This window comes from Malaclemys terrapin, chromosome 11 (genome assembly GCF_027887155.1).
Source record: "Malaclemys terrapin pileata isolate rMalTer1 chromosome 11, rMalTer1.hap1, whole genome shotgun sequence".
Classification (NCBI taxonomy): domain Eukaryota; kingdom Metazoa; phylum Chordata; order Testudines; family Emydidae; genus Malaclemys; species Malaclemys terrapin.
In genome coordinates, this window is record NC_071515.1 from 76,973,568 (window position 1) to 77,535,814 (window position 562,247).

The following is a 562,247-nucleotide window of genomic DNA, read 5'->3' on the forward strand; positions in this document are numbered from 1 at the left end:
CCCTTTAGACAAAGGGGGAATCATTACGCCCCCAGTAGTGATGGGGAACTGGGGCACTGAGCGACAAAAGGAATTACCCTAGATCACACAGGGAGTCAGTGGCAGCACCATGAATTTGGACCTTGCTCTGCTGAGTTCCAGTCCAGCACCTGATCCACAAGACCATCTTCCCTCTTATTTGCTTGATTTTGCTGTTTTTGGAGAGGATCAGATAACTTCACCGTTCAAAATCCGGCTTAGAGGGTGCACAGTGGGAAATCCATTTCTGTGCAGAGATGCCAGCATCCGGCTGTGTGCCGCTAAGGGGCCCATAGGTCGTTTGCTGGCCCTCTGTACAGGGGTGAATTTCACCCCACAGGTCTGAAATCTCTATGGGCTTCCATTAAGGCTTACACAGCATCCTTGCTTGGTTTTGTTTACCAAAAATCTGCTCGGGAAAGCATTGTTTCTTCATTAGCTCTTTGAAAGGCTGACCTTGAGAGGGGAAACAGCACACTCCTATGAATAGTAAGCAAGCAACATTTGGTCCTATCCGTGGCAATGTGGAGTTTCTGAAACCATCCTAACCTGCTCGTGAAAGAACACACTGACCATGAACTTACTTATTTCAAGCTAATTTGCAGAACTATGCTAACCCCTTCGCCCTGCTCCTTCCTTCTTGTTCAAGCAGTTGGCTGAAATCTGTTTCTGAGATTTATCTTTCCCCCCACCACCACCACCTATGAAATGGGAGATAAGGATATTTGGCTTACAGGGCTATTATGAAGAGGCTTGATTCACTGGTGTTTGTAAAGGACTGGGAGATAATGGGCCGGATTCTCAGCTGGTATACATCGGCTTAGATTCAAGGAAGTGAAGGGAATGACAGAAGTTTACACCAGCTGAGATGCTACAGAGAGCAATGCTAAGCTCTTACCATTCAAAGCCAGTTCTTCCATCCCTAAGTTTTATTCAGCTGAGCTGGACGGGAAAGGATGAAGAGAGCCACGAGTGACTTGCCCCAGGTCATGCAATAACTCAGCCCCGGATTTGAACCCGGGATGGTCTTTAGGCTCTTAGCCCTTTGTGTTAATCACCCTGGACCACACACTATTCTCCAGTGGCTAAAAGAGCCTTAACAGCAGAATTCCAGTTTATTTTTAGAGACTTTTATGACCGTATTTATCATCCTTAGACAATTTAATCTTGGGTATCATCAAGTTTATTCGCTTTGATCTGACAAATCCAGCCTTTTTTCGCTATCTCTGTGGTTAATATTTTCCCCGCTGCAATGCTGTTACGCTGCAAGGCGATGGAACGCTAGGGCAGGTCAAAGAACCCAGTTGCTGGCTCTGCAAATACCATGCAACTGTGGGCCAGATCTTATCTCATCACATGAGCTAACTAAGAGTTGGGCCAGAGTAATACTTGAACAAGAAACCTCCAGGCAGAACCCCAGGTGGCTATAGGAAACAGGGGCAGGGAACTGGTTTGTGACTCTTTTTCCAGCACCGAACTCCAGTATGGAGCAGTGCTGTTTGAGGCACCCTTCTTTAGTCCCTAATCACTTGTGATCAGTAAACTCCTGTAGAACTTTGCAAGAGAAGGCGTACAAGATTCTTGGTCCAATTCCATTTGAAGTCATGTGAACTCATGTGCCCCAACGAAAATGGTTAGGGGGCTGGGGCGCATGATTTATGAGGAGAGGCTGAGGGAACTGGGATTGTTTAGTCTGCAGAAGAGAACAGTGAGGGGAGATTTGATAGCAGCCTTCACCTACCTGAAAGGGGGTTCCAAAGAGGATGGAGCTCGGCTGTTCTCAGTGGTGGCAGATGACAGAACAAGAAGCAATGGTCTCAAGTTGCAATGCGGGAGGTCTCAGTTGGTGTAGTGATGTGACAACTCACCGGCGCGCCGCCTCCTGCTGGTCGTCCTGGGAATTAGCTCTCCAGCTCCGGAGCACCCTCTGCTGGCCGATGTCCCGCTTGCCTCAGGCTCCCGTGTCCCTCCCAGACCCCGGTGCCCCTTCCCTCGGGGTTCTGTCGTCTGTAATACCCCCGCAGTCTCTGGGTCTCCCCTCCCAGGGGAACCCCCAACCCCCTATCCCCACCTCGCCTCAGTGGCTACTGCCAGTCGTCATCCAGCCCCTGTCCACTGGGGCGGACTGCAGTCTGTGAACCACTCATCACTGGCAAGGCGGGTTTGGACCTGCTGCCTTTCCTAATCCTGGGCTGCCCCCTGCAACTCCAGTACCTACTTTGGGCCTTTAGCCAGGCCTGCAGCCTGGGGAGTTGCCAGGCTGGAGCTCCCCCGCTCCTTTGCCTTTCCCCAGCCCTGCTCTACCTCAGACACCCTGCTCAGCTCCCAGGCAGCCAGGCCCTTCTCTCTCCACAGCTAGAGTGAGACTGTCTGAGCTCCTGCCTCCCTGCCCTTTTCTAAGGCCAGCTGGGCCTGATTGGGAAACAGGGCCGGCTCCAGGCACCAGCTTCTCAAGCAGGTGCTTGGGGCGGCCGCTCCGGAGAGGGGCGGCACGTCCAACTATTCGGCGGCAATTCGGCGGACGGTCCCTCACTCCGCCTGGGAGTGAAGGACCTCCCGCCAAATTGCCGCCGCAGATCGCAATCGCGGCTTTTTTTTTTTTTGTTTGGTTGGTTTTTTTTGTTTTGGCTGCTTGGGGCGGCCAAAACCCTGGCGCCGGCCCTGTTGGGAAAGCAGCCCCTGGCTGTTTCCCCAATCAGCCTACCTTTAACCCCTTCAGGACCGGACCGGGGTAACCACCCTGCTACAGTTGGATATTAGGAAACACTATTTCACTAGGAGGGTGGTGAAGCACTGGAATGGGTTCCCTACAGAGGTGGTGGAATCTCCTTCCTTAGAGGTTTTTAAGGTCAGGCTTGACAAAGCCCTGGCTGGGATGATTTAGTTGAGGATTGGTCCTGCTTTGAGCAGGGGGTTGGACTAGATACCTCCTGAGGTCCCTTCCAACCCTGATATTCTATGATTCTATGATTCTAAGTAACTGCTAAACCATCTTCCCTCGTATGCTCCAATTCAGTAATGCCCTTGAGCATGCGCGTAACGTAAGTCCCACTGACTTCTGTGGAATTTCTCACACGCTTTAAGTTAAACACGTAATTAAATTCATCCTCCAGCTTCATTTCACTGCCTTCTTAAACTGCTGCATAATGTCGCTGTGAGCTGTTAAGCACCAGCTGCATTCCAGCCAAGAGGTGGCTGCATCGCACTGGCAGGTGAAATGATTTTCTGTGTCCAAATAACTTACAGTCATTGAGGTCCTTTCAGAAGCAAGGTGATTAACATTAAGGTAACATTATTATTATTGCACTCAGGGCTCTAAATGAGAGATTCTGAACCCCCAAGGCTGTGGCGTGCAGATTGCAGACAAGTTGTGAGCCTGACAGTCATACCATTGTATAGACTTCCTTGAAAAGCATCTGTTGTGAAGGTCCAAAGGAAATGCCGTAAGGAACTCTCAGTCATGTCTGAGGAGGCATGGGTGAATTTGTGATAACAGATAGGAGAAAAAAAACTATGGGCTTGTCTTCACATACAGTGCTACAGCAGTGCAGTGAAGACACTCCTACCTCTACGGGAGAAGGTCTCCCATTGGCGTAGTTAATCCACCTCCCCGAGAGGCAGTAGCTATGTCAGCAGGTGACACTCTCGTGTCAACATAGCACTGTCTACAAGGGAGGTTAGGTCAGTATAACGACACCTGGTCTGGATTTTTCACACTCCTGAGTGACGTAGTTATACCGCAATAGGTCTGTAGATAGACCTGGCCTCAATTGCCCTGCTCTGAATGAATTAAATTTACCGCTGTACGATATGCTAATGCTCCATTTTAACAGCTTAGACGACCATTTCCAGTTGAAAATTCAATTGCATAGATCACTTAAGCTTAATTAAGTGCTGTAATAAGGTTCCACCCCCCTGGTCATAGTCTTACCTCAATAGATCAGGAACACCTTTGGATCTGGACCTAGTCAACTGGATACTTTGTTCTTCTATGACGATTCTTTTCTGTTTGATGGGGGGCAGAGCACGTAGAAGGAGACAGAGTTCTTCTGAAAGTCAGACTGTCGCACTCTTTGAGTGGTTCTCTTTCATTGGTCCTCCCGTCACACCCAGTTCTCACCTGTGGCTCGAAGTCGTTGCTCGTATGCCTTGACTGGCGGGCTAAACCAACTGGAGGGTAGCCACGAGGGGAAATGTCTGCTTTGGCGGATAGGCAGAGAAGACCTCTCCTAATGACGGCTTCTTGGAGCAGTTAGCCCACTGCAGCAATGCGCGAGGGGTGACGTGATGGCTGGAGATGAACACTAGAAGGCGAAGTCGCTGACCTGGGACTCTGATCATTCAGTCTTGAATCCTGGGCAGCAAGGATGTTCAGCAACACCCCCCAAATGACTGAGCAGACTTTTTCAGGACAGCACAGTTCATGCTAGTAAGGGAAGAAGCTGGGAAAGGTGCCCTCAACACTGCCAGCCCCTCTTTAATCTGGCCAGTTCAGCGTGACTAGGGGATCATGCGCACAGCAGGCATTCTATAAGAAATACAAGCGCTCTCACTGTGGTGACATGGAACATACAGACCCTAACGGATAGGGAGACCACATCAGCAGCTGAAAGACAGACAACATTATTTGCAAGGGAATTTCCTAGATCCAGAACTGCCACAGCTGCCCTTAGCAAAACCAGTCTTGCAGACAAAGACTCCATAAAGGAACGAGGAGGTTCACTGTCACGGAATGTGGGGGGACAAAAGGCCCTGCACCCCCGGCTTCCTGTGATTCACCATGACTCTCAGCCAGCCAGTAAAGCAGAAGGTTTATTCAGACGACAGGAACACAGTCCAAGACAGGTCTTGCAGGCACAGACAACAGGACCCCCCCCCCAGTTAGATCCATCTTGGGGTCCCAGGGGCACCACAGCCCCATTGGGGGAGGCAGAGCCCCGTCTGGGCTCCCTCCATTACCAGCCAGCTCCTGAAACTCTCCCCCCAGCGTCTCCTCCCCCAGACTTTGTTCATTTTCCCGGGCAAAGGTGTCACCTGGCCTCTAACCCCTTCCTGGGTTCTCATGTTACATGCTCAGGTATTCTCCGTCGGTCAGTCTCCCATCCCCCAATGCAGACTATCCTAGCCACACTCCCCTGCCTTCCCAGCCAACACTCCCCACTCAGCATTCAAAGACCACATTAAGAACAGTCCCAGTTCATCACAACCACCTTCTCTTGGAAAGGGAAATCAATAGAGAAAGACAGAATGTGTGGCATTGGTTATGCCTTTAAAAACAGCCCCAACTCACTCTATAACTTCCAATTGGAAATTCACACTTTGACAATCTTAACAGTGCCTATGGGCCAAGCATGTACCATACCGAAGAAATAGCAGAGCAGGTCTACTCTGATTTGGATGACATGATGTAATAGAATTAGATCTACACCCAGGGAAGACAAACTGGGAGGCTTTAATGCCAGAGCTGGAAAAGACAGTCTGGCTTGGAGTGGAGTAATAAAGAACAATGGAGTCATAAAAACGAACAGCAGCGATCTCCTTCTACTCAGCAAGTGTGCTGAGTAAGAGCTCATTATTGCCAACACAATTGTCAGGCAAGACAACCAGTATAACACTTCATGGATGCATCCAAGATCAAACCACTGGCACCGGCTTGACTATGTCATTACATGGCAAAGAGACACCAGGGACATCAAGATCACCAGCAAAATTCCAGGAGAAAACTGTTGGATTGACAACAGGCCAATCTGAACCATTTTGAATTTTCACATTGCGGCTTCTCAGTGAAACAATGCTGAGCAGATTAACCTGAAATCAGACATTGCTAAATGGAGACATCCACTTCATCAAGAAAAATAAGGGGAAACTTAGAGGAACAAATTTATAGCATCCCATAATCACCCCATGACACATTCAAAACGTGGAATCTATTCAAATAGGCCATCCTTCAAGCCTCAGAAGAAACGCTAGGGAAAAACTAAAGACAACACAACACTGGCTTAGTGAAAATGGTGATGAAATCAAAAAGATCCTCAAGGAAAAGTACAATGTGTTTATGTCTTGGCAAAATGACAAAGAATCAACATCAAAGACAAACAAATTCAAGTACCTGCAAGCCAAAGTTCAAAGACAGCTGCTTGTTCTACAGGATAACTAGTAGGAAAAGAAAGCGTAAGAAATACAGCGTTGCACTGGTACTGACAACACAAAGTTGTGTTAGGACTCCCTAAAAACTATTTGTGACCTGTCAAAATTGGAACCAGCTCCCCTAAAGAGTTAAGATGGATCTACATTAATCAAGCACAAGAGGCATCTCCGAAAGATGGGTTCAGCACCTTACAGAGCTACTCCACCATCCTTCTACTGCCAACCCACCTGACTCAGATGAGGTAATCCAGCACCCCAGACATGAAGAAATTGCGCAGCCACCTATCCAACAAACGAAGTCGGGTAAGGCAAGGCAAGTTTATTTATAGCGACTTAGCCATAGGCTAATATGCTATCAGGTAAATCACCAAGCAAAGACAGCTGAAATCTTTAAACTTGCAGCCCAAAAACTGTCAACTATCTATATGAAATTATGAAGGCTATCTGGGAAACAGAGAACATTCACAGATGCAATCGTAGTTATGCTATACACAAATAAAGGCAACAAATCTCAGTGTAGCAACTAACAGGACCCTCCCTGATTTCTGTCAGTGGTACAATCCTCACTTGTATTTTGCTCGCTCAGCTTGTCAAAACAGTATCCAATGTAGACTCAGATCGGGTGGGAGCACCACAGACATAACTTTCATTGTGAGACAGTGTGACGTTCTGTACCTCGGGGGAACACCCTACACCCCCATGTTCATCCTTATAAAATGATTGTGTGGTATCCAATGCAAAGTTTGTGATGCTGGGTGTCTTCGGAAGGCTCATGATGCACTGAGCATTGTTGTTATGCTAATGTTATAGGTTGTAATTTCATGTATATAGTTATGAGGCTGAAAATGCGTCCTCATGGCTTAAAACTAGCCCAGGCAAAACTCTCCAGGAGCAGAGGGCAGTTCACACCTCATCAGGGCATGTATGGGACAAACCCAGCTCAGCCTCACAGGAACAAAGGACACCGGCCTAGGTAGCAACAAAGGATCTGTTGGACTCTCGAGTGAGTCACCCCCCTTCCCTTGGTCAGTTTGGGACTGCGATGAGGTAATGCTCACCTGACCCTGAAGGGAGGGGGGGTGCAAAGCCAAGAGAGACGAAAGAACATGATAAAGGTAGAAATGTTTGCCCTGCTCTTCCTCTCTCTTCCACCTCCATCTACAGACATCACCACCAAGCGACTAAAGCGCTGATCAAAGGGTAGAGCCTGGCTGAAGGGCAACCAAGCAGCCTGTGGTGAGAAGCATCTAAGTTTATAAGGGCACTAAAAGTGTTAAGATCAGCTTAGAATGTGTTTTGCTTTTATTTAATTTGACCAAATCCGACTTGTTATGCTTTGAGTTATAATCACTTAAAATCTATCTTTGTGGTTAATAAATTTGTTTGTTTATTCTACCTGAAGCAGTGCATTTGGTTTGAACCATGTCATAGACTTCCCTTGGGATAACAAGCCTGGTACATATCAATTTCATTGTTAAATTGATGAACTCATATAAGCTTGCAGCGTCCAGCGGGCATAACTGGGCACTGCAAGACGGAGGTTCCTAGGGTTGTGTCTGGGACCGGAGATATTGGCTAGTGTCATTCAGTTGCACAATCCAAGGAGCAGCTTACATGCCAGCGGCTGTGCGTGAACAGCCCAGGAGTGGGGGTTCTCACAGCAGAGCAGAGTAAAGTTGGCTGCTAGAGTCAAGGATTGGAGTGACCTAGTAGATCATCGGTCTGGATAATGCCAGGGGAACATCACAGACAGATTCAGAATAAATGTCTTAAACAAAACATGGAGCTGCATGCTGTCTTTATTGACCTAAAAAAAAGCATTCAGCGCTACGAGCAGCAATAGCGTCGGGAAAATACTAGAAAAGTTTGGCTGCCCCACATAATGCATCAATTCCACAAAAAACATGACACGTTGAGTACTCTTAGATGGTGGCCTCTCTGAACCATTGCCCATATCTGACGGGGTGAAACAAGGCTGAGTGCTGGCACCGTTTCTGTTTGTCTCAGCCATTCTGAATTACCCAACTGACAACTTCCAAAAGGGCATCTTCCGAGACTGAAGGTACAGAACTGATGGGAAACTCTTCAGTCTCTGAAGGCTTACTGCAAAGAGAAAAGTCCTTGAGATACTCTTACGTGAAGCCCTTTTTGCAGATGATTGTGCTCTACTTAGTCATAGTGAAAGTGACGTGCAGCTTATCCTTGACAGATTCTCAGAGGCAACTAAACGGTGTGGACTCACTATCAGCCTGGAAAAAATTGCAGTCCTCTTCCAGCCAGCCCCATCAACCACTATCACTGAGCCAAAGATCACCGCCGGTGGTACAAAATTAAAGTATGTCAGTCATTTTACCTACTTTGGCAGCACCATCTCAAAGGATGGTCCCCTGGATCAAGAAATATCAAACAGAACACAAAAGGCAAGTCAGCCTTTTGGAAGACTTCACCATAGGATACTCACCCAGCACTGTACCAAACAATAACAAAACTGGAGATATAAGAACATAAGAACGGCCATACGGGGTCAGACCAAAGGTCCATCCAGCCCAGTATCCTATCCACCGACAGTGGCCAATGCCAGGTGCCCCAGAGGGAGTGAGCCTAACAGGTAATGATCAAGTGATCTCTCTCCTGCCATCCATCTCCAGCCTCTGGCAAACAGAGGCTAGGGACACCATTCCTTACCCATCCTGGCTAATAGCCATTAATGGACTTAACCTCCATAAATTTATCTAGTTCTCTTTTAAACCCTGTTATAGTCCTAACCTTCACAACCTCCTCAGGCAAGGAGTGCCACAGGTTGACTGTGCGCTGTGTGAAGAAGAACTTCATTTTATTTGTTTGAAACCTGCTGCCCATTAATTTCATTTGGTGGCCCCTAGTTCTTATATTATGGGAACAAGTAAATAACTTTTTCCTTATTCACTTTCTCCACATCACTCATGATTGTATATACCTCTATCATATCCCCCCTTAGTCTCCTCTTTTCCAGGCTGAAAAGTCCTAGCCTCTTTAATCTCTCCTCATATGGGACCCCTTCCAAATCCCTAATCATTTTAGTTGCCCTTCTCTGAACCTTTTCTAATGCCAGTATATCTTTTTTGCCCTTCTCTGAACCTTTTCTAATGCCAGTATATCTTTTTTGCCCTTCTCTGAACCTTTTCTAATGCCAGTATATCTTTTTTGAGATGAGGAGACCACATCTGTATGCAATATTCAAGATGTGGGCGTATCATGGATTTATACAAGGGCAATAAGATATTCTCTGTCTTATTCTCTATCCCCTTTTTAATGATTCCTAACATCCTCTTTGCTTTTTTGACCGCTGCTGCACACTGCGTAGATGTCTTCAGAGAACTATCCACAATGACTCCAAGATCTCTTTCCTGATTAGTTGTAGCTAAATTAGCCCCCATCATATTGTATGTATAGTTGGGGTTATTTTTTCCAATGTGCATGACTTTACAATGAGCTTCCGGGGGATTCCCCCTGCCACCACCAGCTCGGGAGCTGCTGGGGATTACCCCGCAGCTCCCGGCCACCACAGGATGCGGGGGAACCCTGTAGCTCTCAGCGGCTGCAGGCTGAAGTCACGGAGATCTGTGGATGTCGCAGATTCCATGACTTCCACGACCTCCATGACCAAATTGTAGCCTTAGCCATCACTTTAAAATGCTGCTCTCTGGGGCAAAAGCAGGGAGTTAATGATTTTAAGGGGGCTCTCTTTGGATGGTCTCCATCCCATGTTCTTATAGGTGAATTTCAAATGACTGCACATGGGGATTTGTTACTTTTGGAAGCTTGCATACTGCAGTATGTCAGCTGACTATCCTGTCGCTGAACTGATATGTTCACTATTTGGAATTATTTGTGAATTTCTTTCACAAATAATTCTTGTTCTGAAAATTATGAACATTGCAAACTGTAGATTTTATAACTGAGCATAGAAGTAGAGGAAATCAGAGAACGTTTTTGACTAGTTTGCCACTGAGGAACCAAAGCCAACACATTTCAAAGAGCATACAGCTTATAGAACAATACAAAAAGAGAAAAGGATGGAATTTCCATAATCACTCAAAATTGGCCTAACTCTGTTCCCATTGTAATTAATCAGAGTTTTACCATTCAGTTCAACAAACATCAAATTAGGTCAACATTGAACGCATTTGAAAATCCAGTCCAAAAAGGAATAGCAGACAGAACATGTCCGTAGTAAGAAAATTGGAGATGCTTTTTAATGAGTTGGTCAGAAATTTTCCGTCAATGTTTTTTGGGAAAATTTCAATCTTGTCTAAATGTTTCAATTTTCCATTGGGAAAATCTGAATGAAATATTTCATTGCAGGTCAAGTTGTCCTGACTCAAAACATTTTAGGTTTGTCAAATATTTTGTATCAGTTCAACCTTAGTCTGTGTCGGCCAAAGCTGCCTGAAGTCCTGCTGGCAGTTGCAGTTTGGGTGACTGATGCATTTTCTTCTATGGGCCGAGCTCCCTGGCTGGACAAAGATCTTCCCTGATGCATTGCGGCAGCCTGGGCAGATGCAGTTCAAAGTTGAACCAAAGCGAACCACAACATTTCGACATTTCCAATTTTCACTCCATTTTCTTTTCTGTGAAAAATGTTGCTATTTCCACTTTTCATCCCAATTTCCCATGGGATGGACATTCTGATTTATGATCAGCTGTAATAAAGATAAATAAGCATCAGTGAGCTCCTGGCATGCACGTGTCACGGCTTCCATGGAAACAAACGGAACAGCATCTGGTGTTTCTTCACTCTACTCTCTGAATGTGGAAAGCTCCCCCATTAGTTTGGTGCATTCTCCTGTTCATCTCCCCTGAAGCACCTGGCATTGGCCACTGTTGGAAGACAGGATACTGGGCTAGGTGGACCTTTGGTCTGACCCAATATGGCCATTCTTATGTTCTTATGTTATTTCTGATCTTACACTCAGAAGGCCAGGAACCAATTCTGCATTTGTACGTCACTTAACACAACGGGGTCCTGGTCCAAGACTGAGACTCCTGGACTCTAATGCAATACAAATAGTGAGTAGTAATAAGCAAAGCTGCTGTGAGCTTCCAGATACAGTGATATTAACACGGTCTTTGTATTTACAACTACTTACACCAGCAGGGGGAGCTGTTACTCAAATGGATTTGCATATCTCCATGCCAGCTCCTCAGCTGGTGAAAACCATGGAAGTCGATTGGCCGGCGTTGATATACACCAGCCGAGGACCTGGCCCTCAGAGTGTAGGAGGAGTAGTCCTGTCCTCTAGATGTTGAGTGTGTTGCCTCTGGAGTTGAACGTGCTTCCTGTAGGGAATGATCAAACTACACACACTAGGGGGAGGCGTAGCTCAGTGGTTTGAGCATTGGCCTGCTAAACCCCGGGTTGTGATTTCAATCCTTGAGGGGGCCACATAGGGATCTGGGGTAAAATCAGTACTTGGTCCTGCTAGTGAAGGCAGGGGACTGGACTCAATGAGCTTTCAAGGTCCCTTCCAGTTCTAGGAGATGGGATATCTCCTTTAATAAATAAAAAAGTCAATGGGACTCCACTGAGAGCTGGATCAGAAACTTATAGAGCTCTGGGTGGCTGTTAAACAGGGAGTGTGACAAGGGTTGCACCAGTGGTTCAAGGAAGCTGAAGTATTTCAGTCCTCAGGCTTGAGATCTATGGGTGTAAAGTGCTAAGTCTCATTAATTCTTCTGCAGCTGGTGAACTGAGCTCCACTTTACTGGACTGGGGGGGGTCTATTGAATAAACCGAGGTCCTGGGAGGATTTAAAAGATCCTCCAGCTCTTTTCACAACAGCAGGGATTTGCCCCACATTTACCCCTTCCTCCATTTCAGCACCATTTAGTTCTCTACCCAAAGAACATAGAGTCATAGGACTGGAAGGGACTTTGAGAGGTCATCTAGTCCAGTCCCCTGCACTCATGGCAGGACTAAGTATTAGTTAGCCCATCCCTGACAGGTGTTTGTCTAACCTGCTCTTAAAAATCTCCAATGACGGAGACTCCACCACCTCCCTAGGCAATTTATTCCAGTGCTTCACCTCCCTGACAGTTAGGAAGTTTTTCCTAGGGTGACCAGACATCCCGTTTTTAAAGGGACAGTCCCGTATTTAAGCCCTTTGGCAGGTGTCCCAACTTTTTCTTAAAAACAGGCAAATTGTCCCGATTTTCTGGCTCCCCCCATCAGTACTGGCAGGTCCTGCTGCTGGTTGGATTTCTGCTCGTCAGCCGCCTGCCCACCAGCGGTGGGGGGGTGGGGTCCAGTGGCCAACGATGGGGATGGGTGTGCTAGGCTGATGGCAGAGCGAAGATGCAGCGTATGGGGCCCACCACTCCCCCTGCTGGTCCATCAGCACAGTCCCCGCTGCGTGCCGGCTCTCGGCCAGCAGGACCCTGCCCCCCGTTCCATTTCTGGCCGGCACTGGCTGCAGCCGGCACTGGCTGCGGGCAGGCGCCAGCCGGTTATGTGTCGCCTCTGCTGCCCACCCATCGTTTCTTTACATGCTCCCACTCTCGCAGTCCTCTCCCTGTTTTGTCCCTCCCCCACCTCTCCCAGCCCTGCTGCGCCTCCATATCCCCCCGGTGGGGCACGTCCTGCTCCCAGCGCTGTGCGGAGAACCAGCCCCTGGTCGGAGCGTTCAACTCACCAACAGCTTGGCAGGCTCTTTCCTTACCCCCACTGCCTCTGGCTGGGCCGGCGCCCCGGGAAAGCTCAAGACCCTCCGGCCTGGGGCACTGGCCAGGAGGAGCCGAGCCCTACATGCGCCAAAGCCCCGCACAGCGCTGGCCTGGGGACGCTTCTCCTCCCCTCAGCTAAGCTCTGGAGTGGGAAGGGGGAAGCGATTTCCAGCCTGTTCGTGCCCCAACCCTGCAGACTCCACAGCAGCTCCCCGGGCAGGGGCTTAGCACCCTCTTTCCGCCCCCCACCGCCCTGGGTCCTGCCCCCAGGGAGCATGGGGCTGCGCTGTCCTCTAGACACCCTCCCTTCCTGAGCCACCTCTCTGGCCAGGTTCCCTGAAGCCCCCGCAGTCAGGTTCCCTGGGCTCTGGTGCACAATGCAGCCTTAGGGCTTAACCCCTTCCTGCCCACGCTGTAGCCAGGAGACAGGAGGTGGCTGGGTTATGTCAGTGGCCAGCAGCAGCCTGGAGGTGTTAGCTGCCTTTCGACGCTGTGCAGGCAGGAAGGGACAAGCTGCTTCCAGCCACTGAGGAGCGGGGTGGGGAGAAAGATGAGCTCTGCAAAGACACGGGCCAGGTCATCCCTCCCCACCTCCTCCTCCTCTGCAGCTGGCCACATTCTGGTGTGAACCCTGGCAGAAATCTGGGAAGGGGGGGGAGCCTGTGACCCTGCGTGCCCCCCCCCCCCACAAGCGTTGCCTCCGGAAGACGCGGTGCCAAGTACCAGAGAGGCGGGTCCATCCCGGGGGCCCAGCCAGGCACGGAGGGCAGAGAGTGCCGGGCAAGGAGGGTCGGGTCAGGTCAGTCGGTCAGCCCCCTGTGTGAGAGAGGTGTATGGGAGTGTGTGTGTGTCACCGCTCCCCATGCAAACCTTAAAGCTAAGAAGGTAAATAAAAAGACTCCATCTGCACAGTCTTTCTTTTTAACAGGGGCTCAGTCAACTTGATGTTAATTTGAACGTTTGTACTGCCTAGTTCTGCTCGATTGCCGTTGAACTCGCTTGAATACGAATAATTTTACCAGATGTCCCGTATTCAGCATAGGGAAATATGGTCACCCTATTAATGTCCAACCTAAACTGCCCTTGCTGCAATTTAAGCCCATTGCTTCTTGTCCTGTCCTCAGAAGTTAAGAAGAACAATTTACCTCCGTTCTCCTTGTTACAACCTTTTATGTATTTGAAAACTGTTATCATGTCCCCACTCGGTCTTCTCTTCTCCAGACTAAACAAACCCCAGTTTTTTCAATCTTCCCTCATAGGTCATGTTTTCTAGACTCTTAATCAGTTTTGTTGCTCTTCCCTGGACTTTCTCCAATTTGTCCACATCTTTCCTGAAATGTGGTGCCCAGAATTGGACACAATACTCCAGTTGAGGCCTAATCAGCGTGGCGTAGAGCGGAAGAATGACTTCTCGTGTCTTGCTTACAACACTCCTGCTAATACAGCCCAGAAGGATGTTTGCTTTTTCTGCAACGCTGTTACACTGTTGACTCATGTTTAGCTTGTGATCCACTTTGACCCCCACAGGATGCATTCTGCAGAGTGAAAGGGAGAACCAGCCATCAAACGGTTAAATGAAATTCAGTGCTGCATCCCATAATGCAAAATATTGCTACATTTATTGCTCTGCCTGTTGCTATAAGTCAAGAGGCGAGTATAAAAGAACAGGAATTGCAGACTAACGATCTATCAAGTCGTGATCTCTCTCTGCTGTTACAGAACAAGGTGTAACGCCCCCAGCATGTACTTAAGATACTATGATCCTATTAGATCTTGGAAGCGAGAAGAGCAGAGGGCAGAATTATTGCTCAGTCTATGGGGCTCTTTCCCGTGGTTCAGTTCTGACCACTGCTGCAGCACAGTGCTAGGGGGCGCTGTGTGGCTCCCAGTGCCATCATCTGGATGAGATGAGTGGTCCTGATGATTTATGGCCATTCCTAATCCTTTCCATCAAGACAAGGTTATCTTCAGTCTTCCTGGCCGAAACAGACCTCCAGTCATTCCGTGCTGTCTCCCGGCATTCTCACTGCCGATGGTGCTCTTCCTCGCCCCTTGAGCTTAACTGGGTGGCATTGGAAGACAGCGATGGGTACTTTAATCTTGCAGGATTCCTCTTTATTTCAATCCAAAGCAGGGAGAAGTGGGGGCATGGATAACCCGCAATGCCTCATCTCAGTCCATCCTTGCTCCAAAACTGTTGTGAAGTGTTGCGAAGCCTGTCCCGAGGAATGCCGGGAATCCTTAACTCCCTCTGAAGACATGTCGGGCTGGGGGCACCCAGCACCTTGCAAAACTGGTCCCTTCAGCAGCTGCTGTGTTTCTCCCAAGAGGTAGCTGCTGTACAGTGGTGGAGGAAGTGAACCCTACTGTGTGTAATATCCTTATGGGCATGTTATATTGCTTAATTAGCTGGTGTTTGTAAATCACCTAACTATCTTCTGATCAAAATCATGTCGGGGGTGAACTATTGATCATTGTTATTGTGCTTTCCCATACGATTGAGTGGGAAAGCCTCTTCAGCCCCAGTCACCAATCAGCATAAGCCCTGCAATATGAGCTGTGATGGCACGTTTGTCTCTGCTATTGCAACTACAACTTCAATTCCTATAGGTGTAACATTTCCTGTGTGAATTTCACCAAGATATTTGCTTTGCTAATATCCTGCACCAGGGAGTTACACAGGTTAATAATACTATTGGATATAAACTATTTCTTTTCATCCCTTTTTTTAAATATATTGCCTTTTAATTTCACTGAATTTCCTCTGGTGCTTGTAACATAGATAGTATTAGAGAGGGAACATCAGAAAGTGCTGCAGTTAAGATGTGCAGGGCTCTATTGTCATGCATGCATGTTTTGAGTTTTAGAGATTCTCAGGCCAGAAGGGATCACTGTGATCATCTAGTCTGATCTCCTATGCAACACAGGCCAGAAAACTTCTCTGAATTAATTCCTATTTGATCTAGAGATCTTTAAGAAAAGCATCCAATCTTGATTTGAAAATTCCCAGTGGTGGAGAATCACCACCACCTTTGGTAAATTGTTCCCTGGTTAGCTGCCCTCCCTGTTAAAAACGGACCCCTCTTTGCTATGGCACGTCTTCTCAGAAGATCTCCAAGTGATGTAATGAGCATGAATCCCTGAGAGGTAGGTAATATTATGGTCTCCGCTGTACCGACGAGGGAACGGTGGCACAGAACTGTCATGCCCGCCCTCACGACAAGACTCTGAAGCAGAGCTAGGAATAGAAACCACATTCTGCATTGCTCCGTGCCTGCATTCAGCACAGGAACGGATTGGGGGAGCCGGGGCAAAGGTCGCTTTAAACCGCCTTCGCTCTCCCCATATTGTCCAAGCAGCTAGGCCAGTGGCCCAAGACAGAGCAGCCTCAAGGCTACTGTGACTTATATTCTGGCTGCAGTGGTCCCATGGGCCATCAGCCCAGAATAGCCAGAGCGCCGCACACTCAGGCAGGCCACACCCGCAAACTTTCTCTATGTGCTGGTCTGCGATCAGGGGGAGGGGGAGGCAACACGGAGCTAATGCGGCAGCTTTGCTGTGCTGGGGGGGCCCTTCCATAAGGCCTGCTCCCCGGGGCACCGGATTGGTAGAAAGATGTCAAGGGCCTATAACAAATCAACCCCCCAAGGTTTCTGGACATTAGCCACACGACCATCGCTGCTCCGCGTGGCTCGGCCCCCTGAGACACAGCGGATGTGCAGTGACTGTCTCCCTTTTAGCTGTTGCCGACCACATTTTTGCAGATAATAATAATTACAATAATCAGCCTCCTACCTCCCCCCTTCCCCCCCAAGAGACTCTGGGCAGAGCTCTGGGGAAACGCCAGCCGCTGCAGCTCAGTCGTAAATCCAGCCCCCCTCCAGCACTGCGTGGGGGTTTTCTCCCAAAGTCTCTTTCCCGTTCATGTCTCAGTTCCAACCCCAAGTTCACACAGAAACAGACTCACTTGTTTGCTTTTATTTAAAGCTGGCTGGGGGGGGGGTTGGGGGGGAAGAGATGAGACAGCAGATATTCAAACCCTTTTATTTTCAGGCAGAGCAACAGTGCCCCCCACAGTTTATTCCTCAGAGTGCACACAGGGAAAACGGGAAAGGAATGGGGGGGGATTCTATTTGCCACCCCTTTTGTGTTGAGTCGCAGGACTGCAGCCACCTGCTGTGAAGAGAACAGGAAAGAAGAGGGGATCCTGTAGGTGCCTGACTGTTTAGATGACCGGGAAGGAAAGTTTTTCCTGACTTCTCCCCAACCAGGCCTCCCCTCCTACCAGAGATGCATTGTGCCACTGGATATTACATGAGTCTACTTCAGAGCTGGTCTCAAGCTGTGACATTAAGAGCCAGCTCTGGGTTTTGAACAAAGCTGGCGGATGTTTGGATCTAGAGGTTTTAGTTCGGTCTTATTGTGGTGATAGAAGCGGCTGCAAAATTCCGGGCTGAAAAGGGGCTTGGATTCTAAACACGCAACCCAGGGAATGTCAAACCAAAGTTTTGGACCTGGGGTTTCGGTTTGGATCCCCATCTAAAGCGGCACTGCCAAACCCAAGTGTTCACAAGTCATGAGTCAACCGCTTCCAGAATCATGAGATTGGCTTAAAAATCACGAGGGGTGGTTCTTTTGTTTGTTGGGTTTTTTGTTTTTTGTTAAAAACATACACCTAGGTTTCTGTTTGCCTTCTGGTGCATTTAGGTTGCACTCAGGTCATGTTTTCAAGCTTTTCTCTGCAGCCACGAGGGTTGGAAACGTATATCCTGTTTTAAAAATGAAAGCTGAGATTCTCGTGAATTCACGTGACTCCAGGAGCTGGAGCTTGGTGAAAACAGCCAGATATTGCCCATTAACTCTCGAGAGCTGGTGACCCTGTTATAAAGGAGGTGGTGTTCATTTACAAAGCCCCTGTCCTGTCCACATTTAAGATCCTGCTTCTGTGTGCTGCTTACATTGAATCAAGCTGATTTTATAAATGAATCAACTGCCCTTCCCCTAATCTCTGTGACTTTGTCTGATTGTCCTTAGATTGCAAGCCAGGATCATCCCTTCTAGCTCATTTTGGGTGCTCCCATAAAATAATAAATAATTCTATGTAGCTCACATCCCATACGAGGCTGGCCTTTTAAAATATGTAGTACTCCGAGTTATGTCGAACCATGGAGGGAGGGAAGGGTAACAGCTCACAGATGTCTATGGTTTAAGCATTTCAGATCAGCACAGTAGCAGAGTGGCTGGGTTACATCAGCTTAGTGAGGGACAATTATGAAAAATCTCCACTCACTCTCGTGGAATATTCACCCGTAGCCAATGAAAAGGGTTACGTTGTTTGGTGCCCTAACTTGTGGATTTCATACATTCATAGATTCTAGGACTGGAAGGGACCTCGAGAGGTCATCGAGTCCAGTCCCCTGCCCGCATGGCAGGACCGAACATATTTCCATAACATGTTTTGAGTTCTTTTAACTTTAACCTTAACTCTGAAATTCCTGGTTTTCTTGTGTTTGTTTCTGGGATGGTACATTTCTTGACGCTTGTTTGTAGGACGAGGGCAACGTTTCTGTATCGTTTTTTACCCTTAAATTTCTGATTCAGGCTCTCAAACTTAACAGAGTATTTTGCTTGGGAACTAAGTATTACATTTGTACCTAGCACCATAACTCTGCTTACTGCTTTAAAGAGCTTTAACAAATAGACATAGTCATAGTCAATAGACATACTAGCTAATGGGGGAGGGGTGGGACGGCACAGCGTCATTAGAGCGGGTAAATCCGTTTCCAGCCGGCTCCAGTAATGGAATAACAAGCATCAGAAGAGAGGTTGGCATCCTTTCGTCTGCGAGAGACGGTGGGAATTGCAGCCTATGATGTAGATGGTTTGCAACGACTCACGTGACCGACTAGTCCAATCCGAGATGTGCATGAGCTTTGGCAGTTATTGCAAATGTCTGTATCTTGGTTGGGAGCTACTTGCTTCCTACAAGCTCTTTTCTCATCAAGCTGTAGGAGCCAACGCCTGTCATGAACTTTGCTACCCGGATGGAGTCGATGGCGCCACTTGTTACGATCACATGCCAAGATTTCCCATTGTTCAGGATCAATTCCAAATTCCTTCAGATCTCACTTGCATGTGTCTTTATAGCGAAGCTTGGGACATCCTGTTGTTCTTGTTCCCTCTGATAGCTCCCCGTATAGCATATCCTTGGGTGTGCGTCCGTCTTCCAACCTACTCAGATGGCCCAGCCAGCGCAGTCATCTTTGCTTGAGCAGAGCTGTCACACTTGGTAAATTTGCCCTTTGAAGAACTTCTGTGTTAGTGACTTTATCATAGAATCATAGAATATCAGGGTTGGAAGAGACCTCAGGAGGTATCTAGTCCCACCCCCTGCTCAAAGCAGGACCAACCCCAACTAAATCATCCCAGCCAGGGCTTTGTCTTGCCATCTGGTGTTGAGTATGCGGCGTAAACAACGTAGGTGGAAACTGTTCAACCTTTTCTCCTGATGAGCATAGGTTGTCCAGGTTTCCCCACCATACATGTGAGTGCTGAGGAGGCAAGCTTGTACACTAGCATTTTGGTCTTGATGGTCAGCTTTGAGTTGTTCCAGGCTCTTTTAGTTAGTCTGCTAAAGGTGGTGGCCGCCTTTCCAATGTAAACATTTAGTTCTTTATCCAGTGAGAGGTTGGTGGCCACTGTAGAACCTAAACAGCTGGACTTTTGGACGCCTTCTAGCTGGTTTGCACTTAAGGTAATTGAATGATCTTGTGGAACCCCCTGTCCTAATACAACTGTTTTCTTGATGATGCTGATGGTGAGAGCAAATGCCTGACAGTCACTTGAAAGGTGGTCCATGAATTCTTGTAGTAGATCTTCACCATGGGCTATGAGGGCAGCAGCATCAGTGAATAGAAGTTCCTTGATTAGCACCTTTCTGACTTTGGTCTTTGACTTAAGCCAGGACAGGTTGAAGAGTTTCCCATCTGATTTTGTGTGGAGGTACACTTCATCTTTCATGTCCTTAAACACGCTCTTCAAGCGCACCATGAAGAAGATTCCAAAGAGTGTAGGGACAAGAACACATCCTTGCTTCACGCTGCTTTTCATCTCAAGGCTGTCCGAAGTGGACCCGTCAAACTGGACAGTTGCTCTCATGTTGTTGTGGAATGAACATATAAGACTTAACAGGGTTGGTGGGCATACTATCTTTTCTAGTATTGCAAATAGACCTGCTCTGCTGACTGTGTTGAATGCTTTGGGTAGGTCCACAAAGGGGATGTGCAATGGTCCGTTTTGCTCTCTGCATTTTTCTTGGAGTTGATGCAGAGAAAATACCATGTCTAGAGTTGATCTTCCAGCCCTGAATCCACACTGTGACCCAGAGAAGGGGGAGAGCTGGAAAGGCTCAGGGGAAAGGTAGCAAGGGATAGGGATAGGGCAGACTTTGGCTGCTGCGAAGGGGACCTTAGCTGGAACCTGGAGTAGAGGGCAGGCCCAGGTCCCTCTACTGGCCACTGGGGAAGTGCCAGAGACCAGGCAGAGGAGAGTGGACCGCCTGGGATTGTTCAACTTGAAGAGCTTAGATACCCTGGAAGGAGGAAACCCGGATAGTGACCTGGCTGGAGGGCCAAGTCGCAAAGAAGGAGCACCTGGAGTTGCAGAGATGGGTGGAGAGACTGCCAGAGGAGGGTACAGAGCCTGGAAAGGGCTAATCCCCAGAGCCACCAGGAGGAGGCACCCTAGTGGTGACAGTGCCACACAAACTTTCCATTTTCTTTCAACTCAGCATGACACCATAAATGCTCCCCTCTGGCTCTCTCATTGCATACCATTTCCAGCCTATTCCTCTAGCAGTTTGCTATGAGAGGGTCAGGCTTCTTTTATTGCTGGCTTAAGCAAAGTTCCCTCCATTATCCTTGTGCCGGAAGAGGACAGTACCTTGCCGTAGAGTTACACATCTTAAAACAGACACCTCGTTGTTAGTCTTCATTGGGATACAACACATATGGCAAGTGCAGATCGCCTGTGCCCCCTTGGGGCTCAAACATCGGTGGACTTGCTGCTATCCAGCTAGTGGAGCTGGGACAGAATCGTCCATCAGACACAGGTATGCCACTTCCCTAGAAGTCAATGGGCTGCTTCTTCCTAAATTCTGCATCTAATTCACACTTCATTCCTAGTGAGGCACAAACAGTTCAAATACAATGAAAGCCTTCAAACCCATCCTCTGGCTTGCAGAGCCAGGCTTGATCTAATTCTGCTCTGAGGACTGCTGCTACAATAGACATCCGCTTTCCGCTGATGTTTCCAGACCTTTCTTAAGCTGGATTTTGGGCATCTGGCCCCATTTGGTACCTTAGAAAATCCCAGCTATATGTATTAACTAGGCATGACTCAGACCCCTAATCCCACATCCCCAAACTCCCAAATGCTGAGCCAAAGCTGAATGTTATGCTTGGCCCCATGTCTACAATGGGGTCGTCCAAGCCCCCAGATCTGTACACACACACCAAACTCTGGTGTAGTTTGGATCCTGGTCCAGTCTCCAGTATGAAAGGCAATTTCATTTTGCATATCAGCAAACCCAAGCTGCTGTGAGACCTACACCATGACTCACCTGCTGAGAGCCACAGCTTCTGTGCTCGGCCATGAGACGCATTTTCCACCTACCTTTCAAATGTACTGGTTACCGAGTGTGTAACGCTCTGCTGCCTATATTGTGATGACAGCAAGGAAGAGACAACATCTGACGGTTCAGGTTTGGTTTGGTTCAGGTGAGCACCCAAAAATGTGTCTGGCTCTCCAAATTCACTGACCCTCTTGAGTTTGCAAAATAGGCCCGGAAGTCTCACAAGTGCAGCCTCACGCATGCGGTTTGTCAGCACATTTGCTTCCAGGAAAAACGCAGGGATGCGGAACACGGCAGTGATCGTGATTAGAAATAATGAGGGACTCTGCGTCCAGCTTTTCGGAGGGACTTGGGACCAGATGTTCAAGTAATCAGCGCCCACAATCAGAGCCAAATTTTCAAAAGTGCCCCGACACCAAGCGGCTCCCATTGTGACACTGATTGCCAGAGCTCAGCACGCAATGTGCGAAGCCCTATGGAAAATCTGACCCTCTCCTTTTGGTGTTCAAATGGGAGCTGAGTATTTTTGGAAAATCTGCCTGACGTTTCACTGAATAGTTCAAAACGCCAGGATTTGGAGTTAGCGCTCCCAGGAGTAGAACCCAGATCCATGGATACCAGGTTGCTCCCCGTGCCCCGCCCCGCCTGTCATCAGTTTCCTATGCAACTTTTCTCTTTTGTTAACATCAGTATAGAGATTTTGAAGGGGGGAACCTTTCACCCAAGAGGAACCATGACAACACAGGAGCATTTATTTTCCCTTCTGAAACACACTGTGTGGGGGTTGCTTTCTGATGTCCCCAGGCTAGGACATCCTGTGGTCTCATTATCTGGTTGTATTAGTCATGTTGCATTACATTCTACATTATGCAGCAGGCGTGACCTGACCACATGACGCAGCCGCCCAGATAATCTGAGCAGAGAACAGCATCCCTGGGAACCACAGAGATCTTGTATGCAATGTGTGTGTGTATATATTCAGAGGGGGGGGGGGCTGATGTGTTTTGCATTTCAGAAACTTCCTGCCATCCACAGGTTCAAGGGCAAAGTCCCTCTTCTTGCACGTAGTTAGCTGGTGAAATGGCTTGAGAAATCCAAGCACAGCCTGGCTCCCTTTGGAGATAGGTCAGTATATGGTATTCCAGACCCAGCTCTTCTCAGCATCAAGCTCACCGCGGGAGCCTCCTGGACAACTTGCCATAAACACGCTTCTTCAGCCTTCTTGCTGGGTTGTTCATTGAACGCGTGGGCTGTGGCAAGATATCTGGTGGTGGAAGGACATGTCTCCTCCTAGTGTTAGATAGGAGGGTTTGCCTATAACAGGGACACACAAGTCTTACAGTCCCCACTCCAACACTGTTCAACACAAACGAGCAATCGTGAATCCTCATCCCATGAAATCACAGAATCATAGAAGATTAGGGTTGGAGGAGACCTCAGGAGGTCATCTAGTCCAACCCCCTGCTCAAAGCAGGACCAACACCAACTAAATCATCCCAGCCAGGACTTTGTCAAGCCAGGCCTTAAAAACCTCTAAGGATGGAGATTCCACCACCTCCCTAGATAACCCATTCCAGTGCTTCACCACCCTCCTAGTGAAATAGTGTTTCCTAATATCCAACCTAGACCTCCCCCACTGCAACTTGAGACCATTGCTCCTTGTTCTGTCAAATGGAGACAAGAACGTACAGCCCCCTGTACAGTCCTTTGTGACATCATAACCACATCTACAGCAACAACACACGGGGTCACAGATGGAGCATTATCACTTCAAGCATGATCCAAGCCTCATGAGTGAGCAAAGTGCGGGGTGTGATGTCATAAGCAGCTGCAGATGTTTCACAGCCATGCTTCTGGTCTCAGTTTTCCCGCGATTCGAGTAAAGGCACACACAACAAATCAAATCAAATAAATCCCACCCTAGCAGAAAATATAGGCTATCTCAGCATATCTACATCTCATTTTAGGCATCTAATATCATGTACAACTGAACACTTCACCGGCTTGTGCAGCTCCCACAAACGCATTTGTAAATTCACAAACGATCCGTAAAGCCATTGGTCCGCGACCTTCCCCATTTTACAGGATGATAACTGTGGGGATGTTAGTCGAGCAATTACACACACATTTTGTATGCACAATTGCACACCAGTAATGTCTGATAATCTGGTGCCAGACCATTGCCCAATGACAGTCAGTAAAACTGACCCTTCATTGTTTGAGTGGGATGTGCCATTTGCTGTGTGCTAATCATATGTCTCACTTGTACACGAACAGTTTTATTTAAGTGCACCCATGAGTTTGTTCGTGCTTATTAAATCTACCCTAGCAGAAAATGTAGTTTGCACTCTGATTGGCTCCCAGCATAGACTCACCCCAGGCTTCAACCAGTGAGGAACCAGTTGACATGGTGAAGCCCGTGGAATGTGTCAGAGCTGCTCCCTGGTTTCATGAATTAACTGGTTTCTGCCTGGTAAGGCTCTAGCTAGATTAAGGACAGTGTGGTCAGGGCCACATGTTCAGAACTTCACATCTTATTTTGCACGTACAAATAAAACCAGGGCCGGCTTTAGGCCGATTCCCCCAAATCGGGCCCCGCGCCTAAGAGGGCCCCACACCCGTGCCTAAGAGGGCCCCACGCCCTAAAGAAGAGTGCCTAAGTTAGGTGCCTTTTTAATTTTTCTACTCACCCAGCGGCGGTCCGGATCTTTGGCGGCACATCAGCAGCGGGTCCTTCATTCGCTCCAGGTCTTCGGTGGCATTTCGGCAGTGGTTTCCTTCAGTGCCGTGGCAGACCCAGAGCGAGTGAAGGACCCGCCACTGAAGTGCCACCGAAAACCCAGACCGCCACCGGGTATTCGAATCGGGCCCTGCCCTTCCTAAAGCCGGCCCTGAATAAAACAACCCTTTGTACGTGCAAAACCTCCACCGCTTTGCATGCCAGTCAAGTAGTTACTTGTATGCAGTGTTGTTGTAGCCGCGTCAGACCCAGGATATTAGAGGGACAAGATGGGTGAGGTAATATCTTTTATTGGACCAACTTCTGTTGGTGGGAAAGAGACAAACTTTTGAGCTCCACAGAGCTCTTCCTCAGGTCTGGGAAAGGGACTCAGACCTTGTCTACACTACAGGATGCTTCAGTATAACTGATGTTGCTCCGGGGCGTGAATAATCCACACCCCGTAGCGAGGTAAATTATACCAACCTAAGCACGGGTGTAGACAGTGCTCTGCTGGCAGGAGAGCGTCTCCCACCGACATAACTACCGCCTCTGGGGAAGGCAGGAGCTAAAGCACTCCGGGGCACAGCTGTACTGTGGTAAGGGCTGTAGTGTAGTCCACATGGAGCCTCAGTCTCACAGCTAAATACAAAGGGAAACAGATTGTTTAGCAGAAGTAGGTAACACATATTTCAAATGAAGTGGCCTATAAAACACCGCTCCAGTCATAGGGGGGAAAGGGAAAAAATAAAAGGCGGGGGGTGGGGGTTAAGTGGGTTACAGACTGTTGTAATAAATCAGAAATCCAGTGTAATGGCTTCTTACAACAATCTGTAACCCACTTCGCCCCCTCCCCAGCTTTTTTCCTCTTTCCCCCCCTCTGACTGGGGAGGTGTTAACAGGCCACTTCACCATGACTGGCCCCTGAAATATGTGTTAACTCCTCATGCTAAACAATCTGCTCCACTGTGTGTTTAGCGGTGAGGCTCTGAGAACCTTTCCCAGCCCCGGAGAAGAGCTCTGTGGAGCTTGAAAGCTTGTCTCGCTCACCAACCCGTTTTCTGACTGGCTAAAGCATTGGCTGTACCAGCACTTGATGTGTTCGATGTACCAGCAGCAGCAGAGGTGCTGACTCCGTGGGTGCCCCGGGACTCAAGCACCCACCAGCCCTAGCTTTTCAGCGGGGCCCCGGGGCTGGCCACTGATCAGCGAGCTGGCGGGAGGTGCTCGGGGGAAACAAGGGGGCAGAGAGGAGCGAGCAACCGGCGGGCGGGCAGGGGGAAGGATCTCAGGGGAGGAGGGGAAGAGGTGGAGCGAGGGTGGAGCCTCGGGGGAAGAGGCTGAGAGGGACAGAGCCTCGGAGGGGAGCAAGGGTGGAGCACCCACCAGGAAAAGCAAAAGCCAGCGCCTGTGAGCAGCAGTGCAATGTGTGCAGGTGAAGGATCACACACCCACCCCTCTAGGGTGACCAGATAGCAAGTGTGAAAAATCGGGACACTTTTTTTTTCAGGGGATGAGGGATAGTTGCCTATATAAGACAAAGCCCCGGATATTGGGACCCCTCCAACACAATGGCTGACATCCTGGTCCCTTTGCAGTCAATGGGAGTTTTGCCATGGGTTTCAGGAGGGGCAGGATTTCACTCAGGATTGTCAGAGTCTTCCCCGCTCCCGCCCGCACCTCACACGTTTCACTGGTGCATGTGCTTGGCCGCTCATTGAGGAGACAGCAGAGCCGGTCATGTGACAGGCGTAATTAACGCACCAAATGGTCCATCCCACTTGAGCGCAGGAGACCAGTCGTGGTCCATTCTGGCTGGAAAACGCTCGAGCAGAGGGACTGCGTTGTCCCCAGCTCAGCGGGGACGGTGGCTGAAAGGAATTTGAAAAACACCGACTTTGGCGTATGCTGCTTCTCCTTTTCCTGTCCCTGTTCCGGAACATGACGTTCAAATTAAAATCTCCAAGAGCAGGGGACTGATGGAGTCCAATGGAGGGTGGGAGGAAGCCAGATGGTAGCCGTCTCTAAGTCCTCCCCAGTCAAGGAGCAAACTTCACCGGGTTGCCACATACTGTCAGGGCTGTGGAAGCCATGTTTTCATTCCAGGTTTTAAAGCTTTCAGCCTAATCTGTTAAGGCCTTTGCCCATTGCATTGTCTTGGCTTCCCATCCAGGTACTACTTAGACACCTGGGCCTCTCTGCCCAGGGTGGCAAGAAAAGGAACAATTCCATTGCAGTGGGTTATTTTCTTCCCATTTGCTGTTGGTGACTGGCAGGTTTGCAAGCTGGAGTCTTCAGCTTTAGCCAACGGACCATACCCTGGGGCATTCTTGCATGTCGTCCACGTGCCTCCGCCTCACCCTGGGGGCAGGGAACATCTCTGGGCGAAGTGCTCATGGTCCGTACACATTCTGGACCAGCGCCTGAGCTGGCGGGAAGTCCAGCCTCCACTGAAGCCAGCAGCGCTGCAGTGATGTCCCCCAACTGAGGATCGGACTCTGATTGGCCACATTAGCAAAAGGGACAAAGATGTCACTGTGGCAATTGTGATGGTGGCTTTTGTTATGTGGACTAAGGCTGCCTACTTATGTCACCAAACACCCATTCTCTCTTATTGGCCTCTAGGTGCCTTGCAGCATTGCAGGGTTTCTAGTCGATAGGGTGCAGGCCCAACAGCCTCTAAGGGTGGTCCAGTGGTTAGCATACTGCCTGAGCCCCCCCAAGACTGGTGGTTCAAGTCCCTGTGCTACCTACTGTCCTTGCTTGAGTTTGGTTAAGTCACCTAGTTCTGGTGCCTCTAAGGTAAGCACCTAACCTTCCATTGAACTCAGCTGGCATTAGTCTCTGGGTAAAATTTTCAAACGCACCTAAATCCCAATTTCTAAAGTAACTTAGGAGCCAAAATCCCAGTGCCTCAGTCTCTTTTGAAAATGGGACTTAGGCACCTAAGCCACAAACATTTTTGCAAACATGACCTTCTGAGCCTCAGTCTCCCTGCCTGTACACTGGGAATAATAGCACTGCCCTGCCCAGCAAGGGTGCTGAGAGTTTGAATATGTTAAAGATGGTGAGGAGCTTAGCTGCTGTAGTGATGGGGGGCAGATAAGCACTAGATAATGCAGAGTAGACATTGGCTGGATTTCTGTTGGTCTTCTAGATGCAAAAGTTTCAAATCCCATTTGTTGTTCCCAGTTCCCTGTCTATTGTGGCCCTGAGACTGGGGAACTCTTCTAACTGAATGGTAACCTAGGGTCCACGCATGCCAAAGACAGGCCTTTCAGACTCGCGGCTTAAGAACTGACTAGCTGTCATCTAACAGGGTGGCAGGGCTCTTCTCCTGACCAGGTGTTCAAAGCCTGTCAGGAGATAACAACTTATTCCTGCTGACTCATGGAGGCAGGTGTGGCTTGTTAACTCCATGCTACATATAAGGGACGTGAGCGTGCTCCTTTGAGTAGAGGGAATTGGTGTTTAAGACAGGCTGTCCCTGTGGAGAAACACCAGGAACAGCTGGGGTTAGGGAGGAAACGTAGGGTGAGCTTTATGTTTTGGTTCTTGTTAACGGAGTTACAAATAGAGGAAGACCCCGGAGAGGAGATGGCTTTGGAGGCAGTACAGCGTGTGTGTCTGTGTGCAGAGCCGGGCAGGAGCTCCACCTACTTCAAGGTTGCAGTTTCCATCCAAGATTGAATAATGGGCAGGAACGGGGCTTCCTGAGATCAAATAGAGAGAGCCTGGGGGACTCGGCGGGGCTTGCAGGATACTCAGTTCATCCAAGCTGTGCTGCTGTAGGCCAGGGTTTTAAATACAGCACCTCAGTGCTCCCCTCACATCTCTGTGACTGCAGCCAAAGCCAACCCCTGGATATGCTAGACTCCTTCGTAGCTGGGTCCTGCTACCCACCTACCCCTTAGCTAGGGGGATCCTCTATCTAATGCCTCTGCCTTGTTCAGATGCTTCGCGAAACCATTATCCTGCTACATCAGGGAACTTCCCTCCCCAGAGAGTGGCTCTAGATCTACTCTGTATCTGCTGGGGAGTGGGGGGTTCTTTTGGCTTGTCACTTGATCTAAAGGAATAGTTTCTTATTGCAGTTGATGGCGTATATCTGAGCCCTGTTGTACAATCTTGGACACGTACGTAGCCTCTGCCTTTCCCTTTGCTATAATGGCAGCTTAGGGCAGAAGTGCATCTCGTTCCCACAGAACAAGCCCCCTTAGACATGCTCTCTTACGGGCAGTGTCTGATCTGCAAACTTACAGCAGGGTGAAGAGCGAGGAACCAGTGTAGGGAAAAAATAATCAGCCCGAAATTCTTCCGGACGATAAACTGTGCTTCAGATCCATGCAAGCCCCACACAAAGGGCTAATTCTTCATTTATCAGGGACTAGATAAAAGGGGAGGGATCGCTCAGTGGTTTGAGCATTGGCCTGCTAAACCCAGAGTTCTAAGTTCAACACTTGAGGGGGCCATTTAGGGATCTGGGGCAAAAATCTGTCTGGGGATTGGTCCTGCTTTGAGCAGGGGGTTGGACTAGATGACCTCCTGAGATCCCTTCCGACCCTGATAGTCTATGATAAGGACAGAACAGTGGGGTTTAGTTACACTGGCTATTAGTGCCCTATGGGGCATGCTTTAAATTAAAACTAGAGGAGGGAGAAAGTCTCTGCTGTGAGTATGTTATCTGAAGATTTGTTTTCGGTAGCGCCATTGGCCTTGCTAGTTCTAGTCACAAAGGAATCAAATGGCACTTCAACACATTGGGGCCAAATCAAATAGGCAATGCCTAGTTACACCACTGGGGATCTGTCCCATGTTTGAATTTTGTTCCTCTGTATTTCGTCAGCACCATCTGGTTGCATGTCACCCCCTCCCCCCAGTTTTGTGAGCAGAAGGGAGGTGGGTTGGAATTGTGAATTAAGCCAGAGATTGGGCTGGGGAATGAGATGTCCTCCTGGGACCAAACATCCTAGGATAGAACGTCTCCTGGAGAGACTGTGATGTGACAAGACCAGCAGTGAAAGGCAGGCCACAAGATATGGTGGACACAGTTGATTCCTTGTGAACAAGGACATGCATCCAGGTCAAGAACTGGTTGTGCCTTCTTATTTTATTTAGTAAATTTCATGCTATTGGAAGGTGACAGATGTATAGCACTGGAGATCATGGGATGTTCTATTGATCTACTCAATGGGTGCAGAATGGGCAACAATAGCAAATGTTTTCTCCTGGTTATCTTGACCACAGGCCTCAACCTTGCTCATAGACTTTAAGGCCTCTGGGGGAAACGCTACTCAGAACTGAAACCATGGTTAATTTCTGGTGACTTCGGCCTCCGAGGCCTATGATTTGAGTATGGTCAAGAAAACCAACATGAGTATATCAAGAAAGGGATAGAGACGAATACGGAGAGCATCTGATCGTGCCAGGCTTCCCATTAATGTTCACCCTCTCTGGGAACACTATCCTCATTCCTGCTGCCCCATCTCAACAGGGAGAATACGGAGCAGCTCGGCGCTTGCACCTCATCACGCATATAGACAGGCAGCCCATGAAGAATACAGATCTCCAGCATGTCATCTTGATCCGTCCACGCTGACTGCGTAGTGCTTTGCACGCTGGATGAGTCCTGTGGTCCGAGCACAGGAAGCGATGGGCTGCATTGCAGAATTCGATGGGCTGCATTGGCCACGCTCGAAGTAGCCAACGGACCTAGCCACTTCACTGCTGTTCTCCTTTGGCGGTGGTGGAATGCAGCAGCCTTTTGATATTTCATGGAGATAGTATAACAGCCAAAACTGGCAGCACTGGAAGTGCGTGTAGTTCTGTCCCATAGACTCAGGACGCGAGGCAGTTCTCAAGCAGTTAAATGCTTGGCTGTCCTTTTGCCTAGACACAGCAAAACACAAAAGCCTGCCTTGAAAAGCCTGTAGCCGGCAGGTATATTTCACGTCTCTTTAAGTCTCGCTGAAAAGTGCTGACAAGGCAGATTTTTGCCTGCCTGCCTAATTAGGGTAAGACAGAAAAAAAAAAAAAAAAAAAAAAAAGGCCATGGAATCCCCTTTCATTACGTTTTCCATGAGAGTGAACAAAACAAGATCACGCTCAGCAGAGCATTATTTTTAATCAAGCTTATTATGCACGGCTTTTACCCTAGGCTGGGCTTCCTCACCAGCCCATTTGCAAAACCCCAATCCCTGACCTCACATTTTAGAAGGGACAGTGGATTTTATACACAGACCTTAATTCTGCCCTAACCTCAGTTGGGATCCTTATAAATGCACACATCATACAGGGCAATTTGGGGCCCACAATTTACTGTATATGTTAGAAAAGAGGTTGAGCTAAACTTCCAAGCAATGAGGTCACTGATTCCCACCTCTGTGGTTTAGAAATGAGACTGAACATTCTCTTCATTACACCAGGACTCCTGGGCTCTATTACCCATCGATCTACTGACAGATCTGTCAATCTATCGTTTCTATAAAAAACATCTCCATAGCATCAGGGAAATCAGGGCTATATAGCAAGCTTCCTCATGGCGGTCATTGTTTGAGTCTTCTCTCTTCCCCGGTCAGGGAAAGCTCTGCTCCCGATGTGTTTGTTGTCATTCAGGTGATGGTGAGGAAGGTTTATCAAAGGGAACGACTTTCCAGTGTACCCTAATGTTAGTCAAATCCTGGATTAATCTAACCTTCTTGTGTCACTGCCAGGCCCCTCTTTAACCAGCTTGACTTTCTGTGGCCTTGGACAAGTGACTTAGCCTCTCGGTGCCTCAGTTTCCCCAGGTGTGGAATGGGATTGGTGATACTTCCCTTGCTGTGCCTCACAGAAGATTACTGGTCAAGTGCTTTGAGCTCCTGAGGTGAAAAAGACCTCTAGGTGACGCACAGGTTCGGGATGTTCCTTCTAGTCTGTTTTATTCACAGTGGGACAAACCCTCAACCCAGCAACCCACTGCCCAGGCTAGGTTCTGGGGGGGGTGGTGTTTAGGAGTGGGGAAGGAATCCCCTCCCAGCCCATGGAGCTGCTGTGCAGGCCAGTAGCTGTGCAACCCCCTCCCTGCCCCTGGCTGATGGAAGAATCCCTGGAGAAGTAGATCTCACCCCCGTCACAGTCACGTCCTGCTCAGGCAGTTTGCACAGAGCAGGGCATCACTCTCCCCGAAACCCTCTGCGTGAGTCCTGTGCATCCATCTAATGTCCTTTGTCAAAACCACACTGGCTCTGCGGCACAAGGCCCCTTGGCAGCCATGGGGAAGGGCTGGATTTGCTCCAGTATGTCCGCTGCGGGGACCGGTGCACCTCGGTCCCGCCCGTTCTCACACAAGAGCCATGTCTCCTGGGGACTGTAATAGTCGGGTCTCATTTTGGTTGTTGGGTTTCGTGTGCGCACATCGGTGGCCGAGGAGATGCAGGAGGGCAGGCTAGCCGATCTGGTGGTCCCTATAACAAGGCCTGAACGTGTTGAACAAAGATGGGGCCTACAGAGGGGCAAAGCCGCCCTTGATTAATTCCACCTGCAGAGCCCTGGCTAAGGTAATAGTGGGCCCGACACCATCCCTAGGTGGAAGGCGCTCTCTCTAAATCCTGTCCCTGTACCCTCCCCCCGAACCCCCACAACCCTCAGAGCCTCAGTCTCACCTCCCTCGGCACTGCCTCTTCCGCTTTCCGCACACCGAGTATGGTTTGATGGAGATGGAACCAACTGAGCTGGGATTCTTTCTCCCAGAGAAAATCAGAATGTCACAACCACCCAAATACCCCGAACGACCAGCCAGTAGCCTCCCCAGCCTGGACGGAGGCATGAGAGAGATTATCATGGGTACTTAAAAAGATGGGGAGAACTCAGTATAAGAATGAGGGGGGCCATAAAAGTACCTAGATAAATGATCTAGCTACATCCCTACCCATCGATCTATGGCGAGAGAGAGAGAGGAAAGGCTACATTGTATTGTTAACGTAATCAAATATCAACTTAATTACGTTACTGCCTTCCCCATAATTTCTGTATTCTCCTCACTGTCAATTCTTCCCACCCCTTGAGATGAGTGTCCCCAGCAGAGGAACATTCTAAGGGCAAAGATTGCACGTGCCAAGTTCCAGGCTGCGGTGACTTTTTAGGGACTAATCGTAAACCCCTGAAATGCGCTGTGAGGAGAGCATCTACTCTAAAAAGGGAGAAGCCCTGATGTTGCCTTCTTCGAAGTAGCACAGATGGGAACGTTAAGGTCAGAGGGTCAGAGTGGATAATCAGCAAATTAACTTGAAATTCAGGTCCCAGGGACTCCATATTGAAACGCTCATAGAAACAAGCCGTGTCCCGTCAAATCGAGATTATCATGGGGATCACCTCTTGCAGAAGGCAGGCCCTGGACAGGCAGGGGATTTAAGCAATTGATGACCTTGGCTAGCTCAGAGCATAAATCACAAGGGGATCCAGAATTGTTTTTCCTAGAAATACTAAAGCGAAACAAATGATAGATGGCAGGCAGATGGCCCTGGAAGGGAGACAATTTCTGCCATTTGTTCAGGGAGCTTTCTGCGAAGATTTTATTTTTGTGTGTGTTACCGAAATATCGGGTCCACCTAGCTGAGAGCCAATAACAGCCAGACAGGGATAAGGAAGAGTTGCTTTATTCTGCAGAAGAAAGGAGAGCTTTGCACCTTAGTACAAAAACTCTGTCTTACACACATTTTACAGATCCTTTATACACATTCAGACAAAGGTCCTTGCAGTGTTAACACTTGATTGGTGGTTGTCAGACCCGTGCTTTTGCTATCTTGTCAGTGAAAACCGGCTTGGGACCAGCTCCAACTACCTTAAGGCCTTGAAGGGAAGACAGTTGAAAAGTTCAGGCTACTGTGTACTTGAAGTGTCTGCTTCCCCTAATGGCCACTGGTTGACATAAAGGCTGCTCTGTTAAGGAGGGGTCACTAGTAACTTTCACATGTGTGTGTCGCCACGGTATTTGCTGGGTTTGGAGCCCCTGCTGTTTGCGCATCGTCGTTCCTGTATTTGGGATGCATTCGAAGAACTGGTTTGGTTGTAAACAAGGGTGGATTTCCAGGCCTAGCCCAGGCCTGGCTCTACCAATGTGCTTAGGCCCAGAGCCTCAGCCCGTGTCAACCAGCCAAGCTCCGTTAACTGTAGCATGTTGACGTCAGTGGCGCTAGACAGATTTATGCGGGCTGAAGTTCTGACCCACTGTGTTTTGCGGCTGTTAAAAGCCATGTGGAATCATTGCCAAGAAACTGTGTGCACCCACTGATGGTCTGGTCATCAAGCACATCGGGGTGATGAGAACCAGAGGTCCCTGCCAGGATTAGGATCTCATTGTTCTGGGTTCTGTACAAACATACGAGAAAAGGTAGTCCCTGCACCCCAAAGGGTTTAGGATCTAAAGTAACTGAATGTGAAGGCCAAGACTATAACAAGGTTAAAAAAAGAAGTAGATACATTCATGGAGGATAGGTCCATCAATGGCTATTAGCCAGGATGGGCAGGGATGGTGTCCCTAGCCTCTGTTTGCCAGAAGCTGGGAATGAGTGACAGGGGATGGATCACTTGATGATTCCCTGTTAGGTTCACTCCCTCTCGGGCACCTGGCACTGGCCACTGTCGGCAGACAGGATACTGGGCTGGATGGACCTTTGGTCTGACCCAGTCTGGCCGTTCTGATGTTCTTATGAGAAGACAAGGGTAAGAAAAATAGGAGGATGGGTGGTATATTTTCTTAGATAAGTGTACAGCTGGGACTCTTTGTGAGGAGGGTGGTAATAAAACCAAGAGGTGCTAAGGTATCGCTAACAGTGCCCCATGCCAAGCTATGGCCATTACGCAGTTTACCATGGGGCTCACGGTAGAGCTGGGTGTTCAGAAAGGCTTGCAAATTAAAGGGGAAGGGATGGGGCAACACGACTGGGACATTCCTTGCATAAGGGGCAGAAAAAGCCAGTGGGAGAAGATAGCAAAGTGAAAAGAGCAGCTCATAACCCCCATGCTTTCTTTTGTGTCCTTTCTACACAGTTCCATAGACGATCTAGTTAATAGGAAGATCTTGGATGTGATTTAAGCTACCCTGAGGCAGTGTTACCCATTGGCTGGAGCCCAGGAGCAGGGCTCGAGGTTCTATTCCTGGCTCAGCACTGACCTGCCATGTGACCCCAGGGCGGTCAGTTCACCTCTATTTCCCCTCCCAATCTTTCTTTGTCTCATCTAGGGTGACCAGATGTCCCGATTTTATAGGGACAGTCCCAATATTTGAGGTTTTTTCTTATATAGAAGCCTATTACCACCCCACCCACTATCCCAATTTTTCACACTTGCTGTCTGGTCACCCTATTCTCATCCATTCAGTCTGTCAACTCTTTGGGGCAGGAACTGTCTCTTTCTATGTGTACATACAGTGCCTAGCAGGATGGGGCCCTGATCTTGGCAAGGGGTTTCTATGTGTCAGACCAATAATAATAATTTTCACAGATGTTGAGTGCCTACAACTCCGGCGGGTGTCAACTGCTTAGCACCTTTAAAAATGAATTCAGTGGCGCTACAGCAACCCAGAAATCAGGACAAGGTGCCTGAAGTTGGGCCCTGCCTGAGTGAAGCGCTGAAGATCAGTGAGCACTTCTGAAAAGTTTGGCCATACAGAGTCCACTGGGACTGGGGTTTTTTTGTTATGATTATTTATAGGTTCATTGTACGTTCCCTTAAGTCTTTCAGTGCCCCTGTTTTGTACAGTCCCCTCCAGCTCAAACGTTATTCTGACGTGGAGCCAATCCAAAGTCTAGACCAATAATGATAGCCCACAACTCAGTGGAGCATTTTCTTAATTGCCCGCAATGCTTGTGGTGTAGTGTCAACATTCCGACAAACGGAGAAATTAGTAGCGGGAAAAGGCCCATTTGGTGCTCCGGCCGGTCCGCCTGCCAATGCAAGGAGCTCCTGCTTGTAGATTTCCTCGAGTTCCCCTCCGCCTAGTGTTAACACAATCCAAGCCCTGAAGCTTCCACCACTTCCAGTGCCCAGCATAATTGAACGAGCAGGTAGGGAGCTGTGCTGAGACTCGGCAGCCACTGCTCCGCTGCGTGACCTGACCATGTGGCTTCATCTTTATTCCATCCATTTCCCCTCCCTGCCCTTGTCCGCTTTGACCATCATCCCTTGTCCACACAGCAGCGGGGGGCACGCTTCCCAGCATGAGTAGACAGACACACGCTAGCTCTGCTCGTGCTAGTGAGCTAAAAATAGCCGTGTGGCCACGGTCGGCGGCTTCGGCTAGCCACCAGCGTACAAACTTGCATGGGTCTGTCGATCGGTGCTGGGAAGAACCCTCTCAGCTGCTATGTTGACATTCCCTTATGGGTGGGCACTGTGTGTGTCCAGCGCCTAGTGCAATGTGGCCATGATCAGGCGCTGCCATGATATATAAATAATAATCCCAATCAGATAGATGCTTGTAACAGTAAGACGTTTGATACTCCGCCTAAATATTCCTTCCTTAGTTTAATCTCATTACTCTGTGTTACGAAAGCCCTCTAGCCAACCCTAATTCTCTTCCTTCCTTTGTTTGCACCCTTCTGTCAGCACCTCTCTCTAACCATCTCTTACCCAAGCTGCTGCGTATATATTGGCTCTTTTCATCTTTCCTCGTAAGCCGCTCTGCTCTGAAAACTTTCCAGTTTGTCAATATCCTTCCGGTAATACGGGGCTCGGAACTGAGGTGCAGCTGCATCTGAGCTACGTAGAGAGGGGCTTTTACCTCCCTGCTCCTGGTCTGCCTCCAGATCCCTCCTTAAACGAGTGCAGCAAAAAACGCAGTTAGGGGCTTCACTTATTATTGTATTTTTGTGGTAGCGCCTAGGACTCCAGTCCTGGTCCAGGACCCGACTCTGCCAGGCACTGTACAAACATGGAACAAAAAGATGGTCCGTGCCCCAAAGGGCTGACAATCTAAATTGGGGGGGGGAGGGATAGCTCAGTGGTTTGAGCATTAGCCTGCTAAAGCCAGGGTTATGAGTTCAATCCTTGCAGGGGCCACTTAGGGATCTGGGGCAAAATCAGTACTTGGTCCTGCTAGTGAAGGCAGGGGGCGGGACTCAATGACCTTTCAAGGTCCCTTCCAGTTCTAGGAGATGGGATATCTCCATTAATTTATTTTATTTATAAATATAAGACAAGAGAAAACAGATGGAGACAGACAAACAGATGGGAGAGAACCAGGAGACAATCAGACGATATTGGTCAACAAGGACTTGATTAGGTGAGATATGTCCAGGTGCCCAGGTGCACTGTGGGAGGACTGTTTGCATCAGTGGCGCTATCACACCAGTCCTCTCTATCCGCCCTGGCACCCCAGTGGTGGAGCCCGTCGTGGCAGTAATCCCACCAGCAGTTGCAACAACTGTGCACTGTTGGGAGTGTGTGTATGTGTGGGCGTATGCGCCAGGAGTGCTACAGGCATGCGAGACAGACCCTGCAGCATGGATGGAGGGGGGGAAAGAGGATGGAGGCAGAATGACAGCTGTTCTTGGAGCAAGAGAGACCCCATACCTATGGGGTCCGGATAGACTAGTTTCCCAAGAGACAATTAAACTACCGCCTAGCTCTCTGTTTATCAAAGGGTCGTGTTACTCCTTCTAGCCACAGCTTCAAGCTAGGAGCTCAAGTTCCATTGGTCACCCACCATAACCCCTCTGCCTTTCACTGGGTTGCTGGTTTCCAGGATACAGTCTTCCATCCTGTCAATCCGGCTTACCTTCGTCGTTTGGTCTGACCTTGCATTTGGCTGCGTCGAGACCCACTTCCAGGGGCAAGCAGCCACCACTGCTCTGCCGTTTGCTAGCAGCCTCGACTGTGCAAAATGGACATTTCGTTGCATATGTGTGGCAATCACAGCATGTATAAGGCCCCACAAATGTTAGTAAGTCTAGGGTGTGGCATCTGCTGTGCCTCATCGTGGCCTGCATTTTCAGGTCTCCCATTCTGGGACCCTATGCCCTGGGGTCTATAGGAAAGGGTGCTAAAGAAACACACTAGACACGTGGCTAGATACACAACGAGGCAATCAAAACAGCTGAGAAATGCCTTACTTTAAGCCAGTGACGCTCAACCTTTCCAGATGACTGTACCCCATTCAGGAGGCTGATTTGTCTTGCGTATCCCCAAGTTACACCGCACTTAAAAACTCCTCGATTACAAAATCAGACATAAAAAGACAAGCGGGTCACAGCCCCACTATTACTGACGAATTGCTGACTTGCTCATTTTTTCCATATAATTATAAAATAAATCAATTGGAATATAAACATTGTACTTACATTTCAGTGTATGGTATACAGAGCAGCATAAACAAGTCATTGGCTGTATGAAGTTTTAGTTTGTACTGATTTCACCAGTGTTTTTTATGAAGCCCGTTGTAAAACTAGACAAATATCTAGATGAGTTGATGTACCTCCTGGAAGACCTCTGCGTATCCCCAAAGGTACATGTACCCCTGGTTGAGAACCACTGCTTTAAACAATCTAAACAGGGAGTGTTTTCACAAGATAAAGGTTTTCATGGCCTGGTAAAGATTGTCTCCCAGGAGCTTGCCCTCTCTCTTGGGTTGTATTAAGGAGACAAATGAAAGAGCTGCCCAGCTCCATAAAGCCTTCCCATTTATAAGGGCACAAGGAAGGTAACACGTTAACCAGACAGTGAACTTGTCCAGGCTTTGATTCCACTTAAAGTTCTCACGTTTGGCGCATGGAATCAATTTAGCCAGCTGATCACTTGAGTTCCTGGATTTCATGGGGAAGGAGTCTCTTGTCTCTCTCCACACCTCCTGGGTTGTTACCTGGGCGAGCGCCAAAACTGTTGTCATTCCACGGGGATTGAAAAGAAAACCAGAGCAAGGACACGGATGGCTGCGTTTTCATCCCCATAGATGGATGTGGCTGTAAATCTGTGGTGCTGAATAGGGATGTGTACCGTTACCCTCTCGTTTCACAGCAGTCCATTGAGGGAGCGAGAAGAAAACCGCTCCACGTCACACGTTATTGTCTGCCAGCTGGTGGCCAGACTGACCTGATTAGCAGAGCCCCTTGCTGTGTGAATGCCTCCTGCACGTTACCCCTGCTTACTCTCCAGCCAGAACCTGGATGGTCCTGGACTGAGACTCCGGAGAGAGCTGGCTTCAATTCCAAGCTGTGCCATAGAGTGCATGTGTGACCTTGGGTAAATCGCTTCAGTTCCCACCTGTACAGTGGAGCTGAGAATATGTCCCTTTTCCCCACTCCGAGTCTGTTTTATTTGCCTAGGTTTTAATCTCGTTAGCACTCAGACTTGTTGTTACTATGTGAATGTACAGCATCTAGCACAAACAACATCTGATTTCAGTTGAGCACCACTGTAGAACAAAGGAACTTCTCCCAATAGGACCAAACAACAGGGGGAGCAGAATACATGAAAGGAGAACCATTAAGGTTTCCATTTAGTCTTGGGCTTGGCCATTATTTCGGAGGTGGGGGGGGGGAAGAACTAAAAACAGAGGTGATGTCAGTGTGCAGCAGATGAGACGTCTTCTTTTGATGCCTTATCAACCCTGCGATGGGGCACTCACCTCCTGAGAGCCTCCTAGCAGCTGGGTGTGGTACTGCAGGCCTTTCCTGCCCCTGGCGCCCCCTGTAGGTGTCAATCTTGCTTGGTAGGTCTTCAGTGGCTCCAACCAAGTCACACAGTCAAAAAATAATTCCCCCCCCCCCCCCAAGGATAGCAAAAAGTCCAACACAACTATCAACCCTCACCAAGGTCTTCAGCCCCATCTCTGGGCCTTTTAAATCCTGCCCTTCGATCAGGCTTCTAAACAAGCCTTGTCCCCTTCTTAGGGTTTGGGCCACTTTCCCAGTGGCCAGCAGGGGAACCTGGGCCTGCCCATTACTCTGGGTCCCAACCCAGGGGCCCTACACACAGCAGCCATGTATTGCTGCCTCCAGTTTGCTGCTGCTCTCTCCTGGGCCTTTTCCCAAGTAGCCCCTTTCTCCTCGCCCTGGCCTCAGGGATGAAGATCTCGGATCCCCTTCCTCCTTGCTGAATGCCAACACCACCTCCTCTGGCCCCAGCCAGGAACTGTCCTGCTCAGGCCCTGCGGCGCCTTTTATCTGAGCCTGCTGGGCTCTGATTGGCTGCTTCTATGCAGCCTCTCTAGGCAGGCCTGGAGGGCCCACCTTTGCTGCTCCTCCATGGGGCCTCCAGTAAGGGACTTCGAAGGGCCAGGTACACCCCATCACAGACCCCTATGAAATAAAAAATGAGGATGGGGAGAAATGAAGATGTAGACATTGGTCAGAAGACATCGAGTGCTGACCTCCCAAGGTTGGGCCATGAGGATCTACACTGAAATATGGTAACAAAAAAGTTTCCTCTGGCGTGAGAAAGTCTTGACCCCTTTCTCAGGGCTAGGATAACAAGCCCAGGTTGCCTTTTCTAGGCTGTGTCCACACTCGTCTTACAGCAGTGCATCTCCATCAAAGGCAGCAAAGATGGAGGCTACTGCGTATTTAGGGGTTGATCAGGGTTAGGTCACAGAATGGCCAAAACATCCACCACTACTGCCGTTTGGTGAAGCTACAACAGTGGTGGCTTCTTCAAGTCTAGACAAGGCCCGATAGAGGATATTTGTTCTATGAGGGTAGATGCTAAATCCAATTTCCACTCTGAGGTTGCATGTGGATCTTTTAAATGTCTCGGTAAGAGTCTTGTATATCATTAGAGCTGGCAGGACATATGTTTTTAGGTAGGAGTCGTCCTCCCCCCAAGACAAGGAGGCAAAGTTTAAAAGAAGGGGTAAATTATTGTTTACATTTTGGAATTGAAGAATCAAAAATTTCCTCTTCAGCTGAGCCACAGTGAAGTAAATTTAACACTTAGCAATTACCATGGTGGAGAAACACCATCGACAGAGGCGTAACAAAGGGATCCCAAGACTTAACAGTGGGAAACTGATGTCAGCCAAGTTCAAAATGGACATAAGATGCACATTTTTAACTGTGAGGGCTGTGGTGGATTCTCCTCCACTTGGAGCTTTCAAATTCAGGTCGTCTGCCTTTCTTAAAGAGAGGCTCTGATTTCACCACAAGCTTCTGGTCTCCATGTGGGAATCACTGCGTGAAACTCTATGGCCTGTGGGTTTCAGGAAGTCATCACAGACCCTTCTGGCCTGAATACCCAGGAACCGGCACACAATGGGGCGACGGGGCAAGCTGAGGAAAGCCGGGAAGATTTTAAACTTGAAAAGCGATCATGAGATAGAGCTTTTTTGTGCCCTTGTCTCAGTTTCTACTATGCGGTTGGTTGAATTAAGAGCCCACAGCTTAGTCAAGGGAATGGTCAGCTCAACCGAATCACCTTCCTCTCCTCTCCTACCATCTACGTGAAGAAGGTGTCGCCTGTACCTTCCTCACCCCACCCCCCACCCCAAAAACAGGCCCTAAAACAGGGGTAGTGAACTATTTTTTGTCAAGGTCCAAATTGCTTGGTCAAGGTATAGTCAAGGTTCAGACTCCAGAGAGAATGATAAAAAAAATTAACAATAAAAAGTCAATAAAAAGATTTTGGGGGTCATTCAAAAGCGTCTGGAAGTGCAGATTTGGCCCATAGTCCGCCTACCCATGCCCTAAAGTCTCCTGTGGGGTGGGGTGCCCACTCATGGCATGGCTGCTATCTCCATGGTCTCTCTTCAAGGGGGAGTTATACCTGGTTGCCTGGCAGGCCCACTCCCACACATCATTCCTGTATGGGGTCAGGAGCAAGAGGCCTACTTCACACAGTCAGTAGAGGCCCAGGAGCCGGAGTTGCCAATTTTGGTTGGACGGATCCCTGGAGGTTTCATCACATGACATAATCTTTAATTAAAGATTAATCTTTAATTCCTGAAGACTCCAGGGCAACCCTGGAGGGCTGGCAACTCTAAACGGAGCCCGAAAGGGTAAGACAGCCCGAGCGCCTCTCTACCTCATACAGCTGCTGTGGGCACTGAGCGGTAGCCATGGCACCGCTGTGCTGTGGACGAAACACACGCCCTCGTTCCCTGGCTGGAAGGGGTTAAGCGGGGCTCAGCATGTCTTGTAAACAGACTGGAAGTGTAACCTCTGCTTCTAAACCATGTGTTTGACTCCAGAACACGCCTTTAATCCCGTAATTACATTCAGAGCTTGCTGCTTGCAGTTCAGGAAATATGAGCTGCCTTCCAAATGGCACCGCCGCTGACCCGAAATGATACGTTTGCTTGCCGAAATGGCCTCTACCGCGGAGCCCTCCGACTTCCAGAATCCACTCCCAGGGCCTCGGGGCGAGTGCCCATTAGGTTGTGTCACTGGTGGTTTTGCTGAAATGAGAGAGCAGGGGTAGCGCCTGCAGCCAGCATGTCCCACCGAGTGATTTATGGCCATTCTGTTGACTCTTTGCTCTGCGCTTGCCAAGACCGAGGGGGAATTCAGATCCCGAGAGGATGGTGAATTGGGCCAGCTTGGAAACATGCCTGGCCCCAAACTCCAACCCCAGTTTTCCCCATCAGGAACTCAGACCCACTATGGGGAGAGACCTTTTGATCTGAGCGCTGGTCAAACATGGGATCCTGTTTGACCGAGCAAAACTCTCCCTGGAGTTTGGAAGCCTTTTGAAAAGTAGATTTAGTCCTAGATTTAGTCCTGAGTGGAGCACAGGAGCTGGCCCAAGAGGTAACCATAACAGGACCATTTGGAAATAGTGACCATAATACAATAGCATTCAACATCCCTGTGGTGGGAAGAACATCTCAACAGCCCAACACTGTGGCATTTAATTTCAAAAAGGGGAACTATGCAAAAATGCGGGGGTTAATTAAACAGAAGGTACAGTGACTAAAGTGAAATCCCTGCAAGCTGCATGGGCACTTTTTAAAGACACCATAATAGAGGCCAAACTTCAATGTATACCCCAAATTAAGAAACACAGTAAAGGAACTAAAAAAGAGCCACTGTGGCTTAACAACCATGTAAAAGAAGCAGTGAGAGATAAAAAGACTTCCTTTAAAAAGTGGAAGTCAAATCCGAGTGAGGCAAATAGAAAGGAGCAAACTCCTCTTTGGCTTTTCTTATTACATTCTTGCACTTAATTTGGCAGTGTTTATGCTCCTTTGGTCTGACCCGGTACGGCCGTTCTTAGGTTCTTGTGTAAGTGATGCTGCCATTACAATTCTTTCCCTTGGTGCTCTTCTGCTCTGGTGGGAAGGAGCAGATCTTCCCCAGGATCTCTGGCTAACAGGAGGGAGGACTGGCTAGCGGTTAGAACAGGGGACCAGAAATCTGGACTGTAGGTTTACATTCCCAGCTCTGCTGCCGATTCAGCCTGTAACCCTGGGCAAGCAGTTTATCATCTCTGCTTCTCGGGCTATCGTGGATGCCAGGAGGCCCAGTTAATGTCTATAAAGTGCCCAGGGATGCTTGGGTGAAAGGTCTGAATTTAGGCATTCAATTCTAGCTCAGCATGGCTGAACCTGGGCATCAGCAATGACAGGACCCCGCCCGCATCCCAACTGGCGACATCAGAAACACATGCAAGAAGTTGTCCCAAGTCCTTATGTTTAGCAATCTGCTCCACCTCGTGTACAGCTGTGATGCTCGGAGGCCCTTTCCCAGCCCTGCAGAAGCTCTCTGCATGGCTCAATTGCTTGTCTCTCTCACCAACAGACATTGGTGTCTCACCAACGGACAATCAAAGATATGACCTCCCTCACCTTGTCTCTCTCATATCCTGGGACCGACAAGGCTCCAAGAACACTGCAGATATCTACGGCGGTTATGCAGCTCCCGTCACTGTACTATGTGAGCACTGTGAGGTAGGAAGTACTATTATCTTCACGTCACAGGTGGGGAACAGAGGCACAAAGAAACTAGCCCCAGAGCACACAGGGAATCTGTAGCAGAGCCGGGCATTGAACCTGGATCTTCCATGATCCAGATTAGTGCACTAACCATTGGAGGATCCTTCCTCTCCTAGTTGAGGGGTTAGACATGCATCCTAGGGCACTGATGTCTCACCAATATCCTGGGACAGCATCTTCTCCATCAGGCAGCGTCTTACAAATGGGCTACTGTTCCTCCCCATTCGTTCCTGGTGTAACTCGGTTGTCTTCCTCTGATTTACACCAGGGTGAATTTGACTCCCCCACACACACACAAAATGGTTATTTGACTCTTTTCCAAACCACTCTTCCCTGGAAACGGCGTAAAAGTAGTTTCTTGCACCGGATCAGCAGCGCTTCTCGGTTTCAGTCGGAAGCAACCCAAGACCAAGCCTTCTCGGGCAATTTCAGAGCTTCTGAAGATGGATCTGAGTGAAATCAGGAAGTGCAAGGGAGCGTGAAAAATCTACACCCCGGGGAATAAAACGATCCAACATTTGTCAGAATTTCAGTGAGGATTTGAGTGTTGAATGAGAATTGAGGGAAGTTTGTTCTCCACTCCAAACCACTTTTCCCTTCTGGCTATGACAGGAAAATGTACCAGGAGACGTGGCTGAAAGTTTCTGCCACACTCCGTGCAGAGCGTACGTATGTGAGCCTTCTTAGAAGGAGAATGGCTAGCAGGGTCCTTGAACAAGCCGGGGGACAATGGGCACTCCATGCATTTTGGGGTGCTTTCTAAGTAATAAATAGAGTTATTCTATCACAGTGGATTCACAAGCTCTCCCAGGGATCCATTTGCTTGTTCCCTTCATGGCTGTCATTAGCAATGGCTAAAATGACTATGTAATAGCAGGGTTCATCACGCGTTTCTGTGAGCTCAGTTCTATTGTCATCAGTGCACGAATACTTGTTGGCTAAACTCACTGCTGAATGCTGATGGCCTGACTGAATCCCCGCTCAGGGAAAACTCCCCTTCCATTGATTTCGTCTTTGCCAGGTGCGTCAACGTAGCACTGCCAAGAGCAGCGTACATACAACGAGACCAGGGACGCCATGTCAGAGACAAAAGCCCAAAAGACTTGAATCAGTGACACTTTGCAAATGTTTATTTCTCATTTCCCCCTTCAACAGAGACAATTGTGTATCATTCAAGCTGTTCTATGCAACTTAGTCATTCCCAAAGATATGTCCAAGTATGCAGAGATCCACTCCCCCTTCCCAAACACCAACCAACTGTCTTTGGAGCTGTCTTTCCCAGAACTCTCTTTCTCAGCCTCACTTCCACTGTAGCATTTTCAGACCTAATTCAAGGAACGAATCGGTATCTCCTCCAGTGCCGGGTGGCTTTTGGAGAGTTTTTCAGCTTGTCATTCACACGCTCTGGGATACAGCAATGATCTGCCTGTTCACTGAGCTGTGAAATCAAGGTCCTAACTGTTCGGTCATTAAACATGACACCGTATTTTTCTCAAGTCCAAAGGTGTTAACTTTGGCTTCCCACTTCCATTCCAGTCTAACCACTTGAATGTTTCCTCTGCACTTGCAGCTGGGCAAGGGTGAAGACATGCTCTCTCCCTGCCCAGTGGCTGGGTCTTGCTGTCTGTTGTCAGTGCTTGCCTCCTCCTGCCTTGGGATTTATCTTCACCACATCTATCGTAGATACATACTGCAGTATAGGATCACCTCATGGTCTGTAATGTACGTCCTCACAACACCCTGGGGAGGTAAGGCAAGGCCATTATCCCCTCTTTACAAATAGCCTTTCTGTGCCTCAGTTTCCCTAAGGGACAGTTTTTATTTAGGTGCCTAACAATGCAAGTAGCCACCGAGTGGGATTTCCAAAGGCGGCTTGGCAGGTTAGGCACGCCGCACCTGTGGAAATCAATGGGAGTTACGCAAAGCAGACAAAGACAAGAGCCTGAACACCTGGGTCTTCCTTCCACCCATCCCCTCCACCCCAGTTCTGTAATCAGCATGGAAAGCTGGTGAAATGTTTCATACGAACATAAGAATGGCCGTACTGGGTCAGACCAAAGGTCCATCCAGCCCAATATCCTGTCTACTGACAGTGGCTAATGCCAGGTGCCCCAGAGGGAGTGAACCTAACAGGTAATGATCAAGTGATCTCTCTCATAGCTTCATAGCTCCTAAGGCCAGATGGGACCATTGTGATCCTCTACTCTGACCTCCTGCGAAACCCAGAGACTTAGAACCCTGGTGCAAAAGGGGCATTAAAAATAAACACCAGTTACAGTGATATAGAGAGGCATTTCCTGAAGGGTAGGGGAGCTCTCTTGGAGTGAGGAAATGACAGACTCGCCTCTCAATTGTTCTCTTCACAGTAAAAAAAAATCATCTCTAACTGGTTTGTAAAGTTGCAAAGAAAACCTTGAAAAATGTGACCCGAACGTAGCTGATGCGTGTGACACCTGAGTTTGCAGAGAGCCTGGATCAAGAGCTCTGAGGTGTGAACTGCCCTTTCCATTTCAACAGCTGCTCACTCGGATGCCAGGGACAATATGTTAAATGTCAGCATTTTAAACAATTTCATTGCTCATCAACGCATGGAAGAAGGGAGAGGAAAGATCATATAACGCAGGTCTACAGGCCCCATCCAAAACCCATTGAAGACAAAGGAAAAGATTCCCTCAGGTCAGGCCCTGGGTTTTTAACTTTAGACAACCTTGCAATAGAGAGAGTTTGCTGTAACTTCACCCCACAGGAAGCTTTCCAGCTCCTGTTCATCAACAACCAAGCATGTCTCGGGACGCTACACCCAACACTTTTGACAATCGGCAGCTTGTCTGAACTTCTGGGCCCTGCAAAAAGCTAATTTTCAATGCCCCTCTTACCCTATTTCTGAGCTGCTCAGACACTAAGTAAAGAGGCCCTTATAAGAACCAAGATAGATGAGCTGATAGATCCATCTATGGTTCCAATTCCTGAGCAACAAAAAGGGCCCAGTGTCAAGTCAATTCCCGTAGTAACAGCAAGTGAGGTAACAGCAAGTGAGGTCACAGCAATACAGGGCGTTTCAGCAGGCTGGTTAATCAATAGACCATTTCATGGCATTTTCCCATGAGATGTTAGCTGCTCCTCAACTCTGGTTTACGGGGACGGAAGGTGACCAAGCAGGAAGTACCCCTAGCAAATCCAATGCACCAACTGTGGGGAAGAGAACAAGGAACAAACCAGTCTTGGTTGTGACGTCTCCTTCCATTGCTCACATGCAAGAGCTGAGAGGGAATAATTCACCACCAGTACTTTATAAATCAAGTTAGGGCTTGAGCCAAAGCCCGGTACATTCAGTTGACCTTTGACATCCAAAGGGCTTTGCATCAGGACTTTAACCTCTTTTCCATGCTCCCTGAATCCCTACACTGGCAAAGTGTCCCTGAGGATAAGACTACTACTGCTGTCAGCTAATGGAGTTTGTCCTTCAGCTCAGAAGGACCTAAGGAAGACCTCTATGCAGAAAGTCCTGGGTTCAAAGCTTGCAGATGACCCGTGCCTGAGTTTGTTGTGTACTCGTCCAAAGGACAGTAGAAACAACATGGTGTGATTTTTTTCAAGACTATTCGACACTCTTTTCTGCACATATTTGTCCCCATGCATTGATCCAGAGGAGTTTGTGGTGAATATTTTATGTTTACCATTGGGCTGGTTGGCGCTGTGTTGCTCAGATAAATCACATGGTTTTCTTTCAGACTCCTGATTGGCTGAGAGAGAAGCAGCCCTTTTGGTGCAAGCACAAGCATGTGCAAACCTAAATTTCCACGGTCTGTCACGTGAGTGGCATTGCAATTCACTTTCACCCAGCATTCATGCCAGAGAAAATCAATCAAGGCAAACTCCTGTCTGCGAGAGCAGGGTCAGAGACAGCGCATGAGAAAAGTCTGTTTAAGTATTAGCAAGCTTTTTCTTTGCAGAATTCAGCTTTCTCTAGCTTCACCGCTTCCATAATGAATAGGCAACTCTGCTTCCATCTAAAACCAGTATGATCTAGAGGCATACAGGAGAAAAGTCAGAGACTCAGAACTGGTAGCGCAATTGGGCTGAAACGACTCGGCAGGTCTCAGAAAGCACAGTGCTGTTAAAGATACCTTCAAGGAAAGGGAGTCCCAACCGTCTCCAAGTCTGCTGGGAGATAGCAGGGATCACGCTGTGGCTGGAGGAAAGAGGAACGACAAGGCTATCATGTTCTGGGGTTTTTGCAGCACATTTCGGGGAGTTCCACAGAAAGTGGTCAACTCGACCCCCATGCACAAACGCACCGAAATGAGTGGAAAGTTGGCCGCAGAGCAAGAAACATAGGATAATTCTAAATGGAATCCTTTTTAAGCTGGAAGGAAGTTGCTTGTGGAGTACCACAAGGATTAGTGTTGGGTCTGCACAGCTTTTAATTATTTATATTGTATAAATCAGAGCTTGGGAGAGGTTGGAAAAACCTCCTTAGCAAGCCAACACCCCGCCCCTCCGCCCCCTCCTCTCTCTCTCCATTATGCTCACTGTCTCCTTCGCTCCTTTCTGTGCTCTGCCTTCTCCTCCCTTCCTCGCATCTCTCTCTGGTTTGTTCTCTTTTGTTTTAATATATAAAATGTTACGAGTCTGGCATTTAAAGACCGAGCTGATTAATAAAGGTGGAACTGGTAGTTTGATTTTGCAGCCGTAAGGTTCTTTCCATGTAGGGTTTGTTGGGTTTTTGTTGCTAATTATTTATTATTTATATGGAAGTGACAGCTAGAGATCCAGGGCCATATTGTGCCAGGCGTTGCTTGTACACGTAGTGAGAGACAGCCCCTGTCCCAGAGAGCTGACAATCTAAATAGACATCCACCTAGGTGAGGTACGTGTCTAGCCCCTGTTATCATAGGAGCTGAACGTGTCACAATTTGTAACGTGTTTATCCTGTGAGGTCAGTAAGCGCTTGCAGTTGGGGAACTGAGGCACAAAGAGACTAAGTGACTTTCCCATGGCCACAACAGGAGTTAGTGGCAGAGTCAGGAATTGACCCTGACACCCTAATCAGTGGACCACCTCTGGTGCCAGCCACTGTCTGAGACAGATTACTGCGCTAGATGGGCTTTGAGTCTGATCTAGTCTTGCGACTCCCATATTCCTGTGTTAGTGATGGGCAAATTTCTGGGCTCTGCCATTTGTGCTGGATCTCACAAAAGGGCAGCGTCTATTCCGAAAGAACCCACGTTTTCCTTTTTTCATTTGTTTCAGAAACACCATAAGGAAAGTTCTTGTTACAGCATTTCCAGGGCTAGGACCAACCCCTAGCCCCATTGACTCCATCAGGGCCAGGGTATGGGCTGTGCTCTCTGACAAAACCAAGAAGTGCACAAATATGTCAGGAAAGGTTTGGGTTTTGTTAGAGTACAAAGGCTTGGACAAGGTCTAGCCTTGGTTGAAACCTGTCCAACCATCTCTAGCACCAAGTCGTTTTGAATCTGCCATGTACAGACATCTTGATAATACCAGACTTCAGAGATCCAAGCGGCAATGGAAGATTGGCTTCAGCTTCTCTGGCTTGTTCTCAGATCAGGATCTGAGGTGCTCTGAAGAGACACTTGTGTCTAGTTTCTAAACATTCTGAATTAGGATTATTCAATCAGCAAATTTACTTTACATTTTCAAGCCTGCAACAAAAGTGAATTGAGTTGGAAAAAACTAGCCCAAAAAATGAGTAGATTTGAAGGCCAGAAGAGATCATTTATGATCTAATCTGACCTGCCTAACACAGGCTGCAGAATTTCGCCCTATAAATCCTGCAACAAGTCTGATAACTTGTGGCTTTTGCAAAGAGACATCCAGTTTGATTTAGATTGCACGTAAACGGTCTCATTTACACAATAATAAACTTAGCTGGCCAAATCCATGTCTGGTGTAACTCCAGCGACTTCTGCAGAATTTGATCCAGTGAAATTGAGGGGACTATCGAAAGGCAAGAAAGGGTAAACAGCAGGGGAAAGTGAGAACAGCCGAATGGAAAAGCCAACTAGCTAAGGCCATAAGAACGGCCATATTGGTTCAGACCAATGGTCCATCTAGCCCAGTGTCCTGTCTTCTGACAGTGGCCAGTGCCAGATGCTTCAGAAGGAATAAACAGAACAGGCAGTTATCAAATGATCCATCCCCTGTCGCCCATTCTGGCAGTCAGAAGCTAGGGACACCCAGAGCATCGGTGACCATCTTGGCTAATAGCCATTGATGGACCTATCCCAGAGGAACTTCTCATTTTTTATTAACCCAGTTATACTTTTGGCCTTCACAACATCCCCTGGCAAGGAGTTCCACAGGTGCATTGTGTGAAGTACGTCCTTCTGTTTGTTTTAAATTTGCTGCCTATTAATCTCATTGAGCAGCCCCTGGTTCTTGTGTTATGTGAAGAAGCAAATAACACTTCCTTATTCCCTTTCTCCACACCAGTCATGAATTTACAGACTTCTATCACATCCCCTCTTTGTCATCTCTTTTTTCCAAGCCGAAAAGTCCCACTCTGGAAGCTGTTCCATCCCCTTAATCATTTGTGTTGCCCTTCTCTGCCCCCTTTCCAATTCTAATATATCTTTTTTGAGATGGGGTGACCCGAACTGCACGCAGCACACAGCTGTTTTTCTTATGCCCTGAACTTTTTATGTTCTTAACTGAAACCCAGAAAGATGACCTGGGAACATAAACACAGACATTCGTTGTTACAATAGAGACATCTCAAACCATCAGGATCTGTGTCGACTCAACGTAATCTTTCCTACACAGATCCCGCTGGGAGACAGAAGCAGTGCCATCTTGTGGTTCAGGAAAACAGGACTCAGAAGAAGGCAAATCTGGGTCTTTGTGATCACTCATCCTGCCATGTGCCTTAAGACCACCCTTAAGTTGACAAGCCAGGTAAAAGCCAGGGCTAAAAAAACAGGTGCGTCCGTTAAACTGACCTTTCCTCAGTACAGTTCATGTTTAATGAAACGTTGGATTCTTTAGCATATGGAATGTGAGATGTTCCAGATCAGAAATCCTTCCAGAGATTGGGGCCCAATAGCAAATGCCTCAGAGGAGGTCAATAAACCTCCATAATGCACCTGGCCAATTTTGAATTGCTGAAAGGAGCGGGGGAGGGGACTAATTACTTCCTGGCTCCTGTGGTGATCTTACTCCCTAAAGCCGGAGAACAGGTAACTTCTTTCTTGGCTGAGGTTGCGACAAATGTCCGCAGGCACTGGTCCAGCCACGGTACGTAACTTGCCCTCCCAAAGCAGTGAGTTCAACAGATTGCATATGCACTACGCGAATGATCATTTTCTTTCGTTTGTTCTAAACAGAGCCAGATTCTGACCTCAGCTGCACCAGTATGGCTCCAGAGTCATTTCAATGGAGCAACTCCAGAGTTATGCCTGCGTATGCCAAATCAGAATTAGGTCCAGTCTCTCCGGGGAATCTACAGAGACTCCGCTGAATTGAGCTACTAAAGTTAGCAATTCCTTAAGGAGCGCATCACAAGTCTCCATATTTATGTAGGGCCTAATTCTGTAGTCCCTTACTCGTGCGTGTAGTCCCACTGACGTCAAAAGCAAGTAAGTGTTCTCAGGATCAGGCCTATATGTAGCATGAAAGCGTGTCAGCTGGAGAAAGAGCTGGGCTGTGTTACCAATGGTCTATAAGTACTTTCTCAATAGCTGTCGGCAGTATTCTGGAAGATGCTTGAAACTTTACTAGGTTACCTGTGATTCCAAATACCCAAAACATCTAATTTGGGTACTTATATGGCTTTCATCACTGTAGAGTCTGATCACCTCAGCTTAATGAATTTTTCATCTCAGCACCCCAGACAAATGGGGAAACTGAGGCACCAACCTTTTTTTTTTAAAAAAAAGGTGTTAATTTAAAATAAACAATTTGCCTCCGATAACACAGAGCACCTGGAATTGAACCCAGCGTTCCTCAGTAATCCCGGGCCAGTTTCGTAACCTACAGACCCTGCTTCTTCCTGTTTATACAAGTGTTGTACAAAAAGCGTCCCAAGAACCTGCCAGCGCTGTCAGGACGAACTGTAACCATCGCTAAGCATTAACTATGTGCTGCTTGAAGTTTGTGAGCACACTCTGTCCTAGCTGTTCCATAGTGCAAGCTTTGGTAAAGTAATTGTAACAGGCCAACTTCGGGGAGAGTTTCTAAGCAAAAATGTGCTGAGTAAGTCTGTTCAGTAACGGCGCCTGGAATCCACATGTTGGTTACATACAGAACGTGCGTATACCCAGGATTCAGATCTTTACTGATTCTTTTCTTCCCTTCTGTTTAGTGCCATGCACAATGATAGCAAATTATAATCATATCCTCAGGGTATTGACCCTTGTGATTACAAACTCTTGGAATACAATCCCAGTTAGAATCATAGACTATCAGGGTTGGAAGAGACCTCAGGAGGTATCTAGTCCAACCCCCTGCTCAAAGCAAGACCAACCCCAACTAACTGACCCTGACTTCCTTCCCGGCCTTGGGAAGGTCACAGGTTTCCAATTTGGGTACCTGTATTTCAGCACCTAAACACGTGCTCTGATTTTCTGCGGTGACCAGCTACGATGGGGGTAGGGAGCTTTGTTGTGGCAGGTGATGCAATTACACATGATTTTCCAAGTTCTTCTCCATAGGGTGCGAGCGAGTGTTGACTCTTGAGAAGACATACCGGGTGTTGCTGTTAGTTCGGGGTTTTGTGTAGAGGCAGCTGTACAACACCAGACATTTGCTGCCTGCCTTGGGCTCTGATTGGAGTCAATTCTGAGCAGAACAGAGCGGTGGCGCCGGGCTGAGATTCCTGGGTTAAGGGATCGCACCGCGGGCTGTTTGTCCGTCTCGTTCCCGGCCTGGTGTACGTGTGTAATTAAAGCGAGTGACACGGGGTACATACCCAGGCTCCCCATTGCGGATTTCCCCTCCTGCAAGGCCCCAGACATCGACGAGCACTCTGCAGAGGGGTGCCATCAGGGTTAGAATAGGATGCTAACGTCAGAAGAAGGAGCTACACCTGCAACTCCAACCGAAGGCAATGGGAGCTGCGGCGGCTTAGAAAACCCGCAGAGCGCTGGCCTGAAGCTCTCTAGCGGAGTTTCGGCCTTTGCGCTAAGGAGCAGCGTCGCCATCAGTACAGGAGACGTCTCCATGGTTACTTTTACAATGACATGTCAAGGCAGCTGCGAGTAACATAACGGAGGCAGAATTATCCCCAGACACAAATGCAGCACTGGGGTCCAGTGCGAACGTCAACTCTGTCACGAACCGGGATGTGGGTGGCCAAGCTCAGTGCTCGGAGCAGGAGTCAGGAGTCAGAGCGAGGAAGCCAGTAACCGGAGTCAAAGTGTCACAGCTGGCATCAGGAACTGAAGAGAGGGGTGAGAGCTGGAGTCAGGAACGGAAGCGAGGGGTGAGAGCTGGAGTCAGGAACTGAAGCGAGGGGTGAGAGCTGGAGTCAGGAACTGAAGCGAGGGGTGAGAGCTGGAGTCAGGAAGCCAGCAGGGAAACAAGGCTTGAGCAGGAGCAGACTGCAGCTCCGGGCGTGTGCACCGAGCCGGCAGAGATCACTTGCTGCTGTTGGGTTTAAGAGCAGGCTGGCTGACTCCCTTCGCTACCCAGGCGGAGTGGTCCATCAGGCGGCCCGGCTCTGGCTCTGCTGTGCTCAGAGGCTGCACGGAGACTGGATATGAGTCAGCAGCGTGCCCTTGTTGCCAAGAAGGCCAATGGCATATTGGGCTGTATTAATAGGAGCACTGCCAGCAGATTGAGGGAAGTGATTTTCCCCCTCTCTTCAGCACTGGTGAGGCCACATCTGGAGTATTGTGTCCAGTTTTGGTCCCCCCACTACAGAAGGAATGTGGACAAATTGGAGAGAGCCCAGCGGAGGGCAACAAAAATGATTAGGGGGCTGGAGCACATGACTTATGAGGAGAGGCTGAGGGAACTGGGCTTGTTTAGTCTCCAGAAGAGAAGAGTGAGAAGGGATTTGATAGCAGCCTTCAACTACCTGAAGGGGGGTTCCAAAGAGGATGGATCTAGACTGTTCTCAGTGATGGCAGATGACAGAACAAGGAGCAATGGTCTCAAGTTGCAGTGGGGGAGGTCTAGGTTGGATATTAGGAAACACTATTTCACTAGGAGGGTGTGAAGCACTGGAATGGGTTCCCTAGGGAGGTGGTGGAATCTCTATCCATAGAGGTGTTTAAGGCCAGGCTTGACAAAGCCCTGGCTGGGATGATTTAGTTGGGGATTGGTCCTGCTTTGAGCAGGGGGTTGGACTAGATAACTCCTGAGGTCCCTTCCAGCCCTGCTAGTCTATGAGTCTGTGACTGGGCAGGTGTAGCAGTAAGTCCTCGTTCCTGGTGCTATTTGGGCGAGGACAAAACCTCAGAACCAGAGACTGTTCCCTGGTGGGGTTCTATGGGGCTCACGCATCCACCCCCAGCGATATTGCAGTGTGATGCTAAGACCCGAAGGCGTAAATATACAGAGAGATACTATCTTACCCAACTAAACGTCCACTCTGCTCCCGGCCCCGGGCTCTCCTCCTGCCCCTTGCGGTGGTTCCTGGGGGCCTGGGCACAGCGCAAACTCAGCCTTGCGGTTTCCAGTCCCTGCCACAGGGCCTGATTCATTCCCCATGGTCACCGCGCTGGTCAGGGCTCCCCTACTGGGTCTGGGCTGCTCTCCCAGCCTGGCTGCAGATGTGCCTGCTCCCTCCAGTGGCAACAGCAACCGGTGTTCTGGCCTCCACCCTGTGGCGCCTCTCCCAGCCCCACCCCTGTGCCAGCCACCTGGCCCACAGCCAACCTGGTGGCCTGAAACCTAACCCCTGTCCCCACTTGGGGCAGGCTGAGCTCAGTTCTGTACTGGCGTTCCTCTCCTCCAATGAGGAAGCCGGCTGGGTGCCACGCGTCAGCCAGGGGTGGGATATAGGGTTGACCTCGGCTAGCTATATCGAGCTAACTGTCCCAATTTTAAGAAGCATCTTCTGTTGCAGTAACAACACAGCCTGATCCAAAGCCCATCGAAGTCAATGGGCGTCTCTAAGTAGATCAAACAGAAGGTGAGAGAGAGAGGAAAGCTCTCTCCATTTTATTGGTGGCAACTGAAGCACTGAGGGATGAAATGACTTGCCCAAGGTCATACAGAAAAGTCAGTAGCAGAGCAAGGAAATGAACCCCAGTGTCCTATGTCCCAAGCCAGTGCCTGAGTCACAGACTCCTCCTTCCAGCCTAAATGCCTCTTCTCTTAGTTCATCTCATTACTCCTAATTCTGCACACCCTTTGTACCACACAAGAGAGCTCTCTTTGCCAGTACTGGGCCGAGTCTATAAAACTCTAAGATTCCCCAGCCATGGCTGCAGATAGAGATGTGCAAATACCCTTTTTTGCAGGGGGGAAAGGGTCGGCAGCTGAACCAAAACAATTGTTTGGCAAACTGAAAAAATCAAACACATTTCACTTTGGAACGAACCAGTTTCATTTCCAAGGGTTTTTGTTGTTGTTTTGTTTTGTCTTTTAAAAATTTTCTAACAAAACTGAAACCAAATACAAAATACAAAGTCACATAGAAAACTCCAAATGTTTCATTTTTGAAAATGGTGAAACATAACATTTAGACTTTTTTTGAATTTTTATGTGTGTTTGTTTTTCAACTGGAACAATTTAGCAAACTCAGCGCAAATTTGAAAAGCTTTCAGTTGCCCCAAATCTATATATTTTGGCCCCCAAAAAAGAGTTTCATTTGAAAAATGTTGCCCTGCTTTAGTTGTAACAAAGTTTTAAATTGCAGGGGATGGGACCATTGCCAAATAATACTGTCTTTTTGTTTATAAGCAAGAGGTCCATTAAGGGGTAGAGAAATCTTTGGATAGGAGGAGAAGGACCCCAGGCCTTTAGAAAAATTCCCCAAAAAGTAACACAATTCTTCATGCGATGGAGTTGAACCTGTCCCTAGCTTTGTGGCATTCAGTCCAAGCGATGAGTGAGATAGAGGGGCAGATTTGGAATAGGCTTTCCGGACGAGTCAAAATACACTGGAATAGGCTAGGGTTGCAAAACATCTTTCAGCTGGAAGCTAATTGCTCTCATGAAACAATCCCACTGCTGGATGCAAGGGGGAGAATCTTTCCCAATGAAACAATAACAGAAAGGGAACGTTTCTGCTATCTCGATATCAGCTGCTGGTCAAAAGGGGCTGTTGTTCCATTGTTTGCTAAGAGCTTTGTTTTGCAGTTTTGAAACTGAACCACACAGAATTTGGAAGGTCACTGTTGCTGCCTGACAGCCTCATCCTCCCAGCCCTGCCCGCTCTCCCGGGCCGCTCGGTTTATGACAGGCATGCTTTGTCTCGTCCTCGCCAATCCCTCACTCACGCGCTGTCTTTAACAGCTGTTGGAGCAGCTGGCAATATTAAACCTCTGAAAGATGGCGCAACAAAGGTAAACCAAGTCGCGGCAGACTGCTGGCATGGAGAGCGGGGCTTCTGAGCCCTGTTAGTACAAAGCCAGGATGTGGACCAGCTCCAGAATTTAAAGGAGGGTTACTCGGATGCTACAGTAGTGGAAACCACCTAAGTAAGTAGATAGGTAGGTGCAGACACCAATTCTCATCATTGGTATTATGGCAGAACCAAGAGATCCCCACGCAGGATCACAGTCCAGGTGCTGTAAAGACATCATGATTTTACAGTCACAGGAGACAGGCCACATATTAGACAACTCTTTGTTTCCCTAATGTTCCACAGCAGCCTGGTGGCCGTGCCCGGGAGGCAACCCAGGTGTCCTGAGCCCTAGCCACTAGACCAAACTGTTTCTCCAATCCAGCCGGCATAGCACCATCTCAAAGTGACCCAGCCACCTCTCACACCCCTGCTCGGGATCACTCGGGGAGCAAGTCCTCCAAGGCTGTAGCAGTGGGTCAAAGCCCTAGGTCATTGGGAGGGAATCTCCAGCGCTGGTTGGTATCCCAAGAGGTTGCCTCTTTACCAGCCAACTCACTGTTGCTCTAGTTGCTACTTTATGCCCCAGTTCCTTCTATTTCCCAGCTGCGTCCACCCTCGGGCCATGGAGTTCACCACAAATTACTGACTTCATGTGTGCAGGAAACATGCACCACAACTGGCAGGGGGCGAGGGTGAGAGCCGTGCCAAACACACACACACACACGCCAGTGAGATCAGATCCACTCAGCAGAAACAGGGACTCTGCTAGTTGACTGAGTTCACGTCAATGACTGTGGACACACGCAGGCCGGAAGACGTGGGAGTTTCTACACCAGAAAAGAGGGCCCCGTGTATTTACCAGCTGCTCTGTAGCAGTGAACGAGCCTTCTCCCTTCCCCACAAACCCATCTCTCTGCAATCAGCTGCACAGAACAATGGCACTGTCTGGCATTTGGCACCTGTCGCCGTGTCATAGCGCGACATGATTCACGAGTTAACATACGTCCGTGTTTGCTGACTCCGGTATCAGCTGTCTTTCCTCACCACCTCAGCTGCATGGCTTTCCCTTTCTTTTATTCCATCATCACTTTCCCTTCTCCCCTCCTGTTAAAGTTCTTCCACCAACCAGTGGCTCACCAGCCATTTCCTTTGACCACAGAGACATCTGCTGGGCTGCAGAGGACAGGCCAGCGCTTGTTGATTTAAGGGCTGGGAATTGTTTTCTTCTCTTGTTTCCTGGAACGGATGCCTTTGGAGTTTGTCAGGACAGTCAGGCGGCTGGCCATGGCTTTCGCAGAAGGGTAGCAACATTGAGCAGATTGCAGTGGCTGCTTTCATTAGACGCCTATATACCTGCCTTGGGGTGACCTGGAGAGACCCTGGCTGGACACTTAGGACTCACGAATATCTCCAATGAGTCATCAGGTTGTGGGATGTCTCATCCGACTCGGGGCACTCACCCTGGAGCACTGGCCTTGATTTGGACCAGGGGGAAGCCACACCCGTGATCCACCAGAGAAATACTTTGGTCTGGTCATCTAAGGCCGTGATGGCTACTAAAAAAGATTCATGACTCTTGTGTTGCTTAAATGATGGGTAAAAGGAAAATAATGGCACCTCCAGTAACCCTAGCTAGGATCCATGCTCCAGGGCGTACCCTGATCCCAGCCCAAGGAGTCAGGAAGAAATATCTCACCCAGCGACAGAGCATTGCCCAATGAGTGGATATGCAGGAACGTCACCTTGCTTTGAAGCATCCGGCATTAGCATTTTATTAGTGGATTTATGATGCAACCTCAGGTGTGATGCCACATGACCACATGTCTGGCATAAATGGAGGCCATAGGTGGGCATGGCACTTTATGGACACGAAAACAGCGAGGTCCCTGCCTCAGAGAGTTACAGTCTAGACTAGATACCAATTACATTAGCGAGACAAGGTGGGGGAGGTGATATCTTCTATTGGACCAATGTCTGTTGGTGAGAGAGACAAGCGTTTGCACTTACACAGAACTCTCCTTCAGGTCTGGGAAACTAACCAGCTCCGTGTGTGGCAGAAGTTGGTCCAATAAAAGACATTACCTCCCCCACCTGGTCTCTCTAATGTCCTGGGACCGAGACGGCTACAAGAACCCAGCAAACACCAATTACATTGTCAGCCAAGCACAGGGCCTCAGAGGCTAGGGCCTGGTGTCCCAGAAGGAATTAGGCCTATCGAAGGTATTTATATGGCTCCTTTTACTCCAGTGTTTGAGCATCTCGTCATCTCTAACACGCTCCTAACACCCCTGTGAGATACGGAATTATGCCCCTTTCACCAATGAGGAGAAATGATTTGTCCGAGCTCACGCAGAAACGCCGGCAAAGCAAGGAACTGAACCTAGGTTTCCCAAAATTGCTGGGTAGCCCCCAGTCCCTGGGCCATCCTTCCTCTCAGAGGGAGGCTTAGAGGAAAGCGTCACGCATTCCTGGGAGCTTCAAGGCCCAGGGAGGCCGAGAGGAGAACCGGGGCTGGCCAGCAATCCTCAGCGGCGGCATGAGCAACTCTTAGCGACCCTACCACGGGATCAAGTGACAGGAAGGGCCGCCCCCTGACACCATCGGCGGTCCTGCACCTGGATGCTAAGGTGTCCCGGTCCAGGGTTTGGGCGTGGCCTTGGCCTCTCATGCATGCGGGGCCTGCTCCGCACGTGCCAGGCTGCAGCTCCACCTCACTGTGGTGTCCCTGGCCACAGAGAAACGGCAGTGCCCTGGGAAGCAAACCCTTGGCCACGCAGATAGCAGCACTCCCCAGCGCACTGCCTGGGGACCATCCCTTGGTCTGCACAGCATCACTACCCAGATTCTGCTGAACTCCTGGCCTGGACCAATCACTCATGGAACGGGGTGAGGACGACACCAGCCGCCCATACGTCCACACCCCATACGTGCCACTTCCCACTCTTTGGCCAACAACTGCCATATGCCCTGGAAACTTCACCACACAAAACAGGTGGCAGCAGAAGGCCCAGACCTATGGGGAAGTGGCTGGCCAGGGACGGCCCCATGCTCTGAAAGGACAAGAGGAAGAGGAAGGAGCTAACAGGCCAGGAGAATTCTCTGGGGAACCCTGACTAGGGGCTCCTACAACAGAACCCTACTCCATAACTATTGCTGCTTCCTGCTCGCGACCTTCTTACGCTACCCGTTTGGCTCTGCAGCACCTTCTTTCCAGGGAAGATGGCCGTGTGGTTCAAACCCGGCACTGGCGCCGAGCAGATCCAGTTCAGTTCCCAGCTCTTCCGCGGACTCTCTAGGCGACCTCGAGCAAGTCACTTCGGGTATGTCTACACTGCACTGTGAAGCCAGGTCTGTGGGAGCTGGGTTTGTGGACTCGCTCTTTCCACACTGCACTGTAAACCTGGGTTTCCAGTTGCTGGGCCTGGGGCTCACAGCCGTGCTAACGCATCTGCACTGCGCTGGGCAGCCCTTCTGACTCAGGTCTGGGGCTTGAGCTGCATCCACGCTGCCAAACGGCAGGGCTTGGACCCCAGTCGCACCAGGACTCAGGCTCCCATCCACCCCCCCAGCAGGGTCCCACGTGCTGGCTGATCCGAATCAGACTGATTGGTGTGTGGACAGATGTGGGTCTTGAGCACAAAGCGCGGGGGAAAGGGGGGGTTCCCCTCTGTAAAATGGAGCGGATACCCCTTCCTTTGTCTATTAGACTGTCTCTTGCCATGTGTCTATACAGACCTAGCACACTGGGGTTCTTACCGCCACCGTAACACAAATAAATAATAACTGCTAAGGAAACCAGGCCGCTGCTGGTGGAATGGAAACTTCGCTGGCGCGTCGTGGTTCTGCCCAGAGCCCTGTGATATTTCGGATACAGGAAAGCCGGATAAATCTCCCAAACCCCAGTGTCATTCATAAGCTCTCTGTCCATGCATCTCCCCAGCCCAGTGACAAATGGAAAGTATTTTCACTCGCAGCTGTTAGAAAGTGAATGGATAAAAAAAAAAAAAAAAAGCTGATGACATTTAACCACCGCAGTCATGTCCTTTGTATAACATTCTCCAAAGTGCATCTGAAAATCTGGGATGCGAATCAAGACCAGATCTCGTCTGTAATTTACCAGAAACTCTGGCAGCTGAGGGAAAGGAAAAAAGCCTGCAGTGTACAGGAGGTGAAAGGCAGAGATCAGTCATTTAAACGTCTGCCGGAGTTTCAGAAATACTGTATGGCGTGAATTTAGCAAGGGTACTCAACAGATACTGTCAAGGGAGTTTCCATCATTCTCCCCTTCCCCCCGCCATTCCCTGTTCTTCAAAATATTCATCCAGCCAGGCTCCAGTTGGAAGCTGTGTCCTAGCTGCGACGTATTTTCCTCCGTTACATCTGGGTGCGTTGGCTTGTTATTGTAGGGTTGCGCGTGTGACTAGTAGAGCAAGCACCCAGCTGTGCCACGTGGCTGGCCGTGACCTACGTCTGTGTCGTTAACGGAAACACTTGGCTAGCTGCAGCGGGTGCTGATGTTTGATCGAAGGGCTGGTCTTGCGGGAAGCATTGGGCTCTAGCAGGAGGGTGCTGAGGTGGGTGTTAAAATAGGTGGGTTCTAGCCCCATCTCTGCCTTAGACCTGCTGTTTGACCTCGGCTAAGTTGCTTTCTCTCCTTCCCTTTGTGCGTAGACTGTGAGCTTTCTGTGGGTGTCTGTAGCATGCCTAGAACAATGGCGCTCAGATCTCAGTCAAGCCCTCTGGGTGTATTTCTACACTGCAAAGAAAAAAAACCCAAGGCATCAAGCCCTGGTTAATTCACTAAGGCCTGGTCTACACTACGGGTTTAGGTCGACTTTAGCAGCGTTAAACCGAATTAAGCCTGGACACGTCCACACAACGAGGCCCTTTCTTTCGAATTAAAGGGCCCTTTAAACCGGTTTCTTTACACCACCTCCGACGAGGGGATTAGCGATAAAACCGGCCTTTGCGGGTCGGAATTGGGGTAGTGTGGACGGAATTCGATGTTATTGGCCTCCGGGAGCTATCCCACAGTGCTTCATTGTGACCGCTCTGGACAGCGCTCTCAACTCAGATGCACTGACCAGGTAGACAGGAAAAGACCCGCGAAGGTTTGAATTTCATTTCCTGTTTGCCCAGCGTGGAGAGCACAGGTGACCACGCAGAGCTCATCAGCACAGGTAACCGTCATGGAGTCCTCCCAGGATCGCAAAAGAGCTCCAGCATGGACCGAACGGGAGGTACGAGATCTGCTCGCCATATGGGGAGATGAAGCAGTGATAGCTGAACTCCGTAGCAGTAAAAGAAATGGAAAAGTATTAGAAAAGATCTCCAAGGCCATGAAGGACCGAGGCCATAACAGGGACACACAGCAGTGCCGCGTGAAAATTAAGGAGCTAAGGCAAGCCTACCACAAAGCCAGAGAAGCAAACGGAAGGTCCGGGGCAGAGCCGCAAACTTGCCGCTACTACGCGGAGCTGCATGCGATCCTAGGGAGTGCAGCCACCACTACCCCAACCGTGTGCTATGACTCTCTCACTGGAGAAACACACAGGGAAGACGGTTCGGGGAACGAGGAAGATGACGATGGAGGTACTGTAGGTAGCTCACAGCAGCAAGGAAGCGGAGAAACCGGTTTCCCCAACAGCCAGGATATGTTTGTGACCCTGGACCTGGAACCAGTAACCCCCGAACTCACCCAAGACCCTCAGGGCACACAGGAGACCTCTGGTGAGTGTAACTTTGTAAATATTTGTAAACATTACAAAAAAAAAGCAAGCAAGTCTGTTAACGTGTATGGGGATGGGGCGGAAATCCTCCAGGGACATCTCCAGAAAGCTCTCCTGGTTGAAATGGGGTGATTTTATTAAGGGGGACATTCAGAGGCGCCCGTTCCTGCTCTTCTGACCAGAAATGTTCCCCGCTGTTAACCACGCGGTGGGGGGGAGGGGTGAAGTGATCATCCCAGAGAATCGTGTGTGTGTGTGGGGGGGGGGGTGGTTTACTTGTGTTTGTGCCGCATGTTAACCGGGAAACCGCAGCCCCCTCCTTTTACATTGAAACCCCATTTTAAATGGACAACCCAATTCATCCTTGATATGGGAAATGCGCTGCTGTTTGCAACCTTTCCCGCATGTTAAGAAGGTTAAAAAAGCCAAAACACTGTGGCCTACGATGGCTGCCTGCAAGCCGAAATATGCGACCTTGTAATGAAAGAGTGTACCCATTGTTCCCTAAAATGTGTCCTTTTTAACCACCTCTCCCTTCTCCTCCACCAGCTGCAAATGTTTCTCCTTCGCAGAGGCTCGTGAACATTAGAAAGAGAAAACGTAAGACGAGGGACGAGATGTTCACGGAGCTGCAGATGTCCGCCCAGGCTGATAGAGCACAGCAGAATGCGTGGAGGCAGTCAATGTCGGAGATGAGAAAAGCCCAACATGAACGAGAGGAGAGGTGGCGGGCTGAAGACGATAGGTGGCGTCAGCTTGCAGACAGACGGCAAGAGGCAATGCTCCGTCTGCTGGAGCATCAAAGTGATATGCTCGAGCGTATGGTTGAGTTGCAGGAAAGGCAGCAGGAGCAGAGACCGCCGCTACAGCCCCTGTGTAACCAACAGCCCTCCTCCCCAAGTTCCATAGCCTCTTCACCCAGACGCCCAAGAACACGGTGGGGGGGCCTCCGTCCACCCAGTCACTCCACCCCAGATGATCGCCCAAGCATCAGAAGGCTGGGCTTCAATAAGAGTTAAAGTTTTAAAATGCAGTGTGTCCTTTTCCATCCCTCCTCCCCCACCCATCCCAGGCTACCTTGGCAATTATCCCCCTACCTCTGTAAGGAACTAATAAAGAATGCATGAATGTGAAAAAACAATGACTTTATTGCCTCTGCAAGGGGGAGGGGAGGGTGGGGTGGGGTGGTTGGTTTACAGGGAAGTAGAGTGAACCGGGTCGGGGGGGGGGGTTGGAGGGTTCATCAAGGAGAAACAAACAGAAGTTTCACACAGTAGCCTGGCCAGTCACAAAACTCGTTTTCAAAGCTTCTCTGATGCGCACCGCGCCCTGCTGTGCTCCTCTAACCGCCCTGGTGTCTGGCTGCGCGTAATCAGCGGCCAGGCGAGTTGCCTCAACCTCCCACCCCGCCATAAAGGTCTCCCCCTTACTCTCACAGATATTGTGGAGCGCACAGCAAGCAGCAATAACAATAGGGATATTCTTTTCGCTGAGGTCTGAGCGAGTCAGTAAGCTGCGCCAGCGCGCTTTTAAACGTCCAAATGCACATTCCACCACCATTCGGCACTTGCTCAGCCTGTAGTTGAACAGGTCCTGACTCCTGTCCAGGCTGCCTGTGTACGGCTTCATGAGCCATGGCATTAAGGGGTAGGCTGGGTCCCCAAGGATCACGATAGGCATTTCAACATCCCCAATGGTCACTTTCTGGTCCGGGAAGAAAGTCCCTTCCTCCAGCTTTCGAAACAGAGCAGAGTTCCTGAAGACGCGAGCATCATGTACCTTTCCCGGCCATCCCACGTTGATGTTGGTGAAACGTCCCTTGTGATCCACCAGGGCTTGCAGCAGCATTGAAAAGTACCCCTTGCGGTTTACGTAGTCGGTGGCTTGGTGCTCCGGTGACAAGATAGGGATATGGGTTCCGTCTATGGCCCCGCCACAGTTTGGGAATCCCATTTCAGCAAAACCATCCACTATTGACTGCACGTTGCCCAGAGTCACTACCCTTGCTATCACCAGGTCTTTCATTGCCCTGGCAAATTGGATCACAGCAGCCCCCACCGTAGATTTGCCCACTCCAAATTGATTCCCGACTGACCGGTAGCTGTCTGGCGTTGCAAGCTTCCACAGGGCTATCGCCACTCGCTTCTCAACTGTGAGGGCTGCTCTCATCTTGGTATTCTGGCGCTTCAGGGCAGGGGAAAGCAAGTCACAAAGTTCCATGAAAGTGGCCTTACGCATGCGAAAGTTTCGCAGCCACTGGGAATCGTCCCATACCTGCAGCACGATGCGATCCCACCAGTCTGTGCTTGTTTCCCGGGCCCAGAATCGGCGTTCCACGGTATCAACCTGCCCCAGTGACACCATGATTTCCACATTGCTGGGGCCTGTGCCTTGTGAGAGGTCTATGGCCATGTCAATTTCCTCATCACTCTCGTCGCCGTGCTGCAATCGCCTCCTCGCCTGGTCCGGGTTTCGCCTTGGCATGTTCTGGCTCTGCATATACTCCAGGACAATGCGCGTGGTGTTCATAGTGCTCATAATTGCCGCGGTGATCTGAGCGGGCTCCATGATCCCAGTGCTAGCTATGGCGCCTGGTCAGAAAAAAGGCGCGAAAGTAGTATCTGATGGACCAGGAGAAGGAGGGCGGGAGGGAGGGAGGGAGGGAGGGAGGGCCAAGTGACGACATGGCGTACAGGTACAGGAACAGGGAGAAACACAAACAACTGTCACACAGAATGGTCCCCCCAAAGATTAAACTGGAAACCCTGGGCTTAGCAGGCCGTTGATTTCACGGAGGAAGGGGAAGCAAATGAACACAGAATAAATCTATTTTTTACATCTTAAGGTGGCAGCCGACGCTGCAGCATGAGTGACAGCCATACCAGTATGATGATGATGGGTACCAATCATAATATACCATCATCTGCCAAAAGGCAAGGGGCTGTTGCTGTGTAGCAATGCAGCCCCATGTCTGCCAGCCCCACGTCCGCCAGCACCCAGCATCGCCCTCGGCCTCTTCTGGGTGCTTAGCAGACAATATTGGGCAATTGGCAGAAAATAGTACATTATGACTGGTAACCGTCATCATCGAGACAGTAGCATGTCTGCCCAGGTGGCCATGATTGACAGCCACTCCAGTACAACGACGACGGGTACCAGTCATAATATACCATCGCCTGGAAGGGGCTGGTGCAATGCAGCCCTACGGCTGCCAGCCCCACGGCTATCACTCATGCTACACCGTCTACCGCCAAAAGGCAGTTAGCAGCTGCTGCTGTGTAGCAATGCAGTCCCACGTCTGCCGGCACCCAGAGGACATATGGTGACGGTGAGCTCAGCTGTGCTGAGCGGGCTCCATGTTGTCTGCACAGGTAACCCAGGTAACCCAGGTAAAAAGGCGCGAATCTATTGTCTGCCGTTGCTGTGACGGGGGAGGGAGGGGCCTGACGACATGTACCCAGAACCGCCCGCGACACTGTTTTGCATCATCCGGGCATTGGGATCTCAACCCAGAATTCAAAGAAAAGGCGTGAACCGCTTCTCGGCTCGAGCTGTGGCGCAAACGTAGTATCTGACGGCCTAGGGGAAGGAGGGAGGGGGGCCGAGTGACGACATGGCGTACAGGCACAGGGAATTAAAATAAAGAACGGTGGCTGTGCATCAGGGAGAGACACAAACAACTGTCACAGACTGGTCCCCCCCAAAGATTAAACTGAAAACCCTGGGTTTAGCAGGCCGTTGATTTGACGGAGGGAGGGGGAAGCAAATGAATACAGAGAAAATCTATTTTTTACATCTTAAGACGACGGTGCAGCGTGACTGATAGCCCTCGGCATCTTTCTGGGTGCTTGGCAGCAAATACGGGGCGGTGTATGACGATGGTCTTCAGGCCTATTGCACGAGCTGCTGCTCAGGGAAGACTCTGCTAATGTGCGATGACCCGACTTGTAATAGGCCGGCTAACAGTCGTAATACACCATTTACTGCCAAAAGGCAAGCCCCACGGCTGCCAGCACCCAGATCGCCGATGAAGGCTACCAGTCTACTGCACCGTCTACCGCCAAAAGGCAGTTAGCAGCTGCTGCTGTGTAGCAATGCAGTCCCACGTCTGCCGGCACCAAGAGGACATATGGTGACGGTGAGCTCAGCTGAGCTGAGCGGGCTCCATGTTGTCTGCACAGGTAACCCAGGTAACTAACCCAGATAAAAAGGCGCGAATCTATTGTCTGCCGTTGCTGTGACGGGGGAGGGAGGGGCCTGACGACATGTACCCAGAACCGCCCGCGACACTGTTTTGCATCATCCGGGCATTGGGATCTCAACCCAGAATTCCAAGGGGCGGCGGAGACTGCGGGAACTGTGGGATAGCTGTGGGATAGCTACCCATAGTGCAATGCTCCGGAAGTCGACGCTAGCCTCGTACTGTGGACGCGGTCTGCCGACTAGAGCACCTAGAGCATTTTATTGTGTGGACATACACAATCGGCTGTATACAACCGATTTCAATAAAACCGGCTTCTATAAATTCGAACTAATTTCGTAGTGTAGACATACCCTCAGGCTCAAGGGCTAAAAATAGCAGCATAGATGTTCCCTGCTGGGCTCTGAGCGCCTCACCAGATTTCAGAGCCCGAGTGGGAATGTGCGCGCTCCTGGTTTTACCCCCTTGGGAGCTCTGGTGCTGCTCCTAATCTCTGTGTGCTCAAGAGACAGCAGCGTCCAGTTGGGAGGACAATGGACAGAGAGGCAGGAGGCCTAAGTTCTGGTCTGACCACTGTCACTGACCTTTGATAGTCCCTGCCCTGCTTTGTGCCTCAGTTTTCCCAGCAGAGAAATGGGGATAATAAACTGATAGACTGAGTTAGGCTCTATGGAGGCAAAGTGCTAGGTAATTATATAACAATCCCCTTGGGATGATAATCAATGAGGTGTTTCTGATCGATATACAGGGTCCCAAATATCCCCTCCCAAACGGGTTGTGGATCAAGGAAAATGGACACGCGCACACACTCTTTCTCATACATGGCTGAAATTCTCAATGTCGCCAAGGGGAATTAGATGCACAATTCCTATTGACATGAATGGGGCAGGAGAGAAAATAAAGTTGTGTCTATTCAGGTTGGCAGTGCCCCTTTAACAACATATCTGCATCACTGAGCTTTTTATTTTACAATACAAAATAGTCTGCAGGGAAAGCCTACGGGGCGCTGTGATGGCAGCACACTGACTTCCTGGGTGTGTGTGTATCAGAGAAAGCGAGAGGTTTAAAAACCAAAAAAAATCATAATAATAAAGTATTTCTCATACAATGTACAGTAAACCTGTGGAACTCCTTGCCAGGGGATGTTGTGAAGGCCAAACTACAGTGGGGTTCAAAAAAGAATGAGATAAGTTCATGGAGGACAGGTCCATCAATGGCTATTCATAGAATATCAGAGTTGGAAGGGACCTCAAAAGGTCATCTAGTCCAACCCCCTGCTCAAAGCAGGACCAATTAGGCAAGATGGTCAGGGATGCCACCCCCTGCTCTGGGTGTCCCTAGCTGCTATTTGCCAGAAGCTGGGAATGGGCGACAGGGGATGGATCACTCGATGATTCCCTGTTCTGTTCATTCCCTCGGGGGCACCTGGCATTGGCCACTGTGGAAGACAGGACACTGGGCTGGATGGACCATTGCCCTGACCCAGAAATGGCCGTTCTTGCGTTCATTAAGCACCTTCTACCTGATGGACGAATGCCCGTCTTTAGCTTTTGCCTGAATGGATGTGCCCAGGGGATAGCTGAATCCAGCCCTTCTCCTCTGAAGGGAAACGTTCCTTTGACACAGCTCCCTCGAGGCCTGAGGTGAGTGGAGCTGGTGGAAAGGAACTAAGCAGCAGAGAAAATGTAAAGTGGTCTCGGAAAATCTAACGCGCACACACAGACTGAAATCTGCGCAGAGAGGGGGAAGCAAAGCCCAGTATCCTACCATTTCAAAACTGCAGCCGTGATCAGAACCTGCTGTCATGTAAGCTTGCACGGGCATCTCATTAAAAAACTATTACTTAAAAAACACAGCTTAGATCGGAATGTTGTTAAGGCAATTTAAAATAAAACTCCCCATCTGTTCCCCATTAGGCAATTGTCTGTAACTGCTGCGTTATTATAAAATCCTTTGTGTGTTCCACATGTGCTTATCTTCAGGCATGACCCAAAAGGGGTTGACCCCTGCTGGGAGTTAGAAAGTATACAGGCTTGTCTTTTCCACTGGCTTTGTCTATGGGCTGTGACGAAACTGAGGAAACATCTATTATGCTTTAATGAGCTCTCTGTTACTTACAAGATCGCTTTCACCTGAGACATCTAGATATGGCCATACATGCCCATCTATCTGCCCCACTCCTATATTTAGGTTTGGTATAACAATTTTAACAAAAATCTAATATCCCACAGGTTGAAAATGTTTTATATTAGTATTGGGTACAAAAAAAAAAACCAACCTCTCCCTCTCTCCCCCACCCCAAACACACACACGGACCCCAGATCTGCAGAAGTTTGGATCCAGATTTGAGTTTTGCGACTCATCGGTTTTGGAAAGCCAAACTCAAAGGGAATGAACTAGTCTATGGTGAGTGAAATTGATCAGTCATGCTCAGAAATACTTAGGTCTCTTCATCTTAAAACACATTGCAAAGGAAAATAGATATCTGTGGCAGCTCCAGGACTAAAAGCCAGCACTCCTGTTTTCTAGGCAGCTGCCTACCCACCAGACCACACCATCCCCCGAAAGCGGGGAGCAGTAAGTGAGTGTTTTTTTAAATCCCCTCTATTGTACTCATGTAAGTTAGTGTTGTCAAACAACACAGGGAAGGAACTTTAAAAAAAAAAAACAAGACCTATTAGTCTGACCCGGTCTGGCCGTTCTTATGTTCTCTTTGTTTCTCCCCTGGAAAAGACCCCTACATTCTGGCGGATCAAAGAGAGGGGCCTGTGAGTTAGTGGACATGATGTGTGTGCAGATTCCTGTCATGTACCCAGGAGAAATCCATTCCCAGCCACGGTACCTCATCTGAAACCCTACATGGGCACTGACGTTCATATTTGTGCACACCTGAATCATGACATCTCTTTGAAGATTCCAGTGAAAAAGGGGTTTGGCACTGAATTGGATTCAAGATGGCGCGATCTGAAACTTGCTATATTTAACCCAAAGGCAGCTAATTAACTCCATAGCATGAATGTCCCCGGTGCAGTGGAGAGACAAGGTGCACTGCCTTCCACACCTCCTTAGTGTTTTGCCAGGGAAATAGCAAATGGGATGTGATCAGGGCTCAAATTCAGCCAGTTCGCAGTGATACAGCCGATCAGCCTCTCCGTCAAGCGGCTGTCTTGATGTCCAGAGTCTCAGCTTTCATTCTGAGTGTGGAGAGACCCTCAGACATGGGATCAGTGCGGAGATGTGTGTGGAACGACACCTTGGAGAGGTGTGAACATTCGTCTCCGGGAGGGGTTCGCTCAAGGGAGGGTAGTTTAAAGGACGGTAGCGTAATGATTTCATCCCTCGTGTGAGAAAAGAATGGGGGAGGGACAGATTTGCCCACTTCCGTCTGAACCACGGCTCATTTTGGTGCCACGAGTGGGTGGCCCTTGGAAGATGGCCCCACTTAACTTTGTTCCCCTGGCCAAGAAAGAGCTAAGCCAAAGAAGCCCGGCTGAGGCCATGGGCATCTTCCAGCCCCTCCAAAAGGGCCCCTAGGGAAGCTCTGAGAGCACAATAGGGTGACCAGATGTCCCAATTTTATAGGGACAGTCCCGATTTTGGGGTCTTTTTCTTATATAGCCTCCTATTACCCCCCACCCTCTGTCCCGATTTTTCACTCTTGCTGTCTGGTCACCCTAGAGCACAATCTACCATGAACTGGCCATTTGCATGGGTGGGGCTTATTTTGTGGGCAGGGCTTGGGAAAGTACCGCCTTCTTGTCAGTTGCTCCAATTAGAAGGCAGGGTGTAAGGTGATTCCATTCCAACCCCCTAACGATGCTCGTTTATCTTCTTTGATAGGTGAGCCAAACCCATGTGCACTTCCGCTCCTATGGCACAGAGAGCTGGGATGGTGTGGGCAGAGTCCCCCAGAGCAGGAGGTCATGGAGCTAACACCCCTTGGAGATGCATGGAGCAATCTCCCCCCCCCCATCATAGCTTTTATTCAGGCTCTGTGCACACTCAGGCAGACGTTGCTGCATTGATTACCCTCGGGGCACGTTCTCCAGTTTTCTTTGCCACTACGCGGGCTGGAAATGTCCTTTTTGATTTCAATGGCAGCTGAGAGTCTGAGGTAATGCCGTGACTTCTGCAGCTGGAGGCATAGGCACCAGCTTTTAGGACCTTTGCCTGAATCTGGCCCTGCCTGGGAACAAATACAGGACGACTAGGAAATCTGGGCCAAATTCACCCCTACAAGAATGTCACTGACTCAAGTGGCTTTGCCCCTGCTTAAAAAGGGCTAAACTTGTCCCCCTTGGATAAAAATTAAGTGTAGGAGGGCAGATTGCTCATTGCATGCGACCGGGCTCTTCCTGCAGGATCTGAACAATGGAAAGGTTTTATGGACTCACCCGTCAGGTGTCCTCTTGCATTTGCAGCGCTGAGGTTGCCACACCCGGCGGGAGAATGATTTTCCCAACTGGGTGTTCAAAAAATGCCCCAAGTGCCAGTTGTGCACACGGCTCCACCAGGATTGCACACACGGCCACGGTAACTGTGTGCAGAGATGACCCCCTTGGCCATCTCATTTGCACAGCCCCAGTGTCACTCATGAGAGATGGACCTTCAGTGAAACCCCAGCCCAGCAGCCGTGTTCCAAGTACAATATGAAGTAGTGGTTTTGTCACACACAAAAATCAACACCCCCCACAATGCTCTGTTCAGTTCAGTTTCATGGGCTCTGGAGCTGTGCAGAAAGCTTCACTCATGTTTTCCTCTCCCCTCTCCCCCGGGGAATAAGCAGTGATTTGTAGCTAGCTCTGAGTATATAATTTGACATACGTGCCCTGTGTTTATTACAAAGGTCTCCTGCTTAGGAGACTTGCAAATGGGGGCGGGGTTGTTTGTTTGTTTATTTGTCTTTTGGGGGTGGAGGGGGGTTCTTTTTTCATCATATTTCCTTCCCTACGTCACTCATGGGGGAAAGAATCCACAGAGTGTGCTTGGAGCAGGACACGATTTGGCTTGAAACGAATGTGATTTATAGCCAAAGAAAGGAAAGGTGACTTAAAAAGAGGCAATGCCAGCGAGGCTAGGGGTTTGGCTTTGATATTTTATGACAAAGTTAGGAAGGGACAACAGTTGCTAGAGAAAATGAAAATCCTCCTCTTGCTTCTAAAGCGTTGCCCAGAATTAAGATACAACGTTGGCAAAAAAACGCCAGGAAACATTTCTGCTTTATTTTGGCAGACCGCTGATTCCCCTCTGGTGTATCTGTCCCAGGCCTTTTATACTACAAGGGCCTGATCCAACTTCTGTTGAAGTTGATGGAAAGGTTCCCCTATTAGATAGGGCAAAAATTGAGTCAAATTCCCTACAGTTTGGGTAGAGGCTGTGAGGGGTGTACTGAGCTGGAGAGATGGGATCAGCACAGGTGGATGTGTTAGGGTGTCGCAGAAAGGCACCTAGGTGATGTTGGGGTTCTCAGGACACATTTTTTGGTGGCCTCAGAGTGCGGCCACCAACTCTTGCTGGTGGCCGCTCTCACACTTTTTCCTTAAATACTTAATTAGCTTTAGGAAAAACAAATAAATAAGCACGGGTACACGTCCAAATCACTGTCGTTTATGTATTGCTGGCTAGTAAGTCTGTTGTGAAAAGTGATATTAACGAACATACAAGAACATACAAGAACATACAAGTATCACTTTTCACAGCAAACTTACTCAGCCCTGGCAAGCCTGGGGACAAATTAAGCCCTGGATGGCGAGGGGTCGGGGGCGATGGGGTGGGTGGGTGGACAGGGAAGGCAGCAGGGGGCTGGAGCCTGAAGCCCTGTGGCCAGATCCTGAAGCCCCACGGACAGGGGACGGGGCCTGGGGATGGAGCCCGAAGCTGTGGGGCTGGAGCCTGGGGCCTGCTGCCCCGCCTCCCCAGGGCTGGATCCCAAAGCCTGAGCCCCACAGCCCCTGGGAAGGTGGGGAACTCATGGGCTCCCTGCTCCTCAAGCATTGTGTCCCACGTGTCTCCGGAGCGGGGGCAGCGTCCAACTCCTGCTGGCAGCTGCAGCTAGGGTGACCAGATGTCCCGATTTTATAGGGACAATCCCGATTTTTGGGTCTTTTTATTATATAGCCTCCTATTACCCTCCACCCCCTGTCCCGATTTTTCACATTTGCTGTCTGGTCACCCTAGCCGCAGCAACCAACACCAGAGCGGGGCATCCCAGACCAACAGGGAGGGACCACTGCTTTGCCACTCTCCTCCCCCCCAATCACAGCGCAGGAGGCTGTGGCCGCAAGAAAATCCCCTGGTGGCCGCATGCCACCACAGTGGCCGCATTTGAGAAATGCTGAATTGTAGACACTGTTATCTGGAATAATGCCATGCTTCCTAAGCTGGTCAGATTCACCGTAGTAGTAGGTACCTACCAACCCTACCCAACTCCCATCCCTTCTCACCTGTATTTCTGGGACTCGCCACCGCCCCCAAGATGTCCGCTGCCCTCTAGACAGTGTCCGGTGGGGAAAACAGAAGACAGCTCCGTGGATCAGCTGCCCAGTCTAGGAGGAGACCTTCTCTGGTGCTCTTAAGAAGTTGTCACAAAGGCAGAGGTGCTGGGCAGCTCACAGATTCCTCACAGGGGAGAGGTGGCAGGCAGCGGACAGCTGAGTTGTCTAATCACTGGGTTTGAAATAGCTGGGCACCTGGGAGGAATGGCTGACTCGGCCTTTCATCATCCCCAAGCGGATCAAGACAGCGCTGCTCCGTTTACTACGAGGAAATCTTTTGAATGAGACCTGACACATCCGTATCTTCCAATCTCCTCTAGACGGGTCTTGTCTGAGGCACGTGAAAAAAGATGTGGCTAGACAGACTAATGATCCCATGGGTTTTCCTTGGGATCAGGGTTTGAATGAAGGCCAGATCTTGGTGAGATTGTGACATTTTGGGCAGAGTCAAACCACTTTTTGCTCAGGGTTTGGTACTGACAGGACATGTGGAATACCTCTCGCCCCTCCACAGCTGCCTGTAAGAGGGCCCAAGTTTCTGTCCCACATCGCAATACAGGTAGTGCGCGGGTTTGATAGATCCTGAACTTTGTGCAGATATTTTTGTGTCCATAAGCAAGACGTGGGCTTCATGCAGGAGGAGGCGAGACCTATTAGTCAGAGGACGTCTGCTTTGCTGCCACCGTTTGAACCCTGCTTTCTGCCTAAGTAGATTAACTCATTAACGCTCTCCACAGTCCTCCCCCGCACCTGCACCAGGGGTTCTGGTGGTCCAGCTCTGAGATTCTGAACCTGGGTCTTCTGCCACGAGATGTTCCGTCCCATAGCGGGGGCAGCATCTTGGAGAGCAGGGTTGAAATTCCCTGACTTCTCCACAAGCCAGGCAGTGTTGGCGGCATAGCCGTGGTCAGTAAGCTCTTCTTGACCAACCTGGACTCTGACATGTGCCGCGGCGAGGTCTAACGGTCAGTCGCTAGCTCGGCAGAATAATGCCAAGGCAAGAATGCATCCAATCTCACAGAGATCTGACCTTCCTTTGGTCGCGCATTGTATCCCAACGCAGCATGGCGTGCTCTTCAACCACGTGGTCAGGAGGGACAAAAACACCCCAGAACACTACGCGCTCAAATTCCCCATCGGTGCATGAAGGGAAGGTGTGCGGGCCCTGATCCTACCTGGCTCTGCTGGCAGGGCCGCTCCCACTGATCTGTGGATTCGCGGGATTGAGCCAGATATGGACCGCTGCTCCTGGTGCAACGCCATGGTCACTCTGATTGGCCCAACAGACTATGCATGTTTGATGATGTGAGCATTAGAATGGGTCCGTTTCCCCTTTCCCCAGTGCAATGCAGAATGGTTGTCTACTGTGTTGCTGTATGCACACAGCGGATGGAACCCGTTGAGACAAAAAGTGCTGCAAAAATGTACCAAGATTACTCAGAGGATGTGAAACCAGGGCCTTTTAAGGTCATGGGAAGGTAGAGCTCATGCTTGGAAAGAGGCGGAGGAAAAAATCCATATGATTCCCAAACCCCAAAAGCATGATGCCGATTTGGGCACATTGGTCTCATTTCTGAGTTTTGTATTTTGTTTGCTTTTCATCCCACAAACTGCAATGTAAAGGAATCCGTTTGCTTAGAAAAACATGTACTTATACATGCAGGGCAATTTCCCTTGGAACCAAAAACAGTGATTAAAAAAGAAACCTAAACAATGTCCAAAATGGATCTCCAAACGCAGGCGGCTGGCGGTGTTGACAATGGCGCTCTGTGTCCTCGTTACGAACAGACAAGCTCACGCCGAGGATTATTGGGAGAAGACACGGATTGCTTGCTTTCCGGTTGGGCCAAACCAAGACACAGAGCGAAGTAGCTCAACAAACCAGTGGAAGAAAAGGACCTGGGGGTCACAGTGGACGAGAAGCTGGATATGAGTCGACAATGTGCCCTTGTTGCCAAGAAGGCTAACGGCATTTTGGGCTGTATAAGTAGGGGCATTGCCAGTAGATCGAGGGACGTGATCATTCCTCGCTATTCGACATTGGTGAGGCCTCATCTGGAGTACTGTGTCCAGTTTTGGGCCCCACACTACAAGAAGGATGTGGAAAAATTGGAAAGAGGCCAGCAGAGGGCAACAAAAATGATTAGGGAGCTGGAGCACATGACTTACGAGGAGAGGCTGAGGGAACTGGGATTGTTTAGTCTGCAGAAGAGAAGAGTGAGGGGGGATTTGATAGCTGCTTTCAACTACCCGAAGGGGGGTTCCAAAGAGGATGGAGCTCAGCTGTTCTCAGTGGTGGCAGATGATAGAACAAGGAGCAATGGTCTCAAGTTGCAGTGGGGGAGGTCTAGGTTGGATATTAGGAAAAACTTTTTCACTAGGAGGGTGGTGAAACACTGGAATGGGTTACCTAGGGAGGTGGTGGAATCTCCATCCTTAGAGGTGGTTAAGGTCAGGCTTAACAAAGCCCTGGCTGGGATGATTTAGTTGGGGATTGATCCTGCTTTGAGCAGGGGGTTGGACTAGATACCTCCTGAGGTCCCTTCCAACCCTGATATTCTATGATTCTATCCTATGAAGAACTGGGGCATTCGGGATTTCCTAGATCCCAGGGCTGGGCTCAGTCCACTAGATTCCTTGTCCTCTCAAAAGTCCCAGGAAATGTGGCAATGAAATGAACGGAGACAAAGGAGGATTTTGAAGCCCACATTCAAGACCAGTGAGGGTGTAGCATTCTGATGGCTCATGGTCCCTAAAAGGAAAATGCCTTGGGTCAGACACAGTTTTGTTACTAGGATATTTGGGCACCATTCAGCACAATGGGGGATCCTGATTGGGGTTCTTCTGGCCACTACCCCAATAAAATAATATCTTAATAATGATTAACAACTCAGAACAAGACCCAGAGACGCTGCTCCATTCCACCTCCCAGTATCTGACAGGGGCTTTTGGAAAGCTCTGAGCTAATCCGTGGGATTAGAGCAGGACTGTTAACACAGGCCTAACGTCTGGACAAAGTACCCTGACTATAATTGTCTATACGGCATCCAGATTAAAGAATCTGCATCAACACTGTACAGAAAACCCCTGCGATCTAAAACCCGCTGAGGGGAAACCAGGCTGAGAGCTCACCAGTATAACCAGGCTGGATCAAACCAGTGGTCCATTTAGCCCCAGCATCCTGCCTCCAGCTATGGCGAGTACCCGCTGCAACGGAAGAATGGCCTTTGAGTTGTTCACGTATCTAGCTTGGTTAGGGACATGTGTTTCCTGCCTGGCGTTGCGGTTTCCAGCTGGAATTTAATAGGGGGAATCCTGGCAGTGCAGCGGCTGGCAAGTGGAGTAATAAGTGGTGTGTGTTTGTGTGTGTGTGTGTGTGTGTAATGAAATCCTCTGCAATAGCTCATCCCTTTCACAGCCCATTGCCTCTATTGTCGCTCCTTGAATGCTCCTCATTCAGCCTCGAAATTCCTTGGCACTCTCTGGCTTTGGTCCCTTTCGTGTCTCTCCCTTTCTGCATAGAGTTTGTGTGTGTGTGTGTGTGTGTGTGTTGTCCCTGCCCTAAAATAAGCAGAGTATCTTTGTCAGCCAGGCAGGTGGGGATAGCAGGGGAGAGCTCTGCTTAGCCCTGTGCTGAATGAAAACAATCAGCCGAACAGGGGCTGGCTGGAACCTTTCTAACAGGTGGCGCTGGCCGAAGAGCCATATTTATTTCATGCTTTCTAAAGGGAGAAGGATAATCTAAAGGGACCACAGCTGATCCTCTGGCCAACCCCCAGGGCTCCCCCTCGCTGGGTCACAGAAGCGGCTGAGCCTCTGGCTAGGAATTCAATTATGACCATTTATTACTAAGGACCTGCAGTATGTGCTGGGCTCAGAAGACAAGGTTCACAGAAAAACAGTACAGACTCAAAGGGCCATAGTCCACCCCAGTGTATCTCAACTGGGATCAATGGAGTTACCCCAGAGGTGAGCTTGGCCCCATCTGCCCTGAGAACATAAGAACATAAGAACGGCCAGACTGGGTCAGACCAAAGGTCCATCCAGCCCAGTGTCCTGTCTGCCGACAGTGGCCAATGCCAGGTGCCCCAGAGGGAATGAACAGACCAGGGAATCATCAAGTGATCCATCCCCTGTCGCCCATTCCCAGCTTCTGGCAAACAGAGGCTAGGGACACCATCCCTGCCCATCCTGGCTAATAGCCATTGATGGACCAATCCTCCAGGAACTTAACTAGTTATTTTTTGAACCCTGTTATAGTCTTGCCCTTCACAACATCCTCTGGCAAAGAGTTCCACAGGTTGACTGTAGGTTGTGGTAAGAAATACTTCCTTTTGTTTGTTTTAAACCTGATGCGTGTTCATTTCATTTGGTGACTCCTAGTTCTTGTGTTAGGAGAATTCCTTATTCACTTTCTCCACACCAGTCATGATTTTACAGACCTCTATCAGATCCCCCCTTAGTTGTCTCTTTCCCAATCTGAAAAGTCCCAGTCTTATTAATCTCTCCTCATATGGAAGTTGTTCCATTCCTCTAACCATTTGTGTTGCCCTTTTCTGTATCTTTTCCAATTCCAATATATCTTTTTTGAGATGGGGCAACCACATCTGCACACAGTATTCAAGACATGGGCGTACCATGGATTTATATAGAGGCAATATGATACTTTCTGTCTTATTATCTATCCCTTTCCTAATGACTTTTTTGAGTGCTGCTACACATTGAATGGATTTTGTCAGAGAACTATCCACAATGACTCCAAGATCTTTCTTGAGTGGTAACAGCTAATTTAGACCCCATCATTTTATGTGTATAGTTGTGATTGTGTTTTCCAATATGCATTACTTTGCATTTATCCACACTGAATTTCATTTGGCATTTTATTTCCCAATCACCCAGTTTTATGAGATCTCTTTGCAACTCTTTGCAGTCTGCTTTGGACTTATCTTGAATAGCTTTGTATCATCTGCAAATTTTGCAGGTTGGTCATTGTTGCATTGTGATATTTTTCCTAAATAGGGATAGAACAGTCACTCTGAGTTAGCAGGAGGAGACTTGGTGGGAAAAGATGATCTTGAATGAACGGGGGGTGGATGACTGCCGAAGACATGAGGGATGACAAGGAAGCCGTCAAGAAGAAGACTAGAGTGTGAGAAAAGGATGGAGAAGTGGGAGGGTTGAGACTACGGACAGCAAATGAAGGGGGAAATGGGGCAAGGTGCGATCTATTAGCTGGTCTGGAAAAGCAACGTAATAGACACGCCTTTTTTTCAGGGCTGTTGGATTGTAGACCAGCAAGCCAAGCATTGTGGGCTTTTCCTCGTTGACCTAAAGGCCTTGCAGTTGACTTTTCCACACCCTGGGGACTGCACCTGACAACCCCACAGGTTATCCTGATACAGATGCTTCATGGTGTGTATGTCAGAGTAGGGAGCAAAGGACACTGCACCCTTTTTAAAAAAAAAAATGTTTCTTTTCCCTATGTTTCATTCCAGGGACGGGTGAAGGCTCCAGAATGGCGGGTCGGGAAGCTGTCACCCAAACTTGGGAGGTGACATGACAGAGGAGAATTTGGGTGGCTCTTGGGTCCAATCCGTTTGACTCTACCAGAGACCACTCAACCTGGCAGAAAACTTGGGAGGGTGGTATACCCACCCCAGCCCCCGCAACTCCCTCCAGTAACCAAGCACAGTAACTGCATCCTCAAGACAAAGATATTTCAGACAGCTTTTATTGGGCTTTTGGGGGCATGCTGGAGGCAAGATGGACAATGCTCCTTTGTCCTCGCGTGGGTCTGCGGCCTATCCTCGGCCAAGCTCAGAGACAGTAGCCTACTCAGCCTCTCCTAATGGCGCACGTACTCCTAGATGTGCCTATGATGTCTTGGGGACACGGGACGTCCCCTCCACAACCATAAAAGATGCTGATACTATAGACAGCACCGGACGCCCCAATGCCTGCTGGAGCAGGCCTTGGGGGAGGCGGGGGGTCCCCAGTGCCCTGTGAATGGCTGTGCAGAAATGATCAGTAAAGCTCATGCTGTCAATTGTTATCAAGCTCTAGTGTCTCGATTGGTAAAAGTCCCATTGTCTTCTCAGCCCATTGTCTCCAATGACCTCTGCTTCCTGGAACCTGGAAATAACACCAGAGACACTCCTGCCGTTGAATTTCTTAGCTAACTGGGAGCAGGATGTACCTCTCGTCTGTGCAGGAAAGCTTGTCCTGGGACTGGCAAGGACTTCTTGGGTCCCTGAGGCCCCTGCCCTGCAGTTCTGAGTAGATGCAAATGCGAATCTAGCCGATTCTTTAGCTTAGGTCGCAGTAACCTCTTCAGCGGCCGCAGCAGAGCCTTCCGACGTCCATCCCGTCCCTCGCTAGGACGGAAGTTAGGAACATTCCCCTTTTGGGCCATGCCGAGGAGTGACCGGACTGAATCCCAAGTGGCAGATACCAGAGATCAAAGCGTTAAAATGGTGTTAATGACTTTATCATGTGCTAACATGGGACACTACAGGAAGAGAGTCCTGGTAGCATTTGGCAGTGAATGCCTGAGGAGGCTCCAAAACCTTGGTGCCAAACAAAACTCTCCGGGCTTTCTGTTCTGGCTTCTTCTCATTCAAAGGCCGTTCCTCCGCAGACTGGCTCGGAGGTGCTGAAGGAGGGCTCTGCTTCCCCCATTCTGCTTCCGATGCTGATGCAAAAGGAGACACGTTAACGTTAGCTTCTGGCTGAATCTTGCAGATGGCTTGAGCAACCTAACTTCCCTGTCCCACCTGCTGCTGCTTATCACAGCCCTCTGGGATCCTGCCCCTGTCCCTTTAACCCTGGCTTCCTTTCTCAGCTGTGTTCAATTCTGGAAAACCTTTTCCTTGCTAGAGATCATTCCAGGCCTTGGTACAATTATGCCGAGGATTTTTGGTTTTGGGGTTGTTGGGTTTGTTTTGTTTTTGCATTGGTTAAAGGCTTCCGTGGTTAAAGAAATCACAGATCTCCATCAATTTGTGCTGCCCTCAGTAAAGTGTGACGTGATCATGGCGATGCTACTGACCAGCTAGTACGTGTGCACCACCTATTATATTTATTACCCACCCTCCTAACCCAACCCAGCCCACTTATTGTCCAGTCCACCAGCTACGGCTTTGTCATTTAGATTATAAAATCCATAACACGGAGACTATCATTTATTATACTGTCATTGGGAACGCCTAGTGGACAGAACATTAGCCTGGGGCTCAGGGAAACCTGGGCTCTCTTCCCAGTTTTGGATGACCTTGAGTCACGTCAGCCTCATTCCGTGCCTCAGTTTCCCACGCTGTAAAATGGAGGTGATGCTACTGACCTCCTTTGTAAAGTGCTTTGAGATCTATCAATGAAAAGTGCTACATAAGAACTAGAGATTATGATTATATGTTGGTACATCTAGCATGAGGTACAACCTAGCAATGACCTCTAGGACGCTACCACAAAATAAATGTTTAGTATATTACATTACGTTTATTATTCATAATAATAATTTATTATTTTTTTCATCCAGTCAGACTCTGTCAAACTTGGCCCAAAAATACTATTATAGAAAAATTAAGTCCAGTGAAAATGTTTTCATTGCTTTTTTTTTTTTAAGTCCAATGAAAACAGTTTTGGAAAAGACCAAACAAATACTCCCCTTGTATCGTTTGCAACAAAAACCACGCCGCTGCTCCAGAGGTGCTCAACGGTGCATTTCAGGGAAGTCTCTTGGCCTGAGTTATGCAGGAGGTCAGGCTAGATGATCACAATGGTCCCCTTCTGGCCATGGAGTCTATAAATTTATGAAAACACTAAGGTGGTGGGAGCCACATAGATGGCACTGCCAACTTTAATGTGAGTCTTTTTCTTACAGCCTCAGTGTCTGGAGCCAAGTGACTGGGCTGAGAATTCAGTTTTCAGCCACAGCGAATACGTTTCTTGCCCTCAACATTGCAGAGAAAAACCTGGAAACAGGAGCCAAGTGCAACCTCAAAAAAAAAAAAAAAAAAAAAAAAAAACAACCAGAAAGCAAGAGAAAACCTGAAATGTTTATTATTGTTGAAAATCTCATGCTATTTAAGGCAATTTCATTCTTTTGGAGGGCCTGACTCATGATTTTTGAATGCTTGCAGTTGGCAATGTTGTGTGTATTGCGTGCCTGCCCAGATAGATTGACAGAATCATTGCACGTCTCTCTAAAACATATATTCTAGTATGACCACAGGTTGCTAAACTAGTTGCAGGAATCACTGAAATTCTCTGGCCCTGTGGTCTACATAAGGTCACATCATCTGGTCATCCTAGGAGGACTCCCCAATATGCCAACCTCTTCATGAACCAGCTTGTAGAAGAATTTCTAGACAAATGCAGCACAAAACCACTGATCTATCTGAGATACATCAATGATATTTGCGCCCTCTGGACAGACGACTTAAACGCCTGCATAGATTTCCACCACAACTTCCACAACCACCTCTCCATTAAACTCTCTCTGGTGCACTCCCACACCAGCGTCAGCTTCAGCAATGGAACTCTACAGACAACCATACTCAAGGAATCCCCGGACCCGCACTCTTACCTTCACAGATCCAGTAACCACCCTAAACACACCAAGAAATCTGTTACCTACTGCCAGACCTTCAGATACCACAGAATATTCTCTCAGAAGAAAGTCCCGATACACACCTTAACACACTTTAAATTGCCTTCACCAAACAAGGACACTCCAGAGAAGTAGATCGCATCATGGAACAGGCCACCCAAATATCCCAAGAAAATCTACCTCGATACAGAAATAACCCCCCTCTGGCCGCACACTCCTAGTTGTCACCTACCACCCCACACTGGAACCCACACTGGGTGTCATCAAACAACTACAACCCATACTCCATGGGGACCCCATCCCGAAAGAAATCTTTCCTCAACCCGCACTTCTGGCCTTCAAACAATCCCCCAGACTCTCCAACTAATCAGCAGAAGCAAGCTCCCCGCAGACTAAGACACACCAACTCAAAGCGGCACCAGACCCTTCCAGAACAACAAATACAAACCCAGCAGGCATATCTCCACTGCTACAATGATCAACACACCTTTCAAGATCCATGGGTCCTATGCATGCCTATCACAACATATGGTGTACCTCATCCAGTGCACTAAATACTCCAATAACAACAATGTAGGCGAAACCAGACAATCACTGCGCTCTCGAATGAACTCACACAGGAAAATGATAAAAGACCAACACATCCTATCACCTGTGGGTGAACACTTTTCACAAAGCGATCGCTCTAGATCTGACTTCTCCGTCCTCCTCCTCAGAGGAAGCCGGCACAACACTTTTAAAAGACAAGCCTGGGAGCTTAAATTCATTAATTTTGCTAGACACGTAAAATCGTGGCTCATTACAACAATCTGTTACCCACTTGTGAAGGAATCTCCGGGGTACAACCCGGAACTGGGGTACTGCTGTGCCCTCTTATCTCTCCAGCCTGGGTTGTCTCTCACAGTGCTTTGCTAGTGGCAAGAAGAAAACCCCTCCAAGCACTGTTATCACTCAGCACACCCAGCTAGATTCCATGAATGCTCCCAGAGTCACTCACGAATCACACAGAGAAAGGCACCAGCCAATTCCCTCTAGCTCCTCAGCCTTGCACCCCAGCGCTGTACTTTCTAGCCCTAATTTATAAGCCTGTCTGCCCCTCCCTCAATGTGGAGAAGACAATGCACCAGTCTTTGTAAACTGAGCTGAGATTTCCCAAGCACTTCAATCAAAACACACTGCTTTAGGTAAAATATAGAACAGATTTATTACCTACAGAAAGATAAATGTTAAGTGATTATAAGTGGCAGACATAAAAGGTCAGAGATAGTTACCAAAGAAAATAAAAGATAAGCGCACAGTCTAAATCTTAAACCTTATTACACTAGGCAGTATTTAGATCAAGCAATTTTCTCACCCCACTGGACATTACAGTTCTTAATACACAGGCTTCTCTGTCAAGCCTGGGACCAGTCTCCTCAGTTGAAGTCTTCATCTTCTCAGCGTTCTTGTTGCTTCCAGTGCAAGTGGGGGAGGAGAAAGGCCAAGGCATGATGCCACTGTCCCTTATTTTATACCCTCAGTCCATATGCCTGGAAGACACTAGCCCAGGCATACCTGGTGGGCTTTGCTGAGTCACAGATTTGAGCAATCCCCCTGGTGTGGTCTTGTGCAACTGAGTTATAGAGTTGGGCCGTCCCCTTTGTGTGGTGCTTGTGCAATTGTCATTGAATTGTAAACCCCTTGATTACACCTCCCCTGTTCATTAATGGTCGTTTAACACCCTCCTGGGAGTGATTTCATCACCTAGCAGTAGAGACTCTCAAACTTATTACATACAGCAAAATCCCATAATGTCATACACACTAATGATATACATATTTGGACAGAACAATGGGTTTCAGCAGATCCTGACCTTTCATCTGATATCTTACATGGCATGCTTTGTGTGAAATATATCCTAATTATATGACCGGGGTAGATATGGGGGTTCCAGGGTGCTGCTTTGAGGTACAGAGTGCCACACAACTAACACAAAAGGTGGCCTGTTAACACCTTTTGTCCCATGGCTGCAGAGGTGTTAACAGGCCACTCCATCTTGAATAGTCCCTTATGTGCTAACTCCTTATGCTAAACACCTTGCATTTCGCTGTGACACTGGGAGTACCTTTCCCAGACTAAATAAGATCTCTGTGTGACTGGAACGCTTGTCTCTCTCACCAACAGAAGTTGGTCCAATAAAAGATATCACCTCCTCCGCCTCATCTCTCTAATATCCGGGGACCAACAAGGTTACAACAACACTGCATACATATTTAGGTTTGGCAGATTTTTTTGTATTTGTATTAATAATGCCAATGGATAATACTGGTTTTTATTTTTAAGCATTTTTTCAATTTGTACCAATTTAAACTTTCAGTTGCATGAAATTACGGCGTTTAGGCATTTTTTCCCAATTTTTATCTATTTAAATGTTCATAGTTGCAGGAAATTTGGCTTGGTTCTCACCATATTTGACCTGAATCAGCCTGTTTTCGCTGTTGCTAATCAGCCTTCAGTTAAGTCTCCTCCTTAAAATTCAATGGTAAACTGCCTGAGCATGGTGTATTTTCTAGGCATATTTGCAGATGCTCTGCTCTGACACCAGACCCTCTTTGTTCACATTCCAAGCATCTCAAGTTCTAGACCCAGACCTGGGTGCAACACTGTTCCAGGACTGCTTGGGTCTGGAACCCTTTCTCTACTTGTATAGATTCTTATACTGTGCCGCTCACCGTAGCATCTGACCTGGACTCTGGTACTGCTGGGTTTTGGCAGTCACACGCTGGTTGAATTCCTGTTTCCTTAAACACAATAGAAATAAATAGCAGCAGGCAGTTCCCTTGCTCAGAAATCCCCCTGTCTGCCACTCAAGGGGGGCTCTGTGCCCAAGAAGGTCTATCTCTCTGCTTCCCCTCGGGATCAGGCTCACAACTCCTTCTCCTGGTTTTTTGCTTCCAACGCACACAGTATGCACCTGATATCCTAGCCCTGTGTTTGCAGCCAGGGAAACCCCCACCTAGGTTAGTTCTGGCCTGGCCACATGGCCTAATGCCTTGGGCGGTCGCCCCCATTGTCCACGGTATTTTTTACCACATAAAGAGGCTCAGTTGCTCTTTCTGTTGAGCCTGCGGGATGGTGCTTGGCACCCGTTGGCTTTAATGAGGGCTGAGATTGTTTTTGTGTCCAAGACTCACCTGATTAGCCCCTTCCAGCATAACCAGGAAGATGCTTAATATAAAGAGCAAAACCATCTGCTGGCACAAAAGATTATGCAACATTGCTCGCCACTCTGTACGCCTGAGAAAGTTGCTATTGTTCTGCACTTCCAATAGCCTCTGGATTACACAGCTCTTAAAACCAGCCACTACACTTGCAGGTAGCAACACCTCAGCCTCACAGAAGACGCTAAAAGTATCCGTCTTCTCAGCCTCTTGGAATGGGATGGCCAATCTCTCTGCCAGTGAGGACCCCGCGTGGACGACTGGCTATGAGTCTCTGGGCTGCCGCTGATATGCTTATAAATGTACTGTATCCCCAATGTTAATAATCCTTAACCTTTCCAAGGGCTCGGCTCCACGGTAAGGTTAGCTCGAGGGATAGCGTGAGCGTTGCCTGCAACCCAGCTCCTGTCTGCACACAAAAATCTCAAGCGCACGTTAAGTGGTGCTTCACACTTCAGCTAACTGGCCCATCAGCTCAGGGGTGGTTCTGCACAGAGGCTGCGGCTTCGGGCAACATCTCAAATTAGCGGAACTCACCAGCTGCTAATGCAGTCACTTGGCGTTGCTAACGCGCTCTGTGGGCATGTCTCTGCTACAAAATGAAGTCGGCCTATCTTACCTCGGCACACAGACGCCGCAGTAATTACATCGCTTGTGTGTGTCTACACTTTGCTCCTTGAGTCGGCGGTGCACGTCCTCACCAGGTGCGCTTGTATCGATTGTCCTGTCGGCGTGGGGCATTGTGGGACGGCTCCCGAAAGCCGGTAACACTCGCTGTAAGCAACTTGGCGTCTGCCCTGACACTGCGTCAACCCAGCTACATCAACTTTGACTCTATGGGCACGTCTTCACTACCCGCCCGGATCGGCGGGTAGAAATCGATCTCATCTAGACGCGATAAATCGATCCCCGAATCGACAAGCGTACTCCACCTCGTCAGGAAGAGTAAGCGGCGTCGATGGGGGAGCCGCGGCGGTCGATTTGCCGCCGTCCTCACAGCGGGGTAAGTCGAATAGGATACTTCAACTTCTGCTACACTATTCCCGTAGCTGAAGTTTGCGTATCTTACATTGACCCCTCCCGCTCCCAGTGTAGACCAGCCCTATGCCTCTCATGGAGGTGGAGTTATTAAGTCGACATAGCGGGGCAGTTATGTCGGCGGGAGCGAAATTTGAGTGTAGACACGTCCATAGTTAGGTTGACGTAAGCTGCCTAACTCTGTCGTGTAGCCAGGCCTGTGTAGCCAGGCCTGTGTAGCTAGGGTGTTGCATCACAGGCCTGGGCTACACACAGAAATTAGCGCGACCCAACTACACCGCTCAGGGGTGTGAAAAATCCCCAGCCCTGAGGGGCACAGTTAAACCAACCCAATCCCTGGTGTAGACAGCACTAGGTTGATGGAAGAATTCTTCCGTCCACCTACCTACCACCTCTTGGGGAGGTGAATTACCCGCACCGATGGAGAGCCCCTCCTGTCGGCATATGTAACATCTACTCTGAAGCTCTGCAGCTGTGCTTCTGTAGAGTTTCAAGTGTAGACAAGGCCGCAGCGTGGCCACCCGCACTGGAGCAAGGCTAGCTGAAGTGGAGTAACTTGAGTTATGGTCAGGGCCGCCGGGGGGGGGGGCAAGTGGGGCAATTTGCCCTGGGCCCCGAAGGGGCCCCGCGAGCCCTGGCCCAGCGGTGGTCCAGGTCTTCGGCGGCGGGAGGGCCCTTCAGTGCTGCTGAAGACCCAGAGCAACTGAAGGGCCCCCCGCCGCCGAAATGCCACCGAAGACCCAGACCGCTGCCGGGTGAGTACAAGCGCCACAGCTCCCCCACTTTGCCCCAGGCCCCCTGAATCCTCTGGGTGGCCCTGGCTACGGTTGCAGTGAAGGCAAAGCGCTCTGTGTCTTCAAAGCCCTTTACAGACAGGAAAAAATTCATCCGCACCACAGTAAGTGAGTCAATATTCCAGGGTAGGAATAAATGGTCACTTTCCCAGTGGAGACATAGCGGTCCCCCGCCAGGGAACTGTACTGGGACCAGCGCTGTTCAACATAGTCGTAAATGATCTGGAAAAAGGAGTAAACAGGGAGGTGGCAAAGTTTGCAGACGTTACAAAATTACTCAAGATAGTTAAGTCCAAAGTTGGCTGCGATGAGTTACAAAGGGATCTCACAAAACTGGGTAACAAAACGGCAGATGAAATTCAGCATTGATAAATGCAAAGTAATGTACATTGGAAAACATAATCCCAGCTATACATACAAAATGATGGGGTCTAAATTAGCTGTTACCGCTCAAGAAAGAGATTTTGGAGTCTTTGTGGATAGTTCTCTGAAAACATCCACTCCATGTGCAGTGGCCGTCAAAAAAGCGAACAGAATGTTAGGAACCATTAGGACTAGGATAGATAATAAGACAGAAGATATCATAATGCTGCTAGATACATCCTGGTATGCCCACATCTTGAATATTGTGTGCAGTGCTGGGCACCCCATCTCAAAAAAGATATATGAGAATTGGGAAAGGTGCAAAAAAAAATGATTAGGGGGATGGAACAGCTTCAATCTGAGAAGAGAGTAAGAAGACTGGGACTGTTCAGCTTAGAAAAGAGATGACTAAGGGGGTATGATTGCGGTCTATAAAATCATGACTGTTGTGGAGAAAGTGAATAAGGAAATGTTTACTTACCCTTTCACATAACACAAGGGCCAGGAGTCCCCTGATGAAACTAACAGGCAGCAGGTTAAAACAAACAAAGGGAAATATTTCTTCACACAAGGCACAGTCAACCTGTGGAACTCCTTGCCAGGGGATGTTGTGAAGGCCAACCGTATAACTGGGTTCAAAAAAGACTGAGATAAGTTCCTGGAGGATAGGTCCCTCAATGACTATTAGGCAAGATGATCAGGGATGCAACTCTATGCTCTGGGTGTCCCTAAGCCTCTGACTGCCAGGAGCTGGGACTGGACAACAGGGGATAGATCACTCGATAACCGCCCTGTTCTGTTCATTCCCTCTGAAGCACCTGGCCTCAGCCACTGTCAGAAGACAGGACACTGGGCTAGATGGACCATTGGTCTGACCCAATATAACCGTTCTTATGTTATCATCTCCTTTCCCCAGATGGGGAGACCCAGGCACAGAGCCTGAGTTCCCAAGGTCACACAATGAGTCAGTGCGGAGCTGCCACTGAAATTCAGCCGTCCCTGTTGCTCCCCACTGCTGTTCATTATGCGACAGCCCAACCCCACCTGTCTCAAATGAAACATGTGCAAACAGCCCTGCTCCTGGCTGGGACTTGTCTCTTCTTGGAGAGGCGTTGCTAGATCGGCACTAGATGAGCTGTGGAACTGATCCAGCAGAGGGTAGCTACAGGAGGGGTTTGCAGGCCATGGTTTAAGGAATGGTTTCCTCTCCTGCACGTGGCCCCGGTCTGGCACTGCAGCGTTTGAAGCTTCACAAAAGGCGACAGTCCCGTTCTGGAAGATGGACCTTCTAATTCATAGATTCATAGACTATCAGGGTTGGAAGGGACCTCAGGAGGTATCTAGTCCAACCCCCTGCTCAAAGCAGGACCAATCCCCAACTAAATCATCCCAGCCAGGGCTTTGTCAAGCCGGGCCTTAAAAACCTCTAAGGAAGGAGATTCCACCACCTCCCTAGGTAACCCATTCTAGTGCTTCACCACCCTCCTAGTGAAACAGTTTTTCCTAATATCCAACCTAGACCTTCCCCCATTGCAACTTGAGACCGTTGCTCCTTGTTCTGTCATCCGCCACCACTGAGAACAGCCGAGCTCCATCCTCTGTGGAACCCCCCTTCAGGTAGTTGAAAGCAGCTATCAAATCCCCCCTCATTCTTCTCTTCTGCAGATTAAATAACCCCAGTTCCCTCAGCCTCTCCTCGTAAGTCATGTGCCCCAGTCCCCTAATCATTTTTGTTGCCCTCCGCTGGACTCTTTCCAATTTTTCCACATCCTTCTTGTAGTGTGGGACCCAAAACTGGACACAGTACTCCAGATGAGGCCTCACCAATGTCGAATAGAGGGGAATGATCACGTCCCTCGTTCTGCTGGCAATGCCCCTACTTATACAGCCCAAAATGCCGTTAGCCTTCTTGGCAACAAGGGCACACTGTTGACTCATATCCAGCTTCTCGTCCACTGTAACCCCCAAGTCCTTTTCTGCAGAACTGCTGCCTAGCCACTCGGTCCCTAGCCTGTAGCAGTGCAGGTCCCTAGCCTGTAGCAATTCTTTATCCCCACACCCCTTCCCCCGGAGGCTGCTCCTGGTGGCCACAATGAGAGGTTAGCCGGCCTTGTTCAATTAGTGGCGAACCACGCGGTGGGACTCCAGGGGCCTCCATACATTCTGCAGCAGCTAGAACCGCACTTTCCTCGACACAGCTTCTCAGTCTGGCTCAAGGCCACCGCGCCGCAGCCCGCCAGCCCGTGACGCACAGGCAGCTGCAAATGCAATGAAACCGTAAATAAAAAAAGCCGTGGCACGGCCTCTCTCCCCTGCGTCGGCTGCCACATGGTCCCCATCAATTTCTGACAGAGCCGGCAATCCAACCAACCTCGCTGGCCGCTGATGGGGCAATTTCAGCAACTGGAAGGACCTCTCCCCCCGTCCCTCCCAGACTCTGTTTTTTTTCAAAAGGCACCTGCTGCTGTAATGTACATTCCCTGCCAAGGCATCTCTGCCTTCTCGTGCCTTTCTTTGGCCAGCAGCTCCTCAAGTCCCCGTTGTCTGCAGCAGGGACAGAAACGCCCCTTGGCCCATTTCCCTCTGGTGCATCTGTGGTGGTGAGGGCTCCAAGGTAAACCACCTGAGATCAGAACCTTCCTCTGGACCTTCCTAGGTGTGGTTCGTGGACAGTGAGCTTTCTCGTTTTCTTCATGCCCGGGGATTCTGGGTGTCAGTCTGGGAATTCCCAGGCTCTGGAGATACGGGTTCCTCAGGGATTGGCTATAGTCTTGTCCTCTTGACACTCCATATTGGCCGGACACTAACTCACCGAAGGTCAGGTTTGGTTCAGCAGGCTAGCAGGTGGCTGGTACGACCCACTTGTCCATGCCTACTTCTCGTGCGCCCAGAGTCAAGGCCTTTCATTGCTGCCTGGAGGTAGTAGCTTATTTCAGCCTGCTTCATTTCTGCTCCTACCTCTCACTCATCACTGGGGTAGCTGAGCATCCGACACCAGTTACCCGTGAGCACATCCCGTTTTCTAACCCAGGCCGTATCCATCCGCATTGCTTACCCTCGGGGCAAAGTGCAAACATGCTATCCCGCTTTGCTTCCACATTCGTTGCTGCACCATGCAAATGAACCCTTACGAGGGCAGAAGCCCTGCCCTTGGCTGTGCCGCTGGCTGGAGCTGGTCTGGGCACGGCCATCCCAATGGTCCTCCTTACCCCTGGAACGCGCTGGGTGTGCAGGCACAGCATGTCTCGGGTGTGCACTAAGGGCCCTCAGGATGCTGCCGAGGGCCCTCGGGATGCTGCCAACCGTCCTCATGCCCAGTGGCTTTGCTGGGAGTCGAGGGGCCACAGCGTCAGGCAGGAGCAGCTCACAAGCCCTAGATATTTTTCTCAGGGCTTTGCAAGCGCGACCTGTGGAAGACGGCGGCTCCTGGATGCAGAAGATCTGCCTTAAGGAGGCACATGGGGCTGTGAGTCCAGAAGGGCCTTGGGCAGATCTTCCAATCCCATCCGACAACCCTGGAGTGACCCAATTCCGCCCTGGGGAATTCCGACCCCTGCTGGCTCCAGCAGGACTTGCACTGTGCTCTGCAAGCCAGGGGAGCGCCAGACCTTTGACGAGCGGTTGGGTTCTTGGGGTAGAGCCCCCAGCAGGGGGAGACCCCCCGTTTGTTAGCAATGCAACGCGGGCAAGGGGCAGGGACCACGGGATCACGTCTCAGCCTGGAATGGCCCTGAGCCCTGGTGCACGCGCAGTAGTAGACCCTTTGCAAAGGGGGCAGTGGGGTCTCGGGGCAGGAGAAGAGGAAGGGAGGGGAGTTGAGCCTGAGTGAAATCTTAGCCCCACTGAATTCCCACTGATTCCACCAGGCCAGGATTTCAGTGGGTGGGTGACGTCAGAGAGCTTCACTCCGGTGCAGTGCGGATTTAAGTCCAAATTGGGCTGCAGAGTTGGGTCAGCTCTTATTTTCTTCCTCCTGCGGTGCCCTGTGGTTTAAACTTTCCGTCAGCCTGAACCAAGACCCCCAGAGCTGAGCTCTCCCCTTCCCCTCCCACCCCCCAATTCGGGGGTGGCATGGTGTGCTTGAAATCGGCCTCCACATTTTGCAAACAGCCCCAGAGTGCCTGGGAATCCCATAGCCGAGCCCTCCCCCGAGCCAGATGTTTTCAATCCAGCTGTGGGGCTGAAGGCTGCAGCTTGCACTCCTCTCTCGTTCGGCGGCATAGAAACATCTGCACAGACAGCGAGACAGATGGCAAGGGGAAGAGGCCGGGGTGTGTGTGGGGGGTGAGACCCAGCTGAACGTTCGCAGGCAAAACCAGGAGACCGCGGGCATCGGTTGAGACTGAGTAGCCCTCGCGCCCCGCCTGCAGCCTCGGGATGGAAAGCGATTGCTACCGTGGAGTAATTCAGCATGTAATGCCGTGATGGCTGGGTGTGGGAAAGGCCTGTAATCCATCCTGCTCCCAGCATTCCTCCTTTGGAATCTGAGGGCTAATTGGATAAAGCCCTGGCTTTCCCCCCAGCCCCATCTGCCCGGGTTTTGTTTCCATTTGGGCCATCAGCCAAAGACCCCAAATTTATGACTGGTGGGGGGGCACGTTAGCACTTCTCTCTCCCTGGGCTGGCGTGACAGGCAACAGCTCACGGGTGGAGGGGGTCGGCTTAAGCCAGCTCCCAACCCCCAATCAAATGGCGCTGTGTCTCTGTGAGACGTGATGTGCGGGCTCCCTGGGAGAGCGACCGGCACGTTCTGTTCACCCAGGCACTCTCCCACCCCGTGATTATCCCTCCAGTTCCTGCAGCGAGGCCGAGGGCAGGGGGAGCTCACAAGCACGTGCCCCCTTGTTGTGACGCGTGGCCGTGCGGGGAAGGGTTTGAAAGCCACGGGTGTGGCCAGGAAAATGAGTCCTCTCCTCTCCCTGCTCTTCCCACCCTGCCTTTTCCTCCTCTCACGGCTCTCTTATTCAGAGAGGGAGAATGCCAGAGGGACTGGGGCATGGGGGGGCTGAGGGGACTTGCACTGGATCTGTTGCCGAGCTGGGCAGAGAATCCAAGTCCTGTCCCCCACATGCCTCAGTTTCCCCACCTATAAACTGGGGATTATGGTACCGGCTGCCCAGGTGAGCCATGAGGCTTATCTGACTGCTTTTTTCAAATGCCATCAGCTCCTCAACCAAAAGCGCCACGTCGGTGTGAAATAATGCCCCCTGCTTTTGCCCACCTGCCTTGGCACTCGCTAGGTTAATAAACGGTGTTCAGATTCCCCGTCCCCGGGTCGTGTGCCGTGTGGACGGTATCAGGGTTAGCTCCCCATGCACAGCTCCTCCTCGGCCCCAGCTCCAGCGACTCGTCCTTTCCCGCTAGGGACCTGGGACTGGTGGTGCCTGTGTAGTCCCTGCCAACAAAAAAGATCCCGACGAGTTGTTTTTTCCAAAGAGGCTGCCAGCCGAAAGCAGAATCGCAGGCGAGTGCTGAGGCCTGATCTCTCTAGTACACTCCGGCTAGCGCTCTCCCCCTGACAGCTGCCCCCACCCTGCTCAGCCCCCGACTCTGCCACCACTTTGACCCGTGCAAAGCTGGAGCGACTGCCGCAGAGGCCGGCTGCAGGAGCAAAGCTGAACTTGCGCCCAGCGTGACCGTTTCCCGCGTTGGCCACCCCCACGGCCAGGGGGGTGAACGTGCGAATAACCAGGTGTGCAAATGACCCAGCTGCAAATGAAGCCAAGCGTGTAAATGACCCAGCCGCAAAGAACCACTTACACCTGTTCCCTGTCCCGTTTGCACCGGAGGTCGTTATTAATGATGGCACGTGTTCCGAGAACGCGTTAGGAGGCTGGGAGTGCGATAGAGACACCCAGTGAGAGGCAGTCCCTGCCCACGAGCTCCCCGTGTAAATACACAACAAAGGAGCATTAACCCCACTTACCAAGGGGGTCAGCGCCTGGCCCAAGGTAGCAGAGCAGGGATTGAACCACGGGGCTCCCAGACCAGCCTTCCTCTCGGCCATGGAACAACCAGCACCGTGGACGGCCTCTGCTTAATTTGACCCGGGATATTTTGCCCTCCAAGCACGCCCCATTCTCTCTCCGCTGCTCCTCGGTGTTCTGATTGTGCCGGTCCCATACTTTACCCTGACTGCATGTGCGTGGTAGATGCGGGGGGAGACGGGGGCACTTACCAGACCCTGCTGGCATGGGGAGAAGGGTGGCAAACAACTGGGGTTGGCTCCTGATGGCGCTAGGGCCCTGCCTATGGTTTGTGTTGCTTTCTCCGCCAGCCCTGGGTTGGAGCTGGGACAAAACCCGAGCCCGTCGCTTTGTTTGTTGTCGTGCTCCTCAGCAGACCCAGCTGCTCCACAGACCAGGTGGGGAAGCCATTGCTCCTCATCCAGGCTCGCGTCAGAGTTGTGCGTACGTGCCACCACCCATGGCGCCCAGCTCGCGTACCGACAAACCCACGCCGGGAGGGTGGGCGAGCGCCGAGCCAGCCCCCTCCTCCGGAGAGCTTGCCATCCTCCCACCAACCCCGTCAGTAACCGGACACCCCGATGATCTCGTCACGGGCAATGGGGCGGGCAGCCAGAGCTCATTCCTGGCATAGCAGCCGACGGAAAGAACGCGGTGATGAAAGTTCTGCAAAACCACATCAGCTGGGCTGCAGCCTGCAGGAGCCGAGCTCCGAAAGGGACAAGGCAGCTGGGCCTGAAATTCCAGCCCCCGGGTTTGGTTTGGTTTGCAGGTGCAGGTATAGGTTTATGCTATACCCTCCCCCCCTTCAGCGCCAGCGTCTCTGCTGGTGCGTTGTGCACTGGCCAAGCGGCCGAAGGAGCCAGTCCACTGACTCGTCGAGCCCCCTCCAGGGCCGTCAGAAAGGAGCGGACAAATGGAGCGAAAGGGTGGCAGAACTAGAGCGGAGTGGAGCCCACCAGTGCTGTTTCAGGGCTTTTTTCGAGGGTTCAGCATTAGTTTTAGGGCTTGTCTACACAGGACACTCAGAAAAATGAATCCGAATGCACTAAAGCTGTGAATCTAAAGGGGATTCGTTAAACTGCATTAAACCTCTGGGTGGGGGCGCTTCTTCAGAGTTAAAGTGGCCTGAATTCGGTTTAGCTTAATTCACTTTGGAAGTGGGTTTGGCGTATTCCAGAGCAGGGCTATAGATCCTCTCGGTCAAGCTCTGCGATGAAAACGTTGTCAAAACTGATACGTCTCCGGGACACGTTTCGGCTTCAGGGAACAGCATTTTTCTAAGCATGTTCATTTCATTGAAAATGTTCCAAGCAGCTGGAGGCAGAGCCTAGCATGTGCAGTGCGGTCTCAGCCGTGGTGCAATCCAGTACCAAGGAGTCTAATTGCTCTGTGAAAACCTCTCCCCCAAATGCTGGACAATGCTCGTCGTGGTGCTAATTAGAGATGGGCTCAAGAGGTAGGTTGTGATCCAGCTTTCGGACCTTCCGACGTACAGGCAGGCTTGGATCCAGGGCTGAGGGGCAATTTGCAAAAGTCAGACCCGGCTCCAGGTTTGGATTTGAAACAGCTACAGAGCCCAGCGTGGTTCTGGTTTGGGCTTTTTCCTAATATCCAACCTCAAGCGCCTCACAGCAGTGGGGCTTTCAAAGGAAAGGAGGTGAGCAGACACTGAGTGAAGAAATGGGCAGCAGACACTTGCCCCCATGCACTGTTGACTTGCCCGCCACAGCTGGAGCCGCCCCTCCTTGTCTACAAAAACAACAAAGAGTCTGGTGGCACCTTAAAGACTAACAGATTTATTTGGGCATAAGCTTTCGTGAGTAAAAACCTCACTTCTTCGGATGCATCCGAAGAAGTGAGGTTTTTACTCACGAAAGCTTATGCCCAAATAAATCTGTTAGTCTTTAAGGTGCCACCAGACTCTTTGTTGTTTTTGTAGATACAGACTAACACGGCTACCCCCTGATACCCTCCTTGTCTGTGATTTTGGACCAGCCGCAAGGGCCAAATGAGCTTAACTCCGTTACGCACAATATCAAACGAAACCGTAGAACTCCCGGGTGCAGAAATGCCCTGTCCCCCTGCCATCACAGGGCGGGATTCAGGGAGATGACTCACTAATGGCCCTGTCCTGAACATTCCCTCTGAAGCACCAGGCGTTGGCCAATGTCAGAAGTCAGGACACGGGGCTAGGTGGACCCAATCTGGCTGTTCTGATGTTCTGAAGTTATTCTGCTGGCAGTGCCGCTGCTCCGATCTCAAATCAGGACTTTACGGGCTTCTGCTGAAGGATAAGTGGTGTGCCAACCGCACTGGGTGCCAATCCCCGTCTGAAAAGAAGACATCCAGGTTAAATGCCAAGGAAAACTTTGTAACTGCAAGGCCAGTTAGCCAATGGAGCGATCGTTCTCCTCTGTCATCTCCTGGAGACGTCATCTTTTGGAGGCCTCATCTCCAGCTCAGAGCAGCCAAAAAAGGAGAGCAACCCAAGAGATTGGATTTCCAACCCAGTACAGTACGTGTCAGAACAGGACTTGGGGAGCGTAGTTATGTGGCGGCTTGTGCAGTGCCGACATGGTCAATGAAGCTCCGAGTTCAGGGTTGTGATCCACTGCCTGGATCTAACATTGTCCTATGCCCATGGTCACGTCCCTGAGACGCCTGACCCAGGCAAATCGCGGGCATAGGCATGCATCCTGCTGCATTGCAAGGGACAGAGCAGATATTCCATTTAGGGAAGTGGGATTGTCGGGGCTAATCTCAGTTTTCTTTCTTTGAAGCAAACTTCAGGACCTTTTCCAGTCACCTCACTGACCCTCCGCCCAAGCCCTCCGGCCAGCCCTGTGCATCTCGCTGTGATCACAGTGGGCGGGATTCGGCTACATTGGCAGGAGGGGGGGCGGGGGCTGAGGAATGCTCATTTTGCCAGTTGTCAGGCAGCAATCAGAGCCCTGATAGATGAGGGAATAAACTGAGTGCTCCCGCTGCCAGCCAACTTCCACTGGCACCTCGACAGCCCCGGCTTGCATCACACATCCCAGCATCTGCTGGTGTCCATAGGGGCTCCAGCACGCCATCGCGCTGAGGGTTATTTTTACAGCTGGGGTGGGAGGCGGTGAGCTAAGGGAGAAGGCTTGAGGGCTTTCCAAGAAAACTCATGAAAGCTCCGAAACTGGAGCTAGGGTCCGGGCTGCCAAGACTCCAGGATCAGCATCTTCAAAATGTGGCTTTGGCATCGAATTGAATGTGTTTGCACAAGAGGTCCAAACAGTCAGTATCAGGAAAGTTCTTCCTGGGGTGCAGGCTCTCTCCAAGTCCCCAGGCTCCCCAGCCTTCTCCCTGTACGGGGCAGAATCCTGAAGAGAACACGCAAGACCCACGCACCGAGGTACAGGACACGTCTCTGACATGCTGGCGGGCGGAGCTGCAGAAAACCCGAAAAGCAAGACGCTGCACCGAGAGACAAAGCATGCCTTGCAGCATGGACACGCATGACCTGTTGAGCATCAGACACCAACAGCCCGATCCTCAGTGAAGACGGCAGCACTTTGCTGATAGAAGGCAGCTGAGGGTCTGTCGCCGAGTGAGGCACCAGGGCTGGGAATCAAACCCAGGCTGAGTGCATGGACCTGCTCCGCCAATGCTGGCCAGGTTCTGTGATGCAGGGACACGTGCTGAGAACAGTTGACAACACATGCTGTAGAAGGGTTTAATAATGCAAGCGGAGCGGCGCCACTCACTTGGACAGGAATTGTGCCAGTGGATGGGCAGAGGTTAGGGAACCAAACTGGCCTGATCATTGTCACTGGCAGAGCTGATCAAAAAAGGCCAATTTTTTGCCTTCCAAATTTCCTGCGAGATTCGTTTGATTCTTGAAGGAGCCCTCCCCCAAAGCACCGCTTTTCAACAAAACAAAACACACAGTTTTGGTTAAAAAAAAAGACATTTTTTGTCTATAAACCCATTTCGTTTTCAAATACCGAAAGCTGGATTTTTTTTTACTGCATGTTTCCCTAAACCCAAACAAATTCTGGTTTCCCACCACCCTTTCCTTTGATGGCAAACCAGAACGTTTGGACTAAACCGAAAACGTTTGTTGCGTTTGCAAAGCCACGTGCCCCCCGAAAAAATCTTTTGTCAAACACATTTTGACCAGCTCTAGTTCACATGAGGCCTCGGGCTGGGCTCCCTAACTGGTCAGCTTCAGAAGAAGGCAGCGTGTTAATATCACTCGCATCCAATCTTTGGTGCGTTATCATCGTTTTGGGCAGAGGACCATAACTACAAAACACTTCCATGAGCTATTCTGCACATCCGGCACTAGACCCCGGATTCTGTTAACTAACCGATCGGTCCTGCAGAGCCACGTTAGAGGGAGGAGCTGCTGGAAATGTTTGTATTTATTTATTTTGACTGGGTTGCAAATGTTGCCAATATCGTTTTCCAAAAACCCTCTGACTTACTGCCCAGAAACCCAATGCTGCGTGCCTCCTCCCAACCTCTGTTTACAAAATTGTAAGCTTCCCTTATCCCTGCCATTCTCCTGTTACAATAATATTCTTCATCTTCGATCTAACTTTTTTTTTTTTCGGTGCATGGAAAATATGATTTCACTGCAAAAGGATTTCTTATGAATCAATATAGCGAAGGAGCCCGTGCAAGAGAACATCGGGACATTTGCAGTAAATCACCCTTGAAGCAGAGACATCCAGAAAATGAGTTACAAGAACAAGCAGATAATCCCAAGTCATTTCCAGATGGAAAGAGGATCTATTTTCCATACACTGGATCCGGTCTATGTGTCACAAAACGCACCGGTATTTATTTAAAGCCATTTTTCCCCTCGTACTATAGGATTATGATTACATGAACCGAGTTTCAAATACTGCAAACACTGGCTGGCTTTAGGGAACAAATGGAAGATTTCAGACCCTGGGCTCCTACCAGCTACCCCTGACCTGAGTTGAAATGAAGGGGAGCACAGCATTCGCAGCCCGCTTTCCAACGGCTCAGCTGTAGCCCTGAAGCACGTAGGTGTATTTTGTGGCTCTGATTCTCCAGGGCCCTGCACCCAGTACAGTGCAGTTGTAAAACACGCCCAGTTCAGAATGGTGTAGCCTCTTCACCCACTCAACGCAGCGCAAAGTGCTGGCGATGAAAAGGAAGGTCCCGGCGGCTTGGTTTCCGCACTGGTCAAATGCAGCCAATAATGGGAATCAGGGTGGCGTAGTGGCCAAAGCACTGAAACCTGGGTTCCGGTGGGTGGACTTGGGTAAGTTGCTTGCTGACTCTCTGCCTCAGTTTCCCCATCTGTGAAAATTCTATTTTTTCTCCTTTGTAAAGCACTTTGAGAGCTATGGGTGAGAAGTGCTGTATGAGAACTCGGTGTTAGTATTGGTCATGCCCCCGGTGTCTGCCTCGCAGAGTGCTGGAAGGGGCCAGGGGCCCATTGTTTTCAGTGGGAGTTGCGGTGTGATCTGGTCACTTGATTTAGGTGGCTAGATGGGAGGTGCCTGAAATGACCTGGACAAAGAGGTCACTGACAGAGCATCATCAGACAGCTTGAAGGATTATCACATTGGAGAGGAAGCGACGCTCTCACCGACATCTGTTCTGTCTTGGCTGCTGGACCATCACCAAGTGAGCAAGGTGGGGGGCCCAGAAGAAAACCTCAGGCCAGCCGAGCTAGTGAGACCCCGAGATGGGCTGCCCAGAGAGGTAGGTCAAGAGGCAACCACTGGATGAGCTGCCCAGGAAGGTACAAATGTAACCGGCTCACTAGCGATGAGGAGGCGCGCGTGACCAAGGGGACCTGCATTTGACCAAGGGGACATGCAGAAGCTCTTCAGGACGGGCACGGTCTGCACCCTAAATGCAGTTGGGGCCTCTTGGGTTATGTCTACACTGCAAAGTAAGTCCATGCTTGAGTCCAGGATCAAGCCGAAGCCCCCTTGCATCTACACTGCAATTGCATCCAGGGTCCCAGGACCCTGCAGGGCTGGAGGGTCTGAGCTTGAGTTAAGCCGGGACCCAGGGTCTGAGCCCTGTTGCTTTGCAATGCAGATGCAGCCCCAGGAGTCAGCCGGAGGTATCCCACAATTCCATGGGAGAACTTCCTTAGGTCCTCTCTATCCCAGCAATCTGCAATCCACGCTATTGAAAACGGAAGCCACCACCCACCCCTTTGGGAACAGCAGCAGCTCGGGTCAGCGTTAACCCGTTGTCTTCTGATCACCGATCTGCCAGCGAGCCTCCTGGGTTTGCCATGGAGAGCGAAGCCATCAAGCCTTTGGCAAAGTGAGCTGCTTCCGGGTCACATGCAGGGAGGGCAGCAAAGTTTTCCCACAGTGCACCATGGTCCTAGGGCTACAGCGACCACATTTCAGGGGTGGGGGAAGGGCGCTAGGGACTCGGGGCTATGGTGACTTTGACTCAGTCTGCACACTGCAGTGTGGACGCCAGAACCCTAGGTTCTAGCCCGGGTTAGAAAAGCCCTAACATGGGGTTAAAATACAATGTAGATGTGCAAGCCCAGGGTTCCCTAACACGCATCAGCTGATTGGAGTCCCACTAACCCTGGGCTCACACTGCAAGGTAGACATGCCCTAGGTCAAACAATCAGGAGGGGGCAGGTGGCTGGGAGTTAGTGGCTACAACATGTCCCACCGGCCGGTGCTCCTCTGAACTGGGGAGCGCTGGGGCAGCGAGCTCTCCCGGCAACGCTTTAACCTTACAGCGTACGAGCTGCTGCGAGACGGAGGATTTCAACCTTCCTTGCTTCCATCTAAGCTTGATCATCCGGGTCTGTGGGACCCTCTCGTCCCCCTGCTCTGCTGGGGCCGGGCCAGACATCCCGGCAGGCAAGCAATCACCAGGGAACGGGATCGTTTGGCCAGTGCCGAGATCCGTCTCTGTGGCCGCTGGCCGTGCTCTGGGTCGGCTGGGTCTCCCGCTCGCCCCACGGGGCTGCCCCTCATCAGCTGGGCCCAGAAAGGAGCGTTCGCCCTGTGTCGGCGGCCACCACCCATTTTCTTCCAGGAGAAGCTGGTGCGCCGGCTATTTCAGTTCTCTCCTGCCCTTCCAAGCCCTGACATTCTTCTGCCATGTCAAGCAGGCTGATCTATAACGGGGAACAGCACCAGGGCTGGAAAGCTGGCCTGGGGCCTGTGAAAATGTCAATCCTAGAGGAAGTATCTCTCGCGCACACACGGGTCCCTTGGCCGAGCTATTTACAGGCAGGCCTGGCCCCAGGTGCCCTTCCCTCCTTGCGAGGTCCGGTCTGTAGAGAGCGACTGACCCCTAGTGGCTAAACACCACAACCACCCAAGTTCTTTCCGGGCTGCCAGGCGTGAGCTCCATGGGGATGTCTACACTGCATGCCAGCTGACATGGGCTAAGGGGCTGTTTAACTGGGGTGTAGACATTTGGGCTTGGCTGGTGCCCGGGCTCTAGGACCCGGCGAGGTGGGAGGGTCCCAGAACTCAGGCGGACGCTGGCATGGGGCAGAGCAGACATACCCAGAGATACTCCAGAGTTCCCAGGACAAACAGCACCCCCAGAGCAGGGAGGGGACCATCCCCCTTTGCCGAGACAATGCCCGGAACACTGCCGCCCATTCCAGGACCACCAGTTCCTGAGAGATAGCAGTGAAGTGGAGAGACAGGGCAGGAGAGATGTAGAAATGATGAAGGGTCTGGGTGGAGGGCATCAGCAGGGCAAGTAAGAGAGGCAGTGTGGGCTAGTGCCTAGGGCAGTGGACCGAGAGACAGCTGGGTGCTTTCCCCAGCTTTGCCACCGAGCTGCTGCGTGACCTCGGGGCAGTCTCGGCCACGCTCTGTGCCTCAGTTTCCCCTCGCCACCTTTGTCTTGTTTGTTTAGCGTGGAAGCTCTTTGGGGCAGGGAGTGTCCCGTGGACAGCAGCTAGCACAATGGAGCTCGGCTCTGGCCGCACGCCGCTGATGTAACCCTTCAGCTGGGCAGTCTGGTGGTGAAATTAAAAGAGCTTTTTCTGTTGGCTAAGAGGGATATATAACTCTTGACCGGCATTTGAAGAAGGGAGGGATGGAGATTCATCACAGGGGCTTACCTAAGGGGATGGGAGGGAACTGGGGAAAGGAGTCTTTGTACCAGTATCCTTCAGCATCTTCACACTGAGGTAGTGACGATTGTGGACTGAAGCCAGGTTGCGAGAGAGGACAGGAGCTGGACTGCAAGGGGCGAAGAGAGAAAACCGCTTGGGCGTGACCTTGGGCATGTCACTTTAAGCTGCCTTGGGCCTCAATTTCCCATTTGTAAAATGGAGGGGGAGGTTCTGGCCCTGCCTCCCAAGGGGGGTTGTGTGGATAAAGTCCAGGAACCCGGGTGAGGTGCCCAGATACCTCAGCGATGAGGGCTTGCTAGCGTCTTCCTCCAGGCGGAGGCTGAGATGGGAAGAGCAGAATTTTATAATTGTACTATGAGAATTAATGTAGGATTTGATTTCATCCTGCCAGCCACCCTTTTTGAATAGCAGAAAGGAATGACCCTCTGGGACTATGGGATTCTTGTTTCCCATATGCATTACAAATTGGGCCCTTTTAGTTCTTTGTTTTAAGGGTTAGTTAGTAAGAGACAGGATCCTGTATTGTGTCTGTGTTAAGTAGATTAGAGGAACGTTGAAGGCCAGGGCCTGAGTGCGAATTGTTTTGGTTATAAAACTTAGCAGGGTTTAATTTACAATGTCTTTTTGCTCGATATAAAACGCTGCTGTTTGTAGTCTCAAAGGTCTCTGTAAAGACGGTGTGAAGAAGGAATGCATGCATCAGGAAAAGATAAGGTGTGAAGGCCATTGTTAACCAGATGGTCAAGAAAGGAGGAGCGAAGACACTTCTCGAGACTTATTGACTTCTCAAAGCACATCCGTGATTGAAGAAGGGCAGATTGATGACCCTGAGGTGGAGGCTGGCACCCCTAAAGACAATTGATTAAATCAAATCCGGACAGGATGACCCTCTCGGAGGGGTTTTGGAATGTTTACATCAAAAGATAACACCAATTAAGGAGTAACCGGTCATAAAGACACAGCAAAATCCATAGACTTCAACAGAGAAAAAAGACTATAAGAACAGGACACTTTGCCATGGGGCTTTGGGTCCGTCTTGCCACTACTCCAGGAGCATCGGATCACGACCGATAGAGCCCGGCTCCCCTCTGCGACTAATCTGGCTTGCCACTAAATTGATCTAGACTCTGGACTGGTAACTATAAACATCGACTGGCGGGACTGTGTGCATGGTGTGTGTGTGTGACTGAAAAGCATATGCTAACTGCTGTATTCTCAATAAATGCGGCGTGTGCCTTCTCCCCTATAAAAGAGCTCATGTGCTTTGTTTAAGCATAACAAGATCTGGTGACGTCTCTTTCTCCATCACTCTTGCTGGTGGAGATCAGGCCGAAGCGATGGGTCACTGGGGCCGGGAGGGTCCAGCGTTTGCTTCCAGTGCTTGCATCGGCAGAGAGAGCCCGCGGCTGCTCTGAGACAGACTGGCATTTCTGCCAAAGGGTGGACAGGCAAAAATGAGTTAGAAAGACGTACGCGATCCAGTCCCCTGTGTGTCCCCAGCGCTGGGCATGGCAAAGGGTTAGAACGGGCTCCTTGCAAGCAGAACCCTGGCAGATCTCCTTGCCTTGCCTGAAGGCGCAGAAAGTGGCACCGGTCCAACGTGTCGGCCTTGGCTACTGGCTCGGAGACGCGGGCCTTTCTGGTCTTTCCTCAGCCTCCCCAAAGAGTCCTTCCCCTGGATCTCTATGCACAGGCCTTGAGATTCCCCCGACCGATGGCCCTCTTCCCAGAAGGGCCTTGCCACTCATTGCAGCATCTGAAATAAGCCAGCAGACGGTGCTGATGAGCAACATGCAGGAATCTAAGACCGTGACCTGAGGCACGCGCGAGGCCAACACTGGGACTGGTACAGAAAGCCACCGCAGGCCCTGGGGACGGGGCGCCAGGCTTTGCAATCCACAGCCCTCCCCCCCAGGACACACACACTCGAGGTCACTCTCCCAAGTGCAGCCTTAATCCTCTCCGCAGAGCACCCCGGGGTCACAGGAACTAGAGCGCGCCGAGGATTTAATGCCTGGTCTGTTTCCCCGACGCGCCACCGTTCCAGCCGGATGCCTCAGGGATGAGCTGTTGGGACCAGTTGTATTTAATGTCTTAAACCTGAGCCTCCTTCCTTCCTCTCCACCAACCTGAGCAGCCCTGTTATTTTTAGCCTCCCCTAGCGGAGTTCACAGAAGCCGGCTCACTTGTTCTGCTCCCCGGCTAGTGCGTGTTCCCGGTTCTTTGGCTCCTGGTTACGCGCCAGTGCCGTGCCTGGGTGTGTGTGAGACACAGAGACTGGGAGCCCCTGCCCAGAGGAGCTTATAGGGCAAATATCAGGCAATTTCATGCCCCCGTGTCACAGATCCTCCAGCCCGATGCTCTGGAACAGTCCCTAGGAGGACGCCTCCAATGTGCCAGACCCCCTCCCCCCGTTAGGGTCTCACTCTTTCACTAGGGTCACTAGGGTAAGCCGTTCAGCTTCACCCCCTCCTTAGACCGAACCCCGGAGCCTTCAGCAGCCCCACTTCACACGTGAGCTCCCCTCAGCGAGTCCAGCTGTGGACACCTGAGAGAGATCTGTACCCCCAAAAGGAGCAATGCACCCCCACCGTTAGCACCTGCAGGGACTCTCAGCCAGAGGTGTAAGAGCAGGAGGGTTTATTGCAGGTCTTTTTTGTCGCTGTTGGCATCCTTTCGTCTGCGAGAGACGGTGGGAATTGCAGCCGATGATGCAGATGGTTTGCAACGTCTCACGTGACCGACTAGTCCAATCCGAGATGTGCATGAGCTTTGGCAGTTATTGCAAATGTCTGTATCTTGGTTGGGAGCTGCTTACTTCCTACAAGCTCTTTTCTCATCAAGCTGTAGGAGCCAGCGCCTGTCATGGACTTTGCTACCCGGATGGAGTCGATGGCGCCACTTGTTACGATCACATGCTAAGATTTCCCATTGTTCAGGATCAATTCCAAATTCCATCATATCTCACTTGCATGTGTCTTTATAGTGAAGCTTGGGACTTCCCGTTGTTCTTGTTCCCTCTGATAGCTCCCCATATAGCATGTCCTTGGGTGTGCGTCCATCTTCCAACCTACTCAGATGGCCCAGCCAGCGCAGTCGTCTTCGCTTGAGCAGGGCTGTCACACTTGGTAAATTTGCCCTTTGATAAAGTCACTAACGCAGAAGTTCTTCATAGAGTCATAGAAGATTAGGGTTGGAAGGAACCTCAGGAGGTATCTAGTCCAACCCCCTGCTCAAAGCAGGACCAACCCCAACTAAATCATCCCAGCCACGGCTTTGTCTTGCCATTTGGTGTTGAGTATGCGGCGTAAACAACGTAGGTGGAAACTGTTCAACCTTTTCTCCTGATGAGCATAGGTTGTCCAGGTTTCCCCACCATACATGTGAGTGCTGAGGAGGCAGGCTTGGTACACTAGCACTTTGGTCTTGATGATCAGCTTTGAGTTGTTCCAGGCTCTTTTAGTTAGTCTGCTAAAGGTGGTGGCCGCCTTTCCAATGTAAACATTTAGTTCTTCATCCAGTGAGAGGTTGGTGGTCACTGTAGAACCTAAATAGCTGAACTTTTGAACGACTTCTAGCTGGTGGAACTCCCTGTCCTAATACAACCGTTTTCTTGAAGCTGATGGTGAGAGCAAATTCCTGACAAGCCTTGAAAGGCGGTCCATGAGTTCTTGTACGATGTCTGGAACACAGCACAGAAGGTCCTTGGTTAGCACAGAGAATGGAAACTTACAGCCTGGTCCATCTTGGCCAGCCCAGAATCCTCTGACCCCCTCTTTTTCTCCAGTTCGGGAGAGACTCAAGCGTTCAGCAGCCCCCACTTAGCAATCCCCACCTGGCCCATCCTCGGGCCTTTGCTCTTGTTCCCAGGCAAACAAGGCTGGCTTCCTGCAGAGAGGTGGGCCAGCCATGGTCGTTAGTTGCTAGGTACCAAATGTCCAGGCAATTGGAGTGACCATTGTCTTCTCGGACTCTACATGGACATGGGGTCCAGACCCCAGACAGCTAGGCATCAGTCACACCTGTATCGCTGGGTCTCTGCAGAGAGTCAACAAGCTTTTCCCCACCATCTAGTTAATGCAGCACACAGGGGAAACTGAGGCACGCCCACTATTCATACACAATATGACAGCAAATTCCCACTCCGTCACATCCTGTGCCTGTGACCAGTGCTGTGGTCTCTTCCAGTGGCCATGAGTTGGTGATGACCTTGGTTTCACATCTCACCCATAGAGAGAATGTAGGGGGCACCCGAGCACGGCGCTGGGGGGAGTCATTCAGTGCTAGTTCAGAGGAGCGAACGCCCCTGGGTCTCCTTTTCCCACAGAACCCCGGGTTCTCCTTGGAGCTCACCCAATCAAACTGACCTGTCCCGGCTCTGCTTGGGAAACAGGCAAAGGCTCTTTCTCACCACCATGGTTGAGGCTAATTCGGGCACAAAGGCCCCTCCCTCCCCCTGCCCGCGTTTTCCCAGCAGAAAGTGGGGGGGGCGGGGGGCGGGGAATCACCAGTACTCGCTACTGGTGCGACTCACCCAGAAACCCTTCAATCTATATGCCGTGGAAATGCTAGGACAGTAGGATACAGGCGGGGAAGGGTGTAATATGATTCCTCCATCCCTGGGGGATTAAAAACCAACCCACTTGTTTGGGAAGGAGTCTTGGCCCATCACTCGCTGAAGTCAGACGGAAGAGCCATGCTGCCATCTAGGGGACAGCTTCCAGTGTTGTCGTAGCCGTGCTGGTCCCAAAGACGTTAGAGAGACGCAAGGCGGGTGAGGTCTATCTTGTATTCCTAGTGGATAGAACCAAGGCACATTGCAACATTGATCGTCATGGAACGGATACAGCCCACACGTTACCACCGTGCATCGGGTCTGCCATGCTGTGACCCAGGCAGGATCATAGATTGGACGGAGCCTGAATTTAAAGAGGAACTGATGGATACACCTGTGATCATCTGAGACCATCCAGGGCAGTCTCTTTAAACCAGGATCAATTCGCTCAGTTGGTGATTCCCTGTTCTGTTCATTCCCTCTGCGGCACCTGGCATTGGTCGCTGTTGGAAGACAGGACACTGGGCTAGATGGACCTTTGGTCTGACCCAGCATGGCCGTTCTTATGCTACCTAACTTTTGTTGGAGTTGATATGAATCAGCCCAGCACCCAGTCTCTGGTTGTTTCCTGGCTTGTCTGAGATACATGTGGTCACACACACAGCCACATAATGTCATGGCGCAGCCCTGGCGGTCAGTTTCACAAGGCCTGGTTCTCCCTTTGCGTTCCATGTGTGAGCATCACCATCGGCTTGCGGAAAAGTGGATCAGCTGTAACCACGGCTTTGTTCCCTGTGCCTTCCATCCAGGGCCGGCTCTAGGCACCAGCAAAACAAACTGGTGCTTGGGGCAGCACATTTTTAGGGGCGGCATGGCCGGCGTCAGAATGCTGCCCCTAAAAATGTGCCCCGGCCGCCCTAGCTCACCTCCGCTGCTGCTGCCACGGCGTGCGAAACAGCTGATTCGCGAGCCGCTACTCGCCCTCCCTCCCAGACTTGAGAGCCTGGGGGGAGGAGGCAGGGCTGGGGATTTGGGGAAGGGGCGGAGTTGAGGCGGGGCCGGGGGTGGGGTAATTAAAGAATGGGGGGGGGCAGCCAAAATTGTTTTTGCTTTGGGCGGCAAAAATCCTAGAGTCAGCCCTGCTTCCATCGTGTGGGGTGCAAGGAGGGGGGATGTCGATTAGCTCCCCTGATCTTGGTTGGGCCCTCCAGGCACCACCATAATACAGATAATAATGAGACCCTGAATCCCAGCGTCTCCAGGGTCTGCGCATTCCTGGGGCTGGCGGAGGGGCTGGCGATTTGGGGAAATCTGTCTATGCACAACTTACGAATGCTGGTTGAGATTGTTGTATTGCGGCATGCCTCCGTGCGCAGGGACGCTGCCAGGGCAGGGACACTGGTCAGTCCGTAAACTGTAATGCTGGCCCAGTCAGGTGGGAAAACCTGGGGGCAGTGGGTTGGCTGAAGCTAGTAGACTTAGTCGGAGGCTGGTTTAGTGGTAAAGGCTTTAATTAGCCTAAGACTCACAAGATGTACGTTCAACTCCCTGGGCTGCTACAGACTTAGCCAAGTCACTAGGAGCATGTCTGTACCACCACCAAAAAAACCCAACCATATTAGCAAGTCTTAGCATATAGACCCAGGAGCTAAAAGTAAATGTATCCGCTTAGACTCTGAAGCCTGGTGAGGGGAGTGAGTTTCAAAGCTCCGGCCTGAGTGTCTACATGGCTCAGAGTTTGTAGACCCAGGTTCTGAGACTTGCTTCTTTGTGCAGTGTAGACGTGACCTTGGCCTTTTTGTGCTTTACTTCCCCGTCTGTAAAGGGGGGATAACAGCAGCGCCCTACCTCACAGGGTACGATGAGGCTAACACATTAACAATTGTGAAGTGCTTTGAGATCTACTAAGGGAACAGCTGGGTTTTATTATTATTAATTCCTCCAGCTTCTCAGCAAGCGGCTGGGGTCAGCAGAGCAAAGAAACCCAGGCGCTGATGCTCAGTTACAACCCCTGAGGCTGGGTGGGTCAGGGACACACACGCAGGAATTTGGGGCAGGAGCGAAGAAGACACGGGCAGCTTTCATAGCACAGTGGCCTGTAAGGTTGCCACTCGTCCAGGTTTTCCCAGGATCATCCCTTTGTTGAGACCGCTGTCCCGCGAGATCTGTAAGGGTGCTCGGGACCAGCTGCCCAGTTTTATGGGATCAGGAGCATCCCGGAGGTCCTGGTGTTTTGTACCTCAGATGTGGCCACTCTAGGGGCTGGGTAGAATTGTGGGCCCAGCCAAGGTTGAAGGAAGCGATCTAACTTGGGAAGAGAGAGCACGAATGATTTGGAAGAGAAGCCAGGAGCAGGAGGGGGCATTCTGGGCACCCTGGAGGGCTCTGTCAGAGCAGTGAGGAAACCGAGGCAGAGGACTGCAGCCTAGAGGGGTTATTATTTTGTCTGGATCTGTGCCTCTCTTGTGCTAACTTAAGTAAACAATCATTTGTTTTAGAACCCGGTGCAAAGTCTGTGAGTCCGTCTGCTTTCACTATCGCCCGCCCCCAAGCGTTCACCCGTAAACCCAGCGCACCCACACGGCTGCCGCTCTGGGAAAGCATGCGCTTACGCTGTGGTATTTGGGGCTGTCCCGTTAAGGGCCAAGCTTTTGAGTCAGACGAAAGCAGAGCTCTTGTAAGCACCTGAGTGGCCACGGAAGCCCCACCAAGCTACTGGGGGTCAGCACTGGTCCCCCTTGTGTGAAGGGGTATCAGACTGATAGCTTGTGCCCTGGAAATGAGCCCATGGCTAGACCCTACTCAGATCCAGGGCAGCTTAGAGAGCGCGGGTCCAATGGATTGGGACCCAACCCAGCAGCCGGGGAAGCGTCCAGCGACTCCCCGCCCGGGCTGATGCTTTGTGTTTAGCTGGGCTCAACTATGTTTGTTCTTCAAAGGCCGGTGAAAAGAACCAGGCCAGTCACTCCAGCGACTGAGGCCCGGTGTTTATCTACAGCACAAGGGGAAGCCAAGCGTCAGCACATGCAAGACCCTGCCCCTGGACATCAGTGGATCTGGAGGGCCCCTACCAAGACGAACTGGCCAGCTGGGCTATACAAACAAAGAGCCATGGACAGATGGACAGAGGACAGTTCAGGGTCCACAGCCCATTCCTTCCTTGCGGTTAGTGGCAGGACCTAATAATAATAGGCTTTACTTTAATACCCTGTAATGTCCGATCACCAGACACTTGTACCCCGGGGGAGTCATTTTTCTCTAGGGACCTGGGCCAAGCTCTGTTATTTAATGAAGGTCACCCAAGAGCCCAGAGCTTGTTGGGCCTTTCTGTCACTACCAACTTGCCCTGCGACCCTGGAGAGGACAAGCTCTGTACCCAGGCTCCTCCCCGCCTGTCCACAATCACGGGCCCGGGTGAGGGATGCTTTGCAGACACGGCAGCCGATGAGTCGCCGTGGACACGCCGTTCCCCTGGCTGGGATGCAGCTGCTGTACGAGACGAGAGCGCCCTGCAAAAAATGGATCAGCCCCACTCCATGCTTCTGACGCTCTGCGGCAGCCTCCAGCCGCAGGGACCCAGTTGGTTTTAGGGAGCCGGGCTCATCGGAGAAGTTCTTGGTGCACAGCATGGGCCGGCGCCCCTCGAATGTGTAAACCACCTTGCCGGAGGCTAGGCAGCTGCATGGCTCTCTCCCAGGCGACCCTGGCCCTCTCTTGACAATCAAGCGGGATTGATTTCAGTGCAGTTCTCCTCCGGGGCGTCTAAACTCTGAGACTCATTGGCAATCGGTGAGCAAGGCAGCGAGGAGGCTGGAACGGAAAAGGAGAGCAGGTTATCGCAGAGCACACACGGGGGTGCTGCAGCGTCACTAAAGCCAGCGCTTGGCTACGGGCAGTCTGTGGGATCTGTCCATTTCCTGCACAGCTCCCTGGCCCTGTAGGTATTTAAAGCCAGGGAGCCCTTTGGCAGGTTTCCGCCCTGGCTGGTTTTGGATCTCGCGCTGTTTCCCTGTCGCTGTCTCGCTTTCTTTCTCTCATCCAGCAGCTCGTCGTCGCCTGCCGCAGGCTGGAGACTTTCTGTGTGGCTGTGTGTGAGCGACGTCCTGGCTGGCTCACACCCCTTATTTCATCGAGTTTTCAAAAGCCCCAACGTCACATCAGCGCAAGTCACTTTTGAACGTGGGATTTAGGAACCTTGAATCCAAGCCACAGCAGGATGTGGACTCTGACCAACCTCCCCTTAGCGGAGTCCTAGATCTGAGGCCTGGCTGACCCAGGTCAGACTGATTTGTGTGTGGACAGGTTCAACCCCGCGTCAGAGCCGAAGCTCCATGTGTGTTGTAGCTATTCACTCAGCAAACCCACTCCCAGCTGCTGTCCGCTCTGAGTGAAGCTATTGTTGGTTTCTCGGTAACCCACACACCTCCTGGGTGAGACCCTGCTTACATATAAATTAGAAGGAATAACGCAGAGACAGCAGGGGGCCCGTTTCCTTTGTCTTTGTGGCAGGACATTTCTCAGGGCATCTTTAAAGTTAAGAGTTTTACGCTTTCTTCTATTCAGTCCATTTTCTGAGCTACCCCGTTAGGTCCATCAGGGGTTAATAGGAGCTGAAATTCTGTTTCACGTGAGACTAAGCCCTGTTATTTCCTATATAAAGGGCTTTCAGTTCTCAAAATAGGTTTTACACTTAAATGATTCTTCAAGAAAGTCTTTAAACCCACACGGTCATTAAAGGAGTTATTGTCCTTTCTTTTCACCAAGCCGTGGAGAGGTGACACTTGTCTTTCTGAGTTCGGTAAGGAGTTGCTTAAGCATTACCAGATACCTAATTAATTTCCAAATTTCCAGTGGCTACAACCAGCGATAGCTGCAAATGATTCCATACTGGTGCATAAAACATCTCACTAGTCACAGATGAATGGGATCGGGCAGTTATCAGATGAATGCTTCCATGTAGATACAGAGTATGTGCAAATACACGTCTTATTTTAAAAAAAAATCCCCAACTTGTGCCATCTTAAGCATTTAGGGAACAAAGTGGAAACGTGGGGCTAGACGTGACCCAAGCAATTCTCAACTCTGCATGTTTTCCTTAAAGTGCAACGAATGAAGGCTTTGAGGGTCTATACAATAAATCAGAGTAATTCCAGAGTCCTTTGTCCGGTTGTAAGACTGAGGTTTTGCTCTACAAAGAGTGGAGTGGGGAAGAAATTCCAGTTTCACCACCTTGGGCTAGACCCACAAAGGGACTTAGGTGTTTGGATCCTCAAAACCACCGCTTAGCTGCCCTCTAATCCTGTAGGCACCTAAATTCCCGAGGCACCTGAACTTCTGCTGCTGGTCCTGCATGCAGCCCTCTCAGTCCTAAACCCCAGCCTATCTTGCCTGCAGGGCCCAGGTGTAGGCAACTTCAGAGGCTGACTACTGGATCCGGCCTCACCGCGTGTGTCTACACTGCACATTAAGTCCAGATTCCGGTCTGAGCCCAGGGCCCCATTCCGTCCACACACAAATCAGTCTGATTCAGGTCAGCAAGCACTGAGGACCTGGGTCCTATGATCTTGCTAGGGAGGTGGCTCTGAGCCCAAAGCCCACGGTGACTCGGGGGGAAGCCCTGTCATTTTGCAGTGTGGCCGCGGCTCAAGCCGCAGAAGGTCGGCAGAGCACAGCACGGACACGTTAGCCCAGTTCGGAGACCCGGGTGCAGCGATTGTAAACCCGGGTCTGCAATGCAGTGTGGACACTCCAGCACAGGCTGGGATGCACCGAGTCCACAAGCCCGGCTGCCACAGACCCAGGCTTAGCGTGACGTCTGTACAGACCCATCCGTAACGGCAGCAGAGGAGGAGGTGGGGCCCACCTTTACCCAACTGCTTAGAACACTCACCCAGGACGTGGGACGCCCAGTTCAACTCGCCCCGCTTCCTCATCGAGCCTTGATTTAGGCACTGACTCCCTCTGAGGGGCAGGGCCTGGGCCCCACCCCTCTGCTTGGCATGTCCCAGTGGCTCGCTAAGGCCAGTTTAGGTGCCTAACTCTCCCCATGCATTGTATAGACAGCTTGGACACGTAACTCGGGGTTGTGAATGCCACTGGGCGGCAGGGCACCTAACCGTTAAGCACTGCATCGCTGAGTCTATGTCCCCTCAGAGGGGCTAGGCCCAGACCCTCCCTGGTATTCAGGCCTTTGAAATGGAAGGTTGGAGCCTAAATACCTCTGAGGATGTGGGCCCTCATCTTTAGCTTACTGCTTAAGGAAGAGAAAGTTAAGGGGTGATTTGATCCCAGTCTATAACGAGCTCCACGGGGAGCAAATATTTAATAACGGGCTCTTTGCTCTAGCAGAGAAACGTCTAATACCATCCAATGGCTGGACGTTGACACGAGACAAATCCAGGCTGGAAATAAGGTGTTGGGTTTTTTTAACAGTGAGCGTAATTAACCATCGGCACAATTTCCCCAGGGTTGTGGTGGATTCTCCATCCCTGACCATTCCGAAATCAAGACTGGCTGGTTTCCAAACAGCTCTGCTGTAAGGGCAGTTCTCCGGCCTGCCTTGTGCAGGAGGCCAAATGAGAGGATCACCGTGGAATCAGCCAGGGCCAGCACCAGCCCAGCAAGCAGGTGCTTGGGGCGGCCAAGGGGAAGGGGCGGCACGTCGGGCTCTTCGGTGGCGATTCGGCAGCGGGTCCCTGTCCCTCTCGGAGGGAAGGACCTGCGACCGAATTGCCGCCGAAGAAGAAAGCGGCACGGTGGAGCTGCCGCCGATCACAATCACGGCTTCTTCTTTTTTTTCCCGCCGCTTGGGGCAGGAAAAACCCTGGAGCCGGCCCTGCTCTCAGCATCATTCTCTTTAAGCCAGGCCTCTGTCCAAGACAGAGGGTTTTGGGGCAGCACTGACCTACCCAGCTTCATCTTGGATAAATACGGAGCGGTCCTGGAGACTGGTCAGAATCTTGCGATTGTTTGAAATGTAGGACCCAGTTGATCAAAAAGCCAATCTGCCATTGTCAGCTTGTACAACTTGCAATCCACTGCGATCCACCACTCTGCACAAGGCCAGACTCCCCATCACTGGCCCTGAAGAACAGAAAAGTGACGAATGTTAAACAGACGTTACAAAGCTGCATTTCAGAGTCTGCATAAAGGCGCCCACAGTGTCAGTGGAAAGTAATTACCTCATTACATTGACAGAAAACAGGGATCTGCTAGGAATGTCCTTAATTCGCTTGACAGTTCCTATAATTAAATAAGCAGCTAATATAATAAGCATTTGAGCTGCCCTAGTCTTCAGTCAGCACGGGTCTGAAAATAATTGTAAGTATCTCTTAGACATTCGGGAAAGGTGGAGGCAAGTGTGGAATAACCTACCGTAAGAATAAATGATAATGATGCTAATGCAGGGTTTTGCTTTGATATTGAGGTTTATCCCCTATGTCCCAAAACAGTCAGCGGCCTGGCCTCTAGATGGGCGAGGATAGCCACGCAAGCCCAGAGCTTTCAGAGCGAGAACAAGAAAAGCCCAGTGCATGGAAAGCGAGGGACTGATAAGGTACGTGTTGAGGAAAAACATGAACCAGAAGCTCCCGGGGAATCTTGGAAAGGAAACGGGGAATTAGCTGCTGAAAAAATTGCAGTGGTTTATGGCTTAAGACAAATGGGTTTCTGCCTCCCTTTGCAATGCGCTCCCTCTCCGAGGTGAGACAGAACGATGTCATTCGAGAACAGCTGGAGTGCAGCGTGCTCTGCTTCCCAGGCCGTGGGAGAGTCCTGGGAAAGGTCAGCCACAGGGTAGGCGGGTGGGTGGTTTGGGACAGTGACGGGATTGGGTTACTGCAGGGCTCCCCAGTGAGAAGGAAGGAATTTCAGGAAAAGCTCGGAAATCTCACTCTCCGTTTGGACACCTTAGCCAGGAAGAGGGAGCCATTTGTCTTCTTCTCGCTGCTGTTCTGCTCTCACATATAATTCTGGAGGGGGATGTTGTGTGTGAGAGAAAAGAACCGTTCAGCCAGACGCTGGCTGGTATGGTCCCTCCTGGCAGAGAAAAGCCAGAACCCAGCAGTAATGAATATACATGGGGGTTCGGTATTGAGGCCAATGAACTCAAGCCAGACCCTGTCCTTTTCTGTTTCACTAGCTCGCCAGCCTGCTGTTCCTTTTGTCACCGTCACGGAAGGGCCTGCCACAATATTGTTATCACAATAACAAGACCAAAGTCCCTATGGGAGAGTACAGCGTGTGCATCTCCCTCCGGAACAAGATGGCTGCCGTCTCCGCAGGCAGGGAATGTGCTTAGACGTTTACAGGAGTGGCTGGGTGATGCAGATGGCGAGCAGTCACTAATGAGTCTGGCTCCGGTACGATCAAGTGCTAGGGGGCGCTGTGCTGCTGGAGGGGCAGTTTTAAGGGTGAGATGTAAAACTTAGGCCTTGACATCAGTGTAAGAGTGGAGCGTTAGCCCAGGCCCCCAGCCACATTTCAGCTCATTTGGTTAAATTCTGCCTACCAATTGCTCCTTCGGCTACGGGATTCCTCCTCATTTCGTGTCCGAGGCTCTGGGGTGGTGTTGCTGGGCCCTGTTCAGCAGCTGCAGTGTTCCACACCAGAGACGGTGCACTTTACGGGCGGTTGAATTGGTAGCTGACGAAAGGAAAACATGACTACCACAAATTCTCTGCAGTGTCAGGGGCGGAGAAAGCATCTTCTCTCCTCTTGTGGGTGGGGCTAGCCATGGCATGGAACAATGAACATGGCTGCCTGAGCACTCTGAATTTAAGGATTTATGGAAAAATCCCAACCTCCTTGTAGCGGGGTGGTCACCCGCTCCGGCCCTGAAGAGGTTAAAACAGCCCTGGGAAAGGGCTGCCCCAGGGAGCCAGAAGACGAGGCTGATTGGGGGAAACAGCCACAGCTGGAGCCACGCCCCAATCAGGCCACAGCTGGCCCTATAAAAGGCTGTGGGCCAGGAGCTCAGGCAGTCTCTCTCTCTAGCTGTGGAGAGAGACAGGCCTGGCTGCTTGGGAGCTGAGTGGGGTACCTAGAGTGGAGCAGGGCTGGGGGAAGGCCAGAGGAGCTGGGGAGCTCCAGGCTGGAAACCCCCCAGGCTGCAGGCCTTGGTAAAGGCCGGGAAGCATACTGGGGTTGCAGAGGTGCAGCGCAGGGTAGGCCAAGGCAGCAGGTCCTAACCCCCTTGCGGATGATGAGTGGTTCACAGACTGCCGTCCGCCCCAGGGAGCGAGGGCTAGAGGGTGACTGGCAGTAGCCACTGAGGCAAGGTGGGATAGATGTTTGGGGGGTTCCCCTGGGAGGGGAGACCCAGAGACTGCGGGAGGTACTGCGGTGGGCAGAACCCTGACAAAAGGGGCACCGGAGTCCGGGAGGGACACTGGGGCCTAAGGCAGGCAGGACATCAGCCAATAGAGGGCGCTCTGGAGCTGGAGAGCTAATTCCCGAGACAACCAGCAGGTGGTGCCGTGCCGGTGAGCCGCCGCCTCGTTACACCCCTGCATCCCTACACTGAGGCTAGTCCCTTCCACCTCATGTGCTAAGGGGGCACTGCCCCTCCATGGCTCTGCATGCCATACCCCTGTCTGAGGGCAGAGCACACCCTGAGAAGGACGTTAGCAGTGTTTCAGGCCCATTTGCCAGCAATGTAAATTACCGCGTGTCGCTATGGAGCATACCACCTAGAGTGGCACCTCCTGAGCTCCGCCCCTGCTGGCTGGCCACGCCCTCCCAAAAATGGAACCTATTTTTTTTTAATAAGCTTGGCAACGTTTTGCAAACAAAATCCAGTAGAGTCTGTTACAAGTGCATTACCGATAGCTCTTGCCGGTAGGGTTGCCAGGTATCCGGTTTTCGACGGTCGAAAAGGGACTCTGGCGGCTCCGGTCAGCACCACCAACTGGACCGTTAAAAGTCCAGTCAGCTGAGGGTCTAAAGCAGGGTAGTCCTTACCTGTCCTGGCATCGTGCTGCGTCCTGGAAGCGGCCAGCAGATCCAGCTACTAAGCGGGGGGCCATGGGGCCCTACATCCCAAGCACTGGCTCCACACTCCCATTGGCCTGGAACCACGGCCAATGGAAGCTGGGGGGGCGGTGCCTGCAGGCGAAAGCAGTGCGCGGAGCCTCCTCCCCGCCCGCCCTGCCTAGGAGCCAGACCTGCTGGCCACTTCTGGGCGCAGTGCAGAGCCTGCCTTAGCCCCGCTGACCGGGAGCTGCCCGAGGTAAGCCTGCACCCACAACCCCAAGCCCCAACCCCCTACCCCAGCACTGAGCCCTCCCAAACCCGGAGCCCCCTCCTGCACCCCAAGCCCTTCATCCCTGGCCCCAGCCCAGAGCCCGCACCCCCAGCTGAGAGCCTGCACCCCCTCCCACATCCCAACTCCCTGCCCCATCCCCTCCCGCACTCTGAACCCCTCATTTCTGGCCCCACCCTGGAGACCGCACCCCCAGTTAGAACCCTCACCCCCTCCCACACCTCTGCCCCAGCCCAGTGAAAGTGAGTGAGGGTGGAGGAGCGCGAGCCACCGAGGGAGGAGGACTGTAGTGAGCAGGGGGCGGGGCCTCAAGGAAGGGGCAGGGAAGGAGGATTCGGGGAAGGGGCGGGGGCTAGGGTGTTCGGTTTTGTGCAATTAGAAAGTTGGCGGTCCTAGTTGCTGAGCATGGCGCAGGATAGCCCAGAGCTGCTTGAGAACTCCATACACACACACACACACACACACACACACGCGCGCCCTGAGGTGGCCTCCAGCCCCTCCCATGTGCCTCAGCTGCCCCCACATGTATTTATACCTCTGCACCCTCTAATGCGCCTCTAACCCCTCACTTTCCACAGCTGCAACCCCCACAAGTGTCTGACCCCCCCCAGTGCCCTGCTCCAAAACCCCAATGTGTGTCTGGGATGTGGAAACGCCCTCTTGTGGCCACGGTGTGGGGTGCAGTGTCATGAGGCTCCTAGTAGCCAGTCCTAAAGGCGCCCGGTTTATTGACCCTCTGTTTAAAAAGCTTTGTCTTGTTTCCACGCTCTGTTCTTTGGGGCTAGCCTGGAGCTGCTCCTCCTTTCTCACCTCTTTCGTTTGGCCCTCAAAGGGCCCATTCCGCTCTGGACCCCTGTCCCCTCCAAGTGAAGGCTCCTTACAGTGCCACAGTGGAGGGGGGTTAAATCTCGGTTTGCCCGAGTGGGTGATGTGGTGCCCTCACTGGGTATGGTCTACACTGGCATTAGAAGCCTGCGGCAGGCCGGTGCCAGCTGCTTCAGGCCCACGGGGCTCCGGCTAAGGGGCCGTTGCAGTGCGGTGTAGATCTCTAGGACCCTTGCAAGGTCCAGAGCCTCGGCTGCAGCCCGAGCCCAACGTCTACATTGCAACTAAACAGCCCTTAACTCAAGTAAGCCGGCGCGGGCCAGCCCTGGGGTTTTAGTGGCCATGTAGACACATGCCGAGGTGTCCGAGCCACCAGCAGCAACTGCCTTTCAGAGACAGGCTGGAATCCCAAAGGCCACACCAAGATTCAGCTGCGTAGCCAAGCCCGGGTAAGGACTCACCTCTGGTGTTCTGGACGATGGGGCTCCCACCCCTTCCCTTAGGAGACTGCCTTGCCTTGGCAGCCCTAGATGAGAACAAAGAACTCAGTTGCCCACCTGGATGGTTCCTGTTTGCTCCTAACTCTACCAGAGTCATTGGGACCCATCCTTCCATGTTTCCAGCCCTTTGGCTATTTCTGGGGTGTTGGGGTCCCCAAAAGCAGCATGCACTGAGCAGACACTCCCATCCCCGGCCCTGCGTCACGCAGCCTTCCTGCCAGCGGAGCAGGAGTCCCTGGCGACACACCTCACGAGCTAGGCGGGATGTGGTAGGCCCTTGCCCAGGCTTCTTGTAGGGTTAGCATGGCGTGGCTCCCCCCAGGGCCAACCAGCCCTGCCCCAGCCTCTCTGCTTGCCGTCACTAGGGAACAGCCTCTATTTACCAATAAACAGCCCCCTAAATATACTGTTTACGCCGAAGATAGTTTAGTGGGAGGCGAGGTATTTTTAGTGCTCCTGGGGGACGCTAAGTGCCTCGGCGCAGCAGGGCTGACGCCAGGGAAGCAGCCGGCGCTTTGGCTGACATTTATCTTATAATTAACCTCAATCCAGTCTGGGAGCCCATTTCTTGCCCATTGCTCTCAGGAATGCAGCACGCCGGGAGGAAACAGGCCCAGACAGCCGGGGAGGCAGCTAGGAAGTCTGCCCGTTACGGCAGCTCTGACTCGGTTGGGAATGGAGCTAGGGCGACCAGACAGCAAATGTGAAAAATCGGGACAGGGGTGGCGGGGGTAATAGGAGCCTAGATAAAAAAAAGACCCAAAAATCGGGACTGTCCCTATAAAATCGGGACATCTGGTCACCCTAAATGGAGCAACAGCCACTTGCAGAACAGTGCGTAGTGGCATTCACCAAGCAGGGAAGGGACCTGTTCAGGGAGGCGCTAGATGGGGGATAACGAATGGGCTGGCTGTGCTTTCACCAGCAGCGCGGTCAGCAAGTCAGCTGGGAGAACCACGTGCCCAGAGGGTCCGTGCTGGCCTGTGGCCTGGGAATAACACCATAACTAGGGGGGCTGTGCAGAGACGGGACACGCTGCTTCAGGGAGGCTGGGGCGATTTCACAATTTGTTTTCATTCCCTTTAGGAACGAAACCTGACCATTTTGATACAATCCACAAAAGAAAATTCTGGAAAAAAAAATTGTTTTTGGGGAGGGAGGGACTGGATCAACCTGGTTCATTTCAATGTTGACTGTTTCTTTTATAATTGATACAATTTAAAAAAAAATCAAAGCGAAATGTTGTTTTGCAAGGGTAACATTGAACGGTGGCGTTCTGACAATGTCACTATGGGCCTGTTCAGTGGTAGCTTTTCTCCTTTTGGTTCTTCAAAACAAAATTGCGGCGAAATCGACACGATTTCCCAGAGCGTTTCGATGTTGACGGCACCTCCTTCTCCCATGGAAAGCTGACGTTTTTCTGACCGGCGCCAATCGTTAGGGTGAAAGAGACAGCGGTTGCAGGCTGCAGATGACGCCCTTGGAAACTCCTGGAAGGATCCTCTCCGTGTTCGCAACCAGAACTTTGGAGTAACCACAATAGACTCTCCCCCATCCCCCAGCTGTTAGGGAGGGGTTAACTGGTCTATAGAGACCTTGGGCAAAGATGATTATATTGATCAGAAGCTGCTAGTCCTTTCCCTTAATGTGTTAATTCCAGGCTGTAGTGCCCTGAGACACAGCACTTCCTTGACCCTCAAGTAGTAGGGCATTCACGTTGCGGGCTACTGGAGTGGATTCTCTATCAGCAATAAGAGGCCATAGTGGTTTCTCTTTCAGACGGACTGCGTTCCTCAGGGGCCTCCTATCAGACGCTCAACCACACCCGCTGCCCCCATCCCCCAAAGCATGGAGGAGATGGAGCGGAAGAGGCCTCCAGTTGAATGGCAGCATGGGTGGGACTGTATAGTGGGAGGGTAGCTGACCCCGCACTGTCCTTTCTCCTGTGCCATGCACCAACCTCTTCCACCAGAGCAGGCTTCTCCTCCCAGGAACGGGACGGGGCATGTGCCTTGCTGGTGGGAATCGGTGATAGAACCTGTGACCTTGCACGGCTCGGTCCCCGGTTCAACTGAGGTCCCCGCTGCCCTCAATGGTGGTTTGGTGGCCTCTTGTGTAACGTGAGCAGGACACTGGGAACTAGCTGAGAAACACCAGCTCAGCTCTCACGTTGAGCGCCCAGGGGTGCAGGCTCGTTGGAGACCGGGGGGTGGGGGGAGCTGCGTCTGAAGGGAGCTCCGCCCAAGGAAAGGTGCGAGGCCTTTTCCAGGGCTGGCGAGAGGCCTGCCTGCTGCTGGTGGTCTCCTGCAGAGAAGCAGGAGGTGCTGCTCTCCCAGGCTGGCAACCCAGTTTCTCCCCACCCAGCACTGAAGCCACTTCCCTTAAAGGAGGGTGCAATGCATCTGTACGCGCCAGCAGAGGGAACCTAGGAGGTGCGATTTGAAATCCACAGGCCGGCGTGCAGACAGGGTGGTATGTCGGACGCCCTTCGGCCAGAGGTGGCGAATGAGGGAGTTCTTTTGTGTATCAATATCAACGGCAGCTCCCTTGCCTGTGTGCTATGATCCTACCCGAGCGCCGAGGCTGCTGGGGGGCGGGGGAGACTAACAGGAAATGAAACAAGGGCAAAGGTACGGTCTCCCCAGAGTCCTGGAGGATATAGCAGGGAAACTAGTAAATGGGGGAATACCCCTGGCTTTGCTCCTGGTAGCCTGCTGAGGTGTATTTTCCCCAGGCCAAAACCTAGGATCAAAGGGTACACCGAAATCTTAAGATGCGAGCCTAGGCTGACGGGCAGAGCGAGAGACAGATGCTGCAGGAGGGAAGGCTACTGCCCCCAGCCCAGCAATGGAGGTGAGGGGCGCTCTCAAAAACTTGCAAGGAAAGCCAGTGTAGGTAAGACCCCATGTGTGCAGGCCCTTTGCTCTGCACGCTGTGTACCTCGGGGGGAATAAAGGTTCCCAGAAGAAAAGGCTCCCAGGTACCAGACCCAGCTGGGCCTGTAGGGAAACAGGGCTGGAGCGGGAGGTGCGAGAGCCATTCCAGAAGTCACAGGACCTCACTGTGGGTGGTGCAGGAGGCCCAGCCTGGCCCCTGAGGAGTGCACTTGAGAAGGGCTGAAAGGGGCATGTCTGGTAACCATGACCCCAAGTTATTCCTCTGCCAATCTCAGGCACACGCCCTGCCCCACAGCAGCCACGGCGCTTGCGGGGGCGGAGCCCAAGCTCCTCAGAGGTATTTAGGCTCCTAACTCCCATGGATTTTGGTGAAGCACTGGAATGGGTTCCCTAGGGAGGTGGTGGAATCTCCATCCTTAGAGGTTTTTAAGGCCCGGCTGGACAAAGCCCTGGCTGGGATGGTTTAGTTGGGGATTGGTCCTGCTTTGAGCAGGGGGTGGGACTAGATGACCTCCTGAGGTCCCTTCCAACCCTGATATTCTATGATTTTAATGGAAGTTAGGAGCCTGAATCCCTTTGAGGATCTGGGCCCTAATGGCCGCAGGGCCAGCAGATAGCTTCACAGCAGGTACAGAGCCTGGGCAGCTCCGTCCAATTCTCCTCCACCTTTTCCTTCTGGTTGGCCCCGGCTGTGGAGAGGGGAAATGGGGGAACATCCAGCAGGGGCAGTGGGTCAGGAAGGGACAAAGTAGGGTGGGAAGGTGTAGCTAGCAAGGGCATGGGGAAAGGGAAGGTGGAGAGGGTGGCCACGCTGCCTTGTGGGGAGAAGGACGGCTGCTATCAAAGGTAGGAGGCAGGGTTATGTGGAAACTTCGGGGGAGTGTAGGCAAAGTGTGTGCTTGGGGGTGGGGGGGCAGTAGCCACTTTGCGGGCCCGGTCAAACATCATGGCATTAAGTTTACTTGCAGTATGTTATTTAGCCACCAGATGCTGCTGTGAGCTGAAGCATTCCAGGCAGGGTGATGTCCCTGGTAAACAATGTGAGACCATGCTGGAAGTCAAGCCGCACAAGCGACTGTTTGTTTCTGTCTGGAGTTGTAGCTGTTTTCTTTAAAAGACGTCGCCCGTTTAAGAGGGACAATGGATCATGAATCATTACATCCCCATGCACCCGCCCTCAATCGTCAAGCCCATGGCACCACGTTTCCATCTAGGAAGGGGAGAAGCAACTGAGGCAGGAGCAAACACAGTCACCATATAGATTTCCCTGTGCAAAAAGAACAGAGCATTTATTCCCGCACGCCCTTAAATTTTGAGATACAAGTCCAGCGATCCAGACACCGAGCTGGCATTCCAAGCAACAGTATATTACATATAATTGATTCTTTTATCGCTTATAAAGCCATACAATGAACTGCAAAGAATCAGCCCTCTGTACAAAGGAGAGGAACAAAGGCGAGGGGAGGGGTGTAGTGCACATTCACACATGGACAATGAGTAACATAGGTCGCCTTTATACAAGTGACAAAGTTATGGGCACAAAGATGAAAAACATAAAGTATATTTCCATCGCTATAAATACACCAAAATGGGAAATTCTCCTTTTCCTCTTTTGTGTTTCTTACATTTTTTTTAAAAACCTGACACGATGCAAACTGAAGGCAAGTTATTTGAAACTGTTCGTTAACACTGATTAGCAAATACATGTGTAACATTCCCAAATTGACAATGGTAGCAACACAACAGCAAATGAAATATTGAAAAAAAGAGTGATTTTTTAAAAATGAACAAAAAAAACAACTATCGAGTTTGGAAAACAAAAAATACCAGCCCACTTTGCTGCACGATTTTCCTGTCGGTTTGATTAGCAGGTTTTTGATTATTGATGAGACGGAGGGTTTGTTTAAATAATACTTTACACACCTGCAGCGCCTTTTAAAGGCGGCACACTGCGTGCTTTACAAACATTAACCTCGAGGATTTAGGATCTGCGCCAGTGTGATCAGGATCAGCCCCAAATCCCGGTATGGGGGAAGGTGTTATGTCCATATTGTAGACGGGAAAACAAAGGCATACCGATTCAGGTGACTCAGGATTCAAATGGACTGCTCTGACCTCTAGTTTGGGGCAGCTCATTTGTACGGGGAGGGGGGGAGTCAGTGCCAAATTTGGCCCCATTATGTGGATGAATGGCGGGAGGGCGGGAGGCTTGTGTTATGTTGACTTGTCTTGTTGTATGTGTGTAGTTCCTGTTTGCATTACCAGAGTTGGGTGCGGGGAAGGAACAGAGTGGAAAGACATTAACCAGTGCAGGGCAAATCTCTAAACTGGTTTGGTTCCGATAAGCTCAATTCCTTCACCCAAGCCCCGTTACGCTGAAAAACTGGACTCGGGAACCTCACAAGAACGTGCTGGGTTCTGCAGTGAGAAGAGCTTTTCTGCCAGCAGCTCCAATCCCAGCACAGCTAGGAAAGAGGACCGCGTGGAAACGGAAGAAGAGGACATGGATGCAATGGGGAAGGTTCTGCGTTTATTGAAACTCAGAACCGGTTCAGTTCCAGGAATGGACGCGGTCTTAAACCGATTCTGTTTTTATATCAAACTTCACAAGAGCTCCAGGAGAGACCCCAAAGCCTAGAGCCAGTGTTTTGATTCTGGGTTATTCAATGCCAGTGTACTGATCAATGCGATGATGGCCAATGACACACCCTGGATGTAGAGCCAAAATTGTCTGAAGTTTGGGGCGTTGTTGGTTAGCCAGTTGGTAAATAGGGAGCTAGGCACAATTTGGATCCGATCCCATGAAAGGACATTCGGACTGAAGGATGACAATGCGCTTAGTGGATGTTTGTAGATTTCAGATTCTGAGTCAAAGCTCGTAAGTCAATGGGAAGACACCCGTTGGATCAGAAGCCCAAAGACATTCCAATATCCCTTTCTGGGGGAGGTGGGGAGGGAGTTTCTTGAGCAGTAAGATATGGAGGAGACATAAATAGCAGTTTGTTTGAAATGCCACCAGACACAAGCAATTACAGCATGTTGCTTGGTCTCCGGGGTTCTTTAACGAAGGGGCTTGAGAAGGGAAGGCCAGGAGAGGGGTGACGAGAATTGACTGACCTGTTGCTGTCATCACTCAGTCTGCGGCTAAAGAAATCAGGATATCTTGTGTCAACTATTTTAAGAATCTCCGACTCTATTGGAATATAGAGTTACATAAAATTAACATCAGCCGGGCGCTCCGGGAATCAGAGTTTACTAATACACACAACAAAATCGACAGCAAAAGGGTTCTTGGCAGGGAGGGGGAAAGAGCACATACAATCAATTTACAAAACAAAATAAAACCGGCCGGGGAAAGTGCATTTTAAAGGATATCTTTGGCAAGAATATATGCAGTTCCTTGTGCATGGAGAAGGTGTGAGTGTCTGCGTGTGTGGGGGAGATATAACATCCGCTGCTGAGAAAAAACGCAGTGTGATTATTAGGATACATCCGCTGGGCTAAATTGCATCAGCATCAAGCTCAAATACTGTGACTGCATTTTTAAAACACAAAGAATCTTCTCGGACCCTTTAGGAAAGAAAAATATAAACCTTGGCCGGTGAAGCCAGGTTTTTGCCTGGCTTAGTAGCTTCACAGAGATCAGTGGATTTATACAAGCTGATGGTCTGGCTCGGGAAATCAGGGATGACAGAAAGAAGTTACCCATAAAATGCAACTGTTTTTTTTAAAAAAAGGTCTTAAATGGAAGCTGGAAAACACCTGCCTATGTCATTTGCAAGATGATTAGCTTTGTGTTAAACTTATAATCAATGGTGATTTTAGCATTAGAGCATCTGACAAGGTCTAAACCTTCCGTCTTTCAGCTCGTGAGTTAGTAGTGAGCCGTTGCCAGCCACAGCTGGAAGCAAGTGTTCTGTCATTATCAGGTATCTGCTGTGATCGTTTTATAGACGAGATTGCTCGATGCCTTAATATGGGTTCATTTTATGGGGGGAAAATACGCCTTTAAGGCTCAGGCCCCAATTCCCGGGGCAGGACAGCAAATTAAAACAAAAATAATAAAATTAGCTTTAGCTGTGAGAAAACTGAAGTCTGAAAAATAGAGACTTTCAAAAAATATACCTTTATATATTTAAATATCTATAAACACAGTGTTCGTCTAATCGGTTAATGGCAGGGTGAGTAGGTTACAAGTGAGGGGTTCCTCTTGCTTGAATTTTGCAGAAGGAGGGCATTTCTTTTCAACAACTTAAAATAAAAATAGCTCGACGTCCTATACAACGGGGTGGGCTGGAACAAAGGGCCCTGACCACTCCCACCCCATCCCAGTACCAGTCTCCCAACACCTCCCTGACGCAAATCTAACCCTCATCCGGTATCCAGAAACGAAAGAGCTCTCCGCATGCTCACGCAGCTGTGGCCCTCACACACACTCACTCACACACATCCGCGCACGCCGCCAACCCTCGTGTCACTTGGCAAGGGTTTCAAACTCACACGCTAATTTGCTCCAGGCGCTAGCAAATTTCCATGTTCAACAGGGAAAGGGGGTGGGGGTTAGAGGTGGGGGACCAATCATACGCGTTGCTTCTTGGGGGGGGCGGGGTCTAAAGGGGCACTGCGCTCTCTTGCCCATGTCGCTAGTATAACCGAAATAAACCACGTTTGTCTGTTACACTCTACTGTGAGTTATACGTACAAGAGTCTATATGGGGACAGGGTGGGGGCCGTATATAATGGAGGAGATAAGATACACATAAAGCAATATGGCAAAAAAATAAATATTTTTGTGTAAATTTAACCCTTTTTAAAAATTTGATTAGCTTACAGTATTTTTCAGTATATTTCATATATATATTATATATATCAGGACACTGCCTCTGTATGAGAGAGCAGAGTGCTCTGGGGGAATCCAGGTGGTTGCAATATTTTAGCTGGTTTCTAGATCTTGGGTGGTTTTTGGTTTTATTAACAGCCTGTATCACACAACCTTGCACTGAAATGTAGCACAAACAGGAAAAGGCCCATCTCTCCTGCTTCCCCCAGCCCCTAACACCTCTGACCATATCTGAACAAGTCAAGCTGGTTACTGCATGTTCCAAAAGCCCCAGAAAGATGCTTGGGAGATTGGTTGTCAATGCAAATGTGTAGGGTTCCCCAGAGCTGGGCGCAAGCTCCATGGAGATCTGGGTTTGGAATGCCCCCAGAGCTGGGGAGTGTTTGGGCTTGGGAGGGGGGGAGTGGGGGGGGGGCTGTTCATAGCTTGGGTCTCAGCTCTAGCTTGAACTAAGCATAAAAAAAAGAAAAATACACCCATAAGATTTAGCACATGGGAAGAACGCGTTGGCCCATCCAATCTGCTATCCTGCCTCCTGCATTAGCCACAGATACAGGGCTCTTGGCCTCTCACTGACTCCACACTGGGCCCCATGGGGCGATCTGTCGTTAACATCTGACTCCGTGTAGCTCGGGTGAGATAGGAGCCACCAGAGGAAAGTCCAGGCAGTTAAGAGATGTTTTGCCTTCTCCCTGGGGAATGGTTGTGTAGTTGGCCAGCTAAAATGATGCAGGTTTTACACCTTCCTCTGACAGAGCTGATATTGGCAAGGCTAGTCGATAGCTCTTGTGAGTTAGCATTTCAGTGCAAGGTCTAGGCCTATGGCCTCCTGAAGCCAAAGCAAAGCTTACACCTACTAGGTGGTTACTAAACTACAACACATTCCGAGCTCCAAGCCTCCACAGGGCAGAGCATCGGAGGACCAAATCCGGCCGTGAGATCTCTCGGCTTTTGGATCAGCTGAGAGAATCAGGCAAACCAAAGCCACCCACAGACCACAGGGGCTTTTCTTTTAGTGGCCTCCAAAAATGCCTGAGTTTTCTTTATACTTATTTGCCTTTCGTGCAACCAAATGTCCGTGCGATGAACAAATCGCTTGACCGCCTACAGAAGGAGAAGAGACCAGGCTCGACCAGACCTGTGTCCGCTTCCGGTATGTTCGTCTTTAAGAGAACACGTGACAGTCTGCGGGTGAAAATACAGGGTAAAGGACTGGTACTGCAGGCCCCATTGTATATAGGCCAGAAGATCTTCCTGGTGAAGATGATCTTTGGAAAGCATGGTCCTGAGTGCAGTTAGTGAAGGGCAAACTGCTATGCAACTCTGTGCGTATATAAGAACTGCCTAGTGTGTATGCGTCACCACCGCCCGGTACTGGATGGAATCAGAACTGCGCACCTATGTGTCATAGATCCCATACCGCTAACCAGCGCGTCCCCTTTCGCTCAAGCGGCCAAGGTCCTGTGCTTTTTTGGAGCAGGAGGATCTGAATTCTCTCCCTTCTGCTTCCAGGAAATCCTGATGGGCTGGGTGTGCAGCACAGAGACCAAAAGGAGTCACTAGGGGGCATAGGCTTTATATAAACTCCGCTGCTGTGAATGTACATGTATGACACATCCCCACACACACGTCATCTACACAGGAGTCGCAGACCTCAGAGAAGGGAAGGTTAAAAGGGATATTGACCATCCTTTGTTTTCCTGCCTGATCACTCGAGCACAGTGGTTTTCAACTGGTTTTCATTTGCGGACCCCTAAAAAATTTCAAATGGAGGTGCGGACCCCTTTGGAAATCTTAGACATAGTCTGCAGACCCCCACCCACCCCCCGGGGTCTGCGGAGCACTGGTAGAAAACCACTGCTCTAGCACATAGGACATAAGGCCAGAATGGACCACTGAGCTCCAGTCTGACCTGCTGCGTAACACGGGCCAGAGATCTGCCTGAATTCATTCCTCTTCGAACCAGAGCAGATCTCTTAGCAAAACACCTCATCTTGATTTAAAAATTGCCAGTGATGGAGAAAGCCCACCACTGCCCTTGGTAAGCTGTCCCAATGGGTAAGTCCCCGGGGAGGGGAGCGGGGGGGTCCCGCAGACCTGCCTTTTGTTCGATTGGATAGCCACGGTTATTTAAAACAAACGACTGACATTTGCAAACAGAGTTGTTGGTTAGCAGGGCCGCGAACGTCCCCACTATGACCCGGGATGAATTCGCCACTTGAACCCCCCCATGGGGACGCTGATCCAAAAGCCAACCCGGTTCCACTCCTCCGACTCCTGGCCGTGGAGCTGGTCGCATTCCCTGCGACGGGAAATGCGCTGACATCGCTTCCTTTAGTTTTGTTTTGTTACGTTACGATTGGGTGAGGGTTTTTTTCTTCCGCAATTCAGACCGTTTCCCCCCGATTCACTTCCCTCTCCCACAATGCACTTCCTCGCGCTCCTTCTCGGATCAACTCCAAGTCCTTCTCCAAAATTCAAGGGCAAGAACTACCCGTGTCCAGCGGTTCATCTCTTCTGGCCGGAGCCAAGCATGACCCTTGACACGAAATTGACGATGGCGGCGGCCGGCTGGTCAGGATCCTGCTCGGCGAAGAGGTGACAAATGTTGTCCGTTGTGCTTCCCTGCTTCCTGGCCACAAAGCCGAAGAGCCTGTTGGGTCAGAAAGAGAGAATGCGCATGAGAGAGCTCCCAGGATCGTGAGACAACGGCATACCCAGCAACGGGATCCGGCTCACGGGGGCAAGAGACGGGACGGGGCGGCCCACATTAGAACCTCTGGCCCATCTGGATGACAAGCCGCTAAACCACACCCCCTAACTGGTGAGCCAACGTCGCAGCCTACACGTGGTCACCCACTGGAGAGAACTGATGGCTGCTGCTCCGGGTACGCGGCCCATGCTTTGCAGGGCAGCGGGGCACGCACGCTAGCTGGCTCGGCACGTACATCCTCAGGGCCCATTCCGCTGCCACTGGTGCTGATGGAGTTTTTCCCGCCGACTCACGGAGAGCAGGCCTTGCGGGAACATTTCCTTCCCTTCGGGCTGAGAAGTTCAAAGCCATCTGAAGGACTGGGTGCTCTACTCCCATTGGAATGAATGGGGAATGGGGGTCTATATCACAGCCCATGCATCTATCAATTCTTATGCAGGGCAGCACGAGTCAGGAGTAAATGGGTGTCCGGAAGGTCAGCGACGCCGCTGGCCCGATTCAAATCCAGTTCGGTTCAAACAGGGCTGGGGACGTGGTCTGGGAAGCGGCTACTGGGAAGGGGTAACACCCATGTGCTGAACTAGGCCTCAGAGCAACCTGCAGGTCCCCACATCAATAGCTTCTTGAGCAGCATGCTCCTGGGACACCGCAAAAGTGGGCCTGGGGTTGTGCGGCCCAGCCTGGACCCAGAGCCGCACTTCCCCCAGCCCTGGGTCTGGGGTTTTGCTTCGTGCCCTTCAGCTGTCCCCAAAGGGACCAGAGTGGCCACCGGCCTGCCAGTGCGGCTGTGCGGATCACTGACCAGGGCTTCTCCTTTCCTTCTCCGTCCTCCAGCTTTGCCGTCTCCACTCCGCCCCCCTCAGTGCTGCTCACTCTCCTCTCTTCCCCTCCACCAGCCACTCTCTGCCGGGGCCTTGTGAGCACAGGCCAAATCCCCAGAGGTGCTGAGCCACCAGCAACACCCCTTAAAGCCAAGGAGAACTGCAGCTGGCTTCTTCCCTCTGAGGAAACCACTCCTATGCGTCGGCGCCTACTGTGCCCATCGTCCATTTCATGCCTGGGCGTGGCCTGTGCCAACCACCTGTCTGCGGGAGGCTGCGTTTCAAGGGGAAAAGGCGGGTGACATGCCCTGATCCTAGCAGCTAGGCGGTGATGGGCACGCTCTGCTTGGCAAGACCCTTGGGCTTTTTTAAATGTGACTATTCCCTAAAGCAGCCTGCAAAATAATCACGTCCAGGTGCTTCAAAGGACAAGAATATTTATTTCCCAGGGGACAGGCATTGTCCTGGGTGCATGTTGCACATTCAGAACCTCTCCTGGGGGCCAAGGGGGCCAGCCGTGCATTTCTACGTGGCAATTCATCTTCCCAGACATGGAAGGGGAACGGCAGGTTTGTTAGTCTTGGAGGAGACAGGGGGCGGGAGGAGCCGGGGGATTGTCCGGCTCCGTTAAAATCTCCCTCCCCTTGTACAAACAAAATATCCTTTTTAATTCGAACGTTAAAAGCCAGGTTATAAATACGGGATTGGAGGGGAACAGAATGTTAGCCAGCTCCCTGCCAGGTCATTTCTAATTAGAGAGCGAAAAATCCCGACAGCTGGGGATACTAATTAAAAGCCCTTCGCTAACAGAATGACTAAAATTAGTGGGGCCTGGGCTCACTCGAATGGGGCTCAGCTGGCAGCTCCGTCCTCCCGTGGGCGACGTAGGGCAAAGGATCCGCACGGCTGCCCCTTCCCACTGCCCTCGTTCGCTTGGGGACGTGCGACGCTGGCCAGGCCTGGAGGAGGAGAGGAGTCTTCGTACTCCTGACCTTGGGGCTACCTGCAGAGCTGCCATTAACACTGATGGGAGCGGTCAGGGACTGTCTAGCCACCGGGGACACATGCCAACGGGACCCCACACCTCGGGGCGTGTCCCGCTGGCCCTGCCACAGGGAAATGGTCTCTTCCTGCGGCCTTTGGTTTTGTTGTGAGTTATTACAGTCTCAGGCTGCAGAGGGAAACGTTTCCCAGCCGCGACGGGCAGCTGTGAGAGCCAGATTTGGGCGCACCTGCCTGCTGGGGGACGATGACACTGCCTGCAGTCCCGACCTGCTCCAGAGGGGGCACTGCCGAGTCAGCAGGTGCCCTGCCCCACCGGAGCACCATAGAGAACAAATTGAGCATGGGAGTCAAAAACGTCCTGCCACCATAGGCGCCAACTTTCTCCGGTGCCGGTTGGTGCTCGTGCCCCCACACCGCCCCTGGCCCCGCCCCGACTCCACCCTTTCCCTGCTCCTCGCCCCACCCCCCCATTCCAACCCCTTCCGCAAAGTTCACACCCCAACTCTGCCCCCTCCCTACTCCTATTGGATCCCTTCCCCAAATCCCCACCCCAGCGCCCTTCTTCCCCCCCAGCGCGCCACGTTCCCCCTCCTCTCCCCTCCCTCCCTGCCCCACGAAACAGCTGTTTTGCGGCGCAAGCGCTGGGAGGGAGTGGGGAGAAGCAGGACCCAGCGGCACGCTCGTGGAGGAGGCAGAGGCGGAGGTGAGCTGGAGCAGGGGGGTGGGGTCCCTCCAGTCCCGGAGCACCCACGGAGTCGTTGCCTATGCCTGGCACGTCTTCCGGCAGCTGCTTCTTCCCTGCTCACCAAGGCCAGAGACAGGAGCCGCTAGCATGCACCGGACATGTGACTTGAAGGACAGAGCAAACTGTGATGTGTGTCCATTGACACACCCCGTCGGGATGGCTGGGTTTTTTTGACGGAAGAGGCTGGAGAAGCATCCGCGTTTGGCAGGGTTGCTCTGGTCCGGTTTGCCTGTCAGGAGCATTCACTCAGCGGGTGGCTCGCAGGGCCAGCTCAAAACGCGAACGCAACCCACGGTCGGAATGTGAACGGCAGCAAAGAATTCAATAAGTGGCACTTACTTTGCGGGACCTCCGCCGTCTGATTTAGTCCATCTGCCGGGAGAAAAAGAGCCCCAGGGAATTACTGCTCTTCTCACCAAGCACAATGGTACCACACTCATTTGCTAGCTTCACCGTCTCAGACCAAGCACTAGCTGCAAAGTCACTGCCCGGGCCTGACTTTCAGAAGCTCTAAATGAGGCCATGGGGGGCTGGGGAAACCTCTGAAAATAAGGCGGTGTGGCCCAGATCCTCAGAGGTATTTAGGCGCCTAACTCCCCTGAACATAAAGTCATTCTAGTCCATTGACGTCTTGGAACTAGATACGAGCCTGTTTCTAAGACCTGCTTCTATGGACTGAACCCCCTACAAGCGCTCCCATGCCCACGGGCAAACGCCCGCACCTAAACGATCTCCTTTGCAGCATTGTTTTTATCAGAACCTGACCCTTTTAAGCAGAGACACCAAACAGGCTCCATCTGACGCCCCAGTTCCCCACTGAAAACGGATCCCTTGCCCAGGAGCGAAGGCCAGCTGCTACAAAGAGCATGCTCTGCAGATAACGTGCTGCCTGAGACAGGCGCATCGTATTGCCTGGCTGCAATATCTGGCCGTGACCGTATCCTGCAGGGCCCTCAACAGCCTCCTAGGCTGGAAACGGGATTGGATACTTAACTCTAGCGTTTCCCGCTCGCCAGCACCAATTGACGGTTGGGAAGTTCATAGGTTTTAAAGCCGGAAGGGCCCATTACTTTCATCGGGCCTGGCTTCCGGCATAGCAAGACCAGAAAACCTCCCACAGGGATCCTGCATCCAGCCCAGAACTGGGCTAGAGCAAGAGAGACATCCAGTCTTGACTTAACAACTCCAAGTGATGGAGAATCCACCGTGTCTCTAGGGATTTCCCCCCGGGCGATATCGCCAGAGACCCGAGAGCAGGGGGATGTCGCCGTTCTCGGCAGCACGGAGCAGGAACGACACGTTATAGTCAGCTGGCATTGACGGATTGCCCCGCCGCTGCTCATTTCCCCGGGGGTTGGTGGCCCCTCCCTCGCAGACTGCCGGCTGCCTTTGGATTTCACTGGGATCAAGCCTTTTTCCTCCCCAGAAGCAAGCTGGCTGTGGTTAGCGAAGACGTTGCCCCGCCCACAGACCCAAGGGAGGGGGGATTCCTTCTCCAACCCCATTCCCACGCAGGGACCTCCGGCGACGGCACTTACTTTCGTTCCTGGGGGTCCAGGTCGCAGTAGGTGACGGTGCTGAGGGGATAATGTCGTCTGAAGAACAATCTGAAACAAGCAGAGGCCACGGTGAGCGCGTCAGATCAGCCGCTAGGCTCTGCATCCCGCATGGAGCCCCGCCCCGCCGGCCCTTCTCCCGCCACGTTTGCATCCTCCTGCCACGAGGCGGCGTTAATGAGAGGTCGCGTCCTCACACAGCCGGGCAATGCCCGCGGGTGCGGAGGCCATGGTGCCGGGTGAACGCGTGACGCGATGACTTTGCCTTGCCACACCTGAAATAGGGACGGGGGCAGGGAGCCTTTTGTTGTCCTGTTAGCTGCCAGCGAGAGGTGGATCAGACCTGAGTAAATTGGGTCCGTCCTGGGAGCATCAAGGTACGTGATGATCCTTTCACGAGCCTGTTCCCCAGGCAGCGTTCTCTGCATGCCAAGCACTCTCTCCCCCGGTGCATGCCCCCTTCCCAAAGCATGGGGGAGAGCAGCCAGGACTGGGAATCAAACCCTCCATTTCCCACAGCAATACCCCACCTGCCACAGTGACAGGGCCAGTACAGCCCGGGCCTTCTAAAAGACGCATAGCTCCAAACTCCCTCGTCAATATACCCTCCAAAAACCCAAACCAAAGCCCAGCGACTCTCTGGGGTGGGAACTGAAATCAAGTCTGGATCGGACCCCGTTTCTCAGGGAACCGAGTCTCCAGTCAGATCTGTCTCTGTCTTATCTCCGTTTGTTCAGACACAGAAACCCCATCTGCCTCCACAAGGCTCCTGAGAGTTGTGGTTAAATAGCCACAACCACTGTATCCCAACTCCAGTCCAGCCGACCCCCCACTGCAGGACCCTATGACCCCCTGCTACCATGATCTCCAGTGCATTTATCCTCCTACACCCGGGGGAGGCGGGACAGTGCCCCCACCCCCCATTGTACCTGAGACGCTGAGAGGAACTGACTTGCCCAAGATCACAGACAGAGCTGGGGATTGAGCCTCAGTTTCCCAGCTCCCTGACTCGCACCCTAGCCATTAGGCAATGCTTCCCCCCCACTCCTCAGCTCCTTCCAAGATCCCGGATATTCTTCACAGGCCTCCGGTCCGGCCCTCTCCTGACAGCCTGTTCCAGCGTGACGCCAACATCACCGCGGATTTACGTCCGCAGAACCTGCCAGGTTCGGAGGGCAAATTCCTGCGGGGGTGGCCAGCTGCGGCCCTACCTGTTCACCCAGTTCCACCGCAGCTCGTTCCGCGGTGACCTGTGTGTGCTCAATGCCGGGGTGTCCCGGCACGACACGGCCCCCACAGGAGCTGGGCCCAGGGAGGGATAGCTCAGTGGTTCAAGCATTGGCCGTCTAAACCCAGGGTTGTGAGTTCAATCCTTGAGGGGGCCACTTAGGGATCTGGGGCAAAACAGTACTTAGTCCTGCTAGTGAAGGCAGGGGGCTGGACTCAATGACCTTTCAAGGTTCCTTCCAGTTCTAGGAGATGGGATATCTCCATTTATTATTTAAAAGAGAACTGGACAAATTCATGGTGGTTAAGTCCATTAATGGCTATTAGCCAGGACGGGTAAGGAATGGTGTCCCTAGACTCTGTTTGTCAGAGGATGGAGATGGATGGCAGGAGAGAGATCGCTTGATCATTGCCTGTTGGTCCACTCCCTCTGGGACACCTGGCATTGGCCACTGGTGGTAGACAGGATACTGGGCTAGATGGACCTTTGGTCTGACCCGGTACGGCCGTTCTTATGTTCAGCTGGGGCTCTTACTTTCTCTGGTTGTCCGTCAAGGTGATTCCCTGCGCAGAGACTTTGAAGTGCACGATGGTGGCGGTGGGTGTGGGCGCCAAGGCCAGCGTCTCGCTGATGGCTTTGGCGATGGCCTGTGGGCCCGTCAGCGACTCCATCTCCACCGAGTTGATGAAGAGCACGTTACAGGCTGGAAGGGAAACATGGCGGGCGTGAGGGGACGGGGTGCAAATGGCACCAAATCCCCTGCCCCAATGGGCCAGGCACCCATGCGGGAGCCAGCCCATGCTTGGCTATTGTCCTCCATCTCGGGAACTAGGCTGGAGAGGGGGCAGAGTGTCGGCTCTCTTGTCTCAAGACCCCCCTGTTCCAATCCCCGGCTCAGATCATGAGGGAATGTGAGGTTTGTGGCTTGGTGCCTGGTTGAGCATGTCCCAAACCCTAAAACACTGGCTCTCGGCAGCGCCCGGGGTGGACAAGAAAGCATGGGGCTGTGGGTCAAGACGGAGGGGCATCGGCAGAGCTCTCTGCGGGGGGAATCTGCGGCTAGGGTAGCAGCGGGCTGTGGGTCAAAGCGAGGGGCGTGGCAGAGCTGGGGGTGGGGGTGGTGGGGAGCCAGGATGGGCGGAGGGTCAGGACTGAGGCAGAGCTATGGCGGGGGAGCCCAGGCTGGGGCATCAGCAGAGCCCTGTCTGGGGGGAACCCAGGACTGGAACAGCAGGGAGGGCTGCGAGCTGGGATCAAGGGGCCCCAGTAGAGCTGAGTGTGTGTCGGCGGGGAGCCCAGAACAGGAATAGCAGGGGTGGCTGCCGGTCAGGCTTGAGGGTCAGCAACGGGATCCTTTATACAAACCCCAGGCCCAAGCAGCCCCAGACTTTGCAGGAGATTCGAAATCAAGCTCTGGGTCCCGGTGCCGGGGCGTGGGCTTGTCTCTAATGAGGAGGAGCAGCTTTTTGGAACCGCCCCTCATAGTCATTCATGGAGCCTCACAGCCCCACCTGGAAGGGAAACAGCCTTATCCCCCAGGCGCTGAGGCACAGAGAGGGGAAGCTACCCAGCCAGGCAGTGGCACAACTGGGTGCAGAACCCAGGAGTCCTGGCTCCCCGTGCCCTGCTTTAACTATTAGACCACGTTCCTTCCCTGAGCCAGGAGGAGAACCCAGGAGTCCTAGCTCCCAGGCTGCACTCCGATCACCAGACCACCCTCCCACCCAGTATATTTGAACATCGCCTACGTTCAGCGTAACGTTGAGGAAGCCAAACCCCGGCTATGCAATTCCAGCCTGGCGCCCGCTGCCCTTCCAATGGGGGAGGACGCTGAGGTTTCCAAGCCCTCCCTATCTCTGAATCTTTCGTAACCTAAAATAATGCCTGTGAGTTGCCTCATCGGTGCAGCCGCAGGGGCCAGCGTGGCCTGGTGGCTGTCTGATTGGAACCCAGGGCTCCCCCGGGGGCTCTAAGCGCCCCCGCTCTGCTTTTGAAGCATCCACGCTGGGCCTGCATCCCCGAGCGCGAGCAAAGTGCGTCAGGGTCACACAGTGGGTAAAAGGAAGGCGGCAGGCGATGCAGACGGCGCTCCCTCCCGCGTGCACGCCACGCCTGCAACCCTCCCCGGCACATCGCGGCCACTCACCAGCTCCTTGCTTGAGCAGGTCTGTCGCCGAGTTGGCAGCTGAGGCCGCCTCTTTCGTTTTGTCCGTGGGATCTAAAAAAACAGGGAAACAGAAGGACCGTGACTCCTCCCCGACTGCGATCTGGGAATATGCGCCGCAGGGGACACGCTGGGGCTCCAGCGACTCACTCCTACGGTGGGGACCTGCAGAGGTGACGGCGTGATGGGGGAACAATGTCGCCGAGGAGCCGTACGCACTGGGCGTGTCTCCATGGGAATCTCGATCGGCTGCCCTCTCAGTCGAAGTCATGACGTCGTGTTTAGGGTGCGGATCAGAACTTTCCCGGGGCTGGGGGAGTTTGGATCCGGGAGGGCTGAGGGACCTAATCCCAAAGAGGGGTTGTAAGCGCTTTCTATTCTGGGTTTGTACAGCTCCAAGAACAATGGGGTCTGGTCACAGACTCATAGAGGGGGTTAGGAAGGGCCACAAGGGTCATCTGGCCTAGCCCCTGCCAAGATGGAGGATTTGTTCTGTTTTACCCATCCATCCATTACCCTAGGGCCTGGGAGCTGCAGTCCTGGTCCAGGACTCCTCCTAGGCCCCATGGTAACACAAATAATACTAATGAGATGGATGGGTCCTGAACATATTACTTGACACACATTGCTTCTGCCAGGGGACACCGACTGCTGAGCTTGGGTCCTGGCAGAGAAGTAAAGAAGGAACCGAATCCACAACATCTCCAGGGTAAGACACACTGGGATCTTGTGGGGACACAAGGTGGGATCTTATAAAGCTTTCCAGTCCTGCCCTTCGGTGCTGAGCGGGGTCAAAAATCCATCCAGCCCCAGCCCCGGTGCATCCCCCGTGCCTCCTACCTCGGTCGGGAATGACCAGCTTGCAGGGCAAGGCCAGTGGGATGATGGAGTGCTGGTACACCAGAGCAGACAGGCATCCTGGGGAGAGAGCCCGACAGGGAACGCGGTCAGTGCGAGCGCTGAGGCTGGGGCATTGGCACAGCCTGCAATAGACCAGGGACGTTCCTTCCCCATCAGCTAACAAGCCATCCACTAGCTTCTCCACCTGCTCGCTTTGGCCCAGAATCCCTTAGTCCTGAGTAGCCCCGGTGACTTCACTGGCACTGTGTGAGTAAGGGGGATACTCAGGGGAGCAGACCGGCTCTGTCCTTTCCAGTGTCTCCCACCTCCCCGTGTCCTGGAGTTCACTGGTGTTCCTTGTTCTCCTGCCTCCCGGTTGGAGCCCCGCCCAGGGCAAGGCCAGGGGAGGTAAACCCAGCCCCGTCTCCCTCGTCTCCTCGAACCCAGCTGTGACGTTTCCATGGGCGATTTTAACACCCGGCGTGAGTTAATTCTAGACGACCGGCTGCATGTGGAGCTCCCGTTGCTGCTTGCCCAGCCGACCCTCCAGTCAGCACGGATGAGGGACATCGGCTTTCCGGGTTAGGGTCATTGAACCCTGAACATCAGGCGCTGGTTTACAGAGGGATCAGTCTCTCTCCGGCCCTGTCCTGAGTCCAAGCGGCAGCTGGAGGCTATCAGTGACTGTGGCTCTCCTCGGCTCCGGAGAGGGGTCATACAAACACCCGCACTGGCAGTGCACAGCAATCCCATCTCCAGAGCCCATGGAGCCAGCCACCTTTCCCTAACCGTCAGCAACCGTCCCTATCCTCTCTTCTGAGCAAAGGGGACCAGGGAAACCAGCCGAGCGAGGCCAATACACGGGCCTTGTAAACAGCCAGGAGATGTTGGCATTCAAACCCAGCTCTGAGCAGGGGGCGGAGTTCCATGGAGTGGGGCAGGCGGGGTGGCCTTTCCCTGCCCTCTTTCCACCCCAGCGAGATGGAGAATGTCCTGTGTTCCCCAGAGCACAGGGATTGTGACTGTCTCTAGCTTTGCACAGGCTCCAGGTTCTCTCCCCTAACACACCGGAGCTAGCATGTCTCACATTCCCAGCCCGGAGTGGCTAATGCATCCTCCCTACACAGCTGTGAGGTGAGGCCTTGTTATCAGCCCTTCTTGCAGATGGGGAAATATTAAGTGACGTGGCCAGGGTGAAACAAGCAGTCAGTGGTGGAGCTGAAGTCGATGGCGCTCTGCCAGCTCACACCAGTTGAAGATCTGACCCATTAACACAACAACCTGGAGCTAGGGAACCAGACCCCCTAGTGAAACTGATCATAAGCAGAAAGTGACACTGACTAGACTACTTTTGGTGCCTGAACTGAGTGGAAAAAATGTAAAGAGCATCAGAACTGACAGAGGAGCTAGATTTATGACCGTGCTTTCAGATTTAATGATCAGCAGCGTTTGTATCGCGACACGGAAGGGAACCGTTATTAAGACAGTGGAACCTCAGAGTTACAGACACCTCGGGGACGGAGATTGTAACGCTGAAATGTTTGTAACTGTGCAAAGCGTTATGGTGGTTCTTTCAAACGTTTACAACTGAACATTGACTTAAGACAGCTTTGAACCTTTACTGGGCAGAAGAAAAATGCTGCTTTCCCTTTATTTTTTTAGTGGTTTACATTTAACACAGCACTGTACTGTATTTGCTTCTTCTTTCCCCCCCCCCCCCCCCTCTGCTGCTCCCTGATTGCATATTTCCTGTTCCAACTGAGGTGTGTGGTTGGGTTTGCTCTGCTGTTCATAACTCTGAGGTTCTACTGTCTATTGGATTTTCCTCCAGCTCCTTTTGATCTAAACGGGAATGATGTTTGCACACCCCAAGTACAGAGGGCTGCCAACCCTCCAGGATTTAAAGCTTAACCTTGAATTAAAGATTACGTCATGTGACGAAACCTCCAGAGATTTGTCCAACCAAAACTGGCCACCCTAAGAGAGATCCCAGCTTTACTGTCATTCCTGGATGTCTGGGTTGCCAAACTCCTGGTTAGCGTGTGTCTGGGTTTGGAGGGGGTGTGTGTGAGTGCACATGTGTGGCAATGTCTGAGAGATGCTTTTTGGCCTCTGTTCCAAATGCCCACAGGAGACCCCAAATCCAGTCATGCCTGTGACGATTCCTATCAATACCGCTTACTCCCCACAAGGGGGCGTCGCTGCCACAGGGCACCGAACGGTCCTAGGGCTGAACAGGGGAGGAGAGGTTCGTTGCCACTTACCGAAGTTGGGCTCGTTGGGGCATCCTTTTAGCTTCACCCCCCGCGGGCTGGTCTCGATCAGGAAGTGCCTCACCAGCTCATTGGTTATATCTCCTGGGGGGAGGGAGGACGACGTCACTCCAGGCCCCTCCTGAAGCCAACCCCCTTGTGCCCCCCAGGACAGCGGGCCCTGGACCAGCCTGGCCCCTTCGGGTGAACATCCCACCAGTGCCCGCTGAGTGATCCGGGCCCCAGGCTCTGGGGAGCGAGAGCCCCGGGGGGTGCTGTGGTTTGCTGTCCCCGGGGGCGAGCAGGCTGGTTCCAGAGGGAGCAGAGCAGCGAAGGACTCCCAGCTGGTGCAGCTCGGCCGGAGAGTGAGTCAGCAGCCAGCCGGGGGCCTCCTTTCAAATCCCCCCCACAGGCTGCATGAAAGAGGCAGGTTCTGCGCTCCAGGCCCCAGTGGCGTACGTCTGGGCTAACTCCACTGACTTCCCTGGGGTCACTCCAGTTGGCACTGGGGTAGGTGGGAGGGGAGGCCGGTCCATAGAATACTATTCTAGGCTGCAGCCCAGGGGCGCTTGGGACCGGACACTTAATCCCCAGTGTAGGGTGTCCCCATTTTATAGGGACAGTCTTGATATTCGGGGCTTTTTCTTATGTAGGTGCCTATTACCGCCCACCCCCTGTCCCGATTTTTCGTATTTTCTATCTAGTCACCCTACCCCAGGTCAGAGAGGGCCGCAGCCCAGAGAAAGGGGACCACGCCCGTGGGCTCTTTGCCAACGAGGGCACAGAGACACGCTCTGCTGGCAACCCTCGGCCTGGATCTAGGCTCCCACGGGCTTCGGCTCAGGCCGGCCGAGAGTTAAACGCCCTGCAAACCAGGCGGGTTCCTGGTGCCTCAGCACATACCCAGCTGCGCTCCGCTGCCCCGAGCTGCCCCGTGCTCAGGCAGCGGCACAATGGAGGGGAAGTGCCGTGTGCTCCCTGGGGCTGGCGCGCGGGGGCGGGCAACAATACCTTTCTTGTTCTGCTGCAGGATGGTGGGAGGCGGAGAGGCTACTTTCATGGCCAGCCCGTAGGCTCCCCGGAAGGAGTGGCTGTCTCGGATGATGAAGGCTCCGGGCTCCCTGTCCTTCAGTAGTGTGATGGCTGGGAAGGGAGAGGAGCGCAGGAGTCAGGACGTGCAGTGAGACAGCTATGGCGCCTCCGAGCACGGAGCAGCGGCCCGGGAAAGGCAGAATGCTACACTGGGTGAGTTACGCAGTGTCGCTGGAGCCGGGCTGATCTCAGGACATGAGAGAGACAAGATGGGGGAGGTCATATCTTTTAGTGGACCAACCACAACCCAGACTCAAGGGGGACCCCATCCTGAAAGAAATCTTTCCTGAACCCCCACTTCTGAGCTTCCAACAACCCTCCAACCTCTCCACGCTCATTGTCAGAACCAAGCTCCCCACAGACCAGGACACACCAACTCCAACGGCACCAGACCCCGCCAGAACAGCAGATACAAAACCCGCAGCCATAAAACTGATCGACGCCTTCCAAGATCCATGGGTCCTACACATGCCTAGCACATGTGCTGCACCCCATCCAATAACAATGATGTGGGAGGAACCAGACAATGACTGCGCTCTCGAATGAACTCGCACAGGAAAATGATAAAAGACCAACACACCCTATCACCTGCGGGCAAACACTTTCCACAAAGCGATCGCTCTAGGTCTGACCTCTCCGTCCTCGAAGGAAACCAGCACAATGCTTTTAAAAGACAAGCCTGCGATCTTCAATTCAAAACTCTGCTAGCCACTAAAAACCATGGACTGAACAGAGATGCTGGATTTGGGGTTTATTACAACCATCCGAAATCCACTATCCCCCCCCTTTATGTCCTATGACTGCAGGGGTGTTAACGGGCCACTCTACCTTGAACGGTTCCTTACAATATGTGCTGACTACTTATGCTAAACTATCTGTCCCACCTTGCCTTTAGCTGGGACACTCAGAGTACCTTTCCCTGCCTGGCTTGAAAGCTTGTCTGTCTCTCCAACAGAAGTCGACCCAATAAAAGAGATCACCTCCCCCACCTTGTCTCTACAATGGGCGAGGCACCGATTTGGGAGCCAGGCACTGCTGGGCTCAAATCCGTCCTCTCCTTTGGACACGTCACTTGATTTCTCAGACACGGCTGCCAAACATTAAGCATCCCCCTCCCCCCATCCCTCTCTGTAGTAAGTGGCGACCATCACCGTAGTATCTTGGCACCTGCAGAGGTGTTATTCTTATTTATTATTGATATTTACTGTAGCACCTAGGTGCCTGCGTCCTGGCCAGGACCCCAGTGCGCTTGGTGCAGTACAAACAGAACAAAAATTCGGCTCCTGCTTCCAAGCCAAGAATAAGACAAGAGACAACAGCTGGATCCAAGCAATGGGTGAGGGGGACAAGGCCACCGGCAGGATGGGCAGCGGTTGCAGCACTCCTGCGTTCTTGCCAGCTCTCACTGCGTGCAGGCAGTCTGAATGTCGGCCCTGCACGTGCCTGTTACAGAGATGGGCTCCGAGCGTTACCATCCCCCAAGATCTGATAATGTGCCTCAGTTTCTCCTTGTAACAAGGAGATCACAAGAATCACCTACCGACCTCCTGGGGGCAATGAGCTGTGAGATCTGGTACCGTTTGAGTGCGTTAAGTACTGCCACCAGCCGAGACTCTGCGAGTGCTTTACAAATGTTAATTAGCTGCTAGTTAATTTCACCTCCCAGTGAGGTTAGTAGTAGTATCATTTGCCAGTCTGCAGAAAAGGGGAACTGGGAAACAACGTCACCAGTCCGGGGTGACACGTAGCGAGTCAGGGATAGAACCCAGGTGCCCTGACTCCCAGCCCCCTCTCCGAGATCACCTCCCGTTTTTCTCAATGGGGATATTGTCCTTTGCGTCATCAGCCAAGGGGGGCGGGGAAGGAACAACAGACAGAATGAGGCAATAAAGGTGGTTCTGGGCCAGGTTGTGGGGCTGAGGTGTTTGGGCTCCCACATGTCAATGGAACCGGCATTAGGGAAAATGAATCTGTCGGTGGCCAGGTAGCTGGTGTGTTGTGGCTGCAGACGAGAGGATCCCAATGGCCTGCTTTGGCCTTAAAATGCATCAATCTGCGCCTTGTGCCACCCCAGTCCCTGGGCTGTATGTCCCCGGCCTCTCGTCACATACTCAGATTGTCTTTGGGACAGGGCCTGCTGTTCGCCATACACCTGGACAGAGCCTAGCACCCTGGGGGCCTGGATTCTGGACGGGGGTGTCTGCGCACTGCCACAACACAGGTCAGCAGGAGTAATTAACACTCCAAGATCTCTGCCATGTCACAGGGGTCCTGTCCCGGCGGAAGGAGCCGCTGAGCTCTCCCACGGGGGATCGGCAGGGATCGAGCAAATGCACTGACAGACAGGGGCTTTTTATCCCAGCCGGCAGTCTAACCCAGTGGTTCTCAACCAGGGGTACATGTACGCCTGAGGGTACGCGGAGGTCTTCGGGGGGTAGGTCAACTCCTCTAGAGATTGGCCTCATTGTACAACAGGCTAAAGAAAAAGCACCAGCGAAGTCAGGCAAATTAAAATTTCATGCAGACGATGACTTGTACACCATACACTGAAATGTCAGGACAATGTTTATATCCCAGTTCAGTTCTTTGACAATGATCTGGTAAAAATGAGCAAGTCGGCCATTTGTCAGTACTAGTGCGTGGTGACACGGCTGTATTTTTCGGTCAGATTTTGTCAGCAAGTTGTTTTGAAGTGCGGTGTAACTTGGGGTACGCCAGACAAATCAGCTTCCTGAAAGGAGGACAGTCGTCTGGAAAGGTTGAGAGCCCCCGGCCTCACTCTTCCTCCAGGCAGACTGCAAGCCCGGGGCACATTGCAGCCATAGGCGCCGACTCCGGGGCTGGAGCACCCACGGGAAAAAATTGGTGGGTGCAGCCAAGCTCCCCGCCCGCCACACCCCAGCTCACCTCCACCTCCTCCCCTGAGCATGCGGCATCCCCGCTTCTCCCCCTAGCTCCCAGCGCTTGCCGCAAAACAGCTGTTTCATGGCGGCAAGCGCTGGGAGGGAGGGGGAAGGAGGGAGAACACAGCGCGCTTGGGGAAGAGGTGGGGCCTGTGCAGGGATTTGGGGAAGGAGTCCAATAGGGGCAGGGAGGGGGCGGAGTTGGGGTGGGGACTTTGGGGAAAGGGCTGGAATGGGGGCGGGGCAGGGGCAGGGGTGGTGGCAGGGCCAGGGGCGAGGGGGGCCTCGAGCACCCACCGGCGCCAGGAAAAGTTGGCACCTATGATTGCAGCTTCCAACACACCAAGAGCTGAAATTTGCATCCAGAGACAAACTCTGTAGCTTCACCCTATCCAAGGTCCCTCCTGCCGGCCTCCCCATCATCTTGTCCTGTGTATGTCAGGTGCTTAGCTGGCCCCCTCACCAGAGTATCGGAGCACCTGACCGTCTTTACCGTATCAATCCTCACAACCCCCTGTGAGGTGGGGCCGTGCCGAGGTACAGATGGGGTCTGAGGCGCACTCACAAGGCCCAGGTGTGTAAAGGTATGTAGGCAGCACTGTGCTCAGAGGTGCAATGCCTAACTGACTTAGGAACCTACACCTCATTTTGAAAACGGATTTAGGCACTTACACGCCTATATCAGATTGATGGGCAATAGGATATGTGCCTAAATCCCTTTTGAAAATGAGACAAACGGTAACGGGCTTAATCTGTAGCAAGGGACAGTTAGGTTAGTTACTCGGAAAACCTTTCTCATGGTGAGGGGTGGTTCAGGATCGGCTGCCCAGGGAGGTTGTGGGATCCCTGTCACGGGAGGTTTTTAAGACCAGGTTGGACAAAGCCCTGTTAGGGATGGTCTGGGTCTCCTTGGTGCCAGGGGCTGGACTTGATGACCTCTCGAGGACCCTTCCACCCTACAGTTCTGGGATTTGATGACTTGCCCAAGGTCACAGAGAGTGTCTGTGGCACAGCAAGGAACTGAACCAGGGTTTCCTGGGGCCTAGACTAGGGCCAAACCATCCTTCCTCTCTCCCATTACCTGCCACCTACCCACAACCTTTTCCCAAGGAGCCGCTTCCTCAGACAGCCCCATTGTCTCCTCTTCCCTGAGCCTGCCGCAGAGGTTCACTTGGGAACGGGGCTGGTCACAGGCCGTGAGGTCATTTCTCTGCTGCAGGGAAGCGGAGAGTCCTAGCCGAATGCAAATACTGGCAACATTGCCAGCGGGAACAGAGACAAGCCCTGGCCAGTCGCTACCTCTCTGCAGGGACAAGCTCTCGGTACCAAGGCAGGCGTCCCTCTGGCATGCCAGTCAGGGGGTGTTGCAATGTGGGGAGAATGCCCCCAAGTGAGTTAACAATGCCCACTTGCAGAGGGCTGAGACGGGTCGAGAACACTGCACTGGATCAGTGACACAGCTCCAGCACCGCCAAGAGGGTTGGGGATTGGCTGCTGGCGGGGAGGAGGGGAAGAGATCGGGAAGTAATCCTGCCATAATGCCGGGATGTGGGCAAAATGATCCAGGACTGGGATAACCCACGCGGGTCTCAGAGCCAGCACACGCCTGCACACTGATTCCCAATTCCCGTCCCCCCCCACACACTGCTGCTTTGTCACCGGGGCTGGCTACTCACCCTGCTCCCTGGAAATCTCCGGCTTGTACCAATACTTGGAGGTGTCCTGGACAAATTTCACGTTGGCCCGGGTCTCGGGGCTGCTGTCTGAGAGCGGGGAAGGAGAGGAACAATCAAGGGAAGCATTCGAGACATGTTTAGAGCCGCTCCAGATTCACAATCCAGAGGGATCTCAAGGTGCAGCCCTCCCAGAGAACAGGACAGGAACAGATGCTCTTACTGGTCTCGTTTAGCCGCATCACTTTGAAAGTAGAAATATCTTAATCTTCCTTTAACCCTTGTAAATATCCTGACCCCACCTCTAATTCCATCTAGAGCTCACAAGGGCCCCGAGCCGGCAAACACTTACGCACAGGCTTCAACATTGATGGGGATACTCATATGCTGAGAATTAAGCATGTGCCCAAGAGTTTCAAGGATCAGGGACCTACATGGTAACAGACTAACCCAGGGGTGGCCAATCGGAGCCTGAGAAGGAGCCAGAATTTACCAATCTACATTGCCAAAGAGCCACAGGAATACATCAGCAGCCCCCCATCAGCTCCCCTACTCCCTCCGCTAGTGCCTCCCGCCTGCCAGCAGCCCCGCCGATCAGCGGCTCCCTCTCCTGCCCCATGCCTCCCGCCCACCACAATCAGCGGTTTCGTGGCATGCAGGAGGCTCTGGGGGGGAGAGGGAGGAGCGAGGGCACGGCAGGCTCAGGGGAGGGGGCGGGAAGGGGTGGAGTGGGGGCAGGGCCTGTGGCAGAGCCAGGGATTGAGCAGTGAGCACCCCCCGGCACAGTGGAAAGTTGGTGCCTGTAGCTCCAGCCCTGGAGTCGGTGCCCATACAAGGAGCCGCACATTAACTTCTGAAGAGCCGCATGGGGCTCCGGAGCCCCAGGTTGGCCACCCCTGGACTAACCTGTCAGATGCACCGAGACCGGATGGCTTATGGCCTAGGACACTACGTGCTGGTCCTATCAAAACACAGGACCAGCTCTTAGCTGCACGGATTTCAGGGGATCTGCATTGGGCACCACCAGTTGAGGGGTCGCCTGTAACAAGCGCCGATCGGTACATTTCCGCCAGACTCTGATGAAGCAGACAGTGCCCCTTGACAAAATGCTTCTCCAGAGAGTGCTGGATTCAGCTCTGCACTGCAGGCAGCCAGGCAAAGGACTATATCAGACCGAGTCGCTTTGACCTCACTGTCTGCAAGCTGTTGTGTTTTTGACATAAACTGCACGGTGGTTTTTCCTTTGATGCTAGCTCTGTATTTTCCTGTTTTGATTCCGACAGCTAATTTTAGAAGAAGGAAAAGAGGGGGGTGGACCTGGGCACCACCGGTGACTCCTATATATATATATCCTGACGTCGGAAGTAAATTGAAGCAGATACGCAACCCCTACCATTCCCAGCAGCTCTGTGAACTGCAGGGCACATGCATGCAGGAGGTTGTACCGAAGAGGAGAGAATCCCAGAGCAGTGGTAGGCAGGACAGTAGCGCTGGGACCACGCGTTCCTGGTGAAGGAGTGCAGCGAGCAGGAAATAATCTAGCCCCTGTAGGTGGAGGGTGCTGTACAGATGCCCGGGGATAAGAGTGGAGCGTGCCCGTTCTGTGGATCGCAGCACGTAATCTTAAGAGAGCGAGGAGGGAGCAGTGTGCTGAGGGGCTGGACAGGATCCTAAATACATCAGACACTCTCTCCAGAGTCCCAACCCCCAGGCGTCTGCCCCATGATCTAGGGTTCCCACTCTGCAACGGGCGAGCCCCTACCTGGCAGCGAGAGTTTGGAGAAGTCAGGCAGGGTGTGCGGGTACGCCACGCTGCTCCCGCTGCTGGGGCTGGACATGCCGCTGGAGACGGGTGAGGACATCTTGCCATTCACCGTGGCGTAGTTAGGCAGGCTGTTGGACCGCTCCCCGGCCGACATCCTCCTCTTCTCGGGCAGCAGCGGCTGCGGCGTGGGGCTGCCCTGCCGGTAGGTGGCGGAGTCCGGGGAGGAGGACTGCGGGCTGCTCAGGCCGGGATAGTAGGCCGGGGAGACGGGGAACGACGGGGTGGAGGGGGGCTGGTACCCCGAGGCGCTGCTCTGCCGGGACAGCGTGGGACGCTGCTCCTCCGGGGTGGAATAGCCATACATGATGTGCCTGCCCAGGCCGGGGCTCCCGGGAGCGGCCGCCGCGCCGGAATTGAGTGGTCTTCGCCCGAAGCTGGGGCTTGGCGGTGTGTTGGTGGCCACCGTCCTTTGAAGGGTGTGGGGGCTCCCCGGCAGGACGTGAACACCCACCACGCTGACCTGGGGCTGCGGCCTCACGCCGGCTCGGCCATCGGGGTACTCGGGGCTGGCATAGCCCCCCTGGCTGAAGGACGCTGGCGAGGCGTTTTGGTAGCTGCTGTGTGCCGACGGCGCCTGGAAGCTGGACTCGGCCGAGGGCCGCGGGGGCGTGGCGGTGCTGTGGCCGCTGCTCTCGGACGGGTAGCTGCGGATCGACACCCTGGGAAAGGCAAGAGGAGAAGAGCTCAGCTCGCAGCACTCCTGGCCAGGCTCATGGCTGCCTGAGTCAGTAACTGGCCTCCCTCTGGGGCACCTCACCGTAGCCTCAGCGCACCTCATGTAGGTGAGTCACCACAGCCCACCTGAGGCACTGGGAGAGCAAGACCCAGATCCTTAAAGGCCCATTGATTTCAGTGGGAGTTAGGTGCCTCGATACCGTTAAGGATCTGGGTGTGAGTGACTTGCCCAAGGCCACCTAGAAAATCTGTGGCAGAGCCGGGGATCAAACCCAGACCTCCCAAGCCCCCACTTCGTTGTCCGAGCCACAAGATCACCCTCCCTTTGCTGTGGAATTGGCTCCTTCAGGCCCCAGATGCTTGTGCCAAGGCCCCATTTTCCAGTATCCCAGCTTAGCGTCTGGCTGCAAACCGCTGTCGGGGCGTGCCCAACCCAGACCTGCCCTCTGGAATACCCACCGGCCGGCTGGAAACGCAGGTAGGAACAAAGCAGCCATTTACCGCCTCGGCAGCTTAGGCGGGAAGCTTTGAACCTTTGTTCCTCTCTATCTAGCCTGGAAACATGGGTCTGCCCCTGCCCAACCCAGCAGCACTGTGCCATCTCGAGACAACAGGGAGAACTTTACAACCCGAAGGATCCTGCAGAGTGTTAGACAAATACATCATGATCGTACAAGTCAGCACCTGGTCCCCGAGGATTCAGGTCCCTAACTTGCACTGATGTCAGCAGGCATTAGATGTCTGAATAGCTTTGAGGATCTGGGCCCGAGCTCTCAAGGTGCTTTCAAAGGAGAGTATGTTTCCTTCTAGAGATAGCACAGATAGGGAAACAGGCACGGAGCGGCCAAGTGACCTGGCCAGGTGAAGCAGCGACCCAGTTCCCCTGACTTCCATTCCCAGTGCCCTGTCTACTGGATCACGCTGAAACAAACGATCGACGCCTACACTGAAATGCAGCCATCCTGCACCTCTGGGGAGGAACCCGGCAGCAGCAGTACATAACCGTCTATGGAACCTTCTACAAAGGCAGGATGCTTCCAGCAGGGAGGCTGATGCCTACGTACCCCTGGTCTCTGACTCTGTCTATGGTAGGCAAACAGCTCGGCCTGTGGAGGGAAGAGAGAGCAGAGCGGGCTGCTCGTCCCTCTGAGCCATACGTGATGGGACTGATGCCCAGGCACCCTGGTGATGGTGACACCTTCCGAAGAAATTAATAATACCACCCAGCTCAGGAGGGATGACTGAACTGCAGAAGGAATTAGATCGGGGTCGGCAAATGTTTTGGCCCGAGGGCCACATCAGGGTATGGAAATTATATGGAGGGCCATGAATGCTGACGAAATTGGGGTTGGGGTGCGGGAGGACTCTGGCTGGAGGTGCAGGCTCTGGGGTGGGGCTGGGGATGAGGAGTACGGAGGGCGGGAGGGGGCTCTGGGCTGGGGGGTCAGGGGTTGGGGCGTGGCGGGGGCGCTCAGGGGTGCAGGCTCCGGGCTGCGCTTACCTCAAGAAGCTCCTGGAAGCAGCAGCATGTCCCCCTTCCAGCCAGCTCCTACACGGGGGTGCAGCCAGGCTGCTCTGCGCGCTGCCCCATCTGCAGGCACGGCCCCTGCAGCTCCCATTGGCTGCAGTTCCCAGCCAATGGCAGCTGTGGGGGCGGTGCTTGGGGCGGGGGCAGCAGATGCTGCTTCCGGGAGCCGTGCGGAGCACAAGTCCCAGACCCCACTCCCCAGCAGGAGCTCGAGGGCCAGATTAAAATGGCTGATGGGCCGGATGCGGCTCGCGGGCCATAGTTTTCCCACTCCTGAATTAAAGGCGGAATCTGCAGCACCTTGGAGCATTCAGAGGAAAATGCCATGGTGGCTTCAGCGCCCACTGGTGGTCGGGGCCTTGGGTTTTTGTCTCCTGGGTTCCCCTGATGCCCGACTGATTGGTCACCCGGGCCTGAGCAGGGACCGACCCACCATTGCGGCTGCGCGCCTGAGCATGTCCTTAGTCAAAACCACCCGGAGCGGCCCTGGGGGCGGCCGCCCCCCCTGTGGTTCACAATGAGCCCAGCAAAGGGGAAACACTGGGTGTGCAGGAGTCGGTCAGTTGCTTGGGACCTGATCCTGCACAATGCCCTGGCGCTGGGCACCCCCAGATCTCACTGGCTTCGGAGGGAGGCTGTGGGGTAAGTTAGAAAGGGGCTTTGTGCATGGCGAGCGAACACCTCACTCGCACACAATCCAACATGCATGCACACACATGCACATATAACCCTACATGTGTGCATATGCACACCTCCCAAGCGCACACGCAACCACACATACACCCATGTTCCCCCTACACACAACCAGCTACACGCACACCCTTCCCAAACTGTCTCGTACACACCCACCCTCTCTTCGACTACTCACATCCTCATTCACACACACAACCCCCCTCACACCCGCACAACCACAGGCCCTCTCTAATACACACGGAAAAGCCACATACACACACACACACACCCCACAACCACCACCCCCCACATCCATGTCCCCTTAGACACAACTACCTACACACATGCACCCATGTCCCCACCAGACACAACCCCCCAACACACCCATGTCCCCCCAGACACAACCTCCCTCCCACACCCTCATGTCCCCCTAGACACAACCACCTACACACACACACCCAGGTCCCCCCCAGACACAACCTCCCACACACACACACACACACCCAGGTCCCCCCAGGCACAACCTCCCACACACACACATCAATGTCCCCCCTAGACACAACCTCTCCCCCCCTACACACCCATGTCCCCCCCAACACAACCTCTCCCCCACACACACATCCATGTCCCCCCAGGCACAACCACCTACACACACTCCTCCTGACTGTCCTACAAACCAACCCTTGCTCTCTTGCACACACATAGGTTGGGATTTCCAAAGGACCCGATGGAATTCAATGGGATCACGGCACCTAATTCCTTTAAATCCCTTTGAAAAACCCAGATTTAATGGACACTTGGAGGCTTTGAAAATTGCCCCGTTCAGCCCCAGGTTTCTCCCCTTGTGTTTTCTGCCCTGCTGCTCTAGCAGGAGCTCAGGGCACCACAATCAGTCCCTCGGCAGCCAAATGCAGCGATGCCACCAGAGGGTCCGAGACTCCAAGCAGGAGATAAGCGTGTGGCTTATCCCCATCGCTGGCACATGGCGGCCGCTGCACCAGACCTGGCTGTTGGGCCATCTATCCTGCAGCGGCCAATGATGCATCACAGGAAGGAGGAAAAGCCCATAATGCACCTGTCTCACAGCTGCCATGCTGTAGCTGAGGGTGGGGGGGGGGGCAGTAATCCTTCCTGACCCCTATGGTGACAGTTGACACCCTGAAGCATGAGAATGCACAGCTGCAAACTGACCGCCGCACGGCCCTTATTCATGGGACCCAAGTCATCGATGGGCGTGTTCAGGCGAGGAAGGGCTGCAGGGCAAAGCACTCCTGGAGTTAAACCCAGCGCTACAGTGCCTGGTCGCCAGAGCTCGGTTCTCCTTACCCGTCCATGCTGTGAATGGGGCTGCTGGTGGAGATGGGGCTGGGGGGGGCAAAGGAGTTCATGAAGGCCCCGTTCCTCATCGGCGTCTCAGTACTGTAAGCCTGCGGAGTTGGGGGGCTCTGGGGCGCCCCGCCACCCCCCGCCGCCTTCCGGGCCACCGACTCCACATAGCTCCTGGGCCCTGGGGGGCGAAAGGAAAGGAAGGATGAAGCTGGCAACTGACCCGGGGAGGTTGGCATGCACTTGCCCTTTGGCTGCAGCCCAGGATCAGGGCCGATCACAGCCAGTGCCCGAACGTCAACCACAAATCGAAAACCTGACAGCTGATCTGGGAAATCTACTGCATCCCCATCATCCCCCTCCCCAAGCAATGAATTAAATCCCCCTTTCCCCCCGCTAGGGTGTTGCCAAAACAGATGCAACAGGGGGCCAGTCTATGCATTGCAAAGCTGGTCCGGGCTGCCGCTGAGCACGGGCAATCCCGACGAAGCCAACGGGCATTGCGGGAGCTCAGAACGGCACCCCGCGAGAGGCCATGGATGTCCCGTAGGCCGGGTCACAGCACTGCAATGTCAGATCAGCCTCGGGCCTGTGAAGCGGCCCCCGTCCCCCTCTGAATCGTCTTCCCCCGTCATTCCCCCCTACACGAGTCTTGTGCAACGCACAGCTTCGTCCTGTTACACATTGTAGGCACCGCCGTGCCCACGAGTAGCCAGTCCTCGGCATCCTTTAAAAATCACACCCGCCAGAGGTGCAGCTGGCTAAACAGAATCACCGCATGCCTGGCCGGACGTAACCCCTGGCCCACCTCCCTCTAAAATGAGACTCCGACTGCGTCGGTTTCTGCTGCACGCCCAGTCACACGAGGTGCCCATGGCGGGCAAAACCTGGTGTCTTTGTAAGGTGCAAAGGCCAGCTGCAGAGGCGGCTTCTCGGACAGGGCGCGCCTTAATTCAGATCCAGCCAAACTGAACTTCCTACGGAGCGTACGTCTAGACTGGAGCTGGCGGTGTAACGAGACATACCCAGCTCCAGTTTAGACGTGCCCTAGTCCCCCAACCTCGAGGCATTTATCTCCAAGTATGTTCACCAACAGAGGAACGAGCTGGCTCTAACCCTTGCATGAACCTTCACGGGGTTATCCCGAACTTCCCCTCTTGGGCCCGCAGCGAGCTGGACTCTCCCATCTCCCATCTCCAACCCCCAGGGTCTCTCTCTTCCGAGCCGCAGGTGAGAAAAGCAAACAGGAGCTGCCACCCTAACATCCCATCACAGCCATTGGGCATATTTACTGCTACGCTGCCCACTGCACTAGAGATGCCAGAGATCTCTGGGGTTATCTTAGCCCCGACCTCGCCTGCGCGGGCCTGGCTCTTCCAGCGAATTGTAGGAGGGGAGAAGGGTCCCTGGTGCAGTGGTCCACAGAATGAAAAGGCCAGAGCAGCCCTGCTCCTAGGTTAGAAACCTTCGTCTAATTTCAAGTCTAAACTTCCTGATGGCCAGTTTATATCCATTTGTTCTTGTGTCCACATTGGTACTAAGCTTAAAGAATTCCTCTCCCTCCCTGGTATTTATCCCTCGGATATATTTCTAGAGAGCGATCATCTCTCCCCTCAGCCTTCTTTTGGTTCGGCTAAACAAGCCAAGCTCTTGGAGTCTCCTATCAGAAGACGGGTGAGCAGCCCCTATTATTCTCTTACCCAGTCTCCTCCCACCCCCGCCCTGGTCTATTTGTCTGATTGCGTGTAGTCTGTGAGCTCTTTGGGGTAGAGGCTGCCAGGTACCCTCTGCCTGTACCGCACCTAGCGTTCGTTACCCTCTAGGGCACAAGAACACTGGCGGTCAGACAGAGCCTCTCTCTTTTCCTTTCAGGGCCTGTGCTTCCCTGCACTAAAAACCCAAGCAAGTGCCCAGTTTTTTTCAGAGACGGGAGTGGGGAATGTGTGAGTCAAGCCCTTTGGGTATAACCTCTCGGTTCAGCCCTGCCCTGCCCTGCATAATCAGATGGGGCAGGAGCTGACCTCTGAAGGGAGCTGGGATAATCTTTTCATACAGAACATTCCAGGTGGGTTTCGGTATTTTGGCTGAACCCAGCACTTGGGTCGGCTCGGCCTAGGGCCAAAGTGCTGCTTAGGGTGACCTGCAGAATGGGGGTAACACACCTTCCCCCGCTTCAGTAATTAAATCCCGCTCCCTGCCCCGACCAAAATTAGCCAGTCCAAGTGCATGAGTCAGCCTTCAGGAGAAAGGGCTGCAGAATACCAGCATCGTCTCTTCATGCAGAGCGTCTAGTGACACAAGGAAAATCAGGGTCATGGGCAAAGAAGAGAGGAGGTGGGTGTGCCAAGGTTGGGGGCAGAAAAGAGAATTCCGCATATTTTTTAGATTAAAAATGTAGATCTTGTCTATTCTGATTTTTCTGGAAGGCTCTATGGATGACATCATAAGAACAAAGGAAGAGACACATGAACAATTGAGGGTGGGTGGGAACACAACCCAAGCAGAGCTCGTTATAACCCTAAAAATGCCAGAGATAGACCCTGATACATACAGGGTATTATTTGTAAAGGGCCCTCACTCCATGCTCTGATGCTGCAGGTAGAAATTCAAATATTCAGCATTCAGCAAGTCAGATCTGGAGGAATATCCAGTAAATTAGAAATTGAAAATCTGCACCTGTGATTTTATGCTCATAATTAACTGTCCCTTGCAAAAACTGGAAGCCGACTTCAAAAGATGGGTGTGTGTGTGTGTGTGTGTGTGTGTGAAAAGTGCTGTTTAAACATAAATCAACAGTGCAGAAATTCAATTCAGACAGTCTGACTAGAGTAGTGCAGAAAAAACTGCAGCTCCTTTCCATTCTAATTTACTATATTATTGGCCAAATTCTCTATCCCATTATCTAGCAGGATCAGGCCATGGAAAACCCCATTGCAATGTACACGCAGAAAGGAACCCAGGTATAGTTTCCACAGTGTCAAGCTAAACCCTGATTAGCTTTACACATCCGATGAAAACAATCACATTGCGATGGGCTCAGTCCCACCCTTCCAGATGTGCAGCTACTGACTCTCCAGGTGCACCTTTCTGTGAGTGCCAGGACGAATCCATCCCAGGTTGCACTTCTGTGAGCCCATCCCTTGGCTTTGCACAATGCACAGAACAAGCCGGACAGTTAAGGAGAGTTGCGGGGGCCAGAAGAGGATAGAGAACAGATGCTCACGCCGATTAAGCGTACAACGCCTACTGCGTGCTACTGACCAAGATCTCCACTTCAGAAGGGCTTTCCTGTCCAAATCCCCCCACCCCTTTACGTTGGCCAGGATTGCTGGGAGCGGCAAGAACATTTATTCCCTCCAATATCTGGGAATCGCACCCTCGTTCCACCCTCAAGCGACACAATGCATAAGACATGGTTGGTTTTTTTCAAAGCAAATTGTTGAAACACCTTGATAAACTTCCTCCCCATTTTAAAGCTGGGAAATGAATCAAAGAATGGTTATGCTGTTTCTCAAGGCTGAGCTGTGAACCGGGATCTGACACAGGAGTAAAACTCAGTGACTTCTAGCTAATAACTGGGTGCACAATCACTGTACCATGCAGCCTTCCGTAGGCTGTGATATGCAATTCTCCAGTGGCTAGCACATTCATTCTAAACGTAGATGGGGAAAAAATTGTGAAAAATTTCAAAACTTCATTATTTTTGCATTTTTGCACTGAGTTAAAAAAACAGAGACATTTTTCCATTTCCCAAATTTGTGGGCGCATTTTTCCCCTCCCTTTTATCAAAAGCGTTATTGAAAAGGCCACCAAAATGTTTCATCTGCTGAAAACTGGTTTTGGGGAAACAGAAACTTTTTACAAAAGTGTTAGAGAAAAAGTACGGGAAAAAAAGGCACAAAACCCACAACATATTGACAAGATCAAAAACATCGTTTTAGGCAGGGAAGGGCATTTTTCTATCAAAAAAATTTTCTTTCAAAAAAAGTCAACTCGCTCAGCTAATTTCTTCCTCGTGGCAAAAGCATTGGTCCTCTTTCAGGAGCCAGAACATGCTAGGTTTTAAAACACAACACTTCAAATGATCTGAGTCATGCAGAAAATGGGTGAAAGAATGTTCAAAGCACATGAGTCAGACTCTAAAACCCATGAAATTGGCTTTAAAAGAATGTATTTTAAAAAATCTCATGTCTTTTTTTATTTCCCTTCTGGTTTTGAACTGTAGAGGTCACATTTAAACCTGGTCTGCAAAGCAATTTTGATAAAAACAAAAAAGTTTTCATTTTCATCCAAATTTTTCTTCAAAGGGATTTTGGGGTTATGTCAAACCACCGAAAACCTGAAAAATCAAACATTTGTCTGTTTCTGGCTGAAAAAAATTCAGCCAAACTCCCAAAATATTCTGTTTTGGGATGAACATTTTCCTTCTTTAAAATGAAAAATGGACGGAAAATGGTTGAAAAATGATATTAACCACAGAATGTGCCACGTTGACTAAAATGTCATGTTCTTGTTGAAAAACATTTTGAACAATAACAAAAATTGCAACCAGCTCTTGCCACATTTTTAGGCTTTTCTCTGCAGCCACGAGGACGAGAAACTTTGTTTTTTAATTAAAGCTGAAATTGTCCTGTAATCTCCTGACTCCAAGAGCTGGGTCTTTAAGGCAAACACCACAATAAAGATTTGTGGTAAAATAATGAGAGGTTGCCAAGCCTGCTTTGGGTGCAGCAAAAATGGACAGATTCTTCTGAAACTCCCCAGAGAGGTTCAGACGGGACTGAAATACATGCAAAAAACTCAGCCCAAGGAGTAACTCAGAAGTGACTGAAAATAGGACAAGTATCAGGGGGTAGCCGTGTTAGTCTGTATCTACAAAAACAACAAGGAGTCTGGTGGCACCATATATCTGTTAGTCTTTAAGGTGCCACCAGACTCCTTGTTGTTTTTGAACATAGGACAGTGCCATCTCAATCACAGCCTCACCATCTGGCTGCAACACATTAACTAGGAAAGCACGGAGACAGAGTGTGTAGGCGTGTGGATTCCAAGCTCTTAACTTCTGTATCCACAAGGCGCTTGCTTATGTTTCGTTTGAAGCTAATGTCCCCTACCTATAAACACTGGCACGTTCTTGTTTAACAGTGTTTGCCATTCCGCTTGGAGAGGCAGCAGCCACCGAAAGCACAAACTGCACCGCAAGTGAACCTGTTCTAAAGCACGTCGCGGCATCTGAAACTCGTGAACTTGAGCTCTGGGTCTCTGCTTATATTTTCACTCCCCTCGGGTCAGCAAAAGCACAGAGCTTGGGAGTCTTATGGCCTTAGGGTATCAGTCACAGAAAGGAGTCGCTGAGAACTGACCTCTGTGAAATCTATCCCTCTGGTCACAATGGGAGCTCCTGGGGGCTTAGCAGTTAAGAAAATGTGGCCCTTTATTTTGGGACCTGAATTGGAAATGAGCTCTTTGAAAATCGGAAGCTCGTGCTGCAGTCTTCACTGAGACTAGCTGGAGGGAAGCTGGCTTGGGCAGGTTAGCCCATGCACAGCTTTTGCCATGTAGACATACTCTAAGCCCTATTGAAAGTCAATGGTTCTCCAACGGTTCCACAACCAGGGTGTGGCAGTCCGGCCTGGTGGGTAGGACCAGGAGTCATCCTAGTGGTGAGAGCAGAAGTAGGAGCTGGTGGCTGGAGCAGGAGTCAAGCGAGGGGTCACAGCCGGAGTCAGAAACCAGGAGTTGGGCCTAAGGTCAGAGCTGGAGTCAGGGCCAAAGGTCAGAGCACAAGAGCAGCGTCTGTTGTTGCAGCAGGCCAGGTGCGTGTAGTGCCCCCAAGGTTTATACTGTATGGATCACGCCTCTGCTACCGCTACCTGGCGGTGGCCTGAAATGTCAGTCACCCGGACCCTGCAAACCCGGGTTCTAGTCCTCTCGAGCCTTACGCTCTGCCACTTTTGAAAATGGGACTTAGGCGCTTATGAAAATTTCACCTTTCACCCAGGCATGTCCCTTGGCTGCCTACACATGGAGGGAAGCACGGATCAAGGTGAAAAGAACAGTGGTCAGCCTCAGTACTTCCCCATTGTGGGGGGTGCAGGCAGGACAGAGAGCAGTGTACCCCACTGCTGCGGCCCTATCTCATGGCACCGTCCCGACTGGGTTTCAGAACGAATCTCTGCAGAAGCCAGTGCAATGATCTCCCGGCACACTGATTCACTGGGGTGGGAACGGCACTCCAGGAAGTACCGCCTGCCAGAAGGCAGTGTGACAGGAAGTGATCCGAGAGCACAAGGAACAGCGATTAGCAGAGGCTGAAATGCCACTCCTGGATATTTGATCATTTTCCTGCACACTTCAGTTTCAGGCAGCTCTACCTGGATTTATTTGCTTCGAGATTAGCTCCTACGTATAACTCCCTGGCGGGCCGCACTGCGGTACAATCCTGTATGCACTTTTGACCCTTCTGCATACCACACAAATCAAGCCAACCAGATGTCTCAGCATTAATGAGCTTAGCAGTTCAGCTTCTCTTTTTGGCCAAAAGAGTTCGCATGAATAAAGAGAAAATATCCCTTCTTACCTTCATCAGATTCAACTACTGCCTCCCCATCTAGCTCTGAGGGGGAAAGACGGGAGATGGAGGAGCAAGGCAGGGAAGGACAGACAGTGGAAGAGAAGGAAACACGATGATTCAAAGGGAAGAAAGAGAGAGAGAGAGAGAGAGAGAGAGAGAGATCTAGGTTAATGTTCTTTGCTTTTTCATCCTGGTAAATACCTACATGTGTGCAAGCCACCTGAGCTGCCACAGAAACAGGAAAGAGGTCCAGGTTTTTTAAAGTATTTAGGTGCCTAAAACCCATTGATTTACCACTCACCTGGCCCTTAGCACTCACCTGCAGTATCATTCCTATGGCTTCACCGCTAACCTTTCCCTACTGACAAGCCCTAGGCAGGAAGCGGGGTTATGTCCAAACGGGATGTTGTTATTAATTATTATTCTGATTCCCTCCACCCTTTGAGAAGCCATTGGCCTTCCCTGTTCAGACGGCAGGTCTGGGGCCTACACTGATTGGCTCTCCGTGTGCTGAGAAAACCCCACTGGGAACACGCCTAGTGCTGCTGGTTTTCCATCCGATTCTTATGGGCGTGCATCAGCCTCTCTGCTGTTAAACTCTCTGCTGCTCCACATCTCTCGCCTGGCTGTAAAAATGCCGGCGGCTGAAATGCTGGTGTCTACAGCCCCAGAACTGGTCCCCCAGGGGGCTTTCTCCATTGTAAACTCTAGTCTCTGCTGCTCTCTGACAGCGATTAGCAGGATCGACACAAGGCTCCTGACAGGCCGTAAAGGAAGCTCTTGAAAGCCTGTGAAGGGGAGGCGCGGCGCTGGTGAGCTGGGATCAGTCTGGATTAGAAGACAGCTCCTGGGCTCTGGTATCTGTCCCCGAGACAGCTGTCACAGGCCAGGACCTGGGGATTCACGCAGAGACAGAGGGTGCTCTGGGTATTGTTTTAACTGGCAGGTTGCACTTCCTCTAGCGCCAGCCCTCTTGAACTGCGCCGAGGTGAGACCGCTACAGAAAGGCGGAGAGAGCGAGGGAGAAACGAGGAGTCGGGGTGGAGAGGGGGAGGGGGGGAGCCATAGAGAGCCAAATCCCAACAACCTCATCCACTCCTTCCGTACAGCTCCCAGCAGGGGCCGCTGACCCTGAGTAAGGCCCGCGGGTTCTCACCCAGACAGAGAAGGTGACGTAGAAACCAAAGCGCTGGTGGTGATGGGCGACCACTTTACCGGACAGCATGTCCCTTGCCTTCTTGAAGCTTGTTGTTTGAGAACGTAGGACTAGCCAGCCTGGATCACACCCCCCATGTCCAGCGAGGCCAGTGACAGTAGTCAGCACCAACTGCTTCAGAGGCAAATGCAAGGAACTCCTATGGTATGCAGCTATGGGACAACCTGCCCAGCGGGATGAGTGTAACCTGGTTCTAGGCCTGCAAGGGCCCTCAAGAGGTCATCTAGCTAGCCCACCCTTGGATCTTGGCAGGGAGTCGAACTAGATGACCCTGGTGGACCCTTCTAACCCTTTGGTTCTATGACCCCCCCGCGCTAAGGCAGAATTTAGTATACCAATACATACGGATCACTTGATGATTACCCTGTTCTGTTCATTCCCTCTGAAGCACCTGGCATTGGCCACTGTCAGAAGTCAGGACACTGGGCTAGGTGGACCTTTGGTCTGACCCAGTCTGGCCGTTCTTATGTTCTTATAATCGACAGGCATATTTCTCAACCCCACTGCTGCTACAAGATCCTTCCTCTGCTGGCCGCAGTCCCTGAGGCACAGTGTTGGTGTCCAGTAGCATACATCTCAAAGTCTTGGGTGCACACGCAAGTGACCGAACCCAGTCAGCCTCAGTGACCCTGACGGGCTAACGTTGCAAATTCAGCCTCAGCAGACGCCCCTGGAGAAACAATGCATTCTCGACCTCTCTGTGCAGCGGCACGATTCTCGGATTCAATATAGCCGAGAGGGGCATAAGATGCCAGGATGAACTGGCCCTAACATCCAGCACCTTCCGTCTGCAACCAGCCCCCCGTCCCCACCCATTCGCTTACCTCCCGTTGTCTGCAGCAAAATCTCGGATGGGTTATGGGGCTTCAGTCCCAATGCAGACAGCGGGGTCTTGGCCAGGCCGGGTGGGGAGCGCACTGTAGTCAGGCAAAAGAAATGAAATAAACCCAACGGTATCAAAAGAGGAATTAAATTTAAAGTGCAATAAATCCTAGAGTCATCTCGGTTGTTACTAAATGTAAGTTTATAGCCTCAGCGCTACGTGTGCTACTTAATGACTGTCATTATGTCCTGGCAAGGTGCATGTGCAACTGGAAACACTTAAGCCCGCTGGCCTGCAGAAACCCCAGGAATGCAGGAGCCGAGAGCAGGCCCCCTTATTAGAAGTGACACCTTTGGCTTCTCTTTTATGGAGACGGTGATTCGGCCAGCCCCGATGCCGGCTGCGTGCGGAGGGAACCTAGACACGGGGGGAGACGAAGAAACCTCCTGCTGATGATTGATGGGCAGTTGCAGGAAGATGGATTGAGGGGCCCAGAGGGCGGGGCAGGATTACAAATTCCTTTGATGCCCATCAACCCTGCTTGAGTGTGCTGGGAGCCTGAAGGCCTTGCCTCCTAGAGGAGAGAGCACCTTGGCATCGCCACCATTAGGGACAGTCCACCAGCAGGAATGACTTCCCGGGGCTTGCAGGAATCCAAACGCTGGGCAAGTCGGCAAAGTGACAGCCCCCTGGCTGGATAAGAGCGCCCTCCATTGCCTCAGCGCCTCTCATCCAGGGATCTCAAAGCTCCTTCCCCAACGCTCACTGATTCAGACTCCCTGCCACGCTTAATTGATGACACCTCCCCACCCTATGAGGGCATTTAGCTGCACTCCCCTCATTGGACAGGTTGGTAAACTGAGGCACACAAAGGTAACACGTCCTGCCTGCAGTGACTCGGGAAGTTGGCGGCGCAGCTAGGGCTAGAACCCAGGAGTCCTGACTTCCACACTCCAAAACACGAGACCACCCAGTATGTGTCTGCTGCGGGGAGAGGCTCATTTCTCAAGGCACAGTTTGCCAGAGATGCCTCCAAGAACATCAGCATTTCATCTGGACTCGGACTGATATTAACATAAACACAGTGGGCCAGATTCCGATCTCCGTCCCCTAGATCTAAATCCAGAGGGGCTCCATTGACTTCAACTGAGATACTCCAGATTCACCCCGGTGAAAACGAGAACAGAATACGGCCCTCATCAATTCAAACCACCATGCTCACCAAACAGGCCCATTACCTAATCTTCCCCTGGGAAAACTAACTTAGGGCCCACACTTTACGTCGTAGCATTCGCTCTACCTACTGGATTCGTTCTGGTAGAGAGACCTAAACGGTGCCCATGACATGAACTTTCACACATATGGTGTAGATACACATCTGGAAAACCAGCCAGATGTGCAGCGACACATGTGTCACATACCCACCAGCCTGTTTACAAATGCACACAACATGTGTTCCATAGCTCTATTGCACGTATATATTATATAGAGAGAGACTGGTATGTCGTATGTACGTATAAGGGGGGGAGGGTGTATATATATATATAGCACACATACTATATATAGGGTACACATATGAAGCAGGGAGTGATGGAGCAAATGGATGCAGATGTATATGTGAGATGCGCGTACTACAAGTCTCACCAATAAGGCTTTATAGTGTGTGTGTATGGGGGGGGGGGGGGCGAGTTCTTGCCGTTGATTTCTATCTCCCTGACACTGCATTTTACCAGCTCGAAACAATTCAGACTTTCTATTCTAACTGGGAGGAAGAGACCTCAGGACACAGAAGAGGTGTGGGAATGCTGCCAAAAGCAAAAACAAGGAGACAAACGAGGCTCCAACCTCCCTAAAGGAAACTTGACACATTCCTTTAGCTTTATCCGCTGCTTGCATTTCAACCTTCTGACTTACAGATTCAGACGGGCACCCACGCTGGCAGCGGGAGGAGGCGGGAGGCAGGCATGGAAACAAAAGCCAGTCCTCATGAGCTCACGTTTTCACGGCTGCGACGTTGGTTAGAACTGTTTGCTCAATGCAGATGAGATACTGGGAAACCAAGCAATTCCACGGACGGGCCAAGACGTTCCAGCCAAGTGTTACCGCTAATGCGCTGGGCCTGCTTCTCAATGGCTGGGGGTTGTTGCACGGGGGGGAAATCCGGCAGAGCCAGATGCAAGGATATGGGTTTAACCCCCAAACCATCATGAAATCTAGCCTGCAGTGAGCAGCGATGTCATGGTCACCAGCTCTCCTAGCGGAAATGAAATTAACTCATGTCTCCGCCGTCCGACAAACCACAGAAGCCCCAGCTGTGAGGTTCTGATCTGGATGAGGATTCAAATTTCCCTCTCATGGGAAAGTGGGCAGTTGGAGCTGGGATTCTGGTTCATAAGTGCACTTCCCCCAAACCTGGGGGGGGTGTTTGGATCGGGGGGCTCCCTATGGGTCCGTCTGTAGCAGCAATAGGCAAACCTCAAAAGATTCAGCTCTGATGTTGCTCGGGAGTTTACCTGAGCCTGCTTGGTCGAGAAGCTGGCCAGGGCTGAGATGCAAAAGAGTCCCCGTTATGCACTGGGTAAGAAATGTTGCCCCGAGGGCACATATCAAGCCTATACGATTAACCGGTCACTCTGAAATTCACCCTGCAGCAGCTGAGCATTCAAAGTGCAGCCGAACGTCCCAGCCACACCCTCGCCCTTCATCACCAACGGGCGATGACCTTGCCCAGACGTGTGTTTCTGAGGGGAAAGGGGTTAAAAACAACTCTCCTGCTAAACTTGGTGTGTAGCAACTGCAGCCACCGATGGGGGCTGAGCGAATCACAGATGTTTCAGTTCGCTGGAAATGCAAAAAAAATGTATTGGGATTGAACAGAAAACTCATTTTTTCAAATGAAACCCGAGATGAAACGTTTCAATTTCAACTGTTGGAAAAGGTTTTTCATTTTTTTATAAAATAAAATGAAAGGAAATGTGGAAAGGAAAAGTCATTTAAAAAAAAAAAACTCCTAAAAATAAAATGCTGAAAAAAAATCAAAACAATTTGACTAAATTGACGTGAATTTGGGAAAGATTTTGGTGTCGCCAAATCTGCATTTTTCACCCCCCAAAAAAGTTTTGAGTGAAAACTTTTGCCCAGCACTAGTCTAAGGCCGTGGGACATCCACAAGGTTCAGAGACAGGAGATATGGAGAATATAGTTTGGGAGGTGACTGCCATGTTGGAAAATCTCTCCTGATCGGGACCAGAGCATCTCAATCAGGGCCGGCTTTAGTAAGTGCAGGGCCTGATTCGTGGGGCTTTTACTTACCGGGTGGCACTCCGAGTCTTCGGTGACACTTCGGCTCCGGGTCCTTCGGCGCGAGTGAAGGACGTGCCGCCGAAGACCCAGAGCGAGTGAAGGACCTGCTGCCTAAGACCCGCAGCGCCGCCAGGTGAGTAAATATTAAAAAGGCCACTGGGCACGGGGCCCTCTTAGGCGTGGGGCCCGATTCAAGGGACTCGGGCCAATCGGCCGAAAGCCAGCCCTTTTCTCAATCCATTTTCAGCTCTGCTATTGCACTTATAAATACATAGGACTATCAAACGTGGCCATTGCTTTTTTTCCCAGTTGCTCAGCAATGCATTGTGCTGGTGCAGCCTGATTCAGCCGTGCCGTTGTGGCACTGGGACAGCGGCAGAACCGGTCAAAGCGGAATTCACTTCTTCCAAACCTACCACCAAGTTATCAAGGGTTAGCCAGGAGGATGCATGCTCAGCTGGAGGAGTCAGGAGGTCAGAACATGCAGCAGGAAGTTTGAGGGTCAGACTTTCTCAGCAACTTGCAAGGATCAGCAAAGCAACTGCTGAAACCTCCTTTGCCTACCTCAGGCTCAGCAGAGCACCTGCATGTTAAGTAGCATCTAACTTCCCTTGTCATTCACCCTTCCCTTCTGCAACTCTGTTCAGGTAAAGGGGATTCACCTTGCACTCGGCTACACGCCAGGGGCTCCTATCTGGCCATCCGGATATTAACAGTGAATGGATTTAAATGGACAGTGTCAACCCAAAATGGGCCTTCTTTAAAGGGAGTTGAATTCCATGCAATATACACACGTGCACACACAGCATGTCTTTAGCTAGGTACACGGGGGAAACATGCTAGTCCTTAGTTGAAGCTCTTTGAGGCCAGGACAATATTTGCATGATAGGACTGTACGGTACCGACAGCACTGGGGCTCTGATCACAGCTTGTCAGTGGCGTAGTACAAACGACTTTTTGCCTTGGTCAAAGCAGATCAACCCAAATAAGGGCTGATGCCAACTTTATCCTACTCCTGGCCAGCACGTATCCCGTCTCGGGGCTACAGAAACCCTCTTTGGGGACTATTTCAGGGAGTTTTAAAACAATTGCATCGGGACTATTTTTCATAACCTTCCACCTTCCAAACTAGCGGCCCTAGCTACCATGAGTCCAACTGTCCAGGACTCGGAGGAAGCCACGCAAATTGACCTAAAATAGCCTTTCTGTGCCCCCCCACCCCCACCCCCCCCTGCCCCAAAAGTCACTGGTTTAAAATCAACTCTCCCACCCAGAGCTAGGAGCAGATGCTGGATCTGAATGGGAGAAAGTTCCTCCTCCCAGCTTTGTCAGACTGGGAGGTGTCACCTCAAAGTGGTGCTGTCTCGAAAAGCTGTCGCTGACGCGGGACTGAGCGGAGATCCCTAAACAGCTTGGTAATGGAGCCAACGGTTTGGATTCTTTCCGCCCCAAAAAGATTTGCTTTTTTAACACTCTCGAGCTGGGAGGATGTTCGGTTTGGGATTCTGGAGAGATGTGCCGGGGTCCCTCTCAGAAGGAGGGGCTCGGCTGCGGAAGTGATTGCTCTGAGTTGAGCTTTGGAACGACACGCGGCCGTGGCGGAGAGCAACGTGATCGGAGATTTAGGCTGGTTGCTCTGGAGGGTCAGGATGCCGGAGAGTATCCCACAGCTCCTTGGCATCATGCAGCAGCCATCACTCAGAAGACGAAGCGGTAGGAGCCAGGGCGGTATCTCACATATACCATGTAGAGGGGAAACGAATTGAAATGGGAGCCTCCTCAGTACACAGAGATAGTTTTATTTTCAGGGTGCTTTTGTGACAGATTGGGGCACGCCCCCCAACATAGGGTTCGATTATTTCCATCACATGCCCTCAGGGGCCCCCAGGACCATGATTTTACACCCCGCTATCTGTAAAACGCGGCTGTCGAAATGAAATAACAACGAAACCAAGGAAACTTGCAGCGCGTGGAGTGGCGGAGGACGGTGTCAAGCAGAGAAGAGAAGTGACAGAAGGAATTGCCGTGGGAAAGGGGTGGAGGGATGAGAGAAAGAGAGGAAATGGCGGCAGGTGTCTGGAATTCGGAGCTGCTTGACCTGCTGCTTGTATCTGGCTTTGCTAGAGCCGCCCGCTGGTTCCCACCGCCTCCCGGAGCCGCGGAACTTACGCAGGTGACCGTAAGGGGTTTGCGGCGAGACAGGAAAGGCAGGGGTTGGGGGAGAGATCTCACCACCGCTGGAGGGTGGGCTGGGTGGAGAGGTCCCCTCCAGCTCTTCAAAGGCTTCCTTGTAGCTGTGGAGATGAGGCTGCGGAAGAAAGCAAGCGAGGCCGAGTCAAAGTCGCGGTGAGAGCAGACCCCAGGCAAACGTGGCCCCATCCTCAGCCACCCACCAACCCAGGCTCACGGACGCTGGGGCTTCATTGCCAGAAAGAACTAGGGGCTTTCTTCAGCTGCTTTGTGGGTCTCTGGCAAGCCTCAGTCCCCTCCACCCACCCCCTGGCAACTGGGGTTGAATGGCGAGGTCCCCCTCCAGCAGCGCTGTCCGCATTACCAGGCGCCCCGCTACAAAGCAGCCGGGGGAAAGACCAAGGACAAGGCACCTCTTTGGGCCTCCCTCCCGGGTTGGCGGCGATGCTGCTGACCACTTCTGGCGAGAAGCTGTGGACCGGCGAGCGGGCAGTGGGGCTCCGGGGCGTGCCGGGCTCCTGGGGACTGTTCTCGTACTGGCCGTCGCTGGTCGTGCGTCTTCGGCTCAGCGGTCCGGGCTCCTCCGGGGCCTTGTCCCGTGACTCCACCCCTGGAATTCAAGCACACGGCGGGAAGCACTCGTTAAAAAGGACGATGCCCAGCAACAGGCTCATCCCTTAGGGAGCCACGTGGCAGCTGGCACGTTGGTGATTTATCTCAGGCACGAGCCACTCCTCACCTGACGACTCCAGCTCCTTGGCATCTCGGGGCTCTCCCTGAGGACTCTTTACCCCCAAACATTTTTAAAGGGCCATCTGCACTGCCTTAAGGGGCCCGCAGAGAGACCAAGGTAGCTGGAGCCTTCTGATTCCTACAGGATAGGCACAGCATGTGCGGGAAATCACCCTGCCGCCCCGATGCCAACCTGGAGAGAACCAAGGAACGGACGTGCCCACTGCCAATACAGCCTTTGCTCTGCGTGGAGACCCAGCACAGTGCTACAGGAATTGGTGCTGCAGGAGGGGCTCGTGATCAGAGGAGACACCGAGCAAAAGTCCTTATCATGTGTGGTCATCAAAGAATCCGGGATCCCCTCCTCCCCTGGACCCTTCTCCCCTCCTACAATTCACTGGAAGAGCCAGTCCCACTCTAAGGTAACCCCAGAGATCTCTGGCATCTCTAGTGCAGTGGGCGGAATACGCAACATACCGCTGGATATAAAATGGACCTCTACGGCGATTAGTTAGTGCCAGCACGGCTCCTGAGTGGCTAAGAATCATAGACTCATAGACTTTAAGGTCAGAAGGGACCATTATGATGGTCTAGTCTGACCTCCAGCACAACGCAGGCCACAGAATCTCACCCACCCACTCCTGTATCAAACCCCTAGCCTATGTCTGAGCTATTCAAGTCCTCAAATCATGGTTTAAAGTCTTCAAGGTGCAGAGAATCCTCTGGCAAGTGACCCGTGCCCCACACTGCAGAGGAAGGCGAAAAACCCCCAGGGCCACTGCCAATCTGCCCTGGTGGAAAATTCCTTCCCGACCCCAAATAAACCCTGAGCATGTGGGCAAGACTCACCAGCCAGACACCCAGGAAAGAATTCTCTTTAGTATCTCAGATCCCATCTAACATCCCATCACAGCCACTGGGCATATTTACCTGCTAATAATCAAAGATCAATGAATTGCCAAAATGAGGCTATCCCATCATACCATCCCCTCCACAAACTTCGCGAGCTCAGTTCTGAAGCCAGGTATGGCTCCTTCCTAAAAAGCAAGGCTAGGCTCTGGCATCCTGGCCAAGTGGTTATTCTCCCAATACCCCGGGAATTCCACTGCAGACAATAACTCTTCCCTTGCTGTCCTGCATGGCTGCTGTGCTGCCCGGACGATCAGAGACCCGGAGGGCTGGGAGGAGGGACCTCGAGGGGTCATCAAACTCAGTCCGCCCACGCTGAACCAGGACCAAGCTGGATGTTAGCGGCATAGAGTTTAAGGCCAGAAGGGAGCAGGAGATTATCCAGTCTGACCTCCTGTCTGGCCCAGGCCACCCATAGCACCCAGCCACCCGCACACCAAGCCCCACGTCCAGAATAGGCACAAAGCTGCCTTTCACCCCGAGGTGGATGCCTGTCAATGATGGGTAAAGTGGCCTTTGTAACACACAAGGCCTGATCCGCAGGGCACCTGCCGTTTCCACGGACTCCAATGGGATGGAAAATGCACCATAAATAACCATTAAGAGTTTGCATCTCCCATTCCCATCACACCTGAGCGCCTGTATCTCCGTTACACCCCAGTAGGAAGGGTGCTATCCCCATTTTACAGATGGGAACTGAGGCACAGGGAGATTAAATGACTTGTCCAGGGCCACACAAGTCATGTGGGCCAGAGCAGGGGATTGAACCTGGGTCTCTGGCTAGCGCCCAAACCACCGGCCCACCCCTTCCCTCTTGAGCAATCCTCCACCTTGCTTTGGAGGCTGTCAGCAGAGGTACCAGTTCAGGGCCTGGGTGGAAGGCCACTGCAGTGCGTGGGAGTTTGACTTAGCCAGGCATTGGCTCAGGCAGCCGAGCCAACTGTGATGGTGGCTTTTGGACAGGGAACCGGACGGAGCCCACAGCAATGAGCGAGAGTGAAATGTTCGCTACAGCCATACAACGCGCTGCAAGGCCCGGGAGCAGCAGACGGGAGACAGAGCTCAAGAGAGACCCGGGCTGGCGGCGACGGGGTGGGCACCCTGAAGGGACTCTTCCGAGCAGAGGGGCCGAGCAAGTCCAACTAACTAAGCCAGGGATGGTTCCCACAGCCTGAGCGCCCTCCCCCCGCCCCCGTCCACGAGAACAAGCCCTAGAGAAGTGCATCTCAGAGCCTGGCCAGGGAAAATAGGTCTCCGTGCCAGGAATCTAGAGCACATTCCAGTCCACTTCTTTGTTTGCATCCCCGCTAGCCCCCGTTTTCCACACACACACACACACCCCACCAGCAGCCTGGCTGCAAAGAGGTGACACCTCTGGGGAGAGGCTTGCAGGCTTTGTAAAGCTGGGGATGGGAACCAGAGCTGCGTTAAGGGCTGGGTTCTCCCCCCGCCCCCCAGCTCTTCGCTGCGAGTGGCAATCCGCCGGGGAGGAGGGAGCAGGGTTTGGCCTGGATTCCAGCGCCTGAGTGCAGATGTCCACTTTAGCAGAGGGGGAGGGCGGCTGTCTCCATGGCAATGACACCAACTAACATGCAGCATCTGGCCCAGCGGGAAATCCCGGAGGGAAGGAAGGAGCAGGGAATTGCTAATCACGCCTTGCAAGCATCACTTTACAGCACGCTGTTCTGCTAAGACAGGGATCCTAGCTCCGTTCCCCCAGACCGTGCACCGCTCCTAACGACACAACGGCAATCAGCTAATTAACGCTCCGCTCGGCGCCATGCTGGGAGGTGGAGAAAGACTTTTACGCCCATTCTGCAGATGGGGAAACTGAGGTACAGAGCGGCTCGGTGATTTGCACATAGGGCACCCGTGGCAGAACGGGCTCCTGGCACCAGCTCGAAGCTGTTTGATCTGATTTCTAAAAGGGCCCGCGGGATTGACGTGAGCCCAAGGAATCCCGACTCCAAAGGCCAGGAAATCAGCCACAACAATAAGAAAGGCTCCTACTTATGCCAGTGTCTTTTAGCCCAGGGGACCGCTATGGGTTTCACGTGCTGGATTTACAGATGGCCACTGAGGGACCAATGTAGGAGCTCATGCTAATTTACTCCCACAACGTCCCCAGGCAGAGAGCTGATTTCCACGGAACTGCACCCGTCACAAAGCTCCCAGCAACATGAGTAAGCCATCAGGAGGCAGCCCTCAGCGCGGCTGGGCACGGGGGCTGGACTGGTCCTGCAAATTGCCCAGCATGCTTTGGGTGCATTTCCTCCAGGGTGGGGGGGAATGAGAAAATGGTTTGCCAAGCCAGTGGGAGGCAGCGGAGTGGGCTGCCCGGGGCGGTGGGGAGAAGACTGTACCGGGGCAGGGCGGGAGGGCAGCAGGCTGCATTAATGAGCTAGGGAGGGGGCTGCATCGGGGTGTTAGGAGGGGATGGGGAGCCGGCTCGAGGCGCATTTCCACCCATTTCTCCCTACTGCCTAGGAACCTCACATTTAGATCCTGTCCAGGCAGACGCCGCTTTGGAGTTCCCATGACATTGGCATACGTGGCCCTTTAAAGGGGGCTGCTTAAGAAGCTGAGGTCCTGTCTGCACCGTGGGGATATTAACGATCTCAGGGCACTTTGTATCAGTGCTGGGGTTTGGCCCTGCCCCAAAATGTCCCCATCTCCTGTCCCTGTTCTGCTGCGCAGCTCTGCACCCCAGAGGCGGCTGCATTTCAAGGCCGGGAGAAGTGACCTCTGCAGAAATCGTTTGCGAACACGGTGGGATCCTTTGGGACGAAAGGTGCCTTAGATGCACGAGAGACTGTTACACAGTAAACTGAAAATGAAACTGGTAAGCACCGATGCACCCTCATTACCCAAAGACATATATGCTGCCGGCACTCCCCCTATAACTCATCTTTGCCAGTAACTCCCCCTGGTCACCCTCAGCAGACAGACACACACATTGCGGCTTAGCGACACTCAGCACTGTTCTCAGAGCCGGGCAGGTAAATGCTAGAGACCAGCTGGGGCTGTCTACTGTCCTCTCGGATATACACTCTGTCCTTTCATCAGCCTCGGTCCAGTTTGTCACGCACAGCCACTCTCTCTCCCCTCTCGGGAGCCACCTTATAGACCCTGCCTAGAGGAATTTAGCATAACATTGGGCACTAGAAAATGGACTGAGAACCCCAACTTCTTTCCCAGACGCCTCTGAAAAGCCATCAGGTTGGCCCCTGGCTCTTCCTGACTTCCAGAGAACTATTCCTGAATCTCTGACGCCCCCGCCCCCTTCTTCAGATCTTGAAAAATCCGCTAACGAAGTGGGGAGGAAGTTGGCTGCAAGTTCCTGGCACACGCTGCTTAGGCTCATTGCTGAAAGACGAAGCCTTTCCAAGTGAGTTTCTAAATAATAATCACAGTAACGATGATAATCAGAAAATCACCATGCTGGGGAGATGCAAGAGAGCTGAAAGCTGGCGCGCAGCCCCAATGGAGTTTGCCCACGTAAATGATGCAGGCTGGGAAATTCCATGAACAGCAACTTTGGAACCAAATTCGCCCATCCAGCCTGCTGGAGCCTGCCGCATGTCGGTCATTTGCTGAGCGTACCGGCAATTCCCGGGCCAGTGAATGCAGAAGAAGCCACCGAAGCGGAAATGAGCCACTCTGTGGGTCAGAGACGCATTGTGCAGGCCGGGTGGGAGAAAGCTCGTCGTGAGCGGGCGGTGGCACGCCAGGCTTCCCACAGGACGGTGCCCGGGGCGTGAGAAGCTGTGTGGCGGAGCCCATGCTGTCCTCATTGAACGGGGGACAACCAGCGTTCACAATATCACACTTCCAGGGGTAACTTCCTACCCCCTTTTGTTAAGTGACCCCCCGAGATGACTAGAATGGAAAGGAAAAAACCTTTGCTTGGTGCAGTTAGTAGCATTTTGTGTCCAGTTAGTTAGTTAGGCTCACGGCCCAGCAGCTTGAAGGTATTTAGGTGCTCAGGTCCCACTGAAACCAATGGGAGTTAGGCGCCAAACTACCTGCGCACTGCTGGAGCTTGGGTCTTTAACTCAATTTGGACTAGCATCTGCTTTTAGTTCAGGAGGCCCCTGGCTCAGCTCCAGCTGTGCCCACGCCGGTGACCATCACGCACACACCTGCTTATCTTTAAGCAGCAGGTCGTCCCCGTTAACTACCCTTCCGCACAACTGGTTGCGCGCTGCGTGTTACGTGTGTCTGCAAGGCTTGGTCTGCTTGGGTGAGGCGTCTACCCAGCAAAACCCCATTGTCATAGGAAAATGGGACCGGGAACCCAGCACAAACATGGTCCCCTCGGGACTCGGGGCAGAACCTGGGAAGGCAGTTAACGCCGCTGCCCAGAATTCAAGGGGGCGCTGTCCCTTTCATTCAACGGGCATCACCCCCTTTCACTGGAAGTCACCTGGCGCAGACAGCATGGAGATGCCGCGACAGGCCATGCATGTTGCAATGGGATGAGCCAGCGTCAGCCCTCACTGATGCACGGTGATGCCAGGAGGGCACCGTGACATGTCATTCCATATTCTTTATGGAAATATGCTTATGATATGAATATGACATAACCGAGATATACTTTATGCCAGATGGCTCCTGTGAGATATCACTGGAAAGGTTCTGATTTCCTGACTGTGATTATCCAATCTGTGAGCCTGCATCATTCCTGTATCTGAAGTTAGGAGTATTGACCACACATCTGTATTCCCACTATGCTACTTTGGATGACGCCCACTGCTAACACTTCAGGTACAACAATGGAAAAGCCAGTCAGGGGTCACGGCCCATCAGTGAGAACAAAGGACTGTGAAAAGTTTGGCCTTCCTGCCCACGCTCCATACTTCCCCTGACTCATGGACGCTGTGATCCTACAGAGTCAGGTGGTCTTGTCACCTGATCCTAAACATTACCTGGGACCTCTTGTAATTTTCCACTGGAAGGGAAGGGGGGAGGGGGGCAAGTTTGGGAAACAAAGGATTCCCCCCTTATGTAAATCCAATTTATGGGCAGGCGAGGAAGGCAAACAGGACTTCTCTCCATGGCCTGTCTGCCCAAGCGGAAAGACTGCAAAAGGGAACGCAAGGGGGGAGTCCAGACTGAGCAGGGTCCAGTCTGAAAAGGAATATAACTGGAACTCTGAATCACAGAAACTTTGCAACCCACCTGCAACGATATCTAGGGGGAGAAATACTACTGGTAACCAATTTCTTTAGTGAAACTAGCTTAGTTTGTGTGCTTCATTTCATTCGCTTAGTGATCTGCTTTGGTCTGTTTAATACCCCTTTCACCACTTAAAATCTGCCTTTTATAGTTAATAAAATGTGTTGTGTTTATTATTATACCCAGTTTCTGTAATTTTTCACGGGGTGGGGGGGCGAGAAGTGTGCACACCTCTCTCCACATTGAGGGAGGGGGCGAATTTCATAAAACACTTAAAAGGAGTGAGCACCAGAGTGTTGGAGCAAATCCCGTCAGCTGGGTCTTCCCCGAGCTGATCTGCCGCTGGGGGTGGCCCTGCCGGTGTGTGTGTTAGGGGAGGCTTTAATAGCCTGGCTCAGCAAGACAGGTACAAAGGGGGCCCACCATGGCATAACAAGCGGGTTCAGTGGTATCCCAAGGGGTCCAACCCGTCACAGGCACTTTGCTGCATATGGCCAGTCCAGGGTAGACCATAATTGTGCAATCCTTGTGTGATGCCCCCAGCAAGTGCACGTGCACACACACACACACACACACACACACACACACCCAGGGTGGCCAAATAGCAAGTGTGAAAAATCAGGACGGGGAATGGGGGGTAATAGGTGCCTATATGAGGAAAAGCCCCAAATATCAGAACTGTCCCTATAAAATCAGGACATCTGGTCACCCTAACACACACACACGGGTTCCCTAAATCTCAGGGCTGCACACCCCATCAAAAGTCTGGGGTGGGGCTAGTGCACCTGAATATGGAGGGGGCGTAACAGTGGCTTAAAGGATTCAGCAGTCCCTGCTGCTAACAGCTTGCACCCCGGAACGGCCTTGTGAGCTCTGCAGCTTCAGAGCCACTCTGAGCGCCTGAGCACAACGGAAAGTCAAGGCAGGCACTTGTTGAGCAACAGAGCCAGCCAGGAAAAGGTGCAGGAACGCCCCATTCTTCCCTGGTGAGAAGAAGAGAGTGAGGAAGGCCACGGGGGGCCGGCTGTGACTTGCTGAAGACCCCAAGCAGGGACACGTCGGGATGCAGAGCAAGAGGCGGCGGTGAGGGGCGGAAAGGTAACACAAGGACTGGCACCGAGTGGAGGAAAGTCGCTCTGCTCATGTGCCAGAGAAGCACAAAAGGCAGCTCCTACCCCCGCCGCACACATTCCATTCCCACCCCGGAGCGCAGCAGCAGCCAACGCTGGGCCATGCCAGGCCGTGCCCATTTCAAACCCCTCTTTCACAACCTCTCCCTGGGCAGGACGGGCCCGCTTGGGGCACCCATCAATGCCCCGGCCTGTCTTTTCTCTTCCCGACCAGCGGGAAACAAACCGAAGAAAAAGGGGCTCATTGTTTGGGAGCCAGGAATGGGAACGCTCGCCGGCTGCGATAAAGTCAGACAGAGGGGAACGCGGGCTCTCAGCAAAGCGCCACTCAGCGATTCCAGGCCTCGCAAACTGCCCTTTTCCAATGAAATGGTCTTTCCCCCGCTCCTGGGGAAATGTCTGAGCAAATGCTGAGCAGACAGACAGCACGCCCCTCTTCACTCACAGCAAGGGCCGGGCTCGCTCAGCGGCACGTCCGCTCAGCAACGGCTTTGCCTGTTGGTTTGTCGCTGGCCAGCAGCACAGGAGATGCCTCTGCCACTTACGTAAAGAAGTCGTGACTCTGCCCACCCAAGGGCCATGGCAGGCTGCGTGCTGGGCCGCGTCTTGAACACCTGTTATACGGTGGCACAGCCAAGGGAGACGACAGATCCCAGTATGCCCAGACCAGGCTGCAGTGATGTATCCTGGCTCCTTACATAAGAACAGTCACACTGGGCCAGATCAATGGTCTGTGTAGCCCAGTCTCCTGTCTGTGACAGTGACCAGTGCCGGGTGCCCCAGAGGGAATGAACAGAACAGGGCAATCATCGAGTGACCCATCCCCTGTCGTCCACTCCCAGCTTCTGGCCGTCAGAGGGTAGGGACACCCAGAGCATGGGGTTGCATCCCTGACATGGGCGGTGCATGAACCACCAGCTCGGGGAGTCTAGCCACCAGCACCGCCCCTTCCACTCTCCCCCGCCCAAGCCCAAAAGCCCCACCACCACAGCCGCCAGCCCCCATCACAGGCTTTCCCCCCAGCCCCGGAGCGCCCCCAACCTCCCTCTCCCAGCCCCAGAGTGGGTGTCGCGGCCGCAGCCCCCCCAGCCCCGAAGCACCGGGAGGGAAGGCAGCACGGCCGGAGCTCGCCCAGTCCAGTTTGCAAAAAACTGCAGAACTGGAATTAATTTGCAAACTGGACACCATTAAAGTAGGCTTGAATAAAGACTGGGAGTGGATGGGTCATTACACAAAGTAAAAACTATTTCCCCATGTTAATTTTCCCCCTACTGTTACTCACACCTTCTTGTCAACTGTTGGAAATGGGCCATCCTGATTATCACTACAAAAGTTGTTTTTTCTCCTGCTGATAATAGCCCACCTTAATTGATTAGTCTCGTTAAGGTTGGTATGGCAACCCCCATTTTTTCATGTTCTCTGTGTATATATATCTTCCTACTGTATTTTCCACTGCATGCATCTGATGAAGTGGGTTCTAGCCTACGAAAGCTTATGCCCAAATAAATTTGTCAGTCTCTAAGGTGCCACAAGTACTCCTCGTTCTTTTTGCTGATACAGACTAACACGGCTGCTACTCTGAAACCTGTCACCATGCAAGGTCCTTCTCGAGTGCTTCAAGAATTGCTCCACCTTGGCTAATCGGCTTCCCCCTGACGCTCGTTAACACAAGCCAGATCCATTGACTCCTGGCCTTCGCCTCGACACCTAATCACACTTCAGCGCTCCTGACCCCCTCCAGCGTGCAGCGCTGAGATCTCTCCAGCTCAGCAAGGAGACATTCCTGTGTGCTCTGCCAGCCAAACTAGGGACCTTTCCTCAGCCGAAACCTGATGCGAAAACCTACTGTCACCACCATGCAGAGGGGCCATGGTCACCCACTGAACGAAGCTCTGCCCCATTTGGAGTCTCTGCAGGATAGGGCTAAATCCCAGGAAGCCAGAGTCTCAGTTTATGTAAATCGGTCACTGATCACTGGACCCCTTCCTCCCCCGAGTTCCAGCCCAGCCCCCCGTGCTCCCCCACACGGGGCTGGCATCTCCGCTCACCCCCCCGCACGGTCCTCCGCGCCCTCCCCCCCTTTTTTGATAAAAATGGGCATTTGTCCCAGTTGCTCTTGCCAACCAAGAACAAACAGGACAAATGCCCTCTTTTGCCAAAAAAGTCAGGACGGCTGGGTCAGGGCTTAAAAAAGGGACGTTTCTGGCCCAAAAGGGATGAATGGTCACCCTACAGCAATACCATCCCTGTTTCATTTGCCTCTCCCCTCGCCCCGCCGCTTCGCCCTCTGAGTTACTGCCCTGTCCATGGATGGCTGACCTCACGCACGTCCTAGCTGTTTAGCAAGCAGCCGGCTTCCTCGGCTGGTTCTGCGCCTGGGTTGCTAATCTGTCTGCGCTGGTGCCCTACCCTGTTAGAGCAATTCCAGAGCAAGGTTACATTTCAGGCCCGAAGCAGCTGACGGCATCGTTCCATTTATCATAGTGAAACAGACACGGCTGTGACTGTACAGGTCATCAAATCACTTTGTGTTGCGAGCTCGGAAGATTCACGAGTCTTCAGCCCAACACAGCAAGCGAGCAGACGCCATTGCAACATGTGCATCCTTCCTAGAAACACCCATCCCAAACTCCATCCAGTCTCCCTCCCCTCCACCTACCCACCTGCCCCCTACTCCCGTTCTCCTCTCCGAGCTGCTCTGCTCACACGAGGGGCCAGACGCAACCCCCACTGGATCTTTCCACTGGTTCCAGGGGGAGCTGGACGGATCCCACTGTAGGTGGGTGAGAAAAAGGTTGCTCTGAATCCAACATGAAGCAGGCTACTGCCCCAGCCAGAGACTGAAGTCAAACAAGCAGCCAGGAGCGGCTTCCTTAACCTCTCCAACTCGGCAGTGAGGACTCGGAAGTTCTGCTTTAGAAGCAGGCCCAGTGGCACAGCCCCCCTGTGAGACATAGAACCATAGACTATCAGGGTTGGAAGGGACCTCAGGAGGTATCTAGTCCAACCCCCTGCTCAAAGCAGGACCAATCCCCAACTAAATCATCCCAGCCAGGGCTTTGTCAAGCCGGGCCTCAAAAACCTCCAAGGAAGGAGATTCCACCACCTCCCTAGGTAACCCATTCCAGTGCTTCACCACCCTCCTAGTGAAATAGTGTTTCCTAATATCCAACCTAGACCTTCCCCACTGCAACTTGAGACCATTGCTCCTTGTTCTGTCATCTGCCACCACTGAGAACAGCCGAGCTCCATCCTCTTTGGAACCCCCTTTCAGGTAGTTGAAAGCAGCTATCAAATCCCCCCTCACTCTTCTCTTCTGCAGACTAAACAATCCCAGTTCCCTCAGCCTCTCCTCATAAGTCATGTTCTCCAGCCCCCTAATCTGTGCGTGTGCGCTCCAGACAGCGGATCACAACCCGTTTGGAGGTTTTGCCCTGACAACGACCCGCTGCAAGAGGAACCATCGAGTGCACATACACACACACACACACGGCTGCATGGGGCCATGTGGACGTTGGGGGGTGGGGGTCCGTGTTGGCCTGGAGAGATTTCAGCGACTGTTTCCAGATCCAGCAGAAAAGCTCAACGCTGGACTCTCTGCAGCACTTTTCTATACAGTGCCACCTCAGAATAAACCCACGCTGGTGACAACCCCTCACCAGCCTCCCACCAGGTTTGGACAATTCACCCTTTGTGTGCCGCCCCGCCCCATGCACACACAGCAACTGGGCAAGCAAGTCTCCCTTTGCCAGTGACCTCCTGCATGCCCGTAGCCACTCCAGCGGTGCCCTCTGAGAACGGACCGAATCTAGCGCCCCTGGCATCCCTCTCAAGCCAGTCAAACACCCAAGCAGGGAAAGGGCCTGAAAGCCAAGGAAAAAACAAGGAGCACTGTAGGTGGGAGGAGAGCTCTACCCAGAATCCAGTCCCGCGAGGCACCGCGGTACAGACGGGGATTTCCCTGTGACTGGGCGTCGGGTGGGGAGGTTCTGCCATGGTGGGGATCAAACCGTCCTGCCCCACTGGACTCTGAGCAGCTCCGTCACCCCCTAACAGGGCGTGCTAACAAACTCTGCCACACCATGTCCATGCGACCGAGGGGAGCCACCCAGCATGCAGAAGAGCAGGGGGGAGCGGAGCGAAAGAGGAAGGAGGAACGGAACAAACCAGCGAAGGAGAAGGATCTTTGTCGGTGCAGAGGAGGATGGGGGGCTTTCGTGCTCTGCCGGATGCCCTGGAGTTTGGCGTTGTACTCTGACAGGGGAGGTGGAGGGGGGGAAGGGGCGCAGGAGTGGGAGGAGGTCAGCCAGGGAGGAGACACAGTCCGCCATGGAGAGAGACAGATGGGACAAACACCACAATGGAGACAGGAAAAAAAAACACGAGAAAAATTAGTTGGGACCCTGAGTTGAATGGTGGCCGAGCCCAGAGACGCTGGGAGCAGAGGGGGCCACACGGGACTGTACGCACTGGATGTCCCTGCCACCCCGGAACAGGGACCCGTCTCTCTCACCCCAGAAGGGAAGGAAAGGGGTCGGGACGGCTTGGTGAATGGAGCAGCCCCCATGTCTGGGCACCAGCTGAATTTTGTTCTCCGGGAAAACAGTGAAGAATTAAATGGACCGATGCCTCCCTTCAATAGACACTGAACAGCAAACACTCGGGGGGCCCCAGCCCAGAGGTGGCTGCATGCCTGAGGCTGGGAACAGACCCCGCAGGTGTGATTGGCGGGATCTTAGACTCGGGAGCACTGAGTCTGGGGCATGTTATGTTATCTGACCCAGGGCTGCCACGGCCCAGCTCTGCCACCTGGGTGAGTGGCACTGCCAATCCAAGCGATCCCCGCCCGCAACCCCGGGGAGGGAACCCGGCTTCCCAAGGGAGCTCCCCCCTCCATCATCACACGCAAACCTCACACGCTTTGGCCGAGCTCAGCAAGGAAGTCACAAGGCCCACGGGTGTTACTGGAAGGATGGAGGGGAGGGGCAGGGAACAGCCAGCGTCTGCATGGATCCAATGGGGAGACGGCTGAGATTGTTCCCCGAGGGAGACCCGGGGAATGGACTGAAGGGCTGGAGAACCCGCGGGAGGGCCCGGCTCTGACCCAGAGTCCAGCCCGCCAGGACAGAGGTCAGAAAGCCAATCGGCCTGAGCATACGACAGGTGTAAAATGCCACCTGCCCCCCGGGTGCCGGCAAGTGGAGAATTGGAGCATCTTACACCCCTCATGTAAACGACCACACAGGGCAATGGAGAATCCGGCCCAGCGCATCAGCTGCTTTGGGTGCGAGGGATGGGCAGGGAGGGTGTCCCTAGCCTCTGTTTGCCAGTGGCTGGGAGTGGGTGACAGGGGATGGATCACTTGCTGATTCCCTGTTCTGTTCATTCCCTCTGGGGCACTTGGCATTGGCCACTGTCACAGACAGGACACTGGGCCAGAGGGACCTTTGGTCTGACCCAGCCTGGCCGTTCTGATGTTAGAGGATCAGCCCATCGGTAATGACCAAACTCTTATTGAGGGGTCTACGGTGCAGCCCGGCTGGCTCACGCAGCAGGGTCTCTCTGGGCCGGGGAGGGTGACCAGATGTCCCGATTTTATAGGGACAGTCCCGATTTTTGGGTCTTTTTCTTATCTAGGCTCCTATTACCCCCCACCCCCGTCCCGATTTTTCACACTTGCTGTCTGGTCACCCTAGGGCCGGGGCTGCTGAAATCCATCCCCGCTCCTGTGTAATCCTCACTGTGGCACCCCCAGCCCGCGGTAGGAAATTGGAGTTGTCATGATTGCAAGTCCCAGGGAGGAGGATGTTGTGTGAAATTCCCCACATACTTGCCTGGGGACAAACAGGCAACTTATAGCAGCGAGGGCCATAAATAACCCCCTCCCCGTGCCAGCAGCCGACACCTCCTATCTACTCTCCCGCAGCCTCCACAGCTCCCGCTTCCAGGCCGCGCTCTGACTCACGCCCCGTGCTGCCAGCTCTGCTTTCAGGACACCTTGTTCTGCCCTGATGTAAACACGCCGCGCTGCTCTGTGTGCTGAGCAATTCTTCCCGGGGACTGGCCACGAGCCTCCCATTGCGACATATGGCCCTGCTCCAGGGACAGCTCCCAGCCTCGCCCCAGTCCCTCCCTCGCTCCTCGGACAGGCAGAGAGCCGCATCCCACCAGCAAGCAGCATCTGGCCCGGGCGGCACTCAGATCAGAGGAGAATCCGGGCCGACGCAGGGTGACTCAACAGGGGGGGCTCTTCCCTGGGATTCAGTCCTAAACCCAGGGCCCCTGGCTGGTGCTGTTGGAGGTGGCACGTAACAACCAAGTCCTAACCGCAGGCGGCCGTTAAACACCTCGAAATGTTGTTTTGGTGAAGTCGGGGTCTGAGCCCTGATGTCCTGGCCAAAGCAGCCCATAAATTACCCTGCCGCTTCAACTCCCAGCAATGGTTTGCAGCCTCCTCTCCTGTCCTAACCTATGACACCTTGTGGCTGGTCGCTGTTAAGCAGCTACCACGCTTCACATCAGAGGTGGCTGCATTTCAGGGCTGGGTGAAGTGGTTTGAATGCACTAGCTGTTTAGTAGCCGGGGAAAGAAAGCTGGCTAGATCATCGGACTCAACGGCTAGTGATCAACGGCTCCATGTCTAGTTGGCAGCCAGTTTCAAGCGGAGTGCCCCCACGGGTCGGTTTTGTTCAATATCTTCATTAATGATCTGGAGGATGGCGTGGACTGCACTCTCAGCAAGTTTGCAGATGACACTGAACTGGGAGGAGTGGTAGATACGCTGGAGGGGTAGGGATAGGATACAGAGGGACCTAGACAAATTAGAGGATTGGGCCAAAAGAAACCTGATGAGGTTCAACAAGGACAAGTGCAGAGTCCTGCACTTAGGACGGAAGAATCCCATGCACTGCTACAGACTAGGGACCGAGTGGCTAGGAAGCAGTTCTGCAGAAAAGGACCTAGGGGTTACAGTGGACGAGAAGCTGTATATGAGTCAACAGTGTGCCCTTGTTGCCAAGAAGGCTAACGGCATTTTGGGCTGTAGAAGTAGGGGCATTGCCAGCAGATCGAGGGACGTGATCATTCCCCTCTATTCGACATTGGTGAGGCCTCATCTGGAGTACTGTGTCCAGTTTTGGGCCCCACACTACAAGAAGGATGTGGAAAAATTGGAAAGAGTCCAGCGGAGGGCAACAAAAATGATTAGGGGGCTGGAACACAATTTATGAGGAGAGGCTGAGGGAACTGGGATTATTTAGTCTGCAGAAGAGAAGAATGAGGGGGGATTTGATAGCTGCTTTCAACTACCTGAAGGGGGGTTCCAAAGAGGATGGATCTAGACTGTTCTCAGTGGTACCTGATGACAAAACAAGGAGTAATGGTCTCAAGTTGCAGTGCGGGAGGGTTAGGTTGGATATTAGGAAAAACTGTTTGTGACGAACTGGGCCTGTTCTCACTGTGGTCTGTGAATGCTGACAGGGAAGTGTGGCTGAATAGTCTGCATTGGGGAATGGGAGACAGCCCGAGGGCGCATACCTAAGTGTGTAACACGAGAACCCAGGGAGGGGTTGAAGGCCAGGTGACTCCTTAGCCCGGGAAACTGAACAAAGGCTGTGGGAGGGGTCGCTGAAGCCAGAATGTGGGAAGCAGGCTGGAGAGATGGCTGGGGGGCAGAGATGGCTCTGACCTCCCAAGGGGGGCTGGGACCCCAAGATGGACCAAACTGAGGGGGTCCCTGTTGTCTGTGCCTGCAAGACCTGTCTTGGACTGTATTCCTGTCATCCAAATAAACCTTCTGCTTTACTGGCTGGCTGAGAGTCATGGTGAATCGCAGGAAGCCGGGGGTGCAGGGCCCCGAGTCCCCCAATACTCCGTGACAACTGGTGGCAGCGGCGGGATCTACTGCACCCCGTGGACGGCGCTTCCTGCAGTAAGTGACTGGGGAGCAGTAAAACGAAGGGGGATTGACGGGGACCAGGCGCGCTGAAGAGTGAGAGAGAGACGGTTATTACCCCTGGGAGTGTGTGACCAGCGAGAAGGACTTTTGCAGTAACAGGGTCCCCCGGGGGGATCGCAGCGAGTGGTCCCAGGGGCGGAGGAGTCTGCAGCTCGACCCTGGCAGAAAGGCGGTGACCTCGAGAAGGGCTGGCACACTTGGGGGCCCCCTGGGAACAGTGGGGAGCTGTGAGCACACAGGCCGGTGAGTGGCCAGCAGGAAGATGTATGCCAAGCGGCTTAAGAGCGACCTGGTGGAGCTGTGCAAGCAGAGGCGGCTGCGCATTGGGAGGCTCACCAAAGAACAGCTCATTGCCTGGCTGGAGGCGGAAGATCGCGCGAATGAACTGATCCCTGTGTCTCAGGGAAGCAGCCTGGCAAATGCAGCGCAGGCACCAGTGTCTGTCCCAGCTGGGAGTGGTCAGCCGGCTGCTGAGGGCTTCCCGAGACCCCTCCTTCCTATGCCTAGGGGAAGGGTGGGGAGGAGCCCAGCAAATACCAAAGGCGCCGTGACCCCCCCGGCCGGCAGGGGGTCCCCCCGGCGAAGCTCGCCGGCCAGCAGAGGATCCTCCCGGCGACGTTCGGCATCCGTGGAGCGGAATTGGCTGGAATGGGAGAAAGAGCTAAAACTGAGAGAGCTGGAGGATCGTGAACAACAGAGACAGCATGAAGAGAGACAGCATCAGCGTGAACGGGAGGAGAAAGAGAGACAGCATCAGCGTGAACGGGAGGAGAAAGAGAGACAGCATCAGCGTGAAGAGAGACAGAGACAGCATGAACGGGAGGAGAATGAGAGACAGCGTCAGCATGACCTGGAACTGGCGAGATTGAAGGGCAGCGAACCCCCGGCTGCGGTGAGTGAGGGGGGACCCAGGACTGCACGGAGCTTTGATAAGTGCATCATGGCCCCATACAAGGAGGGGGAGGACATGGATGACTTCCTGGAGGCCTTTGAGACGGCCTGCGAGCTGCACCGGGTTGATCCCGTGGACAGACTCCAGGTCCTTACCCCCTTACTGGACCCCAAATCCGTGGCATTGTACCGCCAACTGGGAGAGGCAGAGAAAGGGGACTACGAACTATTCAAAAAGGCCCTGCTACGTGAGTTTGGGCTGACTCCTGAAATGTACCGGGAAAGGTTCCGGAGTCAGGATAAAACCCCTGAGATCTCATATCTGCAACTAGCCGTCCGCATGGAGAGATACGCCAGCAAGTGGGCTGGTGGGGCCCAGACGAAGGAGGACCTGATTAAACTGCTGGTACTGGAGCAACTGTATGAGCGGTGCCCATCCGACCTGAGGCTGTGGTTGGTGGACAGAAAGCCAGAGACCCCGCGACACGCCGGGCAGCTGGCCGATGAGTTTGTAAAGAGCCGGTCAGGAGACAAAAGGGAGGAGTCCCAAAGGAACAGTCCCACCACAACGCAGAGAGAGAGTCACCATGGGACCTCCCCATGGGAAAATACAGAAAAAACCCATCAGAGGGGAGCATCCGGCATCAGGACCATCCGACCTACTCAAGGGGACCCATGGGACATGGGCTGCTACCACTGTGGCCAAAAGGGCCACATACGGGCCCAGTGCCCTAGGCTCAGGGACAGACTGAGCAGACCGAACCCACAGAGGGTTAACTGGGTAGAGACCCAGCCCGGCGAAAGGCAGCATTCCCAGGGAAGGGGGGCTGGCAGAGTACCACCTGCTAAGGAGGGAGGAGAGCTCCAGGCCAGCTCCTCTAGGGGGCTGGATGCTCCAGACTCAGGGTTTTTGGTTTATATGGTAGGCGCGGGGCTGTCCCTCCGGAGAGAGTACCTTGTTCCCCTGGAGGTGGATGGGAGGAAGGTCAATGGATACTGGGATACGGGCGCAGAGGTGACGCTGGCCCGGCCCGAGGTGGTGGCCCCAGATCAGGTGGTGCCCAACACCTACCTGACCCTGACGGGGGTGGGCGGAACACCAGTCAAAGTACCCGTGGCAAGGGTACACCTGAAGTGGGGGGCCAAGGAGGGCCCCAAGGATGTGGGGGTACACCCGTATTTGCCCACTGAGGTATTGATGGGGGGGGACCTGGAGAACTGGCCAAGCAACCCCCAAAAGGCACTGGTTGTGACCCGCAGTCAGAGCCGGCGAGGGGCACTGCGCCCTGGCCTTGGGGGGGGTGCCTTGCCTGAGGCGCAGGACCCTAACCTGGTGGGGAGGGAACGCCCAGGGACACGGCTCAGGGAGGCTGCAGCTTCAGGCCCAGCGGGCGAGAAAGAGCAGGTGGCCATCCCTGTCCCAGCTGCTGAGTTCCAGGCCGAGTTGCAGAGAGATCCCTCCTTGTGGAAGATAAGGGACCTGGCCGACCTCAATGCGGTACAGACCATGGGACGAGGTGGCCGGAAAAGGTTCCTGTGGGAGAAGGGGTTCCTGTACCGAGAATGGGCTCCCCCAGGGGAAATGGAGTCAGGGGGGATCAGGAGGCAGCTGGTGGTACCCCAGAAGTATCGCCGCCAGCTGCTGTGCCGGGCCCATGATATTCCCCTCTCAGGGCACCAGGGAACCTGGCGTACCCAGCAGAGGCTGCTACGGAGCTTTTACTGGCCTGGGGTCTTTGTTACTGTCCGACAGTACTGCGGATCCTGTGACCCCTGTCAGAGGGGGAGGAAGGCCTGGGACAAGGGGAAAACAGCTTTAGGACCCTTGCCCAGCATAAAGGATCCTTTCCGGAGGGTGGCCAAGGTTAAAAAGGCGGCTCTAAACCAAGAGAGCCCAAAGCACAGACCTCCAGACTGGAGCGCTGGGAGAAGACCACAGCCCAGTTGGAACCCCAGGGGTATGGGGGTGGGGAAAGGGCACAGGCCGCATAAACCTTCCCACATGCGAACTGCGAGTGCCATCAAGCACCCCGACCTAAGGGGGGGCGTGAAACTGAAGGGGTCTGGTGTAATTCTCACCAAGGAATGGGAGAGATGCGGGGGCATCCATGGGAACGGGGGTAGGTTCGAACTTCCCCAGGTCACTGGCTAAAGTGACCCTGCTCAGTTCGGTCTCGAAGGGGGGAGAGATGTGACGAACTGGGCCTGTTCTCACTGTGGTCTGTGAATGCTGACAGGGAAGTGTGGCTGAATAGTCTGCATTGGGGAATGGGAGACAGCCCGAGGGCGCATACCTAAGTGTGTAACACGAGAACCCAGGGAGGGGTTGAAGGCCAGGTGACTCCTTAGCCAGGGAAACTGAACAAAGGCTGTGGGAGGGGTCGCTGAAGCCAGAATGTGGGAAGCAGGCTGGAGAGATGGCTGGGGGGCAGAGATGGCTCTGACCTCCCAAGGGGGGCTGGGACCCCAAGATGGACCAAACTGAGGGGGTCCCTGTTGTCTGTGCCTGCAAGACCTGTCTTGGACTGTATTCCTGTCATCCAAATAAACCTTCTGCTTTACTGGCTGGCTGAGAGTCATGGTGAATCGCAGGAAGCCGGGGGTGCAGGGCCCCGAGTCCCCCAATACTCCGTGACACTGTTTCACTAGGAGGGTGTGAAGCACTGGAATGGGTTACCTAGGGAAGTGGTGGAATCTCCTTCCTTAGAGGTTTTTAAGGCCCGGCTTGACAAAGCCCTGGCTGGGATGATTTAGTTGGGAATTTGTCCTGCTTTGAGCAGGGGGTTGGACTAGATACCTCCTGAGGTCCCTTCCAACCCTGATATTCTGTGATTCTATGAAAGGCTCTGGGACATAAGGGGCTGCAGAAATTATCACAGACGCCAGGGTTGGTTTTGGTTTTTTTAAAAATCTCTTAATAACCAGTTTTCGCACTGTAGCTTGGAGTGGGATGAAGGGGGAGGGGGTCTGTGATGGGGGAGGGGTATTCTCAGGGCATTAAAGGGTTAGTCACTGAGTCCTTGAGCAGGGGTAACCCAAGCCCATTTCTCAGGGCGTGATGCTAAGCATGACAGCTTCAGGGGCCCCTTTCCCTCCAATCCAGCAGCCAGCTTTCCCCACAATCCGCACTGGCACCAACCTGCCAGGACCTGGTTCCCTCCTTCCACAGAGAGCAGCAACTCAGCCTGGGTGTGCGGGGCGGGGGGAGGTGTTTTGCAACTGAGCGCTGTTCTCTCCCTCTAATACCTTTCGTGTTTCTAGGCCGAGACGCTGGCTGGAACAAACCCCGCCCTGCCAAGCCCTGGAACTGCAGGCTGGATCGCGGCCCCGGCATTCCCACGGACCTGCGCCGCAATCACGGAGAGGAAGGCAGGGCGGCCGCTCCATTCCCCACCGTGCGCTGACGGAGCCAGGCACTGTGCATGCCCCGAAGCCAAAGATTTATTCCTCAGGCCCGGCGGGCCAAGGGGGACTTGGCTTCCTGCTTCCCAGGCTCAGGCTGGGGCCTGAGCTCTGAAGTTGGCCAGGGGCGACCGGAGTCCCAAAGAGATGAGGCCAATTCGCTAGTCCGTCCATGCACCCTGTGCATGGTAAAAATGCCTCGCTGGAATGGTCCCACTGGTCAATGACCTACATCGCACCTAACTGTGCCGCACTGTCCCATGGGGAAGTTACCTCCTGACCCCGACAGGGGGCCATATGCCCTGAAGCATCAGGATCAATGACAGACCTGGTTCTAAATATGCCCCCCGTCATCCAGTTTGTTTCCCCAGCGCAGATCCAAGCTCCGAGGAGGAATGGACAGTTTGACAACAGATTTAAGGGGGCATGTCTACGGGAAGTGCTTCAGAGGGGTGTGACACTTTCTATTCTCCTGCCTGTTCAGAACAGAGCCAGCGTGCTCAGAACATCACAGCTCCTCCCGTGTCTGTGGCTGTAGGGCTAAGAAAGGAAAGCCAGGGCACTGGAGCATGGGGCAGGGACTGTAACTTACTAGCCCAGCAGTTCTCGTGCGCGGGCTTTGGACAATGGCTAGGCTGCTGACCTGTGACCTGGAGACCAGGGGTCAATCTCCTGCTCCGCTACAGATTCTCTATGCAGCCTTGGGCAAGTCACTTATCCTCTCTGTGTCTCTGTTCCCCATCTGTACACTGGGTGTGACGGCACTGCCCTGCCGTAAAGGGGGATTGGGAGGATAAATACCCTCAAGATCGTGGGATACTCAGAGTCTGTAATAATGGAGGCCACGTAAGTACAGCACCTAGCACAAGCAGGAAGGTCCCACAATGAGCATGACTGCTTTGGGCGCTAGGGGCTATCGCTGGGTATCTAAAGTGGAGTCCAGCCCGGTCATTCCAACCGACGTCTCCCAATGGAGCTACGGCTAGGCCTCCCACATCGGAGCCATGCACCCTGCAGGCAAAACCTGGCTCCTGAACCCCTTTGAAAATCCATCACCGGGGGCAGTGGGGCTAACGCACTGTTCTCTGCTTTTACAAGGTGCTGGCCTCTCCTCTTTTCTCCTGCCTCCTTCCTGCTCCCAGGCCAGACTGATCAGTCTGCTCCCAGCAGCTCCCCGCACAGGAAGCAGGGGCAATTTCCCTTTGGCTGCAGAGAGGAGCAGCAGAGGGAGCAGGAGGACAGCTGGAAGAGATCATCGTCTGCAGCCACGACACACCTCTGCATGCCGCTCCGGTCCTGGAGCCAGCCCCAGCCCCCGCCGCTCACCAGCCGCCAGCCAACGGGGCAGCAGGGCAGTCTGGAGCACCTGGAACCGCCAGCACTGATCCAGCCAGAGCTCTCGGGAAGGCGAAGCCAGACTGGACATCTCACCAGAGCAGGCTCTCCTGCCAAAGGCTGCCAGGCCCTCTTTCCCATGCAGCTGGGCGCACGGAGTAACTAACGCAGCCACGGAGAAGTCCGCTCCCTAGCCCTGAGCTCAGCCACGCTGCTCACGCTGTCCCCCGCCTCACCAGCTGGGCACTGCCCAGCGGCAGGGCAGTGATCGCACCTGGCCAGCGAGGCCGCGTGGGAGACGGCTCCCCTCCAGTCACAACCCTATTTGCACGGAGAGGGGCCTCTGGGAATGGGATGTGGGATGTTTAACGCTTCCCTGAGTGCTCTCTGTCCTGTGCATCTGCGTTTCATCTCACCCTTCCCACAACTCCCACCCCTTTCTCCCTCTGGCCCCCTGGGCGTGATTCCCGGGCCCAACCCTGTCCCCAGGGACAGGCCCCGAGTCTCCTCTCCTGGGAACCGCTCGCTGCGGAGGGGGGCCGGGCTGCCTCTTTCCAAGAGCGAGGATGGAGAGGATTCCCCTGGTATGTTAGGGGCCCAGAGGGCCTGGTTTCCAGGGTCAGGCTGGGCCATGGGGCACGGGCGTCTCCATCCCAGTGGGACTCCCACACAGCCGGAGCCTCGTGGATGCGTTTGTGGCTCCATTCTGCTTGTGGACCCAGCCGCAAGAGCTGGGCACGCAGGCCCCCCGCCTGCTCTCTGCAGAAGGGGCTCCCGTAACCCGCCCTCACCCAACAGCCTAGGACAAACGCAGCCTGGCCCTGGGGTGACGGCCGGCCAGAGGTGGCACCGCAAATCAAAGCCTCTTACCTGCTACTCTGTGGGCCACCAGCCCTTCCAGGTTCAAGGGCTCTTCTTCCGAGGGTCTGGCAGGCTCGTGGTGATGCTCCGCTCCCTTCGGGGGCATCTGGGCTTGGGCTGTCGCTGGGGGGGATGGGGGCGACATGATCAGGGGCTGCTGAGGCCTCACAGGGCTGTAAGCTGTTGCCAGAGAGATGGGAGAGGCTGGGGGACTTCCCGGGGGGCGGCTGTAGCCCCTTGTCTGCGGCACAGGTGGCTGCTGGTTCTGATAGCCGTAGGGTGAGTAGGACACCCCAAAATCCTGCCCTGTGTACTCTGGCTCGCCAGCGCCCCGGCCCGGTGGTCCTGGTAGATAGGCTTTGGCCAGCGGTTCAGAAGCCGGTGGGGGCTGGGTGACAGCAGTGCCCATGGCGTTGTGGGACATGGCTCCGAAGGCGTTGCTGGGTCTCGGCTGGGTCACTTGAGGGGCTGCCTGGCTAGGAAGGCCCGACACTGGCTGGGCAGACAGAGAGGAGACCACCGGGCCGGGCTGGTCCTCTGTGGAGGCCACGGGGACACTCTGGGACTTGTGCATCGTCGAGACGGACGGGTCCAGGTCCAGCATGAGCATGTTCAGTGCTTCTATCGACTGCTCGATCTCCTTCGGGGAGGCCACCTGGGGGAACTCAGGGATGCTGTGGCTCGGAGGGGGGGCCACCTGCAAGGGGCTGGGCTGGGGGCTCGAACTGGAGACGCTAGGGCTTTGGCTTTCCAGGCCGCCGTCTTGCTGGCGGGAGGAGGGCCTGCTCCCGCCGCTGCTGCCGCCCTGCTGCTGCCAGGCGTTGAGGCCCCTCTGCACGGCCTCCCGGCTGCTGGTGCTCCGAGCCGGCGCCTGGGGGAGCTGGAGGCCCGGCTCGGCGGCTGGGTAGGACTGAGAACGGTACATGTCGTTGGAGTCAAAGCCGTACAGGTAGGGCTGCGTGGCGGCCGGCGGCCGGGGCAGCAGCCAGCCGGGCTCAGAGAAGCCGGGTTGCTGCTGCCGGTAGTCAGACAGATTCTCCTGAGCAGACACCGAGGGCCGGATCTGGCTCAGCGGGGACTGTGGGTGTCGCCCCATCATGCTCCGCAGCGTATTCTGGTTGTTGTAGGGGTACCCCCCATTGATCAGCGGCTCCGAGTCATACAGCCCCTCCTTGTGCAGCTTGTCTGCGCCATCGAAGCTGGATGGGCCGTTGGGCAGGGAGGAGAGGCTCTCCATCCGGGGCACCTCCTGGTAGCCGACCTCGCTGGCGTTGGTGGTGCCGTCGCAGGAGGAGAGGGTGCCCAGGCTGCCGACGCTGTGCCCATCCTGGTTGGGCAGGTCGTCGTCCAGGATGTCCGTCTCCCGCTCGGCCACCAGGGCGGCGGCGCTCCCGTTGACGTGCACCTGGGCCGGCACCACATGGCGCCCCGTGAGGGCGGAGCCGCCGGCCGGCGCCGCCCCGGGGTGGCGGTTGTGCATGGGGGCTTCGCTCTCCAAGCCGAAGCCGCTCAAGAGGTGCTCGAGCTCTCGCTTCTCCTCGGGGGTCAGTGCCGGGGGTCCGCCGCTGGGCGCCGCCTGCTCGTCAGTCTTGTCGGTAGCGGTGGAGTTGCCCGAGTCGCTGCTGACGGAGAGCGTGTGCTCGAGGTGGTTGGGCGCCGCGGAGAGGGGGGCGCGGCTGGCGTTGACGGCGCCGGTGCTGCCGTGGAGGGAGTCTTTCTTCTTCACCTTGGCATAGAGGCTCCCGTCCAGCGGCCCCTGGGTGTGCCCGAGCTCTGCATGGGGAGAAAAGAACAAAGGAGATCAACGGTTCGCTCGGGGCGGGAGAGCGAGCTAATGGCTCCCATTAAGCACAAATGGCTTCAACGCTCAAACAATGAGCTAAGGGCCCTGTCAGCCGGCTGCCAAGCACTCAGCCTCCCCGCGAAATACACACCACATTCCCACCGCTCTCCTGCAGAGACGCCGGCGCTGCGTCCTCTGTGGCTAATGTGGCCAGAGGAGACGGTGTCTACCGAGACGTTACTGGAAACCTGCTTTCGCTGCGCTGAAAGCCCAGGATGCTCTGCAGGCCGGATCGATACAGCGTTAATGTGAGCTCTCCCGCAAGGTTCAAACTGGATCCTGGGCTGTGTGAGGCAGACGGCCCTGCGTGACTCTGGAAAGGAGCCCCAGACCCCCAGGTTCCCTGCACATCACAGGCCACAGAACCTCACCCACCCACTCCTGCAAGAGACCCCTGAGTTCTGGCTGAGTTACTGAAGTCTCAACGACTTCAAGTTACAGAGAATCCACCGTTTAAACCTGCAAGTGACCCACGCCCCACGCTGCAGGAGAAGGCGAAACCCCCCCAGGGTCTCTGCCAATCTGACCTGGGAGGGAAATTCCTTCCCGACCCTAGATTTGGTGATCAGTCAGACCCTGAGTATGTGGGCAAGACCCCATGGCCAGACACCTGGGAAAGAATTTTCTGTAGTAACTCAGAGCCCTTCCCATCTAGTGTGTCCCATCACAGGCCATTGGGGATATCTGCTGGTAGCAGTCGAAGATCGGCTACATGCCATTGTCGCCAGTGTCATCATACCAGCCCCTCCCTACACTTATCGCGCTCAGTCTTGAAGCCAGCCCCCACTGCTCCCCTGGGAAGGCTGCTCCGGAACTTCTCACACGAACAAGGGGGCTGGCTGGCTGGCTTCTTAGATTCCAGGCCAGAAAGGACCATTGTGATCATCTAGTCTGACCTCCTGGATAACACCGGCCAGAGAACTCCCCTGAAATAATCCGCTCTAGCTCAAACGGAGGTGGTTGTTTTTTAACATCCAACCTTGATTTTAAAATAGCCAGTGATGGCAAGTCCACCAGACCCCGCGGTAAACTGTACCAATGGCGAATTACTCCCACTGGTAACATGTCCGCCTTATTTCCAGTCTGGATTTGTCTAGCTTCAATTTCCAGCCATTGGATATTTGTCTGCTAGGTCAGGAGTTCTTGGGGGTTTTCTTTCTGAGGCCCCCCCAGTATGCTATAAAAATTCCAGGGCCGAGCAGGGGCGCCTCTGGGCTTCAGCCACCGGAGAGCGAGGGGCTTGGGTTTTAGACATGCAGGGCGTGGGACTCAGGGAGGGGGGACTCGGAACTCTAGCCACTGGATGGGAGTTCAGGCTTCAGCCTTGCGGAGATGGGGGCTTTTTTCCTACAGGGCTGAGGGCTTGGGGCTTCTGCCTCCTGGGGCGGGGGGCTCGAGGCCCCAGGCTTCAACCACTGGGGGGGGGAGGCTTGGGGCTCTGGGCTACTGCCCTGGCTTTAGCCGTACAGGGCAGGGGGATTCGGGGATTTAGCCCTGCAAGATGTGGGGGTCAGGGTTTCTGCCCCATGGGGCGCTAGGGGTCAGGGCTCCCAGCTTTAGCCCCCTGGGCGCCAGGGCTCCTGGCTTTAGCCCCACGGGGCACTGGGTCTCAGGGCTCAGCTGGAAGATGACTTCCCTTTCACGGTTACATTTGGAGACCTGTCAGTTGGCCAGTTTTAAATCCATTTAATGGAGCTCTCCCTCCCTTGCTCCTCCCCAGAGAATCGGAGCCTCTCCTGGGGCCAGCCCACCCAGCAGCATTTCAGACCGAGACATTTGTGACCCCGGACACTGCTCTTGTGACCACGTTTCCGCCACGACGCAGCGTCACAAGCCCAATGTGGTCCCACTGCGGGACAAGACCCAGGCTCCCTGCCTGCAAGAAACTGCCTGCTCCATTCTGCACCTTGCGCTCAATGACCGAGCCCCGGCAGGGCCGGACTGAAGCGGCGATGGGGCGACACCAAGTCAGACGCCATCGCCTCGCCACGGGGCTACGCTGAGTCGGCTGTTCAGTTTGGGAGACTCCATCATGCTCCGTTTGCCCCAGCTGACCTCACGCCCAAGCGAAGCAACCAGCCGCTTTGGACCCCACCCTCTTGCAGGCCCTACAGCCCATCCTAGCTCTGCAGATCCCATCCGGGGCCTGATCCCGGCGTGGGAGCAACCTCACAGCCTTGTCCCTCCTGCTGGCACATGGGGGCTCTGCAAAGTGCAGGGCCGGCTGCCGTCCTCCAGGTGACTTTCAGGTTTTTCCAAACGGGTCCCCCAGCCTTAATTTGAAACTGCTCTCTGCTCCAGGGCAGGGAGTTGGGGAACATGAGGTGCCAGGAGAATGTCGTCTCGTATCAGAGGTGCTGCCTTGGCACTACAAGTGTGGCACAGAATAGCAGAGCAAGCCATCTATTTCCCCACTCCGCCCTCCTGCCGAAAGGCCCCTCTCTCCCCGTTGGAGTCTCTCCATTTGTTTTCCCAGATCCCCAGTGAGGTTTCCTGGAAGGCCAGGGAGGCAACATTAAACGCTTTCTTTTTAGAGGAAAAAGTGACTCTCCTCTGGCCGCGAGCCAGAGGCCTGACTCAGAGCCGGAAGACGGCTTCATGCGACAGCGTGAAATCAGAACGCTCTGAGCTGCGGGCAAACACTTCCACAATAGAGCCAGGCGTACCACAGGAGGGAGGCTAACCAGCCCCTATGCTCCTGTCCAAACACGGTAACCTCCACACAACACGGACACACACACACAGAGCACAACCACCATGCAGCACGTGCTCGCACACACACGCAGCCTGACACCCCAGAGCAACACCCATGCAATGCACATCCCAGTCCACAACCCCCAAACAACAAGCACACATAAACACAGCAACAGCCGTGCAATCGCGCAGGGACCCCGCCGCAAGCGACAGCACCGCAGGGTGCGCACGCACAAAATCACAGCAATACCCCTGCCACAAGCGCACAGCGAGCCACGCAAACACACAGCAACATGCATACGACAGGTGTCTGCCCATGCACACCCATGGAATGACAGACACACACACACAGCAACTCCCACACATTGTGTCTGCACCCATGTGCCCATGCAGCAACACTATGGGCAACGGGCATACTATTTCTTGATTAAGGATGGCAAAAAGTCCTCTCTGTACAGAGTGGGACATACAAACCTAGGAAGACACAGTTTGAGATGGGGGGGTTTGATGGATGGGGGGGTTTGATCCTACTTGTATAAGTAGGGGCATTGCCAGCAGCTTGAGGGACGTGATCATGCCCCTGTATTCAGCATTGGTGAGGCCTCATCTGGAGTACTGTGTCCAGTTTTGAGCCCCACACTACAAGAAGGATGTGGAAAAACTGGAAAGAGTCCAGCGGAGGGCAACAAAAATGATCAGGGGGCTGGAGCACATGACTTATGAGGAGAGGCTGAGGGAACTGGGATTATTTAGTCTGCAGAAGAGAAGAATGAGGGGGGATTTGATAGCTGCTTTCAACTACCTGAAGGGGGGTTCCAAAGAGGATGGAGCTCGGCTGTTCTCAGTGGTGGCAGATGATAGAACAAGGAGCAATGGTCTCAAGTTGCAGTGGGGGAGGTTTAGGTTGGATATTAGGAAACACTATTTCACTAGGAGGGTGGTGAAGCACTGGAATCGGTTCCCTAGGGAGGTGGTGGAATCTCCATCCTTAGAGGTTTTTAAGGTCAGGCTTGAGAAAGCCCTGGCTGGGATGATTTAGTTGGGGATTGGTCCTGCTTTGAGCAGAGGTTTGGACTAGATGGCCTCCTGAGGTCCCTTCCAACCCTGATATTCTATGATTCTATGAAAGCGAGCGCGGTGAAGTCTTTTTTCGATTTCAGTGGGCTTTGGGTCAGGCCACAAATTCTTATACATTCTACACAGTATTATTCATTTTTCGCCTTCGGTCCCTTGTTAGTTTTTTGTGCAGATGTAGCCGGGTTAAGTTCAGTCGAAAGCAAGCTCAGGGCACTGAACAGGTCCGTGGACATCAAGAGTTAAATGTCCTTCTGTCCCAGGAGTCTAAGATCTTGGGCCGGGAAGAACGATGAAGATTTTCCCAGGGAGAGATGCCCAGCCGCGGCGTGGCTTTCAATGGCTCCGTACACCCCCACCAAACCGGCCGGTCCCCAGCCTTACTCTACAGCAACTCCTAAGTGAACCATCAAACAAAGGCAATTGGGCGCCCAGAGCTCTGGAGAGCGCCCAGCCTTCTCCTGCCTGTGGACACGCCTCTGCCCAGCTTTGGGGAGAGGATGTTGATCCAACATTCCTCCCGCAGGCAGGGCAGCCGTGACACGGCTCTGCGGGGAACCCAGGGGTTGACTCAGAGGAGCTCTCTTCCCAGAGGGGAGATCCAGAGCAATGCCTCCTTCCAGACCAAACAATCAGCTCTCCCGGGCTCGCCCCACTAGCCAGGCCCACATGCTCTAGGCTCTTTGCTGCCATTCAAGATAAGCGACGCTCCTCGCGCCGAAGCACAAGCAGAACAAGCAGCGCCACTCGGGCTGTTATAGCTGAAGCATGCCCTGGAGGCTGGGCACAAGCCACGGGGGGGCACGCGTCAGCAGGCTATGTCCATACCAAATAAATAAAGTACGTGGCCCAGGAAAAAATAGAGGAAGAGGCTCGAATTAGCGCCCTGGTTCAGAACCCGCCCTGCTGCCGGGAGAAGCATCTCAAAAGCATCCGCAGAATGGGCTTCTGGCAGGGGCCGGGGGGGATTTTTAAAGCTCAAAGCGAGGCCAGCAAAGTCCCGACGTGGCCTTTGGAGCAGATTCTCTTTGCGAGGGATGGAGGCGACGAGCCAGCAGGGAGGCCGAGCCATGGGGACAAACAGCGGGAGCTTGAGACGCTTACAAATGGGAGGATATGCCAGGCCTGGGCTCGGTGATCCACGGGTAGGGTTGCCAATTTTGGTTGGATGTATTCCTGGAGATTTCCTCACATGACATCATCTTTAATTAAAGAGTCGTCTTTAATTCCTGGAGACTCCAAGCCAATCCTGGAGGGTTGGCAACCCTACCCACGAGGCCCTTGCCAGGCCGATGGTCTAAGTCCCCAGCCCTCTTCCACGCATTGCTGTCCGAGGGGAGACCCTCGGGGACGTCTGCACTGCCATACAGGAGCCGAGGCCCCGCTGCGACTGGTCCGCTCAGCTCACTCGGGCAGTGGGGCTACAAATTGCAGGGGAGATGTTTGAGCACCACCCAGCCCAAAGTGACCGGGGCAATTCAGGAGACAGAGGCCCCCCAGCCTAAGGAGCTCGCCCCGGCTTCCTGTCTCCTTGGAGCGACACCAAGCACTGCTACTGGTTAAGTCGGGCTGGCTCAGAGTGGTTGGAGCCAAATTATTTCCTGCTCCGATTTAGCCCATTCCACCATGGCTTGGAAACACCGACTGCTCGGTCCCAGCAGACGCCCGCGAGGCAGGTAAGACCAACCAGCTGCAGGCGGGTTAAGTGACTCACCCATGCCATACGAGGAGTCGGTGTCAGAACTGGGACTATAACTCACGGCTCTCGACTCCCGCGCCTGTGCTTTAACCACTAGGCAACGTTGTACAAGAGCAACTTGCTCACAGCTGGATGGAGATGAGAAACAGAAAAACCCTCCTGAATCCACTTATGCACCCCTGCGCAGCAGATACAGCCCGAGCTCATGGCTTACAGATCGCTTTGGAGGGCACAGAACTAGCAACCTCACTATCTGGGACTGAATCCGGACCATCCTTTTGGGTCCGACAGGGCAGGGAGCAAGGTTAAAAATGACCAAACGCTTCTATTGCCGTGAAAAAAAAAATCATGATTCTCTCTGCAGTGATGGAGAGGGTGGGGCATGTTATAGATTCGCCACATTCACAGCAAAACTGGCAGAATCCCAATTCCTGCTTGAAGCAAGCGGGCACCTGCTCCCCTGGTCAGTTGTCAGACACAAGTGCCAAGCCAAACCAGGGACGGTCCGTCCAAATCTCTGTCCAATGAGAATGCCCCACCTCATCTGTCTCTTGTTTCCCTAGACCATCTGGGATGGCAGCATCCTCACCCTGGCATGCAAAGCACTCCCCATTAGCTTACTAACTTAGCAGCTGTTATTTTTCAAAGGTATCTGACACAACGGGAATGTTTTTGTTCGATCCACCTGTATTGATTCAGGCAGAGAGGATGGAGAAGGGTCCAAACAAAACCTCGGGGCTTTGCTAGAGGAATTCCCTATTCTGCTCTACCCCACGCCCATCACCGTGCTCTCTGATCCCACGGACCCAGGCGCACTGATCTAAACCGAACAGTACAATAGCACGACTCTCCAATTCTCCGACAGCTTTACCCTGCTCTCTGGCCTTCATCCCCCTGCTTGTCCCTTCCCCTTTGCGCAGAGAGAAATCAAACAACAAACAGATTGTAGGACAGGAGCGAGTAGCTGATATAGCAACCGATTCAGATCAATCCAACCTTCTCCAGACACTGGTGGCCACATTCAAATACACTTCCCAAATCGCCGGCCGATGGTGCAAAGCAGGTGTGGCACAGCAGAGCATAAACCGCTGCCCAAGACGAAGGGAAACAAGCGAATCGGCCTCTATGCCAGCAGATCGCAGGAGCAGGGGAAAGACAGCACGGGAGAGGAGCAGAGTTAAAATCGCCTGGGGATGTGGCTACTTGATTTGGTCGACACCCCAACCTGAGAGTCCTACCCGCCGTGTGACCAACTCTGCCCCTCTGCCCACTGGACTCTGAGCTCAGGACAGCTCCAGGGCTGAATTACACCCACTGGGAATCCGGCCCCTGGTTGTCTCCAAACGCATTGCCCTGAAGTGACAGCTAGACCAGCTGGCAGGTGGGGACCGCGCGGCCCTGCGACGGGACGGGGAAGCACGGGAAGCAGGCTGGGTTCCCAACAGGAGCTCCAGGCATTCACTCAGCCCCTGTCCTTCAATCCCGACAGGGTTTCTGTTTCATCGCCTGCCCAGCTATGAGGCTCGGCAGTGCCAAGGAGCCGTCTCTGCCCTCAGCGGGGAAGTGCTGAGATCTGCCTGGCTCTAGGGTGTCGTGAACCAGCAAATTACAGTCTCCCCGTCTTGCAAACCAAATTGGGTCAGATTCACGAGGAAGCAAAGCCCAGCCCAGGAGTCAGAACTTACCAGCTGGATGAAAGGAAAACACCCAGCAGAAGAGGAGGAACTGGGTTAAATTCCTTCCCTTGCTGTTCACTCCCTTTTCCTTCAGTGCCGGAGCTTTCTAAGAGTTCCTGAGAGATGGCAGCCCCAGCTCTGTCTGTCTCCTACCCTGTCTCTCCGCCTGTCAGGAACTGGAGCGGGGTGTTTCCTGGCTCGTGGGATAAAACGCCGTCTGTAATTTCAGCCAGTTGGATCCCAAGGATTTATCATCCTGCAGCTATGTGATTTTAGCATGACATCACGGAGGCTGCGAGTCCAGCAGCCTGCACTGGGCGGCTGCACTGCACAGCCGCTAGACAGAGCACTCGCCCAGAGCCGGGCGGCGAGAGGGAAGGAGGTGGAGAAAGGGAGGAGAGGTGAATGGGCAGAGAGTGTGGTGGGGCAGGGGATGAAGAGAGGGAGATGGAAAGTCAGAGACCAGAGAGAGCCAGACAGCCCGAAAGAGGAGGTGATTTTTCCATTCCCCCCGGGCCTCAGCTCTCTGCGAACGGGACCACACAAGGGACGTCCGTGCTCCTCCAGCTGCGGAACAATCACATGAGAAGGACGGGGGTTAAACAGAGCCTGTGGCCAACCGAGTGACACTGGAACAAATTCACCCCGACTGAACCCCACTGAAGCCAATGGAGGGATGAGAACGTAGTCTATCGAGAAGGAAGCAGAGATAGATAGATAGATAGATAGATAGATAGATAGATAGACAGACAAGGGGTGAATGGGGATAGATAGATAGATAGATAGATAGATAGATAGATAGATAGATAGATAGATAGATAGATAGATAGATGGGGTGGATGGGGATAGATAGATAGATGGGGTGGATGGGGATAGATAGATAGATGGGGTGGATGGGGATAGATAGATAGATAGATAGATAGATAGATAGATAGATAGATAGATGGGGTGGATGGGGATAGATAGATAGATAGATAGATAGATAGATAGATAGATAGATAGATAGATGGGGTGGATGGGGATGGATAGATAGATAGAGGGGGTGTATGGGAATAGACGGTTGATAGATAGATAGATAGATAGATAGATAGATAGATAGATAGATAGATAGATAGATAGATAGATGGGTGTATGGGGATGGATAGATAGCTAGAGGGGGTGTATGGGAATTGATGGATGGATAGAGGGATGGATAGCTAGATGGATAGATAGAGGGGGTGTATGGGAATTGATGGATGGATAGAGGGATGGATAGCTAGATAGATAGATAGATAGATGGGTGTATGGGGATGGATAGATAGCTAGAGGGGGTGTATGGGAATAGATGGTTGATAGAGGGATGGATAGCTAAATGGATAGATAGATGGGTGTATGGGGATGGATAGATAGCTAGAGGGGGTGTATGCGGATAGATAGATAGATAGATAGATAGATAGATAGAGGGGGTGTATGGGAATTGATGGTTGATAGAGGGATGGATAGCTAGATGGATAGATAGATAGATAGAGGGGGTGTATGGGAATTGATGGTTGATAGAGGGATGGATAGCTAGATGGATAGATAGATAGATGGGTGGTGTATGGGGATAGATAGATAGAGGGGGTGTATGGGAATAGATGGTTGATAGAGGGATGGATAGCTAGATGGATAGATAGAGGGGGCTTTTTTATTCAAACCAGGACATGCATCACAGTTGAAATAGCATCAGGACAGGGCAGTTTCAGGGCCTCGGGACTCTTGCCCCACCCTTCGGGAGGTTCGAAAGACAAAGGCATTCTCACACGCTGTGCAGACACACGCAGTTCAGCCTCCTGTTATTTTAGCAGCCAGGTCTAGTGCTGGAAGACACTTTCCGAGCACAGTTCCAGCCGGCTGGACTCTACACGCGCTCGCTCTCTTTCTTATTCAGACAGGTTTAAGTTTCAAGGAAACTTTGACAGTGAAAACCAGGAATCACTTTCGCTGGGTATTAACCATTTTTTCCTCGCCGAAAGAGGCTGCGCAAGGCCTCCTACCCACCGAGAAAGCCCTGCCGGCACTGTGCCCTGTTGCAGTGATGGCAGAACACAGATGGGGCATACTCCAGAGTGGTGTCCAGCACCCACGACGTACGGTTCGGGTGCCCCGCGCCACTCCAAATCAGGGTGAAGATTCAGCGTTTGACTTAAGAAAAATACCCCAAAGCGGGGATGATGCAAACACTTACTCTTCAGCACAGTATCCCAAAGCGCTTGGCAAACATTCCTACAGCAAGACTCACAGCAACCCCTGGGAATAGGTGAGAATGACAGTCCCCATTTAACAGATGGGGAAACTGAGGCACTGGGAAGTAAAGCGTCTTGCCGCAAGTCACACCAAGAGTTTGCTCTTCTGCTTCCCAGTCCCGGGCTGCAGCCACTAGACAATGCTGCCCCCTCCATGCTCTGATCTGGCTGAACCTCGTGGGAAGCTCAGGAAAACAGGCTCTGTCCCAGTTCTTTAGCATTTCCCCTTCTGGAGCCAGGGCATGGATGTGAAACAGACAAGCTGGGTTAGTTTGGAAGGCAGGGAACATTTGGGAGGTTGAGTTTCTGCCAAAGATTCAGGCCAGCTCTTATTGTTGGTGAGCCGGTTCAGGAGCCAGTGGGGTGGGAGTGATTCCAGGAGGGCATCTGGCCACCTTCTCCATCATCATAAGGGGTACGTCTACCCGGCAATCAGAGCTGTGCCTGCAGCACGCATGGACAGACCCGAGCTAGCTTTGACTGCGCTAGAGCGGAGAAGACACGGCAGCACAGGCTGGCTGCTCAGGTACACAGAACAGGGTCCCAGGCAGGTTTGTACGGCCCATGCTACATACGCTTCCCGGCAATGGTTAGTGGAGTCAGTAGACAGCTCCACGCGCCGCATGCCCGCCGCCGCCAGCAGTGGAGACAGACTCGATACGTCCAATGTCCCTCGCGCTTGCGCCGACCGTGCTACCGAGAACCACCCCCCGGAGTACCAGCCAATCCTGCACTCCTCTGCCTTCAAATCACAGAGCAGACTCAGAGCCCAAGCCAGCGGAGGGGACAACGAGAGTTCTTCAACCTTAGGTTGTCTACACTCGCGAGCGTACAGCGGTAGAGTTGTACTGCTCGGGTAGCTGCTCGGTGCCAACGGGAGAAATCTCCCATGCTTTGGCTGTACCATGGCCTCTTGGGCCCCACACCGCAGCTGAGAAGGAGGGCATGACTCCCCCAGACCACCGCCACACTGGTTAATGCATGCTGCTGGCTGCCTCTGGGCAGGCTGTGATCAGCTCCAGCGGGTGCACTGCTCCCTGACAGACTCACTCCCACTCCCATGCTGCCTCCTGGACCCAGCCCACCTCTACATCCCACCGGGAGGCTGGCACTTATGAAGACGCTGTGGCCACTAGCCAGTGTGCCTGTGCCAGGCCTCATAACCGGGCACCTGCCCCAGGACCTTCGCACTGCAGCCACCATCCCCGTCTTCTCCTCCCCGGTCATCTCCTGCCCTGCTGCTCCCACCGGGTAACTTCCCAGCCTGGTCCCTGTGAGCACAGGCCAGACAAGAGGCTGCGGCTGACTCCACTCTCCAGTCCAGCGGAAGGGATGGGTCTTGGAATGGGGTGGGGAGATCACCCAAATCGTCAAGATGCAGAGCTCTGGGGCGTGGGTCCAGCCCGCCCTGCACCACCTAGTTAAGGAACATGATGAGCTCCAGCCGTGCCAGAGGCCGGTCAGCGCTGTGAGTGTGCCAGGAACGGGTGCAAGAGATCAAACAGCCGGCCAGGGAGAGAAGGGAGGAGTGGTCGGCTCCGGCATCTGCAGAATGTTTTAAAGGCCCAGGCAGACCAAGCCCACCGCCACGCCAGGCTGCTGTAAACAGAACCCCAGGAAGGCAATGGGGGAGCGATTCCAGCAGCAGCGAGAGGCACAGGCCAAAACAATTACTCAGGTGGGGAATTAGCAAGTCTCCTGCAGATGTCGGAGCTGGACGCGGGTCAAAGGCATCCAATCCCCCATTGCCAGCCCGTAAAGTCCTTTCACAGACGACATTCAAAATCGCTTAGCTAACAGCAGGCGGGAGGGGGGAAACGGGGAAAGTGGGGAACTGGAGAAGGTGGAGAGATTCAGGGGAGGAATGGACAGAACCGTCGCTGTAGGGAGGCTACGCCGCCCCCCCCCCTTACCCACGGCAGGGCTGTGTGAGCGCAGCCTAGGGGGCTACACCGCCCCATAACGAACCGTGGGACTGATTTCATGACGCACGTCCTGAGGTAAAGACGTGCATGAGACGGGGTCTCCCTGCCATGCGATACATCAGCGCACGCACCGCCCAGGGCCCCCAACTCCCGCTGGCTTCCCCGGGAGTCACACGGGCACCGGTGTGCTGCAGGATTGGGACTAGCAGATCAGGGAACGGGATTTCTGGAGGCCGCCTGGCAGACGGTTAGAGCCGGGGACTGACAGTCAGGACACTCCAGGATTCTCAGCGTTGCTCTGGGAGTGGAGCAGTTTAAGCTAGAGAGTAGAGCCGGGGGGGGGGGAGAGCCAGGACTCCTGGGTTTCCGCCCTAGCTCTACCACTGGTGCATGGGGCGGAAAATCACTGAGTTGAAAAATGTTTATATTTGGGTGCTTAACTTTGAGGCACCGAAATAAAAGGCCCAATTCCCACAGAGGAGGAAACCTTTCAGCCCTGACTGGAGTCAACGGGAGCCGCGAGATTCAGCACCCTGGCTTACTTAGCTGCCTAAATACAGACACAGGTGTCTAACTGCAAGCACCTACCTTGGAAAATGTTGGCCTGACTGGGGATAAAGGCAGCGACAGGCCGACACCCAGCAGCAGTAAGAACAGACGTGGCTTGTGTTGTCCAAGGGAATGCTACGTTCCATGACTGTCATGCTTTTTTCTGAGGCCAGGATATAACATTTATTTCTTGGGATCCAGGTCCCCATTACAAGCCCCTGCAGAGGATGGAGCTAGACTGTTCTCAGTGGTGGCAGATGACAGAACAAGGAGCAATGGTCTCAAGTTGCAGTGGGGGAGGTCTAGGTTGGATATTAGGAAACACTATTTCACTAGAAGGGTGGTGAAGCACTGGAATGGGTTCCCTAGGGAGGTGATGGAATCTCCTTCCTTAGAGGTTTTTAAGGCCCGGCTTGACAAAGCCCTGGCTGGGATGATTTAGCTGGGAATTGGTCCTGCTTTGAGCAGGGGGTGGGACTAGATGACCTCCTGAGGTCCCTTCCAGCCCTGATATTCTCTGATTCTATGAATTTCCAGTGACAGAAGGAAGGGCCGGTCTGGCAGCCCTGGGGTGGGAGGCACTGGGCTGCTAAACTTACAGAGGGATCTAATGTCCGCTCCCTTCCCGCCCTGTTCCCAGTGGGAGCCAGGCACATGGCTGAAGTAGCTGAAGGTCCTTGCTGATGGAGACATTGCATTAACGGGCTCCTAGCTGCTAGCCCACACTGGCCAGCACAAAGGCCATTGGAGTGGGGAGAAAGATGGTGGTGAAGGTTGGTGGGCCCTGAGATCTTTCTACCACATTACTCAAAAAACTAAACCAATTATAACTTCGGACTGGCTTTTACCCTATTATCACCCTGTGGATTACCCTCTCCTTCCAGAGGAACCTGCTACCCAACCTTCCACGTGCAACGGAGGTGAAGCAATCGAATGCCCAAGGCCTCGGCTCACCAAGGATGGAGCCTTTGAGACAGACCAGTCTGGCAGGCGCTAGGTCCCATCTAGGTCCTCCCACAGGCAGCGAGCTGTTATGAATCTGTACTACGGGCGCAACCAGGCCCAACCGAGACCACAGCCCTAGAGAGCTGGATGCTGCACTGACTTGTAGCAAGAGACAGCTCCCGCCCCAAAGAGCTTACAATCTGAATAGATAAGGCAGAAAAAGGGTGGGAGAAAGGAAGGATAATTTCTCCTCATTTTACAGCGGGGGAAACTGAGGCACAGAAAGACGAAGTGACTGGCCCAGGGTCACACAGGGAGTCTGTGGCAAAGTCAGGAAGTGACTGTAGATCCCCCAAGTTCCAATCCAGCGCCTTAACCACAGCAGTATAAGAGATCTCCCCACACTACACTCCCCAGAGCTCCAGCCAGTCTCATTTTACGTGTCTCAGGTGAATGGCGCGCCCATCGCTTTCTTTGGGAGGCCATTACGGCGTGACAGAAGCAGAGGGGGTTTCTTTCAGAACCACAGGCAGACAGATCTCGTGCACAGGGCCGTTTTGCTGATATTTAGTTGATCTTTTCCGTTGCTGAACTTCCCTCTGCTCAGTCACTCTGGCCCGGATTGTGCGGGACGGTTCCGATCTCGCCATTAACCCAGCTCGATAGCATGGCTGAGAACGCTACAGAGAGAGAGTGACTCTGCCGGCCACTCTCAGACTGTCCCTTGCAGGCAAATGCTATTTGTGAGGATACCACAACGCCCTGGAGTAATAGGATAAATGTGCTGCCTCATGGAGAGCCCTGAAATACATCCTGGGCAACAGCTATTTTCACCATGCCAGTGTGATTAACCCCGGATTTATTTCTGTGATGCAGACACAGCGCAGCAGAGAGTTGAAAGAGGCACATCAGACATGACCTAGACTTGAGAGTGCTCAGATATGATGGTGAAAGGGCTCTATGAGAAAGACAGACAGACAGACGGGGTGTTTGGGAATAAACAGACAGATGGGGTGTATGGGGATAGACAGACGGGGTGTTTGGGAATAGACAGACAGACAGACAGATGGGGTATATGAGGATAGACAGACAGACAGATGGGGTATATGGGGATAGATAGATAGATAGATAGATAGATAGATAGATAGATAGATAGATAGATAGATAGATAGATAGTCTGTCTACCTAATCTAATCTCCATACACCCCCCGCCTGTCTATCCATCCTCGAACATATCTATCTATCTATGTTCAGGGATGGAAAGACAGACAGACAGATAGTTAGCTCTTCCTCTATAGTTCTCATGTAACTAAGCTATTCATATTTAGATCTATTATTAATGTATGTCTTTGTTTAAAACTTTCTTTCAATGAAAAATGGCCTTTTCCTTAAATAAATATTTTTGTTTCTTTCAAAATGTTCCTGATTTTCAACAACAAAAAACCCCTTAAAACCCCAATTTTTTTCCCTAAACTGAACGAAATATTTGTTGACAAATGAAACAAATTTCCGTGAAATACTGTGGGGGGGGAAGAAAGATCTTTTTTCCCTAGCAAATACTGCCCATTCTGATTTCTCCTGTGGTAGTGCCTATCCACTCAGGCAGGAGTTGAAGTCACAGGTCCGTCTACATGGCCTCCGGACACAAGGCCCCTTAGGATGAATGATTTCAAACACAAAGGTCCTTCGTACAATAACAGCTGGCAACAATTAATCCCTAAAGAAACATCTTGCACACACTATAGAACTCGGGGGCTGGGACTCAAACCACTGCAGATGGTCTATCTGGCCAAATTAATGGGGTCTAGATCCTGGTTCCTCCTGTGGCTACATTGCACGGGTCTGCCAGGGGCGCAGGAGCCCACGTGGCATAGGGCCAGAAGAGCGAGCGCTAATCCCCACGCCCTGGCCTAGGGGGCATGGCCATATGACCAAAGTGCTCATGCGCTCCACCAATCTCCGCTAGCTGGAATGGCCCCTGAGGGGTTGTTAAAGCTGGAATGGCCTACCTCCCTCCAGGAGCTGCACTGGCACCCAGCCAGCCCCAGGAAGGGGGGCCCAATAAGGAAGCAAAGAGCCATCTTTGCTCCCTACAGCTCCTGCCCTATGGGTGCATGCTTAGGATTCCCAGGAGATTTGAATTCCTGTCTAAAGCAAAGATTCAGAGCTGTGAACATTAACAAGCCAGGCCAGCGAGAGGAGATGCTCCGGCTGGAAGCAGCTGATGGGAGGTCGTGGAATCTCCTTCCTTGGAGGTTTTTAAGGCCCGGCTTGATGGAGCCCTGGCTGGGATGATTTAGTTGGAGTTGGTCCCGCTTTGAGCAGGGGGTTGGACTAGATGACCTCCTGAGGTCCCTTTCAACCCTGAGATTCTATGATTCTATGATTCCATGTGCACAGTTCCCCGCTCCCACCTGCCGTGACTTCCCCCGCAAACTGGCCGCGGCCTCCCCAGCGGGAGACAGGAGGCGGTGATATATGGCCGCTTTGGTGCTTAACCCAGCAAGACAAATGCTACCAAAGACGGGGAGGGATTTGGGGCAGGCTCTGGGCTGTAAATAACCATACTGGCTCAGGCGGAAAAACCCGAGAAACCGATCCAGATAAACTGCCTTGTTGTAACCGGCCCATGGGCTGAGCGCCACAGACACCACTGCTGGGAAAAGCTATTTAAGGGCAGTTACTGGTTCTAACATTTCTCATCTCTCCAAGGCCTGTCCATTGAGGCCATGGGGTCACGTATCCAACGGCGTAAACCAGCATTGCTCCCCCGGAATCCATAGAGCCAGATCCCCAACGGGTGTATGCGGCCACAATCCCGCTCGCTTTTGAGGGAGCGACGCCGATTTACCCCAGCTGAGGATCCAGCCCAGCTCCAGTCCAAACCCGTTGCAGAGGCTCTGCCCTGTTCTTTAAAAGAAGGTTTCTCTATAATAAGCGGCCGGCGCAGAGGCCTGCTGGCGGGCCGCGAGACAGAGGCATCGCCTCACTCGCTCACGGCCCCCTCACCGCGCCCAAACGGCTCCCGGAGCACTCATGTCAGAGCGCGAGTGGCAGCTCTGGAGCGGAGCGGGGGGCTCAATCTCTCCGTCCTCGACGGGGCTTGCTTGGCCGTTTCTAGACGTGGCATTTCTAGGGCACCCATGTTTGAGCTGCTTTTCCCCTCGGCGCAGCTCTCCTGGCCCAGCTCCCGGTGGTGTTCGTGACGTGACGACGGCTGTCACCAGGCCGAACTCCCTGGGCCGGCTCTGCCTCCGCAGGTCAAGGGGGCCCAGGCGAGCGCTCTCTCTTCCCGGGGGACGTGCTCAGGCTGGGTTTGTCTACACGAGGGCTCCCTTCTTTGTGAGGCAGCCTGGCAGGAATGTGAAGCGGAGGGGTCAGGACCCCAGCCAACAATGCAGCATCTGTGGAGAAAACTCCTGCTGCAAATCCCATTGTCATGCCCCAGCCGCATGGCTCGGCTCCGCCCTGCCGAATGCCCACAGGGGGGCAAGGGGCTGTTTGCAGGAGGAGACAGAGGAGATCTGCCTCGGGAAGGAAAACCTGGCACGTGACGCCATGTGCATCCCTCCACCGCCCCAGCACTTGCTAGCGCAGCGAGATGCTCTCCCGGAACAGTTGTGAGGGTAGAGATTGTGAGGCGATCTGATAGACGAGGCCGGCTAAGTACCTAGATAAGGAGATCGCCTGTTGCTGTGAGAGCTCTGCCCTGCCACACAGGGGCAGTGTTGTGACAATGAAGTACGTTAAAGATTGTGAGCCGATACGATGGCAACAGGGGCGTCTCAGAACTCAAAACGACCTCGGCGAGTTGGAGACGGGTCTGAAATCAACAAGGTGGAAATCCGTGAAGACAAGTGCAAAGTACCGCACCTGGGAAGGAAAAATCAGATGGGGAATGACTGGCCAGGCGGTTGCACTGCTGAAAAGATCTGGGGCTACTGGATTGAATACGAGTCAACAGTGTGATGCTGATGCGAGAACAGCTCACCTCATTCTGGGGTGTGTTAACAGGCGCGTTGTATGTAAGACACGGGAGGGAACTGTCCCGCTCTGCTCAGCCCTGGGGAGGCCTCAGCTGGAGTGCTGGGTCCAGTACCGGGCACCCCACTTTAGGACAGATGTGGACAAACTGGAGACCGTCCAGAGGAGAGCAACAAAAATGAGAAAAGGTTTCAAAAACTTGCCCTAGGAGGAAAGCTTTAAAAACCTGGGCATGTTTAGTCGTGCGAAAAGGAGACGGAGGGGGGAGCTGATAACAGTCTTCTCATATGTGAAGGGCTGTTATAAAGAGGACAGTGGCCAGTTGCTCTCCATGTCCACTGAAGGCAGGACAAGCAGTAACGGGTTTAATCTAACAAGGGGGGGGTTAGGTTAGAGAATAGGAAAAAAATTGAACTCTCAGGGTCGTGCAGCTCTGGAATCGACTTCCCAGGGAGGTTGTGGAATCTCCATCCCTGCAAGTTTTTAAGACCAGGTTGGACAAAGACCTGTCAGGGATGCTCAGGTTTACTTGGTCCTGTCTCAGAGCAGGGGGTTGGACTTGACGACCTCTTGAGGTCCCTTCCAGGCCTACAGTTCTCTGCTTCTATCTAAGACAGGCTGTCAGACAGATACCTGGCCTGTCCAGAGATGGCAGTCCCCGTCTATCTAATGTTCCCTGTTACCCAACACAGCACAGCTGGGTGACGTCTGTGTCCACTCTTCCATGGCAATTTGTTGGAATTTTAAACGCACTCAGTTTTGCTGGGCGGGAGACAATTTTGCCTTCGCTCTCCGGTAACATTTTGCTGGGGCTGGTGTTCACGGAAGGCCAATTTCAAAGTCACCCGCGCAAGGTGGCGAAGCGTTGGCCCCAAATTAAATTTCTGTGCCTGAGGGCTTCAGAGCTAAGGCAACCAGCAGAGAGAATCAAGCACACGACTTATCTGATCAAGCGCAGCTAAGCAACACCGTTTGAAAATCCAAGACTCCCAAAGAACACAGCAAACGTTTGCAAAAAAAAAACTGGCAAAGAATTTCAAACAGCAAACCCGTTGGAGGACACTGCGATCCGCTTCTGGATCTTCTTCAGGCACAAAAAGAGGCTAAACTCATCCAGTAAATAAATTACTGGCTACAGGTGATCTGCCCAAAAGGATCCAGAAGGACTTGGAATTTTCCAGCTCTTTCCGCACTTGTACTAAGTGCACCATGCGCAGTGCAGGGTCCCAGTCCCAGGGTTTAAGGCTAGAAGGGACCCCCAGATCCGCGATCCCTCGTGCCGTGTCCCCTGGAGCCGCACCTGCCCTGCACCTCTCAGGATTGCTCTGCGTGCTCCCCGCCAGCCTCCTGGGCCGGCCAACACGGAGCGTGGCTGAGTAGCTCTTGTTCCCTACGGCCGCTGCGCCCTCCTGAGGGGACGTCGTGGACGGGACGCGGAGCCGACCCTCCAACTCACATGGCCACCTCGCCCCCCCCGCACCGGCCTGCTGCCTGCGGCATTGGGGAGTGCTCTCACGCAGGGGAAAGCCAGCAGCGCTGGAAGGAAGGTACCAGCTGCCTGATCCCTCCCTCTCTCTCTGGTGCCAGTGCCAGCTCCCCCGACCAATACACACTCATTCTTGCTATGTCAAAAATGTTGCATGCAGTTCTCGGACCAAATAAGGCGAGAAGAACGGTAAACAAGGTCCCACGCACACGCTCTCCCTAGGACACCCGCTCGCCCCCTCCCGCTCACATTGGCTTGTCCTCTCTGGACTGGGCTCCGGCTACGCAGCGCATCAAAGGCTTGGCTCTCCTCTTTTTCCACTCCAAGTTCCATGTGATTAGAGGCTCCTGCAGTCTGCCAGGGCACCTCTCCTCTCCCTGCCTGCCCACCGCAGCCTCTCCTCGGGTTATCAGAGAGCAATGCTACAAACCTCAGGGCCCGGGAGTGCTTAAGAGACAGGCAGGTAACTCAACACAGGCATGCTCCAGGGAGGGAGAAAGAAAGAAAGAACCGGTGCAATCTCTGAACACAGCGCTCACTGGAACGAAAGTCCTGCACACAGCAATTCTGAGGCACAACCACAATCATCTGCCAGTAGAGAATGGGTTAAACCGGAGCAAAGAGGAAGCAGGCTGACCCTCCTGCCTTGCACCTTTAATCCTTTTGGCCCATTGGGACTTGCAATCCCCCAAATCTCCTCAGAGAGTGCTCAATCAAGCGTTGGCCGGACGGGACATTTCAGGCCATGACGCTTGCAATGCCCCGGTGCAAACATCTCTCCGGCCACCTCGGTTCGCACCTCGCTGTTTGGGTGGGGGCCAGAGATGCTGGGTTCCCACCCAGCTGGTGGAGAGCATGTTCCCCCATGGGTGGAGTGAGAAAGACTCACCCTCAGCAAGTTCGCAGATGACACTAAGCTGGGGGGAGAGGTAGATACTCTGGAGGGTAGGGATAGGGTCCAGAGTGACCTAGACAAATTGGAGGATTGGGCCAAAAGAAATCTGATGAGGTTCAACAAGGACAAGTGCAGAGTCCTGCACTTAGGAAGGAAGAATCCCGTGCACTGCTACAGACTAGGGACCGAGTGGCTAAGCAGCAGTTCTGCAGAAAAGGACCTGGGGATTACAGTGGACGAGAAGCTGGATATGAGTCAACAGTGTGCCCTTGTTGCCAAAAAGGCTAACGGCATATTGGGCTGTATTAGTAGGAACATTGCCAGCAGATCGAGGGAAGTGATCATTCCCCTCTATTCGGTACTGGTGAGGCCACACCTGGAGTATTATGTCCAGTTTTGGGCCCCGCATTACAGAAGGAATTGGAAAAATTGGAAAAAGTCCAGCAGAGGGCAACGAAAATGATTCGGGGGCTGGAGCACGTGACTTATGAGGAGAGGCTGAGGGAACTGGGGTTATTTAGTCTGCAGAAGAGAAGAATGAGGGGGGATTTGATAGCAGCCTTCAACTACCTGAAGGGGGGTTCCAAAGAGGATGGAGCTCGGCTGTTCTCAGTGGTGGCAGACGACAGAACAAGGAGCAATGGTTTCAAGTTGCAGTGGGGGAGGTCTAGGTTGGATATTAGGAAAAACTATTTCACTAGGAGGGTGGTGAATCACTGGAATGTGTTACCTAGGGAGGTGGTGGAATCTCCATCCTTAGAGGTGTTTAAGGCCCGGCTTGACAAAGCCCTGGCTGGGATGATTTAGTTGGGGTTGGTTCTGCTTTGAGCAGGGGGTTGGACTAGATGGCCTCCTGAGGTCTCCTCCAACCCTAATCTTCTATGATTCTATGCAAAACCCTGGCCCGGCTCACCAGCACACAGGGGCAGTGTCCCATGGGGAGGTGGGGTCCCCTGTGGGGAGGGGGCCAGGTCGGCTCACCCTATAGAAGCCAGCACCAGGCTGGCCTGCAGGGATTCCGCACTGCTAGGGAGGATCGAGTTGCCCAGCCATGATTCACAGACCCTAACCTCTCCTGGGAGCGGCTGTTTTAAGCCCACCCAAGATGGGGACAGTGGCTCTCAGCCTTGCATTGACAGAGCTGGGGATGGGTGGATCAGTGGAGCTCCCTCCAGGCCTGTGCACACACCCGGCCCTCCAGAGAGCTGGGTGCATAGACTCCTGTTGGCACTGCAGCATGTGGGAGGGAGATGGGCCCATCCGCAGAGACCTACCAGAGCCAGAAGTGTTTCTAAACATGTCAGACACCTCTCTCCGAGATCCCAGGGCTGCGGGAGCCGCCCTGGGGGATGCCACGTGCCTCTGAGAGGGGCAGGAGAAGGGAGTTTTTTCTACCTGCCAGGGCCTGAGATCAGGCGTCCAGCAACTGCTCATGCGACAAAGATGCAGAGCTGAGCCGGGCACCGCGTTCCCAAATCCCTCGTACGCCCTGGGAGAGATTCTGGGCTCTGCCCCATACACCATCTCGGCACATCCCAGATGCTGGGCTACTTATTATCATTATTGTTATTATTTTGTAATTATTTTCTCTGGACTATACCTTGGCCAAGACATTTGGACCCTGACAAAAAAATAATTGACGCCCCCTGATTTATAGGAATCACTGAAATGCAGCCACCTCTGGGGAGGAACTCAGCAACCCTTTAAGGGCCCAGGCTTAGACCCTCAAAGGTCTGTTTCCAATGGGAGTCAGGTGCCTAAATACCTTTGAGGCTCTCAGCCCCAATCCAATGTCTAACAAACGCAACGTGAGTCTTTGCATTGATTTATGGGTCGCTGGCTCAGGTCCAAATGGAACGGCAATGCTATGCAATAGCTGAGATCAGGAAGTGAATGATCAAAATGTACCCAATTAAACTAGCAGGGGAAAGTTAAGGCGGCAAAATACAATGACCTGTTCAGTGTTACGATGTGGCCAGGAGATTGAAGATAACATCCAGCGCTTGCCAAAAATGCCCCGGGAGCTTTGATGAAAACAAGGAGCTGGGATCTTTGTCTTCCATCTCTTTGAAGTTTGAAACCGTTAGGTCCGCACCGCTATTCTGCCGAGGCCTTGGGATTTCAAACACTTTCCATAAAAACCTTTTCCAGTCCCCTCCAAATAGTGGCAAGCCATATTTGTGATTCAGTCCAAGAAGACAAGATGTTTCTTCCACATCCGCTGCCTATCCGAGGTAGCCATCAGCAGGCGTTTCCTGCCCCATAAGCGCTGTTTAAACTAACTAAAAAACGAAACCCAACGAAATCCGTTGCTGCAATATCAACAGCAATCAATCAAAACAGGAAGCAGCTGGTCCCAAACTCTTTCTGAGCGGCTGTTTTTGGGTTTTTCCTTCCTGAGGGAAGGATATTGGTCTAGTGGCGAGAGAAGATTTGGGACTCGTGGGGTCTGTTCCCAGCAATGGCACATTGCATAGTCATTGCGCTGGCCCATGCCTCAGTTTCCCCACTTCTGCACACTGGGTGTGAGAGTCCCTACCTCCCAGGCATGGAGAGAGTAGGCATTAGTAGTGCTGGGTGCTACGTAAAGGCCAAGGAGGTGGAATTCCACAACTAAAGCCAAAATTCTCCCTCCTCGTTGCTGATTGGTCAAGTCCTTCCTTCTCCGCCTCTCAACCCGGCAGGGTCCATGTTCCACCTTCTCCATCACCACCGTTATTTTATCCCTGCGGCTGCACTGACCGTCCAGCTCCCTCCGCTTCACGTCCTGCCCAGAGCATTCTGCTAAAAGACCTTCCAGTGCCGGCCGCCGACCCAAGACCTTAGCTCCGCGAGGGAGCTGGGGCTGCAGCGGTGAGAGTGGAAGTGTTACCCGCACCTGCAGCACGGAAAGCACCTGGTGGAGAGGAAGGTGCTGGCAGCAGATTGCACGACGGGCTTAATTCAGACTGGGAGGCGCCCCCCACTACGCTCAGTGGAGCTGCTCCACCAGAATAGAGGGGAGCAGGCGGAGGCCTGCGCACCCCAGAAAGGTGCAGGGAGGGACGGGGCCTGCTCAGTTCAGATCAGAGATGGGCCAACTGCACTGATCCAGACCCAAAGTCGCGGCAGCTCAGGTCCCGTGGTGTGGTTCACTGAGATCCTCCACCTGACATGTCAGATCCCCGCGGCTTGGACACCTGGCCTCACTGGGCTGCTGCACGACCAGGTACATCTCAGCTCATCTATCCCCTGCCCTGGTGGAGGCCTCCGGCACCGGTGGCACCTCGGGGTCCCTCCTGCTCTCTGCGTGTGGCACACAACAGCCACGGGTCTTTCTCTCATCCAGGCTTGGGGGCTCGAGGCAGAGGGGCCTGGGAGGGGTTAGTGCCCCATGATGCGCTGCACGTCAGACTAGCGGAGCTGGGGGTCCCTGCTGCTTGAAATCAATGGCCCTTTGATGGTTTCCTCTGTGCCTACTTCCTCACCACACGGACAGGCGGGACCTGGATCCGGCCCAATCGAACTCAGCGGGGGGTTGCCATTGGATGCAGAATCAGGCCCGTTACCTGCAACTAATATTTTTCCCAGCAAGCCCATCTTGCTATTCTGATGTGGCAGGCGCATGCCGTGAAGAAAGGAGTCCGGAGAAGCCTTGTGCCGTGGTCTCACCTCAAGGCTGAGGCTCCTAAGGAGAGAGGAATCATTTGCCCGCCGGGCGCTGTGAAAACAGGAACGGGGCAGGGAGCTGCCACTTTCCCCTAGCCTGTCCCTAGATGGCGATCCTGACTACAACACCCCAGAGACACCAAGAACACAGACGAGCAGGGACGATGGAGGTCCGGATCATTTGATTTGAAGAGAAGAGAAGCCAGAGAGACAAGACAGAGCAGACCATAATGCCAAATGCTGCAGCACCTGGCTCTCAGCGGCTGTGGCTGGCAGAGAGCAGTGAATAAAGGAGATGCCAAACACAAGTGAAGAGAAAAAACTAACCAATCCTTCTTGGGGCGATCCCTGGCTTGCGTCGTCCAAGGATTTTCCACAAGGCTCTGAGCCAGGAATGGAACGCTCAGCAATGATAAATACGCTTCCTCGGTACCTGCCCCTCCTGACAGCCTCATGGCTCTACCAGAAAGAAGCCATAAATTGTGAGGCTTAGCCGGGTCCCTCCAAGCATTTCACGAGCCATCCGTTATTGTTAACATTTCCTGCCAGGGGGATGAAGAATTCTGAGTGCTGGTCTCCAGGAACGGGAACCGCCATTGACCTTACAAGGGAATGAAAAGAGTTCCACGCGCAAGGCAGAAAGCGAAGCCTCCGGGGCATAAAACATTTCTTCTCCGCCGCGGGCAATTTCCCCCGGAGCTCTGCATTTTCCTACCTTTCTTGGGTTGGATTCTGGTAAATGCACATGCAAAAGCAGCCGCCCGGTTGTCAGGCCTTGCTCTCACTCCAGCCTGCTCCTCATGTAGCCACCACTTCCCCACGCAGAGTTAGGAAAACCTCATCTCCTTGACGTCCACCCGCTCCTCAGCAGCTCTCCATGCCCAGGATGACCTGTTGATCTTAGATTCTGCAAACAGGCCAGATCTTGAGGTTTTGCTCAGTCTTTACTCAGGCAAAACCTGCCATTAGCTTGGCCGGGAATCTTGCCGGGGAAAGGGGCCGGCCCTTTAAGACGTCAGCATCGCTGATTTCCTTAGGGAAGGGCGGTCGGGACCCTTCTCTGCAGAGCTAATGAAGTCACGCTGGGTACCCGATACGCCAGGCACATGCCTGAGCCCATGTGTCACGAGTCCTTGTTTCCTCTTCACTGCCAGGAATTCGGAGGCTGCCCCTTGCCAGCTTTCCATGCCCACACTGTGAACCAAACCCAGGGGGAGGGGGAGATTTTATTCAGGACTCCTGAGTGCAGCGCTCGCAGTCCGCAGGACACAGAATTAGCCAAGGTGTCCGGAACCGGACAGATCCCTGGGACGCCGGCAGGAGCAATGCCCGAGGCTCTGCTCTCTCAGCCTGCCCTATGCATCAAGCGGGGCAGTTTGTAAACACTCGCGTCACCCTGGAGGCGGCAGCAAGAACTGGACATCTGACATTCAGGCAAACATCCGGGGAGCCAGGGACACATGCCCCACACACCTTCAAAATAAAAACACCGTCTGTTCCCTGCAAGCCCACACTGATGGCCACGGATGACCAAGAGGCGAAGGTGCAGGAGCGGAGAGCAAAGGGGGAATATTCTGCCTATCTACAATGCTGCTGATCTGCCAAGTCCAAAGCCTTAGCCCACTCTCCCGCAGGTCAGGTAGGTAGATAGAATTAGCCCCATTCCACAGATGGGGAAACTGAGGCACAGATTAGTCATGCAATTTGGCAAAATCTGCGATAGCACGAACAATAGAAAATGAGACTCAAGGCTAAACCCAGGCCAGCCATCCTGTAAGATCTGGGTTTGACTCCTGGATCGCTGGTGGGAAGGAGGGTGGAGTCCTTGGACAAGCCACTCTCCCCTCTTTGTGCCTCAGTTTCCCCATCTGTAAAATGGATTAACGAGACCGACCTTACTTTGTCAAGTGCTTTAGATCTAGAATGTGTGTGTGTGTCTGTGTGTGTGTAGTGATACAAGCACTAGATACCACTGGTGTTACAAGGTGGCTGTGAGGTATAAAGCATGTTGAGACCCCTGGATGGGAGGTGTCGGGGAAGGACAGAAGGTTAATAATAAATAGCAACAACTTTCCCAGGCCCACGCTCCCTGGCTTTTCTCTTGCAGGTTTTCTGGGCTCTGCATTCTCCATGGCTGGCTGGATCGCCATGGGCTAGGGACTGGGCTCAGACGCTGTAGCCCTTTCTACACTCTCACCTTCCACCACCACCAACCCACTGACCCTCCGTGCCGCCAGCTGGGCTCCCCTGGTACATACTGCTTGTGACATCACGCTCCATTGCCTTGGCAGGGACTGTGGTGTCATTCCCACGGCCAGAGAGGACCCCCGTCCTGCCCCCGCTGCACCTAGTCCCTGGGCCGGGCTGAGGTCCCCCCAGCTCTAAGCAGTGCAGCTGAGTGGCTCTCCACTCCCAACAGTCCCCACCTCCTTTAGAAACTAACCTCCAGTACGGCTTGAACATTCATCCTAAGTCCCTTCTTGCTGCTCAGCTGAGTGGCTCCCTCCTGCCAATCCCAAAACCCAGTCGCCCCCTCCGGCGGCCGGCAGCTGCGCTATGCTAGGATGGGAGATCAAACGCTTTCACGGCTGGGTCATAACCTCGGGCTGCACAGCCTAGGCCGAGTGCCGGGCGTCGGCTCTGTGACGGGGTGAGGGGTGGCCAGCGTTCTCTGGAGCACCAGGGACAGCGCCCTGTCTGGGACGAGATACCAAATTCCATCGCCCGCCTTGCTGGGATCTAGAACAAGCGTGAGCCCCGTTCCGCGTGCATGTCGGGAGGACAAAGCATTGAAGCAGTAACAGTGGCCCGGGTCCCCGCCACCCGCTCTCCACATGTATTAACCGTGTGTTCGTTGGGAACACAAGGTCCTGGGGCAGGGACCGAGTCTTCTTCTGCGTCTTGGAGATGACCTCCTGAGGTCTCTTCCAACCCCAATATTCTATGATACTGACAGCCCAGCTCCCGTCTATGATAATCACCCTCTGCTGGAGTCAATCCATCTGGCCCCGTGTCTCGTTTCTCTGGGCCTTGGTGCGTCCGGGCTCTGGCCAGGTGCCGGCGAAGCTATTCCAGTGAGCTCCCCAGCCCAGCTCTGCATGAACCCCGGCACTGCGGGCAGCTTGTCTGAGCCTCCTGACTGAGACCCACAACGATCCCGGCTCTCTCGTGCCAGGGCTGCCCATCAGCCTCGCTGCCTGCAGGCCGTGGAAGCGGCTGCCGAGACCCTGAGGGGATGACGGGCATGGGCATGGGACCGGGGGTGGGATGATGGTTCTCCGCCATGCAGCACCACTCGCTGCCTGCCTGTCTCCCTGCCCGTCCACGCCCTGCAAGCCTCACCTCTCCACTGCCTGGAACTCACAGCGAGCCGACCCGTCCCAGCCGCCAGTACCAGCAGGGCCGTCGGGGAACAGCAGGTAGGGAAGGAGCGAGAGTTACGGGTTGTGTTGCCCTCCGCCCCGCTCCCTGGCCCCCCTGAGCCGTATCTGCCAGAGATACTAGTCCAAGCGCAGGGCACTTTGAGCCCTTCTGGGCTGAGACCCCTGCCCCCCTCTCCCAGATTCACTCAGGCTTGGCAAGGCCAGGATGCCCACTCCAAACCCCAGCCTGGCAGCGAGAGGCTGGATCCACAACCCTAGAGACAGGAGGCCTCTCCCATCCCACCGAGCAGCTCCAGCATGGGCAGCGGCAGCGCCAGCTCCCCCCAGCGCTACCCTGCCAAGGTGCCCACCCCCTGAGCTGGATGGGCCAAGCCCCGCGGGCTCGGAGCGGGGGCGTGAGAGCTCAAACAATACAGTGACGAGGGTCCATAAAGAATGGAGTCAGACTCCTAGAACCCCCTTTGCTCGTTATCCTCATGTTTGCACTTCCCTGCAAGACCCCCTCTCTCCGCAGGTCACATCCGTGGAGACCTGCAGGGGACGCTGATGCTAGACCTCCGCTGTATAAAGGGGAGTTCTAGGAGGGACCCTTTGCCTCTGGAATGTGCCTCCTCCCCAAACAATCCGGCAAGAGTGCCCCCCCGCTGCCAGTTGGTGAGCGGCAAGGGCTGATGGCCCAGGTGGCTGCTGGGTCTCACCCGATGGGGTGCGCGTGCCAAACTGGGGATAGCTTTGTCCTAGCCTTGCTGTGTAACCAGCGTATGCCGTGGGCCTGGTTCCATCGCTTCCATCAATGATGCTGAGCTACTGTGTTTTTAATCTGCAGCCAGAGGCGGCCACCGTCTCAAGACAGGCGTCTCTTGTTTATAAATCTAAATCGCTCCCCGCACTTATTTCTGAGCACACAGACGTAGCTGGAAGACCAGAGGGCCCTATCACCATCTCCTTCACCCGGCCCCCATTTGTCTGCCTCATCCACCTGTCTGACCCCCAAGACCGTGAGCTCTCTGGGGAAGCGACTGCCTTCTTTATGACTTGTCTGCACAGTGCCTGGCACATCAGGGGCTCCCATAGGGGCCGGGGCAATATAATAATATGTTATAACAATGACCTGTGTCCGGAGGTTTGTGGGCCTGGTGGGGACCAGCCCAGGTACCCTCCATGCTGTCCTCTCGGCGGACGTTGAAATTGTCGTAGGAGTCCCATCGGATGAGGGGGTCCGAGGTGTTGTAATCCACGGAGACGCTGGGGCCGTTCTCCAGATGTTCCATCCCTGAGGGCAGGCGGAGGTGAGTCAGTAAAGGAAGCCGAAGCCACACACGGGTCTGGTGCGTTGGAATGTCAAGGGGAGAGACGGGAGCAGGCCAGGCAGGATTGGGGGGGCGGGGAGAGACGGGAGAAGCTGGGTTATTAGAAAGAGACAGGAAGTGAAAGGAAAGAGGGAGAAAGGCAGGACAAAAGGAAGAGGAAAGGAATCAGCCTCTGGAGATGGGAAAGACTCATCACAGGACTTAGTGCATCTCTCTGCCAACCCCAGGCTGTTCCAATCGGTCATTCACCAGGGGTTAGTTATCCTGCCTGATGCGGGACTCCCAGCGCTTCCCAGCGCTGGGCATCCTGTGAACTAGCAGATCTAACTGTCGGGAAGCTCTTCCTGATCAAACAGACAGACGGACAAAGGGGCATATATGGGGGCAGACAGAGGGGTGTGTCTGAGGATGGACAGAAAGCAGCAAATGGGGCAGACACAGGGGCATGTTTGGGGACGGACAGTGACAGAAGGGCATGTATAGAGATGCACAGACTGAGGGGGTACTGTAACGGGGGGCTTGCTCTGGGGCTAAACCAACCCTGGTTACAGGATGAACCTCACGGTCATCTGGTGATGATAACACTCTTTTCATGCCCATTAGTATCGCTGGAGGATGCGAAACAGGAACTACTGAAGTTGGACTTTTCAAATCAGAGGTCCAGATAATTTGCATCCAAGAGTTTTAAAAGAGTTGGCTGAGGAGGTTGCTGGACCATTCATGTTGATTTTCAGTATGTCTTGGAGCACTAGGGAAGTTCCAGAAGACCGGAAGGAAGCTAATGTTGTGCCAATTTTTAAAAAGGGTAAATGGGATGACCCGGTAATTATAAGCCGGTCAGTCTGACATCAATCCCTGGCAAGATAATGGAGTGGCTGCTATGGGACTCAATTAACAATGAACTAAAGGAGGGTAATGTAATCAATGCAAATCAACATGGGTTTATGGAAAATAGATCCTATCAAATTAACTTGATAACTTTATTTGATGAGATTACAAGTTTGGTTGATAAAGGTATATGTCATAATATAGAGACTTCTGTAAGGCACTTGATTTGGTACTGAGCAACAGTTGGATTAAAAAACTGGAACAATATAAAATTCACTTGGGACACATTAAATGGATTAAAAACTGGCTAACTGATAGGTCTCAAAATGTAACTGTAAACGGGGAATCATCATTCCAACAGGTGTGTTTCTAGGGAGGTCTGCAGGGATTGGTTCTTGGCCCTACGCTATTTACCATCGTTATCAATGACCTGAAATCATCACTGATAAAGTTTGCAGATGACGCAAAAATTGGGGGAGGGGTAAATAAGGACGAGGACAGATCACTGATCCAGAGTGATCCAGATTGCTTGATAAACTGGGCTCAAGCAAACACTATGTGTTTTAATACAGCAAATTGTAAACGTATCCCTCTAGGAACAAAGAGCGCAGCGTGTGCTCACAGGATGGGGGAACTCTATCGTGGGAAGCAGTGACTCTGAACAAGATTTGGGGGTCATGGCGGGTAATCAACTGAACATGAGCTCCCAATGTGACACTGGGGCCAAAAGAGCTAATGCGATCCTGGGATGCATCAACAGGGGAATTATTTTATTCTGGATTGGGCACTGCTGCGACCGCTGCTGGAATCCCGTGTCCAGTTCTGGTGCCCACAGTTCAAGGAGGATGTTGATAAATTGGGGAGGGTCGGAAAAGAGCCACACGAGTACCACTAAAGGACTAGAAAACCTGCCTTATAATGACAGACTCAAAGACCTCAGTCTATTTAGCTTAACAAAGAGACGGTTAAGGGGTGTCTGGATCTGTCTTTAAGCACCTACCCAGGGAACAAATATTTGATAAGGGGCTCCTCAGTCTAGCAGCAGAAGGTCTAACACGATCCAGTGGCTGGAAGTCGAAGCTAGACAAATTCGCACTGGAAATGAGACATAACTCTTGGAGTTATTCGCCCTTGGGACAATTTACCAGGGCTCGTGGTCAGCTCTCCATCACCGACAATTTTTCAATCCAGATTGGATTTTTTTTCCCCAGAAGACCTTCTCTGGGAATTGTTTTGGGGCAGCTCTGTGGCCAGGGGGGTCAGATTAGATGGTGCCAATGGTCCCTTGGCCTTGGACTCTAAGAGCCTATGAATCAGGTATAAAAGGAGCCAGGTTTAAGCGCCGAGAAGGTCCAGCTGGAGAAAGAGCTGGAGGGAAGAGACTGCAGGGCCCTGACTCACAGAGGAGAGCAGAGCAGGAAAGGAGGCTAAGAGCAGGGAGAGAGGGAGGAAAGCTCTCAGGCAGGGGGCCTGGGAAAGACCCTGACTAGCCAGGGAAGAGACTGGGAAACCCAGAGGGGCCCTAAAGAGGCAGGGTAGGAAGTTTCCCAGGGAAAACTGCAATGGGGGAAAGGGTCCAGCCCAGGTGTGCAGTACAGGGCCGAGGCTGGGACCCAGTTCCGCTACCGGCCCCATGGAGTGGGCCTACAAGCCCATCCCAAAGGTATGGAGCCCCACGAGGGGGCAGCAGACTGAACCGAGCACTGGCTGAACAACAGCCCCAGAGAGGCCGGAAGGTTTTTGCTTCTGTTCAGGACATTTTGGACTTTTAATTGGGACCCCGGGGGAGGGGAGCGAGTCACCTGACAGAGAAACCACCACAGCGCGGCAGCGACCGCCCCCGGGGGCCCTAGCCCAGCGAGGAGCTGCTGCGCTGTCCCTGGCCACGAGGGGGCGCTATGTGTGAGTGGACTGGCCGGATAGCTGGGATTCTGAGAGTCCCAGTTCCCGAGTGACACCCCCACGCCCCCTGCACGCCTGCCGGGAGTTTTGGTCTCAGTGGGGAGCGGGGCCTGGCCCGGCATCACACTGGCGAGGTCAGCCTGGCTGCTGCGCTGGCCTGGCCGTACGCTCCACGCCTCGGGACCAGCAGCTCCCTGTGTGTCCTGCCTAGATAGGGCTCCGGCCTCCGTGAAGGTGGAGGAGGGGATGGGGGCTGCTCCCCTGCCCGGACAGGTCACCACGAGGACGCCTCATTCCAAGCGAGACCGTATTACTGAGCAGTACGAGACTGGCACTGCACATGGGGCATGCGCCGTGCCTGGCAGCAGGGCCCCTCCGCCCACGCTCACCCACAGCAAGGAGCTGCCCAGTGCCAGTGGGGTGCTGGCACAGGGGCGGGGGGATGGCGGAAGGGGAAGGGCGGGGGCTGAAGCGGATGGGAGCAGAGGTGGCAGGCACAGGAAGGAGTGGGTAGGGGGAGCAAGGGGCTCAGGGATTAGTAGCTTTGGGCTGCAGTGCCCCCATGCAGAGGGGCCGCCGGCCGTACCTTGGATCTTCTCGGGGCCATATGAGAACACAAACTCCACCTTCCCGTACTCCGGAAACCGGTCGTCTAGGATGGAAACAGAACATAGGAAACTCAGCGTGTGTCCAAGCTCCTGCACCGCACTAAAGCAGGGGGGGTCCAGAAGTCGCTCACCAACGGGCAGGGCCATGGGCAACCCTTTGCTGTTTCCACGCTGAGAGCTTAGCCTGGGTAAAATGTCAGACTCCCAACTATGAGACAGAGCCCCCCGTTCGTCAAACATAAAAACATCAGAACAGAAGAATGGCCAGACTGGGTCAGACCAAAGGTCCATCTAGCCCAGTATCCTGTCTTCCGACAGTGACCAATTCCAGGTGCCCCAGAGGGAATGAACCGAACTGGCAATCACCAAGTGATCTATCCCCTGCCGCCCATGGTCTTGAGCCTATAAAGCATTCGACCGCCGCTGAACCATAATTGCCAGTGTGCATTCTGCCTCCATGGCCATTCGGCTCTTAGCCTCCCTGCTGGGGTCAACCACACAGGGCCAATCAGTGCCGGTTTAGTGACACGGCTGCATCTCAACTAGGAAATGGACTGAGGCCCATGACACCATTTCACAGGGGATGGCAGCCCCCTCCAGTCATTGACTCCATAGAGATGGAGGACCCCATACTCCATCAACAAACCGCCAAGAAAGGTGTCCACTGCCACTCAACATGGGGGTGGCCCCATCTGCCTTTCACACCGTGATCAACACCAGAACATCTGAGCAACCTTCTCCACCCATCTGTCAGTCGCTGCTGTAACGGGGCGTCCTTCCTGCTGGGGGAGGCCCGAGACACGCCTCCGATGGAAATAACGAGTGATCCTTGGCCACCAGCTGCCGTACGTGGCTTCCTTCCTTCGCTCTCCAATTCAATCAACTCTGGAGACTTAAAACCGGCGAAGGTGGGGGCTCTACGCAGGGGAACCTGAGCCTGCTCCGGGGCCAAAGGGTAATTACAGTAAGAAATACATCCTCCGCGTGTCACTCCATCAAAAGTACTTTCGCTTGGTCTAGAGTCTGACACTCTTGCAGGCTGTAAAAATGTCATGGCGTCCGCGCGGGAGTGACTAATATTGTTCCAGGGCGTAGGTCAACGGCTGCTGGCATAGCCCCCGCATGCAATGCGTCACCTTGGGCATTCCCGCAGGGTCCCGTTTCACATCCCCACATCTCTGGGGCACGGTTGTAAATTACTCGCTGAATGAAGCAGACCTGTGTCCCAGGGCGGGCTGCTGGAGCTAGGGGACACCTTTGGACCAGAAGACAGAGTAACAGCACGTGTTTCAGGACCAGCTGGCAAGTGAACACTGGCTCGAGTGGCACAGGCATGACCCATGAGAGATGCCGGGGGGCCACCACCCCCAGCGAGTTCAAACCCACGGTGCAGCTTGGGGAAGACGACTTGGCGAGCAGGGTCACATCCCTGGCCACACATGCAGATTGCAGGCAAACCCACGCAGCCTGAGGAGCGAGGAGGAGACCTTCAGCCTGCACTGGGGATGAAAGCAGCCGATAGGGAGGGAGAAATCCCAGGTCTTTCCCCCGCAGTGATGTGGGCGGAGAGACAGAGCAACACCAGCAGGTCAGTGATCTGCAGAGGAGGAGAGAAGACATAGGGCTGGCTGGACAGGAGCAGTGCAGAAGAGGCCTTCGCCCTGCGGTAGGGCAGGGACCTGGAGATGAGGCCGGAGGGAAGCAGCAGCGTTTCAGGCAGAGAGCCGGTCAGGAAATCATTCTTTTTCTTCCGTAAAATTTCAACAAAGGACAGGGGGGGGGGAATCCATTTTGTTGCAATTTCTCGTTGAATTTTTTTTTTTTTTTTGCATTTTCATCAAAAATGGAATTTTTTCCCCTAAAATTTCCCTTTCACCAAAAAGCTATTTTTAATCAAAAAGTGTGTTTCGATAAAAGATTTCCAACCAGATTTGTGCACGAGGCCTCCAATAGGGCTAAAAGGGGCTGATAACGGTGGACGGGTGGCTCGGAATGGATGGGTGGCTGTAGAAAACTGCAAGTTCTGTTGTCAGGAAATTTTGATTTTTCTTGGCTGTAGACCAACCAGCTTTAGCTTGACGGGTGGCAGGAATCCCGGCAGGACCGAGAGGAGATGATACAGAGGAATGAATGACCAGGGGCAGAGCTGAAGGGACCTTCACCCAACAGCAGCCTATGGATGGATGAACAGACCGACTGACCCAATGAATTATCGGTGGGGACCACTTAGGATATACAGTGCTGCTGGCGGCAAGAAAATCACCATCTGCTCTCCAGGTATTGTGTGTTTCTTGACAATGTTCAGCTCTGTGTGGACACACGGACGTGGAGGGTAGGATGCAGGTATGAAAACGCCTAGTAGGGCCTAGCGGGCAGGTTTGCATCAAGCACAAAGCTCCCGTCTCAGGCTGGTACCCACGGGTAGCTGGACGAGATGTCGAGAGCAACTTCCCAATGAGCTGAGCTTGGCAGAGATTCCTTACAGCTGCCCTAGATGGGAGCAGGTGTGAACCTCCATGCACATTGCTCCAAGGTAGTCTATCGGTGGGACATTCCCAACCTCCTGTGCTCAGACGCCACGTAAGAGCCTAGGTAGGCAGGCAGACCATGAATGAGCTAATCAGATCTCACAAGTGAAGCGGGGTAGGACTGGAGAGGCCAAAGACAAGCCAGATTCGGAGGACGCGGCACTGGTGCTGCCCTTTCCACTGGGCTGGCACTGGATCAATGCGCTACCATGGTGTTGGGAAGTGCTGTGCGACCATCTTAGATAAGAGGCAAAACCAAAGAGGTCATTACTGATCCCATTGCACTTTTAATGTGGAGAAAGGGGTCACCCCAGGTGGACTGAACCCGGGTCACAGCTAGATATGCTAGAGAGAGAGAAACAGAGACAGTTTGGGAAGCATCCTGGGATCCTGATATTCCAAGTCCTCTGAAAATTACCAAAGTCCCGCAGTCTGGGGCTGATATATCTATGTTCCCAGACACCCTGGTGATGGGAGCTGTATCAGAACCGCAATGGAGCAGAACTGTGAAAACCAAGCCGGCAAAGTAACTCATCAATGAACCGCCCCCCCCCCGCAAACCATGAGCGGCACAAGATTCCCCCGTCCAGGCTGGGTCCCACATCCCTCTCCCCGCCTGGCAAGAATGACGCAATCACCTTTAAAGGCTTCGTCCAGGTCCTCCTTCCCAAAGACAATGCCGAGGTCATGGATGGCACAGGTGTGGAACTGCACCCGGAAAATGACGTCTCGGGTCGGGCTGCGGAACTTCTTGTGGTAGCATTTCAGCTGCCCGGGAGAAGGGAAGAGGTGTCAGCCTCTCCACAACCCGACCAGCGAGCCCTGGGCAATGCCGGCTCTCAGTCTCGCCGCCTCTCCTTATCTAGCTGGCCTAGCGGGAGCGGTTTCTCTCCTCTCTTCCCAGCTGTCGCGCACCCTGATATTCGGGTAACTGGCGGGTCTGCAACAGGGCAGACCGGACGGCTCCTGCAGTGACTTCCGGGGCCAGGCAGCGTGGAGATGGCTTTGATGCCATGTGAGCATGTGGCCATTGCAAGGCACCAGTTCACCTCGTTGCACCAAGATGCAAAGCTGGGAACCCTTCCCCATCACCTGCAGAACGGCAGGGTGGGCTCCCCCGAGAGCTCAGCCTCGCACAGAGCTCGAGCTGGGGTCTCCCTACCCATATGGACTATCCTCCACCTTCCCCCACGGGCTGTTTCTTCTCCCCCGGCAGCCCCCTCCTGCCTCTCCCAGGCTATCCCCAGTGGGCCCACTGCCCCTGCCGGAGGGGAGGTTCAGGGCAGACTGCTACTGAAGCTCGAAAGGCCACGTCGGCCTCTTACCAGGATATCTCCCTTCAGGAGCAGTCCGGGCTCGATGGTGATGCAGATGCTGGTCTGGCTGTCTCCTTGCACGTTGCTGCAGAGAGAGAGAAATCACTCAGTCTGGGTGCACGAGCCCAAGGGCTCCAGCAGCCAAGGGGCACACAATCTCCAGGAGCTCCGGGGGTGGGCGTGGAGAGAAACCCTAGCGAGGCGGGTGCTTTCCCCAGCTTGCCCGAGGCCTGGCTGGAAACGCCAGGAGAAAAGGCTCCATCACGTAGTTTCTGCTGTTTCCAGCTGCCCCCCAGGCCAGGAAAATGACCACGGTCTTTGTACACATTTCCGCGGCGCCTGGAGGCGCCACCCGGGATCGGGTGCTGTACAGATACGCAGCCAGGGCCAGTCCCTGCCCCGAAGAGCTCACGGGCGAAATAGACAGGCGGGGAAATGAGACAGGAACAGACCCCAGGCCTCCCGCAGTCCCACCCAGTGTGCTCCCTGCTACACCCCCCTGTCAGGTGCAGCCCAGCTGCTGGGCTTTTAACCCGCAGACGGACCCAGGAGGGGCAGAGAAATTACCCAAATGAACGGGGACGGTGGAGAAAAAGCCATGGCAACCCCGATGCCGGTTGGGGGCCTGGGGTGAGGACTCGGGGCTTGAATGGGGGGGCAGTGAGGCGGGGCCTTCTTCGCCTGGATCCTGCGCAGCAGATCCTAGCACAGCCGGCTCGGGCCAGCAGGAATTTCTCTGGGCTAGTCACTCAGCTCCCATATTCCCAGGGGAATTCTTGCATCACTGAGCTGGGAACGGGGCTTGAAATCAGCCCATCGGCGCGCCAGCATTGCTGACCGTGTCAGCCCAGCCGGCACGGGGGAGCTCACAAGGATCATGCCAGGGACCGCGGTCGTTTTTGTACAGGTCCTACGAAAAACACTGGCTACTGGATTTGCCCTTTTGCAGCCTTTTTTAAAGTCGATCGTTAGAGTCCGGAGCACATTTTACAGCTGATTATAATATCCAGTTGGTCGCTGCTGGGGTCTAAACTATTTGACAGCGTCCCAGGAAAACCAAAGAGAAGCAGCAAAACTCCATTCCCGTCTCTCCCAGTGGGCCCTGACCCAACGATCAGCATTTATACAGGAGCAGTGCCCTACTGGGACACCAGACAACTCTTTAGTCTAGTGGTTAGAGCAGGATACGACCCAGGGTACATAGCACCCCACAGCTCTGCCCCTAATTATCTATGGGGCTCTGGGCCTGTCACTTCCACCCCCTTTGTTCAGCAATCTCCTCACTTGCCCCGCACCAGCCCGCCCAGTGGATGTGATGGTCCATGGGAGTTAATCCAAGTGGCCTTGGGAGCTCAGCTTTCACGGGTGAGATGAACGTGGGGTTTATTAACAGCTTCCCATAGACAGGCTATTAAAAGCTGAAAGGTACAACTGGGCCTGTGGTAAATGTCATGGAAGAGGTGGCATCAGGCCTGGTTGGAAACAGGCATGTCCTGTATGGGCAGGTCACATATTAGGGAGCGGGGGGTGCGGTCGGACAGGCCAAGGGGACAAGGGAAGAAAAGAGACAAGCGTTTTTCCACTGCCGTGCTAACGCGGCCGCACTGCACTCCGCAGGCTTGGGTCTGCAGCTGGAGCTGTGTCCACACTGCAAAATGGCAGCAACTGGACCCAAGTCGCAGCAGGACTCACGCTCTGACCCACCCCCTAGCAGGGTCCTAAGACCCAGGTCCTCAGTGCTTGCTGACCTGAGTCAGCCTGATACGCGTGTGGACGGAAGAGGGGCTTGGGTTCAAACCTGAGTGAGAGCCCAGGCTTGGAGCGCAGTGTAGACATACCCAGGGTGTCCACCAGGGCACATACACCCCACCCCACCATCTAGCTTCAAATTAGCACATGGAAGCCAAACTGTCCACTCCCCGCTGCACACATCAGCACTGGGGCCAGGCAGGCGCTGGGCGAGACAATTCAATGGGGGCAGGGTCGGAAGGTGGGGCTGGGGGAGCCGGGCTGGGAGCTGACCCCATCTTTGGCCCAGCCTCGCTGTGCCGTTGAGTGGCTGGAGGTAGCAGGTGGGTGCGGTTCTATGCTTGCGCTCCTCACCCCCCCACTCCTGCCCAGATCCGCTTTCCTGGGAGGCGGAAGCCCCGAAATACTGGGAGGGAGATGCCATGAGGGAGCCCATTCGCGACACTCCCAGCCCCATTCCTCAGCCCAAGAGGTTGGGAGACGCACAAAGTGCTTTGAGATCCCCAACGAGCACAAACGATGTTACATCCCTGCTTCCCAGCCACTGTCCCGTGTCCCAGCACTGCAGCTGCCCGTCCGACCACTGCTCTGGCCTTCCCCTCTCTCCCTTAGGGTAGGATCCACCAGCGGGCAGCCTGGGCACCATCGAAGTCCCCCATGGAGCCCTCCGGGCCTTGCGCTGCCTGATCGCACAGGAGGGAACTTCCCCCTGAGTGCATCGTCTGTCTCCCAATCGACTGGGCCTCGCTCGCACGCCCTGGGGCAGGGGCTCTGAGCACACTGGAAGGGGAGGGCAGTTTTTAGGTCAGATGCGCTGATCCACCAGTGCCGCCGGGATCCTTCGGAGCAGGTCAGCCGCGTGTCGGGGGTGAGTCTACGCGGCATGAGTCCGGAGCAGGTCTGGAGCTTCCCAGGGAAGATTTCTCCTGGCCCGGCCTCATGGGTGGCGCATAATGGAGGCAGGGGGAGGCTAAGCCTCCCCTAACCTCATGTCGCTGCGGGGTGGGGAGGACAATGGTGGATTTGGGACCCCCGGAAAAATCTCCCCCCACCGCGGCCCTGGGGTCGCCATGGTGACACAGAGCTTTTCTGGATTCGGGGCCACTGTGGGGGGCACAGACCGGGGGGGGGCAAGGTCTCAGGGGGGAAGAGGTGGAGTGAGGGCAGAACAGGGGCGGGGCCCACACAGGGGAAGGGGCAGAATGGGGTAGGGGCTCCGGCCTCAGAGCTCTCAGCCCATCTCCCCCTGCCCCATAGCTCTGACCGAGGTCTCAGCCCCCTGCCTGGCCCGACCTGGAGCACTGCAAACTCCATAGCAAGTTCGAGTGAGGCCAGACGGATGGGAAGGGACGGTCACTTCCTGGACTGCCCGAGATCTCAGCCGAGTGCTCGGAACAGGCTGGGAACATCGTGCCAGAGGGAACCACACTCTGCGTGGCCAACATGAACCAGAAGCGCAAAGTGCAGCTTGTTTCTACTCCGAACTCTCCCCTTCCCTGACAGGACCCCGCCGTGTTTCACACCAACACCCGAGCTCGTCGGAGTCCGAGATGCAGAAGGCCCATTGGGTCACCCGGGACCAGCTCTCGGACAGGAGACAGTCACAAGAACCGGAAGGAAGGGCCTGGAGGGAGAGAGAGGTGATATTTACTAGATCCCGGACGTGTACACCGGCTGCATGGCCTGGTAGATCTTCAGGAAGGGCCGGCAACCTAGAAGACACCGATCAGAAATGGAGAGAAGGAGCATTCGTTAGCCAAGGGGCTTAGTCACTGGGAAGGAAAACAAAGAGCCCAGCCATGGCGGAGGGGGCCAGGGGGCTGGGGACCTTTCCCTAGCCTGCCTGCTTCTCGCAGCGCCCTCCCCAGGCCTGGACAACAGACGTCCCAGACACGTGGAGGTGGGAGCAGAGAGGCCTTTCCTCCTGGCAGACCTACGTGAGACGCGGCAGGCTGCCCGGCCAACGGCCAGCCCTTGGGGTCCAGAGCCCCTGACAACTAGCGGTGAAGAGAACTCGGTGCTCCAGCCCCTCCTGATGACAACAGAGGGGAGCCCATGCAGCTTGCGGGCTGGTGCCCCAGAGGATGGGAACCCCCCTGCTTGGCGGCGGTGTGCTGGGGTGCCAGCAAACCCCTGGAGTTAGGGCTGCCGCTGAGTTCCCACAATAAGCCCAACTGTGGCTCCATTCTGGAATCCACCAGAAACGGCCACGTAACAGATCTACAAGCCGTTGGCACAGATGCTCTGTCTACACTAGGGCTCCCACTACTGCCATCCCCAGCGGAGCTGCACGGTGGCTAGCGACTGGGTGATCGTCCTTCCCTCCACCTGCTCTGGGCGGTGTGCCCCAGGGAGCCAGGGCATGGGGCGGGATGCTCTCAGGCACCCCAGACCCCCACCAGGGCAGGTGGAGACTCCGGAGCTCCCCACAGAGGCCTGGGCTCCCTGGGCAGCTCATACCATGGCCCGGCTCCAGCTTCTGGCCTGGCCAGGAGGCGCATCTTCCTTGTAGGGAATAAACACCCCACCAAAGCAGCTCCCCCAGCCAAGAGCCATTGTGAAAGACACAGCATTGGGGCTGCGGCTGCAAACCCGGCCGGCAGGAAGCTACCCACGGCAGCCCCTGGCTCCCACGCAGCATCTCGTCTCACTTGCACGTACCCAACCTTTCTGAAACGCTGGGGGGTTTACCCACCCCCAGCCCCCTACCCCTCATGCAGCTTCTGTGCCCCTGGAAAGTAGAGTCGCGTTGGGGGGCAGCAAACAGCCCTCCCGTGCCGGAGCCGGGGGGGGACACTTACCGCCTTTGGACTCGAAGTTGGGGATCCCGTGCATGATGACATGGTGCAGGAACAAGGGCTTGTTGTTCATTTTGATCGTGCCGGACAGCAGGCCGCTGAAGTAATGGACATACCTGGGGCAGAAACCAGCGTGGGGTCAGGAGGTTAGTGGTGTCTGTTAGCACGGCCCGTTCAAGCTGCTTTGGTCTCCTCGCTGCAGAAGGGGGCTGGGCACCCGCCCCCTATTCCCTCTGCTCCTTTCCTTCCGCCCGGGTACCCCGCTCAGTAGCCCTACCCGTCTGTAAACTAACCCTTCGGCTCAGCTGCTTGCATTGGAAGCCATTCCAAATGTGCCCCAGAATCCTTTGCTCCAAAGGAGACACCCTGGCAACTAGCACCATGGGATCCAGGCTGAGACTCAAAGGCGCTGGCTGAGCAGAAACAAGATGGCCAGAAATTTCACAGCCAGGGAGGAGGGTTTCAGGACTGGCTAGAAGGCCCAAGGGGTCTCAAACCTGGGCCTTCAAAGCTGCCAAGCAGCAGACATCTCCATAACCAGCTCATGTTACACTACCCACAACCCACTGAGGACACAGACCACAGGAAGTCCCACCTCAAGGGCTCTGACAGGCAGCAGCCTCATGGCTGCTGATTGGCTCCCTGCCCTATATAAATAAACCCACGGAGCATTCCAGGAAGCGTCCAGACAACAGCGCACCTCTCCTGTAGCTGCCACCGCCATTCCTGCTCCGTTCTTGAACTCCTCTCGACCTCACCTTGATTTGGATGTCGCCTCCTAACCCGGACCCTGTAACCTGACTCGGACCCTGATCCATGGTATCGGCCCCGACCTGGAACTTGACTATATGCCTGCATCAATCTTATTATCGATCTCATTCCTCATGGCTCCTGACATTCTGTTCACTTTTTTGACTGTCGCTGCAGATTGAGTGGATGTTTTCAGAGAATCATCCACAATGGCTCCAAGATCTTTCTTGAGTAGTTACAGCCAATTTAGACCCCATCACTGATTATGTTGTCCAATGTTCGTTACTTTACATTTATCATCCCTGAATTTCATCTGCCATTTTCTTGCCCACTCACGCAGTTTTGTGAGATCCCTTTGTAACTCTTCACGGTCAGCTTTGGACTTAACTATCTTAAGTATTTTTGTATCTGCAAACTTTGCCACTTCACCGTTTACCCCTTTTTCCAGATCATTTACGAATATGGACTGTAATTTTCACTCCATGCATCTGAAGAAGTGGCGTTTTTTACCCATGAAAGCTTATGCCCAAATAAATCTGTTAGTCTGTATCCACAAAAACAACGAGGCGTCCAATGGCACCTTAAAGACTAACACAGCTACCCCTCTGATAATAAGATAGAAGATATCATAATGCCACTATCTAAATCCATGTTACATCCCCACCTTGAATGCTGTGTGCAGTTCTGGTCACCCCCAGTCCAGCTGGCCCTCGCGACCTACCCAACACTGACAAAACATGAGGCTGTTGGCTGGTGGGACCACGTGTCCCCACTGAATTCTCCAAAGTGAAACAGCCTGACCTGAAATGTCTGACCGGCCAAAGGAGAACAACTCCTTCTAGACTGTTAGCAGCTCAAAGCTGGGCTTTAGTCCACTGAACGGGTCATCTCCTTCAGGCCTCCAATAGGATCCAAACTTGACTTGCGGCGTCAGCGTCACCTGCTACGCACAGACCAGCTAACCGGGGAGACGGTGCAGACTTGCTGGGGTATGTTACTGTGCCCAGATAAGCTCGCTGAGCAGAACTCCTTCCCTCACACACAGCTCACACTAGATACGCATGTGGGTTTGGCTCAGAGTCCCAAGCGATGTGATAAATCTAATGAGGTCCAGGTCTCACAGTGGTTCCGGGAGCGGGGCCACTCATGACATGACACAGTAACCCAGACTGGGGAAGAACGGCTCAGCTAAGAGTGCCAGGATGGGCATGCAGAAATCGAGAGAGCGAGAAAACCATGAAACCCACAAGCTTTCAAACTGCAACGTAAGCTTCCTCCACCGACCAGCTCAGCCCAGATCCTCAAAGATATGTAAGCACCAAACTCCTGATATGCATCCGAAGAAGTGGACTGTAGTCCACGAAAGCTTATGCTCTAATAAATTTGTTAGTCTCTAAGGTGCCACAAGTACTCCTGTTCTTTTCACCAAACTCCTGTTGCTTTCACCTTATCCCCCTGAGGACGTGGGCCCTCCACCCAAACCCTCAGCCCCCGTGAGCAGCTGACTGTTCTGGGCGCCCAGGCACTGGTGTTTGCCGTGCGCGGATCCAAGGGGTTGAGCTGGGGTTGGATTTCTCCCACCAGCCAGACCAATCTGGATTCCAATCCATGTTCACCCCTGCCCATGGGCTGCTCTGGTTTCTAGGCCAGGGTGCGAGGGCATGAGAGCGAGGGAAAGCCCAGGGGAGCACAGCTGGAGGCAGAGGCAGCGATGGGTGAGGAGACGGGCTCGAAATCTCCCTCTGGTTCTACGGATCTCCCTGCAGCACCAGGGAAATCTCCATCTCCATCTACTTCTGCCTGCAACTCAGCCGCTCCAGCGCCTTGCAGGAATAAACAGGGACAGCGGCCTGGGCAGCGGGAGGCCTCTAGTGCCACCTAGTGGAGCAGAGGGGAATGCATGTTTGATATCGGCGAGTTCTGCAGGCTCCTTCCCCCGAACAGGGAGGCCTGGCTGGAGCACTGCCCCATTCATCTGACCTGCACCACATATGCCAAGAGCGGCATCCTACCCGGAGGGCTGTTGTCACTTCGATACCAGCCAGTTGCCCCAGGCCCAGCCTCCTGGCTCCCTGTGTGTGAACAAGCCCTTGCCCCCGCCTGCAGTGACGCTGCTCTCACCTCCTGCCATCGACCAGCCCTCGGAGGCAGGGCTCAATTCCAGCCCTGGCAGGAAATCGCACCCACGGCCAGGTCCCTTTCAGGACAGGAGGGGGCAGTGCCACTTGACCCAGGCTTCTGAGCCAGCATGGTCCAGGGTGCATCAAAGGGGGCAGTTAGGAGGGCAATTCCCTCATGGGTTGTCCCATAATTGTCCACTCGGGGTGCCTTGCACCATCCTCTGAAGCCGCTGGCACCAGGCCCTGTCCAAGACAATTGGGCAGTGCCCAGTTCCTACTTGGTTCAAGGGAGAAGCAACTGCATGCTCGGGGCGGGTGGCAGCGCTGGCCCCGTGGCTTTCACCGGCCCGTGTAATCTGATGGGCAGCCAGCTCCTCTATTGAAGCCCTCGCGACACGCCCGGGAAGTGGAAGTCGCAGGGCCATTCCCGAGTCCCCGATCGCGTCTGCCGGATGTTGGCAGGAACAATGCCATGGGCCGACCGGACAGGGCGCGGCCCAGGAAACCCCAGACCAGAGCCCAACACCCGCTTGGTAGACGGGGCCCAATCCCGAGCCGGTGCAAACGGGCCCCGCGCAAGGGGGTTGGGGGGGCTCACTCGAACTGCACTGACGCCCGGGATCTGATTCAGCCCCGTGTGCCTTTCTATGGATAATGCCCTGCAGACAACGTGAGACGCAAACATGCCCTAGACCCAGAGCTGGACAAGGACAAACGCTGTTCGGAGAACGGAAGCATTTTCCTGCGTTTACTCTGCTAAGTGGATGCCGGTTTGCAGCCCGTTGAGCCCGGCCTGGTGCAGGTCACTAAGAGCCGTGGGCGTCAAAGTTCAGTGAAGAAGCTTGATTTGCAGCGCATGGCAAATCCCCTTCCGTGGGAGGCACCTTCAATTCCCAGCAGCCCGGAGGGGTCCCGGGCTGGCTGCTCGCCCCTTGCCCTGTCCCTGTGGGGGCTGGAGACTTGCCCGCGGGTGGGGCATTCATTCACCCAGGTTCCTCTGGGTTGGGGACTCAGCTGAGCAAACCCCGAACTCGGCTCAGCACCATTCATCCGCCCAGGCTTCGGGCAGAGCACGGTGCACGCAGAGGGTGCGTGGCAGGCCAGGCTGGTCCGCAGGAGGCTCGTCCCCAAGCCCATGTCAGGAGAGTTTCCCCTGGGCACCGTGGCTGTGGGCCCTGAGATCCTGGCTGAGTGCAGGAGGCAGGGTGCAAAGGGCCAGCCCCTCCTCCCAGCCCCCCACACCCACTGCCTCAGCTCCTCGCTCTCGTTTGGGGTCTTGATAGTTTCCTTTAAACCCGGGGCAGAGCCGACCCAGAACTCCACGCCAGCCCGCCATGCAGGGGGGGTCAAGCCCCTGAGTCCAAGCCCAGGCCTATGGTCGGGGTCTGGAGCAGATTCAGAGCCAGAAGGGGCCCAGTTTCTGGATCTAGGCGAGGCAGCCTGCCCCTGCTTTGCACCTGCTTCCCAGCCCTCTAACCCGCCGAGGGGGGCCAGAGTTTACCGAGCTACCTCTGCTGGAGGGCCTCTCTCCCTCCCAATTTGATGCACCACACACCAGGCACACCCAGTCCTGCCACCAGGGGGCATCTTCTCCCACCTGACTCCATGGCCCCCCACACACCTGTCCGGGCACCACATGTCCAATCAAACACCGGCTCAATCACCACCTTTATTTCCATCTCCAAAGGCCCCAGCAAGCCGCCGACAGGCCCAGGCCAGTGCTCACAGCTCTGGCCGCCGGGGAGAGAGGCGCCGCAGAACTCACCTCTTCTGTGACGGCTGCCCGACTGGCAGCACCTTGTCCTCGTAGAACCTCTTCATGGCAAACCTGTCGAGGGCTTGGTCCGCGCTGCGGGGGGAAGGTGCACACGGTCAGACGGGCGGGGGGCGGGCTCCGGGCTGCATGCAAGGCAGGCAGCAGTAAGGCCGAGTGCGCGGGAGGGCATGGCAAGGGGGCTCCGTCTCCCCCCCGACACGTTTATAAACAGGAGGTGCCAGAGAGCCCACTAGGGCTATTTTGAGGCCCTTCTGTTTTACCTGAGCCAGTAAGAGGTCCCTCAGGGCTTGTTTGGGGGTCAGCGGTGACGTGCATTGGCAGGGCTACATGGAGAGCCCAGGGGTAGCAGAAGCTGCTTTGGGTCTCAGCTGGGGGGCATGGGCAAAGCTGTGTTGGCACCAAGGATGGGATTTGAATAGCAGGGGGCTGCGGGTCGGGATTGAGTTAGCATCAGCAGAGTGTGGGGGGAGCCCAGGGCTGGGCTAGCAGGGGCTGCGGGTTGGCACTGAGGGGCACAGGCAGAGCTGGGGGGAGACCCCAGGGCAGGTCGGGACTGAGGGGTACCCCAGGCCCGGATGAGCAGGGGGTGTGGTGGGTCAGGGCTGAGGTGCCCTAGCAGCAGCATGGGGGATGAGGGGGGTGTTTGCCCAGTGCACCTCTCCCCATTCCAGTCAGCCCTTGGCCTGCTAAAGCCAGGGTTGTGAGTTCAATCCTTGAGGGGGCCACTTAGGGATCTGGGGCAAAATCAGTACTTGGTCCTGCTAGTGAAGGCAGGGGGCTGGACTCGATGACCTTTCAAGGTCCCTTTCAGTTCTAGGAGATGGGATATCTCCATTAAAAAAAAAACCCTTTGCCTGTCCCGGCTCCAGAGCTCGCCCCCAACACACGCTGCCTGGGTCCCGGCTGCTGTCTCCACAGGGCCGCACCGGATACCCCAGCTCGGGGAGGCGGCTCCAACTCGCCCTCCGGATTTACAGACACAAACCGGAGCCGGTTGGATTGACACAGACCTGGAATGGCCACTGCAGCCCCCTCTAGGCCTGGGCCCAGCCCATGATGCCCGGCCCCAGGAATCCTGCAGGCTGCAGTCCTCTAGCATCCCCCGACCCCCCACATTCTGCCCCCAAGCGAGGGGCCGCCCTGGTACTGTCAGTCCTTGGGCGCCTTTCCCTGCTGCCAACCAGGGCGCTGGGACGGCTTGGGGGAGTGGGACCCTGTTCTCCTCTCACCGCACTGGGTTTGAAGTGCTAGTCTGGAGGCAAAGGGCCCTGCATCCCATTTGCAGCCCCCTAGCTATCCTGCCCCCCCGGAGGTGGTCCCCTCTTCTCCTCCCTCCTCGTCTGCCCTGCCCGCTGCCCTCCCAGGTGGCTGGTTCGGGCGGACGGTCCCCCCTGAGCCGGGCCAGGGAGATGCCAGGAGCCAAGAAGCTGCCAATGGTCCCCCCCAGGAGCAAGAGTGAATGGCACCAGTGCCCAGACCCCAGCCCAGAAGCGGGGGCTGGGCCAAAGGCACCATCACCGCTGCTGGGAAGGGGGAGGACACTGAATAGAAGCAGCGTCCTGAACTGGGCTCCGAAAAGCGGGTCCCCGGGCTGGTTGTCTCCACGGGGGCACTAAGGCTTTGGGGAGAGGGTCCAGAGAAGATGCCTGGGGTGCTGCTCCAGGTGCCCCACCGCCCCGCATGCCAGGCTCCTCTCACCTGGCTGAAATGTTGCTGTAGTGCATGTAGGCGGCCACCACGACTCCCATCCGGCCTCGGTTTCCCTGCGAGAGACCAGAACAAAGAGGGCATTGGGCATCCCAGGGGGCATCCAGAGACATCCCAGAGTCCGCCAGCCAGCAGCAGGGTCCTTCGCGCAGGGCCTGATTCAACGCTCACTGAATGCAAAGACTCCCCTTGATTTCAACAGGCTTTAGAGCGGGCCCGGAGTGCTGGTAACCAGTCGCCACGATCCACCCCAGAGGTGGCTGCATTTCAGCAGCCAGCAAAATGGTCACTGTATTTCCAGCCTGAAGCGCCCAGAGCGATGCACTAGGGAAGGGAGGTGCTAGAGAATCCATGCTGGGATCTCGGGTTTGGCCAGCCTGATGAATAACACCCCGCAGAAGCTTTGACAGGGGTGGGGGTGTCGTGCCTGGATTTGGAAGCTATTGTGTTCCTAATTCTGTATCACGCACACGGAGCGTGTTGTCATGCCTGACTCCCGGCGTTTCCCCCACTCCCCTATCTACTAGACCAGAAGTGACGAGTGGGGGGCCGGGCATGCAGGGTCGCATGGCCCCGCCCCCGATTGCTCGGTCAGATGGGGCGGCTGGGCCCCCTCCCTGCGGGGCAGCTGGGAATGCCGACGGGGGTGACACGTGGGATCCTGATTCAGTCGCTGCTGGGCTGAAGGCCGGGGAGGCTTCCCAGGGGGGCCCAGGGCTGGCTGTGAAGCTCTTTCCTTTGAGTCTGTGATGTTAACAGGCCATGGACCTGCCCCTGCGCCCCATCTCTCCCCTTGTCCCTCGTTCAGCCCCTCCAGGAAGTGTTCCAGGCATTCCCCGTCTCCCCCAGGCCCTGCTCCCCCTCCCAGCTGCTCTCCCATGTGTCCCTGTGCCCTGCCCCCCGAGACAGCGTCCCCCTGCTTTTCTCTCCCCGCCGGGAGCGGGGCCACTCGGCCCAGGCCATTGGCGAACAGGCCCTGCCCCCCCGGGGGGCGCTCTCGCTCACCTTGTTGTGGAGCACGACCACGTTGTGGGGCTCGGCGCTCAGCCACGTGTCCATGGCCTTGCAGATGCTGCAGATCTTCTCCAGGGCAGGAGTGTGCAGGTCGGGCCACCCAAAATCCAGCACCTGGGATGGGAAGAGACAGGGGGGAGGAGGAGGAGGCTGGAGGAGATGAAGGCTCCCCCTCTGTGGCTTTTGGTTACCAGTTGCCGTAGACGCCCAGGGCTCCTCATGCCAGCCTGGCCTCACGGGCGCTGCTGCCCGCCGGGTAACCTGCCCAGGCGGGACCCAGAGTGTGCGGACCCACTCAGGTGGCCGCTGGTTGGGAGATGCAGGAGACGCCCTTCCAGGGGCAGAACAAGTCTTTGCCTTGATGGCTTTACCCGCCCACCAGCCTGAGGGGAAGGGCACACACGGGACAGCAACGGAGGGAGGGCATGAGGCCAGCAATGGGAAGTGCTGAACCAGGACCTGGGTGGGGGGATGGGCTGTGTGGTGCCTGGGCGGGAAGGGGTTAATTGTGCCCAGTGCCAGCCTGGCCTGCATCCCTGCACCCCTCGGCAAGGCAGGAGCATGGCACCATGGGAGGGGCTGTGTGCCACCCTGATTGATTGGAAGTGCAGGGGGCAGGGGCTGGAGCCACCCACAAACCCGGGGCCCCACCCTGCCAGCTCCCGTAAGGCAGGGGGCAGGGTCTCTCCCGAGGGCAGGGCTGGGGGGCTCGGCCCAGTGGGTAGGCCTGTTGGTAAGGGAGCATGGTCCAGGCCTTGGCTGCCCACTCAGACTGACCACAAAGGGAGCCAAGCTGCTGCCAACAGCAGCCTCCGGATCTGGACCACTAAGGCAGGAGGTGAAACGGGCTGGAGCCCACCCCCGAGTCCCGGCCCACCCGACTTTCCCCTCCTCCTTGGTGCTACCCAGCTGCGAAGACCCAGGCGACTCCTGGCCTGGGCCGGTTTCTCTGCTCCCTGGAGATAACCCCCCAGGCCCATCCGTTCCCGCTGCCCCGGCGCTATCGACCTGCGACTGCTCCCGCCAGCGCCTGGCACACCGCCGGGGCTTGCCGCGTGCTAGCTGTCTCTCCAGGAACGGCGCTGGGGGGGCAGGCTGGGAGATCCCGGCGCGTGCCTGGCTCCCACTCCTTGCACAGCCCGTGCGGCTGCCAGAGACAGCGGGAGCAGGATGGGATTAGCGGACAAAGAAAACACATCCACAGGGCTAAGGAACACTCAGCCAGTGGGGGATCCACAGGGCTGGCAGCCCCGTCCCAACACGGGAGTCCCCTTTCCCCACTAGCAGCCCCCGACGCACCCTGGGGCTCCGGAGTCCAGGCCCCATTCTGATCCCAGCCAGCTTCCAAAGACTAGCTGGGATCAGGGCCGGGCCCATCGCAGCTGGCAGCCCCCGGGCTCGGCTGGGGAGTCGCACGATGGCTCTGAGGCCGGCCCCCAGAGCCAAGACACCACGGAGAATTGCACCCGCGACACCGCAGGCTGAGAGGAGCCTGGCTCACATGGGCTCAGCTGGGCTGCCAGGAGAGGCCGTTCCTTGTCAGCGGGTCTGACCGGCATCGGGATTCCCTGGCACTTCCGTAGCCCCAGTCACACCCGTGGGGGCGCCAGGGACCTGGGGTTCGTCACTGCAGAGATTTTCATTTAGCCAGGCGCCCCCTTCGGTTCTGGGGCTGGGGGAGGGGGAAGAGAGCTCTCTGGGCACCAAAGAGGGACAGGCCTCACCTCCCACCACCCCAGGGCCTCCTCTGCCCTGGGGGACCCCCTGTAGGGCTCAGAGGGGTGCTCCATTTCCATGACCCTTGGCCTCTCCTCCGGGGCTGTCCGGGACGGGGCTCTGGTGACGTGGGCCATTGGGCGCTGGGCAGGGACCTGCCAAACTCAGTGCTTATGGGTGGGAACACTCCTGTCTCGTGACCTGTGCCCCCGGGGGCAAAACAACGTGCCATGGGGCACACCCAACCCGCGCTGGGCTCTGTGCACCACTGGAGGTGAGAGCAAAACACCCAGGACCCCCCCTCCCCACCCACAGACTCCAGCTCCTCCTGCGGCTTTTGGCCTGGGGCACAGACCTCCCCTCCCCCAGCCCTCAATGGCACCCAGAGCACCCCCCATGGCCGGCCACGCTTACCTTGGAGTGCAGCTTGCTGATGTCGTGTCTGCGCTCGGACAGATTGAAAAGCTTGGGAGAGAAGGAGAGAAGAGAGTCAGGAGAAGAGCAACGGTGGAGCAAGGACAGCCCCGGCCCCAGCGACAGCGATAGCGCCCCCCAGCCACCCCACACAGACCTGACCCCAGCGATAGCGCCCCCCTATCCACACCACACAGACCTGACCCCAGCAATAGCGCCCCCCGGCCACCCCACACAGACCCAGACCCAGTGACAGCACCCCCCAGCAACCCCACACAGACCTGACCCCAGCGATAGCGCCCCCCTATCCACACCACACAGACCTGACCCCAGCAATAGCGCCCCCCGGCCACCCCACACAGACCCAGACCCAGTGACAGCACCCCCCAGCAACCCCACACAGACCTGACCCCAGCGATAGCGCCCCCCTATCCACACCACACAGACCCAGCCCCAGCAACAGTGATAGCGCCCCCCGGCAACCCCACACAGACCCGGCCCCAGCGACAGCGCCCCCCGGCAACCCCACACAGACCCAGACCCAGCGACAGCACCCCCCAGCAACCCCACACAGACCCGGCCCCAGTGACAGCGACAGCGCCCCCCAGCCACCCCACACAGACCCGACCCCAGCGATAGCGCCCCCCTATCCACACCACACAGACCCAGCGACAGCGCCCCCCCGCCACCCCACACAGACCCAGACCCAGTGACAGCGCCCCCCGGCAACCCCACACAGACCCGGCCCCAGCGACAGCGCCCCCCGGCAACCCCACACAGACCCAGACCCAGCGACAGCACCCCCCAGCAACCCCACACAGACCCGGCCCCAGTGACAGCGACAGCGCCCCCCAGCCACCCCACACAGAGCTGACCCCAGTGATAGCGCCCCCCTATCCACACCACACAGACCCAGCCCCAGACATTCAGCAGGGTCTAAGGGAGGAAGGATGGAGTCATAGCAGCAAGATCTTGCAGCTCTTCGGTTCAGAGCAGGGTGGGATAATGCGGGGCCCGGAAGGCAAGGCCGGGAGCTGGGCCCTGAGGCCGTGGAGAAGGGGCAGCCAGTGGGGATTCTGTTGGTGCCCCGGGACGCTCAAGAGACCCACGCTGCCCCCCTGAACTAGCAGCACTGAGCTGCTTCAGCCCAGCACGGTACCTCCCCCAGGTGTCCGCACTCATATCACTGCAACCTCCCGGACACAACTCTCCCCTCCAGCCTGCAGGGCAGACACAGCCCCCTCGTTCTGCCTGGGCGCCACACGGGGACCCCCGGGCTGGGCCTGACCCGCAGCAGGGAGCAGCGCCTGCACACCACAGAGCCATTGCTGCGGGAAGTCTCCACTAGGCCGTTAGCCACCGGCCCAGCAAAGCGACCACGAACGTTATGGCTGCCTGGCCCGGGGCATCACGCAGCCGGTGATGTGACCCAGGCCGAAGCAGGGCCAGGTGCACGGAGCTACAGGGGAATCTCTGCTCCTGCATCAGAGAGGAGGTGGGGACCGGTGCCCAGCTCCAGGGTCTCTCTGTTGGGCAGGCAGAGGTGGATAGGGCTGTCACAGTCAATACATTGTTGCTGCCTAAATGCACGACCCTGAGTGACTGCCGCAAGAATGACCGAGCAGCTGGATGGCTGGGTGCATGTCACAGCCGGCGTGACCCAGGAGATTGGATTAGATCTGGGGTGTCAACCAGAGCTCAGACTCCCAGAGTGGGCTCACAGACAGGGGATGCGACAACCCCGCCCTGGCGAAATGGGAGGCATGTCCCAGCAGGCCGGGAGCAGGATCCCTCTAGGAGAGAAGGCAGAGACCCCCTGGACTGGATGATCAGAACGCTCCGTTTTCACAATGGAAAGAGGCGAACAGCGGGGTCCCCCGAGGATCTGTACTGGGTCCTGTGCTGCTCCACATACTCATAAATGATCTGGGAAAGGGGGCCAAGACTGAGGTGGCAAAGTTGGCCGATGATACAAAATTACTCAAGAGAGTTAAGTTCAAAGCAGATTGTGAAGAGTTACAAAGGGATCTCACGAAACTGGGTGACCGGGCAAGAAAATGGCAGATGAAATTCAGCGCTGATAAATGCAAAGTAATGCATGTTGGAAAACATAATCCCAACTATACATACAAAATGATGGGGTCTAAATTAGCTGTTACCACTCAAGAAAGAGATCTGGGAGTCATTGTGGATAGTTCTCTGACAACATCCACTCAATGTGCAGTGGCCGTCAAAAAAGCAAAGAGAATGTTGGGAATCATTAAGAAAGGGATAGATAAGAAGACAGAAAATATCAGAATGCCACTATGTAAATCCATGGTACGCCCACACCTTGAATGCTGCATGCAGTTCTGGTTGCCCCATCTCAAAAAAGATACATTCAAATTGGAAAAGGTAGGATTTGGAAGGGCAACAAAAATGATTGGGGGGATGGAACAGCTTCCATATGAGTGGAGATTAAAAAGACTAGGACTGTCCATCTTAGAAAAGAAACAACTAAGGGGGGATATGATAGAGGTCTATAAAATCATGGCTGGTGTGGAGAAAGTGACTAGGGAAGTGTTATTTACCCCTTCACATAACACAAGAACAAGGGGTCACCCGAGGAAATTAACAGGCAGCAGGTTTAAAGCAAATAAAAGGAAATATTTCTTCACACAACGCACAGACAACCTGTGGAACTCATTGCCAGGGGATGTTGTGAAGGCCAAAAACATAACTGGGTTCAAAAAAGAATGAGGGAAGTTCATGGAGGACAGGTCCATCAATGGCTATTAGACAAGATGGTCAGGGACACAACCCCATGCTCTGGGTGTCCCTAAGCCTCTGACTGTCAGACACTGGGACTGGACGACAGGGGTGGGTCACTCGCTAATTGCCCTGTTCGGTTCATGCCCTCTGAAGCACCTGGCACTGGCTACTGTCAAAGACAGGATCCTGGCTAGATGGGCCATTGGTCTGATGCAGAATGGCCATTCTTATATGCTTAATGGACCCTTGTGACCATGAATGTATCGATCTCGGAACCTGGGCATCCATTTCACACCCTCCTGAGATTCCCGAGTCCCCATCTGACCCTGGAACATGGTGCCAGGACCGTCCCCACGCTGCGGGGAGGTGGATGGCTTGGCAACCCCAGGAATTCAGGATCCCAGCCCCTACAGCTTCCTCTCCCACAATCAGTTCCACACCCTTCCCGACACTCCTCCCCAGGCCCTCCAGCCGGCCACCTGCCAATGGGGAGCGGGGCGGTGTCTCTTACCAGGTAGTTATCTCCATGCTTGGACTTGAGCATCTGGGCCACCTCCTTGAGGTTGCTGCGGAAGTTCTGCTCCTCGGCCGAGCTGGGGTACGAGACGGCGATGATCCGCTCGGTGATGTACACCAGATCCAGCTCGCAGCTGTCCTCCATGGTCTGGGCCACGCTCACGCTCCTGGGCCAACAAGAAGCAGCCAGTTCAGGGCCCAGTAGGACGTTACGGGCCTGCCGGGCGAAGGTCTAGAGATCTGGAACCCGAACAAGATGGCGTTCCCACAGCACCCTCCTTCGCCCGACGACTGCAAAGGGCGTTGTAAGCGGTAGGTCATTAAGACCCATGCGCTAATGATCATCATCCCTGATCCACAGATGGGCTGGGCAAGGTACAGACACGGGGAGATCGAATGGCTGGAGCGAGGACATGTTGGGACTCCCATGGCAGGTCTAGCCATGGAGTTTAGGTGTGGGGGCTACCCACTCCCTACTCTGGACACCAGCTACATTGGCGCAGAGACGGGGCCCATTGCCGTGACAGCCTCTGCACCCAGCCGCGTGCTCTCGGTGCAGCTGGTGGCTCTGGGTCCAAATGGCCACTGACCATAGCAGAAAGTGGCAGAGCTCCTGGAAACCGCATCCAGAGCTAACCCTCCCAACCACCCAGCCCGACACTGGTGGGTAGTTTGTGGTGAGCAGCCTACAAGGCCCCACAGGTGAAGAGATCTTTCCTGTGCTGACCCAGGCCCCACCTTGTCCAGTCCATCCCCATCTCCAAGCGCCATTCGTTACATTCTCCCATTGTTGCCTCTTGGCAACCAGATCCGTATCTCCGGGAGCTTATCTCGGTTACACAAAATAATCAATGAAGTCCAAGTGAAGCCTGGCTGGAACGCACTCAACGGGCCTCTCTCTCTCCTGGCATCTGGCCACGGACCAAGCAAACAGGCTGTGGGGTCCTAGATAAGCCTGAAGGAGACAGCTGCCAAGGCAGCCTGCGCCCGCCTGGGGAAGCGAAGCTCTGCCCTGCAAGGATGCAGAGGTCACCCCCCCCCCCAAGGGTGCACAGCATTTCTAAGCAGGGGGTGAGGGTTGGAGACCACAGGCGTCCCGTGGAGATAGAGGAGATGAAGAAGGGGGCACCTGAGGTATGGGTGAGCTCACAAGGACCTCAGAAACGGGCCCCACCCTGCCAGGCATTCAGCATCCCTCCTTCCCACTGCCTTCACTGGAAGCTGAAGGAGCTCCGTGCACTACAGGACAGGGGCTGAAGTACACAGCGGAGAGACGCTGAGATGGCGATCGGCCTGGAGCATTCGAAGGAAGGGGGTGAGGGCTGGGAAAAGGGGGAAATTCTAGTCAAATTCAATTGGAGGAGCAATCCGCGAATGAACCACCAGCACAAGGGGAAGAAATTCTTCACTTGTTTAAACAGCGGTACCCGAGGCTGGCGCCTGGTTATAACCTCAGACTTCGGGCTTCCATACTGCCACGGTCACAAACCACGGCACCAGCCATCGGCAGGAGGCCCCAAGAGGCCGAGTTCCAGATTCTGTTTTTAAACACAAGACTGAGCTGATCGAACAGTAACAAGCCCTGTCTACACTGATCTCACGCTGCTGGGGAGGGAACGAGGCCAGGCCCGGGCGGCTCTCCTCGCCGGGGGAGAAGTCTCTGCCCATGGCATGGTGCTGGGGGGGCAATCACAGGGGTTGTACCTGGAAGGTCTGCGTCGGGGCTGGGCACTTTTGGAGGATTTTGTAGATTCCTAAAGAAAAGAGAGAAAAGCAAAGTTACCATCGTGGGAGTTCATCGGGGAACGGTGTCTCCGACCACACAGATCTCAGAGCTAACACCTGCTCCCCGCCCCCCCCCGTAGCCAATCACTAGCAGCCAGCCTAGTCGGATCTTGAACATTCCAGCGGTTTTGCCTTTTTGGCCAGCTTAGGGCGGGAAACCATTTCAGTCTCCACAATTTACCCAGGTCGGGAAAACCTGTCCTCTGTCAGCCCTTCCCTGTACTCTGTGCACTTCACCTCTGCTCCTCCACCTTCCCTCCCATCCTATAACGTACCCCACCCCTCCCCAAACTGCTGATCCCTCTCCTACCCCTCCTCAGCTGTGCTGCAACCCCTCCCACCCCCTAGCCACCCAGCACCCACAGCCAGCCTTGCTCCTGCTGCAAATCACAGACTCAGAGACGATCAGGGCTGGCAGAGACCTCAGGAGGTATCTAGTCCAACCCCCTGCTCAAAGAAGGACCAACACCAACCAAATCATCCCAGCCAGGGCTTTGTCAAGCCGGGCCTTAAACACCTCTATGGATGGAGATTCCACCACCTCCCTAGGTAACCCATTCCAGTGCTTCACCACCCTCCTAGTGAAATAGTGTTTCCTAATATCCAACCTAGACCTCCCCCACTGCAACTTGAGACCATTACTCCTTGTTCTGTCATCTGCCACCACTGAGAACAGCCGAGCTCCATCCTCTTTGGAACCCCCCTTCAGGTAGTTGAAGGCTGCTATCAAACCCCCCTCATTCTTCTCTTCTGGAGACTAAACAATCCCAGTTCCCTCAGCCTCTCCTCATAAGTCATGTGCTCCAGCCCCCTGATCATTTCCGTTGCCCTCCGCTGGGCTCTCTCCAATTTTTCCGCATCCTTCTTGTAGTGTGGGACCCAAAACTGGACGCAATACTGCAGATGTGGCCTCACCAGTGTCGAATAGAGGGGAATGATCACGTCCCTCGATCTGCTGGCAGTGCTCCTATTAATACAGCCCAATATGCTGTCAGCCTTTCCTGGCAACCAATCTGCTCCAGCCAGGCTGCGTCCTGTCTTCTGGTCAGCGCTGAGGTGGGCCACGTAGGGAGCAGAGATCGCTGAGCCTTTCCAGCCATGGCACCGTGCCCTAGCACATCCTTTCCCCAGGTCATCGCTATGGGAAACCTACCCATGGTAGCGCCTCCTGCAGGCCAACAACCCGCCCCGCAGCCATTAGCAGGTGCCTTGTATCTAAGATCCAGCCGGCTTCCAAAGGGTTAGGTCCATTTCTCAGTGCCCTATAGTTATTGTGTATAGGCCAGATGAGAGGAAGGGGCATTGAAAACCTCCCCTCTTTTTTTCCTGATATATTTCCAAGTGAAACTCATATGGATCAATTCATGTCATGAGTTTCTCTGGTCTCAGCCACGCCAGTTGCACAGAACTGTGTGTGCCTGTGCTCCAGGCCCCTGTCCTGGCACTCTGCAGTCCAGCCCAGCACCTCTGTACTGGACGGGGGGCTAGTCTCCACCAGCAGGACACATTTGCTACCTAACAAGCAAGGCTGCGTGAGCAGCCAGCGTTTGCCTTGGCTTGGCTCGGCAGAGGAAATGTTTGAGTTCTCAAGGCAGGAAGTGTCTATTTACACACGATCCCCAGCCTCAAGAATCCCATCCGCAGCCTGTTTGTTGGGTGATTTCATGACCTCCGCTGAAAAACAGAGTGGGGTTTCCAAAAACCCCTCCGCGCATTCACACCTCATTTGTTTTAGGATCTCCAGCCATCAGCGACAAGTCGTTTAAATGCTCATCTTACTCGAGTAGTCAAATCTGACCTCACGGAGGGCCCCACACCGCTGCGCAAACCACAGACCAGTTCCCTGGCTGGATCCTTCGCGGAGCGATGCCGGGGGACACCAGCTGAGGCTCCGGCCCGAGAGAGCCAAGAGTCGCTACACCCCCTGCGGAAATGCAGCTGCGGCTGGGGTGGAGCGTGGCAGCGGTTTAAAAAAATGCCCGGCACACAACGGCTTAGGACATTAAATGACGAAGGATCCTGTACCAGGGTGAAACTGCAGGAGGAGTTTGGGCTCCTGCCGCCACATTAGTTCAGTACTGACGCCGAGAGAAGAGCGCCACCTACTGGGAGTCCCCAAGAGGACACGCAGTGGGAAGCCCTCATTAGGTCTAGTCAAGGAGACATCCTTATACCGCACACTGGACAGGCCTGGCTTTAGGACCTACCTAGGACAATTTTTAGGGTGGGGGTTCCTGCCTGGCTGCACACACGCGCGCCCCGCTGGGACATTTTCAGGAGGCTCTGCCCCTTTAAAGGCACCCCTTAGCCACCCCACATCCCCAGGGCCACTGCAGTGGAAAATATCATCCTGAACGGGAGCAAAGGAGACCCGGCATGCTCGCTGCAAATCACCTTTGCAATGGTTTGACCAGCTGTCACTGAGGGAGGGCTCATTTCCCCGCGGGGGCTGTACGCGGACGGGGCGTGGGGGAGTTTCCAGAGGACAGTGTTTGGCCGAAGACGTCAAGGGCAGTTTTACCATGGGCGTCAGGGGCCGCGGGTACGGCAAGCTGAACATCACGGCCGCGCTCTCCTTCCTCGGCCGCCGTCTGCGGGAAAGTTACCTTTCAAGGTGAGCCGGATTGGTCAAGCCAGCGTGTCTCCACGCAGCAGAACGCCCTCGGTGTTCTCCCTGCTCTCGATCCTTCTGTCCAAGCACCCCCCGTGAGTGACAGCCGAGAGCGCCACCTTTCTCCACGAGAAATGCCTTTTTCACGCCGAGCGACAGCCGTGTCCTCGCCCGCTAGTCCTGAGCCCGCAGCCCCACGCCCCCAAGGAGTTTGCGTCCATTCTCATTAATAGCCTGTGGCTCCCGACATCTCAGCCTCTGGGAGCTCGCTGCGGAGAAAAAGCCACTCGCCGGGCTTCCTCCCAGTCCAAACTCACTCCCTTCGGCTGTGTCTACACTGCAGCTGGCTGCGAGCCTCCCAGGCGGGGCAGACTGCTCCTGCTAGCAGGGCTGGAGCCGGCTTTGCGGCTTGGGCTGGAGCTCCGGCTCGCCCGACTGCCTGCGTCTGGGCTCGGGTGGCTAGACCAGAGGCGCTACCTGCACACCGCTAGCTCAAATCCCGCTAGCATGGGGCGGCCGGCCACTGGCCGCAATGCGGACGGGATCCAACCAGCACATGGCCATCAGGCGGACATTGCTCGACGGACTCTGGGGTTCTACCAGGTGACGGCTGCCTGAATCCTGCAGTGAATCCAGAAGGGGGCTGGGCACGGACCTGGATTTCGGCACGGCCTCCTGCAGAGCACGAGGGGAGAGGGCAGCAGCCGGGCTGTCCTACCTCCCAAACACCCGGTTCGCTCCCCCTCGCGGCACCGAGCCTCAGGTTCCGTCAGCATCGCGGCTTTGTCTTCGCAGTGTGGGCGTCCCCTTTTGAAATACAATTATTCTACTTAACTGCCAGGGGGCAAATTTGTCTACGACACCTTCGAGGCTTCAGACAGCGACACCCCGCCCCGGGGTCCAGCCCAAAGACAGACAGACAGCGAGAGCAACAACACACTTCCAGAAGCAGAGAGCCACTGGACTGCAGGGTGCCTGGAGCCACGACTGGCCTCTGCCCTCCTGCCCCAGGGTATCCTCGGGGCAGCAGGGGTCAGTATATCGGGCGCATCATGCCCCCTGCACCAGGGAATCGCACTCACGCCGGGATCCTCACCTGCGCCGCCCAGCGGCCTCCAGCACGGGGCGCGCACCATACCAGTGCCCCTCCAGCGTGTGCACTTCGCTCCCCTGGCCCATCTCCGCCCCCGCTGCTCCCAGCTGGCAGGAGGGCATCCTAGGAGCCCGAGCAGGAATCAGCGAGCTGGGAGCGCCAGTCCGCTGTGCTAACTGCCGGACAACAGCGCCCGCCAGGGCTAGGACCGACGTGCCCTCTGAGCTCGGGCCAGGCTGGGCGCGTTCGGAGGGAGGAATCACAGGGCCTCGAAGCAGGTCAACAGCAGGCTTTCACTGCTGCCCGCTCTGTACCCTTCCATGAAGGAAATGAGCCTGGACAGCCCCCGGGAAACCTCTTGCGCTGGCCCCCGCCAGGGCCTGTCAGAGCGTCTCCTGCTCCATCGCCCTCCTACTCTGTCTTTCCCCACTGGGGAGGCAACAAGCCCATTTCTAACCGCACCCTGGGGTACGTAAACCCCAGCGCGGCGCCTCGCTGCCCTCCCACCTCCGCCTCGGCGCCTTCACCCCTCGGCCCATGGATTTACCTTGGACCAGGTGAGGCTCCTGGTAATCCACCTCCAAGGCATGGCCGCTGCTCTCCCCCGAGACCCCCGGGGCGGTTACTCCAAGCTGCAGCCCCCGGCAGAGCTGGGTCATGGCATGCGGATTACTGAACGGACACGAGGCTAGCACAGGCTCCGCGCTTAGTCCTTCTGCCTTTAGATCTGGGCTCTGAGCTCCACCGTCCTTTCCCCTCTGCAGCGCGGCAGGCTCACCACAAGCACGCGCCAAGTCCGGGAGCCGCCTCCACCCCACTCCTCCGGCTCCCTCCCGCCCGGAGGAAGAATCAGGCCGCTATCAGCTGATAGCAATGAGAACAGGCCAGGCTAATGTTATTAAGGGCTTCTGATGCGCAGCAGCCAGTATCCGAGCTGTGGGGAGGGAGAAGCCACAAAAGATCCTTTCACATGCGACAGGCTGGGGCGATCCCTGCCTCGTGGGGCTGGCTCCACATCAGTGAGACCGGACCCCACCCACTGCCCAGTCACCTAGCACAGCGCTGAGCAAACAGCACGGGCAGGGCCAAACCCCCGGCTCCATCTAGCTCAGGATCCCGTCTCTGACCGGAGCAGCCCCGGGGGAAGAAGAACACGGCAGTAGAAGGCAGGGCAGGATCTGCCCCACAGTCGGTCCTGGTTTGCACCCCGTAGCATGAGGTTTAATTGCCTTTCCCATCTGATAGCAGTGAAACGTCCAGGCCTTGTGTGTTACACAGAACTCCCAGCTGGGCCTCTCTATTTTCCAGACACTTTCTCCTCCAGCACCTTCCTGAGGGTGTAGATAACCAGAACCTGGTCCCAGGTCCAACGCGTAACGATCGGCAGTACTCCCAGCAAGCGAACCGGTGTCCAGGCTCCTGCAGGTTTCCTGGCAGAAGAGAGTTTTCAGGGGGCCGGGGAAAATCTGGGGTTGCAATTGTCTTCGTGCTGGTGTCACAAACCAGCCTCTGGCCCAAAGCTACTGCTCTGGTCTCCCATCATGCCTTGCCCCTGGGCGTCGCTTTGTGCCGACAGACAGAACTCCTCAGCGTGCCAGGCGCTGCCAGGTGACCAGCCTCGCCGGCGCCTGGCTCTCCATGAAGACCGCGAAATGCCAGCTCCTCCTCCGGAGGCTGCCGCAGATGCACTGGGTGGGGACCCCGGGGGGAAGAGGAGTCACACCTGTTTCACTTCACTTCTAAGTGAAGAGGAGGCAAGTGAAGCTGCAAATGAACCGCCAAAGCAGGGGCGGAGCTTTTGGGGGGCTGCAGCCAACTGCCACCCATCTGACATCAATCTGCACCGGCTCCTTTCACTCCCTGCAGAATAGACTCTTCGTGTAAATTGAACGAACACCGTGGCTCAGGCAGACCTCTGGCCAAGTCACACTCCAGAGATGGGGCCTGGCTGGATTGCCCTGCAGAGGGGCTCTGCCTAGCTGCAGAGCCGGAAGGGGAGGCATTAAGGTGCATCGACAGTGTGGGGCAGGGGAAGCCTGCACTGAACCTACCAGCTAAAGTCAGGGGGAAATGATGTAACGACAGCCCCTAGCTCTAACACCGTGCTTTTCAACAGTCGCTCTCAAAGCACCTTTGCAAAGGAGGGCTCATCATCCCCATCTGACACAGAGGGAAACTGAGGCACGGAGCGGGGAAGCGACTTGCCCAAGGTCACGCAGCAGGCCAATGGCAGAGCGAGGTCTCATGAGTCCCAGTGCAGTGCTCTAGCCACTCGGCCAAACTGCCTCCCTAAGGTAATGAACCTGAGACCACAAGCCGGCAGCCGGGATCAAACCTGGGACCTTCAGCACCAAAAACACAAGCCCCTACTGCCTGAGCTAAAGGAAAGCTCTCCTAGCCGTAAGCAGCCAGCTCTTGTAGTGTGGGAGCCAGCCACCCGGGGGCGACACAGGCACACATGCTGACTGCATTGAAATGACCTTTTCTTATATTGATTAACTGAGAAATGATCCGGCTGGCCACGATTCATGGGATTAAACGTTGCCGCCAGCTGCGATTCACAGACGGCTCCCCCTGCTCCCCTTCCACAGACGGGATCGCAAGTGACCCCTGAAGGGAGAGGGGAGCCAGGTCTGGCAATTAATGAAACCCCAGGCTGTTTGCATTACGCTAGCCACGCCCCAGAGCATTTACCCTAGCAGGGGTGGCAAGCGAGCGCAGGGAAGCGCTGGGTGCTGGCAGGGAAGAGAGGATAAATTATTCTCTTGAAACCGATAACGAACCCAAGTTCTAATATCCCCCTAAACACACTGATCAGCAACGGCTCCAGCAAAGCAGCCACATGAACGCCCTGAGCCAGGGAGACCAGCCTTGTGGCAGGGACCTGGGAACTCGGGGTTCAGTTCCCAGCTCTGCCACCAACTTTCTGTTTGTCCTTGGCCATGTCACTTTGCCTCAACTGCCCATCTGTGAAATGGGGCCAATAAACCTTCTGTGGCCTAATTAGCCTGGAAGATCTTTGGGGCAGAGGCTTTTACTCTGTGTCTGGGCAGTTCCTGGCACCATGGGGCCTCCCGGTGCTACTGCAACCCCACCCCTTGGCAGCTTCTGCTGCCACTAACGATGCCCCCTATGGAATGGTGGCGCAGGTCAGATGCAAATTTCAATTGCACGGCCCCAGGCATTGCTGCTGCCTCGTGGCCATAAACAGCCCTTAATCCTAGTGTCAGACGCCCGCAAGGATGTTTACAGCTGCTCACGTAATGGAAAAAAAACCGGTGCCAACAAAGGGCTGTTTTCCTGCTGCAGACAGAAGCCTTGTTCAGTTTAATTCCACATGATTTAGCTCTAGTTAATTTGTTTGGGCTGGATCGTTAGGCCCACAGCAGCGGAGCCAGGTTCCAACGCACCCTCGTCTGGGGAGATGGGGGTATAGGCTCACGGTGCTGGGAGAACCACAGAAGATTGGATGGGTCTATTTAGAGAGAACTTCAGTAGCAGCATATGCAAGGTGATCATCTCCCAGGAGATTCCTAGTGCTGGCCAGACTCCATAAAACCTCCAGTGGGTCTTCAGCCAGTCCACTGCCCCTCCCACCTGGCCCCCAGGATGCAGCGGGAATTAAAATGATCAGCCCTTTCTCGGCTCTGCAGAAATGCTCCCAGACACGGTCCAGATCCGTGAGAAAGCTGAAATCAGCTCTCTGGTTTCCAAAGCCAGTTGGCCCAGCCGCGGTGCTTGCGGCACGGCCGTTCAGCTCAATTCACAGCAGGTGCACAACCCGTGGCTTATTCGAGGGGACAGTTTCTGATTTCAGCTCAGGAAGAAGACCTCAAATCTGGCATGTCATGTACCAGTTGCAGGTCGTGAATTGTCGCCCTCTAGTGGCACTTCTCAGTATAGTACTTCTCAGGACAGGAAATTGCTCGATGGACTATACTCCCCATGCTCCTTACCAGGAAGCGGGCCGAATCTCCAGGCCTCCGTCTTCCCTTGCTAACAAAATAAATCCCACATGGGAGCAACACACCACAACGGGTGTCGTTAAACTGATGCAGGGAGAAGAACAGGAGTCCCTTCAGCCATCAGAGACTCGGTCGCCTCGGACTCCAGATCCCGCCCTTCGGCCCAATCCCTAGCATCGATACGAATGCGCGAAGGCATGTCACTTACTGTGGCGTCTACATGCTTGGCGGTGCTCTCCCCGTTGGACGGCTGTGGAAAGAGAGAGAGAGAGAGGAGAGGGTTAAGGTTCCACCCACGGCAAAAGTGCCTCTGACTCTTTTTCCACACTTCCCAGGACAGGCTAAACTGTCCCATTTCCTTCCCCGCTCTGGGCTCGAAGGAAAGCATCACAGGCCAGCAATCCCTGGAATCCTGACCATGGCTCTGAACGGGTGGGATGGGATTTCACAGAGCAGCGCCTACGCTCCGAGCCACAGGCGAAAATTCCAGCTCCAGGAGACGTACAAGCACCAGCTCTGATCGTGCTAGCATGCTAAAAATAGCGGAGGAGCTGCGGTGGGAGGGGCTAGGCATCTGAGTCCAGGCCCGTGTCTCGCACGAGACCATCCTCGGGGCAGCTTGCCCTGGACACCACCATGGCTATCCTCTGTTTAAAGCACGCTAGCTAGCGCGGGTATGTCTCCTGCAGCGGGAAGTCACACCCCCAGCTTGAAGGGTCGCCGGGCCTGAGACTTAAGGCTCATGGTCCCCACTCCACAAAGAACACCAACGCCAACTTCACGAGTCGGGCCCCGGCGTCGTGAGATTGCCTTCAAAATCATGGGATCGCTACAAACGGTGGGTGCTTTTTTCCCTGCGGTCTGGTGGCTGAACTTTCAGCTCACGCTCAGGTCACGTTTACAAGCTTGTCTCAACCACCAGGTCCAAAAAACTGACTTTAAATACAAAAAAGGAGCGCAGAGATTCTCTCTGATGCCAGCGTCCAGGGTCTTAAACACACCGAATATTGGGAGGCCGTGCTAACAGTCACAAAAGCTGGCCATGCTGAGTTCAGCGCCTGCTTCGCGTTCAACGAGCGATGGGACATCAGCATGTTCTTAACGTTAAACGTCTGCTTCCATCACGGGCGCTGGCTTTTATTTTTCCCCGATGGGTGCTCCACCCCTGCTCTGCCCCGAGGCCCCGCCCTCGCTCTGCCTCTTCCTGTCCCGCCCCTTCCCCAAGGCTCCGCCCTTGCGCCACCTCTTCCTGCCCCTGCTCCGCCCCTCCCCCAAGGCCCACCAATCACCCGCCGCTCGCTCCTTTCCCCCCTCCCCAAGCGCCTCCCAGCAGTCACCCAACAGCTGAGCACCCCTTATTTTTTTCTCCATGGGTGCTTGAGCCGCAGAGCACCCACCGAGTCAGCACCCATGCTTTGCTGCATAGTGATTGATCAGGTCTAGCCGGAGAAACAACGAGTTAACATTATTTACAGCCGGGAGCTTGTATTCACTGCCAGAAAGGTCATTTGGTGTCTAAAACCTCCTGGAATTGACCAAACCCAGTGTTAACTGAGACAATGTGCATATATGTAAATTCGGGTGGGGAAAAGCCATATATGGTCCGTAAAGCTCTCATTGTAAAACGCTGGGATCTTTCACAGTGACCACTTCTCCTTTTATTGCGGAGAGATTTTACCAGGTCTGACAGCTGCCAGTGTGAAGAGATAAAGGAGTGAAAATTGACAGGTAGATAAGAGGATAATTAACAAACCGAGCCTGGTCTTGGAGCTGGGTTTGTATATGTCCTGGCCAGGGTCTGAATGGGAAAGAGGACCCTGTATATGCCGGGACAGGGACCAGTTATTTTATAGAGTGGCCCTATATCAATTTATAATAATTAATGGAGATATCCTATCTCATAGAGCTGGAAGGGACCTTGAAAGGTCATGGAGTCCAGCCCCCTGCCTTCACTAGCAGAACCAAGTACTGATTTTTGCCCCAGATGCCTAAGTGGCCCCCTCAAGGATTGAGCTCACAACCCTAGGTTTAGCAAGCCAATGCTCAAACCACTGAGCTATCCCTCACCCCTGGGAGGGATACATACTCAATAAATACTAACAAATGAGAAGTCACTTTTCTGCCGCGATGCCCAAGCTGGGGTATCACAATAGGCTGCACTCCCAGCTGCCCGCCGGCCCTGAGAAGAGCCGACGTAAATAAGGACAGCCAGCGGGGGAGAACTCCCCATGTCTTTCACGCTCCTCGGAACCCACCCATGCCCCCTGCTGCCAACTGGCTCCCCTGCTGCTGGGATGGTGCCAAACTGGTGTGGCCGTGTGATGAATGAAGGGTGTGAGCATAGCTTGACATGACAAACATGGCTGAAGGGCTGCCGAGGATCCTAGGAGCAGGGTCCCTTTACGCAGAAGCAGATTTGGTGAAGAACGGGCAACGCCTGCGTGTGCGATCGATATTGAGCCTATGGGTCGGCAAATAGGGGCCCGTGCAAAAGTAAATATCACATGTATAAAGTTCCAGCCAGGAGCACAGGCCGACCTGGTTATAGTGACCTTACAGCAGGAACGTCATGCAGAGAGATAGAGTGAACGATTGATGAGTGAGTCAACGTAGGGTGATCTTCCTATGGTACCACCACCCCCAGCCCCATCTAAACCACTAATTAGGTAAAATTAGTAGCTACACGCCCACTGGGCATGCTTTTAAGGCATGTGAGTCCTCTGAGGAAAAAGAGTATAAAAATCATGCAAAGTAAATTACTGTGGTTGGGATTCCTTAATTGATGCTTGAAGAAGCAACACTGCTAGACAGAGTAGCCAAACCTCTGCTCCGTGGGCTCGCATAGGACTGTGACCAGAGGGGTCTCAAGGCAACCAAGGCCTTCCCTCGTGGGAATCCAAGACAGACCAGAGGGCTGAGAAGAACAGACCAGGAGGGAAGAAATTGGTAACCACCTCCTCTGTTTGCCAAGCAGGGACTGCGTGAGGCTAGCGCAGGGCCTGTTTGTGAAAGACAGGCTCGTTAAGAGGAATGTATCGCTCTCAACGTAGAGCTCTTAATGTCTAACGTAGGAGTTATGTGCTTAATATAACCCTTTACTGCTTGTGTAATTCCTTCTCACTAAACGGCTGTGTATTACAGATAATCACTGTGGACCTTTTTCACTGGTATGCCAGTAATCGGCTGCACCGGGAGCCAGGAAACATCCATTTCAGGGGCAGTAGCGCCTCCTGTTGTCAACACCTGCCACCAGCCCCGGCCCGCCACGGTTTAGCTCGGGACACACAGACAAGCGCCGCCACAGGGTGCGTATTGGTCCCTGCGGCTTGGAGCATCGTTAGGTCGCTCGGCGCCTCCCAGACTCGCAGTCCTTCCCATTCTACCCCATGAATGGCCTGAGGAATGGACGGTTATTTACCAGCACGGAGCTGGCCAAGGGCTGTGCGGCAGAGCCACCCTCAACTGAGGGGCTGGTGGGAGGATCTGAGACCCGGCTGGGACTGGTCCTAAATCAGTTCATGCTGAGGACCAGGCATGGCCACCGTCCGCGGATCGGAATGTTCCACACAAGACACTACGGGCTGGTGGTTCCAACCCTGCTTGGATCTTCTGCCTAATGAGTCAAGGCTCCAAAGCAGCAGGGAGCGAGGCCGGTCGGCATGGATCTGGGAAGGCAACGCCTCCAGGGAGCTTCAGCAATGTTCCCCCTTCCAGCCGGCTCCAGGAGAGCAGGCAGCAAAACGATTCCCCGTCCACCCCCATCGCTCCCCGAGAGGTGGCTCGCAAGGCTCAGAGGGAGGCCACCCAGCAGAAGCAGCCTCCAGAACCCGGCATCCAACGTGGCTCCAAGAATCAAGACAGCGGCACTGAGCACCGGTGCGAACCGATAGCCACGTAGCAGCCTGACAAGTCTCTGAGATCAGGACACAGGCGAGACGCGGAGGCAGCCGGGCTGTGGAAGGATGGATGGAATCCTCACCCAACCAGGAATAAGCCCCTGGAGATGTAACACCACCCTGTCTCCTGCAAACTTGGCAATGGAGGAGGGGCTGCAGGGTCCTGCCTCTTGGTTGCCGAATTCCAGCTAGGACGGCAAGTGGTAGGGGAAGGCATTAGTGAGGTCGCTCTGCTCTTGGGTTAAGCGGGATCTCTCATTCTGGCGGTTTCCAGGGTCCATTCCCAGGAGGCAGGAGGGACAAATGCAACAGCCCCTTAAGGAACCGTTTGAGAACAGGGTACGCGAAAAGAGAGACTTCCGGCAGCAAAGCAGCCACGGCCTCCTGGTGCACCTCCGCCAGGGAGAAGCCAAGCCTCCTTCGGAGAGCAGGAATCCTGGGACGAGAGGAACTGGGCAAACCTGAGCTGCCGCATTCCTGCTAGGAGACGGAGCAGCAAAACCGTTCCCCTTCCGCACAGAATATCCCCCAACAGGTGGCTCACGAGACCTGCCTCATCTAGTCCGAGCAGCCACGCTCCTGCCTGAGGACAGTCTCCAGACACCAGCTGCTGGGGAAAGGCTGGGGGAGGTGGGGGGAGTACTGTACCCAGCCCCCTACGCTGGCCAATGGGGCTCTGTCCGTTTCCACCAGCATCTTCGCCAGGCCAGTGCCGGGCTTCTCTAGACCAGCCCTCTCTCCTGCTGCTAGCTCTTGTAGAGTTTGACACGTGCCCATCCCCCTGGCATCTAGGCTCTTGGCAGCAGTAACGTGGAGGTCTCAGGGCGGGAGAGGGAAGCGATGGCGACTTAACCAAGGATCGATGAGCTTGTCTGAGTGAAGCTGCGATTGTTCTGGCAGATCCCCCAGAGCTGTGATCCCCGGCCCTGAGCTTTCAGCTGTTACTGCTGGTTGCAAATCTCCTGCTGACCACGCTGACCACGGGCCTAATTCTGAGCAGGGCTCAGGACCCCGGCTCCCATGGAAATCCCATGGAAATGGGCGCCTGGGAAGCTTGAGGCAGCGCGATGGGAACTCAGCACCTCTCCGGATCAGCTCCGTTCAGCCCGAGGCCTTCGTGGCTGTCTCTAGCTCCGGCTTCTCTCAGCTAAGCCGACGCGGGTGAGCTGAACAGGGCAGGCCGGGGCCAATCGGAGAGGGCGGCACCTCCGCGGACGGCGAGCGTGACTGGTGGCCCCGGCATATCTGGGCAGAGGTGCACGCCGGGGAGGCCCAGGTGGAGACCCTGGTCTATTTCAGCGCTGCCAGTGTTGGGAGATGCCTTTGGAGCCATCTCGTTCATCTGCCTGGGACGTGGCAGGTATTTACAAGGCGGGCAGTGTCACAAATCCCCCCTACCCGCCTTCCCCACCCAGCCCCCTGCTCCAGCCCCGGTTCTAGCCACCAAACACAGGACTCCCCATCTCGTTTCTGGCATGCACTGGGCCTGCGAGCCAGCCTGGGACGTAATCTCCAGACTGGGCTGGGCTACTCACACCCCCATCAGCTTCCTCTTGACACCGCAGTAACGGTCCCAAACGGACAAGACTGTGTGTTTTTCTCCAGATAAGTATCCTGGAGCGGGCTGGCGAGCTTCCTCTGGGACTGGCGCGCTCCTCGCGGCGTTCACGGCATGGATGTGCCGTGGGGAGATTAAACCCCAGCCTGTGATAACAGCAGCTGGATCAATGCCAGACAGACCACGGTGCGCTGGTGGGGGAAGTGCAGCAGATAATAGCTTGGAAAGATTTGGCGTGAAATGAGCACGGTGCCTCTTAGCTCGCTTCCAATCGGGCAGGGGTCCTTGCAAACGCCCCCGGTGCCATCGATTCCTGCTGGTCTGGTCACTGCAGCCTCAGCAGAGAGATCAAGGGTTGATTAAGCTGTGCGGGCAGAGCTGAGAGGATGGATGGTCCAATGGTGAGCTCAGCGCTTGGGAGACCACAGTTCAAATCCCTGCTCCGCCACAAACTCTCTCTGGGACCCTGGATAAGTCACTTCAGTCCAGAGCCACAAAGATCTTAGGCTCCTGACTGCCACTGAATTCACTCCTCCAGCCCCTCAGCCTGACACCTTTGTGGATCCGGGCCTTAGTCACCCCGCGACTCAGTTTCCCATCTATACAATGGGGAGAATAGCCCTGCCCTGCTTCACAAGGGCTGTGGGGGGCGGTGTGAGCAGAACTTCGAGAGATCACCCCAGACAGAACGTAGGCACGTCGGAGCTGGCCTGAGAAGATGCAGGGGTGCGTGCTGCCCCGGGTGTGCCTGCGCCGTGCACACACAGGAGATGTCAAGCCAAGATTTTCAAAAGAGACGAGCGATTCCGAGTGCCCCCCGTGTGGCAAGAGGCGGGTGCTAATCCCTTTCCAAGTGTCAGGCCAAAAATCACTCAGCGCTTGTTACTACTGGCCTGCAGGACTGTCACCCCGACGCCTTCTGGCTGACAGCAAGACACCAGCACTGGCCCGCACAGAAACTCTGACTCTGGGACAAAGGGACCGGAAGAGAGAGGGCAAAGCGAACCCAGCCTAGGACCCTGCCAAACGCTGCACACGCTTCTCCGGGTGGGGACCAGAGGAGAGAACAAGCAACATGGGACAGATGTTATCACGTTGCTTAACGCATGACTGGAAGGTGCTTCAGTGCTACGGTGCACACGCAAAACCAACTGATACCTCACGTGCTACCAGGCACCCTCGCACCAGTTCCTGGGCACCCACTCCCAGTCACCTGCTCACCCGTTCCTTATGCCCACACCTGGGCCCTCTCGCATCCACGCCAAGGCCCCCTCGCCCCCGCCTCCGGGCACCCTCTCAACCCACCCCCCCGGGCACCCTCTCACCCACTCCTGCTCCGATGGACGCTCTCACCCACGCCTACTCACCCGCTCCCATGAACGTTCTCACCCACTCCCACGCTCACTCACTCACGCATCTCACACTTAGCCACTCCCATGCACACTGCCCCGTGCACACTCCCCCTCCCCATGCACGCTAAGCCAGACTCTCTTCCTCTCCCTCCTTTGCACTGTCAGATTCAAGTCAGAAATCAGCCTGTCTGCTGCCCCAGGGGCTTGAGCCAAGCCTTCGGAGCAGGCCCCAGCCCCCTCGTTCCCGCATCGAGCCACTCCACAGCGGCCTTTCCGCACTCCCCTCTGGCTGGGTCTTTGCAATAGGCTCTCTCTGCAGCCCCCTTCCTCCCCGAGTGAAAGACAAGCCCTGGCTTTTCGCACGGATGGTGTTTCCAATTAATTCCGGATTTATTTATTTGGCCTGTTTCCTCATGGTAACTTCCTCCCATTGCCTGTGACCAGAGGACAGAGGCCTGGATCTGAGATTCAGGGGAAAGATACTCCAGGCCCCCTGGGGGGGCTGGCTTCCAGCTGGTGCGTCTTGGGCTTAAATCTCAACCAAGAGCAAGCAGACGTGCTGGGAGGCCACCCTTAGCCAGGCAACACTAGGGGGCAGCGCATCAGTCAGGAGATGGGGTGGGCACCTGGCCTCTCGGGGGGTCAATGATACCCCTTGGGGAGGAGATCAGGGACATGGTGAAACATCCCCTCACTCGGGTCCTAGATGGAGGTCTGTGAAGGAGACTCAATCCTGTCCTGCCTAGGTTGTGCCCATCACCGGGGTATCTGGGGCGAGGCGGAAGCTCCTCCCAGCTGCTAGAGCAGGGAGGGCCCCCTCCTCGCACCTGTGGCTTGGACCCACTGGACATCTGCTACGCAGAGGGAGGAGCCGAGCCTGGGCCGGCAGGGGAAGGACCAAGCCCAGCCCTCCCATCTGTCAGTGCTCCCGCTCGCCCCAGTTCGCGTCCCGGGATGGAGTCGCTCACAGGCGAGGTGGCGTGACTGCCGCGCCGGGGAAAGCCCTGGAGAATTGAGTCTGGGGGTCCCCCGGGAGGTCCCAGCACAGGCAGCGCCAGTTCTCACCTCCCTCGGGCTCCTCCTAAAGCCCAGACCCGGTCGGCGACACCGCCCCAGTGACTAGGGCTGGGGGAAGGGGCTTCACGGGTTTATGGCGAGTGCCGGATGGCCTAGGGGGTCTGTTCCGAGCACAGTGGGTAACCCCGCCCCACCTGGCACAGCCAGCAAAGGGCAACCACGTACTATGATAACAGTACGCAAAGGCCAACTCACAGGAGCAATCCTACAATAACAAACTTATGTTCGAAGTCCCAACCCTGCAACAACCCATCACTGTTGGCAGATCTGCATGCATAAGCCACCCTACAATAACAAAGCCAGCGAGCAGTGCCTGGTGCCCACAAGGAACCCTACAATAATAACCCTAGCCCAGCCCTCCACTGACAAAGCACAGCCCACCCCGCGCAAGTAACCCTACAACAGCAAAGCAGCGGCACATTTCAATAGACGCATGTCGCGGCTTTCGGAGCGGAGCCCAGAGGGGATCTTGTTGACAGGAGAAGCCAGCGCCTCGCCCCGCAGGATACACACGGCTCACAGCTCAGATGGAACAACGTGGGACAGCTGTTTTAGCAATTCCCTGGTCCTCTTCTATCCGCAGAGACCTGCTGGGAATTGTTCCTGTTTGTCGCTCTGGCGAAGAGCTCCCTGTGGCCTGTCAGCTTAATTGTTCCTGACTTACATTAAGATTTCCAGGGAAAACAAGAGGTGAAAATAATCATCTCCCTCAATCTAAACAGCATGAGAGAAAAGAAAACAAGCCCGCGGCACATCTGCTAGAGTGGTCTCCCTGGGGGGGAGCGGGGTGTGTGTGTGTGGTGGGGGGGATGAAAACGCCCCAGGCTCTGAAGGAAACCAGAGCCCAGGCTCTGCACAGGGCCCTGCTCAGTTCTGGACCTTTGACTGCGTGTCCCCCTCCGGCCGGCCTGGCAGTGGCACATGGTGGTGGCTACCCGTCCAGAGGAGGGCAGGTGGGGAACGGACCAGCCCCTACGCCTGCCTCTAATTGACTCCAGCTGCCCTCCTGAGGATCCCAGCGCTGCCCTTGAAGGGCGGAGTGGACCCAGCCACAGGCTGCACCAGACAGTTTTGCAAGGATTTCATTGGTGTGGTCAAGGGGTCCTCCCAACTCTGCTGATTTTCTCAAGCTATTTGATGTCCTTAAAGCCCCAGCTCCCGGAGTCCCGGGATTGAAGGAGACTCTCAGCTTGCATTTCCAAACAAACAAGTTCCTGCCCAACCTCCCCCCCCCCCGCCCACGCAGGGTGGCAGAGAAAAACTTGAAAACAAGACATGAGGGCCCCCTGAAAGGCTCAGAAACAGAAACAGAAGGCAGAGATCCCCCCAGGCCTACATTTTTTAAAAATCTCGAGATTTTTAAGCCACTCCTGTGATTTGGCAAGGAACCGCGGGGGGGCTGCTCTAGGGCTTCTGGCTGCTTGGGACTGGCGCCGCCAGCTCTCTGGGCACTTTGCTGGCTGCTGGCAAGGCAGGACCGGACCTGCCCAGAAACTCAGTGGCAACGGCTCATGGTCGCGTTCTGCTGTTTGCCAGAAGGTGCCCAGCATTGGCTTCACACAGACAACAGCAGCTTCCCACCTCCACGCCAGCTGTGCCCCCGCCTCACACTATGGTCTGGAGCAGAGGTCCCCAAACTGTGGGGTGCACCACCCTGGGGGGCATGGAGGACCATTTGGGGGGGCACGGCTGGGGCACGGGCCAGCCCCCATGGGGGGCAGGGAGGAAGCGCCACCCAGCTCTGCTCCTGGCCCTGGCCCCAGCTGCCAACCCCACACCCGGGTCCCCACTTCAGGTTCCATGCCAGGGGCCCCGGCTGCCGGCTCCACCCCAAGCTGTAGCCCCAGCCTTGGCCCCCTTACCCCTGTCCACTCCCCGCCGCCCCCGGAGCTACAGCCCTGCTCACGGCCCTGCACCCTCGCTACCAGCCCCGCCCCCAGCTGTGGCCCCCTTACCCCTGTCCACATCCCCCCACCCCCGGAGCTACAGCCCCGCTCACGGCCCTGCACCCTCGCTACCAGCCCCGCCCCCAGCTGTGGCCCCCTTACCCCTGTCGACGTCCCCCCGCCCCTGGAGCTACAGCCCCGCTCTCGGCCCCGGTGGGGGGGTGGACAGGGGTAAGGGGGGGCGCGACCCTGAAAAGTTTGGGGACCACTGGTCTGGAGAGAGGGGTATAAATCACTGAGCAGTGCTGCTGTCGGGCGGAGCTACCGTTAGGTAACATCCTAGCTACGGCCCAGGCGAGCCGCTGTCCTCTGCTGAATGGAGTCAGACCCACCCTCAGGCCCCTGGTGCCCTCCGGCAGCTGGAGGCCTGCTGAAGAAATTGGGCGCAGACTAACTCCATCAGTGCCGGATCAGGCCCCCCTTCCCCAGTTCAGCACCCCACACCCACACCGGGCAGGACCCAGCTCCCAGGAAAGCCCGGCTGGTTCTCTAGGCAGGGAAAAGCCCGCCCTGGGGACAACGGGTGGAGCCGCTGGCTCCTTGCATTAACCGCAGAGATGTCAAAATAACCCTTCGGTGGCACGGTGCCCAATCAACCCCCTTATCTCCAAACTGCCAGGCTCCGACGCACCACGTGTCCGGCTTGCGGCTGGGCGGGCAGGGCGCAAGCTCGGAGGGGCGGCCCGCAGGTTCGAAGAGCCCGGAGGAGGCAAAAAGCCAAGGCCCTGCTCCCACCCAGCTTTTCGTGTGAGTTAAAGTCCCTTTGACCGTGACCCGTGCGCGAGTGCCCTGCTGGATCGGGGCCACAACGGCTCAGTGCTCTGAGCCCCTCCCTAGGGATTCGACTATCAATCGGGCACAGGGCAGACGCAGCGCCGGTCCCACGTCGCTTCTCGAATGCCCTGCTCCGTGACTGCCCACCAACTCGCCCTAGGAATTCACTGCTCTTGCCGCCTGGGGCAGAGCCAAAGGGCTTTCCAGGCTGTCCTGCAGACGGCAGGCGAGGCAAAGGGTCACCATCCTAGTCGGCATTTCCCCCCGGGTCAGATCAGAAGCGGGGCTGGCGGGGGCACGGTTCATCAACTGGCATCATCCGGCTTTATTTCACCTAGTCAATTCCCTGCCGCTGCATTGGTGGGTCCCCGCTGTTCTTCGCCCGCGGCACATACGAGTTTCGGCTGCTGAGGACGGCAGAGCGTCACGCACAAAGAAGGGAACTGCAAACTGGGTGAGCCCACATCAGGAAGAGATTCTCCAATGGCAGACCCCCGCGCCCCGGCCCACCAATGTCAAAGGAGACCACCGGGGTGCGGCGAGGACAAGAATTACTCGGCGGTGGTGGACTCCGAGCGTGCCCCTGGGGCGATGGGAACGGAATGTCATTGGGATGGGTTAAGGCTCATGTGTTATAAATGGATCGTGGCCCAAGCCCCTCCCCAGACTTCATGGGGGCTGCGGATCTAGCCCTGACCCGTATCTCTATCCCAGGCTGAACTGATCCCCGGACCAAGAGCCCACAGGTTTGGGCCGGGCCAGATCCTAACCTGGGTCTGGATCCGAGCATGGCACCTCGGCCCTGTTTCTATCCTGGACCAGACCAAACATCCTGACTAACTGTCCCCTAGAATTCGGCAAGGAGAACTGGGTCCCGACCTGAATGCAGGTTTCCCAGGCTGATTTCCTGCAGGGCTTTCCAAGTGCACAGGACCAGAAAACGAGCGCACCGAGATAGACACCTGTTCCCGGCAATTCCCGACCCACCTGTGACGGCCAATGCTCAGGGGGAGTGGCAGAGGAGAGGCCAGGCCCTGAGAACAGGAATGCCTGCTGCATCTGCCTCCTATCCCCCGCCTCCCCTTTGCTATCGCCCCCCCATGGCACATGGATTAGGCCCACAGAGCGGGCTGAACCAGAACGGAGCCACCTCTGAGCTCTGAATAACGCTCCCATGCCGACCCAACAGCAAGAGGCGCGGGGAGTTGAACCGCCGATCTGTGGCAAGCAACAATTCCTCAAGAGTCGCTGCGCTGAGACGAGGCCTCCGAAAGTGAATACAGGCCATCAGCGGAGGATCCTGAGGCCAAAATGCATCATACACCAGCCGTTTGCGACTGTGACGCCACCCCTACATATAAACGGCTAGTGTGTGTGTGCACCACTGCCCTCTACGGGAGGGAATTGGAACTGCTCCTCTGCGTGCCATAGGCCCTATACTGCTAATGGCGATTCTCCTGCAGCTGAAGGGGCCTCTTTCTGAGCAGGGGGATCCACGTTCTCTCACCGGGGTCTGAGCACAGCGACAGCCCAGATTCGTCACGTCAGGAGGGAATTCACCCGCCGCTGACAGGGGGGCGGTGGTAGTAACCAGTGCTGCAGTTTAGAGAAGTGAAACCGCAGGGGCTTTCCTTATTGCGGCAGGCAGTATGGAACTACCCCAGGAGGCCCAGCACCAAGACCTGCTCCACGGGCACCACAAGAAACTTCCCGATCGGCATTAGCCCCGAGCTGGGAGCGACTCCTCCTCGCGAACCTGGCTCCCTTAGCTATACATCACCTGCTAAATCCTGTAGTTCAGTATTGACCGGGAGGCAACAGTGCCCCCTACTGGCCCACGGATGGGTCCCATTTCCAAGCTGTCAGCTCAGACAGCGCTTTGCCTCGGTGTCGCACAGGGCTCTGGGGACAGGACGGAGGGGGGGGATGAAGTGTCCCATGGCAGTTCTCAGAGCCAGCCAGGCTCACTCTGGAGAACACGCAGCCAGCTGCCAAGCCTGGCGAGGGGAGGGAATTCAATGTCCTTTGCCTGGTCCTTTCGGAAACACCCCAGCACCAGCCGGGCTGCGAACAGCCCTCGCTCACCCACCACCTAAACTCTGCCCGGGTGAGTCTGGGCCAACCCCGACACAGAGACAACCCTCTCATGCCAACCGCCCTATCTACTAACCCCCACGCCCCTTACCATACTATCAGAGCACCTCGCCGCCTTCAATCCACTGACCCTCACAACACCCCTGGGAGGCAGGGCCATTAGCCCCATTTTACAGAGGGGAAACTGAGGCACAGAGTGACTAAGTGACTTGGCCAAGGCCACCCAGGGAGCCTGTGCAGAGCAGGGACTCGAGCCCAGGTCTCGCGCGTCCCAGGCTAACACCCTGGACCATCATTCCTCTCCCTTTTCCATCCACGCCCTTCGAGACTCCAGGTCACCCACTGGGAATCAGTTCCCTCTGGGCCAGCTGAGCACTGCCAGCTAGTTGGTCACTGACACCCTAATGGATGCTACAGATGGTTCCGTATAATTCTGCTCCTTCCCTCTCAGCATCCCACTGCCGCTGCCACAGGAAAGGACCATGCTGGACAGAGAGGGAAACTGAGGCACCGCTGGCTCCAAGGCAGAGCCAAGAATGTGGCTCCCCTGGTTCCCCCCGTGCTCTGCTCCCTCCCCAGGTGCCAATGCTGTTTCACGGTGTTCTTTTTTGCAGCGGCAAGAGCCACCGTGAAGCCGCGGCCAGAGTGCCCAGGGGAAGAGGGGTCGGCTCACTTACCAGCTCAGAGTTGACGGGAGGCGCACACGGGGTAGCCGCCTGCGAAGCAAACACAGAAAGACCCAGCGTTAGAACGTCACAAGTCCCTAGGCACAGCAAAGCAGAGACCGGGCTCTCGGTCATCTTACATACGGCGCGACCTGGGCTGGGGGACCGCTGCTAGGAGCCTGCCCATGGAGACCCCCCTCATGTCCGAGCGACGTGGCTGTGGTCAGCTCGGGCGAATGACTGCACTCCTGCACGTGGACCGGAGAAGGGCTGAACTGCGCAGGATCGTTGCAGAGGGAAGGGGGCGATGGCCCAGTCTAGAACCCCCTGGCGACGGCTACCGCGCCTTTCCATTCTGCACAACGCTCGACCACTTCACAAGAGGGAGATCTGCCCATGGACCCGACTGCCCCAAACACGCCAGGGCCCTGGCTCCGTCTTCCCCAATCCTTGGCCTGCCCAGGGTCTATGTGAGGGAGAGCCGCTGTATTAACTGCAGGCGTTAATCTGAGCGTACTTGGCTGGCTACTGCTTTTCACACAGGCTCCTACACACCCAGAGGCTGGTGGTACGTTGCAATCAACCCCCTCCAGAGGTCATTTCTCTAATCATGGCACAGCTTTGAGACGCCAGCACGGGACTTGCACACACATCTGCAAAACCCCCATGATCATTTCCTGGATTAGCTTAACCCACGCGCCCAGCCCATCACTGATCGGCGTGCAACACTCCAGCAGGGCCTCTGATGCCAAGAACGGGGAGCGTTCCATGTGGTTCCATCCGCTCTGGTGGTGACCTACCCCCGACACTTCAGAGGCGGCAGGGAACACATCAATGAGCCTGAGCAATTGAGCTGTGTTATACCAAGGGAAGGAGAAATTCCTCCTGACCCCGGCTGGTGATCGGCCCTGCAGCATGAGAGTGGCTCCCCTTGAAACACCATTTCAGCTCACACAGCAAAGAAGTTACAGAATCTGGAGTCCAGCCTCAGTTTTTGCCTCAATGACCCCTCCCCCAACCCCCCACTCCCACCGGTAGTGAACTACACCAAGTTAAGTGTAAAGGATTTCCTTTTCTCTGCCTGAACCCTGCATCCCTTTGTTTCCAACGCAAGTCCCCTGCTCACATCAGGGGCCGAGGTGGGGGATCTGACGGTTTCCTGGCACGTTCCAGGCTGAAGGGCAGACAGTAGGTGACTTGTCTGACAGGGGGAGGAATCGATCTGCCTCTGAAGGAGGAGAGCGATTAGATTTTCACAACTACTTTGGAAATTAGGCGGGTTTCCTTGTTTCTAGACGGTAGGATCCTGAAGGAGTCCTGGGCTAGGTCTGGGAACGCCGGCACTTGGCTCCAGCATGGAGAAGGCGACTGCGTGGCAGGTTAGTCCCATTACAGTGGGAGTCACCCGGTGGCAGCATTACCAGAGGAGGTACGCTAAGTGCTGCATTAGGGGGGCTGTGTTGGTGAGTATCTGAGTGTCTGCTGCTGGGACAGTTGGTCAGTTTGACCGTGTGCTTGATTGCTTGCTTGTTTGTTTGAAAAGTGTGAATTGGGAGTGCTTTGTTCCAGCTGGGCCTTGAGTGGGCCTGACTGGTATATAAGGGCAGTCAGCAGCGAACCAGCTGAGCGGCGAACAGCAGAGGCTAACAGCGGGAGTTTGCCTGGGAGCTGTCCGAGAGGAGGTACGCTAAGTGCTGCATTAGGGGGGCTGTGTTGGTGAGTATCTGAGTGTCTGCTGCTGGGACAGTTGGTCAGTTTGACCGTGTGCTTGATTGCTTGCTTGTTTGTTTGAAAAGTGTGAATTGGGAGTGCTTTGTTCCAGCTGGGCCTTGAGTGGGCCTGACTGGTATATAAGGGCAGTCAGCAGCGAACCAGCTGAGCGGCGAACAGCAGAGGCTAACAGCGGGAGTTTGCCTGGGAGCTGTCCGAGAGGAGGTACGCTAAGTGCTGCATTAGGGGGGCTGTGTTGGTGAGTATCTGAGTGTCTGCTGCTGGGACAGTTGGTCAGTTTGACCGTGTGCTTGATTGCTTGCTTGTTTGTTTGAAAAGTGTGAATTGGGAGTGCTTTGTTCCAGCTGGGCCTTGAGTGGGCCTGACTGGTATATAAGGGCAGTCAGCAGCGAACCAGCTGATCGGCGAACAGCAGAGGCTAACAGCGGGAGTTTGCCTGGGAGTTCGCCTAGGGAGAGCGCACTGAGGCTTTCATCTGCAGGTTTCTCCGAGTCGTTCCTGCAACAGTTGAGGAAGTTCTTAAGAGGACGGTGATATGGAAGGTGAGCGATCAGCTGTTGTAACCTGCACAGGTTGTGCCATGTTTGTCTTTCTTCCGCAGGACAGAAGCGACTTTGTCTGCACAAAGTGCAAGCTGGTCTCCATATTGGAGGAGAAGGTTCGAGGGCTGGAGAAACAAGTATCAACTCTGCGTTGCATAAGGGAAAATGAAGATTTCCTGGACAGACGTCAGGAGATGCTTCTACGGCCACAATGTTCTGAAGATTCAGAGCAGGCGCAGCAGGGACAGAAGGATTGTGAGGAGGTTTGGCAGCATGTGACCTCCAGAAGAAGAAAGAGGAGCGTCCATGCACCAGCAATGGAGATACAGGTGAGGAATCGTTTCCATGTTCTCTCTACAGGTGCTAATGCGGAGAGTGGACTAGATGGCCCATCTGAGGGAAGGGAGCAGAAGGAGACTCCACCGATTGGAAGGCAAAAGATGCACTGTCCTAGGGATGGGGGTTCCACGACCACCACTCCCAAGAGGAGGAGGAGGGTGGTGGTGGTCGGGGACTCCCTCCTCAGGGGGACTGAGTCATCTATCTGCCGCCCTGACCGGGAAAACCGAGAGGTCTGCTGCTTGCCAGGAGCTAGGATACACGATGTGACGGAGAGACTGCCGAGACTCATCAAGCCCTCGGATCGCTACCCCTTCCTGCTTCTCCACGTGGGCACCAATGATACTGCCAAGAATGACCTTGAGCGGATCACTGCAGACTACGTGGCTCTGGGAAGAAGGATAAAGGAGTTTGAGGCGCAAGTGGTGTTCTCGTCCATCCTCCCTGTGCAAGGAAAAGGCCGGGGTAGAGACCGTCGAATCGTGGAAGTCAACGAATGGCTACGCAGGTGGTGTCGGAGAGAAGGCTTTGGATTCTTCGACCATGGGATGGTGTTCCAAGAAGAAGGAGTGCTAGGCAGAGACGGGCTCCACCTAACGAAGAGAGGGAAGAGCATCTTCGCCAGCAGGCTGGCTAACCTAGTGAGGAGGGCTTTAAACTAGGTTCACCGGGGGAAGGAGACCAAAGCCCTGAGGTAAGTGGGGAAATGGGATCCTGGGAGGAAGCACAAGCAGGAGAGCGCAACAGGGGAGGACTCCTGTCTCATGCTGAGAAAGAGGGACAATCGTTGAGTTATCTTAAGTGCCTATACACAAATGCAAGAAGCCTGGGAAACAAGCAGGGAGAACTGGAAGTCCTGGCACAGTCAGGGAACTATGATGTGATTGGAATAACAGAGACTTGGTGGGATAACTCACATGACTGGAGTACTGTCATGGATGGATATAAACTGTTCAGGAAGGACAGGCAGGGCAGAAAAGGTGGGGGAGTTGCGTTGTATGTAAGAGAGGAGTATGACTGCTCAGAGCTCCGGTATGATACTGCAGAAAAACCTGAGAGTCTCTGGATAAAGTTGAGAAGTGTGAGCAACAAGGGTGATGTCGTGGTTGGAGTCTGCTATAGACCACCAGACCAGGGGGATGAGGTGGACGAGGCTTTCTTCTGGCAACTAGCAGAAGTTGCTAGATCACAGGCCCTGGTTCTCATGGGAGACTTTAATCACCCTGATATCTGCTGGGAGAGCAATACAGCGGTGCACAGGCAATCCAGGAAATTTTTGGAAAGTGTAGGGGACAATTTCCTGGTGCAAGTGCTGGAGGAACCAACTAGGGGCAAAGCTTTTCTTGACCTGCTGCTCACAAACAGGGAAGAACTAGTAGGGGAAGCAAAAGTGGATGGGAACCTGGGAGGCAGTGACCATGAGATGGTCGAGTTCAGGATCCTGACACAAGGAAGAAAGGAGAGCAGCAGAATACGGACCCTGGACTTCAGAAAAGCAGACTTTGACTCCCTCAGGGAACAGATGGGCAGGATCCCCTGGGAGAATAACATGAAGGGCAAAGGGGTCCAGGAGAGCTGGCTGTATTTTAAAGAATCCTTATTGAGGTTGCAGGAACAAACCATCCCGATGTGTAGAAAGAATAGTAAATATGGCAGGCGACCAGCTTGGCTAAACAGTGAAATCCTTGCTGATCTTAAACGCAAAAAAGAGGCTTATAAGGAGTGGAAGATTGGACAAATGACCAGGGAGGAGTATAAAAATATTGCTCAGGCGTGCAGGAGTGAAATCAGGAAGGCCAAATCACACTTGGAGTTGCAGTTAGCAAGAGATGTTAAGAGTAACAAGAAGGGTTTCTTCAGGTATGTTAGCAACAAGAAGAAAATCAAGGAAAGTGTGGGCCCCTTACTGAATGAAGGAGGCAACCTAGTGACCGAGGATGTGGAAAAAGCTAATGTACTCAATGATTTTTTTGCCTCTGTCTTCACGCACAAGGTCAGCTCCCAGATTGCTGCACTGGGCAGTACAGCATGGGGAGAAGGTGACCAACCCTCTGTGGAGAAAGAAGTGGTTCGGGACTATTTAGAAAAACTGGACGTGCACAAGTCCATGGGGCCGGATGCGCTGCATCCGAGGGTGCTAAAGGAGTTGGCGGGTGAGATTGCAGAGCCATTAGCCATTATTTTTGAAAACTCATGGCGATCGGGGGAGGTCCCAGATGACTGGAAAAAGGCTAATGTAGTGCCCATCTTTAAAAAAGGGAAGAAGGAGGATCCGGGGAACTACAGGCCAGTCAGCCTCACCTCAGTCCCTGGAAAAATCATGGAGCAGGTCCTCAAGGAATCAATTATGAAACATTTAGAGGAGAGGAAAGTGATCAGGAACAGTCAGCATGGATTCACGAAGGGGAAGTCGTGCCTGACTAACCTAATTGCCTTCTATGATGAGATAACTGGCTCTGTGGATGAGGGGAAAGCAGTGGATGTGTTATTTCTTGACTTTAGCAAAGCTTTTGATACTGTCTCCCACAGTATTCTTGCCACCAAGTTAAAGAAGTATGGGCTGGATGAATGGACTGTAAGGTGGATAGAAAGCTGGCTAGATCATCGGGCTCAACGGGTAGTGATCAATGGCTCCATGTCTAGTTGGCAGCCGGTACCAAGCGGAGTGCCCCAAGGGTCGGTCCTGGGGCCGGTTTTGTTTAATATCTTTATTAATGATCTGGAGGATGGTGTGGACTGCACTCTCAGCAAGTTTGCAGATGACACTAAACTAGGAGGCGTGGTAGATACACTAGAGGGTAGGGATCGGATACAGAGGGACCTAGACAAATTAGAGGATTGGGCAGAAAAAAACCTGATGAGGTTCAACAAGGACAAGTGCAGAGTCCTGCACTTAGGACGGAAGAATCCCATGCACTGCTACAGACTAGGGACCGAATGGCTAGGTAGCAGTTCTGCTGAAAAGGACCTAGGGGTCACAGTGGACGAGAAGCTGGATATGAGTCAACAGTGTGCTCTTGTTGCCAAGAAGGCTAACGGCATTTTGGGCTGTATAAGTAGGGGCATTGCCAGCAGATCGAGGAACGTGATCGTTCCCCTTTATTCGACATTGGTGAGGCCTCATCTGGAATACTGTGTCCAGTTTTGGTCCCCACACTACAAGAAGGATGTGGAAAAATTGGAAAGAGTCCAGCGGAGGGCAACAAAAATGATTAGGGGTCTGGAGCACATGACTTATGAGGAGAGGCTGAGAGAACTGGGATTGTTTAGTCTCCAGAAGAGAAGAATGAGGGGGGATTTGATAGCAGCCTTCAACTACCTGAAGGGGGGTTCCAAAGAGGATGGAGCTCGGCTGTTCTCAGTGGTGGCAGATGACAGAACAAGGAGCAATGGTCTCAAGTTGCAGTGGGGGAGGTCCAGGTTGGATATCAGGAAAAACTATTTCACTAGGAGGGTGGTGAAACACTGGAATGCGTTACCTAGGGAGGTGGTGGAGTCTCCTTCCTTGGAGGTTTTTAAGGCCCGGCTTGACAAAGCCCTGGCTGGGATGATTTAGCTGGGAATTGGTCCTGCTTTGAGCAGGGGGTTGGACTAGATGACCTCTTGAGGTCCCTTCCAACTCTGATATTCTATGATTGATTACACTGTTGGCGAAATGCTTGCGTGGCTGTTAGGTTTGTGATGCAGTTTCTGGTTGGGGGAGCTGTTGCAAATGGCAGGGGAGCTTGACTCACCCCAGCCGGAGTCAGTTCTTGGGGCAGCATTGCTCCCTGGAAACTGGGCAGTAGAGTTGGGCTGGGACGGCTAAAGCAACGGTTGCCTCCTTGCCCTTTGTGACCACCTGGGCCCTAGGCCGCTGTATAAACACATGACGCGACGCGTAAACTCTGAGTGCGTGCCACGGATTTCTCCTCCAGCAAGAAACCCTCTTGCTAGGCCCTGGCATCTGCTACCGCTGGGCACGGGGTGGGGGGGTATGTTATAGAACATTCCCGCTCTGCAGCCACTCCCCCGTGCCCTGCACCCGCTGTGCCACCATTGCTAGCTAACGTGGCATGAGCCTCCACGGCCGGGCGGGATCCCACGGCACACTCAGCAGGCGCGTTTCACCTGCTTGCCTCCGTCACATGCAGGACGCACAGAACCCTCTGCTGAGCCCAACCGTCCCTTGCAACGTCTCTCGTCCACGCTGCCCCCACTCTGCACAGACCCCAGTGCAAGCAGCCGGCCTCTGGCTTTCCTCGTAGCCGGAGCCTCGCACGCACAAAGAAGCATCGTGCCAAGCCTCCCGTGACACGGCTAGTCACTCACATTGGTGCAAGTGAATGGTTGTCGTGCTCATCCAAAGAGGTTCATGCTGGCTCTGGTCCCTCGCCCAGAAGGGAGGGGAAGAGAAGAGCTGTTGGAGGGGAAATGAAGGGAAAATCCAGGGTGGCTATTCCGGGTGGCAGCTGCACCCCCAAAACATGATGTGCCCCCCTCCCACTGCTCCTCTCCCTCCCAGCTGCTGCTCCCAGAAACACAACAGCTGCAGCGACCTCACACAGAAGAAAGGAAATGCTGCATGATTGGAGCCACGCCGGAAAGCTGATCTCCTACATTGGGAGCTTGTCACAGTAGCCGCTGGCTGCTGCCACGCGTCGGGGGCATTAACCTTTGGTCACGGTCAGCACCGCCAGGTCCCTCCCTGTGCCTCACAGCCGTCTTCCCTCCGCTCACCGAGCCTCAGAGTCCACCCCAGCAGCCCACATGACCTGCCCTGTGCTCGTGCAAGAGCGTCTGTCTGCGCAGCACCTGCAACACCCTACGTGTCACTTCGCCGCCGCCTTAAATCGGCCACTTGCCAGCGCCAGGAGAAGCAGCTTCAATGAAAGACACTGAAAAAATGATTCGTGGTGTACTGTTACTGTCGTACCCGGCAAGCTGCCGGGGTAGTGCCCAGCCGGCGGGAGCCCACAGGGGCTGGCTCAGTGCTCAGATACCCCGGGGACAGGCACTGATGGATGGATGGGCCATCCGCTGCAGGGTTTATCTAGGGGCTGAAGGCATGGCAAGACAAACCCCAACAGAAGCAAGAGAGAGGCCGAGGATCACGGTCTGAGCCCAGGAATGGGACGCCTCATTTTGGTTGCTGGTTCTAATAATAATAATAATTATTAATGGAGATATCCCATCTCCTAGAACTGGAAGGGACCTTGAAAGGTCATTGAGTCCAGCCCCCTGCCTTCACTAGCAGTACCAAGTACTGATTTTGCCCCAGATCCCTAAGTGGCCCCCTCAAGGACTGAACTCACAACCCTCAGTTTAGCAGGCCAATGCTCAAACCACTGAGCTATCCCTCCCCCCACCACTAATGCTGAGGCCCTCTCTGAGCTCAGGCGTGTCCCTTACCCGCCCTGTGACTCAGTTTCCCCATCTGCTGAATGGGTATGAAGCTGCTGGGCTGAGGATTAATGTTTGGAAAAAGCAACAGAGGGTCCTGTGGCACCTTTGAGACTAACAGAAGTACTGGGAGCATAAGCTTTCGTGGGTAAGAACCTCACTTCTTCAGATACCCACGAAAGCTTATGCTCCCAATACTTCTGTTAGTCTCAAAGGTGCCACAGGACCCTCTGTTGCTTTTTACAGATTCAGACTAACACGGCTACCCCTCTAATGTTTGGAAAGGTTGAAGCAGTGCTCTATATTAAGACCAGGGGAGTATTTAGGGGTAATCCTCCTGAGAGCTCATTTACTGAATTAACTAATGAGTTAATTACTACAGCTCTTTGAAACCGGGCCTCCCTGATGGAGACTGCCCTTCAACCTGAGGGCTGGGGCCGTGTGCTCAGAGAGCAGATCATCAGTTCTATCCCTGCAGTAGCTGACGACAGCGCTGTCTGCTCTTATGGACGCTGCGGTCCTGTGTGAAGAGAGGTCTCGGCTGCTATCAACAGTGGCCTCCTCTAATGGCTGGGCTGCAGAGGGTAACAACCTACCACTGCTACTTGCCAGCCGAGTAGCTCCTTTAGCTCAAATGACAGGGGCCTGTGCTCGGAGTGCGGAAGGGCCCGGGGTCATTATGTAAAGTTGCACTAGGCAGCGTGTACGGAACCTTTGAAGTGGAGCAAAAGACTGCAGACGCCAGACGAACCAGCCAAGCTATTGTTCCAGTAATTACCAGAGGCAAATTACTGCCAATTAACCTCGGTCTTTGTTTGCTCCGTATTCAGGGACCGCATTCTGGTCCCTGGCTCAGGTCCGGATTTGCCAAAGGACTCAGGATCCGGGTATCGAATGGCTCTGGAAGGGGCTCAAACCCACACTCCTGCCAAGCCGGGCAGAGTGGCCCAGCCATCGTCCTGATTGCGACAACAGCTGGGACTCGCGCCGCTCCTGTACCGGCCCTTTTCTCCGCTCGGCGCAGGGTGATCTTTATCCACTGCAGTCAAACAGGGTCAAGGGCAGCGTAAGGCCAGTTTTGCCGGCTCACTTTCCCACCGCCCCAGCCCCCCACCACACGCCAAGCTCCGCTCCGCCCGGCATGTCCTGCCACTCGCACAGTCAATCCAACCCAGAATTTCCTGGAAGGAGCTTGTGGCTCAAAACTATTTGTTGATACTGATACGGCACTGAGGCACCCATGCCAGGGAGGCCACAGCTACTTCCCAGCAAGAGCTGCTAAACCCCGAGCCCCTGCATGTTCCCCCGCGACGGACGGACATAGGGAAGCGACTGGAGTTTCTCTGCACCCATCATTCCGGAGTTTCTGTGCTGAGATTCCTGGGATGGACGGACATTTCTGAGGAGTCTTACCAGCACCCCAAAGCAAATCCCGCGTCGCAAAGCCTTGGACTCGGAGCCAGCGCTGAATTCCATGACTGGCCCACATCTCGATAACCAGCCAAACCAAGCCTGATAATGCCAGAGAGCGGTCAGAAAAAAGCTCTGGGAAAGATTCCAGGTCTGGAAAAGCCGGCTCGCAGCGAGAGACTGAAGGAACGGGCTCCGTTTAACTTATCCCAGCCCCGCAAGGGGAACAGACTTCTGAGAGCAGAGGCTGGACACCGTGCAATGCCTGGAAGCTGCAGCTAGAGACATTCAGGCTACGAATAAGGCCCCGGGTTTTAACGGTGAGGTAATTAACCACTGGAACAATGGATCTAAAGATGGGGTCCATCCTCCATTACTTGAACTCTTTAGGATGTCTCTTTAGGACGATAGGGTCTATCTCAACTACAAGTGACGGTCTTGCTGCAGGAATCATTGGGGGGTTCTCTGACCTGGATGATGCAAGAGGTCAGACTGGGTGATCATATCGGTCCCTTCCGGACTGAAAATCTATGAAGACCCCCAACGCGAACACCCCTGGGCATTGGGGGTGAGGCTGAGTCATAGTTCTGGGTCCTAATCTTAAAGCCAGTTTCACACAATGATGCTTTGTCCTCTACTATCACCTGCCATCCAAGGATCTCAAAGCACTTCACAACTAACCGGAAAGTCGGACTGACGTGCACCTGTGCAGTCAGGATCATTATAAAGTTTGTGGATGATACCAAGCTGGGAGGGGTTGCAAGTGCTTTGGAGGATGGGATTAGAATTAAAAACGATCTGGACAAACTGGAGAAATGGCCTGAAGTAAATAGGATGAAATTCAATAAGGACAAATGCAAAGTACTCCACTTGGAAAGGAACAATCAGTTACACACATACAAACTGGGAAATGACTGCCTAGGAAGGAATACTGCGGATCACAAGCTAAATATGAGTCAACAGTGTCACACTGTTGCAAAAAAAATGAACATAATTTATCAACAGGAATGTTGTAAACAAGACACAAGTAGTAATTCTTCTGCTCTACTCTGCGCTGACTAGGCCTTAACTGGAGTATTGTGTCCAGTTCTGGGCATCACATTTCCTGGAGCCCGGGCACCACGGGCCCATTTAACTCGCCGCCCCTGGTTACAAGGAGAGAGAAAAATTGTTCTCTTTAACTTCTGAGGACAGGACAAGAAGCAATGGGCTTAAATTGCAGCAAGGGAGGTTTAGGTTGGACATTAGGAAAAACTTCCTCACTGTCAGGGTGGTTAAACACTGGAACAAATTGCCGAGGGAGGTTGTGGAATCTCCATCGTTGGGGATTTTAAAAGCAGGTTAGACAAACACCTGCCAGGGATGGTCTAGATAATAATACTGAGTCTTGCCATGAGTGGAGGGGACTGGACTAGATGACCTCTCGGGGTCCCTTGGAGTCCTACGATGCTATAATTGTCCCCATTTTACTGATGAGAACATCAAGGCCCAGAAAGAGCAAGTGATGTGCCCCAGGTCATACAGTGTCAGGACTCCAGCTATGGGATCCGGGACGAGGCCAGGGCTTGGGGTGGAGGGGCCTCGAGAACGTGGTCCAAGTTCAGGGCAGAGGGTTAAGGGCAGAGGCAGAAGTCCGTACCAAGGTCACACCGTAGGACTGGGTCGGAGTTGAACTCAATGAGCTGCCAAGAACGCCAGCCAGAGTAGAGTTAGGGCGAGATGTCAGGAGCGGGGCAGGGAACCGGGAACTGGAACCAGGAGCACACAGAGGGTGGACTGGAACCAGAGATCAGGAGCACACAGTAGGGTCTGTGGCAGCCTTATGGCACAAACAGCCTCCAGGTGTTTTGCCTAGTGCACCTGGGCCAATCAGGGAACGTGGTCGGCTCCGTCAGGTGGGACCTCTAGGGGCAGGACATCCAGTGGTGCTTGCACCCGGAGGGCTCACAGGCTGCTGTTTCCTGCTTTGCAGAGGTGGCAGCGTGGATACGGGCAGCCACCCTGGGATCCCATCCCCCAGCCCCTGGGAGTCACCCAGGTTGCAGCCCCGTGTGTCCGTAGCAGAGCCGGGAATGAACAGACTTCTCTCAACTCCCAGGCCAGGGCTTGGACCCTTAGCTCACGGCTCCTGTCACTTGCTAAAAGCTGGGCATTCCCACCGACGGGGGTCATCACAACGTCTGGAGAAGACCCCAACATTCGGCTGCCTGCACTGGAGGTTCTCTGAGTTTTCCAGCCAGGATCTGTTCTGCCCTGGCACTTCTGCTCCCAGTCTCAACTTGGAAAGCCAAAAATTATTTAGAAGAATCCAACCATTTCACACCTCCCAAAGCAATCCAGCGTGGGTTGAGTTTCAGTGGAGGTTCAGGCCAAATCTCTTTCCATCTGGACAAGGACGCTCCCTATTCCCGAGGAGGCTTCCTTCGGGTCTGCTCCCACCACAGGCCTCTGTCTTTCCTGGCAACTCAGAGACATTGTCCAGAAACTGCTGCTCTGCGGGGAGCCACCCATGGTAATTCCCACCGGTCTGCCAAGGGCTGGTGAGCCAGGCTGTCCTTGGACTGCCCATGGACCCACCACTCAAAGAGTCACTTGGCTGGAGACCAGGAAGGAATGGCAACAAATTGAGGGCTAATTCTTGGTTACACTGGGGGGAATCCGGAGTCCCTCCCCTCCTTTCCACGGAACGCTGGATTTATAGACTTCAAAGCCAGAAGGAACCGTTGTGAGCATCGAGTCTGATCCCCAGCACATGGCAGGCCAAGGAACCTCCTCCAGTGCCTCTCTTCTCAAGCCCTGTCATTTCCGGGTCAGCTGGGGCAGACAGAGCCAGTTTGATTTTAAAAGACTCCAAGTGAAGGAGGCTCTACCACATCCCTAGGCAAGTTCTTCAGTGGTTCATGACTCTCACCGTTAAATGCTTTATTTCTTGTTCCAGCTTCAACTTCCAGCCACAGATGTCACTGCTCCTTCTTCTCCTAGATGGAAGAGCCACCTACTCTCAGAAATCTTCTCCTACAAAGGAGCATGATCACGTCACCTCTTAACCTTCCCTTTCTCAAGTCTCTCCCTACCAGGCCTGGTCTTCAGAGCTCCAATGCTGCCAACAAAAGTAAACGGTCTGTCCTACTCCCACTTGTTGTGCCCCTGCTTATACCACCAAGGAGCTGTGACGAAGTGGGACTGTTCTCAATGTTTCCTCTGAATACTGTGTGGGTGCCTCAGTTTCCCCTATGCATTTCTTAAGTCTCCAGCGTGCATAAATGTCTGACACTCGGTCTCCTGGCAACAAATTGCCGGGGCCCTTCCCCTCTGCAAGGGGATGGCTAAAGGTGGACAAAGAGATCAGGTGACCTCCTGGCCCGGGAAAGAGACAAAGGCCAGAAAGGAGGGGCTGGAGGGGGTTTTGGTTTGGAGCTGGCTGGGGACGGGAAGTGAGGGCAGACGGGGGTGTCTGGCTCGCTGGGCCCCAGAATGGACCCGGCTGAGGGGTCCCGTTCTCTGTACATACAGCTCTGTTTTAGACCGTGTTCCTGTCATCTAATAAACCTCTGTGGTACTGGCTGGCTGAGAGTCACGTCTGACTGCGAAGTGGGGGGGTGCAGAACCCTCTGGCTTCCCCAGGACCCCGCCGGGGCGGACTCGCTGTGGGAAGCGCATGGAGGGGCATATGCTGAATGCTCCCAGGAGAGACCCAGGAGGTGAAGCCGTGTGAGCTTCTTGCCCTGAAGACAGTCTGCTCCGAGGGAGAGGAGGCTCCCCAGAGTCCTGACTGGCTTTGTGGGGAGCAGTCCCAGAGCATTGCCCGGGGACTCCGGGACAGGAGCGCATTTCCCCCACTCAGGATCTGTCTCCACTTGGAAACTTACCGAAGGAGCGACTCCCAAACAATCACTCCAAAGTGGATTAAGCTAACCCACAAGCAGGTGCTCTCACTCTGGAAGAGGAGAGTCCACATGGGGCTTATACCTAAATAATTACATCAGAATAGCTACTGCGGTAAATGTCCAAGTGTAGACAAGCCCGTGAACATGGGCTGGCCACCACGCCTGCCTGGTCTGATCTGCTCCGTTCCAGGAGTTGCTACATCTTCAGGTTCTCACTCGCTTCTCAACAGAACCCAGGGCCGCGGCGCTTGCCCACGTCCCGGGGACCGGTGTGTGATTAGCAGGTAGCCTCCGCCACGTTTCCAGAGGCCCTCCCCACGCCAGGCAGGGCCTGGCCCCTTTGGTGGAAAGCTCATCAGAGAGGGACAAGCCTTGACTAGGGCGTTTCGTCCCCTTAGAGATGCTCCCTGCAGTTTGCTGACGGCTGTGAGGGGGCAGAGGGCGGGAATCTTGCCCTTCATCTGTGCTCACCGCATGGCTCTGCAGAGGTCAGTTCCAGAGCTGGATTCATTGGTTACCAGTAAGCAGCTAACGGCACTGAAAAGGAAACGCTGTTTCTCCTCCCCAGCCACCCGCCACAAGCAGGGTTATTTGCTTGTCCTCCCTGTCCAGCCCCCGTCCATCCCGTTGTTCACGCTGTGCCAGGCAGGCTGCTAATCACCTCTACCCCGAACCCCCAGGTCCCCTCTCCTGGGCTGCTCCCCAGCTGCGCCTTCCAGCGGCCGTGTTTGTGTTCCCGGCGCTGTTTTGTTTTGGGTTGGGGTTTCGATTTGAATGGAGAAATGCTACCATAAAAGGCCCCGTTCTCCTGCCCTCCAGGGCTGGCGCTGATCCACAGAGCGCTTGGAATGTTCTGCTTGGACCCGCTCACGAGCCGAGTTTTGGCGACGGGAGGAGGGCTGTTTACACAGTGTCTCTAGGCCTTTGCATGAGGAAAAAAAAAACGAAGTGCCAGCATTTAGGGAGCTCCCGCTTGAGACCCTAAGATTGAGCGTAGATCCTGCGGGCGAGGCCTTTCACAGAGCGTGAGGGCAGAAGGGCTGGTCAGCGGATCAGTCTCCCCTCTTGTGTATCACAGGCCTTTCAGCCTCACGCCGTTACTGAGCTCTGTATTGTATTCCTGCAGCCGCAGCTGGACCAAAGCGTTTCAGTCCTCAGGGGACAGGCCTCACACGACAGCACCGGCCCAGGATGGGGCCACGGGATTTCATTCACCCCCCTCCAGCTACACGCTCGGGGATGCCGGTTAACCCTGGGCTTGAACCCATTCTCCCAGAGCATCTGCCAGGGCAGCCCCCATCCCCTGGCTGCTCGGGCCAGGCCTCTGGGGGAGACCCCTAGTGGTGATGCTGGACAGTGTGGGCTGGGAACCGGCGCGTCAGACAGAATCCCCTTTATAGTCCACACAGCCCCAGCCTGTCTCCTTTCTCCCGTGAAACATGCTAAAGGCAGCACTGGCCAGCGACTGGGAGAAACATCCCCACTGCGAGATCTGATGGTGGGAAAGGCCGGGAGCCCCCCTCAATGCCAGAGGGTACCTTAGGTTGGCCGCAGGCCCAAGCCCACTGATCTCACTTGAGCCGATCGGCAGGCGCTCCCTGGGCACAGGGGCCCCCAGTCATGTGTGGGTTTACGTACTAAAGAGCCAGGCCTCGTCTCCACGGACGGCTGCCCTCGCAGGGGGCGTCTGGCAGGTAATGGAACTGGGCGCTAAACATCAACTCCGGACCCGCCTCGCTGGACCGAAAGCAGACAGGAGAGGGGAGGGGAAGAGAGCCGAGGTGCCCGAGAGTCAGTGCAGGCCAGTGAAATGGGCAAATGGGGAGCATGTTTTAACCTGGGCCGAAACAGAACCAGCCCCTGAGCAGTGCTCGCACGCCAGCAATGCACCTTCCCGCAACAGGGGGTGGGGGGTCCAAGGCAGGGCACAGGCCCCGCCCATCACCATCTTTGGGACCACGGTATCGATAGAATCAATGGCCAGAGAGGGGGCTCTGCTCTGACCCCAGGCCTCAGCCCTCCAGGCCTGGGGGGAGGCAAATCAGAGACGCCGGCGCAGCCCTTCCTGCTCCGGCTCGGTGTTTCCATGGGGACAAGTTTCAGAGTAACAGCCGTGTTAGTCTGTATCCGCAAAAAGAAGAACAGGAGTACTTGTGGCACCTTAGAGACTAACAAATTTATTAGAGCATAAGCTTTCGTGGACTACAGCCCACTTCTTCGGATGCATATAGAATGGAACATATAATGAGGAGATATATATACACACATACAGAGAGCATAAACAGGTGGGAGTTGTCTTACTAACTCTGAGAGGCCAATTAATTAAGAGAAAAAAAAAAAAAAAAAAAAAAAAAAACTTTTGAAGTGATAATCAAGCTAGCCGAGTACAGACAGTGTGATAAGAAGTGTGAGAGTACTTACAAGGGGAGATAGTCAACGTTTGTAATGGCTCAGCCATTCCCAGTCCTTATTCAAACCGGAGTTAATTGTGTCTAGTTTGCATATCAATTCTAGCTCTGCAGTCTCTCTTTGGAGTCTGTTTTTGAAGTTTTTCTGTTGTAATATAGCCACCCGCAGGTCTGTCACTGAATGACCAGACAGGTTAAAGTGTTCTCCCACTGGTTTTTGAGTATTTTGATTCCTGATGTCAGATTTGTGTCCATTAATTCTTTTGCGTAGAGACTGTCCGGTTTGGCCAATGTACATGGCAGAGGGGCATTGCTGGCACATGATGGCATAGATCACATTGGTAGATGTGCAGGTGAACGAGCCCCTGATGGTATGGCTGATGTGATTAGGTCCTATGATGATGTCACTTGAATAGATATGTGGACAGAGTTGGCATCGGGGTTTGTTACAAGGATAGGTTCCTGGGTTAGTGGTTTTGTTCAGTGATGTGTGGTTGCTGGTGAGTATTTGCTTTAGGTTGGGGGGTTGTCTGTAAGCGAGGACAGGTCTGTCTCCCAAGATCTGTGAGAGTAAAGGATCATCTTTCAGGATAGGTTGTAGATCTCTGATGATGCGCTGGAGAGGCTTTAGTTGGGGGCTGAAGGTGACAGCTAGTGGTGTTCTGTTATTTTCTTTGTTGGGCCTGTCTTGTAAGAGGTGACTTCTGGGTACTCGTCTGGCTCTGTCAATCTGTTTTTTCACTTCAGCAGGTGGGTATTGTAGTTTTAAGAATGCTTGATAGAGATCTTGTAGGTGCTTGTCTCTATCCGAGGGATTGGAGCACATCGTTCCCCAGGGCTGTGAGCCCCGTTCTCTGTGAGGACCTGATCCTGGGACAGCAACGGGAGTCCCAACATCCCAGTTCCTCTCGGCATCAGGCTCCCAGGTACAAAGCCTGTCCCCAGAAGGGACCTTGGAGCCTTGCCCCAGCTGCAGTGACCCGGCCCCGACCCCGGCCCGTATTTGTTCTTTGCACACACAGGCGAGGGGCACACGGAGGCAAGAGGGAACAGAGGCACAAGTGGGAGAGGTGGAAAGGAGCCAGCCCCTGCCCACTCCTGCAGGGTATTCCTGGGTGCTCCGCCAGGCCCGTGCGTGAAGATCTTCTCCAGCAACACAGCTCGCACAGGGACGCAAAAGCTGGTGTCTAGAAGAGGAGAAGCTGGGGTGACATCCTGGCCCCAGGATAGTCAATGGCAAAAGTCCCATTGACTTCAATGGGGCCAGCATTTCACCCCGGATCTTCTGCCTGGAGCTCCATCCGCCCCTTCTGTGCAGGATGCAGAAGTCCCCTGAGATGACTTTAAAAGCTCACTCACCCGCCACAATGCACCTTTCAAGCTCCACGGGTCTGACACGTGCCCATCACATGTGCTGTACCCCATCCAGTGCACTATATGTCCCAGTAACAGCGACGGGGGTGAAACCAGACAATCACCGCACTCTCGAATGAACTCACACAGATCATAGAATCCTAGACTATCAGGGTCAGAAGGGATTTCAGGAGGTATCTAGTCCAACCCCCTGCTCAAAGCAGGACCAATCCCAACTAAATTATCCCAGCCAGGGCTTTGTCAAGCCGGGCCTTTAAAACCTCTAAGGAAGGAGATTCCACCACTTCCCTAGGTAACCCATTCCAGTGCTTCACCACCCTCTTAGTGAAATAGTTTTTTCCTAATATCCAACCTAAACCTCCCCCACTGCAACTTGAGACCATTGCTCCTTGTTCTGTCTTCTGCTACCACTGAGAACAGTCTAGATCCATCCTCTTTGGAACCCCCCTTCAGGTAGTTGAAGGCTGCTATCAAATCCCCCCTCGTTCTTCTTTTCTGGAGACTGAACAATCCCAGTTCCCTCAGCCTCTCCTCAGAAGATAAATGACCCAAACATCCTCCGGCCTGCGTCAAAGACTTTTCACAAAGCGATCGCTCCAGAGCTGACCTCTCCATCCTCAAAGGAAACCTGCACGAGACGAGCCCGGGAGCTTCAGTTCATAACTCTAGACACGGAAAACCCTGGACTGAGCAGAGACACTGGATTTGTGGCTCATTACAACGATCTGTGACCCACTAGCCCCCCTTTTCTGGCTAGTCTCACGACTGCAGGGGTGTTAATGGGCCGCTGTATCTGGAATGGTCCCTTACACTTCGCGCTAGCTACTTCTGCCAAGCAATCTGTTCCACCTGGCGTTGTGCCGTGAGAACCTTTCCCGGCCCCGAGGAAGAGCTCCAAGGCTCCAAAGCTTGTGTCTCATCACAGAAGCTGGTCCAATAAAAGAGATCACCTCCCGCACCTTCACTCACCCTCCCCAGCCCCCTCAGAAATCCGGGCGGGCCGCTCTCCGGTGCTGCATGACCAGGGACAGCAATAAGGTCCCCAGCAAACCGTTCAAGGATCGTGCACCAGCGAGTCCGGCACTGCCCGGGGGCAGGATATGGTCCCCAGGGAGGTGGATGCGCCTCCGATCTGACCCCCCTCGACCCGGAGCTTGGCAGGCAATGCCCACGATGGCTCTGGGGAAGCCGGACTGCTCCAGCTCATGCCCTGTGTTTGCACCCTCGAGCTGTCTGCGGGGCGGGTTCGTTCTCTGCCTGCCTGCACGGCCCTCCCAGCAGAGGCACCGCTCTGAAAACAACAGCCCCGGCAGGCTCCGGTTAAGAAGCCCCCTTGGGGGTGAGCAGCGCCCGGTGCCAGATCCTCAGCTGGTGTCAAGCCTCCTGATTTCAGAGCTACACCCGTTTATACCAGCAGAAGATCTGGCCCCAGGTTCCTGCAGCCCAGTGTCCCCGCCTCCCGCCCACAGCAGAGGAGACTATTGGTCCATCTAGTTGCTATATCCCGCCTCCAGCCGTGGCCAACACCAACTGCACCAGGGTAGGGGCAAGATCCCCCCCCAGTGGACAATTACGGAATGACCCATCTCCCGTCCTAGCCGATCACGGCCCCACCTGTCCGGTTATCCTGCCTGCAGCACTGGCCAACGCTGCGGGTTTCAGAGGAAGGCTGGGAAATGCCCACAAGGCATGGCGGGTAAGACATTCCCTCCCTGCAGGCGCTCACCGTCTGCCTGGACCGATGCGGGTCCGGGCAACTTCCTCAAAACCCTGCCGCCGCATCTGACTCACAACCCCCCCGCCTCCACCACCCCCACAACACGGCTCCCCCACAGGGACAGGACGGCACGTCTCTTTGGTCTGGTTTTGTACAGCACCAAGCACTCCAGGATGGAAGCCATACGCACTACTCCAGCCCAATACGCTGACTAACAGTAATTCAGCCGGGCCCGGGGAGCCAAAGTTAGGTGCCAAATAAGCAAGTGAGGAGGGGCTGTCCTGTGGTCCGCCAGGTGAAATGGCCACAGACCAGCCGTCCCAGCCTGTGGGCTAACAGCAAAGCCAATGGGGCAGACGCATTTCGTGCAGAGGGTCATGCCTCCTCTCGACCTGCCAGGAGCGAGCATGTGATGGGCAAAGGGAGCATAGAGGAGTCTTTAGCCATGCAGCAAGGGTGACAATGGAGCCAGGGACCATTCTGCACAGCGCTAACAGGTGATTTTATCGCATCTCACAATATTTGTTGTTCCCCTTAAAGCCTCAGCTCCCGGAGACACGTGACTGGAGGAGAATCGTGGCTCTCACTTTCAAAGAAAGAGCAAGTTTCTAGGCCTCCTGGTTCTAGAAAAAAGCCGGAAAACATGACGTAAAAGCTCATAAACCAGAAGGGAAAGAAAAAGCCCCCAAAACGTCGGTTTTATATATAAAAATCTCATGATGTTTAGGTCTATCTCATGATTCTGGGGCCTGACAAGATTTCAGGGCCCTCTGGGCAGGAAGGCAGAGTTGGCGAGATCAGAGACCCAGTGCCCGGGCATTAGGGTGACCAGACATCCCGATTTTATAGGGACGGTCCCGATTTTTGCGTCTTTTTCTTATACAGGCTCCTATTACACACACACACACCCCCAACACACACACACACACGCCCTCTGTCCCGATTTTTCATATTTGCTGTCTGGTCACCCTACCGGACATGTACATGAGAGACAGAGCCGCTAGCTAAACCTGAGGGTTTCATCCTCCACCTCCAGCCCTTGTAGCCAAGCCGATCCGCACTTGCTAAATAAATACACAGCAGACTCATCCGCCCATCTTTGTCCGCTCCTGCCTCCGCTTCCTCCAGGGGTTAAGACACTATGCCGGAGCGAGACACAACATCGACTCCCTCTCTTGTTATTCAAACACGGGCGCGCCGCCCCTTGTCGCCCCGAATCACGGCCTGCCTTTGATCAAGGCGGCCGCACGGCTGAATCGGTGGAGATGCACCGGCCAGCTCCAAAGAGCCGCGGCTGTCTCAGAGATCACGTTGGGCAGCACGCTCCTTTAATGCCAGCACGGGTTGCAAGCCCCCGCCTCACACCTCGCTCCCGGCCGGTGATGCTAGGATCAGGCTGTCAAGGGTCTGTTCATTTCGAGTACCTCGCATGGGCCGTCGCAGACCCGAGCTCCTGTGTTCTGTCGGCCCCCGGCCTGGTGCAACGCGGGATAGCCGGACACTAACAGTGCTGCTCCCACCCCCGCAATTCATCACCTTTCCTCTAGTCCCCCTGCGAAGAGCATATTTTCCTTCCTTAGAGGTTATGAAGGCCCAACCTGACAAAGCCCTGGCTGGGATGATTTAGTTGGGGGTTGGCCCTGCTTTGAGCAGGGGGTTGGACTAGATACCTCCTGAGGTCCCTTCCAACCCTGCTATTCTATGATTCTACATTAGCCAGCAGGCCTGAAACACAAGCAGGAAACACCGACCACAGCTGTTTGCTGTCTTTCTGGGCCCCTGCTCCGCGAGTGGCATGGAAAGTCTCCGCAATGCACAGCTCTGGGGGGCTCCCCGTCAGTTGAGCTGTCAGCCGAGCAGCTGCGCTGAGGCGACCAGTCCCCTCGCCACTCTTGGGACTGCATGAGAAAGTTAGAGCCCCTGCTTCTTGCGGGATGGGGTAGTTCTAGCCCTGGGTCCTTGTCCCCTCATTGCCAGGGGGCTGAGCCCTCGGGCTGGGGGCTGCAACAAGAAGACGTCAGATTGATAACAGCTCACCCGAGGTGAGCAGGGCAAGTCCGCCGAGGGGAGACTTCCAAGAGCAGGGCACTGCAGGGAGTGGGGCTGGTAATTGAGTGCGGCGGGCTTTAACCTGTGGTCCCAATTTTCCATTATGGCACTAGGGGGCGCTGTGCTGCAGGGAGTCGGGGGCTCAGTAGGGGGCGCTCTCCCCTAACAGCCAGGGCTGGCCCCCATGCCCAGTCTGGTACCAGGGGGTGCTGTGCCACAGACAGTGGCATGGGGGAGGCGCTCAGTCAAGACAGGCAGTGACTGTGAGATGATGCCACGGTGCTGCTTCCCTAACTACTGCCGGGCAGTAACTCGATGGGACTCAGTTTCCCCCATCCCCAGCCAGTCAGCAACTGTCCCTCCGACCCGGCCCAAGACCCCACCGTCCTGGCGAAAGCCACGGCTCGGCGCGATGTCAGTCGCTCCGGCTCTGACCGGCAGCACCCGGCCTTTCTGCAGCACCTTATAAAGCGCGAGGCAGACGCTCCCCGCGGAGACAGAGCCGAGCTGACAGAAAGCAGGCCCCAAAGGGCTCCCACCGAGCCACGCTGCAACGCCCGCTGCTGGGCAAGGTGCCACGTGGGCCGCGTTCAGCACGGCTCACTCCTCTGGGAAGCGCTGCTATTTCTCCTCCCCCGGCCCATCGGCCCTGACCCCCGGCCCTTCCTCATGCCATTCCTGGAAAGACGCCCCTGCTCCCAGCCCGGCTCTGCTCTTGTTTTCCACACTCTGCCATTCCCTTATATAGAATTTTTTTTCTTGGTCTTGGGGCAAAGGGACAAGGTGGAGGGAAAAAAACAATGCAAGGAAAAACCATTGTTCCTGGGGACTGGCGCTTCCCGAGCAGTGTCCATCACCTGGCTGGCTGAATCCGCCTGACGAGATGGCCAGGAATGCCTGCGAGGAAACGCGCAGCTGGAACGGAGTTTAGCAACCGCAGCTTCCTCGCCTGGATGCTGGGAAGGGGATCAGCACACGGAGAGGCTGCTGGTGTGTGAGACGCAGCGTCCTGCTCTTCAAAGGACCTTCTCCTCCTGGGGGCAACGCTCTCATTCCCCTCAATAGAGCCGCTCACCCTTGATTGAACAGCTTTTATTTATGGGTCCTGACTACCTAGCAGCCACCAGGGGCTAACGGAGTGTGTTGCACCGCTCTTTGTCTTTGTCCGTGACTTAGCAACTGGCCATGGGCAGTGGGTATCATAGGCCAGGGGAGGCTAAGTCTCCCCAAACATCCAGGTGGGGCCCGGCCCACGCTCCGCCCTGAGGCTCCGCCCTTGCTCAGCCTCTCCCCCAAAGCCGGGGCTAATGTGTGGGGACTGGGACTCGGGGTGGCTGGGGCGGACAGGCCAGGGTGGACAGGAGTCGGGGCGGCTGGGGAGGACAGGTTGGGGTGGACAGGACTCGGGGCGGCTGGGGAGGACAGGCCGGGGTGGACAGGACTCAGGGCGGCTGGGGCTGGCAGGCAGGCCAGGGCGGACAGACTGGTGGCCCAGGACTCGGGGCGGCTGGGGCTGGCAGGCAGGCCAGGGCGGACAGGCTGGTGGCCCAGGACTCGGGGCGGCTGGGGCTGGCAGGCAGGCCGGAGCGGACAGGCTGGTGGCCTAGGACTCGGGGCGGCTGGGGCTGGCAGGCAGGCCGGAGCGGACAGGCTGGTGGCCCAGGACTCGGGGCGGCTGGGGCTGGCAGGCAGGCCGGAGCGGACAGGCTGGTGGCCCAGGACTCGGGGCGGCTGGGGCTGGCAGGCAGGCCGGAGTGGACAGGCTGGTGGCCTAGGACTTGGGGCGGCTGGGGCTGGCGGGCAGGCCAGTGCCCAGCTTCAAAACCTCTTTTCCAAAATGGGACATTTGGCAAAACCAACCCCTCCCCACAGAAAGGTTCAGTTTTGACAAATCGGCATTTTCCAGTGAAAAACATTCGCTCACTAAATTCCCAACTGGCCCCACCCAGTCTAAACGGGACAGCCGACAGCCAGCGGCTGGCCAAGAGCTAGCCGGCTCTCCGAGGGGTGTGGACAAGTGGACGCGTTCCTTCCATTGAGGCACAAGTACTGTGAGCCGTCACAGAGGAGTTTGGAGGAGAGGCTGGAAGGAGCAAAGGGAAATTCTCTGCTGAACCAGGAGGAAGAGGCTGTTGCAGGAACCTTCATTAAGACGACAGCGCTAATTGGGACCCTAGTCCCTTTCCAGAAGAAAGAAAGTACAGGCAGCCTACGTAACAATATGAGCTTGGGTTTCCAGAGTGTCTTTCACCCCATGCTGTACAAACTGCAGGCAATATATAGGCCTGGCTTCAGCCACACGTGAAATGCAGCTGCCTCTGGGGTGGAGCGCACTACTGCAGTGGTGGAAAGGCTGTTTCTTTTTCCCCCTCTGCACTGGGTGCCAGAGAACTGGGTCTCATGCACCTGGCTTGCACTGGGGTGGGGAGGTTGCCCTGACATCCGCAGACCCTCCCTTGCCCTGCAGGATTTGGAAAGGTGTTGTCTGAGAGAATGGAATGTGAGATTTGCCCCCCTCTCCTCCTCCCTGGAGCCGCTCCCTTTGCTGCCAACCGGCCCACCTTTGATCAGCCTCCCTCAAATTTCAAGGCAGGTTAATTGAAAACACAGAAGCTTTTCTCCCTCCCTGCTCCTGTGTTTACATTCCTCAAAATCTCCTCCAAATATCAGCACAGCCCCTCATGTTCTGCCCTGCGCAGGAATGCGGAGAGCTACCCGGAAGGGCCAGGGAGGCATTGCACATTGCAGGAACCAGACATCAGCCAACCCACCCCAACAGTCTCTGGGTCCGGCCTGGTCTGGAGTGGTACTCCATTAGCCACGGCATGGAGCAAAGGGGGCAGTCCTCCAGATGGGCCCATCTACACTAGCGTAAACCACTGCATCAAGGGATCACTTTAAACCAGGAAGTCTCCCAACTGCATCGTCCAGCCAAACCATGTCTCAGGCCAGGAAGCAGCGTGTTTTGCCGAGCTCTGCCACAGTCTGGTCATAGGACTCTCCTGTGATACGGTGATTCTCCTGGCATGCTGTTTTCTAGGGTAGACAGCACATGAGGGCTTGCATACAAAGACAATATAACCCTTAACTAAAATCCCATCCAGCTTCCTTGCATTCCGGTTATCCAGATATACGAGTAAACCGGAATCTTCCCACCCCTTCCGCATGATTGGTTCAGTCAGGAAGGACGGTCCAATGGTCAGAGCATTACCCTAGTGCTTGGAAGACCCCGATTCAATCCCTGCCCCTGTGTGATGTTTCTCTGTGCCTCAGTATCCCAGCCCTGCACTGCCTCACAAGGATAAATACGGGAGACACGACATTAACAGGGGAGGCATAAATACCTAGAAAGATGCCATGATCCAGTTTGTGTCTCTTAGAGTTTGGGCTCATGTGTACGATATAAGCAGCACATTGGAGATAAATCAGAGCTCACCAAACCTCAGCAAACGGGAATGTGATGCCTTCAGTGGTGTTAGAGATGTTATTTACTCCTTCTCATAATACAAGAACAAGGGCACCAAATGAAATTAATAGGTAGCAGGTTTAAAACAAACACAAAAAAAGTATTTTTTCATACAGCGCACTGTCAACCTTTGGAACTCCTTGCCAGAGGGTGTTGTGACAGCCAATACTATAACAGGGTTCAAAAGGGAGCTAGATAAATTAATGGAAGACAGGTCCATCAATGGCTATTAGCCAGGATGGGCAGGGATGGTGTCCCTAGCCTCTGTTTGCCAGAAGCTGAGATTGGGTGACAGGGGATGGATCACTTGATGAGTCCCTGTTCTGTTCATTCCCTTTGGGGCACCTGGCACTGATACTGGGCTTGATGGACCTTCGATCTGACCCAGTATGGCCATTCTTATGTCCATATTCACCACCTTTTGCAGTTGCTGTCCATGAACACTCCAGTGCCCAGATGCTGCTAGCGCGAACTCCCGTGAAAAGACCTTTTTTAGCTCAAATGCTCACCAGTTCCGGTGGGGAAAAGGTTGCAAAGGGAGAAAACCAGAGTTCTAGGGTCTGTGGAAATTACTCTACAATTCTAAACAACTATTAAAAAAAACCTTTCTTTAGGTTGTGTGATTGCTTCGGTTTTTTAAATTAAATTAATGGAGATATCCCATCTCCTAGAACTGGAAGGGACCCTGAAAGGTCATTGAGTCCAGCCCCCTGCCTTCACTAGCAGGACCAAATACTGATTTTACCCCAGATCCCTAAGTGGCCCCCTCAAGGATTGAACTCACAACCCTGAATTTAGCAGGCCAATGCTCAAACCACTGAGCTATCCCTCCCCCCAATCCTACTGCTGGGTATAGCTTTGCAGAAAATTGTATAGGATGCTAAAAACTATGCTCAGGCAGATTTTCCTTTCTGCTCAATTCTCTAGGACCTTTGTCTACGGGACAGCACATACCGGTACCTCAGCGATGGACACCTTGAGAACATGCTTGACCACATTGGCGGTTAGCACTGTACTGGTCAGTTACCTGATTCAGCCAATCGGGGCACAGAAACAATAGCACGTGACTTACGGCACTGGCCAACCCCGAGTGAATTGCAGACCTTGGCCAGGATCAGTTGCCAAATGATGTGCCGAGCAAGAATTACCCACAGGGGAAGTTTGCCCATAATCGCAAATGAACCTGAGACACTCGCGATCCAGATGTGGACAAGTCGCAAAGAGCAAGAAGAGGGAAAGTCACTGAAATGGTTACAAACTCTTTATTGCCCTGTTCTGTGAGGTCAAGGGGGAGGATCAACCTCCTGGAGTAGGAGGGTTTGCAAACCTACCAGCTAGTTCAGGACTCTGCCCAATATTTACACCCAGGTTTCTGTAGTATATTGAAAACAGTGTTAAAATTACAGGCTTTCACTCCAAGTTATAAAGGATTTCCTGGTCCTGTCTGCACGCCACAAGGCTTTGAAGAGAAGTTTGTGCTCTGTGGTGTCAGCAGCCAGTCTGCAGCGAGCCAGCCTAGAGTAAGGTGGAGGGGGTGGAGAGTTGTGCCTCGCTGCCTTATGGAGCAGCCTGCTTTGTCTCTCTCTGTTTTGGGTTCTGGATTCTAAGAAATGAAGTTGGGTTACATTGCAACCTTCCAGCAAGAAACTTTATGCTTTTATATCCCTTCTCTGTGTGCACTGTGAACATAACAGCTTCATTCAAGAGTGATGGAATTTTTTAAAAAATGTTTTTCTAGCAAAAGAGGAAGACTATGCTGTATATTAAGGATCCGAGGAGCACCACAGGTACATGCACTGGATACATGTTTCTGTGTACCCGGTATACAGCATTTTCCCAGTGTGACATGCCCCCCCCCACAGTGGGGGTACAAAGGTGCGGGCATTAAGGCATGTAGGGCTTTAACAAGATGGTAGGGGTGCAAGGGAGAAGGGGCAGATGTGGTTTCACTTTCCCAAAGTGGGGCTCAGCATTCCAGAATGTAGGAACCACATAATGATTGTTATGGTCACATGGAGGAGCCCCAACATGCCGGACACTGCACAGACACACAGCGAGGGACAGTCCCTGCCCCAAAGACCTTACAATCCAAATAAACCAGGCAATGGGTGAGGGGGAAACTGAGGCATACAGAGGGGCGGGGACCTCCCACAGTCCCACAGCAAGTCAACAGCAGTGCCAGAAATCGAACCCAGCTCTTGAGTCTCAGTTCAGGGCTTCATCCACTAGACCACACAGCCTCCGGTGCTGCCCTAGATACCGGAACTATCTTTTCATTTGAATTTTTTTCACTCTCCGCCTCTCTGCTTCCCCCCACCCCATTTTTTCCATTGAGTCTTTCCACCCAACCCCCTCCTATTTTCACAGACCCAACGCGATGATGTCAAAGTCAAATCTTCTTAGCGAGGCATCAAAGAATTTGCCAGCTCGATCACCTTTCACGGCTGAACGCACCTGCTCACCCGAGTGTCTCTTGAAAGGGATAGGTTTCAGAGTAGCAGCCGTGTTAGTCTGTATCCGCAAAAAGAACAGGAGTACTTGTGGCACCTTAGAGACTAACAAATTTATTAGAGCATAAGCTTTCGTGGACTACAGCCCATACCATATGCATCCGAAGAAGTGGGCTGTAGTCCACGAAAGCTTATGCTCTAATAAATTTGTTAGTCTCTAAGGTGCCACAAGTACTCCTGTTCTTTTTGAAAGGGATAGTCTCATTCAAGCCGAAGCGCAAGTCGTCCTAAAGCTTTCAGACCAGGCCTGTCATAACTATAGGTTTGTACCGCACCTGGCACAACAGGGCTCTGAGCAGCCTTTAAGGGCTGCCACATTCTGAGCATTCAATAGGAGCCCCCCAGAAATCGCACCAATTCGACTCTGTCCGTTTCTAGATCAATGGAATTAAACTGGGGTAACCCCAGACTCGGAAGCTCGTCTCTCTCACCGGCCTGATAAACGAGATCACCTCCCCCACCTCGTCTCTCTGGCGTAACCCCTGGCACCGGACCCTCTGAAATCGGTTTAAATCAATTTAGCTCAATTGAGGATTAAGGGTTTAAAGCATTTCCCTGCAGGAATGCAAACCGGCACACACCAGCAGGAAAGCTCCTTAGACTTTAACTAGGAAGGGACCCAGAGGGACCAGGAACCATGGTCCAGGCTGGGGTACGTTGACACTACAGCTGGAGGTAACACACCCGTGCTAGCTTGGCTGGCGCTAGGACGCTAAAAAGAACAGCGTAGGCGAGGCGGGACGGGTGGCGGGATGCGCTAGTGGTCCCTAGGCTAGCTGAAGGCATGCCCAGGATCTCGGACGGGATCGCGCTCAGGCAGCTAGCTTGTGCCAACGCTGCTCTTTTTGGCGCACTAGCTGGATTGAAGCTAGTTCCAGTGTGTCTACGTGAGCGTCGGCACATGGGGGCTCTGGACCCCAACAATCAAACAGAAAGTGAAACTAACCGGCTCAGGGTCGCCATCCCAGCCCCAGGAAATGCCAATGGTGCCCTCCAAGTCCTCCAGCCTTAATCATCCCAGGCGCTACCGGGGCTGCAGCAGATATTTATCTCCACATCCTCCCCCCCCACCCCCCAACTGCACCTCAGGAAGGGAGCGCGGCCTCTTCCAGTTCGAGCCAGGCCCGGGACTGAAAGCTGGCCCACAGCCCAGCGCCGAGGCGGCCTGCATGGCGGAGGATTGTTTAGGCCCATCTCTGACGCATATCCCTTCCTTTTCCACAGGCTGCCATAAACATTCCTGGCTGTCTGATCCCAGGCCCGGGGCAGGGCTGTGCTCGGGGGGTTGACGCTAATCCAGTGTGTTTTTCCAGAACGTCGCCTCTCGCGGGGCCGATCATACTCCGGAGCGAAGGGCGACGGTAGGTGCATTACCCTCAGCAGACCACCGACAGGCAGTACCGCTCGGAGAAGCACGATCCTTTTCACAGCTCTGCTATCCTGCAAGGACTGGGGGTGGGGGACAGAGTAAATTGTGATGCTCTGGACGGGGTGCAGCAAACTGCACACCCCACGACCAGCCAGCAGGTGCAAAGAGGGGCAGAGCCATGGTTCTCCCTAGTCGCCACCTGTTTGCTCCTAGGGTGGGGCAGGTCACCTGGCTGCCACCCATCCCTCCAGAGCATCCAGAGCTGCGTTCCTGATGGCCCTCGAGCTGCGAGCGGGCGATTGCTTCATCATCCTATTCCCCTCTATGGCCACATCAGCGTAGGCCCGGTCCAGCCCATGCATGGGAGATTCCTCTTCTGCTCCCTCCAGCACCCGTGGGGCACGGGGAACGGGCTCCCCCTAGGAAATACCTGCCCTTTTCAAGGGGTTGCTGCCAGAGGACATAACCCCAGCCTCCAGCCATGCTCTGGTGACTGGACCACAAGCCAAGCTGCTGGAAGCCCGACGCCGCAGAGAAATCTCAGCGTCCGTGCTGCGCGGGGGAGAGGAGAGTTTAAAAGGGGGAGGGGAGCGCAGACCCCAGCGTCTATTGCGGATTAGAAAATTGCATGGTTTTTAAGCCCGTCTCATGATTTGGAGGGCTGGGGCGAAAGGGTTTTTGATGCATGGGGCTGGCCATGCTGTATGCGGCCTGCGTCCGGAGCACCACGCAGAGCGCTCCCCTGCGGAGCTGTCCACGGAGGAGGAACAAAGCTGTTTATTGTCGGCTCCCAGCGATGGAAAATGCCCCTGCGACCGGCCGCCCCCTCCCCAGCCCTCCGGAGCCTTCCCTGCTCTAGGTTTAATAAATAAGTCTAGCCACAGGGCTTCCCACCCTCCCTTCACTAAGGGGGACCAGACCACAGCTACCCAGGTGTCAGCCGACACTTTCCTTTGCTCAGCATTATTCCATGGCAATTCATTTCACTCTCCCGCCACCCCCGCTCCCCCACCAAAAACAGTTCCTCTGCCGGGCCGGGGGCTGCACCCCGGGAGTGCCCATAGACAGTTATCGGGTCCCCGCCCCACTCCGGTGGATTGCTCAGCCCACACAGACATAAGAACAACAATTAGTCGCCTGCCTTTCTGGAAGATCCACTTTAGCCAGCACCAGTTTGGGGGCTCAGAACAGGGGTCGCTGGATGAAATGTTCTGGCCTGGGCAGACTAGACGATCTAATGGTCCCTTATGACCTTAAACCCTAGGAGCAGGATGCCCTGACATAAATGCAGTCCCACCTACTCCCGTTTATCGGAAACCCTGCCGTCCTGGCCTGGGGATCGCTGCGCTGTCATCCGACCCGCCGCATCAGACGCATCCCTTCCTCGTCCCCCAGCATGAGACGCATGCCCCCCCGCAGCACGTCTCTCATGCTGGGGGACACGGATAACACAGCAGAGACCCCCAGGCCAGGACTGCGAGGAGGAGGAGGAGCCCCCAGCCGTGGGGGAGCCCACCCCGCTGCCGAATGGCTCCTGCCCTCTCCATTATCCGAACACGAGCGCGCCACCCCCGGCTATTTGGACAACAGGAGGATCCGGTGTTCCCAGGCCGGCCGCCCGGCTCTGCACAGAAAGCCCAGCACGCATTGCCCAGGCGGCCTAACGCTACACGGCTGCATTGCAGGGCTAATGTTCTGCAGATCACGTCGCAAGCTCCTGTCCAACCCCGCGTGTTTGGGCCTCTTTCCGCAGGCCTGCTGTGGCGGCACCGCCTTTCTATTAAACACACCTACCCTCGGGGTGCCGCGGCCCCAGGGGCGTCGTCCGCCTGGGCTCTGAGCTGCCCTCACTCCCAGCCTGGGGTAATCATTACAGAGAACAGGATCCAGACAGGATTTGACGTTTCTCGGGAGAATCGGAATCACCCCCGTTCCATTCGCGGGGATCCCAACGCCGAGGGAGACAAACTTTCCCGCCAGCCACTCACTGCCGGGGCCCGATGTGCAGCAGCGCCGAGCGGGCCCGGCTCCAGCTGAAAAGTCTCCTGCATCCCGCTTCCGCATGACAATGGTGCATAAAGCCGGGTCTAAGCCTGGCCCTGGGAGAGAGCACGCCCACCTAGGTAGCACTGGCCAGCGAGACTGAAAGAGGTGGTGGTGGCCATCGTCCGGGGAGTCCCCTGAGGGGGAAGGAGGAATGGGAGGGAGAGGTGGCACAAGTAGGAGGGGCAGCGTGGGAGCTGGCAGACTGGCGCTCCAAGCATGCCTGGATCTAGCGAGCCTGGGTGCTGAGAACGGCAAAGCCGCGGCAGTACAGGCCGGCCAAACCCGCCTGGCCCGCTGAGTAATCATGCCAGCCGCTAGCCCACGCTGCTTCCCTGCCGTGGGTACCTACGTCTGCACACACTGCAGCCCCCCAGCCTTTGGCGACGAGGCTCCGGGGGACCCAGCCAGAGGAGGCTCGGTGGAGCCGAGTCAGAAGAGGGGGGGCAGCAGGGAGACGAGAGCTCCTGGGTGCACAAAGCTAGACGGGAATCTCCACATCCACCAGGCCGACAGGAGAGCGGCCATGGCCCGGGCTGGACGGGAGGTCAGTGGAAGAGACGGGTGCCAAAGCGGCTGAATGATGACAGAGGACAATAGGAAACAGCTGGGAAGGGGAAGGCCTTGGGGAGTCCTGGCAGATTAAAGGGCCACATTCTCGGCTGGTGTACGCCCATCAGTGCCACGCCCTTCACGGCCACCGAGGAACTGGCCCTGACGCTCAGAAAATCTCTTTCCTTTCCCCCTTCCAGGGGCCCACCCAGACGCTGTGCTGCGGAGGAGAGCGCCTTGGGGAGAGCTGGGGGTGACACCCTGCAAGCCGGGACCCTCGGAAACGTTCCTGCCAATCATCGGTGACAGACAGACCTGCCAGGCGCCTGCCGGAGCCCCCGGGACCTGCTGACCACTCACACTGCTCTGCGCACCATGCGTTCTGCACCAGCAGCGGCCGCTGGAATGGGAAAAGGCAAGGGAGCGGCCTAGCTCGTGGGCCCGAAATACCGTCCCGGCCCCACCACGCTGCACCGCCTCGTGCAGATGCCAAGGCTTGATGTGCTCAATGCTGCCAAGGTGCAAGGGAAGCAGTGCCACGTCCGGACGTGCAGACTTGCCCCGCAGGACAGGCGGACAGGTCAGAAATTCAGAGGACCGTATTCCTTCTGCAGGCCCTGGGGCCTCCATCAGAGATTGGGACCCAGAGGAGCCAATCAGCGGCATCTCTTGGGCACCGCCTGCCATGCTGGACTGAACCAACGTTAGCCGAGGAAGTTTAAGGGCTAACAGACAGGACGGGTGTGGACCAGGCCATTGGTCAGGCGGATGCAACCTTCACCATGCACTGCTCGGCCAGTGCACCCATCCTGACATGCAATGCCCCCTGCTATTCCAGCCCTGGGCTCCCCACCCAGCTCCCCCGCCAAACCTCACTCCTGAGCCGCATAGCCTCCTGACCCCCCGTGTTATGCCAGGCGGAGAGCTTGGAGATGCAGCCTCCACCTTGGGCACGACATGGTGCTTAGGTGGGGATGCCCAGAGCCGCCGCACCAGGGTGCAGCAGCACAGCGGTGGGACGCGGCGGCACTGGGCCGGAAGGGAGCTGGGGATGCAAAGAGGATCCGAGACAGATCCGGAGACATCAGGGGGTGGCCGTGCCGGTGGGAGGTCTCCTGAAGAAGGAGCTCACCCGCCCGCACAAACCAAACCCAGTGCTGCAAGCGGGCTTTGTTTGCTCTATTTTTAAACTCAAATCTCCGGGGCTTGCCCAAGGGAGCAGTAAGTAGGAACAGACTCTACCCCCGCCCCCCCCCTCGCCGAAGGTCTCTCCGGAGCCAGACACAGCCAAGAAAGTTAATCACCAAACCGGCAGCCAGGCGCTTCATGCCTGTTCTCAACGAGGCCTCGGAGATTAGTTACAATGAAATGATCCGAGCGGCTGGGAGCAGCGGGGTTCAGCGGGGGAGGGTTGGGGGGCAGCTTGCTTTGCTGCTGAACATACAAAACACGCCCAGGTTGAAATGCACGCAGGCTTGGTGCATGCCCAGCGCACTGACCTCACTGCTAAGTGCCCCGGGCACGGTGCCCAGAGGAGGAGAGAGACCAGCACAGAAAGGGTTAAACTGAAATGCACAGCAAGGCCTGCTGATGTTACAGGTGGGAGGGAGCGGCTGGAGAGCCCTAAGCATCAGCTGCATGGGCAGCCTGCGAAGGGAGAGGCTGCATCTGGGCACACGCGCCAGGCTGGGCTTTGCAAGGGAAGGGGATTAGGGGCTGGCTTCCTTTGGCAGCGCGAAATAAACAAAAACCCAACCACGTTCCCACTGTCAAAGTGGCTGAAAACATCCCCAGATGTTTTCCTCGCTGGCCTCCTCCCCCGGCCCTGCCTGCTTCCCACGAGGGGAAGGTCAAGCGGCGAGGGAGACGCAGACCCACACAGAGGAAGTCGGTCCTCCCTGCTGCTAACCCTGGGACCTGGAAGGACAGAGGGCTGAGAAATCACAGAGGAGCGAAAAGAGAACGTACAGCTGGAGGGGGGGGAGCACACTCACCCCGCACCCGGCCTGCAGCTCAGAGGTCGCTTTTCCCCGCCCGGATAAGGCCCCTGCCGTCGGTATCTTTCTCTTTGCACCGAGGCACATGCTGACCCCAAGGTGCAGCCGCAGGGGTAATTCCCAGGGCGGGTGGACATACCTGCACGAGCTGTGACCACGCTAGCAGGCTAATAACAGCCCGGGCCCTGGGAGCGGCTAGCCACCCGAGGAGCTACCTAGGCTCTCAGACGGGATCGTCCGTGGGAAAGCCGGCCATCCCGCTGCCGTGGCTACGCTATTTCCGGAGCACTAGATCAAGCAAAGCTCGGGCCCGTAGCGGGAAACAGCGCTGCCCCGCGGAAGCGACGGCTGAGGCTGGCACGAAGTCTTCCGGGCCAGTCCCCAGCTGGTGGTAGGTCAGTGGTGTGACGCTAGGTCCTTCTCTGGCTCCCGTCACCATCGCAACAGCCTGGTTACACAAACACCCGGCCCTGTGCCACAGCTGCCCGTAGGCGGGTCGACGTCACGGCAGGCATGAGAACCAACTCTGCTTCGCCTGCACCTGGCCTCTCCCCTAGAGGAGCAGCCTCCCCAGACGCACGCAGCCCCTCAGCTGCACCGCTCCTCGCTGGGATACAGCTGCTCCCTGAGACACCACGATGGTCCACAGAGACCTGTGGACAAGCCACAAAGAGATTCCTTTGCATTGCTGGCTGGAGCAAGCCAAAGTGCTAAGTATTATAATTAGGAAGGGTAGGAGCTACTTACAGCAAGAGGTAGTATGGCCCAGTGGGTAGGCCACTTGACTATAACTCAGGAGACCCAGGCTCTATGCCCACCTGCTGGGTGACTTCACCTTTCCGTGCCTCAGTTTCCCTCCCCCCTTTCGCCATCTGTCTTGTAAGCTCTTTGGGGCAGGGACTCAAGAGCCTAAACCCCATCAACTGTCAATGGGTGTTTGGCTCCTAAGTGCCTCAATCCCTTTGGAAAAGGATCGTCAGGCGTTTCAGCCCTGCCCACAGCAACCCCTAAATACCTTTACAAATCTGGGCCTTTCGAGGCAGTCGGCGCCGGGCCCAGCGGGAGCCTCTGGGACAATACAGTACTGCAAAGAACGAATGCTCCAACTCCCATTGACCCCCGAGTCCCACGAGTTCAGCTGACAGTGGGGGAGGTCGACAACGCCGCAGCGGCACACAGCCCTCCACAACACGCAGAATAAGCCCGGGGGTCAGATTTTGCCAAAGGGATTCAGGTCCAGCATGACCTCTAGCGATTTCAATGGGACTTCGGTGCCGAGGTTGCTAAGGCTCTTTTGAAAATCTCTGTTGGTGCCGGTCTGTCTCTTCCAGCACCTACATTCCTTGGAAACACCTGGCCCAGGGGCTGAGGCCTGGGGAGCGACTGGCGGAAGTCCACAAGGAGGACTAAGTGCGGGGGAACAGCCTGGCAGCCGTGAGGAGGCCGGCAGAGGATGGATCCAGGGAAGGGCTGGGCCCTACAAAGGGATGGGAACAGGGCGCTCAGCAGGGCTGCCTCAGTAGTGAGAGATGAAGGGGGGCACCTTGGGGGGAGAGTGGAAGACGGCCGGCAGGCCGGAGGAGTAGGGACGGGGGAACCATCTCCGAGCAGGGATGGGCTTGCAAACAAAGTTTGCTTCTAACTCACGCCAATCCCTGGCATGGTGGCGGATCCAGCGGGCAGCCCCACAAGGCTGGCGGGGGCACTGCTTCTGAGGGCAGCTCCTCAGAGATGATCAGAGCCAGCCCCCCGGGTTCTCCAATCAGATCCCCCCTGCCTCACGGGCGTGATCCCACTTTACAGCCCCCCAAGGCGTCCTGCAGGGCCAGCTCCTTCCCATCTCTCTCCACTCCTCGGGACTGGCCTGAAAACAGGGAGAGCCCAGCTGTTTCCCAGGCCCCCAGCTGCAGTTCCAACCCGCGCTCCAGGAGGCCGCTGAATCACCCGGTTGCCATGGGGACAGTCGATGTTGTCACAGAAACGCCCACTGACGACTTCAGGAGGGGAAATAAACAAGGGGAGCAGAGGAACTCTGGGGAGACAGAGCCCCCCTGTTTCTACATAGCGGCGCTTGAGAGGTGAGGAGCGGCACGAGACCACGAGAAAAGGGCGCTTGAATTCTCCCGTGAGCAGTCCGCACCTTCCCTCGGGCCAGCTTTTCTGATCTGGTGCCCCATGCCACCTTCTCCTCCACTGCTCAAGACTCATCCCCTTTGTCCAGCACAGACCCCACCCTCCACCCCAGTACCGTCCACTCCCCCCACCTCCTTAAACTGCCCCCTCAGGCTTAATCTGGCCCATCCCTCGGGTGGACCCAAGAACCACTGAATGCCGACGGACTAGGGGTGCAGAGGGGTTACGGGATTCCGGTTCCACCAAGGAACATCAGCAAGGTCTCAAAGGGCAGCCGGTGGCACACGGATCCTCAGTATTGCTGTGAAATGGACGCACCAACACGGCGTAAGGCGTTCGGTACATACTCTGAAAATCCAGCCGGAAAGGCTGTATCAAGGTGCTAGGCCGGGTCTACACTAGAAAATTAGGTCAGTATAACTCCATCGCTCAAGGATGAATTCTTCCGTCAACAAGGCTGCTGTTTCTCGGGGAGCTGGATTGCCTAGGCCAATGGGAGAATCTCTCTCATCGGTGTAGGGGGCGTCTACACTGAAGCACTACAGCGGCTAGCGGATTAAATGTAGACAAGTCACCGGCAAAGGTGAAACATCGGCTTTCTGCCAGACAAGAGCTGCTTAGCCCTCCCCCCCTTCATGTGTAAACTACGTATTGGCTCTGTCACAACGGGCCCCCCAGTCTGAACTGAATGTAAGGGACAGGTGGTGTGGAATTCAGAAAGCAGCTCACTGGAAGGGACAGGAAGGAACACGTCAAAAGGTTTCCTCCCCGCCATGTTTGCATCATGTCAAAAAACAATAAAGAGAACTTTGGGGCAGCTAAACTTCTCTAGGCAGGAGGCTACCCAGTTAGTTAAGTTTAATCTCGAGAAAGCGTGCTATGATATTGTTTTATACGTGACCACCGGTTTCCTGTATCCTTGCTCGCGGAATCTCGGTACTTTGTTTTCCCGCGGCTGGAGTCATTTCACGCTACGCAAGTCTTGTTTTCACTGTGAACAGATCTCAGTGCCGCGGGGCTAAGCAAAGTGCTGGCCCTCCGTTGACTCTTACAGGCCAGGACAGACCGTTCCTTTGGGGACGGCAGGTCTGGTACCTCTGGAAGCGTTCGGTGATCAGGGGCTGGACGCTGCAGGGAATGCTCCGCGCATGCAGGACTGGTGCATGCCTGTCGCACTTCCTGCACAGAGAGCGTGAGCCCTGCGGAGCCTGGCAGGCAGCGCTTGTGTTGCGAGAAGCTGCTGAAGAAGGGGATGTTGCCATGTTGTAGGAGACCCGAGGTCCACCTAGTCTGGCAGCCAGTCTCCAAAAGGGGCCAGGGCTTTTGCAGAAGGTACAACCCACCACACTGCACAGCACCACCCTGGAGGTGGAGGGAAAGGGCGTCCAGACCCAGCTGGAGATCAACTCAAGCCCATGAGTTATTAAGGGGGGTGTATAGCCCTGGTCCAGGGTTGGATGTGGTGAAGCATGGACCATAGGGTAAGGAGAGACATCGTGGGTCGCCCAGCGTGATCCCCTTGCAATTTACAGCATCCTTCCCATGAAGTCTCATCTCACCCAGCGATGGCTCCGCAGACACCCCACGGCGTGTCTAGTCCACTGTCCCATTGCCCTATCTGTCAAAGGGGATTTTTCCACCTAACATCTATGTGACGCTACCCCATATTCTTCACAGAGAGATTGTTATGATATGAATATGACATAACTAAGATGGGTCATGTGATGATGGCACCTGGTACTGGGTACCACCTTGGACACTGCTGGTGGTACTGGAAACAAAGGATTCCCGCCTTCTGTAACTCCTACTTAAGGCTGGGAAGTGAGTCAGTCAAGGCTCTTCTCCTCTGCCTGCCCGCCCAAGAAGGACGACAACTGAAAACATCTGAAGAAACAAAGGAACTAAACAGAGGAAAGGCCAGGCCAGGCCTGAGAGAGGGGTCTAGTCTGCGAAGAGAAATCACTGGAACTCTGGGCTTCAGAAACTCTGCAACCTGCCTAACCTACATTTAGGGTGAGGAATTACTATACCTCTACCCGATATCACGCTGTCCTCGAGAGCCAAAAAAATCATACCGTGTTCTAGGTGAAACCGCGTTATATCGAACTTGCTTTGATCCGCCGGAGCGTGCAGCCCCACCCCCCCGGAGCGCTGCTTTACCCCGTTCTAGCCGAATTCGTGTTATATCGGGTCGCGTTATAGCGGGGTAGAGGTGTATTTGTAACCTGCTTCTTTGGCGTAGGAAGCTTAGTTTACGTGTTTTGTTTTGCAAGACAATATAATTTGGGGGTCACACTCCAGAGGGGGTGCACACAGGAGTGCTCAGCATTCCCCTAGCTGAGGCCTCCCCCAGAGAGCTGATTGCAGACTCTGTGTGATTCTACAGCTGGCTGTGTCCCTACTTGTGTGGGGGCTGGAAGGGGGCTTGAGAGCCTGTCACAGCAGCACAGAGGGAGGGAAACTGAGGCTGGTGGACAAGTGGGCTCAGTGGGACCTCAGTGGCACCCCGAAAGGGGAGGGTCCAACCCATCACAGTCTAGTCTAAACGTCTCCTTCGCTGGCTTCTGGTGGTTGCTCCTTGTCCTACCATCTACCAAGGAGGCTGGAACAATTCCCTTCTAATCACACCCTATTGACTAGGATGCTCTATTCCCAGCCAACCCAGTTAAGCCTTGCCCTCTCTCAAAGGAGGCACTTGAGTTTCGATCTCTTGGCTCAGGAACTGACACAGCCCGTCCCAGTATAGTAGCCAGTCCCAGGGGTATTTGACCACGGAGGTTGGCCCTTTGTCTCTACTCTTGTCTCCAGCCAGCTGCGAATCTTTGCCATCACCAGCCACAGCACATCAGCTGGCAAACTGAATTCCTTTGGAGAAGCCCCGGAATCTGCCTCGATCTCGTCTCATCTTTTTTCTTTTAGCGGCAGATTTCTGACAGCCCCAGCTAATCTTCTGTTTATTCCACAAGTAATGCGCACACAGAGGACGGCATGTTTCCATCAGGGGGTTTTCCACACCCAGAGAATTTCTCAGCTGTTTCCCCACCTCCTCCCTCCAAACCACTGCCTGCCAGCCCGATCCTGGACAATCACTGGGCACTCGGAGCAGAAGGGCCCCAACCAGGCAAGGAGCCCATCAACGTGATAGAGGGTTGTGCAATCGGCCTGCAGGCAAGGCGGGCAGGAACACTCCGGGGGGAACCGCACGTCCGACTGGGGAGTGGGAAGGCATGAGCGCTATCCCGTTCCAAACACTCGGGGATGGAGTTTTATTTTTCCAGGGCCGCTGGCACTCCAACGCAGCATCTGGCTTTCGGGGCGGGGGGGGGGGGCTGCTTTCTTGTTCCCCGCTCAGGGTTTGTCTGAGACGTAGGGCGGCCACGTGGTTTGGCCAAAGCCACCGGTGAGTCAGTAACTCAGCTGGCATCAGAGGCTGATGATTTCAGCCAGGACGCCACCCCCGCCAGCCTGGAGATTTAAACGCGGTGCTAGTAGCGTGCTGCTTTCCAGGAGTCGCCCTGGAGGCTAGATCACTACCAGGGATACTGAAGGTCCTGTCTGGGACTCTCCGGGGGAACGCTGTCCCCTGGACCCACCACACCCAGCAATTCAGGCTAGTCTACCTAGAAACCACCTAAGAGAACCGTGCTAGAGGCGCCCACAATGGCAGGGATATGATTAAATGAGATACACCCAGAGAGTGCTGGCCAGGGCCCCACACGCTGCAGAGGAAGGCGAAAAACCCCCAAAGGTCCCTGCCAAGCTGAGCTGGGGGAAGATTCCTTCCCGACCCCACAGGGGGCGATCAGTTAGACCCCGAGCATGAGAGCGAGAACCAGCAGCCAAGCAACCTGCAGGAAGAATTCTCGATGCCACCCGGAGCCCTGGGCCTCCGCACCCAGCGTCCCATCTGCAGCCATGGCCGGCATGCACGCTTCAGAGGAAGGAATTCTGTGCCTCGCCCCCTCTGTATTTCAGATGGCCCAGGTCGGGATGCTCCGGTATTTTGCCCACTCCCCCTTGGGCACCCGGCTCCTCCTGGGATCAGCAGTGTCTTTAGACCGTAAGCACATCCAGGGAGCCTGATTCTCCCCTGCCACCGGTCTGGCTGCTAGTGCACAGGGTGGCAGGGGAAATGGTGACACACAGGGCAAGGCAATGGAGTTTCCAGCCCTCTCTCGCCGTTCATGACACACTTGGGGACTCATCCAGCTACCGCCAGCCAGGGGAGACTTTCCATTGACGTTAAAGGGAGCCGGATTGGGGCCCTAGGGCCCTCACCCTTTCCGAAAGCTCCCACGGGATCGGATCCTAATTCTAAGTAAAAGAGCCTTTGTGGGATATTTGTGACCTTCTCCCAAACAGACGCCCAGCCAGTAAATTGCGCCCAGCTCTAGCGCTCCGCACAGCGCTTGTTAACTGCTGTCTCGGTCTCTGTCCTGTATCGACCGCTTCAGAGTAGAGCGCGAGCCCTAGAACATGTGAAGGGAAAATGATGCAGCAGAGCAAAGAAAGAAAGAAAAAGTCTGGTTGCACCTGGCGTAGCCAACAACGATCAGGGGCCTGGGGGAAAATCTCTGACAAGCAGGGAGATTATAAGAGGGGAGATCAGGAGGTTCCGTTCTCCCTGTCCCACAGCACAAGAACCAGGGAGATGCAGTGAATTTAGAAATTCAAACCCAATCAAAGAAAACATTTTCACACCGTGTGATTAGCCTGTGGAACTCACTGCCACAGGAAGTCACTGAGGCCAAGATTCAAAGCGAGACTGCACACCTACACGGAGCACAAGAATATCCAGCCTTGTCCTAACAATTGTGGAAGGACTAGTAAACCTGCTTCAGGGCTTGAGCTGATGTCTACCGCTCAGAGACCAGGATCAGACCTGACGTTAGGGCAGATTAGCTCCTAGGGGTTCTCACACCTTCCTCTGACCCAGCTAGCGCGGGTCACTGTCAGAGACAGGATACTGGGCTGGACGGCCCTCGGCTCCGAGCCAGTCTGGTAATGCCTGCGTCCCTGCCGCGTGCGCATCCCTGCATGCGCCGTGCTCCGGGGTTCAGATCCAGGCTTCGGCATTGCAAGGGTGACTGCCTCCCCAGACAGCTGCTCAGCAGGGACACCTGGATCATGTTTTCATTCAACTGCATATCAATGAGGGGTCCCGGTTCCACCCTCCAAGCGTTCACCTGTCGCTTACCTGCAGCAGGCTCCGGCAGCGACGTCCCTGCCGCGTAGAGTCTCAAACGCAGAGCGAATAATCCCGCCAGGCTGGGGGCGACGGGGAGAGGAGACAGCAGAGCCGAGGGGCTGAGGGAAGCGGCTCAGTGAGGAGCTCTGTCTGCAAAGCCTCTATCACTGCCAGTGCTGCATTCACCGGTGTCTCTGTCTGTTTCCAGATTTGGGTTTTTTTCCCCCCCTTTGAAGACTGTCAAGCTGAAGAAGGGACAAAGGCAGGACCTGATCTAAAGCCCACTGAGGTCAAGGGAAAGGTTTGGGGGGGTCAGGCTCAGACTGCGGCGGCTGGCAGCTGAGCCCCAAGACACAGGTTTTCTCCACCTGGGTCACCGGGTTTTATTTAGGAATCCCCCAGGTGTTCAGCCGCGACTCCAGCTGACTCCACCCCCCAAGGTCCAGGGAGGGATCTGAGGGCTGGGGGGCCCCTTTAGATAGGGAAAGAGAAGGCAGGATTCAGTGGCTCTGGGCTGATGGATTAGCCAACACTCCTCTGGCATCCTCGTCTCCCAGCCTGCCCGGAGCAGCAGTCGGGCTGGGGACGGGCACCCCACGGGTGGAAGTGCCCGTCCCCACCTGCTGCCTTGCGGGTGGACGGAGGCTGTTAAACCCCAGGGTTCCACCACCCGGGGCGGTTAGTCGCGTATTGCTTGAGCTCTGTTTGGGAAAGGCAGCCCCCTGGCTCCACACACGCGTCACTCTGCCAACAGCCCAGTGCCCCCACCCGCCGGGTGCAGGGGCGCGACTGTTGTGCTAGGAGCCCGCAGGCTACCCCAGGAAGTACACCCCGCTACGCTACAGGCTCATCTGTGCACGTGCTGAGAGCGGGTACCCCGGGGCCTGCTAATGCTGGGGAGGAGATAAGGCGGTAGAGCAAGACGGAAGGAGACGAAAGAGAGGCAGCGTGGGCCAATGGATAGAGCACCGCACGGGGACTCAGGAGATGGCGCGTTCTATTCGTACCTCTGCTGGGTCACTTCCTGTCTCTATTTCCCCTCCCACCCTTTGTCTGTTTTAACTGTGAGCCCAGGGACTGTCCCTCATTGGGTGTCTGGACAGCACCTTGCACAAGGGAGCCTGATCTTGGTTGGATTCGCCAGGGCTGCCGTAATACAGTACAAGTGAGAATTAACCAGAAGGAACCTGAGCAAAGGGAATTTTAGGCGAAAAACCAGGAAGAACACATCCTTAACCCTGCGATTTCTTCAGCCGGAGGCACACTCTCCTAAGGGCAGTGGGGGAACGCTGTGGAGCACTAGAGCTAAGCTGGCAAACCCCCGGGGAAACCCCCAGTACCAGAGAGCGATGGACAAGGTGTGACCCAATGGGTCTTGGATCTTTCTGAGTCTCAGGAGAAGAGATCGCAGCCCATCCCCAGCTCCCGCATCAGGCTGCACATCCAGCTGCATTGGAAAGGTCAGGGGGAATCTGCTGGCTTCTGTGCTGACGTGCCGGGTGCTATGTTTATGTACAAAGCAACTGGTTAAGCTCACGGCATGTTGTGCTGTGCACTTTGTCCCTTCCCTCTCTCAGTATCTGCATATGTTTTCTGCAAAGGGTGAACAAACAGGAAAGGAGCAAGGATTCACGGCTCAGTTTGGTGTGGGCAAAAAGGATGGATTTCCCCAGATTCAATCTAAGGCTAGAGGGGACCCCCATGGTCACCACCTCATCTGAGCTCCTGCATAATCCAGGCCAGGGAACGGCCCCAAAATCATTCCTGGTGCAAATTGTTCAGAAAACCAGCCAGTCGTGATTTAAAAATGGCCAGTGATGGAGAATCCATCATGCCCCTTGGCAAACTGTTCCAATGATTTGTTACCCTCACTGTTAACATTTTGCGCCTTATTTCTTCTCTGAATCTGTCTAGACTGACGAGCCCTCTCTTCTCAGATTTCTGTTCCCAGGTGGTACTTAGAGACTGTGATCAGTCACCCCTTAACCTGCCCTCTGTTAAGAACCGATCAAACGGAGCCCTATTGGGCCATTTGGGGAAGCCCTTCCTGATTCCAGCTCCCCAGAGCAGACAGACTGATAGCCACTAGCTAGTCTCATAGGAGCCACAGCCATGGGCCAGGACCCCACGGTGCTAGGGGCTGTACAAACAGACAGTCCCTGTCCCAATGAATAGACTTGCACTGGGTGCCATCCTGTTCTCACGTTACAGGACCGGACACACAGGAACTCCTAGATGGCCTGCTCTGTACCACACCTTGTTCCGTATCCTTTTATCAGCTCTCCCCAGCTCCTTTCCATGCTAGAAAGTCCCCGTCGTTCTTAACAGCTCCTCCCCGGATCCCCACCACCCTGCCTCCCCCATCAGTCGCACTCCATCTCCAGGGTCCCGATCAGATGCTGCGGTATCTAAAAACAACACTGAGCCGCCTGGGGAGGGCTGCGAGTTCATCGCTCACCACTCGCTGCAGGTTACAGGTGCTCGGGCTGCAAGTTTCAAAACTGCTTTGATTACCTGCCAGCCCCGCCAGCTGCCCCGGGATCTCCCCAATGATCCGCAGGACCGACGGAGGAAGAAGCACGGCTCCTTGTCTGCTAGGACTTGTCCAGCCCCAATGCTAAGATGCGAAGGGACCAGTGTGATCATCTAAGACTCTGCAGGACAGAGGATTTCCACTAGCTTAGCTAAACCGGTTTAACTCAAACCGGAGCAAGCCCCTGCATGGAAACTCATTTCACCTTGGGGAGTGAGGGGGAGCAGATTGCATCTTAGCTTAAACCAATTCCTGACTGACTTCAACTACCCTGAAATCACCCGGGGTTAAACCAAAACGCGGCCACACGGCTTTCTGCGCAGGGTTAGCGGAATCAGTTTGGCATCCCGCACTGGCGCAGCGCTGCAAGTAGACCGGCCCCCCGGGGAGCCGGCGGAGGGATAAGCAGGTCTCTCTTCGACTCCAAGGACCCTTAGCAAGCAGGAGGCAGCAATCTGACCAGGCAGCGTCTGGAAGACAGCTGTCCATTTCAGGGCTCAGGCTAGGCCCTTTTGGGTGAGCCTCCAGCCAGCAGCTCCCTCCCCGGTGTCGTTGGCAGAAGGGAGGGTTTTGTGCACAGCTGGGACTGGAGCTCGCTGCTGAAATGCCTCAGCTCCAAGGCCTAAAAAGGCAACGTTTCGAAGGCGCCAGTGCAGGCCTGGGCGCACTGCACCGAGGGTTGGCTCTGGCCCACGGGCTCCAGTCTGCAGAAGCTCTCTCGACGTAACCCTGCCACCTGCCTTGGCTGTTTACCCAGCCCAGCTGGCAGCAGAATGCCATGCCCAGGAATGCCCGACGCCGACTGGACTCAATCAGCATTCCTGTGCCCCCGGCGCGTGTCATGGCTGGCGTCCCCCAGCCAGATTATCCCTACGTGGGCTCCGCTCCAGCACACCAAAGGTGAGTTTAGACTCCAAGGCAGGGCAAATCCATGCTATGGCTTCCTCTGTGGGCTTGCCCCCCAAAAGTCCTATGGCCCATCCTGCCGGCCAAGGAGGAGAGGGTGGATCTCTGCTAGGAAGTTTGTCTACACCACTCCTCTTCTGAGCCTGGCGATCCCCTCCTCCTCCAGCATTCCAGGAAGTACTGCCTCCGGAAGGCGGGACTTCCTGAAGCAACTCCACTAGAGAAGTCTCGCCTACATTTTAGCATCCGACTCTACTGATCCTCGTACCTGCAACCACCAGCACCTGGACACCGTGTTTATGGGCTGAACACTAACCACGCTGGCGGTATTTTGAGTATGCGTCTGACGAAGTGGGTATTCACCCACGAAAGCTTATGCTCCAATACAACCGTTAGTTTATAAGGTGCTACAGGACTCTTTGTCGGTATTTTGAGGTAGACAAAAGCCCTCACGGCACTAGGGGACCGATGCCCAATCTCTCCACTTTGTCCCTTCCCCGTTTATCGCTGCCCACGCTCGTCCCATCCCTGACTCTCACTGTCCCGACAAGATCAGACAGAGGCCAGAAAAAGCGTCTCAGCCGCACGGGTTAAAATCTGAGGCAGAACAACGCCAGCTGCAGGGGCAGGAGACACAGGGTGGCCACGCTCCCAACTTTGCCAGGGCGACCCAGTCTCCCGGGCCGCACCAAACCTCCCACGCAGAAGATCTGGGCTAAAGCCAAAATCGCATCAGCAGACCAAGCTGCCTGGGGACCGGATGGTAGGGCATCCAGCCGGAAGGGGGGATGCTGCGACTGACTGCCAGCATACCAACCAGCCCTGGCAGCATCACCTGCCAGCCGGGCTCTGACCCGCCCAGGTGTGGTCCCCGCATCCTGTCCCCATGACGATGGCGCCAGCAAGATGAGCGTGCATGGGAGGGGAAAGGCATCGGGGGGACTTGGCACAACTGACCTGACCTGGCACTGAGATGCCAATGGAATAGCACTGATTGACTCTCAGAGCAGCTCCCACCCTAACGTCCCCATACCGCCCCCCTCCCAAGCCTGGTAAACCACCCCATAGCCACTCAGCATTGTGCCTGCCCCCCGGCCACACCCCTGCCTCCTGTAACAGGCTCCTCCAGGAGGGAGGGCGAGATCCAGATTAGTTTCCTCTCCGGATTCCAGGCCAATGCACGGCCCCAGGGAACCCTCTTCCCCACCCCCGCGTCTGCCATGGAGACGGGCTCTACCTGGCGCGTGGGACAGGTGGAGCAAAACCCTGGCTGGGCGGAGCACTGGGAACTGCCTCTGGGCGGGTGGAGAGGTCGGAGCCATCTGGGTCAGCTCCTTCACATCCCACCCCCGGAGAACGTGGCCAAGAGCCGCTGAAAAGCCTGACCCCCGCATCAGGCGTGGGGATCGACCCCGCTCCAAGCCCCCCCGGAAAGAGGGCACATGCAGAACCCCCCTCGGGGATTTCTGAGTCACTTGCCCAGGGGAAGAGCTGACGGGGAATGGAACCAAGGAGTCCCGCCCCGCCTGGCGCTTGCAGACACACCCCGGTTCCCTGGGGGATCGCCCCCGCATCTGACTATAGCAGAGACTCTTAGGCGGCGCGGTTCCCCTGGGAAACCCAGCAGCGTTCTGCTCCTGCCACCACCTGCACCCTGGAGCTGCCAGCCCCCATCCTCGGCTAGCCCCGCACCCCCACGCTAGCCTCTAGCACCGGCGCAAGAGACCTGCTAGCCAGGGCTTGTCCCTGGGGCTTTCTGCATGACCTGGACAGCCAGGCCTTACCATGGCACGCCCATTCTGGCTGCCTTATGGTGTAACAGGAGCAGCTCCTCTCCTGGGCTCCTCGCCTGGGCCTAGCCTGGGCCAGGAGGGGAGGAGAAAGGCACTGGGGTGCAGGGAGCGGGGAGGAAGGCTGCCCAGTGGGGCAGTGGAAGATGCAGTGGGGGGGGGGGACCAGGCAGCAAGGAAGCGTGGGACAAGAATGAGTTTCATTATCTTTAACAAAGGCCAAAGCTCGGATCCCACGTCACAGTGGGAAACGCCGTGAGCATCGGTACGTTGCCAAGGGAGCGGGCAAGAGCGTTGCCATGGGGATGCTGAAAGAGGAGGTGCCCATGAGACGATGTCGCCTGCCCAGGGAGGTCTGAGGACGGGGAGGTATTGGCAACGCCTGGCGACGCTGGCCCCAGGCCTGTGAAGAGAGGCTGGGAGGCCCAGGGGACTCGCTGGGCGGGAACACGCACAACAGCCCCGGCCTGCAAAACTAGCATCTCCGTCCAAAGCTTTGATGGCAGAGCCACGGAACAGCTCAGCAGCTGGGATCGCTGTGTGTTCACCCGCCCAGGCGGGAGAGGTTCTTTGGCATGAGGGCCTGGGAACCCATCCGGCTCACTCCGGGACTCTCGCTCCCCCAAAGCGGAGACCGTGCTGAGACGGGAGCTGCCCCAGCTGCTGTGACTCAGAGCGGCCTCGCCACGCACTGACGCCAGGACCCCAGAGGCCTCCGCTCCGCCCAGCAACGCCCAACGTAGTCATCCAGCCCCACCACGAAACAACGGTCCCGTCACCCGCAGCACGCCTCCTCGGGCACGACCCTCGCGCACCCCGGCCCTGTCCTCTGGATTGTCAAGCACGACAGGCTGCCCGGGACATTTCACCCGCACTCTCCCTGCCACAGCAGGGCCAACCCCTGCTGTCTCGGCCCAGGCCGGACCCGGGGCACCGGAGCGCTGGCCGAGGGAGGGCTGAACTGCAAGGCCGGTCCTGCCCCTGCTGCAGCTACTGGCACTGACTTTATTAGGAGGAGTCACTTGCTCTTTTCTGCCAGGAGTCGCCCCGCAGCAGGGGCCCAGGCAGTCGAGGGAATCGGGGCGTCGGAGGAGCATCCGGGGCTGGGGTGCAGGTGGGTCAGTTTCCATAGTGTGTTTGGTCCCCGGCCTCACGGCTGACAGCACTACAGGCATCAATGGTGCTCGTGGGTCAGGGGGATACAGAGGACCCCCTCTTATTCTACGTGCACACAACTCCTGCCACTTCCTTAATACCCAGTGGGCAGCTAACCACCTGCAGCAAAGAACGCCAAGGCGAAGGGGGGGAGAGGGAATAAAGCCTGCAAACCAGTTTCCTCCCGGGGCAGTTCTCTGTCCAGCCCTGATCACTGAGCAGCAGTGCCCGATCCTGCCAGGGGCCGGGCGCCTCCCAAGAGGTGGCTTGGCTAGGAGGAGAGGGTGCTCAGCGCCCCGTAGCACGGGACCCGGCGACCTACGCCCCAAACTCCGCTCTCACACGGACACAAAGTTCTCTGGCGAGAGGCATGGGAAACACGGCGCTGATCCAGCCACGCGACCCCCGGCGCTGACAGCTGGGTCATCCAGCCAGAGCGCACATAAGGGAGGGGCTGAGGAGGGAGCAGCCCCCAGCCCAGGCCAGCGGGGGAAAGAGACGTCCCCGGTGCAGAGGGAAGGAACCTCTGATCCTTGTCAAGTCTGCAGCCAGCCGGCCCGGGACGTCTCATTAACACGCGATGCTCTTCCCGAAAACAATGGGCCGCCCGGCCCGCTTGAATGGCTAAAGCAGATATTTTAAGTACTAGATCGTTCTTGGATTAGGTTTGTGGCACCTTGTCCTAGTCGCCGCGGTGGCGTGTCCCTTTAAGACCACCAGATTAGTCTGAGAACAGCACGGTTCCTGGGTCTCCCGTGCACATGGGCCCCTTAAAGGGGCCCGGCAGGATTGGCTCTCTGCCCAGGTGGTCAGGCCCCCAGCTTGAAGAGAAAAAGCCCCAGGGGCTCTCAGCAGTGATCGCGCTTTGGCTTTTGGGGTCCATGCAGGGTCCACTCACCAGCTGCTGGGGTGAGGCCCTGGGGACTGAAGTGCTCTGCGCATCCACAGCAAAACAGAGCTTCCCCCCGGCAGGGCCCACCTCGCCCACCGCTCAGGGTGTGATGCAGCCCCCTCCGGGCCTGACCCGTGGAGGATGGGTATGTTACAGCGACACACCCTGGCCCATTAGCTACCAATTCCTATCCGGTAGGATCTGGGCTGAGACCCCCCCCCCACGGCCCATTTCACCTAGGAACACGGCCAGCTAGTGAGGTGCATCGGGCTGCAGCCCCGGCCCTATCCCACCAGCAGACCTCTGTGGGGCGACATTGAGGGATGCCCCAGCCTGGCATGGTCCCTTCTCCCCCCCATCCACGCCAGCCCCCTGCCCTGACCCCCCTCCGCACTCCGTCTCCACACACACACGCCCCTTGGTTCCTGTCGCGGGTCATTAGGAGTTTCCGATCCAGGCCTTTGTTTTGCCCTTTTTTTTCCCCTCAGCGCTGATGCCTGGTTCATTTCCAGGCCTGTGAGGGCCGTTTCCTTTTCTAGGAACACAGCAGAGACCAAGCCTAAAACCAGCTGCGCGGGGAGCAGGGGCCGAGCTAGGCAAGCACAGCTTTCATTAACTCTCTCCTGGACCGGATCGTCCGTGTGCTCCCTGCCCCTCGCCTCAGAGGGCACCCGGGAGACCCCCGGCACGGCCTCGCCACCCTCTCAGCCGGGAACCACGATTCTAGATCCCAGCTCTTTCCTTTCCATGCCACTGAGCCACCTGGGCACTCATTAACTCGCCGGATTAACCATTGCTCATTCCACAGCCCCAGCCTCCCGGAGAGCTTGGACCAGCCAGCGGGAGCCAAGACACCCCGGGGGGCAGCGGGGAGGGGAGGAATGAACCCTGTGTGCTCCCACGGGAGAGAGGAGGGGCTGGCTGACCCATACAGCCACTGCTCTCTGGAAGGAGTAAAAGCGCCAAGTGGCTGGCACGTCTCACGCAGGACGGGGAGAGGGATCGGAGCCATCGGTGGGGCTGGCTGGGATCCCGGCCCGTTGCAGTTGGTCAAGGAAACATTTATGCTTCTTTTGGTTGACACTTTGACACATTCTTCCCAGCACTGCCCATGGCATCCTCCTCCTCCTCTCCCCCTTCATCCCCTGCATGCACACAAATACACACACATGCACACAGACACTTTGGTGACCGGTCCCCACCCCACACTTGGGCCTCAGCAGGTGCACAGCTGTCACCACACCACTAAGATAACAGCCGGGAACCGCAGACGCCTTTCCCAGCCCCACCCCTGCCCTGACTTCTCCCAGCTGCTCCAGCCAGACCCAAACTCACCCCCCATTCCCCCCGTCAGCACATTTGCTGTACCCACTTCTTTGCCCTCCCCCTCTCACCTGTGAGGTCAGATACCTGGGTGGTGGGCAACGTGGAGAGAGACACAGAGCTAAAGGATTCCCGGTGCCAGTCCCAAAGGCGGAGCGGGGGAATACACAGGCAAAAGGCAGCAATACTAGCTTAACACACAAGTGTCAGGCGTGATCCAAAAAGCTGTTGCATGGAGCAAAGGGTGCAGAACGCACCTTCCTCCTCATCCCTGGCGGGACGGCGCTGATTGCCGGGGGGATTTGATCCAGTGTCACAGCCGATAACAAGATTCCTAGGGCACAGCCGGGCATCCCACCCCGTCTATCTTCTCCGACACGCTCTGCCCCGCATCACAGCCCTCCCAAACTCTCGCTGCTCCCGGCCTCCAAAGAGGGAACAGTCCCCCCATCTCCCGGCAGCGCTTTCCCCTTCGGCAGAAGCCTTGGGCGGCTCTTACCTGTTTCATGACGCTCCCGAAATCCATCCGGTTTCACTCGGCCTCCGAGCCGGTTACATCCAAGGACCGGGCGTTCCCCTGGCCGGCGGGGCGAGTGGGGTGGGAGAAGCGTGGGGCCGGGGCGCGGGAGGGTCCCGGCGTTGCTGAAGCGCAGGCTGGTGGGCGTGAAGAAATTAAAGAGCCGCCCCCCCCCCCGGGGAAGAGAGAAAGACCCAGGCACGGGGAGCGGAGGGGGAGGAGAGGGGGCTTGGATTCCAGCAGGCGGAGGGAGAAATCAAGGCAGCCCCAAGCGTCTGGGAAGGGTGAGGCCAGAGAGCAGAGCGTGGAGCGACCGAGTGCCGAGCAAAAGCTTTCAGCACTGCGCGAAGGGGTTTTTCCTTCCCACCCGCCCAAGCTCCAACTCATTAGCAGCCTTTTTTTTTTTTTGTCCTTCTTCCCTCCTCGTGCGCGCTGCTGTCCAAGTATAACACACACACCCAGCCCCACCACTGCTGGCTGGCTGGGGCCTCCCCCGTCCGCCTTAAAGGGCATGGCAGGCCTAAAACCGGCCCATCTGTGTCACCGGAGGGCGGGCAAGGCAGAGGGGGCTGGAAAAGCACAGGATGGGGGAGTCAGATACGTTCCAAAGGCTCCTATGCAAACAGACGGAGGGGCGGCCTGTCTGGCCCTTATCACCCGCCGCCCGGCTGGAGTGTTTGGCATCTCTGCCCCGCCGGCGCTGGGAGGAAAGTTACCTGAAAGTTACCCTGTAACTGGTCTGTATCTAGTGGCACCTACCCGACCAGGCTTCGGGGTCAGCCTGGGGGACGTCATGGGCAGGGACAGTGGTGTGCGAGGGGGCAGGACGTCGAGGCGGACTTCCCCGGCCCCACTGGGGGTGGCCAGCCTGGATGAGAGCCAAGGGGAGCGGGGATCTTGTGTCCGACAGCGGGCAGTGCCAGCTGCTACAGAGCAAGGGGCACGTAAAACCCACTAGATGCCAGGGATGGAATAATGTACCCAGAAGGCACCTCTCTCCTGGCAGCCATCAGGCAGTCCTGGGCCTGCCCCTTGTACATCCCTGACTCGGGGCGGGGGCCAGGCACTTTCTGCTGCGAACTAAGCCCTGCAGGAAATGGTCCAGCTGATGCCCCAACCCACGAGAGGGTGTTGTCCATGCCCACGGCCCTGGGGACTCCAGACGCCTCATTACAGAGCCTGATTTCCCATCCCATCGACACCCATCTCCTGACATCCCACGGCAATACCCCAGCAAACAGCACCAGCACCATGGCAAGACAGAGGGGTTTGTACCTCCACACATGCGGATTTCCCTGTTCTGCCTTCGCCTCATTGTTATAGAAACTGGGTATCCCGCAGAGCCGAGGAACGGGACCCAGTCCGCCAGGCGCTGTACGAACGCAGACCCAATGGACAGTCCCTACCCCAAAGACAACACTAAACCCCAGGTCTCCTGCCTTCCTTACGCCGTGCACAGAGGTGACAACAGAAGCCACCGCCCAGCACCCTGGAGAGAAGTCAGCCCCCGACACACGCCCAACAGCACCCTGGAGAGAAGTCAGCCCCCGACACACGCCCAACAGCACCCTGGTACAATCTGGAGCTGGAGCAAGCAGGGACTCGCCAATATCGGGGAAGTAGTGGGGAAGGTTTGGGGGGATTGCTGCATGTGACTGGCTGGATGCTGAGAGTCTGAATGACCGGCGAGACAGGAAAACATGCAAGTGAATTGGGTCCAAGCCGACACACTCAGCGGCAGGCAGTTACGGTGCAACACACAGACGCTGGTCGCATTTACCCTTTTTCCTCTCCATTGTTTGTGTTGCCCTCTGCACAGCCTGGGCCTGCAGCCATACCCCTAGGGCTGCAAGTTCAGCAGCTCTCCCAAGCGGAGCTGGGCTGGGCCGTGGGGCTCTCTGGTCTGCAGCTCATGTCCCGACTACCTGGCCTTGCTGCAGATAAACTGGCTTCACAGTATTTTGGACAGCAGCTGAACACAGCGACTTAACTGTAAAATCTGAACAAAAGGACAAGGGTTCCCTAAGGAGGTATTGGAGTCTCCTTCCTTAGAGGTGTTTAAGGCCCGGCTTGACAAAGCCCTGGCTGGGATGATTTAGTTGGGGTTGGTCCTGCTTTGAGCAGGGGGTTGGACTAGATACCTCCTGAGGTCCCTTCCAACCCTGATATTCTCTGATTCTAAGGGGAAGAGTGCAAGGTTTTACTGTCCCAACGTGCACGTCTCTGCTGAGACACGGGACGCTAGCCGAACAGAGCAGGAGCGAGGGAGTGCAGTGCACACCCGCAAACACTAGAGCGCGGTGGGTGGAAGGCAGGAGACGGGCTGGGCGTGAGAAAGGAGCCGTCGCGTGTAGGGGACCTGGTTCAGGTAGGGAAGCGGGCTGAACCCTGTCCAGCCCTCAGGGAGATGCCGGGGAGCAGCTCAGAGCCGGCTGGGGGTTAGTCTGCCCTGCCTCAGCCGAACCCCGACTGCCTTTCCCAGCCAGCACAATGCCTCATATCGCCATCTGTCCATGCTGGGGGCTCGGCTTGCCCCCATCCCCACAGCATCTGGGCACATCACTCCTCAATGTATCTACTCTCACCGCAGCGCCAGGCGGCAGGGCAGTGCCATCGCCCCCATCAGCCAGAGGAGAACTGAGGCACAGAGAGAATAAGTGACCTACCCAAGCTCACAGGGCACCTCTGCCAGAGCAAGGATTTGAACCCAGGTCTCTGAAGTCCCGCTGGTGCTCTGACCACTGGGCCATCCTCCCTCTTGGAGAGCTCGGACCCTCGGCCACACGGCGGTTCGTAGAGACCCACCCCTGAGTGTCCTTGCCTCCGCCCCTGCACCACGGCGCCCCACCACACCTCAGCCCCTAGGACCCTGCTGTCCAACAGCGGCAGCTCCTGCCCAGCGTGAGTGAGCTAAGCCCGGTCTGAACCCAACCAGCGTGGCCCAGTGGTAAGGGCCCTGCTCTGCCAGACTCCACGTGGGACCTGCGGTAGGTCATTCAGCCGCTCTGTGCCTCGTTTTCCCCAAATGACGTAATTACCTCCCAGGGGCGTCCTGAGGATAAATACATTGAATGCTGGGAGGTGCTCAGAGGTAAGTTAATGAGGGCCAGATCAGTACCTTAAGGAGACCATTTTTCCTACTCAAGGCGAAGTCTAAAAGTCCAGGTCTCCTGTCCTCTCCCCACCAGGCATCCAAAGCCGCTTTGCAAACACTGCTCCCTCCCCACACTGCAAGGATCTCCCAGCTCCAGCGCTGAGCTCTTGCATTCTCCTTCGCAGGCGGCGCACGACCCCACTGCTAACCTGCCACCGCAGGAGACGCTGACACGGCCTCGTTACCGGCCCCCGGGCTCCCCCGCTGTTAGCGTTCATCTGCTCCGGGCAGCTGCAGGGTCCGGCTTGGGCACCAATCAATCAGCCACAAACGAGGAATCCGCAGAGCTACCTTCACAACTCCCACGCGCCTTGCCACGGGTGCTACAAGCAGCCCCGGGCTTTTCCTTGGAGGAACCCGGCCAGGTTAATTCATTTTTTGCTGCTGGTTCCCTTTCTGTTCGGTGAGTGGAGAAGAGCTACCCTGCTGTCCCCAGACCCAGCCCCTCTCCCCACCCCAGCCAGCCTCCCCAGAAACAACCAGCCAGTGATGACTCAAGTGTTCCCGGCTTTCCCTCCCTCTCCGCATTGGGCTTTACTGCACATCTGGTTCCAGTTGTGGTTTGTAAGCGAGGGGCAGAGCTGATGGCTTCCTCTGAAAGCAGGACTAGGCAAGGTTTAAAAAAAAAAGAAGAAGAAGAAGAAGGGAGGGGGAAGGAAGGAGGAGAGGGGGGAATGTGAAGTTAAAGGAGTGTGAAAGGGTTTGCTTCTGTTCCTCTGCCTCTCCCTGCAGACTCAGCCGCAGAGGCACAAGGGGGCATTTCCCATGCAAGATGGGATCCCGTTAAAGGCCTATTCCCAGATAAATAACCCAGAGGGAACCTACCCCCTGCAAGCTCTTCCGGACGAGAAAGCCCTCAAGTTAGATCCTGCAAGGTTGGAGTCCGCTCCCCAGCACAGCGCCCATCCACCGCTCCGCGGGGCTCTGTATCCGGACCACTTCCCTTCTGGCCAGTTCACCCCTGTGCTCCAGTCTCCCACTCTGGGCAAATCTGGGGCCTCGGGCTACGGAGGGTGGAGACTGTGCCCGGGCCAAGGCTGTTGTTCACGTATTGATTTTGTTTGAAATGCACAGAGTCCAAGTGCCGTTTGGTGATGGGCACTTCATAAATGATTGAAGTAAACGACAGGGCCCATTTGGCAGAGAGACCGCCATCGATTTCAGCCGGGGAGTGTCGGGGCTCAGCACATCTGAAAATTAGCCCTTTAATAATGATGTACATTTTGGCTAGGGCTCAGGGCCTGGGTATCTCCCCCCACCCATACTCCACTAGCCAGAGACACTCCTACAAGCCCAGCTCCATTTGGAGAAGCCCAGGCTGCCTCCCCAAAACCTGTTGCTTCCTTGCAGAATTAACTGGGTCTCTCCCAAGAGCAGGGTGTCCCCAGGGACTTCCCGTCCTCACAGGCAGGCAGGACACAAGGAGAGGACTTGTTTTATCCAACAGACCCCAACCCTGCTCCATAGCCAGACAGCAACATCTGTTGGGCCCATCAAAGGTGTCACCTCCCACCTTCGCTCCTCCCCCCCGCCCCGCAGCAGCCGGGGCTAACTCGACAGATCCCCCATCCTGATATCGAGCAAGCCCATCCTCACTGGGCTGGCAAGACACTGGCGCAGCCCCAGCCGCTCTGGTTGCTACTCTAGTCTAGTCTCCATTTCCATTCAAAATCTGCCAAGATGAGGTGCATTAAAGGATTAGGGAAGCGTTTTCTAAAGTACATACACCACCACCCTGCTCCGAAGGCAGAGCGGAGAGCAGCGGCGGCTGCTGGCCGGGCGCCCTGCTCCGAAGGCAGAGCGGAGAGCAGCGGCGGCGGCTGGCCGGGCGCCCTGCTCCGAAGGCAGAGCGGAGAGCAACGGCGGCGGCTGGCCGGGCGCCCAGCTCCGAAGGCAGAGCGGAGAGCAACGGCGGCGGCTGGCCGGGCGCCCAGCTCCGAAGGCAGAGCGGAGAGCAGCGGCGGCTGCTGGCCGGGCGCCCAGCTCCGAAGGCAGAGCGGAGAGCAGCGGCGGCGGCTGGCCGGGCGCCCAGCTCCGAAGGCAGAGCGGAGAGCAGCGGCGGCGGCTGGCCGGGCGCCCAGCTCCGAAGGCAGAGCGGAGAGCAGCGGCGGCGGCTGGCCAGGCGCCCAGCTCCGAAGGCAGAGCGGAGAGCAGCGGCGGCGGCTGGCCGGGCGCCCAGCTCCGAAGGCAGAGCGGAGAGCAGCGGCGGCGGCTGGCCGGGCGCCCAGCTCCGAAGGCAGAGCGGAGAGCAGCGGCGGCTGGCCGGGCGCCCAGCTCCGAAGGCAGAGCGGAGAGCAGCGGCGGCTGCTGGCCGGGCGCCCAGCTCCAAAGGCAGAGCGGAGAGCAGCGGCAGCTGCTGGCCAGGCGCCCAGCTCCGAAGGCAGAGCCGCTGCCAGTAGCAGCACAGGAGGGTTGAAATGTGAAAAGTGATACTCAACAATATCACTTTTCACAGCAGACTTAGTGCCCCATTGCCACTCTTATTTCCGCCCTACTACAGCCACCCCAGGGCTGACAGCCAGAGCCCCCCTGCCCCCAGGTGAGGGAGAACCCAAGCCTGGGTGGTTGGGCTCCGGCTGTCCCCTTTATCTCTGCCCCCCAGGAGTGCATAGCCCCCTGGGAATGACAGCCAGAGCCCTTCAAAAAACACCCACATAGCTCGCTCCTTGCCTGACACATTCCCACGCCCCATAGTTTGAGAACCGCTGGCAGGGGGTTAGGACCCAAGACCTGACCAAAATCTGGTGCTGGAAGCTCTCTGGGCTCTGAGTTAGCCGGAGGGCCTCTCTGGTTCCAGCCACAACCCCACCACAGGCGTAAGCAGCAAAACAAAACAACCAGGGGGGCTCCAGCTTTGGCCCCTCACTCCCCAGGCGGGCAGGGGCTGGGACAGGCCCCCTCACGGGGAGAGGGAACGTCTCCCTGCTGCTCAGCAAGCCCCCGTGGCAGACAGGAGCTGGCTAAGAGACTGCAAAAGCCGCTGTGTTCAGCTCCCATTTGGCTGGACTGAGGGCTGGAGCGCCCAGACACAGACGGCTGCTGGCAGTTATGGGTTTGACACAAAGCCCGCTGAGGTCAACAGGAATCTCCCCACTGCATCAGGCCTGAGGCTGAGAGCCCAGCCCAGCCAGGTCTGGAAGGGCGTTGTACAGGAGTAGGGCCCTGCCTTCTAGCTAGCCAGAGAACACGGGCCGTCTCCAGAGTCCCCCGGCCAGATGGCTCATCGTCTGGACACCTGCCACGGTTCACTGTGTCTATCAAGCACTCCCCCCTGGAGACAAGGGCCTCCCCTTTCCGGCCCCACACATGGACTTGGGGTTAAGAGCATGGGAAATGCTGCCGAGCAGTACGCCCTCCTGCCGGCGATTGCCTAGAGACAGAACGGCATGAGCAAGTGCAGAGACCTCCCCTCGGGCACCAGCCTGGCACACGGACACGGGCGGGCTCCCACGTGCCTCTGGACGGCCACAGTGAGCGACCCCGTTGTCACTAGGGACGGGGCGAACCATTTCCCTTCTGCCCGGCGGTTAAGGGTCTGCATTTTGCTGCTCACGGGGGCAAAGAGTCAGACTGAAGACAAGCCAGAGGAGAAACCTCCATTGTGACTACCAACGACCCTCACGTTGCCCTGGGTTGGTTCCTGGGCACAGTGACGCAACACACGGATGCCGGGCCAAATCCTTGCTTAACATCTCCCGCCCGCTTCCTACCCTACTTCCAATCCACAGCTGCATCCTACGGAAAGCCTCAGCCAGAGCCATACAGCCTTCACGGCTTCGCTCACCAACGAGCAGCCGTGAGAAGATGTGTCTCTTCCTCTCCGCACCCCTTCCGCACCCCTAAGAGGAGCCAGGTCCCTGGCCAGACCCCCCAACCGGTGTGTAGTATTTATGTTACAGTAGCACCTGGGAGCCCAAAGATAAAGACGCCTATTGTGTTACTTGTGCTGGCCAGACCGCAGCACGCAGCCCCAGACAGCTCATAACCTACCCCGCGGAGCAGGTGACCCGGAGGGAAGGAACAGACAAACCGGGGAGGTCGGGGGTCAGAGGAAGGAACTAAAACGCATGTGCCTCACCAGAGACACCGCACTCAGCAGGGCTAGCTTGGTTTGCACACAGATTTCAGGTGGGATTGTCTCGTCTGACCTGCTGTGTAACCCAGACCAGAGAGCGGCCCCCAAATCATCCCTAGCGCAGATCCTTTAGGAAAACAGCCAGGCCTGATTTAAACATAGCCACTGACAGAGAACCCACCATGGCCCCTGGTAAATCACTCCCTCTTACAACGTACGCCTTATTTCCTGTCTGCATTTCCCTAGCTTCCACTTCCAGCCACTGGCTCTTGTTAGATTAGCAGGCTTCACCCTTTTTTCATTTGCAGACCCCTAAAAAAAACTGAATGGCGGTACGGACCCCTTTGGAAATCTTAGACATAGTCTGCCGACCCCCGGGAGTCCACAGGCCGACAGCCAGTGTGTTAACCCTTCTCGGCTAGATCAAAGAGCCCATTACGAAATATTTGTTCCCCATGTAGATACTTATAAATTGTAATCAAGTCACCCGTTAACCTTCTCTTTGTCGAGATCAGTGTCTGTCCATCAGCCACCCCCTGGACAGCTCAGCCCCCCTGCCACACGCTCCCCTGCACTGCACCCCCAAACTCACGTGGCCCATCCAGACAATTTCATGGATTTCTTATTGCAGTGAATTTGTCCTCAGCTGGCATCCATCCTGTGCGAGGTGCAGCCCAAACACACGGGAAGACCCAGGCCTTGCCTCCAAGAGCTCGGACGCACAACGGGCATAGGATGATTTAGTTGGGGCTGGTCCTGCTTTGAGCAGGGGGTTGGACTAGATACCTCCTGAGGTCCCTTCCAGCCCTGATATTCTATGATTCTATGATACACGTTGGTGCCACTGTCTTTTAATTAATGAAATACCCCTGAGCCGAACCCATCTGCCCTTCCACAGGACCGGGGCCAAGCTGTTGTATGTGTTGGGGAAGCAGGGGGTCTCAGGAGGAGATGGGAAGCAGGAACGTGGGGGTACAGACCAGCTCGGGGCGGGCCCGTGGCCAGCGGCGGGAGACAAGAATGACCCAGGCTGGCACGGCTGCTGGAGCAGAGAGGGCAGGAGGGGATGCAGGGCAGGGCAGGGCAGAGCTGCGACAGGCCAGGACTGGAAGGTGGCCAGGCACCACGGGCAGGAAGGGGGGAAGTGGGTGAGACCCTGCAGGAGGGGAGGGATAGCTCAGTGGTTTGAGCATTGGCCTGCTAAACCCAGGGTTGTGAGTTCAATCCTTGAGGGGGCCACTTGGGAATCTGGAGCAAAATCAGTACTTGGTCCTGCTAGTGAAAGCAGGGGGCTGGACTTGATGACCTTTCAAGGTCCCTTCCAGTTCTAGGAGATGGGATATCTCCATTATTTATATTTATATTTTATATTTAGGAGGCAGCTGCAGTAATGAGAGGGCAGATGCGGGTAGGTGCAGAGGCTGAGAGAAAAGGCCGTGTTTTAGGCACACTGGGGAGGTGACAGAGCCAGGGCTGGGAGAGGGGGCGAGACAGGGATGAGCCCTGGCGGTGCCCAGGTGACAGGAGGAAGGGGGTGACAGAACAGGCAGTGGAGAGGACAGAGGCAGTTCTAGCCATGGCAGGCGGGAGGCGATGTCGGACCGGGATGCCGGCCTGGCTGGAGGAGGTCGGGGCGGTGGGTTGGCGAGTCCCTATATGGTGGGGCCCAGCCCATACAGGAAGGCAGATGATGGTGGCGCTTTCTTCTCCCCCAGCCCTGTGGAGCCTGCTGCAACCCCGCCTCCTCACTCATCGGCCCTGCCCCAGCATATCCTCCCCCCGCCCTTCCCATCCCTGACAGCGCTCCCCCATCCCTGCACCGATCACAGCCCGGCTGTTCACCACCCTGCCCCATCTGGCTCACATGTGGCTCCCCCTGGCACGTCCCCCCACGCTGCACGGGGATCAGGGCTGGATCGCCCACTGGGTTCACAATGCGGCTCCACTAACTCTGATGCGGCATCTGCCCATCAGACCTGTGGGCCAGGGGACGGTCAGTGCGCCTTGTACAGCACCAAGCACTGGGGCGGTTCTTAGGCTGCAATGGGGGTGGAGACTCCACCTGGCCCTGGTGAATCAATCCAACTCCACTTCCCCCACCCCATGCACAGGCACTACGGGGGCGGGGATAGAAGGGCCTGATCCTGCATGCACAGGAGTTTTGCCATTGACCTACAGGGAGAAGGTCAGGGGTCGCAGGGTGGAACCCCAAAGCTGGGGGAGTTTTCTGGTGGCTATGCGAGCCCTGGGGCGGCTGTGGAGCGTACGCAGACCGGGGAGGGGAAGAGCGCCGGCTTGGGGATCTCGGGGAGCGCGCCCCAGCCCACGAGAGGTTTGGAACACATTCCAAGCGAGCTCCGCGGTGGAAGCAAAGGCCAGATGGGCGGGGCCTGAGCTGCTCTGAGCAGCCGTTGGAGAAGGGCTCAAACCCCTGCGAATTCACATGGACGTGAAACACAGAAACCAGCATGCCAAGTCCCGCCCGCACAGCCCCGCCTGCATTCGCAGGGACGGCCTGGGGCACATCTCACTCACTGGGCCTGGGGGCAGCACTCACGGGAGACCATGGAAAAAATCCCGAGCACTGCAGAAGACCTACCCAAGAGGGGGCGCTCTTCCCTGCAGAGACAGGACTCAGCGGAGGTGCCTTTCAGATGAGGCGCACGGCCAAGGCCCCTGCCGTCTTGTAATCGTTGCAGACGCCGGGCTTCCCCCCAGGAGCAAGGCTGTCAACACCTGGAGCCCTGCCAAATTCCAACGCTGCCTCCTTTACATTCCCCCCTGCATTCACAGGGAGATGCAGCAGCCTGCTTCTTCCCAGCTGCGCTCCACCCCAGAGGTGGCTGCATGTCAGCACTGGAGCAAAGTTCGTTGAGGGCTCCAGGCTTGAGAAGCGAGTCACACGTTCTCTCTCGTGGCTTGAGGGGCACAAGCGAGCTGACCAGCGGGAGCTGTGTATGACGTCAGGCTGCGTGCCTCCCCGGGCCTCACGAGATTCCAGCGGCTGCTTGCTCGGCCTTTGAAAGCTGCGTTTTCTTGGGAAATCGCATCAAACTTTATAGCTTCCAAAGGGCCAGCAAATCCTGGGAAATGCCAGACAATAAACAACCGGGCCAGCCAGTGACAGGTCCAGCCAGCGGGAGTAAATACACACAAGGCGACAGGTTCCAGGTCAATGAATGCAAAGGGGACTGCTGGGTTATGACCCAGGTCCGTTCCCAAATATTGTCCTCCCTGTACAGAGACGAGATCTCCACCTGCAGGGTTTGGTGGCGCAGGTTAACGGGCAGGGAAAGGGTTGCTCTGTCCCTGGATGTCTTCTTCTCTGGAGGATGTGGCTTGTAACCTGGGAAGCCGAGGACGCAGCCGTTTCACCCAGTGGGTTCCGTGTCAAGGTCCCTCGTGACGCCTCCAGTACTACTTGTGCATTTTGCCATTCTGCCCTCACATCAGATCACCTTCTCTTCATTCAAATCCCTTTCCGCCCGCCGCTGTTTCCCCGCCGTCCAGAGGAGGGGCGTTTCGGTACGTTTTTAGGGGAAGACCATGTTCTGAGTCCTCTCCGACCCCTGGATCTCCTGGTACATCTCATCTCCAGGTGGCCCAGCTGTGATCTTCACTATCCATCGTTCTTCTCCTCGAATGGGACGGGGACTGCCCCCTACCCAAACTGCCCGCCTGACTCCTCTAGGCACTGCAAAAGCAGAGGTGGGGCCTGTTTTCTGGGAGGAGTCTCTCGTCACTGCTCTGGGCCACCAATCCCACTGAAGGCCGATGTTCTGAAAGGCCGTGCCGGGCAAGGACCACCGCGGAGAGCTGGCGGTGAGACAGCTGCCCCCAGCACACTCCCAGGGTAAATGCTGTGGCCACCTTTCCCCCCTCCATTACACCAGCCGCTTCCATTTGCCATGGAATCGGTGTAACCAAGCGGAGAACCGAGGCCGAGAACTACCCCCACCCCGGAACACGACACTCAGAGGTGACCAACGCGGGTGGACATTTGGGGCCACCCAGAAACATGAGGTTTAGGTTCCTAAGACCCTGCTTCCAAGCCCTTCCATTTGCACGGATGCTCCACACCCAGCACTAGAAGAGGTGCTGGTGGAGGCAGCGAAGAAGCCAACGGGGCTCTTGCAAGCCCAGCCAAACAGGGAGAGCCGCCAACTTTAATATGGCTGTTTCCGGGGCTGTTTCTAGCTAGACCATGGCATCACTGGTGGGGCGGAGGGGAACTGCTGCCCGGCCTGCCGGTGACAAGTGAAGGATGCAAGCGCCAGCGAGATCAGAGAGGAGAGCTCCCACTAGACCCAGGCCCAGGTTAGGATGGTGGGATGGTACCTGAACTGAGATCCAGCTGCAAGGGGAAGGAAAATCCTCCGTAGCATTGGTTGCTCAAGCCAAGATATGTTCCCTGTGGCTCTAGATCAGGGGTCTCAAACTCAATTTACCTTAGGGCCAGTGTTAGTCCTCCAATCCTCCCAGTGGGCCAATAATGTCACTCATGCCGCCCAGAACCCGCCCCCCAAAACTCCACCCCCCACCTGCCTAAGGCTCTGGGAGAGAGTTTGGGTGGGGGAGGTGGTTTGGGGTAGGGATTGAGGTGCAGGCTCTGGGAGAGAGTTTGGGTGGGGGAGGTGGTTTGGGGTAGGGATTGGGGTGCAGGCTCTGGGAGGGGTCTGGGGGTGCGGCGCTTACCTGGGGCTCCAAGGCAGGGCAGGCCGGGGGGGCCTCCGCGCACTGCTGCCCCCAGGCACCGCCACCGCAGTTTTCCATTGGCCGCAGGGGTGCTCGGGGCGGGGGCAGCGCGTGGAGGCACAGCCCAACTCCACCCCGGGGCCGGCCGGCAGACACGTGGAGCGAGCAGGCAGACGCCGCTCAGCCCCCCTGCACTGCCAGGGCCCCTGAGCGGGGAGCGCTCGGGGGCGGCAGGTGGGGCCAAGGGAGAGACCCGTCCCCAAAACCGCGGGCCACATTGGGGAAGTTTGTGCAGCCACAGATGGACCGTGGGCCGGGAATTTGAGACCCCTAATCTCGATCTAACTCTCGCCGCGTACAAAACACGGACGCATTCCTGCAATTAACAACAGCTGCTGCACTAGTCGGTACCGAGGCCCCACGAACCAGCAATCCACGTGCTCCAAGCCAGGAGCTGCCAGCTGTTTGGGTCGAGAACGCTCCCCCCCGCCACACCCAGAGCACAAGGCGGCGTGGTCAGGTGCCTTCGGGATGCAGGGTACCCCTCCCTTTGGAGTCCCCAGCATCAGCAGCTCCTAGACTGGATTAGTCCATCCTGATTAGCTGGGCGATTCGGGGGGAGTTTGGGGCCTGGCAGGGCGTTTCCTTCTACAAAGATTTACGATACGTCACTGATTTCTGGCGGAGGGCGGCTGGCCGAATTACCACCAGGCCTTCCGCAGGTAAAGGGCTGCTCCGGTCCTGCGCACTCAGGCAGCTCCACCGTGTGGCAAGGAAAGATCCCCTTCACGGTCACAAAGCAGCTAAGGGTCGGCGGTGCCCCAAGAAGAGAGAGAAGAAAGGACCATCCTTGCAATGGGACGGTGACCCCCAGACTGGCTGCAGCCAGGGGCAGTTGGGATTTTGGCCTCGAGTCGGGAGAACAAGCCACACGCGAACAGATGTTAGTCACGTGGCTTGAATGCCCAACTGGGCGGCCCTCAGCCCCGGCAGGGAGCAGATGCAGCAACACCTACTCAGACCGGGCTAGAATAGAACGTTCGCTGAGGTCCCGACAGGACTGGGAGCAAATATCGCAGGCGGAAAAGTCCCCTCCAAGCCGGCACCCTATGGCCCGAGACCAGCCAGCTCCCCGAGGTGCTGGCAAGCGGGTGTGGCGTCGCCGAGCTGTGTATATCCAAGAGCAGCATGCGGGGAAAACAGCAGCGCTGAGGGAACGGCACGTTCATGATTAAACTCCTGGCTGCACCCAGGGGTCCCCTCGACCCCGTTGGCTTTGCACTTTTTCACCCATCAGTCTCAGTGCTTGCCATGGGAGAGCTAGCAGCAGCCGCATCCTCAAGCCACTGACAGGGAAACTGAGGCACCAGGCGCGCAGTGACGCTCTCCGGGCATCAGCAATAAAATCCACATCTCCTGGCTCCCAGCCCTACACTCCCCGCAAGTCTAGGACTGCCTGTCGCCCTGCATGGCTTGGGTATGGGGCAGCTCTGCCCACAGAGTCGTGTGTGAGGTCACAAACCTCTGCCGAGGGCGGTGGTCAGGAGCTGCCACGCTGCTTGGGGGGCTCCACGGTCCCAGCTGGGGTGCGTAAGAGGGGACCGGGGAGCCGTTCCCGCCCCCCATTGCAGGGCAGGTGGGGCCGAGTTCTCCCAGCCGGGTGACTCATCCCCAAACAATCCCTGCAGAAAAGCCCAGACCGTGTAGGAGGAACCATCACGTCGCCCCAGACGGTGAGACATCAGCCTGCATCCTGGTCCCCGCCCGCGCAGCCCCAGCTCGGGTTGACCCAGGGAGTGAAACGCCTTGCGAGGCAGCTTTGCAGGTGCTGGGGGGCAGCACAGGCTGGCTCTAAGAGGGGCTTCAGCCAGCATCCTGCTCTTCCCCCCCCGGGGTGGCTTGCAGAGCTGCCTAGGGACCGTGACATGGCACACGCAGCGACGCTGGGCACGAGACGGGCTCTGGGCTGCTGGAGCCAATACCAAGCCCCCGCAGACACGGCCCGGCTATTCTCCGGGGCTGAGTGACCCCCGGAGCTCACAGATGCCGAATATCTTTGCAGTGACAAAAAAGAACCAACAACCCCCCAGCGTACTGAGTAAACACGACCTGCCTGTGCAGGGAGGGTGTGGCTGCCCCCTGCTACCCAGAGCCCCCGCACCAGCTGGGCCCACTCAGCGGCACAAGGACACACATTCCTGCATTCCTCAGCGCACAAAGCCCCGGCCAGCCGCCGGCCCGGGTTGTGGAGACCAACGGGGTTGCTGCCTTTTCATCTAGAGGGGAGGAGAACCTGCTGCAACATCAGCCGGCTTGGGCCTGGGCGGGGGGTCTCTAACGGACCCTGCGGTCAACGGATGTGTCACAGGTCACCGGGGGACGACGGCCTAACGAGGCAGCGGAGTCTAGTGGTTAGGGCACAGGACTGGGACACAGGAGGGCTGGTCTCTGCCGCTGGCTTTCCGCCCCAGAGCCTCTGTCAGCTGCCCCCTCAGCGGGGACAGGGACTGGCACCCTGTCTCCCTACTAGGGGAGGGGCAAGGATGAGTGGCACCGGAGCACGGCTAACGAGGCCAGAGGCCGGCGTGGAATGGAGACGGGAGTTTGTCCCTGTTTTCCTCCCCTCCCTGCAGGATCTTTGGGCCCTGCCTGGCTTCGGCCACCATGGCCCGGGCATGCCCGGGCACTGCCACGCCTGGATCCCATGCACGCTGTTCCGCCGGCCCCCGCGACAGGCCAGGCAGGACTCCGGGGCCAGAGGAAGCGCCATGGGGAAGCAGCGGCAGCACTCCAGCGAGTGACCCCTGCTCTGACCCTACCCCACCCCCGTAGTGACCCGTGGGTAGCCCTGCCCCACAGCGCCCACGAGCGAGGAGCCCTTGCACAGAAACGGCCCCAGAACCAGGCTCGTAAGGAGGAGGGGGACTCCACTGGTGATGCTGGCGGCGCACGAGCCTGTCCTGCTCCCAAGACCTGGCTGCATGACCCTCCCCGAGCTACCCACTGCCCTGGGAGCTGAGGAGCGACCAGTCCCCAATCCCTATCCCTTGCTGATTAGAGCTGGACGCCGGCACGGGGTCTGTGCCGCGGGGCAGGAGTCCTGGGAGCAGCCCCCCCCCCCCCCCCATCCCTCTCCCAAGCCTGGCGCAGGGCGCTCAGGGGACAGGTCCCCGCACACCTGGCTGTCCCAAGAGTGAGCTGTTTGGGGGTTTGCACACGAGAGAGGGAGAACCAGCGCTGGGTCTCCGGCCGTGCTCTGCGCCTTTCCCGCCCCCTAGATGATGTGCGCTAGGGCCGTGCCCGGGGTGGGGGCAAAGGGCCAGGCCAGGGCCCTCCCTACCTGCTCCAAGCTTCTCCCAGCTGTCCCGAGCGCCTGGAGCAATTGTTTGTCTCAGAACCCGATGTCCAGGCGCTGCCTCTTGGCTCCCGGCGCCACTGGCCGCTCGCCAGCAGCCTGTTTAATAATGTACAAATGGCCATTAACTTAGATTTCGGGGGCGGGGGGGATATTTTGCAACAACAAGCAGCTTCTGGCTGCGGGCCAGCGAGGCGCCGCGGAGGCAGTGCAAGGCAGGGGTGTGGGGAACGAAATCGCCCCCCCCCCACCTCCACTCAGGGGCGCCCCCTCCTGGTCCCACCTGGGGCTCGCTGGTTTTCTCTTCCCCAGGCCTGGCTGCAAAGGGAAGGCCAAGCCGGTACCAGCAAGGAGATGGCAGCGGAGAGATCAGCGATAGTTTCAACGGGGGGGGACCTCGACTGCCTGGGAGGGGCGGGGCCGCCCCCTGAATCTGAGGAATTTCAGTCGGGTGGGAAATAGACGGGGCCGCTGGACACGGGTCCAATCAAAGCAGGCGGGCGCCGGCTCCCCCGTGGCACAGCGAGGACAAGGGGAGGCGGCAACCTAATTGGCTGAGACACAGCAGCCATTTCCAAGGGGGCCGAGAGTCAGGGGCCTGGGCCCGATCGCTAGCAGGGTTGGCGTTCTTTGCTGCCCAGCAGTCGCGCCGGGGCTGGGCACGTTGCCTCACTCTCCCCGTCACGTCTGGTCACTTCAGGCTGCAATGTTTGGGTGGCAGACACACCCCGCTGGCACGAGCAGCGTCACGTCCCCCTCTTGGGGTGCCGGAGGATAACAGCCCCCTACTGCTGCTGTTGAATGGAGCTACCCCATTAGCTCCAGCCGAGCTCGGTGGGGCGGCGGGGCAGGCACGGAAGGGATCCGCGGGCTACCTTGGCACGCACCTAGGGCTCCATGCTCAGCGCTGCTACAGCCACCTCCACCTAAACTCCCATGAGCCTCTCTGCCGGCGCCAGGGCCAGGACGTCGGAGCGGCTGCGAATGGGGAGATGCTGCGCCCCACCCTAGCAGCCGTAGCCAGGACCTCTGGGAACGAAAGATCGCACATTGATGCAAATGCTCCCAGTCCGACGAGCCGAGACCCACGCAGGCCACCCCGCTGCTCCTTAGAGGGAGCCCGCTGGGAGCTGGGGAGCTAGCACACAAGGGGGGGCAGCGTCAACAAGAATGGCTCCTGAGGGTCTCACCAGGCAGATAGGTAATGGGCATGCGTGGGGGTCTCCCTGGTTCAGGCGCAAACCCAGGCTCCTGGCTGAGAGAGAGCAGGTGGGCTCCCCCGAGAGCACCCTGCTCTCGTCCTTCCTCAGCCATCCCCCACAGCCCCGACCGAGCCACGTTCCCCCTCCCCGGCCCTGGCCTTGGCTGCTCAAGTGGAAAAAGCAGAGGCAGGAAGCGGCCGCGACCTTTGCACCAGCCCCTCGGCCCGCTCGGAGTCCGGCAGCGCCTTGGTAAATACGGACGCCAATGCCGCGGAGCAGAGGGGGCTGCTCGGGTGGGAAGAGCCAGCAGGAAAGAAAGCACGATCAAAGGGGAATCCCAGGGACGAATCTTCCCCACTCGAGACCCATGAGGCTAGAACCCTCTCCCAAGGGCAGGGGGGGAAGCCTCAGTGCTTGGCTCATTGGGACCCAGACTGGCCAGGATGCTAGAGAACGCTGCGGGAGGAAAGCTCTGCTCCCTGGGGTGGGTAAGGAGGCTGGCAGATCCAGACATTTAGGGTGTGCATGTGCCCCCTTACCGTACCATCTGAGCGCCTCCCCCCTCTGTGTATTTAGCCTCACAGACCCCTGTGAGGCAGGGCTCTTCATCCCCATTGCACAGATGGGAAACCGAGGCACCGTGCAGCTAAGTGACTTGCCCAGGGTCACACAGGAAGTCTGTGGCAGAACGGGGACTTGAACCCAGGTCTTGCCAGTCTCAGGCTGGTGCCCTGCCCAGCCCCTCTTCTCCTCCGCGCTCCAATGGGCAGGAGGGGCAAGTGGGAGCAGCGTGGGTCGTCGTGGGGACAGCTGGATTGCTCAGCACCTCTGGACACCCCACGGGGGGGGGGGGACAAGAAATCTCCCCCTCCTGCCACAAACCAACCTTTACAAAGCTACGTCCTGCCCCTCCAGGCCCAGCGGCCGATCCCGCTCCAGGTCCCGGCCGTGCTGGCTTAGGAAGGGGACTGGGATTCCTAGCCCACCCCCCCCCGCTCCAGGAACACACCCTCACGTGTCCTGCGCCTCCCTTCACAGACCGGTGCCCATTTGCCCCCTTCTCCAAAGGCAGGACGGGCAGCAAAGCTGCCGTTTTAAAGAGACGGCCCTGCAGTCCACCAGAGCCCCCACTAGGCACTGGCCAGCACCTATCCCCTGGGGACGGAGGGCACTCGGGGGCTGCTGCTGGGGCGGGGAGAGGAAGGGGGAATTAAGGACACAGGGCACACGTGTGTCTGTCGCACAGACAGCGCTGTGCCAGCTCATAAGTCCAGTCACCATGGGCACAAGCCAGGGCGCGACCTGTGGACACCTCAGCCGGCCCACAAGCCCGAGAGCTCAGGACGTGGGATTGGGGGCACGATACCGCGACAATATCAATCCCTGGGGACTAGACCGGGCAGATTCCCAACTTCCTTAGAAGACTGAGCCCAGGAGAAATCCAGCCTGCTCCCAAGAGATGGCAAGGCCGGATCCTCCAGACCATGAAGGGCCGCAGAGCGGGTGGCCGGTCTATTGGCCATGGGACTCCAGCATGGGCAGAGCCAGCCAAGGGTGCCGAAGGACCGCGCCAAGGACCGCCTGCCTTTCTCCTGGAGCCTGGCCCCTGTATACCTGGGCTGAGGTCCCTGGGCAGGGTACATGGGACGCACACACCTTCCTTGCTCAGTGAGCTTCCCCAACCCCACGCATCAGCCTGTGGCCTTCAGAGGACAGCAAGTAAGTGCTGGAGGGCTCCAAACCAGGGCCGCCCAGAGGATTCAGGGGGCCTGGGGTCTTCGGCGGCGGGGGTCCTTCCACTCCGGATCTTCGGGGCACTTTGGTGGTGGGTCCCGGAGCGAGTGAAGGACCCGCTGTCGAACTGCCGCCGAAGACCCGGAGCGGAAGGACCCCCCGCCGCCGAACTGCCGCTGAAGACCCGGAGGGGAAGGACCCCCCGCCGCCAAACTGCCGCCGAAGACCCGGAGCAGAAGGAACTCCGGGTGTTCGGCAGCAGATCCTTCACTCGCTCCGGGTGTGTTCGGCGGCACTGAAGGACCTGCCGCCGAAGACCCGCCGAAGACTCTTGTGCGGGGCCCTGAAAACTCTTGTGGGGGCCCCTGCAGGGCCTGGGGCAAATTGCCCCATTCTCCCCTCCACCCCAGGGTGGCCCTGCTCCAAACCACAGCAGAGCCTGCTTCCCAGAGCGAACGAATGCAAACTGGCCATTCCCGCGCTGGCCTGCGAGCCCTGCAATATTTATTCCTTCCCCCGGCCCCCACCCCGGCAGCAGCTAAGTGCAAAGAAGCCATGGGCTGCTTGGCAAGCCAGGCCAATAAATATTAACCCAGGTGGCGGATTTTCCCTCTAACGCACGGCCACACGCCTGCCGCGGAGAAGAACTGGGCTCACCAGAGAATGCAGAGTCTGACCCAGCACCCAGCCGGTCGCTCGCTAGCCAATCGCAGGGGGCCCGGCTGGGCGAGAAGTCTGGCTCTGGGTACCTCCCGGCTCCAAGCGCTCTGCGGACGCCATGAGGACAGCCTTGCCGCAAAGGGGGTTGGGACTTTCGGGTGCCTACGCGGCGCAGCCAGGACACGACACATGGCAGCCGGCAGCCCATTCCCTGCATGCTGACTCCAGGCTAGCGTTGAGACAGACCCCGCCTGGCCACACCGTCTGCACTTGGTGTCTGGCTGCATCCAGCCGCCTCCATAAAATCTTCTCCCTTTATACTCACTGCAGCCACACGGTCTCCCACTGAGCGGGACCTGCGCCCCTGCAGCCAGGAGCGGCTGGGGAAGGGTAGTTTCCTTCCAGGCCTTTCAGTCTAACCTGTGGCCCCAGCTACTACCGCGGTCAGGATCACGGTGTCAGAAACCAGAATTAGAGCAGCCGATTCCCCCAGGGAAGGTCGGGATAAAACTTGCACCCAGCCCGGGCAGTGGTGGCTGGGAGTTCACCCCGCGTGCCGCTCCAGGGGAAAGCAGCCACTCAAACCTCCCCCGGAACGGGCTGACCGAGCACTGCCACAGCACTCCTCTGCCCGGAGAGCTCGGCAGCATGAACACGAGCAGCCTCGCCACCGCCCCCCGGGGAGACGGGGGTCTATGAGCCCTGTCTTTCAGATGGGGAAACTGAGGCTCAAAGAGGAGAACTAACTTGCCCAAGAGTCAGGCATCCTGTGCTATCCACAGTAACGGACAGTGACTCTCTGCCAGTCCCCCCTCACCCCCAAAACATAATGAGTGGGGAACTGGCTGCTGAGAAACCAAGTCGGCCACAACCTGCGACCCCTTGGATTTTGCCAGCGGAGATATCGTCCTGCATGCAGCTGCTGTTAACCTTGAGCTGGGCTAGGCACGCCAAGGTGCAAAACTGACATTTCCAGTAAAAACCACCTAAAGAAATAAACCCCAGGCACTAAGCCCGCGTGGTCACTGAAGATCTGCTGGCTCAATTCCAACTTGTGCCCTCCCCAATTTCCCCTCCCACATCAACGGGAGGCAGGTTGCAAGTAGTCTTGCTTGCCCTTTTCTAAATGGCTGTCGTGTTCCTCCCCAGAGCCAGCTGCATCAAGTCAGGTGACACAGTACTCTATACATATGGACTAGGGGGAGAGGAATCCTGTCCTCACGCCACTTGTGTGGCAGGCCCAACAGCCGGCAGAATTGGCAGGGTTCTGCCAGGCGAAGGCAGGACGCAGCGAACCTGCATTGTGTGTGCCATGGAGCGATACTCTATGCCAGCGGGCAGGAGAGTCGGGAGGGCGGGGCCAGGCCAGATTACACCCAGAGACCATGATCTGCCCCCCTCCCATTCCGGCTGGGACCCCCCACACCCAATGATCCGGCCCCATGAAAAGCACTATATAAAAAATCAACCCAGAAGGATCGTCCATTCCATGGATTCGGCGCCAGCTGGCAGCATCCAGAAGGACGCAGAGGCCTTCCCTTCCCAGAGGCCCTGGGGATGGACGGGGGGGGACCTCTCCAAAATCTTCCACTACACGTGTGAGCATTCTCAGCATCCCAGGAGGGGCTGGGTCACAGATCGCCCCTTCCCATGCTCCCTCCATCCCGGAATTTGGGAAGCAACCAGGGTTCGGTGAAATGGATCCAGTCCCAGCGCAGCACCCCGCGTTACTCGTTCAGGCACCTCTCCCTCCGTTGTAAGAATTGATGTCAGACAAACACCAAGCTGGGGGGGGGAGGGAAGGGGGCAAACTTCTGGGATACACTTCCAGTTGCTGAGCCCAGCTTCCAGGCAGAGAGATTAAAACAGCCCGGGGTCAGAGGGCCCAGGGGACGGCAACGTGAAAGGAGCCATCGGACGCACTGCGATCACTCCAGCCAGCCCCGAAACGGCGCCTCGGCCAGCAACATGACACAACAGCGCGGGCTAGGAAGTGACCGATGCCCCGGCCCTGGGGCTGGTGACCCCCAGGGCGGGGGGGTCACATACACCTGTCAGGGGTTCCAGTCCCCCAGCCCGTCCATACTGGTGCCCGCTAGACAGGCCAGTGCTCCCGGTTTGCAGATGGTAGAGAACTAGCCTTGCCAATTGAATTTCCAAGAGGAATTCAGCCAGGACACCAAGGGGCACCAGAGCCTCCGGTCCCTGGAGGCGGCAGGGCCTCGGGTGTACCCAGCACAGCGCACGCAGCACCCCACTCCCTCCATCCCCGGGCACTGATGCCATACAGGCAGAAGGGAGCCCCCTCCGATAACCCACACTAATAGCTATGTACCTGAGTCCCAAAAACCAAAGGGCTGACCCTCCCCCAGTCTGGGATCTGGGCTCCGCTCTCTTGCTCTGGATTATTAAATGCATATTACATGTGTATGCTCCGAGAGAGAGAGAGAGAGAGAGAGAGAGAGTGTGTGCACGCGCGATTGTGCGCCGAGCTTTTCCCTTCGCTGCTAACCCCTGCCTGGTATCTAGATAAACTGCCACAGTCCTGTGCCCCTCACGATTGTTACTATCCATTAGGGCAGGGACCTGAGAGACACAGAGGATAAACCTGCGACAGAGAACAGAACCAGATCTCGCCGGTGCACCAAGGGCTGGGTCACTGCTCCTCCCAAAGTGCTGATGGCTGTCCCAGCAGCTCTCCCGGGAGCCTCGGGGACGGGGGACGACACTGTCTGTTTGCTTCTTTTTTTTCCTGGAAACCTTTGGGGCGCTTGAGGCAAACCTGCAGGAACCCCTCCCCATCGCTGCACAAGGGCGGAACGGGAACCGCTCTCTAGCAAGGCCATGCGACCCGGACCACCGCTGCAAGGAGCAGATTGCAGAAGACGCAAATACGTCTCGGGTCATGGGCAGCCGAGACGGCGAACGGGCTGTGTGGAGGGGAGGGGATCACAGAAAGGGCCAATCTCATGCTTTCTAGGTACCTATCAAAACCCAGCTCTCACCCAAAACTCCCTCCACCCACCCCGGCAAACGACAGTTCTTATTTCTATCTACTCCGACACCCCCCACAGGAGCCGAGCGGCGACGAACGCAGTTACAACACGGCAGTGCAACCCACAGACTCCTTGATTTTCATTCTTTTGGCTTTTTAAACCAAATGAGAAAGTCCCGCTCGGGCCCAGCCAGCGTGACCGAGGCAAGCCAGCGAAGAGGAAACAGGCCGGCCACACGCCTGGATCCTGCAGGCCCTTTGACTTCACCACAACTCCACGCACAATGTCCTCCTTTGCTACAAGCCACTGTCCTCCTCCTGCTGAGTGCAAGGGCAAAACCCGCCCCAGATCCGGCCTGCAGCCCATGCCGCCCTCTGGCCAGGCCCAGTTTTGTCTGCCAGGGAGTACATATCCCAGCTGTGTCCAAACTGCTCGCACTTTCCTTTTCACCCAGTGAGCACATTCCTCCCTGCAATCCGGCTGCTAAGAAACAGATCGGCCCCTGGGGTCCCCCGACCGCGGCTCCTGCACCCGTGAAAGCAAACCGGGACATAGGATAATACAGTGTGTCCTGGATTCCCGTCCGGCGCAGGGGACGGATCCAAACACCCGTCTCCTCTCTCACCCAGTGCAATCAACAGTCATGGCTCCATGCCCCCCACTCCAGCAGAGCTTTGCACATGAGCTAGGAAAGGCCATGAACAGAGATGGGGATGGATCCAGAGATGCCTTTCATCCCCTCTCGGAATTCAGGGGTGGCCAGACCCGTCTCTGGCTCTACACGGGGCGCTCCCAGGCCCGGCGTGGGAACTCTAGAAGTTTGGGAGGCTCCGACAGACACCTGAACACGCCAAAGGCCGAGTCAGATGTTTTCAGAGAACTGGCTCTTGGCAGAGAGAAAGACTTCCTCTGTTTACTGCTTCTGCCCACGCCACAAACCACAATCCCTCCTTCGCCCCGAAGAGCCTTTTCTGGGATGTTAGGTATGTTGCAGTAGTTTCTAGGAGCCCCACGGTGCTAGGCGCTGTACAAACACAGAACAGACAGTCCCCATCCCAAAGGGCTTATCAACAATGATATCTGGGCATTCCCAGCCAGGGGCGAGGCTGGAAAATCCTCCTGTGATCTGAGTTGGAGCCAGGGTTTGGGATTTTACCAGTTTCCCTGGGCACAGTTTCCAAAGGACACGGACGTCTGGCCAAAAGATCTGCTCTAGGAATTATTTTAGGGCCATTCTCCGGCCCGTTATCGAGGAGGTCAAACTAGATGTTCACAACAGTCCCTTCTGGCCTGGGAATCTATCTATCAATCACATGGCGGCGTCTCCATCATTCGGCGAGCCGCTCTAGCTCAACCACCAGATATGGGCTGGACGCAGGACTCCCTGCAGGAGGATCTCTGGCCTGGAGGTCAGACTAGATGGTCAGAATGGCCCCTTCTGGCCTTGCTCTACGAGTTTGTGGGCTCTCCAGTTTTGCACGCTGCCAATCGCACAGCCGTAGCTGGAGGAAGACACATCCGGCCAGGCAAGGACAAGGCTCTGTGGTTTCTACCCCTGGCTCTGCCACTCACTCCCTGGGTGACTATGTGCCTCAGTTTCCCTAGCTGTAAAACGGACGCCTACCTCCCAGGAGGACTCAATATAGCACACAAAGACAGCTAAGGACAGGGGGCCTCCTTGCCTGCATCTCCCCTTGATGTGCCGATGTGGAGAGGGGGCAGCAAAACCCCTCCTGGTGGGATCTGCCGGCAGGATTAGGCTCTCGTACCCCCACTTTGTTCTGTCGGGAGTGGCAGGGAGCCAGGCTCCGGCAGGCTTTGCCCCAAGGTTTGGGATCAAAGGGGCGTCGGCCGTTCCAGAGGACAGCGGAGACAGAGAGGGGGTGGAGGTCTCAGCTGGGAACGACAGAGGCTCTGTAGCTACACATGGGAGGCTTCGCTTGCCAGTCTCGGGGGGTGGGGGAAGAACAGGGGGAGCTCCCTCCCCCACGCGCACACACCCCAGCCAGAAGGGAGCAGTGATTTGTAAGCACGTAAAAATTCCCAGAACCGTGCTGACCCCTGGCCTCGCTGCTGAGGGCTGGCCGCTCGCCGGCCGCAGGGACAGCCTTACATGGGCATCTGCAGCGGCTTAATGCTTCCCAGATGAGGCACTGTGTGTCGGGCCCGAATTAGCATCCCGGCCTGCTCCCCTGGCCCCGCACCCCCTTCACCGCAGGCCGGGAGCCCCGTGCCCCACAGGGTGAGGGGCTGGCAGCCTCCTGCGTGCGCCCCCCCTTGCCGTAACGATCCCACAGCCGCCCCCTCACACACACACACACACACACACAGTGAGCAGGGACAATAAGCCGGGTCCTCCCAGGGCATGGGAACGGCCCGATCCCCAAGCGGAGGAAGCGCTGCCTCTGGGGGGGATGGCGGGGGGTAGGTGCCAGGTGCTCTCAGTGGGACAGACATTGGGGGCGACAACCAAAGCTGGCACAGTACAGCCCCTTCCCAGCACATCCCTGCCCCGCCCCACACACCCACACACCCACCCCCCACTCCCCTCCCCATCACACTCGCCCGCCCAGACACACACACACCCCCCACTCCCCTCCCCATCACGCTCGCCCCGCCCAGTCACACACACACACACCCACTCCCCTCCCCGTCACGCTCGCCCCGCCCAGTCACACACACACACACACACCCACTCCCCTCCCCGTCACACTCGCCCCGCCCAGACACACACGCACCCCCCACTCCCCTCCCCGTCACGCTCGCCCCGCAGTCACACACGCACCCCCCCACTCCCCTCCCCGTCACGCTCACCCCGCCCAGTCACACACGCACCCCCCCACTCCCCTCCCCGTCACGCTCGCCCCGCAGTCACACACGCACCCCCCCACTCCCCTCCCCGTCACGCTCGCCCCGCACAGTCACACACACACACCCCACTCCCTTCCCCGTCACACTCGCCCCGCACAGTCACACACACACACCCCACTCCCCTCCCCGTCACGCTCACCCCACAGTCATACACGCACCCCCCCCACTCCCCTCCCCATCACGCTCGCCCCGCACAGTCACACACACACACCCCACTCCCTTCCCCATCACACTCGCCCCGCACAGTCACACACGCACCCCCCACTCCCCTCCCCGTCACGCTCGCCCCGCAGTCATACACGCACCCCCCCCACTCCCCTCCCCATCACGCTCGCCCCGCAGTCACACACGCACTCCCCCACTCCCCTCCCCGTCACGCTCGCCCCGCACAGACACACACACACACCCCCACTCCCCTCCCCTCCCCGTCACACACACGCACCCCCCCACTCCCCTCCCCGTCACACACACGCACCCCCCCACTCCCCACCCCATCACACTCGCCCCGCACAGTCACACACACCCCTCCCCACTCCCCTTTACACCGTCCAGCCCTTTCCTCTCACTCTCTCCACCATTCTCCTCTAACCGCCCCCGGACCGCGGGCTGGAGGTTCCACACTGGAGCTGGGGGGGCTGTTTCCGGCTAGTGCAGACGTCCCCACACTAGCTCTGATGGCGCTGACCCACTACGAATTGCAGCGTAGCTGCCACGGCTGACCGGCAGGACAGGCTGGCCACCCCGAGTCCCATCCCACCCAAGGCCCAAGGCCGGACCTGGGGCAGCCAGCCCCCCCGACACTCACGCCAGGGATGTCTCCTCGGGGAGCGGGGAGTCACGGCGATGCTCCCACAGGTGAATTCATGCCGGGTGCAAGCGGGCGGGCTGCAGCCCCTGCTAACAAAGGGGAAGTGCCTTCTGTCCTGCATGGCTCGCCATGGCCCGCTGCGTGCACAGCCCTGGACAGGGACAGCAGCTACCAAGCCCCTGAAGCTGGGCTTCGAGCCAGACTGGGGCTGAATGGGGGCAGGGGGGCGGCCGGGTAAAACACACCGGAGGCGGGGAGGTGGTGGGCCCAGGGGCTTCTACAGAAGGCGCCGTCCTCTTGGGCTCTCCCCTACAAGGCCCACCAGCTGCGGGCATCTCCAGCCCGCGATGCCAGGCCCGGCTGCCGGAGCTCAGGCTGGACGCAGAGCTACGGGAACCACTGGGATTTCACCTCATCAAGGAGACTAGCTGGAGTCTTTCCGTTACAGTCTCCAGTTCCTTCTGGGGACCTACACGGAGAGGAAGAGTTTGTAGCGGTCTGTTCACGCCCCGGCCATCAGCACCGCTGCAGGGTCAGGACAGACCCCAGCCTCCTGCTAGCTTTAAGCTCCCCAGATTCAGGGCAACGGCTCAAGACCCTTCCCGCAAGCTTTGGGCACCGCGTTTCGGTCCTGGACCAACAGGAGAGTGCCGAGAGCAAGGCAACAGGACGAATGGCCTTGCGAGGAAGGTCCTCAACTAGGACTCGGGGGATCCAGCTTCAGTTCCAGTCTCTGCCACAGCTTCTCCGTGTGACCTTGGTCACATCACTTGATCTCACTGTGCCTCCCTTTCAGACATTGCCTAGCGCAACGGGGCCAGGATCTAAACAGCAGCCTCTATGAACCAGCGTGATACATGTAACAGACCCCCCCCCCCCCGAATGCTAAGACATTTTTCACGGAGAGGGCAAGTGACCTGGACGTGCCGAGCCGGGGGGTGGAATTCTGCCGGGACAGCTGCCTACAAACACGCAGCAGGGACCTGACAAAGAAGACAGGGATCATCTCTGCTTCTGAGTAGCCCAGGGCAGAACAAGAGGTCACGGGATTTGGGCTGCAGCCGGGGAGGAGGGGAGTTTCGATGAAATATTTAGGAAAGAACATGAAGAGTCTAAGAATAGCCCGGGCGAAGGGACGGGCTGCCAGGGAGGGCGTGGAATGGCGGCCAGGGCAGAACAAACACCAGACAAGCCGGGAGGGTTGAGCAATCGTTAAAATGTCCCTGCAGGTGGCTCTCGGCAGGTCTGATCAGCAGCTCCCCTCACCTCCCTGCTTCTCGAGCCCTCGGCCGCCAGCCCATTCCCAGCGGCGCTGCCTCCAGACGGCCGCCCCCTCGGCCACACACCACACTTGGGCCGACAGGGCAAGGAGCGAACAGGGCCAGAGACGGGGATCCCTTCCGAACCCCCCGCATCCCAGGTCTGCTGACACCCCTGGCGGGGAGAAAGGCTGCGGGGCTGTCGGTCCAGCATTCGACAAGACGCAGCCCAAGGGGGACGAGCCCCCCTCGGCTGAGGTTTGCGCTGGGGAGGGGGCTGGCAAGGGCCTCCCAAGCTGCAATGCCCAAGCCGCTCATGGCACCCACCCTGCCCCTCTGCTTCTGCAGCTAAGGAGCTGCTCAGTTGTCTCAAACCTCTGCCCCCCCCCCCGGGATCCTGCTAAAGCTTTGCACCCCCCTTTTTAACAGTCTTCTGCCTCCCCACCCATCCCGCACACACACACAGCCTCTTGCTATCCTACTGTTTCAGTGGCATCCAACCCCTTGGCACCAAGGAAGTGTTGTGCACCATTCAGCAGCTGCTGTGCTCCACCCCAGAGGGGCTGCATTTCCCTAGCGAAGAAGGGGCTATCTGCACTGTATATGTCTCTACAGCAGCCGTTACTGTTGTGCCTATGCAACATTAAAGGCCACAACGTTATGTGTCCTGAGACGGGCCTAAAAGACCCTCAGCCGTATCAGTGCTGTCCCCACTCACAGTTCAGAACCAGTGCAGCTGAAAACAAGAACTGAGCCAAGACTCCAAACTCCCACTGAACCGGCGCTGTGCAGCCACATTGACCCAAACCACTGCAGCTAGAATAGGCACCGACCAGAAACCCCAACCCCTGCTTGGGTTCCGAATCACGCTCAGATGCAAAACCGTCAGGCTGGAGAGGACCGGTTTGTTTTCCGGTGCCTGGCCGCGAGCAGACGTGAACATGCCGACATCGCCAAGTCAGCAGAGCCCAAAGGAATTGGGAGAGGTCAGAAAGCGCCACATTTCAGGCTGTTTATCTGAATTCACAAGTTTCCCAAGTTCCCTGGTCACTACTGACAACATAAGGACTGCGTCCTGCCCTCCACCCACCTCTGCCCCACTGCCCGTGATGCACTGGACAGATCATTTAGCCCTTGGGGAGGCCCCACGGAAGAACGTTACCACGCAGCAGAGAGCTTGGGAAATGGAATTCTTCCAGCCTCCTGGCAGAGCGACTCCCGAGCCCCACTTTTGCCAACTTTCTATGGCACAAACCCATCCAGGATGTTGCTGTTCACGCTCTGGATCTCTGTCAGGGAGAGAGGCTCCAGGCTGACAGCGTCATTGACTGCGGAAGCTCTGGAAACCGCTGCTGGAGTTGAGGCTGCTGCTGGATTGTTCCCTGGGTGTTCGATGTAACAGATCTCGCCTGTCAGAATCCATGTACCCTGTTCTCTAGAGCTCCTCCACCGTGCTCGGCACCGCAGTACTCACGGAGCCAGTTACGACAGGCGGTGTTCAACCATACAAAGACGCTTCCACACAGCTCGAACCCCAGCTTGGTCTGTGGGCTCCCTAATGTTTACCACGGGCCACGCCCTGCCTGCAATTCTGTACTGCACAGAGACATCTAGTGGTCAAATAATGCATTGCAAGTAAATAGAAGCGCACTGCTTTTTCGCTGCAAGTGATGACTTCCAGTACGCGAGGGGGAGCGTTCCCGCCCCGGGTCGAGAGCAGGCAGACCTCAGCTGTGGGGACGATAAAGGGGATTTGGTGGTGAGGCCACTGGACACAGACAGACCCTGGGGTTCGCTCTGGCTCTCCAGCTCCCAGCCTGCACTGCCCAGCATCACCACTAGGGGCGTCCCTAAATCCTGCTCATGCAAGGACAGCTGAGCGCACCACACAGTGCTCTCTCCGGGTGCATGGGGAGGGAAAGGGGTGGAGTGAAGGGAAGGATTTTTTGGGGTAGCGTAAAGCACCCAGAGGCACCTGTGGCCCCAAGGTAGAGCCCCGGCTCATCTGCTCGTGGTGGAGCAGGGATCTCTCCTGGGAGCAGCCACCACAAAGCGATGTAGCGTTTCCTGCGTCTGGCCAGGTCAGAAACAGCACCTGAGTGAACGCGGCTCACTCTCGAGGGACTCCACTATCCCCAAGCGGGGTGAGACACTCACGGCTTGTGAACAGCCTGGATGTGAGCCCCGGCATGCAGCCAGCCCTCAGAGGAGACCCTACAATAACAAAACAGGCATGTGTGGCCCTCGGGGGCCACGCTGCAATCACAAGCCAGACAAGCCCCGTCCTCGCCACCAGCCCTCCCAGGACAAACCAGGGGTGGCTGGATCTCATCCGATGGCCGTTCTCGTGAGGGTGGGCAAGGATATTAGGGAGCCGGAGAGCTCAGGGGAATGAGGGGGAGTCTTTTGTCCCCCAGGGCCTGATTCTGATCTCACTCGCGCAGACGCAAGACAGGAGAGAGCCACAGCCCAGCCCACTCCACCACTGGCACCGAGGCTTAAGCGAGCTCCGGAGGCTGCCGACCCCTCCAGAGGTCCCTCCAGGTCAGGACAGCGTGGGAAGAGCTGATCTATAACGGACTTCATCAGGCCTCTGGAAAAAGACCCGGATTCCTTCCACACCGAGGCGCCTTCCTTCCCCGGGATGTTCCCAGGAGCATAAACGTCCAGCATCTCTGCAAGCGGCAGCCCTGGTGCCCCAAGACCCAGGCCTGGTGTTTTACAACCAGCCTCAGGAAGTTTCACCGTAACATTGACCAGATGGCAGCAATTTGAGCAATCAAGGGCTGAATGCATTTGGAGCGGGCTTGAAGGAAACAGCTCTCTGGTGGGGGCCGGGGGGAGGGGGGGGGGCAAGCAGCCCCATCACCAGGAATGCAGGGAGGGAAGGATGCCTGAAGCCTGAGGTAAGCCTTATTAATAGCACAGGCCGATTTGACGGTGACGGTTAGCAGTGAAGGAGTCCCTCCCCCAACCCTCTGCGGTTCAGTGACTATCTCACGCAGCAGACGAAAAATCCAACTCCATCCTGTGCAGTACTCCCCTCTGATCTCCGGGGGGCGCCACTCTCCTCCAGTTCACACGGCGGGCCTCATTCCCCCACCCCGCCTCGCTACAGCCCTGCTAGCTCGCACGATTTTATCACGAGCCTCGTGCTACATGCTGCTTTTCCTAAAGCCCCAGTTCCTGGACCCAGGAATCACCGAAAAATCACAGCTTTCATTTAAAAAAAATAATAATAATTTTGTAGCCCTTGTGGTTTGGGGGAAAGGTCACGGCCGCGACCTGAAAGGACGACACCGCCAGAAAACAAATCAGAACCTAAAAGCCATGTTTGTTTTTTTAAATCTCACGGTTTTTCAGCCGCTCTCGGGATTTTGGCGGTCTCGGGGTCGGCGGTGCTGCAGATTAGGATTTCAAAGTGCAGCGACACATTAGATCGAGTCGAGCCAACGTAATCAACTCCTTCTACTACTCTACACAGCAATTGTCCTAAGCTCTAGCTGTACGAAGTCCTCAGCTCCCTGCCTTTGCACCGACGGCAGTGCTCAGCCAGCGCTCCAACGGTCCGGCCTACGGAGCCCTCTGCATGCAAAAAGGAGAGAGGAAAAAACTGTGCCCAAGTCCCCTGGTTTCAGCCGCCTCCCGAGGGACACCAATCCTGAAGTCACCATCTCCCCTCGGGGCATCGACCACACCTGTGCTGAAAAGGCTGCCACCAGCCCTGACTTTAACCCACCGCTGTAGCTTGTGGGGACTACAAGTCCCAGCATGCAGTGCTCCACCCTGAGCTGAGCAGCGCATTGCCCGCTGGGAACTGTAGTCTCTGGTGGTCGCATCACTGGCCCTGCTCCTCTGCGGATTTCAAAGCACCCCACAAGCATTCATTGAGTGGACACAGCCCTCTGAATGTGACCCTCTGGGGCCGACGAGAGAGACACGGCGCCTGGCAAAGTGCAGGCGTGGCTTCTGAAATGCAGAGCTACCTGTCTCACTAAGGCCCCCATCCCCGGAGCACCTGAGCTCCTCATAGCGCGACATATCTATCCTCACAACCCCCCAGCCAGTGAGGCAGGGCAGGCTGCTATCCCCATTGCAGAGCCAGGGACGTGAGACGTGGCGAGACCACCTCACACAGGTCTGCTCGATTCCCACGGGCCGGAGAGCCAAGTTCTCCTGCAACCCGCTATGCGGCAACCCCCCAAGCGATACGAGAGCACACGGTTCGGACCGGGTCTGCAGACTGCAGCGTGGACGCAGCAGGGCGGTTGCAAAGCCCGGGGTTCCCAGTGCAGTGTGGACGCTCGAAGTCCCACAGATCCGGGCTTTGCGTGCAATGCAGGCGTACCCTGAGCGGCCGCCCCAAGGTCACAGCACCGTGTGGCAGAGCAGGGCTTGAACCTAGATCTCCCAAATTCCCCAGCTCAGTGGCTGGGCCTGTTCTTTCAGGCCGTGGTTGGCTGTGGCTGGCTTTGCCCCGCTCCCCCCTGCTGCAAAGGTCTCTAATTAAAGCCCCCACCTAACGCACAGGAAACTGGGGCTGGGGGCTGAATTCCCTGCCCTGCTCCCAGAGCAGACGGTAACTTTGCACCCATCCTTCTGGCCTGCGGAGCGGCAAAGAGACAGGCTCGGATCTGCACCGCTGGGAACAGACACAGCTGGCCAGGGACTAGAATATTCTCAAGAACTCTGCCCCATTCCCCTGCCTTTGCTGCTGGTTTATAGGTGCAGCCCTTTCCGAGCGCACCGGCCAAACCTCCTCTGCTTCAGAGCAAACAGAACCCAACAGGTTTTTACAGACCCGGTCAGGTGATCGGCCTGCGCTGGTGCTTTTTAAAGGGGCACTGCCGTGGCTGGACAGGAAGGACGACCTTGCGAGGGGAAAGACGCTGCGTCAGGACACAGCTGACCCAGGGTCAAGTCCTGATTTCACCACCGCCCCCCTGGGGGACTGCTGGAGCGTAACCGACCGCCTCCGGGCCTCAGGCCTCCTCCTTCCTCTCTGTGTGGCGTCTGTGTAGATCGTAAAGTCTTCGGGGCCGGGATTGGCTCTTGCTCTGCGGTTGTACAGCCCCTTGCACAGTGCGACCCGGAGCTGCTCCGAGACTAATTATGAAGCTAGTAGGGCTAGCAGATCTGTTGACAATCTTATCTTTTAGGATGGGTCCCCTCTCCCTGAACCAAAAGCAAGTGCCCCCCCCCCCACCTCCAACCCTAAAAAACCCAACCTGGTAATAAACTAGAGCAGGGGTTCTCAACTAGGGGTCCAGGGACCCTGGGGGGCCGCAAGCAGGGCGGGCATTAGACTCTCTAAGGCCCAGGGCTGAGTCGAAGCCCTGCCGCATGGGAGTGCAGCCCGGGGCCCCGAGCTCTGCCAACCAGGGCTGGAGCTGAAGCCTGAGCAATGTAGCTTTGTGGTGCCCCCTGTGGCGTGGGGCCCCTGGCAACAGCCCCGCTTGCTACCCCCCAATGCCAGCCCTGGCTCTTATATGCAGAAACCCAGTTGTTGTGGCAGAGGTGGGCCGTGGAGCTTTTATAGGATGTTGTGGGGGGGGGGGGCGCAAAGAGTACATTGCCCACGCACCTGAGAGTGGTACAAACCGCCCAGGTGCCAGTCCAGCGTTTAAAGAGTTAATTGCCCCACACGGCAATGGGAGGAGCTTAGTCCTGCTTTCTTACAAGCACGATTTGGTTTTTTCGGTGGTTGTTGTCGAATGGTTTCTTGGCAGCCCCAGTGATGGATTTACAAAAAAATCAAACGCCTCCAGCCCTTCCCAGGGCTGCAGCTCCCTCCATCCCAGCGGCCCAGGGCGCTCTGCAAACTCCCATTGTTGTTACTGCCCAGCCCCCTGTGTTATTGTAGGGTCTCCGCAGCACTGGACGCCTGCGATGGAGATTTCCCCCTCTCCTCTTCCTATAGGGGGTAAAATCTCGAAGACGTTTGTGGGGGGAGAGGGGGAATAACCTCCTACCTATGGTCGGGTTTATTTATTGATTTTTGCTCTGATCAGGCTAACGAGCGAGACGGAGCCCGTCTGGGTAAGCGAGGGCAGGAGCAGCCGCCGCACTGGATGGAGCGTGCTGGCAGCTCGTGGGGGTTTGGAAACGGGACAGCCCAAGGGCTCGGCTGGGGTTTGAAGCCGTGGCCACAGAGACCCGAAATGACGGGCTGGCCGGGCCAGGAACATTGGGAGTTTGATTTATTCCACTGGAGCCGTGCCAGGCTGAACCAAAGGGCTGGTCTCTCTCCCTCCACCCCTTCCTCTCATGCCCTCCTAGTGCACTGGGCTAGTCATGGGCACGGGAGACAGGGCGCTGCCCCCCACTTCGGAGAGCCTGAACTCGGCAGAGTGCAATAAAGGGGGCCCTGCCCATTGGCTCCTGGTGGGACCTGGCTGGCATAAGCTCAGAGGCCCCTTCCCTGCTGGTATGAGGGCGGGGCGGCTGGGCCACTTTCGCAGTCTGTCCACCCCGCCCACGCCCGGAGCCTTGCAGCTCTTCCTCGCTGAGCAACCCCGGAGACCTGGGGCTGGGATCGCGGGGTCAAGAGCCCGCAGCTAAAAGAACAGCTGCCAGCACCCCGGCCAAGTCATTCCCCACCCACCTCCCTCTGTCTCGTCTATTTCGACTGCCCCTTATTAGGGATACGTACAGGGCCTACCGCAGCGGGGCCCTGATTTCCACTGGGGTCCCAGGTGCTGCTTTAAGTCCCAGGAATAATGAGCAGACCCAGCTCCAAGCCTGAAGCCAAGAGCAGGGGACACACAGGCTGTGGATGCAGCGTCATTTGGGGAGCTCTCCGGCTGCTGCTCAACCCTAGTGTAGACAGGGCCCTGGTGTCCATGCCACATGCTAGCTACCTCGGCGGTGAGATCACCAGTGCTCCATTTAAGCGAACAATCCCAACACTGCACCTCTTGCCAGAGGGCAACAAGGGGAGATGTCCCAAAAGATGCCGGGGGAGACGGGGGCACAAGCGGCCCAATGCACCCAGCCAAGGCAGGACTGCCGGCTCCCCAGGGCACTTGGCGAGACAAACGCTCGCCCACCCCAGAATAACCCCAGCCGTGCACCTGCAGAAACATGCACATGCTCACTCAGGACACGCGCCCCCAGATGCGCCCACGGCTGCGAGCCAGGCAGCGAGGGCCAGACGCTCAGCGGGCATGCAGCTCCCCGGAGTGCAGCACTGCTACAAAGATTGACACCAGCTGGGCTGCTGGGCCAGCCACCGCGCTCACCGTGGCAGCAAACACAGCCGTGTGCCCATAGCCGCACGTGTGTGTCCGGACAGCTCCGGGCGCAGACACGGGAAAGCCTGCGTGTTGCTAGCTGGTTTTCACCACCCAGCTTTTCGGGTTGCAACACGACGCCTGGATCACTCGCTTGCCACTAGGGATATGGACATAAAAACACATCTCCCGGCCAAACCAGATGCTGCTTCTGGGCACAGCTTCCCTGCCACTCTCTCCTGCCAGGCTAGGGTGATCAGACAGCAAATGTGAAAAATCGGGATGGGGGGTGGGGGATAATAGGAGCCTAGATAAGAAAAAGACCCAAAAATCGGGACTGTCCCTATAAAATCAGGACATCTGGTCACCCTATGCCAGGCGCACACAGCTAGAACGGCTGCAGCTCCCCAAACACCTTCCCAGGCCGGCTTCGTGCCCCCGAGATCAAGGCCGAGTTAGCTTCGGTGTGAGCCCCAGAGCCAGGCACCGCCAACTCCAGGGGGGAAGGCTAGAGAAGCGTCTGCGGCAGATCAGTTGGAATCCAGATCTGGATCACAGCATTGTAACTGGACCGTTAGCCAGTCCGCGAGTCCATCCTGCCTGTCTGCCCATCTCTCGGGGTGCATTGGAGCTGCAGTCTACCCAGGCCTCTGTTGGGACCTCTCCCAGCATTGCACCCTGGCAGTCTTGGGAGCACGAGTGTAGACAGAACCCTGGTGTGCTTCCCTCCCAGCCATCTAGACCTGCTCCGAGCCGGTTCAGACCACGTGGTGGCCTGCACACCAGGACCTGGTCTCCACTAGGCTGCCCCTCTGGTGGAGCAACACTGGGAGCGCTCCCCTAAACGCCCGGGCAGATCCCGCCTGTGCGCTGGGGTTGGCACATCATCACACTGGCTGTGCGCGTGGCAGGGGGCAACAGTCTTTAGTCTATGGCTCATGGTAGCGCCTGGGAGCCCAATCTCAGTTGTGGCCCGATTGCCCCAGGGCCTGCACAGCCCCAGAGCAAGAGACAGCCCTTGCCTGTGGAGCTCCCAGTCTAACAGGCCAGACAATGGGAGGATAGTCTCAACTGTGCAGAGGGGAAACTGAGGCAGAGAGAAATTAAACTGCTTTGCCCTAGGTCCCATATATCAGAGCTGGGAAGCGAACCCGGGTCTCTTGAACCTTAATACCAGCACCGTGGCACATGCCAGCGCCTGGCAGAAGTGGCTGGCGTCCTACGTACAGCATCTGAGCGCTGCTGCAGCCATTAACCTGGGAAACACACACCCAGCTCCACCCCACTCTGGAGTCCCAGCACAGACACGGATCAGGAGGGAGGACGGCGAGCGCCGGCAGGGGCAGTACCCCTGGCACAGAAAGGACACCACCCTCGCTGCATGGACACCCCCTGCACCTCCCAGAATTGGGCCCGCCGTTCCCATGTTAGTCTTGGCATCCCAGGAGATAGGACGCTGCGCGGGACTGCATGTCTCTAACCAGGCAGCCTGGACACTCCAGCCAGGGGGTTTCATTTAACAAAACAAATTATTTTTGTTTCTGGCCTTTACAGTCATGAAGAAAACCTCACGAATATGAACCACTCCGGCGCTGCCCTCTTGAGTCGGCACACAGACATGACAGCGTTGATTCTGAAACCTAATGAGGGCCATGTTCCCTCGTTCACCGACACTCATTGAAGCCCTTCCACTGATGCTGTGGGTGGAGTTTAAGGTTGTGGGCGGAGCTTCACACCTGATGCTCCGTACACCCAGCAGTGAGAGCGAGGAGAAACACGGCCCTGTGTCAGAACGGGAAGGGTCTTTTCTTCCTGAGTTTTGCCCTGCTGCGGAAAGAGACAGAACACATCTCATTGCCCCTTGCCACCCGCGCCACGTTTGCCTTGCGTCTTCCACCAAGGAGCCTCTCAGATGCCCGACAGCCAAGCACAGCCTGCCTGGGAAATCGGGAGCTCTCGTGCAGGCAGGGCGGCCGGAGACGCAGGCAGACAAGGGTTGGGGCGGCCGGCTGAGGAAGTGGAGCAGCAGAGATAGTTCAGTGAGGGAGTGGCGGGAATCAGAGCCGGGGGCGTCTCAGATGGGGACTGCAGAACCGCGAGTCACCGCCTATGAGCGGAGAGGCCGTTCCAGACCATGGGGTCCGGCTCTTCCGCCCACTCGGGAGAAAGACGGTGGAACTCACTGCCCCAGGAAGTTGCTGCGGCCCGAAACATTGCAGGTCTCAGAAAGGGATTGGACATTTCTCTGGCTAACCAGCATTATCCCAGTTAATGGTAGGACAACTTTGGGACAGGATATTAAATTCCCTGCTTCCGGGGTGAGCCAATCGCTATTAGAGCCCTAGATCACCTCCGATCTGCTGCTGCGGGGTTCTCACACCTTCCACGATCAGAGACGGGATACGGGGCGAGATGGATCCATTTTGCCGGTGCCTGTGTTCCTAAGGATGTAGGGGGTGGGGAGAAGGCTCTATGGTGGGTTGTGAGCACTGCGGAGAAAGGCAGCGTAACGTCCCGAGGGTGGGCTGGATGGATCGTTGCTTCCAGGGCCAGCTGAGGGGAGGGGCGGCTGCATTTTGGGGAGACCAGCACTGAGGAGGGATTGGCAGCAACCGAAGTGGAAGAGTCTCGGAGGAGAGCCCAGATAGCGATGGGGACAGACGGCCCCACACTGGGCATTGACCCCAGGCCTGCAGAGCTAAGAGCGCGGGAGCTCAAGGGCCTGGCACTGGGGCCTGACCAGAGACGGACCCTGTGTGGAGCAGCACAGGGGGACACAGAACACACCATCCCGTGGGTGACGCCAGCTCCGTTCTCTACGTGCCCCAGAGCTAACATCCGGTGCACCCCCCACGCAGAGCGGGGACCCCAGGAGAGAGACCCGGCTCAGGGCTTTGCCGTACCAGGGTGGCTCCTGGCAGCTGGAGAAGAGACATGGGGAGAATGCTGCATCAGACCCCACCAGCTCAGTGATTCCCGGGCACTCCGGCCCCCCTCTATGGCCAGGTCCTAGGCTGGGCTTGGGGACAGCATCACCTGCCCTCCTGTCAGCCAACCTAAGGAGATTCCTCCCTTTCTCCCTCTCCACGCAGCATTCAATGGAGCAAGCAGACGGTGGGCGGGACCCTGTTTCGTACCCAGCTCTTCTGTGCAAGCCCCCTCTCCCCCCATGCAAGGATGGATGGCCTTCTCCATCAGCTAGGCCTTACGCGGGCCGGTGCGTCGCGATTCGGAACAGACACAGGCCCCGGCGCTTCCGAGATGCAGGGGAAACAACGGGAGGAGGAGAAGCTCGCAGCAGACGAGGAACCCGCGGCCTCTCCCAGAGGCGCCAGGAGCAGCAAGCGTCCGAGCAGCAGAGGCAGGTGAAGGAGCAGGATGGGGGCATTGGGAGGCCAGTGGACTGGACTCTTCCCACACGTCACCCCAAATTTACCGGCTGCATCCACTGCATATTTGCAGCACGATGGGTTATGGGCGCACGGACTGACGGGCGCCCGGGATACAAGTAGCTGCCCCACGCACCCGGCCTGCGGCTGCACCCTGCCCAGATGCCCGCGTGTGGTGCAATGCACGTGCCCCCAAAGGAAAGCCGGCACGAGAGCACCGGCAGCGCTCTCCCCAGCGCCCCGGGGACAGCCACAAACCCAGATCAGCCAGGCAAGCTCCCAGCAGCCCCCGGCTCGAGACCAAGCGATCCCCAGCCAGCAGCTGATGCCGAGATCAGGGGCTGAGTATCGGCATCTCCACCAGCTCCAACCGATGGCCATCCGAGCAGCACCGGGACAAGAACCCCTCCGCTCTAGCTGCCGTGAAGGGGGCACACCAGGGAGCTAAGGGAACCAGTTAGAAATGTGTGTGCTTTAAACGCCCAGCGTGAAATCAACAGCAAAAAATCCCACTGACCTCCCTGGGGCCAGGATCTCACCCCGCTTTTAGGGGCCGGGGAGTAGGAAAGATCGTTCACCTGCAAAGCAGCCGCCACGTCTGCACAAGGCGCGCTGGGTGCCCAGAAGGACCCAACGTTTGCTGTGTGTACAAAGGAAAGGCGCCCAGCGCTGGGAACAGGAGGGACGAGCTTTACTTTCCCCCGGGCAGCAGGGAGCAGCCCAGGTCCCCAGCGGCGCTTTGTAACCGGACACTGCAGCCCTGGCGGGACCCCGGAGTGTGTCACCTTGAGCGACAATCCAGACCCAAGCGCAGGAACGAAGCTGAGGAGAGCGGAGAGAGGCTCCCCCCGAACCCGACCGGGACCCACGACACAAGGAAACTTTGCCGCGAAGGGGGCAGCTCCTTACCTTGGCTTCGCATTTCCTGTGACAGGACAGCTTGCACCCTGCAAGAGAGAGAAACCAGGTCTCAGTAGGGAGCTCACCTCCCCGGCTCCCAGGGCAGGGAACCGGGCCGGCTTCCTGGGGACAAAGAGGGACTGCCCGGGACAGAAACACCAACCAAAACAAACTCTCCAGGCTGCTGCGGGAAACACAGGCGCAGGCCGGGGCGGAGGAGGGGGAGGCAAGCGAAGTACCTGGCACCTAGCCAAGGATAGCCTTGGCGGCACAGGTACGCCGGAGCGCGCCGGCCCACGGCAGCAGCTCGGCTCCTCGGGAACATACTGAGCACATTGTGCCGAGCTGCCTGCCGCGCTGTCAGAGCCTGCCCCGGGGCTCAGGGTTCGCCTGCCTACCCCTTTTTCCCCCCCCCCACCCCCTTCCTCTTTCTTTCGTGACTGCACAGTACACACGGAGCAGGCCCGGCCCGCCCTCTCGCTCCAGGAGTCATGTTCGCTCCAGCAGGAATGTTCAAAATGCGGCCCGGTCCCCTCCTGCTTTTCCTCGCCGGCTGCTCAGATATTGGTGCTGGGGAACAAAAGAGGAGTTTTCGCTGCCTCCTGTCTCGGAGCCAGGATCTCGGCCTCTGCTGAGCCCCTCGCCGCAGACCCAGCCGGGCAGGGCAGAGCCAGGGGGGCGAGCAGAAGGGGGACCCTTCGGAGCACCCCGAGCGTCGGGAGATTTGGGCTGTGGGGTAGAGCGAAAGCAGGGGTGCGCACGGGGTGCCCATTCTCCATTTGCCAGGCATCCATGAGGCCAGCCCCCGGCTCTCCTCACCCGGTCATACCCTCCTTCTCTTCTCCCACTGAAGGGTCAGAGATGGAGATGCTCCACTCCCTGTTTAAGTGATCACAGGCAGGGAAGGGAACGTCTCTGTTCCTCAGCCCGCCCATCCAGGGGTAGCGAGTTCTATGGGTCCATGGTGCCCATGCTCCAGGAATATTCAGGGCCTGGGGGCCCAGCTCCACCAATGTTTGGGGCCGGGTCTCTCCCCCGGCCCTGCCTGTGGCCCCTGCACGCCTCCCCCAGAGAGTCTCCCAGCCCTGCCTGCTGCCTCCGGGTGATTTAAAAGGGCCCAGGGGCCATTGGCCACCGCCGCCACCGCAGTGCCTGTGGGCAATGGCGCATGGAGACCCCCCCCAGGAGCCGCTGCCAGAGGGGCGTGCGGGTCGCTTTCGGGAGCCGCCCGAGGTAAGAGCCGCTCCCCTCCCCCTCTCCCGCACCCCAACCCCCTACCCCAGCCCAGACCCTGCCCCCTGCACCCAAACTCCCTCCCAGAGCCCGCACCCCTCAGCCCTCCTGCACCCCAACCCCCAGCCCAGAGCCTGCACCCCAAACCCCTTCCTGCACCCAAACTCCCTCCCAGATCCTGCACCCCCTCCTATACCCCACCTCCTGCCCCAGCCCAGAGCCTTAAGCAGGTGTGAGGGGTGGGCAGGACTTGGACCCGTTCTGGGCACCACCAAAAATAAGACAAACCTGCCGCCCCTGCACCCATCGCTGCCAAGGCCCAGCACAGGCGCTGCCCAACACTGTATCAGAGAAGCCCTGGGTACTTAGATGGTCTCCAACTGCCCATCACCATAGTATCTGGGCGGGGATCCTCCCTATAGCTGTGCAGGCAGCATGGCCAGAGCATTGAACTACAACTCAGGAGACCTAGGTTCGAGTCCCAGCTGTGCATGACCTTAGTTTCCTGCTCCGTGCCTCAGTTTCCCCACTTTACAGAGGGAAATGACACTGAGCTCCTATGAGCGCTACGGATGAAAAGCGCTAAGTAGGTTATATAGGATTAGATCACCCGGTCTCCGTGTAGCTGCACTGTTGATTGAATAGGCCACATGACGCAACCTGCAAACAGAAGCCCCCACTGCAATGCTACGTGTTCGATATTTGACACAATTTCAAGACTCGGCATCAAGAGTGAGAATCGCCTTCCCAGGCTTCCCTTCTCCGACTCCAGACTGCTCTGAAACTGAGAGAATGTTTGAAAATCCCAGCTCGCCTTTTTCCAGCCCTGGGGCTGTGTAATTTACCTTTCCCTTTTCTTTTTTTTTTTTTTTTGCAGCTCACTCAGCTAGGGAGCGTGAAACCAGCCAGGTCAGTTTCCTGCCATTCCTCTCTCTAAGACAGGGCTGCAGGGCTCGCATTACAGAACCACAGAGGGACTCTTGCAGGCCGCTCTGACCTGCATGGAGGTGGTCTAAGAACGGGACCTGCGAACTCCGGAGACCTGCTCCTAGACAGATCTGCGTGGGAGCAGGCCCTGGAAAGACGTGCTTGGTTTTAGTAGATCAGGGCCTACAGTACGTTGGTTTATTCTCAGGTGGTGACATCTCGGCCCGACTGATGTCAACAGCAAGACGCCAGGCCAGCCATTGTCCCTGCAGAGCCGACACAGCTCCAGGAGAGCTGGTGTGAGTCCAGCCCCTGGCACCACCACACTAGGGTCTGATGCAGAGTCCAGGAAAATGCTGCCGGTCAGCAGGCAGGAAAACCCCTCAGGTCACATGAGCCACTAAGCACATCTGGGCCCGGCCCCGCCCCGCTGTGCCGCTTCCAGGCAGATCGGCACTTTCAGTCCAAAACGCACCCGATTCGCTCCAGTCCGTCCAGCAAAGCGATCCCTGGGAACCAGTCTGTCCCCATTAGGGATCGAACATCCCTCTCGTGTTTTCCTCGTTCCCACCCAGACGCCAGGCACCGGGGCCCTCGGCACAGAGCAGAAGTGCTGCCCAGGAACCAAGGCAGGTCCTAGCCGGATTGAAGCGAACGGCTGGGGCCGGGATGGGGATATTTTAAAGGGCTTCCCTCCCTCCACTGGCCCCATCTAGCTCCTCCCGAGGGAATAAAGCAGAGTGGGATTGCATGGGGCATTCTTCCCTGGCTACACAGCCGTGTCTCCCTGCTAGGCACAGGCCCTGGGTCTCTGCAGCTGGCCTCAGCACATCTAGAGGGAGGAAGGGTGAGGCACAGGACAGGGATCCAGGACTCCTGGGTTCTCTTCCCATCTCTAACTCGGATTTCCTCTGAGGTCTTGGACAAGTCACGTAACTGTTCTGTGCCTCAGTTTCCCCAGATGTAAAATAGGGGCAGGGCTGTGTCAGAGGCACCTAGAGCTCCTCCCACAAGCCCATTCTCACATGCTTGTGGCCCAATCCAACCAGTTATTGCCGTGCTATTTCTCACAGCACCCCACACTCAGCCCGGCCGATGGCTTATCTGCACAGCCAGCGGCCACAAAGCAGGGCTGGATCCAAGACAGTTCAGCTGGCCCAGTGCAGAGCTGGAAGGTTCAGGGACTGATCCTGCGTGGACCTCAGAAGGGGCAGGATCAGGGGGGCCCTGGAGAGATCCCAGAGACCGGCAGCTACCGCGCATTTCCCCAGGGGGCTGTGTCAGTCCCCAGCTCCCTACCCCACGGGGGCACGGGCTGGCATATGGTGGCGACCCCGCCAGGCAGCATTCGAGAATCGCCACGTGCCTGAGCTGAGACAGGCTGCCCACAGCTGGGGACAAAGCCAATCATCAGCTGCTGCCTGGTGCACTCCCAGGAGACCCACCAGCTGGGTAAAATACCCACACAATGGGCCGGGCCTCAGTTGGCAGGAGAGCGCCAGCAAACCCAGCACTGGGGGGGCTGGCTGGCTCATGGCATTTCCTTTGCAGGGGGACCTCCACGCCCCCGGGTTTCAGCCCTGTCTTAAGCTGTCTGGCACTCGCATTTCTGAACCCTGCTGCAGATGCCAGCACCGCGTAGGCGCTGCCCGCCAGCCCTTGGCAAGTCCCAGCAAAGCCCCTGGCCAGGTAAAGTTCCCCACCGCCAGGGGTTTACGCTGCAGTTTGCAGCCCTGCCAGAAACAGCATCTGTTCCTTTGATACAACACAGTCATTGTTCCTGGCGGGGAGAGGCGGGGGGGGGGCCTGGCCTGGCCAGGCCAGGATTCAGTACCTTGGCTTTTCTAACCCAGGGAGATCGGTTGAACTAGGCGCTAGTGCAGGACTCCTGGGTTCTCAGCCCTACTCTGCCACTGACCCACGGGGCACAGTAACACAGCCCACCGCTGCCTCAGTTTCCCCCTCTGGGGATGAGAACGTTCCCTAAAGGCTGCGAAACACGTCCACGGCCGAGAAGAGCAACAGGCTGTAAGCTACTCCGGCAAGGGACGGGTCCCCTCTGGATGCAACTGAAGAGCGTTTGGGGGCAGGGGGGCTCCGTATGCAAAGTATACCCCGCCCCCAACCAAATTCCATGCAACACCGGGCTGCGGGGAGCCCCTCCCCAACACTCCCTCCCTGCAACACCTGCCTGGCCCACCCCCTCCGAATGAGTCTCACCTGCCCCCCCTTCCATGCTGGCCAGCAGGGAGACCTGGCTACTGAGGGTGGCCTTTTAACCCCATCCCCGCCACAGCCCGTGGGAAGTCACACTAAGAAAGGCCAGGAGGGGATGACTTCACTCAGTGTCCTTTGCGTCTCTGCCATGACCATGTACAAACAGCCCCTGGGTGCGTGTCAGAGGAACAGACAGCCCCAGGTCCAGCGAGCCCCGCAGCCGGCCTCTGACTGTGGGGTCAGAGAGACGGGTACAAACCCGGCCGTCGCAGCTGGGGGAGAATTGGCCTCTTGTCCCTACTGGAGACCTGCCCAAGCCCTGAAGCGCCACGTTGAAAGACCCCTTCCGGAATTTCCACCATCATTAATTATGCTAACGCTGCATATTCGTTAGGGCCATGTAAATGTCCAGTTCTCGGCCCCAGTGACTCCCGTAGCAGTGAGTGCCCAGGCTAGGTACACACTGTTCCCTTCGGTTGGTTTTGAACTGACCCCTTTTTAACGTCACTGCAAGTGCTGAGTCAGATCTGCCCCCGCGTGGCTCCGGAGTCTGATCTGAAACTCCTGGATTCCCCTCCGCCTCCCACATCATCCCCAGCAGCACTGTGACCGGAGTCCTGGAGGGAACGAAGGGTTGCTGCTGATGGGGCGGGAAGGAGACAAAGACCCCAGTTTGACTCTCACATCCCAGGGGAATTTTACTGTAGTTTTTCATTCTGGGAAATCTGGTTCCATGTTTTCCAAGGGTCAGCGCAGCTAATAATAACCAGCTCGCTCTTAGATGGGGCTTCTCACCTGCACAGGTGCAAGCACTTTACAAAAGAGAGGAGTAGCATTATACCCATTTTGCAGATGGGGAAAACTGAGGCACAGAGCAAGGACGTGACTTGCCCAAGGTCAGCCAGTGGGTCAGTGCCAGAACAGGGAACAGAACCCAGCTCTTCGGAGTCTCAGGCCTGCAGCCACTGGATCACACTGTAAAACCATAGCCTCAACTGTATTTCAGCCTGTATCTTCCGCCGTGGGCTGTCTGTCCGACATGGAGCATGGAGCGGTCCGGAGTGCCTAAGAACCCCCTCCAGATGCACGGGACTGCCTGAGCCCGCTGGGGCGGAAATCTTGCTTTCTTCTGAGATTTCTAGAAATCTCTTCGGACCATTGGACTGGCAAGTACAGACGGGGGAAAAGGAGGAAATCCTGTGGGTGCATGGATACCGGCGTGCACACACACGGGTCAGTCATTTTATTTAAGCCGATTCATCGCTTCTTAATCCAGGCCAACTCTCCCCAGGGCACCTTCTTCCCTCCACTTTACTGCACACAAACCAACAGCCTCGCAACCACCAGCCACCCTACAATAACAAACCAGGGTGTGCAAGCGTCACCTGTGCGCTCCGGAGCAACGCTACGACAGCGACACACGGCACCTCTAGCAGCTCCCTGGCGCATCCCACCAGCCACCCTACAACAACAACCCGGGAAGTGCAACCACCCAAACCGGACCCACAACGCAGGCAAACAAACTTCCAGTGCGGAAGGAAGCGGATTTGCCTTTGAACTTCCAAAGCGGCTGCTGTTAGAAGCAAGAGCGAGGATTTTCGATCACGCTATTAAGACCGTTCTCTCGCTGCCTCCTTTCCAGCTGGCAAAGGGGCACAAACCCGTGCACCACAGAGCCCCTGATTGGAAAGGGGAGGAGATCGGGAAGGGACCCTCGCCTCCCCCCGACCCCAGAGCTCAGTCCTGCTAGCTGCCCTGTGCCTCGAGGTTCTCCTCTCTGGGGTTATTTCCTGGTGCAGCAGGGAACACAGGAAGCCGGCATTGTTACAGCCTGAATAAGCTTTTCCTTCTCGGCAGAGCCATCGGAAAATGAGCACAGAGCAGGGGTGCACCTGACCGCCCTGATAACAGGGACTTGGCCGGGCCAAGGAGCTTGCGGCTCGCTGCCCGGTGACTTCACCTCTCCACAGATCCATATCAGCGCAGCTTGAATTGCGCCGGGGTCTGCCAGCTCATATCCTCCCCTCCGTCCGTGCACGTGTTTCTCCGCCATTATACACATGCCTCGGGCAGCACGTGGGAGAGAGAGAGAACGGCCTTCCATAGCTGCAGCCCCATCCAGCCTACAGCAAAACCTTTCCCACTCCCTGATGAAATGCAGCCACCTCTGAGGTGGAGCGGAGCCGCTGTTAAACAGCTACACCCAACGCCCCCGTTTAAGTCAGGAAGCAGAGAACGCCTGCTCCAGCTAGAAGAACAGAAGGAATTTAAGTCACAAACATCCCCACCCCCGCACAGAAAGCATCTTTAATGAGCACAAGGTCTCAGGCCTGAGTCTCATCCAAGAGGAAGCACCGCGCCCATTGGCATTATATGCAGCCCGGCACGGACTCCGAAAGGCAAACCGGGAAGTACCCTGTGCCGAATGGGTAACGTTACTGACTGCGGTACCAGGGAACCTCCACCTACTCACCGTATTCCAGCAGCATGTTTAGAGGGCTCGAGCGAGATCCACGTGCCACCGTGCTAGGTGCAGTACATGCATAGAGTAAGAGAACGTCCCCGCCCAGCTGGCAATCGATCATCGACACAGCCACAAGCAGGATGTGATCCCCAGAGAGACTAAGTGACTGGGCCAAGAGCCTGTGGCAGGACCAGGAATTTAGCCCCGATCTCCTGAATCCCACTCCAGGGCCTTACCCACCAGGCCAGGCCAGGGCCAACCCAGCCTGGCTAGTGCAGTCGGACATGATCCCGCCCAGGGTGGGCAGCGCGACATGCGCACAGCTACTGCGGGACCCAGGCCCCACGGGCGGCAGATCCGGGCCCACGGCGAGTGCCAACAGACCCTTTCTTTTTAACCCTGGCCCTGGGTTTCCCACTAACCAGGACCTGCACTTGCTGAACGCAGATTTCTCTTTCCTTCCCCCTGGCCAAGAGAGTGAGGAAAGCTCCAGCCAAAAGGCTGCCAGCCAATCAGCGTGTGCCACTGGCATCTGGAGGGGGGTGGCTGGGGATCATGCCCTGGGCACTGCCAGCTTTGGAACTGCCACCAGCTGCTTGGGACAGCTGCCGGGCTGGAGTGCTGGGAATGATGCATATGTCAGGGTCAGCTAAGCTCCGGCCCTCTAGCCTAACAAATGCAGAAGTTAATAGCGCCATCTACTGGTGGAAGGATAGTATCGGGTTCTTCTTTATTTGCATCTTCTTACCCCAGGGCATTATGGGAGAAGAGGACAAATCACTCTTATTGTTTATGCCGACTATGTCAAGTTGAGATGCAGGTGAACAGGTGACTGATCCTGGAGTTTTTTTTTAGGTAGGCTTTGATTGGGGTGGGTGGATAACAGTTAAAACGGGGTCACCACAACATGCAAAGTCCTAGGAAGAGGTTTCCAGAGGTGCTTAGGGAACCAATGGGAACAGTGTGTGACTGTGCAGAAGATTGAGGAGAGGAGGGAAGGGAAGTCTTGTTACTTTAGAGATCTGCTCACTCATTTTATTATTCCCCTAGGTGTATAAAGCCCCTTTGCTGTGGGACCTCTTTGGACACAGGCAGCAGGAGGCTGCTGGTGACAACATTTTTCTAAAGACGGGAAAAACCAAGACTTGCACAAGGGAAGGAACACGCTGCTAACGCCTGCCTAGTTATAAACCAGCACTCACCACTCCCCTCACTCTGCCACAGGTCGGAATTACTGTCCCTCCTTCCCACTTGGGGAAAGTGAGGTATGCACGGAAGTGACTTGCCCACGCCCACAGGACAAGCCCCACCCTGGGTCTTCTCTTCCTGCGTTCCAATCCCAACCTGCTTTTCAATGTGCTGGGGGACGCCCGCTGGTATCCCACCCTACGCCCGCCACTCAGACGCGACAGGAAAACAAATAGTTAAACTGGCTACCATGGGGGGACCATCAAATCCATGTGTGAGCGCCCCCTGCTGGCTCTGAGGCAGCACTAAACATGCCAAGGCCCCAGTCCTGCCGTTGGGGCTCTGTGGGGTCCAACCAGGAGGGTCACACCAGGGGAGGACCGATCGGGGTCTGAAATGTCTCCGCTGACATGGTCCATGGGGACAGCACCCACCCAAGGGAGTAAACCACATAGAGCCATACTGGCTTCCCCCACTGTGGGGTGGGGACTGTGACGGGGCTCCTCTCCCTTCCTTACGCTTCTATGCTTTGATCTCCCCCAGTTCGTGCCAGCTGACATAGTTGTGCTGCCCGCTCCCACCTCCCCAGGGCTCTTGCCCATCGCCCCAGTGGGCAGCGGTGCTCTGCTCCGGGCAGGACCAGGTCCCTAAATGCAGCGACAGATCCCAGCTGGCCAATTAGCGGGGGGGGGGCTGTGGACACCCCTCGTGATCCCATAGTGCCTTCCCGCTGGCAAACTCCCAGCACTTCACCAGCAGTGGCCGGAGCAAAGATCGCTAGGCCCGCGCATCACCTCAGCCCTGTCCTGCGAGCTCAGGGGAGCCGCTCTGCGCCCCACACGCAGGGTGGCTGGAGCACATAGTGGTTTCTGGGCCTTGGAGCGAACAGACCCAGCTCTCTCCGGCCAGGCTGCCCAGCGCTGCGCCTGGAGCCCCTGAAATTTCATGGTCAATCCCTGCCCTGCAGCCACCCCACCTGGGGCATCGTGTTCCCCACAGGCCTCATGGTGGGGTGAGGCTGTGCCGGGCACCGTCCTGGTCCAGGGAACCCGAGGGACCAGCTGGGGTCTCTGACGGGCACCGAGATCAGGGGGGGGGGGTTAGTGGGGGTGGGACCGGGCTAATGGGCGGAGGGGGGGTGGGGTGAGCAAAGGAAAGCGTGGGCTGATTCCCCAGCAAGGGGCACTGGGCAGAGAGCAGCCCCCACGGGAGAGGGACCGTCCCTGGGTCTGAGAACCCACTGCGGGGAAGGGTTTTCCCTGGCTGAGGATGGGCCCCCCAGAGCAGGTCTGAGCTCTGTGACCCCGTGGGGACAGCAGCCAATGGGGCGAGCCCAGTCCCTCCCCCCAGCCCGTCGGTCACTTGAACCTGCGTTCCTGTGCCATGGGCCCCACCCCCACGGAGACCCCCGCTGGGCACTGACGCCCCTGGAGGGACTGTGAGGCTGGCATTCCCGCCCCTTTGTCCCCGTGACCCACGGTCTCTTACCCAGCACGAGGCTGGTGCGGGATGTGGGCGCCCCCGGGACGCTGCATGGCTGTTCGCTTCCCCCCACCCCTCCTACTGCCCCAGCACCTCGGAGAGGAGCCGGGCAGGTTCGCCTGCCCTCCAGGGGCTCCACAGGCAGGGGCAGGAGTCAGGGTAGCGCCGGGCTCGCTCACAGCGTGGGGGGTTCAACAAGGTCCCCCCAACCCTGTCTTCCGGGAGGATTTTCCCCTGCACCCCCACTGGTACCCAATGCTACATGGGGACAGTGGCACCCTGGGGTCCCCAGGACATGGGGGGTAAACGCTGGTTCCTTTTCCCCTCTGGGTGCTGCAAGGAGCGGCTGAGACACTCTACCTGCGGCAGGGCTGGGCTGGCAGGTGGGGGGCAGAATTGGGGAACGCAGCAGCCTAGAGTATCTTGTCTGATTTACACAGGGAAAGTAGCGTTCCCGCTGCGGCCTGTCACCCCAGCAGCTCAGGGCCCTCCCCCAGCAGCCCCCCTCCAGCCCGCCTCTCTACCCTCCCCCAGTAGCCCCCCTCCAGCCCGCCTCTCCACCCCCGCCCTCCCCCAGCAGCCCCCCTCCAGCCCGCCTCTCCACCCTCGGCTCCAGGGAAGCATTTCACACACCCACACGACACAGCAGCTCAGCACCCAAGGAACGGCCCAGGCGAAGGGAGCCCCGGGCAGAGAGACCAGACCCCCCCTTCCTCCTCTTCTAACGAGAGCTGCGTCTCGGCACACCTGTCTCCAAGATCTAACTGTCTCCACATTCAGTCAAGCGACCCCCACCAGCCTCTCGGCACTAGGGTCTCCAGTGCCACCTGCACGGATCCCCCTTGCCCATCCTCCAGGGAGATTCAGGCCGAGGAAGCGATAGAGCCGCTGTGTCAGTGTCGCGGGCTGCGTTCACCGCCGCCGGGCCGGAGCCTACCAGCTCCCCTGGATGTGTGGTCAGGACCTCGGCCCACAAGCCCTTTGTGAAACAGCCCCTTGCCCCGGGCCCTGCTGAGGTTCCCTAGCGATAACTCGAGGCCGCGCCATGCTGGGAACCCACAGAAAGGAACCCGCTGAGCACAGGACGAGGTCGAGGCAGCTCCAGTCTCTCGGATCCCCCCAGCGCTGCCGGAGGGAGGAGCGAGGGCCAAGCTAAGGGGCTCATCGGCCCTGCCCCATGTGGGCCCAGCTGGTTCATCCCCACCCCACCTCCTGCTCTCTCTGCCCCTTCCGCAGGGAGACGGAGCCTCACCCCCAGAGAAGGCACACGGCCAGGGGCAAAGGATCCCCCCGCCACCCCAGACCCCTTCCGGGCTCAGGGAGGGGGCCTTGAATCCCTGCTGGCCACTAGTCACTGATGGACAAGGGGAATTACCTACCCCAGTCCCCAGGGTCCGGCCCCCCAGTGCCCAGTGAAGGCTGGGCATAGCCAAGATGGTTCTTAGGGGCTGAGCAGCTGGGAAGATCCCTGGGGGGTGGGGGGAGGTGTCCCAGCCCAGCACACCACACACGGCCCCTTCCTGCCCCAGAGAGGTGCAGCCCCCTTTATCCAGCCCTGGTCAGCAAGCCGCACCCACAGCCCTCCCTGATGCAGAGACTTGGGGTGCCACCCTGTGGCCAACCCGGAGAACTGCAATGGCACCACATTGAAGTCAGCCTCTGCATCAGAGGACGGGCGAGTAGCTAATGTGACACCAATTTTTACAAAAGGCTCCAGAGGTGATTCTGGCACTTACAGGCCGGTGAGCGTCACCTCCATGCCAGGCTAAGCAGCTGAAAGGATGGTAGAGAGCAGAATTATCAGTAATGTAACTAAACACAATCTGTTGGGGGAGAGTCAACACAGTCTGTGTCAAGGGAAATCACGCCTCACTGATCTATTAGAATTCTTTGAGGGGGTCAACAAACATGTGTCCAAGGGTGATCCAGAGGAACTAGTGTACCTGGATGTCCAGAAAAATTTTGACCAGGTCCCTCACCAAAGGCTCTTAAGCAAAGTAAGCATGCGTGGGATAAGAGGGAAGGTCCTCTCATGGATCAGTGACTGGTTACAAGACAGGAAACAAAGGGTAGGAAGAAATGGTCAGTTTTCACAGTGGAGAGAAGTAAATGGTGGTGTCCCCCAGGGGTCTGTACTGAGACCAGCGCTGTTCAACGTATTCATAAATGACCTGGGAAAAGGGGTGAACAGCATAGTGGCAAAGTTTGCAGATGATACAAAATTATTCAAGATAGCGAAGTCCAAAGCAGACTGCGAAAAGCTACAAGAGGATCTCACAGAACTGGGTGACCCGGCAACAAAATGGCAGATGAAATTCAATGCTGATACGTGCAAAATAACACACATTGGAAAACATAATCCCAACGCAACATGGACAAGATCGGGGTCTGAATGAGCTGTGACCACCCAAGAAAGAGATCTTGGAGTCACCTTGGGTAGTTCTCCAAACACTTCAGCTCAGTCTGTGGCAGCCGTCAAAAAGGCTAGCAGCGTGCTCAGAAGAACTAGGAAAGGGATAGAAAATCAGACAGAACACGGGGCGGGGAAATGAGTGAAGGCTTAGTGGTTTGAGCATTGGCCTGCTAAACCCAGGGTTGTGAGTTCAATCCTTGAGGGGGCCATTTAGGGATCTGGGGCAAAAATCTGTCTGGGGATTGTGACGAACTGGGCCTGTTCTCACTGTGGTCTGTGAATGCTGACAGGGGAGTGTGGCTGGAATAGTCTGCATTGGAGGATGGGAGACAGCCCGAGGGCGCATACCTGAGCTTGTAACATGAGAACCCAGGAAGGGGTTGAAGGCCAGGTGACTCCTTAGCCCGGGAAACTGAACAAAGGCTGTGGGAGGGGTCGCTGCTGGAGAGTGGGGGAAGCAGGCTGGAGAGATGGCTGGGAGGGAGAGATGGCTCTGACCTCCCAAGGGGGGCTGGGCTGGGATGCCTCGGGACCCCAAGATGGACCTAACTGAGGGGGTCCCTGTTGTCTGTGCCTGCAAGACCTGTCTTGGACTGTATTCCTGTCATCCAAATAAACCTTCTGCTTTACTGGCTGGCTGAGAGTCGCAGTGAATCGCAGGAAGCTGGGGGTGCAGGGCCCTGAGTTCCCCAATACTCCGTGACAGGGATTGGTCCTGCTTTGAGCGGGGGTTGGACTAGATGACCTCCTGAGATCCCTTCTAACCCTGAGATTCTATGATTCTATGTCATAGCCTGTGGAACTCATCGCCAGGGGATGGTGTGAAGGCCAAAAGCATCACCGGGCTCTAAAAAGAACAAGAGAAGTTCCTGGAGACGAGGTCCATCAATGAACTTTGAAGAGGGCTGGCCGAGGGCTAGATGCTCCCAGGCATGCGGCGGTGCCACGTGGGAGTCTGGTGCCAGTGGAAGGAGACTGGCAGCTCTGGATGCCCCCAGGTCATCCCGCAGCAGAGGCAGCGACAGGGGAAGCTTCCCGTGTGCCCCCCCCCAATGGAGTCACTCCCTTCTTAGCTCCTCTGATCACACCGCCAGCCTGGCTGTGAACCCGGCTCTGGGCTCTCCTCTTCTCCATTGGGAACTGGGCTGAGACCTCCCCAGCTCATCTCACGGCGGACGCCACGCAGCACCAGCTTGGCCCAGGCCCAGTCCACTCCCCGGTCACGCTGGAGCCTGTGAACTCACCTCGGCAGGTGCTGCCCTCCCGCGTGATCGCCTGCCCGCAGATCCCACATGGCTTCACCTTCTTGAAGCTCTTCACCTTGAACGTGTGGGAGGAGGGGGCCTCCAGGTCCTCGGGCTGTGGGGGCGCAAAGAGGAGACCGGTCAGTCACCCACGGCCAGGCTCCAACCCACGGACCCCCACCCCGTTACCAGCAACAGACTGAGCACCACAGACATCAGAATCCCAGCGCTCTACCTAGCCTTTGCCACTGCCTCTGTCAGCAGCCTCTGGCAAGTCATTTCACCATCCCGTGCCTCAGTTTCCCCTCTAGTAGCACAATGGATTGGCTCCCATTCCCACAGAATATAAACACAGCTCCTCAGCAGGTGCAAACTGGTGCAGCTCCCCTGGGGTTGGTGGAAGATGCTGATTTGCCCCAGCTGAGTATCTGCCCCACCCCGCCCCCCATGCTCAGGTGAGCGTGGAGTCTGACCCCCGAGGGGTTAGATCGCTCCCAAGAATAAGAAAAAGGCAACACCACTGAACAGCAGGGTCAGAGGGAATCGCTTGTTTATGCAGCACAATTAACCTGTGGAACTCACTGCTACATGAGGAAAAGATTATGGGCCAAATCCTCAGCAGGTGTAAATGGGCATAGCGCTAGCTCTGGGGAATTGTTCCGACTTCCAGCCACACCCCTCCCCCCTGCTCCTCTGGCAGCAAACTGGGGGCAGGGAGGCCACTTTACGCACGTGTGGAGCGCCTAGAAATCAGGAGGGATCCCTTTAAACAGTCCGTGAGCCCCCGGGCAGTGCTCAGTGTGGCCCACGTTCCTGCAGCTCCCGGACGCCAGGCAGAGCAGCCGCATGTGCCTAGCCAGGCCCGGCCTGGTGTGGATGGTCAGTGCCCTCGGTTACCAGCCCGGCGCCCCCCGGTGCCCCTACGGCTGCTTCAGGTTTGTTCTGTAAAGAGCCAAGACCCAGCAGCAGGCAGTGAGGATGAGACCTGAAGCCAGGCACACAGGAAGCGCCGCCCGGGGACCCACAGACTGTTTAAAGGGGCACTACGCACCGCACGTGGGTGTTCGCCACCAGCTGGTTCTCCCCCCTTTAAGGTTCTAGCGCCGGCGACTGCTTGGGGAAACTGAGGCCACGTCCTCCAACTCCGGCGGGGGACGCAGGCGTTTCTCACCCTCTGAGTCACACCCTTCCCCCGCAGCCGGCATGAGCCCGCCCACCCTCCAGCAAGCTCCGCCCCCTTTCCCCCGTGCAAACCCCTGCCCCGGCCGCACCCTGTTGCGCTGTTCAGCGCCCCCCCATGGAGCAGGGGAGAACGCCCCCTCCATTTACAACGGCCCACCAGAGTGCTGATCCACACACTCCCTGCATAACCTTGGTGCGGACATCCAGAACTCCAGCCCAGACACCAAACAGCTGGGCCACATTTCGGGCCATCTGGGCAGAGGCCGGGCCGGGCCCCAGGTGTCTTGCGCTGGCTGGGATGTTACAAGTGACACCCAATAACATTGAACCAAACATTCCTCTCTCCTTTTTGCACCTTTGCAGGGTTGCGGGGAGGGGGGTAGTTTGCACAGAGACCACAGTGACAGACACAGCACAAGCCTAAGAGATGTGGCTAAGATGCCCCTCGTGCCAGCCACTTGAGGCCAGACCCCTCCCCACTCAGGTCGGCTACCTCCAAAGCCCCTGGATTTGGGGGGGCTGACCCCAAAAGCCAGAGTGGCCCAGATCCCCAGCTGGCATAAATCAGCGCCGTTCCACTGACTTCAATCAGCTGTGGATCGGACATAGCTCCCTCCCCAGCACGCACGCCCCACCCAGGGCAGCCCAGGGGCGCTCCCCGGCTCTGGCAGTCCCCTGGGCACAGCCTGACGCGCGTGTGGAAGCAACCCGGCCTCCAGCAGCCCTTTGTAACAAAGCCACTGGCCCCTCACTCCCCTGGGAGCAGAGCCGCGGCGCTTTGGAGCTAGCGAGAGAACGCCCCAGTAGTAGGGCTTTTATCCTCCGTGTAGCTGCAGCCGCTCGCTAGGGGGCGACATTGCTACTCCCAGCTTCGCTTCCTGGGTTCGGAGCCCCCCCTCTTCTCTGGAAGTGCCACACGCCCAACCAGGGAGCCAGAACTACCCCTGCAGAGTCCAGCGACTGAGCCCAGAGCAGGGATCAAGGAACAGGCAGCCAAAGTGCCCGGGTGTGATGTTATTGATCTAATCTGGGACCATATAGATCATTGTTGCAACCGAAGTCCTGTAGTGGCACCAAATCTGGTATAAAGGGGGTCAAATGAGGTGTCTAAGACAAGGTTATGGATTGCTGGTTAGGATTATGCTGTCTATATGTGTGTATCAATTTTGTAGTTGAAGTTATGAATATTGGCTCTAGACTGTCTGTATTTCAAACCTATGCTGTGCTTCTGGAAGACATCCCAGCAAGTTGGTGTTAGCTCTGCCTAGCCTGCTTGATGGCCCATTAAGGCCCATCAGCGACACAACTGATCCATTGAGAGAAGGCAGATACGCCTTGTAACTCAGCAAAGTATGCAGGGACTGGCCCATGTCTTGAGTTAAACCTGCAGTTTATTCCATCACTGCTACAAGCCTGAACTTTGCCATTAGTGTATGGAATTGATTCCATGTAACCAATTCTAGCTCTCATCTCTATCTTTTTCCTTTTCTGAATAAACCTTTAGATTCTAAAGGATTGGCAACAGTGTGATTTGTGGGTAAGATCTGTTCTGTATATTGACCCGGGTGTGGGGATTGGTCCTTTGGGATTAGGAGAACCTTTTTTCTTTTACTGGGGTATTGGTTTTCATAACCATTTGTCCCCCTAATGTGTGGCACTGGTGGTGATACTGGAAAACTGGGGTGTCTAAGGGAATTGCTTGTGTGACTTGTGGTTAGTCAGTGGGGCGAGACCAAAGTCCTCTTTGGCTGGCTGGTTTGGTTTGCCTTAGAGGTGGAAAAACCCCAGCCTTGGGCTGTAACTGTCCTGTTTAAGCAATTTGTCCTGAATTGGCACTCTCAGTTGGGGCCGGCCAGAACCGCATCGTTACACTGGGTTTGGCAAGGGGCCAGGCGGGGCGGCAGAGAACTTGCCCAGCTGGGAACCCTTCCAGGAGAAGGATCCGGAGCAGCAGGGGCTGAAGGTTTCCCAAGCGACCCAGCCGGCTGGCACTCCCGCCCTGGGGCACGCTGACGGCTAATTAAGGCCTTACGTGACTCGCTGGACACCAACCTCCCCGGTCAGATCGGTGCCCGCTGGCTCCCTAGGGTCATGGCACGCCTGGCACCTTCAGCCACCGTCTGCCTCACCGCAGAGCCAGTCCAGGGCTGAGCCGGGCACTGGGCCAACAGCAGCTCCACGCTAGAGACGGGTTTGCCATCTGGGCCAGGTCTCTGGGCAGCTCCTAGCCCAGCACAGACAAGGTGACCCCAAGGGGAGGCCAGTGGGAGAACTGACCTGCTGTGGGGTTTACAGATTTCTCACCCCTCCCTCCCCCAGCCGACTCCAGGACGGCTCCCTCCCATGGCCCTCACCCGCCCTGCAGAGTGGCAGAGCCCTTCGGTAGCACGCCAGGCGCCCGCCCAGACAGGCCTGCCCCGTCTCTCCCTGGGCTCAGGGACAAATCCCAGCCGCGATCCCCCCACCCCGGCGGTCCTGCCGGGCGCTCCAGGGACTGGCCGGGCTGCCCAGTGACGTTACAGGCCACGGCCTCCGGCAGAGCTACCAGCAGGGCCCAGCCACAACCCTGCCGGGGAGAGGGAAGAGCTGCTCCCCAGACTCAGTGCCCACCTCGCTGGCAGCCAGAGCTTAGCCCAGGAGGCCCAGAGCCCGCTTCCGAGCTACCCCCTGCTAGCCCAGCTCTGGGCTCCCCCCACAGCGCTGCCGGTGCCCCTCACTCCCGACCCACAGCCCCTGCTAGCCCAGCCCTGTGATCCCCACACAGCGCTGCCGGTGCCCCTCACTCCCGACCCGCAGCCCCCTGCTAGCCCAGCCCTGGGCTCCCCTGCCCAGCTCCGCTGGTGACCCTCACTCCCGCCCCACAGCCTCTGCTAACCCAGCCCTGCCCCCCCCCCCACAGCTCCGCTGGTGACCCTCACTCCCAACCCACAGCCTCTGCTAGCCCAGCTCTGAGCATCCCTGGAGCTGAACCGACCAGTTAAGACAAGTCCGTGCCAAGCCCCACTGCGATTTCATGCTGTGACTAACTGGGAGTGAGATGGGACACCTCCCCCCCCCCCCGCCCCCAGCCACAGCAGAATCAGACCCCAGCTCCCCCTGGTGAGAAGCAGGAGCCCCATCTCCCCACGAGCCTGTCCAGGCCCCAGGGCTGCCCCCACCCTCTCCGGGGACCACTGGAGACGCTGCGCTCATTAGCATGCCGGCCCCTTTGCATGGGAGGCTCTGTCTGCGCCAGGGCCGGGCGTCGGGACAGATGCAGAATAGGGGCTGGCACCGTGCGCCCGGCCTGGCAGGGCCGGGGCCAGGACACAGCAGCCGCTGGGCCGCAGCTCATCTGCATTCAGATCCCACCTCGCCCCAGGCCCGGGAGGGGGCCTCCATGTCTCTATTCAGAGCCTTTCTAGGGGACCAATGTGCTGGGAGCCTAGCCAGGGCCCCGGGGGTCTCCCCGCAGTAAGCACGGGGGACTGCCCCAGAGACAGCCCTGGCCCCACACACGGACAGCGACCTGGGGGCCCAGCTCTGCCATGCAGGCAGCCTCAGCCCCACACCCGGGCCCTAGGGGATCAGACCCCCAGCCCCTGCCCCAGCTCCAGCCTAGAGCCCGGCTAGGGCCGTGATGAGGCCACTGTCCCCCTGCCGGCTGCGCGTCCCGGGGCAGGGCCTCGTTTGCCCCCTCGCTGGCGCCCCACGGATCTGAGGGGCTCTCAGGGCAGCCCCCGCCCCAGGGCAGCTCCCCCCAGCAACTGCAGCTGCTCAGCGACTCATCACCGAATGGGTATCGTGTCAGAAAGCGCCAGGTCGACGCAAGCAAAACATTTAACGGGAACGTGCCGGTTTTACTGACGGCTGGTTGCTGCCAACAGCCCGGGGGGCAGGGCTCCCCACGGGCAGGGCGCCGGAGACGCCCGGCTTCAAGCCCTGCCCTGCAGCAGGCAAAGCTGGGGCGGGAACCTGGGTGCCCGCGGAGAGCCCGGCTGCTGGTGGCGAGGGGGTGAGGCTTCCTGCCTCCTGCCCCAGTAACCTCAGCAATGGGCACAACGCGGAAACCCTGTGTTCTGGCCCGGCCGATCCCGGCTAACCCCGGATTGACCTGGGCCCGGCCGAGCCTGACTAACCCCTGGCCGATCCTGGTCTGAGCTGGGCCTGGCTGATCCCAGCCGATCCTGAGCTGGGCCCGGCCGATCCCGGCTAACCCCGGACTGACCCGGGCCCGGCCGCTTCTGGCTATCGCCCAGGGGACTGACTTGGCTGCAGGGTGAAGCGAGCTGGATCAGCAAACATCCCCCCCTTGCAGAGAGACGCTGCAGCCTGGGCTGTTTATTTAAGCCGGCCTGAAGAATGAGGCATTGTCAGGGCGATAAACCCTGCGTCTGGACCCCAGGCTCCTCCCCGTTCCTCCAACCGCCCCACAGCTGCCCTGCAGCCAGCCTGCGAGCCGCCCTCCCCACACCCAGGCCGCTGAGCCACCCCCAGCCACCCCTGCCAAGCACCACTCCCTGGACTGGGCCCACCCTGCGAGCCGCCGGGCAGAGGAGGGACCTGCAAATCCCTGGATCTCTGCGGCAAGCGCCCAGCGTGGGCACAGACACCCCTGCCAGCCTGTCTGACCCCTAGGAAGGGAGGGGGCAGGGCGGGCTATAGGCCTGGGGGCTGAGACCCCCTTCACTTGCTGGTCACTAGGGGGCAGGGCCGAGAGCTGACGCCAGCTGGCGGGTCTCAGGCCGGCTTGACAAAGCCCTGGCTGGGATGATGTAGTTGGGGTTGGTCCTGCTTTGAGCAGGGGGTCGGACTAGATGATTCAGTCTGGTCCCCTCGCGGGCAGGCGGAGCGGAGATGCCAAGGACTGACTGGGCCCCCCAAGGCTGGACTCTCCCCTAGAAGTGGCCATTGCTGGGGAACACGGCCAGTCGCCCCGGGCCGCCAGACGCCCGCTGGCACAGAGCAAGGGGCTCTGGAGCAGCCGGGTGGGGGAGAGACACATTTCATAGGGACCCCTCCCCTGTATTCTGAACAGCCAGGCCACCCCCAGCAAACCAGACTCTCGGGGAGACGGGTCAGATCGCACAGCTCTTCCTCGGGCGCAGAACCAGGCACCAGGGCTCATCTGCCCCTATGTGCCATGGGGCACTGAGCCCTACCCCGGGAAGCAGCTCAGACCATCTACGGGGTCAGGAGGTAACTTGGTTCCCTGAGAAGGGGGGTTGGTTATGATCCACCACCACCCCCGCAGCTCGGGCCGGCTCGAGGCGCTGACCCAGGGACGTCAGCCCTGCACACGGGGTCAAGTTAGGAACCGGCCACTCGGCTCCTGTCCCTGCTCATCGCGTTTTCCCCACACACACACCCCCGGACTCTAACGAGAGCCAGCTGCTCACAGCTGCCGCCAAGGAACGTCCCAAACCTTGACCTCCAACCCCCTGGCCGGCCTCCCTCAGGGCCCCAAAGGGGCTCGTCCACAGAGGCCAAGCAGGGGTGACCTCGGCGCCCTCCCAGCTGGGTCACGTGAGTGTCCCAGGGCGGCTGAAGCAGCCAGTGGCCGCCGGAGCCAGGAGACGGCACTGGGGGATCTATTCTGCCGAGCGACCTGGCCCCCAGGAGTCCCCCACCCCCTCCTCCCCTCTGGGGAAAGTCATTAAACCAAACAAAATCCCCCCATTCCTGACAACCAAAGCCCTAACTAGACTAGTAATGGCCACCAGCGCCAGGCCAGGCCCCCTCGCGGGCAGGCGTCAGTGCTGGGGGATGCTCTCTCTCCTCTAGTGGCAGTGAGTTCCCCAGTCTGCGCCCAGCTGCTGGGACAGGCCTGTCTCCTGCACTCAGCAGCTCCCCCTACTGGGTGAGGGTGTCCCTGGCCCTGCGTGGAGGCTGGGGAAGGAGGCATCTCTCAGGACTGATCCCACGGTGTGGGCTGTAGGGCAGGACAGAGACTTCGCATGGGGCTCTGCCTCCTTTGGGAGCCAGGGCAGGGGTGGGACACCAGGGGGATGGGCTCCTGGCACCTCGTGTGGCTGGACCCACAGGCTGCTGCTGGAGCTCTCTCCGGGCACCGTGGCCTGGCCGAGGTGGGACGGGGACAGCCACAGGCATCTGGCCAGGTGCGGAGAGGAGGGGGCGTTCTTTGGGCACGGATAGCACGGAGGAGCCTGCGTGCTCTTTGCCAGTGAGGGCTGGAAGGAGAGCACCAGAGCGGGGCACACGGAGACCAGCGGGAAGAGGTAAGAAAGGGGCTACCACCCGCCACAGAAGGAGAGCACCGTGCCCACAGCCCCTCGCTACTAGCCCAGATCATGACAAGGCTGCATCTCTGGGCCTCTGTGGGGCTGGGCATTACCTACCCCCTGTGTCGAGCTGCGCGGGCGGCCAGGCCTCGGAGCCCCCAGGAACGCACTCTTTCCATCTCAGCTAGGGGTGGAGACTTGGAGAGACAGCAGGCAACCCCCGGCCCGCACCCTGGCTCCCCACAGCTGGCAGGGACCGGACTGGCTCTGCACACAACCCAGCTGCGACGCTCAGGCCCCCTCAGGCAGGGGAGAAGGGCAGGCCTTTTCCAACCCTGCTGTGGCAGGAGCACCGGGGCAGTAAAGCTGCTGCAAGGGAGGCTGGTTCAATCCCCCGGCTGTGCCCTGTGCGACTATAGGCACGTTCTTGCCTCGCTCTGTGCCTCAGTTTCCCCAACTCTGCAATGGGGCCGACAGCCCTGCCCTCTCTCATGCAGTGGGGAGCTGTGAAGATAAATACAGTGGAGAGGGCGAGGCTGATGACGGAGCCAAGCACAGGCCAAAGACTTCTCGCCACAGTGCCCTCTGCGCAGCCCTTGGAGGCCACCCGGGTGGGCCCCTTCCAGCCGCTGCTTCCCGGGCCCCCAGAGGATGGGGACATGTCTCCTATTCAGAGCTCGGGCATGCCCAGCGCATACGGGAGCAGCCTGCGCCCGCCCCAGCTGTGTGTGAGCTGCTTCCTAATCGGGGGGGGGATACCCCCCCTCCCCGCAGCAGGAGTGTGGGGCGTTCGAGACCTTCCCATGCAGCTTAACTCCCACTCCTCCTCCCAGGCCCCAGCCCCTGGGACCCAGACACAAAACAAGCCCCCAGCAGGGACAGGGCGGGAGAGGGGGGATTAGCTTGTTTGTTTCCAGCCCAGCTCCTCTCCCTCTGGGGCGGGGCGGGGCCCAGCCCCGGCTGGCAGGCCTGGAAGAACCGAGGGGGCTCTCATGCAGAAGTGGGCATGAGGACAGCCCTCTGAAGTTGCTGCCCGGCAGGGATCACAGCCCAGTGCCGCCATCATGGGACGGGGACGGCCCCAGGTGAGGCAGCCCCACCTGCCGCCCACCCCGGCCCAGGGGCCCTGCTCAGCTGCCCGTGGGAAAAGCAAACTAGCTTCACGCCAGCCGCGGAGCAGCTGGTGGGGGGTGGGCAATGCCCACTCCCATCCCCAGCTGGATGTACAAGCCACGCCCGCGTCTCACAGCTGCCAGATTCTGGGCAGCTCCAGGTGTGGCCTTTTATGCAAATGAACCTGTGGGCTTATTTACATGTACAAACTCATTTGCATGCACCCTACTCTTCCAGCTCGCTGGGCATGGATTGGTCTCCCTGGCAGCACTAGGACTGGGGCTCACCAGCAGCCCCAAGTGCCACCCCCAGGCTGCATTCGGCCTTGGAAACGGTCTGCCGGACTCCGGCGCCAACCCTCCCGGCGCGGGCACCGCCGGCTCCAGATCGCTCACATGGCCTGGGTTGGGCTCCCCGATGGAGGAGTGTAACAGAGTCCCCCATTCCGGGGCAGCTAGATCGGGAGCACCCTGGGGCCGGGGCTGTCTCTTGTTACTTGTCTGTACAGCACCATGCACAAGGGAGCCACCAGCCTCGGAGGGGGTCTGTGCAGCGCCAGGCACGACAGGACCCCCCTCCCCATCTCAGACAGCCTGCAGCGCCAGGCACAACGGACCCACCCCCTGACCTTAGATGGGGTCTGGGCAGCCCTGGGATCCCCCCGCTCTGAGCCGGGACCTCTAGGTGCTCCCACCATACACCGAAAAGCGATTACCTGGCTAGGCAGGCAGGGCTCCGGGCTCGGCGAGGAGGGACACCGATCCCCCACGCCGCTGGCTGAGCAACTTGGCTAAACAAGGGTCTCCGAGCCCCCCGTGCCCGGTGAGTCCCAGCGTCTGCGCTCAGTGACAGGAGTCTGGCGTCTCTTTAACCCTGGCATCCAGACCGAGCGGCCGGGGGCGGGTTTGCCTCTTGACCTTGTCAATTAGCTCTCGGCCCCGTGCCCTCGCCCCTTGGGAGCACGCAGAGAGCTGAGCTGGGGAGTCTAGGAGACGCTCCCTCACTGCGGGGAGGAGGCAGGAGCCCAGCACAGGCTCCCCCGGCCTCGATGGACCCACACCTGGCTCGGGCACGGCTCTGCGCTTGGGGGTGGGAGGCTGGGCAGGAAAGACGGGAGCCAGCCCAGTGCCCCCCCAGCACCCTGCAGCTGCCCAATCAGCAGCATCATGGCAGTTTAATCGCTGTCTAATTAGCCGCGATTATCCTCATTCCGCTCCCGGCGGCATCAAACGGCAAAGGGCTCTGCAACCCACACAACAAGTCTCGGCACCAGGAGATCGAAGCCAGGGATTCCCCACCCAAAGTCTGACATGACGACCCCCCCTCCTTCCAGGCTGCACACAGTGCCCGCCTCTCCAGCCATCGCCAGCAGCCCCATGTGTGGAGGCAGGGAGCCAGGGACCACCCAAGTCCATCTCAACGCAAGGGCCCAGGCAGTTTTCAAGGCCCATTCAAGACCCCATGATGGGTTTTTTTTTTGGGTAGGACAAGGTATTCTATATACCCTAGTAATCAGCCCAGCAATTCCAGTCTGCCTCCCTGAATTCACCACGCAGTTTTGACTGTTCTTCCTCACTTCCCAGCCTACTGTCACACCGCGTTGTTGTGGGCCGTTCAAAAGCTGTCGTGCTCCACCCCAGAGGCGGCTGCCTTTCAGAGACAGGCGAAGCAATGGCCGCAAGGCAGAACCGAAATTGAGGAGAGTGGCAAAAGCTTCTCCTGTGGTAGGGCCTGAATTGGGATCGGAACAAGGGCCTCGCTTCCCTGCGATTTCTGCCTAGGCAGAGCCAGGGAGAGAAAGGGGTTGTCTTTGAAAGTGATCCGGACGGCTGCAAAGGACGGGGCAGCAGTAACGCAAGGCTTGGAACCGGCCGTGGGGGTGCAGGAGGTCGTGCTTGGATGAGGAAGGAATTAGGGGGCTGGCAGGATGCAAAAGGCTGCAAATGATGTGCCCCGGGGGCACAGGCCATTCGCCAGCCTGCATCGGCAGAAGCCCCAGCGCGTGCCCGTCCTAATTAGCTGCTTAGGCGGATTTGGCTGAGCCCCGCCGCTGGCAATCGGAGAGGCCAGAATGCAGGGCCAGTTTCCCCTGGCTCAGGGACACGACGGGCAGCCTGCAGCCCCGAGCTTTCTAAGCCAACCCCAGCCTCTCTCCGCTCCCTCCCGCTGCATTTGATCACAGGCCCAGCTAGGTCAGGAAAATTCCTTCCAAGGGAACTGTCCGTCCGTCCTGCCGCACTAGAGAGGCCAGTCCTGGGGTGCGTGGGGGGTGCGTCTGTGCGTGCCAGCCGGTTGGAGGGGATGAACCCCAATCACAGTGTGTGCACAGCATGGGGGGGGTCTCTGCTGCCCCCTGCTGGAGGGAACAGCCCTGATCTGTGTGTGTGTCCACGTGTCCCTGCTGCAGGAGATGTCCCGGCTTGGGTGCACACAGCCAGACCCAGCCTGTTCACATTTAAACAGGGTCTTTTGCTTCCTCTCGTCCCACCTGCCTTCTCTGCCCACATGAACCGCAGAGACACTGACGGTCATCAAACAGGGGGCACACTCTGCCCCCCGGCCCCATGGGGAATCATTCCCCACCCCCCACGCACACCGACTGTATCGACCGCAGCAACACTCCTCACACCAATAAGCCACTGAATCAACCCCGCAACCTTGCACAGCTCCCAGCCAACAGCCTGGCCAGGCCGGCATCATATCAGGTTAGAGGAGAAAGGGGTTGCCCCGAAACAAGGCGATAGTGCACTTCTGCCCTGGGGCGTCGTCCCACCTCTTCGCTGGGACACCGACTGCGCCCTAGACAACAAGTGTCAACCACCTATCACTGACCCAGGGTGCAGAGGGCCCCCAAGACCCCACAGTCACTTCCCCGCTCTAGGGGGCACCAGCCCTCCTCACTTCCCCTCTTCTTGAGCTAAGCCACAACACGGCCAAAACAAACCAAAAATCAACCCACTGGCCACACCAGAGTGCATTGCTCCTTTCCCACAATGCACTGGGAAGTGGAGCCCCCTGCAGGGAACTTGGCAGGAGGAGCACAGGTTGCAGGAGGGACGAGTTTGGAGGAGGCAGCGGGCAGTCAGTCTGAGTGCACATGGCTGGAATGCCGGTGGCAATCACAGCACCTCTGTCAATGGTTCTGTTAGGTTTCACAGGCCTGGAGTCCTCTCCTATTATTACCCGGCACAGGAGGAAAGGCGTTAATCTAGCTAATCCCAGTGCTGGGGTCTCCTCCAGGCATCCAGCTCTCAGCTGCCCCATCACTGCCCTCAGCCACATGGGCATTCTCTGCTTCTTGCCAGGCGAGCACAGCCGCCCGCCCGCGTGCCCCCAACGCCGCAAGCTGTCACGCTAGGTTTTATTTCTAATTGCTTAAGATAAGGTGGCGCAAAGCAAAGCCAGGCCTTGGCGGCAGGTGACTCACTACTAGATAAGCCAGGAAAGGGACAGCATTGAAGTCCCTGCAGCAGGAGACGAGAGGTGACATCCCCACCCATGCCCCAAAACATCTTGACACAACGGGCCTTCCGGACTGGCAAAAGCAAAAGGAGAACTGTGAAAAGATAAAGCGAGTAGCAGAGCCAAAAACAGAACCCAGGGTCCCGACTCCCCGTCTTTTATTCTGACCATTAAAGAGCACTCCACCCCAGATCCAGCCATATGTGGAAAAGAGGGGGCATTGATAGCAACGTCTCTGAATGAGCCATTATGACAGGCAGACAACTGATAAGGGAAGCTAAAGGTATTGGCTAGTTGGGTTAAGGATAATAAGGAGAATGTGTGATTTCAATCTATCAGGAACAAAAGAACCTAGCTGTGGTCTAGGTTGGGGACTAGAGCAGGATGGTAGAATTGTCCCTAATAATACGGACAAGGCAGAAGTGTTCAGTAACTATTTTTGTGATGTATTTTGGAAAGAAGCAGCTCCCCTCTACTTTTCACCACACTCCCACTGCTTTAAATCCTGCTTGGCACTTTCAAAGGTCCAGAAAACAGGCTGTCCCAGCCCAAGAGAGCCCCTGAGATCTATGCACAGCCACGCTTAGCTGCTGGGATAGTGGCTAAGGCAGTCAGGACACCTGGGTTCTATTCTTCGCTCTGCAACTAGCTCTGCTGGGTGATCTCAGGCAAGTGCCCCTTTCCCCTCCACCCTCTGTCTTTCTGTTCAAGCTCTGTGGGGCAGGGACTGTTTCTCGTTTGGCCTGTGCCTGGTACAATGAAGGTTCTACTGCTGGGGGCTTCGGAAACGCAGATCACGCAGGCCACCTCTTCCCAGGCTTCCGCTCACTCAGCTGTCGAACGGCTCGAAGATGATGTTGCCCTTCCCCACGGGAGCGGCAAGGTCGGACCCCAAAGTGCTCAGCGAGGCCACGGTCGTGCTGTGAACCCACGGCCACTCGGATCCTGCCCCGGCCCGCGTGCATCTCCTCACTAGCAATGGAGGTCCTTGAGAACCCACCAAAACCCCAGCATGCCAGAGGTGGACCAGCCCCACCAGCTCCAATGATCCCTGCAAGGGGGCGACAGTGGAAGGGACGGGGGGCCCAGGACAGGCAACGCCCCAGAGAGAGAGATCCAGGAGACAGAACCCCCTCTAAGAGCAGCCTGCCCAACCTTCCCCTGCACGGGTCCCCAGCTTCCCCTCTCAGAGACGGCCTGGCATCCTCTGCGCCCCAGCTCGACCCCGAACAAGCAGGATTAGACCGGTGCAAAGAGCTCTCCCCTCCCTCACGAGCCCTGACGTCAGCAGCGGGTTATTCATTAGCTCGTTAAAGAGTCTGGCTGGGGGAAGAAAGCTCCAACCCCCATTCTAGCTGCAGATCTCTGCTGTCTGTCCCCAATTCTCCTAAACTCCCCCCACTTATCCCTGGACTGTGACCACCTCCAAATCCACCTGCCCCGGCTGCTGGTTCCTCCCCCTGAGGTTAGAACAGGCCCCGTCCGGACCAGCGCTCAGTCCAGCCTAGCTGGAGATGGGCCCAGGGAGGTCTGGCCGAGGGGAGCTTCCCCGGCCCCTCCTGGATCTGCCAGCCCAGGACCCCCCCCAAAAAGCATTTCCACGGCAACAGGGCCATGGTGCTACCAAGGGGGGTTACTGGAGGGCCTGGGCAGAGGGGCTCTGGGAAGGATGGGGCGCTTGTCACGCAGCTGTCGTCCCACGGGACAAGAGCCCAGCGCCCCCACTCCCAGTCTCAGCAGTGGTGCGAGTGGGACTCTCGCTGGAGGAGGGGGCCGCACTGGGGTGTCTGGGGGGACAGAGAGGAAGGCGGGGGCTGCCAGAGGGAATGGAAGTGACACAGAGCAGAGCTATGGGGCAGGGACTCTCCGGTGGGTCTGGGGCCACGGGCAGGCTCCCGGGCCTGTCGGCAATAAAACAAGAATAAAACAGCAAAAAACCTGCCCCCTGCCCCCCATGGCCCTTCATAACCCCAGGTGCCCCCCCCCCCCCCCGAGATCTGCACACACCAGCTCAGCCCCACAGCAGGATCTGATCCCATTCCCCCCAGCAACCAGTCACCCGGCCATGCCCCGCTGTCTGTGGCACTGGGATGGGGGGGCCCGGACTATCCCTCCCCCAGCCTCCTACAGCACACCGAGACACAGACACCCCCCACGCCGGGGGGCACCTCCCTGGGCCCGACCCTGCGAGGTGCTGAGCTCCCTCCAAGGCTGTGGAGAGGGAAGGAAAGAGCAGGGACCCCCAGTTGGAACCCCCCCCCGCAAACGCAAAATCAGGTGCCCAAAAAAGTGATGCTGGAGCAGTTACTGAAGGAGCGGAGAAAAGACAAGAGCAGCCGGGCCCAGCCCAAAACTTTCCCTCCCGTCCCCAGCACGGCTAGCTGGCTAGCAGCACCGGTAGCCACATGCTCCCTGAGAGCTTCAAGAATTTCCTCGCAAAGCAGCCTCCTGACGAACCCCCTTCTTAGGGCACAGTGCTGCTATCCCCCCACCCCCTTCGCCAGTCAGGGCTGCAAACACTTGTAACCAACGCTTGGCAATCAATCCATGTACTGGCGTGAGCAAGCGGGGGTGATAGAAACAGCCCCACACACTCTCCCCTCCAGCTGCCCTGCCGGGAACATCAGTCCAAGAGACCATAAATCAACCCAGCCTAGGCCGTGGGCTCAGCCCCCCGCCCCCCCCATGGGAAGTGTGTCTCATCCCCCAGCTGGTGACTGTACAGTGTAGCCTGGGGGAGAGACAGAGATTTCCTTACCCCCCCCCAAGTGCTCACAGCATTGCCAGTTTAGTCCTTTGCCAGCCACCCTGTCAATTCACCTCCCCCCCCTTGAATTTCATCCCCGGGGAAGGCTCTGGGAACGGCCTGTCCCCAGGCAAGGTCGCCCAACTTCCACCTACCCAGAGCATGCAGGACAAGCAAACCCAGGTCATCCTGGCGCCGGTTCGGGCCCCCGGCAGGCTCAGCGAGACAGACGGCATGGCAGCCCAGGGCGCGGGGCGGCGGTGGGGCAGCTGGGCCAGCCCCACCGGAGGAGATGCCAGCCCATCTCTCCGGCAGGCAGCATCCGAGTGTGTGTCTCGGCCGCTCCGCTAGTCCCTGCCTCCTTCCCCCGTCACTCCAGCTTTTTTCTTCTTCTTGGGTCAGTTCCTTCGCCTCCGAGGAGGAGGCGGTGCCTGGAGGAGAACCCTGCCAGGCGCCTACAAAATCCTCCCCCAGCCACACAGCCTGGCCCTTTTTAAAGAACCCAAGCGCCCAGATTTCCCCAGGCAGCTGCCAGCCCCATCTCCCCGCTGGCACCCCGGGGGGGGGGGGGAGAAAAACCTGCCCCCAGCAGGGCAATCCCCTCTCCACCTGCCCCACCTTGGAGCTGCCAAAGCCGCCTTCGCTTTGAAGGGCCGGGAGCAGATCCGGTTCCCAGCTCTGGCCCAGCTCGGCGCCGGGAGAGATTCGTTTCCAGGCTGTCGGCAAAGCGTGGACTTTGCCGGGTTTCAACGGGCCGTTTTCCGGCTCCTCCCCCCCTTGGAAAAAGTTGGAGGGGGGGAAAAAGGTGCCAGCCTGAGACCAAGGTCCCCCATGTGTCTCTGGAACAAGGGCAGACTTTGAGCTGCCCACAGCCCCCGCTCAGGGCCTTGGGGGTCGAGTCGCTGCAGACGTTCAGCCCTTGGTCTCTCGGGGGGGACTGGCAAGAAAGGTAGTACCAGCTGGGGTGGCGGTCGGGGGACGTGGGCACTACTCCAGTGGGTCCAAGCAGCTATCAGATGAGAACCCGCTTTGGAAGGGGCCACCTGGCGATGAGAGATGGCTGGGTCCCCTCACTGCCAGCCCCCCGTGCTAGCCAGCCGATCACCCTGCATAGCTAGGCACGGACAAAACGGGCAGACTTTGCCTGGCCTGTTGCACTTCCCCTATTCCTGCCCAGCTCAGTCCCCCAAAGCCAAAGGACACAAACTTCTGGGGGCCGCAGGATCCCCGCCGTGACAGGCGGAGCCCTGAAAAAGCCCAGGGCAGCACCAGCCAGGCCAGGACACCGGGCCCCCCCCATTCCAGCAAAGCCGGGCACCGTTCTCCGGCTGCACAGGGCTCCGGCCAGCAACCGGCTCCTGCACGTCCCAACCAGCTGCGCGCCCGGCGCCCCCGAGCCAGGCCCTCGTTAGGAACGGCTTCGCCCTGGAAGCGCATTCTCCCCCCAAGGTCCAAGCCAACATTTGGTTCCCATTTCCTTCCACCAACACACCCGCGTTCGCTCCCATCCCATTTCCACATGTGCCTGGGCCTGGAGAAGCAGGGGGCCGGGGGCCGGCAGCTCTCCATGAAAGACGCAAAGGGGAGGGGAGGGGGAAGGAGGAAGCCGTTTGGGGCTAAACACTGCAAAGGTCGGCCCTTTCCTGCAGTGCAGGGGTGGTGGGAGCTGGGGGGACGCTGAGGGGTGCTCAGCCTGACACCCAGAGACTGGGCTGGGCCCTCTCCACTATCCTGCAGCTGGGGTGGCAGGCAGGGAGGAGGCGCTGGGCTCTCAAAAGCCTTTTCTCTCCCCCCTACAACACCCCACTCCCTACAATGAACTTTTGCCAACCTGCCCACTGCCAGCAGAGCCTTTATCGAGGCCTGATGCCAACCCCAGCCCCACGGGACGCCGGCTCCCCCCCCCAGCGCCACACCTGCCCTCCCAGCTTCAGTTGCACCCGGTCTCCGGCGGAAGCAGACGTGCCAGGATGCCCCGGGCAAGGGAAAGCCGCTGGCCCACGCCGGGGAAACTCCCCAGAGCTCCTGTCCTCAGGAGGTTTCCAGACCCGGCTTGCAAACACCAGGGGGTTGGAGAAACATCTGAGTCCACATGTGCCCGCCTCGCCCCAAGCACCCTAGCTGCCCGGTCCCTAAACGCTCTCCTCCAGAGGCGGGCCCCGCCCAGGCTGCAGGGAGAGCAGGCGGCTCGGAGGAGCCAGGAATGGGGCAGAGAGACACACACCCCCTTTGGGGCACTGGTTCAAAGCCAGCCTAAGTCAACTGTGTCCTTCTCCTGGCTGCCTGCTGGGCATCTCCAGCCGCTTCCTAGGGGGCACGTCCCAGCCCCCAGGACTGCAGCCGGAGCCAAGAGCAGCGGAGTGACCCCTTCATGGACCATGCCAGCTCCCCATGGCACCCCAGCTGCCTCCCCGCTGCTTCCTCCCATGCAGAGCACCCCTCGGGTCAGGGGGCCGTGCCCTCAGGTGCCTGGCACGCGGCTGGGGCCTGGCAGATACCTGGACATCACCTGCACCTAGGCCAGGAGGCAGGAAGGATCCTGCCCACTCCCTTTGGGTCCTCTCTCGTAGGGGCGCTTTCCAGCCCCCACCCCAAGGGCTCCCCCAGCAGCCGCCTTGTTGCCGGGGGTGGAGGGAGAGAGGTTGCGTGACCAGGCCTGGGAGAGCCGGAAACCAGCCCACACCGTGCCGTGGGGCCAGAGAATTGGCACCGCTACCTTGGCGCACCCCCCTCACCTCCTTCTCCGCTGCCACACCCCCTCCCTCCTGCTCTCCTACCCCCTGCCCTCCCCCTCGGCATCCCCCCCATCACAGCCCCCCTCTGTCCACCCTGCACCCCCAGGCCCTGCTAAAACAGCCAGAGATCCAGCCCCCACTCCCCAGCTTATCTGCCCGCCTCCCCTCTCGCTGTGCCCCAGCCCCATCACCCCCCCTCCCGCGCTCAATAGGATCCCGCGACAAAGCCTGCGAGCGGGGCAGGGCTGGCCGAGCCCCTGTTTGTGTTCCCCAGACAATGCTGCCTTTTATACGGGGCCGCGGCAGCCAAGAGCGGGACGGGACCACCCCGGCTCCCTGCCTCCCCCACTGCCTGGGAACATGCAGCCCCCTCCCCGCCCCGTGCCAGCCCTGCACAGAGTTCCCCGCACCAGCCGGGCCCCCTTCCCCAAGGGCAGCCCTGGCTCTCGGCCTGTCGGCCGGATCGAATCCAACAGCCCCTGGTTCCCGCTGGGGACGGAGGGCATGGCCCATCAGCCGGTGCCCCATGGGGAGGGGCTGCAGGAGCAGGCAGGGGACACCCCACAGGCACTGGAGCAGCACCAGGAGGCTGCAGAGGGGGCAGGGGACTTTGGGGACCCATGAGAGAAGGGCTAGGCTGAGAAGCCGTGGAAGAAACAAAGCAGTAGGGTAGGGGCTGCGGCATCAGAACCAAAGAGGGGGCCAGGACATATTGGGGAGGGAAAGCACCAGGGTGCCCAGGGTGAGGTGCGGGGGCAGATGGGGCAGGGGGGGCTAGGACGCATGGGGAAGAAATGACATGCCCTCCAGCTCTGGGGAGATGAGGTGCTGGAGAGACCATCACCCCTGAGGCTCTGGGTAGAGGCTCTGCCCAGATACCCAGCCGAGGACCCCAGCCAGCAAGGGGCTCTGTGCCCTGGTGCTGCTGGAGAATGGGCATCGCTCAGGGCAGGCAGGCAGAGCCGCGGGCTCCAGGGTCCGAGAAGCACCCGGAAACGAGGGGGCTTTCCCCAACTTTCCAGGCCTGAGCCAAAGCCAACGGAGAGGCTGCTGCAGGCTCCTGAAGGATTGGGCCCTCCAGGACCAGGGCTCAGGCAGGAGGTCCCTGGAGCTGGCTGGGGGATGATGCTGGGTGGGCTCTGGGCACGTGACTCACGGTGAGCATAGAGTGACCACGTGTCCGGTTTTCAACCAGAACACGTGGTCGAAAAGGGATCCCGGCGGCTCCAGTCAGCACCTCCGTGCCACGTGGCTCCCAGGAAGCAGCGGCATGTCCCCACTCCAGATCCTACGCCTAGGGGCAGCCAGGGGGCTCCGCACACTGCCCCTGCCCCAAGCGCCACCCCTGCAGCTCCCATTGGCTGGGAACCGCAACCAAGGGAGCTGCGGGGGCGGCACCTGCGGACAGGGTAGCGCGCAAAGCCGCCTGACCACACCTCTGCGTAGGAGCCAGAGAGGGGTCATGCCACTGCTTCCAGGTGCTGCTTGAGGTAAACACCACTCAGAGTCTGCACCCCGACCCCCTCCTGGGCTCCGACCCCCTGCCCCAATCCCGCTCCTGCACCCCAAACCCTCACCCCCAGCCCCACCCCAGAGCCTGCACCCCCAGCCAGAGCCCTCACACCCCTTCATGTACCCCAAACCCCAGCCCAGCTGATTCCCCTCCCACCCTCTAAACCCCTCGGTCCCAGCATGGAGCCCCCTCCTGCATCCCAAACCCCCAGCGCCTGCACCCCCAGCCAGAGCCCTCACCCCCCACGCCCCAGCCCCCTCAGCCAGCCCAGTGAAAATGAGCGAGTGAGGGAGGGTGGGGAGAGCAAACAACAGAGGGAGGGGGGATGGAGTGAGCGGGGGTGGGGCCTCAGAGAAGGGGCAGGGCATAGGTAGGGCCTTGGGGGAGGGGAGGGCAGGGGCAGGGCAAGGGTGTTCGCCACATACCCAACCTCGATCTGGGCACCGCTTGGGGAGAGAGGCCCAAACCAACACCCTAGAGTGGGCAAACTACGGCCCACCGGCCACATCCGGCCCGCGGGACCCTCCTGCCCAGCCCCTGAGCTCCTGCACCAGGAGGCTACCCCGGCCCCTCCCCTGCTGTGTCCCCCACAGCCTCAGCTTGCCCCGCTACTGGCGCAATGCTCTGGGCTGTGAGCTCCCGGGGCAGCGCAGCTACAGAGCCCGGCCTGACCCGTGCCAGGAGCTGCACGGTGGCATGGCTGGCTCCAACCAGGCGGTGCAGCTGCCTATCCTGCTGCTCTGGGCGGCGCGACTGTAGCACCACCAGCCACCGTGCTCCAGGCAGTGCGGTAAGGGGGCAGGGAGCGGGGGACTGGATAGAGGGCAGAGGAGTTCAGGGGTGTGTGGGGATAGGGGTCGGGCGGTCAGAGGGCGGCGAACAGGGAGGTTGAATGGGAGCAGGGGTCCTGGGGGGGCAGTCAGGAAGGAGGGGGGTTGGATGGGGCGGTGGGGGGCAGGCAGGGGTTCCAGGGACTGTCAGGGGACAGGGAGAAGGGGTGGTTGGATGGGGCAGGGGTCCCGGGGCGGCTGTCAGGAATGAGAGGAGGGGTTGGGTGGGGTGGCGGGGGGCAGTCAGGGGTTCCAGGGACTGTCAGGGGACAGGGAGAAGGGGTGGTTGGATGGGGCAGGGGTCCCGGGGCGGCTGTCAGGAATGAGAGGAGGGGTTGGGTGGGGTGGCGGGGGGCAGTCAGGGCAGGGGTCCCGGGGCAGCTGTCAGGAATGAGAGGAGGGGTTGGGTGGGGTGGCGGGGGGCAGTCAGGGCGGGGGTTCCAGGGCTGTCAGGGGTGGTTGGATGGGGCAGGGGTCCCGGGGCGGCTGTCAGGAATGAGAGGAAGCGTTGGGTGGGGTGGCGGGGAGCAGTCGGGGCGGGGGTTCCGGGGCTATCAGGGGTGGTTGGATGGGGCAGGGGTCCCGGGGCGGCTGTCAGGAATGAGAGGAGGGGTTGGTTGGGTGGGGTGGTGGGGGGCAGTTGGGGCGGGGGTTCCGGGGCCATCAGGGGCGGTTGGATGGGGCAGGGATTCCGGGGGGGCCATCGGGGCGAGAAGCAGGGGGGGGTCGGATAGGGTTCAGGGGCCAGGCCATGCCTGGCTGTTTGGGGAGGCACAGCCTCCCCTAACCGGCCCTCCATACAATTTTGGAAACCTGTTGTGGCCCTTGGGCCAAAAAGTTTACCCGCCCCTGGACTAGAGCCAGTCTCCCCTCCAGCCTGGGGGGAGCGGAGACCCAGAGCTGAATGCCACAGCTCAGTCACATCCCTCCCGAAGGGCCATCAGCCTGAGCAACTCATGGACTAAGGTCAGAAGGACCATTATGATGGTCTAGTCCGACCTCCTGCACAACGCAGACCACAGAATCTCACCCACCCACTCCTGTAACAAACCTCTGACCTATGTCTGAGCCACTGAAGTCCTCAAATGGTGGTTTAAAGACTTCAAGGTGCAGAGAATCCTCCGGCAAGTGACCCGTGCCCCACGCTGCAGAGGAAGGCGAAAACCCCCCCAGGGCCTTTGCCAATCTGCCCTGGAGGAAAATTCCTTCCCAACCCCAAATATGATGATCAGTTAAACCCTGAGCGTGTGGGCAAGACTCACCAGCCAGCACCCGGGAAAGAATTCTCTGTAGTAACTCAGATCCCACCCCATCGAACATCCCATCACAGCCATTGGGCAGATTTACCGCTAGTAGTCAAAAACAAATTAATTGCCATTTATTAGACTATCCCATCATACCATCCCCTCCATAAAATTATCAAGCTTAGTCTTGAAGCCAGATATGTCTTTTGCCCCCACTGCTCCCCTTGGAAGGCTGTTCCAGAACTTCACTCCTCTGATGGTTAGAAACCTTCATCTAATTTCAAGTCTAAACTCCCTGATGGCCAGTTTATATCCATTTGTTCTTGTGTCCACATTGGTACCGAGCTTAAAGAATTCCTCTCCCTCCCTGGTATTTATCCCTCGGATATATTTCTAGAGAGCGATCATCTCTCCCCTCAGCCTTCTTTTGGTTCGGCTAAACAAGCCAAGCTCTTGGAGTTTCCTTTCATAAGACAGGTTTTCCATTCCTCGGATCATCCTAATAGCCCTTCTCTGTACCTGTTCCAGTTTGAATTCATCCTTCTTAAACATGGGAGACCAGAACCGCACACAGTATTCCAGATGAGGTCTCACCAGTGCCTTGTATAACGGTACTAACACCTCCTTATCTCTACTGGAAATACGTCGCCTGATGCATCCCAAGACCGCATTAGCTTTTTTCACGGCCATATCACATTGGCGACTCAGTCATCCTGTGACCAACCAATACTCCGAGGTCCTTCTCCTGCTCTGTTACTTCCAACTGATGAGTCCCCAGCTTATAACAATAGTTCTTGTTATTAATCCCTAAATGCATGACCTTGCACTTTTCCACTATTAAATTTCATCCTATTACTATTTCTCCAGTTTACAAGGTCATCCAGATCTTCCTGTAGGATATCCCGGTCCTTCTCTGTGTTGGCAATACCTCCCAGCTTTGTGTCATCCGCAAACTATTAGCACATTCCCACTTTTTGTGCCAAGGTCAGTAATAAAAAGAAAAATAAGATTGGTCCCAAAACCGATCCCTGCGGAACTCCACTAGTAACCTCCCTCCAGCCTGACAGTTCATCTTTCAATACGACCCGTTGTCGTCTCCCCTTTAACCAGGTCCTTATCCATCTTTCAATTTTCATATTGATCCCCATCTTTTCCAATTTAGCTAATAATTCCCCATGTGGAGCTGTATCAAATGCCTTACTGACATCGAGGTAAATTAGATCCACTGCATTTCCTTTGTCTAAAAAATCTCCTGCCCGGCACAGAGCACAGACCTAGCCCAGGAATTCCTCCATCGCACCCCGTGACCTTAAGTTTCTTCCTTAGGGAGGAAACAAATGGAAAACTTTGGACATCACCAAAAACCTTACAGAGACGCAGGCTCCCACCCCGGCACCTCCAGGCTTCCCCTGCCCCCGGCACTGCTCCACCTCCTGAGAGGTTGGCTTCCCCCTTGTCCCCATCCATCAGGGGGCCCATCCATCAGGTGAGGATCCGACAGGCTACAGCTCCGGGCAGGGATAGCAGAGTGTTTTGGGAAGGGCCTGGTGTGGTGCCACCACGGCTCACATAGGGGGAGAACGGTGCTGTTACTAGGGTGCTGTCGGACCGACGCCGGTCCTAGCGTATTTGAGAGACCCTGCAGTACCCGCTGCCGTCCCGACGCCCTGACCACCTAAACTGTTTTGCTCAGCAGAAAACCAGTGAAATCCCTTTAGCTCCAACCGCAGTTCCCAGCCCGAGCGGCTCAGGCTTTCGGGGTGGATCCAAACCTCCCTCCCCGCCCCCAGCTGGCACCCCTACTTTCTCCCCTTCGCTATCGGCTTACAGCTCCCCGGGGCCTGCGGCTCATTAAAGCTCTTGATCGCCCTGCAAGTGCTTTTACTGCTGGTTTCTCCCGCGCTCCCCTCCCATAAAAACAGCCCATTCCCACCCCGAGAATTCAATGCCCAGCAGAGCCAGGCTGCCAGCCCTCCAGGAAATGGAGATTAATCATTCGTTAAAGATGATGGAACCTCCAGGAATACGGCCAACCCAAACCCGCCATGCTAGCTCTCGCCTTCTCCACCCAGACGCCCTCGTTCGGATCCGCAGCTCCCCGTCCCTCCGGCCACGTCTACACTACAAAACGACGCCCACCTGACTCATGGCAGTCGGGTATCAAAGCGCTTGGGGGCACACGCTGGCTCCTCGCATTGGCAGCGTGTGTCTTCCCGGGGGCGCTTGGGTCGATTGTCGGCGCGGGACGGCTCCCGGAGGCCAGTAACCGTTGCCACAAGCAGCGCGGCGTCTACACGGAACTAATTACATTGCCCAGGGCCCTACACCGCTCGGGGAGGCGGCGTGACTACACCAGCGAAGAGAGGCACTTGACTTCCCCAGCCAGGTCACCACGAGGCAGCTCACGCCGCTCTAACCCTGTCGCGTAGGCCAGGCCTACAGTGGTTTTCAGAGATTCCCAGACCAACAGGGCCCTCGGTCAGCCAGGAAAGGTGCTATCCGGCACAGAGGCAGGCAGCGAGGGAACAAAGCCAGGCCGGCCACTTCTTGGGTCTTGGCTCTGCAAAACCAGGAGCGAAGCCTGCAAGCTCTCCTAAGGGCCCCCTCGGGCTGGGCTCGAAGTAGCGACGGTGGGGGACTCTTCCCAGCCTCCAATTGCTGCTCTGTCACCTAGCGAGGAAGGGGTGTGCAGGGAGAAGCGGCCAGGAAAGCCCCCAGCAAAGGTTCGCCAGACCTTTCCGAGCCTCTGCTGGGTTCCAGGCCGGTCTAGAAGCAGGCAAAGGTCCAAGGAGGGGCTTCAATTTCAACTGCTTCCCGGCCCTGCTAGTGGGTGTGGACCAGAGAGGCGCACGCCGGTAACCACGGGGCAAGTGACTGACAGGAGATGGGCCCAAACCAGAGCCCCGGATCTGCACACCCCCACAGCTGGGGGAAGTCCGGATCAGCATCCGAGCACTGCTCCCTACCAAGACACCGACCGAAGGACCTGTGACCCCGCACCCACTAAAACCTGAGCTGGGAAACTGGCCGGTAACGAGCAGTGCTGGAGCATGGCTGACTCAATCAGGTCCCTGCCAGGCAGGGCTGGGAGGGGGGACGGGGGGCCAGGACCGTGCAGAGGCTCCAGCCTGGTCTCATGGGGGTGGCTGTGCCGGGGGAGAACTCCCCGGATGAGGCTCAGCCGCATGGATGCAAACCCCTCGTGCTGCACTTGTGCAAACCTCGCTTTGCACCAGCGCAGGGAGCTTGTTGGGCCCCGGTGCAGCGGCATGGCTCCCCTCGCACCTGGGGGCCCAGCAGGGACCCAGGACTGAAACCCCACGGGGCCTTGGAGAAGAGCGAGGGGGGTCTCTGCCTACGGCCTTTGGGCCGCGTCCTGGGGCCCCACAATACTTGGACTCTCCGTGGGCTTTACAGAGAGCCTGTGAAGAACTCGCTGGCCCCAAACCCTGGGGCTTTAGACCTGCTCCCAAGCAATCCCAAGCCCCTCCTCTGGCTCGTGAATTCTCAGCCTGGGGGAGCCGCAGCCACCCTGCCCTTCCCGTCTGGCTAAACGGGGGGTGGGGGGCAGCTAGATGGGCATTGGGCGGGAGGGAGAACATGGAAGAGGTTGAGAGCCCCGGTGGGAGGGGCTACAAACCACACTGTCCCAGGTTGCCCGGACCCCTGCCCAGGTAGGTGAAGGAGCAGCGACGGGGTCACCCAACTTAGCACACCCAGTGCGCCCGGGGGAAAAGGATGCAGGGAACAGGGGAGACAAGAGAGGAATTGCCACCGTCTTTGGGTCAAGTTTTGGCAAATGGCCTCCAGGAGACCCTCCCCCCCAGTGCTGGCCACCTCCCCAGCTCCAAGGGGCTCACAGGGCCCCACTGTGCCCCCTGGCCCCTCACCACCTCCCCAGCAGTCCAGCTCTAGCCCTTGTTTGCATGACCAATTCTCTCCAGGGCCAAGGAGAGACCTGGGCTGTCTAGGGCCCCGTCAGCAGCTGAGTGCCCCAGGTGTGGACAGAGGGGTCAGTTAGGCTCCCCACTTGTAAACTGGGGAAACTGAGGCATGGAGTGATTGAGCACCTGGCCTAAGGGAGGAGGTGGGGCTAGGGTGATGAAGGCCTTATAAGCAGACAGCCCTTGCTGGGAGCAGAGGGCAGGGAGGGGAGGGGGGTTGCTGAAAGGGAAGGAGACGCGGGTGCGTTTCTGAGCGGAGCTGGGCGCAAGAGGGGGAATTCAATTCAGAGGGACAGGACTGGTTTCATTTGTGCCAGCGGGGCTCTGACCCCTTCCCCAGAGGAGACAATTCCCCAGCCCAGGGCAGCCTGTGGCTCTCTGCAACCCACGACACCAAAGGCAGACCCTTCTCGCCCCGGCCCCCGATCAATCCCTCCCCCTCCTTCCAGACCCCACACGCTGGGGCCACGTCCCCCGGCCAGAAACAGCCTCATCTACACGGGGATTTTAGTCACCTCTGGAACTTGCAGCTGCAAACCGGTGACCCCCGGGGCAGATCACATCTACGCTGGGGGGCTGCCTGGGTGCCATGCCAGCGACGGCTCAACGCCCAGCACACGCCCGGCCTTGGGCCAAGCTAGGCCCGGACACCGCTTCCCCACCCATCCACGGCCCCTCATCACTTCTCGTCCCTGACCCCCTCGGGGCTGCCAACCGCCCTCCAGGCACGAGGTACCCCAGCCGGATACCGTGTTCCAGGCCTGGCCCTCCCCCCCCCAAAGCTGGGGCAGCCCTGCCAGCCCACACAAAGGCAGATCAGACCCTTCCCGGAGCATCTGGTTACGTGTCCCTAAATCAGGGACTTCATTAGTCCTGGGGCTGGGAGGGGCCATGTCCTTCCCCAGGGACCCCCTCCCGGGCTGGGGGGCCATCGCAGGCCTCATCCGTCAGTGCTGGCTCGCTAATTACAGCTGGCGCTGTCCCAGGTGGCCCGTTGTAAGGCAGAGGGCGTGGCGGGCGCCGTCACAAAGTCCCATCGGCTCCATAAATCTTCCCCGCAGCCCATTCAGCGGCACAGAGGCCGGGCCCCTCCAGAGGGGCAGGGGAAGGGTCAAGGGACGGTGGGCGCGGGCCATTAGCGTGATTTAGGGCTCATTAGAGGGGGGAGTCGCCGGACACCCCGTTGCCGGCCATTCTTGGTTTCCAGCAGGCCAGGGTCCCCTGCCGGCCAGCAGGCGCCGGCTGGGACAGGTCAGCGAGCGAACTGGCCACTTAGCAACCGAGCTGAGCCGCACTGGGCCGGGGGGGTGGAGAGCCAGCTGCCACCCTTCTCAGGGGGCCAGGGGAGCCAGGCACTGTGAGCCACCCCCCTCCCCAGAGATTCCCCGGCCGAAAGCCAGCCCGGTTCAGACCCCCAGCTCCCCAAACTACTGTCCCCCACACCCAGCGGTGATCTCGTGCCCCCGCCCCGAGCCACCTTCCTCTGGGACAAGCCGGTTCCCAGAAGCTTCCACAGCAGGGCCAGAGGCAGAGTTGGCGCGAGTGACAGGCAGAGACCACATCCCGGTGAGTCTCGCTCGGTGTCCCTCACCCCACCCCGGCGGTCGCTGCTAACCCCCCCCCCCCCCCCGCCTGCGTGTCACACCCCTTGGCGTTCGGCCCGCCAGCGTCGCTCGCAGCCGGGATTCTCCCGCATTAGAATCAAGCCCCCTCCTTAAGAAATCCAGTGTCCCTGCGCCATCCTCACGTGCTGCGCTCCCCTCCGATCTGCCGGGCGCTCACCCCACTGCGATGGAGACGCCTCTCATGCCATCTTGTGCAAAGGGCCGCAGCGCGGCCAGAGAACAGGAGGGGAGTGAGACGGGAGAGGTTAGATGCACAGGCTGGAGGCTGGGGACTGGAGGAGGGGGCTGCAGGAGACAGGACTTGGGTCCATAGCTTGGACACCCAGTGCCAAAGCACGTAACACGCAGCATATCAGAGCACGAGCACCGGGAGAGACACCACAAGGCGTCACGCTGTCGTTTTAGCCAAGGGAGCAAATCAGCCACTGACGTCTCGTTACCCACCCCCGAGGCAGCATCGTTAGCTACTGCAGGGGGGGGGGCTCAGAAAGGGTTGAGCCAGAACCCGAGTGCGCCATCTCCCCAAAGTGTTTATCTGGCCCCCACACCTCACAATCTTTATTGGATTTATCCTCAGCACCTCCCTAGCTCGCAGGAAGGTTGTAATGTCCTTATTGGACAGATGGGGAAACTGAGGCACGGGTCACACGGCATCCATGGCAGAGCAGGGAGCTGAGTCCCAGCGCAGCCCCAAACCACTCACCACCACTTTAGCGGCTCCTGGGGTCTCAAGGACATTTGCAAATGAGGGAGGCCGGCCTGTGGGTAAGGCACTGGGCTGAGACTCAGGAGAGCTGGGTGCAACTCCCAGCTCTGCTCCAGCCTCCCCGGGTGACCTTGGGCCGGTCCCATCAGTTCTGCGCCTCAGTTTCCCCCATCTGTTACAGAGGGATAACAGCCCTGGCCTGCCTCCCAGGGGGTTGTGAAGATGAATCCATTAGTGGGAGGAGCTGCTAAATTACTATAACACAGAAACTTGTGGGGATTCAAGCCAAATTTCCCCTGGAGAGTCAAGCAGACCAGAGATGGCTCATGGCCCTGCCGGCCCCGGGCAGACAGTGCCGTGATCCGAAAACAAGCGAGATCACCTCCCTTCTGGCACAGCACCGTTCGGATGCAATTTCAGGGCTGGGCTCCTTCCCTCGGACTCTTATTTTGGAAAGGGGGGGCGGGGGGAGGCGCTATAGAAGATCAAACAGAGCAGCCCCACGCCAGGCCCCACGGATCCGAGGGCAGCCCCACATCTTACTTAAGGCAAGAAAAGCGAGACGGGGACCGGCCGATAGCATCTCGGCGAGCCATTAAGCTGCCAACAGCCGCAAGATTAATTCCCAGTGAAAAGCACTCAGGAAGATCTCATTTAGCAGACAATAACTCTGCCAGCCAAAGAGCCGCGCAGGGCCCGGCTTTAATTAAAGAGCCGGGAGGTGCTGACGCAGCAGCTTTGATAGGACACCGCCGAGGTCCCTGTAAGCTAGCCACAGGACGGGCCATTCCAGCACGCAACTGGCCTCTGCCGTCCCGGATAGGATAGTTCGCACTCTCTGCACTGCTGGAGGGGAGGGACCAGACCGGCTCCGGCTCTTTAAGAAAGCTGCCAGCCCCAGGCTCCCTCCAGCTCTGTGAAAGCACCGCCTAGCACGTTCCTGGCCTCTGCACGCCGCCCCCGTCCCAGAGCCACTGCAACAGACAGCAAGGGCCAAATTCTGCTCCAGGCAGGCTACCGCCAGGCATCATTCAGATCCTCCCGTTCCAAAAGGGAGGCCTTTGGCACTTGAGCAACAGGAGAATCCCCATTTATGGTTAGCAGTACAGGGCTCAGGACACATAGGTGAAAAATTCTGATTCCAGCCAACAGAGGGCAGTGCTCACCCATTCTCACACACACACGCACCCCCATTCTCAAGGTCTTTCATGTTCCAGGGATGTATTCCCATGTCACTTCTGCAACCTTTTAAGCATTTCATTCCAAATGTGAATAAAGCATCTCCCTGAAAACCACCCTCGGCTGCAAACCTCCCGGCTCAGGTGCCGATCTCCGGGCCCCTCTCTCTGCACTCCCCTGCCCCCCACTCCCCTGCATCTCCTCCACATCCCCGCGGCATCGGTCTTGGCATGGGGTCGGCTGGCCCTGTCCTGTGCTTGGTCATCCAGCCCCGGCTTGGGGCTAGCGGGGGATCTCAGCCTAGAAGAGGGAGCCTGCTCCATCGGAGATGGGGAGACTTGGGGCCAGAAGATCGGGGAGAGGACCAGCGTGGGCCTGGCAGAGCTTCCCTGCTGGGTTTGGCATTAATGGACTTGCAAGCAGCTGGCTGCAGTCTGAGAAGTACAAACAGGGGAAACTGAGGCAGGGGCCAGCTGTGATGCTGGATCAGGCAAGGCCTTGTTACAGTTCTCTGGAACACCCTCCCTACAACTCCTGTGCCTCGTGACCGCTCCTTCTCCTCTCCCGGCCTCCGTGCAAACAGATTGCTTTCACGCCTCTTCATTTCTCCCTCCCTCCGTTATTCACCCAGGGACGCAGCTGCTTTCATTTATTCGCCCTCCGATGCTTCCCCCCCCCCCCCCGGCGCAGTTAGTAATTTACACCATACGGCTTCTGCTGTCTTGCGCCCTCCAACCCCAAAGCCCCCCCGGATGCAGCGGGCATAAAAGCTGCCCTGCAGAGGAAGGTTACACCGCACTGGATGAACGTCACAAGCGTTTTACCGCTTCGGGCAACTGCGGGGTTTCTTGTGGAACATTTGAAGAGCTTCGTAGAGACTCAGATTCTTTCCAGATGAATCTCAGGCATCAGTGGGAACCAGGAAAGGGAATTTCAAACAAGGCTCCACCCCCACTTTCTCCTTACCATTGCCCCATGCAGAAAAACACGTCCACCGTTGGCTACAAACAACGGTGAACTGTCCAATAGCTCGGGGGGGGAGGGGGGGAGCAGGTAGGGTGACCAGATGTCCTGATTTTATAGGGACAGTCCCAATATTTGGGGCTTTTTTTTTTTTTTTTAATATGGGCTCCTATTACCCCCCCCACTCCCCTCCGTCCCGATTTTTCACACTTGCTGTCTGGTCACCCTAGGGGCGGGCAGGGGTGTCTTTGCAAGGCAGGGGGGAGAGTTCGTCCTTCCCAAAAATCTGGCAGCAGGGAGACAACTCAGGTGCTTCACACAGCTGGATCAGCCCACATGGGCAGCACATCACCAAGTGGGGCTTGAACCTGGGCCCTGCAGTCACAAATCCCAGCGTGCGGCCGCCAGGCCTAGCTCACTGCTACAGCCCCACGTCACCGGCACCGGGCGTACACCTAGCAAGCGCCCTGAAGCGCTCCCAAGCGAAGCAGACAAGCCAAAGGAAGGGAGAGGAAAGGACACGCGCAAGGTCACCTGGCAGAGATAGGAATAAAACCTGGGCCCCGCAGCCGGCAGTCTGGTGCTCTAACCACTGGACCACACAGCCATGCCAAAACCACTTCAGACGGAAAGCACTGGATTTGCCTTCAGCGTCTAGTCATGACCCAGCACGCTGGGCAGCCCTCCGAGCACTGCGGCATCCGTCAGGTGCCCCGTGCTCACCTGACTCTGGGAACGGTGCCAGGCTGGAGAGAGTGAAAAGCGAAATACCTCCGTGCAGACACCCAGGGAGGCAGCGCAAAGCGGGGAGACAAAGCGCAAGAGCTAAGGACACCGCAGGTCTCTCCCGGGCTGGGCTCCGAGGTTCCTCTGACAGCTGCTGCACAGTCTGTGAAGGGGGGAGATAAATCCCCAGGTCTTTTACCCGAGGAAGCCCCCCCAGTAGTTTGCCACGAAAGCGGCAGGAGCGAAGCCTGGCCCTGCCACTCCTCTCGTAAGCGGGACCACGCAGAGCGGAGCAATGGGCAGGAATGCCGAGGCAGGGCTGGATTAGACAGCCAGACCTCGCAGCCGGCCTGCGTGCTTGCAGCGTACCAGGGAGCGTGGGGGCTAGTTTAGCTGGAACGCCGATGCTCACCGAGTGGACCAGCGGAGATCACGCATCAGGCCCTGCAAACGCACGTAATAAACACATCCCTGGCCCAAAAGCCCAACACTCCAGCGAGGGGAGAACACACACACACACACACACACACACCCCCCAGGAGCGACAGCATGTTGACCGCTACATTTGCGGGTGTCCTGGATGCCGAGTGGCCGCCGGTGCTGGGAGCCGTCCCCAGCCTCTCGCTCTCTCGGCACTGAACGGGAGGGCTCAGAAGCAGGGTGGTCCCCGGGCATGACAGCGAGCTGCATTGCTGTAGATGGCTAGGAGGCTGCGGGCAGATTTCCAGGGAGACACCAGCAGGCACGGTTATTAGCCGGCTGCATTCAGACATCTCCTCTGCACTTGTATCACCCAGCCAAACAGGCTCTGGGCCATGGCCAGCACGTCGCTGGGCCCACCAGAGCACACGGATAACAGCACCGACAGATGGCACGTTGCTCCAGGGCAGGTAAGTGGGCGCGACAGGCCACACCACAGGACTGGGGCACTGGAAGGAACACACCCAAGATCTGACCCCAACTCAGACAGCGTCACAAATTCTCTACCTCAGTTCCCCCAGCTGTAAAACAGCCTCAACCTTTCCCGAGCTAGAGGACTGCTGGAGGATCCATTAATTGTTCGGAAAGTGGTGATAAATATTTCTCCGGGACCTTTCATCCTGCCCAAAGCACTTCACCTGCCACTGAAATGCAGCAACTTCTGGGGCAGAACACAGGAGCTACCTAACAGCACACGGTGATGCTCTACCACTGGCTTTCCTCACAGCCTGCCTGGCTGGAATTGCAGAAGGACCCTCAGGCAAGACAAATTCACGTAACCAGCTTAGCTGTGGTGTCCTGGTCAGATCTGAACAGCTCCCCCCTCAGAAACCCACTCGTTGAGTATCTTCCAGGGGTCCATTTTACATGCCCTGTGACGCACGGCCCCTCCTGCAGCACAGCACCCCCTAGCACCTCTGTCCTCCCCTGGTGGGAACACGCTGGGACCCCCCTGTAGCCCTCTTGGTTGCTTGCGCGTGTTTGGAGGAGACAACATGAACTCTGGCTAGCCACTGGCTCTGTCCCCCCAGCCTCCCCTCGGCTCCGCCTGGGGCGCTTCCAACCCCTGGGGGGCCAGCTGCAGCGTGGTCCCCTCTCCTCCTTCGAGTCGGGGCAGCTCCAGAGGGGGCTCGTCCCCCCTGCATTGCAGGAGGCAGAGGCGCCGTCCTGTCCCCACTGCTCACAGAAGAGGAGGGGGAGCAGGAGAGGAGTTGCCCTGAGCAGCTGGGGTCTTTGCTCCTTCCAGCAACCTGAAGCCATTCTCGAGGGGGGCGGGGCTCTTCGGCTTCTTGCAGCAGCTCTGATTGGTTGCTCTGCCCCCAGAGGCAGGGCAAGCAGCCAACCAAAGAGCTCAAATCCACTAACAGGCTGCAGCTTCTCACGTCATTGGGAGATTGGCTCCAGCCCCAGCTGAACGCCCGTCACGCCCCAACCAAATCGCCAATGCTGGTGACACTGCCCAGAGCCCAGCCCAGCACCCACTCTGCTCCCCGCCCCCTTTGCCATCCCATAATAGGGAGAACACGGGGTTGCGTTGTGAACCGAATGGGTGGCACGTTCAGACCAGGCCGGGTTTAAAGGCTGCTCTCGGCGCTGTGACCCACGGGACTCCCTGCTGCAGGGACTCTCTGCCTTCGACAGAGCCCGGAGCTCATCCCAGATCTAGCGGCACATCCGTGAAAGCGACAGGCAACGTTAGGCTGAGAGGAGCTGCAAGTGCCAGCGAGGACTGGGCCATAAAGGAGCAGCAGGGCCTGGAAACACCAGTAACGGATTGAGATCAGCGCACATGCCTCCAGCCACATGAAACATGGCCCGTCACAGGGAGGGCGGAGCTTGTGAATTACGATCTGACAGGAGCGGAGATGGGGGTGCCGGGCGCTGCACAGACACAGAGCAAGGGACCGGCCCTGCCCTGAGGAGCTCACAGGCTAAACAAAGGGAGCATCACCATTATACAGACTGCAAGAGAAACGCAGCGACAGGCCCAAGTTCCCACAGGCTGGGCACTGAATCCAGATCCCCCACGTGCCACCCCCTGCCTCGCCAGCCCAGCCGTCCTATCTACATTCAGAAGAATCGCCTTTTGGTTTTAGCAGCGTAGGAGCTAAGACACATTTGATTCAACCCCACTTAAGGCAGTCAGTGCTCATGCTCTCACACACACACACACACACACACACACACACACACCAGCTACAACTACATAGCCAAAGTGCTAGGGAACGCCCTCCAGGCCCAGCCATGCACCATCCTGCCAGCTGCCGCACGAGGATGGGAGCAGATCTGATTTCTCAGATCATTTCACGAGCAGCAAAGACACTGGCTGTTCTTCGCGGCAAAGACGAGGGTCAGCGCATCACTCAGGTTTCAGAGGCATCAGCGGATCCCACAGGGTCAGGGAAGAACATTTCATTGCCGCGGTTCGCCTGCCGCCAGAGCATCAGATGTCAACCCCCGAGAGAGGTGGGGCAGAGCTCCGATCAGGCTCCCCAACCTAAGGGCAGGTCACCTGCAAAGCGGCATCTCTTCCCGCTTGGATGCTAGCCCTGCCCGACAGGGAGCAGAGAGGCAAGCAGCCAGCTGGGGGCATCAAGATCCAGCCAGCAAGGGGAAGCTGCGAATCAGACTCTGCATCCCCATCAGAGACAGAACACAGAGAATCCCCATTTGTTAGCAGTATAGAGTCTAGGACACACAACAGTGCAGTTCCAAGTCCAACCACTAGAGGGCAGGGGACACCTTGGCACAAGCCAGTGCTTTATAATGTCCCCCTGTAAGATGCCGGCTGGGTTTTGTTTGAGAAGCGACACAGAGCAGGTCTGGGGTGGGCAGGGTGTGGGGGGAAAACACACGCGCTCTTTAAAAGGAGAATGAAAAGTTAAATCTCCTAGTTGCAGCTGGGGGAGCAGGGGGTGGTTACTGGTCACATTAACAACGCCAAGCACAGGCCCGAGCTATCAACGAAAGCTAGCGCCAGATGGACCCAGCTGCAGCCACGCCCGTTCCGTCTGCAGCCGCGTTCGCCAAGCAGCGGCAGGTCACAGCATTGATTGAACGGGCGACGTCTGGGGAGAACCCCTAGTACTGCAGGGTGGAGAGTCACTAAATTGCAGACCTGTCAGGCTGGAAGGGGCCTCGAGCTGTCATCAAATCCAGCCCCCTGCGCTGAAGCAGGACAGCAGTGTCCCGGCCCACCTCCAGGGACTTCACTTCCTGTCCCAAACAGCTGGGCTAGGGTTGCAGTTCCCATGTCCCCCAGGCCCTTTTCCAGGTTCGATTGTCAGTCGTTAGAACTCTGGCTGTTCTTATTACCCCTAAGAACGTCCAGTCCCCCCTCCGAATGGTGAATTCTTGGCCTCAGTAGCTTCTTGTGGCAGTGAGTTCCCCAGGCCAACAACACTGACTTGGGTCACTATCAAACCTGCCACCTTTCAGGCTCAGCAGCTGCCCCCACGACCCTGCTGAGAGAGAGACGAGCATCTCCTGCTCTCCCAGTCAGGATTCAATCCAGTCTCCTCTCTAGGGTCGGGCCCTTTTCACTCTCTGTTCCCAGGGACACTGCCCCAGGCCCCTCACCATTCTCCCCACCTGCCTCCACACCATGCAGCCAGGTCCCCCAGCCAGGGCCGCCGAGAGCGGGTTCGGGCCCTGGTGGAAAAAAAAATTTGGGCCCCCCCAGCAAGAGCGGACCAGCTAAACAGGGTCAACGAGGGGGGGAGCCGGACCCCGGGTCCCCTTCCGGACCGCCGGGCCCCGGTGATTTGTACCAACTTCCCCCCCCCTCATCGGCCCTGCCTCCAGCCCCCACTTAGCTCCCCCTCCCTGGGCAGGCCCCGGCATTGGGCGCTGCCCGACTAAAACCCACCGAGGGGGAGTGGCAGGGTCCGGGCACCTCAAGGGACTAGCAATGGGAGAGGGCACCTCTGCCCAGCTGCCACCCAGCCCTGGCTGCTCAGGGGCTGCGTGCAATGAGTTTGGGGGGGGTCTCAGCCCAGCACCGATCAGCACAACTGGCCCCCTTTGTTGGCCAGGCCAAGGACCCCCCAGCGGGGTCCCCTCCCATGGGGGGGGGCGGCGACAGGCCAGCGGGAAGACACGTGGAGATGGTCTCAGGATGAGAAAGTTGGTTCCCAGACCCCAGAGCCGGGCTGGCCTGCCCCTGCCACCCGAGACCACGCCAGCTCGGGCCACACGAGGGCTCTTCCACCAACATGCCCCACTCCATAGGGATACCCCCCAGCTGCCAACCTCCTGCCCTTCCATAGCCGGCCCCCCGCCCCCTCCTCTCACAACAGTGCACCCCTGAAAATCAGGGCTCCCCAGGGGCTACCATGTTTGCCGACATGAGGCCAGGTTCCCCCCACCGCAACGTCCCTGTCCCATGCCCCCTTACCTTCCTGGGCCGGCAGAAGCACCGGGGCAGGATGCAGGAGAAGAGGTACTTCCCGCAGCGGATCACCGAGCCAAAGCACCAGCCGAGACGGGTCATAGCTCGCTCCTGCCCGGCCCCCCACGATCTGCAGCCCCCAGGGGAAGGTGGTTTCCAGCTAAAACGCCAATGGATGCCGAGGGGGTGGGGGCGGTTTCTGAGCCCTGAGGTCACCGGTGGCTCCCGGCCTGTGGCTGGGCTAATCCCGACCGCCCCTCACCGTGCCATCAGCACCGCAGAGCCGGGCAGGCGTCAGGCAGCTCCCAGCCTCTCCCGAGCCACCTGGGTGCAGCTCGCAGGGCCAGCGCCCCTCAGCCCCCAGCCCCTCGCTGTGCGCCCCGTCCAGGTGCTGGTGACGCCGGCTAAAACGTCCCCCCTCCCTGGCAGGACGGGCAGAAGCCAGCAGGGCCCTGCAGCCTGCAAGGGCGCCGCCAGCCGGGAAGCCGAGGTGCAGGGCGATTAGCTAAGACATCCCACTGCAGAGAGCAGGATGCACCCTCCGGGCCGCCCAGGGCCCAGCTCACATGCACACGAGCCAGCCCAGGCACCGCCCGGCAAATCCCACCCCCCATTAGCTAATGAGATTCTCCCCCCTCTCCTTCCCCCGGCAGCGCTGGGTCGCTCGGGCTTTGTGCCTTGCAGCTGCTGGCTGTGCCACGCGCTCCTCAGCTCATGTCCTTCACGGCGCTCGCCCTGGAGCCGAGCGATGCTGCACCAAAGGCAGGCGGTGTGAGCCCCGGGGATGCAGGGCTGCAAGGACTGAGCGCTCGCCTAGCTCTGGGCCCGGCTGGGCAGGGGGAGCCCCCTCCAGGGAGACACTGCTGCTCCCCCCACCCCCATGGGATTTCTCGGGTGTCTCCGCAGGCAAATCATCAACGGACCTATCCTCCCGCACCCCAGTGGGGCAGGGCCAGGCTCTTACCCCCATGGGACAGATGGGAAACTGAGGCACAGAACACCCAGCTGACTTGCCCGGCTGACTCTGCTCTAACCGCCAGACCGTCCTTCCTGCTTCAACAGGGCCCAGGGTGAGGTGCAGAGCGGAGGAGCGTGGGGCGCTGGCAGGGCATACCCTGTGCTACGGTTCCTAGCCAAAGGCTCCCAGGGGGTGTGGGATCAAGGTGTGGAGCTAGGAGGCAGGGCTCCTGGGCTCTAGTCCCAGCTCTGCCCGTGCAAATGGAGGCAAGGCCCTTCCCTACTACCTGCCTCAGTTTCCCCCATGCAGTGGGGTGAGGGTCTGCTCACTTGGCTGATAGAGAAGAGCCCCCGCTCAGGGCTGCTGGTACAGAGCCTGGAAACCCCTGCGGTGCCAAGAACCGGCCCCGTTGCCAGGCGCGCTGACGCCCCCGGCCTGCACGGAGACCAGCATGGGCATTTCGAACAATAAATCCCGCCCAACACACTGCACTGCGGTCACCAAAACGTGGGGCTGGATGGGACCCCAGGGGGAAACCTAGGCCCAGCCCTGACAGGGGTTTGTCCACCTTGCTCGTAAAAACCTCCAGTGACAGAGAACCCTTCACCCACCCCCGGCACCTGCCCTGAGCTTCCCCACCCACGGAGTTAGCAAGGTCTTCCGAAAATCCAACCGAAATCCGCCTTGTGGCAAACTGGGCTGATTTCCTCTGGTCCAAGCCTCGATGGACACAGAGCAATCGATCACCGGCCTCTTTACACCAATCTTTGTACCTGTTTACAGACTCCTCAGCCTCCCCCCCCCCCCCCCCCCCGCAGGCTTCTCTAGACTAAAGGCACCCAGGGTTTTAGCCTTTCCCCCTAGGGCAGCTTTTCATTTTTATTCTTCCCCTGGGGAGTCTCTCCAATGCATCCCTGAAAGCCCAACGCCCAGAACCGGACGCAGGACTCCAGCTCAGATCTCCCCAGTGCCGAGCCGAGCGGGCCAACGACCTCCCATGTCTTACAGACGACACTCCTGTTAATACACCCGAGGGACAATCACCTTTCTCCCGACAGCATCACACTGGGGACTCATTCGAGTTGTGATCCGCTGGAACCCTCAGGTGCGTTTCAGCAGCACAATCCAGCCAGTTATTCCCCCGTTTGTAGCAGCCGGTTTGATTCCTAAGTGAAGGACCTCGCACTTGGTCTTTACTGAAGTGCATTTTCCGGATTTCACACCAATTCTCCAATTTATTAAGATCATTTTGAATCCTAATCCCGTCCTCCGAAGTGCTTGCAACCCCTCCCAGCTTGGTGTCATCCAAAAATTGTATAAGCATCCTCTCCACTCAAGTTGTTAATGAAAATATTGAATCGTATTGGACGCAAGACTGACCCCTGTAGGACCCCACTAAATAATGGCCCACTGGCAAACTGGGAGGTTAAGTACAGATTTCCAACCAGTTGTGCACCTCCCTTATAGAAAGCTCATCAAGACCATATTTCCCTGTTTGCTGCGGAGGATGTCTAGCAAGGCCCTTGACACACTCCACCTGACTGATTACGTATCACACTTGAAAAATCATCATTTGGTCAGAAACACGAGTCTCTCTCCACTACAAAACTAAACGTTGGAATGTTTCTCCTTCCAGGGATAACTGGCCTCCAAATGTGCGTAGCCCATGTTACCGCCCATGTAGAACGCAGGTTCTCCATGGTACAGACCTTTTCTCAAAGCTAGACAACTCTCTCCCCCACCAATATCCTCCCAGGTTTAGGAACCACTGAAATTCAGATTTAACAGATGAACCAGCAGTGACTAGCGATCGGAGGGTAATGCACCCTCCCTGGATATGACACGCTACCATCCTAAAGACTGCAAATGCTAGCATACTACAGTGCAATCGTTTTTGTTCCATCCCTTGACTCTTAGGGTCACATTCGTGACACTCCAGGCAAAGTGGCTCAGCATAGAGACCTTGTCTTACGGCATTTCTGTACAGCGCCATACTCAGCAAGGATGAGCGAAAAAACACACTGACCTCCACCCCCAGCCCCAGCAGGGGCCTGCCGATGCCCTGGAACAGAGAATCCCTTCCAGACCCAGAAACTGGCCCCGAGCATTAACCCTGCTTCCCCATCTCGCCATCGGGTGATGCTCAGATCTCAGTCCATGGCCAGTTGTTCCCAGAGATGGTGCTGGGCACAGAACTCCCAGCCCTGGTCCTTGTCAGAGCCCATTGCTCTCAGCCCCAGCGCTACCCGCTGGCACAAGGCGAGCGAGGACGGGCAGCACCAGACAAACTGCTCTGCTGCTGGGGTCAGACAAGGGAGCTGATCACGGCGCCAAGAGGGGATGTGAGTTAGACCTGGCACCGGGAGCCAGGGGAAAGGTCCCGGGGATGAAGTCAAAACCAGCCTCAGGTGTAGGCCAGATTCCGGCTGCCCTCTGAGCAGGGCACACGCAGCTTCCAGACGTTCACAGAGAACAACCAAACCACAACAGGTATTATCTGTGTTGGCAGCAGAGACCAGGGCCCAGCGGTGCCGGATGCTGCACAGACACACAGCGAGAGACCGTCCCTGCCCCAGCTGAGATCAGGGCCCCATCGTGCCAGGCGCTGCACAGACACACAGCGAGAGACCGGCCCTGCCCCAGCTGAGATCAGGGCCCCATCGTGCCAGGCGCTGCACAGACACACAGCGAGAGACCGGCCCTGCCCCAGCTGAGATCAGGGCCCCATCGTGCCAGGCACTGCACAGACACACTGCGAGAGACAGACCCTGCCCCAGCTGAGATCAGGGCCCCGTTGTGCCGGGCGCTGCCCAGACACACAGCGAGAGACAGGCCCTGCCCAGCGCAGAGGAGATCACCAGCTGACGGGCGTGGGGCAGGGGTAACTATTGCTCCATTTTACGAATGAGGAACCGCTGCACAGAGATCCTGTGGCCGGTCCCGCTGACTTCTGTGTGACCTGGGAATTGCCACTAGACCAGCCTCCCTCCCCCCAAGCACCCCTTAGGGGTCCCCCCCCCATCCCTAGCAAGGAGCCTGGGCTGATCCTGCCCATCCCCTTCCCTACGGGGCAGAGCTGGGCCCCGGTTGGGGTGGGGGAGCAGAGAGGGGTGACTGCTCCATGACGGGGGTGCTGAGCCCCCCAGCGGGCTGGAAGCCGGCTCTGCTGATAGAGATGGGGCAGTAGGTGACGAACGGGCAAGGGGCAGGGGACTGGAGCCTCAAACTAGGCTCCATCAGTACTTTGCTAATGGTATTAACCTCCCCCCTGCCCCCCCCAGGGAAATCACAGGATGCTCCCCATTAGCCACTGCAGCAGGCAGGAGAGGGGAGGGGGACTAGAGAGTGAGCTTCTGGGGCGGGGGTGGGGAGAGAAGAAGGGGGGAGCCTGGGCTTTCCCTTAGCCCTGGGGGCATCTTGCTCTAGGGCCCGTCGGTGCAGCCCCAAGGAATTTGCGGTCCCACACTGGTGGGGAGAGGAGAACAGCCCCCAGCCTTCCTCCGCCGAGCCCCTTGGACTGCCAGCCCTCCCAACCTGCCTGCCACCTGCCAAGCCGCTGGCCCGGGCGGCCACATGCCGGCCCTGGGCTGGGGTCGCAGGGAAGCCAGCTGGGGGGGGTCCTGAGCGAGCTGGAGGGGGCCAGGACGTCACCCTCCAGCTCTCACGAGCGCGCAAGGCTCAGCCCCACCCCCAGGCCCCCCATGTCCCCACTGAGCACCAGGCCCCACCACCTAGGCAGTGCCCGAGCCGCCCAAACCCAAACGCAGGAGCCTGGCTTCACAAGAGCACCTCCCCTCCCAGAGACCTGGCGACAAGCCCCGCCGGCCCACCGCCGGGCGAGCGGCGCTCCGGGACGACAGGCCCCGCCGGCCCACCGCCGGGCGAGCGGCGCTCCGGGACGACAGGCCCCGCCGGCCCACCGCCGGGCGAGCGGCGCTCCGGGACGACAGGCCCCGCCGGCCCACCGCCGGGCGAGCGGCGCTCCTGGCCGGGGGCTGGCACTGGCAGCAGCTGGCCGCTGGGGGAAGGAGCTGCACCCAGCAGGTTTGGTGCTGTGCCAGGACCCAGCTCAGCGGGGCGAACTGGGCTGAGCACGCCAGGCTCACTGGGTGACCAGGCCTGGCCTGGCACTTGGCTTAGTTGGCAGCCCGTCCACCCCCACCAGCCTGGCGGGCAGCCAAAGCCAGCTCCAATAGCCGCCCCCCACAGACACTCCTCGGCCCCCTCCCTGCCATTCATCCGTGGCCCGTAGCCACGCTGGTCTCCTCGGGGCACGGCTCTGAACCAGGCCCAGGAGTCTGGGGGAAACGCAAGCACAGCATCCCTGTCCCGAATCCGTCTCTCCCACCCGCCCCCCCAAACCTACCCCGCATCGCGGGACAGAGAGCCCAGCTCCCGGGCCAGCGGGGCCACCCGGGCACCTTCCGGATAGAGGCCCACGAGCCCCAGGGAAACCCCCACACGGCGCTGTGGGGTGTCAACCCAGGGGAAGCCGGACAACAGCTAAGTGAGACCCCTGAGAGCTGCATGCCCCCAGGCCTGGCTGGCAGCCCGCGCAGGACGCCCGTCACGCAGCACCAGGAGAACGCACCGCCAGGTTCACCAACACACGTTAAAGCCATGAGATAAAACCGGCCCCCCCCTTGGGCTCCACGCTGCAGGTGGGCAAGCGCCCAGGGGCATCTGGCTGCCAACCTCCTTGGGTCCCAGAGAGATGCAACTGGGTGGGAGCCCCCAGAGATGCTTTCGGATGGCAGCCGCACACCGACAGAGCCGGGGCGTAAGGTGCCCATCAGCCCAAGGATGGGGGACGGGGCAGCTGGCCACAGCCTGCAGGCCCCCCACTCCCCGCAGCCCCCCTGGCTCGGGGCCCTGCGGCAGCCACCTCCCGCCCCTGCCAAGGACACAGGCAGGGAACCTCCAGAAGCACAGGCCCAGTGAATTTCAGTTTGCTCTGGCCAAGGGCGGAAACAGCCACTCTGGGGATGTGGGGGGATGGGAAGAATGGAGAGGGGCTGGTCCCTTAGCAGCCCCTCTCCGACAGCAGCGAGGTGTCCCCAGCCTGGACGTGCCCACTCTTGGGTCTCTGGCTCGGCCAGATGGGAGCGTGGGGGTCCGCAGAGCTGGGCAGAGGGGAGAGCCCAGAGTAGCTCTGCCTTGCAAGCGGGAGGAAAAACCTCACTCCAGGGGCTTCCCAGCCCCCCAGCCCTTCCCAGCTCCCTTCTCCGAGAGCCTGGCTCTGCCGCATCCGTCAGGAGCCAGGGGGAGGGGGCGCAAAACTCATCCCTTCAGTCTCAGCCTCCGCCCCAGCCTGCCCTTTGGCAGAGGTGCCCGCAAGGACGGCCAAGTCTGGGCCCCGAGTGCTTGGAGTTTGATTTAGAGCGGAGCAGCATATGGAACTCATTAGCTAATTAACCCTCCCCCTGCCAGGATGTATTGTTACTCCATGTCACAGGTGGGGAAACCGAGGCAGGGAGGGGTTAACATGCGGGTGCTGGGCGGGGTTGGTGGCCTATAACATACAGGAGGTCAGAGTCAGGCTGGAGGAGCTGGGGGTCCCTTTTGGCCTGAAACTCTCAGACTCCAAAACCCCCCCCTTGATTTGGGGGGCTCAACTTGGGACTCCAGGGGCCAGACTCTCAGAGGTGCTGGGCCCCCCTCACACCCATTGATTAGCAACCCCTTCATCTGGCTCAGCCTAGGCACCCAGAAACAGACACCCACAGCCAGGGGCACGTCTGAGAACTTCTGCCTCAGTGACCGGCTCCGCCAGCAAACCCAGGGCAGCGCTGGGTCAGAACCCCAAAGACCGAGCCCCCCGATCACATGGCCTAGGAATCCTCCACGCAGCGCGAGCGGCTCAGAGCGTTCATACTCACCGGCTTCCTTCGCCTGCCCACTTCCAAACCAGGCTGCTCCCTGGCTCCATTCCCCCAAGCTCCCCTAGCCACAGAGCCCTGCAAAGGGCTAGGACAGCCCAAGGGGCGGGGCCTTTATCCCCCCCAGCTGGGGTTGGGAGGAGCTACATGCTGTTATAGGGGGGAGGGGCATTGCTAGCAGCTGGCTCTGCAAAGCCACCCACCAGCAGGTATTAAAGAACAGGGCTCGAGGCAGGGTTTGCACCCCTAGAGCCTCAACATAGAGCTGGAGGAGGAACTCTATTTGCTGACAGCAGCAGTAGGCTGTTATCTTCTAGGTGGGGTGGGATCCTTCCCAAGTGTGTCATCCTGAGTACCCACAGCTCCGGCTGAAGCCGGTGGGAGTTGCCGATGCTCAGCCCTGCTGAGGGATCAGATCCCAGGTTGGAGGCCCCATAAGTGAGGCATCTGAAATCAGCAGCCCCTCTGGGCTGTGTGCGCGGAGCAGCCCAGGAGCTCAGGTGAGCAGTGAAAGCAAAGCCCAAGGCTGCCTGCTTGGGCGCTTTTCCCCTGAGTCACATGATCTTGGGTGGTGTCTTAAAGCCCCAGCTCCTGGAGTCAGGGGATACAGGAGAAGTGAAACCAGGAAGTTCCTAGACCCGCTGGTGCAGAGAAACACTGGAGACCGGGACCCTCAAGGGCTCCAGCCCCCGCTGGTGAAGTGGGGAGGGGAATATGGACAATGGGAGGCCAGCCCCCCACCCCCAGGGTTGACAGAGCTCAGAATAACTAGCTAGGCACTGAACGGTAACTGATTCATGCTCTGCAGACAACAGACCTCTCTGCCCTCCTGGGGCAGCCGGGCTACGCTCTGGGTCCTTCAGCTCTGCCTGGCTGGTAACTGGAGTCATGCAGCAAATCAGAGACACGTCAGGCTGGAAGGGGCCTCGAGAAGTCCTCAAGTTGAGCCCCCTGCGCTGAGGCAGAACCAAGTAACCTGGGCCTAGACCGGCCCTGGCAGGTGTGTGTCCAACCTGGTCTTCAAAACCCCAGTGACGGGCTTCCCACAACCTCCCTGGGAAGCCTGGGCCGGAGCTGCGTGACCCTGAGCGTTAGAAAGTTTTTCATAATATCCAACCTCGATCTCCCTTGCTGCAGATTAAGCCCATGACTTCCTGTCCTACTTTCACTGGACACAGAACAATCGATCGCTGTCCTGTCTAGAACAGCCCTTCGCGGGTTAGAAGACTATTATCAGCTCCCCCTCAGTCTCCTTTTCTCAAGTCTAAACATGCCCATGTGTTTTACCCTTTCCTCCTCGGGCAGGTTTTCTAAATCTTTGATCGTTTTTGTTGCTCTCCTCTGGACTCTCTCCAATTTGTCCACGTCTTTCCTCAGATTAGCCACTGGGACAATAGGGACCATGCACAGGGGCCCTGGCCAATTGGTGGGCCCTGGAAAAATGGGCACCCTGCGCCCCAACCTGCTCCACCCGCCCGGCACTCCTGACAAGGAGCGGGGTCGGGCACTGGGGCAAGGGCATGCAGGAGCGCTGGGTGGGCAGGTGGTGTGGGGCGAGTCCCCGCACCCCGACCCCATTTCCCAGGCAGGAGCCCCCAGGGGAGGTGCGGGGGAGCTGCAGGCAGAAGGGGTGGGGAGGGACCCCCACTTGCTCTGGCCCAGAACCCCACAAAACCATAATCCACCTCTGTCTTTCCTAGAGTGCGGCACCCGGAACTGGACACGGCTCCGGCTGAGGCCTCCCCAGCGCTGAGCAGAGCAGGACAACGACCTCCTGTTAATTCATCCAGAATGACCTTCGCCTTTTCCATGCCGGCAGCACGTTGCTGACTCATCTTCAACGTGTGACCCACAAGAACCCCCAGGCTCTTTTCAGGAGTCCCGCCTGCCTCGCCGGTCGTGCCCCGTTTTGTTGTTGTGCATTTGATTTTTCCTTCCTAAGTGACACACTTTGCACTTGAATCTCACCCGCAGCCCATGGTCTTTCTCTTTCCCTGCTGGGAACGGCAGAGAACACCCCGCCAGCTGCAGAGGGTCCCGCTCAGCCAGCCCTGGTGTGACGGGAGCAACAGGGGGCTGGGCTGGGGCGGAGGCGAGAAGGTGGGAGGTGAAGGATGCCAGCTGGGGTGTTGTCTTGGGGGCCTGGGAAGGGGGGGAAAGCCCCCCCCCGCCAGGCCAGTCGCCCCGGGACAGTGAGAACACAAGAGCGGCCAGCACCTCCAGGGAGTGACAGGGTCACACATGGGAGGCCTCGTTCCTTTCGCTCTTGGATGAGCTCTGGCTGGGCCCGGCCCATCGAAGGGGCCAGGACAAAACACAGCAGAGCGGGGACCGCGCCCGGCCCAAGGAGACTCCAGAGGGAGAGGGCGCCCTGAGGTCCCTTCCCGGAACCCTGTTCTGGGGGGGGCCATTGCTCGGCGCTCATGACCCCCCTCCCAGCGGAAGAGCTCCCATGGGGCCAGGAAAGGCTGGGCCCAGCACAAGAGCTGATGGTACTGTCAGAGCAGCGAGAGGAGAGGGGAGGGGAACAAACAGGCCTGCGGGGGTCCCCCTGGAGAGCCTCACGCTAGACACTGGTCTCCCTTAGGTATGTCTGTGGTCCCGTCCCCATCCCAGCATCCCACTCCTCACTGTACTTCTCCCACCTGCACCATCCTGCTAGGGGCAGGCCCCTCCCCTCCGAGGAAGGAACGGGCGATGGAGCCCCCAGAGGGGTGAACCCCTGGGCTCACTCCCCCGCCGCACAATGCTCCCTCTCCCCCAGGTGACGTGCGTCTGCCCAGGGAGCACACGGCACCGCTTCCCGGTTCCACGCCAGCTCGCACGAGGCTGAGCCCGGGAGATCCCTGCAGCCCTTGGTTCCTACCCCTGGGCACCGCGAGGCCCCGTTGGCGATCCAGGCCCCCTTGTGCTAAGAGCTCCCGTCTCAATTGACAAGGGTGGGAAGGGAAAGAGAGTCACACAGAGAGGAGACCGACCCCAAGCCCACACAGCAGAGACAGGAACAGAGCCTGAAGCTGCCGGGACCCGGGCCGGAGCCGTGCCCGCTACACCACACGGCCAGCAGCTGGCGTGTCTGCTTGCCCAGCCCTGGGGCCAAGCAGGGATAGCTCCATGCCAGGATAGGCCCTGGGCAAGGGGGTGCCAGGGGCCCAAGACAGCCAGAGATCGGGGTGCAGCGGAGATAGGGTGACCAGATGTCCCGATATTATAGGGACAGTCCCGATATTTGGGGCTTTTTCTCATATAGGTGCCTATTACCCCCCACCCACTGTCCCGATTTTTCACCCTTGCTATCTGGTCACCCTAAGCGGAGAACGCGACATGTCTCACACACCCACCCCGGGAAACTAACGCAGCCCCATTTACTGCCGGTCCGGCAGAGCAAGCAATGAACAGATGCCGGGAAGGTAACCTGAGAAACACCTGTGTCCACCGAACACAAAGGGCTCCCAGAGCCCAGCCGGGGCGGGGCGGGAGAGGCAGGCGAAAGCGCCAGGTCCCACGGTAACCCAGCTCCTGGCAGGGTCAGAGCGGAGGAGAAGCTGCGGGGAGAGCCCCACGGGCAGGGCGGGGCTGCAGTGGCTAACGATCTAATGGTTATGAAGAATAAATGACCCAGCGGCTGCAGCTCGTGTCTCTGGCCGGGAACCACTCCCCACGGGTGCAGGCAGGCGTCGGGGGGTGGATTCTCCTCTCCCTCCTACCGGCGCCTGTCGCCTGCACCAGGGTGCTCCCAATGAGATCAGAAGCAGGCCCCGGGGGTCAGCGAGTGCTAGCAGCCCCTCACGCTGCCCACATGTGATCAGCCACGTGCCTCGCTCTCTCCTGGGCATCTCCTGCTGCATGGCCCTGAGTGACGGCTCCAGCCATTGGTCTCCAGCAGCCCAGAGTAACCCCACCTGTGTGAACCAAATCCGGCCCTCTGAGACCAGCCCACTGGGCTGCCCCCTTCCTATGGCGCTGCCGAGCTCTGGCTATTCTCCACTTCCCATAGCCCACCGGGGGGCATGGGCAGCAGCATGTAAATCAGAGCAGCCCTGAGGCTGCTCTACCATCCGCAGGGGCTGAGCTCAGAACGGGCAATACCCCATTTCTCCAACGCGCCGCGAGTCTCGATCTCGCTTGCCAGCCTGGCCGTTCCTGTGCTGCCCTGATTCTCTCGCTGCTCCATCCCCGTGTCCCAGCGTTAGCCTCCTGCCGGCCGCCCACTGCCCAGCGGTCCCCTCCCTGCCTGCACAGCCTGCAAATCCACCCCGGCCCCGCACAAGCAGGATGGAGCCTCGCTGCCCGATGGAGAAATGGGACACTTCCCCTTTAAAGATGCGCTGGGATTCAATTCCAGCTGCCCCAGGAGAGGCCCCAGGGAATAAATTAGCCCCAGTAGCAGAATGACTGGCTCAGGCTGTTTCCTCCCTCACATGCATGGGTGGGGCAGGGGGAAAGCAGGGGGGCTGGCTCTGCTACCCAGCCCCCCAGGACAGCACACACGCCCAAAGGAAGGGGCGAGGCTGCATGCCTGGCAGTGCCAGCCCTGCTAGGATCAGGGGTCGAGAGAGGCACTTGCTTGAGGGGATTTGCCAAGGGGAGGGCACAGGGACCCACCAGGGCTGCTTCTCCTGGAGGCAATGGGAACTGGGAGACCCCCTCAGTTCTGCGCTTGGAGCCACGCCAAGGGGCGCCCACGCTCAGCACAATGCGGCTTTGTAACCCAGGGCCCAGGTGCTCCAGGGCAGGCCCATCTCCATCTGCGGCTTGCTATGCCGCGCAGAGTGATTTATAATCCCCAGCAGCCAATGGGGGCGGCGGCGATGCCAGGGAGGGAGGGGACCTGGGGTCTGATCACAGCTCTGCTGGGCGCCTTCCTGCCAGTCACACCATGGCTCCGTGCCTCGGTTTCCCCTGTCCATGGAAGAGGGACAACACCTTGCCTGCCTTTGGAGCAACGGCCAGCGCTAGGTAAATGCTTGGGAGTATTATGCACTGAAGAAAACAACCCACAGGCCATGGGGCGGCTTGTGCATGGGGTGAGGTGGGGGCTCAGTAGGGGGTACTCTCCCCACACAGCCAGGGCTGACCCCAATGCCCCAGCATGGCACTAGGGGGTGCCGTGCTGCAGGGAACAGGGTGGCGGCTCAGTAGGGGGCGCTCTCCCCTCACAGTCAGGGCTGACCCCAATGCCCCAGCATGGCACTAGGGGGCGGTGTGCTGCAGGGAACAGGGTGGCGGCTCAGTAGGGGGCGCTCTCCCCTCACAGCCAGGGCTGACCCCAATGCCCCAGCATGGCACTAGGGGGCGGTGTGCTGCAGGGAACAGGGTGGCGGCTCAGTAGGGGGCGCTCTCCCCTCACAGTGAGGGCTGACCCCAATGCCCCAGCATGGCACTAGGGGGTGCTGTGCTGCAGGGAACAGGGTGGGGGCTCAGCATCAGGATTATTACTGTGTTCCGGCCCCCGCTGAGATCAGGGCCTGTCACTGCTGGGTGCGGCGCATACGCCCAGCGAATGGCTGTGCTCTAGTGTAGACACCAGCTCTGACCTGCGTCAGCCCAACTCCCCCAACCATCCACACACAGAGCCCTCTGCACATGCCTGTGCCCCCTCATGACCCGGGGCAGAGCTACCCGCCCGCGTTCTGGTGCAGCGCCTGGCACAGAGCGGCTGAAGAGGTTGTGAGGCACAGAGCGCTGAAAGCCAGACGGGACCATTAGAGCATCCGGTCTAGCCCAGGCCAGAGGATTTCACACTGTTACGCCGGTGCTGAGCCCAGGGATGTCCATTTGGCTCAAGCATCTTGCAGAAAAACAGCCAGGACGGATCTGGAGACGCCACCACTTCCCTGGGCATTAGAAAGTACTGCTTCATTTCTAGTCTGGATTTGTCTGGTGTGGCCTTCCAGCTCTCGGGTCTCATTCTACCTTCCTCCGCCTGTGTTTAGTCCCCGATATTTTCTCCCCGTGACGGTACTTAGACTCAACAATCAAGTCATCTCCTCCAATCTTACAATCCAAACCAACAGTGAATTATTGGCTCCATTTTACAGATAAACTGAGGCCCAGAGAAAGTGACTGGCCCATGGTCACACAGGAGGACACCGGCAAAGCAAGGACTTGATCCCAAATCTCCTGCGACCCAGCCCAGCACACAAGCCCCAGGCCAGCCTTCCTCTCCCGTTAGTCATCCCTGCAACAAAGGGTGATTAAAGGGGAACCTGCCCTGTTTCATGTCCTTTGCAGGTTTACGGCTCCAGGCGCCACGCGGTGGCTGACGGGTTTTTGCATTTCATTTCCTTGGCTTGAAGAGATGAGCAAGGAACCGAAAGGGAAATCAGAACCTCGCTGCCTCCCGTCAGCGCTGCCCCGACATGCACTGAGCCAACGCTGGCCTGCGGTGCTAGACCATGGGACCGGCTTGGGCTGGGGTCCCTCATGCAGCGTCACACTGGGTGAGACTGTTTCCCGGGTGTGCACACAGCTAATCCGGACTCACTCCTAAAGGGCAGTTTCAGAGGAGGGAATTCCAAATGCACGCTATGGAGCAGATCCTCAGCCGGAGAAGCATCTTGCAGGGAATGAATCTCGAAGGCAGGGAATCTTCTTTATTATCAAGGGCCCAGACCAATTCAGGGCACGATATAACTAAGAACAACAACTGAAGTCAACGGAGCGATGACGATTTATCAGTGCTCCAGATCTGCCCCTTTGACGCCACTCCCCTGAGAACTAGATCCAGGGGGTCACTGGTGGTTGAAAGGCCAGGCAGCCTTGAGTTAGCCAGGTGCCATAAAGTCTGCCCTCCCCCAACTTTAAGTCCAAGTGTGTTGTAGGGTGTCTCTCAAAATGGAGTGAGGAAGAAACTAACCACTGAGTGGAGGCCAAGCCTAGAAACTTTCAGCTTGAAGGGGGAAAATATTTGCAAAGTTCTGTGCCAGTGGAAACGGTCCTGATAAACCCCCAGGCGTCAGAGACGAGGGATCTGTGCCGGCCCATTCCTCCAGAGGCCCACGGCCCATCCATTCCTGCGCAGGGTTGGTTGGGATTCTGGCTGTGTGACTTGAAAGGTCCTTCCCTGCTAGCCCCCCGATCTCCCTATCGCACAGCGTCTCCCCTTCCCTCTCGCTGCAGTGGAGACTCCAACCTCCCTTTAAAAAGCAAACCGGGAAATGTCCCTGCGCTCCGTAACGGAACCAGACCAGCTCCTGGCGGTCAGTGATAACAACGGGACGTTAGACCAGGCCTCTCCTCCCGAAGGATCCCAACAGGCTTAACCGCTTTGCCTGCCCCTGAATTGCAGCCACCTCTGGGGCGAAGCACAGCCGTTGGTTAACAGCGCGCAGCCACCCAAGGCAGCAGCTCAGGATGGGAAGAACTCAAGCCGCGGAGCAGCTCAAGCAGGCAGAATGGGATTAGCTGCCTTGGAATCTGGCCAAGAAGCTGAGGTTAATGCCCTGCCCTTGAGAAAAGTGTCATGGGACCCGTCATGACCACAAGGGGTCAGGACCTTGGTTTTTATCGGAAAGACACCCCCACCCCTCCCCTGCAGTGCAGCGCCCCCTAGAGCCACGCTGGGGAACTGGCTCTGAGCGGTCTGACTTCTCCCCCTTCCGGGCACACAAATTCCTGACAATTTCTATGGCAACCAACTGAGATGTCACAAACAACGGATCATCTTCGGGTAGGGAGCAGAACGAAGCAAAAGGACTGAATCTCCTAACGAGCCGCAGACATCTGGGAGATCTGCTCTGCCCTGGACTTTCCCGTCCCTCGCTGTGTACGGCGGCGACTCCGGGGAGGGAAGGGGGATCTCAGCTGCCCCGGCCCCCCCCGAGTCTGGGGCATCGCAGGATTGCAAGGAGGGAGAATTACAGCTCCGACCTGCATGCAACTCACTGGCCTAGTAAATACCAAGGGGAGGGAGACCGGAGCAGGATGGATTTTAAGGGCGAAGGCAGCCAGCATGTGCAGGCCTCTGGCTCTGCGAAGCCCAGCGCTGGGGTCACCGCGCTAGAGGACTGCCTCAGGATGCGCCGCCAGACTCACGTGTGTGCGACCGTCACCCAGTGGCTGCCAGCCTCCACCGACCACCACTGCAGCTGCCATTCACTCAGGAGCAGCCGATCCCTCGTGCCGGCCCTGCTGCAAGGAGCAGCACTGTTGGCACCATCCCTTATAATGCAGAGGGGCTCTGCCCGAGCCCATCCTCGTTCGGCTCACGGCGTCGCCGGGCACATCCGTGGCTATCACCGGCACTGCCCATTGTGGTTGAAACTCAGGGTTCTCTTTAAATCCCATCTCCCCAAATGGTGACACAGCATCAGAGGGCTTGACCCCGGGCGTCTGCTCTGTCGGACAGCTGTCGGCTTGCCTCCTGAAGCGGCACGCTGCACATCGGCCTCGCACGATTCGCTCCCAGCCCTGAGCGGCGGTGCTTTGCCTGCTGCGACAGGAGCAGCAGAATCGTACAACCAGGCACGATGCATCCAGGGTGGGGGCCCTAAGGCAGGACGGAGCCAAGGGCATGTCAGATAACAGCGGAGAAAGAGCGTCAAACCTCCTGTTCCCAAAGCACGGGCCCCTAGCTCTTGATCTTAAAGGAGAATCTCCATTAGTGGGAGCAGTACGGGGTTCATGACACACAGTTGAGCAGATCCACCTCCATGCACCAGAGGGCAGTGTTGATGCCTACACACCAGCATCCAGCCTCTAGGCGCAAAGTCTGATTCCATCCAGCAGAGGGCAGTAGCATGTGTGCACACCCACACCCAGGGGCAGACCCTGCTGCTGGACTCAGACAGACCCTGGGGTTCTCTCTGGCTCTCCAGCTCTCCGCCTGCGCTGCCCAGTGTCCTGGAAGGGGGCCCTGCCTGCGTTGCAGCCCTGGGGCCCTGCCGGCCTGGGGAGCGGGGCAATGCTGCTGCCAGGCTCCAGGCTGGCTTTGCAAGCCCTTCATGCCCAGCTGGGGTCGGGTTTATGCCCTCTACAAGCCCAGCCGATCCAACCCCAGCCGGCAGCGCCGTGCTCCACCGGGCCTCCCATGTCTGTGCCTTTCCCACTCAAAGGCAGGAGGGACTCGAGCCGCCACGTCCCCCCTCGCCTCTCCCCGCCAGCCGGCCCCTCTCTTCTCCGCCCTGGGGCTGCTGGTGAGGGCAGCCAGGGCCCAGCCCGGTGCCAAGATTCCTGCCGGTTCCCATGACTCCCCCCACCCTCGATTTCTCTCACTTCACTTGGGCCTGTTGATGAAGAGCTTGGTGGGCGCAGGCCCCCGCCCTCTGCCAGCCCCATGAAGCACCCCCAGGACCAGCAGCCTGCAGAAAGTGACAGAGTGGAGTGGAGGGAATTGGGGGGTGGCGGATTTCCAGGGACCAACAGAGAAGGAAGAGCCGCGGGGGTGGGGGGGATTTCAGCCCCTGGCAGACCAGGGAGCAGTGGGGGGATTTCACTGCCCAATAGAGGGGCGGAGGAGAGGAGCATCGCATCGCCACGGGATTTGCAAAGATCTCCTCCCTCCTACAGCCGATGGCAGGACCCTCTCCCAGCCTTGGTGGTCCGAGCCCCCATTGGAGCCCCGCCACCGGGGGAACCACGTAGCGCATTTCGATTAAGAGCCATTCCTCCGGCCCAGGAAATGTGCCAGGTCCCCGCGGAGCCTGGAGAAACGCCAAGCTGCCCCGGTTCAGCACTGGCTCCCTGGTGCTACAGGCTAGCGGGGTGAAGGGGCATTGGGGGGGTTCACTCACGTTTGTCTAAACTGCCTCGTCCCCACCCTCCGCTTTGCCATCAAACTGTGACAGCCCGGCCCGGCCGCCCGGTTTTGTGAGGGGTTGGAAAACGGGGCAAATTGTCAGCGGTCCCCTCCCCCAGGGCTTGTCCCCTTGCAAATTCGAAGAATTTCCCATCCCATTTCACCCCTGGAGAAATTCCCCCAGTTCCCGTTTGCCACTGGGGGGTTCACCTTTGCCCTGCGGGTTTTATAGGAGCAATTCAGGTCTCGTCAGCTCGTCAATTCAGGCCGCTGCATCGGCCGCGTGGAGCTGGAACCGTTCGTGCTCAGCCCCAGGCCGTGCCAGCGCAGCCCGGTTGGGAAAGCAGCCATGCCATGCTGGGGTGGGCCAATCTGGGTGCCAAGGCTCTCCCCGGGATGGTTCACCCAACCCTACAGCACTTCCTGCCTTTCACCCCCACGCCAGAGCCCCTGCCGGGGCACCGCTCGGCCCCAGCCAGCCACCCCCAGTCAAGCGTGCACTTGCAAGCCGGAGAAGCTCCCCCCAAAGAGCTGCTCCTTGCGCTTTTGAGGGAGGGGGGACGGCTGGCGCCAGTCAGGGTGGGAATTCCAGCCCTGCCGCTGCAAACCCCAGCCTCTGAGAGCAGCCGGGGGGGGATCCCCCCAGGCATGCCCGAAGCACGGGCGCTTTCCGGGATGGCTCCCCAGTGAGTGGGCCGGGGCAGGCAGGGGTCGCACAGGCGTTAGGGGAAGGGGTACGGCCTTCACCATCTGAAGTGTGCCTGCTCCCCCACTGACAGGGGAAGGCAGGATGTGGGGTGCCCTCAGGCAGGGAAGATGCCAAGAGTCCCATGCTCCCCACAGGGAGGGATACAAGAACCAGCAGGGGCCATTGCTAACGGGTTCTGGGGCTTTTCGCCTCTAGCCTGGAGCTGGCAGTTAGGGGAAAGTCCTGGAGGAAGCAGGTAGGGTTGGGACCCACCGTTGCCTAGACCAAAGCAAGGGGGTCTAGAGAAACTGCTGTCCAGCCTAGCGAACTCCACAGCGACCCATCATGTCCTCCAGGAGCAGCCCGCTCTCCTCAGTCCCACAGGAGGGCTCAACCAAGTCAGCGAGGGGGCATTGTGCCCTCGGAGGCGAACGGGGTTGGCTGGCAGGGGTGTGCTAAGGGGTTTCAGTCCATGGCCGCCCACAACACAATCGAGCCAACCTGGCCCTGAGCTGTCCCACGGAGGCTTGTCTGGTGTCTCCCCACAGAACCTTCCACCCAAAACCAGACTGGGAGGCAGATCTGATGCCTGGGGGACCCGAACGGGATCAGACAGTTCCAAAACCTCTGGTTGTGTCATTAACAAACTCAAACACCCAACCAACACTTGGGAGAAAAGCGCCCATCGTTAAAGATCCAGCAAAGTGCAGAACGAGCTCCCCAGAGACCGGCCCTGCTCTCCCACCGCCATCCGCACCCCTGCCCCAGGCAGTACAGAACTGGGTCCAGGAAGGCCAGCGCCTCCAAGGGCCAACGGGCTGAGCCAGGGGGCGGCTCTGAGCAGCTCGCGGAAGGGGCACAGGTCAGACAGAGGTCGGGTCAGTTCTTGTGTCAGGGCGTTGCCCACCTGCAGTCACCAGCTCCAGCGGTTTGGTGGCCCTGACGTGACATGAGTTTAAGTGCCCACCATGCCCGCCAACAACAAATCACAGCTGGGGGGGACACTTCCCCTCCACAGCCTGCAGGGGGCGCTGCCGGGGGAGGTGGCCCTCCTTCCTGCCAGGAGGATGTGGTTCTCCCCCAGAGACCCACAGCTGTGGGCTTCTCCCCACACAGCAACTGCCTGGGGTATCAGTCACTGGGGTTACCAGGGCCTGCATGCTGCAGCCCTGGGCACGGACCATTAAGGCCCCTGCTGGCACATGGCTGGGGGGCAGAGACATCTGGCCCACCCTCCGCGCTGCCCCCGCCCCCTCCTTGCCCGGAGAGGTGCCGAAAGCAGCCAGCGCCCCCGGGGGAAAGTCACTCTGGGCTGTCCCTGAAGCAAATGACCCGCGTATGAGTCATCGGCAAGCGAGCGCACACGTCACTTATCCCCGCGCCAGAAACAGCCCCCCACCGGCCCCATCCTAACCCAATCATTCGTACGCAGCCTGCCAGCTGCCGCTGCCCAGCAACGCACCCACAGCCCAGCCCCCGCTGCCAGCTGCAGCTCCCGCCACGCCTACGGGCACCGCAGGGGCCGATGAACTCACCGGGGCAGATCTCAGAGCCAGGGGATCAGGGCAGAACCTCCCTAATGTGAGCCTCTGACTTGCAGGCCCCTTCACCTGGCTGCAATGAACCACGCCACCTTGCAGAAAGATACCCTCGCCAAGGTGACACCCCCCCCATCTCGCTGCCACCTTGCAGCTGCCCACAAAGCGTGTTGGTCTGCACTGAAACATCAGAACGGCCAGACTGGGTCAGACCAAAGGTCCATCCAGCCCAGTGTCCTGTCTGCCGACAGTGGCCAATGCCAGGTGCCCCAGAGGGAGTGAACAGAACAGGGAATCATCAAGTGATCCATCCCCTGTTGTCCATTCCCAGCTTCTGGCAAAGAGAGGCTACGGACACCGTCCCTGCCCATCGTGAAATCCTTCACTCCATGCCGGCTGCCCCCACCCCACCCCAGCGACGAGGAAAAGCATTTGATCGCTAAACCTGCCCGAAGCTAGCACCGATGCGGGTGATAGGCCTGCCCTGTGCGTGGGGCATGAGGAGGAGTTTACGGCGATTTGCCAAAGGAGCTTCAAGACGCAGATGGGTTCTCAGAAGCACCTGAAGGTCTAGATCCCGTTGAAGACACATTTAATGATCCACGTTAGGCATCTATCTGCATCTTTAGGCACCTAAACACCTTTGAACCTCTAGCCCAGGTCAATGTCGCCCAAAGGGCTGGAGATGGAAATGCACCGTGGGGGAGATGGACACGTCTTTAGGAAGTCAGCCCCAGATGACCTGTTGCTGTACTGCAGTGTCCCCAGGCCAGGAACCCATCGCGCTAGGCGCTGTACATTGCACGTGATCCCTCCTGGCCTGGGGATCTTCAGGCACAGCCCCCGGGTGTTGCCACGAGGAGCGGACAGTCGACAGTCCCCTAGGATTCGCCGCAACACACTAGACACACACCATGACATCCATGATGCACCGACCAGGCTGGCAGAAGGAACCGGAACCCAGAGGAACAACCATCTCCTCTCCCCCGACCTCCCTGCTTTCTGCAGCCATGAGATCTGCCATAACAGACTAGCGATGGAAGGGCCACCGGGGCGAGCGTCTTCCTTCCCGCAGGTCCAGGAGCCCCCCCCCTCCCGCCAGTCCTGCGGCCTCCCCACCTCACTGAGACACTGGCTGCAGGATCCAGCCCCAACAGGCTAAATCCCATCACGCTCCTGCTCCCATCTGCCAGGTCCAGTGGGGCAGGATCGGGCCCCACGCTCACCCAACCGGATTCATTCATTGCTTTGCCCTGTGCCGCCTCCCACCGGGACTAGGGCAGGGCTGTACAGGGCCCTGTGGCTGGGCCGGGGAAGAGGGAATTACGCCCCCTTTCCCCGGATTTCCTGGGAAGTTGGGAAAGTTTGTTGCAAGACTCCTTCCCCGCCAGCCAAAGGGCAGTATTCCCGGCCAGCTCCGGCTCCCCAGCCCAGGGGTCAGGACCCAAGCCTGGCGTTACCCGCTCTCCAGGGCCCCGCCGAGCACAGCTCTGCCCCTGTGTCACCCCTAACAGCCTGCTCTCTCACCAGCCCCTTCCCTGTGCCGCTCTCCCTGCCCTGCCGCTCTGCGCCAATGCTGTGCCCCACCGCACTGCTCCTGCCCCGCATATCCCCACAGCCATCGCAAGGGGCTGTTCAGGAGACACTCTGGGGCTAATAACAGCAACCTGCCCACTTTCCCCTGCCCCCGCCACTGGTGTGAGCAGCCCCCACTGCCCCCCTCACTACCCTCTCCCCTGGCACCGCAGCCCCCTCCCCCCCACTGCCCCCTCCCCCGGGACCACAGCCCCCTCCCCCCACAGCCCCTCACCTGGCTCCGCTGTCCCCAGCGCTGCTCTGGGCTTTTCTCTTCCTGGCTCCGCACCGAAGGGCCCCGCTCGCAGCACCCCAGGCTCCCGGCACATCCTGTGGGGCAGCCCCGCGCCGAGCCCTGCCTGGCCAGCCGGGCACCAGGCTGCCAGCAGCTGGACCCGCCCCACTGGAAGGTGCCGGGGTAGGGCTGGCGCTGGGCTGCGCTCCTGCGGCACTGGGTTGGGGGCGAACTGCCCACTCCAGACACCAGCCGTCTCCCCTCCAGGGACCAACCCCAGGCAGCGCCTCCGACTGGGGTGTGAGTCCGGGCAGCTCACATGGGGGTGCCTAGAACCCCCAAGCCCATGAATTCCCCCCCTCCCAGGCAAATCCAGTGGCACCTAGGGTCCTGCACCTCCAGCCATCCCCCCCCTCCCAACACACACACACTGACCAGAGCAGGGTGTCACTTGCACCCATATCTCCGGGCACAGCCCCACGCTCGTCCTGCCCACCAGGGCCAGCATGGCCATCTCCACTTTCCTCTGACCACCTGGCAAAAAATAATGGACACCCCTGCCCCCAGCCCAGTGGGTGAGGCGGAGGAGGATGGTTGTGGCTGGAGATGGAGGAGATCCTCTGGGGTATAGCCCTGCCAGTGCCCAATTATTCCCCGCCGCGCCATCCGGTCTTAGTTTAGTTACCCAGCGCCTGGAGCCAGGTAGCGAAGAATTGGAGGGGCAGGAAATGTACCAGTGTTCAGAGCCTGGAACATTTTGCTGCTCCTGCATGTGGGACATTCGTTATTATGCTAATTTCTTACGGAGTCCGAGCCAGGGCTTGATCCTGCAGACTGAGTGCAGTTGGTGGTTTAAATCTGCAGATCGGGGCCCCAAACCAGGCCGGATTGGGTGGCAGCAATTTCTTGCTGTCATGACCTCTCCCATCACCTCATTAAACCAGTAACACCCAGGGAAACTGAGTCCCACTCCCTCTGCATGCAAACCACTGGGGGGAAGGAGCAGGGAACAAGGAAAAACCAAGAACCCCACCCCCACTTCATCACACTTGCCAATGACATTGAGCACAAAAATCGCTATAATATTATTGATTGGTATCGGTATCGTGGCCGCTCGTAGAGGCCCTGATTAGGGATTGGGCTGTCATGGCGCACAGCGCTGTACGCACATCTAACCCAAAGATGGCCCCGGCCCCATGGGGTTTACAATCTCAGCTTTGTTATAGCAGGTGTCATCAGGGGGCGCTTTTCCCCCCATGTTCATAGAGCCAGACGGGACCGTCTAGCCTGACCACTTGCCCTTCCTGGGCGAGCGAGTTTGGCCTCGTGGGAGGACATGCTACGTTACTGGTTTGGGGACATGCAAGGTTTCGTGGCGAGGCGGCTGTGCGAATAGCTGCGGTTTGCTCTCGGCCTTGGGCTCTGCCTGGAGTCGGTGTTGGAGGCGAAGTTGCTGTGTCGGCGTGGGGCTGAGATCCCTGGGAGAAGGGATCGCCCTCGGGCCGTTTCTCCCGCTCGTTCCAGGCCTGGCATATGTGTGTCAATAAAGCAAACTACGCAGAGAATAGACCCAGACTCGACAGCTCCTGCCCTCTGCCGAGGGATGACACCGGCGGCCGAAGAAGGGGCAACAGTCTTGCTCGCGCCTCTGTCCCCCCCTTTCTGGCTGTAAAACGCTGCCATTGGGATTTGCTAGCATTTCCCACCCGCCGGGTACTGGCGTGAATGGCTGGGCATGCGGCAGGGCACCACCGAATCAGAACTTTCGAAGTCACCCGAGGGTTCTGACTCAGTTTCCCTCGAATCCTTCTGAAAGGCCCCAATGAACTCTGCAAGGAGACGGGGGACAGAGTGAAATCTGGGGCTTACAGGCCTTTTAGCTGCCAGGGCCTCGGGCTGCTGCCTCCAGCCCATTCCCTGCAACCCACCCACCAGTCTGACTCCGGGTGATGCCGATCATCTTGCCCAGGGTTATTGGCACCGGGGGATCACGTGGCACCAGCCAGGCCAGTTTCAGTCCTGGGGGAAGCTCCAGCAGAGCAGGGCCCAGAGCAAGAGTCGGGGGCCAGGCCCAGGGAGAACCCAGCCACCAATTCACTCAAACAGCTTCCTGTGCCGCCTTCTGGCTTCAATCGTGAGTCTGAGCCAATCCGGGAGGCCAGACGGCTCCTCCCAGCGTGAGCTAGGGGCCACCAGCCCAGGCCCATGGGGGGTACAGGGAGCTGCCCCAGGGGGGCTGTGGTTAGAGGTTGCTTGGAGAGCCACCAACCTGGGTCCAAGACCTGTCAGCCCTCCCAGCAAGGGATGTATGGGGACAGCCCTCCCATCTCTAGTGCACGAGAACAGGGAGATCTCGTGCAGGAATTCACCCCTCCCGCTCGCAGCGTGGGTGTCCAGGGCCTCGCCTAACAGGTCCCGTAGCCAGCGGGAGCCCGGCAGCGTGGCCACACAAGCTGCTTTTTCTAAGCTACCTTTATTTCTGGTTTCCGAAAGCAGGGACCCAGCCCAATCCCCCGCAAAGTGGCACGAGTCAAACTGGCGGGTAAGTGGCTGCAGCCTGCCTGGAAGGAACGTTCCTTCCAAGTGACCTTCCCTGCGCTGCTTAAACTCCCAGAGGATCCAACTACTGCAGGCGCCTGGCTGGACGTTTGCGCCAGACCTACAGACGGTTTACACACACAGGGCCACCAGCCCTATCCCCGTGAGTAGCCGCCCTCAGACCAGGAGCAGCTGGAATCTGGCCACTTCCTGGAGCTGCCCGAGTGGGATTGGGCTGCGGGCAAAGTCACCAGGGACCTGGAACAACAGTAGCTACAAAGCTTTTCAAATGGAAATAACCGAGGGCACGTCCCTGTCACAAAAACCCATCAGTACTGACGCAGAATTAGAACCAGCCCCGTCCTTACCTAGCAACCAGCGAGACTCAGACACCGGCACAAATTGCCTGCAAACTTCCCAAGGATCAGTTGCTGCAGAAATGTCAGGTCTTAGAGGGTCCAGGTCACCTTTTCCCTCTACCAGGGAACCGAGCAGCAGTTTACAGGGGAGAGGGGCTGAGAATGTGTTTTTTAGGGGTTTGTTTTAACCCTGGAATCCTCCTCGTAAGGGTCCGAGGCCTAATCAACCCCCTGGTAAAGCAAGTCAGCATCATTAACCCAATTCTACAGATGGGGAAACTGAGGCCCGGAGCAAGGACGAGATATGCTCACAATGGGAGTCCCTGGCACAGCAGAACTTTTCGAAAGCCGTCCAGTCTTGACTTAAAGCCACCGTGCCCCTCGCCGATTTCAGGGGCTGGCCTGTGCAGTGGGCCGCTCTCTCCGGGCCCCAGACAGCTTGCTCCCTCAGCATGGCCTGTGTTGTCGGGCAGATAGGAGCCCTCGGAAAAGAGATCTGTTCCCATGAGGAATTCTCCATCTCTCTCAGGTCACCTACGCCAGCCTCCCTGAGACCGCTCTCGCCCAGGCACGTCCGCCCATGACCTGCGTCCAGGCGCAGCTCCCCGCTGGCGCCGGCGCTCTTGCCCTTCGGCAGCACTGATCTGCCGTAATCTCACCTCCAAGGCGGCGCCCGCTCAGGTAGTTTGCAAGGAGCAAATAAATCCTTGGAGATCAAAGGGGCGGGGGAGCGGAATCCCACCGCTGCCTTTGAATTCTTCTGTTTGGGGGGCAGGGTTGGGCTCCCCCTCCCTGATTTAGAGATCTGTGTGGATCAGTTCAAAGCCAGATCCAGCCGCCCTCCCAGAGACTCTGGGACACACACACACCCCCCGCACCTCTCTCTGGCTGCCCACCTCTGCAGCCTGTTGCTGCCCCGGCACCCCTTCACGAGGGATCGGTCCACAGCAGGGCGTCGGCACAGCAGGAAAGCCGATATTCAGCCAATCCCCTGCTGCACCAGGGGGCTTTGGGGCCCAGAGATTAAGGGGAGTTAGGAGCCTAAATACATTTTTGGATCTGGGCCTCTCTCAGCACCATCTCCTGGCCCCAATTTAATGAGCATGCAATGGCTGCTTTGTCCCCTCCAGGCCCCCAGCCAGGGTCAAACATCTACAGCAGCAGCTTTCGTGCACTCCCTGCCCCCCGTGATTGGTGTCACCTCTGCTGGTGATGGGGCAGGACACAGAGAACCCCACCCTGGTGAGCTCCAGGTGAGTCCAGTCCCAGCCTCTCCCAGCAGGGGGCGCTGTGGGGAGCAGGGGCAGGGCGCTGCGCCATGGGGTGAGCCCCCGGCGACTCCAGTCCCAGCCTCTCCCAGCGGGGGGCGCTGTGGGGAGTGGGGGCAGGGCGCTGCGCCATGGGGGTGCCCCCAGCAACTCCAGCAGTACTCAGTAGAGCTGTCCCCCCACCCCCCCCGTTTTCCCAGGCTTGTTCCCTGGTTGAGGGCATCTGTGCGGGTGCCAGGACACACGGCGAGCTGGCCAGTTGGATGGGCTCAGGCTCCTCCCGCGTGTCCCGGGTGTCTGTCCCTCCTGGAAGGAGGCTGGACAGGCTGGAGCAGGGGAGCCGGTTAATTCTCCTTCCCCGACGTTCAGCAGAACAAAGCAGTGAAGTCATTTTACAGCCTGGCTACCCCGGCAGGGGCTGAAACCCCCCTTATTCACCGTCCTGCTCGGGCAGCCTGGCTCCTTTGTGCCCCCAGCAGGACCCCCCAGCTCTCTGGTGTCCTGGGCACCCGGAGGTTTTTCCCCAGCCCTCTGGGGTCATTGTTTGTATGGTGACCTGGCCAGTCCGCTTTCTGGCACCCCCGGCACCTCAGCTCTCCACAGCGGGCAGAGCCTGAACCGGAGCTGGCCAACGCTTGTCGCCCGAGAGCCACACAGGCCCCGTCCTGGCTCGGGAGCCAATGGGCACCAGGTCCCACTGGAGAACATGCAGGCCCCGGCCTGGCTCTGGAGCCAATGGGCGCCATCAGGGCCGGCTCCAGCATTTCTGCTGCCCCAAGCAAAAAAAAAAAAAAAAAAGCCGCGATCGGCGGTGGCAGTTCAGCGGCAGGTCCTTCGCTCCTAGAGGGAGTGAGGGACCTGCCGCCCCCGAATTGCCGCAGTGCCGCCCCTCTCCCTTGGCCGCCTCAAGCACCCGGCCTGGCTCCGGAGCCAATGGGCACCAGGTCCCACTGGAGAACACGCAGGCCCCGGCCTGGCTCCGGAGCCAATGGGCGCCATGTCCCGCTGGAGAACACGCAGGCCCCGGCCTGGCTCCGGAGCCAATGGGCGCCATGTCCCACTGGAGAACACGCAGGGCCCAGGGCCGGCTGAGGAAAGGCCGGCAGCCAAACGGGATGGCTGGCGGCAGAGTCAGGAGAATGACGAAGGCCAACTGCATCCAGTGTGGCCCAGCTGGGTGTGCCAGCCAGCGGCCTCGCCAAGCCCGGGGCATCTGCTGGATTTCAGCCCACAGCCAGCAGCTACCACCTGGTTTGCCAGGTGCTGGGAATGGGTGACGGGATGGATCACTTGGTGATTCCCTGTTCTGTTCATTCTCTCTGGGGCACCTGGCATTGGCCACTGTCAGAAGACAGGACACTGGGCTGGATGGACCTTTGGTCTGACCCGGTCTGGCCGTTGTCATGTTCTTAGCTATGCCAGCCAGGAGAGAGAAAGATGGGGGTACATGGGGAGAGGCAAGAGATAGCTAGAGGGAGTGCATGGGGAGAGAGGGGGGTGTTTGAGGATGGATAAATAGATATCGATCTCCCATCCAAGGCCTTGGCAGCACTTTATAGGCATTCTGAGCCCCACCCCCGCGGTGCCAGTACTAGCCCCCATTTTACAGATGGGGAAACTGAGGCACGGAGGGCTGCGGACCTGAGCTGAGTCTAGCCGCATGGAAATCCCAGCGCGGATGGAGGAAGGCTGGCCTTGCGGCTAGTGCACTGACCCGGGGCTCAGGAGATTGGGGTCTGGCCCCATTGCTCTCCCCGACCCCCAGCCGATGCTGCTCGCCCTCAGCAGGCTCCGGCCACGTTCCCATGCCCTCCAGGAGCACAGAGGTGAACCCTCCGCCCCAGCCCTGACTTTTAGTAGCTGAGCTATGGCAGGAATGCATCTGGCAGGGCTCACCTGGCCCCTGGCCCTCTGCAGCTCTGGGGGCGGGGGGGGGGAGTTTATGGCCTCCGGACAGTGATGGGAAGGGGCCCTGTGCGCAGGGGCCGAGCCCTGGCTGCGGGACGGAGCTTCCCCTGGGGGACCTGCCGGAAACAGCTGGGAGCCTCCCACATCAGGGCCCCTGGGTGCCCTGCGACACCGTGCGGGACTGGAGCGGCGCTTCCCCCAAAGCTCTGGGGGGTGTCGATCCAGGGCGCCGTCCCCTGGAGCGGGGCTGGGGGCCCAGCCGGAAGGGGCAGGTGTTTGAATGGCATCAGGCTGCCAGAGACTCACGCGGCCAATGCCAGAGTCAGCCCAGGGTGGGGGCTCTCCCCGCAGTACCCCTCAGTGCTCCCACAGCTCTGCTGGTGCCCCCACAGGTCTGTGATGCCAACCCTGGGCTCCCCCCAATAGGTCTGCCGGTGCCCCTCACTCCCGACCCGCAGCCCCCTGCTAGCCCAGCCCTGGGGTCTCCCAGCTCTGCCGGTGCCCCTCACTCCCGCCCGCAGCCCCCTGCTAGCCCAGCCCTGGGGTCTCCCAGCTCTGCCGGTGCCCCTCACTCCCGACCCGCAGCCCCTGCTAGCCCAGCCCTGGGCTCCCCCCCACAGCTCTGCCGGTGCCCCTCACTCCCGACCTGCAGCCCCTGCTAGCCCAGCCCTGGGGTCCCCCAGCTCTGCCGGTGCCCCTCAATCCCAACCCGCAGCCCCCTGCCAGCCCTGCCCTGCACTCCCCATCCCCAGCTCTGCCAGTGCCCCTCACTCCCGACCCGCAGCCCCTGCTAGCCCAGCCCTGGGCTCCACCCACAGCTCTGCCTCTCAGTGCCCTGTTTGCAGCTCACTCAGATGCTCCTTGGATCAGGTCCCGGAGAGCGGCCCCTGCCCCGTTCCCATCCCGCCCTGGAGACGTGGGATCCCGGCCCCAGGTCCTGCCCCTGTCCCGGGCCCGGCGCTGCAGCCCCTGCCTCCCCACAGCCTGGGGGGGGCCGGACCCAGGGCGCCTGGGATCTCAGCGCCACCTGGTGGCTGCATGAGTGAGCAGCCGCGCCGTAGGGACCCTTGCAAGGGACGGACCCTGGGCAGGGAGAGGGGACCCTGGGGAACCCCCATCCGGGCCCTGGGACCCCTGCCTGGCACCCACTCCAGAGTGGGACAGATATGTGCAAATGTCACATGCCCAGCTCTGCCGGTGCCCCTCACTCCCGACCCGCAGCCCCTGCCAGCCCAGCCCTGGGCTCCCCCCAGCTCTGCCGGTGCCCCTCACTCCCGACCCGCAGCCCCTGCTAGCCCAGCCCTGTGCCCCCCCCAGCTCTGCCAGTGCCCCTCACTCCCGACCCGCAGCCCCTGCCAGCCCAGCCCTGTGCCCCCCCCAGCTCTGCCAGTGCCCCTCACTCCCGACCCGCAGCCTCTGCTAGCCCAGCCCTGGGCTCCCCCCCAGCTCTGCCAGTGCCCCTCACTCCCGACCCGCAGCCCCTGCCAGCCCAGCCCTGTGCCCCCCCCCAGCTCTGCCGGTGCCCCTCACTCCCGACCCGCAGCCTCTGCTAGCCCAGTCCTGTGCCCCCCCCAGCTCTGCCAGTGCCCCTCACTCCCGACCCGCAGCCCCTGCTAGCCCAGCCCTGTGCCCCCCCCAGCTCTGCCAGTGCCCCTCACTCCCGACCCGCAGCCCCTGCCAGCCCAGCCCTGTGCCCCCCCCAGCTCTGCCAGTGCCCCTCACTCCCGACCCGCAGCCCCTGCCAGCCCAGTCCTGTGCCCCCCCCAGCTCTGCCGGTGCCCCTCACTCCCGACCCGCAGCCTCTGCCAGCCCAGCCCTGTGCCCCCGCCAGCTCTGCCGGTGCCCCTCACTCCCGACCCGCAGCCTCTGCTAGCCCAGTCCTGTGCCCCCCCCAGCTCTGCCGGTGCCCCTCACTCCCGACCTGCAGCCCCTGCTAGCCCAGCCCTGTGCCCCCCCCAGCTCTGCCAGTGCCCCTCACTCCCGACCCGCAGCCCCTGCCAGCCCAGCCCTGTGCCCCCCCCAGCTCTGCCAGTGCCCCTCACTCCCGACCCGCAGCCCCTGCCAGCCCAGTCCTGTGCCCCCCCCAGCTCTGCCGGTGCCCCTCACTCCCGACCCGCAGCCCCTGCTAGCCCAGTCCTGGGCTCCCCCCAGCTCTGCCGGTGCCCCTCACTCCCGACCCGCAGCCCCTGCTAGCCCAGTCCTGGGCTCCCCCCCAGCTCTGCCGGTGCCCCTCACTCCCGCCCCACAGCCTCTGCTAGCCCAGTCCTGTGCCCCCCCCAGCTCTGCCGGTGCCCCTCACTCCCGACCCGCAGCCCCTGCTAGCCCTGCCCTGCCCCTCACAGCTCTGCCGGTGCCCCTCACTCCCGCCCCACAGCCTCTGCTAGCCCAGTCCTGTGCCCCCCCAGCTCTGCCGGTGCCCCTCACTCCCGACCCGCAGCCCCTGCTAGCCCTGCCCTGCCCCCCACAGCTCTGCCGGTGCCCCTCACTCCCGCCCCACAGCCTCTGCTAGCCCAGTCCTGTGCCCCCCCCAGCTCTGCCAGTGCCCCTCACTCCCGACCCGCAGCCCCCTGCTAGCCCAGTCCTGTGCCCCCCCCAGCTCTGCCAGTGCCCCTCACTCCCGACCCGCAGCCCCTGCTAGCCCAGTCCTGGGCCCCCCCCAGCTCTGCCGGTGCCCCTCACTCCCGCTCCACAGCCTCTGCTAGCCCTGCCCTGCCCCCCACAGCTCTGCTGGTGCCCCTCACTCCTGACCCGCAGCCCCTGCTAGCCCAGCCCTGTGCCCCCCCCCCAGCTCTGCCGGTGCCCCTCACTCCCAACCCGCAGCCCCCTGCTAGCCCAGCCCTGGGCTCCCCCCCAGCTCTGCCAGTGCCCCTCACTCCCGACCCGCAGTCCCCTGCTAGCCCAGCCCTGCCCCCCCCAGCTCTGCCGGTGCCCCTCACTCCCGACCCGCAGCCCCTGCTAGCCCGGCCCTGCCCCCCCCCAGCTCTGCCGGTGCCCCTCACTCCCGACTCGCAGCCCCTGCTAGCCCAGCCCTGCCGGTGCCCCTCACTCCCGACCCGCAGCCCCTGCTAGCCTGGCCCTGGGCTCTTCCCCCTGCCCAGACGGTGCCCCCTGCTCCTCCCCGGAGCTCACACGCCAGCCGCTGCCCTATCTCCTCTCGCTCTGACTCGCCGGGTCCCACCAGCGCCACTTCCTGCTTTCACTTTGCAGGTGGCGAGTGGCTGCCTGGGGAGGCGGCCCGGGGTGCCCTCCCGCCCGGCACCTCTCCTCTCCCCCCCCGGGCAGGGTCCCCCCAGAGGCTGGCACAGGTAGGAGGCATTTGGCTGCCCCAGGGCCGGGTGGGGCAGAGACAGGCTGGTGGGCTCCTGCTGCAGTCGCTCGGCTGGTGGCTGGCACCGGGCACAGGGCACGGTGCCCAGGCAGCAGCTGGGGATGGGAGAGGCCCCCACCCCCATGTCTCCAAACCGGAGGAAGCCGGATCCCACCGGCACCTGGGGGAGCCCGTCTGGGAACATGGCTCAGGCTGGGCCGGCGCCTGCAGCCGGCACCGTCCCTCCCAGGGGCTTGGGGAGCCCCCCCCCAGCACCCCTACGCCCCGGGGCTGGAGCAGGACGCGAGCGCTTACCCGGGCAAGGAGATCAGCTTTCAGGAGATCCCAAAGCCCAGGGGGAGCGTGCGGTGGGGGCTGAGGGTAGGGTGACCAGGTGTCCGGTTTTCGACCAGAACATGTGATGGAAAAGGGATCCTGGCGGCTCCGGTCAGCGCCGCTGACTGTCCGGTTGGCGGCACCGTGCAGCAGGGCTGGCAGGCTCCCGAGAAGCAGCCGGCATGTCCCCACTCCTGCTCCTACGCGTAGGGGCAGCCAGAGGGCTCGGCACGCTGCCCCCGCAGCTCCCATTGGCTGGGAACTGTGGCCAATTGGAGCTGTGGGGGCGGTGCCTGCGGACGGGGCAGTGCACGGAGCTGCCTGGCTGTGCCTCCGCATAGGAGCCGGACGGGGGACATGCCGGAGGGTGGGGAGAGGAAAGGGGGATGGAGTGAGCAGGGGACAAGGCCTCGGAGAAGGGGCAAGGAGAAGATGCTAGCGCTGTAGCTGCTGTAGGCAGCTTGGGGTCTTTACCCCTGAGCCTGGAGCAGGGCAGGGCTCTGCGGGCGCAGCGCACCCCCGTCTGCCTTGCTGGGAGGACTAGGCTGGTAACTGGCCATAGCCCCAGCGGTGACACCACTAGGGGCCAGGGAGAAGGACCATCCACCCACAGGCTTCAGGGCTGGGGCTGAGCGCCAGCTGGGGTCAGGAAGGACTCGACCCCAGGGCTTGGGCTGCCTGGCCTTGTTGAAGTGTCCAGCATTGGCGTCCCTTGGTGATGGGACACTGGAGCAGACAGGCGTTCGGGTCCTGGATCACGGAGCTTCTCGGGGCTCTCGCTGGCCGGCTCCCCTGGGCGAGGCCTCGCATCCCGTGGTGCCATCTGGCCCGAGCTGGGCACAGGCCATGGCTGAGAAGGGCCCATACGGACGTACCCGGCTCCGGTGCCCCCGGACATCGGTCAAGCTGGGCTCGGGCTCTGCAGTGTCCTTGTGACCCAGCATCAAAGAGCCCCTCCATCCCCACTAGCCCCCCTTTCTCCAGCCCCCTGCCCAGGAGCTCCCGCAGAGCCAGCTCTCTCTCGCCTCCCCCCAGCTCCCGCTTCGCTGTTTCGTTTCCCCCAGGGCAGTTATTTCGGGCCCAGCCGCTCGGCTCCTCCTGGAATGGGGGCGCTGGGGTTCCTGTTTGCCGCACACAGCTCACGCCCTGCACTTCCTCCTTGGGAAGCAGCGACTCCCACGTGAAAGGAGAAGCAGCCTGCGAGTGGCAGGGAGAACCGAGCCGGGCCCTGCTGCCGGGAGAGGGACGCTAGCAGACTGCTCAGCCCCCCGGCCCCCCCCCGAGATCCCCACCCAGGTGAGTCTCACCCCCGGTTTGACAGAGCCGGAGACGCAGACGGGACTGGCCCAGGGTCACCCAGCAGTAGAACCGGGAGTGGAACCCAGGAGTCCTGCATCCCCGTCCCCGGCTTTAACCACTAGCCATGCTGCCCTCCCCAGAGAAACCCTCTGAACCTGGCGGGCAGCCCTCCGTGGAAGCAGAAACCGACCTGATGTTCCTCTCCCGTGGGAAAGGGCTGAGCTCAGAGTGGGATTCTTGGCAGGGCTGGCGGGGGGGGGGGAGGTTCCATTTGGATGATTATTAAGATTCTCCTTGTGGGACAGCCTGGGAGCCCCCCCGCCCTGGGTACAGAGAACTGCCCCCCGAGGGGGCGTTGCCAGCTCCAGCGAGCACCGGGGGAGGGGGGGACGCTGATGGAGCAGGTTGTATCACTAGCTCAGGGGCGTATCAGCCTGGCTCCCCCCCGGTCACCAGAGGGCCACCAGGGACTGCTCCGTTTGCGGGTGAGAAATAACGGAGGACGAACATTTCTACCCACCCGGGGGACATGCCCCTCTCCGGAAAGACCCCACTGGCCTTTGTCCCACTCTCCTGCGCTCTCCCAGCCGTGCCCATGGCGCTCAATGCCCGCTTTGTTCTGGGCTTCGCCCGCCCGCCACATGTCCTGCCGTTCCTCCCGGCAATGCGGGGACATCCGGACAAGCCGCTGGGGCGAGCCCCGGCCTGGCAACACGTGGGGGCTGTGGCCGCGTTCACTGACACTCCTGGCCTCCGGCGATTGCTGGCTCCAGCCGGAGGGTGCAGCGTGGCCCAGGGCTTGGGACACTTTGCCCGACCCGTGCGCTGGACACACAGCTCCTGCCGGAGAGGTGGGAGCTTTCTCTGTGGGCCTGGTCCGGACGTCAGTGGGCTCGGGCAGGGTGCCAGGAGTCACGCCAGGTTTCTCGAGAGCAGAACCTGCCCCTGGGCCGGTTCAAAGCCCCACGGGGCCTTGCAGCCCTTCACGCCCCCGGGCTGACTGAGCTCCCAGCACTTCCCTGCGTGCGGGTCACTATTAGTCACCTTTGCTCCGTGCGTGCGGCGCTGGGGAACTGGGGCTTCCCAGGCAGGTGGGAGGCAGGGAGAGGAGCCGGATGGGGCAGCAGCCGGCAGCGTCGCAGTGACTTGGGGTGCAGCCTGCTCTGTTGGGGGAGTCGGGGGGCCCCAGGCCTCTCTGGGGTGCAGGGTCTGCTGGAGGGAGGGAGGGAGCTCAGGGATGGGCTGGTGGCCACAGCATTCGGCCTGGGCTTCTGTAAACCCCTCCCTCCCCCCAGAACAGTGTGACAACCCTCAACCAGTGGCTGGGTCAGGATAAGGACCTACTACTGCTCCCAGCTAGTGGAGCTGCTCTCTCAGCTCTGAGCTACAGGACGGGGTTATGATGCTGGTTGGTGCTCTTTGCATGGCACGGCCTGCTGAGGTGCTGGTCGGGGGGGTGGGGGTCACGCCAGCTCCTGGGGCCCCTCTCAGACCACAGCTCGGCTGGGAGATGCCACGTTCTTGGTGCCCTCTGGGTCAGGTGTGGGAGGGACTCTCCCACGCCCAGGTGCATCGTGGGCATTGGCCGTGGCTGGGCGGAGTGGGCCGGGGGCCAATGGGGTGATCACATCTCACCCCCAGGGAGTGCAGCATGGGGCCAGTCTGTGCCCGGGACCTCAGAGGGCAGAGACAGACCCACAGCGCCGCCTCGCCCCCCCAACCCTACCTTGTCCCGTTCCAGGTGCCATGGCCGGAGCCGGAGAACTCCTCCGCATGATCCAGGACTTAAGGGGTAAGTGTGACAGTGACCCCCTCCCTGCCTGGGGGGGAGACACCCCGCCGGGCGCTGTGCTGGCACCAGTGCCAGGACGGCAGGTGGCTGCCGGCTCCCCGTGTCAGGGGCACAGGCTGGCCCAGCCCGAAGAGCTGCCCTGCAGTGCAGAATCGCTGGGGTGTGGGAACGCCAGGCCCCAGAGCGCCCCCCTCCGGGGGGGGAGCTAGGAAGGGGCCTCTGGGAACTCGCAACTGGCAGGTGGGTCAGGCCAGCATGCGAGGGGGGTGGAAGGGGAGATGGGTCAGGCCAGCGTGCGAGGGGGGGAGGGGAGATGGGTCAGGCCAGCGTGCGAGGGGGAAGAAGGGGAGATGGGTCAGGCCAGCGTGCAAGGCGGGGGAAGGGGAGGTGGGTCAGGCCAGTGTGGGAGGGGGGGAAGAAGGGGAGGTGGGTCAGGGCATCCTGTTGGGGGCGGGGAGAGTACAGATTGGAACTGGCAGGGGTTGGGGTGCCCGGGGCAGGGTCACTGGACAGGTAGGGAGCTGTGTTCGGTGCGGGGGGGCTGGGTCGGTTGCAAGAGGGGTGCCTGGCAGAGAGACAATCAGTGTAGCCTCATACCAGCCATGGCTTAAAGGGTTAACACCCACGGGTGTGGGGGTGCTCTCCTATGGAGGAGTGACTCGCACAGGAAAGGAGTCACTCAGCGGTGGCCAGGCCGAGGGGATCCCCCAGGCTGGCCCTGTAGAGCACAGCCCGGAGCCGGTCCCGGAGCTCGTCCCCGTCACACAGAGCGGCTCGGCCAGGGGAACAGCCAGGCCTGAGTTCAGAATTTCCACTGTGGGTCGGAGAGTCCAGCCCCACCCTGGGCAAATTGTTCCACTGGCTAATGACTCTCCCGTAACAGCCTCGCCCTGTTTCCACTCGAGGGGGCCCTGCTCCGGCTTCCAGCCACTGGGCTGGGCGAGGCCTTTCTCTGCTGGCCGGAGGAGCCCGTTCTCCTAGTGGTTCCCCACGTCGGCACGTCCAGCCTGGGATCTAGTCGCCCCTTAGCCTGCTCCGTGACTCTCTCTAACCTTCCCTCCTTCTCCTGCTCTTCTCCGACCCCTCTCCAGTTCTCCCCACCCTTCCCGAACTGGGGACACGGGATTGCATGAGCCGTTCTTATGGGCTTAACTCCACTTGCCCTCGCGCAGGGGCTCCAACCTTTCCAGACCGCTGGCCCCCTTTCAGGAGGCCGATTGGTCTTGCGTACCCCAAGTTGCACCTCACTTCAAACCAACTTGCTGACAAAATCTGACCTAAAAAGACAAACGCGTCACCGCACACTAGTACTGACAAATGGCCGACTTGCTCATTTTACCAGATCACAGAATCATAGAATCTCAGGGTTGGAAGCTGTGAGGAAGTGGGACTGTTCTTAATGTTTCCTCTGAATACTGTGGGGGGGCCTCAGTTTCTGACCGACACTCTGTCTCCTGGCAACTAATGGCCAGGCCCTTCCCCCACGCAAGGGGATGCTAAAGGTGTGGGAGAACAAAGAGATCAGGTGACCTCCTGGCCCGGGAAAGAGACAAAGGCCAGAAAGGAGGGGCTGGAGGGGGTTTCAGTTTGGAGCTGGCTGGGGACGAGGAGTGAGGGCAGACGGGGGTGGCTGGCTCGCGGGACCCCAGAATGGACCCGGCCGAGGGGTCCCGTTCGCCACTGTACCTACAAGCTCTGTTTTAGACCATGTTCCTGTCATCTAATAAACCTCTGTGTTACTGGCTGGCTGAGAGTCACGTCTGACTGCAAAGTGGGGGTGCAGGACCCTGTGGCTTCCCCAGGACCCTGCCTGGGCGGACTCGCTGTGGGAAGCGCATGGAGGGGCATATGCTGAATGCTCCAAGGTCAGACCTAGGAAGGTGAAGCCATGTGAGCTTCTTGCCCTGAAGACAGTCTGCTCTGAGGGAGAGGAGGCTCCCCAAAGTCCTGACTGGCTTTGTGGGGAGCAGTTCCAGAGCATCGCCCGGGGACTCCATGATAAAGGGACCTCAGGAGGTATCTAGTCCAACCCCCTGCTCAAAGCAGGACCAACCCCAACTAAATCATCCCAGCCAGGGCTTTGTCAAGCCAGGCCTTAAAAACCTCTAAGGAAGGAGATTCCACCAACTCCATAGGTAACTGTCACTGAGTGTGGGGGAGACCAGGCCCTGCACCCCCGGCTTCCTGCGATTCACCATGACTCTCAGCCAGCCAGTCAAATAGAAGGTTTATTTCAATGACAGGAACTCAGTCCACAACAAGTCTTGCCAATACAGACAACAGGACCCCCTTTAGTTAGGTCCATCTGAGGGCCGCAGGGAAGCCACAGCCCTGTTGGTCGGGGCACCCCTCTTTATTTCCCAGCCAGCTCCAAAAACTGAAACTCCCTTCCGCCCTTTCTCCGCTTTTCCGGGCTCCTCCTCCAGCCTTTGTGTCCTTTGTTCAGTTTCCCGGGCAGAGGTGTTACCTGGCCTCCAACCCCCCTCCTGGGTTCTCATGTTACATGCTCAGGTCTGCTCCCTTCCCCAATGCAGGCCGTCCCAGCAAAACTCCCCTGCAACCTTCCCAGGTTAATACTCCCCACTCAGCATTCAAACACCACATCAAGAACATTCCCACTTCCTCACAGTAACCCATTCCAGTGATTCACCACCCTCCTAGTGAAATAGTGTTTCCTAATATCCAACCTGGACCTCCCCCACTGCAACTTGAGACCATTGCTCCTTGTTCTGTCATCTGCCACCACTGAGAACAGCCGAGCTCCATCCCCTTTGGAACCCCCCTTCAGGTAGTTGAAAGCAGCTATCAAATCCCCCCTCATTCTTCTCTTCTGCAGACTAAACAATCCCAGTTCCCTCAGCCTCTCCTCATAAGTCATGTGCTCCAGCCCCCTGATCATTTTGTTGCCCTCCGCTGGACTCTCCAATTTTTCCACATCCTTCTTGTAGTGTGGGGCCCAAAACTGGACACAGTACTCCAGATGAGGCCTCACCAGTGTCGAATAAAGGGGAACGATCACGTCCCTTGATCTGCTGGCGATGCCCCTACTTATACAGCCCAAAATGCCATTAGCCTTCTTGGCAACAAGAGCACACTGTTGACTCATATCCAGCTTCTCATCCACTGTGACCCCTAGGTCCTTTTCTGCAGAACTGCTACCTAGCCATTCGGTCCCTAGTCTGTAGCAGTGCATGGGATTCTTCCGTCCTAAGTGCAGGACTCTGCACTTGTCCTTGTTGAACCTCACCAGATTTCTTTTGGCCCAATCCTCCAGTTTGTCTAGGTCCCTCTGTATCCTATCCCTACCCTCCAGTGTATCTACCACGCCTCCCAGTTTAGTGTCATCTCCAGCTTCTAATTTACTTTCATTGCTATCAACTTTCCCTCCCCCCCTTGTTTATACGGCTGCTTTCACTTTCTCTCCAAGCCTGGCTGCTGGGTTTGTACCTTTCTCTTTTCACCTGGGCTTTTGGGGCCCAGTAAAATCTTCTTCCGCGGCATCTGGCCCCAGGGGGTCTCAGCGGCTGGGGGGTGCTCCCGCAGAGCAGGAAGTCCTGGAGTCAGTCCCCGCAGCCTCCGTGGTGTCTATGTGCGTGTAGCCCGGGTGGGTGGGCTGGGAATTGGCTGCTCACGGCTTCCCTGTTCCCTTCCAGACACCGTCGGGGACCTCAAGCAGAACTACAAGGAGCGGAGGTTGCCGGTCACTGACGGCAGCCGGGAGCTTCACGGGCTCTGTGCCCAGCTGGAATTCCTGCTCCAGGTAGGGAGTCCAGGACCCTGCTGTCCCAGTCAGGCAAACTGCCCCCCGCTCCCCCCCCGGTCTACCCGTGGGCCCAGCCCCTCTCCACCCTGCATGGCCTCGGCTCGCCCATGAGCAGGCCCTTTGTGAATCTCTTTGCAGAGGCTCCCAGAGGGTCCCAGCAAGCGAGGTCCGTAGCTACTGACGCTGGAGTGGCCGAGAACTGGTTGAATGCAGCCCCCCCACGCACCCCCTCCCCCACTAGGGCCGTGCTATGGCTGGAGGCTACCGGCTGTACTTCAGAGCTGGCCCCCATGACACACGGCACTTGGCTTTGATCGCCAGACAGAGGCAGGCCAGTTTCATGAGCCCCATGACACAGGGAAACTGAGGCACAGAGCAGGCAAGGGCTCACTCAATAACTGCCCTGTTCTGTTCACTCCCTCTGGGGCACCTGGCATTGGCCACTGTCGGAAGACAGGAGCCTGGGCTAGATGGACCTTTGGTCTGAGCCAGTCTGGCCATTCTTATGTTCCCACGATGGCCTCCATGGGGGGTAGGAGCACCGCCAGCCAGGGGCATGGGCAGTGGTGGCCCTGTACTGGTAGGGGGAGCCCTGGGAGATCCCCAATTCCCACCCCCCACCCCCCATCCCAGCAGCCAGGAACCACAGGCCTAAGCAACAGCCCCCTTCCCGCTACTGACCCCTCCTGGCGATGGGCAGCCGCTGCATTGGGCAGGCTGGGGATCCCGCGCTCTCCTGGGCTCACGGCTGCCGTCTCTTTGCCCGGCTCAGTTTGACCTGAAGGAGAAGAGGAGTTTCTTTGGGCAGCGGCGGGATTACTGGGACTTCCTGTGCCATGGGCTCGCAAGCCGGCGCCAGGGGCACGAGGGCGTGCGATTTGTCAGCTCCCTGGAGAAGGTGCGTGGGGGGCGGGGAGTCTCCACGGGCTGCGTCGCTGGCGCCCTTCCCGGCCTCCTGGGGCTCTGCATTGCTTTGCAGGACGTTTTCTTGCTGCCAACAGGCCCAGCCCTTCTGCCGCCCCGGCCACGGGTGCAGCCGGTGTCCTCGAACCATTTTGTAGGGCATTTTCCCCATCCCACTTACAGTTTTCTGCTGGGGCCCCTCACTACCAACCCGCAGCCCCTGCCAGCCCAGCCCTGGGCTCCCCCCACAACTCTGCCAGTGCCCCTCACTCCCGACCTGCAGCCCCTGTTAGCCCAGCCCTGCCCCCCCCCAGCTCTGCCGGTGCCCCTCACTCCCGACCCGCAGCCCCTGCTAGCCCAGCCCTGGGCTCCCCCCCCAGCTCTGTCGGTGCCCCTCACTCCCGACCCGCAGCCCCCTGCTAGCCCAGCCCTGCCCACACACACAGCTCTGCCGGTGCCCCTCACTCCCGACCCGCAGCCCCTGCCAGCCCAGCCCTGGGCTCCCCCCCCAGCTCTGTCGGTGCCCCTCACTCCCGACCCGCAGCCCCTGCCAGCCCAGCCCTAGGCTCCACCCCCAGCTCTGCCGGTGCCCCTCACTCCCGACCCGCAGCCCCCTGCTAGCCCAGCCCTCCCCCCCGCCCCAGCTCTGCCGGTGCCCCTCACTCCCGACCCACAGCCCCCTGCCAGCCCGGCCCTGGGCTCCCACCCCATAGCTCTGCTGGTGACCCTCACTCCCAACCCGCAGCTCCTGCCAGCCCGGCCCTGGGCTACCACCCCATAGCTCTGCCGGTGCCCCTCACTCCCGATCCACAGCCCCTGCTAGCCCAGTCCTGCCCCCCAGCTCTGCCGGTGCCCCTCACTCCCAACCTGCAGCCCCTGCTAGCCCAGCCCTGGCCTCCCCCAAGCCAACAGCTCTGCTGACGCCCCTCACTCCCAACCCTGGGCTTTCCCCGCCGCCGCACCCCCAGCTCCATCGGGGCCCCTGCAAGGCGGCCCTAGGAGAACATTGGATGTGGCTGGTCTGGATCTGCACAGCTCTGTCTCGGTGCAGGAAGCCGGGCTACACCTTCGAGGAACCTTCTCGTCCCGTTTCTGTGAGCAGGAGCCGTCGCCGCCCGGGCTGGGGAAAGCAGGTGGCACCAGTCGCTGAGGACAGGGCTGGACAGACAGGCAGGGGGTGGGCAGCAGAGTGGGGGGCCGGCAGGATCCTCCTCTAACGCCTCCCGTGTGCCCACAGCTCAGGACCCCTGTGGGGAAGGGACGAGCCTTCATTCGCTACTGCCTGGTGCACCGGCAGCTGGCCGAGTCGCTGCAGCTCTGCGTCCTGGACCCCCAGATGACCAGGTGAGGAGCCCGGCGGTGGGGCAGGGGCGGGGGATCTGTGTGAAATAGACAATCCCTGAGACGCCGCAGGGGGAGCCCCGGGCTCCGGAGCAAGAGGGGCATCAAATGAAAGGGGAGAAGGGAGCTGAGGGAGGGGGGCAGATGACCCCCGGGCAGCGAGAGACGCTGTAGCAGGGACAGGCCCCAGGGACAAACGCTGCAGGAGGCAAATCCAGACAGGCTAAGTCCTGGGACCTCCTTCCACCCCGAGGCACCTTGGAGAAGCTCCCAGCCCGGCCCAGGCTGCGGGGTCAAGGGTGGCGGGAGCGCGCCGAACATCCCTGTGTAGACGGTGCGGCTCAGGCCGCAGCTCTGAAGCCGGGGTGGGGAGGAGCTGGAAAGCCAGAGCGGCGACGTCTACCCAGCTCGTGTGGGTGCGCTGGCACGGGCCCGGCTCCCGCAGCTCAGCGTGGACGGAGGTGGCGTATTCGGGGCTCGGCCTGCGAGCGAGGAGCACTTTTCCTAGGAGGGCGAAACGCAAGCCCTGGGGTGGCAGGAGCTAGGTGGGTAAACGTGCGAGCACACAAGCGTGTGGCTCCTGTGGACACCACGTGCGCTCAGGTCGCTGCCCTCCCCCCGCACACACGCCCCCTTCGCGGATTGGATCTTGGTCTCACAGATGGGTCTGTTGTTAAAACTCAGGCCAAGGGGAGTCAGGACTCGTGGCTCTGCTACTGACACCCTGTGTGAACGGTCACCCCACTCTGTGCCTCAGTTTCCCCCTAGGAAGTGATCTGGGAGGGAGTAACAGGAAGAGAAGGGGACCGCGGGGGGAGAGTCAGAGGCAGCATGTAAAGGGTGGGGGGGTTTCAGGAGACCAGATCTAACTCTCCCCCCCCCCGTGCATTTCCTGTAAGACGGCAAATTCTGAGCCTCCTGGAACAGGGGGTGCCATGAAGCGCACAGAGCACCGCCCTCTCTCTCCGTCCAGGCGTCACCACCTCCCAGCAGCTGGCTGGTGAGCTAGGAGCCCAGGGCAGCCCCGGCCGGCCTGCCCGAGCTCCATGTGCCCGGAGCCGGCTGGGGCAGGGGCTGGCTGGGATCTCAGGGCCCCTCTGGCTTGTTGGCTGCAGTGAATGGTACTACGCCCGGAGCCCCTTCCTGCACCAGCAGCTGCGAGCCGACATCCTGGCCTGCCTCTACGAGCTGGACGGCGTCACCTTCCACCTGGCCCTCAAGAGAGCTGACCTGGACGCGGCCTGGCCCATGTTCTCCGAGTGAGTGTCAGGGCGTCGGGGGGCAGAGATACCAACAAACGCAGGTGGATGCAGCAGGGACGGGTGCTGGAGAAACTTCCCACATGCAGCTGTACTCATGCCCCTCACTCCTGACCCACAGCCCCCTGCTAGCCCAGCCCTGGGCTCCCTCCAGCTCTGCCGGTGCCCCTCACTCCCGACCCGCAGCCCCTGCTATCCCTGCTCTAGGCTCCCCCCAACTCTGCTCGTGCCCCTCACTCCCGACCCGCAGCCCCTGCTGTCCCTGCTCTGGGCTCCCCCCAACTCTGCTCGTGCCCCTCACTCCCGAGCAGTCATGGTCTGTGGGTTGGGAGCGAAGGACATGGCACATGCAGCCTTCGGGCCTCGTGCATCAGGTGCGGCTCATATTGTAACCCCCGGCCCCCCGCTGCACAGCACCCAGTGATCAGCACACGTCAGCCCCCGAGCATGTCCCTCCCCGCTTAGCTGCATTTCCAAGAGGTCTGGCCACCAGCTCCTGGCACCGCTCGCTGGCACCGCTGCCAGCGGGCACGGCTGAGGCTCAGGGCAACGGCCCATCTCAACTAGAGCCCACGGGCCCATACGGCTCCGAGCCTAGCCAAGCAAGTAGGCCAGCAGCTCACGGGCCCTGCCCAGTCCCTGCTTCCCCAGCTCAGCATCAAACCCATCCACGGACGTCAGCCCCCCAGCGCAGGAGCCTGCATTGTAAAGGCCACGGACCCGCCCTTTGCCAAAAGGGGAGGGGCAGTCAGAATCCCCCTTGCCCCAGGCCGTTAGCAGCCTCACCCCTCTCTGGGTCTGGGCCAGCCTGCTCTCTGAGCGCCAGCCGGGGCCGGGGGAACACGCCCAGCTGGGTGTTAAACATTGGCCTCCCAGATGTTAAGGTCAGAAGGGACCAGCGTGAGCATCCACTCTGACCTCCAGCACCCCGCAGGCTCCAGAACCCCCCCACCTGCTCCTGTAATGGCCCCTGGGCTCTGGCTGAGTTACTGACGTCCCCAGATCCTGCTCTAAAAACACTACAGAGAATCCACCACTTAAACCTGCAAATGGCCCGCGCCCCAGGCTGCAGAGGAATGTGAAAAAAACCAAACAGGGTCTCTGCCAATCTGACCCAGGGGGAAATTCCTTCCCAGCCCCAAATCTGATGATCAGTTAGACCCTGAGGATGCCGGCCAGGCAAGACCCACCCGCCAGACAACTCTCTGTACTCACTCAGTGTCCCATCCCCGGCTGTTGGAGATATTTGTTGCTAGGGGGCAGGATCGAACCTGGGGCCTCTGGCGCTTAGTGCATGAGTCTCTACAGCATGAGTTAAAAGCCAGCTGGCCCCCGACTAGATGGGACAGACCACCACACCCAGGAGGCGTGTGGGTTACGCTGGCAGTCGCAGATGGGCGACATGCCATTGTAGGAGACGGTCGGCAGACAGGACACTGGGCTAGACGGGCCGTTGGTCTGACCCCCTCCATAAACGGATCCCGCTCAGTCTTGAAGCCACTTCGGTTTTTGCCCGCTCTTCCCTGAGGCTGTCTCCCTCCCTCCCCGGGGTTTGCCGCTTCCCACCAGATTTACTACACCGCATCGAAAAAGACGAAGGGAAAGAAAGGGTTAATCCCTGACAGCATAGGCACCCCTTGCTTCCAGCCCCCAAGGGGGGTCACCCCGTGCCTCTGGGAGCTCGCCACAGCCTCCGAGCTCCTGCCAAACCGAGCAGGAGAGTCTTTCCGTGGCCACGCGCTAGGGCCAAGCTGGACACGCCCGTACACCAGGCCATAGGGCAGGGGCTCAAAGCCCCCGTTTACATCCAGCCTCTGATCAGCTGATTGCTGGGGAGCTAGCCCAGAGCAACGAAGCGGCAGCTCCTCCTCCTCCTTGACTTCGCCCGGCCCTCTGCGGGATGCAGGCCTCAGGAATTATAACAGTTGCATCACACAGACAGCCTCCCCCACAGACAAACCCCTCCCCACCCACATCCCCTCCATACACCCCCCTCCGGCAGCCCCCTCCACTGGGAGGTCAGTGTGACAATGCGGTTCTGGTGGAACCCAACTGAGAGTGCCAACTCAGGACAAATTGCTCAAACAGGGCAGTTACAGCCCAAGGCTGGGGTTTTTTCCACCTCTAAGGCAAACCAAACCAGCCAGACTAGGAGGACTTCGGTCTCACCCCCTGGCTAACCGCAAGTCTCACAAGCAATCTCCTTAGACACCCCAGTTTCCCAGTATTACCACCAGTGCCACTCGTTATGGGGACAAATGGTTATGAATACCAATACCCCAGTAAAAGAAAAAGGTTCTCCCGATCCCAAAGGACCAAGCCCCAGACCCAGGTCAATATACAAATCAGATCTTATCCACAAATCACGCTGTTGCCAATCCTTTAGAATCTAAAATCTAAAGGTTTATTCATAAAAGGAAAAGGATAGAGATGAGAGTTAGAATTGGTTAAATGGAATCAATTACATACAGTAATGGCAAAGTTCTTGGTTCAGGCTTGCAGCAGCGATGGAATAAACTGCAGGTTCAAATCAAGTCTCTGGAACATCCCCCGCTGGGATGGGTCCTCAGTCCTTTGTTCAAAGCTTCAGCTTGTAGCAAAGTCCCTCCAGAGGTAAGAAGCAGGATTGAAGACCCGATGGAGATGAGGCATCAGCCTTATATAGTCTTTTCCAGGTGTAAGAACACCTTTGTTCTTACTGTGGAAAATTACAGCAAGATGGAGTCTGGAGTCACATGGGCCAGTCCCTGCATACTGTGCTGAGGTACAAGGCGTATCTGCCTTCTCTCAATGGGTCCATTGTATAGCTGATGGTCCTTTAATGGGCCATCAAGCAGGCTAGGTAGAGCTAACACCATGTTGTCTGGGATGTCACCCAGCAGCATAGCCTAAGTTTGCCATACAGACAGTATAGAGCCAATATTCCTAACTTCAACTACAAAACTGATACATACATATAGACAGCATAATCATAATCAGTAAACCATAACCGTGTCTTAGACACCCCATTGGACCCCCTTTATACAAGATCTGGGTGCCACTACCAGACCTTGGTTGCAACAATGATCTATATGGTCCCAGATTATATCAATAACGTCACACCCCCAACGCAAAATTGATGCAGGAAGGGATGTCACAAACATCACTGACTGCATCCTAAGAGCTCTCCACTCTGGACAATGCATCAGCTACAATATTTTCCTTTCCCCTTATGTGGACTATATCCATTTCATACTCCTGAAGGGCTAAACTCCAACGCAGCAACCTGGAGTTGTTGCCCTTGGCCCTGTGCAGCCAGACCAGAGGTGCATGATCACTCAACACAGTGAATTTTTTATTGTACAAATAGGGCTTAAGTTGCTTGACAGCCCATACAATGGCATAACATTCCTTTTCAATGGTAGCGTAATTTTGCTCAGTGGGGGACAATTTCTTACTTAGATATGCCACGGGATGTCTCTTCCCTCCTTCCCCCTCTTGCATCAGCACTGCCCCCAGCCCAATATTGGAAGCGTCTGTACATAATAAAAAGGGCTTTTCAAAATCTGGGCTGGCCAAAACAGGCTCCTTGGCCAAAGCGCTCTTTATGCTTTGAAAACCCTGCTCACAGGCCTCTGTCCACAGCACCCGGTCTGGTTTTTCCTTTTTCGTCAGGTCTGTGATGGGAGCAACAATGTCGCTGAATCCCTGCACAAATCTCCTGTAATAGTTGGCCAGACCAATGAAGGATTGGACCTGCTTTTTAGTTCTAGGGGTTGGCCAGTTTTTAATGGCCTCTACCTTTACAGGCTCTGGGCGCAGTTGCCCATTGCCCACCCTGTGCCCCAGGTAGGTCACCTCAGCAGCTCCCATTCTGCATTTAGAAACCTTAACCGTTAGATTGGCCTCCCTGAGCCGGTGCAGCACAATCCCTATGTGGTTCAGGTGATCTTGCCACGAACTGCTGAATACGGCCAGGTCGTCTATATAGGCCCTCGCAAAAGATTCTAATCCCCGTAGGACCTCATTTATAAGTCTCATGAACGTAGCCCCTGAATTTCGCATCCCAAAGGGCAGCACTTTGAACTCATATAGGCCCGATTCCACTATGAAAGCGGATTTTCCTTGTGCCTCGGCATCTAGGGGTATTTGCCAGTACCCCTTAGTCAGGTCCAGGGTGCTTATAAACCTTGCCCCTCCCAGCGTATCCAGTAGATCCTCTATTCTGGGTGTGGGGTAAGGGTCAGGCTGGGTGATAGCATTTAGCTTCCTGTAATCCACACAAAACCTCATGGTCTTATCCTTTTTTGGCACCATCACAATGGGAGAGGCCCAGGGGCTCTGGGATCTGGTGATTATTCCCATTGTCAACATGCTCTCCACCTCTTCCTGGATCTGTCTTTGCATCTCTCCCTTGGCCCTGTAAGCTCTGCTAGGGGCTGGGCGGGGACCCACCGTCTGGATGGAGTGTGTCATCCTATCTGTGAGCCCTGGCCTATTGGAGAATGTTTGCTTGTGGTGTTTTAACAGCCTCAGCAGTTCCTTTCTTTGAGGGGGGGTTAAATCCTCCCCCATCTCAATGCTCTCAAGAGGCGTCTCCTCCTGGCTTTCAGCAACCATGTCAATTAAAGGGGCAGATCCTGCCTCTTCCTCAGCATAACAGATTGTGTTCACATTTACCTCCCTTGAATGGTAGGCCTTCATTCTGTTCACATGCACTGTCTGCACACTTCCCTGGACCTGGGGCTTCCTCACATCATAGGTAACCTCATTAATCCTTTCCACTACCTCCATGGGTCCAGACCAAACATCTTTCATTTTGTTCTTCCTGACAGGATCTAGCACCAACACCATGTCCCCTATTTCAAACGCTCTCTCTTTAGCATCTCTGTCATACCAGGCTTTCTGCGTATCCTGGCTCTCTTTCAGATTCTGCTCAACCAACTTCATCATCTCCTGCAAACTCTCCTTGAATTGAGCCACATACTCGGCCACCGGCTGCTCTGCCTCCTCCACATTACCTTCCCACGAGTCACGAACCAAATCTAGGGGCCCCCGGACCTGCCTCCCATAGAGCAGTTCAAAGGGAGCAAACCCTGTAGACTCTTGGGGCACACTCCTGTATGCATACAATAGATACGGCAGCATAACATCCCAGTCATTCTGGCGTCTATCCACATACATTTTCAACATAGACTTCAGGGTTCCATTGAACCTCTCCACTAGACCATTAGTCTGGGGGTGGTAGGGAGCGGCTTTCAGGTGCTTCACCCCACATAACTCCCACAACTGTTTGAAAACCACAGACATAAAGTTAGACCCACGGTCAGACAATATTTCCTTGGGAAAACCCACTCTGCTGAAAATAGAGAACAAGGCCACTGCCACTGTCTCTGCCTCGATATTAGCCAAGGCTACAGCCTCCGGATATCTGGTAGCAAAATCTACCAACACCAGGATGTATTTCTTCCCATTTCTGGAAGGTTTAGGGAGTGGCCCCACAATATCCACAGCTACTCTGGCAAAAGCTTCCCCAATAATGGGCAGAGGCTGGAGGGGCACCTTGCTAGGCCCCCTTAACCCCTTACGCTTCTGGCACAGCTCACAGCTCCTGCAGTAATCTCTCACTGACCCCGAAAGGTGAGGCCAGTAGAAATTCTGCTCTAGCCTGTCACATGTTTTGCCTATACCCAGATGTCCTGCAAAGGGACTATCATGAGCCAACTTCAACAAATCATTGCGGTAACTCTCAGGTACCACAAGCTGTTTGCGAGCTGTTGCTTGGGAATTCTTCCTTCCCCTAGGTGGTTCCCTATACAACAGCCCATCCTGCATAAAAAACCTGCCTCTCTCTTCACAGGCTGGGACCTGACTCTGAGCATCATTCCTGGCCCTCTCTAGAGATACATCACTCTGCTGAGCCACAATGAATTCACTCTGGGTTTTGTTTGGATTCAGAATCATCTCTGATATTTCAGATAAACCCTCACTTGATCCATCTTGAGAGGCACTCTCTGTCTGGTTGCTGCCCCCTTCACTGCCATTAGTCAGGGTATCTGCCCCAGCCCCAAATTCTTTCTGTGACCTGGTCACTACATTAACTTGGCCAGGCACCCCCAATATGTTATTTCCTACCAAGACATCAGCCGGAATCAAATCCCGGACAGCAGCCTTCACATCCCCTTTAAAGCCATCCCACTCCAGGTGGATTCTGGCCATCGGCAGGTTCACAGAATACTCGGATAACGCCACTACCGTCACATACTCCCCCGGCAGCATGTCCTCCGGCTTCACCAGATGTCCCTTGACTATAGTTACATCCGAGCCAGTGTCTCGCCATCCCGTGCATTCAACATCATTGACCTTTGCCTCCATGATAAACCTCTCACTCCCCTGCCATGCCTCAGTCCTGACATAACTGGTGAGCTTATCACCTCCTCCCATGCCACTGGAGACGATGGGGTTAACATTAGCTACTGCTGTGCTTGCACCTGAACTTAAGGTGGAGCTGTTGTGGCTTGGTTCAGCCTGAGTGCTCAGGGTAATGGAGTTGGCATTTATCGTGGCATTTGGGGTTGCTGGCTTTGGGCTGCCCTTCAGGGTCGGGCAATCTGGTCTCATGTGGCCCAGCATACCACAGTGATAGCATGTAATCTGTTCCGTCCTGGGATGAGAGTTCCTACCCTCCGGGCCCCCTTGAACTCCTCTAGAAGAGTCAGGGACAGATTTACTTTTAAATCCCTCCCTCCTCTTGAACTGGGGAGAATGGTGATTAGTTTTCCCCGGGGTTTTACACCCTTCTCGAGCCCTGTTTTGGGTATGGGCATCCGCAATCTCTGCTGCCCGTAGGACTGACTCAGGGTCCCTGTCACACACAGCTGCTCTCACATGGTCAGGCACGATATCTAAGAACTGTTCCAAAGTTATCAAATCCAGCAGTTTTTCAAAACTCCCATGTGCCTTGGCCCCCACAACCCACTTTTTAACAAAACCCATCAGCTTATGAGCACATTCTACAAAAGTACAATCCTTAGGCATTTTAAACTCTCTAAACTTAACTCTGTAAGATTCAGGAGTAACCTTGAATCGCCTTAACACAGAATCTTTAAACTGCCCATAATCCAAGGCTTCTTGTTCCCCCAAGTCATTAAATACCTCCCTGGCTTTTCCAGTCAGTCTGGTCAGCAGGACAGGCATTCGCTGACCCTCGGGGATCTGGTACAGATTGCAGAGGCGTTCAAAGGTAGACAAAAACTCCTCTATATCCTCAGTATCATTGTAAATGGGACACATCCTTTCCCAGTTTTTCTCATGGCGGGGGGGAGGTGGAGTACCAGGTGGGGATGACTTTCTCCGCTCTTCCATTACTTGGAGCTGAAGTCTGGCCGTCTCCTGTTCCATCCTGTGAGTCTCCTGCTCAGCAGCGAGCAGCTCTAGACGTCCCTTACGAGCTCTCTCTTCTCTCTCATCAGCCTCCTTCTTTCTTTGATCGGCTTCTTTCTCTCTCTCAGCAGCCTCCTTCTCTCTCTCAGCAGCCTCCTTCTCTCTCTCAGCAGCCTCCTTCTCTCTCTCTCTTTCTAATTCTGCTATTTTTTGCTTCTCCAGCAATCGAAGATCTGCTAGCTTCTGTTCATGCTCAAATTGCAGTTTACTTGTCACCCTTTGCATTCTAATTTTTTCTGCCTCTTCTGCAGCCTCAGGTAAGGGCTGTGCTCTTGCCCCCTGATCACTGGCTATTAACAGGTTTCTCAGTTCTTGATTTGTAGCTTTCTTTCTAAAGCTTATCCTCTTTTCTGAACACAAATTTTCCAGGGCTTTTTTGCCAAGTCCCTCATATGCTCTTTGCTCAGCCATTGCAGCAGTTCTTTAACCAACAAAACTCTCAATCCCAAAACTCAAATTTGGACAGCGTGGGGTTCTGACCCAAAGCTTAATTGACCTGGTTCTGTGGATCCAAGCACGACTACGCCACTGTGACAATGCGGTTCTGGTGGAACCCAACTGAGAGTGCCAACTCAGGACAAATTGCTCAAACAGGGCAGTTACAGCCCAAGGCTGGGGTTTTTTCCACCTCTAAGGCAAACCAAACCAGCCAGACTAGGAGGACTTCGGTCTCACCCCCTGGCTAACCGCAAGTCTCACAAGCAATCTCCTTAGACACCCCAGTTTCCCAGTATTACCACCAGTGCCACTCGTTATGGGGACAAATGGTTATGAATACCAATACCCCAGTAAAAGAAAAAGGTTCTCCCGATCCCAAAGGACCAAGCCCCAGACCCAGGTCAATATACAAATCAGATCTTATCCACAAATCACGCTGTTGCCAATCCTTTAGAATCTAAAATCTAAAGGTTTATTCATAAAAGGAAAAGGATAGAGATGAGAGTTAGAATTGGTTAAATGGAATCAATTACATACAGTAATGGCAAAGTTCTTGGTTCAGGCTTGCAGCAGCGATGGAATAAACTGCAGGTTCAAATCAAGTCTCTGGAACATCCCCCGCTGGGATGGGTCCTCAGTCCTTTGTTCAAAGCTTCAGCTTGTAGCAAAGTCCCTCCAGAGGTAAGAAGCAGGATTGAAGACCCGATGGAGATGAGGCATCAGCCTTATATAGTCTTTTCCAGGTGTAAGAACACCTTTGTTCTTACTGTGGAAAATTACAGCAAGATGGAGTCTGGAGTCACATGGGCCAGTCCCTGCATACTGTGCTGAGGTACAAGGCGTATCTGCCTTCTCTCAATGGGTCCATTGTATAGCTGATGGTCCTTTAATGGGCCATCAAGCAGGCTAGGTAGAGCTAACACCATGTTGTCTGGGATGTCACCCAGCAGCATAGCCTAAGTTTGCCATACAGACAGTATAGAGCCAATATTCCTAACTTCAACTACAAAACTGATACATACATATAGACAGCATAATCATAACCAGTAAACCATAACCGTGTCTTAGACACCCCATTGGACCCCCTTTATACAAGATCTGGGTGCCACTACCAGACCTTGGTTGCAACAATGATCTATATGGTCCCAGATTATATCAATAACGTCACAGTCAGGAATTGCTGGTAGCTGCATTTTGCAGATGGACGTGCTGACCACAGCCAGGCTGAGCAAATTGCAACAGGCCGGGGGAACTGGGCCCAGAGCACGGATCACTCGCTTCCCATGCCAGACTGCCCTTCCTCCTTCCAGGAGATACTGGCACGAAGTGTCCTCCTGCCAGCCTCCCCGGCTAATATCTATGAACCCCCCTCCCCGCCCGCGGGGCCAGCCGACCCGCGACAAGCCCCCGGGATAACTCGTCCGCACATTCGTACCAGCCGGGCGCTAATTGTTCTATTTGAAAAATCCAGTCAAGGAGCAAAAGCAGGGCCCTGCGACTCGGACGACCAACCGCCTGGCCTGAGAAACGACTGGCAAATAGCCGAAGCGAACAGGCTGGGAACGCCTGGGCCCAGTGAGTAGGGACGGTGTCACGGGGTCCACTCACCGCAGGTGGCACCGGCTCCTGGCCGCTGTGGGGAATCAGCTTCTTCCACGGCGGAGGTCCCCTGCGGCTGTTCGCTGCCCGCCCTGCTGCCGCGCGCTCTCTCTGCAGCCCTGCGGCCTCCTCTCCAGCCTCTGTCGCCCCAAACACGGCTCCCATCCCCAGGGAGCAACTGCAGACGGCTCCCCCGCGCCCCATTCTGCTCTCTGCCCCTTTATACAGCCCCAGCTGTTCCTGCCCAGCTGAGCGCCCCCCACGCAGGGCTTTCCTCTCCGCCTAATAGGTTAACCCCTTGTGGGCCCGTGTGGGGTGGACACCCTGGCCCGGACTCACAGGCCCTGGGCTCTCTCAGCTCCAGTCTCTGGGAGGAACCCCCTTCAGTGTGATAGCCCTTCTCGGGGGTCCACTCTCTCTCCGGGGGTCAACCCCCTCCATCTCCTGGAGCCGCCCCTCTCTGAGCCTCAGTACTCCTGTCTCTGCCACTCGCTCTGGACCCCTGGGGCCTCCACGCCCAGAGGGGGCAATGCACCCTTCCTCCCCCCTTCCTCTCTGACTCTCCGCCAATGTAACACAGGAGGTTTATTGAGCGTCTGAACCCAGCCCAGGCACTTCTCAGGGCCCCGGGGCCTAGCAACCCTCAGCACAGAACATCTCTCCCGAGTCCAGCCGCCCCCTCCTTATCACTGATATCATCTCCTCCCCTGGCCTTTGTCCTCCATCCCAGGTAAACACGTCCTTTGTTCCCTCACTGGCTGGTCAGGTCACAGGACCCTCTCTCCTCGGCCCATTCATAGATTCATAGACTATCAGGGTTGGAGGAGACCTCAGGAGGTATCTAGTCCAACCCCCTGCTCAAAGCAGGACCAATTCCCAACTAAATCATCCCAGCCAGGGCTTTGTCAAGCCTGACCTTAAAAACCTCCAAGGAAGGAGATTCCACCACCTCCCTAGGGAACCCATTCCAGTGTTTCACCACCCTCCTAGTGAAATAGTGTTTCCTAATATCCAACCTAAACCTCCCCCACTGCAACTTGAGACCATTGCTCCTTGTTCTGTCATCTGCCACCACTGAGAGCAGCCGAGCTCCATCCTCTTTGGAACCCCCTTCAGGTAGTTGAAAGCAGCTATCAAATCCCCCCTCACTCTTCTCTTCTGGAGACTAAACAAGCCCCATTTAACAGGCTGCCTCCCAAGCTGCTCTGGGCCTCCCAGTCACCAGTCGCTGGGTCCCCAATCTCCAGGCCAGTGTCCGGGGTCCCGACTGCTAGGCAAGGTCACACCTGGTCCTCTGCAACAACAAACCATCTCCCACCCCCTCATTACACACACGCAGCACACAGGGAAACCGAGGCACACACAGTGTTCATGCAAAACACTAAGAAAATTCCCTGCTTTGTCACCTACCCCATCACAGATGACAGAAGTTGGGAGAAGGATGAGGTTTAGGTCACGCACGAGGGGCTAACCACGAAGGGGCCAGACCCCCAACAGCTAGGAGTTGGAGCCAACTGCCGGGCCACCTGCCACAGCCCCGTAGCAATAGGGTAGCCTTGATCAGCGCCCGTCACTTAGCCAATCTTCAGTGTTGCAGTCAGGGAAGGCTGGACAGGGCCCAAATTCAGCAGAAACACACAATCAAGTCCCTAAATGTAAGATCCCAGCCTGGTGCCCCCTGCCCCCAGCTTCTGGTTTAGCTGGACGCGAGACGGGGAGAGCTCTGAGTTACTGCCGAGAATTCGTTCCCGGGTGTCGGGCTGCTGGGTCTCGCCCCCATGCTCCATGGGGTCAAGAAGGATTTTTCCCCTAGATAAGATTGGGAGAGACCCTGGTGTGGGGGTGGGGGGTGCCTTCCTCTGCAGCGTCTCCTCTGGCCTTCAAGTGGATTTGCTGGTTCAGGAGAAACTTATCCAAGAACAGGGGCTTTGGTCCGGGCTTGGCTCTGATCACAGATCACAAACCTACCAGGGCGGTTTCTGAGAGCAGTGTCATGGACACAACTCGGCCCAGCCCATCCATCACCCAGGGGAGAGGGGGGACTGGGCAGCTTTATCTGGGGGGCTGAGGAAATGTTTCCAGCTGGAGTGTGACTTTCCCAGGGGGTCTCTCCAATGTAAATGTTACTGTGCGGGGCAGTGGGGCCAGACCACCCTTGGATGGGCATCTGCAGCTTCCTTTGGCAGGATTCAGTCTTTGGGCACTGAAGGCTGATAGGTCAGGGGAGGGCGAAACGGCTGGAACAGCTGAGGTGGGTCCAGGTAGCTGGGAGGAGACTCTGCCGGGCCGTTACCCTGAGTGTGTTTGTTTCCTTTAGGACTCTGTCCAGATCCTCCAGCCAAAGGCCCGTGACCAGCCAGAAGGAGGGGCCGGCCTGGCCGGTAGGTGATCCCGCCCCAGGGTGGGGCGCTGGGACTGTATCGTTCGCTGTTGGCACTGGCATTTCCAAAGCGCCCGTCCCCGTGATGGTTGGGAGGGAATCCGCTCCGAGCGTGGGGAGAGGCGCTGCCGATGCACACCGTGCCGTGGCTGTCATGGGAGGCGCTCTGGCCTCGAAGCCGCATTGGTAACGGGGCTGTCTCTAAACTGGCTTTATAGCCACCCGCTATGTTTCACCCGTGCCAGGAGCCCATAGATTCATAGATTCATAGATTCATAGATTCTAGGACTGGAAGGGACCTCGAGAGGTCATCGAGTCCAGTCCCCTGCCCGCATGGCAGGACCAAATACTGCCTAGACCATCCCTAATAGACATTTATCTAACCTACTCTTAAATATCTCCAGAGACGGAGATTCCACAACCTCCCTAGGCAATTTGTTCCAGTGTTTAACCACCCTGACAGTTAGGAACTTTTTCCTAATGTCCAACCTAGACCTCCCTTGCTGCAGTTTAAACCCATTGTTTCTGGTTCTATCCTTAGAGGCTAAGGTGAACAAGTTCTCTCCCTCCTCCTTATGACACCCTTTTAGATACCTGAAAACTGCTATCATGTCCCCTCTCAGTCTTCTCTTTTCCAAACTAAACAAACCCAGTTCTTTCAGCCTTCCTTCATAGGTCATGTTCTCAAGACCTTTAATCATTCTTGTTGCTCTTCTTTGGACCCTTTCCAATTTCTCCACATCTTTTTTAAAATGCGGCGCCCAGAACTGGACACAATACTCCAGCTGAGGCCTAACCAGAGCAGAGTAGAGCGGAAGAATGACTTCTCGTGTCTTGCTCACAACACACCTGTTAATGCATCCCAGAATCATGTTTGCTTTTTTTGCAACAGCATCACACTGTTGACTCATATTTAGCTTGTGGTCCACTATAACCCCTAGATCCCTTTCTGCCGTACTCCTTCCTAGACAGTCTTTTCCCATTCTGTATGTGTGAAATTGATTTTTCCTTCCTAAGTGGAGCACTTTGCATTTGTCTTTGTTAAACTTCATCCTGTTTAACTCAGACCATTTCTCCAATTTGTCCAGATCATTTTGAATTATGACCCTGTCCTCCAAAGTAATTGCAATCCCTCCCAGTTTGGTATCATCCGCAAACTTAATAAGCGTACTTTCTATGCCAATATCTAAGTCGTTGATGAAGATATTGAACAGAGCCGGTCCCAAAACAGACCCCTGCGGTACCCCACTCGTTACGCCTTTCCAGCAGGATTGGGAACCATTAATAACAACTCTCTGAGTACAGTTATCCAGCCAGTTATGCACCCACCTTATAGTAGCCCCATCTAATTTGTATTTGCCTAGTTTATCGATAAGAATATCATGCGAGACCGTATCAAATGCCTTACTAAAGTCTAGGTATACCACATCCACAGCTTCACCCTTATCCACAAGGCTCGTTATCCTATCAAAGAAAGCTATCAGATTGGTTTGACATGATTTGTTCTTCACAAATCCATGCTGGCTATTCCCTATCACCTTACCACCTTCCAAGTGTTGGCAGATGATTTCCTTAATTACTTGCTCCATTATCTTCCCTGGCACAGAAGTTAAACTAACTGGTCTGTAGTTACCTGGGTTGTTTTTATTTCCCTTTTTATAGATGGGCACTATATTTGCCCTTTTCCAGTCTTCTGGAATCTCTCCCGTCTCCCATGACTTTCCAAAGATAATAGCTAGAGGCTCAGATACCTCCTCTATTAGCTCCTTGAGTATTCTAGGATGCATTTCATCAGGCCCGGGTGACTTGCAGGCATCTAACTTTTCTAAGTGATGTTTAACTTGTTCTTTTTTTATTTTATCCGCTAAACCTACCCCCTTCCCATTAGTATTCACTATGTTAGGCATTCCTTCAGACTTCTCGGTGAAGACCGAAACAAAGAAGTCATTAAGCATCTCTGCCATTTCCAAGTTTCCTGTTACTGTTTCTCCCTCTTCACTAAGCAGTGGGCCTACCCTGTCTTTGGTCTTCCTCTTGCTTCTAATGTATTGATAAAAAGTCTTCTTGTTTCCTTTTATTCCCGTAGCTAGTTTGAGCTCATTTTGTGCCTTTGCCTTTCTAATCTTGCCCCTGCATTCCTGTGTTGTTTACCTATATTCATCCTTTGTAATCTGTCCTAGTTTCCATTTTTTATATGACTCCTTTTTATTTTTTAGATCGTGCAAGATCTTGTGGTTAAGCCAAGGTGGTCTTTTGCCACATTTTCTATCTTTCCTAACCAGCGGAATAGCTTGCTTTTGGGCCCTTAATAGTGTCCCTTTGAAAAACTGCCAACTCTCCTCAGTTGTTTTTCCCCTCAGTCTTGATTCCCATGGGACCTTACCTATCAGCTCTCTGAGCTTCCCAAAATCTGCCTTCCTGAAATCCATTGTCTCTATTTTGCTGTTCTCCCTTCTACCCTTCCTTAGAATTGCAAACTCTATGATTTCATGATCACTTTCACCCAGGCTGCCTTCTACTTTCACATTCTCAACGAGTTCCTCCCTATTTGTTAAAATCAAGTCTAGAACAGCTTCCCCCCTAGTAGCTTTTTCCACCTTCTGAAATAAAAAGTTGTCTCCAATGCAGTCCAAGAATTTGTTGGATAGTCTGTTCCCCGCTGTGTTATTTTCCCAACATATATCCGGATAGTTGAAGTCCCCCATCACCACCAAATCTTGGGCTTTGGATGATTTTGTTAGTTGCTTGAAAAAAGCCTCATCCACCTCTTCCACCTGGTTAGGTGGCCTGTAGTAGACGCCTAGCATGACATCTCCCTTGTTTTTTGCCCCTTTAAGCCTAACCCAGAGACTCTCAACACTTCCGTCTCCTATGTCCATCTCTACCTTAGTCCAAGTGTGTACATTTTTAATATATAAGGCAACACCTCCTCCCTTTTCCCCTGTCTATCCTTCCTGAGCAAGCTGTACCCATCCACACCAACATTCCAATCATGTGTATTATCCCACCAAGTTTCAGTGATGCCAACAATGTCATAGTTGTATTTATTTATTAGCACTTCCAGTTCTTCCTGCTTATTCCCCATACTTCTCGCATTTGTATATAGGCATCTAAGATACTGGTTTGATCTTTCCTCCCAGTTTTGTCCTGACTCTTTCTCTCTGCCAATATAGCCCACACTCCCTCTTGTTTCCGACTCATTTCCCCGGTCTCCATGTTCCCCACTTACCTGTGGGCTTTGCTCACCTGTCCCCGTCGAACCTAGTTTAAAGCCCTCCTCACTAGGTTAGCCAGTCTGTGTCCGAACAGGGTCTTTCCTCTCCTCGAAAGGTGAACGCCATCTCTGCCTAGCAGTCCTTCCTCGAATAGCATCCCGTGGTCTAGGAAGCCAAAGCCCTCCTGGCGACACCATCTTCGCAGCCAGGCATTCACCTCCATGATGCATCTGTCTCTGCCCGGGCCCCTACCTTTGACAGGAAGAACTGAAGAGAATACCACCTGCGCTCCAAACTCCTTCACCCGTACTCCCAGAGCCCTGTAGTCACTCTTGATCCGCTCAGTGTCACACCGCGCAGTATCATTTGTGCCCACATGGATGAGTAGCATGGGGTAGTAGTCAGAGGGCCGGATAATCCTCGACAATGCCTCCGTAACGTCTCGGATACGGGCCCCCGGCAGGCAGCATACCTCCCGAGATGAAATGTCAGGGCGACAGATGGGCGCCTCCGTCCCCCTCAGCAGAGAGTCTCCGACCACCACTACCCTACGTTTCCTATTCGCAGTGGTGGCAGCAGACTCTCCAGCCTTAGGGGTACGAGGCTTCTCCTCCTTTACTGTAGGGAGTGATTCCTTCTTTCCTGTATCAAGAAGAGCATAACGGTTACCTATAACCACGGCAGGAGGGTTCGGAGCAAGGGTGGAGCACTGCCTGCTGCCAGAAGTAACCAGCTGCCAGTGTCCACCCTGAGCCATCTCCTCCTCCACCAGTGGTGTATCAGCAGTTCTTTGTACTGGGACAGCTACCTCAGCTGTCTCCACATGGACACTGTTGAGGAATTGCTCGTGGATACGGATGCTCCTCAACCTAGCCACCTCCTCCTGTAGCTCTCCCACCTGCTGCCTGAGAGATTCCACCAGCAGGCACCTCTCACATTGGATGGTCCCCCCAGCCTGGATATCAGTAAGTGGAAATTGCAAGTTACAGTCTTTGCAAAACCACACCTGGATCTGGGTAGAGGCATCCATGCTTAGGCACTCTGTCTGGCTACAGGCACAGGTGGAGGAGACAGAAGCAGTGCTGGCACAGGTGTTGCGGGTCTTCCTAACCATCGTAAGCCTCCCTCTGTCAAACTCCCGTCTGCAGCCCCCTGTCAGCTGAAAGGGTTGTTTAAGCAAAAGGTTAGAATGTAGCTGCTTTATAGGTATTAAGGGGAATCAAGAGAAAACAGATGGAACCGGCAAGGGACCCTCGCCCCCTTCCTGCCCCCTTCCTAACTCCCTTGCGAAACTCCCTGTTCGCAGCCCCTGGTCGCTTGTGCGCTGCTTTATAAAGCCCTGGCCTGTATGAATGCCCCGCCCACTGATGAAGGCTCAGCCACTTACCAGAGGCTTCTAGCTTTCAAACCTTCCTTTGAAGCTCACAGCTTCCAACTGCCAGCCACAGCACACGGTCCTTCAAACAACCAAAACAAACAAACAGACTGACAAACACAAGCTCAGCACACAGCAAGTAACCCTCAAACACAAACAAACACCCACTACAGACAGTCACTTACCCCAAAAGGGTGCTGTATTGCTCCTCCTTCACCTGGAGAACTCCCTCGCGAAACTCCCTGTTAGCAGCCCCTGAGCCCAGGCTGCTACGTGCCTGTCTGCCCGTTATGTGGCTACACAGACCAGATCCGCCCCACTCTACTGGCTGACCCCCTGTCCTCCCAGCATGCATTGCTGGCGGGTGCCACTCTGGGGGCGTGTGGAGCGCTAGCCGGCCGGCTTTCCCAGCATGCGCTGGAGACGGGCCTGCAGCCCTGGCGGTGCTGTGGACGGAGCCGCAGTTTGGGCAAGTCAGGTGTAACCAGCTCGGAGCACGGCACCACCACCTGGTTAGGAGAGCTCAGGTGTCCTTGCAGCAGAGACGGTGCCGCAGCCAGCGGCGACTGAATCTCATGCGGGTCTGATGCGGCTGATCCGCCAAGAGCTCCTGGGCTGGGCTACTGGGGGATTGAACCCAGGGCCTCCAGCTCCAAAGCCCAGGTCTCTACCACCTGAGCTAAGAGCCCCAGCCCGTTAGCTGGCCGTAGGAGCAGGTGGTTATCCTCCTAGCCACAAACAGGGGCGCAGACCCACTTGTCCCCAGGTATCTCCGAAGAAGCCATCCCTCATTCTGTCTCTGCTCTTATTCGCCCGCTGTAGGTTGGGAACCCAGCTGGAGTCAGCGAGAAACACCACGGAGCCAGGAGAGGACCCCAGGAGGAACCCCAGCTCCCGGGACAGGTCAGCCGATCCCCGGGGCTGAGCACTGATGACCCGTTCCAGCCCAGACTGGAAGAGTCCAGGGAACATACGGCAACGGCGGCCTCTTTGGAGAGGAGCCCGGGCAACGGGCGACAGGCGGGTTCCCAGCAGCGGGGCTCGGAGGCGGCTGGAGACGCAAAGCCAGAGGCGGAGCTCCGGAGGGTTAACGCCCAGCTGCAGCTGCAGGTCGAGGCGCTGGGCAGGGAGCTGGAGTCCATGTTGGTTCAGCAAGCGCAACGCCACCGCCAGGAGCACGACAGGCTGCAGCAGGAGGCAGCTCAGCGCTGCAGCCGCCAGGCGGAGGAGCAGGCCAGGCAGATCCGGGAGCTCCAGGACTCCAAGGCCTTCCTGAGCGACACGCTGGAGGAGATGGACGTGCTGGTGAGCGCCCTGAGGCGGCAGCTGTCCCAGAAGGAGGAGGAGGCGGCGTCCCTGCAGGCGCGGCACAGAGCCAGGCTGGCAGCGGGGGAGAAGCGTCAGCAGGAGCTCGCCGAGCGGCTTTCCCAGGCCACGCGCGACGCCGAGCAAGAGGCGGCCGCGGCGGCCGGCCTGCGCCAGGAGGCTCGGGCCGCGGCCGAGGCCCTGGAGGAGGCCGAGCGGCGGCTGAGAGCGCAGGAGGCCGAGAGGAGGGAGTACCTGGCAGGAGCAGAAGCCCAGGAGCTGAGGCACCAGCAGTTGCTGTCGCGGTGCCAGCGACTGCAGGAGAAGCTGAGTGCGAGCGAGGGGAGGCTGGAGGAGACGGAGGCCCAGGTGGCGGCTCTGCGGCACCAGCTCAGCCAGGGGCAGCGGGAAGGGCCCAGCGGCAGCCCCCCGCTCGGCCCGGAGGAGGAGACGGCCCAGAGGGCCGCGCTGGAAGGCAGGCTCCGGCAGGCCGAGCTGCAGGCCGAGGGGCTGAGAGAGAAGCTGGAGCGGGGCCTGGCGGAGGGAAGGGAGCTGGAGAGGGAGCGAGAGGCCCTGCTGGAGTCGGCGGTGTCTCAGGGGCAGAGCCTGGCGGCCGCCCGGCTGGAGGCTCAGGATCTCCAGAAAGAGCTGGCTGCACGGCAGGAGCGAAACGCCTCCCTCCAGGCGGCTTTGGCGCACGCGGAGAGGGCCCTGATGGACAAGGAGGAAGGGGCGCGGGGCCTGCAGGAGGAGCTGGAGGGGCAGTCGGCCAAGCTGCGGGATGCCCTGGCCGAAAACGCCGCTGTGGCCTCCCGGCTGGCGGAAGCCGCCGCGGGCTTCGCGCGCGAGAAGGCCCAGCTGGAGGCACGAGGGACCGAGGAGCGAGCCGGCCACGAGAGGGCTGTGGCCGAGCTGAGGAGGCAGCTGGCGGAGTGCGAGGAGCAAAGGCGGGCGGAGGGAGAGGAGAAACAGCAGCTCCAGGCCGTGCTGCAGGGAGTCTCCGAAGAGAGAGACGTCCTGGCCAAGCAAGTGCAAACCACAGCGGCCGCCCTGGAGAGCCGTGCCCGGGAGGCAGGCGAGCTCCGAGATGAGCTGGAGGAATTGAGGGCCCGCAGCCAGCTGGAGGACACCCGGCTGCAGGAAGCGCTGGCCCGGCAGAAGGAGGAGAGCGACGGGCAGATGGTGGCGCTCCGGCTCCAGGTGCAGACGTTGGAGCTGGAGAAGCAGAGAGCCGCCGACACGCTGGAGCAGGCCAGGGGGCAGCTCGCCACCGTGCTGGCGGAGAAGGACACCTTGGAGGAGACGCTGGCCCGAGCTGCCGCGGAGCTGGAGCGGGCAGGGGGAGGCGACTGGCCGGAAGCTGGGGATGAGGGACCCCTGGGGCTGGCCAGAGGACGGGGCGCAGCGGAGGAGAAAGCGGCTGGAGGGGGTGGGCCGCAGATGGGCAAGCAGGTGCTGGCAGGGGAGCCGCCGGAGGACCTGGGGACAGCGGCCATGCTGGAGAAGGCCAGTCCAGAGCAGAAACCAAGGAAGAGTGTCGAAGAGATGGTGAAGGTAGGAACTGGCCATTGGAAGGGAGGGAATGGCACTGGAGTGAAATGTGGGAGGGAAATGGGGGTGAGGGGTTCTCCATGGCACATTTTGAGTTTTCAGAAAAAAAAACCAAAAAACCCCTGCAAAATATTTCGATTCAGACAAGCTGCTGCAGTGCATCATGGGCGTTGTAGTTCAGGTGCCTCATTCACCTGTTCACCTCTATGGCCTTGGTGCCCTGGTCAGACTACATCTCCCATGATGCACCAGGGTCTCCCCTCTTGGGGAGGGCTGTCACATGGCTGGGATGCATCATGGGAAATGTAGTCCAGCTGGGGGAGCCCAGGCCTGGTCTCACGTTAGCGCTTTACCCTGCTAGCACCTGACCACCCACCTGGAGAAGGCGATGGGGGAGGCCCAGCAGAAAGGGCAGCGGCTAACGGCCAAGGAGGAGGAAGCCAAGCAGCTGGCGGAGCAGCTGGGCAGGTAGGAGACGCAGTGAGCCCGGCCGATGCCCTGCGTACACGGCGCTGCCTGGGCTGGAAGCGCCCGGGCCCTCGGGAGCCTTTGCAACGCGCCACTGCTGCCCGAGCCAGCGGGCCTGATTCTGACCTCGCTCACCCAGCAGGGAAAGTCGGGCAAGATGCCACTAAGGCCAGCAGCGCTGGGGGGGAAGTGATCAGAATCGGGTCAAAGAGCGAGGACAGTAAACCCTGGGCTCCGGGCAGCCCAGATACTGTGGTGATGGGCACCTTAGAAACGCTGACAGCCAGAGTCAAATGTACCCCTTGCTGCAAGCTCACCGACACGTCAGCCAATCGGACGAGAGCCCAATAGCTGACTAACGGACACACCAGCCAATCAGATGGGGCTTTCGTGGAAGGCATGGCCAGGCTGAGTCCGTAGCACTGAGAGCTTCCCCCCAACCGAAATCCAGAGAGCTCCAAATGCTCCCAATAAACGTCCGGCCCCTCTGCTGCTCAGGGCTCACAGGCCCGGCCGCTCGGCGGTGGTGACCTTGCTACATCCACAGCTGGCCAGAGAGTCTCCTGAGTTGGAGATGCCCCAGTGTTAAAAGCCAAGCCGGATGTGAAACCCCAACGCTCAGGCCCCGAGGAGCAATAAAGGGCATAACCCCCATGTCTTTCCCCCATGGTTCCACCCATGGTCTCCGTGCCAGGGGAAATGACCCTTCCCCAGCCAGCCTCAAATACAGACGGATGCAAAGCTGCCCCCTGGCAGGATCATCTCTGGGTTTCCTGCCCGTCCCGGCGAGACGCTGGCCCTGCTTTGCGGCGTTCATTTGGCCCCAGAAATATCGGTGGCATTTTCTACAGGGGAGCTTCAGCGGGCTGCCTGGCTCCGGCTGGGGTGGCTCAGGCCTGTCCGCATGCAGCGTGGGGCTGACCCCCTTCGGGGCATCACTGCCGGAGCGGGGTGCTCTTGCAGTCCAGGGTGGTGGCCTGTCCGGCCTTTCCCTGCCCTAGCGACAGACCCCAGCGGTGGATCTCCGGCACCCTGCAGCTAACACTTGCCAGGGCTCAGCCATCTCAGGGCTTGTCCTTCTGTCCAGGGCCCGGCAGGACGGGGAGCAGTTGAGGCTGGCGCTGGAGAGAGCACAGAGAGAAGCCAAAGAGCGAGAGAAGAAACACCTAGGGCAGCTGACCGAGCAGCAGGAGCTGGTCCGGGAGGTGAAGGGTCGGCTGCTGGAACTGCTCCGGTGAGCGGCTGGGAGGCGAGGAACGAGGCGGGGATTCCTGGGGGACGTAGGCGTAGTTTGGCCTCCATATTTGGGGGGGGGGGCAGCACCAGTCAGGCCAATGGGGCCGCACGTCATGTGGGTGGCAAACTCCATGCCTGCCAGAGGCTTGCAGATTGGGGGGGCAATCCCCCCCCTTACCCTCCTAAACTATGCCCATGCTGTGGGAGCCAGGGTCGGGGGGAGGAGATGCAGCCTCTATGCTCCATCACTTGGAAACTTGACTCTGCAGCCCCCTGCGATCCCAGCCCTGACCCGCCCCAAACACACAGCTCTGCTGGTGCCCCTCAATCCCGACCCGCAGCCCCCTGCGATCCCAGCCCTGAGCCCCCCCAAACACACAGCTCTGCTGGTGCCCCTCACTCCCGACCCGCAGCCCCCTGCGATCCCAGCCCTGACCCCACCCAAACACACAGCTCTGCTGGTGCCCCGCAATCCTGACCCGCAGCCCCCTGCGATCCCAGCCGTGAGCCCCCCAAACACACAGCTCTGCTGGTGCCCCTCACTCCCGACCCGCAGCCCCCTGCGATCCCAGCCCTGACCCCCCAAACACACAGCTCTGCTGGTGCCCCTCAATCCCGACCCGCAGCCCCCTGCGATCCCAGCCCTGACCCCCCCCAAACACACACAGCTCTGCTGGTGCCCCTCAATCCCGACCTGCAGCCCCTGCGATCCCAGCCCTGACCCCCCCCCAAACACACACAGCTCTGCTGGTGCCCCTCACTCCCGACCCGCAGCCCCCTGCGATCCCAGCCCTGACCCCCCAAACACACAGCTCTGCTGGTGCCCCTCACTCCCGACCCGCAGCCCCCTGTGATCCCAGCCCTGAGACCCCCAAACACAGCTCTGCTGGTGCCCCTCACTCACGACCCGCAGCCCCCTGCGATCCCAGCCCTGAGCCCCACAAACACACAGCTCTGCTGGTGCCCCTCACTCCCGACCCACAGCCCCCTGCGATCCCAGCCCTGACCCCCCCCAAACACACACAGCTCTGCTGGTGCCCCTCAATCCCGACCCGCAGCCCCCTGCGATCCCAGCCCTGATCCCGCCCCCAAACACACAGCTCTGCTGGTGTCCCTCACTCCCGACCCGCAGCCCCCTGCGATCCCAGCCCTGAGCCCCACAAACACACACAGCTCTGCTGGTGCCCCTCAATCCCGACCCGCAGCCCCTGCGATCCCAGCCCTGACCCCCCACAAACAAACACAGCTCTGCTGGTGCCCCTCAATCCTGACCCGCAGCCCCTGCGATCCCAGCCCTGAGCCCCCGAAACACACAGCTCTGCTGGTGCCCCTCAATCCCGACCCGCAGCCCCCTGCGATCCCAGCCCTGACCCCCCCAAACACACACAGCTCTGCTGGTGCCCCTCACTCCCGACCCACAGCCCCCTGTGATCCCACCCCTGAGTCCCGCAAACACATAGCTCTGCTGGTGCCCCTCAATCCCGACCCGCAGCCCCCTGCGATCCCAGCCCTGAGCCCCCCAAACACACAGCTCTGCTGGTGCCCCTCACTCCCGACCCGCAGCCCCCTGCGATCCCAGCCCTGAGCCCCCCAAACACACAGCTCTGCTGGTGCCCCTCAATCCCGACCCGCAGCCCCCTGCGATCCCAGCCCTGACCCCCCCCAAACACACACAGCTCTGCTGGTGCCCCTCACTCCCGACCCGCAGCCCCCTGCGATCCCAGCCCTGACCCCCCACAAACACACACAGCTCTGCTGGTGCTCCTCACTCCCGACACGCAGCCCCCTGCGATCCCAGCCCTGACCCCCCCCAAACACACACATCTCTGCTGGTGCCCCTCACTCCTGACACGCAGCCCCCTGCGATCCCAGCCCTGACCCCCCCCAAACACACACAGCTCTGTTGGTGCCCCTCAATCCCGACCCGCAGCCCCCTACGATCCCAGCCCTGAGCCCCCCAAACACACAGCTCTGCTGGTGCCCCTCACTCCCGACCCGCAGCCCCCTGCGATCCCAGCCCTGAGCCCCCCAAACACACAGCTCTGCTGGTGCCCCTCAATCCCGACCCGCAGCCCCCTGCGATCCCAGCCCTGACCCCCCCCAAACACACACAGCTCTGCTGGTGCCCCTCACTCCCGACCCGCAGCCCCCTGCGATCCCAGCCCTGACCCCCCCCAAACACACACAGCTCTGCTGGTGCCCCTCACTCCCGACACGCAGCCCCCTGCGATCCCAGCCCTGACCCCCCCCAAACACACACAGCTCTGCTGGTGCCCCTCACTCCCGACACGCAGCCCCCTGCGATCCCAGCCCTGACCCCCCCCAAACACACACAGCTCTGTTGGTGCCCCTCAATCCCGACCCGCAGCCCCCTGCGATCCCAGACCTGAGCCCCCCAAACACACAGCTCTGCTGGTGCCCCTCACTCCCGACCCGCAGCCCCCTGCGATCCCAGCCCTGAGCCCCCCAAACACACAGCTCTGCTGGTGCCCCTCAATCCTGACCCGCAGCCCCCTGCGATCCCAGCCCTGACCCCCCCCAAACACACACAGCTCTGCTGGTGCCCCTCACTCCCGACCCTTAGCCCCCTGCGATCCCAGCCCTGACCCCCCCCCAAACACACACAGCTCTGCTGGTGCCCCTCACTCCCGACACGCAGCCCCCTGCGATCCCAGCCCTGACCCCCCCCAAACACACACAGCTCTGCTGGTGCCCCTCACTCCCGACACGCAGCCCCCTGCGATCCCAGCCCTGACCCCCCCCAAACACACACAGCTCTGTTGGTGCCCCTCAATCCCGACCCCCAGCCCCCTGCGATCCCAGCCCTGACCCCGCCCCCAAACACACAGCTCTGCTGGTGTCCCTCACTCCCGACCCGCAGCCCCCTGCGATCCCAGCCCTGACCCCCCCCAAACACACAGCTCTGCTGGTGTCCCTCACTCCCGACCCGCAGCCCCCTGCGATCCCGGCCCTGACCCCCCCAAACACACACAGCTCTGCTGGTGCCCCTCACTCCCGACCCGCAGCCCCTGCGATCCCAGCCCTGACACCCCCCAAACACACACAGCTCTGCTGGTGCCCCTCACTCCCGACCCGCAGCCCCCTGCGATCCCAGCCCTGAGCCCCCCAAACACACACAGCTCTGCTGGTGCCCCTCACTCCCGACCCGCAGCCCCTGCGATCCCAGCCCTGAGCCCCCCCAAACACACACAGCTCTGCTGGTGCCCCTCACTCCCGACCCGCAGCCCCCTGCGATCCCAGCCCTGAGCCCCCCAAACACACAGCTCTGCTGGTGCCCCTCATTCCCGACCCGCAGCCCCCTGCGATCCCAGCCCTGACCCCCCCCAAACACACACAGCTCTGCTGGTGCCCCTCACTCCCGACCCTTAGCCCCCTGCGATCCCAGCCCTGACCCCCCCCAAACACACACAGCTCTGCTGGTGCCCCTCACTCCCGACCCGCAGCCCCCTGCGATCACAGCCCTGAGCCCCCCAAACACACACAGCTCTGCTGGTGCCCCTCACTCCCGACCCGCAGCCCCCTGCGATCCCAGCCCTGACCCCCCCCAAACACACACAGCTCTGCTGGTGCCCCTCACTCCCGACCCTTAGCCCCCTGCGATCCCAGCCCTGACCCCCCCCAAACACACACAGCTCTGCTGGTGCCCCTCACTCCCGACCCGCAGCCCCCTGCGATCACAGCCCTGAGCCCCCCAAACACACACAGCTCTGCTGGTGCCCCTCACTCCCGACCCGCAGCCCCCTGCGATCCCAGCCCTGACCCCCCCCAAACACACACAGCTCTGCTGGTGCCCCTCACTCCCGACCCGCAGCCCCCTGCGATCACAGCCCTGAGCCCCCGAAACACACAGCTCTGCTGGTGCCCCTCAATCCCGACCCGCAGCCCCCTGCGATCCCAGCCCTGACCCCCCCAAACACACGCAGCTCTGCTAGTGCCCCTCACTCCCGACCCACAGCCCCCTGCAATCCCAGCCCTGAGTCCCGCAAACACACAGCTCTGCTGGTGCCCCTCAATCCCGACCCGCAGCCCCCTGCGATCCCAGCCCTGACCCCCCCAAACACACAGCTCTGCTGGTGACCTTCACTCCCGACCCGCAGCCCCCTGTGATCCCAGCCCTGAGCCCCCCAAACACACAGCTCTGCTGGTGCCCCTCACTCCCGACCCGCAGCCCCCTGCGATCCCAGCCCTGAGCCCCCCAAACACACAGCTCTGCTGGTGCCCCTCAATCCCGACCCGCAGCCCCCTGCAATCCCAGCCCTGACCCCCCCCAAACACACACAGCTCTGCTGGTGCCCCTCACTCCCGACCCGCAGCCCCCTGCGATCCCAGCCCTGACCCCCCCCAAACACACACAGCTCTGCTGGTGCCCCTCACTTCCGACACGCAGCCCCCTGCGATCCCAGCCCTGACCCCCCCCAAACACACACAGCTCTGCTGGTGCCCCTCACTCCCGACACGCAGCCCCCTGCGATCCCAGCCCTGACCCCCCCCCAAACACACACAGCTCTGTTGGTGCCCCTCAATCCCGACCCGCAGCCCCCTGCGATCCCAGCCCTGAGCCCCCCAAACACACAGCTCTGCTGGTGCCCCTCACTCCCGACCCGCAGCCCCCTGCGATCCCAGCCCTGAGCCCCCCAAACACACAGCTCTGCTGGTGCCCCTCAATCCCGACCCGCAGCCCCCTGCGATCCCAGCCCTGACCCCCCCCAAACACACACAGCTCTGCTGGTGCCCCTCACTCCCGACCCTTAGCCCCCTGCGATCCCAGCCCTGACCCCCCCCAAACACACACAGCTCTGCTGGTGCCCCTCACTCCCGACACGCAGCCCCCTGCGATCCCAGCCCTGACCCCCCCCAAACACACACAGCTCTGCTGGTGCCCCTCACTCCCGACCCGCAGCCCCCTGCGATCCCAGCCCTGACCCCCCCCAAACACACACAGCTCTGTTGGTGCCCCTCAATCCCGACCCTCAGCCCCCTGCGATCCCAGCCCTGACCCCGCCCCCAAACACACAGCTCTGCTGGTGTCCCTCACTCCCGACCCGCAGCCCCCTGCGATCCCAGCCCTGACCCCCCCCAAACACACAGCTCTGCTGGTGTCCCTCACTCCCGACCCGCAGCCCCCTGCGATCCCGGCCCTGACCCCCCCAAACACACACAGCTCTGCTGGTGCCCCTCACTCCCGACCCGCAGCCCCTGCGATCCCAGCCCTGACCCCCCCCCAAACACACACAGCTCTGCTGGTGCCCCTCACTCCCGACACGCAGCCCCCTGCGATCACAGCCCTGACCCCCCCCAAACACACACAGCTCTGCTGGTGCCCCTCACTCCCGACCCGCAGCCCCCTGCGATCCCAGCCCTGACCCCCCCCAAACACACACAGCTCTGCTGGTGCCCCTCACTCCCGACCCGCAGCCCCCTGCGATCACAGCCCTAACCCCCCCCAAACACAAACAGCTCTGCTGGTGCCCCTCACTCCCGACCCGCAGCCCCCTGCGATCACAGCCCTGAGCCCCCCAAACACACACAGCTCTGCTGGTGCCCCTCACTCCCGACACGCAGCCCCCTGCGATCCCAGCCCTGACCCCCCCCAAACACACACAGCTCTGCTGGTGCCCCTCACTCCCGACACGCAGCCCCCTGCGATCCCAGCCCCTGGGTTTCTCTTGAGCAGCAGCTGCAAACTGTGCCGACACTGTTGGAGATTCTGTAACGTGGGGAGCTGGGCTAAGCCCGAGCTCATTCTCGCTGGGCAGCAGATGGCGCTAGCCCCCAGCAGGGCCACACCTCGGCCCCAGCCCCGTCCTGGCTCGTCTTCCAGCCCAGGCTTGGAGCGGCCTTTTCAACCAGCTTCGACCCTCCGGCTTCAGCTAACGGTGCTGAGCCCTGGGGCTAAGCCCAACCAGAGCTCTGCCAACGCGCAGCCCCTCGGCTCAGCGCCTTGGCTCTCCGGTGTACACAAGAATGGCCACAGTGGGTCAGACCAGAGGTTCATCTGGCCCAGTATCCTGTCTGCCGACAGTGGCCAATGCCAGGTGCCCCAGAGGGAATGAACAGCGCAGGTAATCATCAAGTGATCCATCCCCTGTCGCCCATTCCCAGCTTCTGGCAAACAGAGGCTAGGGACACCCTCCCTGCCCAGCCTGGCTAGTAGCCATTGATGGACCTGCCCTCCAGGAAGTTATCTCATACTTTTAAGAACCCAGGTATACTTTTGGCCTTCACAACATCCCCTGGCAGGGAGTTCCACAGGTTGGCTGTGCGTTGTGTGAAGAAATACTTCCTTTTGTTTGTTTTCAACCTGCTGCCTGTTAATTTCATCAGCTGACCCCTGATTCAGGTGTTATGAGAAGGGGTAAATAACACTTCCCTACTCACTTTCTCCACATCAGTCATGATTTTATAGACCTCAATCATATCCCCCCTGAGTCGTCTCTTTTCTAAAATGAACAGTCCCAGAGTTTTTAATCTCTCCTCCATCCCCCTAATCATTTTTGTTGTCCTTCTCTGCACCTTTTCAAATTCCAGTATATCTTTTTTGAGATAGGGTGACCAGAACTGCACACAGTATTCAAGATGTGGACGTGCAGGGATTTATATAGAGGCACTGTGATAGTTTCTGTCTTATTATCCGTCCCTTTCCTAGTGGTTCCTAGCATTGTTCGCTTTTTTGACTGCACGGCACATTGAGTGGATGTTGTCAGAGAACCATTCACAATGACTGCCAGATCTCTTTCTTGAGCGGTAACAGCTCATTTAGACCCCATCATTTGGTATGGATAGCTGGGATTAGTTTTGCCAACGTGCACAACTTTGTCGTGTGGTCAGGTAGCAAAGTGTAGCCCTGATTGCCAGACCGGAGGGGCGAGAATTGCGTATGAGACAGTGCATGGGGTCATTGCACTCACAAACCAGCCGCTGGCCACCGAATCGGCCGTTTGTGTGCGGTCTCTGGGACTCTGCGTGCAGCTGTGGCCATTGTGTAACACACCTCCAAAGTGTGTGTGTGTAACGGCCGCCCCGTGCAGAGGGTAACAGCCTGCCACCCAATGCCTGGATTTCTGTAGCTCAAGCGGTGGAGGTTTGGTGGGGAGGGAGGCAGAGGGCCGGTCTGCTGCTGACGGGGGAGATCACCAAGGGAGCTGGGTCTGGCAGGGGATGGGCAGGTCACACACACCCTCCTGTGATGGGGAGGGAGCTGCAAAGGCTGCCCCCCTCACATCTGGCAGCTGGGGGGTGACGGTCACCGTGAGGCCTCTGGGGGTGGCCCTGGGGCTCGGCAGGGCTGGGGCTTTAGTAAGGATGGTTTGGGGGCTGGCAGGGGAAGCCCGTCCCCTGGGATGGGACCGGCGGGGGGATAGCAGCAAGGGCTGGGCTGGAGTCGAATGGGAGCGTCACAGGAAGGGAATGATGGGCCATCTCCCCTCACCCCCCAGGGAGAAGGACGCCTTGTGGCAGAAGACAGAGGGCATCAACTCCCAGGCCCCCAGCGTGGTGCCCCAGGACCTCAGCCTGTGCGCCCGCTGCAGCCAGGACTTTGGGTTTCTCTCCCGCAGGTACCAGTGCAGGTGAGGGGGCGTGGCCACAAGAAGTGGGGGTCAGCGGGGCGGGGGGAGAGGCCAATGGGAACGGAGCGCATGCCAAGTCACCTGGCCATGGGAGCGTGTTGGTATTACCCTTCTCCCCTGCCCAGCCCTGCCTCATGGCATTATGGGGCTCCCCTGCTCAGCCCTGTCCAGCACCGTTTTGGGGGTTCCCTGCTCCCTCTGCCCAGGCCAGCTGTCCCCTGCCCTGCATCATTATGGGGGCCCCCGTGCTCCCCCCTCCCGGGCTCAGGAAATTGATGAAAGTGACAGAGTGGGATCTGTTCTGTGGGTGTGGAGAGGGTCTCCCAGGGGCGAGGGTGGGCGCAGCGGGTGCCTGTGGTGACGTGGGCCGCATCACCTGCTTGGCTCTCTCCGCAGGCTGTGCCAAGGCACCGTCTGCCAGGCATGCTCGGTGGAGAGCGGCAGGAGGGAGCGCTGCTGTCTGCTCTGCTGGCAGAAGAGGAATTTCAAGGGCACCTGAGCAGGGCCCGCGTCCAGTGCGCCCTGCCTCCAGCAGGGGAGACCGTTCCTGGCACCGACCTGTCTCTTCGTGTGGGACCGGGGCGTCTGTAACCCTTCCCGTGCCCCCGCGCTGGCGACGGGGCAGCGGCTAGAACCTGTTGGGCTGGGCCCGCACTCGGCCCTGCAGACGTTTCCCCGCGTCCTGGCCTGGGGAGACCATTCCGGTGCAGAGACCCGGCCAGGTCCAGGCCCTTCAGCCCTGGGGGCACCTTAAAATGAATGGCAGCCGTGCGTATTTTAGCTCCCTCTAGTGGCTGGCCCACATAGAGGATAACAGCCTACTACTGCTAACAGAGTTGTTCAGGCAGCACGAGGTTGGGCTGTGGTGCTGAAGGTCCTGGGTTTGGAGCCTGCTGACGGCTCACGAAGCGGGTCAGTCCATAAACTCGTGGCTTGAGCAGGGCTGCTAGCGAAGGTCTCTGATCTGTGACAAAAGGAGACCAGGCCCCACAGGGGCTTTGATGTGCAATTACACTCAGCAAAGCTGGCCTCTGTGTGTTGTCTCGCGGCGCTTCCAGTCCAGGTTCTCTCCATTTCCCAGGAAAGCTGCCACTCCTGGAACCCCAGGCCGGCTGCGTGCGTTAGGTCTGCCCCAGGCCCTGACGGGAAGGGTCTTCTGGCTCCCCCAGTGCCAGGGATGCTGCAGCTGGAACTGTGGGGGGCGGCTCCCTCCCGCAGAGCGGGGCTGACGGGCGCGGGCCAGAGACGCTTGGTTCTGCCGGAGGAGGCGGCGGGGCTGGCTCTGATGCGCCGGGAGGGGGGCGGTTCAGCACCAAGGCGCTGTTTCGACCTAGTCACGGCTGCCCACGTCTAGCACTGAAGCCCATGGAGTGCAGGGGGCTGCCTCCCCCCAATCCAAAGCCCCTCGACATCCCGGGCTTTGGCTCACATGGCCACAGGGGTGATAACAGCCTGCTACTTACTCACAGCTGAGGGAGCACATCCTTTAGCTCCGGGGGCAGGGGCTTGTGCTGTCAATGCTGAAGGGCCGGGGGTCGTTCCCTGTGGGCGCCCCAGGGGTCAGGGCCAGCGAGGGGGAGAGGCTGGCTTGAGGGGCGGAGGCACGGGGTGGCGCTCCACCGGTTAAACCGAGAGACGCTGGTCTGGGCGAGGGCTGAAGGCGCCAGGTGCTGCCCCCAGTGTGGTGTCCCATCTCCAGGCCTGTCCCCCCCATGCTGCACTGCAGCTGGCAGGCCCCCCAACATGACGCACAGGGGAGAGGGGGCAGGGGAGATGTCTCTTTGCCAACAGCCCCAGCGAGGTTTCCTGGCTCGATTGCAGCGAATTGCGACGGGGTTGGTTGGGCAAGAGGGTTCCCAGCCACCGTTACAGACCAGCCCTCCCCCCGCCTGCGGGGGCTGCGCCAGGCTCCAGTCCCAGAGCAGGTTGGGAAGGCCCGGCCAGCCTCTTAACCTGTCCCCCATGTCCCAGCCCAGCAGCAGGGCATCCTCTGAGCAAACCCTCCGCCCCCTGGCACCTGATTGCACCAGCGGGCATCCAGAGCTGGGCTTCCTGAGCTCCAGGGCACGATGTACCGGGATCCTGCCCAAGGGAGCATCATTGGATGGGACCCTTCCATCCCCGCGCCGGTGTGCCAGCGGGGCCCTGCCAGGGGATCGATGCCGCGCCGGGACCCTGCCAGCCCCCTGCCAGGGCGCCCGTGAGGTTCTGGGATTGTCCCAGGAGCCCAAGGGAGTCGGGTTGCAGACTCTCTAGCATCCCATGGGAGTCGGGCACCTGAGCCTCAAGGCTCCTTTTGGCAAATCCAGCTTGCCTGTTCGCAGCGGGAAGCCGGCCTGTTGGACGCGGCTGTGGCTTCCTGCGGGCCTAGGAGCGCCAGACAAAGTCACCGTCTACAAGCCGGGCCTGGGGTGGGGGGTTCTCCCGGTGGGTGCCAGCCAGGGCCAGCTCCAACCCTGCCACCTCAGGAGCCCCCGCCCTGCCAGGAACAGGGTGGCATGAAGCTCGCTCTCCCGGCTCCATCCCCATGAGGGGCGGAGGACGATCCCCACAGGAGTAATAACCTGAACCCCCAGGGGGTACCCCTGCTGCGTACCCATCATTCCCCTAACTCCAGCAACACCCCCTATGCCCAGCTATCCCCACGGTGGGAGTGGGGAGATGCCAGCCCTTGAACCTTGGGCTTTGTAGCTTGGGGGATGGGGGTGGGCTTTGCAAAGGGTCCCCGATTTCCCCGGCGCTGGTAGCCCTGGCACCAGCTGCCCTGCTCTGTCACCAGTCTAGGAGCAGCAGAGAGCGGGGCAACATGGCGTTAGAGAAGACCCGTTCGATCCAGGGGCCCCAGCGCAGGGCTAATCCCTACCCTGGCCCGGCGCCCGGGGAACCCGTCTCCCCCTGAATGGTTCAGTGCCCGTCCCAGGAGGGCTGGATGGGCAGCACCTGAGTGCAAAGCGATGCAGAGGGAGCACGCTATACCGGCCACGCTTCAGCTCGACACTATGAGCACGTCCATCCCTCACTCTCTGCCCATCTCCTTCCTCACCTGCTGCACCCCGGCCTGCGCCCCCCTCCCCAAACTGCTCCGGCCCAGCTCGCCCTGGCCCTGAATTGGAAGCCCAGCCACCATGGGATCCCTGAGCCTGAGTCCCCCCCGGCTCCTCACCGCTCCCGGGCGGGGGGTTACTCAAGACTCCGACAGGAAGAGCCACAGCTCTAGTTCCTGTTCACGGCGTTGTGTAAGGGGGCCCTGCTCCTGGCCGATTGCCCAAGGCCTCGGCCCGAGTGTTTCTCCTGCAGCGCGGGTCGGACACCTGGCCCCTCGCCGTGCCAGCCAGGTGGCTGCCCACAGCCCAGCTGCCAAGTGTGTGTGTGTGTGTGTGTGGTGGACAGCCCGGGGCCTGCTGTGGCCAGTCACAAACCATTCTCCACCTGGGCGCCCCCTTGCACAGAGCTGGGGTTGGGGGAAGGGGGCTGGACCCCCATCTGCACGGCCAGGCTTCAGCCCTGATTGCCATGGGCTTGTCCTCTGAGCCCTGGACAGCTGGGCGAGCCCAGGAGGTTCCCGGGTCCATGCCCCGTCAATGGACCTCCCCTAGGGGTGGCTATTTCGTCTTTCCCCAGCCCCTCTGGAAATCCAGCGCGGGAGCAGAAGGACAGGACAGAGGCTGTCCGGGAGGTTGCCTGGAGCTTGGCTATACTAGCCATCCCGTGGTTGCCACCGTCTGGGTTAGCCAAGGCAGGGCATCGCTCTGTGAGAGGCTTGTGCAGAGACAGCCGGGGGGTGGGGGCTCGATTCCCTTCCCCACTGGTGCGAATAGGCAGCAGCTCCCAACCCGTCCCTGCTGTCGACCGGAAGGGAGAGGAGAATCAACATATTAATTTCTTTTGGGTCATCTCCGCTGCCCGGCGCCATTCCTGGCCTGTTCCGCACTGCGGCCAAATGAAACCACAGCCCCTTTGGACACCCACAATCTGCTGTCTTGAGCTCCCACGGCACTGCCATCCTGGGATAGCCCCATGGCCAGTGTAACCCGTTATCCTGCCCCCCACCGCACTGGAGCAGAGCAACGGTCCAGCTACGCCAGTATCCAATGCCTGCCACGTGGGGACAGACACGTGGCCCAAGGAAGGGCCAAATTCTGCTCTCCAGGGGAGTTACCGAGCTTTTCACAGGACACAACTAACGGGCACAGTCGTCAGCAGGGGGGACCCTTGGTAAGAATTAAGACCTGACAAAAAGGGGCTCAAAAAACCTCTCCTCCCCCCCTGGACAGGGCCGGCTCCAGCATTTTTGCCGCGCCAAGAGTGGGAGTGGAGGGGGGGGGAGGCGGGATTGGCAGCAGCTCTACTACCGCCGCTTCACTGTATTTTTTGGCAGCAATTCGGTGACGGGTCCTTCACTCCGAGAGGGACGGAAGGACCCGCCACCGAATTGCTGCCCAAAACCCGGAGGTGCCGCCCCTCTCCATTGGCTGCCCCAAGCCTGGAGCCGGCCCTGCCCCTGGAACGCTGTAGGTGCCGGATGTCTCCCCAGAAGCCGTAGCAGGTTGTCCTCTGTTGTAGAGAGTAGAGCAGGAGTTCTCAAACTGGGGGGTCAGGACTGCTCAGAGGGGCATGAGGTTATTACATGGGGGGTTGTGAGCTGTCAGCCTTCACCCCAAACCCCGCTTTGCCTCCAGCATTTATAATGGGGTTAAAAATATACAAAGTGTTTTTAATTTATAAGGGGGGAGGGTCACACTCAGAGGCTTGCTATGTGAAAGGGGTCACCAGTACAAAAGTTTGAAAAGCCCTGGAGTAGAGTAATGGTACTGGCTTGTTCTTAGTCTCATCAGTTGTCTTACAGTCAGGGTGAGCACCGGCCACCTGTTCCCACCCCCACCCATTTGCACCGACAGCATACAGCCCTCCAGGCCGTACCAGCCTGGCACCAGCCTGGCGCTCTGTGCCATTTCCAAGGGCGTATGTAATCCGCCTGAGGGCTAGCGCGGGGGCACAAAAGCATCCTGGGATGAATAAATTATGAAAATCAAATATGGTTGCAGGGGGTGTGGCTGGGTGAAGTGGTCTTTCCTGGCCCTGCTCTCTGTGGCCTCTCTCTGCTCTGGGAGCGTGTCGCCAGGCTAATAGCCGTGGGCTCGGCTGCGTTGGGAGGATGACACCAGCAGCTTACGGGACGTGAGGAGGGGAGTCTCTCTCAGAGGCACAGGATGTGCTGCCTTGGCCAGGGACTCTTGGGTAACGATGGCTTCACCGCCCTGGAAATGAGACGCTTCTGAAATCACACACACCGGCTTTTTGCTCTAGTGCTTTACACAACTACCCTGAAATGCAGTCATCTCTGGGGCGGAGGGCAGCAGCCACGCACAACACAGCGCTGAGGAGCGGGAACATGACGTCTCGTACAGAACGTGCCCTGGGAACAGAGCAAATAGGGAAGTACCCATGGCCAGAGCCTCGGCTAGGGCAAATCAGCGCAGCTCCTTGGGCATGACCCACCTCAGCCCAGCGGAATAGCTGGCACCCCTCAGGGTGGGACCAGAAGGCCGGCTAGTGTCAAGCTGAGACCTACAGACTCCTGCAGGCTTCCAGTCCCCACCATCCCCAGAGCAGAGCCAGGGGAAAGGAGAACTTCCCACACCCTTCTCTGTGGGCAGCTACCAACCCCCCTCCCCACAAACCCGTGCCAGGGGCCGGGTCGCTGGGATGCAGGGCCATGGAGGATGGTGAGGGGGTGAGGCATGAGGGTTGGCTCCATAGGCGTCTAGTTCTGTACACATACCCTGTGAGGAAGTGGGACTGTTCTTAATGTTTCCTCTGAATACTGTGTGGGGGCCTCAGTTTCCCCTATGCATTTCTTAAGTCTGTAGGTGGGGGGGAAAGGCCAGTGTGCATAAATCACTGACACTCTGTCTCCCTGGCAACAAATGGCCAGGGCCCCTTCCCCCCCTGCAAGGAAATAGCTAAAGGTGAACAAAGAGATCAGGTGACCTCCTGGCCCAGGAAAGAGACAAAACCGGGAGAAGGAGGGGCTGGAGAGGGTTTGAGAGTTGGAGCTACCTGGGGACTAGGAGTGAGGGCAGACATGGGTGGGTGTCTGGCTCTCTGAACCCCATAATGGACCCGGCCGAGGGGTCCCGTTTGCCGCTGTACCTACAAGCTCTGTTTTAGACCGTGTTCCTGTCATCTAATAAACCTCTGTGTTACTGGCTGGCTAAGAGTCACGTCTGACTGCGAAGTGGGGGGTGCAGAACCCTTTGGCTTCCCCAGGACCCCGCCGGGGCAGACTCGCTGTGGGAAGCGCACGGAGGGGCATATGCTGAATGCTCCCAGGAGAGACCCAGGAGATGAAGCCGTGTGAGCTTCTTGCCCTGAAGACAGTCTGCTCCGAGGGAGAGGAGGCTCCCCAGAGTCCTGACTGGCTTTGTGGGGAGCAGTTCCAGAGCATCGCCCGGGGAATCCGTGACACCCCCCCATGCCCTTCGGAGTCACTGGGGACGCTGCACCGAGGGGAAATCGATCCCAGCAAAACATCCCTCCCAACAGGGAGCGGGGCCTCGGCTGGTGCTGGCAAAGAGGGAATCTCCCGCGCATGGTACATTCCCTTCATCAGAGTTCAGGGCAAAGCTTTCACGGTGCCCATGAGTCTCATAAGGGCTTGCCACAGGCACTACCATGGGTGTGGGGCATCGGCTGGGCCGTCTCAGTCCAGTCCAGCTTTTCTTCTCCATCTGCCGGGACTAACGGAACAAAGCTGGACAACGGAAGGGTCCGGCTAAGCCAGAGAATTTCCAATGCAGCTAGTGGGGGCGGGGGGGACACGCCCACGACCCTGTCTCAGAAAACAGGGCATTCTCTGGGGGCTGCCCAAGGTTGATCACGTTAACCCCGGGCCTATGGGGAGTCCTAGCGTCGCAGGGGCACTGCGGCGTATATCCCACTTCAGCTGCCTTTTGTAACACCACAGCCCTGCCCTGGAGCTCTCTGCATCTTCCAGCAGGATCCGGAGCTAACCCAGCCCGGTCTGTGAGCCCGGGCTCTGCATATGGCCCAGCCACCACGAACGAGGGACAGGGAGCCGGTGAGCACTGAGAGACCCCGCAGTGTAGGTTGCCACTACTGGTCCATCATAAGCTCATTCGTCACCCCTATGCGCATCCAGTGGCTTTAGCCGGAGGCCCTCTTGCTGTGATCTTTTCCCCAGTGAGCAGTGCAGGTGAGCAGTCAAAGAGCCTGGCCAGAAATTGACAATCAGAATTATTTCTAGGGCAAGGATTCAATCAGCACGGGTGGTTTTCACATTGAAAACAAAAACCCTCTTGCTTTTTCAGCCCCGTGTATTTGAATCCGGGTCAGTGCCGGGAAGACAGGGTTGTGAAAGTTCTAATTCTTCACTTTCCTGGCTTCCCCAAACTGGCAAGATGTCCATTTTTCTGAGTGAGTCGTGCTGGTACAGTGGAGAGGCACCATTCTGTAGCCGATATGACATTAATGTGATGAATCATATCACAGAATCATAAGACTGGAAGGGACCTCGAGTGGTCATTTAGTCCAGTCTCCTGCACTCAAGGCAGGACTAAGTATTATCTAGACCATCCCTGACAGGTGTTTGTCTAACCTGCTCTTAAAAATCTCTAATGACGGAGATTCCACAACCTCCCTAGGCCATAGGCGCCGACTCTTAGCTTAGCATCCACCGGCAGCTGCCCGTGGCACCGCCCTGTCCCCCTGCTCCAGCTCACCTCCGTCTCCTCCGTGAGCACGCTGCCATGTCCTGCTTCTCCCCACTCCCTCCCAGTGCTTGCGCCGCGAAACAGCTGATTCGCGGGGCAGGGAGGGAGGGGGGAGGAGGGGGAACGCAGTGCGCTGGGGGAAGAGGCGGGGCCGGAGCGGGGAATTGGGGAAGGCATCCATTAGGGGCAGGGAGGGGGCGGAGTTAGGGCGGGGACTTTGTGGATGGGTTAGAATGGGGGCGGGGCCAGTGGTGGGGATGGGGGGGAGTCGGGGCAGGCCAGAGGCGGGGAAAGGGGCAGGGGTGCGGTCACCCACCGGCGCCTGACAAAGTTGGCGCCTATGCCCTAGGCAATTTATTCCAGTGCTTAACCACCCTGACAGTTAGGAAGTTTTTCCTAATGTCCAACCTAAACCTCCTTTGCTGCAATTTAAGTCCATTGCTTCTTGTCCTGTCCTCAGAGGTTAATGAGAACAAGCTTTCTCCCTCCTCCTTCTAACAACTGTTTATGTGCTTGAAAACTGTTCTCATGTCCCCTCTCAGTCTTCTCTTCTCCAGACTAAAGTTTGCTGGTGAGTCTATTTTGTCACCTCAAGTTTTAGACACCCAAAGTTTTTGCCTCTAATGTTTGAAACTCTGGATGACAACATATTTGCCATCTAACGCGCAAAGGGTCCGGGATCTGAAACTGTAGAAGTCAAGAGTTTATTATCGATATTTTTAGAAGTGAAAAACGCTGATGACAAGCCCCAGTTTTCACCACTAAAATTGAAAGTAAACCTTATTGAAACCGCATGGAACTTTTGTCACAACTGTATTTTAAAAACAACTTTCCTGCCTTGTTCTAATTTATCCAAAAGGTCATAACTGTACACAAATGTAAAGACACTTCAACAAGTCCAATATCAAACATCTTATCTAGCTAGCTGCGGTTTCACTACAGTACCTATCATGGTAACATATCAGCATAGCTATCTAAGCCCGTCCAACTAGCAATCCTTGTCTACTCAGTAAAACGATTCCATGTTCATGATACAATCAACAGATGTAAAGCTAATGTTCAAACACCCCCTAATCCTTCCTCATGAAGCGCTCTCCTTCCTATTAAACCAGCATCTCTTAGTGTCTTAACGTACGACCGCAAATCCAATGTCGGGGTGACCACAGCTATGCAGGCACGGTTTGGTAAATTACATTTTTCAATTCTGCACCTAAAAAATATATATATAGAACAATACTCGGTTCTCCATGTGAAATATGTAAAATGAACGTAAAAGGCTGATGGAGCTGCAAGGGCAGAGTTAAGGACAATATTCCTGCTAGCACAATATATCTCCAGTCTTAGTTTATAGCCACTAACCTCCACCCCGCACTCTGACTCTCCGTTCCACACGCCTTTGCAGGAAGGGAAGTTTTTCTGATGTCGTTCCTAAAGCCCACTGTGCGAGGGGACTGGGAACTCGGGATGCCGCGGGGAGAAATGCAGCCTTGGATTGTCTGGAGTTGTTAATTATTTTTTTAATGGGCATGACCCAAACAATCTGATTCTCTTGTAGGGAGGGGTTGAAGGATCTTCATAGCATTATCCCGGGAAGAGGTGGCTGCTTTTTGCTGCTGTGTTCTGCATAATTGTAATCTGCATAATGATCTCTGCTGGGTAAAAGAGTTTGGACGGTGTTGGTTGGCTTGGTAAACTGAGGCTATAGTGCTAGCAGAATCTGCGTGGTCCTGATCACCGTGAGAAGCTGAGGCCGGCCGTTGACACTAGCAGTGGTGGGACGCTATCCCCGGTGAGTGGAGGAGTCGCGTGGCCGTCACAGGGTGGTGGAGGTGTTGCCAGAGGTGGAGGCAAAGGAGGACCCCCGTCCGTAGCGGGAGACGAACTCTTTGCTGACGAAGCCGTGGTAGACCAGGATTTTAAGGAAGCTGTTTCGGAACTTCTGCCCAATGAAGGCATAGATGAGCGGGTTGATGCAGCTGTGCGTGAAGCCCAGAATCTGGGTGACAGACAGGGCTGCGTCGATCTGGTTCCGCCGGTGGCAGGTCTCAGCGATGGCACGGGTCCTCATCATGGTGTCTACCACCAGTGTGATGTTGTAGGGCAGCCAGCAGACCAAGAAGACCAGCACCACGGCCAAGATGACCTTCATGGCCTTCTGCTTCTGGCTGCTCTTGGTCTGGAAGAGGGTCTTCACCGTGACTCCATAGCAGAAGAGCATGATCAGCAAGGGGAGGATGAAACCAAAGGTCTGGGGCAAGATCCTCAGCAGCACCCGCCACTTGGCCGTGTTCTCCTCCCCAATCCGCTCGTAGCAGACCATGCTGCTGTGCGGCGGCCAGAAGGCCTCGCGGAAGAGGAGGATGGGCAGGGAGAGCGCGATGGAGAAAACCCAGATGCCCAAGCAGACAAATTTAACCCAGTGCCTCTTCTCGGTGGCTGCCCGGGTGGCATAGACGATGGCGAGGAACCGGTCGACACTAATGCAGGCCAGCAAGAGGATCCCGCTGTAGAAGTTGACCTCCTGCAGGACCGAGATGGCTTTGCACATGAAGGTGCCGAAGATCCACTCGTGGGCTCGGTAGATGGCCCAGATAGGCAAGGTGAGGGCGAAGAGGAGGTCTGCGATGGCCAGGTTCAGGAGATACACGTCGGTCACCGAGCGGTTCTGCCGGTTGTAGCTGATGACCAGCACCACCAGGGAGTTACCCACCAGGCTGAGCAGACACACCAGGCAGTAAACCACCGCCACCACGTACTTGTTAATGTTCAGGTTGTCAGGCTTGCACGGGGCGGCCGCGGCGCTGGGGTTGATGGTGTTGTAGTCGGTGTAATTGTAGCCTTTGAAGAGATCAGACAAATCGCCTTCGAACGTCCAGTCACCCATGCTGGGGGAATCGCTCTGGGCCTGTTCGGGTGATAAGGGGGGTGGGGGTGGGAGAGAGAGAACACAACTCAGCAAGTCATCGAAAGCAGGATGTTCCCCGTGTCCTGAACCAGCAGCGAGGGGGCTGCACACCCAGGCCGGCTGCTCTTGTGGTTAGATGTTCCCTTACAGCTCGAGAGAGCCGCGTTCAGCTCCTGGGTCTGCCACAGACCCTTGTGCAAATCGTCTGGCTTGTAACTGGAGGTCGTGGGTCAGGAGCAGTGGAAGGTCCCTAAAGGTGGGAGAGGCCACTGGTGCCCAAACTGTGGCCCCACCCTCCGTGCTGCCACTTCCCCTGAGGCCCCACCCCTGATCCGCCCCATCCACCAAGGCCCTACCCTGGCACCACCTTTCCCCCCAAGACCCCACCCCCCCGCTCGCTCCTCTCTGTCCCCTCCCCTCTGTTGCTTGCCCTTACGGACAGTAAAAAATGGGAGGGCATAGTGCTCCCACTTTTTAAAAGTGGGGGAGCCATGGCCCCCTGCCCCCGCCCTCCCCCGGTTCTGGTGCCCCCTGTCATGGGTTCACGTCTCTGTCCCATAGACATGTTTGTGAGGTTCAGCCCATAAGCATCTGGAAGGCACCCAGTAGGAGTTACACACCTAACTATCTCTGACGAGCTGGGTCTCGGAAACAACAGTGACTGCGGCGGTATAAGCAGTAGTCAAGGTGTGCGCACCCGGATGCTTTACACCGTGAATGCCGTAGTGCACCTTGACTACTGCGTGCCGTTCTGGTCGTCCCAGCTCAAAATGGCTTTGTTAGAATTGGAAAAGAAACCGAGAATGGCAACAAAAATGATTAGGGGGATGGAACAGCTGCCATATGAGGAGAGATTAATAAGACTGGGACTTTCCAGCTTGGAAAGGAGACGACTAAGGGGGGATACGGTAGAGTTCCATGAAACCATGACTGCTGTGGAGAAAAAGAACAGGGAAGTGTTATTTACGGCTTCACATTGTGTCGAAGTGGGACTGTTCTTAATGTTTCCTCTGAATACTGGGTGGGTGCCTCACATACCTAACAAAAGAACCAGGGGACACCCAATGAAATGAATAGGCAGCAGGTTTAAAACAAACAAACAGGAAGCATTTCTTCACACAACGCACAGTCAACCTGTGGAGCTCATTGCCAAGGGATGTTGTGAAGGCCAAAATGATAATAGGGTTCAAAAAAGAACCTCGTTCACGGAGAATAGGTCCACCAATGGCTAATAGCCCAGAGGGTCAGGGAGCAACCCCATATTGTAGGTGTCCCAAAGCCTCTGACTGTCAGAAGCTGGGAGTGGACAACGGGATGGATCACTCGATGATTAACTGTTCTGGTCATTCTCTGAAGCACCTGGCATTGGCCACTGTCGGAAGACAGGATACTGGCCCATTGGGCTGACCCCGTATGGACGTTCTTACGTTCTAAATAAACAGATGGATGGATGCAAGTTTCTGGTCTTTCCAACCCTTACGGAAAAAGCCCTGTATAGAATTTAATCAGGAACAGATCAACGGGGTTCTAAAGAAATGACTTTAAACCTACACAATGGACTAGAGAATGAGATCCTTGTCTTTCATTTATTTTGTAAATCATCTGGCTGTAAAATTCTGGAGCAGATGTATCGTTTTCACTATTCAGTGCTATAGGATGGTTAAAACAGAACCTGTGCTCATGTTACATTGATTTCTATCGGCTGCAGATCTGGCTCAATGTTTGAATTCCCCATAGACTTGTTAAAACAACCGAATAGATTTGCTAAAGCAAATTGACACGGCGACCGGGGAGTTCTGCTGAATTGCACCAGCAGGGAATTTGGCCCATAACTTTTTCCACGTTAAGGACGAGTTCTAACTGTTGCAGAGATGCTCCAGCTATAAACCAAGGAGGGAAAGGACGGATGGTCCAACAGTGAGAGTGCCACAGACTTTGGGCATGACCTTGGGCAACTCACGTTGCAGATCAGTTTCTGGCTGTGAAACGGGGATCACCATACTTTCCGACCTCCCAGGGGAGCTGTGAGGAGAAAGCCATTAAAGCTCGCGAAGTGCTCAGACACTGTGGTGAGGGGGGTGGGGGGACAGATAAGTACCTAAGACAGAGACAAAATAACTAGGATCTTACCTGCTAGAAAGGGGAATCTTTAAAGAAAGCTCCTCAAAGCAAGCCGCGTTCTCATTGCAGTTGTTCTTACACATACATAGAGATAAAGATAAAAAACCCAGAGTCCTTTCTTCCAGGCAGTGGGGCCAGTAAAAGAAGTCCCCTAAAACTTATATTCTCTTTTCCTCTTTAAGGAAAAGTTAGAACTGTTTGGGGTTTACCATGTAAAATTTAAGCCCATGCAATGGATTTAAATTGCAGTAAGGGAGGTTTAGGTTGGACATTAGGAAAAACTTCCTAACTGTCAGGGTGGTGAAGCACTGGAATAAATTGCCTAGGGAGGTTGTGGAATCTCCATCACTGGAGATTGTTAAGAGCAGGTTGGACAAACACCTGTCAGGGATGGTCTAAATAATACTTAGTCCTGCCTTGAGTGCAGGGGACTGGCCTAGATGACCTCTCGGGGTCTCTTCCGGTCCTACAAATCTATGTGGCTAGACAGGGGAGGGGCCACAGAGTTCCAGCACTAGGCTGTGGGACATTCAGATGGGTGCCACTGATATTAGTGCTTTGAGTCTTCTTAGCTAAAAGGGGCTGCTACTGTGATGATTTAAAAAATGATCTCATAGAGACAGATATTGATAAGCTGGTAGGAGCGCCAAAGGGCTTGGGGAGGAATGCCAAGTTGTGTGCTTTTAAATAAATATTTTGGGCACCGATAAGCAACCTTTTAACAAAGAAGTCCTTTCTCCCGAGTGTGCACTGGACATTGGAGTTAAAGAGACCTTAACATAAAGAAAGTTGCAAACAGGCTGAGTAGAAATCCTGCCCCTCTTGGTGGGTGCAGCTTTCGGTCTTTTATACCCTGTGATGTCATCATGTCACTAGCTCACCCGACAGCCACAGACACACAGGGTAGAAAAAACCTGAGTTTCTAACTTTAAAAAACAAGCAAACCACCACCTTTTCCAACAATCTTTTAGGCCTTCCTGATACATGATAAAAAACCCCAAAAGAACGCACGTCTCGTTTCTCCCTCTTTCCTGGATCTCTTTACGATTCTGGGGTACATAACACAACCCCCATCCCCCCATATCAGCTCCATGCAGAAGAACATGATTTGGCAATTTTCCCTCCAGACCCTTTCTCCTGCCACGTGAAAACCCCTCCCTCCCTATAAAAGTCAATGAAATCCATTGCAAACCCTTTCTCTCTCTCATCAGTAAGTGCTAAGATCACCTCGTGCCCATCTCAGTGCCCCACATCCTGCGAGGTGTCCCATTGTTCGCTGCAGGGGGGGGGGGGATTGGATTCATTTGTTTTTTTCTCCTAAGGCAAATAAGCGCATACTGATATTGGACCCAATCTTCAGCGGGTGTGAATTGGGGTCGCTCCTGGGGGGATAATGGAGATATGTTGATTTAGTCAAGCTGAGGGTCTGGCCTGTTAAATGCACTGACCCAGGCTGTGACCCCCCCATGTTGTGCCTCGAGGCCCCGCCCTCCCTCTCTACTTGAAGCCAATGGGGCCAGCCGGGTGGGGGGGTCAGGCCAGCGGGTTGATCCGGCGTTGGGGCCAGCCTGGCACTCGGGGCGCAGCAGCTCGGCCCAGTGCTGGGGATGGCCTGGCGCTCGGGGGAGCTGGCTGGGGCACGCAGGCTGGGTCTCCACCGGCCACAGGGGGTGGGAGGGCATTTGGGGCTCTGGTGAGTGGGGGGACTGGGTCTCGGGGGGGGTGGACTAGCCTCCCCAAAGGGGGGGGTGGTCCACTTGCTGCCCACGCTAGTGAACCTATCAGAGTAACTCACTCTGCCTGGACTTTAGCCAACACCACTTAGAAAAAAACATGCATCAAATTACCCAGCCTGACCTCAAGATATTTTTTCCAAGTGGGCACCTGCTACAGGTGGATTTCCTGATCCAGAATCACGTCTGGATTGACCCCGGAAAAGGAGGTTGGTGAGCCTGGCCTTCTGCTGAAATACAACATTCTCCGGGGGCAGAAAAGGGCCCAGCTCCGTCTAACACAGCCTTTCGCTAGGTCCATGGCCACTGCACTCCGGGTGTGGCCATCTGTTAAAATCCGCTGTGGACATCTGACTGGTTGAATAAGGGGGAAACGGCTGTTGAGATGGTCTAGGGATACTTAATCCAGCGTGGGAGGGTGGGCCAGACAACCTCTTGAGGTCCCTACTCCCTACATTGCTATGATTCGGTGATCTAAGTGGGAACACAAATATAAATTATTTGCCATCTCCTGCAGGCATGAAATCAAGAAAAGCCACCCACGGGCGGCTACATTTTCAAGAAAACCTGCCCCTGAGCTGCACAGGGGACATCGAGCCGCGGAGCAGAGCATGCAGCCCTTGCTCGGCAAACGGAGGCGAAACTGCCCATTGTAAAGTACTCGGGTCCCTCCCGACGGATCGCACCATCCACCCTGAGTAGCGTGTTCTCAGAGTCACCGAACATGAGTCATACCCTTCGTTGTGGGGCTGCTCCGGTAAATATCTTCAGTGGAAACATTGCAGCAATACAGGGAAATCAATGACAACAACTCAGGCGTGTTACCTCCGGTGAGCAATTGTGTGTAACAGGAAACGGGAACCTTTCTCAACCTGCCCTCAGACACAGGCCCCGTTCTCTGCACTGTCTGCACTCACCCCAGGATGGAATTTGGCTTTATTAGCACAGAAAACAAGAGGGAGAGAAAATAAACACCAGCTCAAACGAGGGCTGCTTCTTTCGGTTCCTCCCTCAGGGCTGCTCAGCCCACACCCTAGGTTCTCTCTACTCTAGCTCCCTGTCTCACTGACTCGGCAGAACCCACTTAGCCTTTCCCCCCAGCCGGATCAATACTTGCCAACCGAGTGTGATGTGCCAGGCAAACATGCTGTCTTGCTACAAGCAACCCTGCGGTCTGTGTGGGCTCGATCCTCAGCTTCTGTAAACCACCATAGCTCCAAGGAGGCCAATTCACAGCAGCAGGGGGTCCAGCCCTACTTTTTAACCCTTTGTGGGAACCAGACCTATAAACCCCGTGCAAGTGTAAAAGCCAGAGATGGGCTGAGACAGCCTGTACCAAACTGGACCCAGATCCAAACTTTTTTAAAGTGTGGGGGTGTTTGGATTGGGGCAAGGGGCTGGTGTGCCCAACTGCCGAGCTGGTCATGCTGATTCTGTGGATGATGGAAACCCCCAGAGACTCCAGCTGAGACTGCAGCCGGTTGTGCCAGGGGCTGCACGGACCCCCACTTAAGTGCCCCTCCCCCGGGCTGAGCACCACCCACTCAGCAAGGAAAACTGCTCCACCTCTTCCCCTTTAGACTGTTCTCAATGGAAAATGGGCTTTTCCTGAAAATGGGGGTGTGTGAGAAACTTTTCATTTTCCCCCACAAAACCCAGAACTGGACCCTCCCCCCACTTCTCTTTCTTTTTCCTTTTTGCCCCTTAATAAAGGGGAATATAAACCAAACCCCACCCCTTTGGTCTGCCATCGCTTTGGGGTGGGGGCTCTGGTAACAGCTACAGTTCCTGTCCATTTACAGCCCTAGACAAATATTAATGATAAAGGGCAATTGCCCCGGCATGTTCTCATGTGACAGCTACCATCAAGCGGAGTGCCCCAGGGGTCGGTCCTGGGGCCGGTTTTGTTCAATATCTTCATTAATGATCTGGAGGATGGCGTGGACTGCACCCTCAGCAAGTCTGCAGATGACACTAAACTGGGAGGAGTGGTAGATATGCTGGAGGGTAGGGATAGGATACAGAGGGACCTAGACAAATTAGAGGATTGGGCCAAAAGAAACCTGATGAGGTTTAACCAGGACAAGTGCAGAGTCCTGCCCTTAGGACAGAAGAATCCCATTCACTGTTACAGGCTGGGAACCAACTGGCTAAGCAGACGTTCTGCAGAAAGGACGTAGGAGTTACAGTGGACGAGGAGCTGGATATGAGTCAATAGTGTGCCCTTGTTGCCAGGACGGCTAACAGCATTTTGGGCTGTATAAGCAAGAGCATTGCCAGCAGATCGAGGGACGTGATCGTTCCCCTCTATTCGGCATTGGTGAGGCCTCATCTGGAGTACTGTGTCCAGTTTTGGGCCCCACACTACAAGAAGGATGTGGAAAAATTGGAAAGAGTCCAGCGGAGGGCAACAAAAATGATTAGGGGGCTGGGACACCTGGCTTACGAGGAGAGGCTGAGGGAACTGGGATTATTTAGTCCGCAGAAGAGAAGAATGAGGGGGGATTTGATAGCTGCTTTCAACTACCTGAAAGGGGGTTCCAAAGAGGATGGATCTAGACTGTTCTCCTTCCCCTCAGCACAATTTGCAAAAGCAGCGCCTTTGCAAAAGCGGCCGGAGAAGGCGGGGGGGGGGGGGGGGGGGCAGGCTGGCTGTGGCCCGGCAGCCACGGCCGGAGGAGCGAGGGAGGGGGGCGCAGGCTGGTGGCAGGCTGGCAGCCGCGGCCGGAGAAGGGGGGGCGCGGTGCGGCCGGAGGAGCTAGCCAAGGGGGGCGGGGGAGCGGCCGGAGGAGGAGCCGGGGGGCGTGGCCAGAGGAGGAGCCAAGGGGGGCACCTTTTTTAGGTTTGCTCCCCCTCCTCTTAAAAGCTGGCTACGCCACTGGGAACAATCAGTTGCACACATACAGAATGGGCAATGGCTGTCTAGGAAGGAGTACTGCGGAAAAGGATCTGGGGGTCATAGTGAACCATGAGCTAAATATGAGTCAACAGTGTCACACTGTTGCAAAAAAAGTGAACATCATTCTGGGCTGTATTAGCAGGAGTTTTCTAAGAAAGAAAGGAGAAGTAATTCTTCTACTTTACTCCATACTGATAAGACCTCAACTGGAGTATTGTGTCCAGTTCTGGGCGCCACATTTCAGGAAAGATGTGGACAAATTGGAGAAAGTCCAGAGGAGAGCAACAGAAATGAGTAAAGGTCTAGAAAGGTGGTTTTCAACCTGTGGTCCGCGGACCCGCAGACTATAGCTAAGATTTCCAAAGGGGTCACTCCTCTATTCGAAATTGTTTAGGGGTCTGCAAATGAAAAAAGGTTGAAAACCGCTGATCTAGAAAACACGGCCTGTGAGGAACGATTGGAAAAAAACTGGGTTTGTTTAGCCTGGAGAAGAGAAGACTGAGAGGGGACATGATACCAGTTTTCAAGTACATAAAAGCTTATTAGAAAGAGAAGGAGAAAAATTGTTCTCGTTAACCTCTGAGGACAGGACAAGAAGCAATGGGCTTAAATTGCAGCAAGGGAGGTTTAGGTTGGACATTAGGAAAAACTTCCTAATTGTCAGGGTGGTGAAGCACTGGAATAAACTGCCTAGGGAGGTTGTGGAATCTCCGTCATTGGAGATTTTTAAAAGCAGTTTGGACAAACACCTGTCAGGGATGGTCTAGAAAGATAACACTTAGTCCTGCCTTGAGTGCTGGAACCGGACTAGATGACCTCCTGAGGTCCCTTGCAGTCCTACACCTCTGTGATTCTCTGAGTCTATGCCCGCAGATGCGTCAAGAGTCGATTGCACCTGCACAACAGGTGGGATTCTGAGGGCAGCCGGGTCCACTTGTAGACACAGTCGTTCATTTCCCTTGTGCACAACTGCTAGTGTGCACGGGCAGGGCTGTAGGGCTGGTCCCCTGGGTACCACTTTGGACCTACGGGCCTAGCGGTCTGTGCTGCATCCTGGATCTTGGAAAGGAGAGGAGGAATGGGTGACAACGGAGGTTCCCCCTGCATTAGCTATCGCCAGGGCCGACTCCAGGATTTTTGCCGCCCCAAGCGGCGAAGAGGAAAAACAAAACAAAAAAAAGCCACAATCGGCGGCACTTCGACGGATGCTCTACCGCCGCCGCTTCGTTCTTCGGCGGCAATTCGGCGTCCGGTCCTTCCCTCCCAGAGGGACTGAGGAACCCGCCACCGAAGCCCCGGATGTGCCACCCCTTTCCATGGGCTGCCCCAAGCGCCAGCTTGCTGTGCTGGTGCCTGGAGCCGGCCCTGGTTATAGCCCTGGGAATGGCTCAGCGGCACCACTGAGCCATGGATGATCCGGTTTCTCCAGCTCTTCTGCGGCCCAATGTGGCACGGTCCTGCCCTGGGGTCCCACTGGGATAGGAGTTGGAAGCCCAGAAGGCACCACTCTGACTATCTACCCTGAGTTCCTGCATAGCCCAAGCCAGAGACCCTCCCCCAAGGTTTCCTGCATCCAGCCCAGACTTTCTATCTGAGCTTGTGAGCGGATCTTTCTGCAAGACATCCACGCTTGATGTAAAGACTCCAAGTGTTGGAAAATCCACCCTGTCCCTAGGCGGGTTGGTCCCGTGGCTAATTACTGTGAAGGAGGAGGGAGTTATAGGTATTATTCTTGTAAGTGTCCTACGCGCCTCAGTTTGCCTATGACCCTGCCTGACTGCAGCGAGGTAAACCCAAGGAGGCTCTTAGGGGAGAGTAGGGAATGAAGCAATGACAGAGATAAGGCTCCTTCAGGGAGCCATGTGGAGGAGCTGTGTCCCACTGTGACGCGGGTCCAAGACCAGGTTTTTTGCAGTGCGGACGCAGCTTAAGCCTCGGTTGCCTGACTCATGTCTGGAGAGGCCGCCAATGCTATCCCACAATCCCCTGGGCCTGTGTTTCCCGGCCCTTCCACCTCACAATTACCCCCTCAATTCCTTGGCACCTGTTCAAACACTTCCGCCTGGCGTTTAATCCTCTCCCACTCGAGAACCGGACCCAGCCATTCCCGCACCAGGAGCGCTGCCTTGTGGCTGATGGTGTGGGAGCCGGCTCTACCCAGCCCCTCTGTGGGAAGCATCGCCCCAGACAACCTGATCATTGCTAAGAGAATGAAAAGCCCCCAGGCCTCTGCCCTGCTGTGGGGAGAACACAGCGACCCAGAGAATGAAGAGGAGGGAGAGCTCCCTCTTGGCCAGGCTTCAGGTGGGGCTACCTGCAGCGAGGGGACCGCCCCCCATCCCAAGGGCCGGGGAGGGGAAGACGCCTCTCGCCCAAAATAAAAACGAGAACTTGTTTCTGCTGATGCTAGCGATTGTAGAGACTTGGTCTTTTTTCAGCCCTCCCTGCATCTTCCTGTTTCCTTGTGTGATGGCAACGGGCATCGCTAGGCAGCTGGTCCCCTGCAGTGCGGCCGGGGGCATGCAAGGGGTGCCGGCGCCACCCCCACGGGGGCAGGGACAGGAGCCACCATCACAGCGAGCGGGTGCACATGTCGTAGTAGGATTTTATGTTTGTGTTGGGGTCCACTAGGCATAGCTACCAGGTAACTCGGGAGAGCGGAAGGCCAAAAGTGCCGATGAAGCTCTTTTGCTCTGGGTCTGTGAACCACAGTGACTCCATCTTGGGAACTCTCACCTACTTCTATGCTAACGGCTTACAGGCTCTGAAGCAGGCTGAAGCAGAAATGTAATGTCAGCTTTTTAGCAGATGGCTGCAGTTTCACTCACACTAGCAGAAATAATAGAGATAAGAAGCGGGGTAGTTAGTTTGCAGGCATCTAATCCAAGGTCGCAAAGACTGGGAAAGTTTTCTCACAAGCTTATGTAGAGTTTATTGTAACAGTTGTCTGGAAGGGAGGAGTAAGGGGGAACAGCCAGACAAAGAGATGTATGCAAACAGTTTAGAGTATAAGAGGTAAAATTTGTTTGTATTTGTGGCACTGGATTTGAGACACGCTGGTCTCCTAGTGCCATTTCAGAGCTCTGAAATAAACTTGGCTTGCTTTCTCCCCTCGGTGTCTTTATTGGTGCCAAGCGCACCGGGCAACGAACCCCTGTTTGCCATCTCGGGGCCCAGTTCTGGGCAGGCAACATTTGTATTTTGTATCATTTAAAATAAAAAATAAAGCAAGAACAATGTAGCATGTATTAACTGTATTGGTGTATAATTTGATTAGATTTTGCGAGCTATTTTTTTGAATAGCACAAAGGAAGGGCCTAATGGGCCATGTGGCAAAGATGTGTTAGTTGGCATTTGTGTCTGGGCTGATTTTAAGGCAGTAACAGACGTTTTAAGGCTATTTTGTTGTAGGTTTCACATTTTAAAATAAGTAAAAGAGCACCGGGATTGTTTTCTTGTGCAGTGCAACTTTTTTTTTAAACTTTTTTTTTTTTGTTTAAAACGTTTGGTGTAAATTCATTTTGTTTTGTGTGTGAATGAGGAATGTAAAGAGAGAAGTGTACAGGCCATCGCTGAATTAAATGTTTGAGGAAGGAATCGGAGACAGATGCAGGGGCGCCAGGAAGCTGCAACGCGCCCCTATTGAAATGTTAAAGGAGGGCAAATTGACAACTTGAAAAATAAGACAGGCACTTATTAATGGGGCCAAAATAGCTGATGTTTCAATTCTTTGCAGAAAAGAACATCCCAGAACCGGAGCACGAGGCGCTGCTTAACCACCACCATTTTAATCCATAAAAACTAAGACGCCAGTGTAAGGTTTAGCTTGACCTGTTTCTGGGAACCTTCAGTGCCCAGATAATTACAGGTTTCAGAGTAGCAGCCGTGTTAGTCTGTATCCGCAAGAAGAACAGGAGTACTTGTGGCACCTTAGAGACTAACGAATTTATTAGAGCATAAGCTTTCGTGGACTACAGCCCACTTCTTCGGATGCATATAGAATGGAACATATATTGAGGAGATATATATACACACATACAGAGAGCATGAACAGGTGGGAGTTGTCTTACCAACTCTGAGAGGCCAATTAATTAAGAGAAAAACAAAACAAAAAACTTTTGAAGTGCAAACTAGACACAATCAACTCCGGTTTGAATAAGGACTGGGAATGGCTGAGCCATTACAAACATTGACTCTATCTCCCCTTGTAAGTATTCTCACACTTCTTATCACACTGTCTGTACTGGGCTAGCTTGATTATCACTTCAAAAGTTTTTTTTTTTTTTCCTCTTAATTAATTGGCCTCTCAGAGTTGGTAAGACAACTCCCACCTGTTTATGCTCTCTGTATGTGTGTATATATATCTCCTCAATATATGTTCCATTCTATATGCATCCGAAGAAGCAGGCTGTAGTCCACGAAAGCTTATGCTCTAATAAATTTGTTAGTCTCTAAGGTGCCACAAGTACTCCTGTTCTTTTTTTTGCAGATAATTACAGCAATCGTGGAAAAAAAATGTAGTCCTCCTTATAAGCCAATATTTAAGGAATAATTCACTCCCCCACCAACCAGTCATGAATTCCTACCAGTGATCCAGTGATCCTCATGGAATGGTATGATAAAAATACCAGCCACCTCTTAAAACCCTTAGGAAATACCAATCTGTATGCCTGGGAAGGGGAAGTGGGACTTAAGGTTCACCTATAAACACCACAGGAATACCAAACCACTGGGAAATAGGCGTTAAAATAAAGGGGCCCTATGGGGATACCACCTGGAGTTCCAGCTATCCACAATTACCATATCAGAAAAATAAGCCTGTTAAGACAGGAACAACACTACCAGTTATTGTGGGATACTGTCCAATACCCCGTAGTGAACTGACCCTGTCGTTCCCGGACACGTGCACCAGAACCTGGACCAAAGAATATGCATTCGAAAGAGGTTCCCCAATTAAAATAAAGACACCAGAATTGTTTGTGACTCAGAGTCATCCAGTAAAAGTCTTGTTAAATCCACTATTAGTACAAATAAAAATTGGTATAAATTGGACTCACCAACAATCTGTAAAAACAAAAATATATAAAGAAAGCCCGCTCCCAAAATTGATCATGGATCCTTTTGGCTACCCCGGGTTATAGGTCAATAAGCTAAAAAAAAAAAAAATATTAAATACCCAAGGATGTACAAAATAAAGCCCTCAGAAATGGGTGTGCTTGTCCCTACCTGTCACTACAGAACCGTGCAGCAAGGACACATCATTGGGAATATGTGTATAGAACAAACTAAGAAAGTCTCAGAGGGGTAGCCGTGTTAGTCTGGATCTGTAAAAGCAGCAGAGTCCTGTGGCACCTTATAGACTAACAGACGTATAGGAGTATGAGCTTTTGTGGGTGAATGCCCACTTCGTCAGACGCATGTAGTGGAAATTTCCAGAGGCAAACTAAAAAAGGTAACTCAGTTTTTACAACAAACACAGAGGGATGTAGGGCACTGTGTCATTCAAATATTACATGCCAATAAAAACATGCTAAAAATTGCTAAGTCTAAAAAAACCCTGACAGCCCATCATTGGTACGACGTTTTTACAGGCTGGTCCCCGACCTCTAAGGGCATTGTCTATTATGTTTCACCCATTACTAGTTGTATTAATATTGTCCTGTGTTTGCTTGCTAGGAATGTGTTGTACGTGCTGTTAAATAAAAAAAAAAGTTTGTTAATTTACAACCACAAGCTTAAATTGTCTCTCAGTATATTGCTATCAAATAATTGTATCAAATATGACCCACTCAAGAATTGTTCTTAAGGGATCAAAAGGGGGACATGTAGTAGTAGGATTTTATGTTTGTATTTTGTATCATTTAAAATAAAGAATAATGAAATAAGAATGTAGCGTGTATTAAATGTACTGTTGTATAATTTGATCATATCCTGCCAGCCACCCGTTTTGAACAGCAGAAAGGAATGGCCTAATGGGCCATTGGTAAAGATGCATCAGTCAGAATCTGTGTCTGGGCTGATTTCAAGGCAGTAACAGCTGTTTTAAGGTCACTACTTTGTTGTCGGTTTAGCATTTTAACATAAGTAAAAGAATGCCAGGATTGCTTTCTTGTGCATTCCTGTTTAAAATGTTCTGTGTAAATTAACTCTGTTGTGTGTGAATGAGGAATCTAGGTATAAAGAGAGAAGTGTAAAGGCCATTGTTGAACCAGATGTCCGAGGAAGGAACCAGAGACAGGGCGCCACGAGGCTGCAACATGTCGCCCCTCAGCAGGACCCATTCCTGGGAGGCCTGCTCCAACCTGACCACAAACCATGGCGAAAATACCCCAGAGATTTAATCACTGACAACTGAACACGCCCGCTCTCGAGTTCTCCATGGCCTTGTGTCAGTGCTGCACCCACATCTGTGGCTAGTACAGGGGTCCCCAAACTGTGGGCCGCGCCCCCTAGCATGAGGGGGGTAGCAGGGCCCGGGCCAGCCCCCACAGGGGTTATGAAGGGAGCGCCAGCCAGCCCCACTCCAGCCCCACGCCGGCTGCGGCCCTGGCTCTGCTCCCAGCCCCAGCTCTCGGCCCCCAGCCCCCGCTCCTGGCCGCGGCTCGGCCCCCGGTCCCCACTCTCAGCCACTGCTCCCTGCTCCGCTCCCGGCCCCCAGCAGCAGCTCCTGGCCTCCTGACTCTGCTCCTGGCCGAGGCGGGGCTGGGGGGGAGTTTGGGTACCGCTGGTCGTTGTGAAACAGGGCTGAGCGGAGATGGGGCAGGCACACAGGACTTGCTGCACGGAGGCGGGGGGGGGGGGGGATTTCACCTGTCCTGAAGCTGTTCAGCCTGACTAGCCAGCAGACACAGGGTGAGATTAAACTCCAGCTCTCCCCTAGACACAGTAGCTACGTCCACACGGCAATAAACCCCACCGCACCCAGTCTCAGCCCGGCTCAGCTGACTTGGGCTGATGGCGCTCACGCCACCGGGCTAAAAACCGCAGTGGAGATATCTGGGCTCGGGCTGGAGCCGCCTTCTGAGATCCCGCGAGGGGGGAAGGGTCTCAGAGCCTGGGCTCCAGCCCGAGCCCACACGTCTACACTGCAATTTTACAGCCCGGGCCAGCCACAGCCAGGGGGCGGGTCTTTCACCTCAGCGTTGAGGTACCTGTGTGAAGTCCCTTCCGCCCTGCTCCTCCCAGGTGCTGAGATTTCAGGCCAGGCTCCCCCTGAAATCAGTGGAAGTTGGAGCCTAGGTACCCTGGCGGCGCTAGGCCTCAGTTTCTCTTTGGGGCTGAGAGTGGCTGGTCCTGCAGGACTCTTGTGAAACGCAGCAGCGATCCCTCTGCTCCCCAGCCTCTCTGGCTCAGCTCCCCGTGTGTCCACGTGAGATCATGGCACCGCCTCCCACGCAGGGGAAGAGGAAGAGAAATGCACGGGAGTGGGAGGTGAGCAATAGTGCGGTGATAGGACAGTGTCCTTCAGCAGGAGGAAACTGCAGCCTGATGTAAGATCTCAGCTCTAGTTAACCCATTAGGGCGAATACGGCCCACCGCAGCTCTGGGAAATAAGCCCTTTGCCTTCGCTAAGGTGCTGGCTGGTTCCCGAGCCAGGCTGGGGAGCTGGGGCTGGCGGGACGCCTGCTGGGCGAGCTCCAGTTTAATCCCCAGCGTTGGCCAGTCACGCAGGAAGCCCTGACTGTCTGTACCAGGGAAGGCAGCCGTGGGAGCCCCTGTACAGGGAGGGGTCATCCGTAGGCGTGGCAGGGGGTGGGGACTGAGCGCCCAGGGGATTGGAGAGACTTGGGGGGGTTCCTAGCTCCACAGGAGACCTTGGTGCTATGTGACGGGACGGGGGGCGTCCATCAGAGGCAGGGGAGCCGCCCGGGACGGTTTGTGGGCTGGGGAGGCACCGTGGGGGTGAGGTGCAGGGAGTGAAAGGAGCCAGAGGGGAGGGAAAATACTGTGCCCCTAGAATACCCCGGGGGCGGTTACTGAGCTCACACCAGAGCCCGATCCTGGACCGCAGCCCAAGGGGGCCCAGCTCCGCGCTGGGGCCTGTGCGGGGAAGCCTCCCCCAAGGCCACAGAGCAGAGGATTTGCTCTTTCGTATTCCTGCTGCACCAGCACCCTGCAGTCCCCGTTGGGCCCCCGGCGCTGGGCACTCTGAGGACGCAGAGCCTTTCCTGAGGGGCTCCTAGCTAAGAGCGGCTTCGCCCCCACGGCCCTGAGCACCGGGCATGAGGAGCCCCCCAGGACAAATACGGGGCAGGCCGGAAGGGGGCTCCCCTGCCTGGGCTCCCTAAAACCAGCTTCCCTCATTTCCCAGCCCAGAACCACACGGTTTCACTGGGTCGGGGCAGCGGAGGAGGCTGGGCCCAGATTTCACTTTATGCATGAAATGGACGTGTAACTGTCTGAAGACCAGTGTTAATCCTGCAACACCCCCGGCCCCGCATGCACAGGGCTCCCCACCACACCAGGGCAGGGTCTCTGTGCAGGATGGGTCCTCGGCCACGTCCGCACACAGCTGAGCTGACTGGCTCGTGTAAACACCTCATCTGGCGCTGTCCATTTCCCACCCCCCAAGACGGACGGACACTGGGGCACGTTCTTAAACACAGGCCATTGGGGGGGGGGGATCCCCAAGGGAATAACCACAGCCGCTCGGAACGGAGTCCCTGGGGGAAAAGAACAGCAGCTCATGTTGAAAAGGCTGAAGCCAGGTGGTATGATATTCTCCCCCAGGAAGGAGATTTCCTGGGGGGACACAGAGAGCCCTGGGGCGGCAAGCCCGGCCGGGGGTGAGATTCTCCTGGTGCACAGGGCCAGCGTGAGATTACCCGTCACTGACGTCCCACATAGGTACAGGGCTGAAGACAGAAGCCGAGAGGGGAACACAGGAGTCGATGGCTCCAAAAGTGCCCTGTTCTGCTTTCCCTGAGGCTCGGCTAGTGGCCCATGTCGGAGACAGTCCTGGGCTAGATGGACCGTTGGCCTGCCCCAGTCTGGCAGCTCTGATGTTCATTGCACCCTGCATGTGACTGGCCCATGGGACGCGTTTGCTGCAGGACACGAATCCAGCAGCCACAAAACAGAACCTGACAAGGCCTCTTCCTAAAACGCAGGGGCACAATCACAGAGCTTCAAGGGGATGGTTCGTTTCCCTCCCCTCCCAGCAAAATCCTGGCTATAAATGTTTTGGGTACAGTGCCCCGTGCAAAGGGGCCTCACCTGGAATCTTTATAATAACCCCCCGCCTTCCCCATCTGTAAGGAAAGACAAGAGCATCGCCTTACCTTCTGTCAGCTGCCACCTTCACCGCGTCCTGCCCAGACCTCCTCCCCGGCAGCCGCTTTATACCGAGTCAGGAGGAACTGGCCTTGCAACACCCCAAATGAAAAGCAAAGACAGAGGCTGCGATTTATACCTCCCGGGCTGCAAGGCAAAGAGGCCCGGGGATAGAGCAGTCACCACAAAAGCAGAAGTTGTGACAGCCGCTGTAATGCCTCCACACCTGGGCTGTTCCTCGCTAACCCAGGGGGAGCCGGCGGGGTGCTGGCCGAGGGCGTGTCCAGCCTCCCACCTTATCTCCTCGGGAGCCGGCGGGGTGCTGGCCGAGGGCGTGTCCGGCCTCCCACCTTATCTCCTCGGGAGCCGGCGGGGTGCTGGCCGAGGGCGTGTCCGGCCTCCCACCTTATCTCCTCGGGAGCCGGCGGGGTGCTGGCCGAGGGCGTGTCCGGCCTCCCACCTTATCTCCTCAGCAGCGGAGGTCCACCCGAGTGGGACGGGCCAGGGAAGAACAGGGACGGACCAACCTCTCCAGCTCTGCACACGGCCAGACGGAAGCAGAACCAGATCCCAGGGCTGGAGGCTGGAGCCCGACAAACCCAGACGGGGAAGGAGGCGCACATCGTTAACCCGGAGGGTAATTCATCACTGGAACAGCTCACCTGGAGCCTTGCCAGCCAGCCTGGCTGCTTTTCTAAGAGAACCGCCCCAGCTCCCCCAGAGCGAGGTTCTCTGCCCTCTGCCCTGCCCTGCTGGCCTTCGACCTATCAACCTGGTCGGCCGGTGGGCCCCGAACCAAAAACCCAGAATGGCAGGTCCCCGGCCACCATACTTAGCTCTTAGGTGGTGCCTTTCATCAGCAGGTCTCAAAGTGCTTTGCACAGGAGGTCAGTATCACCATCCTCAGGTTACAGCTGGGGAAACTGAGGCACGGGATGGCAAAGTGACTTGGTCACCCAGCAAATGAGTGACAGAGCCCAGAACAGAACCCAAGTTGTTCACAGCCTAAGCCAGGGCTCTGTCCACTAGGCCACACTGCCCCCTCGTTCGTGGCTAGGGAGGAAATAGCAGATGTTGGCACAGCCCCTGTCCTGTGTTGTATCCGGTGGCCAGAAGAAGTGAGAATCAAACATGCGTTTCTAGGTGGTCGGTTACAGGCCAGGCTGCAGCCACCCCAGGGGTGTAGCAATCAGGGTGGAGGAGGGGAGTCTGATGAAATGGGATGAATCCGGCTGACCAGAGCCCAGGCACTTGCAGGAAAATGGAAGCCAGGAAATCAGTGACACCCTCCCTGGGACGGCCCGTCCCGTCCCGTTCAGCGCCCTGATGCTATTTCACAACACGACCCCGGGCAGCCGCGGAGGGGTCGTGCTGTGGGTGGGCGTGTGCTGGGGTCGTTTGAAGGGGCGAGTCTAGGGCAGGCGAATGGAGCAGCGGGTAGCGTTGCATGGCGCATGCCCACCTTAGCAGAACGTGCATAACTGTCCCGTGGGCTGCCTCTGCCCCCGGACCCCCTGCACTGCAACCAACTGAGATTCTTGTAGAGCAGAGACGGGCAAACTACGGCCCACGGGCCCCCACGGGACCATCCTGCCCGGCCCAGGAGGCTCACCCCCGGCCCCTCCCCCGCAGCCTCAGCTCGCCGTGCCGCCAGCGCTCTGGGCGGTGCGGATAGCTCCGGGGCTTCCAGTCCTGGTGCTCTTAGCGGCATGGTAAGGGGGCGGGGAGCGGTTGGATAAGGGGCAGGGAGTCCCGGGGGGCAGTCAGGGGACAGGGGGCAATTGGATGGGGCAGAAGTTCGGGGGCGGTCAGTCAGGGGTCAAGGAACAGGGGGAGTTGGATAGGCGTAGGAGTCCCAGGGGGCAAGTCAGGGTGTGGATAGAGGTTGAGGCGATCAGGGGACAGGGAGCAGGGGGGGTTGGATAGGGGGCGGGATCCCAGGGGGCAGGATCCCAGGGGGCTGTCAGGGGGCAGGGGTGTGGATAGGGGTCGGGGCGGTTAGGGGACAGGGAGCAGGGGGGGCTAGATAGGAGGTGGGATCCGGGGGGGGGCGGTTGGGGGGGAGGTCCCGGGAGCGGGCGGTCAGGGGACAAGGAGCAGGGGGGGTTGGATGGGGGGTGAGGTCCCGGGGTGGCAGTTAGGGGCAGAAGGTCCCGGGAGGGGGCGGTCAGGGGACAAGGAGCAGGGGGGTTGGACAGGGGGTGGGATCCGGGGGGGGGGCGGTTAGGGGTGGGAGGTCCCGGGAGGAGGTGGTCAGGGGACAAGGAGCAGGGGGGTTGGACAGGGGGTGGGATCCCGGGGGGGGGGGGCAGTTAGGGGTGGGAGGTCCCGGGAGGAGGTGGTCAGGGGACAAGGAGCAGGGGGGTTGGACAGGGGGTGGGATCCCGGGGGGGGGGGGCAGTTAGGGGTGGGAGGTCCCGGGAGGAGGTGGTCAGGGGACAAGGAGCAGGGGGCGTTGGATAGGGAGTGGGATCCCGGGGCGGCTGTCAGGGGGTGGGGGGGTGGATAGGGGTCGGGGCGGTCAGTGGACAGGCAGCGGGGAGGGGGGATTAGACAGGGGGTGGGATCCTGGGGGGGGGCAGTTAGGGGCAGGAGGTCCCGAGAGGGGGCGGTCAGGGGACAAGGAGGAGGGGGGGTTGGACAGGGGGTGGGATCCCGGGGGGGTGGTCAGGGGACAAGGAGCAGGGGGTTGGATGGGTCACAGCTTCTGAGGGGGCAGTCAGGGGACGGCAAGTGGGAGGGGGCGGATAGGTGGCAGGGCCAGGCTGTTTGGGGAGGCACCGCCTTCCCTCCCCGGCCCTCCATACAGTTTCAGACCCCGATGTGGTCCTTGGGCCAAAAAGTTTGCCCCCCCCCCCGGTGTAGAGGGTCCCTGGGGACTGAACCCGGGCCCCCTAATGCATGAGCCATTGGACTAATCCCTCGCGGGAACTGCTTGCGAAGATTTCTCTCCTCTGGGGGCCAGTCTCCGAGCAAGACGTATAACCCTCATGAACACACGTGGCAGCTCCTGCTTTCAATGGGGTGGGCGGGGGGAGGGGCTGGGCAACTCTCCCAAGGACCCTGCAATTATTTTTCTTCTCTTTTTCCCGGAGCTCCCTCTCTGGTGCTGCAGGGCCCGGCCTGGATCACCATACCCCGGGTGAGCGCGCGGCATCCCGTGTGTGATGCCTCCACCCCTGCCCACGCACCGCGGGGGGAGCTGCCCAAGGCCCATCCGTGCCGAGTGAGTCACAGAGTCTGTGGCCAGCCAGGACCACTGGGATCCTCCAGTTCAGTGGTGCCCAAACTCTTCCTTCTTCTTTCCAGTCTGAATTTGTCTAGCTTCAACCTCCAGCCAGTGGCTCATGTCAGGCCTGGTCTGCCAGACCAAGGAGCCCTCTGCTTTCAAATTTCAGTTCCCTGGAGGCATTTATAGACTGTGAAAAAGAGAAGTGACGTTCTCTGGGTTAAGCTAACTCGATGGAGCTCCGTCAGTCTGTCACTACGGGGCGGGTTTTCTAATCCTTCGGTCATTCTTGTGGCTCTTCTCTGCCCCCTCTCCAATTCACCAACCTCCTTTTTGAACTGTGGGCCCCAGAACGGGACACGGGACTCCAGCAGCGTCGCACCAGGGTCGAATCCAACGGTAACATAACCTCCCTCCTTCTGCTCAACATTGCCACTGTGCATGGGCAGCAGGTATTAAAGGCCAGGGGAGGCTAAGCCTCCCCGAACCCAGGCTGTGGCCCCGCCCACACTCCGCCCGAGGCCCCGCCCACACTCCGCCTCTCCCCTGAAGCTGACAGACTCAGGCTGCTCGGGCCAGTGCAGCTGGGACCAGCTGGTGCAAGCTAGGGCGGGCCAGCCGGGGCTCCTCCGGCTACAGGGGGGAGGGGAAAGGGGGCGCGGGGCTGTGGCCGTGGGGGGCGCTCAGGGCTCTGGTGGGCGGGGACAGGGCCATGAGTGAAAGGGCGTGGCCGGGGGGCTAGCCTCCCCAAGGGGTTCACGCTACTGTAATGAGATCGGACCCACTGCGGGCTGGAAGAGTGGGTGGCAGTGTGTCAATAGGCCTGAAGAAGCAGCGATGGATCTAGGCCCCTGTGACTCAGACACTTGCCTTTAGTCACGTGAGGCGCCCCCTTGGCTCGGTGACACACCTGAGTCCCGATGGCAAAACCAGCACCGAGGCTGATCCAAGAGGCGGCGTTCCTGGGCTCACGCCCAGCTGGTAACTCCGGCTCAGTGCAGGATCCTCACCCAGCGCCCACCTCCCTCGGTTCCTACCATCTCCTCTGCCGGCCCACGCCCATGGCAAGCGCTCCGCGTGGAGATGTACCGGATCCGGAGCGGTACAGCAGGGATCACCCCCGCAGCCGCCAGCTCTGAGGGCACAAGCCTCTGGCTAGCTCCACACCCGGCCCCGGGGGTGTCAAAATGAGACGGGCAGGCGGGGGATCTAGAGCCCAGCGTCTCCCAACCATCACAAGGTTTGTTTGGTCTGATGGGGGGCGGGGGAGCCCAGAGGCCGGCCAGGGTTCACCAGTGAGTGCATGGCACTGGGCAGGACGCACTCAGACCCAGGGGAGTTGGGATCCTGCCGCTGCAGCCCAGAAAAGGAAACCAGGCACCAGCACCAGCTCAGCCTCATCTGGACAGACTAAAGTCAATCCACCGGGGGAATGATTTAACGCCGCTTCTCCCTGCCCTTGCAATGAATGGGCTTCTTATTACATAGACCTGCCCTGAGTGCAGGGGACTGGACCAGATCGGTGTGGGCCAGCGCCGGTCCCTGAGCTCTCCCTGGTGCAGTGTAGGAAGGGAGGAAGCCAGTCCCTGGTATCAAAGAGGTTGAGAAGCACTGGGCTAGATGCCCTGCTGAGGTCCCTTCTGGTCCCACATGGCTCTGATGTCTGAGATTCCAGCAGAGGGAGCCATTGCCTGACTTTATAGTGAAATTGCTGCAGAAATTGGTCCCTCCAAAGGCTCTGCCGCCCACGCCAGCGTCCAGCCCCAGCCCACAACTCAGGGGGCGGATCTGCCAAGCCCAGGCTGGTTAGGTCCTGGCGATCCCTTCCTGGCAGCTGACTCCCTGTCTGTCCCTGGGTTTTCTCTCGAACCCGCCCTCCCCCACCCCCGGGAGGATCTATTCCCTTTTGGGACCCCTGAAGCAGCGGGGAGGGGCTGCAGCACCTCGCCCTGCTGCACGGCTACAGAGGAGATGTGACCCCTGCGATGTGGTGGGCTGACCCCCCTCTCCTCAAAAGACTTTTGTGACCAATCAGTTGATGGCTCACATCCCCATCCTTGTTCCTTCTGTTTGGGCTGTGAGCCCTCTGGGACTGGCTCTTCCTATTATGTGCAGCGCCTGGCGCAATCTCAGGGACCCTGATCTCCGCTGAGACCCCCAGGTGCTTTTGGAATAAATAATAAACTCCAGATAAGGACAGAGGGGCTCACACTGGACTGATGCCTGGGTTCATGTATCAGGTGGAAAGGCCAGCATCTCCCTACCCAGACAGATCACAGGTTCCGTTACTTAAAACAGGAGCTTACATGGGGCGGCCCAGTTCTGCACCCATTGAAGTCAATCGCAAAATGCCCACTGAATTCCATAAGAGCAGACTCTTACAGTAAAGGGTGTGACAAAGTTCCTCCTCTATCTTGGTGGGTCCTGCACTTATTGGCAGATTTTCTTGCCTCAGAGATTCACCATGTGGGTTAGGGAACAGCCCAGAGACCTTCCCCTCTGGGAGAACCCACAGTCCAGGTCAATTGGGAGGTTTGGGGGGAACCCAGGCCTGCCCTCTACTCCAGGTTCCAGCCCAGGGCCCTGTGCACTGCAGCTGTCTATAGTGCCTCCTGTAACAGCTGCATGACAGCTACAACTCCCTGGGCTACTTCCCCATGGCCTCCTCCAAACACCTTCCTTATTCTCACCACAGGACCTTCCTCCTGGTGTCTGATAACACCTGTGCTCCTCAGTCCTCCAGCAGCACACCCTCACCCTCTGACTCTCAGCTCCTTGCACCTTTTGCTCCCAGCTCCTCACACTCCCACCACAAACTGAAGTGAGCTCCTTTTTAAAACCCAGGTGCCCTGATTAGCCTGCCTTAATTGATTCTAGCAGCTTCTTCTTAATTGGCTCCAGGTGTCCTAATTAGCCTGCCTGCCTTAACTGGTTCTAGTGGGTTCCTGATTACCCTAGTGCAGTCCCTGCTCTGGTCACTCAGGGAACAGAGAACTACTCATCCAGTGACCAGTATATTTGCCCTCTACCAGACTCCTGTACCCCACTGGTCTGGGTCTGTCACAAGGGCTAGATACTGCATCAATGTCGGCAACCTCTGGGTATCATGCAGGAGACCAGACTAGCTGACATAGCGGTCTCTTCTGGCTTTGAAATCCTTGAACCAAAGGAAAGGCTCTCGTTGAGTTCCATGGGCCCAGGGAGCAGAGAGAATCATAGAATCATAGAATAGCAGGGTTGGAAGGGACCTCAGGAGGTATCTAGTCCAACCCCCTGCTCAAAGCAGGACCAATCCCCTGCTAAATCATCCCAGCCAGGGCTTTGTTAAGCCTGACCTTAAACACCTCTAAGGAAGGAGATTCTACCACCTCCCTAGGTAACCCATTCCAGTGCTTCACCACCCTCCTAGTGAAATAGTGTTTCCTAATATCCAACCTAAACCTCCCCCACTGCAACTTGAGACCATTGCTCCTTGTTCTGTCTTCTGCTACCACTGAGAACAGTCTAGATCCATCCTCTTTGGAACCCCCTTTCCGGTAGTTGAAAGCAGCTATCAAATCCCTCCTCATTCTATCAGAGCGCACCAGATTCCCACTGGTCACGAGTTTGAATTCTGCCTCTGCCACTGACTTGGCTGCCACGTTCAAACCCGGGAGCCCAAAGGTAGGCGCTGACGGGAACAATTTGCAAGGGCCAAAGTGACTTAAGGACCCAAAGTCCCATTTTGCAGAAGCACTCGGGAGTTTACGTGACATTGAAGAGGGCGCTTTTGAACCTGGGCCTTAGCATCCGATTTTTAAAGCTATGTAAGTGAAAGCACCTGGCCAGTGTTCCCTTTAATTTTTCCCACCCACGTGAGGAATGAATGGTGTTATGTGCACCAATGTGGAGGTGACGTGTGACACGACCCTGTGTGACACAGCACCTCCATATCAGTGCACAGAACAACATTCATGTGGCGGGGGTGGGACCGAGGGGTTCGGAGTGTGGGCGGGGGCTCAGGGCTGGGGCAGAGGGTTGGGGTGCAGGGGATGAGGGCTCCAGTTGGGGTGCAGGCTCTGGGGTGGGGCCAGGGATGAGGGGCTCAGGGCTGGGGCAGAGGGTTGGGGTGCAGGGGGGGCGTGAGGGCTCCAGCTGGGAGTGCGGGCTCTGGGGTGGGGCTAGGGATGAGGGGTTCGGGGTGCAATGGGGCTCCCCTGGGCTATGGTGGGGAGAGAGGACTCTCCCCAGCTCTCTCTCCCCGCAGCAGCACCTGGGCTGGTGGGGGAGAGGCACCTCTCCCCCAGCCGCAGCAGGTCCAGGCCAGGCTGGGGCAGGGCTGGGGCGGGGGTGCCCGTCCGTCAGTTGCAGCAGGTCCAGGGCTTGGAGAGAAGCATCTCCCCCCACCACAGCCCTGAGCGCCTGTGCAGTACTTAATAGGCTGCTGTGCGGCCGCGCGGCCCCGCAGCTTAGAGGGAATTTAGCCTCGGACGTCATTCTTCAGTGCGGTCACGGTGGCTGCATATGGCCCCCAGGGGCTCCGTGTCTGGCCACCGGGATTTGGGGGGGGGCATGCGGCCACAAGCACTCCGGTCACGACAAAGAACTCGCGCGGGTGGCGATCCTGCTATTAATGGAGTTTCCAACAACCGTTGTACGTGAGCGGGCACTTCCCTTTCTCGAGAGCAAATACAGAACCAAGTTCAGTGGCCAAAACCTGGAGGCTGCCGGAAGAGAGACGTGCTGAACAAATTCCCTTTCCCAAACCTGGTCAAACAAACAGAAAGTTTGTTGATATTTACAACTACTTCGCTGAGTGGTTTTGTTACAGCAAACTCGTTTGGAAATGGATCTAGTTCGGGACCAGCAGGTGGTTGGTGCAGTATTGTAAGACCTATTATTCTTTACACTGAAAAGATTGATTCTTTTCTTGACAGGACACTTTCGCTCCCACTAGTGCTCTATTTGAACTGTCAAAACTGCGGCCACTGTGAATTTACTGTGGTTGAACAATTCGTTTGAGAGCCACTGGCCCAGCCGTCCTTCAAAATCCCGCTCGGCACCTGTCTGCTTCGCTAGGCACCGGAATCCTTTCAAAACCTGGCTTTTCGGCTCTTTTGAGACTGCTCCTCAGAGCCCGGCACTCTGTGTGCGGGGGAAGGATCTCCGTGGGAACTGGGTCTGACTCAACTCCCAGCCCCTGCCAGCCCCGGGCTGGTTCCTCATTCTTGAAAAGAAACAAACCCTAAATTATATTGACGCTGCCCCTCCTGTTAGTTCTGCAGGCGTCTCCTGGCCCCACACCCTGTCCCCTGGGGGTGTCGGGTCCCTGATGGCCCGGGGGCAGGTGTAACCTCAGTCATGTTTTCCTAAGGATCAGCAGTAACCTTCCCTGGAAACGGTGATACAAACCCATTCTCCAGCCTCCTCTCTGGGGTGGTGGGCCAGCTCGGCTAGCGTCCCTGATGGCATCTCAACCCTCTGAGTGCCCAGATCGAACACCGCTCGTCAATAGCAATGCTGGTTAATTACTACGGGTCACCCCTTTTGTGTTCAGAAACCTCCTCCCACCTCCAATGCGCTCCACGTGTTCTTTGCAGACTCCTCACCAGTCTGGTAATGGGCCCTACAGCTGAGCAGACAAAGACCCAACAAGAGCCCGTGGCTGGGAGCCGGAGTGAGACAATTCAGACTGGAAACAAGGGACAGGTCTCACAGGGCAACTGGCCCCTTTCTGCCTTCTGAACGCCCAGCTGGGAGTAACAAGGGGTGATTGGTAAGGGAGCACCTGGACCTAATCAGAATTACCCAGGCTCAGTTAGGGAAGGGGCTGGGGAGAAGGCATTCCCGGGGGAGGGGAAGGGGACGTGAGCAGCCCATGAGACGTAACCGGGAGAGGGACCTTGCAGATAGACCCGAGGGGCATGCCTAGCAAGAGTGGTGCGCTGTCGGGGGAAGGATGACAGCCGGCAGAGCACCCCGCAGACGCCTTGGCTGCAGAGGAGGAATTGAGTGTGTGCCGAGGCCAGTGACAAGCCATCACACTGCCTAGCCCAGAGGTGGAGGGGCCCCGGTGGAGCAGGGGGGTCTTGCTCTGCCTTTGTACTGCCCCTCTGCCGATCCATTCTGTTAATAAAGGAGGGGTGCACTTTAGTACCCGGACACCTGCTTAGCCTCCTTTATACTTGGGGGGAGGGGAAATCGAGGCAGGGCTCACCCAGGGTGCTACACCTGACTGCAGTGGGGTACGCAGGTGTGACGAACTGGGACTGTTCTTGCTGGGGTGTGGGAATGCTGACAGGGGAGTGTGAGTAGGATGGTCTGCATCGGGGGATGGGAGTCTGCCCGAGGGAACATACCTGAGCTTGTAACATGAGAACCCAGAGGGGTTGGAGGCCAGGTGACTCCGGGGCCCGGGAAACTGAACAAAGGCTGTGGGAGGGGTCGCTGAAGGGAGAGTGCTGGAAGCAGGCTGGAGAGATGGCTGGGAGGCAGAGATGGCTCTGACCCCCCAAAGGGGGGTGGGCTGGGATGCCCTGGGACCCCAAGCTGGACCTAACTGAGGGGGGCCCTGTTGTCTGTGCCTGCAAGACCTGTCTTGGACTGTGTTCCTGTCATCCAAATAAACCTTCTGCTTTACTGGCTGGCTGAGAGTCATGGTGAATCGCAGGAAGCTGGGGGTGCAGGGCCCTGAGTCCCCCAATACTCCGTGACAACTGGTGGCAGAGGTGGGATCTACTGCACCCCGTGGACGGCGCTTCCTGCAGTAAGTGACTGGGGAGCAGTAAAACGAAGGGGGATTGACGGGGACCAGGCGTGCTGAAGAGTGAGAGAGAGACAGTTATTACCCCTGGGAGTGTGTGACCAGGGAGAAGGACTTTTGCAGTAACAGGGTCCCCCGGGGGGATCGCAGCGAGTGGTCCCAAGGGCGGAGGAGTCTGCAGCTCGACCCTGGCAGAGAGGCGGTGACCTCGAGAAGGGCTGGCACACTAGGGGTCCCCCTGGGAACAGTGGGGAGCTGTGAGCACACAGGCCGGTGAGTGGCCAGCAGGAAGATGTATGCCAAGCGGCTTAAGAGCGACCTGGTGGAGCTGTGCAAGCAGAGGGGGCTGTGCATTGGGAGGCTCACCAAAGCACAGCTCATTACCCGGCTGGAGGAGGAAGATCGCGCGAATGAACTGATCCCTGTGTCTCAGGGAAGCAGCCTGGCAAATGCAGCGCAGGCCCCAGTGTCTGTCCCAGCTGGGAGTGGTCAGCCGGCTGCTGAGGGCTTCCCGAGACCCCTCCTTCCTATGCCTAGGGGAAGGGTGGGGAGGAGCCCAGCAAATACCGAAGGCGCCGTGGCCCCCCCGGCCAGCAGGGGACCCTCCCGGCGAAGCTCGCCGGCCAGCAGAGGATCCTCCCGGCGACGTTCGGCATCCGTGGAGTGGAATTGGCTGGAATGGGAGAAAGAGCTAAAACTGAGAGAGCTGGAGGATCGTGAACAACAGAGACAGCATGAACGGGAGGAGAATGAGAGACAGAGACAGCATGAAGAGAGACAGCGTCAGCATGACCTGGAACTGGCGAGATTGAAGGGCAGCGAACCCCCGGCTGCGGTGAGTGATGGGGGACCCAGGACTGCACGGAGCTTTGATAAGTGCATCCTGGCCCCACACAAGGAGGGGGAGGACATGGATGACTTCCTGGAGGCCTTTGAGACGGCCTGCGAGCTGCACCGGGTTGATCCCGCGGACAGACTCCTGGTCCTTACCCCCTTACTGGACCCCAAAGCCGTGGCATTGTACCGCCAACTGGAAGAGGCAGAGAAAGGGGACTACGGACTATTCAAAAAGGCCCTGCTACGTGAGTTTGGGCTGACTCCTGAGATGTACCGGGAAAGGTTCCGGAGTCAGGATAAAACCCCTGAGATCTCATATCTGCAACTAGCCGTCCGCATGGAAGGATACGCCAGCAAGTGGGCTGATGGGGCCCAGACGAAGGAGGACCTGGTCAAACTGCTGGTACTGGAGCAACTGTATGAGCGGTGCCCATCCGACCTGAGGCTGTGGTTGGTGGACAGAAAGCCAGAGAACCCGCGACATGCAGGCCGGCTGGCCGATGAGTTTGTAAAGAGCCGGTCAGGAGATAGAAGGGAGGAGTCCCAAAGGAACAGTCCCACCACAACGCAGAGAGAGAGTCACCATGGGACATCCCCGTGGGAAAATACAGAAAAACCCCATCAGAAGGGAACATCCGGCGTCAGGACCATCCGACCCACCCGGGGGGACCCATGGGACATGGGCTGCTACCACTGTGGCCAAAAAGGCCACATACGGGCCCAGTGCCCCAGGCTCAGGGACAGACTGAGCAGACCGAACCCGCACAGGGTTAACTTGGTAGAGGCCCAGACGGACGAGGGGCAGGCTTCTCACGCAAGAGGGGCTGGCAGCTTATCAACTGCTCAAGAGAGAGAAGGGCCCCAGGCCAGCTCCTCTAGGGGGCTGGATGCCCCAGACTCAGGGTTTTTGGTTTATACGGTGGGCGCGGGGCTGTCCCTCCGGAGAGAGTACCTTGTTCCCCTGGAGGTGGATGGGAGGAAGGTTGATGGATACTGGGATACGGGCGCAGAGGTGACGCTAGCCCGGCCCGAGGTGGTGGCCCCAGATCAGGTGATGCCCAACACCTACCTGACCCTGACGGGGGTGGGCGGAACACCACTCAAAGTGCCCGTGGCAAGGGTACACCTGAAGTGGGGGGCCAAGGAGGGCCCCAAGGATGTGGGGGTACACCCGTATTTGCCCACTGAGGTATTGATGGGGGGGGACCTGGAGAACTGGCCAAGCAGCCCCCAAAGGGCACTGGTTGTGACCCGCAGTCAGAGCCGGCGAGGGGCACTGCGCCCTGGCCTTGGGGGGGGTGCCTTGCCTGAGGCGCAGGACCCTAACCTGATGGGGAGGGAACGCCCAGGGACACGGCTCAGGGAGGCTGCAGCTTCAGACCCAGCGGGCGAGAAAGAGCAGGTGGCCATCCCTGTCCCAGCTGCTGAGTTCCAGGCCGAGTTGCAGAGAGATCCCTCCTTGCGGAAGATAAGGGACCTGGCCGACCTCAATGCGGTACAGACCATGGGACGAGGTGGCCGGAAAAGGTTCCTGTGGGAGAAGGGGTTCCTGTACCGAGAATGGGCTCCCCCAGGGGAAATGGAGTCAGGGGGGATCAGGAGGCAGCTGGTGGTACCCCAGAAGTATCGCCGCCAGCTGCTGTGCCGGGCCCATGACATTCCCCTCTCAGGGCACCAGGGAACCTGGCGTACCCAGCAGAGGCTGCTACGGAGCTTTTACTGGCCTGGGGTCTTTGTTACTGTCCGACAGTACTGCGGATCCTGTGACCCCTGTCAGAGGGGGAGGAAGGCCTGGGACAAGGGGAAAACAGCTTTAGGACCCTTGCCCAGCATAAAGGATCCTTTCCGGAGGGTGGCCAAGGTTAAAAGGGCGGCTCTAAACCAAGGGAGCCCAAAGCACAGACCTCCAGACTGGAGCGCTGGGAGAAGACCACAGCCCAGTTGGAACCCCAGAGGTATGGGGGTGGGAAAAGGGCACAGGCCGCATAAACCTTCCCACATGCGAACTGCGAGTGCCATCAAGCACCCCCGACCTAAGGGGGGGCGTGAAACTGGAGGGGCCTGGTGTAATTCCCACCAAGGAATGGGAGGGATGCGGGGGCATCCATGGGAACGGGGGTAGGTTCGAACTTCCCCAGGTCACTGGCTAAAGTGACCCTGCTCAGTTCGGTCTCGAAGGGGGGAGAGATGTGACGAACTGGGACTGTTCTTGCTGGGGTGTGTGAATGCTGACAGGGGAGTGTGACTAGGATGGTCTGCATCGGGGGATGGGAGTCTGCCCAAGGGAACATACCTGAGCTTGTAACATGAGAACCCAGAGGGGTTGGAGGCCAGGTGACTCCGGGGCCCGGGAAACTGAACAAAGGCTGTGGGAGGGGTCGCTGAAGGGAGAGTGCTGGAAGCAGGCTGGAGAGATGGCTGGGAGGCAGAGATGGCTCTGACCCCCCAAAGGGGGGTGGGCTGGGATGCCCTGGGACCCCAAGCTGGACCTAACTGAGGGGGGCCCTGTTGTCTGTGCCTGCAAGACCTGTCTTGGACTGTGTTCCTGTCATCCAAATAAACCTTCTGCTTTACTGGCTGGCTGAGAGTCATGGTGAATCGCAGGAAGCTGGGGGTGCAGGGCCCTGAGTCCCCCAATACTCCGTGACAGCAGGGCAGTGATGCCAATACAGATATTTTGAGGGGGGAGTCCAGTCTCCAGGAGGGACGCAGTTCTGGCCCCCGCTCATTGTCCCTCCCCCCAGGGACTTCAAGTTCCCTCTCTCATACCTACCCAGCACATGAGCCGAGGCTGGCAGGAGCCGAGTTCTGGGCGGACTCCCCGGCTCTCCGCCGTACAGGAACAGATTCTCCGGGCACCAGGTCCCAGTGTTGCTTGACCCGGCCGGCGGCCGCCCCCCACCTGGACTGCGGGGTGGCTGGGTCCAGCAGCCGGAGCGACTCTCTGGACTGCTCCGGAAAAGCAGTTGTGCTGACTTAGTACAGGGCCCCGGCCCCTGGCTCCGTGGCCTATGGGAATTTAAGCAAGGGCAAAAACCTTCGCTTGTTACCCCCAGCCCTTCTGAACCGGTGCCAATGATGCGGGACAGCCCTTGCCGGGCCGGGGGGTAATTAACCATAGGAACAATCTAGCAAGGGACAGGGTGGATTCTCCATCCTGGCAATTTGTCTATCAAGACTGGAGGATTTTCTAAAAGCTCCTCACTAGTGCAAACAGGGGTTACTTCAGGGCAGTCCTATGGCCTGGATTATCTGGGGGGGGGGTCAGACTGGAGACCACAATGGGGCCAGACTTCCACCCATTCTGTCTGGTCTTGCTGCTTCATCGCCCCTGCCTCCAACCTTCCCCAATCCACCCTCCCCACCCCAACCCATCCCCACCCCACATGGCTTCCTGCTACAGATGTAAAGAAACAGGACCCATCTCCTCACTGTCTTTACATAAGCATGGGTCAGACCAATGGTCCATCTAGCCCAGTATCCTGTCTTCCGACAATGGCCAATGCCAGGTGCCCCAGAGGGAATGAACAGAACAGGGCAATCATCGAGTGCTCCATCCCCTGTTGTCCACTCCCAGCTCCTGGCAGTCAGAGGTTTAGGAACACCCAGAGCATGGAGTTGTGTCCCTCACTATCTTGGCTATTGTCATGGACCTGTCCTCCATGAACTTATCGAGTTCCCTTATCCTAACCTGGTGTGGAATGCTGCTCTGCAGTTACGCATCTGCCATGTTCCAGCCCAGAGGTGGCTGCATTTCAGTGGTGGGCGTGGTGGCTCCTCTTTAACAACGTCTGACCTTTGTAAAGTTGTGAAATTTAACGAGAGCCGATGGGTGGAAGCGGAACCGATCGAAAGTCAGGCTAGAAATAAGATGCACGTTTTTAACAGTTTGGGGAATTAACCCCTGGAACAGCTCACCACTGAATACGGTGGATCTGTCGTCACTCACAGTCTTCACAACTTTTTCAAAAAATATGCTTCAGCTAACCCCCCAGTTGTGGGCTAGGTGCAGGAATCCCTGGGGGAGATTCTCTGGCCTGAGCTATGCAGGAGGTCAGGCTAGACGATCATAAAGTTCCCGACTGGCTTTAAAAACAATGAGTCTATACGTTGTTTTGGGAGCTTTCAGAAGGACAGGCGCTGGGTCCACGTATAACCTTTATTAGTCTATATTATTTATGTATTTATTATCTTCCTGCTCAGACACAATTTGAGGATTTGGTATCTTCCTGGTGACTGCTGGTACCTCCCCAAAGCACGCAGACCCAAGCAATTTCTGGCCACCCTTGCACTGCCTCGGGGGGGGAAATCCAGTGGAACTGGACTGAGGCGGAGCCATGCTCTAGAATTCTCTAGGCGGGTGGAGGATTCACCACTCAGCGCTACGGGGTGGAAAAATTGGGGAAAAAAAAAGTCAAAACCAGACAGTTCATTGATTAACCTTGACATTTGGAAATTTGTGACATCTCTGTCTCCTGGGCTCTCCCGTAACACCCACCGATGCCCTTTGACCTCGGCTGGGATGGGCTAGCCTGAGACCCACCTGCAGCACCGGGATATTGACCATGGGAGATAGCCCTGACCTGACCCTAATGGAGGGTTCCCACCCTGTGCCCGAGGGCAGGGGCAAAACCTCAAGGTCCCTGCCAGTGGGCCTCTCACTTGCCCTGTAGAAAATGGTCCAGCTCTGACCTCATTCCTCCAGGTCCCAGAATGCCTTGGTTCAGGGCTTAACTGGTAACAGGGTCACAACCGAACTTTGACTTCCTCTTAAAGGGCCAGCTCTTCCTGTGACAGTACCCTGGGCATATAGCCTGACCCCAGATCTGGCACTCAGTTGAACCCTGGGCCTATGAGCGTCAATCCCTTGGCTCACGATCTGATCGGAGATGGTTTTACTGCATTGCTGGGTTTTATGAGCGTAGCTGCTCTGAGTCACAGCTGCTTGGACGGGGCTTTGAAATCGGAGCCACAGAAACAAAGGGGAAGGTTATTGAATAAACAGGAGCTGATATCTGATGGGAGCAGGAAGAGGAGGGCAAAGCGCCTGCCAAGTGGAAAAGAAAAACAAGCCATGAAAGCAGCCCTGCACACACAGGAGTCACGTCCCTGCATTCCAGCCCCCCACCCCAGCCGCTGTGACAGATAACGACCAGAGCGGGGACCATAGACGGGGACAGCCAGTCACCGTGAATTCGGGGCCCAATCTGCCCTTTGCCAGCCCTGTGCACTGAGTGGGTAGCGATGTGTGGACTTTATAGGGGGAGGCCAAGGCAGAACCCAGGAAAAGGTCAATTTCACGCTTTATGGTGGACAGTCCTAGCCCCGCCCCCTGCAAAACCTCAGCCCCGCCCCCTGTATAAAGTCAGACCCTCCCCCATTCACCATCCAGTGTCAGAGAGGCCAATGACTGAATGGGACAGGGGGCCTGGACTGCCCGCTCAGCTCCAGAGGACAGGGCAGTGTATAGGGGAAGCTGGAGTGCTCTAGGGGTAATAGAGGGCTCCAGTCTTCGGGGCTGTTCACTAGGTTGGGAAAAAAAAGGCTGGGCTAGTCCATGATGCTGAACAGGGGAGGGAGATGGGGCCTTTAATACTGGACTGGAAGGATCTTCCTTATGATGAGTAAACACTCGGGTCCCCCATTCTTCCTCCCCTCTCCCACACCCAGAGTGACGTGCATGCTGATTTCAGGGCATCAGGAGCACCGGGGCGGGGACACCCCCCTGTGCTGGAATGCACCCCGGGATTCACACTCGACACACTTTTGTAACAATCTTTGTACGAAATAGGCCTTGGGAGGTGTCATTTGACAACTAATACCTCTAGCCAGGTGTCATCAAAGCTGGGGGCCCATCACTAAGGCTACGTTTCAGTCACGGGTATTTTTAGTAAAAGTCATGGACAGGTCACGGGCAGTAAACAAAAATTCACAGCCTGTGACCTGTCCATGACTTTTACTATATACCCCTGATTAAAACTTGGGCGGCTCGGGAGGGCAGCCCTGGGGATGCCGTGGGAGCTGGGGGGAGGAGTTGCAGCCCAGGGGGGTGTCATGAGAGCTGGGGGCGGGAGTCACGGCCCGGGGGCACCACAGGAGCTGAAGGGGCTGGACAGGCTCCCTACACAGCTCCTGGGAAGCTGCGACCCCAGCTCCTAGCTCCATGTGCTGCCTCCGCTCCGCCCCAAGCCCCGTTTCCGAAGCTCCCATTGGCAGGGAACCGCGGAATCCGTGACTTTCGTGACTTTTGTGACAAACACGGAGCCTTAGCCATCACCTGTCAAGTGGCCATTCTCTGCCAAGCCACGGGGGTAGGAACCAGATCTGTGTCTTAGCAGATAACAGCATGGAACCTCTTTCACCATGAGACACCTTGTCTCCGTCCTCACAGCAGGAACGGACTTCATCTAGGGGTGACCCTCAGGAAAATGCATTTCAAAGGTGGACTGGACTATAAAAGTGAGGGGCAAAAACCACCCCACGTTCTCTCTCCCTCTCTCGCTGTCTCTCTTTCACCTAAGAAGACAAAAGAAACAGACTTTGGACTTTGGGAGCAGATCCTGGCCTGAGAAGTTGGTCAGCAATGTGACTGGGATGTATAGTGATCCCGTTAGAAGGGCACCGGACCTAATCCTAGAAGATATCTGGACTGTCCAGGAGAGGGCAGGACAGTAGCACACACAGTTTTGGGTGAAATCCAGGTCTGGGAGTGCGTTGGGATCACCCTGCATGTGCTGACCAAGGCTGGTGGAAGCCAGAGTGTGACTGGCATGTGCTGGCTGGCGGTGGCTACACACAGACACTCTGGGTGTGAGCTGCATGCCAGCAAGCTATTTGTGAGTGGCCCACTGGCGAGCTACAGCAGCAAGGCATTGTGAAGCACCCCAGGTTGCAGGGAAGGGGTGACCCAGCCCCACACCGGTCTGGACTGGAAGGTCGTCCCCCCGTGGGGTGGAATGAGGCTGGGAGCCACAGGGTGACATTTCACTCTGTGTCTGCCCCCTGGAGGGAAGGGGAGGAGGAGGAAGAAGAGGAGGAAAGCAGCTAGACCAGCCCCTCCTAAAACAGGCTAGACGGGTTCCAGACTTCTTAGGAAGCTGGCACCCCTGCAGCAGAGCATGTTTTCCCTTCCCTTGGCAAACAAGATTGTTCACGATCTTCCCATGACAATGTAAACGTGGGCCCAGACCCGGCGCCCACAGTAACCTGGTTCATGGGACATTCCCTAGCTCCCTGCAAGGGTCTCTCCTCTGCTGGGACACCCTGGCTGGCCACTCCACGCTCCGGGCAGATGTGGCCAGCGGTTTCCTTGCTGACGAGCTGCAGATGCTGTTACAGCCCATGGCTGACCTGCACCTGGGCAGCATGGGGCGGGGTGGGGGGAGAAGGATTCAGAGGCTGAGTGAGTTCAGGCCTCCCCACACACACACCCCAACAGGTCTGGTTATATCCAGGGGCAGCTGTATTCCATGCCGACCCACGCCGGAGCAGAGCTGATTCTGCCCAGCAGGAGGCAGTATTGCATACCCACACACGTGTCCGAGCCGCTGCAAGCAGACAAGGTCCACCAGTCGCTGTGATAGCGGAGGGCTTCACGGGAGGATTTGGAGGCAAAGGGAAAGGCTTGGAGGGCGGGCGTCCCATGCATGAGGGGCAGCGTAGAAGAAAGCGGGGAGGCGGTTGCAGAGGAAGGGGATGAAGTGTCGACATCGTCAGCAAAGCCAAAGAAGCTGGGTGGGGAGGGGCTGGGGGGAAGGGAGCTAAGGGCTGCACAATCCTCAAGCCAACAATAACTTTATTGGTCCTAAAATCTTGTGAACATCGTGCCATGCCAGTATGCGCACTCTGAAGTGAGCTAGCTCCATGCACGCCTGCTGTTTCTCTTATCTGTAACGGGCCGCTAGGAGAGGGGTGAAGCTGTCAAGGGCGAGGAAGGTGAAGCCAAGAAGTCTGACCTTGAAGCCGCAGAGAGCAAGGAACAAGACACAGTGGCAGGCCAAGGTGAGCTCAGTAATTACACTTTCTATGCACAGGAGGAGGGCAAGGAAGGTACCAGGTGTATCCAGGAAGGCAAGGTTCCCATAGCGATGCCGTGGAGGTTGCTATGGTGACGGCCATGGCATCAGGACCCAATGATGAGCTCCCAGGGCACACCCAGCATCGGCGGACGCCAACCGTACGAAGATTTGCTCTTGATTCAGCACAGGAAGGGCTGTGTTCTGGTCGGCTCAGCCATTCACGTAGGAGCCACATGCAGACTTCTTTCAGAGGCCACGCCACGCAGCTCATCAGACCTGTCTGTGTATTTCCAGTCCGCATGTCCTCTGCGGCTGACACGTCGTATCCAGCTGCAGAGCGGCTTGGCGGGAGATGGGCTAAAGCAACAGTGGCTCCACCGAGTGCAGATCCAGGCAGCGTTGGGAGAGTTCACCCTTTAAAGCTCTTTCTCCATTTGCACCATGTTAAAGGGCGTTGGGAACTGGCTAACAGCCCGTCCTTGTGGATTTGGGGGTCGGGAGCTGGTCTGCAGCTTTTCTCCTCCTTGAGGATCAGTGCAAAAGCAAAACGTTTTCCCCTGTCACGTCTCACGATGTTGTGACGACAGCCCAGCAGGTTCCACCGCTTCTGCAGCACGTGCATTTTCCTCGGCAAGTGGCAAAACTGCTCTGTGAAAATGGGGATTTTCCACTTAGGATGAATTCATGAAAGTTCAGGATGTTGGCCAAGGTGGGGAGCAGAATTTCACTGTGGTGGAGGGATAGCTCAGTGGTTTGAGCCTTGGCCTGCTAAACCCAGGGTTGTGAATTCAATCCTTGAGGGGGCCATTTAGGGATTGGGGCAAAAATCTGTCTGGGGATTGGTCCTGCTTTGAGCAGGGGGATGGACTAGATGACCTGAGGTCCCTTCCAACCCTGATATTCTATGAGTGTGTGCTGCAAAAATTTGGGACGGCTGGACAGACATGATGAGTTGTCCTTAACCAGTCAAACGGGTGGATAATGAAAACAGCTGACATTTCAATGGAGCCTGTGGGCCTGAAGGAAGCTGAAATGCAGCTGTGAGGTTTATTTTGTCCCCATGGATTGGTGCCTGTCTTATCTTTAGAGTCGTCAATTTGCCCTTTGGGGCGTGTTGTAATTTTTTGGCGCCCTTGCGTTTGTCCTCAGTTCCTTCCTAGAACATTTGGTCCGGTGATGGCCTTCCCGCTTATTTTTTAACACCCACATTTCTCATTTACATACCCAACAGAATTGATTGACACAGAACATTTGAACAGGAACATCAAATTGCAATGCAAAACAACAACCCCAACAACAATCCTCGCATACTTGTACTGATTTTAAAATGTTAAACCTACAACAAAGTGGTGACCCTAAAAGGTCTGCTACTGCCTTGAAATCAGCCCACACCCAGATTCTGGCTAGTGTATCTTTACCAAGGGCCCATTAGGCCATTCCTTTCTGCTGTTCAAAAAGGGTGGCTGGCAGGATCTGGTTAAATCATACACTAAAATAACAGGAGTACTTGTGGCACCTTAGAGACTAACAAATTTATTAGAGCATAAGCTTTCGTGGACCACAGCCCACTTCTTTGGATGCACTCTGAAACCTGTCATACACTAACACATTTGATACACGCTACATTCTTATTCTTTATTTTTTATTTTAAAATATATAAAATACAAACATAAAATCCTATTACTACGCGGCCACCTCTTGGGTGGAACATGGTAGCTGTTTAGCAGCTTAAAATAACACGTCTAGCAATTTAGGACGGGATCTGAAGGAGAACAATGCATGTAGCTGAAATGGCAGGGGGGGATTTATGTAGATGTTAGGTAGTGTTCCAAACTGGAACTGATATTCAGGATACAGGTTAATGCGCCTGTGCTTGTGAAACCTACTTTTAATGATCACAAGTGATCAAGGCCTTGGTTTTACAACTCATCCAAAAGATACCTCCTCTAGTAGCACAGTGCCCCTGCCACCAGCCTGGGGCATGGGGCCAATATCTGCTCAGAAGAAGAATGCCACCCACCCACCCACCCACATGCTCCTGGCAGCACAGCGCCCCCTAGCACATGCCGGGGCATTGAGGTCAGCACTGACTTAGAGGGGACAGCTCCCCCTACTGAGCCCCGCCTCCTGCTTCCTGCACTGCGCCCCCTAGCACCAAGCTGCGGCATTCATGCAGTATTGACTCCAACATGGACCATCAAAACCTCTTCCAGCAGCATCGTGGGCTCCCCTAGAGTTCTGCCATCTGAGCGCAGGCCAGGCCCATCCTTGCTAAACTTGGGAGATCTGCCGAGACCACGGCCCAGAACCAAGTGGCTCCAGGCTCACCGAAAGAGCAGCATGTTTGTTGGGCATTTCAGTGAAAGACTCTAAAAAAACGCCAAAGACTTTTAAACAGTCTGAATAAAGAAATCCACTCAATCGGGCTTCCCTTGCATGTCCTGCCAGTTCTCTAGACCTCCACACAGTCTTCCAGGAAATGTAAAAACTAAGCAGGAAAAATAAAATCCAGGCCTTCTTTGAAAGAAAGAAAGAAAGAAAGAAAGAAAGAAAGAAAGAAAGAAAGAAAGAAAGAAAGAAAAAGATGGCATAAGCCCAATTATGTTTTCCTTTGCCCAACCCCTTTGAAGCAGGATGGAATCTGATTAATAGTCTCCAGCATTCCACCTCCTGTGTTGTCAGGATCACAAATGACAGCACATACCCAGAAAATGGTCTTTCCAAAATGGCTATTTGGATTTGGGATCCTCATTTCCAAAACGGACCGCTGGGGCCCCGATCCAGGAAAAGATTTCTGCTCAGGACAGCAGAAGAGTATGCACACACTTAAACTTAAAGTCCGCGCATACGTAAGTGCTTTCCTGAATCAGGACCTGAGTGAGCAAATGGAGACAGCCCTCTGCTAGATAAGATAGGGCAGAGAACTGCTATGCATGAGCAGATCCAGTCTTGCAGCTCTTGGTGTTTTGTTTTAAAGCCCCAGCTCCTGGAGTAAAGTGATTATAGGGCACGCAGGGTAGCAGATAAAAGCTTGAAAATATGACCCTAAAGGGTACACTAAAGGCTCATGCTACGAAACCAGAAGGCAAATGAAAAGAACCGCAGATATAGTTTTTAAATCTTCTGATTTTAAGCCAATCTCATGATTTTGTGGGGCCTCACTCTCAGCAATACCGGAGATGCCTCATTTTACAAAACTGCATCTAACAACCCCGTGTTATGCTTTGCCCCTTGATCTTAGGGGATATTATAATCATTTACCTGCCTATGTTTCCCAGGATGCTCAGTGTTCCAAAAAAATTCAGCAACCACACAATATTTTATATTTTGATTTATATGCACCCATCTCTGTGAGGCAGAGTTTTTGCACGGGTGAGTCATAAACTCCTAAAAATAGAAGTTTAACACAATAGAGGTCTCAATGCAGCCCTGGCTCTATAGACATGTTCCTATGACAGCCAGGAACAAGATATTTATCTCATCAGGGCATGTAGTTTAGCGCTTTTAAAACCCTTTAATCCAATGTTTAGCAGGATATATAGATATGTTCATGTCTATGGGCACAGCTGGCCAAAACTGGTCAAATTTCAAAATTTTGATGGGACATTTTTGAAATTCTATGTATATTTTTTGTCAAAAATTTGAATTCTGGCCAAAAAAACAGCCCCCCAAAATATCATCAGCATTTACTTGTGGGTTTTCAACCAGCTATTGAACTGGTGCACATTTTCCTAGTTTTGAAATTTATTTTCAATGAGTATTTTTTTTTTTCAAAATTTCAAATTGTGGCCACAAAAACAAAACCAAACCAAAAAAAATGGGGAAAAATATTGATGACATTTTCACAAAACATTGTTTCTGTTCTTCACACAGATTTGCATAATTATTTAGGGTGGCATACGGGAGTAGAATTAGGAGTAATGTGATGAAATACTAAAGAAAAATGTCAGCTGAATATGGAAACCAAAGTGGGAACGTTGTAGGTACACTTCAAACTCCACCCACAAAATAAGCTCCACCCACTGGAGTTGTTGAAATGAGACATCACTCACAGTAAATTTGCTGATTTGTGCCTTTTGTACATGAGGAATTAAATAGTTAACAATGCTGAGATTTAAATTATCTTCATTGGGCATCCACTGAGATGAAAGGGGCAGTAGCTGTTGTTCCAGGCTCTCTGAAGATTCAGGTAGACACTTCTGCGTTAGTTACATTTGATGCATATTTTTGAGGCTTTCTTTGCGACCATAATACCTGATTACGTTGTGGCTTGCATGGAAGTGCATTGAGGGGTGTTCCTTTTATAAAAAGATTTAACCTTGCACCAGAAACAATGTATGCACTATCAATGCTACCCTTGTACTTTGTATTCTTTGCAGCTGAAACCTTGTCCGTCAGCGCATCATCCACACCAGGACAGAGACTTTCCCAGATTAGAAGGCAGAAAAAGAAGACTTGGGGGGACGTGTTGAATGAGTTAATGCGCGTCTCCGGGAGTGACAAGATGGAATTCAGAGCATGGAGGATTGCACTGTCCGAGAACCTGGACATGGACAGGGAGGACAGGAGAGCATGCAAGCAATGAGGATGCTGCGGATTATGAAGGCGCAATCAGACATGCTGAGGCATCTGGTTGAGGTTCAAGAAAGGCAGCTGGATGCTAGAGTCCCTCTGGAGCCTATGCTGAACCTGCTGCCATCGTCGCCAAGTTCCACATCCTCCTCCCCCAAACGTCCTAGGATGCGGGGGCGGGGGGAGAAGTCTGGTATCCCTTGCACTCAACTCTGGGGGAGGGTACAAGGACCAGAAGGGCCTGTTCCCACACCTTTGATGGTTATTGCAGTGCAATTGTAAGCAAGCTGTCTTTGTTTTCCCCTCCCATCCAGTGTTATCAGACTTTTTTCCCCAGATTATCTTACTTTTCTTTGCTGTCTCTCAGTGTGAGCATAATAAAAATTAATGGATTGAGGAGAAAAGGCTCCTTATTCATTCAGCACACGATGGTTAGCGGGGGTGTAGTTTACAGGGGAATACATGCAATGAAGGGGACAGCTAGGTAAGGAACAACACACATAAGTGTCACATTACTGTGGGTCATTGATTAAACTAGTTTCCAAAGCCTCATGGCGACGCAGCATGCCTCGACGTGCTCTTCTTATTGCCCTAGCGTCTGGCTGCTCAAAATTGGCTGCCAGCTGATCTGCCTCCACCCCTGATCCTGCAGGAAACTTTTCTCCCTTTGTTTCACAGATATTATGGAGCACTCAACATGCAGCAACAACGATGGGGATATTGCTTTCACTGAGGTCTAACCCAGTAAGCAAACTACGTCAGCGGGCTTTTAAATGTCCAAAGGCACATTCCACCACCATTCTGCACTTGCTCAGCCTATGGTTGAACTTCTCCTTACTGTTGTCCATGCTGCCTGTGTATGGCTTCATGAGCCATGGGAGCAAGGGGTAGGCTGAGTCTCCCAGGATCATGACTGGCATTTCAACATCACTAATGGTTATTTTGCAGGCTGGAAAGAAAGATGCAGATGTCATGCACCTTTCCCGACCATCCCACTTTGATGTCGTTGAATCGGCCCCTGTGATTCACCAGTGCTTGCAACACCATTGAGAAATACCCCTTTCGATTTATGTACTCTTTGGCAAGGTAGTCTGGTGCCGAGATAGGGATATGCATTCGGTCTATAGCCCCATCGCAGTTAGGGAACCCCATCGCGGCAAAACCATCCACTGTGTCCTGCACGTTGCCCAGAGTCACTTCTTAGCAGAAGTCTATTGATTGCTCTGGCAACTTGGATCACAGCAGACCCCATGGTAGATTTACCCACTCCAAACTGATGCCCCACTGACCGGTAGCAGTCTGGCGTTGCAAGCTTCCGCAGAGCTATCGCCACTCGCTTCTCCACTGTCAGAGCAGTTCTCATTTTAGTATTGCTGCATTTCAGAGCTGGGGAAAGCTCTGCACACAGTTCCAAGAAAGTGGCCTTGCGCATTCAAAAGTTCTGCAGTCACTGCTCGTCATCCCATAGCTGCATAACGATGTGGTTCCACCAGAGTCAGTGCTTGTTTTCTGGGCCCAGAAGTGGCGCTCCACCGTGTCAAGGTGATGCACAACTGTCGCCAACATCTGCAAATTGCTCCGCTCCATGGCTTCCTGCAGTGCTGTTTGCATGGCATCACGTTGTTCCGTACCGCGGCTCCTGCTTCAGTCGAGCAAATACTGCAGGATAAGGCGCGAGGTGTTTGTAATGCTCACAACAACAATGTACAGCTGAGCAGGGTCCATGCTTGCCGTGCTATGGCATCGGCGCGGGTAACCCAGGCTTAGAAAAAAAGGCACGAAAAAGGCTTGGTTTCTTTGCCGTTGATTTCAGGGAGGGAAGGAAGGAGGCAGGTAAGTGTATCATGGGAGGCTAACGCCATGTTCTCATAATCACCCGCGCAAATGTTTTGGTCCCATGAGGCATTGCAAGCCAAACCCAACATTCTTCTCGGCTCCATGCACTGTGGGATAGCTAACCTCGGTGCAGCACTCGGAGAGTCGATGCAAGCCCTGCTAGTGAGGATGCGCTCCACCAACACAATGTGCATAGTGGGGACATGTAGAATCGACTGGCTTAAATCGGAGGCTCAATGTAAACTTAAATAAAATCGACCTAATTTTGTAGTGTAGACATACCCTTAGACAGTGATTAAGGCCTTGAAGCCAGAGTCTTAATAGCCCTTCAAAAATATAATTTACTAGGATAACTGGCTATTCTTCACACCCATTTGAGAGTCCAATCTCTCATTGAATCTCCCTAAGTTCATAGATTCGTAGATGCCAAGGCCAGAAGGGACCAGTGTGATCATCTAGCCTGACCTCCTGCATAACACAGGCCAGAGAACTGCCCCAAAACAAGCTTCGCAGTCTTTCTGACCTCCTGTGCCAGTGAGTTCCACAGGCTAATGACACATTGTGTGGAAAAAGTCCTTCTGTCTGTTTTGAATTTCCCAACTTCCAGTTCCATCGACTGTCCCCCTGTGCTTGTGTTGTGAGGCAGGGAGAACAGAAGCTCCCAATCCGCCTTCTCTAGAGCATTCAGACACCCGAGGGCCTGTCGCTTTTACACACTTGGCAACAAGACTTGTAAGCGCTTGTCACACCTCTACAGTCCCGTCGAACTGACTCACATCATGGCCGTTGAGTGACCTACTGAAGTGGGCAGGGGGGTCTCAGTCCAGCTGCCTGTAGACCGTTGCTGACTTCACTATGGTACTAGATGGCAGGCCCTGTAGACAAGCCAAGGACTTGATAGACCACTGGAGAGTGAATCCCTCTAAGCCAGTGGTTCCCAAACTGGGGTTAGTGAAATGTTACAGGGGGTTCTCAGGAAAAAATTCCCTAATGGCGGACAGAGCTGTCCCTAGGGACTCCAGGCAGCACGGGGCTAGTAGCCCGGAGCCCCTGGACTTCCAAGAGCTAAGCAGATCAAAGCAAGTCTATCTATCACACTGAGGAGATTTAACCTTCAAGACTCCTTATAAGAAATGGAAAGGGAGGCAGATATTTTTTGCTGTTTTTAAAATGAAATAGGCAGCTAGGATTGTTTTTAAAATGATTATGAAGAACAAGTTTAAGCTTTGTTGTAACGTGCGTTGTTTGCCTGGACTGGTCAAGCCCTGAATGCTTGTGTAGGAGGAACTCTTTGAGTTGGCTTCTTAAATCCCTTCCTGCTGTTTCACATCTGATACTCCTTGATGAAACCTAGGAGCCTTGTCTTCTAACAGGCTTATTCAAAGTGATACAAGCTACGAAAGTGAGAGCTTGGAAGAGTGTCGCCATTTTCATAATGTAATAAAAATACTGTCATGATAAATAACAATTAATAATAAATAGTGTGTAATAAGCACGTCATAAAACAAATGTTGTATTTCCAAGGTCATTGCTCTTATAATTTATACTCCGGTAAAGGAGAAAATCCCTGGAAATATTCATTTTTAGGAGGGGGTTTGCGAGACTTGACATTTTAGTGAAAGGGGTTCCCAGGTTGTTAAAGTTTGGGAACCACAGCTCGAAGCTGAGGAGCGCCAGGGAAGGGGCAAGGGACCCTGGTGGGATGGGCTGGGGAAGCTTGCCCCGCCGCTTGGCCATAGTGCTCCTGTCCTGTAGATTAACGAACTGGACTCTCCCGAGTTGATGATCCAACCCATTGCCCTGCAACACAATTCACATCCTGCTCTCCTCTGCCCCTCCTACCTGTGAAATTTCTCCCTCTCCCTCATAAAGGACTTGTGGTCTTTAAGTGACAAATTCCAAACAAAGCTTTTTAACACAGCGTGTAAAGGTAACAACACAAGAGGCAGAGGAATGTTCTCGTCCAAGTGCAATCACCACCCAGGTCTCTGCCAGCCCTTATTCGGCAGGGGAAGGGCGACTCCACCTGTTTGCTTATTAGGGAGGGTTAGTTTACCAGGGTGGGGAAGTCTCTGCCATCTGCACCCAGATTTGCGCTTCCTGATGTGTGTCTTTTTGAAGCAATGTCCTCTCAGATGTAGATTTACACATTAAAGTAAAATAAAATAGAAAATAGATTCCAAAGTCCTCAGGGGTTGGGATCTGAGTGTTCAAACTACACAACGGAACTACTAGGGGCAGCAGTGGGGGCAGGGTGCTAGATAAGCTCTCAATTTTCCCAGGGCCACCCTTGTAGGATGACTTCAGTGGGAGTTACTTGAGCCCTTGGAAGAATGACTTTGGAATAGGAACGTATTAATGGGAGCTACTTATTGTTGGTCACACAATTGCTTGAGCTGTGTGCGAAGGCAACTGCTCCATGCAGAGCCCCGCCAGAGACCCCATATAGGCACTTCGCCACATTCTGGGCACACAAAGGGAATGTTGTGCACTGCTGGAACGATGCTGCCTCTGGTGGGACACAACTGAAAGGATCGATTCAGGACAAATTGCTCAGAGCAGGGCAGTCACAGCCCAAGGCTGGGGTTTTTCCACCTCTCAGGCACCAAACCAGCCCAACAGAGGACTTCGGTCTCACCCCACTGGCTAACCACATGTCATACAAGCAATTCCCTTAGACACCCCAGTTTCCCAGTTTCACCACCAGTGTCACGGGGACGAATGGTTATGAAAACCAGTACCCCAATCAGCGGCGGCTCCAGGCACCAGCGCTCCAAGTGCGTGCCTGGGGCGGCAAGCCGCGAGGGACGCCCTGCCGGTCCTTGCGAGGGCGGCAGTCAGGCTGCCTTCGGCGGCTTGCCTGCGGGAGGTCTGCAGGTCCCGCGGATTCAGTGGCAATTCGGTGGCGGGTACGCCGAAGCCATGGGACCGGCGGACTTCCCGCAGGCATGCCGCCGAAGGCAGCCTGCCTGCCGTGCTTGGGGCGGCAAAAAAGCTAGAGTCACCCCTGACTCCAATGAAAGAAAAAAGGTTCTCCCGATCCCAAAGGATGAAGCCCCAGACACAGGTCAACATACGTCAGATCTTACCCACAAATCACGCTGTTGTCAATCCTTTAGAATCTAAAATCTAAAGGTTTATTCATAAAAGAAAGAAATATAGATGAGAGCTAGAATTGGTTAAATGGAATCAATTCCATACTGTAATGGCAAAGTTCTTGGTTCAGGCTTGTAGCAGTGATGGAATAAACTGCAGGTTCAAATCAAGTCTCTGGACAGCTGGGATGGGTCATTCAGTCCTTTGTTCAGAGCTTCAGTTTGTAGCAAGGTTCCTTCAGAAGTAAGAAGCAGGATTGAAAACAAAATGGAGAGCTGCTGCTGCCTTTTATAGTCCTTTTGCCATGTGGCTTGTGCTTTCTTTGTTCCAACCACAAGCCATCCAGCACACGGCCTGGAAAAACCGTAGAGTTCTGTCCATAGGCATGTCCCTGCCTGCCTTGCTGAGTCACAAGGCGTATCTGCCTTCTCTCAGTGGGTCAGTTATATAGCTGATGGGCCTTAATGAGCCATCAAGCAGGCTAGGCAGTGCTGATGCCAAATTGTCTGGGGTGTCACCCAGAAGCATAGCACAAGTTTGAAATACAGACAGTCTAGCGCCAATACTTATAACTTTAAATACAAAAATGATCCATGCACCCAGATAGCATCATCATAACCAGCAAATCATAACCTTCTCATGGACACCTTACGTGACCTCCTTTGTACACGATTTGGTGCCACTGTATGACCTTGGTGGCAACAATGATCTATTCGGTCACAGTTCAAGTCAATAACATCACAACTGCCCAGACAGTGCTGTGCATCTGGGATCCAGGCACCCTCATGGGTTTATGGGCACTCATCTGGATTCTGTGCACACTAGAGGCCCAAATGAGCAGTGCAGATAACACACAAAGTGCAATCAGTGTACTAAGGTGAACTGCGCGCTGGGGATACTAACAGATTCTGTATGGGACTCACTGGTTTGATGTATCCCACCTACACACTCATGGTTATTTCACATAAGAGGACAAAATTCTGACTGCTAAGGAGTTACTCTTTTTGATCAAATGGTAGGTGCTGCCAGTCCTGGGATCAATCCACACCTTCTCCTGATTCAAATCTCTCTAGGAACATATTTATCATGATCCCCACAGTAAATGAGTCAACACTCACATTTGTCTGTTTTACTGACAATTATTTTCCATGTAACTAAACGAAACAAAACATCTATTACCTGGATCCCTGCAGTACTTGGCAATCAGGGGACCCATGTGGTTTCTCTGCACACGAGTGAAGCTTGTGTGCTCGCACTGATTCTGTGCACGCCAGCAGGTGCAAGCATTAGTGAAGTTTGTGTTTGTTGTGTGTGCAGCAACGCAGATTGTACTCTCTGCACACAAACAGGTAATTTGCATTACTGTGGCTTCTGCACAATCCGGTTTTTGGTGGATCTCATGGTCTGTACCCTAGGGCAGCTTCTGTGCACAATCAGATTCTTGGTGCAGGACTTGTGTACTCATGTCAAGATGAATACATGGATAGATACTGTATGCATATACATTTGACTGAGTCCTGGGCACACAAGTGAACGCACTGAACTAATGCAAATCCTGTGCATAGGTACAGATCCCATGCACTAATGCAGACCCTGCATGCTTAATTGTGATGCCATACAAACAAGAATTTGTGCACTATTCGGGATTCTGTGCACACAAGCAGATGTGTGCGCTAATGTGGAGCCTGTGTGCTAATTGGGATCCTATGCACACACAGAGATCCTATGCCCACAAGCAGATCCCAGGCACTAAGGTGGATCATGCATGCTAATTGGATTTCTGTGCCCACAAGCAGATCCCATGCACTAATGCAGATCCTGTAGGCTAACTGGGATATCATGCAAACAAGCCGATCCCATGCATTAAGGCGGATCGTAAGAACAGCCATACTGGGTTAGACGAATGGTCCATCTAGCCCACTATTTTGTCTTCCAATAGTGGCCAATGTCAGGTGCTTCAGAGGGAATGAATAGAACAGGGAATCATCAAGTGATCCATCCCCTGTCATCCACTCACAGCTTCTGACAGTCAGAACCTAGGGACCCTCAGAGCATGGGGTTGCCTCTGTGACCATCTTGGCTAATAACCAGTGATGGACCTGTCCTCCATGAACTTATCTAGTTCTTTTTGGAACCCTGTTGTAATTTTGGACTTCACACCAACCCTGGCAACGAGTTCCACAGGTTGACTGTGCGTTGGGTGAAGAAATACTTCCTTAGGTTTGTTTTAAGCCTGCTGCCTGTTAAATCATTAGGTGACCCCTGGCTCATTTGTTATGTGAAGGAATAAATAACATCTCCCTATTCACTTTCTCCACACCAGTCATGATTTTACAGACCTCTATCATATCCCCCCTTAGTCATCTCTTTTCCAAGCTGAAAAGTCCCACTTTTTTTAATCTCTCCTCATACGGAAGCTGTTCCATCCCCCCAATCATTTTTGTTGACCTTCTTTGCACCTTTTCCAATTCTAATATATCTTTTTGAGATGGGGTGACAAGAACTACACTCAGCATTCAAGATGTGGGCATGGATTTATACAGAGGCAGTGTGATATATTCTGTTTTATTATCTATCCCTTTCCTAATGGTTCCTAACATTCTGTTCATTTTGACTGGGGCAGCAAGATGTTGTCAGAGAACTAACCACAATGACTCCAAAGATCTCTTTCTTGAGTGGTAACAGCTAATTTAGACCCCATCATTTTGTATGTGTAGTTGGGATTATGTTTTCCAATGTGCATTACTTTGCATTTATCAACATTGAACTTAATCTGCCATGTAGTTGCCCAGTCACCCAGTTTTGTCAGATCCCTTTGTAACAATTCATAGTCAGCATTGGAATTAATTATCTTGACTAATTTTGTATCATCTGCAAATTTTGCACCCTCGGTTTACCCCTTTTTCCAGACCATTTATGAATATGTTGAACAGCGCTGGTCCCAATACTTCTCCATTCTGAAAACTGTCCATTTATTCCTACCTTTCGTTTTCAGTCTTTTAACCAGCTACCAATCCGTGAGAGGACCTTCCCTCTTACCCCATGATCGTTTACTTTGCTCAAGAGCCTTTGGTGAGGGACCTTGTCAAAGGCTTTCTGAACATACAAGTACACAATATCCACTGGATCCCCCGTGTCCACGTTTCTTAACCCCCCCCGCCCTCCCCCCAAATTCGAATAGATTGGATCCTGCACAACCCATCCCCTGCACTAATCAGGCTCTTGTAGGCTCAGACCCCATGCACTAATTCGGATTCTGTAGGCTAGCGGGGATCCCGTGCACTAATTCGGATTCTGTAGGCTAGCGGGGATCCCGTGCACTCATTCGGATTCTGTAGGCTAACCGGGGTCCCGTGCACACCAGTATATCCCGTGCACTAATTCGGATTCTGTAGGCTAGCGGGGATCCCGTGCACTCATTCGGATTCTGCAGGCTAACCGGGGTCCCGGCCTCCAGCCCCACACGCGCCCCACGCGCACGCGCCGCCCGCCACTACCGGCCTAGGGGTCGCGCGCCGCTGCCCGCCTCCGAGCGGAAGTGACGCGGGAGGGGGCGGGGCACAGAGCGGAAGCGGCGGCGCAGGCTCGGGCGGGTCCCCGGTGCGCGCAGCGGGCTCGGCTCCCTCCCCGGCCTCGGTCCCTGAGACCCCCCCCGCCCCGTCCCGTCGGCTCCCGGCCCCCCGCGGCCCCGCCATGATCCTGCTCGAGGTCAACAACCGCATCGTCGAGGAGACGCTGGCGCTCAAGTTCGAGGGCGCGGCCGCCGGGTGAGGGGGGGCCCCGGGCTGGGGGGGGGCGCCGGGTGAGGGGGGGCCCCGGGCTGGGGGGGGGCGCCGGGTGAGGGGGGGCCCCGGGCTGGGGGGGGGCTCGGAGGGGGGCGGGTGAGGGGGGTCTGGGGGGGCGCCGGTCTGAGGGGGGCGGAAGCGGGGTCCGGGGGGGGGGGGGCCCGGGCTGGGGGGGGCCGGGTGAGGGGGGGCTCGGAGGGGGGCGGGTGAGGGGGGTCTGGGGGGCCCCGGGCTGAGGGGGGCGGAAGCGGGGTCCGGGGGGGGGCGGGTGAGGGGGGGCCCCGGGCTGGGGGGGGCCGCCGGGTGAGGGGGGGCCCCGGGCTGGGGGGGGGCGCCGGGTGAGGGGGGGCCCCGGGCTGGGGGGGGGCTCGGAGGGGGGCGGGTGAGGGGGGTCTGGGGGGGCGCCGGTCTGAGGGGGGCGGAAGCGGGGTCCGGGGGGGGGGGGCCCGGGCTGGGGGGGGCCGGGTGAGGGGGGGCTCGGAGGGGGGCGGGTGAGGGGGGTCTGGGGGGCCCCGGGCTGAGGGGGGCGGAAGCGGGGTCCGGGGGGGGGGCGGGTGAGGGGGGGCCCCGGGCTGGGGGGGGGGCGGGTGAGGGGGGTCTGGGGGGGGGCGGGCGGGATCCGCGCCGGGTCCGGCCGTGCGGAGGCTCTGGCGGAGCCGGGGCAGACGCGCTGCCCGCCCGGGGTGCGGCACTTCCGCAGCCGCTGGGGCCGCACCTTCCCCGGGGCTGGGTGCGCGGCAGGCGCCGCCTCCGCCCTGTGCCCCGGGCCGAGCCCCGGCGGGCGGGGAAGGGAGGCGGCCCGGGCTCCGGCCCCGCCCGGGGGAACCTGCCCCCCCAATGTAGGGGCTGTTCTGGGGCGGAGCGGGTGGGTCTCCGCGGGGCAGCCCAAGTGCCACCTGCCCCCCGGTACCTGGGCAGTGGGGCCCGGGATTGCCTGAGCCACCGGCCCTTGGGTCCCTGGGTGTGAGCCCCGGAGCCGGGCCTGGCTCAGGTAGACCCTGGCAGGCAGCAAGGGCACCTCTAGGCCCGCTCCGCACACCGCTCTCCTCGTGTGGGTGAGGCGAAAGGGGCATGGTTTGTACTGAAACTGTGTTACTGATGCGGCCCCTAGTGCGGATGCACTTATGCCGATGTAGAAGTGCTTATACCGGGGTAGCTTAGTCCCCTTCCTGTAGGGGAAGCCGCGAAACTGGTATGAGCGCTTTGATATTGGTATAGCTGCATCCGCGTTTGGGGGTTTGTTCTGCATTATACTGGTATAGTTAAAGCCGCCCCACTCTTGTCTCCACAAGGCCCTAGAAAATCAGTGTTTGCACAGAAAGTGACTAGTGCAATGTATATTTCTGAAGTGTACTTCCTGTTGGAGGAGTGGAGTTGCCAGCCCCCTTTCTGCACACTCACGGTGCATCATGCAGGAACACTTGACAGGCCCCATGTCAGGCGTGGGGGAAGGGACCTAGCCTCATGTCTCTTCCACTTCTTATCTATTCCTCTAACGTTTCTTTGAAGAGATTTGCCTTGTGTGTGCAGAATAGTGGTAACCTGTGCAAAACAAGATATGCGTCTTCCTACTCCCCCCCCCCCCAGCTTTCAGACATTGAATAGACCCTTACAAACGAACATGCTCATCTTTCATCCTTGTCCATTTGTGATAAAATAGGAATCTGGATAACCACCTAGCTTTGATCAATCCCTATTAGTTTTTGTAGGCTGTAGAGTAACTGTAGTTCTAAACAAATTGTTTTTCTCCTTACAAGCATCTAATGCAAAGAGTCTTGCCAAGACATGGCAACCACATTATACACACAGCCCTCAGCTGACTCTGTTAAAGCGCGGCTATTGCCAGGCCTGTATGGCGCAAAATATTGTCTGTGAGAAGTTCTCTCTCAAAGTTCCTCATTTGCCATGAGGCTTCATACTGAGGAGCTCTTCCTGTTGGAGGCAGCTTGGAGGACGTGTCACTGTTCTTATCTAATAAAGCTATTACAGTCGAGGTAGCAGAGTACAGCCTCCAGAAATTCTGTTGCTTTATACCACTAAAATCACCATGTTGCTCCTTCTGTAACAGTTGCAGGCCTGCAGATTTCCATTCTACTCTACAGTGAAGCACACATCTGCATTGGCCATACTTGCATGCAATACCAACTGTTTCTGGAATGGTTCTGCTTATCTCAGCGACTTGGTTTGCTGATGTGGTGTCTGCCTTTACTTTATATTAATCTAAACACTACTTTTATGTTTTTAAAAATGAATCAAATAGACTTAATTTCTGTATAATCTTTGTCCCTTGGTCATGCTGATATAAGAGAAGAAGTTGTAACTTCTGCATTTTTTCCCCTAGCTGATACTAAGGCACTCTTGTCCAGGCAAGCACAGGGCCAAGACAAGGATCAGAAACATGTAGGGATGTATTTTTCAAGCTGTCATGTTTCTTATAAGTCATATGGAGTGGGTTTCAGTCTATGCCTTTATTAATTTGAGATCTCAAAATGAGTTCCATTATTCAAAGTCAAACCACAACTCTGGGGTGTATCCTTTTGGAAAATGGATGATTGTCCACAATGATATCTTAAGACCTTGGGGTGGCACAGGTAGCATTTGCTTTATGCCATTTTAGCTATTGTTTTTTTGGGGTATATCTTGGGAACCATTGCAGGGTGGTCATGATGAGGGAAAAATCGTGGGAATTCAGTAACAGGAACAAATCAAGTCTGGACATCTTACCTGAAATAATCATCGTTTTCCCCCTTTAGTCCAAATAACCTGAATTGAGCAAGTGTGTGGTGAGAGCGGACAGACTTGAACATACCCGCTATCATAGAGGCAGTTATGTGTAATGTTTAGAACACAGGACTGGGAATCGGAAGGCATGAGTTGTAGTTCCAGCTTTGCCACTGACTTGCTATAGGTCCTTGGTCTTGACACTTAACTTAGCTCTGTTTTCCCAGGTGTAGAACAGGGATGATATCAACCTTGTGTAAAACTTTCAGAGCCTCGGATGAAAGATACTTTGCACTTTTATAGAATTATATTAGAACTTACTTCTGAAAGTTTAAGATCTGTTTATAGTATCATTGGTGTACCTAGCTGGGCAGCAAGCTCCCTGCTCTGAGAAATGCACTGTGTAAAGGTGTGATCCTGCAGACTGAGTTCCATTTACGCCTGTGGAAATTACCAATGTGATATTAATCTGTCTTTTAGATGCCTAGCACTTCACAGGATAGGGCCTTATATGTCTCTCTTAAACGAATCTTTCCTTTCCTCTGAAGGTTTTAAATTCTTGCTAAGAATTTACTGATCTGGTTTCATATATTGCTGAGCTCTTCATTCTGTCTCCCACTCGAACCATGAGAGCTGCCAAGTTGAATGAGGTTCTTGATGGTTCATTGCATCCACCCACCAGTATGCAAGAATCCCAGAATGTCAAGTCCTGGGTGTTCTTTATAAAGAAAAACCCATGAAAATGATGGAATCTATGACTCCTTTGGCAGCCATGACAAAAATGCAGCCATACCATCTTTAATGTTGGGTTTATAGGCCTTTAAAGCTGTAGCCACACAATTTATTACCCTTATTACTTCATACATGTCACTTTAACTCCTTTGTTGCTGGACACTGTCGCATCTTCTGCAGCAGAACGCTTCAGCATTTGTGCCCTACGGTGAGAAAGCAGCCCTGGGAGTAAAAGTGGTTACCGTTAACTATTTGCGTTTGTCCTCTCACCTTTAAAATGGTTTTAGAACTATTGGAACTCTGCAGGATGTCGTGGTTGGGAGTGTCTGACATGCTTCTGTTGAATAGTTTAAATCATCTTCGTTATATTGTCTTAAATCATTTTAGCAGGAATTGCAGCAGAACCAGGTTGTCCGATTTGAGTGACCTATCCGTTTAGAATGTAAGCTTCTCCAGGCATGCACCATGTCTTGAACAGCACCGAGCACACTCTTGGTGGTTAATACAGAAAAATGTGGGTGCTAGCCAGAGAACTAAATGTGTAGCCAAAGGTAGATATCAAATTGATGGCTTAGATCCCCATGCTGTCCAGGGAAGCCTTGCAAGAGGTGACTGGAGAAGTGGATTTTTTAAGCCTGGACTTAACTTAACAATTGGTTCTCTCATGGAGTCCCCCAGCAGACAGCACAAGGCCAGCAAGGTGAATGCTTGCAGTGTGGCTGCTGCGAACCAGAAAGGAAGTGCGTGTGGTTATGGTGCTGTATGTGATGGAGCAAGGCTCCAGCTACATTTCTTTGACTGTGCCATGTCCCAGTACTCTTAATACACTGAACTTCTGTCGTGCCTTTCAGCCAAGGAGCTCAGAGCATTTTATGAACAAATCTCACACCAGGTTCATTTCTCCACCTTATAAATGAGGGGAAATGCTAGGATGGAGAGGTGACGTGGCCAGAGTCAATGTGTCAGAGCTAGTAATAGAATTCAGAGCCCCTGACTCCCAGTCTCCTGCTCTAACCAGTGGACCAGGCCTCCTTGCTTTGATCCTTCCCTAGGTGTAATGCAGGTCATTGTAAGCTGTATCAGGCATCATGAGACGCTATCTTACCCCTCTCGGGTAAACCTGTACATAGACTCCAGTGATTGCAAAGTGATGCTCTGTCCTTTAAGGCAGCGGTTCTCAACCAGTGGTCTGCAGCCCCCTGGGGGTCCACGAGCCTTTTCAGGGGGTCGGTGGGGCCCCACTGCTGAAACCCCGAACCCCGGTGGGGGGCCCCCCCGGGGCTGAAGGCTCAAACTCCCCCCTCCCCCCACGGGGCTGAAGTCAGGAGCTACATGGGGCTGAAGCCCCATCCCTGGCACCTCCCCATGGGCTGAAGCGGGGGATGGTGTGGGGCTGAAACCCTGAGCTCCCCTTCCCTCCCTGAAGTCAGAGCGACAGGGAGCTGAAACCCCAAGTTTCCCCCAACCCCCTCCCACTGAAGACGGGAGCAGCAGGGCTCAAGCCCTGAGCCCATAGGCAGAGTTCAGGGGGCATGAGGGTGTTCTCCCCCCCCCCCCCAAACGGCAGTGCCTTACCTAGAGTGGGGCAGTCCTGGGGGCACCCACTCTCTGGCCAGATCCTAGGCGGGAAGCCAGAGCCAGGCAGTGGGGGGCAGCTGCTCCTCTGGTTGGTGGTGCTGTGGAGTGGGCAGCCGTGGCATTCTCCCATCTGCTGCTGGTGCCAGGGTTTGCGGCTGCTGCTCAGCTCCCAGCCCCCTTTGACTGCTCCCGCAGCCGGTCAGGATTACCCATGCGGGGTCCCAGCTCTGGGACTGGCAGAGCCCTCGGGGAGCAGCCACTGGCACACAGCCCCTGACAGGTGGGTGGCCTGCTGAGATGAGGTTCAGGTGGTGCTCCCTCCCTGGACCCTGCTGTGCAGAGCTGACCCGAGCCCTGCCCCTCTCTCCCCCCCCAATAGAAGTCAAACTACACCTATGTCAGGAGCCCTGAGTCATCCCCCGCTGGGCCTTGGAGTTTTATAGCATGTTGAGGGGGGCCTCAGAAAGAAAAAGGTTGAGAACCCCTGGTGTAAGGCTTTATGCTTTGAAGAAATTTTTATCCTTCAAAGTTGGAGATTAGAATATCTGTGCATTGCATAGCTCTGCCAGTACCTCACTGGCCTTCGTTGTTTGGTCCAGGCATTTTAATTGTGAGCCGTGATGCTCTAGTCAGACTATCTGCGATTACTAGCCAAGTCTGCATTTGCACGGGCTCTTGATTAATATAGAAGATGAGGACAGTTTGAACAAGATTTATAATTATATCTTTCCTCTCTTTTTAAAAATTAATTCTTGTTACATGTGGCTGCGAACATTTGTAGCCTGAGTAATGAAGCTGAGGAACTTGGCACTTGTCCGAGTCAAAACTGAGGAAGTGCTGTCAGATGAGGATTTGCTGTTACGTGCATGTTGGAAGCTGCAGATCTTCTTGAAGCTATAGTTCTGCTAGGGGTGAAAAATCAGATTTGGACTTCAACATACATTAAGTGGAGTTAATGTAACATGCTTATAGACGAGCCAATGTAATAATCTTCTAGAAAAACCAGTTGATGAAGGAAGTTGAGCAGGAAGAAATTGTACCTGCCAGAACCCTCTTTTGTATTCTTGCATCTAAGCACAGAGCAGATGTTCTTGATGTGGGGTTTAGTGAGTATTTGATTGCATGTGTGTGGTTTGGACTTTATTAATATTAAGGTTGTTGGGAAATGGGCAACTGCCTTTGGTAGGAACTGCTGCCATTTTAGGTTCAGGGTTCAGATGGATTTGTCAATCAGGTCTGTCTTGTATTTAGATTTGGTAACAAAAAGGGAGCTGATTGAATTATTTTTGGTGTGGGAGCCTTTTTTCTTTGTCTTTTAGGACAGAAGGTAGCAAAAAGAAAGATTGTTGTATTTTCGCAGTTCAGGTGAACTTGAGATAGCAACATAGGGATAAAGAGGAGCTCATTATTCACCTTAGCAGAAGACGGTGTACTGTTTGAAACCTTGCGGTTGTGGAAAAACTAGACAGGCTGACATCAGAGAGAGCTGTGTTCATTGGGGATAAGTGAACTCCAGTTCAGTGCCAAATTGAGTAAACTTGATTTTGAGGAACATGGTTCCACAATTTGAAGAGCTGCAGCGGGCAATACATGTTTACAGGCCCAGGAAGGGAAAGCTGATGGTGGAAGAGCAGGATGCAGCGAGAGAAGGTCTTGGGTGGATGATGTGGTATTCTCCATGGATCAAAAGGACTATTCATCCACAAAGACATGAGCAGAGGGTTGTAGGGGCTGGGCTACCATGGTTGCATACCTCCAGTAATGGAGATGCCACAGAAGAAGAAGGTTCCACAGTGCAGGCCACTTGGATATGCAAACTGAGGTTGCAATGATTCTGTAGGTACTATACTGCTCGCTCTTGTAGTTGGGAATTTAAAGGAATCCCTTACTTAAGCAATGTGATGTATTTAAATGTAAGACTCTGAAAGGAGCTTTTATAATGGATTTTGCCAGTAAAGGTTTCAGAGTAGCAGCCGTGTTAGTCTGTATCCGCAAAAAGAACAGGAGTACTTGTGGCACCTTAGAGACTAACGAATTTATTAGAGCATAAGCTTTCGTGGACTACAGCCCGCTTCTTCGGATGCATATAGAATGGAACATATATTGAGGAGATATATATACACACATACAGAGAGCATGAACAGGTGGGAGTTGTCTTACCAACTCTGAGAGGCCAATTAATTGCCTCTGTATGTGTGTATATATATCTCCTCAATATATGTTCCATTCTATATGCATCCGAAGAAGCGGGCTGTAGTCCACGAAAGCTTATGCTCTAATAAATTCGTTAGTCTCTAAGGTGCCACAAGTACTCCTGTTCTTTTTGCCAGTAAAGTGCAGGATAAATGCTGGATGCACCTCATCATCTGTATGACCCACACTAGTGATCCAGCTACTTTACCTGTTATATTTGGAGCCCATTTTAAACCAAGAGTGTTGTGTGAGCACCTCCAATCTAATCCCGTTTCCAGTTGCTTGTATACTTCTGAAACTTTTATCTGTGGGGATGAAATTTTTTTAGACTTGATCTCTAAGTTGAAATCTGGCAGGGAAACTCGTTGAGAAATGCCTGTGAGTATTTCTTTTTCTACAGCTGTTTAGGGCAAGGTGCAAAGTAAATGGGTAGGGGCTCTACTCCCTTCTTAAGCAAAGTCTTTGCCTCGTTCACTGCACGTATTGTGTATAACATACTTTCCCCGACTCTGGTCCAGCATGCACAAGAGTAGTATACAGTAGCAGAAGATGTTACACTTATAGGTAAGGTTCTAGAAAATACTATTTCTCTGAGCTTGGCAAATGGTGTGTGATCATGTAATTAAAAACTGTTGTGTTACCTATGCATGAGAGGGCAGAGTTAAGGTTGCATGTGCATCCTTAACTTTAGTATTTCCTGATTCTGGGGTGTTTAACTGTACCACCTGAAAGTTCCCTACTTGGGACTTTGCTGAAATATTGCTAGTCCGTGCTGTCTTTTACATTCGAGTGAATGTAATGCTCACAAAAACAAACGGATGCACTGTGCATTCCTTGCCCATGCCTTATTACTGCTCTATCCCTCTGCATTAATTCCTATCAAAGAATAACCTATTCATGGCTGTGGTGTCAACAGAATACTTGGGGGAGGTGCTATGCACATTATTCACAATGTTTTGCTCCTGGCCACTAGGACCCCTTTGCTATTATGTTCATGGACCTCCCTTGAGCAGAACCACCCTGCCAGTCGCCTTAAATTGTGTGATGAGTTGAAATGCACCAGTGGAATTTTTGTTTATCTGCTGTGGGCTGATACCCAGGAGCAGAGATTAATTTGATGTGACTTGGGAACTGCTCCCTACTCCAGAGCAGAAGTTACAATACAGACGCACGCGCCTTGTGAAGTGGAGTGGGAAGCAACTTCCAAAGACCCAGCTGGGAGCAGAGATTAGAGAGAGAGGTCAGCAAGTAATAGTGATTTTTAAGCTAAAAGATCTGCCCCAAGGCAGCGTGCATCACTTCTTCCAAGTGCTGTGTTATCTTTGCTGCTGCAGCAGTGCAAAAGATTGAGACTCTCCAGTTTTGTAAAGAAGGAGGCTATTGCCTTTCACAGCTGCTAACTTACAGAAAGAAGCGAGGGCTCATCATCGTGGCATTGCTAGTACCAGTGAGGGCTGGATAAGCCCACCAGATCCACCTGCACTTAGACCTCAGCCTCGGGATAAGTGCCTCTCCTATCCCAGCAAAGCAATTATATGAATTACACTCAGCCCTAGCTCTAATGCCTTTCATTGCATCAGTCTTGCTGTAGGTCTGTGCTGAGCTTGGCACACCTTGCTGCATTCCTGGGGCTCCACTGCAATGATTGAAATGGAGCTGTCTGCAAACAGAGCAGATGGCAGGGCAAAGCAGTGGCTTTTATCATGCAAAAAACCCATTAACATTGTTCGGTTCTGAAACAAGGGATGAAAACAAATTCCAAACCACTGCTCTCTCTCTCCAGCCTTTCTGTAATTTCCCTGATATGCCAAGGTGTGCCTAGCATCTGCCAGTGTGTTCTTGCCGACAGTGAGCAAGATTCAACAAAAGATCAAACACCTAGAGTGGGGCAGCCTGGTTGTGACCACGGACACCCTGAAAGACATGTTTGTGTAGATGCCAGCTTGATTTATTTGCTGAATTGGGCCTTTTGCACCTTGCACCCAGTCCAGTAGTGGCTGCTAGATTCTCTTTTTAAAATTAGCAGACATATACCACAAAATGGGCAAACTGTCAATCCCCAAATTGTATGCAGTAGTGTTGTAGCTGTGTCCGTCCCAGGATATTGGAGAGACAAGGTGGGGGGAGTTAATATCTTTTATCGGGCCTACTTTTGCTGTTTAGAGCTCTGTGTAAGCTCGAAAGCTTGTCTCTCTGACCGACAGATGTTGGTCCAATTAAAGATATCACCTCCCCCACCTGGGCCCTCTAATCTCCAGATTGTTTATCTTGTTTGTCCTCTGTAGAATTCCCTGCCCATACCTTACTACTACCTTTGTATTTCTTCCCATCAGAGAATGCCACCTTAGTGGCTATGGTTTCAACAGCACCTCTCAGGATGCAGAGGCAGCAAGCAAACCACTTATCATGGATCATAGCAAGTTCACCCTTCAAAAACGCTCAATTCCATCAGAGTAGTTAGTGCCAGTTTAACTCCATCGCCTGGAGAAATGCAGCCTTTCAGGATATTGTTGTTAGGCTTTTAAGCTTAGAGCATATGAACGTAAAGTGAAATATTTTAAACATTTATATTTGTTTGGGATCCTAAATTACAAACTGAATGCCTGGATACAGTTTAAATTTATATGATGAAACACCCATTTGAAAAGCTTCCTGTTCTGTTCACCCACCAGGATCCACGCTTAGAGGAAGGGTCTTTCTGTGGCATCGCTAACACCTAAAGTACTGTAGGGGCCGCAGTTCCCTGCCATGCTTTACATGGTTATGATGATGTCCATGCTTGCCGGGGGACCACTGACTCCGGAACTGTCATCTCGGGAGGCTAAAAATAAATAAGTTTTTTGTTTTCAAAATGCATTTCTTAGTAATGTTAAGGCTACGCCCGCATTGTGAATTGCTTAGGATCTCAGACTCCGATGCAGAATTCCGGTATCTATTAATAGACTATGAATAATATCATACTAAAATGGCAAGATTGTTTTCAAAAGCTGGGTCACAGTGAGAGTGATGGGGAGATGGCGAAGTACAGAACTCATGTCAGTAACATCTTTCCTAATTGAATAGTATTAAGGAGTTATACAGTTGGGGCTTTCAGAAAAAGCCATTTCTCCTAATCAGAAATGTGGACATGTGGCTTTTTAAAACGAGTACACCAATGTTTCTGTACAATTTTAAGGGGGCTGTGATTTGATTTTTGACATCCAATGTTTTCTATTCTTTAGGAACAAACCAGAGGCAGTAGAAGTAACATTTGCAGGTACGTTTCACAACATTTTCATCTCCTTTAAAAAAGTCAAGCTTGTCTGGCCTGACTGTCGCAATGTCTGGTGTACTCAAATTCGCCTAGCACCACATGGAGAGGTTTGTTTAATTGACAAACCTGCGCCTTTATGTGCATGTGCCACGCAGTATATTTAGTAGGCATTCCTGTTGGCTGAATTATTTAAAGAACTGTGCTTGGAATTGGTTCAGCTCTTTTCTCCATCCATCCTCCTCACCTGATGCACTCGCCGATGACAATGAATTAAATGTCACAGCACTTATAAAGTGAATGAACTAAATGGTTGTAACTTGTTTCCCCTATGTGCCAGGATGTTTCATGCCCATAATGGCATGTGTAATGAGGTATGTAACACCCATCTGGATACAGCAGATAGGAGTCTGATTTAGGATGATAAGCACTCCAATGGCAAAGATAAACTGAAAGTCTGTTCCCTGTAGCTTAGTCTCCAATGAGATGGGATTTGATTTGAAAACTATAAGCGAGTATTCATTGTGCAGTTCAAATTTTAGATTCCAATGACCAGTTAGAGTTGTACTGCTCTGTGGAGAAACCCAGCTTAAACAGAGCTTTTAAATTAAACAAAACAGAGGCCATACAGCCCATTCTGCCTTCTGAACCAAAGCGGGGAGCCTAGAAAGAAAACTGCCCAGGGACTCTGCTACTGCACTGACCGCTTTCTGCTTAACCGTGTCCTGCTGCTTTTCTGGGTTTCGAATTCCCCACATAGTGCAGTGTGTGTCAGACATGTGGGTGCTAATGGTAACCCTCAAGCTGAGTGGAGAGACAAAAGTTAACCATCCGAGAGAGCTCTTCATCTCAATATGCTTGTATGGATTAAGGATGTGGCACATTTGTCAGTGATAGTTGAAACAAGACTGGGCTAAACTTTAACTTGGGATGCAAAGTTGTCAGGGATCCTTGTAGTCTTTGTTACTGATCTCCAGTATTCCTCATAACTTTCCTTAATTACAGACTACTGTGCTCGAGGGCCCAGTAATATGGGAGATCTTTATACCATACAGTTCCTATTTTGAAAAACGTTTACGTTATACAATGCTTTGGAACGAAGAAATTACGTGACTTCCTAACCTCCCTCTCCTCTGCTTCTGTCCAAGATTTCGATGGAGTCCTTTATCATATTTCCAACCCCAATGGAGACAAGACGAAAGTGATGATCAGTATTTCTCTGAAATTCTACAAAGAGCTACAGGAACATGGTGCAGATGAGGTGAGTGGCTGAAATTCTGGTTTTCCCTTTCTTCCTGGGATTCTAGGCCCTGGTCCTGCACACGCTTTCTGTTGTGTGTACTTAACTTGACTACCGTGAGGGGTCCCACTGACTACAATGGATCAAGATACTACCGAGGCCCTGTGGGTTAGAAAAGTGTCTGTAAAGTTGCACCATGTAATAGACACTGTGTTACTCCCATCGCCAACACAGCGTGCACACAATTCTGGAAGAACAGGCTAAATTCTGTTCCTATCGATATTTGATAAGTTCCAGTTACGGAGCTTTTGTTTCTGATGAAAGCATGAGAGGTAGAAGAGCACAGCTGATTTTTCAGATTCCCCTAATGGCGTGTAGGGCACCGGCAGTTAGAAATATCCTCTTGTAAACTGAACTCACTTGCTAAGGAAGTCACAGTGTGAATAAATATGGAATCCCACAGTGTTGCTTTTCTTATTCTAACCACACTTTAAAGCAAATGGAAGGCTGCCTTTAACATGCACACGCCTTTATCTGCAGGCCGCACTGCCTCGTTCCGCTTTTGTAGCAGGTTTAGTTCCTGTTCAACTGTGCTTATGCTGCAGAGAGCCATTTATGGTAGAAAGAAAAGGCCTTTATGAACATCTGTGCGTTGTGGTTGGAAGTATGACTCAGTTCCTGAATTAGTTTTCAAATCTCCTCATGTTACCTAATGGGGTTCATGCTGCACATCTCAGCAGAGAGACATGCAGCACTTTACCTTTGGGTGTCTTCTGTTGGTTTTTCCTGTGAAAATAGGGGGAAATTGCTCATAACTCTTGGAGTTACTTACACATGACTGGAAAGTGTCTCAAACCTAGAGAATTGCAACAAGGGGAGAATTTGAATGGTCAAACAGTGCTCGAATAAGTACGATTATCTTGTTACTGCCTTCTATTGACATTAATATGAAAGTTCTGTGTAGACGCAGCTGGAGCGTCATGTTCCATCTTCACCCAAAGAGCTATGTGGGATCTGTAGTCTCTGTGGGCTGCACTTCCATGTGGAAGGTTAGGGCCTCATTTTTGGCTCCCCCAATATAGATTCTCAGTGTATTTCTTCATTAGAGGGAGAATTAAAATATTTTTTAAAATACAAATATCCGTGTTGGTTTCCAAATCACTGACTAAATCCATCACGTGCTTGTACTTGGAAAGGACAATTCCATTTTAAAATAAAATCATTTAAATAATTAGTTTGTCTTTTGCACTGTGGAGAAGACTAGATTTAGTGTCCCCTGCTGCAATTGATGGTCTCGCCAACATCCTCGACGGCATGAGGAGTGCAGAGTGGCTGTTCCCATCACAGCTTAAATATCTGCGTTGTCATCAGCCATTGCTAGAGAAATGTTGATCACTGGATGTGGGTGTTGGCATTCAAAAATCACTTAATCCTTGATGCAGAGTCCGTTAGCAGATGGGGTCAGATGAATGTCTGTTGTCTCCTGTCACACAGAATCAGGACCCCGCGCACTAGGTGGCATAATGGGACCAACTTCTGCAGCAAGCACCCCTAAATTCAGCTGCAGTGTTAATTTATTCTGTTGCTATGAAATGCTTCTCATGCCCAACTTCCTCACAGACATGCCCAGCTGCAGCTCATAGTTGAAAATAGTCATTGATGTGAAATTCAGCACCGATTACTTTTGAAGATAGGTTCTTTCGCTATGCTGTCTAGGTGGCTCAGTTCCTGGGATGTTATCCAAACGGCTTGGCACAGAACCTCCCTCCCCCAGCCCCATATGTGCCAGGGAATGGGGGCGAGGAAGGATTGGCTTGTAGCTGGCGTCAATGGGTAATCTCCCTCGCTCCTGCACTGTTCTTTAGCTTCTATGCTTCTGGTTCGCCCCTTCCTCTCTGGTTGCCCAGCCCCTGCTGCCTGACCCATGGAACCGCGGAAGGATCATGCATTGTAATCAGAGGAACTGCAGAGCAAGGTGTGGGTGCAGGCCGAGGAGATAGAAAACAAAAACAAAATGGTGAATTTTGCACCTTGGAATCACAACATCCCCAGAGCGCTACTTGAGATGAATGAGGCAGTTCACATCTCTTCGAGCTATTGTCTGCAGAGAGCCTGAAGCAGGCAGGTGTTACTGAATTGATTTAGGCTTAATTCAGGTTTTGAAGATTATCTCTGCCACCGTAAAGGCTAGACCTTTTTTAAAAGGAAAGTTTTGATTCTGGACAACCATTCCGCACCAGAGTCCGTGGCTGAGGAACCATAGCCTACACAGGAGGCCTGTCCAGAGCATAGGTGGAAGCTAGTTCTGTAAAACATGGAAGCCTGAGACTAATTTTCAGTGAGGCCAGCCACCGGTTGGTTGAGGCTCTGCATGCGGAAGCCCATAATTGGGGGTTCTGGCTGAAGACCAGATGTGGCCTAAACCAGTGTCCAGATAGCTGATGCAGGGCCTTTGAAAAAAGGGAGAAGGTGTTCGGGAAAAGAGCAGGATGTGCTGGAAGGGAAAGACTTATGCTGCCGATGTTTTGTCTGTTTCCTAGTTATTGAAGAGAGTGTATGGAAACTTCTTGGTAAACCCAGAAGCAGGTAAGCCTGAATATAATTAATTTTTTTTTTAAAATGTGTGCAGACGGCAACGATGACTCTCTTGCTGCTTTATAAATGAGGTTCCGATGAGCACTGCGCTTTGACACAGTTGGGCTCTTAGTACAAATGAAAGGCATTTACAACAAACCAAAAAAAAAAAATCAAGGTGGGCTGAGTACAGCAGGGCAGTTTGTTTGCAGCAGAGACTATAATTCTTGATTCCACCCCCGAGAAAGCCTCCGTTCCTCACAATAGGGATTTTTGTTCTGTGTGATGAGACTGACAAGCATTTAATGAGATTCAGAAAACCATGGTTACTTGTAACTACCTCTCTTCCTACTCACTCATTACCAAATTTAGGAGCAGGAACTACAGAGCCATCGCTTCTGCCTTTGAGACGGGGAAAGAGCGCTTAATCTTACCACGGCCCCTCTCTGAGTTCGGTTAGATGGCCCCTCCCTCCTCTGGGTTAGAAAGTGTCACGCTGACATTAGTGGGGTCCCACGCCCTTTAGTGCTTCGGAAGGGGTGAGAAGGAGGAGACAACCTACAAGCTAATGTGGAGGGGTTTGCACAGTAGGATTTTGCCTCTGAAAGTGTCTAACGTCTCTTATTTAAGTAGGATTATAAACGTTAAAGATGGGTTAACCTCCCTTTCCAGGTTACAATGTCTCTTTGCTATATGACCTGGAGAACCTTCCTGCAGCCAAGGATTCCATTGTGCACCAAGCTGGCATGTTGAAGCGGAACTGCTTTGCCTCTGTCTTCGAGAAGTATTTCAAATGCCAGGAAGAGGGGAAGGATGGGGAGAAGAGAGCTGTCATCCATTACAGGGACGATGAGACGATGTAAGCATGCCGAGTGCATCCCCTGTCCTGCCGCTCCCAAAGCATTCATCAGCACAGGAAAGTTGTGCCTGGCAGTGTTTAAATCTGCGCCAGGTCTTTGTGTTCAAACATGTAGGAAGTACTGTGGTAAGCCGTGAAGTCCCCAGTGTTTTATGCGTTGGCTTGCTTATCCTTCAGCCTGTCAGCGGTGTGTAGCTAAGATAACACTTGTCCATCTGACTGACAGAGGTTTAATACCAAATGACCTATTAGTGACATCACCTTTTACTGTGCGGGACAATGGCGTTCGACACTCAAATGCTAGGCCTTGTTCCCTGTGGAATGCTCAAGTTTCCAGGCCAAGGGGGGATTTGATATGTTCCAGCAGCTGTCCCTGCAAATGGCCAGTATTTCTTGCAGTTACTACAGTTCACTCCATGGAGCCCATCTTGTGACTTATCACAAGAATACGCTGACACAGATCACCTGGTGGCTGTGCCTCATTCATCTGGGTTGTATGTGGAGCAGCAAACTGTTTTGCAAGCTGTGTGTGTTCCAGATGTGAAGTTTTAAGCCTGTCCTCACAGTGGCTTGGTTTTCCTCCAGGTACGTTGAGTCAAAGAAGGACCGCGTCACGGTTGTGTTCAGCACAGTATTTAAGGATGACGATGACGTGGTGATTGGAAAGGTGTTCATGCAGGTATGGAACCTGAAGGACATTGAGTTGTTTATAGGTGTTTATAAATGGCATCATCCAGAAATCTACACACTTCTTCTAAAAGGAGAATCACTGAACAAGTAGATACTGAACTGAAGTGAGATCACTGGGGGCTTAATGCATGTAAATGCTTCACAGCAGCCTATTCTCTGTGGGACAGAACTCTACTGGATGGCCGTACCACGCTAATGAGCGTAGACCGTATCTCTTCTAATCTGGTCTGTCGTGTTGGCGTCTTTAATTATTGAATTCCTTGCTGGCTTAACACAGTCGATCATATTACATATTTACGTAACTCCTTTCATCACAAAATACATCAGCATACACACAATTCCACTGAAATGCAGCCACCCATGGTGTGGGTTTCAGCAGTAGCCGGCTAGAAGTCAGCACTGTGGGGGAAGGTTGAATTTTGGCAAAGGGACACCAGAGCAAACCTTTGTTGTTGTGGGAAATGCCCTGACGTCCCTTTGTACCTGTATAATAGACAGGACCATGCAAAAATGCATTATCTCTAAGCAGCTCTAGATCACAGTGCAGGGCTGGATTTAGGGGCAGGCGACCGCCTGGGGCGCTGGGCTCGGGGCGGGGAGGGTGGGAGGAAGAGGAGGGCTGTTTTTGTTAGCGACAAAAGGGAAAATAGAATGCTTGAAGTAAAATGTTTCAGGTATTCCATTACGTGGATTCGTTTTTCACTAACCTCCTAGAATGTTCTGGGCCTTTGTAGAATCTCGTGGAACGTTCCAGACATTCTGAGAACTACATTTTCCTTGAATCTCCTAGAATGCTGTCAGCCATGCCCTCGCGCGTTTATAAGGGGCAGGGTGTTGCCAGTCGGTCAGTAAGATACAAGAACAAAGTGAAGTGAGAGCCTAGTTGCGATATTGTGAACCTTGTTTTATTGTGTAATTCTGAAAGCTTAGAGGAAATGAATTTTTTCTTTGCTTATATATGGCATGAATAAATACAGATTTACAGATCCTAGCATGCAAATTTATTGTCTTGTATGACAAGAATAAATCATGCATGCAAGTCGTGCATCAAAGTCGTGAAATGGGCTACAAATGCAATAAAAATAAGGTATTGAAAAGTTTAATAAATGGGGGGGAGGAGTGTGCTGAAAATACTCCTTGCCTGGGGCGCCATTTTGTCTAGGGCCAGTCCTGCCGCAGTGGATCAGTGTTATGCTGCATTCAGGAATCAGGCTGTTTTCTTCTTTCTGCCAAGAATGAATCCTATTAAAGCATATAGCTTCTCTCAATAAAAGCATTGCTCAAGGGAATGCTATAGCCAACACAGTTGATATTAACAGCAAGGGGGAAGAAATACAAGCCAGCGTGGGAAAAGAATGGGTTAAGTCAGATGTATTCAAGTTGGCAGGGCCCGATGAAATTCATTCTAGGGTACTTCAGGAACTAGCTGCAGCAATCTCAGAGCCATTAGCAATTATCTTTGAGAACTCCTGGAGGACGGGTGAAGCGAGAGGACTGGAGAAGGGCAAACAAAATACCTGTCTGAAAAGGGGAACAAAGACGATCTGGGGAATTATAGACCAGTCAGCCGACCGTCGATATCTGGAAAGATACTGGAACAGTTTATTAATCCATTTGTAAGTAGCTAGAGTTTAATAGGGTTATAAGGACTAGCCAGCATGGATTTATCAAGAACAAATCATGCCAAACCAAGCTTATTTCCTTCTTTGACAGGGGCTCTGGCCTAGTGGCTGCGGGAAAGCAGTAGCCATGATTTTTCTTGATTTTAATAAGGCTTTTGACACAGACCCACATGACATTGGGGGAGGGATAGCTCAGTGCTTTGAGCATTGGCCTGCTAAAACCCAGGGTTGTGAGTTCAGTCCTTGAGGGGGCAACTTAGGGATCTGGGGCAAAATCCGTACTTGGTCCTGCTAGTGAAGGCAGGGGCCTGGACTCGATGACCTTTTGGGGTCCCTTCCAGCTCTATGAGATAGGTATATCTCCATATATAGTCTCATCTAGAGAATGTGGTCTAGATGAAATTAGTATAAAATGGATACAAACTGGTTGTAAGACTGCCCTCAAAGCATAGTTATCAATGGTTTGTAATCAAACTGGGAGGGCGCATCTAGTGAGGTCCTGCAGGGGTTAGTCCTGGGTCTGGTAGTCGTCAGTATTTTTGTTACTGACTTGAGTAATGGAGTAGAGGATATGCTTATAAAATTGCAGACAACACCACGCTGGGAGGGGTTGCAAGCACTTTGGAGGACAGGATTAGAATTAAAAAGGAGCTTGACAAATTGGAGAATTGGTCAGAAGTCAACAAGAAAGACATGTGCAAAGTACTTCACTTAGGAAGGAAACTCAAATGTAGAACTACAAAATGGAGAATAATTGGCTAGGCTGTAGTACTGCTGAAAAGGATGTGGGGATTATAGTGGATTACAAATTGAATACGAGTCAATTCTGTGATGCAATTCCAAAGAAAGGTTAATCTCATTCTGGGAAGTATTACTAAGCACGTCGTATGTAAGACATGGGAGGTCATTGTCCCATTCTGCTCAGCGCCGGGAGGCCTCAGCAGGAACACGGTGCCCAGTTCTGGCCATTGCACTTTAGGACAGATACGGATTAACTGGAGAAAGTCCCAAGGAGAGCAACAAAAATGATTAAAGGGCTAGAAAATCTGACCTATAACAAGAGGTTAGAAAAACTGGGCATGTTTAGTCTTGGAAAAAGATTTTGGGGGGGGACCTGGTAAGTCTTCGAGTATATTAAGGGCTGTTCTAAAGAGGACAGTGATCAATTGTTCTCCGTGTCCACTGAAGGCAGGACAAGCAGTAATGGGTTTAATCTGCATCGGGGAGATTTAGGTTAGATATTAGGAAAGACTTTCTAACTAGAAGGGTAGTTAAGTTGTGGAATAGGCTTCAAAGGGAAGTGGTGGAAACTCCATCACTGTAGGTTTTTAAGAACAGATTGGACAAAACCCTGTTAAGGGTGGTCTGGGTTTACTTGGGCCTGCCTCAGTGCGGGGGGGCTGCACTTTGACCTCTCAAGGTCCCTTCCAGCCCTATATTTCTGAAAGTCTCTAAATGTGTTCCACCTTAAAAACTGCCCTAGTCTGCACTAATAGGCTGTCTTAGGGGATTGGGGTTTTTTTGGTATTGCTTGTGATGTGTTTGAAAAATTATAAATATGCCTAATGCCTGGGATAAGTGCTTTTTCATATCAATCTTAAATACATTATTTGTAGACTATTTTTCCCATCGTAGTTGTCACTTAGCCAAACTAGAGTTCTTCTCTTCTTCTAATAAACAACGTGCAGGTTATGTAACTGCTGTCTGAGTTTGGCAGGCTGAAATTTCGTCCGTCTGACGTTCTGCCTGCACTTTCAGAACCCTTATCCAAACCACTTAAAAACAAACACTTTTGTCAATGCACCGGGACATTTTTCCCACCACAGCCATTTGCCAGATATGTTTATCCATCCATGCCTATTATGCTGCCTGTCCATGCATTCTGGAAAAATCTGGGCAGCTGTTCTATAATGCGTCAGCAGGGGGTAGACTGCTTGGAGGACCTGTGTGTAGTGGCACAAGACATGTGGAGCAGTGCACTCTGGGAGGGAGGAGGACCAGCCAGTCTAGTCATACTGGCACAGTTAAGAGCCCTGTCCATATTGCAAAAAGAGTGCCAGACTGATTATAAGAGAACAGCCATGTGCCAGCTAGGGATGAAACCCAGCTAACGAGGATTAACCTTGTGATGGCTTAGTAGTCTAAAACTGAGATTCCAGCCTACAGCCGCGAGCACGTTCCAGAGAAAGGCTGATGCTGGCTTCTTAGCTCGCACTGCATGTCTGCCTCTCTGCTGAGGCATGAGTTAAGAGCAGAGGATCTGCTTCAAACATGAAATCCCCAGCATTTGTCAAAGTCCCCAACTTTAAGTGCACAGTGCTACCCTGCTTCTGGGGTCCCTGGATTGCAGCTTTGTGAAATGAGTGGAAACCCCGGAGTTAATAAAACAGGTTTGGGGCTGCAGTGAGCCTTCCAGGGGATGCTGCTCCAGACTCTCTACCCTCTGAAGCATCTAAAAACTTGCTGTTCAAGCCGCAAGAATTTCCACTCTGAGTCATGCTAACTTGTTCCTCTAGTTCTCGCCCTCCCTCTGCTCAGTTATGTAACGTGGCTGTGTCTAACATTAGCTACAACTGCTTTCCTTTCACGGAGAGAATTCCACCATTAACCAGTTCAGCCGGGGCGAAGCTCTTTGAACTCTTTTATCCATTGGCCTTAGCAGTCGGAAGTCAAAGCTGTAAAGTTTAATACAGGGAGATCCCAGTAAACTGCCCCAGTAGATTAATTAGTAACCTACCGGAACTCTTCCAGATCAGGGATGTGTGTAATTCTCCTTCCGTTTCTAGAGCAAGGAACATGCTACGGGTATGGAGGGTGAAGGGTTCAGACACTGGAGACCATGCACAGCTGACAAAGGACAGCTGATAATAATCGTGTGATACATTTCATGTTGAGTTAGTGATGTGCAGGTGCCTCACGTGAAAGGGTGAAGTTGCAAGTAGTGTGTATGTGGTTATTTAAGGAAAACAGCACTACATGGCCTGGGGTCCGGGTGCGGCCAGGAGGAAGGGCCCTCTCAGCCTGAAAAGGATGTCTGCAGGTCTTTCACACCTGTATATTCATGATATTAGAACTGTGGGACAAATCACTTCCTCGCTTATTTTATTTCAGGTTAGGATAGTGAAAAGGGCCCATATACAAGCCGTGAGCACATCACTAGGATCTATTACCAAACTAATACATGTTTCAGTCAGGTCTTCTGCCAAGTAGCTGCTCTTCATACACCAGCCAGTACCCCCACTTCATGTCAAAGGACACATGAAACAAATGTGTCCTGAAAGCTGACACATCTGGGCTATTTTGCAGGAGGGTAAGAGAGAGAGAGAGATACTAGAACCCTGGGGTCCATATGGGGAAACACCCTGCCAGCAGCCTCCCATCTGTTATAACCTTAGGGGATTTTGCATTTTTGTAACCTGCAATTTATCACTAGTAGCATTTGGCTGGGTTTCACCTAGTTAGCGTTGGCTTAAGGCTTACAATTTCAATTAGTACCCATTCTTTCACATACTTCTCATATTCTGCATGAAATGGGCCATCGCTGGCAGTTGACATTCTTAAATTCTCTTGGGTCCTAAAGAAGGAAACAGTTTTGCAATGAAATTGACAGTCAGAAGCAGCTCACCTAGAAAAGCACAAATGATTCTTGTTAGTGACTGATCTTTAGCCTCTCCTCCCATGGTATGATTTTAGGCCGTTTGTTTTGTGTGAAGTAGCATGCTTTCTACTCCGAAGCTTCCATGTTCCTGATCTGAGCTTGTGTTACTGTTGGTTAATTTGGCAGGGTTTTAATTTAATAAACAAAGCCCACATGAGGTTAGGAAATCTTTGGTGTAACAGGACTCTGATTCCACTGAACTAAATATTTCTTATCCCCGTAAGGGAAAATCCTTGTTCACATTTTCAAAGGGAAGGTAGACGCATTAAAGTCAGCACTTTGAATGTCAAAGATTTTGGGTTCTAAAATCTGGTATGGAAAGGTGGGAGCTATGGGTGGGGAGTGAGGGGGCTTCGGAAGCCAGTGTTCATACTTCAAGCAGGAGCGTTCGGCACTCCCATTACAGGAGGCTGGGATTGCAGTGTGGATGCCCTCAGTCTCACACTTGAGTGAATTCATGTTGGTTTTGTCTTGTCTGCACAGGAATTTAAGGAAGGCCGCCGTGCCAGTCACACAGCTCCACAGGTGCTCTTCAGCCACAGGGAGCCCCCCCTCGAACTGAAAGACACGGACGCAGCAGTAGGTGACAACATTGGCTACATTACCTTTGGTAAGCTGGGCCCAGGAAGGGCAATTTATCCCTGTCTTCCTGTGTTCATTGCACAGAGCTGCTTCACGCTGTCTCATCACTTAAGACAGGGAGTGAAACAGTGAAACTCCTTGTGACATGGTTCTGCATATGGGATGTGGTACAGAGATTGACGCACCAGGTACCCGTCCCGCTGGGCAGTGAGTCTTACACTCATTCCAACCTAGGCAGCCTGTAAACTTTGGACAATTGTCTTGCTACATATCCGTAAAGTGCCATGCACGCAACTGGGGATGATGATCCCTATTGGACACGTGTTCTCAGCCTAAAACCATTGAATGGCCCTGCAAGGTGGACAGTCTGTGGCTCAAGACTGAAATAGGAATTCTGCAAGTTAAGACTGGTGCAGATTGGTCAGAGCAGCGTGGGAAAATGTTCAGAGCTTTTGTTCCACAATTCTTGGCTCTGGTGCATGCTGTTAATGTCACGTTGTCGTGGTGCATTTGGATCCAAATGCACCAGAACTTTATAGAAAGTAGTAGTAATAACAACAACCTGTCTGAATGTTTCTCAGTTGGGGCGGAGAGAGACAAATAGAATTCCTATAATTTTAAAAGATGTTTTGGGGGTAACAGAAGTCCATATCACATCTTCATCCGTCATCTCGTCTCTCCTGTCGATAAAAATAAATGACATCAATTTTCTGTCTTCAAAGTGTTCTTTGTTCTCTGTAACAGGCGATGAGGAAATAGAGAGGGGAAGGTTAATCATTTGATAATCCAGGTCATTAAGCATGTTAAATAATGGGAAAAATAGAAACAGATTCTTATGATTTGATGCATCATGTTATTTTGAAAATACAATTTCAGTTGATGACAAAGGGGGGATAGCTTTGAGTTATTCATTTGGGGGAAGATGTGCATATTTTTTGTATAATTTGTTTGGCCACAAATGTGTGTTTTGCAAATGTTCTGTTAGAGGCATGGTCTGAATGCACAGCTGGGACCTGGAACTTCCATTTTGGCTCTCCAACATTCTCTTTGGTCTTGGACAAACCATTAGAGCTCTGCTCCTAATTTTCATCTGTAAAGCAGAGATGCTTGCTTGCCAGGGGGTGCTGAGAGGGTTAGTTAATATTTGCCAAGCACCACATGGGGCTAGATACTCCCCTGGAATAGTGTTCCCTTCAGCCCAGTTCTGTGCAACTTTGCCCATGAGTTAGGAGCTGTTAGTATTGGCTAGAGGTAGATATGGAAGCAGGCACTGTGCAGATTTCTCCCTGAGAGCTGTGCCAATGCACCTGGTTCCCGAGCTGCAGCATCCTCTGCTACACTTGTCCCAATCCTTTCCTGTGATGCTTGGACCCAGACTCTGATTTTTGTGCTGGGCGCTATTACCCTGCGTGGATTAGACGGACCTCAGTGAGGACTGTTTTCCAAGGCTCCAGTGATAAAAATACTGAGGTGTTCGCCAAGACCTAGATGTAGGCGAAGTGTACACCACACTAATAGGTATTATGCACATGGTATTAACATAATGTACGTTATGTAGATGGCTGTTGGGAAGTTGTTAACTGAATGATCAGGTTCTTCCCACAGTTCTGTTCACACGTGACGGGTATCCTCCAACACTTTGAAAAGCTGAAGCCAGCTTTGGCATTAGAAAACAGGAAACTTGTCAAAGCAAAGATGCACAAATAGCTTGTGTCAAGGGAGTCACAGAATCATAGAATATCAGGGTTGGAAGGGACCTCGGGAGGTATCTAGTCCAACCCCCTGCTCAAAGCAGGAACAGCCCCAAGTAAATCATCCCAGCCAGGGCTTTGTCAAGCCTGACCTTAAACACCTCTATGGAAGGAGACACCACCACCTCCCTAGGGAACCCATTCCAGTGCTTCACCACCCTCTTAGTGAAAAAGTTTTTTCTAATATCCAACCTAGACCTCCCCCACTGCAACTTGAGACCATTACTCCTTGTTCTGTCATCTGCCACCACTGAGAACAGTCTAGATCCATCCTCTTTGGAACCCCCCTTCAGGTAGTTGAAAGCAGCTATCAAATCCCCCCTCATTCTTCTCTTCTGCAGACTAAACAATCCCAGTTCCCTCAGCCTCTCCTCGTAAGTCATGTGTTCCAGCCCCCTAATCATTTTTGTTGCCCTCCACTGGACTCTTTCCAATTTTTCCACATCCTTCTTGTAGTGTGGGGCCCAAAACTGGACACAGTACTCCAGATGAGGCCTCACCAGTGCCGGATAGAATCCTGTCATGGCTCATCAACACTTGGGATGTAGTATTTGAAACGAGATAAGGGAAAGTTTAGGGCTGTAACTAGTATCAGAACAAAGAGAAGGAAGATGCAGAGCAGCGGGTTGGATTTTTCTTACATTCAGAAAGTTTTGAAACTCTTTGTAAAGCCGGGCTATAAATATAGCTAGTTTAACTGCGTATTTCCAAAGCGGGCTTGTGGGGTAAGGTGACCATGCTGTGAGATGAGAATTGCTTTCCAGAAGGAGGGTATTTGTCTCCTTTTCGCATGGGACTATTTTGTCTTTTGGCAATAAATTTGGTTAAGTTTGGTTATTTAGTCTCTTGAATGTTTTTAAGAATGAACCACAAGTGTAATTAACGATTGGCTACATCTTTTAGTCAATAGCTGAAAAGGGGACTAAAGGGGGTTAGTCCATTAAGGCTTTTCCCTTCCGAACCCCCTTTCTTGCACTCATTTGAGAGTAGAACGCAAACATGCTGCTTCTTCCCTTTGCTGAATAAAGCGAAGTTCGTACTGGTGGGGTGTTGCTGTGCCTGTCTGTACAGGAGCCCTGAGCTAAGATTCATATCTCAGAGACATCAGGCAACTCATGGGCGATATGGGAGCACAATGCAATAGCAGATCTTAGGGTACGTCTACACTACCCGCCAGATTGACGGGTAGCGATTGATCTATCAGGGATCAATTTATCGCGTCTAGAATAGACGCAATAAAATCGATCCCCGCTCGCTCTGCCGTCGACTCCGGAACTCCACCACGGCGAGAGGCGGAAGCGGAGTCGACGGGGAGCGGCAGCAGTCGACTTGCCGACTTCAGCTACGCTATTCACATAGCTGAAGTTGCGTATCTTAGGTCGACACCCCTCCTCACCCCCGCCCTTCCCCCCCAATGTAGACCTAGCCTTAAACCATGCATGAGCTCTGCAACTCGCTTTAGGTCACAGGCTTTGTGTGTGAGCAGCTCCTTTTCAATGTCCGATTTAGCTGCCCCTTTGTGAGATTAGCCCCATGCCAGAGGCCCGTCGGTCCTTGGAAAGGTAGTTGCGTTGTTCCCACAAAATAACAGCCCTTGGAGCTGTGCATGCCGGCCACTCACAGTTGGCGCCTTGCTTCCTGGGCCAGCGTAACTAATAGCACTTGGCTTATCCAGCAAGCGGACAGGCCGCGTGGCAGTGCCGAGACCTGCCTTCTGTGAAGGGCGCTTCTGTTTGTACTGTGGCAGAAGGATGCAAAATTTCATCCTGGACAGTTATTTTCCTCCGGATGCCTCGGGATTTTAGCAGATTATGTTCAGTGGTGACAGGGCAATCAGCAGCATCTGGATGGCTTCCCAAGGTGCTGTCTAAGTGTATCTCTCTACTCTGTCAGCTTGGAGCTGGGGGTGGGGTGATTGGCAGGGGGCAGGGTCTGGCGATGAGCAAGGGTCATGTCAAAGGGTAAAATTCTGACATGAATACAGTATTGATTTGCCATGTAAAATCACACCACCTCTCACTGGCCTCTTAAATCTTCATGGTGATGAGGTTTTCTCTGTGCATTAGATCAGGAAGAAGATTTCTGCTCTGTCATTAGTAGAAAATGTGTCTGGGGTCTTTGTTACTAGTTTAGAAGAGACAGGCAGGATTAGGTTTCTTTCCATGTTTCATTCACTGAACAGTCCAGTTTTTCGTTCATTTTGCCTCTCTGCCCTCTTAAGGTATCTGTTGAAAGACATTCCCCTAGTTTAGGAAAAGTGAATGAAAAGTACTTTTCACGGGTACAATGATGTGATTGTCGTCAGATTAACTCCAATCACCTCTGTCATCCAGACTGTATCCGATCGTACAGATGTCAGTGTTGCGAATATTGGAGAAGTGCTGTTAAGCCTTGTGTTAAAATTCCAAGTGTCATTCAGTCATGTGGTGCAGGCAAGGGCTCTTTCATAGACCTCTTGAGTATTAAGGCTCGTGTATTCAAACAGCTCTTCAGTAGCTGTTCATATCCGATAGACACGGATGTGTCTGCCTCTGTCACTCGAATAGGCATGAGGCACTCTTTCTAGCTGGTGCTCAGCCTTGGTCGGAAATAAAACTCCTTGCACTACTGTTTTATCTTTCCAGTGCTGTTCCCCCGCCACACCAACACCGCTGCCAGGGACAACACCATCAACCTGATCCACACGTTCCGGGACTACCTGCACTATCACATCAAATGCTCCAAGGTACAGAGGGGCAGCTAAAGAAGGGACTGTGCTGATTTCATGTAACGCTGTGTTCTGGAGGCCAGGGGAGATAAACATTCCGGGGAGGGTTTTAATTGCAGAATTCATCTCGGCCTCTCTGCTTCATGTGCTTCCAACGCCAAGAACACCCTGTGTAGCCCTTTGGAAACGCCAAGTGCTACCTACGTGCCAAGCACTGTTCTCCCTGAATGTGCAAATGAATCTGCCTTCTTCTTTGGTTCTGTGTGTGAGGCAGCATTGCAGGTCATTCCATCGTACATGGTGGGATTTGCCCCCAAACTCTACCAGTGTTCACTCCCACCTGTTTGCAGGAAATAGGAATTGCCACTCTAGGGAGACTAGTGGGACATCGACTCTGGGATCTGGACTTGACAAGGGCCAGCGTTGGGCGCGTCAGAGGACAGCCCAGGCCTAATTCACCTGTCATTGGGTACGAGTCACACTAGTGAACTATTCTGGTGTTGGGATTTGTAGTACTCTAGCGCCTAGAAGCCCCAATCAGGGACCGGGACCCCACTGTGCTAGGTGCTGTACAAACAGAACAAAAAGACGGATTCTGTGCCAACGAGCTTACAATCGAAGTATAAGAGACAACAGATGAATACAGACCGGGGGAGGGGGAATGGACATTTGTGCAGCAACATACCATTTCTTCAGGATCCCTGTCCATCGGGTGGTTCTATCAGAGAGTCCAGTGTAAGACCCGCTGTCCTCTTGGGGAGTCACCCCCATGACCTAGAGCCAGCCCCTAGACCCAGTGTCCCTGGCCCAGAAGAGGATCTCAGTCCCAGATCGCCCACTGGGTAGTATGTTCTGCTGGTATTCACGCTTCACCCCTCATGCCAGCCCTAGGGATTTCAGAGTTTAGTCCTGTTAGGTTTCAGAGTAGCAGCCGTGTTAGTCTGTATCCGCAAAAAGAAGAACCTGAGTACTTGTGGCACCTTAGAGACTAACACATTTATTAGAGCATAAGCTTTCGTGGACTACAGCCCACTTCTTCAGATGCAAGAAGTGGGCTGTAGTCCACGAAAGCTTATGCTCTAATAAATGTGTTAGTCTCTAAGGTGCCACAAGTACTCCTGTTCTTCTTTTAGTCCCGTTAGGGTGGTGATGATTGATATTTGAAAACCAAAGTGTGTGGATGGAACGTTCAGCCGTTTGTTTTGTAATGTAATGCAGGCCTATATTCACACGCGCATGAGGGCAAAAACGTCCGATTTCCTCAAGGTGCTGAACCGTGCCCGTCCAGACGCTGAGAAAAAGGAAATGAAAACAATCACGTGAGTATCAAAGCCGGGACCCTTGGGCCTGTAAGAGTCTCGTGAACACAGAGCATGCTCCGTTATTGTCACAGCCAGTACAACGTGTGTTGGGGAGGTTCTCACTAGCTGTGTGTGGTGCGCGCACATTGGAAAGGCAATCCTAGTGAGTAACCACTGCTCTAAAATGGAGTAGAATTCTTTTGTCCTGAGCCCCAGAAGCCCTGGGAAGAGGGCAGTAGAATAGAGAACCTTATGTTGTTCTTTAACAAGCTCCGGTTATTTAAAGGCTTCTGCTGTCTGACCTTCTCTTCGTTTAATAATCCAGGTTATTTGTAAAGCGCACTCTGCCTTTCCCAAGAGGGCATTTTCTCGATTCTGAAAGGGGTAGATCTGGGGTGGTAGAGGGCAGCAGACATGGAAGCATTTTGATACCTCTGTATACAGCATCTTTTGTACGAAGTGCATTGCTGAGGTGCGCAGAACAAAGCATCCCAAGTGCTGGGCTAGCGTGGCTCTGCTGGCAGAGTTTTTGCAGTCTAGTCTAACACGCACTCCAGGGCCTTTCCCTCACAGCGTGAAAGTGCGTTGATTCTCCAGATTGCGAGGTTGGCTTTGTACCGAGAATTAAAAACTTGTTAAATTAAACGCAACTTCCTCCATATTTAAATATTGTTAGGGCAAAATAGAAACTTTGAGGAAAGGCTGACGGCTCATCCTTAACGCTGTCAGCCTTAAGGCAGAAGATGTCAGCTTAACTTTGAATGTCCTACCTCTGGCTGGATACTCTCGCATTTCAGCATCTCCCTTCGCATTTCAGCATCTCCCTTCAAAACCCATCAGTACAGCTCGTCCGGGCTCCACTCAAGTGTGGACTAGGCACATGCACAGTTTACAAACCTGATGAAAAGTATTCATGGGCCAGCCCGTCCCAGGCTAAGAGGTTGGCTCAAACGTTCACTGTTAACTAAGGGATCTAACTGCAGACTAGTTAGTAAATGTCACCTTTAACTCCGCACGGAACCCACACTCAAATCCCAGAGTGGCAGACTTTTCCTTCACGCCTGCATTTGAAAAGCAAACTCGCTTTCAGGTCGTTAGACAGGATCTTCCCTCCTGGCAGGAGCCTTGGGAGAGAGGAGCGTGTCTGGAGAACCCAAGGCTGGATTTCCCTTACACCGCCTCAGTGGTCTTGGACAAGTGAAATTGTTGCTCTGCCTCTGTTCCCGTTTCTGTGAAATGGGGGTGGTGCCGATACCCGCCGCCATCCCCAGGAGGTGGAGGATGTCTGCAAGCGCGCTGAGCATTGAACGCACGGTTGATTTTAGCAATTGCATTATGTGACGCTGCCGCTGCCCTGTGAGCAAAAGCGAATCCCAGAAAATCAAACCGTGAGAACTAGCCGTTAGCGTACGATGCGACAGTGTACATATGAGTCTGTCATTCAGACAAGAAGGGCTGGAGCGTCAGGGCGTAATCCGGTGGCAGTCTCTTGTAAGGGTGCAGCTGTCCCAGCCGGACAGTGCTGTTTGCAGGTGCTGCACTAGTCCTCTCCCCAGCTAATCCTGGAACCTCTGAGGGGGGAGGATCATCCTTGAGAACTGGGAAAGGCTGACCTGCCTGCAGTTCAGGTAAAGCCCAACACCTGGGCTATTCCGCATGTGAATGCCACTTAACTGGCTGTTTTCAAGGGAAATAAAGGCTCTTATCTCACACCTGGCTAGTCCGGATGATGGGGAAAAGCTAAAATGTCTGTCTGCCTCCATTTAAACAGGTACTTCTGGTCTTGGCTGACCTCAGGAAGTACCTTTAACTGCCTGGTCTTCTGTCCCAGCTCCCGCTGGAGTGGTTTCCTGGCGGGTCTGTTGTGCTGTTAAAGAGCAGGCAGTTTGGGAGCTCAGTCCTAGCGCATGGAGGGTTGTGTTCATTGGCTCCGAAGGGAAGGGTTTCAAGCAGTTCTGTAACTAAGTGCCGGGGAAGCTTCTCACCTGTGTTTTCGGTGATGATCAGTACGTTTAGCCCTCGCAGGGCTGGAGTTCAGATCTCCTTAGTTAGTTTAAACTCCGCTTTAGGGCCCAAAAGAGAATAACTAGGATGTCTCGCCCGTTTCCAGAAGCGTATTCACTTCCTCTGTTAATATGGGATAGCCGGCGGTCACAGCTTACTGCCTCTCCCCCTAGATAGGGTGGACTGGCCAAATCCGGATTGAGGCTGTTGGAAGGGCATAGAGAAACCACCCAGCAATTCTCAGCTGGACTAGGCCTGTTGATGAGGAAGACATTGGCATCCATCACTGAGCCCTTCACACACAGAGAGGGAACAGGGTTGTCCTGGCGGAGGGCGGGGCAGACGGTGAGCATGGGGACTGGGGTTTGAGTGAGCTATGGAGGCTTGGATACAAGAACATAACCCCGATGGAGGCGCGGATTAAGATGAGCTCGTATCTCATTCGCTTATTTGCCCCCTTGCTTCTTGTTCGCAGGAGCCTCTTCCATGCCAGACAGTTGGCTGGCGACTCACTTCAGCAGGCAGAGTCCCGCACAGGTGTCACGGTCCAGAGGCTGACAGGCAGAGCAGTTGAGGCCAAGAGATGAAACAGCAGATAGGTACAGCAGAAAGGTAGCAGGCTCTGTCTTCCTGCCGGCAATCAGTCCTTTTAAGGACTAGTCAGGAAAGCTGAGGGTTTGTAAGTAGATAGTACCAAATTGCCTGTAATGCTCCATTTACTGTTCTAATGCGACTTGCTTATCTAGCAGGATGACTGTACAGGAACTGACTAGTAACTGGCATGAGCAGCAGGTTAGTCTGGTGCCAGCTGTCGCGGCATCTCTCCTCACAAGTCGGGAGAAATGCCCTGGGGGGGGGCGCGTTTCACAGGTCACATGCAGTGCTGTCACAGAGAACTGTCCCTAAGGCACATATTGCTATGGTGAGCTTTGGGGCCAGCCAGTCAGTGGTGTGTGAGAGAACCTGGAGATGGACAGAGCTTGGCAGGGTGTAGCAGACAATGAAGCTCCGAAACAGGGTCGTGTGCTGTAGGTGGAGTTAAAGACGGAGAGGTTCTGGGCAGGGGCCCTCAGCCTTATCCAGGGTCCCTGAGCACATCTTAGTGGCTGAGGAAGTGATCAGTGCCTCTCCCATCTCTTAAAGTGACATCGCTGGCTATGACTCGTACTTTGAAAAGCAGTGTATCAAATCTCTGGGGCTGGTGGAAATGGTGCGAAAATGAGGGGGAGGGTTTAATCTAATTGATTTAACACTATTTGCGCTCTGTTCCCACTTTGCACTTCACTCAGCTGGGGCTGTGAAAATAGACATGTCAGTTTCCCCGTATCGCTGGTCCGCAATGAGTGACTGTTTTGGGGAGTGTTTAAAGTCCAGTGGGGCTGGAATTTCCGTTGAGCCTAGTAGAATATCTTCAGAAGCCAGATTTTGGGCGCGATGCAAATGCTATGTGTCCATTGAAGCACCTGGAGTAAGAGGCCCCTCTGCAGAAGTGGATTGTTCCAGCTAGAGGAGTGATATTTGGGGGGGCCTTAGAAGTGGCTCAGCCTTGCAAGGGGTCTTGCCAAGGAAACGCTCAGGTTTGTGTGTGCGTAGGTGTGTGGAACAGCGGGAAGGAACAAAAGAACCACAGACAGAAATGTTGCATCCCTAGAGAGATGATAGTGCAAGTCCCAGCAGGCTTTCAAGACAGCCCTCTGCGCGCTCTGTGTTCAGGCTGTAGCTGGCTTTAATGAAAAGGATCCAGGCTCGTTTTTAATCCAGTATTGCCCACTGCTAATAGTGGTGGTGTTTTAGGGCCACCCTTCTCAGCCTCTTTCCGCATGCCTGTCGGCAGCAGTGAATAGCTTAAAGCCTCTGCCATGGAGCTGCGGTGTCAAGCGCTGATTCATTTTGAGTTAACTACTATTTGCACTGGGGAAATTCCAGGGGCCAGGAGCAAGATCCGGGGGATTTAATATGCTATAAAATTCTCTCCTCTTACAAAACGGTTCTGTGCTGTGGGGACTGCCTGGGGGAGGGCAGAACTGCTTGGTCCCAGCACCAACTAACTGCGGGTGTTTCTGTGTTCATTCTCCAGAAGGTGGTTGGTGGATTTCTGAGAGGAGCTTTGCAACAGCTGGGGCATGGACAGTGATTTTTAAAAAGCTCCTCCCATCTGTCCAATGCATTGAAGCCTCTTAGGGGTATAGCTACACAGCAATGTAAGCCCAGGCTCAAACCTAACCTCCCCCCCTTGCATCCACACACCAGTTGTGTTAGCCTAGGGCTCGAACGTAAGGGTCCCAGGACCCGGCGGGGCTGGAGGGTCCGAGTCCATGTTAACTTGGGACCTAAGGTCCGAGCCCTATTGCTTTTCTGTGTGCGCGCAGCCCCAGCTTGACTTGGGTCCCATGATTCAGAGAATCATAGAAGATTAGGGCTGAAGAGACCTCAGGAGGTATCTGGTCCAACCCCCTGCTCAAAGCAGGACCAATCCCAACTAAATCACCCCAGCCAGGGCTTTGTCAAGCCTGACCTTAAAAACCTCTAAGGATGGAGATTCCACCACCTCCCTAGGGAACCCATTCCAGTGCTCCAGTTCCTCCGGTTGTATCCCAGAGTTCCTTGGGGCAACTTCCTTAGTCCTCTCCATGCTAACAGTCTGTGATACAATCTATTGCACTTGCTTACAAATGGAAACCACACCTCTCTTTGCAAAGATAACAGCTGAGATCAGCATTAACCCATTGCCTGCTGAACACCAGTCTTCAAGCATGCTACCAGAGAGCCTGCGGGGCTTTCAGTGGATCAGAAGAAACTTTTTGCCAAGAGAGCTGCTTCCAGGTCACAAGAGCACAGCCAGATGCGGGTGCGTGCTGCCCTGCAGGGAGGGGGAGCAGCAGAGCTCCCTGCTCAGCATGGCTGTGGGAGGATGACCCCCAACACTTTGGCTGCACCTGCTCCCTGGAGCTGTGTATGCAGAGCTGCCCAGCCAGCATGCACTGTCAGGGTGGTGAGTGGGAGCTAGCCCAAAAATTCCCCACATCCTCCCAGGGATCCCTTATCTCTTCCTACTGGGGAGTGGCGGGTGCAGGAATAAGGGATCCCAGGGAGTGGTGGATTAGCCACTGTGCCGCCGGTGGGGGGGTGAGGAAGGGGGAAGAAAGGGGCATGCCCTGCTCTGCCTGCCCGCCTGCCTGGCGCTCCCCGACCCTGCTCCCCGGCAGCAGTGCTGGATGGGGGGGCAGGACAAGCCCCTGTGCCTCGACCCCCATTACCCCAGCAAGAACACTTCCTCTGGCCCAGGGCCCCACAAAACCGTAATCTGCCTCTGATCTTGGGGGGTGCTGGAGCACACTGCTCCCCAAGCCCAGGGGATGCACTTCACCGCTCTGCAGCCAGGCTGGGGTGTGCCGGTGTTTTTTCTCTGAAACCTACAGTTTGTCAAACTTCAAAACAAAAAGGCAAAAATAAATAAAAAAAACAACCAATCAAAAACCCCTTCATTGAACAACCCATTTTAAACATTCAGAATTGCAAAGGTTCAGTTTAATCGGCTGATGGCCCTGGAGACTGATGTCCTAATTAGCCTCGGGTGCCCCTGGGCATTTTCCCGGCAGTCTGACTCAGCCTGGAGCTGGCAAGGCCAGTTCTCCAATCAGTTCACTATAAAGCCTCCCCAGACCACAGTCATTCTACGGGGACAGCCACCAAAGGCGCTAATTACACTGTTTATGAACTCGCGCTCCTTACAGCACCTGAGTCCCGTTGGTAGCACTGTCGCAGGCTGTGGGCAGTAGAGTTTTCCCACAGTGCAACACTAGGGCTAGTTCAGGGGTTCTCAAACTGGGGGTCAGGACCCCTCGGGGGTCACAAGGTTATTACAAGGGGGGTCGCGAGCTGTCAGCCTCCCCCCCAAACCCTGCTTTGCCTCCAGCACTTATAATGGTGTTAAATGTATTAAACAGTGTTCTTAACTGATAAGGGGGGTCGCACTCAGAGACTTGCTATGTGAAAGGGGTCACCAGTACAGAAGTTTGAGAACCACTGGGCTAGAGTGTTGACACAGAGGCCGAGGGGTGCTACGCACTCTGGGATAAGGTTACTTTGGCCTGGTCTACACGGGGGGTGGGGGATCGACCTAAGATACGCAACTTCAGCTACAAGAATAGCATAGCTGAAGTTGACGTATCTTAGGTCGACTTACTTTGCGTCTTCACGGCGTGGGGTCGACTGCCGCCGCTCCCCAGTCGACTCCGCTTCCGCCTCTCGCCGCGGTGGAGTACAGGAGTCGACGGCAGAGCGATCGGGGATCGATTTCTTGCGTCTACACTAGATGTGATAAATCGATCCCTGATGGATCGATCACTACCCGCCGATCCGGGTAGTGTAGACGTACCCTTTGACTCAGGTCTGCGCACTGCAGTGTGGAGACCAGAGCCCCAGATTTGAGCCTGAGTCGGAAAATACTTAGCCCAGGGTTAAAATACAGTGTAGGCGCTCAAGCCCAGAGTTCCCTGGAGTGGGTCAGCTGACTCGAGTTCCACTAACCCATGGCTTACGTTGCTGTGTAGACAACCCCTCTTGGTCATATTATTACTGGTGCTGAAAGACAAGGATGGTGCCTTGCTGTCACCCATGCGCGTATCCGTCTGGCTCTGGTGAATGGAGGCTTCCTCCACTGAACTCTCTCGCAACAAACTGCCCCAGGAAAGCAAACCAGACTGGGACTGGTCCTCTGCAGCTGGTCACCCTATACCATGGGGCATGTGCCTGTAGTCTAGGCATCTTCCCCTCCTGCCACTCACTCACACTTCAGTCCCTTCATTGGCTTCTGCTCCTTGTCCTCTTCTTCCAGGCCTTCCATAACCATGACCTCGTATCTCTGCTCTCATTTCCTTCCGTGCTCCGTGCAGTTCCCTCTTTTCCCCTCTTGGCGGGAACAGCCTCCCGTGCACTCCCCCAAATCCTCTCCACAGCCTCCCTTCCCCAAAGGGCATTATCTTGCCTGGATTGAAAGGGAGCAGAGTACATGTCAATGCGGGACTCTACTGGGACTGAGTCACGTGTGGGATACTTGGTAAGAGAATACCCCTAATATTGCCCTTCTGCTCCTTACAGGGGGAAGACGTTCTCATCCCGTTAACGCATGGGGTGTGGCGGAGGCCGCCGCTGAAGACAGAAGGCTGGAGCACTTGCTACTTGATAATCGTAGCTTTTAATGTTGCACCTCTCTGGGCTCTTCCGGAATACAACCAATCGGGTTCTGTTTTGTACAAGTTTGGGAAGTAATCTGCGGAAACAAGCTGTGCTTGCAAGGACTTACTAGTTCAAAAACAAACCAACCTTAATTCCATTTTGATCAGTTTAATTTCTTCTCTTTTTCTTTTTTCTTTTCCAGCTGTTTTGCTTTGCAATATGTTACTGGTAATGAGTTGCAGTATTTCTTATGAGAATAATGCAATATTAACTTGTTTTCTTCTGAGTATTTGAGTTCAAAACTCCTGTATCTGAAGAAATACTGTTGGGGTTCATTAATAAAGGAGATCTTTCTATCTTAACAGCTTGTGAGAGTTTGGATTGTTATAGAAATTAGACCTGGAAAAGCCCTATGATGTCCCACTTAGCACGTCCCAGTGATAACATAGGAGTGTTCTCTGCGTCCTGGACAGAACGCAGGTTGAACAAGCATTTCTGGTGTAAGCACTTTCACTTGCTTGCAACCTCTTCAATCTTTTGGGCTGAAATTGGGCAAGGTCAGGCTCAGCCCGGGAGTGAATTCAGCACCGAGCTCAACCAAAGATGGGTTTGATTTTGAAAAACGGAGGCGAAAGTATTTTCTCCACTGTCATGTGAAATGTGATCCTTGATCAGCTGTGGTGTCACAGCTAACGGTGCTGAATCGTGAACTGCTGCCGGGGGATAGCCCTATAGTGCCCTCTGCCCTTGTGAAAATTGCCTGATGTGTGAAAAGTGAATGGTGTAAACCCTCTGCACACGCTCACTAATACAGTGTGGTCCCTTCCTGCTCTATGCCGCTCCCCTCTGGGCTCTGCGCACTTGGGTGTAGCTTAGGACAATGTAAAGGGAGCCCTGACTCCAGCATGATGTAGAAAAGTGTGCAGAAAAGTGTCCAGGACTCCTGCCTTCGTGGTGATCCCTGCTGTGTGGGTGTTTCACTGTTGCCAGTTGCAGATGTGGGAACATCTCTACCTTCATTTCGTTTTAAAAAAAACTAGGCAATTCCATTTAAACAACACAGTGAAGGAGGAAGGCAGGACGGCCATGCTAGGTAAGGTTACTGGGGCAGTCCACTCGCTGCTGTCATAGGTGCTCTGTTACACTTCACACCACCTCTCTCCATAGCACCTTGGATTGCCCCAAGCCCCTGGCTATCCCTCCACTTCCACCCTTCTGTTACATTCAGGTGGAGGGAAATATCAGGACAGTACCGAGGAGATAAACCAAGAATATTCCGTGCAGGCTAAGCCTTCTGAAGAAGACCTCTTGTAGCAGTGTTGACCTCGGGCTTATCTGATACCAGCTCTCCCCTCTGTGTGTGAAGCTACGGTTTGTTCTCATTCCGTTCATTTTAACAGGAGTATAAGCCTCTCCCATTACAGGTTGTCCTTGTAAGCCACCTGCGAGGGTCACTGGGTCAGGGACTGTGTGTTACAGTGTGCATTTGGTTCATGGCTAGAGCGCCGAGGTGCTCGGCTAATAGAATAGGAAGGCAGATTTGCACAGGAAGGAACAGCAGGCCATGCATGGGGGACCAGGGGAGCAGCCTATGCAAATTGGGCATCAAAGCTGGG

At 55.7% G+C, this 562,247-nt stretch overlaps 4 protein-coding genes across 16 annotated transcripts; 2 read left to right on the plus strand and 2 right to left on the minus strand.

Annotated features, from left to right (window-relative positions):
* Window positions 1–120,393: 120,393 nt before the first annotated feature.
* TNS1 (tensin 1) lies at window positions 120,394–377,941 on the minus strand. 10 transcript variants are annotated; one of them, XM_054043846.1, is made up of 34 exons: window positions 377,770–377,941; window positions 362,891–363,005; window positions 349,732–349,769; window positions 262,192–262,230; window positions 249,026–249,067; window positions 241,068–241,117; window positions 239,359–239,530; window positions 236,097–236,147; window positions 233,958–234,080; window positions 232,944–233,008; window positions 231,234–231,317; window positions 226,602–226,714; window positions 225,452–225,512; window positions 222,061–222,136; window positions 221,374–221,503; window positions 218,186–218,251; window positions 214,671–214,832; window positions 185,504–187,267; window positions 175,216–175,302; window positions 163,513–163,709; window positions 163,142–163,217; window positions 157,608–157,700; window positions 155,574–155,609; window positions 148,994–149,174; window positions 144,730–145,451; window positions 142,971–143,057; window positions 138,311–138,442; window positions 137,312–137,404; window positions 135,048–135,125; window positions 134,190–134,261; window positions 132,578–132,746; window positions 130,798–130,866; window positions 129,599–129,631; window positions 120,394–126,628 (listed from the first exon to the last, which is right to left on the minus strand). In XM_054043846.1, exons 1-34 carry the CDS (start codon window positions 377,848–377,850, stop codon window positions 126,484–126,486), a joined length of 5,502 nt encoding a protein of 1,833 aa, XP_053899821.1. In that variant the 5' UTR covers window positions 377,851–377,941; the 3' UTR covers window positions 120,394–126,483. The 10 variants fall into 10 exon arrangements, with proteins under 10 accessions (XP_053899821.1, XP_053899819.1, XP_053899824.1 ...); XM_054043844.1 differs by having other exon boundaries at window positions 163,079–163,217; XM_054043849.1 differs by lacking the exon at window positions 175,216–175,302.
* A 49,911-nt stretch (window positions 377,942–427,852) lies between these two features.
* Window positions 427,853–467,806, plus strand: RUFY4 (RUN and FYVE domain containing 4). The gene is made up of 13 exons (XM_054044833.1): window positions 427,853–427,939; window positions 429,342–429,573; window positions 431,318–431,368; window positions 435,022–435,128; window positions 435,904–436,029; window positions 437,272–437,378; window positions 438,491–438,634; window positions 450,411–450,474; window positions 455,886–457,922; window positions 458,281–458,387; window positions 459,475–459,621; window positions 467,081–467,212; window positions 467,609–467,806. The coding sequence occupies exons 3-13, from the start codon at window positions 431,323–431,325 to the stop codon at window positions 467,709–467,711; spliced, it is 3,120 nt and encodes a 1,039-aa protein (XP_053900808.1). The 5' UTR covers window positions 427,853–427,939; window positions 429,342–429,573; window positions 431,318–431,322; the 3' UTR covers window positions 467,712–467,806.
* A 7,893-nt stretch (window positions 467,807–475,699) lies between these two features.
* On the minus strand, window positions 475,700–494,399 carry LOC128845484 (C-X-C chemokine receptor type 2-like). Of its 4 annotated transcripts, none has more exons than XM_054044239.1 (2): window positions 494,337–494,399; window positions 475,700–477,850 (listed from the first exon to the last, which is right to left on the minus strand). In XM_054044239.1, the coding sequence occupies exon 2, from the start codon at window positions 477,827–477,829 to the stop codon at window positions 476,759–476,761; it is 1,071 nt and encodes a 356-aa protein (XP_053900214.1). In that variant the 5' UTR covers window positions 477,830–477,850; window positions 494,337–494,399; the 3' UTR covers window positions 475,700–476,758. The 4 variants fall into 4 exon arrangements, with proteins under 4 accessions (XP_053900214.1, XP_053900212.1, XP_053900213.1 ...); XM_054044237.1 differs by lacking the exon at window positions 494,337–494,399 and adding an exon at window positions 493,885–494,328; XM_054044238.1 differs by lacking the exon at window positions 494,337–494,399 and adding an exon at window positions 494,172–494,211.
* Window positions 494,400–525,845: 31,446 nt separating this feature from the next.
* ARPC2 (actin related protein 2/3 complex subunit 2) lies at window positions 525,846–560,993 on the plus strand. The gene is made up of 10 exons (XM_054044019.1): window positions 525,846–525,973; window positions 536,437–536,471; window positions 537,614–537,726; window positions 540,246–540,291; window positions 540,952–541,138; window positions 541,724–541,817; window positions 547,592–547,718; window positions 552,066–552,166; window positions 553,367–553,467; window positions 560,554–560,993. Exons 1-10 carry the CDS (start codon window positions 525,900–525,902, stop codon window positions 560,576–560,578), a joined length of 903 nt encoding a protein of 300 aa, XP_053899994.1. The 5' UTR covers window positions 525,846–525,899; the 3' UTR covers window positions 560,579–560,993.
* Window positions 560,994–562,247: the final 1,254 nt, after the last annotated feature.

Coding starts and splice junctions, on each gene's coding strand:
- TNS1 (XM_054043844.1), bottom strand. CDS start 377,850: ATGCCGTCTGTCTCGCTGAGCCTGCCGGGGGCCCGAACCGGCGCCAGG. Junction 226,715..231,233: donor GGGCAGCCGTCACAGAAGAG/GTGAGTTCTGCG, acceptor TTTCTGCCCCAG/GTATGTCCATTACTTCAGCG. Junction 134,262..135,047: donor GCTGGTCATTCCCGACCGAG/GTAGGAGGCACG, acceptor CTGTTTTTTTAG/ATCCCACGGACAAAACGAAA.
- RUFY4 (XM_054044833.1), top strand. CDS start 431,323: ATGGCCGGAGCCGGAGAACTCCTCCGCATGATCCAGGACTTAAGGG. Junction 431,369..435,021: donor CATGATCCAGGACTTAAGGG/GTAAGTGTGACA, acceptor GTTCCCTTCCAG/ACACCGTCGGGGACCTCAAG. Junction 435,129..435,903: donor AGCTGGAATTCCTGCTCCAG/GTAGGGAGTCCA, acceptor TGCCCGGCTCAG/TTTGACCTGAAGGAGAAGAG.
- LOC128845484 (XM_054044239.1), bottom strand. CDS start 477,829: ATGGGTGACTGGACGTTCGAAGGCGATTTGTCTGATCTCTTCAAAGGC.
- ARPC2 (XM_054044019.1), top strand. CDS start 525,900: ATGATCCTGCTCGAGGTCAACAACCGCATCGTCGAGGAGACGCTGGCG. Junction 536,472..537,613: donor AGTAGAAGTAACATTTGCAG/GTACGTTTCACA, acceptor CTTCTGTCCAAG/ATTTCGATGGAGTCCTTTAT. Junction 537,727..540,245: donor AGGAACATGGTGCAGATGAG/GTGAGTGGCTGA, acceptor TCTGTTTCCTAG/TTATTGAAGAGAGTGTATGG.